Here is a 574417-nt window from a genome sequence, read left to right as displayed (position 1 = left end):
CTGTAGGAAAACAAACTGGTCTGCAGCGCCATCTGCTTTTTTGTAGCCTGACACCCTGGTTTTAGTGGGACTTCAGCACCCCACCCTCACCCTCAGCATCCAGAGCCCTACCAGCATCTCCTGCTGAGCTGGCTTGGACTCAGGCTGGATTGATAGCTGTGTTGGCCAAACCAAGGAGAGACACCATCTTCCCAGATGTCTGGAAGCCCACCTCCATGTAGGTCTGTGGTTGGGACACCCAGCATTCTTCTTCCTGTCATCCCACCCCCCCTCAACACAATTCATACCCCAAAGTGGAGACAGATAAGAAAAAAGAGAGAGAGGGAGGCAGAAAAAGAGGGAAGAAATGTGTTCATTACTTTAGAGGAAAGGGAAAGGAGTAAAGGAGCTCCTCCTGAAGTCTCCTGTTTCTTTGGGTGGATTAAAAGGACTGACAGGACTTCCCTGGTAGTCCAGTGGCTAAGACTGTGCTCCCATTGCAGGGGTCCAGGTTCAATCCCTGGTCAGGGAACTAGATCCTGCATGCCACAACTGGTGCAATCAAATAAATAAATAGATAAATAATTTTTTTTAAAAAGAAAGACTGAGATGATGAAATGCATTAAAGTCTCCAGGAAAGCAAACTGGAAATGGCAATGAGAATATCTAGTTGTGGGAGACGAGTGCAAGGAGCAAGGCAGTGATTCTAGGGGACCAAGGATAACCTATAAGAACAGGATGTGAATAAAGATGAGGTAATATGATGCAGCTGAAAAGCACATTCAGTGGGAGTGGAAAACTAGGTGGGAGGGAGGTATGGTGGGCTGAACAGTGCCACGTTCCAAAAAAAATATATCCACAACCCAACCCCTAGAACCTGTGATCACTACCTTACATGGCTAAAAAAGAAAAAAGGAAAAGAAAAAAAAAAAAAAAAAGAACTCTGCCAGTATGATTCAGTTAAGGATCTTGAGATGGAGAGATTAGCCAGTTTATCCAGGTGAACCCTCAACGCAATTAGAAGGGTCCTTACAAAAGAATGTCTGACACACAAGAGGAGAAGGCAAGACAAGAGATGCGGCCATGAGCCAAGGACCGCCTGCAGACAGCAGAAGCGGAAAGAGGCAAGAATTCTCCCCTAGAACTCCCTGAGGGATGGAGGTGAGGCCCTGCCAACACCCCAATTTCAGCTCAGTAATAGTGGTTTTGGATTTCTGGCCTCTGGAACTATGAGAGAATAAATTCCGCGCCCCCCCCCCCCTCCCGCCAGCCACCAAGTTTGTGTTGATTTGCTACAGTAACCCCAGGAAGTTTATACAGGTGAGATACAGGTGAGATACAGCAGGCTATTCAGATGAGATCACTGAGTCATACATCATGAGAGGAGAGTGGTTTGGGGTGAGAATAAAATCCGACTTGCAGACACGTGGTTGCTAAAGAAGAGTGATGTGAAATTGAAATATCTTCATAAGCATTCACCCCATGCTAGGCATCTGAAGTGCAGTATCTCATTTAATTCTTACAACTACCTCTTAAGGTAGGTTTCTTTCTCTCTTTTTAAAAAAATACGTATTTATTTTATTTGCCTGTGCTGGGTCTTAGCTGCAGCATTCAGGATCTTTCTTCTTTCAGTTGAGGCATGTGGGCTTTTGGTCATGGCATGTGGGATCTAGTCCCCTGACCAGAGATCAAACTCCCCTGCCCTGGGAGTGTGAAGTCTTAGCCACTGGGCCACCAGGCAAGAAATCCTTTAAGGCAGGTTTCTTATCCTATGTTTTTTTGAAGGTGAGGAGACTGAAGTGCACAGTGGTTAGGAATACATCGATCATGGAAATGGAACTTTAAGGTCCTATATATCCATCTTCAAAGTTGGGATTCTATGCACAGCACCCAGTGAAGATGAAGCTCCAATGAACACTGTGTTCCCAGGACAGACATTGAGGGGATGACAGTAGTTGGAGATGAGACCAAGACTAAAATGTCTTGAATAAATATTCTACTCCTGCCCTGATTCTGAGATGTAAGTGTAGTTTGTAAGGGTGGGAGGGGAGTGTTGGGCCCTTTACTTGAGAGGGTTTCAGAGACAGTGGTATCATACAGCCCTGTTGGGACAAGAAAGCAGAGAGGGCACCTTCTAGAAAAGGTTGAGGATGAAGGGAACTTCCTTGGCTGTGAAACTGTTAATTGCAGAGGTCTTCAGAAAGGGAATCTTAGAGACTCTCTCATCCAGTCAGTAGCCATAGGATAGCATAGAAATCCTCTCATACAGACACTGAGAAAATTCTTATATAATAAAACTCTTAAGATGCATGGCAACAACAACAGTAAAACAACCAAATTTAAAAACGGGCCAAGGACTTCAGTCGATATTTCTCCAAAGAAAATACACAGATGGCCAATAAGCACATGAAAAGATGCTCAACTAGTCATTAGAGAAATGGAAACCAAAACCGCAATGAGATACCACCTCACATGCATTAGGATGGCTGCTCTAAACACAAAACAGAAAAATAGAAAATAGCAAGTGTTAGTGGGGATGTGGAGAAATTGGAACCCCTGTGCACTGTTGGTGGGAACGTAAAATGGTGCAGCTGCTATGGAAAATGATATGGCAGTTCCTCCAAAAATTAAAAATAGAACAACCATATGATCAGCAATTCCACTTCTGGGTACATGTCCAAAAGAATTGAAAGATATTTGCACACCCACATCCCTAGCAGCATTATTCGCAAGAGCCAAAAGGTGGAAGCAATCCAAGTCCATCCAGGGATGAACGGATGAACAAAATGCGCTGTACACATACAACAGAATATTACTCAGTCTTAAAAAGGAAGGAAATTCTAAAACATGCTACAATATAGAAGAACTTTGAAGACATTGTGCTTAGTCACTCAGTTGTATCTGACTCTTTGTGATCCCATGGAGTGCAGCCCACCAGGCTCCTCTGTCCTTGGAGATTCTCCAAGCAAGAATACTGGAGTGGGTTGCCATGCCTTCCACCCCAGGATCTTCCCAACCCAGGGATTGAATCCAGGTCTCCCACATTGCAGGTGCATTCTTTACGGTCTGAATCACCAGGGAAGCCCTTGATGACATTATGCTAAGAGAAATAAACCAGTCACAAAAGGACAAATTGTGTGGTTCCACTTATGGGAGGCAAATTGATGGAGAGAGAAAGTAGAATAGTGGGTACCAGAGGTTAGGGAAGGGGCAGATGAGGAGCTATATTGTCTTATGGATACAAAATGTCAGTTTTGTAAGATGAAAGGAGTTCTGTGGATGGATGGAGGTGATAGTTGCACAACAATGGGAACTAGTTAAGAGTGGTAGATTTTATGCTGTGTGCATTTTACCATGATTTTTAAAAATAAAAGTAAAAAAATAAAGCCTGGACAAACTTAATGGACAGAACAGGAAACTTTCAGATTTCCTGAAAGCTGGGAGAGCAGACTCTGGAACGGATGCTGCAGGGTCCTAGGTTATGACCCCACACAGAAGTGGCTGTGGGCGTGGACTCTAAAACCCACGCAGGGTCAGGGGGCGGGGCCTCCAGTCTGGGTGAAATGAGGGGCTGGAATTGAGTCCCCTACGTGAAACCCAGATCCTCCCAGAAAAGCCAAAAATCAACCCAGGAGGACATCAAGGAAGCTCAACCCTGCTCTGACTCTAAATGGGGAAGGACAGTCCCCTAAGGAAAATCACATCCCCAGTCATGTGCCTGGCACAAATTTAGAGCCCAAATAGCCACTACCTGCATCGGAGGAAAACCGCAAGCCAAGAAATTAACATAAAATTGGTATTCTGCAAGTGATACCCCTAGGATACCTGGCAGAAGCAAATGTAAAACCACTCTGAAATTAAACTCCAACACTCCAGGCCACAGAGAATTCCCACAGGAGAAATAAAGCTCTGCTTACAATAAAAAATTATAAAAACAGAAGGAAATAATCTACCACGTGTAAGAGTCAGCAGTCTAAAATAAACAGCAGGATTAAATTCTTCAAAATTTTAGATGGTAGATAAACTACTAGATAGAGACAACAAAGTTAGTGTTTTTAAATGATTTTATAAATCAAAGAAGGCTATTCCTAAGAATATTATAAGACATTACTTCTAAAAAATAGAAAGATCTGAAATGAGCCAGAGGGAACTTCTAGAAATGAAAAATCTGAAACTAAAGTGCAAGGGATGCTTACATAGCAGAATAGACACACAGAAGAGAGAATTAGAGAAATGGAGAGAGATCCGAGGATATATTTCAGAATGCTCCACAAGGAGACAAAGAAGTCAAATATATTAAAGAAAAAAACCAGGTAAAAAACAGGATGGATGGAAAGAGCCAACATATGTCTCCCAGCAGTACCAGAAAATGGTAATAGAAAGAAGAAAAATATTCAAAATTTAATATCTAGATTCAAAAGCTGGTGCTGCCAATTACTGTCTTAGCTTGGGCAAATAATTTAAGCTCTCTGTGACCCGATTTCCCTGATTGTAAAATGATTATGAGATTCTGTTATGAGAAATTAAATAGCACATGTAAAGCAGAGCACATGAGAAACAGATATGTGGCTATCATTATTTTTAATTTTTTGTTATTATTTTATTAATGAGAATGACTCCAGATTGGTAAAAGATTCAAACTAGTGTTTAAAGGGTCATATGCTGCTGTAGAGCGAAGAGAACTATATTCAATGTCCCAGGATAAACCATAATGGAAAACAATTATGAAAAAGAATGTATACACATGTATCACTGAGACTCTGAGGTACAGCAGAAATTAACACAACATTGTAAATCAACCATACTTCAATGGAAAAAAATCAATCTCAGACTTCAATTAAAAACTTTTTTAAAAGAATGACATGGAAGATAAAAATCAATCCATACCTAGATACGTTATATTAAGCTGCAGAACAGGGGGCTTCCCTGGTGGTCCAGTGGTTAAGAATCCAACTTCCAGTGCAGGGGATGAAGTTTCCTTTCTTGGTGGAGGAGCTAACATGCCACATGCCTCAGGGCTACTGAGCCTGAGGGCCAAAACAAAGACCCAGCTCAGACAAAAATAGAAATAAGCAAACAAACTGCAAAACATCAAAGACAAAGAAAAAAATCTTAAAGCAACCGAAAAGGAAAGATGTATTCCCTACAAAGGACTACAGACTTACAAGACTTTAAGTCTTATTCCTACAAGACTGACAAATAGGATCCTCCTCAATAGCAAGAAAAGATAAAGGAAAATGTCTTCATCTTAGGGGAAACAGGAGTCAGCCTGATATTCAATATCAAGCTAAACAGCCATTTCCCACTGAGGATGAAATAAAGGTATTTTTCAAAGTAAAACTGGGTTTGTTTGTTTTTTTTAAACCACTCACAAACTCTAAGGACCACTAAAGAACGTCCTTCAAGAGGGAAATTGAGGGAGTTCCCCGGCGGTCCAGTGGTTAGGACTCTGCACTTTCACTGCCGTGGCCCTGGTTCAGTCTCTGGTCAGGGAACTGCAGTCACACAAGCCACGAAGGGCAGCCAAAGATAAAATAGAGAGAGAGAAGGAAATCGATGACGTGGAAGAAGCGGTTGTGAAAAAGAGGAGGATCTCGCTGGGGTGGGGGTTGGGAGAAGATAAGGGCCACAGGGTCTGCAGGAGAGGAAAGGGGGTGAAAGGATCTGATGCTGTGATGACTGTCACACATCTCAGAGGAGGCTGCAGTGAGGCTCAGGGAATCCTGGAGGAGAGGAGGGTGAAGCGGACAGACTGTGTGGCACTGATTAGAATCTTGTCGAGGGGAGAGGCTTCCCTGGTCATCCGGTGGTTAAGACTTCGACTTCCAGTGCAGGGGGTATAGGTTCAATCCCTGGTAAGGAAGCTAAGATCCCACATGCCTCGAGGCCAACAAACCGAAACATAAAACAGACGCAATCTTGCACCAAATTCAATAAAGACTTTAAAATGGTCCACGTTAAAAAAAAAAAGAATCTTAGTGAGGGGACATGGGTCCACTCCCAGGAGTTTTGAAGGAGTCGAGTGGCTTTCTGGGCCTCGGTTTTCTCATCTGCAGTGCAGGGTTGGCATTAATGATCTGCAATGTCCCTCCCAGCTCTGACATTCCCCACCGTTGGGTAGAGTGAGGGATGCAGGAGGCTCTCGAGAACAGTTGGACTAAGTGCGTGGAGGTTGTGAAAGCTGAGCTCAACTCATTTCTGAAAGCAAGGTGACAACCGATTGGACTAAAGTCCCAATGAAGAGGAAAAAGAGGTGCCTTGAGAGGACCAGAGCAGAGAACGGGCCGGGGCATAGCCCAGACGAAAAAGAAGGAGGTACAGCTGGGACAGGGCAAGTCCTAAAAAGCCACATCCTGGCTTCCAGAATGCCTTCCAAAATCTGTTTGACAGAAATCCAAACATGCCTTGTCTCAGGCACTTTCCCCTTTAATTTTCAAATTGATGTATATTTTGAGGGAAACTTAATCCATGTGGCTCTGAATCATGTACAACAAACTCCTCTAACAGACTCTGGATGCTGGGAGCCCTTCCTGAGCTTGGAACAGCTCAGTACAAGATGCTCTTTTCAAACTGATTCCGTTTCCAGTTTCTCTCTATCCATCTACTCGAGGTCCAAGATTTTGGTCAGATGCTAGGAACCTGCTGGATCAGGACTCTGCACTTTTCTTCCTTGTCTTCCTTGGCGGTCAAAGGGAATGCATCCAGGCCGTGGGCGGCCGACGGGGACGGGGGGAGAAGGGGGCGTAGGGCTTGGCTGTGTCCAAGAAACAGTGATGCTCATATGAGCAGGGCCTGAACTGGCCTCTCCAGCACAGTGGCTGCATTTGAGGCAGGCCTGGCAAAGAGGACTCCAGTTTCCAAGCCACGTTTCCTTAGGTTTCAGTAAGGGCTCCACCCAACCTTGTTACACAGGGCAAACCTCCACAAGCTGGTGGTTGGCACTCCTGCTAACCGGAGCCTGGTCCCACAAGCCCCAGGAGAGCAGGGCATCTAACCAGGATGGGCAGTGCAATATTTTCTTTTAATGGTTCTCAAAATCCGCTGGCTCAGAGCCCGTGGTCCCAGCTGACCCCGAGGTGCAGCGGTCCCGTGGTGTACCTCACTTCCAGGAATCCTACCCAACCCCAGGACCGAGAGCCTCGTCACGTCTTTACCCACAGACTGGTCGGTTCCAAGATGTAGAATCAAACCACTGGAAAGAATCTCGTCTGTGACTTTGGGCCCCATAATTTCCACATTTCCTTTACAACTGGTAATGATATGGGTCTCCCTTTAAAGCACTTCTCTTATACTTTATGTTCTTACTCATTTAATTTTTTTGACTTTTTATTTTATATTAAAGTATAGCTGATTAACAATGTTGTGATCATTGCAGGTGGACATCAAAGGGACCCAGCCGTGCATATACGTATATCCATTCTCCCTCAAACTCCCCTCGCATCTCGGCTGCTATATAACACTGTTTGAGTTCCCTGTGCTGTACAATAGATCCTTGTTGGTTATCCTTTATTTAAATAAAAAAAAAAAAACCACCTTTTTATTTTCTACTGGGGTATAGCCGATTGGCAAAGAATGTTGTGATAGTTTCAGATGAACAGCGGCGGGACTCAGCCATGCCATACATATATATGTGTCCACTCTCCCCCCATAAACTCTCCTCCCAACCAAACTGCCACATAACATTGAGCAGAGTTTCATGTACTACACAGTAGGTTCATGTTGGTTGTCCATTTTAAATATAGCCGCATGCACATATAAATCCCAAACCATGCTGATTTTGAGCTGGGCTGAAAAGAACAATCCAATGGAAGAGTCAAATCTTGCCACTTAAAAAGCATCATGGGAGCTGAAAACTCTCTCAGGGATGGTTTTCTACATTTTTTTCTTTTTTCCTGTTTGAGGTTGGAGTTACTGCTTGAGTGGCATCATCTTAAGGGTGACTTTTCTTCAGTAATATCCCCCTGTAACATCTGCTATTCCATGGTGAACTGTTACTAGCCATCCCGTCTGCGTCAAGATTGTTGGAGGAGAAAAAGAGGGGGAATTTGGAATCTGCTTGTAAAATGCATATACTCTTAGAAATGAAAGCATGCTGAGTCCAAAACAGCTTGATGTAAATGAGTTAATTAGAACAGGAAGCCCAGCGAGACAATGTGGTTTAGCAGAAAGAATGCTGGGCTTGGAGGCCAAAAAAAATAAGATTGAATTCTGGTTCTGCTGTCTTTCTCTGCCTTAATTTCCTCCTCTGTAAATGGGCAATAACCATCCCTGTCTTATTATAAAGGTGTGATCAAGATCTCCGTTTGTGTGTATGTGTCCATGAACACACTCTGTGATAACTCTGAGAATGTCAGCACATCACCAGGGTGGGGAAAATGGGAAAGGGTGGAGGAAGGAGGATGGGGGCTGCAGGATTTGCCGGGGACTGGGGCAGCGCAGGGGCCTAAGGAGCTCTCTGGGGGCTAGCCTCTGAGGGCCCCAGGCAGCTTACCCCTGGACCAGCCTGCCCCAGGGAGATGCTTGGGAACTGAAAAAGGAGAGGGTTCCACTCCAGCTCACCCCAGAGCCTGTCCCTCGCAGCCGGTCGGCCCTGGTTCCCTCCCCGGCCGTGAGTGTGGGTCTGCCCTCTGCCCTGGCCTGGGGCGGAAGGCTTGGAGAGCGGGCTGGACCATTGGAAGTTCCCTGGCGGTGTTTTAATGAAGACTGTGGTACCTCGGGTGTAACTTTTACTGACTCCTGGGGAAACCCGCTCACCTCTGCTTGAGGCACATTTACTCTGGCTTCATAAAAATTTGTTTATAAGGTCAGGCTCAAATAAAGTTACAACAGTGCAGCACCGTGGTGGGGATGGGTTGCGAAGGACTTCCAGCCCGTTGCACAAGCAGATTACCCTGTAGCCCCTGGGTCTGGAGGCTGGTGGATGGTTCCCAGGAGTTCTTTTGCTGTTCATTTTGGCAGGTTTCCCACCCACCCCCCAAAGCAGGCCCCTGAAGCCGCCAGGCCAGGGAAATGGGGAGAAACGTGGAGCTGACATGTGAGCCCTAGCCATCGGGGCAGTGGACTTGTTTCACCTCCCGGCTTGGAAATGAAGCCTGACTTTTGGGTGGGAGCCGAATGGATTCTACCGGTGGCGGGGGCACAGCCGTGGAGAAGACCCCTGGGACCAGGGTACCAGTGCCAAAACCATACATGCTTCCTTTAATTAACAGGAGAACGAAGCCAACAGACACCCGGCATCTGGGAAGTGAGGGCGGCTAAACGGGAAGCCTCTTGACTGCCTCAGGGAGCGCGCTGCCTGCCAGGATTGTTCCCTGTTCCTGTTTCCTCACAAAAAAGCCCCTGTGCTTCTTGAGCGGCCAGCCCAGGTGCTGGCAGGCCCCCAGCCTGGCCACACTGCCCAGGCTTGTCCGCCTGCCTCTCTGGCGAGGATGCTTTCCTTGAGTAGCTGGTTGGAAGCGTTCAGAAGAGCCAGTGGATGTTCCCAGGGTTGTCCCGGCCTTAAATGGTCCTCTTCGGCCACCCTGGTGCTCTCCTGTGGCATTTTAGGGCCTTGGTTATTTCTGTCAATCCTCTGCATCTCCTTCTCCCTCCAGACCTCCTGCAATCACCACCCTCCACCTCGCCCCCTGCAGGTTCTGACATAGTCTCCACGCCCAGGGAGCCCGTCCAGGCAACAGAGGTAACACTGCCCGTGGCTTTCCTTGCAGACAAGGTCAGGGCCTTTCATTTCCAGAGTAGTCTTTTCTATGCTCTGTGAGTCTCTTCTGATTATTGGGCATTGTAAGCAAGGTCGAGAGACAGCGAGTCATTCATCAGACCTAAGTATCCAGTGTCTGGCGTATGGCAGGCTCTGTGCCGGGTGCAGGGGATTTCAGGCAGCCGAGGAGGGACCCCACCCCAGGAAAGAAGCCAGAGGCGGGACAGAAGCCGCAGGACACTGTGAGGGGCTCTGACAGGTACGTCCAAGGGGCCACAGGCACCCAGGGAAGGACCATCCCGGCTGTGCGCAGATTGTCTGTATCAGACTCAGACTTTTTATAAATTAGATTCCTAGCCCTCACCCTTGAACTTCCAAATCATAATCTCAGGGAGATTATTATAAGGCAGAAGATGTATTTTAATGACTTTCTCAGTTGATTCTTTTTTAAAAAAATTTACTGAAGTATAGTTTATTTAAAATGTTATATGAGTTTCAGGTGTAGAGCAAAGTGAATCAGTTACACACACACATATCCACCTTTTTTTAAGATTCTCTTCCCATATAGGTCATTATAGAGTATTGAGTAGCGTTTCCCCATGCGGTACAGCAGGGGATTCTTTCTAGTTATCTATTTTATATTTAGTAGTATGTATTCATCAATCCCAATCTCCCAGTTTATCCTTCCCTACCATCCCATGGTAACCATGCATTTGTTTTCTATCCCCATGATTCTGCTTCTGTTTTGTAAATAAGTTCATTTGTATCCTTTTTTTTTTTTTTTTTTAGATTCTACATGTAAGGGATATCATACGATATTTCTCTTTCTCTCTCTGACTCACATCACTCTGACAATCTCTAGGTCCATCCAGGCTGCTGCAAATGGCACTATTTTGCCCTTTTTTATGCCTGAGCAATATTTCATCATATGTAGGTACCACATCTTCTTTATCCATTCTTCTTTTGATGGACACTTAGGTTGTTTCTATGTTCTGGCTATTGTAAACAGTCCTGCAATAAACATTGGGGTGCATGTATCTTTTTGAATTATGGTTTTCTCTCGTTATATGCCCAAGAGAAGGATTGCTGAGTCATATAGTAGTTCTATTTTTAGCTTTTTAAGGATCAGTTGACTCTTATTCACACTTAACTTTAAGAACCACTGACTAGTTTGAAGGCCACTGTCCCAGGGATAGTTAGGATGTGTGCACTGAAGTGATGACATTTGAGGACTTTTTTTCTTTTTGAAGAAATAGTCTTTATTTACATTTTGATTTTCCTTGAATGAAATTATCAGGAGATACTTAATCATTATGTCCTGTATATACAGGGACGGATCCCACCTTTGTGAGTGGGGCAATAGCTTGTAAGGCTTGAGTGACCCTTTTTAATCTTATTTTATTATTTTTAAAAATTGTGGTAAAATGTGAACACATAGACTGTATCATCTTAGCCAGCTTTACGAATGTACTACCACCTTCCAGTGGGATTGGATTCATCCAGGTTGTGCACACCATCACCACCATTCTTCTGCAGAGCTCTTTTCATTTTGTAAAACAGACACTCTGTACCCGTTAGACAGTATAGCTCCACATTCCCTCCTCTCTCTAACCCAAGCAGCCAACATTGTGTCCCTATGAATTTGCCTCATGTAGGTGAATATTCAGTCCTGAATATTCATTAGAAGGACTAATGCTGAAGCTGAAACTCCAATACTTTGGCCACCTGATGCGAAGAGCTGACTCATTGGAAAAGACCCTGATGCTGGGAAAGATTGAAGGCAGGAGGAGAAAGGGATGACAGAGGATGAGATGGTTGGATGGCATCACCAACTCAATGGACATGAGTTTGAGTAAACTCCAGGAGTTGGTGATGGACAGGGACACCTGGCTTGCTGTGGCCCATGGGGTCCATGGGACATGACTGAGCGACTGAACTGAACTGAACTGAGGTGAAATCATACCATATTTGTCTGTTTGTGACTGTCAGTGATAAATTTTCTCTTCTTGGGCTCCAAAATCACTGTGGATGGTGACTTCAGCTCTGAAATTAGAAGACCCTTGCTTCTTGGAAGGAAAGGTATGACACACCTAGGCAGTCTATTAAAAATCAAAGATGTCATATTGCCAACAAAGGTCTACATTGTCAAAGCGATGGTCTTTCCAATAGACGTATATGGATGTGAGAGTTGGACCATAAAGAAGACTGAGTTCTGAAGAATTGATGCTTTCAAACTATGGTGCTGGAGAAGACTCTTGAAAGTCCTTTGGACTGCAAGGAGATCAAACCAGTCCATCCTAAAGGAAATCAACTGAGTATTCATTGGAAGGACTGATGTTGAAGCTGAAGTTCCAATACTTTGGCCACCTGATGTGAACAGCTGACTCATTGGAAAAGACCCTGATTCTGGGAAAGATTGAAGTCAGAAGGGAAAGAGGGCATCAGAGGATGAGATGGCTGGATGGCATCACCGATTCAATGAACACGAACTTGGGCAAACTCTGGGAGATGGGGAGGGACAGGGAGCCCTGGCGTGCTGCAGTCCATGGGGTCACAAAGAGTCGGACACAACTTAGCAACTGAACAACAGCAAGAAATAAACTTATTTACAAAACTGAAACAGACTCATAGACATTGAGAACAAACTTATGGTTACCAAAGGGGAAAGGAGGGAGGGATAAATTTGGAGTTTGGGATTAATAGATACACACTACTAGATACAAAACAGATAAACAACAAGGACCTACTCTATAGCACAGGGAATAATACTCAGTATCTTGGAAAAAGAAAGAGAGAGGGTCATTTACTACATACATTCACTCTCTCCAACACCACTACCACTGATAAGAGATGTGCATGTTTGTATATAAAACAGACACTCATTCAGCAATTACTTGGGGCAGGCTCTTCTACAAGGCAAGCATCGTTATCTCATTTTACACAGAGATAACTTGATAGGTGGTGAAAAAAGAATTCAAGCCAAGGTCTTTAGGTTGAAGCCTATGATGACCAATTTGGTTTTTTTCCGTAAACTAGAACCACTCTGTCTCTCTGTGTCCCTGAGTTAGTTATTACACCACATCAGACAGTGAGTGTTTTTGAGCAATGGGATTACACTATCAGGTCTTTGTCTTGGAAAGATAATGATGACCACCAGGTATAATCCAGGCAAGAAATGACAAAGGCCCACAGGGGCCATTGCAACAGGAACAGAGGATAGGAGAATAGTTGGGAAAATAGGAGGTGCTCGATAAGATAGGAAGAGGGATTGAGATGTGTGAATGCTCCGGAACAATTCTCCCCTGTGGTTTCGGAAAACTGAGTGGGCAGTCCTGCCGCTTACCCAGGCAGGGAAATTCCAAGAGGACTCAGAGTCTGAGGTATTAGACCACTGCTTCTGTACCTCCCCTGTGGGACACTAGGGTTTCCCAACCTGGTTCTTTTACCATCTTCCCAACGTCGGACCAGCCCTCGGTTTGACAATGTTTGCCCTCAATGTCTGACAATGTCTCAGTTCATAAGAATATCATCGCCTCTCAGTTCTGACCAAGAGAAAACTGTGGGTGTGATATGTGCTTTGCCAATGGTGAGATTTCACCATTGTGTCTGTGGGCAGCTTCATGATTCCCAACTCAAACCATTCTCTTCACTGCAAAAGCCCCTGGAAGTTCTCTGGGTGAGCATCTCATCTCTTGGTCCGCTGCTGTGAGGTGGGGGGGTGGCATTCTTTGCAGATGTTTTTCTGGGTGGTGGCCTTCCCAAACCACAGGGAAGGCGGCAGTTTACATCCGATCGGCAGGCTGCAGACCCGGGCTTACACAATATTCGATGGCACTATTTGATGTACCCACAGCCAGTGGGGGTCTCTGGCAAACCCAGAGCAGTGGCCAAGGCTAATTCAATCCCTGAGAGGAGTTCTCACAGTCTTGAAATGGAAAAAGCTGTCACTCATTTGGTCCTGGGAAGAAGAGCGTTGCCATCAGGTGCCCTGGTTCTGCTGAGCCTGGACAAAGCACAGGCTAAGCTGAAGGCTGGAGTACAGAGTTAGATTTGGCCCAGAAGCGGATGGTGCTCAGTGATAGTGGCTTAGAGCAACAAATATGTGCGTTTTCACATAGTTCCTGTGGGTCTGGAAGCCAGTAGCAGCTTAGCTGGGTGGTTCTGGCTCACTAGGACTTCCCTAGTGGCTCAGCTGGTAAATAACCCACCTGCAAAGTGGGAGACCTGAGTTCGATACCTGGGTTAGGAAGATTCCCTGGAGAAGGGAACAGCTACCCACTCCAGTATTCTGGCCTGAAGAAGTCCATAGACTACAGTCCATGGGGTTGCAAAGAGTCAGACACGACTGAGCGACTTTCACTTGACTTAATCCTGGCTCAAGAGCTTACCATGTTGTAGTCAAACTATTGGTGGGGAATGTCATCTGAAGAGTTGAACAGGGCTGGAAGATCCATTTCCCACTTGTTCACATGGTTGTTCGTAAAAAGTCTCAGTTCCTGGCCCTGTGAGCTTTTCCATAGGACAGCTCGTGACATGGAAGCTGGCTTCACCCAGAGAACATGGGAGGGAAAGAGAGAGATGAAAGTCACAGTATTTTTTTTAAATCTAATCTCTGGGAAAGATTGAGGGCAGGAAGACAAAGGGGTGACAGAGGATGACCTGGCTGAATGGCATCACCAACTCAGTGGACACGAGCTTGAGTGAACTCCGGGAGATAATGAAGGACAGGGAAGCCTGGTGTGTTGCAGTCAATGGGGTCGCAAAGAGTCAGACACGACTTAGCGACTAAACAACAATCTCAAAAGTAGCATAGCATTACTTATGCTATATTCTACTGGTCACTCATTCCTGCCCTGGGACAGTGTGAGATAGAGCCACATGAGATTATGAACATGCAGAGGCAGTGGTCCCTGGGGCCATGTTGGAGGATGGGTACCACATGATGAAATTTCTGGCGAGCCCCACATCCAGAGGACACCTGTTAAACAGCCAGAAGGAAAGACAATTCAGCCCACAATACCCTCTCTTCACTTGCTCTTCCCAACCTTATTACAATGTAGAAAACTTTGTGAATTTTAAGTGACCTGCATTTTGACTTCCAGTATTTCCATCCCTTTCCTGCCCATGAACCTAATGTATACCAACCAACCAAACTTCAGTTGCATTTAAACTCAACGCTATACAGCTCACACTTTATCCTTTTCTCTTTATCATTACGGGTACTTATCTAGTTTCCCCCACTAGGCTGCAGGCATCTGATGAGAAGGGACCATGTCTCCTTTTTATCTGTAAGGGGCCATAGCAGCAAGTCTGATGCTAGACACAGGGTAGTTGTTTAACCAAGAGTTAGTCACTGACTGACTGATTTAGAGGCTCTCCTCAAATCCTCCTCTTTATGGTCTAGGAAGTCAAGGAGTCAGCAAGGAAAAATCTTGGTCGGATGAGTCATGCGTCAAGTGCGGAGCAGAACTCCGTGAGCAGCTGCTCAGCCCAGCTGGAGCAAGGAGACCGGTAGGCTCAGAGACCGCCCGAGGCATTTACTGGGGTTAATGATCAAGCCTCCGTTGCACTGAGCTGCCCAATAACTCAGGAGGCTGTTGGAAGCCTCATTTCTGTACAACCTGGGCTGGTTGCTTGCAGTCCACTAGGCGAGCAGCGATGCTGCAGGAGGAAGTGATCCCTAACAAGCGGAACTTCCCTTTTACGTCTCCTGGTGATTCCTAACAGGGCTCTGAGACGGGCTGTCAGCTCTGCGGAGCGGAAGAAGGGCACTTGCCCTGTGCCGTGTCATCAGTACACACCAGTGGGTCCTACGGACGTGATTCTAGTCTGCACCTCAGCAGCGGATCAGACGAGAGTCGGTGATGAGGGAGGGAAGCTGTATTCATCCCGATTCTGGCGAAATAAGGTAGTGGTACCACCAAGCGCTGTCTGCTGCGGACCTGTCTAAGTAGCCACATCAACATCTTGGGCCGAAATCCCAGTGAAGAGAACAACAGCTCCCCCCTTCCCCTGCCCGCTTGGGTTCACCTGGGGTAAATGGGTCCCTGCCATGCTGGCTTATTCAAAACAGCCTTCGGAAATGTATGTCTTTTGTTCTTTCTGTGAAGGTACCTCGGTTCCTGTGTCTTCTGAGCCTCAGCTTCTCCTACCAGTGGGTTTTGCCTTTGTGGGGACTGAGGGAAAAGGCCGGTGAAAAATACTTTGTTACATTACTTTGCCCCCTGGCTCCAATGAATTGCTCCATAAATCACCTTATTGTTAAAGTGTCCTGGCAAAACTACACGACTTTCAGGGTCTAAGAGAGCACAGGGATATTAATCAGAGGCAACCGGTGCAGAAGGGACATTTAAAAAAGAAAGAAAGAGCATAAAAAACACGTTTTTTTATGTGTGGAATCTGGAGAAGAGCATATATTGGGCCTGGGGCCAAACCAGACAATCTTGACTCTTTCATAAATACTCTGATATAGGAACGCATTATCACTGAACACTTTAAGCCCCTTTCGTTTTATGGCAAAACAGTATTGAACACCTGCTGCATCGTAATGACCTAGTTCAAGCAGCACAGGGTGAGGATGGGAGGGCGGGAGCGGGGGCTACATAAATCAGCAGGACCTTTCATCAGACTCGGGCTGGACCTGCGGCGTTGGCTGAGAGGACCGCAGGTACCAGCATCTCACAGACATTCCCGGGAGGGCCCGTCCGTGACTAAAGCACCACAGGGGCAGTGAACCCAGCTTCCCGAGTCCGAGACTCTACATGGAAACCTTAAGGGGAGGAAGTGGGCACAGGGGCATTGGTTTCTCAGATTATTGGTTAGGACAACTAATTAGCAGGCCAAGAGCCTTTCGTGAGAGCCTGTAAACCACTCGGTACTAGGTGTGACAGAAAAACACATGCCAAAGGAAAGCCATGGGATTTCCCTGGTGGTCCAGTGGCTAAGACGCCAAGCTCCCAATGCAGGGGGCCCAGGTTGCATCCCTGGTCAGGAACTAGATCCTACATGCCACAGCTAAGAGCTCACATGCCGGAACTAAGACCTGGTGCAGCCAAATAAATTAAAAAGAAAGAAAGAAAGCCAAATTCTACTATAACTAAGTAAATTCTGGAACTTTGGCCAACAGTATATTCCCCAAATAAGGAGTGTTTTCTTGTCTTTTTGTGACTTGGTTTTCTCATTACAGGATCTGCTTTCTTCTTTTTCTTTTTCCAGCTTTCTTGAGATATAATTGACCTACAACCTTGTGTGATTTTAATGTGTACAATGTGATGATCAGAAACACCTCAGCCCTGTAAAATGGTCACCACAATGAGGTTCCACAATGAGACATCTTTCATGTCGCATAATTTCCATGTTATTGTTGTTATGGTGAGAACACTAAAGCGCTACTTAAAAAAAAAAATTGAAGTGCAATTTATATGAATTGTAGGTTTTCAATATAGAGATTCACAATTTTTAAAGGCTGTGCTCCATTTATAGCTATTATAAAATATTCACTATATTCCTCATATTGCACAATATATCCTAACAGCTTCTTTTAGGCATAATAGTTTGTTCTCCTTAATTTCCTCTCCCTACGGTGCCCCTCCCTCTCAAGGCTCTACTTGTAGCAACTTTCAAATGTACAGGGCTGTGAACAATAGGCCGCAGGCTGTACCTTAGATCTCTAAACTTATTCACCTCATAACTGAAGGTCTGTACCCTTTGACCAACACCTCATTTCCCTTACAACCACCGTTCTACTCTCTCCTTCTGTGAGTTTGGCTTTTTCAGAGTCTACGTGTAAGTAAGACCATACTGTATTTGTCTTTTTCTGTCTGACTTATTTCACTTAGCATAAAGCCCTCCAAGTCCATCCACGTTGCTGCAAATGGCAAGATTTCATTCTCATGGCTGAATGGTATCCCTTTGTACACATGTACCACAACTTCTCTATCCACTCGCCTGACGGTGGACACTTTGTCAGTAATGCCGCAGCAAACACAGGGATACGGGTAGTGGTTTTATTTCTTTCAGATAGCTATCCAGAAGTAGAACTGTTGGATCATGTGAAAGTGAAGTAGCTCAGTTGCATCTGACTCTTTGCGACCCTATGGACTGTAGCCCGCCGTACTGTAGGCTCCTCCATCCATGGGATTTTCCAGGCAAGAAGGCTGGAGTGGGTTGCCATTTTCTTCTCCAGGGGATCTTCCTGACCCAGGGATCAAACTCGGTAGTTCTATTCTTAGTTCTTTGAAGACTCTCCACACTATTTTCCGTGATGGCTACAGTAACCACCAGCACTAAACAAAGAGTTCCTGCGCATCCACACCCTCGACAACACTTATCTATCTCTTGTCTTTTTCAGGACAGCCATTCTAACAGATGTGAGGTGGTATTGTTTTGTGGTTTTGATCTGCAGGGTTTGCTTTCTAATAGAATCTGACTTAAAGTAGATAGCTTATGCCCTCAAAGGACTGATCATCTAATGGTATGCAACAAGCACACAAAAGTTCTGTCCCTAAACATACATTAGAGACAGATGTTTAAACCCCAGATGTCACAAACAAAATCTAACCAATGGGGAGAGAGGTGTTTTTCCACTGATCATTTGCAAGGGAAACACTGCAAAAAAGATCAACCTTTTCAACCCCCTTCATATTTCTTCAGCCTTTTCCTCACTCCCTAAACACACAAAGAAAATCAAACTCACTGGACATGTCTTTTAATATTTTGTTACAAAAAGGATGATGATCAACCAGACAGACTCTGGGGTCAGCAGGTCTAGGTGTGAATAACGGCTCTGTGTGCCCTTGGTGAATTATCATGAACTCTCTAGGCTTTAGCTTTTTCATCAGTAAAATGAAAAGAGGAATAATATTAGCCTCATATATAAGCATTGTGAGAATGAACTAAGGCAATCTACCTAACAGGCTCAGAAGATTAGCAGCCAAGCAGTAAGTGCTCAATAATACTATTATTATAAGCATTGTTAAATACACATAGATCATTGCCATAGTGTTAATGTATACATACATTCACGAACTCTTTTTAGAAAAAAAAAGAACCATACTTTACATGGGCTTCCCTGGTGGCTCAGCAGTAAAGAATTCACCTATAATGCTGGAGATGTAAGAGGCAGGGGTTCGATCCCTGGGTCAGGAAGATTCCCTGGAGGAGGAAATGGCAGCCCACTCTAGTATTCTTGCCTGGAGAATCCCATGGACAGAGGAGCCTGGCAGCTACAGTCCATAAAGAGTCGGACATGACTGAGCAAGGGCACACACACACACACACACACACACACACACACACACACCACACACACACACACACACACACACACCTTACATACTGTTTTGGTAAATGTTTTTAGTTTTTATTTTTTTGTTTTGGTAATTGTTTTTAAACTTCTGATACATTATGAACACTTTTACACATCATTAGTCTCCCACAACATCATTTTTAATGGGTTCCAAGTATTCCCTTACATGAATGTAGCCTGAAGTGTTTAAACAACCTCCTATTGTCAGACAGTTATGCTGTTTCCATTGTTTGACATTATAAACACCCAGTGAGGAGCCACCTCGTAGAGCTTTCTTGCACACATTTTTGGTTGTTGCCCTGGGACGAATTCCCAGAACTAGATCAAAAGAAATGCAATTAAAACATTCTAAAAAGAATATAAACACATTACAGAAAATTGGGAAAAGAGAAAAAAAATACAATCCTCCCACACTAATACAAACACTAATACAATTTGAGTGATTAAGAGATTCTGATGTTTTCATTTTTACTTAAAAGAATAGAGGCCTGAAATAAAAGATGGGCAGATGTTTATTATGTCTGTTCCTTTCTTAAATCCAGTAAAATGACATTAAAGAACTTAAAAAAAAAAGAAGAAGAAGAAGAAGAAGAAGCATAAATCCACAGTGAAAAAGAGAGTGGAAGAGGATGACAATAACCAAAAGATGCGATCAAAATTCTGAAAACTGAGAGGCAGACCAGACAAGTGATAACTGACTTAGTGGACTAGAGGAAACTAACTTCTACGCTATGACTTAAAATGAATGACTGATCTTAAAGAAGCATCTGGACGCTCCAAAGCCCCTCTTTGAGCCTGAGAAGCAGATTTACCATCAAGAGAAGCTGAACCAGACCAGTTCTCTTTCAGGAACATCAGGTACTGCTGAGGGCAGGGTGAGGCATCTTAGCGAAAGGAGAGTATTTAAGGGAAAGTTGACATCACCGGCCGAAAGGTAAGTTTCCCAGCCCTTTCCCCAGCTCAACTCCCAGAATGCCAGCAGCAAAAGCTCACACACTGCCCCACCTCCACCCCAGACAGGAGGCTGGAAAATTCTACGAGACACTTACAGATCCAAGAGAAAAGATTAGGGAGTTTCCCCCAAGGAAATGTCAGTTTCCTGCATAAGCCATGGTGAAGCCTCTCCCTGTGTGGGGAGACAGGCACCCTCCCACCATGCAAAAAAAAAAAAAGAGCAATAGACATTTGAGAAAAGCTCCTAACAAGAAACACACCAAAACAAAACAAACTAGCCAAAAAGAAGAACTCAGAAAAAAACAAGGCAGGACACAAAAGAAAGGCTCTAAAAAAGAGAAAACACTGCATCCTTGAAATAAGAATAACAGTCTCAGGAGGTCCCTGTTGGTGCAGTGGTCAAGACTTCATGTTTCCAATGCAGAGGGCATGGATTCAGCTTTGGGGGAGCGGGGGAGGGCTAAGCGGGGATAGACTAAGATCCCACATGCTTCACTGCCAAAAGATTTTTGTTTTAAAGACTTACAAAGCAAGAAAATGCCTCCAGCAGTTAAATATATGAGAAAAAAAACTTTTCACCTTCCAAAAAATGGAACAAAAAGAAAAAGCTAAAGAAGATGTAAAGCTTAGAAAATTTTGAGACAGTGGTTTAAGACATGCTACAAAGTGTGAAACAAGAAAACAAATAGGAGGAAATCATTCAAAAATTAATACTGAGCCTGAACTGAAGGACAGGACAGTAAGCAAGAAAAGACATGCCCAAACACACGATTCTAAAATTTCATATCATCAGAAATTTTAAAAAAAAATCACAAGTGTTGCTAAAAAGAAAATTTTCAAAGTCACTTAAAAAAAACCTGAGAATTAAAATAGCAATTGAAGACAATAAAGAAATTCTGAGGGAAATGGTTTGAACCCTGAACTCTATACCCAACTAAACTATAAATCAAGTGCACGCTTTTAAAAACAGTTTCAGACATTCAATGTCTCAAGACATTTACCTTCTTTTCTCAGAAAACTTTTGGTGGATGTGCTTTGATAAAACAGGGGAGTAAGAAAAGGAGACCAAGAAGTGGTGACAGGAGACTCAAAAAGAGATTCAAAAAGAATTTAATGGCTAATGAAGACAAGCTTTTTTCCTTCTTCCTCACAGAACGGTCTCAGGTTAGTTCTCCAGGTCTGCAGGGCAACTCTGCTTCACTTAGTCATTCAGGGAGCCATATTCTTTCTGTCTTGTTCTTCTGCCACTTCTGACAGTAGTGGTCCTTGCAGGGTGATCCTACCAGCATCACCTGAGAACTTGTGATGTTCTCAGGTGATGCTGGTAGGGTCAGGTTGTGCCAGTGGACGCACACGTAAGCAACGTATTGCCACTTCCTGGCCTTTCCATAAAAACCTTGTCTTTTTCCCTCTGGGGGACTGGAACATGAAAGTGCCTGTGATCAAACTTTGATCACACAGAAAAGAATAATGCCCTAAAATCCCCCGCATTCTTTACCAGGCAGACTCTTTACCACTAAACCACCTGGGAAGCCCTGCCAATGCAGGAGATGCAGGAGACTCGGGTTCGATCGTTGGGTTGGGAAGATCCCCTGGAGGAGGGCATGGCAGCCCGCTCCAGTATTCTTGCCTGGGAAATCCCATGGACAGAGGAGCCTGGAGGCCTACAGTCCATGGAGTCGCAACTGAGCATGCATGCAGAATGTCCCAACCACAGGCCAGAACTATGACTCAGGCTGCTGAGTGACCAGTCCAGACGGGAACAGGAGAGCTGCAAAAGCTCCAGGAGGGTTGCCAAGGAAAATAACGAACCCAAGAGGAGAATACCTGTATTTGAATGTATTGACAGGAGATTTTGTGGATGCATTAATAATAGGTACATAGAACACTAAATGGAATACAAAAAGAGATAGAAAAGCATTAATTCCAGGGAAAACAAAAGGTTGAATGAGAAAGGAAACATAATTATATGACTCTATGTGGCTTAGCTGGGAATAATATTTACAAAGTCATAATGTAAATACTTAATATTGATCTAACCAAAAATGGTGATGTAACTATATTGGGAGAATGAGCAGAGGAAAAAAGTGTGCCAGACAGTTCAATGATGATAAACATAGCATTTATATAGCTATGTATATTATACTGTGTGCCAGAAATTATGCTAAGCTCTTTATATATTCAACTTTTAATCTTCATATATATTCCAGGAGGTAAATACTATTATCATGTACATTACACATGGGAAAACTGAGGCGCACAGCAGTTAAGCAACTTGCATAAGTTTACAAAATTAGTATGTATTAAACTTGGAGTTTAAACCAGGTAATTTCTCTCCAGAGTCCATGCATTCATTCCTATGCTTCCTACTCTCACTTTCTGTGGTAGGAAAACAAGAGACAAGACCTAAAAATCAATAAACTGAGAAATACAGGCTAAGCATGTTATTTTTAAGGACATAAATCCCAAGAAGAAACAGATGAGAGTCTAAAGTGATTGCTTCTGATCAGGAGGTAACTGGGAGTGGTCGAAGAACCGCTGCTTCTCTTGTTATTGTTGTTACAGACCCAGCACTCAGGTTTGGCTTTTCAAATCTTGAAACAGCACTTTGATCAAAACAATTTGTTAAAAAGAGAGATGACAGAAAGAATGAGGCTGGCTAAGTTACCTTAGCGAACGGAGAGAATGACCCAGAAGAGAAGGTCAAAAAGTCCCTAATGGGTAAAATATGCAATAGAGCTAGGAACTGGGAAAGTTAGAGACAAAGAAAGTTTCCACAAGAAGTAGAAACAAAAGGATGGTATTCTTGGGGAAATTACCAGCAGAAAGGAAGAGAGCCAGAGAGAATGAGAAGGAGAGAGATTAAATAAGTCAGGGCAAAGATATTTGTCGTGGGCTATAGACCCAAAAAGGGGAGCAGCAGACTTCACGGAAATTCTGTGGGCTGAGTCCAAGGACGCTTCTGAGGTATCATTCTAGCGGCTTTACAGTCAGCCCCTGTAAAGCTCGGCTTTACCCAGAGCCCCTATCATGAGACTCTGTCCTCAGCTGAAACAACTCTGACCTTAAAACTGAAGGTAGACAGATGGATGCATTGCAAACCCATACTGAAGTGACTGATTAAAACCCAATTACATGTCAATCCAAGCCAAACCAAAGTAAGTAAGAAAACATTACTTGTCTATCTACTATGTGACCTTGGGTCTTCCTGGTGGGTCAGTTGGTAAAGAGTCCGCCTGCAATGCAGGAGACCCAGGTTTAATCCCCGGGTGGGGAAGATCCCCTCGAGAAGAAAACGGCTACCCACTCCAGTGTTCCTGCCTGGAAACTCCCATGGACGGAGGAGCCTGGCAGGCTACAGTCCATGAGGTTACAAAGAGTCGGACACAACTAAGAGACTAAACCACCACCATGTGGCCTTGGGGCAGGCAAGCAAGTCATTTATTTCTCCCAGCCTGTTTTTCCTGTTGCAAAAAATGTGCTTGCTCTTTAACAAATCCTGCATATGTATATGGAGAAGGCAATGGCACCCCACTCCAGTACTCTTGCATGGAAAATCCCATGGACGGAGGAGCCTGGTAGGCTGCAGTCCATGGGGTCACTAAGAGTCAGACATGACTGAGTGACTTCATTTCCCTTTTCACTTTCATGCACTGGAGAAGGAAATGGCAACCCACTCCAGTGTTCTTGCCTGGAGAATCCCAGGGACGGGGGAGCCTGGTGGACTGCCGTCTATGGGGTCGCACAGAGTCGGACACGACTGAAGTGACTTAGCAGCAGCAGCAGCATATGTATATGTACAGTATTCATACCTTTCAGAGTCACTTTTCATGTTACATTTACCTGAGCCAGTTTTTCAGGAGACAAAACTGAGGGAGGTGGGCCAGGGCTGGTGGGAGGTTGGGAGGGGGTGAGGAATGAGACGTGTTACCTAAAATCACACAGCTAGTTAATAGTGGAGCCCCAATTCTAGTTCTACACATAGTTCACTTTTGTTTGTAAACCTTGTCTCGATTAGGTAATATATATATTATTATATATATATTACTGCCTGCAATGCAGGAGACCCAGGTTCCATTCCTGAATGGGGAAGATCCCCTGGAGAAGGAAATGGCAACCCACTCCAGCATTCTTGCCTGGAAACTCCCATGTACAGAGGAGACTGGTGGGCTACAGTTTGTTGGGTCACAAGAGTCAGACATGACTGAGCAACTCCACACACCCACACACACACATATATACATCCTAAGTCTATTAAGTTGTGTCTGACTCTCTGCCACCCTATGGACTGTAGCCCACCAGGCTCCTCTGCCCATGGGGTTTCTCCAGGCAAGAATGGGAGAGGTTTGCAATGGTTTGCCGTGTCCTCCTCCAGGGGATTTTCGTAACCCAGGTTATAAGAACCTGTGTCTCTTCTGTCTCCTGAATTGGCAGGTGGTTCTTTACCACTAGTGCCACCTGGGAAGCATATATATATATATATATAAGTTGGAGTATATAACTCCAATTTATAAAAGAAGAACAAGATATTGCTCACAATACCTGTCTGGTTGGCATCAGAACCAGAACTCAAATTCAAGTTTCGGTGCTAAATTAAGAGTTGTTCAAAAACAGTATCTGTTGTAAGTAAATAAGAGAGTCAATTATAATTACTAGAGGAGAGGGCATTGGCTCGCAAGCCTCCTGGCACGGTGTCCTCCCCCAGGTGCTCGGGGACCAGCAGACAGGGGCTCGGGCACCCGCCCCCCCAGGAAGGCCAGAATTTAAACTCTGTCCTGTTTTCAGAACATCCGTTTGCCCAACGTTTTGATTTTAGAAAATACGACATAGGAATAATAACAGCTACGATTTGCTCATGCGTCGGGACTGTGGTGAGTCCAGGTCACGGATTCGGGAGGAGACAACAGCTGAGCGAAGCTGGCTGCGTTGGGAGGGCCGCGGGCCACCCCCGGCATCCTGCTCAGGTTTGGGCCGCGGGCTGCTGCATCCCTCCCGGAGCGGCCGGGCCACGCCCAGCTCGCATCCCGCCCGGCCACCGCCCGCCACGCCGGGCTCCTGCGAGGGCGCTGGGCCGCGAACCGGGATCTGGGTATTGGGCCGCCGCTTCAGGCCCCGCTCGGCCCTGGATGCCGGTCCCAGACACTCCCTGCGGGTCTGCGTTCTGGCCTCCTGGCCCAGCCGACGGTGACGGCGCGAGGAAGGAGCCGCCTGGGTCTCAGGCCCTCGCGGAGACGGGAAAGCCTGCGCGGCCTGCCCTGCACACGGCGCCGGCTCGGCAGGCCTGGGCTGCCCGGCCGCCGCCTTCGAGGGGCGATCTTCGGAGAGCGGGTCCCCGCAGCCCACCCGCCCGGACACCGTCCTCGCGGGGAGGGACCGCCTGACCGCCAGGGCCGCGCCTGCCGGTGGCCGCCGAGGTTCCTCATCCCGGATCAGCAAAGCAAAGCTGGACCAGAGACCAGCTCCTCGTCCCTGGACCAGCAAAGCAAAGCTGGACCCGCTGCCCGGGGCCCGCACCCTTCCCGGGGCCCTGCGCCCCGTCCCGCCCCCACCGCCTTTTAACTGGGGAATGCTGACGAGCCGAAAACGGCGGGAATAACAGCCATTTGTTCTGGTTATCGCTGCCGGTATTGAAGCCAGATGTGTGCGCTGCTGACACTGACATGGTACATCTGGCCGGGTTTTTAGTTTCCATCGCGGAGTTGACCACATCCACCCTGGTCTGCGAGAAGAGAGGAGGCGAACATCTGGAAGTCATTGCAGCTGTCGCGCTTCAAGGGGATCCTGTACCGCAGAGGAGAGAATTCAATACGTAACTGGGCAAAATTATCCGGCTCGTCTTGTCGGTCCAGATCTCCAAACACATGCAGGAAAGTGGCACTCGCGTTCTGGCGCCTTCCCTCGCCCTGGCGGTGCGCCACGGGCACCTTCACCCACCGCCCCAGGCGCCTGGGTTGTCTATGGAAGGACACTGGCTGCAAGGTCACGTTCATCGTGGCCAGAATCTTCTGTTGCTTTTGGAGGGCGGGAGGGTAGGGGGGGTGTTGTTAAAAAGGCTCTTTCTTCTTCCTTTTGATCCCAGTTTGCTGGAAACTTTAAACATTGCTTAGTCTTGCCCCTCGCTTCTGCTTGTAGCCCCCTCCTTCTTGTGGCATTCAATGCTCTAGCCCTACCCTACCTATTCAATTTTGTCTCCATTCCTTTCCCAAGGCAAATCCTCTTCATCACCAAGGCTGAAATGAGTCATGATTATTCTGACCCCAACCTTGCCTTTTGTCTGAAATCCCCTTTCTTCCTCTCTTCTCTTCCTGCCAATCCAAATCTTCTTAAGACTCCAAGATCTACCTCAGTTTTATCTGCGTTTTTGGGGGTTTGTTTTTGTGCTGTGCTGGGTCGTCATTGGGGTGCTCACCATTTCTCTAGTTGGGGCACTGTCTCTAGAACAGCTGGGCTCGGTTGTTGTGGCTCCTGGGCTTAGCTGCCCCTTGGCAGGGGGTATCTTAGTTGCCCCACCAGGGATCGAATCCATGTCGGCAGCATTGGAAGGTGGATATTTAACCACTGGATCACGAAGGAAGTCCTGATTTGATTTTCATTTCTGAAACCTTCCTGACCACTCAGGCCTCTGCTGATCTTTCCTTCTGTGTGTTTTTAATGAAACTATAAGCCCTTGGAGAGGAAATACTGGCTTAAATTTTTCTTCTATCTCCCTCAGCAGCCAGCATTGTGTCCTGAAGTATAGTAAGCTGCCCGTAAACACCTGCCAAATAAAAGCACAAATTTGTCCTCTTGTCTCCTATTCTTTCCACATAATTTCTTTGTCTTCCATTTTACGTTTCATGACAAGACTCAATGTCTGTGTATAATGTGTCTTGAACTCTTTGGAAAGATGGGTGTAAAAAGCTAGTAGGGGACTTCCCTGGTGGTCCACGGGTTAAGACTCCACCTTCCAAAGCAGGGGACTTGGGTTCAACCCCTGGTCAGGGGACTGACATCTTACATGCCACTAGGCAGCTAAACTTCTGTGCCACAACAAAGAGCTCAAGGGCCGCAAAGAAGCCCAGGCACAGCCAAAATAAAAGAAAATTTAAAATAAAGTAAAAATAATTTTAATTAAAAGTTAGTAAATTAGTAATAATAGTAATCGAATAATTCTGTCAGCTGGAGGCTCTGTTAATTTGGAGTCTGCCTGCTATAGTGCATTGATAATTGATAAGTCAAGTGCTTGGAAAGAGAAGAAGATCACAATCAGGGACATGAAGCCTACTCCCTAGAGTGCCCCAAACTTGTTTGGTGACCTTTGACAGCCAATTATCTTCCTTATGCCTCCAAGCTCCCTCTGTGAAAAGGGTGGGATGTAGCCTCTGCCTGGTTATGAACAGAGCTGGGCCACTTTCCTGTGAAGAGGCAGATTCCCATCAGAAAACAGCTTTTCCTTACCACTTCGGCACATGTTCTGGAGTTAGAAGGCAGCAGTCTTCATCGTTTAGTGTTCCACCTGCCCAGCACCAAAATGCAGATAGTGGCACCTACATAAATGACACAGGAAATGCAGAATAAGGAAATAAACCAGGCATGAGTAAGAGCAGGATTTAGCCTTTGTGAAGGTCCAGCATTTTCCAAATCAAGACAAGCGACTGCAGGGACTTCCCTGGTGGTCCAGGGGTTAAGAATCCACCTTCCAGGGCAGGGGATATGAGTTCCATTCCTGATCAGGAACACCGTGGGGCAACCAAGCCTGAGTGGCAACTAGGGAAGCCCTCGCTCCCCAACAAAGACCCAATGCAGCCAAAAAAAAAGAAAAAAGACAAGCCATTGCAGCAATGGCTTGGGCATTCCAGCCATTGATGAAGTCCCTTGGGGTTTGTTCTTCTTTGTGCATCAACAAGGATGCAAAGCACCCTGCAAAGCCTTGCTCTGTGGGATGAATAAGAGTATAGGAGAATAAGTAGAATCTAGAAATAAAGGGGAGGGATAGAAGAGAAGAGGAGAATGTGCCTCTCTGGTGGGGCCACCCAACCAAAGAGGATGGTTAACTTGCATGGGTAGAACTGCTTTACAAGATAAGCCTCTGCGCTCTGTGGGTGGGCAGGTGGGTTTCCTGCTCTGACTCTCATCTGTTAAATGAGGCATTTAGGTGAATTGATCTCTAAGGTCTGTTAGCTCTTACATTATATAACTCACCTAGAAACCACTTTTGAGCCCAAACCAGCATTTCCCTTCTGACTAAACTCTACATCGCAGCCCTAGTCTGTACTCAGCTCATAGAAGGGAAGTTCAGGCATTAGATTTCTGAAATCTCTTTACTTCATGCCTTCAAATTTCTTCAAATGGCAAGAGAAACTTTCTCCCCTTCTTCCAGAGAAGTTACGGTAGGAAGATTGCAGATTAATGACCTAGAAAAATCTTCCTCAAGTGGAATGATACTTAATTATGCTCCATTAAATCATAACTCCTGGCTTCTGCTTTTGGCCTCTTGCTACTGAGTCCAGAACTGAATAATTCCTCCACCCCAGGGGCTGTTGAATTAAAAGTGCATAAGCTCTAGGGAACAATCAGTTCACTTCTGTTACATCCGCGGTCACCCTCCTTCCTGTCTGAACACTCCAAAAAAAAAAAAATTACTAGATATGTCTGACTCCAGAAAAGAGGATGGTCATTTCTAATTTGTCTTGGTTTATGGGCAACTTGACAATTTGACTAACTACTAAAGAGCCATGACTATATCATCCTCTCATAAAAAGCCAATAAAAAAGGCTATTAATGCAGCCCATTAGTTGGCTAAAAATGAGAGGTTATGCAATCATTGTCTTAGCTGAGAGGAGCGAAGCTCTCCAGGAAGAGTTCACTCCACACCCAAAAGCATCAAGAGGGAAGTTCTTGTCTCTGCTGCCGTTTGCTGGGCTTGGATGTTGAAGCATGTGACCTTTACCTCCTCCCAGAAATATTCCTCTGTGTTAAGTGGACCTCTTGCTTTCCTTGCAAAATGCCTCTCTCCAAATCCACTCCCTCTCCAGGACACTTCCCCTCACCTTTCCCGCCGTGCTATCCTACAAGTCTCCAGTCCCATGGAAGCAAAGTGCTTGGGACTGCAGGCTAAGTACTCAGGTCAGCCTTACATCATTACACAATTTGAGGGGTTCCAGGCCCCTTCCTCTCTGTAAAAAAAAAAAAATGCTCTTCTCAGGACTTCCCTGGTGGTCCAGGGGTAAAGAATCACCTTGCAATACAGGGGACCCAGGTTCGAGTCCTAGTTAGGGGATGAAGATCCCACATGCCTCAGATCAGCTAAGCCAGTGCACTGAAAGTCCCTCAAATGGAATTGTGGGTGCCATATCCTTTTATCCTGAGCCAAGGGCTCCCTTCATCTCTAAAGTCCAAGCCTTCTGCATGCTTTCCTCTGGCACTCTTCATCCACTGATTTGCTCTAGGAACTCAAGCAGATCACCATTCCTCTCTGGACCAGAGCTTCTCCCTTTGTGGACTCTGGCTGGCAAGATGGTAGAAGAACCAAGTCTGAACAGTTTTTCATTCTGATCATATAGAGCCAAAACACCTTGACACGCAGTCTCATCTCTTTGTGCGTCTTGTCACACTCGTGTGTATTGAAGGGATGATGGGGACAGTGTCAGCCTCCCCCACTTGCCTAGTGTTCTCTAGAACATGGACATTAATATGTGATTGATTTCATCTTATGCTCAACTTAACTTTCAGTATAATTCAAGGTACCTCTAAAGAAGGTTATAGTTCAGGATCCGTTTAACTGGAATCCATCTGAAGGAATCAGAAGGAAGTGATGCTTTCTGGAGAATGTTCTGCTCCTGATATTTTAGCAACAGATTTCGTCTTTATTTTTCTGGCAGCCAAGGTAAAGGGTCATGCTTGCTGGACAAATAGTAGATTGAATTTTAAAAGTTTTTTTTTCATTGACTCTCATCTATCTTTTAGTTGGGAAGAAAAATTACTGATTGAGAAGTCCCAGAAGAAGAGAGAACAGGGTAAGTGGCTAGCAAGGTCTTCAGCAAAAGGAGAACCCTAAAAACAAGTTTCAGATTCCCCTGTTTCCCCCCTGTTGCCAAGGATGGACGCCCTTCGAGAAATTCCCATGATGCTTGTGGGCCACCAGCATGGCCCTGGAGTGTGTGTGGCAGGCCTGTGACTTCACAGCTGCTGGGCACAGATTCTGTGGTTCCCTATATCAGCTCCCTTCCAGGAGGGAAGCTCCATCTTAAACTGCAGGCCAGATGTTTCTTTGAGGAGAATGTAGTAGTTTTTTCTTTTACCGTATCACACATCTTTGGAAGGGAAAAATAAAACCAATCCTCTACCATGGATCCTTAAGCGTAAGTATCCACCAGCTGCAGAGCTGTCCCAGAGAATCTCTCATTCCATAAAGCCTCTGTCACTGGCTAGGGGCTGAACGCAGCACCCCCTACCCCCACCAGCAGTCAGCTGTCACCCCTCAGATTCCCAAGCCTGCCGTTGGGGTTCATTGTCAAGCCCAAGCTCAGCCCCAGTCACCCTTGTGTGAAAGACCACTCAGTTAGATCCCTGAAATTCTCGGGGTTTCCCAACAGGGGGGGACGTCATCTTTATCCCTGCTTCTCCTTGGTTTCCACACTCCCACCCAATTGCCACTCTCTAAAGCGTTTTCTCTGCTACTCTTTTCTCAGATGCATGCTCTTTTCTACTGCAGGATCCTCGAAATTATTTCCATTTGCTCCAGTGTGGAAGCTAGGTGAGTAAGTCCCCCCTGAACCCTGTACCTGGCATCCTTATGGCCCCCTCAACCAACTCAGTTGCATTTGGAAACCTAATTTGCCCCGGTGCCCAAATGCTCCAACCGCAGACTCTTAACGACCAACAAAACAACCTTGGAGATGATCTTATGAGATCACTGGGTCCAGCCCCTTGCTTCTGGACAGGTGAACATCCGAATCGAATCGAGACAATTAATCTACCCCATCTCCAGATAGTCCTGCCACTACTTAACGACCCTTGCAGGTGATGAGTTCTTCCTCAGATCAGACCTGACTCTTGCCTGCGCTAATGGGGGCCTCAACTCTCATCTCATCCATTGCGTCCGTGACAAATCACTACCGAGTGTTTTCTTTCTGTCCTTGGCCTTCTCCTCTTCAGCAGAGAAAGTTTCCCCCGAAATAAAACTCTGATTGTTCTGCTCCTTGCTTCCCGCCTGCCTCCTCTAAGCACCCTCTAAATCAGACCCGAAGCTCCCGAGGGAGTAATAGCCCTGCTCTCGCAGCTGGTCTGAGTTTTGCGTCTGGGAGCCTGGGCTTAGAACAGCTTGAAGTTAGCACAGAGGCGAATGAAGCTTTAAATCTCCAGCACTTAACAGCTTCTCTGCAGCCTCAGAGGTAACCGCATTTTCTTGCCTGCTTCCTCTCATCTCTCTATATATCTATGTAATCTCTGTTCACTGGAGCCTGACTCCAGCTCTCTGTCTGCACTGCTGAAAGAAGGAAGGGTGGGGAAGAAAAATTAATAGACACAGACCCATAAAAATAACAGGCTCTCTGGAGCACACATGAAGAAATAATTAAACAGATTAAATTTGGGGGTGGCGGTGGGGAGAGGGCTGAGACTGATTCCTCAGACTTCCATTCCCAGAGGGGCTAAGGCTCAGCCAAGGGGGATTTGGGAGCTTTTTCTTTTGTCCTGATGGGTTGGACTCAGAGCCGAATATTGTTAAGTCACTAAGCTCTTTAAAGGCTGCGATGGTGCCTTCTATTCTTTGTGTTCCCCCATAGGGTTCTCAAACAGCACCGCACCCCAGTGAGAAAAGGAAATTTGATATTTATTGAGGGTTCACTGTGTGCCACGTACAATGTCAGATGCTCTCTGTCATGGCTGATGATCAATGGAGTGTGTTTCAGACTTCAGAGCTGACTGCAATCTCCTTCCTCTGCTCGGGGATCAATCCTACCTCACTGCTACCTCAAGACCCTGTGATGCTCAAGTCAAAAAATACCTCCTCACACCTTGCCTCAACTACCCCCTTCCTTTCCTCCCTTCGGTGGGCAGAAGCTTCTGCTGTGATGGCAAGGGAAGGAGGGAGGCTGGCATTTAGAGATCATTTAATATCTCAAAATGTGTAGGTCAGGACTTCCTGACAGTCCAGTGGTTAAGACTCTTTGCTTTCACTGCAGGGGTTGTGGGCCTGGTCAGGGAACCACAGTGTGGCCAAAAATAAAACACAAACAAACAAACAAATAAAAAACTATACTTCACTTATTTAAAATTAATTTAAAAAATAAAAATATGTCTAAAATGACACGGGATAGAGAGAGAAAATGGCAATCCGCTCCAGTATTCTAGCCTGGGAAATCCCATGGACAGAGGAGCCTGGAGGGCTACAGTCCATGGGGTCACAAAAGAGTCAGACACGACTCAGCGACTAAAGAAGAAGGAAAGGGAGAGGACATGGGGGTGGAGATGGCATCCTCTGTCTGACAAGTCTGTTCATCCCTCTTGCCTCCTTCCTTTGGGCTCAAAGGAAGACCTTGAAGAAGAATAGTCCTTCACTGCTATGATGGTCCATCAATACTCTATAGTCTATTACAAAATACCGGAAGGTTACAGAGTATCACAGCAGAGAATCAGAGGAAAGTGATTTGGCATCTAGTGGTAACCCTGAATTATTCAATATTGCTCTTCAGGACTTAGTATAATACTTGGCGTGTGGTGGACAATGTTTATTGAGTGAATAAATGAAAGGTTGTGTGTGCGTGCATTCCAAGTCGATTCAGTTGTGTCCAACTCTTTGCGACCCCATGGACTATAGCCCAGCAGGCTCCTCTATCGATGCGTTTCTCCAGTCAAGAATACTGGAGTGGGTTGACATTCCCTTCTCCAGGGGATCTTCCCGACCCAGGGATTGAACCCTCATCTCTTATGTCTCCTGCATTGGCAGGTGGATTCCTTACCACTAGCACCACCTGGGAAGCCCAAATGAAAGTCTGCTGCTGCTGCTGCTGCTGCTGAGTCACTTCAGTCGTGTTCGATTCTGTGTGATCCCATAGACGGCAGCCCACCAGGCTCCCCCGTCCCTGGGATTCTCCAGGCAAGAACACTGGAGTGGGCTGCCATTTCCTTCTCCAATGCATGAAAGTGAAAAGGGAAAGTGAAGTCGCTCAGTCGTGCCCGACTCTTAGCGACCCCATGGACCATAGCCTACCAGGCTCCTCCATCCATGGGATTTTCCAGGCAAGAGTACTGGAGTGGGGTGCCATTGCCTTCTCTGAAATGAAACTCTAAGCAACTATAAACTATTAATTAATATGTTTAATAAACAGTCATGCAACAGTACTAAAAATACTCTAATTTTTAGATTACTTTTAATTACTTTCTGATTTTTCGACAATTTGAGGATAACTATTTCTGATATTGTGATTTATAATGAGAAATATGTATTTGGTCTTCATCTCTGTTTGGGGCTAGGAGTTTTTCAACCCTTGGAATTGCCTAAGTGATTAAAGCCTTGAAGGTGTCTTTAGTTACGTTAACGAGGTGACTTTTGGAAAGCCCCTAGGTCACCTAGGATGGGAGCTGGTCAGGAGAGAAACCAACCAGGCAATTAGAGGTTTGAAACTTTAAGTCTACCCCCAACCCCCCACTCCCCAAGACACACACATACCACCAAGGAGGAAAGAGGACCTGGAGGCTAAGTTCCATCACCAACGACCAATATTTTAATCAATCACGCCTATGTGGGAAAGCCTCCATAAAACCCGGAAAGGGTGGTGTCCAAAGAACTTCTGAGTCGTGGAGATGGGGTCAGAGCGGCTCCCCTGGAGAGAGCATGGATGCTGTGCACCCCTTCCTACATACCTTTCTCTAGCTCTCTCTTCCATCTGGCTGTTCTTGAGTTATATCCTTTTGTAATAAAATAGTAAATAAGATGTTTCTCTGACTTCTGTGAGTCACTCTAGCAAATTAACTGAACCCAAGGTCATAGGATCCGCCAATCTGTCGCTGGTGGGTCAGAAGCAGAGGTGGACTTGCAGCTGACATCTGAAGCGGGGCCTGGGAGCAGACTTGTGGGGCTAGGCCCTTAACCTGTGGGGTCAGGTGCTCTCGCTGGGTTAGACAGAGGCAGGATTGGGTTAAATTGTAGGACAACCACCTGGTGTCTGAGAATTGCCTGTTGTAGGAAAAAAAAAGAAAACAGTATCTTAATATTAAAAGGTAAGTTTCACTTTGCTGCCTGAAACTATCACAACATTGTTAATTGGCTCTGCCTGTGTGCGTGCTAAGTTACTTCAGTCATGTCCGACTCTTTGCAACCCCATGGACTGTAGCCCACCTGGCTCCTCCGTCCATGGGATTCTCCAGGCAAGAATACTGGAGTGGGTTGTCATGCCCTCCTCCAACAGATCTTCCTGACACAGGGATCGAACCCGAGTTTCTTATGTCTCCTGCATTGGCAGGCAGGTTCTTTACCACTGGAGCCCCCTGGGTGGCCCTTAATCAGCTATACCCCAATACAAAATAAAGAGTTTAAAAATAAATAAATGAAAATTTTAAAAGAGAGATAAATTTCAGAATAGGGCAGACCTGACAAGCACCCAGAACAGCAACGGGCAGTGAGAACAGTGAGCATGGGGATAAGATGGACTGAATTCACCTCCTGATTTTTCTGTCCCCGTCTGTGGAAATGTTACATCACTTCTTTGGGTCTGTCTCGCACTCTTTCTCTCTCTATTTTTTTTTTTAAATCAATAGATTATATTTTGGAGCCGTTTTAGGTTTACAGAAAAATTGAGCAGAAAGTAGAGTTCCCTTTTGCCCTCTCGTCTGCCACCCCTAGCTTCCCCTGTTATTCCTGTCTCCACTTTTGGTGGGTTTTGACAAATGCATCTAACACTGCAGTAGGGTATGGACTCATCTCACTGCCTGTAGATCCTCTGTGCTCCACCTATTCATCCTTTCCTGACCCTAACCCCAGGCAACCAATCATCTTTTTACTGTCTCTGTAGTTTTGCCTTTCCCAGAACACCATCTAGTTGGAGCCATTCAGTAAGCAACCCTGTCAGACTGGCTTTCCTCATTTAGCCATGTGCATTTAAGGTTATTGTATGTCTTTTCATGGCTTAATAACTCATTTCTTTTTTTTTTTTCCTGCTTATTTATTTTTTTGACCATGCCACACAGTATGTGGCCTTTTAGATCCCTGACCAGGGATCAAACCCATGTTCCCTGCCTTGGAAGCATGGAGTCCCAACCACTGGACCACCAGGGAAGTCCTTTGATAGCCCACTTCTCTTTATCACTGAATCTCTAATTTTTTTCAATTAAAGTATAACACATATGTTAAAACCCAGTGAATTTTTATAATGAGCACTCAAAGACATTATGCCAGCACCCTGGCACTCATCTCCCTTAGAGACCCCGCCCAGTTATTACCATCCCCCCTTCCCAAATGGTCACTATTGTGACTTCTACAATTGTACATTAATTTCGCCAGTCTTTGAAGTCATTTAAATGGAATCACACAGTAAGTACTCTTTTGCGTCTGGTTTCTTTTCCTTGATATTTAGGTTCATCTGACCATAGTAATTTGTTCTTTTTTATTGCACTGTATAAATATGCCACAGTTCATCTCTCCATTCTAGTGTTAACGAGCATTTGTGTTATTTCCAGTTTGGAACTATTACAAACACTGCTGCTATGAATATTCTTGTATAGGTCTTTTGGTGAACATATGCTCACATTTCATTTGGGAATATACCCAAGAGTGAAATTTCCTGGGTACCACATCTGTATTTTTAAGTTTGGTAGATATGCCACTTTACCAAAGTATCGGGGTCAGTTTACACTCCCACAGTTTTTCATGCTCATCAACACTTTGTATTGTCAGTACTTTAATTTTAGCCATTTAGCCAACTGGTGATTTGAATTTTCATTTCCCCAATGACTAATGAAACTGAGGACTGCCTCAGGTGAGCTCCTTGAGAAGCAGACTGAGATGGAGATTTCTAGGCAGAAAGTTGGTGGGAGGACGCACAGGGAGAGAGAAGGCGGCAAGATCGACATCCCTCTGACCCCTCGGGCAGCTCGGAGCTGGCAGGACCCTTTAGAGATGTCTTGCCTTGAGACAAGGAGGCCAGATCTTCACAGCAGTACTGACCAATCACGGAACGTGGGTTGTCCCGGGGGAGGATTATGACTTGGTGTAAAAAGTTCTCTTTTGCCAAAGGCCGTTCCCAGAGAGAGATACAGCTGACGACTCTCCCAGAAGCTAAGGGATGGAGCACTTTAGTCCCGAAAAGAGATCTGAGCTGAAGACTGCAGCTGCTGCTGCTGCTGCTGCTGCTAAGTCACTTCAGTCGTGTCCGACTCTGTGCGACCCCATAGACGGCAGCCCACCAGGCTCCCCCGTCCCTGGGATTCTCCAGGCAAGAACACTGGAGTGGGTTGCTGTTTCCTTCTCCAGAGCTGAGAACTAGCCGCATCTATAAGCACCTCTTCACATGCTAGTTGGTTACTGAGAGATCCTCTCTTGTGAATTACATATACTGTCATTTGCCAAATTCTTTTTTTTTACTGGGTTATGATTTTGTATTTTGTTTTTACTGAGTTGTAGAAGTTCTTTGTATATTTTCAAGAAGAGTCCTTTGTCAGATTTATGTAATATAAAAACATACTGACTTTTTACTCTTCATGGTGTTTTTTAATTAATGGGAAGTCTTAATTTAAACAGAGTTTTCTCATTTTTGATGAGTGAGTTTTTTTGGTTGGGGGATTTTGCGGGGGGGAGTTGTTTAGGTGATCTGTGTATAAATCTTTATACCCCCTAAGGTCATGAAAATGTTCACATTATGTTATCTTCTAGAAATTTGATTGTTTTATTCTACACATTTGTCTCTGATCCACCCAAAATTAATATTTGTGTATAGTGTGTGGTAGGGATCAAATTTTTTTCCAGTTAGACTGTATTTAACCTAGCAGCCTTTATTAAAATGATCATCCTTAACTCACTACATTTCAGTGACACCTTTGCCATAAGCCAGGTGACTGCATATATGAGGGTCTGTTTCTGAATTCTATTCTGTTCTATTGGTCTGTATGTCTAGTTTGTCCCAATTCTACACTGTGTTAGTCACTGTAGATCTATAAGTCTTATATCTCATAATATATCTCATCTAACCTCGTTTCTTTTCTTCAAGATTGACTTTGTACCAAAATAACCCTTTCCATTTCAACACAGATTTTAGAATCAGCTTTTCAATTTCCACCAAAAAAACAACTCTGAAAAAAAAAAAACACAACTCTGCTTGGATTTCTATTGGAATTGCACTAAGTCATTGATAAATTTAGGGAGAACTGACCCTGCACACTATTGAATTTTCCTATCCTTGAGCATGGTATATTCCATGGTCTATTTAATGATTTCTTCTTTACTATCTTTCAATTATGCTTTATAATTTTCAGTGAAGATCTCTTACATATCTTTTGTTAGATTTATCCCTAAATATTTGATTTTTATTTTTCTATAAATGGTGTCATTTAAGTCTTTATTTCCAAAGTGTTTGTTGCTGGACTATAGGAATACAATTGATTTTTGCATGTTGCTTTTTAAAATTAAAGTCTAGTTGATTTACAGTGTTGTGTTAGTTTCAAGTGGACAGCAGAGTGATTAAGTTATACATACATAGATATCTATATTTTTCAGATTCTTTTCCCTTATAGGTTATCACAAAGTACTGAGTATAGTTCCCTGTGTTATACAATAAGTCCTTGTTGGTTATCTTTTTAAAAAATTATTTATTTTTTTAAATAAATACATGGATGTACCTATGGCTGATTCTTGTTGATGTATGATAGAAAACCACAAAATTCTGTAAAGCAATTATCCTTTAATTAAAAAAAATTTTTTTAAAAAGGAGATAAAGTTGCAAGCAACAGCATTTTAGAAAGTGAAATGCAAATGAATGGCTACTAATTAGCAGCCCAGAAAAAGTTGAATCTTAACCCAGTCCTTGTGAAAGTTAAAAAAATAACCTATTTACATGCAGAACTCCTCAAAAACTTATGAATTCACACCAAGTCCCTCAGGACTTGGGAAGTAATAGACATGCTTAAAAGCCTGTTTATGACACAGATCTCTAGATCCCTTCCTTGAGGGAAGATCACACCTAGATCACACCTTGCAGCCAGGTGTACACCCTCTCCCACTCCGGTATAAAACTGGAAATCTGTCCTCTGGATGGGATAAAACAAATACACCCTGGGCTAGAGGATTCTAGGCACAGGTGACAGTAGGAACAAGACAGGAACAAGACAACCTATGTGTCCTAAATATTCAGGTCTCCAGCCAGTTCTGCCAGCGTAGCTCTAAGAATGCCAGCAACCAGGCTCTGTCCTCCAATATAAAACTGGAGAATGGTGGATTCTTCCCCAGAAAGAGGAAAGATTTACAGAAAAAAAAAGAAGAAAGAAAGTATTTATTTATTTTTGGCTACACGGGACTTCGTTGCGGCATGCAGGCTTTCTCGAGTTGCGGCGAGCAGGGGCTACTCTCTAGCTGCAGTGCCCGGGCTTCTCGTTGTGGGGGCTTCTCTCGTTGACGGCTGCCGGTCCTAGAGCATGGGCCCAATAGTTTTGGTGCCTGGGCTTTGTTGCACCAGGGTATGTGGAATCTTCCTGGATGAGGGATCAAACCTGTGTCCCCGATGTTGCCAGGCAGATTCTTGACCCCTGCACCACCAGGGAAGTCCTTGTTAGCTATTTTATATGTAGCAGTGTGTATATGATAATCCCAAACTTGTAATTTATCCCTCCTCCTTTTCCCCTTCAGTAACTGTCGGTTTGTCTTCTATGTCTGTTGTCTGTGAGTCTGCTCTGCTTTGTACATAAGTCCATTTGTATCTTTTCTTTCTTTGCTTCTTATATTTAGTGGCCTTGACAAGCTCACTGATTAATTCTGAGTTGATCTGAGGATTCTTTCAGATTTCCCAAGAATATAGCCATGTACCCTATGAACAATGACAATGTCATTTCTTCCTCTCCAATCCTTTTACTCTTTACTTCTCTTTATTGCCTTTAAAAGTGAAAATTAACAGAAATATCTATAAAACACCTAATATTAATATATAGTTCCAGGTCAGTTGAATGAACATATGAATAACCTACCCCTAGGCAAAATCTGATTTCTCAGTATATAATTCATTTATACTTATAGGTTCCTATGCTGGATTAGGGAAAGGCTAGGATAAAATTTAAAGAAAAACAGAACATGGGAGAAGGGATTAAAAAGTGAGATGGAAGGCCATACCATTCATTCATCTATTCATTCACTTAACAAATATTTATTAAGTGCTTACGTGGTGCCAGTCTCCATTCTTGGGTGGGATCTGCCCCTCATGGAATTTACATGTAATCAATTTAAAGATGAAAAACAAGATGATTTAATTTTATGACTTGTCTTTGAGGGAAACAGGAAGTCCTGGATCTTAAGCAAGTTAGGGGGAGTTTGACTATCTCAGGAGTCAGTGGGATGTTCACCCCAAGACTTTCAGGGCCTCTAGCTTCAAGAGTGACCTGATCTTATATACTTTTTTGAAACTCTTGCCTCTTTGGAATTTGCTGGAATGTCACTGAGGATTGTTCCCACCCCCGGATTCGAGCTCTCTTCCTTTCTGCCTCCAAAGGCTCCGAGAGCTAGAGTTCAGAGTCAGCTTGTCTAGAGAAGACCTCAGATGCTCTGGTCAAAGTTTTTGTCCAGAAAAACTCTAGAGGTCCCTGGAACAGAAGGGCTCCACTGAACAGATCCTGGACAGTCTCATCCCCTTGATGAGGCTTCTTCTGACTCTAGGTAATCTATCTGAAATCCTAGATCCTACCAGCCCCAGAGACTGGGATAGCACAAGCCTCCACTTGGACAGGCTCAACCACTCACCCCAGAGATAACTTCTCCACTTCTGACTCATAAAATAGTCCTGGGAGCCAGACTTGATTAACCAGATTTCATGAGCACTGCAGCACCCCCATCACTATTGAACTCTACCCACAATGTATAAATTCCTCATTTATAAAGCACTTTCACTCACATGATCTCATAAAATCACAACTATCCCAATACAGAGATGAGGAACCTGAGGCTCAGAAAGGCCAACCGGCCTTCCCAAGGTCACGCTTCTGGTGAACAGGGAGGAGACCGGATTCAAGGCAAAAATTTTCTGACTTTTCAGAGGGCTAGTGTGCTGACAGGAAGCTAAACCTGGCAGGCTTGTTTGCAAAAACAAACAAAAAAAGACTTTTCAGGTCCCCATGGAGACCTCCTCCAGCTGCGAATAAAGTCATCTTCTAAGGCTCTTGTTCTTGTCTAAGGGGACAGACTCTCAACCTCCAGCCATGCCCTCCCCCTTCCTGTTTCTTCTGCTTTTCCACCGGGTAGTCGGAAGCCAGGAGTGTGAAAACTGGAGGCATTTCAGGGCCGAGGTGCCCGTCGTCCTGATGAGCGGCTGTCTCCTTTGTCCCCAGGCTGGGTGAGGAGCCAGCTGCCAGGCCAAACCCGTCTGTAGGCACCCCTTCCCAGCTGGCAGCAGAAATCGAGGCACCCTCTGCCCAGGGTGCCAGGCCGTCTGTCTGTACTGAAGCATCCGGCTTGAGCTAATGAGCTCTTGGCGTGGATGGCCAATTATTTTAGCTCTTTAAACACCTGCCAAGCTCTCTCTTTTTTTTTTTTTATTCACCATAGCATTCCCTTAATGACTGAGGACCAAAATCAAACCCCCTGTGTCGAAGTCTGTGGCCTTGCCCTAGGACACTCCCCACCCATCTCACAGCCTTAGGCCTCGGGCCCACGAGTAGAGTGAGATGTTTTCCCCTGGAGCCTAGCTCACCCCCAACTCCCCACACCTCAGAGTCCAGAGTCCAGGGAGGGTCTCAGAAGCCTCGTTCCATTCCAGGCCGCCCCAGAGTGTTCCTGGGTCAGAAGAGAGGCCAAGGCCCCTGGTCTGAGTCCTGCAGGCCTACAGGATGGGTGCGTTCTGCAGGCAGGCTGCAGTTCCCAACACAACTCCAGTGCCCCGGGCCCCCACTCCCCACAGTGTGGCACCCCAGTCCATGAGCTGCTCCCAAGAGAACCTGGGAAGTCACATCTCCAGCCTAAAGTACTTGTATCGAAGAAGACACACACCTTGGAGTGGGTGCCGTAAGGCACACTCTCCAAAATGACACCATTTCACACTTAAAAAAATAAATTATTCATTTGGCTGCACCTGATCTTAGTTGGTGCACTCTGCATCTTCATTGTGGCATCTGTGTGTGTGTGTGTGTGTGCGTGTGCACGCACGCATACTCAGTCACTCAGCCGTGTCCAACTCTTTTCGATCCCCTGGACTGTAGCCCGTCAGGCTACGCTGTCCACGGGATTTTCCAGGCAAGGAGTGGGTTGCCATTCCCTTCTCCAGGGATCTTCCCAGCCCCGGGATCAAACCCACATCTCTCGTATCTCCTGCCTTGGCAGGTGGATTCTTTACCACCGGGCCACCTGGAGAGCGTGGCATCCCTGACCAGAGATCAAACCTGGGCCCCCTCGCATCAGGAGCCCAGAGTCTTAGCAACTAGACCACAAGGAAGGCCCATTCCACACTTCTCACAGGTTGCTCTAGACATGATGGCTTTGACTCCGCTGAGCACATACCGGATGGGCCGTGAGAGAGCAGGCCTGCGTGAGGCACAGACAAGGCTGTTCAAGGCGAGGCCCCTGTTAAGAACTTTCTCTGCATGGGCTGGACGCCCGCGCCCAGCTGGTTTCTCGGAGCTTTGCAAGGAGGAGAAAACTGTCAGAGAAACAGTGTCTGCTTCTTGCTGCTCTTTGCTGCCCACTCCTTGCACACAGCAGGGCCCGCCGTCTCCACAGCAGGCAAGGTTTTGGTGTCTTGTCCTTCCCCGGCCTTAAAGAAGGGCTACAGATAACAGGTGGAGTAAGTTACAGATGTGGAGCCATGCATCCTGGGGCCAGATTGATCTCTCTACGTCTCTCTGTCCATCAAATGAGGAAGGTTTATCGAACATCACTCCAGGCCGGGGCCGGGGCAGAGGAGGTGAGTCATGAGGCCAGAGGCCAAACCCAGCTGCGGTGAAGAGCCCCAGCCGTGGTCACCCGAACCCCACGGGAATCATTCTGTCTCTGTGACTCAGACCAGCTATGCCGAGCCACTCAGCTCTTTTGTAAAATCCAATATGGATTTTGTTAAATGAGAGCGCCGTGCTGTCCATAGGGAGCTCTCGAGACGTGTCTGCAAGGATGGTGGTGATGATGCAGGGTTAGGAGGTGGGGGCATTGTTCCCTCGGGTAACTTTTGTCTAGGGAGGGAGGGAAGACAGCAGCTCAAGGTGGACAAGGAAATTGGGAAGGCATGGATGAAGAACTCCCGGGAGCTGAGGGAGAAGCCCTGTCTCCTTGGGGTGATGAGGAAAGACTTGGCGAGGAAGGCAGCCTTAGCAGAGCTCGGGAGGTGGGAGTTAGATGTGCCATGGCCAGGGAGACATGCCTGGTGTAGGAAGTACCACAAGCAAAGGTCCAGGAACAGGAAGGTGGAGGCTCATTCAGGGACGGGATGATGGTGTCTCTCAAATCAGTGTGTGTGTGAAATTAATAAAGAGTGAGAGAGAGCCTGGGAAGGCAGTTTAGGGTTGCTAGAACCTTTGGGGTCACAGGGTAGAGTGGTACTTTCTGCATCTGTGCAGTAGACATCCTCCCCTCTTGTCTGTTTAAGGACCTCCCTCCAGCAACTTCCCTTCCTCTCCCATGTCACTGTTTCTCCTTTTCTGTCTCATTCCCATCACCACACAACCATACTATTATTTCACCCACGTTAACATGAAACAGATCAAAGACATCTTCTTGAGCCCACTTCTGTGCTCCTCTTTGAGCAAAGCTCCTAGAAAGGTAGCTACACTCATTGTCCCCAATTCCCCTCTCTCAACCCAGCTTTCATCCCCAGTGTTCCTCTGAGATTGTTCTTGCCAAGATCATCCCTGGCCCCCACATGGCTCAATCCAATGTTTATCTTTCTTGACCCTCAGGAGCATTTGACGCAATCAGTCACCCCCTTCACCGAGGAGCACTTTCTCCACTTGGCTTCCACATACCACCCCACTCCCACCTCATTAGAGGCTCCTTGTCATCAGCCTTTTCTCCCCAGTTCCCAGATGACCTCCTTCCATTAGAGTACCCCAGGACTCTGATTTGCACCACCTTGCTTTTTTTTTAAGCCAGTGTTTATTTCAGAATTATGTTAACTATGGCAAAATACAGATAACATGAAATTTGCCATTTACTCATTTTTAAACGTATGGTTAAGTACATTTAAATTGTTTGCGCAAGCCACCTCCAGAACTCTTTTTCATCTTGGAAACCTGAAGCTCTGTACCCACTAAACATCCACTCTCCCGTCTCCCATCTCCAAGCCCCTGGCAACCAACCTTCTACTTTCTGTCTCTGTGAATGCGACAACTCTAGGTAACTCATATACCTAGAATCATATGGTATTTGTCTTTTTGTGGCTGGTCCCTTTCACTTAGCATAATGTCCTCTGGGTTCATTCATGTTGCAGGCATGAGAGGATCTCTTTCTCTTTTTATGTTGAATAATATTCTACTGTATGTATAGACCCCATTTTGTTTATCCATTCATCCATCGTTTGACTCGTGGGTTCCCTCTGCTTCTCAGCTATTGTGAATAATGCTGCTATGAAACTGAGTGTGCAAATATTTATTTGAGACCCTGCTTTCAATTCTTTTAGGTATTTACCCAGAGATGGAATTGTGGATCACACGGTGGACCTCTTCACTTCTCTCCACACCATGGGGATCTCACCAGTTCCACACCTTGAAATATATTTGCTGATGACTTCCAAATTTACTGTTCCAGCTCAGATCTTTCCCCTGGTCTCTTGACTTGTATATCCAACAGTATATCTTTACTTGTATATCTCTACTGGGATATACAGTAAGCATCTAGAACTTGATATCTCCCTAAATTGAATATGTAAATTTTCTCCCCAGAACCTGATCTTCCTCTAGTCTTCTCACTTGATGACAACCCCATCTTTCCACCTGCTCCATCAAAAAATTTGGAGTCATCCTTGCCTCCTTCTTTCTGTCATATCTCAAATCCAGTCCATCAGGAAATCCTGTTGGCTTTATATCAATAAATTCAGAATCTGACCACTTCTAACACCTTGACTGTTACTCCTGTGGTCCAAGCCAGCATCATCTCACCTGGGTTATTGCAACAGCCTATGAGCAGGTCTCCCTGCTTTTATACCTGCCCCCCTTTTCTAAATCTATTTCCAAGTAAGAACCAAAATAATCTTTTCAAAGACTTTTTAAGTCTGATGACATCTCACCCCTTCTCTCCTTTAAACCCTCCGATGGCTCCCACCTCGCAGAGAGAAATGCCAAAGGGCTTTCGCAACCCACAGCCTCCACAGATCTGCCTCGTATTGGCTCTGTGACCTCATCTCTTACCCTTCTCCCCTTGGGCATGAGTTATCTATGACAGCATAACAAATTACCCCCAAGCTCAGTGGCTTCCAGCAGCAAACATTTCTTCCATCCCAGTTTCCTGGCAGGAGGCGGGGTGTGGTGGTGTAGTTGGGTCCTAGGGCTCTGCGTCTCTCACGAGGCAGCCATCCAGGTGTCGCTTGGAACAGTGGTCACCTTGAGGCTCAACCCTTCCAAGCTTACCCACCTGGTTGTTGGCAGGACTCGGGTCCTCGTGGGCTCTGGGGGTGAGGGTTTCAGCTGCTTCCTGGCTGTTGGCTGCAGGCCATGCAGTCTCTCCGTAAGGAGCTCGCGACACGGCAGGAGCTTCCATCAGAGGGAAGTGAGAAAACAGGAGGAGGGATGCCAGAAACTGCACGCCGTCATTTTTGCTGCATTATATTCATTGGAAGCAAATCTCTAGGTCCAGCCCATACTCAAGGGTGGGGGGTTACACAAAAGCATGGACCCCAGGAGGCACAGATCCCCAAAGCCACTGTAGCAATGACTGTGTCTCCATCCACCCTGGTGTCCTGTCCTTCCTTCAACACACAGGGCTTCGTCCCAGCGTGGACCACCCCCCACCGCCCCAGACCACGCTCCCTAACAGCTGGGTCATCCCCCTCAAGTCTGTGCTCAAGTGTCACCTCTTCAGGGATGCTTTCTCTGACCCTTAACCCCTCATGCTCTCTCTTCCTTCTCCCGTCTTTGCTTTTCTCCCTAACACTTGGGAACTTCGAACAAACTCCAGCGCAGGCTGTTTTCTGCCTCCCTTAGAACACAAGCTCCTGAAGGGCAGGGATTTTTGCCTGTTTGTTTCACTGCTATATCCCCAGGACCTAGAACAATGTCTGGTACATAGTAGGTGCTCAGTAAATGAACAAAGCCTGTAGGTCAGTGACTTTCAACTTCTCAGTATGTAGCCCTTTCTTTAAAAAATATTGTAAGAGACTCCCATACTAAAGAATCTGCCTACAATGCAGGAGAATTGGGTTCGATCCCTGGGTCGGGAAGAGCCCCTGGAGAAGGAAATAGCAACCCACTCCAGTATTGCTGCCTGGGAAATCCCATGGACAGAAGACACGACTTAGAGACTAAACCACCGCCACCATCCATACATGAGACAGATAGAAGCAAAGCGGTGGTGCTGGAACCAGAGCGTAGGACACATAGCCCTACTCCGTCTGCTATCCCCCACCCTGTTCCTCCCCTTTGGTGGTTGTTTCAGGGGCTCACAGACCCTCGGGCTTTCAGAGCAATGTGAGACGTTTTGTTCAGAGCTTGCACTTTCAGCCCCTTGTGTGAGTAGTGGATCCTGCTGGAAGCTGGCCTGGTATTTTGAGCTGCAGGAAAGGAGCCCAGTAGCCCCCGGCCTGTTCCTCCCACAGCCACCAATGACTCACTGTGTGGACTCAGCTCTCTCCCATTCAAAACTCTGTTCTATTCCTGGCTTCCGAAAAATGAAAAAACACTCAGAGACTCTCAGAAAGTCACTGTTACAATCGACCTTACACATTGCTTAAGGTGACCTTCTGCCCTATTGGTGTCCAATCATTAATTCATTCAACAAACATTGAGTACCTGCTGTGTACCTTCCAGGCACTCTAGAGAGACATAGGAAGCACAGCGCCTGCCTTCCAGAAGTACGTGGGAGTATAGCAAATCCCGAGATGTGCCTCTCCAGATCCCCTGTGTTTGCATACCTCCAGCACTGGGGAGCTCACTACCCCCTAAGGCCACACATTACACGGTCTGATGCCACCAGCAGCAAGACTGTTCTTTTTATTGAGCCCTACATCTGTTTTCTTCTAACTTCTACCTTTGGTCTTAATTTTCTCCTCTGGCTCCACACCAAATAAATCTCTCTCTCTTCTAAATGATAGCCTGTTAAGGACTCAAAAACAGTAATCAAGTCCCACAGAGAGTTCTCCGTAGACTTGTGGCCACTCTGGGGGGCCTGTGTTTTGCGGTTGCCCCCTGAGGATTTGGGATTTTGGAACTGGGTGGGGTTCGGCTGCTCCTGATCTCAGAGCAGAGCTGTGGTGATCGGAGCCCCCTCTCAGAGCCCAGGGCCTACCCCACCCCGTTACATCCCACCCTGGCACCAGGGGTTTCCAAAACGCTTTCACTGGAGGCTGAAGGGGTCAAGCCAGAGTCAAGCCCTGCGTCTTAGGTCTGCACACCCCCCTTCCTAGTGGAGCAGTTTCTCCTCTGGGGGCAGAGTTTTGCCCTTCTCTGATCTCGAGGAGGTCTCTGGTTTTCTGGGGTGGGCGAGACTCAGGCAGGGGAACCATCAGTGAGTCCAAAAAGCCTGGCTGTAGTTGGCGGAGGCAGCAACAGGGAATTCAGGGGGTTCTTAGTGTGTTCTTTGTTTCCATAAAATGTCGTTTTCCAAGTAATTGTCTGCCTGACGCAATCGGGGCCGCTGGGCCTCCGGGTGTAAATCTTCCCGACGACCAGGGGGCAGAGCTCCGCTTTTTTTTTTTTTTTTCCCTGCAAGCCGAAGCCCAGCTCTCTCTCCGGGCCAGCCCATCAGGTCTTGAAGTCATTAGTTGGGCCACTTAGTTGAGCTGTCTCCGGCACTCCTGCCAGAGCTGTGGGCAGCTCGGCACAGTCCAGTCGGCCCTGGAGTGCAGGAGGCCAGGCTCGCCATCCCCGGGAGAGAAGAGGGGGGTGATGCAGGCGGGAGAGGGGAGGGGGCGGGGTGTGCGGAGGGGCGGGGAGAGCCCTTCCCTCCTTGCTGGCTGGCCGGGGAGCCTCAGCAGGAAGAGCAAAAGCCTCAGAAAATATCCTTGGTCCCAGAAGAAGGCCCAGGATACCAGAGAGACACCCTGCATAGCTGCCCGAGGAGGGAGGTTCCTGGGAAATATCTTAGATCCCGGTTACAGGGATAAGAGGTCCACTCTATGTATCTTACCCATTCATTTTAATATTTTCTGTATGTTGGTGGGGTCTTCATTTATTCGGCTGTGCTGGGTCTTAGCTACGGCGTGCAGGATCTCGGCCGTGTCAGCATGTTCTTCCACGGCGGCGCACACCCTCTCTAGTTGTGGCACATGGGCTCAGCCACTGTGGCACGGACGGAGGCTTAGTTGTACCACAGCATCTTGTTTCCCCCACCAGGGATCACACACGCATCCCCTGCATTGCAAGGCAGATTCTTAACCGCTGGACCACCAGGGAAGTCCCCGGAGGTCCACTTTATTAGATGGTCTCAAAAAGCCCTGGGTGGCACCGCCCTTGCCTCCCTCCCCTTCCTTCTCTTTCCCCCAGCACTTGTTTCCAGGTAAAATGTAAAGAAAGAATATAGAGCATCCCAGACTTCCTTTTCCTTCCTCCTCCCTCCCTGTTCTTCACCCCCAGCTTCTGTCCGTCTCAAATTGCATCCCAACCCCACTTCTTCCACATTCACAAGTGCCGGAGTAAATGGGGCTCTTTGCTTCGCCTGGGACCAAGTCCGTCTCTCAGGACTCCCCCTTCCCCGTATCACCTGGCCTTTGGTGAAGTGGAGGGTCAGCATCCTTGGGGACTTCTAGGCATCTTACATGCACAGAGAAGAGAAAAAAAATCTGTCCTTCAGAGTTCTTTAGAACATAAGCTCGTTGAGGGCAGGAAGCCAGCAGGAATCCATGTCAAGCTCCCATCACGTGGCATCACCCAGACCCCACCCATCCACCCACTTCTACCCTCCACTGACTTCAGTAAAGCAGAGCCATTCTGGTGCACATGGGCCTTTTAATCCATGACCCTAAGGCAGGGCTTTGGGCAGAACTGTTCACTGGGAACCAGTTCCACTCCTTGGCAGCCCCATTCCCCTCAGCTTTGTAAAACCCGGCACCCACACCCTCTCTTGCCTGCCCAGCAAAACACACCGGTAGGAAAGTTCTCTGAGCTCAATCCTTTAGACTTACATGTGAATTTCAAACCCCAGTTAGGTCAGCCTAGAGATATTTGCTTTTCGATCATCCCTAACCGTGGAATTAAAGGCTTTAAAATGACCGCAGGCAGCATCCACCCAGGCAAAGGCCTTGAAGGGAGCATTGTCCTCTTTCATGTGCCTGGCGTAGACTCTGCGGGCAGCTGTGTCCTCGCTGCCCACGGAGGTCAGCCTAGAACCCAGTCCCGGAAGCCAGGTTAAGAGGCTGCTTGTCCTCACTTCCGGACTGGAGAAGGGCTGGGAAATGCCAGCCGCGGTGAGTGAGGGCACTTCTGAAATAGTCCCTGCCACCCCCCAGCGTACAGCTCAGCGTACGCGTTACCATGAGATGAACCTGGACACGTTCCTGCCGGGACACAGGATCCTGGGCTGGGGGTTCTGGGAGCCCTGTGGTTGTGGGGTTCTCTGCAGGCGCAGCCCATGGTCTCTACCGGAGCTGGACACAACACGAAGTCGCACCCTTTTACTTCTAGAGTTCAAATCCAAACAGCATCATTGTTTGGTGCGTGGTTAGCCCAGCAGGAGAACATTTGTCTGGACTTTCTATTTATTTAACTTTTGGCTGCACTGGGTCTTAGTTGCCCCTTGAGGGATCTTCCTTGTAACACTCAGGCTCTACAGTCGAGGCACGTGGACTTAGTTGCCCCAGGGCAAGTGGGATCTGAACTCTCTGACCAGGGGTCAAACCTGTGTCCCCTGCCTTGGAAGGTGGGTTCCTAAGTCACTGGACCACCACGGAAGTCCCTTGTCTGGTCTTGGATGTGCATGTCACCCAAGGGTTCTTCAGGGAGCGATGTTATGACACCAGCATATCGTCAAATGGCATTTTTTCCCCCAGGATGTCCAGATAGTCACATCCCTAGGATGGGCCAATTAGATGGCTCACTCTGCAGTGTTGGGAGCTTTCTTTTCAGCATTAAGAGCCACTGTTCACTGCACACCCACACAGCTGTGTTCTCCAGCCAGCTTCTCTTCGCCGTGTTAGTCTGGAAGTAGGAGGGAAGCAAACTTAACCTTCTCCAGAAAGTCTGCAGAGGTCTCTGAGGATCTGGCTGAGGCTGAACAAGAACCCTTCTTTCATTTGGTTGGTGGTCTCAGCCACAGAGCTAATGAGCTACAAATACCCCCCTTCAAAAGGAAGGGCTGGGCCTTTGAAGCCTGGGTTCCCGCCCAGAAAGAACACCACAGCCTCCAGCCGCAGCCAGCTCTTCGCTCCCCAGAAGGGCCCTGGAGAGCTCCCCGGGACGGGAATCAGAGGGCCAGCCTCCAGGGCACACCCAGCCTCGCCTCTCCGTTGGGAAAGGGGAGCTGTTTTGCTTTGCACCCTGCGTTTGGGACAAGCACCACTTGTGGAGTAATTAAGTCCACGCCAGCCCCTGTGCCAAGCACTGTTCGTGTATCATTGTCTCTGTTTCTCCCACAGGTCTTATTTTAAAGATACAGAAACTGGGGCACAGAGAGGTGCGGTCATTAGACCCCGGTCCCGCAGCTAGTAGGTGGCAGGTCCAGGACTTGACCGTGCAGTGCTTGGACTCGGTAGTTGCAGCTCTTGGGCTTAGTTGCCCCAGGGCGGCTAGCTGACGTCCAAGACCATACATCTTAACACAGGGCGAATGGTTTTCTTTCTATAAAACCCTGAAAATCAGCCTTGATCTACACGTGGCTGGGATCCATGTGCTTAAGACCAAACAGAAATTGGTCTTTGGCCGAGAGGCTGAAATAAATTGTGCCATTGGGCAAATGCTCATCTTGAGAGAACGTGGGGAAAAGCCCTCTCACGTTGAGCTCCCGCCTTCCTCTTCAGCCAAGCATCAAGTGTTTGGTGGGAAGACTTCTGAGTATAACATACTGCTCACCCTACGGAAGGAGGAGAGGTAAAAACACTGCGGGGAGTTGGGCAGCCAGATAGATCTCTGTTTCCTAATGATTTCTGAGAACAAACCGGAGGTTAACTGCCTGATCTCTGCACAGAAGCAGCCAGCCCTGGGACAGGAAGGCACAGAGTCAAGCAGAATTAAAAGCAAGTTTCAGAAGCAGAGTAAGAGCACCAGATATTTTCACAAGACTGCTCTGGGTATGTTCCTAATGCTTGAAACTCAGAGCGGCTCATCTGGACACAGGGGAGGGCAGGGGAGGGTGGGATGACTTGAGAGATTAGCTTGGACATATCTACACTGCCATGTGCAAAATAGACAGCTCGCGGGAAGCTGCCCTGTGCTCTGTGATGACCTCGAGGGCTGGGAGTGGGGGAGTGAGGGGAGGCGCAAGAGGGAGAGGATCGAGGGCTGCCTGGAGCTGCTTCCTTCATTGTGCAGCAGAGGCTGACACTGCAACCCAGTGCCCACCCAGAAATAAATGAGCAGCGGTGTCTCGGCTATACGGGGTTAATAGGGTAATTGTTAAAACAACCTCACAGTAGTGTGTGTTTCTGTGTGTGTGTGTGTGTGTGTATGTGTGTGTGTGTCTGTGTGTATATCTGTGTGTGTCTGTGTGTCTGTGTGTATATCTGTGTGTGTGTCTGTGTCTGTGTGTGTGTGTGTCTGTGTGTATATCTGTGTGTGTGTCTGTGTCTGTGTGTGTATGTGTCTGTGTGTGTGTGTCTGTGTGTATGTCTGTGTCTGTGTGTATATATGTGTCTGTGTCTGTGTCTGGGTGTATGTCTCTGTGTGTGTGTATGTGTCTGTGTGTGTCTGTGTGTCTGTGTCTCTGTGTGTGTGTCTGTGTGTGTATATGTGTCTGTGTGTATATGTCTGTGTCTTTGTGTATGTCTGTGTATGTATCTGTGTCTGTGTGTCTGTGTGTATATATGTCTGTGTGTCTGTGTCTGGGTGTATGTCTCTGTGTGTGTATGTGTCTGTGTGTGTCTGTGTCTCTGTGTATATGTGTGTGTGTCCGTGTGTGTATATGTGTCTGTGTGTATATGTCTGTGTCTTTGTGTGTGTCTGTGTATATATCTGTGTGTGTGTCTGTGTCTGTGTATATATCTGTGTGTGTGTCTGTGTCTGTGTGTATATATGTGTGTGTGTGTCTGTGTCACTGTGTGTCTGTGTATATGTGTATATGTGTGTGTGTCCATGTGTGTATATGTGTCTGTGTCTTTGTGTGTGTCTGTGTATATATCTGTGTCTGTGTGTCTGTGTCTGTGTGTTGGGGCAGAGAGGATGGGGAAGGGGAGAATCTTTCATGAACCAGCTGAAACATGACCGCTCTTCTATATGAAACAACAGCACAAGTGGCCTGCACTACGCCGTCCGTGAGTGCTGAATGATTCAGTACCAACTTTAACCGCAGCCGGAGGCCAGGACGGTGGGAAGGAGGAGAGTCGGCAGGGGCTTCTCGGAGCATGAAGAGGATGTCAGATGGCCCTTGAAGGCTGAGGTGCAATCATGTGCTTCAGGCAGGAGGGCTTTCCTGCTGAGAAGCACACATAGGAAGACGGGAAATAAAAGCTCAAATCCCAGCTGCACTGGACTTAAAATCACAAGCTGTTAGGGCTCAAAGGGATCTCAGAGCTGTGGGGTTCAGGCTTTCCCTTCGCCGATAAGCGCACAGAGGCCTGGAGAAAGCAAGTTGCCTCGGGTGAGCTGTTACCTCCTTGGGTCAGTGGATGTTGGTCTCCATGGAAGCAGGATGCTCTGTAGACAAGATCTCCGTTAACCCAGTAACGTCCTTGGGAGCCAGCCCTGCGCAGAGGTGGTGACAGAGCAGCTGTGGTGATTTGATTGTCTGTGTTACAATGAGTTGGAAAAGAACCAGGTCCCCCAACTCTGCTGAATCAGACTCTCTAGCTGCAAAGCAATTGGAAAGGGGGGGACCTTAGCCCCCCTCTGGCCTCCTGTTCCCTTCCCAGCTGTTCAGCCCACCACTGCCAGGTATGAAAAAACTGAAAGTGTTAGTTGCTCAGTCTTGTCAGACTCTTTTGTGACCCCATGGACCATAGCGTGCCAGGCTACTCCATCCATGGGATTCTCCAGGCAAGAATACTGGAGTGGGTTGTCAAGCCTTCCTCCAGGGGATCTTCCTGACCCAGGGATCAAAGCCTGGCCTCCCACATTGCAGGCAGATTCTTTACCATCTGAGCCACGAGGGCGGCCATATATGGTTTGGTACAATAAAACGCCCGTTTTAAGTGCAAAATTTGATAAAATTTTAGAGATTGCATAGACTCCTGTAAAAATGACCATACTCAAGATACATGTGTTTCCATCACCATAAAAACTTCACCAAGCAACCACTGTGTTGATCCTTTCCACAATCCTTGCCCCGGGCAGCCACAGATCAGTTTTCCATCACTATAATTTCACCTTTTCTTAAATTCCTTATGGATGGAATCAGCCAGCATGTAATCTTTTGTTTTAACTTTTTTCACTTAACAAGGCATTTTTGAGATTCATTCATGTTGCCCACGTTAATATTTCATTCTTTTTTATTGCCGAGTGTTGGATGGATATTCCACAATCTGTTTATCTACTCTGTGGTAGATTGACATTTAAGCTTTTCCCAGTTTTAGCTATTTTGAATAAAGCTTCTAGGGACATTCATGGACAGATCTTTGTGTGTGCTTTCATTTCTCTTGGGTAAATATCTAGAAGTGGGGCTGCTAGGTCATGCACTCATGATGCCGGGCTATCTCAGTTGGTAGAGCATGACACTCTTAATTTCAGGGTCATAGGTTCTAGCCCCACGTCAGGCAGGTCTTCTACGGACTTCCCAGGTGGCTCAGTGGTAAAGAATCTGCCTGCTGGTACAGGAGAAGTGTGTTTGATCCCTGGGTTGGGAAGATCCCCTGGAAAAGGAAATGGCAACTGATTTCAGTATTCTTGTCTGAAAAGTCCCATGGACAGAGAAGCCTAGTGGGCTACAGTCCATAGGATCGCAAAGAGCTAGACACGACTGAGCGTGCACGCACGCAGAGTGAGTATATGTTTAATTTTGTAAGACATTGCCAAACTGTTTCTAAAGTTAAGTTCAGTCACTCAGTCGTGTCTGACTCTGTGACCCCATGGACTGCAGCACACCAGTCTTCCCTGTCCATCACCAACTCCCGGAGCTTGCACAAACTCATGTCCATCGAGTCGGTGATGCCATCCAACCATCTCATCTTCTGTCACCCCCTTCTCCTCCTACCTTCAATCTTTCCCAGTATCAGGGTCTTTTCCAATGAGTCAGCTCTTCCCATCAGGTGGCCAAAGTACTGGAGCTTCAGCTTCCGTATCAGTCCTTCCAGTAAATATTCAGGACTGATTTCCTTTAGGACTGACTGGTGGGATCACCTTGCTGTCCAAGGGACTCTCAAGAGTCTTATCCAACATCACAGTTCAAAAGCATCAGTTCTTCAGTACTCAGCTTTCTTTATAGTCTAACTCTCACATCCATACATGACTACTGGAAAAACCGTAGCTTTGACTAGACGGACCTTTGTAGGCAAAGTAACATCTCTGCTTTTTAATAGGCTATCTAGGTTGGTCAAAGCTTTTCTTCCAAGGAGCAAGCATTTCTAAAGTGACTGTACAATTTTGCATTCCCTCTAGGAATATGGAAGAGTTCTGGTTGTTTCACATCTTCATCAACGCTTGGCTTTATCAGTCTTTTTACTCAACTTGTTTTAGTGGATATGCAATAATATTTCATTGGAGGGTTAATACGCAATTATCTTATAACTAGTGATACTGGCATTTTTACACATGTTTACTGGTCATCCTTATATCTTCTTTTGAAAAGTATCTATTCAAATTGTTTGCCTTTTTTTTTTTTTTTTTTTTTTGCTATACTGCCCAACTTGCTGATCTTAGTTTCCTGACCAGGGATGGAACCCAGACCCTCATCAGTGAAAGTGCAGACTCCTAACCCTTAAACTGCTAAGGAATTCCCACTCTTTTTTTTTTACCTGCCACTTTTCTTATTACTGAGTTATTACTTATTACTGAGTTCTCTGTATATTCCCAATACAAATCTTATGTCCTAAGTATGCTATGCAAATTTTTTTTTCAGAGACCTGCTTTTTGTTTTCTTAACTGTATCTTTTGAAGAGCAAAAAGTCTATAATTTTGTTGAAGCCGATTTTATCAACTGATTTGTACCTTCTGTATCTTTGCAACTCATTTGCTTGATGTAAGAGAGATGTTAATTTGGTATTTTCTTTTAACTTTGGTTCTCACATTTAGATTTTTAATTCATCTTGAGTTAATTTTTCTACATGGTATAAAGTAAGGAACAAGGTTTAATTTTTTTTTTATACAGTGATTCAGTGGTCCCAGCGCCGTATGCTGAAAAGTCTATTTTTTTCCAAGTGAATTTTCTTGGCACTTTTGTCAAAAATCAGTTGATGATTCTTAGGACCATAAAACATTCTATATGATACTATAATGTTGGATACCTGTCACACATCTGTCAAAACCCAGAGAATGTACCATACCAAAACTGGAACCCAATGTAAACTCTGGACATCGGGAGATAGTGACCAGTCAACATAGGTTCACCAACTGTAATAATGCACGTGCCATTCTGGTAGGAACTGTTGGTAGTAGATTAGGCTGTGAGCTTGTAGGAGTAAGAGTAGGAAGTATATGGGAACTCCTTTTACTGTCCGTTCAATTTTGCTGTGAACATAAAACTTCTCTAAAAGATAAATTCTACTAAAAAAAAAAGAAAAGAAAAGAAAGTCAATTTTTAAAGCAGCTGACTATATAAATGTGGCTCTTCTTCTGACTGTCTAGTCTGTTCCACTGATGTGTCTTGCCAGGTCTTAGTTGGGGCATGTGGGATCTAGTTCTCCAACCAGGAATCAAACCTGGGTCCCCTACACTGGAAGCTCTACATAGTGTCTTAGCCACTGGACTACCAGGAAAGTCCTCCGCTGATGTGTCTGGATCATTATAAATTATGGTAAGTTTTAAAATCAGGTAACACAAGTGATGCAACTTTGTCCTTCTTTTTTGAAATTGATTTGGCTATTCTCTGTATTTTGTCTTTTCATACAAATTTTAGCATCAGCTTGTCAGTTTCTTCAAAAATGCCTATTGGGAATTTTATCAGGATTGCATTGAATCTATAGGTCAGTTTGGAGAGAACTGCCATCTTACTCAGACTGACTTTTCCAAACCATTAACAGGGAATGCATTTAATTAAGTGTTCCTGGGCTTCCCTGATAGCTCAGTGGGCAAAGAATCCACCTGCAATGCAGGAGACCCCAGTTCGATTCCTGGATCAGGAAGATCCCCTGGAGAAGGGATTAGCTACCCACTCCAGTATTCTTGGGCTTCTCTTGTGGCCCAGCTGGTAGAGAATCTGCCTGCAATGTGGGAGACCTGGGTTCCATCCCTGGGTTGGGAAGATGCCCTGGAGAAGGGAAAGGCTACCCACTCTAGTATTCTGGCCTGGAGAATAGGCCAAGAGTCAGACAAGAATCAGAAAGAGTTGGACACAACTGAGCCACTTTCACTTCACTTCACTTTGCAATGCTTTCTAGTTTTCAGCGTACAGATCTTGCACATCTTTTGTTAAATCTATACCCAGGCATTTTTATGCTATTGAAAATAGAAATTTTTCAAAAATGTGTTTTCTAAGTGTTCATTACTAGTATCTATGAATAAGATTAATTTCTGTATATTGATCTTATATCCTGAAACCTTGCTAAATTTATTTATTAGTTCTAGTAGCTCTTTTGAAGAATCTTTAGGATTTTCCTCAAACACAATCGTGTTATGTACAAAAAAGATAGTTTTACTTCTTCCTTTCCAGTGTTTATGCATCTTATCCCTTATTTTATTTACATTCCTTTTATTTACAACCTCTGGCACAATATTGAACAGATGTGGTAAGGACAGACATCTTTGTCTTGTTGCTAATCCAAGGCGGAAGTCACGGGGCCTTTCACCTTAGAGTAAAATGTAGGTTTTTAGAAAAAGCCCCTAACCAAATTGAGGAAGCTCCCTTCTTTTCTTAGTTTGCTGAGTGTTTCTTGAGTGCCTCATTTTGACAAAAGTTTTGCTGCAGCTATTGAAACGATCATACTGTTTTCCTCTTTTATTCTATTAATTTGCTGAGAAACACTGATTAATTTTCAAGTTAATTTTAAGCCAATCTTGCATTCCTGGAGTAAACCTCCAAAAAGGAGGAAGACTAAAAAGTGCTATTCTCATCACATCATATCAAACAAAGGTACATGTCAGCATTGTTTGTCAAGGTTCTCCACTGTAAAATTACTCCTCATCCTCCCCAACCCCTTTCCAGATTTTGCTCTTTGGAGTTACAAGTTACTCTCTGGCACAGGTATTCCAGGTTCATTTCAGATAGTCCCTGTCTCAGTCTTAGAGTTATCACCACTTTAGCCAATCCCACAAATTTTGATGTGGCTTATTTTCGTAATCACTTAATTCAAAATATCTTCCAATTATTTCCATTATGATTTCATCTTTGATTGATAGACTATTTAGAAGTGTGTTACTCAGTGGCCAAATATATGGAAATTTTCCTGGTTATCATCTTAATTTGTAATTTAATTCCACCATAGAGAATACATTCTCTCTGATGTCAATCTTTTTAAATTTAAGACTTATTTTCAATGGCCCAACTGATGAACTGTCCTGGTAAGCACACTGTTCATGTGCCCTTGAAAAAAAGTATTCTGTTATTGTTGGGTGTTCTAGTCTATAAATATCAATTAAATCAAAGTGGTTGATACTGTTCTTCAAATCTTCAGTGTTTGGCAGATTTTGATTTTGTTTTGGTTTGGTCTTTGGTCTAGTTTTATCAATTGCTGATGAAGAAATGATACAATCACCTGTAATGGAATTGTCCAGTTCTCTCTTGAATTCCATCAATTATGCTTCATATAATTTGAAGCTTTAATATTAGGTCTACACGTATTTACAAGTAATATCTTCTTAATGAAGTGACTGCTTTATCACTATGAAATGTCTCTCTTTGCCTCTAGTAATACTCTTTGTCTTAAATTCTTTTTTCTGACATTAATATAGCCACTTCAGCCTTCTTAAACTTCATGTTCACATAGTATGTCTTTTTTTCATTCATTTACTTTCGACATACCCGTGTCCTCTTGTTTAAAATGTGGGGATTTCCCTGGCAATCCAGTAGTTAGGACCCCGCACTTCCAATGCAGGGGGCACAGGTTGGATCCCTGGTCAGAGAACTAAAATCCCACATACCGTGCAGCACAGCCAAAAAAACAGTCTGTTTCTTGTAGAAAGCATAGAGCTGGATTTTGTTTTCTTCCAATCTCTTTTAAGTGAAGAGTTTTAATTTATTAGTATTTAATGTAATTATTGGTATTGTTGGGTTTGAAGCTACCATTGAAAATTGGGGGTTTTTTTCCCCCTGTTTTATTGTTGTTTTTGTTCTCCCAATGTTCTTCATTTTGTATTTTTCGATTCTTTGAACTTTTTTTAAGATTCAATTTTAATTTTCCTCCTTGCTCTTTAGCTATCCTTCTTTGCATTATTTTTAGTGGTTGCTCTCCCAGGTGGTGCTATTGGTAAAGAAACGGCCTGCCAATGCAGGAGAACTGAGTTCAATCCCTGGATCAGGAAGATCCCCTGGAGAAGGGAAGGATACAGCAACCCATTTCAGTATTCTTACCTGGAAAATTCCATGGACAGAGGAGCCTGGCAGGCTACAATCTATGGGGTAGCAAACAGTGGGACATGACTGAAGCGACTTAGCACACACTAGAAATTACAATACACATGCTTAGTTTTTTTACAGAATACTGTAATAAACATGGCACCATTTCACACAAATTATGAAAAACTTATAACTCTGTTGATCCATATCCCCTCACCCCGCCCCAGCCTTTATGTTGTAGCTGATGTATGGAGAGATTTTCTTTAGCAGTTCTTGTAGTATAGGTTGGAGAAGGAAATGGCAACCTATTCCAGTGTTCTTGCTTGGAGAATCCTATGGACAGAGGAGCCTGGCGGGCTAGTGTCCATAGGGTCGTACAGAGTTGGACATACCTGTAGCGACTTAGTATGGCACGGCACATACCGTAGATTTGCTGGCACAAGATTCTCTTTCATCTGAAAATTTATTTATTTAACCCTGATTTTGTAGGATGTTTTCACTGGGTAGAATTCTGGGATGATAGTTTTTTCTTTCTGTACTTCAAAGAAATTCTACTCTTCTGGCTTCGGTGGTTTCTAATGGGAAATCAGCTCTGAATTGAATTGTTGTTCCCTTGTGTATATCACTTTTCTTTTGCTGCCTTCAAGATTTGCTCTTTATCTTTGATGTTCAATAATTCAACTATGACAAATCTTTTTTTTTCCCTCCATGCCTTACCTTGGATATTTTTATTGCTCTATTTTCAAGTTTGCTTACTATTTTCTCTGTCATTTCCACTGGATCCTAAGTCCATTCAATTCTGACTTATATCTTTCAGTTCTAAATTTTCCATTTAGGTGTTTTTTCATCATTTCTCTTTCTCTGCTCAATTTCCTATCTTTTCATTTATCATGAGCATATTTCATTTTAATTCATTGAGGATGGTTGGAATAGCTATTTAAAAATCCTTGTGTATAGTTCCAATATCTGGCTCATCTTGGTGTCATTTCCAGTTGATTTCATTTTCTCTTAAGAGTGTGTTCCATATTCATGGCTCTTTGTATGTCAGATAACTTTGGGTTGTATCTTGGTCATTATAAACATTAAGCTGTAGAAAATCTTGATTTTTTTTTTTCTGATAAGAACTAGAAACTCTGTTTTTGAGTGGCATGTTCTGTGTTTGTCCAAATATTTTTCTCTAAATGAATGAATCCCTTTGAGTCTGCTCTGTACGTGCGTGATTCAGGGGACTATTCAGAGATACTGGGTAGTCAGAATTTGAGATTCTTTTTTTTTTTTTTTTGGCTTTTTCCCTTTCATGATTCCTTTACTCTCTTCAGCAGTCACAATTTCTCTGGCTTCAATTTCCTGGTCTCCTAACCCAGAAAGATTACAATTTTTCCCACCAGTACCCTGCCACCTCTGGCATCACATCACTGAATTTGGTCCCCAGGAAAAAGCCCCCAAAAATGAGAACTCACTTTGGTAAAACTCCTTTCCTGGACGGTGTACTTCCTTGAAGAGCGTCTACTTCTGTTACCCTTCTGAGCCTCACATAGCTGCTGTGTTGCACCTCAACTGGAAATGTTAAAGACAGTTCACAGAGAAAGATAGATTATCATATGATATCACTTATATGTGGAAGCTAAAAAATGATATAGGCACTTCCCTGGTGATCCAGTGGCTAAGACTTCACACTCCCAATGCAGGAGGGCAGGGGTTCAATCCCTGGTTGTGGAACTAGATCCCACATGCCTTAACTAAGACCAGATACAGTTAAAAAAAATTTTTTTTAATAAAAAATAGTACAAATAAACTTATTTACAAAACAGAAATAGAGTAGATATATGTAAAGCATGATGTAAAAAACAAATGTATGGCTACCGGGGGGGTGGCAAGGGAGGGATAAATTGGGAGACTGAGATTAACATATACACACTACTATATATAAAATAGATAAGTGAAAGTGAAGTCACTCAGTCGTGTCCGACTCTTTGTGACCCCATGGACTGTAGGACCTACCATATAGCACAGGGAACTCTACTCATTACTCTGTGATGACCTATATGAGAAAAGAATCTTTAAAAGACTGAAAAAATAATTTTTAAAAAAGTAGCTGTGGAAAATTTAATTAAATTAAAAAAAATAGTTCAATAAAGAGACCATTGGGAGGGACCATCATCACCTTTGGTGAGAGTGAGGTTGAGACGGCAGGTAAAGGGCAATGAGCTGGGAAGACATGAGTGGGAAAGGGAGTCGGGAGTTGGAGAGCAGGGCCCCCATGTGCTCCCCAAGAGGGGCTGGCCCAGGGCTTAGGGGGAAGGTGCAGGGGTGTGGAGTGAGACAGCTGCACCCCCATAGTCATGCCCTCTAGGCTCCCGGTCAGGCCAACCCTTTGCATGCTCCATCCCCAATCCTTCTCACAACAGCCCACTGCCAGCCCCATTTTACAGATCAGGAAACTGAGGCACAGGTGTTGTGATCACTCTATCTCCTGTGGTCTCACTTTGAAAGTTAACATCTCAGGCTATCACTGACCACCACATGAATAGGCCAGCTCCTTCCAAACCAGCCAGCGCTCAGTTAAATGCCTCATGAGTTCAAGTGCAGGCCTTCTGTGAATGGAGAAGAAAGTGAATGGAGGAATGCTTGACTTTTAAAGTAAACACTCTGCTTTTAGGAGATGACTGTCAGAGCCAGTTACTGCCTTGTGCCATAATATATTATTAATATATAAACCCAGGGCCACCATATTTTATAACTTTTAAAGAGAAGCTGGAAATCAGATCCTTTTTTAAATACAACTTTTAAATATTAGTTTAAAAGAACTTTTTTTAACTGTACAGGCCAAACATGGGAGTTACAGAGGCTGAATTCAACCCATGGGCCTCCTTTTGCAACCACGATTTTAAAGAGGATTTCTTAAAAGAGGAACAGTCTGAGGCAAAGTATAAAAGTGAGTGAGGGACTTCCTTGGTGGTCCAGTGGTTAAGAATCCTCCTGCCAATTCAGGGGACATGTGTTCGATCCCTGGTCTGAGAAGATTCCATAAGCCTCAGGGCAGAAAAGCCCACCAACCACAACAACTGAAGCCAGCACTTCTAAATCCCACAAGAGAAACCATCGCAAGAGAAGCCTGCACACTGCAACTAGAGAGAAGTCCTGGCTTTCTGCAACTAGAAAAAGCCTGTGCACAGCAAAAATAAGTTAATTAATTAAAAAGAAAATTTTGAAAAATGAGTGAGTACCTCCAACAAGATACGGGCATGCTCAGTCACGTATGACTCTTTGCAACCTGATGGACTGTAGCCCACCAGGCTTCTCTGTCCATGGAGATTTTCCAGGCAAGAATAATGGAGTGGGTTGCCATTTCCTCCTTCAGAGGATCTTCCCCTCTCAGAGACTGAACCCATGTCTCCTGCATTGCAGGCAGATTCTTTACTGCGGAGCCCCTGGGGAAGCCCCTCCAACAAGGTTCTGTTCCTTAATCTTTAACTCTGTATGCATAGATCATTTAAGACTGTGCTGATGTTTTTCCCAATCAACAATAAAGCAGATTATCTTCACAATGCTTAAAAAAAGAGAGAGACTATTTACAGAAGTTAAAGGAAACACAAAGTGAGATGAAGGAGCCAGAGAGTGGCAACTGTAGGGAGTCATGGTGACTGTGGGCCTTAAAAGGCAGAATGAACAAAAGCTGTTTCCAGAGCCACTAAAAGTGGGGCCGAGGAAGTGGGGCCACTGGACAGGAGCTGTCGTTACAGGACGCAGTCACCACCGGAACCTCAGCACCCAAACAAGAGAAATAAGTCCGGGCCATGTCTCCACTAAGTTCTCTGATCTCCTCCACAGCCCCCCTCCATCACCTAGAACACTCAATGGGAAGCCAGGATGATGAACACTCAATGAAGCCCAGAGGAGGCAATTACATTGATCAGCCTGCTGGTTGCAGAACAGGGCAGAGAAGGACCTCTGCTAGCCCCATCTCGCCTCTCCGGTACCTCCATCACTGCCAGGCTAGACATCTCTCCACCCTTCCAATCAGCTGTTTTGCCCTTTGCCCCTCGCCAGGTCTCCTCCCTTTGCCAATCTCATTGCTGTTCAGCCTTCTATTGTCAGTCTAAACCTAAATCCCTGGGGAAGCTCTTTTTAACTCCCCAGCCTAGATAATGACTCCTTTAACTATATTCCTAAAGATCCCTGGGTCAGGAAGGTCCCCTGGAGGAGGGCATGGCAACCCGCTCCAGCATTTCTTGCCTGGAGAATCCCATAGACAGAGGAGTCTGCTGGGCTACAGTCCATGGGGCCGCAAAGAGTGGAACAGTACTGAACTGACTTAACACATGAACATGTACATAGTACCCTCTGCTCCTCTTCTAAAACACCATGCTATTTAGTGTCTCATGACCTGTGTGTTAACATTTGTTATTTCTCTTCCTGACTTACTTCATTCTGTATGACAGACTCTAGGCCCATCCACATCTCTTCAAATGACCCAGGTTCATTCCTTTTCATGGCTGAGTTGTATATACGTAACACATCTTCTTTACCCATTGATCAAACATCACATAAACACACACATGTGGAATCTATAAAAATGGTACAGATAAACCTATTTCCAGGGCAGGAATAGACATGCAGACATAGAAAATAAACATGTGAATTACAACAGGGGATGGGGAGGGTGGGATGAATTGAGAGACTGGGTTTGACAAGTATAGACTCCCGTGTGTAAGACAGCTAGCAGGAAGCCACCCCATAGCACAGAGAGCCTAGCTCAAGGCTCATGATGACCTAAACGGGTGGGATGGTTGGAAGGGGTGGGATGGAGGCACAAAAGGGAAGAGATGTAATCAAAAATCTTCCAGCAAACAAAAGCCCAGGACCAGATGGCTTCACAGCTGAATTCTACCAAAAATTTAGAGAAGAGCTAACACCTATCTTACTCAAACTCTTCCAGAAAATTGCAGATGAAGGTAAGCTTCCAAACTCATTCTATGAGGCCACCATCACCCTAAATCCAAAAACAGACAAAGATGCCACAAAAAAAGAAAACTACAGGCCAATATCACTGATGAACATAGATGCAAAAATCCTTAACAAAATTCTAGCAAACAGAATCCAACAACATATTAAAAAAATCATACACCATGACCAAGTGGGCTTTATCCCAGGAATGCAAGGATTCTTTAATATCCACAAATCAATCAATGTAATACACCACATTAACAAATTGAAAGATAAAAACCATATGATTATCTCAATAGATGCAGAGAAAGCCTTTGACAAAATTCAACACTCATTTATGATTAAAACTCTCCAAAAAGCAGGAATAGAAGGAACATACCTCAACATAATAAAAGCTATATATGACAAACCCACAGCAAGCATCACCCTCAATGGTGAAAAATTGAAAGCATTTCCCCTGAAATCAGGAACAAGACAAGGGTGCCCACTCTCACCACTACTATTCAACATAGTGTTGGAAGTTTTGGCCACAGCAATCAGAGCAGAAAAAGAAGTAAAAGGAATCCAGATAGGAAAAGAAGAAGTGAAACTCTCACTGTTTGCAGATGACATGATCCTCTACATAGAAAACCCTAAAGACTCTACCAGAAAATTACTAGAGCTAATCAATGAATATAGTAAAGTTGCAGGATATAAAATTAACACACAGAAATCCCTTGCATTCCTATATACTAACAATGAAAAAACAGAAAGAGAAATTAAGGAAACAATACCATTGACCATTGCAACAAAAAGAATAAAATACTTAGGAGTATATCTACCTAAAGAAACAAAAGACCTATAAATAGAAAACTATAAAACACTGATGAAAGAAATCAAAGAGGACACAAACAGATGGAGAAACATACCGTGTTCATGGATTGGAAGAATCAATATTGTCAAAATGGCTATTCTACCCAAAGCAATCTATAGATTCAATGCAATCCCTATCAAGCTACCAACGGTATTTTTCACAGAACTAGACCAAAGAATTTCACAATTTGTATGGAAATACAAAAAACCTTGAATAGCCAAAGTAATCTTGAGAAAGAAGAATGGAACTGGAGGAATCAACCTGCCTGACTTCAGACTCTACTACAAAGCCACAGTCATCAAGACAGTATGGTACTGGCACAAAGACAGAAATATAGATCAATGGAACAGAATAGAAAGCCCAGAGATAAATCCATGAACCTATGGACACCTTATCTTTGACAAAGGAGGCAAGGATATACAATGGAAAAAAGACAACCTCTTTAACAAGTGGTGCTGGGAAAACTGGTCAACCACTTGTAAAAGAATGAAACTAGAACACTTTCTAACACCATACACAAAAATAAACTCAAAATGGATTAAAGATCTAAATGTAAGACCAGAAACTATAAAACTCCTAGAGGAGAACATAGGCAAAACACTCTCTGACATAAATCACAGCAAGATCCTCTATGACCCACCTCCCAGAATATTGGAAATAAAAGCAAAACTAAACAAATGGGACCTAATGAAACTTAAAAGCTTTTGCACTACAAAGGAAACTATAAGTAAGGTGAAAAGACAGCCCTCAGATTGGGAGAAAATAATAGCAAATGAAGAAACAGACAAAGGATTAATCTCAAAAATATACAAGCAACTCCTGCAGCTCAATTCCAGAAAAATAAATGACCCAATCAAAAAATGGGCCAAAGAACTAAACAGACATTTCTCCAAAGAAGACATACAGATGGCTAACAAACACATGAAAAGATGCTCAACATCACTCATTATTAGAGAAATGCAAATCAAAACCACAATGAGGTACCATTACACGCCAGTCAGGATGGCTGCTATCCAAAAGTCTACAAGCAATAAATGCTGGAGAGGGCGTGGAGAAAAGGGAACCCTCTTACACTGTTGGTGGGAATGCAAACTAGTATAGCTGCTATGGAAAACAGTGTGGAGATTTCTTAAAAAAACTGGAAAAAAAACAAACAAACTGGAAATAGAACTGCCATATGACCCAGCAATCCCACTTCTGGGCATACACACTGAGGAAACCAGATCTGAAAGAGACAGGTGCACCCCAATGTTCATCGCAGCACTGTTTATAATAGCCAGGACATGGAAGCAACCTAGATGCCCATCAGCAGATGAATGGATAAGGAAGCTGTGGTACATATACACCATGGAATATTACTCAGCCGTTAAAAAGAATTCATTTGAATCAGTCCTAATGAGATGGATGAAACTGGAGCCCCTTATACAGAGTGAAGTAAGCCAGAAAGATAAAGAACATTACAGCATACTAACACATATATATGGAATTTAGAAAGATGGTAACGATAACCCTATATGCAAAACAGAAAAAGAGACACAGAAATACAGAACAGACTTTTGAACTCTGTGGGAGAACGTGAGGGTGGGATATCTCAAAAGAACAGCATGTATACTATCTATGGTGAAACAGATCACCAGCCCAGGTGGGATGCATGAGACAAGTGCTTGGGCCTGGTGCACTGGGAAGACCCAGAGGAATCGGGTGGAGAGGGAGGTGGGAGGGGGGATCGGGATGGGGAATACGTGTAAATCTATGGCTGATTCATATCAGTGTATGACAAAACCCACTGAAATGTTGTGAAGTAATTAGCCTCCAACTAATAATAAAAAAAAAGGGAAGAGAGATATATGTATACTTACAGCTGATTCACTTCATTGCACAGCAGAATCTGGCATAGCATTGTAAAGCAATAATACTCCAACTTTTTAAACAAACAGTTATTTCTCTCATCTCTGCCTTCTCGAAGAAACTGTAGGCTCAAGGAGGGCAGGAAGGGTTTCTGTTTTCCTCCCCACCATCTTTGCGGTCCCAGGGCAGGATCTGGCCTGCCTAGTGCTCCATCAGGGTATGTTGATTGAATAACCCACGTGTCTCTCTCTCTTGCAGGAATATGAGTGAGCTGAATGCATACCACTCATTTCTGAATCCTACCGTGTGATTGACTATATTAATTAAATAATAAAACTGTATTTAAAATCTATACCATAATTAAAAGTAAGGAGTCCTGTTAATTGAACACCTATCTTGAAACGCAACCGTTTCCTTTATTCGTCCTAGAATTACCTCTTTCAAGTGTTGGAGGCTGCCCTGCTCCCCAAATTTGGGATTTTCAGATGTAGTAGCCACGTCTGTGTTCACCTTCCTACCATATTTTTGCAGCCTTCACTTCTAACACACACACTTGATTTTCCAGTCAAAAAGGGCCTCCTCTCTGAAATCTCTTTATACTTGGCCAGACTTCACCCCTAGAATACGTTACTCCTTTCTTCTAGAATTTCTCAAGTTCTATCGTGAATTATTGATCAGCCAAGATAAAAAATGCCCATATCCTTATGTTCAACTGCTAGGTTCTTGTGTCAAAGAAGGATGGAACATTTCCTTTCTGGCCATCAGTCAAATCCTTGGAGAGTCGGTTTCTTCATCTGTAAAAGAGCAGCAGTGTCTGCTGTGATAATTACATGTTGCTGAATAACAAACCACCCAAAAACTTAGCGGCTTCAAACAATCATTTTATTTGCTCATGATTCTGTGCGTCAGCCATTTGGGTTGGGTTCAGATGGCAGTTCTTCTGCTGGACCCTGACTCTCCCCTACCCCGGTCACTCACACAGCTGCATTCAGCTGGCCCGTAATCTGGAGTTGGGTTAGCTTAAGGGGCCTCACGGGGAGAGTCTTCTCCCCACGAAGTCTCATCCTCTCCAGGCTAGTCCAAGCTTCTTCCTATGATAGCAGAAGAGTTCGCGGCAACAAGAGAAAGCAAACCCCTACTAGATAAGCACCTCTCAAGCCTTGGCTTGCATCACATTTACTAATATTCCATTGCCCAAACCAAGTCACCAGGCCCAGCCCAGAATCATTGTCAAAGGGGCTACACAAAGACGTAGATACGGAAAGAATGATTCATTGAGGACCATTACTGTCATGATCTACCATATCTGTTTCCTCCAGACAGTTATGGCCAGGATCAAATAAGATGGTGTTTGCATACCACATGGTACAATGCAAATTATTATTTTGTCGATGTATATAATTCCATTACTTTCATTTTATTTGTGATGTATCTAGGGTCTTTCTATGACCCCTCTGAAATTCAGGTCCCTTTGGGATAGTATTACAGGTCAAATTGTATCCTTCCAAAAAGGTAAGTTGAGGTTCTAACCCCCAACACCCCAGGATGTGAATTTATTTGGAAATAGGGTCACTGCAGTTGTAATGTCAATCCAGTAGGAGGTCATACTGGAGCTGAGTGGCTCTTTAATCCAGTATGCCTGGTGTCCTTATAAGAGGATAGCCATGGAAAGACCCAGAAACACACAGGGAGAGCTCCATGGAAAGTCAAAGTGGAGACTGGAGTTGTGCTGCCACAAGCCAAGGAACATCTGGGATGACCAGAAGGGGGACAGGCAAGAAAGGATCCTCCCCCTGAAGGGTTCGGAGGGACCCTGGTCCTCTTGGCACCTTGGTTTTGGGCTCCCAGCCTCCAGAGCCATGAGACCAAAATGGGTAGACTGCTGCCCTAGGAAACTAATACAGGTAATAAATAAAACCTTAACTCTCATCAGCTTCATCTAAAGAGAAATGGAAGGGGTCTCCCCTGGCTTTCCAGTGGTTAAGACTCTGAACTTCCAATGAAAGGGGTGAGGGTTTGATCCCTGGTCAAGGAACTAAGATCCCACATGCCACACAACATGGCCAAATAAAATAAAATACAGTTGTTAAATAGTGTAAAAACTTAAGAGGAATGAAATAGAATGGACTATGAGTCTTTGGTTGACAGTCAAAAATGCAGGCCACTCACCATCAGTAGAACTTGAGCAAGTCACTCAACCTCTCTGGGCCTTAGTTTTCATATCTGTTGAGAAAGAGGGTTGCAGGAGATCCCTGTTTGGAAGCATGGTGTGGAGCTACCACAATAAGGTATTTGGGATCATTTTACACAGGTACATGGGAAAACATTTTTTAATTTAAATGGTTTAATTTTAATCTTAATCGTGGTTATCTTAATGAGTGGCAAGTCAGGCTGGTTTTCCATTTATGCTGGTAACATAAAAAATGCAGGTTTTTGAAAAAACCTTGATTTAAATAAAGCTATGAGTAAATAATAGAACAGTTGACATATGGATATGGCAAAAACTGTGAAAGTGGTGTATGAAAGACTGACATTTGGGGAAACACTGAATTATGTATTCTCAAAGGATTCTTCCAGATGGGAAATGCTAGGGTTCTGTGGATCCATAAATATGACCACTAGAGTGGAAGACAGGCGAGACTCCCAGAGGAAGATAGGTGGGCAGTTAATGAGAGAACAGACAGCTCTGCCAGAAACCAAGAGGGGCAGCGAGCCCCTTGGCACTCTTGGGAGGTGTCCTCTGATTCAGCCCTTGTTTGCTCTGCATCTGTCATATAGCCCTACCTCCAAAGACACATCTCATGGGGTGTCTTTGCCAGGATGTGTGTTACAGTGAGCCCCCTACATAGGACCCTTCAGGTTTTGAACTTTCAAAGTTTATATCTGGTTCTAGCAAAGAACCAGAACCTGTGCTCTCAACATCAGGCAGGAGTGAAATTGCAGTTTGCCCTCCATCTCCCTAGATTTCCCTGGTGGCTCAGACGGTAAAGCGCCCGCCTACAATGTGGGAGACCTGGGTTCAATCCCTGGGTCAGGAAGACCTCTTGGAGAAGGAAATGGCAACCCACTCCAGTATTCTTGCCTAGAAAATCCCATGGACAGAGGAGCCTGGTAGGCTGCAGTCCATGGGGTCGCAAAGAAGCAAAGAGTTGGACACGACTGAGCAACTTCCCTTTCTTTCTTTTCTCCTTCTCCTATTGTTGATGATCCTTCAGCTCTAACACCTCCCACCTCATCTCCCTCCTCCAGTCAGTAACTCTTCTCCCCTGAATACGTGACACCAGCCCCTAGATGCCAGTTGTTGTCTTGTACTACTGTACTCTTCAAGGTCCTGTAGTGTAAGAGTAAAAACTTTTTCCCTAGTTTTTGTGTTTGTTTTTTCATGTATTATTTGGGTGAAAAGTATTATAGAGGACAGCACTATAGAGACGATTGTGTTTCTTGGGTTCCTAGGTTAGCGTTGCTGGACTTCAGAACAAATTGGACTTACAAATGCACTCTTGGGATGTAACTCATTCATATGTAGGGGACTTACTATACCCTGTTTAAACTTCTATGAATGGAAATCCCAGGTCCTGAGACACAAACCACCTCTCCACTCAAGAGGCGAATGGCAGGAACTGTCAAGTTGGGTAGTTGGAGAGTCTTGCAGTTGGGCTTGGCTCTGTGCTGTGTCCCGGTCTTCACAGCTGGGTGTAATATGATGGTCACGTTTGACTGTAAGTGACTAGTAGTGGCTGAAGAAAGGGCAAGAGTCATAAAGATATATGACTCATAGTCTCACAGAAGAGATCTTAGAAGTCAGCTAGCCACTGGTGCTTCCCCTTTGGATTCTCCCAGCTCCTGCAGAACTACTTCCATTGATGAGATAACTGTTCCATTGTCAAGTGGCACTTAGGGTTAGATATGCCCATCTATGATGGGCTGCGGCTTCCTAGGTGGTGCTAGTGGTAAAGAACCCACCTGCCAAAGCAGGAGACATAAGAGACACAGGTTCGATCCCTGGCTTGGGAAGATCCCCTGGAGAAGGGAATGGCTAGCCACTTCAGTACTCTTGCCTTCAGTATTCTCGCAAAGAGTCAGACAGCACTGAAGTGACTTAGTATGCATGCATGCATGGTGGGCTGCAGTCTCCTATTAACTTACATGTGTGGATCTTTGAGCTGGAAGGACCCTCAAGCAATCATCTGGCTGCCCCCTGCTACTTTGAACAGGGCAGGTGTTTTTATTTTTCACAGGAGACAGCTGAGACCCAGAATGGGTTAATGGCAGAGGGAGGCTCTCTACTTCCATTCAGTAACTTCCACACTGTTGTGCCATGGTGTTCTGATCGACTCTTAGAGCTGAATGGAGCAGAAGGACATCAGTCCTTCTTTGCTCCCATGTAGGAATCTCTTCTATAGCATGCTTGATGTGTGGCCATCACCTTCCCACCAACTCCCATGCTAGTTCTCACCATCCTCCACCAGTCCTAGGAGAAACTCCAAAGCTCAAGGATAAAATATACCTATTTGGTTTCTGTTCCACTGTTGGCACTGACTTGGTTTTCAGATTATTCCCCTTTGGTTCTTTTTCCTGACTTTAGACTATACTACCAAGCTACAGTCATTAAGACAGTATATAAACAGAAATATACCTCAAGGCACAAAAACAGAAATATAGGTCAATGGAACAAGATAGAAAACCCAAAGATAAACCTGCACACACCTATGGGCACCTTATCTTTGACAAAGGAGGCAAGAATATACAATGGAGAAAAGGTAGTCTCTTCAATAAGTGTTGCTGGGAAAACTAAACAGCTACTTGTAAAAGAATGAAATTACAAGACTTCCTAACAACACACACAAAGATAAACTCCAAATGGATTAAAGACCTAAATGTAAGACCAGAAACTATAAAACTCTTACAGGAAAACACAAGCAGAACACTCTATGACATAAATCGCAGTAAGATCCTCTATGAGCCACCTCCCAGAGTAATGGAAATAAAAACAAAAATAAACAAATGGGACCTAATTAAAGTTAAAAGCTTTTGCACAGCAAAGGAAACTATAAACAAGGTGAAAAGACAATCCTCAGAATGGGAGAAAACAATAGCAAATGCAACAACTGACAAAGAATTAATTTCCAAAATATACAAGCAGTTCATGCAACTCAACACCAGAAAAGCAAACAACCCAATCAAAAAGTGGGCAGAAGACCTAAACAGACATTTCTCCGAAGAAGACATACGGATGGCTAATTAGCACAACATCGCTTGTTATTAGAGAAATGCAAATCAAAACTACAATGAGATATCACCTCACATTGGTCAGAATGGCCATCATCAAAAAAATCTACAAACAGTAAATGCTGGAGAGGGTGTGGAGAAAAGGGAACACTTTCGCATTGCTGATGGAAATGTAAATTGGCACAGTCACTATGGAGGACACTAAGGAAATTCCTTTAAAAAACTAGGAATAAAACTACCATATGACTCAACAATCCCACTACTGGGCATATATCCAAGGAAAACATAATTGAAAAAGTGACAAGTAGCCCTATATTCATTGTAGCACTGTTTATAACAGCTAGGACAAGGAAACAAGCTAGATGTCCACTGATAGATGAATGGATAAAGAAGCTGTGGTACATACATACAGTGAAATATTTGTTGTTGTTCAATTGCTCAGTCATGTCTGACTCTTTGTGACCCATGGACTGCAGCACACCAGGTTCCCCTGTCCTTCACCATCTCCCGGACTTTGCTCAAACTTATGTCCATTGAGTTGATGATGCCATCCACCCATCTCATCCTCTGACACCCCCTTCTCCTCCTGCCCTCAGTCTTTCCCAGGATCAGGATCTTTTCCCGTGAGTCAGCTCTGCACATCAGGTGGCCAAAGTATTGGAGCTTCAGCCTCAGCATCAGTCCTTCCAATGAATATTCATGGTTGATTTCCTTTAGGATTGACTGGTTTGATCTCCTTGCTATCCAAGGGGATGAACCTAGAGCCTATTATACAGAATGAAGTAAGTCAGAAACAGAAACGCAAATTCGTATATTAAAGCATATACGTGGACTCTAGAAAGATGGTACCGATGAAACTATTTGCAGGGCCGCAGTGGAGACACAGACATAGACAGGAAACTTGTGGACACAGAGTGGGGAAGAAGAAGGTGGGACAAATGGAGGAAGTAACATGGAAACATATGCACTACTCTATGTAAAATCGATAGCCGGTGGGAATTTGCTGGATGACTCAGGAGCTCAAACCAGTGCTCTGTGACAACCTAGAAGGGTGGGAAGGGGTGAGAGGTGGGAGGTTCAAGAGGGAGGGGACATATGTATACCTATGGCTGATTCATGCTGATGTATCGCAGAAACCAACACAATACTGTAAAGCAATTATCCTTCAATTAAAAATAAATTTAAAAAATTTTGATGTTGACCATTTTTAAAGATTTTATTGAATTTGTTACACTATTGCTTCTGTTTTATGATTTGTTTTTTGGGCCTTGAGGCATGTGGGGTCTTAGATGGCTGACCAGGGATCGAACCCACACCCTCTGCATTGAAAGGTTAAGTCTTAACCACTGGGCCAGGAGGGAAGCCCCACCCACAGGTTCTTGTTCTACACTCAGCACCTCTACACACTAAGCCCTTCTAGCTAGCAATCCTCCACAGTCTTGATAAGACCCCCTCTCACAACCACGTATATCTCTCCTTCTGTAGATTAAGCACTCTCCCACTGTTCCCCAAAGGATGTGGTTTCCAAGTCTCTGACCCCTTTCCTGTGGTCCTCTGGAGGGCTGCAATGCGTGATGCTCAGAACTGAGTTCAGTAGTCTGGATACAGCGCAGTGGTAACATCACCGCTATTACTTGGCCACTAAGCTTCTGTTAGTGCAACATTGACTGCTACATAACCACAGGCCCCTCAGGACTCTGCAGGTGAACTTACAGTCACTTAAATCCCTACATTTATGAACCATTGTTCATTAGACTAAGGTTTCCATACCTTTCACTTGCATGATGGATAGTTTAAATCTTTTTTTTTTTTTTAATTTGGTTTTGTCACATCTTAGTTGCAGCGCACAACTTTTTGTTGCCACACACAGACTCTCTAGTTATGGCACATGGGCTCCAGATTGCACAGGCTCAGTAGTTGAGACATATGTGGTCTCAGTTCCCCGACCAGGGATTGAACCTGCATCCATCCCCTGCATTACAAGGCAGATTCCTAACCACTGGATTAGCAAGGAAGTCCCTAATCTAATCTTTTAAAATTTCAGATTTTCACCCGGAATACTTGTTCGTCTCCTCCAGGTCTTTGCATAAACATCATCTTCTTAGTGGTCTTCTGGACAAGCCCATCAGGCTTTGCCTAAACACACTTTGGTAGCATTTCCTATCTCATTCTCTGCTTTATATTTCTCTATTGTTTTGATCACTGTTTGACATACCATGTACTGTATCTATTTAATCTTTTTCAATCTGTTTTCCCCCCATTAGAATGTAAGCTCCATGGGGGGAGGGGACTTTTTATCTATTTGTTCACCACCCACATAGAGATCGTAATTCCTGACACACAGTAGCATTCAGTATATACTGGTTGTATCAGTGAGTGAATAAAAGGTAGCTGTTAAGCTGCTTGGGTTGCCATAACAAATACCATAGACTGGGTGGCTTAAATGATAGAGATTTATTTCTCACTGTTCTGAAAGTTGGGAAGTCCAGGCTCGGGGTCTGGCAAGGTTTGACTTCTGGTGAGGGCTCTTGTCTGCCGACAGCTCCTTTTCACTGTGTCCTTACATGGCCTTGATCCAGTGTGTGTGCACAGAGATTTCGCTTTCTGTCTTTCTCTTTTCTTAAAAGGCCACCAAATCTATGGGATTAGAACCCCACCCTTATGACCTCGGTTAACCTTAATTACCTCCCTAAAAGCCCTACCTCCAAATTAAGGGTTGCGGCATATGATCTGGGGGGACACCATTCGGCCATAGTAGTAGGACATGGGGGTACCCTACTCAAACCATTCATACATGTAAGGAAACCGTAGCCCTGGAACACTGAGGCAAGATCTTGCCAGATCACCTGCAGACAAGCCCTCACATCAGGGCTATCAGTGGCACCTAGGGATCGATGTGGCTTCCCTCCAAAAAGCATCCATGCATCTAGCAGCTCAGTCCTCCTTCCTCACTTGGAGCCTCATCTCCAAACTTCAGGGCCAAGGACCCTCCTTGCAGTCTATGCTGTGCAAGATGGCCACAGTGGCCAGTCTTCATCCACTGGAGGAATTTTCCCTCTTTCCAGGAACCCATCCATCAACCTGTCCTTACTGAGTCCAGCTCGGGCTGCAACCATGCGGGCTCTCTCAGTGATGACAACAAGCTGGTAAGACAGAGCTAATTTTCATGAAGCTATTAGAGAAAAAATTAAGTGCTAACAGCGTGTGAGGGACCAACTCCAGGATGTCAAGAGTGCCAAAAAGAGAGAAATCAGCGTGAGTGGCAGAGGGCCTCCCTGGCGGTTCAGTGGTGAAGGATCTGCCTGCCAAAGCAGGAGACACAGGTTCGATCCCTGATCCGGGATGATCCCACATGCCTCAGAGCAATTAAACTTGTGCTCAGCAACTACTGACCTTATGCTTTACAGCCCGGGAGCTCCAACTACTAAAGCCCGTGCACTCTAGAGCCAGTGCCCTACAACAAGAGAAGCCACTGCAAGGAGAAGCCCGTGCACCGGAACTAAAGGGTGGCCTCTGCTCACCGCAACTAGGGAAAAGCCCACACATCAAGAAGACCCAGGACAACCAAGCATCAAATCTAATTAATTAAGAAAAGAGAGTGACAGAGAGCCTCTGGGAAGCTGCAGGACTTGAGTCAGGTCTGGAAGGATGCACGGGACCCGGACAAGCAGAGGGAAGAGGGGTGATACTGCAGATGATGGAAGGGTCGGGACAGTGATCCTACATTAGGAACTAAGGGCTGAGTGGGGTTGGGAGGGGGATGAGGGGGTCCAGCGTCCCTGTTGAGGATGGGGGAGTAAAGCACTGGGAAAGACAAGCTCTTGGGCCAAGTTAAATTATTTTGTTCTTTCTTCCTTCCTTCTCCCCACCTGGATCAGAGAGGGCCAGAGCTGGCCTAACAGGGTTTGTAAGAAGCCTCCCAAGAATGTTCATCAACAGCAGTTCTTTTTTCCATTAGCACAGGCAGCTCCTCGGATTTCTTTGCTGTTCTTCTTACCCAGAATTTGTCCTCCACCAGCAGCCAGATTGGGGGGTTGGGGAGCTCCAGCTCGCTCCCCGGAGCAGAGTCCAAGTTCCTTGGGGTCTGAGGTACAGTAGGGTAAAGGGTTTGGCCGGTAGGTCCCTTCCTTCTTGGATTTGACAAGAAGTGGGCAGGTCCGGGGCAGCTGTGCTGAGTATTTATGTTACGCAAAAGGCCGACTCAGCCCTCCTTCCTGCCAAGGTCAGCAAGCCGCATTCGGGCGGTTTGGGTGTGTGGGTGTCTTCAGAGCGAGCTGGAACGTGGGCCAGGAGCCCAGGCCTTCACCAGTGCAGCCCCATGGAGCCCGGGGGGCTTCTGTGCCCACCGGGCACCACCAGGGACCCCTTGGATCTTTTTTCACCCCAGACCTTCCACCCTTTCTTCTCTGAGTTTCTCTGTTCACCAGTGAGTGGGATCTGGGTTGGGGCATGGAAACGGGGACCTGGGCTCACTTGGGGCAGTGGCGGGGTGCAGAGAGGAGACCCCGGAGAGGCTGCAGGGAGGGTGGGGTGAGGGGGGGTACAGAGCCACAGCAGTCATGCACTTGCCTGCACAACTTCAGTAAAAGTTCAAGGGGTATGTTGCCTCCCCACTCCCCATGACCATCACCAGCCACAACCACACACATTTTCAGGTTGGACTGCCGACCTCAGACTAAAGCGGCCATCATTTAAAGGGGAAAATCAGTAGCCACAGGACAGTCTGAACGTTAACTATGGCAGGGGAGCAGGGGCAAGCCAACCCTTCACTTTAGAAATTACCAGAATGTGGAACCTCCCTGCTGGTTCAGCAGCTAAGAATCCACCTGCCAATGCACGGGACATGGGGCGGGTTCAATCCCTGGTCCCGGAAGATCCCACATGCCACCGGGCAACGAAACCCGGGGGCCACAACCTCTGAGCCCGTGAGCCCGAGAACCACAAGAGAAGCCACCACAGTAAGCCCGCTCACCACAACTAGAGAATAGCCCCTACACACAGCAGCTAGAGAAAGACCACATACCACAGTGAAGACCCAGCACAGCCAAATTAATTGATTAATTATTTTTTTTAAAAAAGAAATTACCAGAATGAGATGAGTTTGGGAATTAAGGACTTATATTATGCAGATAAACTTCCAATTTTATTAAAAATGTGCAATGCAGCTCTTTCTTTGTCCCTCAGGCTTCCTCTCTTCTCCACAAACCCTACCAGTCCTTCAGGGTTCAGCTCTGGGTTAAGCTTCTCTAGAAAGCCCTCCAAACCCCATCTCTCATGAGCCAGGGACCCTGATGTTGGTAACCCGTCTAAGGAAACCCCTGCCCATTGAGCCCTTGGAGAAGCCAGGATGGGGTTATTCTATCTCCTCGAAATTTCCTGGGTCCTTGAAGACCTAAACCCAGTTCATCATCAAGGCAAGAGATAAAGATGACAAATACAAAAGAAGGACACAAATAGCAGGAAGAGCGGCTGCCATGAGAAGCACCGGGATGATGGGAGAGGCCGCTGAGTGTGTTTTCTCCAGAGATGCATTCAAATCAAAGCTCAGGGCGGGCCCCCAGCATCAGTTCTGGGCTCCACACTCCCGCCCCGTCCGCATCCACTGAGGAGACAAGCAGGGGACCCTTGAGCCCCCGGCTCTGCAGGTGGCATTCGATATGACCAGCGCGCTGGGGCCTGAAAGGCAGAGTCTGGTTCTGAACTCTCTGTAAGCAAGACCCAGGAGCCCCAGTTTAATTAGAATTCCTGCCCAGGATGAAGGCTTACGGCTGCCAGCCCAAGCCTTGAGCCATTGGTCACGCCCCATAAAGGCCACACACGAGTCCCAGATCCAGGGCGGGCCAGCTCCCCTAATGGGGGCGGCCTCAGAAGTGGTCCCCGCCAGCAACCCTGGGCTCCCCAGGACTCCATCGAAAGGTCCCCTCGGCAGGGCACATGTATCATGACACCCGAGGAGGACTTGGACCTTTTCTTCTGGGCCACTCAGGGTGGGGGGGGTCTCTGTTCTCTCCCCAACCCCTACCAAGAGACCACTCTTGTCCCCGGCATGCCCCCACGTCTGCCTTTGATCCCAGCTGCGAGGACCGCCATTCAAAGCCCCACGTGTCTGGGACGGCTGTGGGGTTGGCAGGAGGACCAAGGCAACCTGCCCTAGGAGGGTGAGTAGTTCGAGAAGATTTACATCAAACGCACACTTTTAAAACTGTGAAATATGCTATAAACTTCATACCAGGTTTGCTAATGACGGAGTCAGTGTGGGCTGGCAGCTGCTGGGCTCTGCAAGGCTCCCAGAGGCTCCGGCAGAGACCATGAACTTGGGCGCGCAGCCAGAGTGGGGAATGGTGGAGGCTCCACCCACCTCCATCCTCCTGGCGGCCTGGCCCCCAAACAATGGGGGCCCACCAGTCTGCAGAGTGTAACCCTGAAGGGTCCAGATCCAACCCATGACCCACATTCCTGAGGTTGCTTTCAGACCCCTTTAATAAAGCTTTGGTTTAACACTAGCAGGTTTTCCCCTGAAGGGGTATCCCTTTAAGGGGTTTTCAGTCATTTACACTTTAGTGTGAATGAAGGCCCTGGGGGAGGTGGACACTGGCAACCCACTCCAGTATTTCTGCCTGGAGATCCCAGGGACAGAAGAGCCTGGTGGGCTGCAGTCCATGGGGTCACAAAGAGTCAGACAAGACTGAAGGGGCTTAGTAGGCATGCCTGTGAATGAAGGATCTGAGACCAGATTAATTTAGAAAATTAGGAGGTGGGGGCCCAGGGTACCAGAGTTCTGAGGGGGGAGGGAAGTACTCGACGAAGTCATTTTAAGTCAGGGCAAGTTCTGCTCCTTCGTGGATGACTCTGAGATTGAGAGCGTTACTGAGGCCAGATCGCAGAGGCTCAAATCCTAGAGTTGCCACGTCTTAGCCATTAACTGGGTGCCTGTTTGCTCAGCTGTAAAAGGAAACTCTTAGCAGCATCCTCTAATGCTGTCGTGAGGATTTAGTAAGTCAGTGCACGTGCGAAGCATCTTGAGAACAGAGTCTGGCACAGAAGCCATTGTAGGCACCACATAAGTGCTGCTATTATTATCTACAAAATTCAGGACCGAGACAGGACTGTCTTGGCCTCCTGTTGTCAAGTGTGTTGAGCTCCTGAAGGCAGTCTTTGAGAATGCTCTCCTGTTTGGAAAGTATCCCTTTGCTCTCCTAAGAAAGGCTCCTGGTGGCAGGAAAGAAGTTCAAAGAAACCCCTGCAGAGGCTACTCATTGGCCCCAAACCCTCCACCACTCTTCCTGCAAATTCCCACTCTGGGTTATTACCAACTTTCTGTCTTGCATGCAAATGCAGTGCCATGCTAATAAATCAATTCCCAGCCATTAGGAACCTGTAATAATCCCTTTTGCTCAGCCCTTCAAGCCTGTTTTCCCCAGTGCCCAATTTACTAATAGCTGGGACTTGGGGCTCCTTTGTCCTGGGTGACTCCTTATGGAATCCCTCCCCCCGGAGTGCTCCCCTGGTCCCCTCGATTGTCTCCCTGTCAGAACCCGCCTCACAGGGCCAGCCAGGAGATGACTGAGCAATTAGAATGCGGAAAGATGGGGGCTGTATGCTAATGGAGACGAGAGATAAATAAAAACATTTAATTTAATTAACCAAGCAATCAATTATGACTTGAATGCTATGTCCTCCCTGTAAGGTCCTATCTTAATGTTTCCACTTAAAAAAGTCAATAAATCATCATGTTAAATCTATGAGCCTCTCAGCTTGCTCCCTCTCCCCACTTTCATATTTTCAAAATAATCATATTCTTCAAGATCGAGTTCTAACTCATTCGGACTCATCTGTCCTACTGAGTGCCAGGCCCTGAGTTACAAATAGGAACCGAGAACAGTGGTCTCCCAAAGGGCTACATACACCCTGGGGAGGAGCACCAGGTGAGTTAGGGGTCAGTAAGAAAATACTGGAAGTTCCATTTCTAATTTTTTAAATATTCATTTGGCTGTGCTGGGTCTTAGTTGCAGCTTGTGGGATCTAGTTTCCTGACCAGGGATTCAACCTATACCCCCTCCATTGGGAGGGCAGAGTCTTAGCTACTGGACCACCAGAGAAGTCCCCATTTTTATTAATTTATTTTTAAGCATGCCCGCTGTTAATTTCTATTCTTGTGTTTTCTTTATGATGACCGTAATATATGAATGGGCTTCCCAGGTGGCTCAGTGGTAAAGAATTTCCCTGCGATGCAGGAGACACAGGTTCAATCCCTGGGTCAAGAAAATTCCCTGGAGAAGAAAACAGTGACCCATTCCAACATTCTTGCCTGGGAAATCTATGGACAGAGAAGCCTGGCAGGCTACAGTCCATAGGGTCTCAACAAGTTGGACATGACTTAGCAATTAAAACAACAATGTATGAATTCAGAAGTACATGGGTGTCATTTTTAAATTAATAAATACCCAAATACTAAGGGTGCATAACTTAAAAATTTTAATACATGGGGTACCCAATCAAAAAAGTTTAGAGATGACATGGGTAGAGCAGTGGTTCTCCAAGAGGAAAGTGGGAAGTGGGTGAGAGAATTAGAACGCTCTGGAGAGAACCTTTTCAAGATGGACTTGCCCATCCCCCTGCCGGAAACCATAAGAATCACAGGAGAACAGGTGGAAACTGCTTGTCATGTTTTAAATCTCCAGGTAGTTCTATACTCATCCTCCACCCTCTCTAGTCCCATCCCTCTAGACCCGCCCAATCACTGACTTCTGGGAAGCTCTCTTCCACCCCCTCCCCAGCCTGCACTAGACCGTCCTGGGGTGTCCAGGTCTGAGGGTGGGCTCACTGTCAGTTCCCGCAGATGTGGGGGTTTCTACCTGGTGCCTCTTTCCAGAAGGTGTGAGAAGGGGAAGACCAGCGTGCTGGCCTCCACACATCACCCTCAGTGAATGGCATTAAACACACACGTCATGGGGCAGGACTTCCCAGGTGGTGCTAGTGGTAAAGAACCCACCTGCCAATGCAGGAGACAGAAGAGACACAGGTTTGATGATCCCTGGGTTGGGAAGATCCCCTGGAGGAGGGCACGGCAACCCTCTCCAGTATTCTTGCCTGGAGAATCCCATGGACAGAGGAGCCTGGCGGGCTACAATCCATAGGGTTGCAAACAGTGGGACACGGCTGAAGCAACTCAGCACACACACTTGGGGCAGAGCTGGAAGGGGGGTTTCCGGGACTTGGTCCCCTGGAGAGTCCCTGAGGACCCACCCCTCCAGACAGAACACAAAGGGCCAGGCTACTCACCCTTTCTGTAGACCTTTTCTCCGAACTTTCAGCACCCACTGCCCTCCTGTTGCCTCTCTTGTCCCCGAGGAATTTACACTGAGAAAAAGGCCTGTCCAGAGGGCTGACTTAGGACGGGAAGACGCTGGGGACGGACAGACGCATGGCTGCGAAGCAAGCCCTCCAACCAGACCTGTCAGTTACGAGGCTGCCCCGCCCACACCTGCGCTGGGGGGCGGTGCTAAGAGGTTCTCACCCAGGCTGGCAGGAGCCAGACGCCGAGTCCAGGGCTTCCCACCCACCGCACCGGCCAGCTGGCATCCCTGGAGATGGCCCGACTTGCAGAATTCGGCCCATCTGACTCCGTGTGTGATGGAGACAAGAAAGAAGATGGGAAGCTGGTCAGAAATGAGACCCACGGAGAGAAGGCGATGCCGGGCAGGGTAGACCCTGTGGCCAGAGCCAGCCCAGCGAGCAGCCGGTTCCAGAGCCACCTCGGCGGGCCACCACTCCTGATTCTAAAGACGGTTCTGCCCCTTGTTCTCCAGGTGGTCTGGGAGCGTCGGGTCCCTGCAGATGCCAGAGCCAAGGGAAGCCAAACCTGGGGTAATTGTCCGCTTCCCAGGCAGAGCATCCACGTCTGCGGGCGGGGGCGGGGGACACACGTGGGCAAGGCCATCCCATGTGCCCCTGTCTCCACAACCCACCTCGGTTTCAGGCTGAACTGGGACCCTTTCCACTCCCAGGTCAGCCGTGAGGGCTCACAGCAGCAGGGTCCTCCGCTGCAAATATTGACGGGGAAAGAGACTGGAATGAGGCTCGCATTTCACCCCCTGGGATTGGCAGAGACCCGGCCCTCCCTGGAGGTACCCCGAAGGCGAGATGAGTTCCCAGGATTAGGGTCTTTTCTAATGAGTCCACTCTTTGCATCAGATGGCCAAAGTTTTGGAGCTTCAGCATCAGTCCTTCCAATGAATATTCAGGACTGATATCCTTTAGGATGGACTGGTTGGATCTCCTTGCAGTCCAAGGGACTCTCAAGAGTCTTCTCCAACACCACAGTTCAAAAACATCAATTATTTGGTGCTCAGTTTTCTTTATGGGCCAACTCTCACATCCATACATGACTACTAGAAAAACTAGACAGACCTTTTTCAGTAAAGTAATGTCTCTGCTTTTTAGTAGGCTGTCTATGTTTGTCATTGTGTTTCTTCCAAGGAGCAAGTGTCTTTTAATTTCATGGCTGTAGTGACCATCTGCAGTGATTTTGGAGCCCAAGAAAATAGTCTCTCACTATTTCCATTGTTTCCCCATCTACTTGCCATGAAGTGATGGGACTGGATACCATGATCTTTGTTTTTTGAATGTTGAGTTTTAAGGCAGCTTTTTCACTCTCCTCTTTAACTTTCAAGAGTCTCTTTAGTTCTTCACTTTCTGCCATAAGGGTGGTGTAATCTACGTATCTGAGGTTATTGATATTTCTCCCGGCAGTCTTGATTCCAGCTTGTGCTTCATCCAGTCTGGCATTTCGCATGATGTACTCTGCATATAAGTTATATATGCAGGGTGACCATATACAGCCTTGATGAACTCCTTTCCCGATTTGGAATCAGTCTGTTGTTCCATGTCCGGTTCTAGCTGTTGCTTCTTGACCTGCATACAGATTTCTCAGGAGAAATGGCATGAGCTATGCCCAGAGCATACAGCACCTAAAAGGAAGGCAGGTAACGCCCATCCATTCCAGTGCTCAGTGGCTGCCAGATGATACAGCCACAACCCCAGGGACTCCTGTGGCTGGGTGTCAAGGAGTCTGTGGTTAGCAGGCAGGCCCCAGGGAGAAGCTGAACATCGCTCCCAGGAAAGCCAGCCCGGAACCTCCCCACCTTGACACGGGGGTTGGTCAGGTAAGGAAACCTCTGCCTCCTCCACCCTCCTTCCTGCCCCTCAGCCCCTTCTAGGAGAGAGAAAAGGAGGAAGGGTCTCAGAAACACACTACACCCTCTTCCTGCTCTCTAAGCAGTCACGAGCCAACACTCTGGCCGGCCCAGGAGGAGGAAGGGGACAGTATCATATTGTGCTTAAGACTGAAGTCTTAAATGCTGGAAAGAGACGGGGTAAATGAGTCAAAGTGACAGGAAAGTCAGCACCCAGCCAAGAAGTCATTAAGGAGTGCACTCGCCAATGGGGTGGAACAGCTACACTTATAAATACAAGTAGTGATTGGGAAAAAATCATGCTATTTCAAGATCACACTCCAACCAATTGAGATTCCTCCATCAGCTGCAGTGAGTGTCTCTGAAACTGATTTATAAAAGTATCACATGCAGGCTGCTGCCCTAGCCAGATAGACGGTTATCTTCATCATGCGCCTGGGCCCTGAGCTCAGACAGCCGTCTTCCTGTAACTGAGGAAGACATCTTCCTGCCCAGGTAAGAACAGGTCCAAGCCCTCAGCACTCCAACATGAGACACCAAACCACACTGGAGCGCCACAAAGAAGTCTTTGTCAGTCTCCATCCTCAGAGGATCTCAGTACACCTCCCATCTGATTGCAAGTGTCAGAAAATCAAGGAAATTTCTCCAGGGCGGTATGGCTAAGTAAGGGCTGTCTGGATAACAGGAAGCCAACTCCACGGTGTATTTTGAAGAACCAAGGTTATTGAGCAACACAGACCAAGGAGAAAAATGCTACAGGCAAATGACTTCTTGAGCTCCAGGGCAAGGTGTGAAGAAAGCGTGTTGATCGATGCTGCACTATGGAAAGAAGTGGCAAGAAGGATCAGGATAAACTTGCTCACTGCTAACAGTCAACAACGGCAAAAGAAAGAGCAGGAGTATGGGGCCAAACAATTCAATTAGAATATATCCATCAAATACTAATCAAGTATCAATTAGTATCAATACTACTCAATACTGATGTAGGCATAATATTAGGCATGTGTGTGTGTGCCCATAGTCGATTTGGTCGTGTCCGACTCTTTGCAATGCTATGGACTGTAGCCCACCAGGCTGGAACTTCTATTAGGTATGTAATACATTGAAATGTTTTACTTTATCCCCCATGTCTCTTAACATCTCTAATATTTTATACCTCTCTAAATTTTTTACAATAAATTCTGGGCAATTTCTGAAAGCTCAAGCTTTCAGTCTGCTTATTCTTTTTGTATGTCATTTTGCTTTTTCAAACAATTATTATATTTTCATTTCAGTGCCCATATTTTTCATTTCATATGCCCATTATCTTTTCACTCTCTTTCTCGTTTTTAGTACTTTTATTACTTCATTAATGTCTTTAACCCTTTGAAGCATCTGTTTTTAAGAATTCACGTGCTATGTTAGTCGCTCAGTCGTGTCTGACTCTGTGACCCCATGGACTGCAGCCCACCAGGCTCCTCTGTCCATCGGGATTCTCCAGGCAAGAATACTGGAGTGGGTTGTCATGCCCTCCTCCAGGGGATCTTCCCAACCCAGGGATTGAACCTAGGTCTGCCACATTGCAGGTGGATTCTTTACTGACTGAGCTACCAGGGGAGCCCAAGAATACCGGAGTGGGTAGCCTATCCCTTCTCTAGGAGATCTTCCTGATCCAGAAATCGAACTGGGGTCTTCTGCATTGCAGGCAGATTCTGTACCAGATGAACTACCAGGGAAGCCCTTTAAGAATTCATATCTCTTACATTTTCCAAAATTCTTAGTCATATCCATGGCCACATGTTCATTACGGATTGTTTCCGTGTGAGTTTAAAATTTCTTGAGCCCATACTCAACAGAACTCCATCTGTGAGAATCCTGTGTCAGGGTGTGTCCTTCCAATGGGATTTTGCATTTGCTTTTGCCAGTCTCCCAGGAGGTGTCATCAGCCTTGGGCCATTGGTATGTTAATGTCTTAGCCTGAGGATTCCTGGACCACCCGGATAGTATAAATTAGAACCAAACTCAGGCAAGGTACAGGCTGTGACTACAGATTCTCAGGGGGTACTCTTTCCTATCCAGACCCAAGCCAAAGAAGACAAGTATCTTTGCTGGCTCCTTCTGCTGATGAGTGGACTTTTGTCTTTGGTCCATTATTTTACTGAGCATGTTGCGCATAACTGACTCTAGTTTTAGGCAAGAGCCTCAATTCCAGCCCCTCTGCCTGATGCAGGTCCAAAGCTTTGTCTCTGAGGGGGTTCAGACCAAACCCCTATTCATTACCAGGTGTCAGAACAAGCTGGCCTCCTCTCAGGACTGCTGTGTCTTTGATCACATTATTTTGTTGTTGTTTACTCAATAAGTTGTGTCCGGCTCTTCTGTGACCCCATGGACTGGAGCCCGCCAGAGTCCTCTGTCCATGGGATTTTCCAGGCAAAAATACTAGAGTGAGTTGTCATTTCCTCCTCCAGGGGATCTTCCTAAGCCAGGGATCAAATCTGTGTCTTCTGCACTGCAGGGAGATTCTTTACCTCTGAGCCACAGGGGAAGCCCATACTTACCAGTCTGGTTTTCCGTTTGCTCTACATTTCTGGCCTTGGGGATTTCTTTTACTTTTCTATAAGCTCAACTGTGTATTGAAAAGAGTATTTGTTCTATCATAGTCAAGATTTTTAGGTGTTTTGTAGCAAAAGAGTTCCCCAAATTATACTGGTTCATCATATCTACAAATTAAAGTCTGAACTTCCTCATAGTTGTTATCTTCTCATAGTTTGCTGAGCCAGACACTTTATTACTCCAGATTAATAATTTCATTGCCTCTCTGGGCAATATGTCAGCCTCAGCGCCTCTTGTTAAACACCTGGCTTAGCCACCTGTCTTAATTCAAATTCCTGGGAATAGGTACTGGCTTGGGCCAGTCCACTAGGCCATGGGCAGCTCACGAGTCAACTGCTTTTGAGTCAGGTCCAGTCAGATGCAGCTGGAGGAGGAGAGAGGTCCCCTGGTGTAAAAGACCATAGCCTAATGCTGCCTCAAGTCAGATAAATCCTTATAAGGGCCTGTGGACACACTGGCCCTGCCACAGACATTTTGAACCCAGTCCCCTGCCCAGCACTGTCAGAAAAAGATCCCTTCATCATCCAAGGAGCGTTTTGCCCATGAACAAGCAAATAAATGAAAAATAGTTAAGTTGTCCAATAGAACAAATAGCTAGCCCATGGTCGGTTGTGCCAATTGTGATGGCTAATACAGCTTTGATTGAAAAGGCAGTCTCTAATGGCCTCTGGTCAACATTTTTTGTCGACAATTTAGACACTGAGATCAAAGTCAGTTTATAAATTTGACGCATGAGACAAAGTTGAATGGGACAGACAACACATTCCAGAAACAAAGTTCAAATGGTTTCGGCTGATTAGAATAAACAAGATTAAATTTAATAAGGATTAGGTAAAGCCCTGAAGTTAGGTCCAAAATACCAATGGGGAAGCACAGGATTGCTGGCTTGGCATCAATTCACAGACAGAGGACCTGGGGGTTTGAATGACCGTAATTTCAACCTGAGCCTGGTTGGTCCTACTCAGCTCCCACCCAAGTCCTTCTAACCTTGGTGAGACACATAGGACCCACAGAAAAGAGCTCCCCAGCAGTCACCCAGCATCCATGGGCTTCAATGCTAGCTTGCCTCATCAATCCCACCCTTACTCTGACCTCTGCCCATTCCTTGTATTCCCCAGCTTACTCCCTCTCATTTTGTCCACAGCTTTGTTGCCTGGACCCTTCTTTTCACATCTCTGCTGCTTAGTCATTGCACTTGGAGCCTTTTGGGTCTCTGAAATCCACCTCACACTAGGACCTTGGAAGAAATTCAGGACACATTTCTCCTGGAGAAAAGGCCATGGAAAGCATTCGGGCATCTCTGAATGGAAACAGGAGTGGACATGTCCTGTATTGCTCCAGGCAGAGAGGAGAGTCACATGGATCAGATATCTGTTCAATATCAGGCTTTTGTGTTTCAATTAGTATGTGTAAGCATACTCTCTGCAAGGTGATAGGTGCCTTGAGCCATCCAAAAGAAAGACTTTGCAACAAATGGAATTAATTAATGGAATTAACCGGCCACAGTGTCGGAGGGAGATCCTTGACCCTTTATCAGGAAGACTGCAGAGTTGATTCCTGCCCTGGAGAAGAGGTCTAGATTCTGACCTAAAGGCCCCCCTTCTGATGGCAAAATTCTGGTTCAGTCATACTATTTTTAAGCCAGGCCAGCTTGCTCAGAAAAGCACTGACAAGAACTAATCTTTTGAATGCAGAAAGAGTGACAGACTGCAGCTTGTCATCCCAAAAGAAGCAGAATGACCAGCAAGAACACCTGCAAACATTTCTCTACTGATGCACTTTGCTTCTGGCCCTTTAAGTTAGCCCAACCCATCCCCAGGCTGCACCTGCAGAAGATAAAGCCTGCCTGAAAATAGCCACGAGTGTTCAGAGCAATTTCCCAGAACTTCCACTCTCTGATTTGGCTCGAATTCCATCTCACCCTCCTCCAAGCTCTTGGCTCTGACTTCACCTCAGTTATCTGAACCTTGGCTTTACTTATTCTATAGACCACAGAGATTTTCGTACTTTAGCACCAGAATCACCAAGAGATCTTGTTAAAACATGATTGCCTGTCTCCATCCCCAGAGTTTCAAATTAAATAGGTCTGGGACGGGCCCAAGAATTCACATGTCTAACGTGTTCTCAGGGAACACTGATGCCGCTGGTCCACGGACCACACTTTGGGAATCCCTGCTCTAGCCTATAGCACAGCTTTTGCCTCTGCAGGAACTCCCCAGGCTAACTCAACCCCCACGAGATCCTACCTCTGCCCTCTAAGCTGCTGCAGCCCCAGCCACCCCTCAGGTACCGCTGGCATCTTTGGATGCTTTTGACGAAGAATGCCTAAAATTCCCCAGATCACTTTCCTGAAACCCAGGCTTTCTTGATCTCTTCAAATGCAAGTACTTCAGAAGGTATTTGACCATGAAAGTGAAAGTTGCTCAGTCGTGTCCGGCTCTTTGACCCCAAGGACTATACAGTCCACGGAATTCTCCAGGTCAGAATACTAGAGTGGGTAGCCTTTCCCTTCTCCAGGGGATCTTCCCAACCCAGGGATCGAACCCAGGTCTCCCACATTGCAGGCAGATTCTTTACCAGCTGAGCCACAAGGGAAGCCCATTTTGCCATGGTTTTATAGAAATAATTCATCACCTATCCTCTGGGAATGGTGTTCTTTCCTTGAGAGAGTGTTTGAAAAAGCCATCACTCCCCCAAGTCTTCCTAAATCAGGGGAGACCCGGCTGGTAGCCTTCTAGGTGCAGAACTGGAGGGCCGGAGCAAACAGCTGAAGGTAGACAGTAAGGGCCATTTATTATTTTTTTAAAAAGAAACTCTGCATGTTTTTTGTTTTTGTTTATTTGACTGTGCGGCGTCAGTTGTGGCACATGTGCTCCTCTATCTTCATTGCAACATGTGAACCCCTAGTTGTGGCGTGTGGAATCTAGTTCCCTAACTAGGGATCAAACCCCGGCCCCCTACCTTGGGAGCACAGAGTCTTAGCCACTGGACCACCAGGGAAGTCCCATTAAGTTCCAATTATTAAAGCTAACTAACTTAACTTTCATTTTGGGCCAGGCTCTGTCATATGCACTTTGCATGTATTTGTTATTCCATTCCTCATAGCAAACCCATAAGGAAGATATGGTTATCCTCCTTTAACTGATGGGACACCCAAACACATAGAAGTCAGGTAACTTGCTGTAGGTCACACAGTTAGATCCTGACAGAGCCAGGATCAACCCCGAGAATGGGAGGTCCAGAGTCTTGCACTCCTGACTGCACTGCAAGCCTGGAGTGACTTGCAGGCTCTGAAATCTATGTTCTGGGGTCAGGCTCGTTTTTATACAGAAATGTGAACCCCAGTTGGGCGCCAATTCTCAGGTCTTCTACCACCTCCTCACCATCTTCATTCACACTGAGACTTGTTCCCATATAAAGGAATAAGTAATTTGGAAACACGTAATTTGTAACAAGTAATAAGGGAACACGTAATTTGAAGAGTTAGCAAACAGAGATTTAGAGAGCCAATGGGGGGGACCTAAGACCATTCCAGGCGTACCCAGCTGACCATGAACATAAACCTGACTTTAATTAGTGTCTTGACTGTTTTGCAATGACTTAATTGAGGTGGGAATGCTGGGGGCACAGAGTTCTTGAGGGCTGTCTGAGATAGTAGGCATACCTGGAAGTCAAGGTAGGTCTGAGTCACTTTTTTTTTTTTAAGATTTTTTTATGTGTGGGGGGGCCATCTTTAAAGTCTTTACTGAATTTGTTACAATATTGCTTCTGTTTTATGTTTTGGTTTTTTGGTCCTGAGGTATGTGGGATCTTAGTACCCCAATCATGGATGGAACCTGTATCCCCTGCACTGGAAGGAGATGTCTTAACTACTGAACCACCAGGAAAGTTCCTGAGCCACTTTTAAGTTTTAGAGGTATTTCCTAAAGAGGGGCTTATTACAAATGTTTACATCAAAGAAACAGACACCTTTAATGTAAGCAATACATAGTGCAAAGCATGGTGAAATTCACAAGATGACTGATTCCAGGATCTATCGGAATGCGTGTGAATTCCACGTGCTCTGGCCATGCAGTGGGGTAACAGTCTGCCATCTGAGGGTGCTGTGAGGGGTACCTATCCTGTCGGGTAGCTCAATGCCTGTGTGTGAAGCCTCGTGCAGAAAACATCTACACACAGTGTTGGGGTCGTCCCTCCTACCCGATAGCCATCCCTCCCCCGGGGATAGTCCCAGCTCCCTGCAGATGCTGAGACTCCTGGACCAGCCTGTCCCAACACCTCTGTCCACCCTCAAATCCTCTGTTTTCAGACATTCTCCCTTCCGACCTCTCTACTGAATTTCTCCCATCTACTGCTGCCCGAAAACGGAAAATGCACGATGTCCTGGCCAAATACCAACATTTTAATCAGTATCTAATGGTTCCTTTGCTTTTAAAGATCCCTTGTCTTGGATCCAAGAACACGTTTCTAGACCTGTATATTATTTCCACCTCTGGCCGTGAACTTGACTGAATAAACAGAATCTGCTCTGCCTCTTTATTGGAACAGAAGGGGCACTGTTTTCGGTTTGCCTCCCCAGCCTTTCAGAGGGGCTGTACTTCCACACAGACCCTGTTCCCACCCAATATCTGCTTCCAAGCAAACCACAGCTGGACCAACAGCTAAACTTTTTCCAGGAGTGGGGGCATCTCAGCAAATTGATAGGGTTGATGGACAAAATGCAGGCTGCCCAGGCAAATTTGAATTTCAGATAAACAATGAATACTTTCATGGTATAGGCGTACCCCAGGCAATATTAAGGATATAGTATAAGTAACACAAAATATAAGTTAGTTTAAAGGTATTTGCCATTTATCTGAAATTCAAATTTAATTGGGAATGCTGTATTTTTATTTGCTAAATTTGGCAACACTAAGAATAGATCAGATAAAATCCAGTTAAATAAGAGTTCTAATATGGAAACAACCTACATGTCCATCAACACAGGAGTGCATAAAGATATGGTGCATGTATACAAGGAAATATTACTCAGCCATTAAAAAGAATGAAATAATGCGATTTGCAGCAAAATGGATGGCCCTAGAGAGCATCATACTGAGTGAAATAAGTCAGATAGATAAGGTGAAATATCGTTTGACATCCATTATATGTGAAATCTAAAAAGAAATGATCCAATGAAGAAATAGAAAGTTCCTGGTTAAAGTATTTTAAAATTTAAAGAACAGATGTGGTACATATATAAAATGGAATATTACTCAGCCACAAAAAGGAATGAAATTGTGCCACTTGCAGAGATGTGGATGGACCTAGAGACTTACAGGATGCTTAGAGACTTACAGGATGCTGTAAATCAGAAAGTGAGAAACAAATATTGTATCTTAACACATATATGTGGAATCTAGAAAAATGGTACAGAGGAACCTGTTTGCAAAGCGCAAATAGCGACAGACATAGAGAAGAAAAGTATGGCCAGCAAGGGGAGGAGTGAGGATGGGATGAATTGGGAGACTGGGATTCACTTGTATGAACTACCACCCTGTTCCTGCCAAGTCAGCCTTTGGGGCTTCCCAGGTGGCACTAGTGTTAAAGAACCCACCTGCCAATGCAGGAGACATGGGTTTGATCCCTGGGTTGGGAAGATCCCCTAGAGGAAGAAATGGCAACCCACTACATTATTCTTGCCTGGAGAATCCCATGGACAGAGGAGCCTGCCTGGCTACAGTCCATGTGGTTGCAAAAAGTCAGACACGACTGAAGAGACTTGGCATGCACGCATTACATTTAAATTACACTGTGATAAAGCTGATGAAAAAGAAAAAAAAAAAACCACTGAAAAGATTTTCATAATTTTGGGGCTTCCCAGGTGGTGCCAGCAGTAAAGAACCTGCCTGCCAATGCAGGAGACACAAGAGACACAGGTTCCATCCCTGGGTCTGGAAGATTTCCTGGAGGAGGGCATAGCAACCCACTCTAGTATTCTTACCTGGAGAATCCCATGGACAGAGGAGCCTAGCTGGCTACAGCCCATGAAGTCAGAAAAAGACTCGGAGGAGATTTAGTGACTAAACAGCAAGAACAACTTTCCTTAAAAGCAAAGGAAGGTAAAGGAGACCGATGCCTTTTTCCTAGCCCCAGGACTGCGTGATTTGGGGGCACGCCTTTTACAGCAGCCCCACCACATCCATGGTGCCTCAATTTCATCCTGGATGCAAAACGAATTTCTCCTGGATCCTGAAGTCATCTTGAGGTCTTCAGAAGAAGAGGTGTGGGAAACAGTCAAGGAAGCCTTCTATCATCTCAATAACCAGCAACAGTGAGGTGGCCCCACGCCTCAGATGAAAGGGGAAGAAAACAGTCTCCTTAGAAAACATTTTTTAATAAAAAAAAAAATTTTATCAAAAACATTCACAGAAGGATTTTAGTCAAATGATGCAATAATTTTACAGCAATCATAACCATAGTTTTGAAAGCCAGGACTGATTACCAGGTGTATTAGAAATGGCCTTGGGGGAAACCTCTGTGCAAATATTCCTTTTTTAGTTTCATTTCAAAGACAACTTAAAAGGGAAAAGGGAGGGTGTCTGAAGCAGTAGAATAGCAGTCATTTGCACCTGGACAGCCTATGTGTCATCTCAGAGTCTAGAGCGTTTTCTGCACTGGTGGGAGCGCCCACGTGTGCCCAGGAAGCCCTGGGAGCCAGATGGAGGGGCGTGGCAGACAGCCGAGGTGCCTCTGCCAAGGTCGCTGGGAAACGCAGGTGGACTTGAGGGTTCCGCTCCCACCTGATTACAATCACGCGGCCTCCCGGCTCTGAACGGAGCACGGCCCTTTGGGAGGTCCCTCCGAGCTTCAGGACTGCAGCTTCTGCAGCCGAAGGGAAGCTGATGAGGCCCCAGGCAAGTTTCCCGAGCTCTTGCTACACAAACAGCACCAGTAGGCCTCCTGGGGGAGAATGAAGGTGGACATGATTCAGCTCCTCCAACAAGGGTGAGGTTAACTCACAAAGACAAGTCTTCAGGAAGAGACGAGACCTGCCAACGAGGATGCAGGCGGTGTTCAGACCTTTCCCTTGGCATCCAAGCCGAGGTGGGAGTAGAAATGTTGTTGTTTAGTCGCTAAGTCATGTTTGACTCTTTTGCGACCCCATGGACTGGAGCCCGCCAGGCTCCTTGGTCCCACGAGATTCTCCAGACCGGAGTCCTGGAGTGGGTTGCCATTCCCTTCTCCAGGGGATCTTCCCTTGGCAGGCAGATTCCTTACCACTGTTGAGCCACCAGGGAAGTCCTGGGTATAGATGTAGATGTGGAGTATTTCACAATGTCATCCTGCCCATCCTATATCCTGTCCGACTGGAGAACCCCGGCCTCTTCCCCACGACATGCAAAGCCAGCTCAACGCTGTTCTCCAAGCTGTTGGCTGAAAACCAGACCCTTGCGGTCTCCTCCAAGAAGTCCAGGAGGGACTTTGGATGGTGTGTTCCCATTCTGTTTGTGTTTTGCTGGTTTCCCGCCCCGCCCGATCCTCTATTCCGCTCTCTCTTTCCTTCTTTTCCTTCCCGCAGAAGAAAAACACCATGCTTAGACCTCAAGACAAGGAGAGCAGAGACGCTTCCAGATTCTCACCCCACTTCCCTGATCAGTTGGGGAAACCATGGTTCATGTTAGAGCTGAGCCAGGGCCTGTGCCCGGAGGAGGGTCCGTCGGACCAGAGCAGGACCCCAGGGTGGACCTGTTTGTCCCCATCCTCTGAGAGATCTGGAATAAAGGATGAGGCAAAGGTCAGCGGAAGGCAGTGGCCAGAGGGACCCACCAATCACCACCACAGTGTGGTCAGTGGCCAGCCTGCATTCTCTAGAAGAGTTCCAGTTTCAAATACCCCGTTGACCCCATAAACCATCCAGATGGCCTGGAAATTATACCATTTCAGTGTCCAAACTACAGTTTCAAGACTGCCCCCTCAGTTTGGAATGGGTACAAAAATCTCTCATCGCCCAAATGTCCCGGCTGGGTTTTAGAAACCGTGATCACTGCGGCTCGAGACTGATGGGGAATGGGGTGTGCTGGGTCCTCGCGCTGTCTCCCCATCCCCTGTCACCTGTGCTCTCCTCCCACGCAGTACTGCCTACTGCCATCCCCTCCCGCCTCCCGCTGGCCTCCCCTTGGAGGAAAACAGCCCCAGGAGGGATCTGGCAAGAGCACATGGAACCCAAGTATCTGAAGAGGATGGTAGGCTCTTCGCATCCTCACAAGAGGTGGTGTCTTGGGATTAAGGGCGTGTTCAATCAGTCATGTCCGACTCATTTTTGACCCCCCTGAATGTAAACTGCCAGGCTCCTCCTTCCATGGGACTCTCCAGGCAAGAGTCCTGGAGTGGGTTGCCGTTTCCTCCTCCAGGGGATCTTCCAGACCCAGGGATCAAACCCTCGTCTCCTGCATTGGCAGGTGGATTCTTTATCACTGAGCCACCTGGGAAGCCCCTTGAGACCAAGGGTCGAATCCTAATAAGGAATTAGGGGGTTAAGCAAACTAATATGAAGGAAGGGAGAGCAGGAGACGCCTGGCGCCCCTTGAAGCTAAGTGGCGGCTACCTGTTCTGCTGTGGGCCAGCTTAAATCTCTCACTTCTGAAGGGGATGGAGGAAACCGCAGCTGCTGTGATCGAAGGAGAGAGGTGTCAGGGAGGTCTGACCATCCTTCACTGAGTGGCCACACTCATTTCCAGATGCAGGACCACGAGGCAGGAATACGCACCGTGATGGCCGGACCCGAGGACCTCTGGCTGCTGGCTACAAGCCTGAAGGGGACTCCTATATATTTTATTGCACTTCTACCCCAGGGAAAACATGAAACTTGTCCACCAGAAAGCTGCACAGCGGCTGAGGAATCAATAGGAAGTACTCGGTCCCTTGGGGCGCCGAACTCCCCACCGTGATGGGCTCTATGTCATTGCAGTTGCAGTCGCCGGGGCCGTGGATCACTGCCAGCCTGAGACCATGGAAGCAGAGCGTGTTGTAGCTCACCATGGGACTGCCACCCAGAACGCTGTCTCCCTCGGTCGGGGGAGTCTTGCAGGGATCCACCTAAAAGGTGCACCCCAGGCTGCCCAGGGCTGGAGGTCTAGGTCTTGAGCAGATCCCCCTGGTCCCCCCGACCCCGTGCTCGCTTCTCTTCACTCCCTGATGACAACTGTCTCTCTTCTGCTCTGCCTCCTGCAGCCTCAGTGAGGGTCTGCCTGCTGCCTTCCTAGATGCCTGTTTTCTTTCATTCTCTCCTCTCTTTGTTCTCTGTACTGCAGAAGACAAGTCAACTTCAGCCCTACAATCCATCCTCTGGTTAAAAAAAAGATGCATGACCATCTTGGAAGAAAGTCTCCATAGAAGGCTGTCTCACCCTCTGTTTTTTCCCTCTGACCTGTTCTCCTATGGGCTGATATTTCCACACTTAGAAATTAATTTCTTTGACTTTGTTAAAATATGAATAAGCAGAGAAGGGGAACAGCTATTTGTGTTTCAGAGCAAATGTGCTTATTCCGTGAGCATACTTTGACAGAGAAAGAAAGAATCTGAGAGTTCCTTTGATAGGGAGATGCAGAATTGGAAAATAAAGGAGCTGGGAACAGTTAAGAGGGGCCTCAGAGAAAGAGGGAACTGGATAACAGAAAGATGGAAGGGGGCCCAAGGCACACTTTTCCTGTTTCAGAGCTTTGCACTTGCCAAGCGAGCCTGAGCCAGCTCTCAGATCAACAAGGGGGAAGGGGAGGGGTGTGCTGGCACCAGTTCAGGCCTTAGCCACAAAGGCCTCCTTTAGGCCAGGGACTGTGTTCAGTTCAGTTCAGTTCAGTCACTCAGTCGTGTCTGACTCTTTGCGACCCCATGGACTGCAGCACGCCAGGCGTCCCTGTCCATCACCAACTCCCAGAGTTTACCCAAACTCATGTCCATTGAGTCAGTGATGCCATCCAACCATCTCATCCTCTGTCGTCCCCTCCTCCTCCCACCTTCAATCTTTCCCAGCATCAGGGTCTTTTCCAATGAGTCAATTCTTCGCATCAGGTGGCCAGAGTATTGGAGTTTCAGCTTCAACATCAATCCTTCCAATGAACACTCAGGACTGATCTCCTTTAGGATGGACTGGTTGGATCTCCTTGAGTCCAAGGGACTCTCAAGAGTCTTCTCTAACACCACAGTTGAAAAGCATCAATTCTTCAGCGCTCAGCTTTCTTTATAGACCAACTCTCACATCCATACATGACCACTGGAAAAACCATAGTCTTGACTAGGCAGACCTTCGTTGGCAAAGTAATGTCTCTGCTTTTTAGTATGCTGTCTAGATTGACTGTGTAGGCACCAGCAATGCAAAGACCCAGCTCCTGCCCTCAAGGAGCTCACAGACTCATGGGAAGAAGTACAAGGGCATCAACGTTTGAGAGTGCTTCAGCTGAGCGATGCCCCAGGGAAGGGGCCTGGGGAACGGGGAGGATCCAGCTCGTAGGCTATTAACAGACAAGTAAGTAGGAATCTAACAGCAGAGGGAAAGGAATACCTGGCAGAGGGAGCAGCCTAAGCAAAGTCTCATGAACAGCACTTCCTGGTATCCAGTGGCTGAGACTCCACACTCCCAATGCAGGGGGCACGGATTAAATCCCTGGTTGAGGAACTAAGATCCCACATGCTGTCAAAAAAGCAGAGTTCTGTGTGTTTGGAATATAGAATCCTTAAGGTGATGGGAGATGGAGCTGGAAAGGTGCTCGGCCATCAGAACGCCAAAAGGCAAGCCTAGATGTGTAAGCTTTCTTAGAAAAGCAGTGAGAGGAGCTCTTGGTGGGTTTTAAGCAGGGGCCTGTAGGGGGTGGGAGGGAGGCTCAAGACGGGAGGGGATATATGTACACATATAGCTGATTCACTTTGTTCTATGGCAGAAACTAACACAATATTGTAAAGCAAAAATACTCCAATAATACAATAACAATAATAAATAAATAAAATAAAAGCAGGGGCCTACAAGGGCAGTTTGTTTCTGGACGATCATCTGAAAGCAAGTAGATGATGGAGAAGGGAATGAGACCAGAGACAGAGAGAGGCTATTCGGGAGGAGCTGGTAACAGGGGGAGAGGAAGGACTGACCCAAAGCAGGGGCAGAGGGCCCGGAAGAAGATTGGAAGTAGCACCTATGAGACCCGGGAGCAACACAGGGACAGAGGGATTGTAGGAAGATAACAAAACGATGCCTGGATTTCTGGCAGGGCCACCGGTGAATGGTTAACTATCCACCAAGAAAGGAATGCAGGGGAGTCATCCAGGGCGGAGGTCCAATAGTCTGGATGTAAGTATAGCCTCGCTAGGTCAACATTCTATTTGAAAATCCCTTCAATTATCCATAAAGTCCAGTTGCTTTGGTTGAATTAGATGAAGTTCCAGGACCTTGTTCACATGATCATTAAATCCCAGAATTGCACTCAGCATAGAGCTACAACTCATGGAATGAAAAACACAAGGAACCTGCCTCTCTATGGAATAAAAGAGTCATGTCCTCACCATGGGGCTGTCAGCCATGGGTAGGATGGCTGGCAGGTACCCCGCATGCCATTTAAGTCAGAGTTTCTCAACCAAGGCTGAATATTGGATCTACCGGGGGAGCTTTGAGATGATGGCTGAGTCCCACGTGCAGAGGTTCTGACTTAACCCTCTGGAGCACAGCCTGGGGATCTGAATTATCAAAAACTCCTGGGAAATTCTAAAGTATAGACACAGTTGAGAGTCTCTGATTTAGATTGTTCTCTCTCCTTCCCAGTGTATTTGAATTCCCCTTCACCGGAGGCTCCAACGGTAAAGAATCTGCCTACAATGCAGGAGACCAGGGTTTGATTCCCGGGTCAGGAAGATCCCCTGGAGAAGGAAATGGCAACCCGCTCCAGTATTCTTGCCTGGAGAATTCCATGGACAGAGGAGCCTGGTGGACTACATACAGTCCATGGGGTTACAAAGAGTCAGACACGACTGAGCGACTAACACTTTCAAAGGTCAATGAGCCAGGTCAGCGTGGGATCGACGGCTACTGGCAGAGGCTCAGACGGTGACATCCTTGGCCCGCCCCTGATAGTCCCTCTGGATCTCACAGTAAATGTTTATCCAGGCAGCCCTGGGTCCGGCAGCGGCTGCTGATTGCTGGGTACACTTGCTGGGACGGGGCAGAGGCTCTTCCAGACACTGGTTCCAGACAGCTTGGCTCTGAAACACAAACAAACAAAAAATAGTCCCTCTGCCTCTCAACCTGTTCTGCACTGGGGAGGTGCTGGGGTGGGGATCAGGGGAAGATTTCAAACCAGGGCAACATTTACTAGGCTTTTCCAACCTGTGCTAGAGTAGTTATTACTGCAAATAGCCATTTGGGCGGCCACGAGTCTGTAATTTTAACCTCTGAAGCAGCATGTTCTCAGAGCCCTGGATATCTCATTTTGGTGATGCAACGAGGAAGATCCAGGGACCGGACAAATAGCAAGTCTCACTGCCCCCACCTCCCCCAGCTGCTGGCACCACGACCACCATGCTACTCAAAACTGGGCTCCGAGATTTTACAAGGAGGATCCTTCAGAGCCCAGGTTGGAGCTTAATTTGTCTTTTTCTTGCCATATCTGCATTTGTTATCATTCAGTCGCTAAGTCGTGTCTGACTCTTTGTGACCACATGGACTGTAGCCAGCCAGGCTCCTCTGTCCATGGGATTATCCTAGCAAGCATACTGGAGTGGGTTGCCATTTCCTCCTCCACGGGATCTTCCTGACCCAGGGATTGAACTCATGTCTCCTGCATCTCCTGAATTCTTTACCACTGAGCCATCAGGGAAGCCGCATTTCCACGTACCTTCCCCTTAAAACGGTCCTAGATTCTCTGCCTACCTTCCCCTTAAAATGGTCCTGGTTTCTTTAAGCATCTTCCCTGGAGCATCTTTGAAGCTCTAATCCCAGTGAACCTTGATCCATCAGAGGCAATGGAGACTGAGTCAGTTTATCCATGAGTCCACAGCACAGCCTCCTAGCTCAGCAACCAGAACAGAAAAGCCACACACGTCCAGACTGGAGGCCACCAAGCATAGCGGAGAACCCCTTCAGCCACTCTGCTCTCCCCTGACCCCTTGGGTATCAGTAGGGCATCCCCATGAGGGCCCTGAGGGAAGTAGAGGTACATAGTTTTGTGGGGAAGAAGGGTATACACCAGCCCCAGCCCTCGGGACACTTAAATCCAATCAGTGTTCATCAAGCCCAGGGCAGAGAAGGCTCAAGACACCAGATGAAAATCCAAATTCTGGGGGGCCCCTGGGTTGACCCCAAATTCCCAGAGCTGCAGCTTTCCTGGGACTGCTTTAATCCACTGTGAAGGCACCTCTTTAGTGGGAGCCAGTCGCCCCCCGCCCACCAGTGACCCAGGACAGGGGCTTCTGCCAGAGTGACTCGCCCCAGGCTCCCAGCCGACCAGCTCCTGTGTTCCTTGCTAGTGTATCACGTGGGTGACAGCCAGTCACCCTGAGACAAGGGTCTTCTTTTATTTTTTTAAGGCAAACTATTTGTTCATCTTCTCTGGCTGGGAAGCAGATGGGATCTTGGTTCCCCAACCAGGGATTGAACCCACACACCATGCATGTGAGCGTGGAGTTGTAAACACTGGATCACCAGGGAAGTCCTGAGACAAGTGTCCACCAACCTGAGGATGAGGCACAAGGGTTTTCATCCTTCTCTTGGGGATCCCCCAGATGTGCAGTGGCTTCTGCAGGTGGCTGTGAAATTCTCAAGACCAAAGTCATTTGAATTCATTTTCATCTCTTTAAAGCAATCAGTGCAGTATCAGAAAGTCCTCTGGGGGAGCCAAGGGGATGGAGAGCTGTCACAAATTTGAAAGATTCTTCCTTGTCTTAGTCGTCATATTTGATGGACAAATTCACATAATTCATTCATTTCGACAAACACCCAGCAGGCGCCCGTTTCTGTGCGGTGACCCCCTCCCTGCAGGCAGGAATCTGGCAGGTCCCTGGCCCGGCAAGGTCTCGGTTGCAGTTTAGGAGGCAGGTGATCGTCAGGGTGTGTGAACAACAGTGTGTGTGAAAAATAGTGTGTGACGACTAACAGAGGGGCTGCCCACATAGGGGGCTAACACTGCCTTGGGGTGTCAGGAAAATACGTGGGGAGATTGGGAGCAATTCACCAGGACCTGAAAAGGAGAAGTGGAGGGAAAGATGGTGGGCATAGAGCTGCAGAGCCGTGGGGAAAGGCGGCCCCTTGGAGAGTCGGCTTCCGCAGGCTGGACCTCACCCTGGGGGCCCGGCTGAGGTCAACCATAGGATGCCAGTGCTTTGCCCGGTCCAAGAGCTTTCCTGGCCCTTTCCTAGTGAGATTTCTTCTGCACCACGCACTAGGTCGATGAACATATGTCTGATAAGCACCGCCACGGGTATGTGGCCTTCGAAGTCACCGACGTCATCCTCTTTGGAAGGCTAAAAATAACTCACCCATCTGCTGCCTCCATCTCACCTGCCCAGACAGAAGGCGGCCAGGTGGGCCGCATCAGAAGCAGGACTTGGCAGATGAGGGAGGACTCTGGCAGCTCCGCGGTTTGATCAACTACCCACAGACTTCCAAGCGTATCAGAAGGCGAGAGTCTTGCCACACAAAGATATGAGCCCAGAGGATCATCCAAAGGAGAGGAGAAGAGAGTGGGTACTCACTGAGTGTCCACTCTCCGTCGGCCCGGGGTCAGCCGCTTCGTGGATGTCACCATCATCTCTGTATGAAGAGGAACCCAGGCTGCCCATCCCACGACTGGAAGGTTTGAAGTCAACCCCATTCCCCCCCCGACCCGTGGGCACACACACCAACACCCCCCTCCAGCTTCCTGGTTCCCCGCTCCGCCCCCTCACCTGCACTATCTCAGCCGCTGGGTTTGGAGGGGCCTCATTCTGGGCTGCAAGCCCTCCTTTTCTCACAGCTTCTTCAGCGGGAGCTGTCAGCACCGGCCCACGCGGGAGTGGGTGTTTGCAAACGTTCCGAACGACCTTCCTTTAATGACAGTAGCATACGGATCCTTGAACAGGTAACATGTGTGTATCCTTTTCCAGGAGATGCCCTCACTTGCCTGCATCAGACAAAGGGATATGGGATAGAAGATGCAGAAGTAAAAGAATCAGGTTTGGAAATTAACTCCTTGCACATTTGAAAAAATGAAACCCACAGGAAATTCCCTGGTAGTCCAGTGGATAGGTCTTGGTGCTTTCACTGACGTAGCTGGGGTTCAAACCCTGGTTGAGGAACTAAGATCCTCGAGGCTCGGCCAAGAAATAAAACAAATAAAATCAAATGAGATGTAGCTGGGCACTTGTATTTTTTTAAAAAAAAAAGAAATTAACAAATTCCTAACCCCTACATCCTCACAGAACCCTGGAGTCTGGGGTCCCCCAAGAGAGGACATGATGTTCATTTACTTCAATGCCTTAAACTGTCCACCGGTTTGTAACACACGGACCTACACGGCACGCATTTCCCTTCTCACTTCTGCACCCGCCTCCAGCCAAGGCAACGGCTGACTCTGGTTCTCCAGACTCCTACCCCACTCAGAAAGCTCTGCCTTTAACCCTTTTCTCCTGAACCTTCAGTCCTAGAGATGTTACTGTTCATCTGCTTTTTAGAAATTATCACCCCCGAGTCATCTCTGTATGTTCAGTCTTCTTATCTCTCCAGTCTCCTAACTATGCCCTATTCAAGGCCATGAGCGTTCAGTCTGGTCTTTGGCGTGAAACATGAAAGAAAGGTGAGTGAAACAAGCACGTGTGTAACCACATGGAGGATGGAGGGCAGGATGGGAGGGTGCGTTGAAGCTAGGGAGTCGTGTGGGTGTGCTGAGGGGGTTGCAAGGGAGGCTGATCAGAGGCAAGAACTGAAACTCTCAATTTAGACTTCATTTTTCTCCCTACACTTCCGTTTGCTTTTCTATACAATGGGTAAGTGATACCCAACAGGAAAAGTTAAAGGACTAACTATGCATAGAACTTTACTTCCATGACCTCACACTCTTAATCCTTTTTTTTTTTCCTTAACAGGTGAAGGAATTGGAGCTTAAAGATGATATAACTTGGGACTTCCCTGGTGGTCCAGGGGTTTAGAATCTGTCTTCCAATGAACGGGATGCGGGTTTGATCCCTGGCTGGGGAACTAAGATCCCACATGCCTCAGGACAAGACAGTCTGTGTGCTGAGACTAGAGAAGCCTAGGAGGTGAAACGGAGACCCAGGAGGTGAAGCAACCTGCCCAGAGCCACACAGATGGGACACGGCAGAGCCGAGATCCAAGCCCAGGCTGGTCTGCTTCTGTCACCCTTGCTTCTAGCCACCGCCGATGCTGCCTCCCTCTGTATGTCTGATGTCGAATTGTCAGGAGCACCAGGCGCTTGCTTCAGAAACCACAGCTATTCAAGGAAGGAGTCCACACCTCCCAATCGCCATCCTCTCCAGGAGACAGACCCTTGCTCCTCTCCCAACAATCTCTCCCCACTCCCCTGTATTCCTGAATAGGCAGATTGGTCCACAGCCTGCCAGGTTATCTGTGACTCTATTATTGCCAGTGTTGTGATGCCCCAGAGAGGACAGATACAGGATCCTTGAGAGCAAGGATCATTTATCCCCTTCAGATCTCTCTCCTCAGCTAGTGGGGCATTTACTAAGTGCCTGATTAAAAACAGTCACCCCTGGTCTCTTGGTGGCAGGAGGCAGGGGATGGGTAGGAGGCTTGGTTCCAGGATCCCTGAGGATACCAAAATCCAAGGATGCCCAGGTCCCTTATGTAAAATGGCATAGTATTTGTGTATAGTCTATACACATCTTCCCTCATACTTTAAATAGTCTCTAGATTACTTAGAAAACCTAATAAAATGTAAATGCTATGTAAATAGTTGTAAATACTATTGAAAATTCAAATTTTGCTTTTTGGAGCTCTCTGGAATTTTTTTCTTCTTGCATATTTTCAATCTGCAGTTGGTTGAACCACGGATGGGAAACCTACAGATACGGAGGGCAACTGTACTTCCTGGCTGATGTACAGCCAAGACAAGGACTGATGGAGGGTGGGAGTGACCACATTTCTCAGAGCGTCTGTGGTTCACTGTGAGATCCTGACCTCTTGAAATGTGTCACTGGCAGACAGGCCACTGAGCAGCCTCTGAGTCCCAAGTGCCATTCAATTCTGAAGTCTCGGGGGACCCCAGGAGACTGCAGCAGAAGAGGGAGCCACATATATCATCCTTATGACATTTGTGTGGATTTTAAGTGTTTAGCTTTAATCACAAGTGTGCATGCATGCATAGTCATATGCAACCTTTTGCAACCCCACAGACTGTAGCCCATAGGTTCTCTGTCCACAGGATTTTCCAGGCAAGAATACTGGATTGAGCTGCCATTTCCTTCTCCAGGGGATCTTCCTGACCCAGGGATCAAACCTGCATCTCTTGCATTGGCGGGAGGATTCTTTACCACTAGTACCACCTGGGAAGCCCAAGTGGAGGTTTAACTTTTTTTAAAAAAACCAGTCTTTAGAAGTAATTTACATGAAAACATATGTCTACACAAAATTCTGCATATGACTGTTCATAGCAGCACTATTCAAAACAGTCAAAAGTGGAAACAATCCAAGTGGACATCAAATGATGAACGGATACACGAAGTGTGGTATCTCCACATAATGGAATGTTATTTGGGGGGAAAAAGGAATGAAGCACTGACACATTCTACAACATGAATGAACCTTGAAAATTATGCTAATCCAAAGGAGCCAGACACAAAAGACTACAGATGGTAGGATTCCATTCATATGAAATATTCGGAGAGAGAAAAGGCGGAGTAGCAGTTGCCAGCGGCTAGGAGGAGATGGGGAAATGATTGACAGCTATCGTGTGTGGGGTTTATCTGAGGGTGATGAAAAATGTTCTAAAATTGACATGGTGACAACTGCTTAACTCTGAGGATATACTAAAAATCGTTGAATTATACACTTCAAGTGGGCGACTTTCTAGTACATGAATTATACCTCAATAAAGCTATTACGAATACAAAATAATTTACAATGAACATAATTGTTTTCTTACAATTGATATTGACTCCAATTATGCCAATCACTGAGATGTCGTCTCTTCTATGGTTACTCTATTTCACCTTGTTTACTATCAAATCAGCTACTTTTCAAGGGCACTTGCTGATTTTATTTTCCTTTCAAGCCCACAAAAAAGGCACAAGGATTTTTTTTTTTCAAATCTGAGATCTTTTTATGATCAAAGTGATCCATTCTTAAAAATTCACACAATACAGAAATAGCATAATAAACATCAAACATCTACTCATAACCCCTTCCGCAAAGGCTGCCACTCTAATAAGTTGCTTTATAGCCTTCCTGAGCTTTAATGAATGTATAAACACAAAAGTAATTTGCACAAACTTGATCATCCAAGTACACTGTTCTGAAACCAGCTTTTTTTTTTGACAGCCTGTCATAGATGGCTTTCAACAACCAAACATTTTGATATACACCATCATTTTTAATACCTGCTTAATATTGTTGAATAGATAACCCCCCAGTTATACTAGTCAACTCCATGTTAATGGATATTTTAAGCTGTTGTCATGGTTTTTTCTATGCTAAACAAGCTACAATGGACATTCACTGAGATATTAGGTTGCCCAAAAAGATCATTCAGGTGTTTTCCATAGCATCTTATAGAAAAACCTGCACGAATTTTTTGGCCAACCCAATACATTCCTAGAAATGGGAATGATCAGCCAAAGGAGTCACGTATTTTACAACTGGATGTCTATTCCTCGATCTCCTCCTAGAAAGGAGGCTAATTGGGATGATCCTGCATTAAAGAGTGTCTTTTCGACCTCAGCATCCAGAGCCAGGGGACTAGCAAGGGGCTCCATTTGCCTGTCCATCACTCCCCACCTGGAGGCAGAGACAGGGACATCTCATCTTTTCACTTCTGGTGAATTTCCACAGGTGGAAGACAGCCAAATCCTTGAGTTATGGCCATTTTTCCCAGTTCTAAGATTCCAAGGATTTCCTCTCTCAATTTCTGGTAACCTCTCTGCTCACATAGTCCAAAGATTTCATGGTGATTTCCAAATTTAGACAAAATTTGTTATGTCTGAAAGTAATTGGAAGAAAGTGTAGGATCACAGAGTGCACAAGATGTTAGTATCAGCTAAGGAGGAGTTCACAGAACTAGTTACAGCAAAAAGAATAACTCTTCAAGGTCCCAAAGGATCACTTGTTTTTTGTGTGATCTTCTCCCCCCCAAAAAAACTATTTTCAGAACCAGGCATCTAGCTACAAGGCCTGCCTGGCTTCCTAGTAAATTTTAAAGCCTACATCCCTTAAATAAACCCTCCTTCTCTCGAGTGAAATAGAAGTTGCTGCCCTTCCCTCAAACATGCTGTATTTTCCTACATTGTGTCTTTGTCATTGATAATAAAAAGCTGTCACAATTTCCATCTATTATATGCCAGGCACCGGGCAACGTGCTTTGAGGGGATATTTTAGGTAATTCTATGAGGCAGGTACTATTTCTCCCCATAAACAAGTAAGGAAAAATGAAGCTCAGAAAGGTTGAGTGACTTATCCAGAGTCACACAGCTGCTCGGGGTCAAGCAGATCACGTCATCCTAATTCCAGCACTCCTGCTCTCAGTCTCCCCCTGCATTGCCTGACACGCTCCACGCTCTCTGGCTCCCAACAATCTAAATCCTTCAAGAGGCACTTCAAATTCCATCTCTTCTGAAGTCCCCCACCTTCAACCGCATGGAAGTTCTTTCATCATTCTGAATTCTTACTGTCTCAACTCCGAGGGGCTTCTTGTCCTCCACACAGTTTCTTCAGCACCTCTCATGCACCAGACTCTGCCAGATGTCCAGCCCCAGCCTCAGGTCTCAAGGAGGTGCGGCCAGGGCTGTGTCTGCCACTAGACTGCAGACCCATCGGAGGCAGGTGTGACGGGGACCTCCCTGTATCTCTGGGGATGGCGGCCGCCCAGGAGGCCCACAGCAGACATTTTTGGGTTCACCGATGAGTCAGATGGACGATGGCAGTGCAAAGGGATGGTTGCTTTTCTCCTCTACACCCCCTGAATCAGGGTCTCTGAGTCTCTGCCTGTTCCCGGGACCCACTCTTCTGTGAATTCAGCCCTTCCTGTTCTGAGGTGTTTCTCCTCTCACCGGGGAGGCAGCTCTGGCCAGACAATTTTTCTCCGTGCCCTGTCTTCTGCAGAGGGCGATGGGTAGAGCAGCAGGTGCCTGATAACAAATGCATTAAACCTTCGTCCCTTCTCCCAGCACGAGCTCCCGGGCACTCCACACTGTTTATCTTCCCCACCCAGCAGCCGGGTGGATGACAAGGGTCTCCCTCCACGTGCGGGAAGTAGGAAAGAGACTGTACTTTGAGCCCCAAGTCACCTGAACGACACCCAAAAGACAGAACAACAGGAACTGCACCCTGCATGGTGTCCCCTCTCCTGAGGACCAGGGTTGGGCTGAGATTACTAGAAAACCAAACCCTGGTGTCCACACACTTTCTCCTTCCGATGGCTCCTCTGCCCTGACACACACACACACACACACACACACACACACACACACACACACACACACACACACACACACGCCCCTACACATACACAGACGGCCTCTCCTTCCCTGGGCCCCTGACAAGAAAACTCAAAAGGGAACACAGGTGAGGGCAAAGCCAAGGAGACTATGTCATACGAGGGTCTGGGGTAGGTGGTACCTGATCCCCATGGTACAATTTGAGAGAATCTGGCAGAACTAACTCCTGGGCTACCTGCCACCAGGACCTGAAAGGTCTCATTTAGGATTGTTGCCTGAGTTGGCCTCACAGTCTCCCTTTGGCGTCATGGCACTTGGAAGAACCCCCACGTCTGGTTTTATGGTCTTCAGTCTTGAATATTCATTGAAAGGACTAATGCTGAAGCTGAAACTCCATTACTTTGGCCACCTGATGTGAAGAACTGACTCATTGGAAAAGACCCTGATGCTGGGAAAGATTGAAGGCAAGAGGAGAAGAGGATGACAGAAGATGAGATGATTGGATGGCATCACCAACTTGATGGACAAGAGTTTGAGCAAGCTCTGGGAGCTGGTGATGGACAGGGAAGCCTGGTGTGCTGCAGTCCATGGGGTCGCAAAGAGTCGGACACAACTGAACAACTGAACTGAACTGGGGCCATCTTGAGATTCCTAACAATTTTTAATGAGAGTGATCCTTTGTTTTCATTGTGGGCTGGGCCCCACAAATCATAAAAGCTGCTTCTATTGATCAGAAGGGAGCAAGATTCTTCAGAAAAGGATGAAGGATGAAACAGGTTCTTGAAGGGGGAAGGGGGCGGGAGAGGGCTTAAGGGCTATCCCTGAGAGCTGGGGGAGTTTTGTGGGTTCCAATCAGGCCCCAGAAGCTCAGGGAACCTGAGGCTGGGCCACCCTGTGTCTTGCTCCTCCCCCATCAGCCTTTCCCAAGTCTCTGAAGCCGGCAGAGCATTGAGAGCTTCCGGGTCTCACCGTGGCCCCAGGAAGATGTCGGAAAGCACCCTCCCTCCTCGAAGGCAAACTGGGGCAGCCACTATGGAAAACAGTATAGAGGTTCCTTAAGAAACAAAAAATAGAACTACCCTGTGATCCAGCAGCCCCACTCCTGGGCACATATCTGGAAAAGACAAAAACGCCAATTTGAAAAGATGTTCACTGCAGCACTATTTACCGTAGCTAAGGTATGAAGCAACCCAAGTGGCCATCAAGAGATGACTGACTGGATAAAGATGTGGTAAATATCAATATATACAATGGAATATTACTCAGCCATAAAAAAGAATGAAATACTGCCACTTGCAGGAAATTGGATGGACCTAGAGCAATCACATTAAGTGAAGTAAGTCAGACAGAGAAAGACAAATGTCACACAGCATCACTTCCGCATGGAATCTTAAAAAATCATATAAATATACAAATATATGAAACAGAAACACAGACATAGGAAACAAACTGATAGTTATCAAAGGGGAAGGCAGGGAGGGATCTATTAGAAGTATGCAGTTGACAGGTACAAACTACTATATATAAAATAGATAAGCAACAAGGATTTACTATATAGGGAACTATAGTAAATACCTAATAATAACCCATGGAGGAAAATAATCTGAAAAATATATATGTATCTCTAACTGAATCACTTTGTTGTACACCTGAAACTAACACAATATTGTAAGGCAAATATACTTCAGTTTTTGCAAAAAGCATCCCCCTGGGTGTGCACAGGTAGCATGATGGTGGCTCCTCCTATATTTACACTCTTCTGTCCATCCCCCGGCCCGGGGCTCAGCCTCCAGCCCCAAGTCCTTCTACAGTCCCAGAGCCATGGCAAGGCTAACTCTGAGCAATCTGCTGCAGTTGGCCAGGTGCCTTCAGCCACAGCAAACTGGAACTGGGAGCCCCTGGTTCACTGGAGCTGAGCCCATGCCACAGAGAGCCCATTTAGGGCTCCCTCTGATCCAGAGCCTCGTTAGGGAGCAGAAAATTCATGCCCAACCTCATCCCCAGCAGAAGCCCTGCCCCATCCTCTGGGAAAGTCAGCCCTTTATTAAAGCAGGGAGCTGGGCTCTGTGAGTGAGAGTGGGGTCTTCTTTAAAGCAGGATCCAGGCCTTAGACTCCTGTGCATTCCAGTATCAAGCTCAGAGCCCTGGTAGGAAAGAAGGAAAGATGCAGGAAGGAAACGAGGGAAAGAGGGAGGAATGGATGGATGGGTTGGTTACTAGGCCTGACTATTCAGAAGAGCACCTAGGAAACCCTCCTGTCTTCTAAGCTCCAAAACAACCTGTCAGATTCCACCAATATTGCTGCATTTCTTAAGAATCCTTTGGCCTTGAGAAGCCCTACTAAAATTCAAATACTCCTGGAAATAACTCTGTGAGCTTTCTTCCAGGGAGATAAAGGGTGGTGCTCGGAATCTGGCAAAAGCAGAAGGCGGGGAGGAGGAGGGACAGAGGCAGCGGTGACAAACACAATTGCCCCGGAAGGAACACACCCGTGGCCACGGTGGGGAGAGGCCTGGTGCGGTCACTGGAGGCTGTAGAGCAGATGGACGCAGCTCCAAGTGGCTCCTGGGCTGCGGTTTGCTGAATTCTGCTTGTCCTAAGCTCCTTCGTGTCCCAGCTCCCTGAAGTCCAGGACCCTGAATCTCCCTCCCTTCCTGAGCAACCTAAAAGCAGGGCCTCCCTTCACCAAAGGGAAGATCCAAAGCTACACAGTGGGTGGGAGCACGGCTGCTTCCGGAGCCCTGCCTCCCGGCCCCCCCCACCCAGCACCCCGCCAGCCCTGCTGAGCCCCCAGCCAAGGTGCTCAGAAATGGGCCTCCCGCTTGGTCTCATCGCAGCAGGGGCGGCGGGAGAGGACCTGAAGGGCCTGCTCCCCAACCCTCCCTGGAGACCCCATCTCTCTCCGCAGACTGTGACCTCATTAAGGGGGCCTGCTGGAAAGCGGATTAGGCATCCCAGTGAGTTCCTATCATGTGGTTGTTATTATCCGCAGTTTTCATCATAATTCAGAACTCGTAAGTAATTCGGAACCGGTTCCCTCTGGCAACTGCAACTGCCCCCGGATCAGCTGATCAGCGTCAGCCCCCTACCGCGCCACCCCCCACGAGCCCTACCCACATTCCCGGTTTCAATCCATGTGGATTTCAATCCATGTGGATTCATCAAGTGGTTTCATCAACCATGTGATTCATCAAGTACTCAGCCGGCAGCTAGACCTGCCTAAAAGTGAAGTGGAGCCTCCCCTACCAGAGAAGCCAGGATCAAGTGCTGGTGGTCGGGGGGGCTTTCCAAGGGGGCACAGCCAGAGCAGAACAGGGCAGTGGGTGCTGGAGCAGCCAAAAATAAAGGCAGCCAGAGACTTTCTGCCTTAAGCACTGGCCTCTGCTCCCCTGTCTAATCTCTGATAGCCTGGAAGGTTCCCTGTAACTGCCCCCCAAAGCAGCAAAAGGCATTCTCCTGTAAATTCTAGAGATCAAAGTGGTCATCCCTGACCCCTGCACCCCACCACCAGCTCCCCCACAGGCCTGGGAAGTGAGGATCACTTTTTTTTTTTAACAAAACAAGTCCTTGGGGAGTTATTTTTTAATAAAACAAGTTAGTCCAACAATTCCAACGTACAAACTTAGCCAGTTTTGAACTGATGGACGACAAGGGGCCAGAGGTCAGTCCTTCCACAGAGGAATGGTCTCCTCCCTGACACCCTCCTTGGTCACGGTGCAGATCCTGAGTGCATCCCCAGGGCACACATCTCTCTCAGCAACAGAAACAGAGACGTCTAGCGGGAGCATCTCAGTTGCTCTTCACACCCGCTGCTTCAACCAATCAGAGGGCAGCCTCCAGGGTCCATCACCCTCTCCCCCCCACAACCTGGAACAGTCTCCTGGGGTGACCCGAAGCCTGGGGGCCAATTCAACCCCAGGGAGCCCCTTAGCTGCTTCTCAAGGCTCCCCTTCACTGGAGAAGCTCAGCTCAGGGCTCTACTCACACACAAGGATGGCTGTGCGGGTCGTGGTCCCCGGGGCCCCATCTCACCCACGGTGTTCATTCATTGGCTCCGCTGGGTGTCTGCTGAGCATGTACTACAGGCCGAGCGCTGGCCAGGGTGGAGGACAGCAAACCCCCTCTCATCCTCAGGCAGCTCCCCACCGGGGGAGCAGACGAGGAGCAGGGCTGGGTGGAGATGACCATCGTGTGGGAGGCACCGCGGGGAGTTAGTTCCCTGGCCTTTGCCCTCAAGAAGCTTAGCATCAGGCTGACACAGTGGGATAAAGCTGGAAGCAGGGTCAGAGGGAGGCAAGAGTGAGCAGCTAAGAGGGGACATCCAAGCAGCAGTTAAGATAGGGGGACCAGACACAGGGCAGAGGCGTGGCAGACCCACCACAGGGACGGATCTAGGAGCTGGAGCTCAGGCAGGAGAACAAAGGCCCTCCACTCTAGGCAGAGCCCTGGCACAATCAAGTTTATGCTCTTTTTTGATTTTTTTAAGATTTTTTTGGAATATTACTCAGCCATTAAAAAGAATTCATTTGAATCAGTTCTAATGAGATGGATGAAACTGGAGCCCATTATACAGAGTGAAGTAAGCCAGAAAGATAAAGACCAATACAGTATACTAACACATATATATGGAATTTAAAAAGATGGTAACGATAACCCAATATGCAAAACAGAAAAAGAGACACAGATGTACAGAACAGACTTTGGGACTCTGGGGGAGAAGGCGAGGGTGGGGTGTTCTGAGAGAATAGCATTGAAACAAGTATACTATCAAGGGTGAAACAGACCACCAGCCCAGGTTGGATGCATGAGACAAGTGCTCAGGGCTGGTGCACTGGGAAGACCCAAAGGGATGGGATGGGGAGGGAGGTGGGAGGGGGGATCGGGATGGGGAACACATGTAAATCCATGGCTGATTCATGTCAATGTATGGCAAAAACCACTACAATATTGTAAAGTAATTAGCCTCCAACAAATAAAAATAAATGGGAAAAAAAAATTTTTTTTTATGTGGACCACTTTTAAAGTCTTTATTGAACTTGTTACATATAATATTGCTTCTGTTTTAGGTTTTGGACTTTTTTGGCCCTGAGGCACATGGGATCTTAGTTCCCTGACCTGGGATCAAACCCGCAACCCCTGCAGTGGAAGGCCAAGTCTTAACCATCGGACCCCCAGGAAGTCCCCCCAGGTTTACAACTTAGAAAGTGACTGGCCAGAGCTGGGAGGACACTGTCCTGGGGGAGTCTGCCTTTGTTTAGTGAGCGATGCCTGACAACTGAACTCAAGCAGCAGAGGTGAGGCAGGGCAAAGGGGCAAAGTGAATGGATTTAAGGAGGGTGAGTGGACAGGATGTGGTGACTAATGGATGCAGGCTGTGGGCCAGAAGGAAAACAACACCTGGCTTCTGGCTTGATCGGCCAGGAGGACAGCTGAGCAACTAACGAAGGCAGGGAGTACGGACAAGAGGCAGGATGCTGGGAATGATAAAGGGTTCAGCTTCAGACTTGTTGACACTGAGGCGTTTGTGGGACAAATAAGAGATGCTGGAAAGCTGGTAGATGGTGTAATGGATTTGGAAGACATGGCAAACTGAAGCCATACAACTACCTGAGATCATCCAGTTTGTAAACGACAACAAAGTTAAACCCTGAGGAACACCATCATATAGTCCAAAGGAAAAGGAGGAGGAACCTGGGAAAAGTTGAACAGAATGATCAGAAATAGAAGAAAAATCAAGGGAGAAGGAGAGGAAGTGCATTTTCCACACGTAACCAGAAAAGTCAATTCAAACTGATCTAAGTAATAAAAATTATTTAAAGGTGCATGTAATTGGAAATTCAGGGCCAACATTGGCTTCAGGTTCAGCTTGATCCAGCTGCTCAATAGCAACATCAAGGATTCAGTTTCTTTGTGTCTCTTGGTTTTGCCTTAGGTAAGATGAGCTTTCTTCTAATGCCAATTGCCAAAACTCGGGTTTCTTATCATCCCCTCAAAGTTCAGAGGAAAGAGACCCAAACACTCAGATATCTCCCAGAGAATCAAGGAACTTTCATACCTGGAAAACACTAAAAGTTTTCCCCAAGCTCATTGGCTTGAATTTGGTGATATCCCCACCCCTGAACCAATTTCTGTGGTTCTGATTAGCTTATACCCAAAAAGCACTTTCCCCAGGATGAGACAGATTTGGTTTTCCACAAAGCACACAGAGGAGTAGATTCTTTAAATTTTCCTTTAAAAATTACTAAAAAATAGAAAGAATTTATGTTATGGGTGAACATCACAGATGGGATCCTTTCAAGGAGGAAGTAATCAACAGCATCAAAAACAGAGAGATTGGGACTTCCCTGGCAGTCCAGTGGTTTAAGACACCACATTTCTACTGCAGGAGGTATGGATTCAATCCCTGCTCAGGGAACTAAGATCCCGCATGTGTGTGATATAGCAAGAAAATAGAAGGAGAAGGAAAACAAACAAACAAACAAACAAAACAGATTAAGAGTCATCTTTTTGTATGAGCTGGAATGGAAATAGCTGTGAGGGTAGGAGTCCATCTAGAAGTTTTCCTAGAAATTGTGGTCTCCAAAGGGAGTCAAGCCTAGGCATTGGACGCTATGTGTGAATACGGTGCATGTGTGTTGGGAGTGTGGGTATACAGGGGATGGCATGGCCACAGTGAACCTTTAGGAAACTCACTCTGGCCTGAGGGAGGGCATACAGTGAAGGAGCAAGGAGCAGGCTCCAACAGCAGGGGAGGCTCTCTTAGGTACGTGGGGGATGATCAGCCAGGTGGTGCTGACCGGGGATGGAGAAAAGGATAGAATGAGTGATGTTAAAGGGGACCAGACAGCAGGACTGGGGAGTGTTTGGAAGTGAAGGGTGAGGAGGAATGGTACCCTGGCTGTGAGGATAGGACTGGACAGCCCCCGCCGGCCCCCATCAAGGATGAAGGGTCTGCCAGAACTCTCCTTCCTCCCCAGCCGGACCATCCACCGCTGCGATGCCAGTGAGGTCACACGTGCTGCCACGGTCAGGATGACTAACTAGTCGCTGCGGAAAGGAAATCGCATATACACATGTGGGAAACGCTCCAGGCTCCAGCTGGCCCCACAGGTGGGGGCGGGAGGGCGAGCTCCAAGAGGAAGGGACCAAAGGGAAGAGATGCTCCCCCATCAGATTTTTTTACAAAAGTCAAGTGGAAGAGGCTTTTGCCCCAAGGAGCAGCTAGAGCAGAAGAACAGGATCTTCGGTCTCCATTTTGGAGGCAGCTCCCTCAGTGGCTGGTAATTTTTCTTCTGGAAGGTGAAGTGTTTGCAGCCCTTGTTCCAAGAACTTGGACCCCATGTCCTTTTTTTTTTTTTTTTTGCAGACTTTGGCTTTGGTCGAATGGGAGATGCTGGAAATCTTTCTGCAGGAGACCGGACCAAGTTGCACTCTTGGCCACGCTTCCTTGGGCCGGGCTCCAGTTTGGGGGGGAAGAGGAGAGGGCTGGGGGGGCGCTGACGGAGCGGAGAACACACAGGGGGATGACAGAGCAGGGATGGACGGCTCTTCCCAACAGCCCTGGGAAGGAAAGACAGGAAGGAGAGTCCTGGCAAAACAGCTAATCCTCTGTCTCTGCTTCCTCGCTCAGCATCCGCAGGCCTGGACTTTTCACCCTCGTCTCACTCCAGGCGAGAAGGAGGCGGAGGAGCTGTGGATGGAGCATGTTTCCAAGACCCCTGCTTCGCCAAAACCAAGGCCACCAATCTGGAAAACACAAGGCCTTGGCTCACCGCAGCCACACCTGCCTCCGCCCTCGCAAGTGAGGCGACCCGGGCTTGTGTCTTCAGGATGTGGTTCACATCCGACCCCGACGATGACGGAGGAAGGAGGACCGGGAGCTGCAGCTGGCTGGAGGATGCCTGGGCTTGATGCTCTGGCCTTCTTGTCTGCCCCCAGAGCAGCAGCGGGATCTGGGAAGGAGTCAGATGCGAGGTCCGTGACTATTTTCAGAAGATGCTCAAGGAAATCTCTTCTTCAACCTAAAAACCTCGCCACCCAATCACCAGGAAGGCCACAAGGTCGAAAGCGGCCTTTTGGCTCCTACTCCGCCCCCTTCTTCCCCCTCACTGAGCACTGAGAATAACTTCCTGCTGGGGGTGAGGTGGGTAAAAAAAGATTTAATTACAGTTTCTGTTTCTGACCTACGCTCGGCCACCCCAGGGGCCGCCATGTTGCCCTGCCTGACTGTGGTGTCAGTGAAAGGACACCGGCCTGGGCCGCCGCCACAGGCCAAGACGTCACCCAGCGAAAGCCTGGGAGGTGGAGGGCCAGCTATGTCCTCGGCCAAGCTCGCTCGTTCCCACAGCAACCCCTGAGCAATCTCTGGTAACACCAGAACATCTGGCCTTGGGGTATCTTCTCCAGATGCCTAAGGCAGGATCAGTTCAGTTCAGTCACTCGGTTGTGTCCGACTCTTTGCGACCCCATGAATCGCAGCACGCCAGGCCTCCCTGTCCATCACCAACTCCCGGAGTTTACCCAAACCCATGTCCATTGAGTCGGTGATGCCATCCAGCCATCTCATCCTCTGTCGTCCCCTTCTCCTCCTGCCCCCAGTCCCTCCCAGCATCAGGGTCTTCTCAAATGAGTCAGCTCTTCACATCAGGTGGCCAAAGTATTGGAGTTTCAGCTTCAACATCAGTCCTTCCAGTGAACACCCAGGACTGATCTCCTTTAGGATGGACTGGGTGAATCTCCTTGCCATCCAAGGGTCTCTCAAGAGTCTTCTCCAACACCACTGTTCAAAAGCATCAATTCTTTGGCACTCAGCTTTTTTTATGGTCCAACTCTCACATCCATACATGACCACTAGAAAAACATAACCTTGATGAGACGGACCTTTGTTGGCAAAGTAATATCTCTGCTTTTTAACATGCTGCCTAGGTTGGTCATAACTTTCCTTCCAAGGAGTAAGCGGATAGAAGGATTCTAAGTCTTTGAAAGGAAGGGTGATTTTCCTCTGGGTATCTCTAGGCCAGTGTTGTCTTCTCCTCCAGTTTCCAAATCTCACCCTCGACCCCCGCCACCCTTCCCCTCACTTCATCACATCCTTGCCGCTCCATGGCTGGTCACCAGGACTGCTTCATGCCAAGGCTTTTTCACAAGCAACTCTCAACAGCATCAAATGAGGCCCCACATTACGTGGCCTGCCCTTCATAGTTGGCAAGCCCAGGGCACACACCCTTCTCCAGATCCTCCACCACTCCCCCCACCCACCCCTCACCTCCAGCTTCCAGGGGAAGATATTTAAAAATCCAATATTCACCAAGCAAACATTTTGCAAGTCCTTCCCTGCCCTCGTCCAGCCCTTAGCTGTCCTGTTAGACAAGCAGGTGAGGAGGGCCCTTCTCCCCACAAAGTCCCCTAAACTCCTCAGAGATGCCTTCTAATCTGGTCATCAGATATCTCTGAAGATGAAGACTGGCCCAGGAGCGGGTATCAATGGAGCTGTGGTGAAGACTGTTTGTCTGGTTTGGGACTTCACCCGCTGGGATTCCGTTAACTGCCTTTGTTGCCCAAGAATGTGAGTTAGGAATCCCTCCAGGAGGTGGGAGGGGTGATTAAAATGAAGAAGAGAATAAAAGCTTTTAAACATGGTCCCTCGGTGCCAAGAACAGCTCCCAAGGTTTACAAGTACTTGCAGGCCCATCAAAGGGAAGCCAGGCCGATAGCTCTTGTTTGTTGACTCGGTGAAACACTACGTCTCAGGGTTATTGCCATTGAAAACATCTCCTCTATCTGGGATCTTTTCTGCACCAAGTGCACAATTGCTTCATTCATCTCCTCGGAGGAATCTGTCACCAAATCCATAAACTGCCTCCGCCAGCAGGCAGGGCAGGACACCCACCTGCCCGGCCTCTGCCCTCTGGGATGGGACAAGGATGTGGTTCCCGGGTTAATAAAGCCCAGATTCTCTCCCACCCTGTGGGCGGCACCCTCCTCCTTTCCCCAGCCTAGCCCCAGCCCCCCTCACCCTCACAAAGAACCAAGGCAAATGGAGAGGGCTGGAGGCAGGAAAATGGTCTCCATCAATGTTCAGGGAGCTTCACGTAAACATACGATGTATTCATCTGCCCAAGAAAAGAAATCTAACCTCACAGTCTGCCTGCTATGTGCCAGACATAAGCTGTTACACGTTTGCTCTTTACCAAAACCCAACGAGGCGGGTCTTTCATGGAGGGAAAAGTTGCCCAAGAACCCAGTGGCAAGAGTAAGACTCGAGAGCGAGTCCCACCAGCCGATGGTAAGAATGTAGGCAAACCGTGGAGAATCTGAGCTTCGAATCACCTACCTCTTCACTGCAGGTAGTAATGGTACCTCTCCACCCCAGCTCCCAGCTCTGACTTCCTCAAGGGAGACGGGATCTCCTTCATCTCTCTGTCCAGGTACCGCGATCATCCTCCTTGGATGTCTGAGTGGAATGAAGCGGTACCCACATCACGTGGGTAGCAAGGGGAGCATCATGGGGAGCAAGGGGAGACTTGCCCGTGGTCTGGAGGAGGGTACCGGTAGGAGCTGGGGCTGGAGGGGGAGAGCCAGGCATCACTGGGCAGACCACCAGGAGGGAAGGTTAAGCACATGCCCTCTTCTGGGAGTGGGAAGCACCCAAGGGGACCCTCCGCCCACCCCCAAAGCTGGTCAGTTAGATCAGTCAAATCTGCAGAAGTCTTACAGGGAGAGCCAAGTGACCCTGTCACAAGAGGTGAGAGTGGAACCCTCACCCAAAGCACCCTCCCTCCGTCTGATGGGACAGTGGAGTGGGCAGAGGGGTGACGCCTGCCTGGTGCCGCCTTGAAGAGACCCAGCAGCTCCTGAAAAAAGGGCGGCCGCTGCCGCCCGGGTGGAGCTCACCCACGAGTGAAAAGGAGCTGCTCTGGGCAGGTTTTAGTGGGGGTGAGGGGGTTCCCCACAGACCCATCTCAGCCCTAGCAGAGGGGCGTCTGCGGAGGCACAGACATGGCCACCGCCTCCTCCTCTGCCCCCTGAGTGAGAGACCGAGCCCCCAGGACGCCCCTCTGTACCTTTCAGGGCACTAGCTGCATTCTGCGTTTTGCTGCAGGCCCTGCCGTTCTGTCTTCCTCGTGGAGCCCAGGGCGAGGCCCTTATGCCTCTCGGGTCCCCTCAGCGGCTCCCACAGGCCCCGCCTGGCGAGGGTGCGCACGGACCCCCCGGGTGGAGATGAGGGTGGGTCCAGGTGAGGCGGGGGATGGGGGCAGAGGATGGTGAGAACGGCCCGGTTCATCCATGGTCCCCAGTCTTGCCCACGTCCGCCCCAGGCCCCGAGATGGCCCACCGGGGTGCCAGGCGCATTTCAGGGTGGCGGGGTGAAGAGTGCTGCCCCTGCCCTCTGGCCCCCGGGTCCCCGGGCGTGAGCCCAGCCGGCTCCCCGCCCGGCAGGAAGCGCTCCGGCGGCTTCACCGCGTCTGCATCTCGGCCCTAATTGAGCCTCGCCCTCCGAGGTGATGTGTGTGTCCACAATACGCCGAGGCTGTAAATCAGGCGGTGGGAAGCTCCGTCTCCTGTTTGCTAGCTCAACCAGAGGGAGACGAAATGTCCTGTCACGGGCTCCCCAAGTCTGCGAAACCGCGTGTGATTTCAGGAGATTTGTAACCGGCATTAACACCGGCCAGCGCCCGGGGAGCCGGACTCCCGGCGCCCTGCGGCCCGCGCCCCCCGCCCTTCTCCTCCGCAGCTGGGGCCGAGCCGGCGGGGGACCCGGGGACCAGGTGCCGGACCAGCCCTGGTGTTCAGCAGCAGCTGCTCCGGCTCCTCCCCAGGAGGATCTGGGGGGAATTTTCCACTGCCCAGTTCCATGGAGCTTTCACCTGCCCCGACTGGTCACAGGGAGGAGAGCGGGGGAAGTTGGGGGCGGGGGGGAGTGCCCCGCAAGGAACCCCCCCCCCCCCCAGCATCCTACAGGCATCCGTGGGGGTGGCGGGCGGGCGAGTCCCGAGTACTGGATTTTGTTTGTTTTCTCTGGCCCTGGAATGCCGAGGTGTGTGGAGGTGGCTTGTGGGTGGGAACCCGGCATCCTTTTTGGGGGGTAAGGAAGGGCAGGATCCAGGCCCAGGCTTCAGGGAGCGAACACAGAAGCCAGCGAGGGGCCTAAGAGGCCCAGCGTGGGTGAAGGCTGCCTGCGCCTCCGCGGCCTCCCTGCCTCCCTGCCTCCCTCCCCCTGCTCCTCCCCCTGCTCCTCCCCCTCCCGGAACCCGCCCCCACTCTCAGCCCTGAGCTGCTGATGCCCTCGGGGTGCTGTTTTCATTCCAGGCTGTGGATCCGGTCGTGGGAAGCAGGTAGGAAACCATGATTCTGGAGGTTAAATGAAGAATTATATTTAGTGCTCACAGAAAGCCAAATATTGGGTTAGCAGCCAGGAATGGAGAGGGAGGAAAAAAAAAAAAAACCCAAAGCAAACAGCAGAGGAAGGAAATTCCTACCAAACAAGGTTCCTATTCATTCTTCCAGTCCCAGGTGCAGGGGCCTGCAGAGGTGAGACCTGACCGAGTGGAAGCGGTCTGTCTGTTGTGTGTTCGTGGCTACAGAGAAGCTCATGGACCCCAGACTTCGATGTGAGCCCCAAACTCTGATCCCCGACTGCCTGTCCCCATGGGACCAAGGGACTCTCAGGCCTGCCCACAAAGGTGGTCAGTATCTTGGCTGGCAGTGGTACCCCAAGCTTACTACTTCGGGAGGTAGGGGTGGAGTGCGGAAGGGGAGAGCAAAGTGAAACGCCCCTGCCTTAACTTTGAATGAGTGATTCAACCTCGCTGATTCTCACGTATGGAATGCAGAGTTGGATTGTGATTTTACAGGGCATCACTGACTCAACAGACATGAGTGTGAGCAGTCTCCAGGAGGTGGTGAAGGACAGGGAAGCCTGACGTGCTGCAGTCCATGGGGTCGCAAAGAGGCAGACACGACTGAGCGACTGAATGACAACATCCTATTATTCTGTTTCTGCCTAAAATAAATGATAAAAGTAAGAGTGTGAACAAGACCACAACAGCAGCACCCATCTGCTTCCATCAGAGCTTAGGGTGAGGCCCAGACATGGCAAGCTGTGTTTTAGCCTGTTCCCCATCACTTCTAGGATCTGAACTGACTCCGCTGGACTCCAGTGATGTTTCTGGAACCTGCTCTGACTGCTGCAAAGTCAGACAACAGCCTGGGCTGGGGCGGGGCGGGGTGGGGGAAGGAGTGGAGGTTCAGGAAGAAACTGCCAGTAGGTGGGAGAGAGAAGGGACAGGGGAGGGACCATCGCAGACCCTGCTCCTGCCACCACCCTCGGCCAGCATCTTCTGTGGGACCACAGAGAAGGCTGTTTATCTTCCTAACTCCAAGGCTTATTTCTATCCAGCCACTGGATTGTTTAATTACCTTCTCCTTCTGTGGATTTCTCCCGTAAGGGAGATCTATGGTAGGAGGCTGGATCCCGAGTGAGAAAGGACCTTTAAAAGCAAAATTGCTAGCCAGGGAGCAAAGGACAGAATTCTGACCAATCCTGAGAGACAGCTCTCCCAGGTCTGTCTGTCTGTCTCTGTGTGTCTTTATTTATTTCTCAAACACTTGACTCTCTCTGCCTCCCACGCCCTAGTGTTCTCTAATGGGCCCAAGCTTCAGGCAGAATCTGGGCAACCGCACACCCTGTGGATAGGAAATGCCAGCCTGAGGACCAGTCTTTCCTGTACGTTGATGATGGTGAATGCGCCCTCCAAAGAGCCCAGCCTAAGGGCAGACCTGGTTACTAGCTCACCCCCGGCCCATCCACGATTCCCCAGGTTTCAGCCCACATCAGCCAGCACTCAGAAACAGGCATCGGCCAGGTGAGTCAGACCAGAACCCCGGCAGAGGATACCCAGAGCCACCCACGGACAGAATTGTAAAATAAAATGAATTTTCACAAACCTGCCCCTTCCTCTGCATGCCTTAAGCTTAGCAAATGACATCGCCTTCCACGAGTTTTCTAGAAACTAAAAATCATCCTTGATGTCCATCCAATCCACTACCTCCTATTTATCTCCCAAGTTTATCCCTATAGTCGCACCACCCCCACTGCCTCTGCCCTTGTGGGCCTTTGGACCATGGTATCAGGAGGATGAAGGGACAAAATAGCATCTGCATGTGGTGAGAAGGAGTGGAAAGAGTGCTAAAGCCTTATTGTCCATGGAGGGAAGTCTATCAGTAGTACCCAGAGCTGAAAAATAAAGAGGTAGGAACATAAGCATATTATTTAGAGATACAAAGGTAAACACCAAAAGAAGCAATTAAAGGAGTTGAGGGACTTCCCTGGTGGTCCAGTGGCTAAGACTCCGCACTCTCAATGCAGGGAGCCTGGGTTCGATCCCAGGTTGGGGAACTAGATCCCGCATGCTGCAACTAAGACCTCGTACAACCAAATAAATAAATATTAAAAAATAAAATAACTGAGTCGGAATAGACGATCAGATAAAGACAAATAGAAAAGACAGATAAAAACAAATAGAATAAAGAGCCCAGAAGCCAACATACCCTTGGAAATTTGATATATGACAGAGGAGATATCCCTAAACATCAGTAGGGAAAGAATTATTTGGTTAATGGTACTAGGGAACCAGTTATTCACCTGGAAAAAAAATTAGATGGCTACTTCACACCATATAGAACATATAAATTCCAGGTGCTCAAAAGACATAAATTTAAAAAAGAAAAAATTTACAGTTTCAGAAGAAAATATGAGGAAAAAAGAAAATAGGATACCTTTGTGATCTCAGTGTTGAAAAGGAGTACTTAAATAGAATACAAAAGCCTGATCCATAAAGGAAATTATTGACAAATTTACTGTGAGAAAATGTAAAGAAGAGAAGACTAAAAATTTAAAGACAAGAACTAGGAAAAGATATGTGAAGCATGCACAACAAGAGCTGAGGGACTTCCCTGGTGGTCCAGAGTGTAAGATTCCACACTCCCAAAGCAGGAGGCCTGGGTTTGACCCCTGGTCAGGGAACTAGATTCCACATGCTGTAACTAAGCGTTTGAATGTCACAACTGAAGATTTCGTATGCTGCAATTAAAGATCCCACAGGTCTCATCTAAAAGATCCTGCATGGACCTGGCCCAGCCAAATAAATACATACATATTTTTAAAAAGAGTTTAATAAACTAGTACAACATTGAAATCAACTATATTTCAATTAAAAGTAGTTTAAGTGTTTCATCCATATTTCACAAGGACCTCTTAAAGACAGTTTAAAAGAGGTTCCAGTTCCAGTAGATGGAGTAAGCATGCCCCACCCGCCTCCCCCATTAAATAACAACTATAAATCCCACACAGACTGTTTGGAGCAGGCAGCTCTCTGAGGACCCTGAAAAGTAAGTGGTAATAAGTTGATGGGGCTTTCCTGGTAGCTCAGCTGGTAAAGAATCCACCTGCAATGCCGGAGACCCCGGTTCGATTTCTGGGTCGGGAAGATCCCCTGGAGAAGGGAACAGCTACCTACTCCAGTATTCTGGCCTGGAGAATCCCATGAACAGAGGAGCCTGGTGGGCCTAAAGTCCATGGGGTTGCAAAGAGTCGGACACAACTGAGCACATGTGCGCGCACACACACACACACACATGCACACACACAATGGGCTGATGGGGGAAGGATGCCAGAATTCAGAATTTTACCCAACCAGGGTTGAGGTTATCAGTTTTTCCCCTTCAATATCACCCGCCCCAAAGGAAGCTCAAAACCCAGAAGTACATAAAGATGAGCACAGAAACAGCTCCCAGAGAAATCTTTTTCTCGTCTGTGGAAGGGAAAAGTGGACATGACTCAGGATCAGAAAGGGTTCCCTATTTTTGTTGGTTTTTTTTTTTTTTCTCTTTTTTGCTGTTATTCCAGTCACCAGGCAGTACTGGAGTGGAAGCATGATGCTGGTAGGTGCCAAAGCCCTGAAAGACACAGAGGAGCAGAAGTCTCCAGACTGAGCGCGGTGTGGGGGACAAATTTCCTGCTTAATACTCTTTGATTTGAGTGACTGGAGGTCTCTCATCAGATACTGTGGAGGCCAAAAGGAGGAGGAACAAGATTTTTTAAATGCTGAAAGAAAAAAAAAAAACAGAACCAAGAATTCTATACACAATTCAGTATAATCCTTATCAAAGTTCCAACTGTGCTTTTGTCAGAAATAGACAAGTCAATCCTCAAATTTATACAGAATTGCAAGGAACTTTTAACAGTCAAATCAATTTTTTAAAAGAGGAATAAAGTTAGGAAACTCATACTTCCCAATTTCAAAATTTACTACAAAGCTGCAGTAATCAAAACAGTATAGTACTTGACAGATGAATGGCTAAAGATGTGATACACATATGTATATATATATATATATATGTGTGTGTGTGTGTATATATATATACACAAACAATGATATATAGTGGAATATTACTCAGCCACAGAAAACAATGAAATAATGCCACTTGAAGCAACATGGATGAACCTAGAAAGTATCATACTAAGTGAAGTAAGTCAGAAAAAAAGACAAATATCATTTATATGTGAAATCTAAAAAAATGATACAAATGAACTTATTTACAAAACAGAAATAAACTCACAGACCCAGAGAACAAACTAATGGTTACCAAAGTGAAAGGGGTGGGGTAGGGGTAAATTATGAATTTGAAATTAACAGATACATACAACAATATATAAAATAGATAAACAACAATGATTTGCTATTAAATATATGGCACAGAGAGTTATATTCAATATCTCGTAATAACCATAATGGAAAACAATCTGAGAAAGAATATATATATATACACATTCTTTATTATATATTCTATATCAAGGACCCAACTATAAGCGCTGAAACAACAAATCTTTTAGACTAAAACATAGATATAGATCTCTGTGATCTTAAATTTGATACGGATGTCTTAGACATGCACAAAAGACATAAGCAGCAAAATAAAAAATAGATAAATTGAAGTTTATCAAAAGTTTAAACTTTTGTAAATCAAAGAAATGGAAAGACAACCTACATAATGGGAGAAAATATTTATATATCATAAATCTAGTATCTATGATATATAAAGAACTCTTACAATTCAACAACAGAAAGACAAACCAATTCAAAAACGGGCAAAAGACTTGAACAGATAATTGCCTAAAGAAAATATACAAATGACCAATAAGCACATGAAAAGATGCCCAACATCATTCATTATTAGGAAAATGCAAATAAAAATATTGAGATACTACTTCACACCCATTAGGTTTTGGCTATAAAAAAATAAAATAAACAGGAAGTAACATGTAAGAGTAAGGATGTGGGAAAATTGGAACCCTGATACATTGCTGGTGGGAATATATAATGGTGCAGCCACTGCGGGAAACAGTCTGGCAGCTTCTCAAAAAGTTAAACAGAGAATTACTATATGACCTAGCAATTCTACTCCTAGATCTATATCCAAGAGAATTGAAAACAGGTGTTCACACAAAAACTGGTACACAATTGTTCATAGCAGTATTTATTCATAGTAGCTAAGAACTGAAAACCACCCAAATGTCTGTCAACTGGTGAATGGAAAAGCAAACTGTGATATATCCATACAATGGAACATTATTTAATCACAGAAAAGAATGAAGTATCAATACAAGCTGCAATGTGGATAAACCTTGAAAACATGTCATGGGAAGGGAGCCAAATATAAAGATCATGTATTATATGATTTCCATTTATATAATGTATCCAGAATAGGTAAATCCACAGAGACAGAAGTAAGTTAGTGGGAATGGGGGAGGGAGACTAGGGAGTAACTGATTCATGAGTAGAGTTGTTTTGGGGGGCGGGTAATGAAAGTGTTTTAGAGGTAGATACTGCCAATGGCTGAGCAACATTACGAAGGTACTAAAAGCCACTGACCTGTGCAGTTTAAAATGATTACAATGGTGGATTATATATCACAAATTTTACCTCCATTTTTTAAAAAGCATTCTAAATCCAGTGAAAATATTCTTCAAGAATGAAAGTGAAGTAAAGACATTCTCAAATGAAGCTAGGAGAATTTGTCTGCAGCAGACTCATTCTAAAATAAATGCTAAAAAAATTTCTTCAAATAGAAGGAAAATAACACCTTAAAGAAATTTAGAACATCAGAATGAGAAAGAGAAAAAGTGGTAAATAGAATAGACCATCCTTCTCTTAAGTTCTTTAAAATATGTCTGAAAGAAAAAATGTCTGACAATTGAAAGCAGAAATTATAACACTCTTCAGTGAATTTCTGGTGTATATAGATGTGATACACGTGAAAACTACAAGATGAATGGGGTGGGTAAATGGACCTATACGATGGTAAGGTTTCTTTCTACTGGCTACGTGAAGAGGTAAAATACTAAATAAGTATTATAATCCCTGGGGGACTTCCCTGGTGGTCCAGTGGTTAAGACTTCATGCTTCCAATGCAGGGAGCCCAGATTCAATGCCTAGTCAGGTAACCAATATCCGACATGCCACAACTAAAAGTCACAGGCTGAAATTGAAAAGATCCTGAGTGTAACAACTAAGATTCCACACAGCCTATGTATGTATGTAAGTATATATATACATATATATATATATATATATATATATATATAGAGAGAGAGAGAGAGAGAGAGAGAGAGAGAGTTGGACCATAAAGAAAGCTGAGCACCAAAGAATTGATGCTTTTGAACTGTGGCGTTGGAGAAGACTCTTGAAAGTCCCTTGGACTGCAAAGAGATCCAACCAGTCAATCCTAAAGGAAATCAATCCTGAATATTCATTGGAAGGACTGATGCTAAGGCTAAAACTCCAATACTTTGGCCACCTGATGCGAAGAACTGACTCACTGGAAAAGACCCTGATGCTGAGAAAGATTGAAGTCAGGAGGAGAAGGGGACAACAGAGGATGAGATGGTTGGATAGCATCACCCACTCAATGGACAAGAGTTTGAGCAAGCGCTGGGAGCAAGCTTAGGGAAGCCTGGCATGCTGCAGTCCATGGGGTCACAGAATTGGACATGACTGAGTGAATGTAACTGAACTGATATATATAATAATCCCTGGAGCAACTACTGAAAAAATTCAATTAAAACTATACTAAGAGATATAGTTAAAAGCTCAACCGGTAGATTAAAATGGAATACAAAATGCTAAACATGTAGACCTAGTTTTAAACATATCAATATACATACGAAAGAAAAGTGGTCCAAAAGACAGGGACTATCAGATTTGATTTAAAATCAAACAACAAGACCTATTTGCCATCTATGATTTTGTAATATAAGTAGGTTAAAAATAAAAGAATCGGGAAAATACCATGCAAACACTAATCAAAAGAAAGTTGAAGTGGCTGCATTAATATTAGACAAACACGCTGCATAGCAAGGATAATTTCCAAGAATAAAGAGGAGCAATACACAATAATTAAAGAGTCAGTTCTCCAAGAAGACGTAGTAATTTTAAATATGCATGCACTTAGCAAAAGAGCTTCAAAATACACACAGCAAATGCTGATAGAACTGAGTTAGACAAATCCACAATTACAGTTAGAGATTTCAACACTCCTCTCTCGGTAACTGATAAACAAGCCAATAGGATATCAGCAAATATATTGAAGAACTATTCCCTCTACCAGCTGATCCGATTGATATTTACAGAACACTCCACCCAACAAGATCAGAATACACATTCTTCTCAAATGTACATATACATTTCACTATGACAGGTCATATCCAGAGTCATAAAACAAACCGTAATAAATATAATAGACTTGAAATCATACAAAGTATGTTCTCTGACCATAATGGAATTAAACAAGCTATCAATAACAGAAAGATAGCTGGAAAACTTCCAAACACTTGGGAATTAAACAATCCAGGGGTCAAAGAGGATGTCTTGAGGGAACATCAAGTATTTTGATGGGACTTCCCTGGTGGTCCAATGGTTCAGAATCCACCTTGCAATGCAGGGGAAGTGGGTTCGATCCCTGGTCGGGGAACTAAGATCCCACATGCCATGGAGCACCTATGCTCACGCACTGCAAGTGCCGAGCCCATGCACTTTGGAGCCCACAAACCGCAACTAAAGAGTCCATGCGCCACAACAAAAGATTTCACACAATGAAGACGCTGTGTGCCTCAGCTAAGGCCTGAAGCAGCCAAATAAATAATATATAATTTTTTTAAAAACTTCTATTTAAAAAAAAATTAACCCGAATGAAAATACCACATGTCAGAGTTTGTGGGATGCAGCTAAAGCCATGCTCAGAAGGAAATGTATACTGTTAAATGCTTACATTTGAAATAAAGAAAGATCTCAAGGCACTATTCTATGCTCCCACATTGAGAAAAGGGCTTCCCTTGTGGCTCAGCTGATAAAGAATCCGGCTACAATGCAGGGGACCTGGGTTCAATCCCTGGGTTGGGAAGATCCCCTGGAGAAGGGAAAGGCTACCCACTCCAGTATTCTGGCCTGGAGAATTCCATGGACTGTATAGTCCATGGGGTCGCAAAGAATCAGACACGACTGAGCAAAGTTTCATATTAAGAAAAACTAGAGTAAAGTAAACCCAAAACAGAAAGAAGGACAGAGAGAACAAAGATGAAAAAGAAACCAATGAAATTAAAAGCAAAAACAATGGAGAACATCAATGATAAAACTAAAAGCTGATTCTTTGAAAATTTCGATAAAAATGGATACATCTCTAGTTAGAGTAACGAAAAAGGGGGAGTGAGACAGGAGAGACGACACAGATTACGGTCCTCCCTCATTATCTAGGAGGGATTCGTTTCAAGACCCACCTTGGATACCAAAGTCTGCAGATTCTCAAGTCCCTTATATAAAATGGCAAAGTACAGAAAGCAGTCTGAATTCATGGGATCTCACCCACACATCAGAAGGGAAGACCATACTAGCTTCCGGAGTAAAACAGAGGATCCCCCAGTAGACTCCACAGACGTTAAAAGAATAATAAGAGAGTACTAGGAACGAGGAACAACTCTACACAAGTAAATTTGACAACTTAGATAGAATGAACAAAGCCCCTGACAGCTACAAATTAACAAAGCTTCCCGAAGAAGAGGTAGATGACCCAAATAGTTCGTATCTATTAAAGACATCGAATTCATAGTTTAAAGTAGTCTCATATTGTCTTTCAATTTCACCAATTTTTTTAACATGTATTAAAACTCAGAACTGCAAAATTCCCCCTCTTCGAAAAAAGTCAATTTTACTCTGATTTTAAAAATCAATTAAGAAAAAAACCAAATTAATGGATATTAAAGTAGACTTAAGTAGGAAAGTCACACAAGAAACAAACAAAGTCTATAAAGATGTTCAACTTCCCTACTAGTCAGAGGATGCAATTCAAATGACAATAAGAAGTCATTTGGTACCCAGAGGTTGATCAGAGCAAGTGCTGGGAAGCTGCAGAACCACAAGGCTGTCACTTACTGCTGGTAGGAATACAGCTGGCCAATCCCTCTGGAGAGGCATTTCACAAGATGAAGCTAAAAATGGTCCTGCCCTTTCCCCGAGCAAAGTCCCTTCTAAAATTCTCCAAGGAGTGCAAAGAAGGACATGCCAAGAAAGTTCATTTCAGCGTTGTCTGCAATAATATTTTATGCAAAATATTTTAAGCCAGAGAGTTATACATGGTGTATTATTCATACAGTGTAACACTATACCATATTCTTAAATACTGTTTGATTTTATGTGGTTTTAAATAAATGAAATTTGAGCTCTGTGAAATTGAACATAGATAAAGTCTCATAGGTAGAATGTCCAATGCAAAAGCACGTTGTAAAAATGACAAATGACACTCTATATAAAGTTTGAAAACATGCAAAACAGTGTTATATATTGTTGATGGATACATAAAAATGCTTTAATGGTACAAAAACATGTCTCTAGAAAATTGTACAGATGAACCTAGTTCCAGGGCAGTAATAGAGATGCAGACATAGAGAAAGGACCTGGACATGGGGGGAATGATGAGTTGGGAGATTGGGATTAAGATATACTCGATCATATGTAAAATAGATAGCTAGTGGAACTTGCTCAACAGCACAGGGAACTCAACTCAGCGCTCTGTGATGACCTAGAGGGGTAGGTTGGGAGGGAAGCCCACGAGGGAGGGGGTATGTGTACACTTTTAGCTGAATCACTTCGTTGTATAGCAGAAGCTAGCACAACATTGTAAAGCAATTATACTCCAACTATAAAAGAAAAAGAAAAAATCATGCCTGGAAACATAAACACAAATTCAGGACAGGCACCATCTCAGGGGCCAGAAAGGAATGTGCTCAGCATAGAATACACAAAGGGACTTCAACCGGACCTAAAATTTCGTTTCTTTTTTTTTTAAAGAAAACTATGCAAGCAAGGCAGAAGACTGAAGTTCAGTGGAGGTGGAAGATGGATTATGAGACTTCATTACGTTATTCTTTGTATTTTTTTTTTAGATAGTGGATATTGGAAGTGTTTCTTAATGAAATGGAAATTGACCTTTGCACACAATAGTGAGCCTAGTGGTTAGAGTCCTTGGCCACGAGCTATGTGGTTTGGCTGCCCAGGCTCTGACCCTACTTGTTCTGCTCTCTGGCTGTGGGACTCAGGAAATGTTACTTAACTTCTCTGAGCCTCCATCTCCTCATCCATCAAATAGGGATAATATTAGGACTTTCCTTACAGTATTTTTGTGGGGGTTACACGCAATGAAATATAAGCTGCTTCATGTAATTCTGGAAACAGAGCAAATATAATTTTTGTTAGTGAGGCAGGTGATAGATGGGCCCCCAGGCTGAACGGTTTCTCCCCTGTGGACAGAAACTCCATAGGAGCAAAAGCTCCATAAAAGCAGGATGATGGAGGAGGCTGGGCCCGGCTCATTAAAGAGACGAAAGACTGCATATTCCTCATTCTTGAAGTCAAGCAGACCTCCCCAACTACACGTGTACAGAAAGGCTCTTTGCAGGTCACCTGCATAATAAGTGATGCCAGCTACCCTTAAGCCTCTTCACTAGAACCCATCTTGGCTAAGAGATGCGTGCGCACACATGGGAGGACCCTGAAAATACCAAATATGGACCGAGACCCAGGCAAAGCAAGATGAGCGGTCAAAGGAAAACCCAGGACGAACGCCTGTAGAATGTGAGTCAAACTACCACGAGGGCGCGACTCTCTGAGCCTGCCCCGTGTGGAGCTACACGTACTGAACTCTTTTTCTTCCTAATAAGTACTTTACCTGTTTCACTGCTGTTCACCTTCGCAGGAATTCTTTTCTGCAAAAAGGAAGGACCAGGACCTTGCCCACTGGTCTAGTGGCTAGGATTCATCGCTCTCAGCACCAAGACCCAGCCCCAATCTCTGGCTGAGAAGTCCCTCTTCAAGCCGTTGCAGGCCGAGGCCACCAGAGATGGCATTCGTTTTTTTTAATGATGATTCCTCAACCTTTGCAACTCAACTATCACCTCTGTGAAAGCTTCCCCACCCAACCCTGCTCCCATGTCAAATCCACCTATCAACCCTGGACCCGGAGAACTGGGCATTCCATTCTGACTGTTCACCTTGCTTATCTGTGTAGCTTAACTATTTGTTTGTCTGTCTACCTGACTACGCTATTTTCTCATTTACCATTTTATCTCAGCGTCTGGCAACAGCAGGAATGTGAGAATTGTGATGAATGTCTAAAAGAGCAAACAAACCACTGACTATCCCTCCTGTCTCTAAATAAACCCACTTGTGTTTTCTCTCCCTATTCTCTTCTCTTCCCCAAGAGCCTGAGACCCTTGAGAGCAGCTGGTGCTAAGTCACTTCAGTTGTGTCCAACTTCTTTGCAACCCCATGGGCTGTAGCCCACCAACTCCTCTGTCCATGGGATTCTCCAGGCAAGAGTGCTGGAGTGGGTTGCCATTTCCTACTCCAAGGAATCTTCCTGATCCAGGGATCAAACCCACGTCTCTTGTGTCTCCTGCATTGGTAGGCTGGTTCTTTACCACTAGTGCCACCTGGGAAGTCTGGAGACCAGCTTAAATCCCTCTAATCACAGGAGAAATACTTAACAGTCAGTGCTCTGAACACACACTCTTCTTGGGTCAGAGAAGACAAGCTTAAAACAGAAAAAGAGTCTCTGATGGTGAAATTTCAGACCCTAAGGGTTGCACTACACACACACACACACACCCATCTCTGCTCTGAGAGGGACTGTCTCAACCTGTGAGACATATTGAAAAATAACAAAGGAACAGAACTCTCAGGAAAAAGAGTTGTGAATGTTCTCTTGAAAAATCATGGTGAATCACATTTTTAAAAAGAAAACGCAAATCATATTCTTCGTGAATGAAAGAATGTTTCTCATTTACTGGCAAAAGCAGGCTAGTTAAGCCTTCTAGTGAATTCTTTATTAAAGACTGAAGTAAGGAATTCTTTTGTTAAGTAAATATTCAGGCTCTTCCTTGCCAGCAAGCTTTTGAAACCCTTGCTGTAATTATGCTGATGTTTTCTGTGTTTATATGTTAAATGCCTAGGGCTTAATTGTTAATGGGTAAATAAGAGAAGCCGCAGGTCCCTGCCAAAAGAGGCCTGGTCACTGGGGCCGGGAGGACAATGGCTCGGCAGGACTCCCCTGGACGCGCTGGAGGGCAGTTAGGACAGAGTGTTGGCCCTAGCTTTGCTCCGCATAGACACGGCTCCCCTGGGCCGGGGCTGACACACGTCTGCGGGGAGAACAAAGGCGACGGTCTAGTCCTGGCCCTGGTCCTGAATTCTAGCCTGAGTTTCCTTGCTCCTCATCACGCCCACCCAGGTCAAGAATTCCGGTTTCCCCGAGAAACCAACCAGAGCGTATGATGCTGTTCAAACAACCATCAAACAAGCGGAGAGCTGGGTCACGGGCAGGTGGAACCGAGGGAGGAGCCTGGGCTGGAGACCCACACCCACCACTCACCAGCCATGCTTGAGGTTTCATCTCTGTACAGGGTCCTAATCGGCATGATAGGACTTCCCTGGGAGCTCAGTCGGTAGAGAGTCTGCCTGCAATGCAGGAGACCACCTGCAGCGTACGAGACGCGGGTTTGATCCCTGGGTCGGGAAGATCCCCTGGAGAAGGGAATGGCAACCCACTCCTGGGAAATCCCATGGACAGAGGAGCCTGGTGGGCTACAGTCCATGGGGTCAGACAGGACTTAGCTACTAAGCTACTTCTACGACTACATCAGCATGATGGGGATGAGGGTACCTACCTCACAAGGGTATCATGAAAACTAAATAAGTGAATGTTGTAGAAACATGCTTAGAACCACGTCTGACACAAAGGAAGTGTATGTAAGTTAAAGATCTAGCTGACAGTTAAATAAACATTGTGTTAACTTTCCAGGTATCGAATTTATCTGGAACAGAGACACAAGTCACAACCTCTACGTGGATCTTACGGTCCGTTTGCTGAGTACAGTGAATTGCCATACATATTTCATGGGTCCTCCCTCACATCAATGCATATTTAATTATAGTGTAGTCTTTCTCATCTCTGCCAGCATCCTCCAGAAGATTACACACAGAGGATGACAATTAGTGAGGAAACTTCCATACACCCCTGTTGAAAGCCCAACAGGGCTTGTTCGGATCAACTCTTGTCTTATCTTTCCCTTAAATTCCCTGCTTCCCTCAGCCGGAAGCAGGCTGAGAATGGCTAGCCTGCTAGGGTATCTCCAAAATCACCCTAGCTATTCTAGGCAAAGTAACCTTAAATCCCAAGTCAGAAGGTCCACTGGAAGGAAGGAGTTAACTGGAAATCTCTCTAAGAATGTTTGCTGAGAACGCTTTCCAGGGCTGGTGTGGAGGGGAGAGGGAGGAGATTCCAGAGGGTACAGGCTCAGCTAAGGCTGGGTAGTCTCCAGAATCCAGACCTTCAGATGGGTTGGATGCAGTCAGAGATAAGATTCTTAAACAAGCAGCAGGGGGAGAAAAGCTCTCAGGGCTTATCATTGCTGTTGTCCAGTTGCTCAGTCGTGTCGGACTCTTTGCGACCCCATGGACTGCAGCACGCCAGGCTTCCCTGTCCATCACCAACTCCCGGCGCTTGCTCAAACTCATGTCCATAGAGTCAATGATGCCATCCAACTATCTCATCCTCTGTCATCTCCTTCTCCTCCTGCCTTCACTCTTACCCAGCATCAGGGTCTTTATCAGTGAGTCAGCTCTTCGCATCAGATGGTCAAATATTGGAGCTTCTGCATCAGTCCTTCCAGTGAATATTCAGGATTGATTCCCCTTAGGATTGACTGGTTGGATCTCCTTGCAGCCCAAGGATCTCAAGAGTCTTCTCCAACACCACAGCTCAGGGCTTATTAGGCTCTTAAAATTTCAGAGTTGAATAGGGGCATCTCCACCCTCAGCAGGGCATGAAAAGCTGAGTCCCCATGTTTTCGAGGCACAGAAGGCCCCCTAGTTCTCACCATCACTGGGCCAGTGCCTGCTTGTGTGTGAACTTCCTCGGAGCATAGACCCCACCTGCTCTCTCTCCTGGAGAGAGGAATTCATTAAAGCATTGTCAAATAATCTCCCTGGCTCCCCACAACCACATCTTTGAGGGTAGACGTGTGTGCTAGGTCACTTCAGTCATGTCTGACTCTGCAAACTTATGGACCATAGTTTCTCTGTCCATGGGATTCTCCAGGCATGAATACTGGAGTGGGTTGCCATTTCCTCTTCCAGGGGATCTGCCCAACCCAAGGATCAAACCCGTATCTCTTACGCCTCCTGCACTGGCATGGAGAGCTGCTATTAAGGCATTTGACAGCCAAGGAAGCAGATGCTCATGGCGGCTAATGACATACCCAGGATCACGTGGCTAATTCACCTGACACAATAAACCCACTCTCGGTTTTTGAGAGAGCCCCAGGGGGATGTCGACTACAAACGGCACTTGCTGTAGGCACTTGCCATCCACCTGTATAAGGATTAGATCAGGTACTGCTGCAGCTGCTGACCTTCAACACCCCCGGAGGAGTTCAGGGTGGAGACCGGGAATGAAGCACTCTGTGCTCAGGGTAAAACTGGCAGGACCAGTCTTCCGAGAGTTGGATATTCTCAGAAGCTGACTTTATGAGCCCAGTTTTTGTATCTCCTCATTTCTGGAAAAGCACCAAGACCCTTCATGGTGACGACTGTTTCTCATGACCAGCAGAAGCTCCATGAGACCAGGAGAAACCTTTTGGAAAAACATGTGCTTGAACGCATGTATTCCCCCCTTCACCGAAATCACTTTATATTCTGACCTTCCCCTGCCTCTTTGGAGCAGTCTCTCAGAGTTGTCTGAGCTGCCATCTCCCGGGCTGCAGTCCTCATTTTGCCCCAGATAAAACTTAACTCGCAACTCTCAAGTTGTACTTTTGTGTGTGTGTGTGTGTGAATGAGGAGGAGGGAAAGCAAGGACTCTACTGTTTGTGTGAGCACCAGGGCTTGATCCCCGCCTCCCTGTTAGAACCACGACTGGGGCCGCATCAGGGGAAGGCGGTCAGTGAGGACCCCTCACAGACCTTGGAGCTTAGCGAGCCCCTCCTCCCTTGGCACCTTCAGAAGCAGCTGGTGCTGCTCGATGCCCAGCAATGGGCTCTCCAGACACCCCTTTAGTCCTCCTGCCTGGGATACTGGGAAGAAAGATGCTCCCAGAGATGCTGGGGACCAGAACTTCTATCTCGTGACAGCTCGGTGGAGAGTCCCCTGCCAAGACCCTGGGAGGAAGTCGAGAAGAGGTGCCCAGCCAGATAGGGGGTGAATCCTGTGGGGAAAGAAATGCTCACAGCCTAGGAGTTTATTCAAAGAGCCCTGGACTTGGAGAGGGCCCTGGAGATGGCGGAGTCCGGTCCCAGAAACTGCTTGAGAAGCATCAGAGCAAGAGACTGAAGCCAGCCAAGGAAGGGAAGATGGGAAGGAGAGGGTGGAAAAGGGAACGGAAAGACAAAGAACAGGCGGTTCGGAAGAGCCAAGAGCGTAAATCGTTTGCAGACGCCCGTGCAATGCACAACGGAGGCTCCAGTGGGGGTGTGCCCATCGCTGTGGGCTCAGGCACATCTCCACGTCACACTGAGTGTGAGCCTGCGCGTGTGAGCAACCCTGTGAGTCATCTCGTGTGTGTAATGGTCCTGGCAGTTCGTGAATCACGGAGCGTGTGTCAGAGCTGTGTGTATGTGTGTTTCAGTGCACAAGGCCATGATGCCCAGAGTGACACGGGAAAAGGACGAACGCCAGCCCTCCCGGGGCGAGCTGTGTTTAAAGGGCACCACGCTTCATTCACACCATGCATCACACTCCACATTTCTGAACTGGGTCCAGAGAACGCCATCTGTCCCCCCTTCCTGCTGAAACCTCCCCCCGCCGTGGAGCAACAGTGTGAAATTCTTTGGGCTTGTGGGGTTGTTTTCAGAGTCAGAGATGGCCAGGATCCTAGAATCCCAAACTTCCACCCCTCCGTTTTAAAGAGAGAGGAACCTCGGCAGGGAAGGCCAGTCCCAGAGTCACAGTGAGAGCTTACAGCACAGCCAGGTGCAGCCACGGGTCTCCTGGCCTCCCCCGACCCTGCTGTCCTCGGTCCACCTGGACAGAGTGGGTCCTTTTCCTCTTTCTGCTCAAGGATGTAATGAGATCACTCTTTTTTACTGAAATGCACCGGACCCTCCCATGGAGTGAAGCACTGATGTTGCATCTTAGAGGCTGGATGACCTCACGGGCAAAGCTAGGGCGTCTCTGGCCAGATGGCTTCGACTGAGCATCATTCTACCACTTCTCCCAGGGCCTCCCTCTCACCGCACCCAGGTCAGGAGGAACCCTTGGGGAGACCGCTCTTAGGTCTGCATCTGTAATTGGCGGGGCCCTTTGGCAGACGACACTATGATTCAGAAGTTGCTTATGAGCCGTCTATGAATGCCTCACTCAGGACTCCTGGTTCTGTCTCCTTTCACCCTGCTGCTCAATTTCACCAGCTCCAGAAAAAAATGAAAAGACAAGTACAGCAGAGGGTTTACTTTAGCAGTTCTGAGGAAGGGTTTACTAGGTAAAGGGCCTGAACCCATTAACCATTGTGGGTTGAGGTGTGGGATTATCTATGAGTTTCAATTATCCATTCCATCATTTCTTCCCTGATGGTTCAGAGCTGACTTGAACTTCAAAGGGAGCGCTCCAGCCCCTGGATTTATTGTTCTTATTTCATATTAATTAAGTACTTACTACACACCCAGCACGGCTGAGGCCATTCAGGAGGCACGGGCTGGGCCTGGCATCCCTGGAGAGCAGAGATTGATTATCTCATCTGCCGGGACTTCAAAGCCCTTTCCTCCACAGCATCTTGTCACTGACTGTGGGGGCGGTTGGGGTGCTGAAGGCACAACCTCGCAGAGGGAATAAAAGGAGCAGAGAGGTCGAGGCTCTGGGTCAGGCGTGGAGTGAAGCTGATCTTGTATCTGAGTCCAGGTTCCGCAGTCACAGGAACGTGTCTTCCAAACATGCTCTGCTATGTGCATGCACTCAGGAAGGAAGTAAGGATGCCTTCTCGTGTGGTGGACAGACGAACGGACCCAGTAGACCTTAACAGAGTCAGTGTCCCTCATACACATGGCACATGGGCCAAAGGAGCAAACCACGTGTTTCTTGGAATATAAATAATTGTATTCAGGAAGGTATTTTTTTCAGCAGCATACATAATAGCAAAAAGCTGTGAACAATCCAAAAATTCCATTAAGCATCAAAGATTAGTAAAATATTAATTAATCAAGGTATATCTATACAATGAAAACAACACAGCTGCAAAGAAGAATGAGTTATATCTACGTATTTTAACTTAGATTTAGTTGTTAAGTTAAAAAAAAAAAAGTAAGTTTACAGAAGATGACTTATTTGTATGTAAAAATGTAAAAGGGTACCCTATGAAGAGATACATATGGGGCTTCCCTGTTGACTTAGTGGTAAAGAATCTGCCTGCTGATGCAGGAGACACAGGTTCAATTCCTGGTCCAGGAAGATCCCACGCGCCACAGAGCAACTAAGCCCATGCCCCCAGCTACTGAGCCCATGTGCCTAGAGCCTGTGCTCTGCAAAAAGTGAAGCCGCTGTAATGAGAAGCTCGACAACCACAACCAGAGAGGAGCCCCTGCTCCCCACAACTAAAGAAAAGCCCACGCAGCAACGAAGAGCCAGCACAGCCAAAAAATAAAAATACATAAATAAAATTATGTAAAAAAGAATGTCTGATGACTAAGAGAGCTTGAGAAAAATGAGAAATTTTTAAAAGTGTATATTAGAGAAAGAGATACATATGTTTATGAATGTTTGTATATGTTAAAAAATGTAGGGAAAATGTGGAAACAATGTATATGAAAAATGTGGAATGATACTCATGAATGTGGTTACACTGTTTACTTCAGAGGGTGGGGTTGGAATGGACAAGAAAATCCATTTTTCTATACCGGACTCTATTGTTTGACTTTAAGTATGAGCTAGTTTTATAACTTCAATAAAGAAGAATGAAATGTACTGTGAAACTAAAGAGAATAAAAATAGGCTTGTCAATGCTTCCCGGCCACCCTCGACCCCAAAGCTTGCCCCCAAGTGAAATGCCTCGCCAGTTATGACATTTGGAGAGCTGGCAGCATCGCTTGAGAAAACATGGCCCATTTGGCCTCTGCTGCAGCATCATGGAACAAACAGAAACTTCAGCTGTCAGCTCCAAAGAAAAATACTGATTTGCATAAACATATGTGACCTAAACTTATTCCGTGACTTTGAGATATCTCACTCTAAACACATAACATTAATTAAAGGGAGCGCAAGTTTCTGGCAACTGTACCCTACCTCCCCTATTTTTTTTTTTTAGTTTATTTTTAATTGGAGGATAATTGCTTTACAGTGTTGTGTGGGTTTCTGCCATACATCAACAGGAATCAGCCACAGGTATACACACGTCCTCTCCCTTTTGAATCTCCTTCCCACCCCCCTCCCCCATATTATTGATCCAGGGCATTGAAAATTGGGACACATCACAGATCCTTGAATCCCATCCTGAGTCAGGAGGAGGGAGGGAGCAGGGAAAGAGGGTTTGTTGTATGTGCCATGCCCTGGGCTGGGCACTGGGCCTATGCTGTCCCACTGGACCCTGTGATCATTCAGCAAGTTTGGAGGAAAGGACACACACACTCACATACAAGCATGCACTGGAAACTACAGAACAAGGCACAAAAGAAGCGCCTAAGACTCAAGGAGGCCGTAGGCCCATGGCCTTAGAGTGGGCGTCTGGCAGGCTATCCATCAGGGTGGGAGAGTAGGGATGCTGGGGTCCCTTGGACACCTTGGCGAGGAGACTGGCTAGTTTAACTCTGTCTGGGTCTACTTCATCCCCACTGAGGGTCTGAAGCTCTGGAGGATGGAGCCTACCCATGAGAGGAAGCTGTTACTACCAGGACTGAAATCTAACTCAAACCAGCTTAGGCAAGACATTATTTGACTCTTAGAATTAAAAATGCCCATAAATAGATGGCTCCATGGGATCAGGACTCAACTAATGTTAGTCAGGTTTCATTCTGTCTCTATTTTTCAGCTCTGCTTTCTTCTGTGCCGTCTTCAGTTTTCAGGCAAGCTCTTTGAATGTGGTAGGAAAGATGGTCTCAGAAATTCCGTGTATTACTTGGCTTCTTGCAACTACCCATTCCAATGAAAAGCAAGCAATTGTGCAAAAAAAAAAAAAGACTTGGGGGACTTCCCTGGTGGTCAGGTGGTTGAGACTCCAGTGCAGAAGGTGTGGGTTCAATCCCTGTTCGGGGAACTAGGATTCTGCATACCATGCAAAAAAAAAAAAAAATCAAGCATTTGTTTCCCAATAGTTTCAGCACAAGTGCCAAGGATGGCTCTCACGAGGCCAGCTGGGGTCACGTGCCCATTTCTCAATTAATTACCATTTCCCAGCCTTCTCCAGATCACGTGGATTAGGAATGAGGGCGTGGTCTCCCTTCTCCAAAACTGGAGGAATAGTACCAATGGAAGAAGGAAAGGATGTTGGGCAAGCAGACCACAGATGTTTATCACAACGTCTCAGGGAAACCTGCCAGGAAAATGTAAACTGAGAGACTGGGAGGTGTTGGTTTTTTATACCTGTCATCTCTTAGCAACCATAAGGCTCTTGGAAATTGCTGAGGTTCTGAAGACACCAAGGATCCGGGTCTGACATGATTTGCCCTCCACTCTTCGAGACCCAATCCCTAGTCTTCCATGCTTTGAATTCCTGCTTTTACTTAGGAGGAGGATGAGGGTGGGCACAGAGGCACAGGCTGCCAGGGGCACCTGTGATCTGGCATCAAGGGGGAGGGGCAGGCAGGGAGTATGAGCAAGTGGGGATCGGGGCAGACGTGTGTGTCCTCAGGGGGGACTGCCTCGTGCTGGGGTGCAGGAGGGCTCTCTGCTGGGCACAGCCAGGGTAGGGCTGCCTTGCACACTTGTTTGAGCTGGGCCATAATATACTAAATTCAACCAAATATTCCTTGAGGAAGGGGCACCCTCATCTGCTGAGAGAAGCCATATGGGCAAGCAGAAGCCCTGCTAATCAATGATACAGACAGAACCCACTCCGTGGTCAGCTATGTGCTTTGGGGGTAAAAATATAATCATGGAAGTGACGGTCCTTTTTTGCAAAGTCATAAATGTCAGGGATCATTCTCAATCGCTCTCTAGTTCTCCAGCCAGTGGAGTGCAGGACGTTACCTAATCTACTCCCAGGTTCTGGGCATATGACAGCCCCAGCCACTGGGAGCTACTGACGCCTCTGGTTCTCTTAAAAACACCACACCCACAGCAACCTCTCATTTTTCCACTTCTATTACATGTAGGACTGTATCAGGTATTTAGAAGTTAGGGCGTTTTACAATGTTAATAACCTTTGTTTGAGTGGATGTAGTGTATGTGTGTGGGGGGGCTCTATATGGGGACAGGGAATGAATAGGTCCATTCTCAGTCAGATTTTAAACTCCTAGAGAATGCACATTTATCCTTCTTTGTGTCTCCCACATCAATTACTTTTCTCCCCATGGTTACTGTGTTAAGAGTTAAATAAATGAAAATGCTTCTAATAGAGATGAAATTAAATAACTTATAAATGATGCCTAAACAGTATTTGGTCCAAAAACAGATGCTTATATTTCTTTCCCCTCACTCCTCTTCTCTCCGACCCTCCTCTTACTTCAGATACTGAAAGAATAATAACATTCATTCAATAATATTAATTGGAGAGGAGGGATAAATTGGGAGATTGGGATTGACAGACACACTCTACTTTAGATAAAATAGATAACTAGTGAGGACAGACTGAATAGCACAGGGAAGTCTACTCAAGACTCTGTACTAAATGTATAGGAAAAGAATCTTAAAAAGACCACTCTTGCCTGGAAAATCCCATGGACGGAGGAGCCTGGTGGGCTGCAGTCCATGGGGTCGCTAAGATTCGGACACAATTGAGCGACTTCACTTTCATTTTTCACTTTCATGCATTGGAGAAGGAAATGGCAACCCACTCCAGTATTCTTGCCTGGAGGAATCCCAGGGATGGGGGAGCCTGGTGGGCTGCCGTCTATGGGGTCGCACAGAGTCAGACACGACTGAAGTGACTTAGCAGTAGCAGTATATACATGTATAACTGATTCACTTTTGTGACGCATCATTGTAAATCAGCTATACTCCATTGAAATCTAATTTTAAAAAACAATATTAATATGAGGCCACTTGTTAAGAGCCAGGCATTATGCTGCGTACTGGAGCTACAATAATACAGAAAAAAATAACATGTTTTCTTCTCAAGTTCTGTGGGCCATCTGGCCTGAAAAATACCCTTGATTGTAATCTTTCCATGTTATATGGAGTTGTAAACAAGATGCTCTTGGATAGAGGACAGTGGAAGGATAGTTTGATAGTTTTAATGATTTTCTGGGGTTGGAAAGAGAGCAGGAGAATGCCAGTTTGGAAGGTGATGTTTGAATGGGGTCTTGAAGGATGAATAGGAGTTCACAGAGCCAAAAAGAGGCAAAAGTGTAACAAGCAGAAGAAACAGAATAAGCGAGGCTAGTTTCAAGACTAAAAGTTAGCTTGAGAATAACCACCTCCTTGAACAGAACTATGATCCATTGCAACTGCCGGGTCAAGGGCCCCAAATCAAAGGCTGTTGGTGGGAAGACAAAAAAGTGCTTCAGAGCTGGGCTTCATTAATCATCTCACACTTAGGGCTCTTCAGGCCCTGGTACTAGCTTTTACATACTTTTAGTTTGAGGATGTTCGGAGCTCTTTAAATGATGCAAGTTATTGTTTTCCATTATCTAGAAAGGAACTGTTTCTGAAGCCGAAGACCAAAGACTGAAACCCCTAGGAATTTATTTTAAATTCGGGAATTTCCCCGAGGCCTGGAATTTGGTGTCTGGGTTCCAGATCTGGGGGTAACTGTTGGGCTCCTTCTCAGACTCTGCCTCCCATGTGTGTCTCCTGCCTCCCCCGCCTCCAACTCGTACCATCTGTTCAGCAGGGCACAGCTTTCCAAAGCCCTGGGTCAGCCCTCGCCTGGTAACTCTACCTGGGGAGAGAGGCTGCTCTGATGACCCACCAGATCAAAGATAAAGCCCAGAGTGTTTACAGCATCAGCTTTCACTCCCTGGAGGGAAGGACTGTATCTTTCTAAATGGCTGCAAAACCCAACTGTGGCTTTTTGAATGACTGGCCCAGTTGACACCTCCAGGCCCAGGCTCCCAGCTGCTGCCCTGGCCCTGCCCAGGGAGGGAGGGAGGGAGACCGCTGAGAGGACACCCATCAAGAGAACAAATCTATCGGCCCCATCTTCGCTGAGTACCAGCCTCGCCCTCACACCTGCCAGGCGGCGCCTCCTCTTTCTTGGTAAACGTCTTTGTCCCTTAGTTGGGCCATGTGGGAGACTCTCAGGGCTTGTGGTTGATTAGCAGCTGGGTCTGCGTCCAGAACCTGAGATCTGGAATCCATAGTCTGAGCCGATATTCTTCTTCCAAATGTGGCCGACTGTGTCCTGGAGCCTTGGATAATTATGCCTCTCAAAGCTGTTTACTCATTTACAAGGATGCCAACACGGAGCAGAAGAGGCAGGCCGGGGTGGATGGAGGCCAGGGCTCAGCTCCTGCTTGTCACCCTGCCCGGCTTCACACACAGTCTGTCGTTTCCCAGTTATGGGACCCTCTGGTGCCTCGGTGTTCCTCATCTGTGAAATGGGACTCTCAGCGTTCCTCCTCCACAGGGTCATTAGGAGGATTAAGGAGGATTAAATGAGATATACGTATGAAGAGCTGGGTATGCTGTTTGGCACAAAATAAAGTTTAGCCAGGATCTACTGTCTTCCTGGGGCTGTGGAAGGTCCTGGGGTCCCAGAGGCGCAGGGCTCACATTGGGGTAATGGAGAGGAGAATCAAATAGAATAAGCACAGAAGCAAATCAGGTTACTGGCCCTTCTCATGCACCTCACTTCAAAAATATCTCCTGTGTGTGTGTGTGTGCCCTCACTGCGTGGCATGGCCCCCGCCTACCTCTCCAGCACCTTGCTCTTCATCCTCCAGCCACGTTGGACTCCTTTCTAGCCCTTGAGCCCACCAAGCTCTTTCCTGCCTCAAGGCCTCTGCTGGGGTCCCTTCTGCTTTGAACAGTGGTTCCAAGACCAGAAGCATGTCAACATATTCCAGGAACTTGATGGAAATGCAAATTTCCCAGCCCCGCCCAGGCCCTCTGGAGTCCAACGCACATGACATTTAAGCATCCCTGGCTTCTGCTCAAGGAAGGACCCCCGCCTTAGCCTCTCAGAAGATCCCACTTGGCCAGAGTGGGTCTGTGTGTGTGTCTTCCTTGTTGACCTGTCATTTCATCTGGAAGAAACGGGACGTCTCTCTAAGAGGCCAGTCTGGAATCAGTGGGATCAGCTCTGGATAGATGATGCCAGCAAAACTGGGGCCGTCACCGGGAACACACACAGACGTCCTGGCCCACACGGCTGAGTCACGGGACACGCAGAGGCCCGGCACAGGTGAACCGGCTTAAGTGGAGAGGAACCAAGTCACTTAGGCATAGTTAGCACCTAATGGAAAAGCAGAAATGTTAAGGACGTAATTAACACCTATATTCTAATCTCACTAGAAGCTAAAGTAGGACTTAACCATATGCTTGAAAATAACAAAATAGCCCCAGGACAAAAGCAAATCTAGAAAGATGTTGCTAACGGTGGTTAAGTGAGTGATACCTAGGAAACGAGTTTCTTTTTCCTTTGAACATGTTGACTCACTGTAGTTTCACCCTAAAAAAAAAAAAAAAATCAAGTTCCCTGAGTTGCGTTGTTGCTATTGAGTTGCTAAGTTGTGTGACTCTTTGTGACCCTGCCAACTGTAGCCCTCCAGGCTCCTCTGTCCACGGGATTCTCCAGGTAGGAATACTGCAGTGGGCTGCCACGCCCTCCTCCAGAGGATCTTCCTGGCCCAGGGATTGAACCTGTGTCTCCTGCACAGATTCTTTACTGCTGAGCCACCAGGGAAGCCTGAGTTATATAGCTGTCTTTTAAATATTTGTCAAGGCAAGGATGAGTCTATTCCTGACACATTTTGAGTCTGCATTACCCAGGAAGACCCCCCCATACACATGCACATTCCCCTGACAAATAGCAGCTTCCTTCCAGTCAAAGCAGAGAGAAAGAGACTCTGGAAAGACCCAGAAGGTACCATTCTTACACTGAAAGGCCACAAAGTCCTGAACGGGGAGCGGCCCAGGCCTGCGGGCACAGAGGAAGCCCGGCCGCTGATGCGCACGGCAGGCTCCCTCGTCTGCAGAAATAATGCAATTGTGAGGGGCCAGGGAAGCCACAAATAGAACAAAGGAAGGAAAGGAAAAATCGATAGCTTTAGAGGGGAGGAAGGGAGCCAGGCGTGATGCCTGAGTCTTGCCGACAAGAACAGCAAAGAGGCAGCAAGGCTGGCTGGGGGCCCCTCACCCACATCACAGTCCCCCTGGGTGGGGGCCATGTCCCTGCACCCTGCCTCTCCCCAGCAGACCCTAGTGTCCACCTCCCACACTTGGGGATGGAGAGGCAGAAAGACTGCGTAACTTTCTCCAATTCTCACTCTCAATAAACGCACAGAGACTTGCACCCAGGGTTGGCACCTGTCAGTCCAAGCTCTTCCTCGGCCACCACAGCCATCTGGATCAGGAGGGCTCTCACGGCTTAGGAGCCAGCGTTGAGTTTGGAAGGAAGGAGGACCATGTTCCCTGTGTGCCTGGAGCTGGCTTCCCCAGGCCTGATTCACCTGGAAACAGCCTCTGGGGAAACTTGATCCCCTCCCACCCGCCATCCCTATGCAGCACAAACTGACGGTATCTCTGAAAGCAAGCGGGATAAGACCCGCAAGTGGCCTTCCCAGGACCTCAGAAGATGAACGCCTTGCTCCTTGGGATTCGCTCCTTCTTCCCCCTCCCCGGAGGGCCTGCCAAAAACAAGGGTCTCAGAGGAGCAGAACAGGGCAGGCGTGGGGCCCCCAGGGAGCAGGGGGAAGTGGGGTCTCCTCTTGGTTGATCCACACCCCGAGCCCCTGGGACCCAACATCCACCCATCCCACCCCCTGCAGTGTTTTAGTTGGAAAGTAAGACCCAACTTGTTAAATCAAAGTGGTTTCCCCAGCAACCCTGGGAGAAGCAGGTTTGCTTACAACAGGTAAATAATGCATGAGCTCAGGCTGAGAAATACAGCAACCAAGTTCATGTTACTAACAGATTCACTGAACCTGGAGGCTCGGCTCCTGAGCCCAAGTCCCAGGGGATAAGGTTGCAATTACCCCCACCTCACCCCTCCTCTCCTAAGGAATCCTTTCTGCATTCAGGTTGTGCATGTGTGTGTTTTCTCATTTTTTTTTTTCCTGGCTATTTCTTACTCCCTAAATCAAATTGCTTCTGCCTTCAAGAGCAAAGGACTAGGCGCCCATCCTCCATGTGGCTTCTCCAATCTTTAAAGACAGGGTGCTGAGAAAGTCTCTCCTTTTGCAAAGTCAGACAAAACAGACCAGACCTGCACCAGGCTCCTGGGTCTGGCAGGAGCCGGTTCATTTCCAAAGCCAGTCGGTATACCTGACAGATTGGCCGGGTCCCCACACTCCCTGGTATAGATGAACGCCGCCCAGAAGAAATGTACACTGAACCAAATCGTGAAAGAACAACTCTTGATAAAGGCAGTGGGTTCCTCCCACGCCCCTGAGAATAACTGATACTGAATCTACATCTCTCTACCCTCCTGGAAAGATGCTGGGCTTTCTCTGCCTGGCACTCTGGAAGTCGTAAGTTTTGTTTTTAATTTTATAAATAGGAAATGACAGTGCAATCAAGAAAACGCCTTTTCAAATTACACAGCGCCCTCCCAATTTGATATCCCCACACCTCTACTCCAAAAAGAATCATTTATGCATTTAGATGATTGAAATTTCAGTACAAGGGGAAATTTTAAAATGCCAGTCAGAATAAACTGGCAGGCTTAAGTTGGGGGCGGGGATGCTTTGCTGGTGGCTCAGATGGTAAAGAATCTGCCTGTGATATAGGAGACCCAGGTTCGATCCCTGGGTTTGGAAGAGTCCCTAGAGAAAGAAGTGGCTACCCACTCCAATATTCTTGCCTGGAGAATTCCATGGACAGAGGAGCCTGGCAGTGGGCTACATTCCATGGGGTCCATAGAGTCCATGGGGTCACAAAGGGTTTGACAAGACTGAGCATCTAACACACACATAGGTTTTATGGGGGGGTGCATGAAAATTTAGTTCCTGCCCAGAGAGATTTGCAAGTTTTGGGCTTCCCCTAGGAGGGTAGTTGGCCCTCCACATCCCAGAAGATGAAGCACTTACAGATGTGTCTAGCACCTGACTTGTCCACCTGCTGTCCTCCTGTGTCAGCAGATGTGAGAGAGCAGCCGGATCCCTGTTTACCTTGGTTCACTGCCTTGTACACAGTAGGTACCATCTCAATGAATAAGAGAAGACAGAGAAGCTGATGAAAACATCTAGCTCCCCTGAGAGCAAAAAAATTACCAACTCGCCTCAACACAAGCAAGGAGATTTAGGCAACTACGGACACATGTGTCTATTCAAACTTGCAGTGTTATAAAGTGGCCTGACTCAGAGATTGTGTGGAGCATCAAGGTGTTAATGAGTAACTCTCTGTGGAAGTGCTCCTATTGGAAATCCCCCAGTTTCTCAGGTGGAAAGGAAGTAATTCACACTGACAATAGATACCGCTTCGTGACTGCAAAACAAGGCCCGTCTTCAGTGAGTATCATAGCAACCTCGTTGGGTCTGTGAAAATTATGGCAGTTTTGCATTCAAAGCTGAAAACCCAACAGCCAAATCTGTTAGAAAAACTATCCTAGAAAGAGGAAATTCTGACATGTGCTGCCACATGGATGAACTCGGGACATTACACGAAGTGAAATAAGTCAGCTACGAAAAGGTAAATACTATAGGATCACGCTTATAGGGGGTGCTTAGTGTAGTCAGGTTCATAGAGACTGAAAGATGGTTGCCAGGGGCCTGGGGACAGAGAGGAAGGGGGAGTTGGTGTTTAATGGGTTTAGAGTTTCAGTTTTACAAGACGAAATGAGTTCTGGAAATGGATGGTGGTAACGGTTGTACCACATTACAAATGTATTGGATATGATTGAACTGTAGGCTTAAAAATGGTTCAGATGGTAAATTTTATGTTATGTGTATTTTACTGCTATTAAAAAAAATGGAAAAGAAAAAAAAAAAAAATCCCAGGCACAAATGTAAACAGGATGACGGAAAAACCTTCAGGTTGACTATTGAAGCGGCTTAGACAAAACCACCCAGATAAAGCAATGTCTGACTCGAGAGTGAAATCAAGTGAGGTGTTTGGTCTGGACTGAAAATTTGTTTAGTTGGTCCCAGGTCATGCATCCACCGCTAAACGTTATGACAGGCACATAGGAAATGAAAACGTACTCAGGAACAACCAACCGAGGAAGTGATGGAAGGTGTAATTGGAGGGCAGGCACCCTGTCTGTCACAGATCTCGTGGCAGGGATAGAACAATTACCGGGCAGCCAACAGCTCGCAAGGGCAGGCTGCCCCAGGGATGGTGCAACGTGATAGCACGCTCCAGAGAACGCTCTGGAAAATCACCACCACCAGAGGTACTGGACTGAGCCCTAACGGCACATCAACAAATATTGTCCAACTGGGCAAACAGTCTGTCTGTGGGAGAAAATGAATAATTACTGTGGAAGTCATTGACAGAAGCACAAGAGTCTCAGTAGAAACATCCTAAAACCTACTGAGAAAAATAAGACAGTGCGTGTCCCTAGCAGACCGGCCCTAGAGGAACAACGGAACCTGAGAAACTTGTGGAGTAAAACCTGCTACCCCTTTGGAAACCAGAGAGGGATCTGGTCACTCGCTGACCATCTCATGGGCATCAGGCAGTCACCCGCTTTGGCATCAATTCAAAACGCGGTACATCGAAACGATTACATATCAGTGTGATATTTCTGTCCTAAACACAGATCATGTTCACCGTTCTTGGCTAACACAGTACGGACCATGATAATAAGTTACATAAACCCACTAAGGTTATACCCTAACACGTTGCAGTATATGTAGTACTTCCAAAGCATGACTGGATCTTTTATCAAAGGTGTGTTTTACAACTATCCTCCCATCTTTACTACCCCAAGAAAACCAGGAGACCAGTTGAAATAGCAGTGTTAAAATAATTTATTTTTATTTCTGGTTGCGCTGGGCCTTTGCTGCTGTGCGTGGGCTTTCTCTAGCTGCAGTCAGCAGGCGCTACTCTCTAGTTGCGGCTTCTCATCGCTGTGGCTTCAGGCACCTGGGCTTCAATAGTTCCAACATGCGGGCTCAGGAGTTGCAGCTCACGGGCTCTCTTGCTCCAAGGCAAGTCGAATCCTCCTGGACCAGGGATCAAAGCCATGTCCCCTGCACTGGCAGATGGGATTCCTATCCATGGTACCACCAGGGAAGCCCTGAAGGAGCATTTTACAAGAGAAAAAAAACTCAAGCCGGGCTGAACCTTTCCCGGGGCCTGTATTTGTGGTCTGACCCATCCCTGTAGCTGCACTGGACGTTCATTCCTTGCGGACACAAGCCATGTTCCTACAGGTCAGGGTGGGTCATCCGAATGGTACCTTCCAACATTTCGCATGCTTCCCTGGGTTACCCCCATAACTGAGGGCCCCAAGTGGGTGAGCACACCTCCGCCTCCCTTAGCCCCGGGTAAGCTGAGGGATCTCGCCGGCTCTGGGGGCCACGTCACCAGCGCATGCGTGTCCCTCCAGGACGACCTCGCCCTGGGCTCTGACTCACCTAATCACAGCCCGGTGCCTCTCCGTGAGCCGCAGGGAGTAATTTAGGAGCTTGGGCCCGTTGAGTGCCAACAACCCGGTCAGGGAGGGAAGGCCCCGCAGAACTGCTGAGGCCTCGGGTCAGGGCGGCAGTGGCTACAGAACAGAGGACGAAAGGCCAGCGGCCCGCCGGGCAGAGGGCCAACCGGGAATCGGGCGGCGCTCACAGAGGGCTCTGTCCTATGGTGCAGAGACCCCCGCCCACAAGCGCATGCCTGGTGTAGCTAAGAACCAGGCAGAGACCTCTCTGCAGAGCCATAGGTGTGGCCTAAACCTCTGATGGGTTTTTGAGGGGGGTCTGGGGAGTCCTCAGTTCCTATCAGAAGGAACTGCCCATAGCCACAGGGAGGCCAGGCCTCACTCCACTGGACTAGATGTCACCCCACCCACCTCCAAGCCTGGCTTCTCTCCCAGTTTAGGAATTCTCTTCTGCTCTTAAAATGTCAAAAGCTACAGTTTAACTGCGCTGACCACCACCCCGCCCTTCAAGCTCCATGTCCACCCCTGAAAGGAAAACCAGACTCCCCATATCCTCAGAGGCAACTCCAAGCTCTCAGACCCCCACGGCCACACAATTCTCGTGCATCCAGCTCTCAGAGGAAGTCTGGGGCCTGAGGGAAGGGGGAGCGATCCAAAGACTCGGTGCTCTGGGCTCCACGTGCATGCGTCCTTGCATGCTAACTAAGTTGCTTCAGTCGGGTCCTCCTCTTTGCATGGACTGTTGCCTGCCAGGCTCCTCTGTCCATAGGATTCTCCTGGCAGGAATACTGGAGTGGGTTGCCATTCCCTTCTCCAGGGGATTTTCCCCACCCAGGGATCAAACCTGTGTCTCCCACAGCTTCTGCACTGCCGGCAGGTTCTTGACTGCTGAGCCACTGGGGAAAACTCTCTGGGTGCAACAGGCACTGCATTCCATCTTCCTGTCCCCGGACCCACCCCTAACACAGCCCCGCCTCCCACCCTCCCTGCACTGGGGGTCTAGAGGGCACTCCCAGGACTCAAGCGTGCTTTCCCACACTCCCAGAAGCCCCGCGGGGCAGGTGGTATTATCTGGTCCCCAGAGAAGGACGCTGAGGTGCACACAGTAGACAGGGCATTGGAGTGGTGAATGGCGGAGCTCCCAGGTCCCCAGGATGGAGCTCACAGCAACCTCACAGCTACCCCACCCACCAACATTCTCCTCTCCCCTGCCGCCCCTACAGCAACCCCCCGCCGGACCCTTGAAGAAGGGACTCTGTTCCTATTCAAGCTTCCCTTACCTCTTTGGAAGTGGGGCACACATTATTTCCCTCCACACCCTTGACCTACAAGGGGGATGGGGAGTGGAAATTACAGTGGCACTGGGCAAGCTGGGCTCTCCTTTGATTCCGCTTGTGAAGGGCATGTGGGGGCACATCAGAAGAGCTGCCCAGAGCAAGGCCAGGGGCAGCACCCAGGGACAGCGGGCGGGAGAGCTGCTCCCACCGGCAGGTCCCACCGTGGGGGAGCGGATGGGAGGGGTCAGAGAAGAGGTTACACCGTGCCCATCGGTTCCACCCTCTGCAGACATGGGCACCCTCTGCTCTGGGTTCCTTCTGAAGGAAGACTCAAGCGGGACTGCTGGGCCTCTGAGACTTCAGCGGTCTAATGGGATGCAAATTGGAATTCGCTCCCATAAAGATGCATTATGCATGGACTTTCTATTAGATTTCACTTGGAAACTCATCATCCATCACCCTGCAGGGCCTGCTGTACCTCGGACTTGTGTCAGCAGTTTCTCCTCATCCGGTGTCTGAAGCCAAAGTCATCTCCCTTGCAGGGGGAGCCTGGAGGACCCCAAAGCTTTGGAAGGTGGCCCCGGGTGGATAGCGAAACCACTTCCTGGCTGGCATCTTCCGAGGGGGTCCCAGTTGTCTTGCGAGGGGGCGGGGCCAAGATGAGAAGGTGGGGCCCGACCTGCGGAATATTCCTTGAAAGGACTAATGCTGAAGCTGAAACTCCAATACTTTGGCCACCTGATGCGAAGAGCCGACTCATTAGAAAAGACCCTGATTCTGGGAAAGATTGAAGGTGGGAGGAGAAGGGGATGACAGAGGATAAGATGGCTGGATGGCATCACCGACTCAATGGACATGAGTTTGAGTAAACTCTGGGAGTTGGTGATGGAGAGGGAAGCCTGGAGTGCTGCGGTTCATGGAGTCGCAAAAAGTCGGACACGACTGAGCAACGGAACTGAACTGAACAGAACAGACCCGCAGAAGCAGGGGATGGAGCCACTTGTCTCCAGATGCCGCAAGGCCCACTGCACAGCCGATGATTTGAGGGAGAGGCCTGGGCTAGTGGGGAGGAGGGAATGAAGGCTTTGTCTGAGGGCCCAGACTTCCACCAAGGGGGTCAGGACCACAGTCTTCTACCCACTGGGGCAAATAAAGTCCTGAGTCTTCTAACAGGATTAGTCTGGAAGACTTTTTTTTCTAAGGGTACACACACTTACAGTCACACATACACACAACCCACATCCCTCTACCCTTATACACACTCACAACCTTACATGCACACATCCAACCCACCCACACCCCCACATTCACACATACAACAGACACACACATGTGCTTACAGTCACACATACACACAACATACACGTACACTCAGACACAGTATCCCTTTTCATACATGTCCATGTTCTCACACACACACCCATCTGCTCTCCCATTCACACCCACTCAAACACACATGACACTGCAACACACACACCCATACCATCACACACACACACTCACATAGCACACACATGCTTATATACATACACACGCACAGGTACACACTCACAGTCACACCCATACAACACACATCCTCATATCCCACCCCCAAGATGCAACACATACACCCACACACTCACACGTGCTCATTCACATCCAGGATTACCTCTGAGGCCACAGAAGTCAGAAGGGAGTTTTTCTTCATTCATGAAAGACTGCAGATGCAGCTTCCCAGAGTCGCTAGGATACAGACTCTGTGGGTGTCATCAGAGCAATGGTAGCCGATTCCAGCCTCCGGGGAGCAGAGATTGGGCAAGGGGGAGCCATGTTCCCTCCACCAGTGGAAAGGCAGGTGGGCAATGAGGCACAGGAAACCCAGGAGGAAGAATCAGCTGGACGTTGGAGGCATGATCCAGTGCCAGGTAGGAAAGAGAGTGCTCAGCCCCTGAAGCCTGTGAAACAATCCACTCATCAACCACTGTTGACCGAGCATCTACTGCATTCCCCGGGCTGAGCTGGCGATCATGAGACTCAGAGTCTGCCTGTTGCGAGGCATCAAGCCAGTTTCTTTTACAGTATCTTTTACAAAAGATAGCCCACAGTTCGGGATGGGAACAAGGGCTTTGAAACCGGAAGTGCTCATCTGGACCATGAGAGAGGCAGAGCCACGGTGGGCTGGAGTGATTCCAGAAGGAGGAGAAGGGAGAAATGGGTGAGCGCTAAGACTTACAGGCAGGACCATGGGAGGCGTGGGGAGAGGAGCTAGCCCTGAAGAACTGGATGATGAGAGTCCAGCCCCTGCAGTGCACTGAGGTTAGGAGCCTGGCTCTAAATTCACCTCTGCATCCTCTGGGGATGGAGGAAGGCCTCGCTGTGTCCCTTAGCTGTGCTTCCAGGTGCCTCTCCTCCAGGAAGCCATCCAAGATCTCCCTCTTCAGAGCCCAGCACATTTAAGGCTTTACTTTCTTGTCATCTCAGATTTAGACCAATTCAACACATAGTAAGTTTTCACGATAAGTCTCTTTTGTAAAGAGTAGAATTCCTGTCTACTAGGGAAAGTCATATAAACCAAAAGCTATGCTAGCAGTGTATTGATGCTTAAAAGAATTGACTCTTTTGAACTGTGGTGTTGGAGAAGACTCTTGAGAGTCCCTTGGACAGCAAGGAGATCCAACCAGTCCATCCTAAAGGAAATCAGTCCTGAATATTCACTGGAAGGACTGATGCTGAAGCTGAAACTCCAATACTTTGGCCACCTGATGAGAAGAACTGACTCATTGGAAAAGACCCTGATGCTGGGAAATATTGAAGGCTGGAGGAGAAGGGGATGATAGAGGATAAGATGGTTGGATGGCATCACTGACTCAATGGACATGAGTTTGAGTAAGCTCGAGGAGTTGGTGATGGACAGGGAGGCCTGGCGTGCTGCAGTCCATGGGGTCGCAAAGAGTCAGACAAGATTGAGCAACTAAATTGAACTGAACACCAGCAGTGCCATTCCCTAACACAGAGGGGTATAGGATTCAGAAGCAGAGAAGCAAAAATCCAATAGGACAATCAGAAAAGGCTTCATAGGGACTTCCCAGATGGCCCAATGGTTAAGACTTCGCCTTCCAGTGCAAGGGGTGTGAGTTTGATCCCTGGTCGGGGAGCTAAGATCCCATATGGCCAAAAAAGGCAAAACATAAAACAGAAACAATATTGTAACAAATTCAATAAAGACTTTAAAAATGATCCACATCAGAAAAAAAAAAAATATTTAAGAGAAAAGGCTTCATAGAGGCAATGATGTTCAAGGCCAGGCTGAATGTGCCTTGTCACTGTTCATCAGCTTACCTCTGGTCTCCCATAGCAAATTTTGTTTATTCCATCATATACCTCTTCATCTATAATGCTTGCTTGCCTGCTAAGTGGCTTCAGTTGTGTCTGAGTCTTTGTGAGCCCATGCACTGTGCCCTCCAGGCTCCTCTGTACATAGAATTCTCCAGGCAAGGATACTGGACTGGGTTACCATGCCTTCCCGACCCAGGGATTGAACCTGAGTCTCTTGTGTCTCCTGCATCGGCAGGCAAGTTCTTTACCACCTGAGATGCCGACCATACCTATTCATCTCCTATAATACCTAGCAGAAAACTGGGCATCAGTAAGTTCTTAATAAATTTATTATCTTGGTCATTCATTCAACACCTACCAGCTTCCTTTCATGCTCATTGGTGGAGCTTCTAGGATGCTTCTTCACCCTCCAAAATGTCGAAGTTTATACCCAGCCAGCTCCCAGACTTGACCGGGCGGCACATCGAGGAAGGGTGGAGTGCTCCCTGGGCGGTCCTACGGCTGCCGTCTTTTCCCTGTAGGTCAGAGTGTAGACAGGAAGTACAATTGAGGATCTGAGAACCAGGATCTCAGAGATGTCCTGTATCTTCTTTCCGCAGCCAGGGGCTAGAGATAGTAAGTGGGTGTGCAAAGTCCCAAAGGCGGTTAGAGAAGATCAAAGGAAATCATATCTTAAAAACTGTGCTTTGATCTAACTTGACAGTGGAGAATCCTAACCTACCTCAGCTGGTGGCTTCTGGAGGAGGTGAGCCTTATCTCCAGTGATAAGTCAGATAGTCTCTCCTGTCAGTGGGATGGACCGAAAATCCCATTTCTATGCTCTTCCTCCCCAAGCCCCTAACTCTAGTCTAATCATGAGAAAAACATCAGCCAAATCCCAGTCGAAGAAGACACGATACCTGACCAATATTCCTCAGAAATCCAAGGTCATTCAAGACAAGGAAAGTTCTGAGAAACTGTCACAACCAGGCATAGGCTATGGAGACACCAAACTGAATATAATATGGAATCCTGGATTAGAACAGAAGGACTTTAAGAAATCTGTATAAAATTCAGACTTCAATAATAGTAATGTATTAATGTTGTTTCCTTAATTTTAACAAATATACCATAATAATGTGAGAGGCTAGTACAGTGGAAACCAAGTCCTGGTGTATGTGAACCCTCTGTTCTATCTTTGCTTTTTTTCTAGAAATCTAAAAATGTTCTAAAAGAAAATTTTAATTTAAAAAAAAAAATTGGGAGGACTTCCCTGGCGGTCCAGTGGTTAAGATTCCATAACTTTCACTGCAGCGGGGTGTAGGTTCAATCCCACGTGCTGCACATCATGGCAAAATATACAAAAATAAAACAACTTTTAATTAAAATAGTTTTTTTTTAAATTTTGCTCTGCAGTTATAAAAACACGCTACCCATCCTAGTTCTAATGAGTGTAAATAACAGACACTCAGTCCAGGGCTTGCCCTGTCCCACTGCATGGTCATTAGACACGTTGATATCTCTTTAAGCTCCTCTTGGTTGTGACAGTCTTTCAGACTTTCCTTGTGTCTGATGACCTTGGTGGTTTTCAAGGGGACTGGTTGGGTTATGTTGTAGAATGTCTCTCAATCAGGATTTGTTTGACATTTGGTTCCTCAACTTGACTTCAAGTCTTTTAGAACCACAGTGGGTTGTCTCTTTCCCCTGGGCAGGTTAGGGAGGGAGGCAACGGTACTTTTCTCCGCTATGAAGCCTGCATATAGGGCGGGTGAGAAGCCAGGGCAGAAAGGTAAAGCATACCTTTATGGCCCAGAGACTACCTGGGCTCTTCTGAAATCAGCCTTGGCATCCTCGCTCCGGAAGTGCTGGGCGTGATGCATCTCTCAGCTCCATCTCCTGTGGGAGCTTCAGCCTCCGAGAGAGAGTCTTGGCTGGGGGACTGGGGACTGCAGAGAATGAGCTCTGTTCGCGTCTCCCCAGAGCCAGTTCCGAAAGAGAAGCTGCTTCTCCACAGCCAGCTCCTGTGGTCCATGGGGACCCGTGAAACTGAGAATACCGGGGTCTACGAGATGTTACCTTGACAACCCATCCTTCCAGGTGTCGGGGGGGGAGAGGGTGAGGCTTGTGTGAGCTCCAAAAAAGGCAGGATGCTAGAGCTGAGCTGACTCTAAGGGTGTTATCATCTTTACTTCCCCCCTGCCCCACCCAGGTCCCTTCATTCTACAGTTTCTTAGCCTCAGTTCTCTGATCCAGCCACTCCTTCTAGGATGCCGCCCTGGTGAGGGGGAGGCAGCCACCGGGCACTGAACTGTGTGGCTTTGACGGGAGCTGGCAGGCAGACTCAGCGAGCTAAATCCAGTGGACCATTCGAGATGTCTAGACAGGAAGCCAGGCTGGGAGAAAAGCAAGGCCACTCCCTGAGGCTGGAGGCCTGAGGCGGCCTGGCGGGCAGCTGCCACTGTTTCAGGAGCCCAAAAGATACGTCCCCAAGGGCCGGGGTGGGGCGGGGTGGGGGGCAGCTCAGGGCACATCCTTATGGAAGTAAAAGGCATGCCTGCCCCCGCACAAGTGCAGGAGGGGTGTGCCAGCTGGTGCACCATCCCATTAGGGGGTGGTGCTCAGGTGACCATGTAGCCCACCTTGACGCTGAGGTTGAGTTGGGGAGAAAGGGACCTGGCATCTGGCTTTCAGGCACTCATCCCAGAGCCAGTACTGACATCCAAGCAGGACAAGGAGAGGGGGATGAAGCGCCATCCAGGGTCCAGCCCTGGGACCTCGAACCAGTTAGCCCTCCTGTCAGTTTCCCCATTTGTAAAATGGGCTAATCAGACACCTGCCACTCCTGCTTCATGGGTCATTAGGACGGGCAGATGAAACGCTATACAGGAGAGGACTTGTGTGAAGTGCTTGGCAGGCATGACGATCCCAAACGGTGTTTATACTGTAAGCTTCAAGGCTGTTGAGATATTCGGTTGCATTGAACTGGCAGGCTTGAGTTCTTGGGCTGACAGTCACTGACTCACTTAGATTTTTCAGGTCATTTAGTTCCAAGGCACCCATCTAATCCTTGATGAAAGCTGGACATGGTTCTGTGACCTTCCGAGGTCCTAGAACAAGTTGGTATCTGAGTCCAGGGGCCCGCAGTCCAGAGTTCCTGATTCCCACCGGGGCCTGGAGAGCCGTGCATGCCACGTGGCCTCCGAGTCCTCTTGCTTTTCCGCATCTCACTTCCATCACCGAGAGCTGATCCCCGTTCCCTGTATTTGCATTTTAGCGAACACCCACTCTCGACAGCTTATCCTAGAACCAAACACCCCTGCCAGGTTCTGGGATCTTTAAGGAAATACAAAAGGGTGAAAGACACAACAGAAAGAAGATAAGCAAGTGTGCCTTTGGAGCCTGGCCAGTGTGGATCGGCAGGACGCCCTGGAGCTCCCGCCCTCAATCTGTTCAGCAGCCTGTTTCTCTCCTTAGTCAAGCTGCTCCTGAAAGCCTCTCTGGGAAGACTTCCCAGATCAACCAGGCACTGGCAGCTTCCATGGCTTGGCCCTGGCTGAACCTAGCACTGCCTGGGGTGTCACTCACCCACCTTCCACCTCGCTCGCGGAGCACTTGGCCTTGCCCTCCGTGCCCAGCTACTGGGCCAAGCAGCTCGTACCTCCTCGCCCGGCTTCTGTGCGAGAATGCTTCCCTGCTCTCTGCCTTCATCCCAGCCAGGCGCTTGACATACATCTGACGTCTATCCTGAATTGTCTCTTGATGTATTCGTCCCCTGCTTTTACTGGGTCACGAGCTCGCCCTCTCCTTCTCTCTGCACGTCTGTGTTGTTGGTCTGAGACAGTTGTAACTCAGGGGGTCTCATTATCAAGAAGGGAGAATTGCTCACCTCTGGTCTTGGGTTGATTCAATCAAGAGGCAATTGGACTTCACTGGGTCCCAACTCCATGTCTCATCAGCCCTGGCTCCAAAGCTGAATTCCTGCCATGCTGTCTCTTTACTTTAGAAGGACAATTCTGTCTTTGATTTAAAATCCAAACTACTAGACAGATAGATAAGTCCATCTTCTCTTGCCAGACAGTCTCCTTACTCTGACCTTTTACTATCTGATCATAATGTTGTTTAAAAGGAGCCTGTGGACATGCTACCAGTGTATAAAAGGGAGGGGGAAGGAGAGCAGGATACAAACACACAAGCGTGCACACAAGCGTGTCCATGTATGTTATGCTGTCAAATATAACTTATCTCTAAATGATGAAGTATTGATTTGTCTCTGTAAGCATACATGATCTCCAAATGATATACACAAATCTGAAAATAACAGCTGCCGTTGGAGAAAGATTTTTCATGATATATATTTTTCTGCCTTTTGAATTCGTAAAACGTTTTTTATGATGAATTATTTCATATGTATAAAAACATACGGATGAATGTATGTATTGAGATAGGATTAATAAAGAATTCCTCCCTGTGGATCTACCACCCGCTGTAAGAATGGAGCGTTACAATAGGGTTAAGACTTCTTGCAGCATGCCCCTGGTCCCACAGAGGTCACTGCCGTCTGCTTGTCCTCAGTCTTGCCTGCTTTTCTTTATTTATTTATTTATTACTTATTTATTTAGCTGCACCAGGTCTTAGCTGTGGAACAAGGGATATTTAGCTGTAGTGTTCATATCCTTAGTTGTAGCACGTGGCATCTAGTTGCCTGACCATGGATTGAACCCAGACCCGCTGTATTGGGAGCGTGGAATCTCAGCCACTGGACCACCAGGAAGTTCCAAATTTGCCTGCCTTTAGAATTGTGTTGTGGTGTTGGAGAAGACACTTGAGAGTCCCTTGGACTGCAAGGAGATCAAACCAGTCCATCCTATAGGAAATCAGTCCTGAATATTCATTGGAGGTACTGATGCTGAAGCTGAAACTCTTAATACTTTGGCCACCTGATATAAAGAACTGACTCACTGGGAAAGACCCTGATGCTGGGAAAGATTGAAGGCAGGAGGAGAAGGGGAGAACAGAGGATGAGATGGTTGGATGGCATCATCAACAGAATGGACATGAATTCGAGCAGACTCCAGGAGATGGTGAAGGACAGGGGAGCCTGGCGTGCTGCAGTCCATGGGGTCGCCAAGAGTCAGACATGACTTAGGGACTGAACAACAACAGCAACACATCCCCAAGTAAAATATTCTTTCACTTCACTTGTCTGGAACTGTACAAAGATGGTGTCAAACTATATGTGTTTCTCTATGACAAGTCAATGTCTGTCACCCTGGTTGTAAGATTCATTCATGCCGATGCTTGATTCATGTGTTTTCATTGTGTTAATGCATGTATGAATATGCCCACTTTATTTACCCATTTTCCTGGTGTTAGACATTGGACTGTTTCCCATTTTTGCTGCTATGAGCGTTCTATGCCTGCCTTTGGTGCACACATGTAAGAGTGACCTAGAGTGTGATCCTGGCAGTGGTACTGCTTAATTTAAGTTTCTCTGGTTACTGGTGACATTGAAAGCATCTTCTTATGTTGGTTATCCATTCATGGTTCCTCTTCCATGACTTTCTGAATTTTGAATTATGTGAATATCTTACCTATTAAAAAACATATATGTATTGAAATGTGCTTGTACTATTCCACCTCTCGTATGCAAAGGGCCACTGTCCCTGCAAAGCACACAAATACTCTCTCTGAAAAGTGTCACCATAAATAAAATTTCTGGGCTTCCCTGGTGGCTCAGTGATAAAGAATCTGCCTGCCAATGCAGGAGACGTGGGTTCGATCCCTGGTCTCGGAAGCTCCCACATGCCAAGATGCCACTAAGCCTGTGGGCCACAACTACTGAGCCTGTGCTCTAGAGCTCCGAACCTCAGCTGCTGAAGCCCGCGCACCCTGGAGCCCGTCCTCTGCAACCAGGGAAGCTGCCACAATGAGAAACCCATGTATGGCAACTAGAGAGTAGCCTCCACTCGCCCCAACTAGAGAAAAAGCCCACACAGCAAGGAAGAGCCAGCACAGCCAGAAATAAATAATAAATAAAAGATTTTTTTTTAATTGAGGACAATAATACATTGATGAATGTTGTGAGTGAACTGTTTTAAACTTTTTTTTTAATTGTTCGTTTTAACTTCTTTTTAAAATATTTGCTCATTTGTCTATTAGGCTGTGTCAGGTCTTACTTGCAGCCCACAGGATCCTTGTGGCAAATGCAGGATTTTTCGTCGCTGCCTATGGACTCTATTTGTGAGACGCACGGATTCTCTAGCTGCAGTGAGAACGCTGAGTTGCTCCACTGCATGTGGGACCTTAGTTCTCCAACCAGGGACCAAACCCACTGCAAGGTAGATTCTTAGCCATGGGCCATCAGGGAAGTCTATGGGCTAAATTGATGACCTGTCAAATTCATATATTTAAGCACTAAGGCCCAATACCTCCAAATGCATCCATATTTGGAGATAAGGTCTTTAAAGAGGTATTAGGTTAAAAAGAGGTCTGTACGGCGGGCCTTAATCTGATATGGCTATGTCCTTACAAGAAAAAGGAAACCAGGACACAAATAACACAGAACAAGGACAGCCATGGGAGGACGCAGTGAAAAGGCAGCCGTCTGCCAAGTAGGCAGAGAAGTCTCAGGAAAAGCCAGCAGCTTGCTTTTGAATTTCCAGCCTCCAGAATGATGAGAAAAGAGTACAATTTTGTTGTTTAAACTCCCCAGGCTGTGGTACCTTGTTCTGACAGTCTGAACAGACTAATGCAGCAAGCACATCGCTGTTTGCACAGCGCTTTCACACACTCATTCATCCACTCATTTATCATCAAATATTAATGGAGCCCAGCCCGGGTGGAAGGTACATTTCATTGTTAAATCCTCCTTGAGTCAGGAATAATGATCCCTGCCTTTAAAACAAGAGGACTGAGTCTTATTGTGTCTGGGTGAGTGCAGAGAGGCAAAGCAAATGGCCAAGGAACGAAGAAGGCTTGTGGGGGCCAGAGAAAGCTCAGGCAGACACGATCAGCTGTAAATACACGACTGTCACGTGGGAGACAGAATCTACTTTTCTTTATGTCCCGAAGGGATAGAAGTATGGTAAATAAGAAGAAACATCAGGAAGACAAGTTTCACTTAGAAAGAAAAACTTTGCACAGTCAGAATTGTCTAAAGATTCCCAGCCCAGGGATCGAACCAGGTCTCTAGCATTGCAGGCAGATTCTTCACCATCTGAGCCACCGGCGAAGCATAACAACAATTCAGCAAGATGTCTCAACTGTAGCGAGCTGTTCCTAAAGAAGCTGGACAACCACTTCATGAGAGATGGTGTGTATGTGTGCATATGTGTGTGTGTGCGTGTGCGTGGAATAAGGGTCAAGATTTAGGTTTGTGGTTGGAGCACATGACCTTGAAGCACCCTTCCCAACCAGAGAGTAACTGATATCTCTGAGACCAGGCCGGTGGACCAGAAAGAGAAGCTGTCTTTTGGATTCTGATTCCCCAGTCTTCCCACCAAGCCAAGCTGCCTTTAAACAGATTAGCAGCTGGATAAATGCGTTCTGGGCTTCCCTGGTGGCTTAGACAATAAATGATCTGCCTGCAATGCAAAAGACTCGAGTTCAATCCCTGGGTTGGGAAGATTCCCTGGAGAAGGAAATGGCTACCCACTCCAGTATTCTTGCCTGGAGAATCCCATAAACAAAGGAGCCTAGCAGGCTACAATCCATAAAGTCACAAAGAGTCAGACACGATTAAGCAACTAAGCACTCACGAATACATTCTAATCATGACAACATTCACTGAGCAGCCTGGGGACAGGACATAGCAACAGGGAGTGTCCAGTTTTTGAAACGAGAGAATTACTTCTACTCATTTTCCCCTTCTCAGAAGTCTTGATTGCAGCCAGGTAGGTAGCAGGGAGCAGGAGGGAACATGCAATTTTGAGAACCTACTTAAGCACTGGGGTTCTCATACACCTTGATTGCTATTTCATCTTTATATTAGCTCCAGCTGTGATATCATTCTTTATCTCCACTTTACAGATGTGGAAGCTGAGACTCCAAAGAGGCCAGGCAACCGTCCAAGCTTCCAAAGCTAAATCACAGCAATGACCTTGAGCCAATTCCCTACCTCGCTCTTGGAGCCAGAGCCTGCCTGATTCCAAAATCCATCACGTCTTGTTACCTAATGGGTATCGGAATGTTAAAAATGTGGGTTTTCTTTCTCTAAATCCAGACTAATGTCCTTGAGGACAAACCCAGGATAACCAAGTTGTCTTGAATTAGGACTTACAGGCTGGGGGGTAGGGGGTGGTGGGGGGTGGAAACACTCCTTTCTATTCTCTGATTGGACAATTGACACCTTCTCAGCTTCAGGTAGGGCTTCCCTGGTGGCTCGGTGGTAAAGAATCTGCCTGCAATGCAGGAGCTACAGAAGATTCGATCGATTCGAAGGTTCGATCCCTGGGTCAGAAAGATCCCCTAGAGAAGGGCATGGCAACCCACTCCAGTATTCTTGCCTGGAGCATCCCATGGACAGAGGAGCCTGGTGCCGCAAAGAGATGACTAAAGTGACTTAGCACGCACGGCCTCAGGAAAGGGGCCGGCTCCTCGCTCGGTCCCCAAGTTCTCTCCTAACATATTTAATATTTCCTGTGCAGTGAATGAATCTCTTCTCCTCCTCCTCTCTCTCTGAACACTTTTATTTCTGGAGCTGATGAGGCTCACCTCTAGAAGAATCTCTCAACAAAGAAGGGCGGGACCACTGGTCATGGCCCAAAGACCTACGTGGGCCCTGTGTCCAGCTGAAGGATCTATTCAGTCTTCATTGATCTGTGAACTGGGCTGAGAGCCCTTTAAGCTGGCGGGGGGAAGAGGACTTTGAGTGAGGAGTGCTCTTCTTTTTATTTTTTTTTTCTTTATCCCAAGGCAAAATGCAGCTTCTGTTTTAATCTGAGCCCCACCCTCCTCGGTTAGGACACATAAACAGAAAGCTGGACCTGGTCCCCCCACTAGACAGTAACAAAGGAAGGGAGGGTTGTTTCTGCCCGGGAGCTGCAGGGCTGGAGGAACCCACTCTCCAATTCAACAGTCCATCAAGGAAAGGAAGCCGGGAAGGTTCCAGAATAGGAAAGAGCCTTCCCTGCTCTCTACCAGCCTTTCTCTGACTTCCAGAGGCTTCACGTGGCTTCTTCCATGCCCAGAAGTGTCAGAGCTTCAGTCCTTCCCAATACAGCCTCGTCCTAGAGCTGAGCCTCCTTAAGCTCCGAGGTTTTCACTCTCACCTAAAGCTTTGCTTTAAGAATCCTCCCCTCCACCAGCCTCCCAGCTCTAGTCCGCCTCATTATTCAATCCATCTGACCTTTCGGGAACTCAGAACAGAGGGCATCGCTTTGTTAGAGATAATAGACCCAAAGGGGTGGAGAGTCTCCGGAACAAAGAGAAGAAATGAACCTTTTTTTTTTTCTTCCCCCTCAGGAAGCCTAACTTTGGTCAGGTGAGCACAAAGGGAAACCAGGTAAATAGAGTGTTTATGAGCCAGTGAGTGGCACCTCGCACCCCTCCTGGAGGTCAGACCCAGGAGCGCTCCAGAGTGGCGGCCTGGGTTCTGCCTTTTAGGGACTCAGTGGAGGAGGCCAGCTCTCAGCTGTCGAAGGGGAGGGCTGGGCCACTATCTGCTTTCTAGGGGGAGAAGAGGTGTTCCATTCAAGGGAGCTAAGGTGGGCCCCCGTGCAGTTGGTTAAAGAAGACTGAGAACTTACCTGGTGGTTCCGTGGCTAGGACTTCGCACTCCCGAGGCAGGGGGCCTGCCATCCCTGGACAGGGAACTAGATCCCACTGACCACAATTAAGAGTTTGCCTGCTGCAACTAAAAGACCCCACCATCCCTCAGTTCAGTTCAGTTCAGTTCTTTGCAACCCCAGGGACTGTAGCATGCCAGGCTTCCCTGTCCATCACCAACTCCCAGAGTTTACTCAAACTCATGTCCATCAAGTCGGCCATGCCAACCAACCGTCTCATCCTCTGTCGTCCCCTTCTCCTCCTGCCTTCAGTCTTTCCCAGCATCAGGGTCTTTTCCAATGAGTCAGTTCTTTGCATCAGGTGGCCAAAATATTGGAGCTTCAGCTTTAGCATCCGTCCTTCCAATGAATATTCAGGACTGATTTCCTTTAGGATGGACTGGTTGGATCTCCTTGCTGTCCAAGGGACTCTCAAGAGTCTTCTCCAGCACTATCCCTCACGCCACAGCTAAGATCGAAGATCCCACATGCCACAACCTGGAGCAGGTAAATAAATAAATATTTTTTAAAAAGAAAAAAAGAGAGAGAGAAACTCTCTCTCTCAAAAAGAGAGAGAGAAACAGAGAGACTGATTCTCTAATACCAGAACCAGGGAGACAGGAAGATCACTGCCCTTTCAGGGACCACGCAGAGTTTGCCGCATATTCTAAGGCCCCATCACAAAAAGACCCCAGAATGGGGAACACATTGAGAATAGACAGAGGGTGCCTTCCTGCTCTCTGACCTTGGATGAGTCCCTTGAGCTTGTTAGGCTTACAGTTTCCCCACCCCTGGGAGGAAAGGGTTGGATTTGATCCATGATTCCCAAATTTGGGTCCAGTGCAACTTACTGAAAGTTTATGAAAACTTGTCACCAGATAAGAATATTTTTAAAATATCGCCGGCTCCTCTCACTATGAGTTAAAAAAAGAAAGCACATTTCAGGACTAGAAAGAGGAGAGACACAATCTTAGAATATAAAAAAAAAAAAAAGGAGGAGACACACAATCTTAGAATGTGAAGGAGAGTCCTTTAAAAGAAATATGGAAAAATCCACTACGTGATCTTACTTTTCTCATTTCGGGGCAGGCGATTGTTAAGCTTCATCAGAGAGGGAAATCAATTCAAGAAACGGGAAACTGTCTAGCATCCTAGCTCCTAAGATTCCATGATTTGAAGCCCAGCTGGGCAAGTCACCCAGCCTCCCTCTGATCCTCGCTTGGCAAGTCCCAAAGCCTGAAGCACAGAGAGGCTGGTGGATGGTGGCTGCTACTCGCTGTGCAGGTGACTCATGATACCTGGAATGCAAGCTTTATTCTCCCTTCTTGCACCATTATGTTCCTCCTATCTCCTGAGATGCGAAGGAGGTCCTGTCACCGGGACAGGGGCTGGTGGGTGCTTCGAGCAGAAAGCTTGAGATATGCCCCCTTCCTGCATCCACTGGAGGCAGTAAGTCACTGGGCAGGGGGTTGCCTCTCACTCACCTTGGACACCTTCACAGCACCTGTGCGTGAAGCCTCTCTGTTAATAGATACGGGAGTTCGTATCTATATACTGAGGTCCAGAGATACCAGAGACCACAGAGGGAAGAGGGAAGCTCGCACACGTTCAACCTCTGGTCCAGGAACTAGATCCTACAAGCCACGCAGTACAGCCAAAAGATAAATCAATAAATAATTTTTAAATTAAAATTAAATAAAAATGGTTATGACAGTAAATCAATCAATAATAATCATTTCATTGCAAGCATTGCCATTCCCCCTCTGAGTTAGAGTTTCCCTAGTCGCTCAGTCATGCCCGACTCTTTGCGACCCCCATGGACTGTAGCCCACCAGGCTCCTCTGTCCATGGGATTCTCCAGGCAAGAATACTGGAGTGGGTTGCCGTGCCCTTCTCCAGGGGATCGTCCTGACCCAAGGATTAAACCCAGGTTTCCTGCACTGCAGACAGATTCTCTACCATCTGAGCCACAAGGGAAGCCCTGAAAGATAAATAATTTTTAAAAGATTTTTTAATTAAAATTAAATAGAAATGGTTATGAGTAAATTTAAAAATAATAATAATAATTTCATTGTAAGCATCGCCATTCCCCCTCCAAGTTAGAGTTCCCCCAAGCAAGAGCCAAACAACTTCTTTTTCTTTGCCAGGAAGAAGCATCAGAAAGGTCTCATCCAGAAGGCATCTGCTTGCTCTCACTTCTTTCATCTGCAATGCAAGGGGCTGTATGCAGCTGGGGCTGACCCCATCCTGGGCTCAAGGGCCCATTAGGGCATCCCCTGGATGCCCTCCCTACAGCCTGGCTCAGGAGCTTGGGGCCAGTAAGAAGCCCCACCATTGGGAAGGGTCAGCCTCTGTCACTGCCGGCTTCTGTTCACCATTCACCCCTCCCCCTGCACCCCTTACCCCCACGCACCCCCATAGGAACCAGAGCCATGGAAAAATCAGCATTGATGAATGGGGATTCCGGGCTCTATATTTTTACAAGCCGTGGTCTGGAAGTGCCGAGGGGCTGCCTTAGTTTGCTAGCGGATTGATTCCCTAGAGAAGGATAATGCGATTGACAAGAGATTGAAAGGGACCTCTGAAAGAAGAAGATCAGCAAGTTCTGTCCAGGAGGAGAGAGAAGTGAAGCAGAGGGCAGAAGCCAGAGCCAGGAACATTGTGGACACTCCATAAATCTTCAGCGTTACATCATTCATTTGAAACCTGGCTGAGAGACGCAGAGAGAAAGAGAATCCGAGGCCAGAGAGACATGGCCAAGGAGGCTATTGAGAAAAAGGATCTTGAGAATCACCAGTCTGTTTCACTAGCCTTGATTGCTCACCTTCAGCTTTTCTTAGCCTCAATCACTTCTTCTTTGATGTCAGTCGTTACAGAACCTGGGCACTGCGGGTACATTTCAGGATGAAGTGTGGAGTGGGGATGTGGGCAGATGAAGCTCACTGGTGGTGACGAGAAGAAGGAAGGGAAGGACTTCCTGGTGGTCCAGTTGGCTAAGGCCTCTGCGCTGCCAATGCAAGGGCCAGGGGTTCGATCCCTGGTTGGGGAGAACCAAGATTCCACATGCCGTGTGGTGTGGCCAAAAAAAAAAAAAAACACATGGGGAGTGGAGTGGGGCAAAGGACTCAGGAAGTCTCTTGCCTCTTTAGACCCAAACTGGAATCAATCTGGGTGAAGCTTTAGCATCACCGAGTGGGGTGGCCAGCCTGATCCCCCTCCTACCACCAATGAATGGATTTTAAGCTAGAGCTTTGCCCCTTGGTGCTCCCAGTAACTCAGGTAAAGCCAGGCCACATTTAATGAGCAACTACTGCAGTGTCAGGCACCATCTGCGGGGCTTTAGATGGATTGTTTTGGCTTTTTTTTTTTTTAACATCTTCGCGACCCTATTTATCCATTTTACAATTGAGGCCCAGAAAGGCTGCTAACCTTGTCAAGGTGACACACACACAAAAATATTCGTATGCCAGACCCACCAATGCTTATCTTGCCCCAGGGGAATATTGGAAACTCACTGAAGCAAAAGGCTAGGAGGTCCCTCCCTGGTTTTCCTGGATTTTTGATTAAAGCTAGAGAAAGTCTCATTTAGATCCTCCAACGCAGTTTAGAGCTTCAATAAAAGGCCACCTGAAGCAGAAACAGGAAAAGGAGGGCAGGAGGGGGGCCCAACCGCTCACCAGTCCTAGGACAAAGCACCTTCACCCCGGGCAGGGGCAACATGACCTACCCCGCTGTCTGGATCAAGCCGGGTGTGCGTTCCCTGTCCCAGTGTGTTCCCAGCAATTCTCTACCTGTCATCAATACTCTGGTGGCTTTTTTTTTTTTTTTGCTGCCACCAACACACGATAATCTGATCTGTAAGGGAAAAAAAGGGAGTGGAGGATCTGTAGAAACAAACATCATCAAATGTCCTGGCTCTGTTCCCGGCGCTTCAATAAAAATGCAGGAAGGAAGAAATTGCAGAGATGAGCCCCGGCAGCCAGGCTCCCTGAGTCTCCATTAAGTCATTAAGAGAGGACTTTGCAGCATCAGAGCCAATCGCCACGATGCTGCCGCGGAGGGCGGCCCTCGCATTGGAGGGTCCAGCTCGGTGACACAGCGGGATGAGCCGTCTGAGTTGGGTACTTGTCTTCCTCACGGTTCTCTTCCTTCACCCCTACATTCCACTTTTTGCCATAACAAACTTTCTCCCCTGTTTTCATAAGGTTTACTGCACTGAAGACCTGGGCTTGGAATCGTTCTACCCACCACAGCTCTCATTTGGGCAACTATGGACCCGAATCATACATACTCTTGGGAAGGTGGGCTGTGGGACCAGGGGACCTGCTTCTGGGATCTTCTACAGAGGTGACAAAACACCAGAGCTAGACAAGAATTCGTGGTGAGCATTTCTACGGGCAACCAAGCCGAAGACCAAGCCATCTCTCTAATCAAAATACCACCCCTTGTTCTTCTTCTGAAAACTTTGAAAGGCAGAAGGAAATGGAATTATAAGCGGGTAAGGGTATGGAAAAAGATTAAAATGAAAAATAAACTTGAAACATACCTAGCAGAAAGCACATTTGGTTTGAAAGATTCTTTCCATTTCAATTCTCTGTGGGCCTATTCATAACAGAGATATGGTTACTTAAAATACAGTTTCTGCGCTGGCTGGTTGAGTCTCTTGAAAAATGCCTTCCATGTTTTCCCAAGCCCTCGCTTCAACTTCACCACAAAATTCCTGAACAACATCTCCAACAGGACCAGCTGAACTCAAGCAGAGTAATTCTGAAACCTAGTGACACCCCTAAGAGATGCTGACACGTAGGCTCACAGATGCCAGATTTCAGTTCTTTTTTCTCCCTGCCACCCAACTCCCTACCCCCAACACACACACATGCACAAAATCCCAGAAGGCGGAACTGTTATAGGAAAAAAAAATGACTCCGGTATTGATTGATTCAAGCAGACTAGTAACAAGTTCTCTTTAAAATACATACTCAAACTGTGACAATTCTGTTTGGTGTGGTTTAAACTTTTTAAAAAAAAAAATAATTGAATCTTTAAAGCAAGAACGATTTTAAATTCCCTTCTGTAGACATTGCTAAATCAAGAGCAGCTTCTTTTCCCCGAGGTGAAAGGCTGGCAGTGAAGGCTCTGGAGTCCGACTGTCTGGATCTGCAGAATCACTTCCTTATCTCACCACTTGTGGGTCGAGCTAGCCTTGCCAAGCCTCAGTTTTCTCATCCGTGAAATGGGAGCTAACAGTCATCCCTTTCTCATTGTTGTGAGATTTAAAAGTAATGACCTCACTTAGCAAATGTAAAAGCATTTAGCAAGGTGCCTGCCTGGCAAGCATTCATTAACTATTAGCTCTTGGGGATGCCAAGCAAAACATTTTTTTTTTAAAGAAGGCTTAAGCAGAGAGATCAACCCTAAAGCAGCTATTTGCATTTCCTATACACTTCTTAGAAAATAAGCTCATGTGCTTAGAAACCTATGAGAGTCAAACAAGTGACTTTGGGAATAACAGTGAATTATTAGCCTTTGCCTAGCTTTGGTGAGAAACTTCCCGTAAGACTGAACACTCATCCGGACGGTTTCCTAGTAAGGTCTCAGAAGTCCACCCCAATTCACTCAGCTGGCTCCCCCCGCCTTGGACTGCTGACCGAAGTCACTCATGGGCTACAGAGCACAGCAGGAGAGGACCCTGCTTCTGACTCTGGAAGAGCCTCCCCACCCCGCACCCCAGCACCCCGCACCCCAGCACCCCGCCCTGGGGCCCTGTGCTGGCTGTGGAGAGGGGAGCTGGTTTCAGGAACGACTCATGATGGGAGGGGTCTGCAGCCCTCCCTGATTCCAGTGCGCTGTTAATAATCCTCTGCCGTTTCAGAAATCAACTCTCACGTTCTCCCTCTCTCTCTTCCGATCAGGGGCCACTTTGCAGAGTGGTTGGGGTTGCGGTCACTGTGAAAGAAAGAATGGGTGCGTCTGCGAAGGCCTGAGAGTGGCCACTTAAATGCTGTCCCCGTGGACGTGCTTTGGTGGGAAGTGTCTCCATGATTACTGAAGATAAAGTCATAGCACTCAATGTACCTTTGCTTTTTCCACACATGCCATCATCATATCATCATTACTTTATTATCTTGCTGATCATAAAAGTAGTACATGGTCAGGGGCAAAAGAAGGTGCCACCTCCCTTTGACAGAGGTAAGGGGAGAAGCGCATAGAAACACACACCCAGCACTCAGCCTGATCAACTGCAGAAACCACTCTATAGACAAGCTCCGCTTCCAAACGTCAAATGATAGAAAGGTATGTAAACAAACAACATAAGCGTCCTATAACCACATCGCAAAGGAACCCGCCAATAACAGTTTAGTTCATAGAACTTTGCTTTGTTTTAAATAATGACATTCAACTAAGAGGGAAAAAATATAGGCACAGGATGAAATTTTTATAGTGTCCAAAAGGGTAGTCTGAAGGGGCCCTTCCCACCCCTACACGCTAGACATTCAATTCACCTGTTGTGTGTGTGAGAGTTTCTTTCCAGGTAATCTACAATTAGATAAACACATACACATATAGGTATGTGCATATGGGCTTCCCCGGTGGCTCAGCGGTAAAGAATCTGCCTGCAATGCAGGAGATGGTGGTTTCATCCCTGGGTCAGGAAGATTCCCTGGAGGAGGGTATGGCAGCTGACTCCAGTATTCTTGTCTGGAGAATCCCATGGACAGAGGACCCTGATGGGCTACAGTCCATGGGGTCGCAAAGAGTCGGACATGACTGAAGCAACTTAGCAAGAGGCAGGCAGGCAGGTATCTGCTTGTGTAATGGTGTGTGTGCCCCCGTTGTTTTCTTACACAGGCGATCTGTTACATATACAGTCCAAAGCTTCTTGCTCTTTCCCTTCCATATAGATCTATCATATTCCTTTTAATAAACGCACAATTTTGGTGACTTTGGACGTCCGCTCCTCACCGGTGCGGTGAGTGCTTAATCTCAGGCCTTGCGGCTTAGTTTTTCTCTCAGTTTGGGCTCGAGGCCTCTGTCGCAACCATGCTCCGCCAGATCATCGGTCAGGCCAAGAAGCATCCTAGCTTGATCCCCCTCTTCATATTTATTGGAGCAGGAGGGACTGGAGCACTGTATGTCACATGCCTGGCATTGTTCAATCCCGATGTCAGTTGGGACAGAAAGAATAACCCAGAACCCTGGAACAAACTAGGTCCTAATGATCAGTACAAGTTCTACTCTGTGAACGTAGATTACAGCAAACTGAAGAAAGAAGGTTCAGACTTCTAAATATTTCACTTAAAGCTGCTTAGAATGAAGGTCTTCCAGAAGCCATCCGCACAATTTTCCACTTAACTAGGAACTATTTCCCCTCTAAATGCACAGAATCATGTTGGTGTATTGTATTGGGGTTTACACTGATGAATAAATAGTCTGAAACTTAAAAAAATAAATAAATAAACGTACAATTTTGCATTTATAGACCACGATTTATTTCACCAGTTGCCCTATGGATGAGTCTGTATGGTGTTTTGGAGCCACAGTGTTGCAGTGATTATCATATACATTATATAAACATATGTACATCCATGTATTATATACATACTCTTTTTATATAAACATATCTATATATTAGTATATATTATATACACCATCTTTCTACACATATATGAGGACATCTGTATCTTGAATTCCTAAAAGAAGAATTTTTGGGTCAAAGAGTATGTGAGGTATGTACCTTTTAAACATTGATAAATATTATGACATGGTCCCCAAGGAGGCTATACCCTCAGCCCTCTCTCACCAACAAGCATGTGGGCTGTCCGTTTTCCCACACCCTCACTGACACCTTCATCTCTCCGTCTTTTAAAATGCATGTCTATCTCTCTTAACCTAACACTGTCTATTTTTAAATTCTTTTCCTCTCTGACCCTGCTTGTCCGATATCACCAAAAGTTCTTAACAACCCAGGAGAAGTCATCTGCAACTCTGTTAGCATATCCTTGGATGGAATCCACTTCAAAGGTGTATCCCAGTCTAACCCTTCATCTTTGATCTTTGTCCCTGGGCAGAGCAGAAGCCTCAGGAACTGGGTTCTCTACTCCTGGGGAGTCCTCAGAAATGCAAATGTCCACTTTTCGGCCACTGCCACCTCTGTCACCTCTCAGTTCCCCAGCGCAGAGGTTTGGATGGGTAGCTTTTACTGGGAGAGGGTTTGTAATTTGGGGTCAGAAAAAGGGGATAGTTCAGGGAGCTCTGAAGGAAAGCAGAGGACAAAAGGCCAGCTGGTTTGCCATGAGCATCCTGGAGGGGGTCTGAAACCTAGACCGGGGACCATGACTGTTAGGATTGTGGAGGTTTTATAAGCCTTGTTAGCTTCTCCATATGTGTTCTTGTTATTTTCTTCTTGTTTCACGGTTAAATCTGTAACAAAAGGGGCTGCTTATCTTGATGGGGTCAGCAAGGAAGGAGGAGATTAGTGGGAAAAAAATATATCCTTTACTGCAGATCTTGGACATAGGATCTGAGGGTGGTGGTGATTGGATAGTGCCACCACAAAGATACCTGAAAAAAGGCACCCAAAGAGGTGATCCCTGGTTAAAATGGAAGGGTAAGGGTAGCATCTATGGAACACTTGTTCTGTGCCCAGCACTGAGTTCATCCCTCCAGAGCAAGCCAATTCAGAAGCTTTAGCATCCCGACATGCATGCACTCTCCCTCCACACACGCCTTCCTCCAGCATCCCACATGGGCTTGTGAGTTTCACATGCTTTCGGCTTTCAAGATTCAGGCATTATTACCTCCCCTGAGCCACTTCCTCCCCAAATACTCAGCAGGTGCCCCTGACTCCCCGACAAGACTGTCAGCTCCCAGAGGCTCATCTCTGGGGGTGAGCTCACCCCCAATCTCGTTCATTCTTCAGACCCATTGTGCCCAGCACAATGCCTGACACAGGCGATGTCCCCCTTGCCCCCACCCCGCCCCAGTGCTCCGGGGATAAATGTTGCACTCGGGCCAGAGAATCTGAGACCTCCCTTTCCCACTGTCAGTTGGTCGGGAGAGAGTGAAATGTTATTTACAGAAACACCAAGTCAAACAAGACCCTCCCTTCCCCGATATGCCGAAGCTGTGCTGAGAACAGCCAGGGGTCACCAAATGGCAGCCAGATGGTAACTGACTGCTGCTCCCTAACTCCAGGAGCCTGGGGCAAAAGGCTGGGCGGCCCACCTGCTCCCAGGGACCTGTGAACCTCCACCGTGGAGGGAGAAATCCAGACGGTTCCCTCTTCCCGAGGCTGCTCCCCTGCAACCAGTCCAGCCTCTGCTGGTACCACCCCCCCAAGTCTGAGGAACCCCCAGAGCTGGCTAGAGCTGCTCTCCAGCCCCTCCTGCCCTGCTGGTGGTAGACTTTGTTAGCCTCCCCCTCCACACTCATCCATAAGAGGGAGGTGTCAGCTCTGCAGGGCCACGCCAGCAGAGCAAGGGTCCTCATCGCTGGCGGGAACAGCTGAGCCCTAAAATAACTAGACTCAGATGGAGCAGGAGCCCTGGGGAGGGGAGGGCCTGCCTTCTCGCGGAAGAGGTCTGAGGACACTGCAGGAGGAGAGAAGGGCTTTTCTGCAGTGTTCCCAAACAAAGACACCCGATCGGGCTTTGGGGAGAGCTCCATTTCGCTGGGTTTCATTCAGCACCGCTCACCTTCTCCCATAGACACAGGAGGCAACAGGTCCCTAGCCGGTTATCAGGTCCTCGAGCCCGTGTGGGCCTTTGTCCCCCTCCCCACTCCCCCATACATCTAGCTGGCAGGGGCGAGGGACCTACAGATCCTCCCCGACCCTCCCAGCTCTTTGTCATCTCGGAGGGACGATTATATTTCTGTGCGGAGGGGCAAGGTGCCAGGAGTCCCCAGAGCAGGATGGAGAAGCAGAGTAGCGGTCTGACCCCCTCTCTGCCTGGAGAGGCTGGGGCCGCCCTGGGGAGGCACTCCAGTCACTGGCTTGGGGCCCGATCCTCCAGTGGAGGGTCCCCCTTTCAGGAAGAGGAAGGGGAGCAGCAGCGCCCAAGGGGAGCTGGGCTGGGAGGAAAGAAGCCCCGGCCTCGCAATGACTCAGGAGCCCCGTCCAAGGTCTGTGGACGGCCTGTTCATTCATTCCTTCTCCGGGTTTCTCACCTTTCCCGTGCTGTCTTTGGCTGTTTCCCTGAGAACTCAGGGAGCGAGAACTACCAAATTGACCACTTGCTTTCATTTTGGTTTCTTGCTAAACCTGCAGAGACGTTTCCTAACCCCGGGCTGATGCCACTCAACAACAAACAGACAAGCATCAGAACATCAAAACAACATTTGAACATTTTCTGTTGAAATCAAGGACACATTCTTCAGCATCATCTGTGGGGTTCAAGATACCTGTAAAATGCTTCCAAATCAGAAGGCAAAAGGGCTGGATTAAATAAATAAATAAATAAAAACCCTGTTGGAACCTCCCCGGTGGCCCAGTGGTTAAGACTTCGCTTTCCAAAGCAGCGGGTGCGGGTTCAATCCCTGGTCAGGGAGATAAGACCACTTGCCTTAGGGTCAGAAAATAAACAAGACTAGAAAACTCCCTGTTTTAGAAGAATTAGAAAGAAGTGTGATCTCTTCTCTTGCAATAACAAAGTGTGAAAACAGTAGTTGGATGTTAAATGCTGGACTGTCTTGGCTTGTATTTCCTCTCCAACTATATTGCCTTGTCTGGTCATCCAGGTTTGTAATCAAGTTCATCAACAATATAATGAAACACCTCCTGAGAGGAATCTGGAGCTAGATCAGATACGAGATGGGAACCAGGCCCTAAGACAGTTTGGGAGCTGGCTAGAAGAAAGAGTAAAAAAGACAACTAACAAAGTAATGTGTGCTTAGTCACTCAGTTGTGTCTGACTCTTGTGACCCCACAGATTGTAGCCTGCCAGGCTCCTCTGTCCATGGCATTCTCCAGGCAAGAATACTGGAGTGGGTTGCCATGTCCTCCTCCAGGAGATCTTCCCCACCCAGGAATTGAACCCGGGTCTCCTGCATTGCAGGCAGACTCATTACCAAGTGAGCTACCAGTTTTGCTAAGTATCAAATCAGTGGGATATACCAGAAGGTCAGTAGGGGTCCCAGGGACTCATAGAGCCGAGATTGGCTGGGAAGGCCCCTCCTAGGGGGAGGAGTGTGAGTCTGGCCTTCTTACAGGGCTGGAATGAGCAGGACTTAAAATAAAGGTGGTGGAGGTCTCTGGTGGCACAGTGGATAATAATCAGCCTGCCAGTGCAAGGGACATGGGTTTGATCCCTGCTCTGGGAAGATTCCACACTCCATGGAGCAGCAAAGCCCATGTGCTACAACTACGAAGCCAGCATGCCTAGAGCCTGTGCTACCTAACAAGGGAAATCACAGCAATGAGAAGGCCCCACCACACAAAGAAGAGTAGCACCCCACTCTCCGCAACTAGAGAAAGTATGCGCAAAGCAATGAAGATCCAGGGAAGCCAAAAATAAATAAATAAAAATTTATAAAGAAAGAAAATGAAAGAGGCATAATATATGGGTAACTTTTTTTGTTGTTGTTCAGTCGACAAGTCGTGTCCAACTCTTTGCGACCTCATGGACTGTAGCATGCCAGGCTTCCCTGTCCTTCGCCATCTCCCAGAGCTTGCTCAAACTCATGTCCATTGAGTCGGTGATGCCATCCAACCATTTCATCCTCTGTTGCCCCCTTCTTCTTTTGCCCTCAATCTTTCCCAACATCAAAGTCTTTTCCAATGAGTCAGTTCTTTGCATCAGGTGCTCAAAGTATGGGAGCTTCAGCTTCAGCATCAGTCCTTCCAATGAACAGAACCTAATCAGGAGCAAAAGGGTTGAAGGGTGGAGAGATAAGCTCGCAGGGGGGATAACTCCATAAACAATAACTAGGACGTCCCTGTGGTCCAGTGGTGAAGACTCCACCTTCCAACGCAGGACCTGCTGGTTCCATTCTGGGTTGGAGAACTACGATCCCACAATCAATGTGGTACAGAACAACACATGGTGCTAGAAAACTTGAATACCTCTATACAAGAAACACAGCAACAACTGACCATGCCTTGCACAATTTACAAAAATCAACTCAAAATGGTCCATGGACCTAAATGTAAAACCTAAAAAGAATAATAAAAAAAAATGATGACTGAAGTTCATTTATTCCACAAATATGTGAGCTCTTGCTTTGTATTTAGTTTAACGTTTTTTCATTCATTTGTAAATATTTATTTACTTGTCAGTCAGTCCGTAAACATGTACTGAGCTCCTACTATGTGAACAAAACCATGGTAGTCACTATTCTTTTACCTGCTGGTCCAATAAAAAACTAACTTGGAGGGATTCCTGGCAGTCCAGTGGTAAGGACCTGATGCTTTCACTTCTAGGACCCGGGTTCCGTCCCTGGTGGGGGAACTCAGGTCCTACAAGCCACACAGCATAGCCATAAAAGAAAAGAAATAACTTGGAGACACTTTCCTTAAGTGTCGGGGCGGGAGGGCCTTGTCTTGTTCAGTTTTTGAGCTTCCACAACCTTGTGGGTTTCAATGAGATGAGGATGAGGGAAAAGGCCCTACCAGTAACTAACACAGCAACTTTATTTATATCAAAAGTAACACTTTTGAGTGCACTGACATCCATTATTTTATTTGATTCTGGTGACAACCTTGTGAGTGGGCCCCAGCCAACTGAGGGAAAACATGTAAACATGTCTTAATTTCTTTCAAATGCATAACTTGTCCAAAATCAAACAGTTCTTAAGTAGTGGGTCAGAAAGAAGGTATCTATCATATCTAGGGTGGCACACTTCTCACCTGCCGGTGGTCCCCTACCTGACACCGTGGGAGCGACAGAAAAATATAAACTCTTTGCTCCTTCCTGGGACAGCCTGATCTCTCAAGTCTGAGCAGGTCCAAGAATTTATATTTTTCAGAAGTTTTTGGGAGGACTGATGTCCATTTGGATCAGGGAACCACTAGATTATACCAGCCTGCAGAAGGACCCACGGGAAAGGGCATTTTAGCCACTTTCCCTTGAGTTCCATAGAGTACTGGAGCGTGTGCTGGGTGGGCTTTGATCAATTCCCAAATCAACACCTTTCAGCTCCTCTCACTCTTTGCTTCTGAAACATTCGCTCCAGGCTGAAGACTTCCGGAGGCCGAGAATGGTGCTACAGAACTGACAAGACTCAGCACCCCTGGACCACAAAACCTAGGCCACGTGTTTGGGAAAGTGAAATGGAAGAGAAATGTCTGAGGAGCCAGAAAACTTCTCATAAATAAAAGCAGTTTGACTTTGCTCAGTAACTCTGTGGCAGGCCCTCATTTAATCCTCAGCTCTATATGGAAAGTGTTATTGTTCCCCTTTTTGTTGTTCAGTGGCTAAGTCGTCTGACTCCTTGCGACCCCAAGCACAAGGGGCTTCCCGCTCCTTCACTATCTTCCAGAGTTAGCTCAAACTCATGTCCACTGACTCAGTGATGCCATCCAACCATCTCATCCTCTGTCACCCCTTTCTCCTCCTGCCCTCAATCTTTCCCAGCATCAGGGTCTTTTCCAGTGAGTCAGCTCTTTGCCTCAGGTGGCCAAAGTATTGGAGCTTCAGCATCAGTCCTTCCAATGAATGTTTAGAGTTGGTCTCTTGGGCTCCAAAATTGCTGCAGATGGTGACTGCAGCCATGAAATCAAAAGATGCTTGCTCCTTGGAAGAAAAGTTAAGTTATGACCAACCCAGACAGCATATTAAAAAGCAGAGACATTACTTTGCCAACAAAGGCCCATCTAGTCAAAGCTATGGTTTTTCCAGTAGTCATGTATGGATGTGAGAGTTGGACCATAAAGGAAGCTGAGCAGGGAAGAATTGATGCTTTTGAACTGTGGTGTTGGAGAAGACTCTTGAGAGTCCCTTGGACTTCAAGGAGATCCAACCAGTCCATCCTAAAGGAGATCAGTCCTGAATATTCACTGGAAGGACTGATGCTGAAGCTGAAGCTCCAATACTTTGACCACCTGATGTGAAGAACCAACTCATTTGAAAAGACCCTGATGCTGGGAAAGATTGAAGGCCGGAGGAAAAGGGGATGACAGAGGATGAGATGGTTGGATGGCATCACTGACTCGATAGACTTGAGTTTGAGCAAGCTCGGGGAGTTGATGATGGACAGGGAAGCCTGGCGTGCTGCAGTCCATGGGGTCGCAAAGAGTTGGACACGGCTGAGCGACTGAACTGAACTGACCTTTAGGATTGACTGGTTTGATCTCTTTGCCATCCCCTTTTACAGATGTGAAAACTGAGATACAGAGCAAGAATATCGTTTCCCCAAGGCACACGGTCAGAGACCAAAGTGCTACCATGTGCAACCTGAGGGCTACAGGGTCTCATCTCCACCCCTTAACTGCTCATCCGTCCACGGCCCGAAATTCGTGCGCCCTCCTGGAGGGGCTCAGATGGAGGGGCCGGCACGCGCGCCAAAGGAGGCCAGACAGACCGAGGCAAAGGAGCAGCGGAAAGCCAGGCGGCTCTGCCCGCTCCCCCCTTCTCGGGGGCCCTCGGCTCAGAACTACAAGGCCCAGCAGGCAGCGGCAGGGGGAGGAGGAGGAGGTGGGACCAGCGCGGGGTGGGAGTGAGAGGGAGCCCTCGCGCCTTACCGGCGCATAGCGCTCGGAGCGCTCCTGCGGGCACTGGCGCGGCGGCCTCGGCTGCGGCGGCGGCGCGGCGCGGGAGCCCGAAGTCTGGTCCAGCCGCAGCGCGCGGAGGAGTCCGGGCTGTGCTCAGAGCTGGGCGGCGACGTCCGGACAGCCCCGAGACTCCGCTTAGCGCATTGCGGCGACCTCGCCTTCCCCGGCCGAGAGCGCGCGCCGCAGCTGGAAGAGCGGCGGAGCCCGAGGACTTTTCTCCGGTCCGAGGGGCGCCCCGCGGGGCGCAGGGGACCAGGGCGGCAGTCGGGCACGCCGCGGCGCCGGGGCCCCCGCCGGGCGATGGAGCCCGGGCTGCCAGAAGCCTGAGGGCCGCCGCCCGGTGCTGGAGAGGGGGGGGCCACAGGGTCTGGAGACCCCGGGCGGCGGACGGGAGCCCTCCCCCCGCCCCGCCTCCGGGGCACCAGCTTCGGCTCCATTGTTCCCGCCCGGGCTGGAGGCGCCGAGCCCCGAGCGCCACCGGGAGTCGAGCGCCGGCCGCGGGGGCTCTCGCGGCCCCGCCAGGACCCGAGCGGAGCCCGGGGGCGGCGGGCCGGAGCCAGGGACACGGGCGCCCGCCCGCCCGCACGAGCCACGGCGGACTCTCCAGAGGCGGAACCGCAGCGCCGAGTGAGGTAAGAGCCGCGGCGCCCCCGGATTCGGGGCGGGCTCGGCGTCCCGGGCGGCCCCCCGGCGCCGGAGCCTCCCGGCCGCGCGCTCTCCCCGCCGCAGCGCAGTCGGGTCCGGCGCCTCCCTCCGCTCGTTACCCGCCCCTCTCCACCCCCGGCTCCCTGCCCAGCGCCCGGCGCCCCCCTTTTGTCTCCCCTCCCTTCCCTCCGCTCGCGTCGCCTTCTGCGCCCCCTCCCCGCGCCCGTCCCGCCGCCCAACTTTTCCGCCAACTCGCGCTGGGGAGCTGGCGAGGCGGCAGCGGCGGCTCCGCGGTGAGTCTGGGGAGGGACAGGGCCCGGGGCCGAGGCGGCGGCGGCCCTGGGTTTCCTGGGCCTGGGGAGGCGGGCGGGGGTGGGCAGCGAGGTGGTGTGTGTGTATGTGTGTGTGTGAGAGAGAGAGAGAGTTGCATTCCACACCATCTCCTTTTAGTCCATCCGTGGGGAGTCTCCCCGATCCAGCAGGTAGCTTTGGGTGGAACGCTAAAAAAAAAAGAAAAGAAAAGAATCCGGGGTCTTCCTAAGTCCTTTTCCATCTCCGGGAAAGTCTGGGGTCACGGCCGCGAGCTGGTGGGCGGCTGGGGGCCTGAAGGGGGAAGGAAGTGGAGGGGTCTGTTCGCTTCTCTTCCAGTCGGTTTTAAAGGGGGGTGTCGTCACCAAATGGCTGAAGCTGCTTCAGCGAAGAGCGAGAAAGGAATTCCCTTTTTCCAGAGGCGCTGATCTCCGACTCAGCCTCTCTCTGAAAGGGTCGGGAGTTTGGGGAAGGGGAGGGCGCCCAGCGGGTGAGGTTAAGCCCCATTACGGGGTCGGGGGGAGGGGATTGGTCAGTTCCTATCTGGTTCGAGGAGGTGGGGGAAGGGATGAGGGTTTTGTCCGGTGCGGTTCGCTCGGCTCGGATGCTTGTTGCTTCGCGGGCCCAGAACCCTCTGCCCCCTTCCCGCTCCCCTTTCCCGCTATGTTTGGGGTGAGGAGAAGAGAGGGGCTGGAACCTTCGTTTGCAGAGGAATTTATTGACGTTGTAGATGGAATCATTTAACCCAGATCCTATGAAAGCAGTCAGATGCCTCTGGTTGGGGAGCGGTGAAACCTGCATCTCTTTTCTGGACCCAGAGGCTTTGGCCCTGTTCAAAGTTTCCGCGGTGTCTCCCCCCACCTCACCACCACCACCACTCCCGCCCCCCCCCCCCCCCCCATTTTCCAGATGTAGCCGCCGCATCTGGTTCCGTTTCACGCCACCCGGGTACACCGCAGCCGCTTGAACGTCCCTGTTCCTCCCTGCCCCCTCCCCCGGATCGAAACGGGGGTTCTATAACTTGTCCTCACCACCTCGCTCTTTACGATTTTTTCTTAAGACTCGGGGACGAAGCGCTGGGACTGGGGGAGAAAAGAAGTTGCCCTGGTTGCCAGGGTACTTAGGCTGTGCTGGCGCTTTCTGGCTCGTGCGGGAAAGAGGCGTCGCCGGCGAGGGGGCCGAGGTTTAGGGGGGTGACAACATCTCATCTGATAAGTGGTGGCCTGTTTGGCCATCGGTCTGACCCAGAACTGGCCCTGACAGAAGTTTCTGGAAGCGGAGCATTGCAGTCTCCTCCCTTTTCAGTTAGAGCCGGAGCGGCGGGAGCGGCGGGAGCGTCTGACCCTGTCCGGAGCCCGCCGCCGGGTGTCGGGCCGCCCGGCGGTGGCGTCACGCGTCCCCTTTCCCACCCTCCCTGGAGCGAGCCCGGGACGCAGCGGCTTGGGCGTGGGAGGGGGGCCCGGGCTGTGGCTCCCTCGGTGTTTTTGAAGGAGTTCTTTCTTTGGGCGGCCGTTCCCGGAGGCTAACGTGGGGCGTTTTACCAAGTAAGCGCCGGCCGCAGGTTTGAAAGGGGTTGGCCTGTTGAGGGTTTTTTGGTTCTGCCCTTTGAGGCAGGAAAGCGCTTTCTGGTTCCAAAGTTGCGAGAGGGTGGAGAGAGTTGGTCTCTCACCCTCTCCTCTCCAGCCTCTTTCAAATTGAAAACACTTCTCTGGTTTCCTCCTTTGGGCGGTCGTTCGGAGGCTGTAATGAAATCGCACTTTCTCTAGACATGGTAATTAAGGTGACTGTTTCCTCCGCAGATGGCGCTCTATCCTCTGCACCTCCGGCCCTGCGCTTTTTTTGGAAAACCGTCTAAATTGTAGAACCTTAGCCTTGAGACTGGGGCAGAAAGTGGCCATTCCCCATTCCTCTCCCCACCCACCGCCTCAACTATTGGCCCGGGCTCCCGGTTTCCTCTCTGAGGCTTGTTTAAAAGCTAAGTAGCAGGGCCCCTTGGGACGTGCCTCTGTCTGGTTAATTACCCCCCGCCCCAAGCCTGGGTCATCAGCCTTCCTTCCAGTGACCCAGGGGGAGCCCTTGGTGTTGGGGCGGGGGTGGGGGGGAGACCCAGCGACATTAGAGAGAATGGCCTGCCTCCCTAATGACCTGTTTACGTATATCCCCCCCCCCCCAACCCCGTTGGCTGGGAAGACCTCCAGGGCTGCTCCCGTGGACCAACCCCCGCCCCAACCCCGAGGAGTACAGGGTGTTTGGGGACTGGGAGGCTGCCGGGGGGCTCGGCTCCAGCCGGCGATGGTTACACACTGCGGCGGGTGACAAGCTCGTTGAAATATCTGCTGCATTTATTCTTAGTCATAGCGGAATGTCAGCTTTTTAATGAGGGTCATCCGGGTGAAGAGCCACTCGGACAGTGTGCTCGCTGCGCGCTGTCAGCTCTGACGGTGCCCGAAGAAACGCGCGTTGGGGAGGCATTTTCACGAATGGGATTTGGGCCAGAGTGGGCACTGTTTTCTTTGGCTCCCAAGTAGACAGCCTTGGGTACTTCTTTTCCTTGGCTCCTGGCCATGGAGGATGTGAGAAAGTTCCGTTAGGCACCCTTAGAATAGCAAGTGAAGCCAAAAGCAGGAGAAGACACAGACAAGGAGCCTGGAAGGTGCTATGGCCCCACCCCTCCTGGGGGAGAGGATCCGAACATCTCCAGACTTAGGTCCCGTCCAGCTTTGTTCCTGTAACCTCCAGCCACCGAGACCAGGCTGGACTGCTTTGGCTTAGTTGTCTGCTTTTTGTTTGTTTGGGGAGTGCTTTTTGTTTTGGCCTGAAAAAAAAAAAGAGTCCTAAAATAAGAGATTTGCTCCTGTGAGCTTGGGCCTTTATCGGCCTCTGAACACTTTCTTCAGGCCTCCATTTTTTAATCTCTATCATCAAAATGGCCGTGGTTAAGAGCTTCCTAGGAAGGTTTCAGCCTGTTGCTGCTGGAGGAAAAGGAGCTACAGAATAAGTGATTCGAACATCTTACTCTGAAAAGGCCTCACCTCACTGGAGAGGAGTTTTAATTTCCTCTTGGGAAACAGGTCTACATTTGGCTTCCCCAGAGCTTTGTAAATGGTCTGAGTCAACCCCCGGACTTGTTGGGAGTCCAGATGCAGAGCTTCAGAGAAGATTGTGGGGTTTCCAGAGAGGATTAAAAACCAGACCTGGGCTATTGCTTGCTCCCCCAGACCTGGGGGAATTGCTTCTCCCTCTAAGGTTGCATCTTCCTGAGACAGAAATTCCCTGCTCATCACCATTCTGCTTGCAATTGCAAGGAGCCACGTTTGGGCTCCAAGAAAACAGCCCTCACCTGGGTGAACACCTCCAAGCGTATGGTGGTCCACAAGCCATCCTGTCTTCAGTGGCAAGGCTTCCTAGATTACAGTGGGACAGTTAGAGTTTCTCTTCTTATTACTCATTTCTTACATACCTCACTTCCAAGGACATCTGGGCACTTTTTTTTACAAGGACTCAAAACTTTTAAATAAGCATTTCTGTTGGACCCACTCACATTTCGCATACCGAGCTGTGTATGTGTCGGATATCTGTGGAGTATTTGCCCTGCCACTCTCCGCCGGGAGTAGGGAATGCTCACTTTGGTGAAAAGCAACCATTTCTGTTAAGAAGTCTTATTCCCATCTAAAGGGATTAAAGTTTTGGCATTACTTCCTCAAGTCTGAGGAATCGAGATGTTTAGAAAATGTCCAGGTTGGTATGCTTTGAAATCGAGTTTGGCTGGCTAACAGGGAGCGCCTGATGACTTTCTCTGGCGTTGTCAACCTCTTCTCTGCAAGCGCAGCTCTGTCACTTTCTTTCCAATCGGCCCTTCTTTGTTTCATTCATTTATTCATCCAGTTACCAAATGCAGCAGCATCCTCTGTGTAGGTGTTAGGTGCTAAGGGTGTTAGCAAAGAGTAAACCAATGTAGATCCTCCTGTATAGGAGCTTGCCAGCCTATGGTGGATGTTTTTGGAAATTCAGAGGAACCTCAAAAGGCCCAAGAAAGACTTGTGGAAGACGTGGCAGTTTGAGGCGGGGCTCGGAGAATGAGACAGGAATGAGAGAGCGTGGCCTGCCAAGGATAGAGGAAGGGCAAAGAAGAAGCGCTTGGCAGGCCGTGGAGGTTACCCAGGGCTGTCCCGTCCCCTACAATGTAACACAGGCCATGTGGGATCTCAGAGTTTTCTAGTGGCCACGTTTGAAAAGGGAACAGGTGAAATGCATTTTCATTAATTCACCTGGATCTCAATAATATATCTGATTTAGCCCAGTATATGTGAAACATTATCATTTCAACATGTAATCAGTATTTTAAAAAATCATTGAGAGACTGTACATTCTAGTATGTACTTTTCATTTCCAGCACATTCCGACTGGCACTGGCCACATTTCAAGGGTTCCATAGCCACGAGGGGCCACACGAAACGGGACCCCAAGGTCTAGAGTGTGGGGTTTGGAAAGACTGGAGAGGGAGAAACGGTTTTGCAAAGGCAGGAAGTTCATGTCCTCCGGTTGCCAATTACCAAAGTCCCCCGAGAGTGACTTAAAGCACAATGTTTATAGATAATTCCTTACATTTGATTAGTGTTTTCAAGAGGAGAGAGCAAGTCCTTTCACCCACACTGTGGGTTTAAGGCTCGTCACCCCCTGTGGTGTAGGCAAGGCAACTATAATATTTCAGCTCCCTCTGACGACAAGTGGGAAAACCGAGATGTCACGTGTCCTCTCCCTGCCCCTCCTCCTTCTTTTTCCCCCTCCTCGCCCCCCACCCCGGTGAGGACCTCTGCACCCAGAGCCAGAGCTGGGCTGCCAGTCCTAGGAGACCAGTCTGCTGGAGAGAGGCTGATGGGGCCAAGCTGCTGTGTGCACCTGTGGGGCTACAGGTCACATCTGTCAAGCAGTGGAGGAAGGAGACTGTCCCTAAGGGACTTAAAGAATTCCTTAATTAGTAGAATGGGAAGAAGGTGAGGTAAAGGGGGAGGGGGCAGTCCCTAGGGTTCCAGACAGCGTGTGGACTAGTGGTTTGTGTCACTGTGTTTTCCGCAACGGGATGTGTACCCACTTTACCTTCTGGTTCCAGAAGAGGCTGCCTGGGGAGCTGGGTTTTCTGAACATCCTTTGTTTTACAGACGTGGGGACTCAGTGCCCAGAGAGGGAGGAACGGAAGAGACTTGCAGGGAAGCTGCCAGATTAGTTTGAAATGTGTTGATCGCAGAGCCGAAAGAGGGTGGCCAGCAGCCAGACCCCACCTGCGAGGAGGTGGGCAGGCTCTTGGAGGTTGGGGGGGGAAGGGCAGGCAGAGTGATCGAGTAGTGGTGGGACCTGCCTCCCTGCTACCTTTGAAAACCAGCTTTATCATCTTAAGATGATACCACGCTTTCTCCTTGAATACTAAAAGTTCGTTCCTGACTCTGGCTGTTCCTAGGAGACTTACTTAGGTTCTTAGGTATACCTTTCTTGGTGACTGTCCTGCATGGATTTGGTGTATCGATGTAACGAGATGTGGAAGGTAATTTCGGCGTATTCTCTGGCCAGCATCACTTCTGTCCCTGGCTGGGGATCAGGGCTGTCCTGTGTCCTAGATGGTACACCCAGGAGCTGCTTCCAAGGGTCTTCCTCTTGAGCCAAGAAATTGAGAATCAAAGTTCCGCGCGTCACGGAGCAGCTAAGCCCGTGAGTCTCTACCGAGCCCGCGTCCTGCAGCTACTGAATCCTGTGCACCTAGAGCCACGGTAATGAGAAGCTCCCGTACCGCACCTAGGGAGTGGTCTCCACTCGCCGCAACTAGAGAAAGCCCGCGGGCAGCAACAGAGATCCACCACAGCCAAATATAAAGTAAATCAATTAATAAGTTACTGGGGGAAAAAAAAGAAAAACCTTTCCCATTGCCAGAGTCACCTGAGATCTGTCCTTATCTACATGGTGTCTGTAAGACACGGGGAATTACCCTCTGGAGAAAATGAGCTTGCATCTGGTAGAGCCCGTTTTGATCATTTTACATATATATATATATATATATTTGTATTTATTTATTTGGCTGTTCCAGGTCTTAGTTGCAGCATGCAGTTCTTTTTTTTTTTTTAATCTGTGTCGGATCTTAGCTGTGGCTCGTTGCATCTCGAAGGCTTATTTGCTCTGCAGCATGTGGGACCCCTGACCAGGGATTGAACCTAGGTCCCTTGCATTGGAAGGCAGATTCTTAACCACTGCACCACCAGGGAAGTCCCCATGCAAATTCTTAATTGCAGCATGTGGGATCTAGTTCCCTGACCTGGGATTGAACCCAGGTCCCCTGCATTGGGAGTGTGGAGTCTTAGCCACTGGACCACCAGGGAAGTCCCTGATCATCCCCTCTGGCATCTGAAAGCCCAGGTGATGGAGACTCCATGCTCTTGCCTCCCCACTGCACCCTGGGTAAAGCACTTAACCTCTTTGAGTCTCAGTTTTCCCATTGCTTAAAGGGCAATAATAATTCCCACCCTCCCCAAAGTTCATAGTGAAGAAGAGCTGAAGTTTCATAGTTTAAAATCATACCTAGTCCACACTTGGCAGGGGTTTTAGGTATTCAGTAAATACTTACTCGATTCTGTCTCGTCTAGTCCTTTTCCTAAATTCAGAAAACCAGAAATGTTTACTTCTCGTTTGATTTGAAATCATTAAAACATTTCAGGAAAGCCTTGGGAGGGACGCAGGCAGTGCCTGCATCTTCTGCGCTGGCAGGCACTTGAGAACGAGGCCAGGAATCCAGGGGTTTTTCTGCCAGCCGGGACTGACTCACTCACCAGGGGCCCTGTCTGGCTCCGGGGAGGCCGGGCTGAAGCACCACATGAGGACATGTTCCGGGGAAGTGGATTCTCTGAATAACTCAGGTGGTTCCCTGGAGTATTTAGGACAAAAGCCACCTGGAAGACTGAGAGGGTCACCCCCTTGCAGCCCAAATGGGGCCCAGAAGGGTTATCACTTAGGGAAGGTTGAGCAGCAAAGACCATTATCCTGAAGACCCTGGAGGACTGTTTTACACGTTGCTGCTCTGGACATGAGAAGGACTTGCTTGGTGGCTCACTCAGTAAAGAATCTGCCTGCAATGTGGGAGACCTGGGTTCGATCCCTGGGTCAGGAAGATTCCCCTGGAGGAGGAAATGGCAACCCACTCCAGTATTCTTGCCTGGAGAATCCCATGGACCGAAGAGCCTGGCAGGCCACAGTCCATGGGGTTACAAAGAGTCAGACACGACTGGGCGACTAACACTTTCAGACAGGAGAAGGATGAAGGGCCACAGTCCGTGCCTTTCACCGGGGATAGCATGAGCCATCTTTGAGTCAGGCCTTGCAAGAAACCTTCTTCTTCTGCATGACCTTTCCCCATGTCTGGATCCATTTCTGCTGGTCGACTGCTGTCGCCTCTCGGTCTCGGGGAGAACTGGGCTCCCCACCTCACGACTCCCCACTCGGAGGCCCTGTTTAAGTAGCTGGTGAGAGTTGTGTTGTCTCCATGAGGGAAATCTGCTGGAACCAGAGGTCCCCGTGATGGATCCAGTTTTAGAGACAAAAAGAAAGCACCCTGGAGATGGCTTATTTCAGCTTCCTCGCCGTGTAGGTCCAGAAAGGGTCAGCATCTCTCCTGGCTCTCAGTCCGGGGACTTAGTCCATGATTCCTCATCTCTCTTCACCCCTCACCGAAGGGTTGGTGTGCCCTAGAGGGAGTGAAGACTTATCCTGGGAGAGGTCATGTTCGTACCCCTGGGCCCCCTCTGGGACACCTTCCTAGGCTGTTCGCTTTCCCAGCACAATTGATCGTGGGGCTCATGCCTTGGGAAACTTGATGACAATCTTCCCAATATGGGAAACAGTCCACACTCAGTAAATAGTTGTTGGAGTGAATTAAAGCCCTCCTTGGTCTAATTAAGGCCTCTAACCTCCAATTCAGCGTTGGGGCAGGACAACAATTCCCTTCTTTGTGTCTGAAGGAGTCAGAGATTGCTTCAGGCACCTTCTGGGCAGGGTGGCTGTGTCACAGGTTTCCCTGTTTTTTTTTTCTCCTTGCGATGTGGGAGACCACCCCCCCCACCCCCGCCGCCATTCAGACCCTCCTAACTTCGGGTTTTGTGTTTGGTTTTTTTTTTCCTTCTCCCCAGAGTCAGCGTGCAAAGGAGGACCAAGCCCACGGCGGAGTCTCCATGGAGGTGTGGAGCCTGGTCACCAACCTCTAACCGCAGAACTGGGATGTGGAGCCGGAAGTGTCTCCTCTTCTGGGCCGTGCTGGTCACAGCCACGCTCTGCACTGCCAGGCCGGCCCCGACCTTGCCGGAGCAAGGTAAGGCGCAGGCGGAGGGCCAGCGCGGGCACATGGCCTTCGGCAGCAGGGTGGGTCAGGCTGGACGTGATGTGCTCAGCCGGGCAGGCTCCATCCCAGGTGAAGCAAACGGCTCCTGGCCTGCAGGAGAAACGCCTGAGCTGGCTGGGGCCTGCCAGTAAACGCAGCCAGCTTCATCAGAGGTTGGGTTGTGAAGGCCGATGACATCCATCTGCCAGAGGTGACATGCTCAGGGTGGGTTTACGCTTTTCTCCTCATGAAAACAGAGCTTCTGGTTGGAACCCAAGAGCCAGCTCCCCAAGCTGGATGGTGTCTAAAGTGGGGGCTGGGCAGTGCAGCGGGGTGTAAGTGACCTGTGAATTTGGATTTAGAACTTGGATGGTCTACAGAGGATATGGAGGGACGTGGGAGCTTCGTGCAGACCTCTGGCTTCTAGAAATTGTTCCCAAGACACGTCTTTTATGAGGGTTGGCCCTCATGGCCACAGGCCTGCTATTCTGTCTTTGACCATGTCTCACAAGCCCTGTTGGGAGGCTTGGTAAGAGGTTTGCTTCGGATAAACTGCTGGAGGGATTTCAAAGAGATTTTGAATGGCACTGTGGGGTGAGGGTGCTGGTAGAGACCTGTAGTTTATTGGGAGTTCAGAGGGATTTTTAGTAACAGGAAAGACTTGCCCCCACTGCTGATGGCATTTTTCCGGACTTGTGAAAATACCTCATGGAGATTACAGGTACAGCACACCTGGCAGCTTTTGAAGGTCTTTGAGAACTAATATTTGGGCATTTCTGCTGCCAAGAGGTAATGTGGCTTATGACTCAGCAGCTGATGACAGAAACAGAGGAGGTTGGCAGGCAGTGGGTGAAGGGCTCAGTCGTGCGTGTGACATGGTGACTGCGTGTCAAGGGCCACCAGTCTCACTCCCAGGACCTGTGTGAGTGACAGAAGAGGAGTGAGCATATTTATCCCCTTGCAGGCTGATGGAGAAGGAGGGAGAAGGGTGAAAGGGGCTTTCTAGAAGCTGGAGCAAGCAGGTACCTGTTGCATTCCATGATAGAACTGAAGGCAGGGCCTGGACTGGAACATATTGGAGACCCTGAGTGGGGCAGGGGGGGCCATCCTACCCACAGGGAGTCCACCATCAGGTAGAGGGTGACAAGTACAAAGGCAACTAAATTCAAGGTGGACCATGTTTAGACCACACAGCGGAGTTATAACAAAGTGCAGTGGGAATGCCAGGAAGCAGGGCAGCAGAAAGCCTCTGAGACGGTCCAGAGGGATGGGCAGGGGGTGGCAAGGAAATGAGAGGTGTTCCAGGTGGAACATTATGAGGGGGTGCTGGGGCAGGATGTATAAGACGTTCGGAGAATGACTCACCTGGTGCATAGGTGGTTGGAGGACATCATGCCTGGAAAAACTGGACTGAGTTAGCAAATGGAAGCCTTAATGCCCTGCAGAGGAAACTATACTTAAATGGGGGTAGATACTGGGAGTCTTGAAAAAATCTTGAGCAGGAAGTGACATGATCCAGCTTTCAGATTTTCAAGCATTTGAGTTTGGACGGATGGGAGGAAGAAGTCAGACAGACCTAGGTTCCAGTTGTGCTCTGCCACCTAATAGCAGCGTTATGTGCTTTGACAAAATGACTCAAACACACTAAGCCTTAGTTTGCTTATCTTTAAAATGGGGAGAATGACACAGGATGCAGTGAGATAATCCACATAAAGCATTTGCTGGTGAAGCACGGATTAGTTATGACTTGCTGCCGCCACTGTTGCCGCAGAGATGAGTTACTTTTTTTTTTGGCTGCATCAGGTCTTAGTTGCAGCACGCGGGCTCCTTTCTAGTTGTAGCCGGCTTAGTTCCCCCATGGCTTGCGGGGTCTTAGTTCTTCCACCGGGGACTGAACCCATGTCCCCTGCATTGGAAGGCGAATTCTTAACCAGTGAACCACCAGAAAATCGCAGAGGCAAGTTACTTAAATGGTGGTTTTGATTGTCTAGCTGGAGAAAGGGCGTGAACTAGGGTGAGGATTGTAAAAGAAGGAAAAACAGCAGAGATACTATAGAAATAAAACCTATAAGCTTAAGTAGGTTGGATGTCAACTCTGGGTGACTAGAGACACAGACAGAGAAAGAGAAGTCGTGTCCGACTCTTTGCGACCCCATAGACTGTAGCCCACCAGGCTCCTCTGTCCCAGGGATTTTCCAGGCAAGAGTACTGGAGTGGGTTGCTATTCCCTTCTCCAGGGGATCTTCCCAACCCAGGGATTGAACCCAGATCTCCCGCATTGCAGGCAGACGCTTTACCGTCTGAGCCACAGGGAAGCCTCAGATACAGACAAGGCGAGTGTAAAGGCGATGAGTCAGGATGGGAGGTTTGTGAGGAGCAGGTAGAAATTGGGGTCAGCCACAGCAATGGGCGGCCACAAGGAGGGGTGGGTGAGGTTTGAGGATATGAGTTTATGGTCAACCCCAAAGTATTTTTTTTTCCCACTTTCTCTAACAAACCCTTTTGCAGCCCGGGAATGAAGGGTAGAGAAACTGAATAGTAAGCATCTCTAGCCTGGGCTCCTGTAAACAGAAAAGGAATGTCCAAGGGTCCAAGCATAAGGAGTGGGGGGGCAGGGGAAAAGAGTCCTGAAGCTTCTGGCTGCATCCAGACTGGGAGAGGAAGCTGGGGAGGGTGGGCAGCTGTGGAGGGCGGAGCTGGGGAGGGGTGGCTGGAAGTCTTGGTCAGGACAAAGTCCCCGCTCCCCTGAACAGGAGGGAGGGGGTGGGAGAGGGGGCTGTTAGGAGGCGATGTGATGGTGAAGAAGGAAGGAACAGTGCCATGTTTTAAAAAAATCAGCGTAACTGAGCTATCAGTTACATTCTGTAAAATGCACTGATCATAAGTGTAGAGTTCGGTGTATTTTGATAAATATAGTATTATTCCACGTAACTACCCCCTCAGTTAAAAAGACATGAAACATTTTCATCGTCTCCAAACCTTGCCTCGTGTGCCCTTTGCAGTCCACTGGACTCGGGCAACGGCGGATCTGCTAGGTGTCACTGTAGGTTAGTTTTGCCTACTCTAGAATTTCTCATAATGGAATTGTCTGGTGAATGTGTATCCCTTCACTTGGTGGTGGCCATTTGGGTTGTTCACACTATGGGCTGTTATTACTAAAACTGCTGTGAACGTTCGTGTATGTTATGTTCATGTACTATGGGCTTGAAGCTTTCCCTGGACTGTTCATGTTCACGTACTAGGTACCATGGGCATTACGTTTCCCCTGGACTGCCCCGGTTTTGATTTTGGCTCCATTTCTTACCGACTGTTGCCTGCTGGCTGTCCCTCTCCGCTACTCTGTCATACTTATTGGTAGTGAACATCTACTCCAGAGGTCCTTGTGAATATCAGATGTTAATGTCTGCAAAGCTCCCAGAACCCTGGCTGGACATAGTCAATGAACCGTACATGGGAGCTGTGGGTACTTTTTCTGGGGAAGCACCACGTGGTAAGGGGCTTGCTTCATGGCCACGCTTGGAATGCCTTAGGATGCAGATATAGGAAATCCACTCGTCTTGATGGGCATCGGGTCCCTGCATGGTTGAGTCAGCCCCTCCCCATGATTATCCATCCTGAGCTTGGTGATGGCAGACCACGGCCCCCCCACTGTCTGAAACCCTAAGGGAAAAATCTTTCTCCATGCTTTGTAAACTACGAGGTATCTCATAAATGTAAAGTATTACTGCTGGTTATTGAATGACAATGCCACTCTTGTCCTCAGAAAAGACTGGACTGTATATAAAAGGTTTGCCCAAAAGTTTAAAACAAACTACCCCAAACCCTGCTCCCGCTGACTGAGAGCTTTTCCCCTTTAGAAAGGCTTTGCTGTGAGTGAATGTGGTGAGTGTGTGCATGTGTGTATGTGTGTCTTGAGAGCCCCTCCCCCAGTCTGCAAATGCTCCTCGGGGAGTGGGGAGGGCCTGGAGTTTCTGGCTGTCCTTGGAAAGTTGATTTAATAAGGGTTCCAGGAAAACCAGCCTCCCTCCTTCTCCCCCTCTCCTTTCCCTTCTCTGGTTTGGGATCTTAAAGAGGCTGAGCTGGTTTCAGACCAGGCTTTGTCAGGGAGTGGTAGGGGGAGACCGAAGCGGGGTCATGGACCGAGGAGTAAGAATGCCCCTTTAAAAAGATAAGCACTGGCTTGAAAGACACTTGGAGCTTGAAGAGGCTTGTTTCTGTGTATTTTTCTCTCTTTTAGAATAAGACTTGGAGAAAAGCTAGTGGACGAATCCAAAACTGCTTGCAAGACCACTTATCATGTAGCTTGGGGTGGGGGTCCTGCCCCCTTTTCAAAGCAATAACTGGGCTAAAACCCCCAGACCCCATGGTGGAGGGTACAACATGAGACTCTCAAAATACTTGCCTACATGCTCAGAAACCTGCAACTAATAAACGATTTAATGGCTGGGGTTTTACAGCTCCTCCCACCTACCCAGATTTGAAGGAGTCTGGTGGCCGGTTGAAGGGGGAGAGGTTACCCTTAATGGAAAAGCCGCACGTTTCCATTTCTGGCTGCAAGCCCCCTGGAAGCCGGGCGCCACAAAGCGAGGCTTTGTCCTTGTGTGCTGCAGAAACCTGGGCCCGTGGGGGAGGCAGCGAGTGGCGTGGGAGACATCACCCCAGCTTCAAGGCCAGTCCCGGGCCCTGGCCGCCCCAGGCAACTCCCCGGGGGCTCCCCCAGCTCTCCTGGGCCCAAAGCGGTATGCATTTCAACCTGGCTGCAGGGGGCAGCCCCAGATCGGTACCAGAGGGCATCTCACCGCCGGCCTCCTACAGGCCGTGGCCCCACTGGCTGCAGCTGATGGGCGCAGCCAGAGGACCGGTGTCTGCTGGGCCAGTGTGTCCAGTGGCTATCCCATCCCATCCCCCATATCAGATCATTTTGCAAAAAAGAACCTGTTTGCTTCGGATTCACATGGGGTGGGGGGCGTTGAAGGGAAGCTTCTTCTCCCCAGTGCCGGAAAGCGGGTGGCATACTGTGGAGCAGAGGGCGATGCGGGGTGAGCCACTGGTGAACAAGGCTGGAGGATCTCAGGACCTGGGAATCTGCAGGGCACCAGGCTACCCTCACTTCCCCAGACCATCTGCCCTGTCCCCTGCCCAGGAGGGGTGGCTCTTGTACCCCGAGAAGGGTGGAGTGGGCAAGTGTTCTGGAGCAGGGCTTTGCAGAGGGTGGGGGTCGGGAGAGGCTGTGAGGGAGGCGGGGAGGGCTCACGTGTCCGCCTGACCACGCCGGGCAGAGCCACCCCAGGGCCGTGCTCTTGGCTCTGGCTCCCGCATTGCTGCACCATTAGCTTCACTGATTTTCCACTCCGGCTCTGCCGGCCAGCTCCCCCCCGAAGCCAGGGAGGAGGAATTTCTCAGGGAAGAACAAATGGCTGTCCAGAGCCCTGGCCCGGGGTGGGGGGAAGGGAGGGAGCCCATACCAAGAAGCAGGCCGGGCTGCTGTCCCCCCTGGCTTCTGTGACCGCCACCCCCCTGGAGTCGAGGGGGGTGGGCAGGGCCCGGAGGGAGAGAGAGGGCCAGGGATGCCCCTGGGGAGGTGGGCCAGCAGGGCTCAGCCCGTGAGCGATGGCTCGTGTCTGGGGTGGTGATGGACAACCTTGGGAGAAGTGGGTTCCGGGGAGTCATGCTCTGGGAGGGTGAGGTCCGGGGTCAGAGAGCCTGACCGCCTGACCGGCAGCTGCGCCCTGTTTTCGCAGGGCCTCAGTCCTCGGGGGCCTCTGGGGGCTCCAGCTCACCCTGTGGACGCCACCTTTGCGTCTTGCCTCCCGAAAGCCTGGCAGCGGGACAGCTGTTTCCCTGCTGACCGGGAAAGTCCAGCTGCTTCTGGCACTGCCGATCTCCCGGATTCAGCTGCCCGGGCCTCCCTGTTTGTCCTGGAGAGAAGGCGCCTCCACACACTTCCCTTCACTCTGCCCACCCTCTCCCCCACCTGCACCCCCCAAGTGATTCAGCTGCAAGCCAACTGCTCAACCTGGGCTCTTAAGGCCGGGAGGAAGTCCCAGACTATTTCCTCTTACGAGAAATTGCCTGGACCTTGGGCTGCTCCTGAGCTTGAGGACTTGCTCCGACTCACAGCGGGTGATGGCCAAGTGCGGGGGAGGGGCAATGGCCCGATGTCCGCAGGGCGGGCTGGTCATGGCTCCTGCCCTGAACCCCCGTCCTGTTCTGGGTTCACACTGACCCTCATTGCCCCTCTTGCCAAACGAGGTGCCCCCTGCCTTCATTTAAGGCTTTCTCTTTACAAATGGGAAAGCTCAGGATGGGGCTGTATCCAGTCAGTTCCATGCACTGAGAACCATTGCCCGGGTGGAGATGGAAACTCAGTGCTTCCTTCCTGAGCCCACATGTTGTGTCATGGCCAAGCCTCCTGGGACAGGTTGTGTTAAAAAAGGAGGTGAGTGTTGGCGTGAATGCAATTGTGTTTCCCGGGCCCTGATGTGTAGGCGTGTTGAGCCTCAAGTGGGTGAGAGGGTCAAGGAGTTCGGTGAAGACTGGACATTAGTGGTCATGAGTTTGGGCAGGGAAAGAGATTAAAAACCATCAGTGGTAAAGTTTCACATACTTGATCAACAGTGAAAGTTGAACTTAAGCCCTTATCCCTTCCTCTGTGTTCTCCAGGGTTAAAAACTAGCCTCTGGCTAACGGTCTCTTCGCCATTTGTTTACTGATTGCATTTTCTTCCTTTCTCCTTCCCTTCTCTCCATCCCTCCTTCCTTCCCACCCACCCACCTTCCTTCCTTCCCTCTCTCCCATCCATCCATCCATCTGGCCAAACAAGGCTTCCCTCTTCCTTGTTTAATACAGCATGCACATGCATATATAACCGTTGTTTATCCTGGTCCCGTAGCTGGAAATGTTCATCCCTAGCCTTTCCTGATTTCACTCTGTCATTTCTACTCTTAGCTTAAGGTGTAGCTTAAGGGTCATCTCCCTATTGAAGTCCTCCTCCATTTCCAAATAAATCACTTTTTTTTCTCTCCTTTTTGTGTAGCTTTCAATCTCGCACTGACTTTCCTCTGCCTTACGTTATTTAATATATGGCTGTTTCCTCCACCAGAGCAAAGTTCTGTGCAATCAGAAATGTTTTTATTGCTCTTTTAAACCAGGAATATTTGGGGGACTTCCTTGGTGGTCCAGTGGTTAAGATTTTGCCTTCCAATGCAGGGGGTGGATGTTTGATCCCTGGTCGGGGAGCTAAGATCCCGTATGCCACGCAGCCAAAACACCAAAACATAAAACAGGCTCAATATTGTAACAGATTCAAAAAAAGACTTTAAAAATGGTACACATCAAAAAAAAAAAAGGAGTATTTCATTATAGAAAATTTAGAAAATATAGGCTTGTAAAGAGAAAAACTTACATGGCCACCATCCAAAAATAATCACTGTTAACAATGAATCTATTTCTTTAGTTTTTTTCTACGTTTATACAACATGACTTTTCAAACAGGTAATTTATACATTATATACTAGTTTGTAACATAAGCAGGTACTTATTGCCTTGCAGAGATGTTTTCATCGTGCTCAAGTAACTACAGAGAAGTATAGATGTACAAGATTTATTTATGCAGTCCTCACTATTGGGCATTTAAGTTATTTTCACTAGTTTGCACTTAAGTGAATATACTTTCACAAATAAAATTTGTCCATGTATCCAAAGATTTTAGATACATTCTAAAATCTTTTAGACACATTCTAAAAGTTGTGATTACATAGTACTGCTCCAGAAAGATGATACCAGTTAAGATCTTTTAAAATTGTAATTAATAAATACTGTTTATTACATTTTCACATTCTGCATCCTTTACATATTTTTACCTCTACACCAGTCCCATGGCCATAGGTTTTATTTCCATAATCAGATGAGGAAACTGAGGTTCAGAGAGTTAAGTTCTTTATCTAAAGTCATGTAGTTGATGGGCCTAGAGAAGGGAATAGCAGCCCACTCCAGTCTTCTTGCATGGAGAACCCCATGGACGGAAGAGCCTGGCAGGGCTACAGTCCACAGTCTCAAAGAGTCAGACACTACTGAGCTACTAAAACACACAGCTGATGGGAGGTGAAAGTGGAATTCAGGCTCAGGTAGGTCTGACTCCATTAAATTTTTTTTCAGTGTCTTAATACTATGTCTCTCTATCAAACTGGGTTTTTCCCCAAAATTCAGGCATTACAAAATTCAGACCAGCATTACAATTTAAATGTTGCTAGGTCGTTCCCTTTTATCTCACAGGAAGTAGGCGTCACCTCCCTTTCTGGGGTGATCCATACATGTGCGCAATTGGGGTAAGGCTGCAGATGCTTGCCTTGTGCCATTTCTTGTGAGACATTCTTCTGCTCTTGACTGTGAGGCTGTGCATTGCTCATAGATCTGTGCGCTGTCCCAGTCAAAGTGGTTCCCTAGCCTAGAATAATCAATAGAACAAAAACAGCCTTTCCCAGTGTAGCTGAGACCTCCTACTTGGCGAAGGTCTGGGATTAGAGGTCTGAAAAATGGATGCTTTTGAACTATGGTGTTGGAGAAGACTCTTGAGAGTCCCTTAGACTGCAGGGAGATCCAACCAGTCCATTCTGAAGGAGATCAGTCCTGGGTGTTCATTGAAAGGACTGATGCTGAAGCTGAAACTCCAATACTTTGGCCACCTCATGTGAAGAGTTGACTCATTGGAAAAGACCCTGATGCTGGGAGGGATTGGGGGCAAGAGGAGAAGGGGACGACAGAGGATGAGATGGCTGGATGGCATCACTGACTCGATGGGCATGAGTTTGAGTAAACTCCGGGAGCTGGTGATGGACAGGGAGGCCTGGCGTGTTGCGATTCATGGGGTCACAAAGAGTCTGACATGACTGAGCGACTGAACTGAACTGAACTAAAAGCGTCAGAGTCCACACCTGAGTTTTCCTTGTTGGTCACACTTGTTCTAGAATATAGTGTATTGTCTGGACACGTAAACCACCTGCATTGCTTCTAAAATGGTCCAACAATGTCTGATAGATGAAAATAAACATGGCTAGAAGGCTCAGCAGGCCTGAGAACTAGAATCCTTTTGAGGCTACAGTATTTGTGTGTGTGTGTGCTAAGTTGCTCAGTCATGTCCAGCTCTTTGCAACCCCATGGACTGTAGCCCGCCAGGCTCCTCTGTCCATGGGGATTCTCCAGGCCAGAATACTGGAGTGGGTTGCCATGCCTTCCTCCAGGGGATCTTTCTGACTCAGGGATCGAACCCATGTCTCTTATGTCTCTTGCATTGGTATGCAGGGTATACATGTATGTATATAGTAATATATATTTTCTATATTTATTTTTTTTTCTTTTTTTTTTTATTATTTTTATTTTTTTTTTCCAGTGGGTTTTGTCATACATTGATATGAATCAGCCACGGATTTACATGTATTCCCAATCCCGATCCCCCCTCCCACCTCCCTCTCCACCCGATTCCTCTGGGTCTTCCCAGTGCACCAGGCCGGATCACTTGTCTCGTGCATCCCACCTGGGCTGGTGATCTGTTTCACCAATATTTTCTATATTTAAAACATGAAGAAATGCAAAAAAAAAAAATCCACAAGGTGATTGGGTCTTGAAATTTTGTTTTTCTTAGTGTTTATATTTAGCAAAGTAATATTTTTAAATACATATTATAATGCACTTGGACTAGTCACAAAATACTTAAATTGAAAGGATACTCAGCATATATATTAATTTGTAGTATTCTGTCTGAAGTGTGCCCCAAGAATAGAACACAGATTTATTGTAAGTTATTTGGTAAATATTTTCTTCCAGTTCTTTTTTTTCTTAAGGGTTCTATTTTTCATTAGTCCAAACATAGGAAATACACATCCATGTTAAGTACTTCATTTTTTTTTAACTTTATTTGTGTATTTATTTTTGGCTGCCCTGGGTCTTCCTGCTACCCTCGGGCTTTCTCTAGTTGCAGTGAGCAGGGACTACTCTCTAGTTGCGATGCGAGGGCTTCTCATGCCAGTGGCTTATCTTGTGCAGACACGGGCTCTAGAGCTCAAGGGCTTTCAGTAGTTACAGCGCACGGGCTTAGTTGCTCCTTAGCGTGCAGGACCGTCCTGGCCCAGGGATCAAACCCATGTCCTCTGCATTGGCAGGTGGATTCTTAACCACTGCACCACCGGGGAAGCCCCTCTTTCAGTTCTGTCAGTAATTGTCTGTATGACCTTTGGGGGAAAAGCATGAAAGTCTTGGAGGCCCAGGACAAAGGGCATCCCCGCCCCAGCCTCGCCCTGGGTCAGGCCCAGCCCCAGCCAGCGTCACTCTGACTCCACGTAGGAAAATACAGTAAGTGACTCATTGAAGAAGAGTCATCCAAAGACAACCTCAAATAAGGACATAAAACCCAGGTTATGAGGACATCTGAAGCCACAGGAGAAGGCTTCTTCCCTAAAGTGAAAGGACAAGCTGACCACTGTTGGTGGGCAGTGACATGTGTGCACACATATATCAGGAAGGCAGAGGTTTTGCTCTATTTTTTAGTCACTCCAGCACCTTACTGTCTGATACGTATTAGGCACTCAGTGAATACTTTTTGAATAAATGAATGCATGCATGAATGCATGCATGAATGCACAGGGAAGTAACCATCCATTTTCTTTTTTTAAAAAAAATACTTGCAACTGATAAGAACCTTCTGTAAAAAAGGGAACTCTACTCAATACTCTGTAATGACCTATATGGGAAAACAAATTAAAAAAGAGTGGATGTGTGTGAGTGTGTGTGTGTGTGTGTGTGTGGGCTTCCTGACCAGATGGTAAAGAATCTGCCTGCAATGTGGGAGACCCGGGTTCGATCCCTGGGTCTAGAGAAGGGAATGGCTACCCACTCCAGTATTCTTGCCTGGAGAATCCCAGGGACAGAGGAGCCTGGCCAGCTGTAGTCCATGGGATCGCAAAGAGTAGGACACAACTAAACAATTAACACTGCTTACCACTGCATGTGTATATATATAACTGATTCACTTTTTTGTACGTCAGAAACTAACACAAGATTGTAAATCAACTATACTCCACTAGGACTTCCCTGGTGGTCCAGTGGCTAAGACTCCAAGCTCCCCTCAATGCAGGGGGCCTAGGTTCGATCCTTAGTCAAGGAACTAGATCCCACATGCTGCAAGGAAGACCAAAGATCTTGAGTACAACAACTAAGACCTGGCACAGTCAAATAAATTAATTAATACTGAAAAACAAAATCTAGGGCCCCCCCCCCCATTTAAAAAAATCCATACTCCCAATTTTTTTTAAAAAGGAATTAGAGGGGAAAATACCAACTATTTCCAGTTTTAAAAATGGGGAAGTTAGGAATGAAATCCTTTTCCATGAAAAGGTACAGCAAATAGGTGAGAAATAGTAACTGCTACCCCATATTGAGCCCTTGATGTCACCTAATGCAGTGGTTCTCAGATTTTCCCTGCAGGGACATCACGTGGTGGACTTGTTAAAAACCCCTGCCTCAGTTCACCCCTGGAACTCTGGAGCCTGCAACGGGGCCCCTGCCAGGTGGTTCTAACAAGTTCCCCAAAGACACGGGTGCTGCTGGTCTGGGGATCACACTTTGAGAATCTCTGATATCTCTTAATTCTCACTCACTTCAAAAAGTCTACAATGTAGATGTTTAGGAAACATTTAGGAAACTGACTCAGAGAGGTCAAATGAGCACTCCCCAAGGTTAAACAGCTAAAATAAATGGAGGATCTGGAGTTGACTTGGGTCTGTTTAATATAGGCACCTATGACTGTAACCTCTATACTGGGAGGCGAGGAGGGTAAAGAGGGCTGAATCTGAGTGCTAGGGAGTATTGGAGGGAGGAAGACCAGGAGTAGAGAGTTGTCTGCGGGGAAGGAAACCCTTTTCCAGGAACGCCCTCCTGCTTTGCTTAGGGCTTGAAGTCAGTTATCATTGCCGTTGGAATGTCATCAGCTCTCCCATCATTGGACCTTTTGCGTTTGGAAATGTCTACCCCTTGATTACCCAACTTCAGGGTTTACTTTGGGGATTAAGGTTTGCTTCCCTTTGGTTTTAGGAATTAGCTTTTAAACCTTAAAGAGTCAGGTTCCTTGACTAACGTACTGAACAAAATTCTCCCTTTGGCATCCAGAACTTTAGTCCATGTTATTTGCTCTCTCAAGCCTCTCTTAATGCCGGAAAGGTACACTAGGAAGAAGCATTTATTTTATAATGTTAGTCTTTCACCACTACCCGCTGACTACAAGTCCATTTTTTAAATTTATTTGCCTAGCTAGTGAGCATAAAAAAAAAAAAAAGATAAATTCTTCCAGAATACCTGGGTTCCTAGCTTATTCAGTCATAGTCTCTGGGCTACCCCACACCCTCAGTTCTGAGATTTCTCCTGGAACATCTCGAGCCAGAGGGAAAAGATGAAGAGAGACATGTATTGAAGGTGCTGGTGGCCATAACTCTGTGGCCAAAATGGAATCCCCTCTTCTTTTTCTTTTTTTTTTTTAAATATTGACTCTATTTTCTGTGCTTTACATTACATGTTTATGGTGCCTAGTTACTCGTGACCAACTCTTTGCCACCCCATGGACTGTAGCCCACCCAGCTCCTCTGTCCATGGAATTCTCCAGACAAGAATACTGAAGTGGGTTGCCGTTTCCTTCTCCAGGGGATCTTCCCGACTGAGGGATTGAACCCATATCTCCTGTGTCTCCTGAACTGCAAGCAGATTCTTTACCTGATGAGCCAACCAGGGGGCGGAGGGGTGGGGTGGGGTGGGAAGCTCTGTACATTACATTCTTGTGTCTTATCTGTTTCATTTTGGCCACATGCTTCTTTTTTTTTTAATATTGACTATATTTTCTGTGCTATATATTGCATTCTTGTGTCTTATTTTGGCCACATGATTTGGCATGTGGGATCTTAGTTCCGTGGCCAGAGGTTGAACCTGAGCCCCGTACAGCGGAAGCACAGAGTCTTAACCACTGGACCACTAGGGAAGTCCCCTCCCCTCTTTTAAGGAAAAGTAACTTGCACTCTTGTCTTCCTTCACCAAAGAGGGAGCACAGTAATTGGCAGTCAATTCCCAAGGCCCGGTTAAAGCTTAGAATGTTGTTTAGAGCTGCAGGGGGAGGGCGGTGGGGGGGTGATGAGAGCTTGCCCAGTCGGCCTTGCTATCTCAGAGTTGAGGACACAGAAGCCGAGAGAGGGATGACTTGGCCCAGGTCACGCAAGCACCCCAGCGACTTCCATGCTGGTACTCTTTTGGCAACCACCTGGGGCTCAAGCAGAGTTTGGGACTAAGTGGTTTTGACAAGGATTTCAAAGGGGGTTCTCATTTCTTAGGACACCCGGAATGTGAATCTTGCCCGTAATAGGCGGTCTCTCCTGAGAGGCTCATTGTTCTAGATCCCCCAGCTCATCTGAGCACAGGAGTCCCCAGTGTGGACACGGACCGTCCAGGCAGCCTTTGGTCCTGGTTCTTCTACCTGCTCTGAGAGCCATTTCATCCCAGGGAGAAAAATCCCCAAACCACGCTCTTTCAGCTTCTGAAAACAGTTTTTGTTTGTTGTTGGTCAGTCATGTCTGACTCTTTTCGACCCCATGGACTGCAGCACGCCAGGCTTCCCTGTCCTTCACTGTCTCCCGGGGCTTGCTCAAACTCATGTCCATCAAGTCAGTGATACACTCCAACTGCTGCTCTCATCTCGGTCACCCCCATCTCCTGCTGCCCTCAATCTTTCCCAGAATCAGGGTCTTTTCCAATGACTTAGCTTTTCACATCAGGCGGGCAAAGTATTGGAGCTTCCAAACTTCTGAAAACAGTACTAAATGGTCAACTTTCGTGGTGAATGTGAAGGAGAGAGAGGATGAATGCATGGTATGTCCCTGGGCCCTCTAGCCCCTCGCTTACCTCCCAGTCTGTGGAGATGCCATTAGTCCCAGATTTTTAGATTTCACAAGCCAGATCCCCACCTCCCAATATTTGGGTTGACAACTTATTTTGCGATGTAAGAACATCTTAAAAAAAAAAAAAAACCACTTAACATTCTCCACTACCGATAGTGTTTATTATGGTAAAATATACCTCCTATAAAATTCACCTTTCTTAAGTGTACAGTTCTGTGGCATTAAATACGTTCACATTGTTGTACAACCATCACCACCATCCAGCTCCAGAACTTTTCATTTTCCCAGCTGACACTCCACCTGTTAAACCAGCTTTTACACCACTTTGCTGGTGGTCCAGTGGTTAAGACTCCCGGAATCCGAGTTCCCAATGCAGCAAGCCGTAGGTTCAATTCCTGGCTGGGGAACTAAGATCCCCACACAGTTCTGCCAATAAATAAATAAAGGAGGTCCATCACCTTTATTCTCAAATAAGGGGCATTTCTTTAACAAGGAAAAAAAGAAATATGTGACTTTATGAAGAGTCCCTTTCCCCACTGCAGTGATCCTCGTCCTGCAGTGGGTCCGATGACCCAGGCCCACCATCGCAGCCACAGGACTGGCCGGGGAAGGAAGGTGGCCAACCCAAAGGGCACTGATAGCCCTGGTGCGTGTGCTCCGAAGCACCCATCGAGGTCTGGTGGGGAGAGCAAAAGGCAGATGCTGAAGCAGCTGTGGCCTCAGCTAATTCATCAGCAAGTTTAGGAAGCCACAGTGTTTTCCTAGCCAGCTGCTGGGGTTTCCTTCCCCAAACCAGAGTTGGGGGGGGGAAGGCCCTGGGAGGGGGCGGGGCGGGGGGAGGTGCCTACATTCTTTTCTTCCAGGAACCTGACCGGACTTCTAAGGTCAGAGCCCGGCGGAGTGGGAGCTGCCCGGTTACCTCTTCGCTGTCGTCCCTCCCCCACTCTTAATGATCTTTCCATTACAGAACCCAGACCAGGAAGTGCCTGACAGGTCACAGCTGCAGACACATGGTTGGGGAGGCCTGGGCTCCGGGCCAGTGGTGGGAGGGTCTGAGCTCCCCTTGGAGCAGCAGGACCCCTGCACACTCACACACACACACATACACACACACACCCCTCTTCAGCTAGTCCAGCTTTCCCTGACTACTTGGGGGGGAAGGTGTTCTGTGTTGTCACAGTTGGTGACTGATGGTACTTTGGCTTTGAGTTTAGGACGTGGGAGAAGTTCCCCACCCGAGTGTCCCGATCCCTACACAAGTGTCCTTCCCGGGCGTGTGGTTCTTTAGGGGAAGTTTTCCATGAATGAACAAGGCTCTCCAGCTTCTTTTCCCAAGATGGGACCCACTGAACATGGCTCTAGAAGCTTCCAGGGCTGTGATGAGGCACAGTCTTAATGCTGCCCCAACAATCGATTTAACAACCAATCTAGCACGTGTTGTGTTAATTGCTCAAGTGAGTGAGTGAGTGAAGTCGCTCAGTCGTGTCCGACTCTTTGCGACTCCATGGATTGTAGCCTACCAGGCTTCTCTGTCCGTGGGATTTTCCAGGCAAGAGTACCAGAGTGGGTTGCCATTTCCTTCTCCAGGGAATCTTCCCGACCCAGGGATGGAACCCCAGGTCTCCCTCATTGTAAGCAGATGCTTTTACCGCCTGAGCCACCAGGGAAGATGTTAAATTGCTCAGTTGTGTTCAGCTCTTTGCAAGCCCGTGGACTGTAGCCTGCCAGGCTCCTCTGTCCATGGATTTCTCCACGCAGGAATACTCGAGTGGGTTGCCGTTCCCTTCTCCAGGGTATCTTCCTAACCCAGGGATCGAACTCTGGTCTGCTGCACTGCCCCATCAAAATGCCAGATTCAAAAGATTTTGCAGGGGAGGGTTTAGAGGCAAGAGCATGAACTCTGCAAACCCACAAGCCTGGCTGGGTCAGCCCCCTTCATTTGTTATCTTCACGGAGGCCGGCTCCTTGCACATACAAGTTTGCTCAGGAAATGTTAATTTACCCTAAACTGTGTCCAAGGGGGGCAGTTGTCACACAGGAGTTTCTGTCTCCACCGCCAGCTGTGTTGTTGGCTTTCTTCCCTGAATCTGCCAAGGCTGATTCCTCTGGTGCCAAGTGTGAGCCGGTGACAAACTTCTAGGAACCGGGAGCTGAGAGATCTTCCTTCCCAGTAGCTGCAGACCGACCTTTGCTCCTGACGCTTCTTCCCGCATGACTTAGGTGAGCTTGCCCAGGCCCAGGGCAGCTCTTTCTTCATGGTAAGGCAGGCAGGAGGGCAGCCAAGGGTACCGGGCATCCTTTGGAGGAAGCGTTTCTGCCCGAAGTGCTTCTGTAAACACTGGGGCGAGAAGAAGAAGGGAGATTTCTCTTAAAAACTACTCCTGGCACATTCCTTTGTTAATCACGTAATTACAGCCCTCTCCCCAGCCTGGAAGTGTCCTCCTCGTGGTGGGAGGTATGGGGGTGGCGGGGGTGGGGGAAGGTGGGGAACCCAGTCCCTAGGAGGAAAGAAAATGCATCAGCTAGAATGCCAGACTCTGATGCTGGGTTACCCATCGCTGCGTCTTTGGGGAAGGTCTGCACAAAATACAGGGATTCGCCTGCCTGCCCTGCAGCTTAACTGGGGAGCCGGTTTTGGAGGGTCTTGGAGTGGGTGCCGGGTCCTGGCTGCGGCTTCGGCCAGCGCGGGCGGCTCGGCGCTAAATTACGATGACGAGATGGGACGACACAAAAGCCCCGAGATCTTTTTTTTTTTTTTTTTAATAAAAACAAAACACAACTCCCGGCCCCAAGCCCCTGGGCTGCTGAATGGCAATGGCTTCCTGTCAGGATTAGCCGGGCCGCCTGGGCGTGTGTGCTCTGCCTTTCTCCTCAGGAAATACCTTTGGTAAGCCCGGGTGGGGTCCCCATGGCAACGCGATTGGGGACCCGCTGACTGAGACCATTCAGCTCCCATTGTGGCCAGGCCCCTTTGTCGGGAGCTGTATTGCTGCCCCTCTGGCCCACGCAGCAGTTTGCACCGTTTTGTCAGGCTGAATGTGGAGTTTTTACATTTTAATGGGCTCTTCTGGCAGCGGCCCATTTGCATGCAAAATGCTCCTTCTTACTTCTTTCCCTTTTTCTATTGCAAAAAAAAAAAAACCCTACACTCCAAATCCCCCCGGGTCAGGGGCCCGGTGAATGTGGCTGGATCAGGGTGTCAGGCCCCACTAATTGACTGGTGTCCCCATGTCCCCTCCCTCACACATCTGTGTGCACCCCGTCTCGGGGACGCCGCACGCCCAGGGGATCACGCATCCGGAGGGCTTCCTCCCTGGACCCCCCACCCTTGCAGGATGACTGTTGTCCCCCAGGATTTTGATGAGAACCCCCTCTGGCCTGGCCTTGCCAGACTAAAGTAAGTTTTCAGTTCCATTTCAAAGCCAAAATAACGTAATAAAAACCTCGACAGAGGGCTCCCGGGGCCCCGCTGGGCTGTTCTGTCTTCCTTTTAAGTTGCTTTCAAAGCCACCCCCAGTTCCTCCCCCACCCACAATTGCCCCCTCATTTATCTCTGGGGAGTTTGTGCCAAGACTGTAAACATTCCTGGACCACCAGTTCCCCAAGTTACCAAAGAGCATGGCCCTCTCTTCTAATTTTCTCAACCCAGAAACACAGAATCCAAAGGATTTCCTAGGAATGGAGAAGCTCCAATCCTTTGGCCACCTGATGCAAAGAGCCAACTCATTGGAAAAGACCCTGATGCTGGGAAAGATTGAGGGCAAGAGGAGAAGGGGGAAACAGAGGATGAGATGGTTGGATGGCATCACCGACTCAGTGGACCTGAATTTGATTATACTCCAGGAGATAGTGAAGGACTGGTGATCTGCAGTCCATGGGGTCTTGAAGAGTCGGACAGGACTGAGCGACTGAACAACAAAAAGGGATGACAGCTGTGGAGAGCCGTCACACCTGGATTTGTTGGGGGGCTAGCTATTCAAGCCCTAGACCCTTCCCCTCTGGAGTGGGCATAGAGGTGATGCCACACTGACCTCCCGAGGTAGATGAGACATACTTAAGGATCAGCCCTCAGCCGAGCATTTTGAATGAGCCAGGCACTTTTCACGATAAAGCTGTGAAAATCTGCAAGTCACATTACAAATGAGTTGTACAACAGAGCTGCAGAAATCTCCAGGGAATGAGTTTTCCCGTCTGGGGAAGTGATAGACAGGAAACAATAGTATTTTAGGAGAAAGCAAAATAAAGGGCAGTGAGGGTATTGGCTTGGCGAGGGGGCGGGAGAGGGGTGCAGGAGAGCTGGGGGGAGGCCAGGACTTGAGAGGCCCCAGGTCCTGGAGGAGGGCATGCAAACGGGGCAACCAGGGGCGGGAGGGGACAGGATACAGAGTGCCTGGGCCAGGGCTGGGACAGCCAGGATGTGTGATGGGGGAGGAGGAGGAGCTGGCCCAGGGGAGCAGTGGCCAACCTCTTTGCCTGACATTCTTGATCTTTTCAGTGGATCGGGCAGGGGTCATCTGAGGTCATCAGCTCAGCTATAAGCTACACTCAAGAGGGACTTGGGGGACTTCCCTGGTGGTTCAGTGGTTAAGACTCGTGACTGTTTTGTGACTTCAGGAGAAGTCTCTCGACCTCCACTGTCTTGTGTTTAACAGAAATAAATGCAAATGAGCACAGAGGTGAATAAGTTCGCCCTGTAAAGCATCAGGTGCCGCCCCGAGATGGGGCGCTACTGTTAGCCCCGGGTCTGCCATGGTCACGGTGCCGCCCCACCCCCCACCGCCTCCCAATTTCCTCGTCTGCCAAATGTGCTCAGTCACACCTGCTCAACTCTAAAGCATGGATGAGCACGGCCAGGAAAGTGCATTGTAAGTAATAAAACACCGAGTTATCAAGTAGTGGTTGTGGAGGTGAAGAAGTGAGAAGAGGAAGAGGAGGCTAAAGCAGCCCCTGCAGAGTCCCATGGGAGGAAGGTAGGTGCCATTAGGCGGGACCCAGGGGCTGACCAGAAAGGGTTTCTGTCGCCTTCCGGAGGCAAGGATTGCAAAGACAGTGCAAATAGAGACGCTTTGCGCTGGTCTCTTTCAAAGGTTCTGGATGCATGTGGATTCTGAAGAGCCAGGCCACCTGGGGGCAAATCCCTGCTCAGGCACTTACTGACTAGGTGGGCTGTCTTGGACACATCCTGAACCTCCTGGGTCTCCATGTCCCCTCTGTCAAATGAGGGTGATGGTCCTCACTTCACGGGGTTGTTGTGAAGCACTTGCACTCGGCATACCATCAGCCTCTGCGTTCCCAGGGTAGAGGTAACAATGGAATCAACCTCCTATGGGCTTCCCGGGTGGCTCAGTTGGTACAGAATCTGCCTGCAATGCAGGAAACCCAACTTCAATTGCTGGGTGGGGAAGATCCCCTGGAGGAGGGAATGGCAACCCACTCCAGTATTCTCGCCTAGAGAATCCCCATGGACAGAGGAGCCTGGCGGGCTCGAGTCCATGGGGTCACAGAGTCGGGCACGACCGAGCTAACTTTTCATGGTTGCTCTGAGGATTCAGGGACACTGTAGTAAAAGCGTTCACAGGATATGGGATGTAGATAGTAAGCCTGCTGCCGGTATTGGCCAATATTGGCGTTACTGTTTTCAGAGTTGTTTAAGGATCCCAAGATAATATGGGGAGGCGCGTGGTCAGTCATAAAGTGCTATGCAAATATGGTGCTGTTCCTCGCTGGGTTCATGCAAAGTTGTGGGGCTCCAGGATGGATAGCTTCCAGACCAAATTGGTTCTCATGGGACCAAGGCTGGTGAAGTGATATTTTTAAAATACATTTTCAGGTATGTTTGTCTATGTGGCATGAAAGGCCTGCATTCACAGTGACTGCAGAGGAGCGTGTTCCCTGGGACTTCTTGAGTGGTTCTGTTCTATCCACCAACCTTTAAGTTGAAATCATTCGGAGAGGGCTGTTTTCTGCTGTGTCATCTTTTGTTCCAGGCAGGCCATATGGTCTAGTCTCATCTCCCATCCCCTTCATCCTGAGGCACTGCCTTGCTTGTAAGCTCCCCATCTTTTTCAGCTTCCCACAAAGTTTCACTGCCTTCCCCTACCATCATGTTCCCCGGTGCTGCGAACATCACCATCCACCTTGACCACCAATACTTAAGTTCTGAAACCTCCGAGCCTGTGCTGGGTCGCCTGTCCTGGGCTCTCATATTCTCCCGTTACCTCGTGTTGTATGATAAAGTACTCCATACCAACCAGGTATTGTGTAAATCTTATCACCCTGGCTAACCCAAGGCTGACCAGCTCTTTTGCTCCTTATTTTAATCCATGACATCTCTTTGCACAACAACAAGGGCTCACGGAGACACCCGCTGATAGCCATTCTGGAGAAAGTCCCTGTCTTCTTGGATTTGGGGGAAACTGGGGTCTCATCTTCTAATGACCACGTTTGTATGGATTTGAGCCTCCTTGTGGTCATTGCCCATCCTACACCGTGCCCAGGGCTGGCAGAAGACTCGGAGTTTAGAATCAAGAACTTGGATCTGAACAGATGAACCCAGGACAGAGCTGCCTGCTGGATGGCAGTGGCAGATTTCTGGCCCAGTCCTGCCATGAGCCAACTGCTATATCCTGTTGGCTCGTTGGCAATTACAGAGCCCTGGTGTTTTGGAGGAAAGTAGGGAGGGAGAGGGATTCTGTAGGGCCTTGCTAACATTGATCACATTCCTAGGCTTGAGAAGTACCGCCTCTCACCACTGTTTTTCTAGCTGCTTCCGTGAGGATTACTAAAACATGTGGGTCCCTGATCTGTTCCTAGTTCCCCTTGGAGGGTGGAGAGGTTCCATTAGAGAAGCAGATGGGACTGGTGATTGCTGTCTGAACCCCCGTCCCTCCCACTAAGAGAGTCCTGGGTCCAGCCAGCACGGCCTTCCATGGTCCACCTGCTGTCTGCACTGTCCTAGAAGCTGCCCTGGGACCAGAGTCCACCTCAGCCCCAGATTCAGGCAGCTAAGCAGGAGCCTTCATTCCCTCCTGTCTTCTGGAGAGATAGCCAGGGCACCCTTGATCTTCTAAGGGTGTGCAAGTCAGATCCAACCCTAACCCTAACCTTCTTGCTCCCGGTGACGATCGTAGTGGCTCTGATGTGGGCGTGGAAGCAGGATGCACCATTTTTCTCTGGGGCACCCCAAGCACCCTGCACCCAGAGCTTGTCGGAGTGAAACTCATGCCAAGCACTTTCAGCCTCGGGCCAGGTCCCCACGGAATACAGATACCCAATGTCCCCCAGCCTCCGTTGCCCACCTCATCTCTCAGGAAACAGGACATACAAAGCGAATGTGTGGGTTTGCAGCTTCCCCCGCAGCCTCCCCACTCCAATTCATCAAGCATTGGAATGTCCTTTCAAGTTGCTGCCCAGTAAACTGCTTTCTCTTCTTCATCAGTCATGGCCAGCCCAATAAAGGTGTCAGCTCCTTTCTTGCTCCCTGATGCCTAACGGCACGTAGAGCCCTGGTCCATGGGTCCTGGTCAGAGAAAGGCCATCTCAGTGGAGATGGAGCCACAGATGCAAGGGCCTTTCCAACGGGGACATAAATGGGGGACCCTGCAAAGACCGCAGGAGAGTGAAGAGTGATGACTTGGTTGTTGCAGGCGGCCAGTGAGCAGGGATGCCTGCATCAGTTGCCTTACGGACGATGCTACAAGGTCAGGGCTGCTACTCCAGGCAGTGACACAGAGGGGTAGGGCCCAGTAAGCCAGCAGGTGGTCAGTTACCTTTCCATTACCTCCTCGAAGAAAGTGGCATTTACCTGCTTTGTAAATGGACGCTTTGACATACATCCAAGAGCACTATTAGCCATGAAAAAAATCCACCGTAAACCAAGAGCCGTAGGTTTTGGTTTAAATTGAGAAGAATGTTTTCAGTTCCTCTAAAATTTAGTCTTTGCCAGATGCTAACTTCAAGACCTACTGAATATTTTTCTGTGTTTCTGACATTGTTAGGCACTGTGGGAAAACTATAATAGACCATTCTGTTGGTCTGAGTTGCTTTCTGTTTCTTAGGCAAGACATGGATACTTTTGACAATTAGGAAAAAATACACCCAAATGTACATCAGCCAACAACTAGATTAATAAAATGTGGTATACACACACAATGGAATATTATTTGGCTACTAAAAGGAATAAAGTACATAAGACAACATGAAAAAACCTTGAAAACATACTAAAAAAAAGGAGGACACAAAAACTATATTGCACAAGTCCACTGATATGAACTATCTAATATAGACAAATCTATAGAGACAAAGCAGATAGATGGTTGCTTCGGCTGGTGGAGGGGGAGGGGATAGTCAGTGACTGCTAATGGGTATGGGGTTTCTTTTGGGGGTGATGCAAATGTTCTAAAGGTACATCATGGTGATATTTGCATTCTGTGACTATACTAAAAAGTATTGAATGATACACTCTAAATGGGTGAATTTTATGATACGTGAGTTATATCTCAGTAAAGATGTTTGAAAAAGCAACAGTGCAAGATGGCATGGAATTAAATGCAAATTTGTGCTCTTCAGATGGTAACTGTTTTTACAGAAAAAGGAGGGTGGGTGTCTTGAATGGTGCACTTTGAGCAGGTAGGTAGGAGGGTTCTAGAGAGATGCCCAACAGCCTTGAGCAGAAGTCAGTTTTGTTGTGGCTGCAGAATACGGTTAGTGCAGAAAACAGCCAGACTTGGCGTGGAAGGTGGGGAGAAGACAGTCACATGTGGAGGAGGGAACAGACTGAGAGGAGCCTTGAAGGCAAAGCATGGGGTTAGAGTTCACCCTCTGCACAGCCTTCGATATTGATCAGGAGAATGAACGGGACTAGCACACTGTGGCCTGGTGCATCGGGGTGAGCTTGACCTCCAGGGACAGGGACAAGTAAGCTGGCTCTTGAGGCTTTATATAGATCACGCAGAAGAGTTCCGTTTGCACATCCTGGCCAGGAAGAGCGGGGAGTTTCAGATCCAAGTGGAATCAGCCTGAGCTGGTCCCAGCAGAGCCGAGTCTCCCTTTGTTGCTTTCTCTTAGGGCAACACCCCTGTTCTTCCCGCTACCTATTTGTTTCTGAGACCTGTCAAAATAAGCTGTGATGCCAGAGGCTGAGAATTTGAGTTTACCGGAGTTTACTGTTTGACCAACGGCTGGTACAGATCATGAGCTGCAAAATATTTAATCAGTGAGGTCATTGCAGGAAAATGAGATTTGATCCATAGGAGCGTCTTCTGTTTCCCTAAGGGTCAAGTCTGAATGGCTTTTCTTCTGCCTCCTCTTGGCAAAACCACAAACCATTAAAAATGGAAAGAATAACTTTTTTTTCCCAAGACCCACAAAAGCTTATTTTTAATCAATGTGTGGTCTGCTCACCTTTGTGGTGTCCCTCTTGACCTGATTCACAAAAATAAATGAGTGCAGGCCTGGTGGTTTGTTTCCAAACCCTTTTAAACCAGCACCTCCTTTTTGATGACTCAGTATTTACATAGGATTTAAGACAGAGCCCTTGGTTCAAGGGGCACCCGGCCTGCAGCCATGGCCTCGGAGCCTCATCCGAGGCCCCTCCAAAAAGCTACTGTTGGTCCCTGGTGCCCGGGACACATTTCATCAGTGAGGTTTTTTAGCAGAAACCTGGTGGGGACTTCAGAAAGAATGGGTTAAAATGAGGTGGTGAAGGAGAAGCGGAGTTTGGAAGGGAAGATGACATAGAGACAGTGCATCATTGTCAGACTATTCAGCAAGCTTTTGTTGGCAGCTCTCGTGGGCCAGGGCCCTCCTGGGTGATGGGGTAAATGTGACATGTCCCCACTCTGGCAACCTTATTGAGAAAGGGGACTTTCCTCCAGAGCAACAATTGTGAGGGGAGGGCCCCTGACCCAGACTGGGGTCAGAAAGGCCTTTGGGGCAGTTTCTAGCCAGGCTGAGAACCAGAGGGTGGGTGGAGAGCCAAGCAGAAACACCAGGGCGGCAGGGCCAGGTGCCTTTCAGAGCCTCCCGAATCCGGGACCTGAAGGGGGCTGCCGGCGAGCCTCTGGTGGCGAACCGGGAGTAAGAAAGAAAGAAGGCTGCAGAAGGCAGAGAAACCAGGCCGGTGGTGGGTGTGAGCTATCGCAGGTGTGGAGGCCGGACAGAGGGCGGAAGATGCCAGGAGCAGGCATGCAAGTCCTGAGATGGGTGTGGGGTGCCTGGGAGAAGACGGGTCCGCCCCGAAGGTGTCCTTATCCTGTGTCCAGCCTCAGGCCTTCCTGTTGGTGTGAGTTCAGCATTGCTGGTCGAGAGGGGTGGGTGTGTTGACCCCCGGACTCAGGGTGGGGTGGGGGAGCAGTGGGGGGGAGTGGGTGTGTGTGCCTGTGTGTCGGGGGAGGGCAGTGGAGAGGAGGTGGGGGGCTCGAGAAGGGGAGCCCTGCAGTGGGGCGAGGAGAAAGGAGCTTTGTGTGTAGCGGCTTTTGCTGCCAGGGCAAGTGTGGGTTTTGTGGCAGCTGCCGGCCTCCGTTCCTAATATAGTCAAAAGCTCCGAATCCTCTGGCCCAACACCTGTTAGCCGGAGGCTCCCCTGAGCTGACCTCTCCTCAGGCCGTCTCTCCCGCCTATACACCCTGTGCATCGGACTTCTTGCAGGGCTCAGAGCCCCCCCAGTACTGATCACTTGAATCTACAGCCCCGCCCATGACACGCTGCCCCCCACATGGGGGGCTGCTGCGTTTTGGTGGGGGCTTGTTCCTGGGGAGAGGGGTGAGGCTGCCCCACCCGAAAGCGAACAGAGTGATCCCCTGGGAAGTGGCCGCTCTTGGTAAAGAGCTGCGTGTGTGGGGAAGGGGTGCTCTTAGACGCTCAGGGGTCCCGGGGAGGGCCAGCTGCCCCCCCACCAAAAGATGGAGGGAAACCCACTCTGAACTGCTTAATGCTGCTGCAGCTGCTTCCTAACTTCGCCTCTGTCTTCTTTGCCCTCTGGAGGAGTTGGGGTGGACAGGAAGCGTTGGGTGCCCAGAGAGCCAGCCGTCCCCCCGACTGACCTGCCTCCCCAGCTCCGTACCCCGCCCCCGGGGACGCTGCGGCTCTGTGCGGCCGGCATAATGCCTTTGTCTTTCCCTATCCCTCCTGCCCCCTCGCTCCCTCTGCCCTCTACCTGGTCCCTGCGGCGGCTGCAGCCCAGCCCTGGGGAGCCCCCGTGGAAGTGGAGTCCCTCCTGGTCCACCCCGGTGACCTGCTGCAGCTCCGCTGCCGGCTGCGGGACGATGTTCAGAGCATCAACTGGCTGCGGGACGGGGTGCAGCTGGCGGACAGCAACCGCACGCGCATCACCGGGGAGGAGGTGGAGGTTCGGGGCTCCGTGCCCGCCGACTCAGGCCTCTACGCCTGCGTGACCAGCAGCCCCTCCGGCAGCGACACCACCTACTTCTCCGTCAACGTCTCAGGTGGGTAGCCAAGTCCGCCCTCCGCCTCTCCCTGCCCCTGCCTCCCTCTCTGCTGGTCTCAGGGGGAGGCCGGCCTCTTCCTCTGCCGTCATCCCCCCGCCCTTCTGCTGCAGAAGCTGCCACCCACTAACATCGCTCCCGCCCGCTGCGTGGCTTAGCTCTCGGGGTGATTCGGGGTGCCGGCCTCGGGTCGGGTCGGAGAGCAGGGGGCTGCCTGGACCCACCTCGGGGGTGCTCGCTGACACCCCAGGAGGCAGTGAGGCACGGTGGTTTCTCTAGCACAGCCTGCCCAGGTCATTGGGGGTGCCCAAGGGCTCAGGCAGCTTCCAAACTCTTGTTCCCTGGCCGTTTGGACTTGGTGCTGGGCTTGGTCATCAGCGCCTCCAGATTCGTGGTGAGGTCCCCGTGGGATGGGGGATGACCCAGTTGCTCCGCCGTAGTCACGGCTTGATGGGAGACACGTGTTCTCTAGCTTCCAGAGCTGTGTCAGGGCAGCCAGGGAACCCTAGAGCTCTGTGACTCTGGGGACCTGCCACTTGTAGGGTGTGACTTTTACAAAACCTTAGGACTGAACTGAGTAGAGCTGGAATTCTCTTTACACCACTTATACATCTCAGGCTGTGAGCCTGGCCTCTCCTCCGTCCGCCAAACATCATCTAGAACGCCCCCCTCCCCAGCAGAGGGATGTGCCTCCTTCACTTTCCTCCAGATGCCCCCAAAACAACTAGAAAGGACTGGGGAAAGATCTGGCATGAACCCTGATGGGTGACCACATGCTCAAAGGGGTGGATACTTGTTGGGGGCAGGCGTTGGCAGCTGCCCACTGTTTTGCGGGTTCCTGTCCACTCTGGTTGAGAAGCGCAGTTCCCCGACCTCAGTGGACACGTGCTAGAAATGTTGCGACTCCAGAGCATTCGGCCCAGGGCTTTGGAAATGGCTTCTGGCCACAGTGCCTCGATCTGTCTGGGTTTCCAAAGGAGGGTTTTGGTGCCCTGGCTGCTGGTTCTGAGACACGGCGTGAGCCTCTGAGTGCAGGGTGGAGTTAGGTTAAAGAGAACCCCACCTGTCCTCTGTGATGGAGCTGCCCGGGGTAAAGGCTTCGGGGCAGGGAAGGGGTGCGTTGGGGTCGGCTGAGGAGGGGGACATGTACAGGGCATGCAGTTCTTACATAAACCGTGTCTGTCCTGTGGAGGGATGGGCACTGAGGGAGGCGTGAGCCCAGGAGGCAGTTTGGGGAGTGATTGCTGCATTCGGCTGTTACTGGACTGGCCCTCGTGTTCCCGGGGTGGCTGTGGACTGGATGCAAGCTGCAGCATCTTTTCCCGGGGAGGGACCTCAGCGCCCCCTCCCTCTTGCCCTAGATGCGCTCCCCTCGTCAGAGGACGACGATGACGACGATGACTCCTCTTCGGAGGAGAAGGAAACAGATAACACCAAACCAAACCGTATGCGTGAGACACTGTTACCTTCCTTTCTGGCCTCCAGGCCCGGGGGTTGGGTTGGAACAGAAAGGGGGAAACTTGGGCCAACAACTGGAGAAGGAAGGGGTGGCGGGGCACGACACTTGGCCCGGGGGACCACCGCTCCGGGGTCCGGACCTGTGCAGGCATCGTTCACAGGTGGCGAGCAGGTGGGTGGGGCCTCCCCCGAGCCTGACCAAGCCCTGTCTGTCTCTCTCCGCTCTCCCTGGGCAGCCGTGGCTCCGTACTGGACGTCGCCAGAAAAGATGGAAAAGAAACTGCATGCGGTGCCAGCTGCCAAGACAGTGAAGTTCAAATGCCCTTCCAGTGGGACCCCGAACCCCACGCTGCGCTGGCTGAAAAACGGCAAAGAATTCAAGCCTGACCACAGGATTGGAGGCTACAAGGTACCTGGGTTTTTACTTACTCCAGAAAGCTGGAATAAGGCGAGCAAGAGACGCTGCTTAGAAAATCCTTACTTATATGCCTTTAATTGTTTTAAACAACACTCTCGAAAGTTTTCAAATACTAAAAAAGCAAATAAACTTAAATCTTTTTAGTCTTTTTTTCTACGTATGTGGTTTTTACATGGTCAATCACGTTGTCTAATTTCTTGCCAGTTGTTAACGTTATGAGTCTTTTGCCATGTATTTGAAAGACAATTTTTCATGGCTTTCTAATATCCCAGTATTAATTGCCCCATAATTGAATGAACTATTTTGTGATACCAGTTATTTTCCAGTTTTTCACTGCTGTAAATAATGTTATGGTGAATATCTTTGTAGTTAAGTCTATGTCAATATTTTAAAATATTCTTCTTTAGGGACAGATTGCTGGAAGTTACTAGAGCAAAGTATAAGCATTTTAAAGCTCTTGATGCATGTTACCCAAATTCTTTTTTTTTTTCCCCTAATAAAGTTAGGTAACTTTATTCATTTGTTCACTTATTCATTTTTTACACCAACATTTCGTGGATACATGTCTTTCTAGAAAATATATTAGGCAATAGAGTTCAAAGTACAATGGGAAGACATAAAATTTTACTGTGACATTTGCTCTAATGGAAGATGATGTAATGAGTAGGGGTGTGATTTTTTATTTTATTTTATTGTGGTAACAGTTACTGTCTTAAAAGGGAAAATGAATTCACCTTCCCATAGCAGAGTATGAGAATGATAAACTGGCTATACTTTTGCCCACAAATTTGACAGGTGAGAATATCAAATTGTTCTCTGTGGACTATTTTGCTGAGGAACAAACTTAGAATTTTCATGTGTTCATAAGTGGTTTCCATTTCTTGTTGTGGAAATTGTTCAAGTCTTTGCCCATTTATAATTCTAGGAAGAATGTCTTCATCTAACCCTCCTTTAAACCCTGTGATCATTCTCACCATTCCTGTTTCTCTCCCATCTCACCTAATCTTGCTTAAGAAAAGTAGAGGAGGGGCTTCCCTAGCGGTCCAGCGCCCAAGACTCCTTGCTCCCAAAGCCGGGGGCCTGGCTGTGTCCCTGATCAGGGAACGTGATCCCACATGCCGCAACCAAGACCCGGCGCAGCCAAAATACATAGATACTAAAAAAAGAGAAGCAAAGGAAGTCAGAAAAATAAACTGTTTATAAAGTAACTCACCCAGCACTTGCTGTGTGCAGCTCTCTGTGCTCTGGGTCTTATGAGGCAGCGTCCTGCCCATACAGAGTTCCGTCTAATGGGAGCACTGCACCTGTGAGGCACAGAGGGATAGGAGAACAGCAGACGGACTCTGAAACGAGATGTCAAGGGTGGACACGGCTGGACTCTTAGCAGGACGCTGCTCCGGCACAAGAGCAGTGCGGACAGGGGTGCAGGGTTGGGAAAGTTCGCGATGTATTTGGGAGGGCTCCGAAGGCACGTTTGTCCAGATTGCAGATGGCCTTGGCCGTGGCGGGCAGACTTTCCGAGTCCTCACACCCCTCTGCCTGATGCCTTCTTGCAGAGTGTAAGTGGGCTGGGATGACGGTCCCCAGCTCCCTGTATAGCCGGGCTGCGTGCTCTGATTGGAGGGTGCGTGGCTTCTGCCCACCTTTCCCTCCAGACCCACAGTGGGGCCCTTTGCATGTTTCCCCTCAGGTCCGTTATGCCACCTGGAGCATCATTATGGACTCCGTGGTGCCTTCGGATAAGGGCAACTACACCTGCATCGTGGAGAACGAATACGGCAGCATCAACCATACCTACCAGCTCGATGTCGTGGGTAAGAGGGTGGCGACAGGAGGAGGAGCTTGGTGGAAGGAGCAGGGATGCTGAGAGCACAGCCTGGCAGCCATGTTCACTTAGGGGTAGAGTCAGGATGCTGTGGCATTTGTTAGCTCCGTCACCTTCCTTTTTCCCACCTCCCTTTTCTCATCCATCAGTAGAGTTGGGAGGATCAGCGGTACCACAGGTTCATTGTAAAGGGGAAAAGTGCTGTTGAGTCTCTCCTGCAGGAGGTGACTGGCATAGTGGTGGTTGATCTAGCTTAATAGTAGCTGCCACTCCATGGATGCGAGTGGTCTGCCGGGTACAGTAAGTACACCATAGGCAATTCTTCTAGCGCCCTGCAAGGTAGGCGCTGTTGTTCCCATTGTACAGAGGGGCACACTGAGGCTCAGAGAGGTCAGTCTGCACAGACTCCTGGCACTGCACAAGAATGCCGTGCCTCCTGGTGCTGTGGTGCAGCCTCTGCCTTCCAGAGAGGCTCTGCATCTCCTTCTCTGGCGACCTTAAAGTAAAGAGTTTCGCACCTAGTGTTCTGCCTTGGCTTTGAGGATATGGTATGCAAAGAAGCTTCTGGGGAATTCCCTGGAGGTTCAGAGGTTAGGACTCGATACTTTCCCTGCCACAGCCCGGTTCAGTCCCTGGTTGGGGAACTAAGATCCTGCGAGCCATGCAGTGCAGCCAAAAAAAAAAAATACAAGCTTGTGATCCAGGAGGTCTGGGGTAGGATCTGAGGGTCAGTGTTTCTAACAGGCTGGTGAAGCTGGCGCTGTAGTTCCCAGACCACACTGAACAGCGAGAGTCTGAGTGACTGTGGGTTTAGTTACGGGCAGGTAGGCTGTGCTGGTCCTTGGGATGCTCTGTCGGCATCCCGACTAGGAGCGGCCACGGCAGGGCCTGACGACCCTCTCCCGTCCCGTGCCCCCGCAGAGCGGTCCCCTCACCGGCCCATCCTACAGGCGGGCTTGCCGGCCAACAAGACAGTGGCCCTGGGCAGCAACGTGGAGTTCATGTGCAAGGTGTACAGCGACCCGCAACCCCACATCCAGTGGCTGAAGCACATCGAGGTGAACGGGAGTAAGATTGGGCCGGACAACCTGCCTTATGTCCAGATCTTGAAGGTAATCCTGGCTCTGGTCTCCATGGGCTGGGCTCGGGGAAGGAGGCCCATATCGCCTGGGGCCCAGGTGGCTGGGGTCCAGCTCAGTCCCCACGATTGGGCCCTGGTCCTTCTGCTGGGTCCAGGTTCCATCTTACGTGGGGCCCCAACCACTTTCCAAAGGACCAGTGGCAGGTCATGGGTGAAGGCTTGTGGGGCGCCGAGGGCTGGGGGTGAGCACTGCTGGCTTCTGAAGAGCTTGGACGGTGACCGTGCCCAGGCTTTTGGGTCAGCTTCGCTGGGAAGGCGTTGGCACTCTGCTCTCCCACTGCCCACTACCACAGCCTTCCCAGCAAGCATCTCCCAGTCTCTGCCCTGCTTCCCAAGTCACGTCCTTTGTGGCACATGGGCTGATGCCAGGCACGGCTTAGCTTAGGTAGGGCTGGAAAAGCCGAGGCCATGGGTCAGTCCTCAGCGGTTTCAGGAGTAATGGCACTTTCTTCCTTTTTTTCCTCCCACTCCCAGACTTTGAATGTCCCTGAATGCTCCATTAATCCAGGGAAGCTAATTGCCTAATTCTCCAGTGGATCTTGCAACAGGAAGTAACCAGAAGCTGGGAACCTGCTTTCCCTCCTGGTCCCAGCCTTAGACCTCCTCCTCCCTGGCTTGGCTGTTCCAAAGATTTCCCAGCCACCGCACTCCTCACCTCGGGCACTGAAACTGCGGTGTAGGAAGTGGGCCTGGGGCCTTGGACCTTGGCTGCCGTCTGCATTGGCAATCTCTGCCCTCTTCCTGGAGGAGGGGGTTTAACACAAATGAAACATTTGCTTGGGGTGATGATTTTTTTCATTCAGTTTGTTTTTCAGTCACATGGATTTTTAAAGTCCACTTTTTTGTCCTGCTAACGAGGGAAAGAGGACACGTGTCACCTCAGCCCCTTGCCTTAGCTCCTGGGCCCACCTTAACACTGCACGGGAGCAAATACGGCCACATGTCCGTGTTGGCCCAACTGACGGCGTGTCGTTGGTCTGTTCCAGCATTCGGGGATAAATAGCTCGGATGCGGAGGTCCTGACCCTGTTCAATGTGACAGAGGCCCAGAGCGGGGAGTATGTGTGTAAGGTTTCCAATTATATTGGTGAAGCTAACCAGTCTGCGTGGCTCACAGTCACCAGACCTGTGGCAAAAGGTAACGGGGAGCTGGAGGGGCCCCTGTGCTGGGGGTTTGACGGAGGCCCCGAGCTGCCAGGGCAGCTGTGGGGAGGCCAGCGCCCCACTCTCCCTGTTGGCCTGCTGGGTTTCTAGTGCCCGGAGCCATGGAAAAATACCCGGCCTGGGCGGCCGACTGGTTGGTTCTGTGTTGGTGTTACCCCTCTGTGCCTCGTGTGTGTTCTTGGCTGCGTGTGGGGTGCGTCCTGGGTGATCCTGGAGACTGAGGGTCCAAGTGATGGAGAGGAGAGAGGACCAGCGTCTGCAGCGATGTGTGAGTGTGTGGGTGGGTGGGTGTGTGAGACTGAGGTATGAGTGTGGGGGTGTGTGTGAGAGTGAGGTATGAGTGTGGGGGTGTGTGTGGGAGGGAGGTGTGGGGGGGTGTGGGTGTGAGTGTGTGTGTGGGGGGGTGTTTGAGTGTGGATGAGTGTGGGGGGTGTGTGTGTGTGCAGTGTGTGTGGGTGTGTGGGTGGGTGACGGAGGGTGGGGGTGTGAGTGTATGTGGGGGGTGTGTGTGGGGTGAGAGTGTGTGTGGGTGTGACTGTGTGGGGAGGTGTGGGTGTGTGTGTTTGTGGGGTGTGGGGGGGTATTTGTGTGGGTGTGAGTGTGGGGGGTTGAGAGGGTGTGTGGGGGTGTGTGTGAGGATATGTGTATGGGATGGGTGGGTATGTGTGTGGGGGGTATTTGTGCATGTGTGTGGGGTGAGTGTGGGGGGGTATTTGTGTGCATGTGTGTGGGATGTAGGGGAGGTATTTGTGTGGGTGTGAGAATGTGTGAGTGTGGGGGGGTGAGAGTGTGTGGGGGGGGGATGTAAGGGGGTATTTGTGTGGGTGTGTGTGGGAGGGGTGAGAGTGTGTGGGGGAGGTATTTGTGTGGGTACGTATGGGTGTGGGGGGGTGAGGGGTATTTGTGTGGGTGGGGGGGGTGAGAGTGTGTGGGTATGTGTGGGATGTGGGGGAGGTATTTGTGTGGGTGTGAGTGTATGGGGGTGGGTGTGTATGGGGGTGTGTGGGGGGTGAGTGTATGGGGGTGTGGGGGGGTGAGTGTGTATGGGGGTGGGGGGGTGAGTGTGTGTGGGGGTGTGTATGTGAGGTGTATGTGTGTGGGGGGGTGAGTATGTATGGGAGTATATGTATGGGGTGTGTATGGGAGTGTGTGGGGGGTGTGTATGGGGGTGAGTGTGTATGGGGGTGTGTGGGGGGGTGTGTATGGGGGTATGTGGGGGGTGAGTGTGTATGGGAGTGTGTGTGGGGGTGTCTATGGGGTGTGTATGGCGGTGTGTGTGTGGGGTGAGTGTGGGGGGGGTGAGTGTGTATGGGAGTGTGTGTGCAGTGTGTATGGGGGTGAGTGTGTATGGGGGTGTGTGTGTGGGGTGTGTGGGGGTGAGTGTGTGTGTGCAGTGTGTGGGGGGGGTGTGTATGGGGGTGTGTGTGTGAGTCTGCAGCCCCCTGTCCCTCCTGTGTGTGCCCCCCGGAAACCAACCCGCCCCGCGCCGGCCCCATTTCTCCATGCGCTCGCGCCGCATGCCGGGTCGGGCCGGGGCTGCCGCGCCTGGTGACGGGTGTAACCAGCCATCCGCGTCGCGCCGTCAGGTCTGCCGAGCTCCTCCTCAGGCTCTCACCCTCTTCCTCTAACAGGTCTCTCGCTGCCTGGTGATTTTGTCTGTCCGTTGTTGCAAAGGAGACGCTGGGGAACCTTTCTTCCTCTGGTTATTTGTTTTTCCCCTTCCTCCTCCCCCCTCCCTCTCTGAGAGGCCTCCGGTCCCGGGCTTGTCCATGTGGCTTCCTTGTCTCTTCTAGACGGCTGGAGTTAACACCACCGACAAAGAGATGGAGGTGCTGCACTTAAGGAATGTCTCCTTTGAGGACGCGGGGGAGTATACATGCTTGGCGGGTAACTCTATCGGACTCTCCCATCACTCTGCATGGCTGACCGTTCTGGAAGGTATACACTGTCCTCCTCCTCTCGATGTCCTGCCCTCGCCAGGGGCACGGGGGGAGCATGCATCGCGGGGTCGCGGGAGACACAGAGCCAGGCTCCGTACGCAGCAGGCGGCTCCGGCAAGTCATCCCGTCTCGGGGGTCGGACCTTCTCAGCTCACCCCGGAGCCTTCCTCCTGGTGCAGGATCTCAGATTGCTCTCACTTGTGGGCCTGCCTCCGTCTCTCCCCGGGGCTGGAGTGATGCATGCATGGGATCTGGATCTAACCTGCAGCCGGGCTCTCCTCCAGGGCAGGCTCCTTCCCTCCTCGGGTCCAGCAGTCTTCCTTGACTCAGCCACTCCTGTATCATGAGCCCCCTGAAGTCTCCGAGAGGCTCCCCCTGTAACTGAATATAGGTGCTCTGAAGGGAGAGGCTTGCCACTTGTAAGCACCAGTGCCCTCCACCCTCCCCCTTGCTGATCTCGGTGGGAGAGGTTCCTCCAAACCCAGACAGTGGACTTGAACTGCTTTGAGCGAGTCCTTTCCCAAGCAGCACAGGGGGCTCAGTGGTGCACATTTATGCTCTTTGGCTCCCAACGCAGCTCCTTTCCAGAGGGGGCCGTGGGGGCCGGGCCAGGAAGGCAGGAGCCTGCAGCCTGGGCAGGGTGGTGGGCTGGTGGCCTCGGGGCTGGAGCCAGGTGCGGCGCTACTCAGGTTCCTGCGGACTCTGGTCTCTTTCCTTGTCCCTCCCTCTCCTCCTCTGATAACGTGCGCCCCCACTGGAGGCGCAGAAGCATTTTCTGTTTTTCTCCTCGTCACTGTCTTTGTCCTTTGTTGTGCCTCCCGGTGGATCGTTTGTTTCTCCATGCTAGGGAAAGAGAAAAACAGAAACGCTTCTCCCTGTTATCAGCTCTGCCGTTCCTCATCGCACCTCAGGGAGTTCTCTTTGGGCTGGTTTGGGGTCATGTCTGAGGCCTCCTGGGAGAGGTCCTCAGGGTGCTGGCCCCTGCGGCTGGCGGGGGTCTTTAATAGGGGAGGGGTGGGGGAAGGGATGTCCTGCTGGATGGGACCCTCCCCACCTCTGTGCGGGAGGGAAAGAGGCTTGAGTTGTGTGGGCTTCAGTGCAGGTGGGAGGCGGGAGAGTCTGAATAGAGAAGAGAATAAAACTACCCCCTCCCTGTCCTTCCTCAGTGTGAGGAGTTAGACCTGTGAGTGGAAGTCTTAAGAGATGTTTCCATATTTATCTTTAATAATCCAGACAACATTTGGAAGCGAAGTTCTGTCTGCAGTTTGGCTAGATGTAGATGTTTACACGTCTGACCTGATAGAGATGACGTAGGCAAAGCTGAGCAATGAAGTCAGGACATACACTGGTTTTCTTCTTTCCTCCCTTCGCGTTATGAGTGCCACCAGATGCCAGGCGCTGTGGCCTGCAGACATGGATGAGGTGCCACCTGGGCCCTCAGGGTACCCCTGGGCCATCAGTAATGAAAGACTGATGGATGGTTCGCTGTCCCCTGTGATAGGTGTTGACACAGTGCTCGGGCACTGTGGAGAAGGGCCGTGTGCCCATGGGAACACTGAGAGAAGCATCTAGTGCAAGTGAGTCCTCAGCTGTCTCTTGCAGGGCACCAAGTACCCATCCAGTCCAGCAGTCCCTGAGCCAGGAGGGCTCCTGAGTTCATGGGCATGGGCATTGGCTAGCAAGATACAATCCATCCCTCTGGGGATTCAAGTCAGGGTCAGGGAGCCTCACAGATCCCAGGATGTCTGCTGTGTGCTCAGTATCAGGACCCCAATCCCAGCTAGGACCTAGCTCGGTTCGTCTCTGCCCCCCAAATTCCCAGAGTTTAGGAGATGGATGTTGAGTTTCTTAGGGAGCCAGGACCCTAGTGGACCAGCCCTGCCCTGAGTCCACTAACGTCCTGTTCACGCTGACCCAGCCCTGGAAGAGAGACCGGCGGTGATGACCTCGCCGCTGTACCTGGAGATCATCATCTATTGCACGGGGGCCTTCCTTATCTCCTGCATGGTGGGGTCTGTCATCATCTACAAGATGAAGAGCGGCACGAAGAAGAGTGACTTCCACAGCCAGATGGCCGTGCATAAGCTGGCCAAGAGCATCCCTCTGCGCAGACAGGTAACAGAAAGTAGACGGGGGGTTCGCACGCTCTGCCTCGCCCTGTGCGTCCTCCCTGCGGGACCTGCCGGCACTCTGTCTTCTCCATGGCCCCCATTGACTGCTTCGGACTTTGGTTTCGGCTTCCGGGTGGCAGCAGGGGAATGTCCTAAGTGCTCGGGGTCAGGCTCCAAGCTTTTCTGGCCGATGAATCCCGTGAACCCATCTTACCTCAACCACGGTGCCCTGCTCAGCCAGCCTGGGGACTGGGAGACAACCTCACTGGGCTAAATGCCTGGTTGATATTATGAATCTGAGCTTCCCCTGAGGGCCAATTAGGGATGCAAATGTGCAAAGCAGAGGAGAGGAGCTGAGCTGGGTCCCAAGATGCCCTCTCGCTCCTGTGCGCCTGCCTCCCCTCATCCCAGGAGATGGAAGAGGGTGAAGGTGTGTGAAAGGAGGCAGGCTTCGCTCCAAGCCATGATAATTCTGGAAGGGACTTCAGGAGTCAGGAACCCCTCATCCATGGCAGGGTTTTCACATAAGAATGGGGACAGGAAGAGAGTTGCTCTTGCACTGATAAGTTACAGCAGAATGTCAGGCTTCATGCTCATGTGAAAGGTGAGTAATCCAAAACCCAGAAAGGCGAGTTGGTGGCAAACATAAGTTAGTGTTAGAACCTTGGTCTTCCGACCTCCTGTGGCCTTTCTGCCTGTGTTAGGAGGGAGCACCAGATGCCAGGTCCACACTGCTGCCTTTAGCAACAAGTCCTGAGTGGGGAGGGGAGGGACCTGGCACCGCTCCCCCATTCCTGCTGGAAGGGTGACCCCACGCCTCCCTGCAGGTGTCGGCCGACTCCAGCGCGTCCATGAACTCCGGGGTCCTGCTGGTTCGACCCTCGCGTCTCTCCTCCAGCGGCACCCCCATGCTGGCCGGGGTCTCTGAATACGAGCTTCCCGAAGACCCTCGCTGGGAGCTGCCTCGGGACAGGTGACCACCCCCCCACCGGCTCATTATTCTAATGGGGGCAGTGCTATGGGCTCAGACCTTCAGGGGAGCATCCAGAAGTGACTGCCACCGTCTGCTCTTAGTCGGGGGAACTGGAGGCGGGGGCGGGGGGAGTGGGGGTTCCTGTCAGGTTTGAACGTTACCACTCCAGCTTATCCCACCGTTTGTTTCCCTGAAGACTGGTTTTAGGCAAGCCCCTGGGAGAGGGCTGCTTTGGGCAGGTGGTGTTGGCAGAGGCCATCGGGCTGGACAAGGACAAACCCAACCGTGTGACCAAAGTGGCCGTGAAGATGCTGAAGTGTATGTGGTGCCTGTGTCCCTGCAAAAACGACCCCTTCCCTTTCCCAGCGAACTCCGGGCCTCAGGCCGTTGCCTGCACCTGCTCCACAGCCTGCTTAGGTTGTCCTGGAGTTGGGGGGGGCATTGCACACCCCGCCATCTCACCATGACCTCACTTTGTTCCTTGGCTTCCGTCATCAGGTGGTGACCCCAGATCCTGTTTGTTTTTTTTTTTTGGCAACACCAGCAGCTCTCATAAGAGGGAAGGGGAGATAAATCTGGATGTGAAAAGGAGAGGGAAGGGACTTCCTGGCAGTCAAGCAGTTAACTCTCTGCACTTGCTCTGCAGAGGAGATCCCACAAGCCGTGTGGTGCCGCCAAAAAAAAAAAGGCCAAGGGAGGGGTCATGTAAAGAGAGAAGCAAGTCCCAGAGGAAAGGGACCCCTGGGTGTTCACCTCATCCCCCTCCCTTAGTTTTTATCCTGTCGGCCTCCCTTCCGATGCAAACGCTTCTCCATCCCCTTCTCTGCTTTGTCCACGCAGCGGATGCAACAGAGAAAGACCTGTCGGACCTGATCTCCGAGATGGAGATGATGAAGATGATTGGAAAACACAAGAACATCATCAACCTGCTGGGGGCCTGCACGCAGGACGGTGGGCGCCCTGCCGGCAGGCTTCCACCCGTGTGGGGGAGGGGCTCAGGAGGACACTCGGGCTCCTGCCATCTGTCTGTCTGTCTGTCAGGGAGAAGATGCCTAGCTGGGGCGTCAGGGATCAGGCATCTCTCAGCCACACTGAGGGAAGTGGGTTGGGGCGAGAGGCCACTTTAGCAATAGTTGGAATGTGTTTCTTGGGGTCCAGCCCGATGCCCACGGGGGTTCATCTGAGAGTCTAGGCACCTGGATCCATGCACACTGTGTGGCCAGAACAGGTGACTTGCTGCAGTCAAGGTCAGGGCTCTGGCCCCAGCTTTGCTTGGGAATGTCCTGGACTAGGCTGAGAAGAATGACTTCCCTTGCTTTCTTCTGGGGAGTGGGATGAATTTCTGGGGTCCCCTCAAAGGGGAGGTGAGGCCTGGGGAACAGGCCTTGGGGAGGGGGTTCCTCCAGGCGAGACTCAGCCCATGCGCCTGCCCGGCGGCCCTGACGGCCTCTCCGCGCCCATGTGCCCAGGTCCCCTGTATGTCATCGTGGAGTACGCCTCCAAAGGCAACCTCCGGGAGTACCTGCAGGCCCGGAGGCCACCGGGGCTGGAGTACTGCTACAACCCCAGCCACCACCCCGAGGAGCAGCTCTCCTCCAAGGACCTGGTATCCTGCGCCTACCAGGTGGCCCGAGGCATGGAGTATCTTGCCTCCAAGAAGGTGTGGCTCCTGACAGCTCCCCTGGGTAGCATGGGAACCTGGGGGGTGGCAGGGCATGGGGGGGACATCAGAGCCAAGAGAGCCATGTGGCCTTGGGATTGGGCTGGACCAGTGTGAAGTTAGAACGATGATGCCTAGGCTGTAACTGGTTACGGGGAGGAGATGCGATCCTGTGTGAGAGTTAGGTGCAGCTTTGGGTGCTGGGTAGAAGCTGCTTTGTTTGAGCCCAGGCCTGTATGGATATTCTTGGCCAGGGAGACAGGGAATCCCCATGAGAGCCCATGCAAACTGGACAGAGCAGAGAGGGGTTCAGCTCACTGCCTGCAGACTGAAAGCCAGGCACCGGGAGGGGAAGATGCCTGGAGGGTTTGCTGAAGTGATTGGGCGGCCCCAGAGCTGGGGGTGTTTGGATGTCTGGCTTTGACCTACAGGAGAGGGACCCTGTAGCAGGAAACTGGATGGTTCAGAGGGCCGAGGGGTGGGGCAGGTGAGGGCCGGTGAGGGAAGTGGGCCCACCGGCGGCTGCTGACCCTCCCCTGCGCCCACCTCCACCACCCGCCCCCCCCCCCCAATCCCCCTTGCCCTCTGGGCCCCACAGTGCATCCACCGGGACCTGGCCGCCAGGAACGTCCTGGTAACGGAGGACAACGTAATGAAGATCGCGGACTTCGGTCTTGCTCGAGACATCCACCACATCGACTACTATAAAAAGACAACCAACGTAAGTGCGGGCACTGCCAGTCCTCTGCCCCAGGACTCCGAGCCGCTGGGCTGCCCCCACCCCCACTGGCTGGGTGGGCGGGTGAGCTGGGTCCAGCCCTGCGTCCACCCCTGCCTGCCCCGGGCCACTCCAGCGTCCCCGTGCTGCTTGCAGGGCCGACTGCCCGTCAAGTGGATGGCACCGGAGGCCTTGTTTGACCGGATCTACACCCACCAGAGCGACGTGTGAGTCTGAGATAAGCAGTTGCTGGGGAGAGTTTCCAGGGCGGCACAGCCCCACATCCTGTCTCAGAAAATGAACGAAAGGTTGCCCCTTCACTTTGTCCCCAGAAGTTGACCCGCCCTGGTCCCTTGGGGGGAGAGGTGGTGAAAACAGTGGGGGGCCCTAGCTCTGTGCCCACAACGCTCATCCACAGGTGGTCTTTTGGGGTACTCCTCTGGGAAATCTTCACTCTGGGCGGCTCCCCGTACCCTGGGGTCCCCGTGGAGGAGCTTTTCAAGCTGCTGAAGGAGGGACATCGTATGGACAAGCCCAGTAACTGCACCAACGAGCTGTAAGCCTGAGAAAAGATGCCTGGGGTCCTGGGCTGGGCCCTGGGGGCGGGCTGGGCTCGGGGCATAGAGGGAGGAATGGGGGCGTGCAGCCAGCTGCCCGTGGCCCCTCCGCCCTGAGCCTGTCCTCTCCCCCCCACCCCGACCTCGCCATCCTGCCCCAGCTACATGATGATGAGAGACTGCTGGCACGCGGTCCCCTCACAAAGACCCACCTTCAAGCAGCTGGTGGAAGACCTGGACCGCATCGTCGCCTTGACCTCCAACCAGGTGAGGCGGCCTTTCCTAGACCCTGTGTCCTCCGACCCGAGTTCTCGCGTATTCATTCCAAGTTCTTGCGGGATTCATCCCGAGTTCTCGCGGAATGAATCCCGCCGCCACGGGAAGGAGAGTGTGGGTCCTCCATCTTTTTGTCTCCTCCCTCAGGAGTACCTGGACCTGTCAATGCCCCTGGACCAATACTCCCCCAGCTTCCCCGACACCCGCAGCTCCACCTGCTCCTCCGGAGAGGATTCCGTTTTCTCTCACGAGCCCTTGCCCGAGGAACCCTGCCTGCCCCGACACCCGGCCCAGCTGGCCAACGGCGGACTCAAACGGCGCTGACTGGCCCCCACACCCTGCACCCCTCCCCGGACTCCATCCTCAGCTGTGGCCCCGCCCCTCCTCCCGCTGGACTCGCTGCCTCCCCTGTGCTCTGCCGGCCGGCCTCCTTGAGGCCCGCACCCCCGAGCTCCCCTCCTCTCCTCCTCACAGCCTGACACAGAGGAGCAGGAAGGCCGGTCCTTGCTGACGGCTACCACGTGGCCTGCCAAACGTTGGACCAAGACCCCCTCCCTGCCGTCTGGAGGGTCGGGCAGTGGGGGCCGAGCCGCCCTCGAGCGAGAGCCGACTGAGTTTTCCTGCATTGGTTTCGCTTCCTCTGCACAGCCCATGTGCCCGTGTTCTGGTGGCAGGTCCTCGGGCTACAGTGGGAGTTGGGTATGGGGGTGGTCAGCGTTCAGGCCTCCGCAGAAGGCGACCTCTGGTCCGACGGATAGTGCCAGTGGCTTATTGATTCCGGTACTAATTTGCTTTGCTGACCAAATATCTGGTACCCAAGGGTGGGGACACAGAGGCCGGGAGCCGGCGGCGTGGCCCTGGGGCCCAGCCCCAAAGCAGGGGCTCTGTACATAGCTACGAAGAAAACACAAAGTGTATAAATCTGAGTATATATTTACATGTCTTTTTAAAAGGGTCGTTACCAGAGATTTACCCATTGGGTAAGATGCTCCTGGTGGTTGGGAGGCATCAGTTGCTATATATTAAAAACAAAGAAAAAAGAAAAAAAAAGGAAAATGTTTTTAAAAAGGTCATATATTTTTTGCTACTTTTGCTGTTTTATTTTTTTAAATTATGTTCTAAACCTATTTTCAGTTTAGGTCCCTCAATAAAAATTGCTGCTGCTTCATTTTTATACGGGCTGTGTGACGCGGGAGAGGAGGTCGGCTATGAAGGAGCGAGGCTGACGGGCTCTGGGGCTCTGTCCCGAGGTCTCTTCCCCATGGGTCCTGCTCCGAGGCTTCTGGACAGCCCGCCTTCCTCTGCTGGGCTTTGGGAAAGGCAGGGAAAGAAGGCAGGCAGCTGCGTGGTGGGCAGGTAGGGGGCACTGGGCCCAGGGTCAGGCCCCACGGCCCCCTCCACCACACGTTTCCTCGGTGGAAATGTGGAGCCCTCTGGGGTCTGACAGTCAGACAGGGAGCTGAGGGCCCAGCTGGGAAAAGCCAGGAGTGGGGCTGAAGTGATGAAGATGCAGGCCACGTATGGTTTGACCGGGGGCAGCAGGCACTCAGACCCAGGAGGGTGGCTGCTCCTCTGTGAGGGTATGGTTTTGCCTGTGCTGCTTTGTCAGGGAGGAGCCGTCACCTAAGACCAGCTTTACACCCAGGACCCTGGCTTCCGGTTTCTTGTCTCCCAGGCTATTCTGTGTCCATCATGCCTACCCCTCCCCCCCAACACCATTCTGAATTCGAGTGATCAGACCACATGTGCTGGGGCTAGCACTTGGCCTCCTCCAGTTCTTCCCGTAGGAACTCCACCCCAGCCCTCAGGAAAAGGAAGACATTCCATGAAAGTGTGCATTTTGGCTGCTGGGGAATTCTCTTCCTATGCCACCTGCTGGTTATCCCTTTCCCCCCACCAAGTAGGTGCTGGCTCCTTGGAACCTTAGGGCTCACTCAGGCTGTTGGTTCGCAGCCTCTGCCCCCAAAGCTTGCTCTTCGCCGGATCCCTTCTGAGTATAAAAGCAAGTCCAGTTTAGTTTGTGTTGGAAGAATGGGGTTGCTCCTAAAGTTTCCTTTCTGAGCTGTTTCTTGGCCCCTTTTAGTGTTGGCCCCTGTTATAAAGTTCTCTCTTCTGCTGGGTAGCTCTGTGAGTATGTGACTGTCAACATATTCTGATTTGTGTTCACGTTTAAGGAAGGCATACGCTGGTGAAGAACAGAGTCAGGAAATGAATTTTAGCTCTTAAAACCATTTGTGGGACACCTTGAAGTGGTGCCTTTCCTTGTAAAATACTGATGATAGTGTGGGCCCAGGGTCGTGTGAATGGATGGTCGCTCTTTCACAAAGGGCTTTACATGGCTTCAGTAGAGGTGGTGGGACACAGCTCACTGTTGCTGTAACAGTGATGTCCTTGCTGTTACTACTCTAATAACCCATGAATTTCCCGAGAGACTGAGCTGTCAAATCAAAGATAGTGAAATTGACCTGAGAGAAAATGAAATGGCCATTTTACTTAGATGACCAGATTGGGTCTCCTGAGGAGAGATCCAGTTTATCTAATGAAGCTGTCATGCTGTCAAGACACTGAGTCTGTCTGGTTTCCTGAGGGTTAAAAGATGAGGGCCAGAGCATTGATCGATACCACCTTCCCGCCCTTTCTAATTGCCACAGGCCGGGGGTCACAGGTCCCCCGGCACCGCTAATGTACTATATTGATCTCAGGTAAGTAAGATTGAACCACGGCTGAAGGAAATCTATCTCCATGACAATGAAGTCGCTGTGTTTCTCGCAGCCACCACTGGGGGGAGCCAGCGGGCCAGAATCCTGGGCAAAAGGAAGGTGTCGATCAGCGTTCAAGTTCCTTTAGCCTGACCTTACCTACCGGTGTGCACTGGTTGTGACAAGGAGATCTTTAGGTTTTAACACTATAGAGCATTTACTTGATATCACCGTTGTGACCTGTAGTGACTGAAACAGAATTAGACACGGCACAGGTGCAGGTCCATACGTGCCAAGCCACCAACACCTTTCTGTTGAAGCAGAATTCCCAGGGTGTGAGATGGGCCAAGTCTGACATCACCACCGGGGCTGGGCGTTAGAAAATGCCTAAAATTATACTCGGTGAGATTATTAGCAGCTGGTGCAGCCACAGTAGATGCTGTGGGGAAGAGCAGAGGGCAGGGCAAGGAGATAGGCTTCCACTCCCTCAGCTGTTGGGAGCCAGATGCGTGGGGACCTGAGTGTTGGGGCAAGTTCTCTCCAGGTTGGCACTTAACAGAATTTAGGGCCATTTATGCTACACTGCCTCCCAGATGTCTGTCCTGGTGCGTGGAAATGATAACGTTTGCAGCCTGCACCAACTAGAGGTTTAAGTGTTTCTTGTTCCTACGAGAGGTCGGGGGTCAATTAAGTGTGGTGTTTCAAGCTGACCATATCCATCTCTCCCCAACTGTTGTTCGGTGACCTATTGATAGCTTGAAGACTAGCTGTGTGGGAGTATTTACATCACAGCTTTGCAAGGCTACAAGTCAGGGCTCCCTCCCAACCACACCCCAGAGTTGGCTGTTAATTTTTTTTGTCTTGAAACCACGCCACACAGCATGTGGGATCTTAGATCCCAACCGGGGATCGAACCCAAGCTCCCTGGAGTGGAGGCAGAGAGTTCTAACCACTGGACCGTGTGTTAATCATTTATCAGAACACCACTAGCTCAGTCTCAGCAGTGGGCTGCACCTATAACCATCATGGGACCCACCAGTGAAGTGAGCTCTCTGAGCAACTATCAGAAGAAGGGGAAGAGAGGTGTATCGAGGGTCTCAGATGCCTATTTATGAAGCAAACATGGGTGAAGTCCAGCTGAGGTCCGAGGTGACCAAGGCCCCTTTCCCACTCTGCTCACGGGGAAAGCCAGAAAGAGCTGTAGAGCGGCCCCACAGCACCCACGAGGCACCCAGCTGCAACAGGGTTGCGCAAATGAACGAGCTAATCCCTTTCTCACATGCAAACCCTTGAAATATGAACTAATTAAACACTCATCATTTTAAAAATGGGAAAATTTACTGTGAATCACCTTCCGAGGCCAATGGCACGGAGCTCCTCAGCAGGACAGGACATGAGGAGGCTTGTCCTCTGGCGGAGGGGAGGTTTAGGGAAGGTTTTAAAGTTCATTTCCTTGCTGTCAAGTGCTGGTAACATTCCTCTTTTAGATGACCCCAGACAGGCTGATTTGAGTTTTCCTTGCTTCCATGGATAACCATCTAACTGCCTTCAATTCCACAGCAAGTATAGAAATCTAATTTCTGCAGCTGAAACACCTCTTCCTTTCTAAGTACTCCCCAAGGGAAGAAGGCTGGTGGTCAGCTGCATGGTGATCAATTTATTATTAAGGTTTTTCAGTATGGACAACACTGAAGATAGCCAACATAAATATCTGAACATAATACCTGTTCCTGGGTAGTATTGGGATTGTATCAGACTCTTAACAACCCCTGTGACTAACAGATAGTCTTGTTTGTGAAAGACAAACAGACCAGAAAAACACACACACCCAGCACAAACAAATGGTTCGGTCTTAAGCCCTTAATTATGTTTCCTAGCAAGATGGAGGTTAATGGAAGCCATATGTGCTGGAGGAGTGGCGGCCTCCCAGATCCCTGCAGCCTCTGCCGGCCCGAGGGGGGCCGCCAAGTCTCTGATTGCCAGTCTGTTGAACTCCCCATCTTCTTCTCCAAGAAGCTTTTTCTTCTTTAGATCCGGGAAGACCTAACCAGGGACTTACATCCATCCTGTCTCCAAAGGTACTTTGTTTCCAGGGCACTGTTCCTACTGATGTGTGTGTGTGTGCTCAGTCTGAAAAAGTTGTACAGGCACTGAGAGCGTGAGAGTGGCTGTGCGACGCTCGCAATGACTGGCTTTGACGTTTCCCTAGTTCCTACCCGGGCTACCGAGCTAGAGGAGACGAGGTGTCTTAAGGCATCAGGCTGATTCCTTCGTGCAAAAAAGTTTCCTCTCTTAAAAGAACGTGAAGTTGCTCAAAAATAATATGACAGGTGGGCCTTACACAAGGTCCCGTGGGATGACCTAATGCTACAGAGAACACGGGCTTTGCAATTAAATAGTTTTCCAAGTAATCCGTCAGTGGTCTTAACACTGACGTCATCTGGACGGTTACAAGGCCTCAAAAGACCACCCTGAGGGCTAAATGACTGATCTTCTATCTCAGGGACGTCCTTCAAGGATGCCACTGCTGAGGGCAGCAAGCCAGAGAGAGTGAGCGCCATCCTTCATGAGTCCTTATGCTCCATTCGAGCTAGCCTTGCTGTTCTGGGTTGTCTTTTCTGATTTTGCCTGGAGTATTGGGGCACAAAAACATAAGGACTTTAGGGACTGGTCACAGTGAGAAAGAAGACATGCAGACAGGGCCTTGGGTTAAACACTCTGGGTGCTCAGTGGCCCCCTCTTTGGTCCTCGAGAGCCAGCAGAGCCACTCCACAGCTCAACTCTCCTGTGACCCCCTACTGTTCACTGCCTCCTGCTTTCTGCTCTCACTCCCAAACGGGAAAAGTGGATAGATAAGTAATTTCTAATTTACATGCACTTCTCCTAAGATTCTTAAATTGCTTTCCTGCTAGTATTTCCTGACATCTGAAGCCTGTGTGAAATACACAACATATGGGAACTATTTCCATCTGGCGCAACAGAAAATAAGAATCTGCCTATATTGTAATTAGCTTCTAGACTTAACATGTTTAGTTCTGAACCACGATTGCATTTGTTGATATATATATTTGCTTTTGGATCACTGAATTTTTAAAAAAATGTAGTGGTTATAAGATGACTGAAGTTCAGCCTACAGTTTCCTGTTTGGAGGACACAGAGAGAGGGTGTGGTGTTTTGCAACTGTTATAATTCTAGATTCTCACTGCCCCTAAAAGAAACTTGAGGAAAAGAGTTTCCTTTTTAGAAATGTACATCTTCTTTAGCAGAAGTAATGGATTCTTTAGGTAATGAAATAGACTTTGATGGTGGTGTAAGTGATGATGTAACTGACGGCAGCTGTATCCATTCTTCATCCTTAAACATCAGAGCTGAGTTGGGTTACTGACTTAAGACACAAGGTGTACTGAAGCTACAGTCACACTGCCATGACTACCAGATCCTTGAAACAACTACTGAATGTCTTCCACAGGACTCAACAGGCAAAATCTGGAACCTAAATGCATACAGCCAGATGCCGAACTTTCTTAGATCAAGCAGTACCCAAAAACAAGTCCTTATTAAAGGACACCAATGAAATTAACTTCTTGATTTTTTCATGTAATCAAAAGTGTCTCACCTTAGTTCCCTTCAGTTGAGGTGCTAAACCGGCAGTGTTCTCTTTAGATTCAGGGGGAGTGGGTGATCCCAGGGGAATATCTGCCTTTGGCGCCTAGGGAGAGAGAGATTTTATATAAATTAAGCTGTCTGCTCCTCCTGAAACTCAGAAGCACTTCTACCTTAGTACTTTTCAGCACAATTTGCTTTCCTGACTTCCTTTCTGGGTGAAATAGGCAGTATATGTGCCTGAAATAGCAACTTAGTATTATCTTTTAACTTTTAAGCACTCTAGATACAAAAGTTGCACTCTAATCAGAGTCTGATATTTAAAATCTTTTGTTATTAAGAAGCTACTTATTTGCCATTCTGATCCTGTTCTCACTCTCAAAAAAAAAAAAGAAACACACACACAACAAAAGTTGCCATTTCTCACTTAGGCATCAGTTTCTGCCGGCATTGATACAACTTAGTCAAAACTGACATCTTTGGTGTCATTTTTGTTGGCTAGTAATAAATGATTTATTCAAATGAAAGGTGTTACTTAACAGAAGTTCCTGCAATACCTGAAGATGGAGGGAGGGAGGGAGTGGTATTTTAGAAGAGCTAGCTAACCTGTCTTCAACAATTATATTAATTACGTTTGAAAAGTAAATCACTGCTCTTTGAAAGTAATTTCTTCATGTACTTTGGAGGGAAAAGGGCTATATATATCCAAAACTATAGTATATTCAGTTTCATGTCTCTCAGTTCTCTACTGAACCTAGCATGCTACTTGTTTTTGTACATGTGAAGAACAGAAGTTTAAAAGCATGTATTAAAAACAACAATAACAATAAAATGCCTAGGAGCCTGTCCTTTTGTCCCTAATTCCCAGGTAGTTTTTCTTAATAGTACTTCTTTTTCACCTTTTTTTTTTTTTTTTGGTGCGGGTAGGGGGCCGCTGTGAAGCAAATGGGATCTTCATTCCCTGACCAGGGATAGAACCCAGGCCCCCTCATTGGAAGGCCAGAGCCTTAACCACTGGACGACCAAGGAAGTCCAATTCCCAGGTATTTCTTAACAATTCCAGAAAGCAACATCTGGATCAAGAGTTTATAACCCTCTAGAATCATTCTGAAACTCAAATTTAGCTCTGAGACATTTCGCTACTCTAAGACTTCCATGCTACTGAGAGCAGTCTAAGAATGACAATTAACTGGTCTGTCTCAAAGAAAGAGTATGAACTCAGGAGCCTGTTAGAACATGGTCTATGCTCCAGACTTTATCTCCTAAGTCTCCCTAGAATGCTTCTGGACCAAGCCCAAATCCAGATCGGTTTCTGAAAATCTGGAAAAGGAAAGCAAGATGGTGTTTCCTGAAGAATATTTTTCATGTTGGACTTCATGTTCTCCTTGGCTTGCCCAAGGAGTCGATAGCATAACCAAGATTCCAAATGACTGGTCCTCATTCCCGAGCATTTGGTTCCATCCACTCGGCCACAAGTGCAGCCTCTTCTCTCGTGGGCCCTCCCTTCTCACACGTGCAGCTTCCGAGTCAGACATGAAGCCACAAAGCAGGGAAGTGAGAGGTCCCTTCTGATGGACCCAGAGCAAGATGCTCTAGTGACTGGGCCAGTCCTGGGTTCTTCAGAACACCAGGAGAACAAAAGCCACTGAGTTAAAGGCAATCACAAATAATTAAGGAAATGGGCTGAAGAGAGACAAAGGAATTGTTTATTTTCTAGATTGGCCATTCACCACTTAAAAATTAATAGGAATCTGGGCAAATGAGACAGACAGGAAAGAACAGGAACCATTCCATCTCAAAGGAGAAAGAATGGTGAGGAGGAAAAAAAAAAACTCTAAGAAGACTAGATACTTAGAATATAGCCAGACTCCTAATAAGAAATCAAATAAGACTCCTAAACACAGTAAACAGCTCTAAAGCTACAGGTGGTTTGAGTGATTTTCATTTTTTAAAGGAATTTTTAAAAGATCTTAAAGCCACTGGGGCAAAATTCCAAAAGATAAGCCAAGAGAGAGGCCTACTCTGACTGTAAGAGGAGGCGGGTTTGTGAGCGGCCCCGGCCGTTGGGGCCCGGGTTCCCACTGAGCCAGGACTCACCTCCCCACTGAGCGGTATCTCAATGGGCTTCGGCTTCATATCTATCAAGTAGAAGGTCCGGGACAGCAGCAAAAGAGAAGGCGGGACATTCTCCTTCAGGTGGAGGTCCTGCCACTGGAGAACAGGAGAGGGATGAAGCATGACAATCACAGACCATTTGATGTGACCCCTGCCCCCTGCATCTCCTCTTCTCTGGTCTCACAGCCCCCCAGGCGCACGCTGAGTACTAAGAGCAAGGGCAGGGGCATGTCTCCCGGCTGCTGCATCCCTGCTTGGGCCCTACAGCCCCTCACAGTCAGAGAGGGAGGTTCAATTAACCTCTTACACCAACTGTGGATCAAAGGAGGTATCTTCAGTATAAAGTAGATAAATGTAAAAGATTACATCAACCTCATTCATAACTAAAGAAATTAACATTAGAATGAGATGTAATTTTTCAAGCTCCAAATTGGCCAAATTTTGGATAGGGGTGTGTGCGTTAGTCACTCAGTCATGTGAGTCTTTCTGACCCCCATGGACTATTGCCCACCGGCTCTTCTGTCCATGGAGTTCTCCAGGCAAGAATACTGGAGTGGGTTGCCATTCCCTCCTCCAGGGGATCTTCCCCACCCAGGGATCGAACCTGGGTCTCCTGCATTGCAGGCAGATTCTTTACCTACTGAACCACCAGGGAAGACCATAGATAGATAGATAGATGCACACAAGACAAAATTCAAAAGGTAAATTACTCTATTCTCTAGCTACCCTATTTCCCTCCCTGGAAGCAACCACTGGTACCAGTTCCTGATACAATCTTACAGTGATATCCTATGCGTATACAAATATACATTTAGGGACTTCCCAGCACCAGTGTTTCCACTGCAGGAGGCGTGGGTTCCATCCCTGGTCAGGGGAACCGGGATCCCACATCCCTGAGGCATGGTCAAAACAAAACAAAACCTCAGTGGTAGCCACAACACTTGAGCCAATAAAATATTAACAACAAAACGAAATATACAATTATATGTTTATCTTTACACTAAGGGTGATATATACACACTTGTCGTTTGCTTTCTTTCACTGAAGTATCTTGGAAATTGATTTGTACCAATAGATGTAGAGCTGCCTTCTTTTTATTTATTTATTTTTTGGCCGCACCATACAGTGTGCTGGATACAGAATCCTAGTTTCCCGACCAGGGATTAAACTCATGCCCCCTTCAATGGAAGCACAGAGTCCTAACCACTGGACCGCCAGGGAGGTCCCAGAGCTGCCTTCTTTTAAATGTCTGTAAAGGATTCTATTGATGGAAATGCCATAATTTATTTGATTATTGTACTAATGAACTTTAGGCTATTTTCAGTCTTTTGCTATCATAAATAGCACTGCAATGGATAATCTTTTAGGTATGTCATTTTGCACATGTGCAAATTCATAGAACTGAAATTTCTAGGTCCAAGTAAATGCATTTTTAAATTTTGCAAGCTGATGCCAAACCTCCATGCAGGGTTTTACCAGCACTCCATGAGTGCCCCTCTGTCCTTACACCCTCCCCAACACAGGGAGTCACCCACCTCTGACCTTTCCCAAGGTAACAAGTGCATATGGAATCTCATAGTTTTAACTTTATTTTTTCCTTTGAAGTTAAGACATTTTGTAAGTTTATCATTTTTAGCTTTTCCTTTCTATGAGATGTCAGCCATATCCTAACAGGATTTTGGGAACAGTAATCCATAGCACTGAAGATTGTACGGTTGGCTTAGTTTTCTCACTCCCTTGAAGGGGGATTGTAAAACAACACATCCCTCCAACAAAACAATTTGACAGGATGAAGTCACTTAATACCCTACATGCAGGAAATAAATGATGTTTAAATACCCCCTAGAACATGCTCCCCTTCCAATCAGAGCAGGTCTGACATGGAAGAGGAAATCGCTACCTGATGTGGTTCAAAGCCACAACAGTGGGTCCTAGCCCTAAATAATTTGTGCACACTCCAAGCACTTTTTTTTCCCAGCCGTGCCAGACCTTAGTTGCAGAATGCAGGCTCTTAGTTGAGGCATGGTGGCTCTTATCTGCGGCATGCATGATCTTTAGTTGAGGCATGCAGGCTCTTAGTTGAGGCTTGGCGGCCCTTATCCGCGGCATGCAGGCTCTTTAGTTGAGGCATGTGGGCTCTTAGTTGCAGCATGTGGGATCTAGTTCCCTGACCAGGGATTGAACCTGGGCCCCCTGCATTGGGAGCGTGGAGCCTTAACCACTGGACCACCAGGGAAGTCCTTCCATAGCACCTTTTACAGTACTGGGAATGAGGATTGTAACAGGAGTTATTACTTTGTTTTAAAGCACTTAAAACAGTTTAAACGCTCTGTTAAAATCCACTGTTTGGGAGAGAGTACGTTATCAGAGGGGAATCTGCTACAAAGCTAACACTTGACCCTGGTTTGGGGCATGAATTGGGAAAGCAGCCCCAGAAGGTGTAGGCCTTCAGGGGGGTTCACCCGGATGACAGGCCCTGTATCAGAGCTTCAGTTCGGGGCCCTCATGATACACAGAGGAGGAGGACATTGGAGGGTAGTCCCAAGACTTCTGTCCCTTGTGTACCTAAGCCTTCTCCCAGTTACTCAATTAAACATTAAACTCTGTGCTGCCATGAAGGGATTCTGCAGATGTAATTCAAGTTTCAAGTCGGTTGACCTTAAAATACGAAGATGACCCAGGTAGGTCTTGCCTAATCAAATGAGGCCTTAAATCTGGAGCTAGAGGTTGGGTGAGAAGTTCACTGCAGATGGAGAGGCTGGAGGGGCTGAGAGTGGCCTGGGGCTGGGAGCCAGTGAAGAAACAGGGCCCGCACTCCCACAGCTGCAAGGAGTTGAATTCAGCCAACAAACTGCATGAGCCTGGAAGTGGAATCTCCCCCATGGCCTCCAGAAAGGAAAACAGCCTGCACTTCTGACCTGCAGGACCCAGAGCTGATCAGCGGGTATTACTTTGAGAGGCTAGGTTTGTGGTAGTGTGTTAGCAGCCATAGACAACTATTGAACAGAATAGCGTGTTGCAGTCAAAAATAAAGCCAGCTTCTTCAGTGGCCCACGGCTCCATTAAAGAAGGCCAATTAGGTAAGATGGCAAGGCAGAAATTGAAAAACAAGGCCTGAAAATGGGAAAGGGGGCCTCCCAGATGGTTCTAGTGGTAAAGAACCCTGCTGCCAATGGAGGAGACATAAGAGACATGGGTTCAATCACTGGGTCAGGAAGATCCCCTGGAGGGCATGGCAACCCATTCCAGTGTGCTTGCCTGGAGAATTCTATGGACAGAGGAGCCTGGAGGGCTACAGTCCATAGGGTTGCAAAAAGTCAGACATGCCTGAAGCAACTGAGCAGACACACCAAGGGGACGGGAGAAAGTTCAACGGGGCCCAGGAAAGCGGCCACTTGCCTCTGTGAGCTGCTGTCTCAGCTGCCCCTCAGTGAGACCCAGTGACAGCATCCCTCGGGCCCTGCAGGCGGCTTGGAGCTCCGACACACTCAGGGCATTCACCCCTTCCTTGGCAATTACCTGGGGGAAAAGAAAAAAAAAAAACCGGAAGGAATGGCATCAGGTCCTTTGGTTCCAGTTTTGCCTAATCCTTCAATTCCCACAAGTCAGGGGAAAGGCGGAATCAGCTAGCTTTCCCACTCTGTCCCCTGCACTGCCTGCCACAAAGGCCAGGCGCTCAGTAGAGCCAGGTGACCTCGAGGTGCAGTGGTGGAGGTGAAGGGAATCCTGCCAGCGGGTGTGAATAATATCAGAAATTTACAGAACTCCACCGCCTGACCCCGAGGTGTTTCTCCCTCTTGCATTGCCTTGCGCCTGGTTGTGACAGCTCCACTCCACTTCCCTTCCGTGGCGACTTTAAGACTCATTAGAAAAGCATTCCATTTGAAAAGCTTTCAATGTACCATTTGTTGCACGTCCCAGCAGTGTTCCTCCCCCACCCCCCAACCCCCTAAGAACAGCCCCAACTCCCTGGGCCTCAAAACTCCCTCAATAAATAACTTAACACAGTTTCTACTTGGTATGACCCCAAACTATGGGACTTCTGGGACCAGGATTGTTTATTCCACAGTTTTGAAAGCAACCACTGAAATCTAAATGGGGCCAATGGGATCCTGCCTTCTCAGTTCTGGGAATCCTGCTCCCTCAGGCAGAATGCTTTTAAAGCGGCTGATTCAGATTCAAGAAACATTCTTTCCACTTTTTAAGGACACTAACGAGTAGTTACAGTCCAACGGTGCCCTTACTCCAGAAGATGTTGGGGTCCTGCCTTCTGTCCATCCTTGGCCACCCCTTCTTACCAGGGCTGCTCACCAAGATCCAAGCGAAGGAAGCACAGGGCAAGTTTGGGGGGCGGCAGGGGAGGGGTGGGTGTTGAGCACTGTCCTTGGCAGTGTGATCTGTTCCCTGGGATCTACTGAGTTGCTGTTCCTTCCCCATGGGTCCTAACTGGTTTTGATTAGCCCCAGCTAAGACATCCAAGCTACTCACTGCTTACAAGATCTTCTCAAGAGGCCGACAGGCCACCTCGAAAGTGAGTCATCAAGGTTCCAGTTATCAGTGGTTGCTCAGACCACTCATTCTGCCAGAACCAGCCTCCGGGCAGACCTGGCAGAAGGCAGTGCACTTTGTCACAGAACCACCCTAAGACAGCCCCCAACGCCTGGCCAACTCCCTCCAGCTGTAGCTCAGCTCTTACCTCATCATCTGCTTTTATAGACTTCAGCCTCATCAGTAGCTGGAAGCGAAGCAGATTGTTGGTTCCAAAGGACTGCAGTTCCAGCAGTTTGCAAAGGGCCACCAGCTGAGGTCGGTCGAGGTGCTCCAGGGTCAGCTGATCCTCAAAGAGTTTGGAAAATTGAACTATCTCCTTGGTGCTGGGCTTGTGGCCTGTCTGGACCTAGGCAGTGGGACACAAGGACTAATAAAAACCTGCTTCCTGCTTAAAGAATCTTCCCTGTAGACCATGTGAAAGATGCCAAAGCACTTATGGATTCTATCTTAGGTCTGGAAGTGGGCCCTGAGTTACAAAGAGGAGTTTAAAAAAAAAAAAATCTGTCGGAAGTCAGCCTAAATCAACTGAACAATCAGGAGAATTTCAAAAGTTTGAGTTTCATTGTACTGTTTTTCTAAGTAGTTATTAACATCTTCAAAGCATTGATGGCTTTAAGATAGGTTTTCTGCAAACTCCCATAAATTTCTGAAATACTGTATTTCTGTAACTGAGATATTTGCAAATTCAGAGATCAGGAACAATCTGGAAGCTCCGTGATGACACGAAGTTGTCTGGTTTTATATAAAAGACTGACACCTGTTTGACGTAGGAGGAGAACTGGGTTGAGGCGTCCCCCAGCTGGGCCCTGTTCCTCTTTGCCATTTCTGTAATCGTTTCTTGAAGGAATTTTGCTAGTTCCAACTTTGCAGCCATTTTCTTTCTCTGTTTTTCTTCCTTCATGATGGAAGAGGAAAGTTAGAATTAATCCTTCATGATTACAACTTGGTAGATAAAGATGAGAGAAACATGACTGTGGTGTTGTTGCTTGCCATCTCTACTTCATGAATGAATATTCTTATTAGACCTAATTCAAGGAGTTTTGTGAAAACCAGAGAGAATTAAAAAGTAGCCTCGATTTGCAGCTTGTCTCCTTAATCTTACCTTTCTCACTAATGCAATCATCATAAATATTGGATGGGTTCAAAATAGTGCCCTCAGGGGAAGTCTTTGTCACTATCTCTTAACCTGGTGCAAACCATCTAGGTCATTGGTCAAGTGGACCCCTGGTCTGAGGAACCCCAGATTTTCCTTGGCCACAAACCAAACTAGGAAATTAAGCTAATGAAGTTTACAGGTTAAGAAGAAAACAAACACAATTAATTACAAGATAATGAAGTGCTATAACAGATATAAAGAAAGCACTACGTAGAAGAGAATTAAATGCATACTCTTAAGACATTACGTTAACCACTAATTCTAAATCCTTGTTCACCATCAGAGATACAGTGTGGTAGTATTTTCAAAATAACCATGATCAGGTAGATACAGAGAAACAGGATTAAATGTTTTATATACATATATATATATTCCATATATATATATATATATTCCCCCCATTAAGTTGCCCAAGAGATTCTAATGACAAGCAAATCATAGCAATCATTGGTTTGTTTTTTTTTAGAAATATCTTAGAAGAATCAGCCCCCTAGAATCACACAATGGCAACACCATCATTAAAACCCATGCAGCCATCAATTTCATTCACCTGTTTATTGAACATCCACCGTGTGCTAGGTGCTAGGGTAAAATGGGCAAAAGCAGGTAAGAATTCCTGCCCTCAGGAAACTTCTAGTCTAATGGGAGAGACAAACATTGTCAATTAATAATAAACCGGTAATTCCACTGCTGCTGCTGCTAAGTCGCTTCGGTCGTGCCGGACTCTGTGTGACCCCATAGACGGCAGCCCACCAGGCCCCTCCGTCCATGGGATTCCCCAGACAAGAATACTAGAGTGGGTTGCCATTTCCTTCTCCAGGTAATTCCACAAATTAATCTAAAAGTATATCAGGCAAGTACCATGAAAGAGAAGTGCATGGTGCTGGGACCTTGTGTAAGCAGAAAGCTAGGTACTCATGTTTACTCTCTTGCTCTCTCCCTCTGATCATCAAACAAAGCAAAGGAGAAAGTATTTTCTAATACTGTGGCCATGATATGTATGTGCATATGTTCAGGAAACATGCAATGTTGAGGAAAGAGGAATACTTAGATAAATCACTACCTCATCCCCCACCTCTTTCTGCATTCACTAACACATTCCTTGGGGTCTTCCCCGGCAGGTCTGTGGTTAAGATGCTGCACTTCCACTGCAGAGGGTAAAGGTTCAATCCCTGGTCAGGGAACTAAGATCTCTCATGCCACACGGTGCAGCCAAAAACAAAACAAAACAAAAAAACCCCACCACATACACCTTCCTTGGAATCCCATGGTATTAATTCTAGACCCTGACTACTTTAAACGTAAGTAAACTAATTTCAAACCACTGCCAAGCAGTTAAATATTGCAATTTGATTCTACTCTTTAAATCTGTCTCAAACCCATCTTCAAGGTTTTGCTCCTGATGAAACTTTTATAATTCAGGTTTTGTCCTCCATCTCTCTCTCATGCTACTGTAGTAACCTTCCAGCTGATTCTCATTTGGCTCCACCCTTTTAATCCTTCCTGCCAGCAAATTGTTTTCCTAATGTATAGCTCTAATCATGATTGATTAGATGATTTAGATTGATCTAAAATATAGATCAATTTTTTTTCTCATCCCCTGCTTTGCATTCACCTTCCATCAATCACCATAGTCAAAGTCTAAACTCCTGAGGGTGGCAGATACTTTCCAACCTAACCCCAGCACAGCATGTGAGTCTCAACTGCTCCCATGGATCCCCTGGTATTCCCTGCTCCAACTACAGAGGGCCAGTTGGTGGTCTTTGATTATGTCATACACTTTTATACTGTTAAGGCATCTTAAACGCTAGTCCTTCTATCAAGAATGCCTTTCAAACAGTGTGGTAAAATTCTACTATTCTGTAATTTCAAGTCCATGGTCACTGCGACAGGGAAACATTTCTCAGTCTGATTTAAAAATTGCCTTCATTGTTCTTTCACAGGGCGGGATCCACGCCTTCATCCGTCTATCTGGCAGAGTGGCCTAGATGGAGAGGATGAAGGGGCTGCCTTGGTTGGCCAGCCCTTCACCTTCACAGTGGCCATCAGAGGAGGAGGAGGACGCCCTCTGCTTGGGAGCTACTCATAGGCACGCAAGGGTCTGGTCATCTAGTCACAGTTAATTTTTGTGTGGCCCAAAAATAAATTAAAAAAAAAAACAATTTAAAAAATTTTATAGGGGATATAGGAGCGGGGGTCAGGAGGTAGCTGGAGATCCTCTCTACCTTCTGCTCAATTTTTCTGTAGACCTAAAAACAGCTCTTAAAAAGATAAAAAAACTCTATTAATTCTTTTAAAAGCTTTCAAAATCCTCATACCTTTTTGGATTCACTTTCAAAAGTTGATGGCAACATGTCTGGGAAAAGTTTCAGGAACACTGGCAATAAGAATTCCATGAAGGGGACGATGATGAACACCATGAACGGAACCAGGCGGAAGAAATCAGCACAGGTTCTCAGCAGCTAAAGAATTAAAGGCATATGCAAATATCCATTATTTCCGGCCACGCCAAAAACAAAAGTCTGCCTCCGTTCTGAAAGCATTAAAAACCCAAGGCCGCTATTTATAAAATGGAAAGGCCGGATTTTCCTCTATACCTTAGCTCAGAAGTAATGTTTATGGGATATCTTCAAGGAAATCTATGACAATCAAAACATATTATTGGCATCTCTGAGCATTCATCTAAGTCAGTACTTTAATAACATGGTATCTGTTAAAATCGGTTTTTCAGATGCATATACTTAATACATTAACAGCAGTTTCTACTCCAGATGCACATATCAAACTTGAAGCCTCTCAACTCCTTGGAGAAATTAGAAAACACAGTTATAAGCATTCCATGGGCAACTATACACGTATTTTAAGAGCCCATCTACAGATGTACAGCAAGTCAGTTGCAGATAAGTCAGAAACTCTGGTTCTCACCGTGAATTACTATTCCTACTCTGGGATTTTTTCAGAGGGATTTTTTAAAAAGTTGGTTGACCAACAGTTCTTTTCAATTTTACATTTTCTTTCTCAAATATGACTCTTGCCTACCCTTCTTCTCTCTCGTCTGGTCAGCACCTGTCCATGCAACAGCCTCCAAACCATCCTGGCAGCAACTTTTGTGTCAATCCAAAGCAAATAGAATCCATTGTAATAATATTTCAGTTCATCCATAATTATCTGTCTATAAGATCGCTTTCCTTCCTTAATCGTCACGCCTGCTTCTTTCATGGGCTGAGGGCTTGGCACCTGAGGCTTCTTTGCTGTTTGCTCCTGCTGATGTTTACTGGGGACATCCTTCGACCAGCAAGTCGATGTGTGCAGCTCTTGGAAGATTTTGGCTCGTAAATGAAGTACTTTATTGCCTGATTGACTTGGATAGGAGTACTTTCTGCTTCCATAGTTCTTCATATAGGTTTTGTTTGAATGGGAATCTAGCAAGTGAAGAAATGCAAATGATGGGGAGTAAGAAGAACTGGTAGGCTGGACAAAATGGCTAGGGAATCTGGAATAAAGACCAACAGCCTCTGAGTCAAGCACATACTATTACAGAATGAAAGAGTAAAGAAATAAATATTTTATCTGGTAAAAATAAAACAATCATTTTTGAGCTTGCATTTTTCAAAGCTGATCATGTTCATGAATGAATGACATACAACTTTTTAGTCCAACTGAATAACAGTATGCTTTGTGGGTGAATGATACACTCTATGAGAAATATTAATAAGTTAATTCCTAAGGATAACTGTTGTGTTACAACCTAGAAACTCTGTGACTATTAATTTAAAAAGCAAACATTTTTCCATCTGGGGCTATGTCTGAAAGTTTTGTCTCTATTATCATTAAGCAGGTGGAACACTTGTGTTTTCAGCTACTCTACTGATGACAGAAATATTGTTTGAATGAAACATTTCATGGTCCCTGTGGGGACTAACCAATCACATAATACTGCTTTGTCTATGCAGTGCCCAGGGACTCCTTCAAATAAGAAGGACTTACAGCTGAAATGTCCTTCACCTAAGACTCCTAAGGAATGTTGGGAATAAGAATTAGAATTAGGCTCCCCAGCCAGGGATCTCTACATTCCAATTTTGCAACAACTCACAATCTTCAGCTAAACTGACACATCAGATTGTTTGAAAATAAAAATAAGACCCAGCTAGGTAAAAGAAAGTTTCTGGCAAAGAGATTTCTTTTGGCATAGAAGTGGCTTTTTCCATTCCTTCAGACTATTTTTGCCAAGATAAAGCACTTTTTGAATGGCCGAAAGGGAAAATGTACAATGTATTTGGCACACAGTAAGGTCTCAGTGAATATTCTTTGGAATAAGTAAGTGATAACAGGCCTTACTGGGGCAGGTATAAGCCCTAGGATTGGCTTGCTTGCCAGCCATTTTACTCCTTTTTACATCTAAGGGCTGCATGTAACATTCATCAGTTACAGTGGTGTCACTCTAAAGCCATTACATTTTCTATCTTACCTGTTCCACACTTTTACAAAATTACTCAGCTTGAGTTCTAAAGCATATAGAAAATCTAGGGTGAGTTTAAATACATTAAAATGCCTGCTTCCTACAAGCCAACACAATTAAAACCAAGAAAGCTTTAATTGTGTACTGAGTCTATCCTTTTACATGTATCTTTTCCATCTAGAAAAATAAGGTTCATATAAATAGTGGAAAGAGGAGGGAATCCCAAGGCTTACCTTGTCCGGGCAATAGCTAAGACTGTTTTATAACTGTAGAAGGCCATATTTATATTTCTCTCAATGAATCAACATATGGACCTGGGCAGAAGGAGTAAGTAAACAATTCAGTACCTTAAAAACATATCAGTTATTCAGATACCAGGATTTAAGTGTTATAAATTACTTCAAGTGTAGAAAATTTGCATATTTTATTCAAAGCGTAAAGTCTCCCTCAAGTTCATTTCCAGTTTCACTCTTCATTTACACCAATCAGGAGTAATATTTTCTTAGCCCTAGATTTGAGAATGGTACTTTTAGATCCCCACATATAGAAATGATCTCTAATACAATGATGTTCATATGAGGATATGGTCTTCAAAGACATTTTGATTTCTGGTAAATAGTCATTTACTTGAATGGTTGCCAAGTGTCTAAGAAACTGATCGAGACACACTTATTTGTAGCCTAAAATTACAAGTAGACAGTAAATTTTCTGCATTTGTTTTTAATTAGGTTTTCTCCTTACTTGGCCAAGCTGCTGCCAAGCCTTTAAAGACTGAAAATACTCATCAGTGAAAATATGCAAGGTACGTACTAATAATTCAGAAGTGGAGGAAGCCTATTTTCCTATGCTAAGGATTCTCTAAAGAGCCCAAGTGAAAGTCGCTCAGTCGTGTCTCTTTGCCGTGTCTCTATACAGTCAATGAAATTCTCCAGGCCAGAATACTGGAGTGGGTAGCCTTTCCCTTCTCCAGGGGATATTCCCAACCCAGGGAACGAACCCAGGTCTCCCGCCTTGCAGGCGTATTCCTTACCAGCTGAGCCACAAGGGAAACCCAAACTGAGCTTTAAACCTTTAAATAAGCTTTGCCAAAATTTCTGACCACCCTACGGGCACTTTTCAGCCAAAGGCAGCAAGAGAATTGGTTTCTCACACTGTCAACTGTTTTCCTGCAGCTGGGAAAGGAGTTCCAGTCCCTCCTGGTCGGAAACCTCAACCATAGAGCTGACGTCTTGAACAAGAATTCAAATGATACTCCAGAACATCTGGACCCAGACCAAGCGCATGTCGTCTCCTGTTGGAGAGGGACAGTTAATCTGCTCTGAGCAACCACTTCCCAGGAGGGCGGGGCCGAGGCCAAGGCGGGGCGGGGCCGAGGCGGGGAGGGTCGGGGTCGGGGCCTAGGCGGGGCGGGGCGGGGCCGAGGCGGGGCGGGGCGGGGCCGGCGGCGAGCCCCGCCTGCGCTTCCGCACCGCCCCTCCAGCTCTCCGGGGCCCCAGGCTCCCCGGGTTACCTTTGCCTCTGATTCTCGGTGACACGGGGGCAAAAGGCGCCCTCGGCTTCCCCAGTAGATGGCTTTTGTGCGCCTTGTGCGTTGGTGGGCTGTGTTTGCTGTGGTAGGGTCTGGTGGGGGGGATCTTTGTTTTTTTGGAAAGGGGATGGTGCAGGCAGTGGGACCACGAGCTTTGGCGGTCCGAGTTTATGGAAGGAAGGCGAGGAGCATCGGGGCGCAGGGTGCTGAAAAGAAATGAGGAAATGAAGCACAGAAGGAGCGGGGGATGGAGGCTGAGCTCAAAAGCTGAGGCGCGGGTAGGGGACCGAGGTCAGGGGCTGAGGAGAGAGCAGGGTGGGGCCTGGAAGAGGGGAAATCTGGGCGCCGATGGGAGGAGCAGGATACGGAGGGGAGCGGGCTCCGGAGGAAAACAGGCGGACGCGGTCCACCGAGTAACAGCCTGAGGACTTGGCCCGCCCGCCCCTACCTCGGCCGGCTCCCGGAACGGCTGCCTCAGTCCTCCAGTGCCTTCCCAATGCCCCTCCTCCCCCGGCTCCCCTAGCTAGAAGGGCCAGAAGCCAAGTCTCTATGGCTCCACCTCTTTCCTCCGCCATCACGTCACTGTGAGTGACGACACCACCCGCCAGTCAGCTCGCAGATTCTGGGGCGCGAGGGCGTCCTTCGCGATGGCAGCCTAGGAGGCAGCGAAGTCCGGTTCCCACCGTCGAAACGACTCGTCTACGGGGTTTTTTGTTCAAGGAGTTGTCTGTGCTGGGAGGCTCAACCCTGCCTGCCCGTCTTCTGTAGGCTGTGGATTCACATCCGTCCGCTCTCCCCCACCGCCAAAACCCTTTCTTGAAGACTAGATGGAAGAAGCTCTTACTCTACCAGTAGCGTAATATGCCTGATAGTCGCCATGGTAACCATCTGGGAGTCACCAATTACATCACTTTGATGTCTCCCCTTCCACCTTCCAACTCCGCAACTGCGGGCGGGGAAAAATAGCAGGGAGAGGGAATGGCAGAAAGGGCGGGAATGGTGAGGAAAACATTCCTCTCCTATCTCTAGGGTCAAAAACTGGAATATTGTGAAATCTGCATATGGAAATATGAACTCCACTAAAGAAAACTGCTTTATTAATATTCTAGCAGACGTTGTTTATGTTCAGTAGTGTAGAAATCTTAGTATTTAAAATGTATATTATAGTAGTTGTGCGGTTACATTAGCACTGCAGGTTTGGGGGCACTTCAGTTCCTAGGTTGGGGAACTGAGTCATTTTTGGAACGTGAAAGACGTAAAAATGTTTTTTCTCCCCAGTTATCTCTACCCATCCATTTTATTTGACTCTAGAAGGAAAACACAATTTTGGTGGCTCTCCTTTGACTAACACCAGACAGGAAAGAATCGCTTTCACACGAAGGCTTCTCTTAACATGTGACTGACCACAAACTTTATTCATCTGGGCTGCGCATTTTTAAGAATAAAAGCTGACGGGTATAAAATTTAATTCTTTTAAAAAAAATGAAGGCAGCTTTTAATCCACAAAGCTTTTTTTTTTAAAGCTAATAACCAAATAGATCAACTATGTTAAATGGGCAAAACTTTTCGGTGTGGCCACTAGAGGGCCCATTGTGCATGTCTGATAGCCAACTTTCCACATAAAGGCTTCCCTTCATGGTCTCTTGTCTTCTAGAATTAAAATCTATAAAGCTTTGGTTTCTGTACCTTTCTTTCCCTGAAAATTCCCAATGGTAAATTTTGAACTCTAAAAGGATAGGTAGGTACACTTTTCACATTAATTTCATAAATTAATCACTGCATTATCATGCACGTGTACTTTTCTGGAAAAGATCATAAAAGATGCAAAAATATTCCTCTCAGTTCCCTGGGAGACATTTTATACCGGGAAATTATTCTTATTCATGCATTGTATTCATTTACAACCAGGCACAGTGAAAATCATTAAGTATTCATAAACCAGACGAGCTATTCCAAACCCAGTATTTGAAAGATGAGCTAGACTTTCTACCATGGCCATATGTCAGCAATTCCATTTTAAAAAGGGAAGGGTTAAGAATCTTCCTTATTGAAATCCATTGGTTCAAAGCAGTGTCTGCCTTCTGTTACCAGACCTGGTGGGTTTTTTGTTTTTTTTTTTTTTTTTACTTTCAGGATAAGTTATTTATCATGTAATGAGCTTCTTAATATAATCTTCAGAAGAGAAAAACAATTTTTTTTCTCCCTAACCTTGGCCCTGAGAATTGTAAATTGCTTTCCTAATGAGCTATTTGCTCACTTTCTATGAAGAAGAGAAAGCATGTTCTGAACCTCATGTTAGATGCTAAAAATAGAAATTATTATTTTTAATAGTTATTTCTCTAAATATGGCTCCAGACCAAATATTATTGACAATATATATCTTATGCAGGAAAAGACTGTGCATTTACTTCACATAAATTTAAACTCTTGATAGCACAGCTTTAGAAGCAGATTAAAATAAAATCCCTGGGAATAATTTTCCACATTCTCCTCAAGGGGACAATCCAAGTGTCAGGCCAAGGAAACGTTATATCAACAAAGCAAGAAAGATACAGGAAGATGGAAAAGAAGATGGAGGTAGAAAGGATCTTAGGAAAGAAAAAGAAAAAAAGACCAATTTAACCGCTCTTTCCAGGAGGTAGAATCAAACATTTGAAATAAGTTCACAAATCCCCTTTGGAGATTTGTGTTCTAAAAAGACATTTAAAACAAAGAAAAATGTGCTTTTATTGATTCCTTTAACTTCTGGTATCACAAGCATAGCAACCACACAAGTACAGGTGTATAAATAGTTAAGGATAGTAATGGAGATCCTAATTCTGAATATCGTAATTTAGAATTATTAACAGGATGGTTCTTTTTAAAAACGAATCCATAATTAGTAACCATGAAAATCATTGGTATGTAGAACTTTTTAAATTTCCTGTTTAAGTGGTATTTACAGATAAAGATGGCAGGAATTGCCCGTAACAGTACCAAATAGGTCCCGCACTGTAACGTCGGTGGAGAGTCTAACGTCTAGTGGGTGATATGACTTCATGATTCTCGGAACCGAGTATTGGTTTCCTCATCCCGCTGCCTGTGTTTCCTTTGTACATTCACGTCTGCGCTGCCGCGTCCTAAGTCATTATCCCCAGGCCCCAGGAAATATCACCAAACCGTCACACTCCTGCAAGACTCGTTTACCGTGTCACGCACCTGAGACCTTCTATTGTTTCACATAAGTTTCCTAGGATGGGGGCGGGGGGGTGGATATAGGGTAACAGAGAATCTCGATTCCCGCTTCCTCCCTCTCCTTCCAGCGTGCGTGAGCTTGGACGAGTACCAACGCCCCTATCCCTCGAAGCGGAGGTGTGGCCGGCGAGCTGGCGAGGGCCCGGCACGTGATGGGCGGGGAGCCCTCGGGAGCCCTCGGGGTCGGGGTGCGGGCTGCGCCGCCTTTCCCCCCGTTACCCACAAGCCTCCGGGCCCGCGGGGCGAGCAGGAAGCGGGCATGCGGGGGCCCGAGGCCTGCCCGGGAGGCGTCTGAGGAGAACTGCCGTCCGGGCCTGGCCCCCAACGGGCTCCGGTCTGAGACAGCCGGGTGGAACGCGGAGCTCTTCTTTGACAGCGGTCGGGCGGGAGCCAGTCAGGGAGGCACAGACATCTCTGTCCCCTTCCCCGCCCCTCCGCCCCCGCTCATCTTTATCAACCGGGCGCCCGTCTGCAGGGGGATTTCTAAGGTCTGGGGACGGCCTCGCGGTGTCACCCCGGAGTCCCACCGTCGGGTGACTGACAGACGCTGTTATTTCCTCAAGCATCAAGGAACACGCACGACCACACTTTGGCCTCACAGGCCCAACCTCCACCCCGTCCTCTAGTTTTGTTTTGTTTTTCACTCGGCCTTCGCATCGCGCCTTCCTGTCTCTCCGCCCGGATCGCCTGCGGTCTCACTTCTCGTCTAGACTCCGCCGGGCGGCTCGCGTTTCTGGCTCCCCCCACCCCCACCCCCGCCCCTCCTCTCCACAGGCTGACGAGCCTCTTCCTCCTTTCGGCCCTTGGCGCCCCCAGCCCCGGACTGCATTTCCCGGCAGGAGCCGCGGCCAGCGACCAATCAGCGGCTGAGGATTTGGCGGCGGCGGCGGCGGCGGCGCCCGGAGAGTCGGAGTAGGGGGGGCTTTGTGCGCGGCGGCGGCGGCGGCGGCGGGAGCGGGCGGCGGCAGCGGGCGGCCAGGACGGAGGCGGAGGCCGAGACCAAGGAGGACTGTCCACATTGATCGCCCGCGGAGAGGCGCGCGAGGCCGCGTCGAGCACCGAGGACCCTGCTGCCCCGGCCCGGCCGCCAGCCACGGGCTCGTCTGTGGGAGCTGCAGCTGCGCGGCGACCCCCATCCCTCCGGCTCCGCCGCCCACCCTCCCGCCCACAGCCTTCCTCCTCTCGCTGCGCGGCCGGCCCCGGCCCGGCCCGGCCGTGGCCCCCTCCTCGGTGCCGGCCGGCCATGGCAGAGGCGTCCGGCGCGGGGGAAATCTAGCCCGGGGATTTCATGAGGCCTAGCTTGGTTCCGCCTCCTCCCGCCGTGGCCCCGGCGGCTGCCCGCGCCCCAGCCCCACTCCGGGCCTCCGTGTCTCTCCTGTGATCCTACTGACACGGCCGGGGGGTTAGAATGGAACAAACTGAAGGTAAAGTGAATGCGCGTGTGTATGTGTGTGTGAGAGAAAGAGTGTGTGAGGGTGTGTGTGTGTGTGTTGGAAGGGACGACTGTGGAGGGGACGACGAGGAAGGGGCGACCTAGGAATGGGACCCGGGTCGGGAGAAAGACCTTAGCAGGAATGGGAGGACCACTGGGTGGCCCAGAGGGGCTCGAGGGGGGTGTGGAAGGATGGGGCAGGGTGGGGGTGTGGAGGGGATTGGGAGGTGGGGCTGGGGAGGTAGCGACTGGGATGAGGGATGGAGTGGCGCTGAGCTGGGAATTGGGAGTAGAGGTGGGATGGGGGCGGGGATAAAGATGGAACGGGGGAGGGGGCAGGGAGCGAGGAGAAGAGTTGGGTTCGGAGATGGGAGACCTGGGCGGACTGTGAAATAGGCAGGTTTGGGGGTGGAGTGTGTGAACTAGAGGAGAGTCTGGGGGAAGGAGAAGGAATGTGATGGAGAGACAAGGCCCCAAGGGCGCTCTGAGGGAATGGAAGTGGAGGAAAAGGTGGATTAGGAAAAAGGGATAAGAAGTGATTGAGACAGGATGCAATTGGAAGATAGGAAATAGACTCAGGAAACCGGGAGACCCAGGATTGGGCTCGGGAAGGAAATGAAGTGAATGTTGACAAGGGGTGAGAACTACGGGCCAAGCGTCAGAGTGGAAGGAAAAGAAGGGGCAGGGGGGTTGCTGGAGTGTTAGGAAGGGAAAGCCTTTTGTTCCTATATTTGTTATTATGTGCGTTTTCTTTCAAGGCTCGAGAATGGAGAAGCTAGTGGTTATGGTGTTGTGAAATGGAGAGGTGTGGGTTTTACTGCTTTGAGGGAGGAGGAGGTGTGTTCCTGTAATGGTAGCAAGACAGGGAGAGCCATGGCCATAATTTGATGGTTTTGGTGAGGGAGTGAAGACTATTCAGATTTAAAGGGGGCAGGGGCAGCCATGTTTGCTGCCAGGCACTGCAGTGTAAATAAATTCCTTTTTGTCTCCGACATCAGTAGGAATCTGGAAGGGGCCAGTTCCGATTTTTAACCCCCCTTCTTTCTATTCATGAACTCTTCCCATGCATCTTGGGGTCATATAAAATTATTCATAACCACCAAAGGAGGTAGTAATGTTTTCCATCTTGTGTGTTTCGCTGCTTTCTCCCACCTCTCTTTTCCCTCTTCCTTCTGGTTGCGAACACGGCATGCTAATGAGCTGCAGTGTAAAATTTAACCCTTTTAATAAAGTTAAAAGTATATTTAATACTGGGTGAAGGAATCATAACTAGTCTCTCTATTTCAAGCATGATCATGAAAAGTCTTTTAAATATTGCAAATGCATTTGTTTCAGAAGCTTCCGAGGCAGTCAACGTGTTTTTTGCAATTCTTTGAGTAAACAAGGAAATTGCCTGGGTTGTTTTACTTGGTCTTGTGCTCTTGGCAAAGCACTGTGTGGGGGAGAAGAGTGGATTGGAAGGTCTCCTGTGGTAGAGTATCTACTTTCCATAGTTTGAGTGTTGGAAATTTAGAAATGTGTGTATTTTTTAATGGTTTTTCTGATAGCTCTTGCTTATAGAGGATGGGTGTGTTAAATGTTTTCTTTTTTATTTATTTATTTTTTCTTTCTTTTTTTTTTTTATTAGTTGGAGGCTAATTACTTCACATGTTTTCTTTTTTAAAATAAACCCTTCTCCATCCCTTCCCTTTGCTTTCATACAGTTGCTCAATACAATCTCCAAATGTCAGTTCAGCACAGTGCAGTGATCTGTGAAGTAGGCATGCAGATCTCAGAGCATCATTCAGGTGCCAGGTTTTTTTGGTGGAAACTTCAGATCACACTCTCCAGGAAAGCAACAGTAACTCTCTAATGTATTCAAATGTATCTACTTGTGTGATTTGAAAATAGTTACTATTTTAACGGTTTAAATACTAACAAATTTAGATAAACTAAGTGGAGCCTGTTTTCTTTTCATACTGAAAAGGATTAAATGTGTGAGTGACCTTTTGTTTTTGCTGTATTATTGTAATTGGGGGAGTCCAAACTTTAATCCATCATATTGATATTGAAATTGTTCTCTAATACCAAGTAAGGCCTGTTAAAATTTTAGTATGATGGACTCAAACCAGTTCTACATTTTGATTTAATCTTAGTGCATTATCCTTTCAAGTTGTTAAATAGAATTTTAAGATATATTCTTGTTCTTTTGGAAAAATTAAATATAATATTATTTGAGTGTTACTCTGGGAGAGCACTTTCAGAAGAGGGGTTAGATTTACAGCTTGGAGTATTTTTGATTTGATAATATTCAGCCTGAATTTTTAAAGAATCTTATGAGGAAAAGCTACTCTCAAAAAAACCATTCAGTATGCTTTTTTGGGGGAATTTCTTTATATGGTGGTTTCATTTTTATATCTCCCGCTTGATTGACATGTTATTTGTAGTTAATTTGTAAATGAACTAACAGTGGCATACATTTTTAGGAAAATGAGAGATTGTTGTATATTAAAATAAGAAAAGATTCTTGGAAGCTTGCATTACTTAAGAAAAAGTACTCCTATAAATTCAGCCTTTTGTAAAGATTCAGAATTTTGTAAAGAGAAAGGTGCCCTGCCCAGCTGCCCTGAGGATTCTGCTTCCTTGGCCAGGGAGCCATATAATGAGGAAGGCTACTCTGGATAGATGATTCTTAATTAAAATCCAGACTTTGCTCTTATTACCATGACCATCATTAGCTCACTTGTAGCCTGTGATAGCTTTTTTTTTTTTTTAACTTTAAGTTATTAGATATGTCATTTCTTAGATTGATCAGATTGAATGAGTTTTGGGTAAAGGAAATTGGTTGCCTTGAGGTTGGTCATGCTTGAATGACTTGTCAAAGTCCTCAGTCAATTGTCTGATTCTAAGTATCCAGAAACTGGGTATTCAGTTTCATAATAGTAACACTAGGAATGGCTGCTGATAGTTGTTGTCCTGTAAACATGTGCTAGGCGGAGTGACTTTTGTGGATGATTTCCTTTTATACTTCCAACAGTTGTGTGGGGTTAGTACTATTAACTCCTTTTTTACAGGTGGAGAAATTGAGCTAAATAACTTAATAACACACAGATGGTAAAGAACAAAGCCAGTATATGAACCTAGGTTTCTTTTCTAATTATAAAACCCGAATCAGAAGACCTTTACTTTTACTCTTTAGAAAATTCATAAAAATAATACATGTTAAGTATTTAAATTTTTTCAAATATTAAAAAAGATTGAGAGACTTTTTTAAAGTTAGCACTCCATTCTCCACAATAGCCATTTTGAGGTTTCTTGTGTGTCCTCCTAGAAAATTCCTGTACATATGTATACACATTGGTCTTAAAATACATAAAATTGGATCACACTGTTCGCATTTTGCTTTTTTTGTTTTAATAGTCTACCTGGGACATCCTTGTAAACCAGCACAAATGGACCTACAGCTTTCTTTTTGTTTTTCTAAAGGGTCATAATAGTATTCCATTGTTTGGAATGGAATGTTAAGTTGTTAACAAGTTTTTGCTGTTATAAGTAGTATAGCAGATCCTGAATTAAGTCCCTGACAGCCTCTTTATATAGAAGAGATATAGTCCAACTACTTTATTTTACAAGAGAAATCACAGAGACCAAAAAGTTAAGTCCAAGGCTTTGGTAACAAACCTGTTACCTGACTCTTTATCCCAGGGGTCCCCAATCTCGGAGATCTAATTCCTGATGACTGAGGTGGAGCTGAAGTAGTAATAATAGAAATAAAGTGCGCAATAAATGTAATGCTCTTGAATCATCCTGAAACCATCTCCTCCACCCTGGTCTCTAGAAAAAATTATCTTTCACGAAACGGGTCCCTGGTGCCAGAAAGGTTGGGGAACCACTGCTTTATACCACATCACGTTGCTTCATTGTGAATGTACTTGTGCTTTCTGTCAAAGTTCAAGGTGAGGGGGAATACCCAAGGTTAGGCATGGTTAGTATAGTGGGTGCAAGGGGCTTAACTTGCAGTGAGGTCAAGGCTCTTCTTTTTTTCCGTACTTTGTTCACCATGCCGTACATATAACATACACACAAAATATTTTTACATGCATAAGTGAGTCTTGCCCAGGTATCTTGAATTTTGTGTTTTGAGTGATCAAGTGGTTTTGGCAGAATTTTTCCTGTTTTAATTAAATTATCAATGAAATTTTAAAAAAGGAAAAAAAAAAGAGGTCCAGCTTGGTCCTGGAAAAGAATTTGGAAAGAAGACTGAGACAGTAGTAAGTTTGTTAAATGAGCTAAAAGCACCTAATTGAAGACAAGTTTTTTTAAAAAAATCATAGGCACCATGGATTATTTTAAATTATTTTTTACTATAAGAAGAAAATTCATAACCATGGATACTCATTCACTGAGTTCTTTTAGAACAAAAAATCTGTTTTAAACACTTAAAAAATTAAAATCATTAGAGCTTTAAAAAGGTTTAGAATTTGATGTCTATCCATAAAATCTGTGTTTGATGCAATGCTGTTTTTAGTTTTACTTTAAAAAAAAAGTCTATTATATGTTGAAAGAGGCAGCTGATTTATTCATATGTTAATAAACACCATGTCCAGCACTTGAGTTTTTAAATGAATGGTGAGTTTTACTTCTGCAGGCTAATCTTTTAATAAATAAAATACAGGTAAATTTAAGCAATTGATTATATTATGACTACCTAACACTTTTTAAAATACACAGAGGGTTTTTGTTTTGTTTTTATTGTTGACCTTAGTAAGGACTTAATAAGTATTTTTAAACACTTTTGTGTTACATTGTGCTCATGCAGGGTAACATGACAATAAGGGAAAAGGCATATTTAAAATTTTGTGATTTAGAGAATGTTCAATTTTTACTAAATGGATGTGTGTCAGTACTTCTAAGGCATATCTGCCTGTTGACAGATTTTGAATTTGAAAAGCTCTTTGGTAAATGGTTCTTGGCTTATTTTTAAATTTTATCAATAGATGTGAATCTGTGTTATCACTGAGTGATCTACAATGAGAGCTCTTTCTACTAGGTTCCCTTTTTCATCTAGGTTTAGAATTATATTGAAAGGAAAGTGAGTAGGAAAATGAAAAAAAAATTTACTTTCATATAGTTTCCATTTTAACGATGCATGAATATGAATATTACGGTCTAATGATCCTTTGCTTTTACATGACACCTTCTGAGATATTTGATAGAATTGTTGTTGTTTAGTCACTCAGTTGTGTCCCACTCTTTTTTGACCCCAGCGACTGTAGCCTGCCAGACTCCTCTGCCCAAGGGATTCTCCAGGCAAGAATACTGGAGTGGGTTGCCATTTCTTCATCCAGATCTTCTTGACCCAAGGGTCAAACCTGCATCTCCACAGTCTCCTGCATTGCAGGTGGATTCTTTACCTCCGAGCCACTGGGGAAGCCTGTTTGATAGAATTCCAGCACAATAACGTGTGTGTGTAAAGTTGAAAAGCCCAAGGATTATTTAAATCAATTTAAATAAGTAGATATTTTAAATTAAAAAAACATGTTGCTTCCTCAGATTTTGTGGGTGAAACAAATTTTAGTTTATCAAATTGATTTGTGATAACGAAGATTAGGAAGTCTCATGTGGAGGCTTGCCTACTGGCATTTTGGCCTTAGGCAAGATGGTATTGTGTCTGGTGAGTCTTGTATTACTGTGGAGTCATAAGAAAGCTATACATAAAAAACAAACAAAACCTTAAAAGCTCTCTTTAAAGACTTTTTAAGTTGTAAAATGTGACATATATATATAAAAAAAGCATAAAACCTAAAGGTACAGTATAAACAAATAATTAGAAAGTGGACATCATGGAGTCATCTCCCAGGTAATAAGTCCTTTAAGAAAAGCTGCAAAGACAGCGTCATCGGTTTAAGTGATATTGCTGTAGTGGTAGTTGGTCTTGAGGGATAATGATGTGCTGAAAACTAAGCGGAAAAATGAATAAGCAAGAGGGGAGGGGTCAACACTCAGTAAAAACCGAATCACTAGTTTTTGTTGTTATCAAAAGTGTTACCTAGACAATTAAAAAAAAAAGTTTCCTAACATTTGGTGTAGTCATTTAGTGATTTGAAATCTTGGTGCTTTACTAATGAATGTGGAAAAAAATAATTCTGAATCCTACAACAATGATGCTGTGTTACACAAAGTTGTTTCTTTAGAGTTCGTCTGTGTTACACTTTTTGGTCAGATTCAGTGACTGCTGGTTTTAGATTTATGTGCAAACACTAAACAATGGCTTTCACTTCGAAAATGTCAGATTTGCCTATATCAGTAATCTCCTAACTTATGTATCTTATTTACAAAAACTAGTTTGACTCTCTTGCTTTCACATTAATGTAACCATGAGGAGGCAATCAGCAGTGGCAGTCTATGTTGACTCTTCATCCGTGGTGCATCTTGAGTTTTACCCTCACTGCATCTTGGCTAGGTGAACCAAATTTCTTTCTTAACTGGAGAAACCTATTTTAATATGCTCCCCTTGATTTCTAGACCATTTTCTTATAGATATGGAAAGGTTATTGTTGGCTTTTGGGTTTTTTTGTTTTGTTTTGTTTTGTTTTTTAAGATATTTACTTATTTGGCTGCACTAGGTCTTAGTTGCATCATGTAGCATCTAGTTCCCTGACCAGGGATCGAACCTGGCCTCCTGCACTGGGAGTGCGGAGTCTTACCCACTGGACTGGGACGTCTCTGGAGGATTTTGGTATCAGAAAAAAGTTGAATTTTTTTCCTCTCTGACTACCTGATGAACACAGTCTATTTGAGTAAAATTCTCCAACATGGACTTTGTGAAGGACATTTTTATAAATGACAAAAGACATCTGCATACATAAATTGAAGCTTTTTTCTGGCTTTTGTAATTTTGTTACTTTAGGCCCTCTGTGTTTCTCATGATCTCTTCAGGATCCAAATACATCGGAATATGGTATTTCATGTTTGATTGTGGTAAAAAGCTTTTTGTTATCTTTTACCTAGAATTCCAATCGAATGTTGTTCTTTTTTATGTTGGGTGGACATTAAATACATGCCTACTAATTTTTCCTCCTACAAGAATGAGAAAAGTTTATTTTAAATCTTGAAATGAGCATATATGTTGAGTTTTCCTAGATATGGAAACAAACATAATTTGACATGATAGTTTTTAAACCTAAATTAGGTAATTTGGCTTTGTGTTTTAAGTAGGGTTAATATGCTTTTGGTCATCTCATGTTTTTCTATGTTATCACCTGTACATGTAAGCCTTGATCATTATAATTTATTTTATTGTGTGATGGAATTAGGGTATTGAGGTTAAGGCATTAATTAATTACACCTTCATGCCTATAGGTCTAAATAGGTAGCACCCCAAAGAAATGCTGATAGCCCTAATAGTTTTTAATTTTTAATGAAAAATTGTCCTTTCCAAAGTGGCTGCTAGTTTAAAAACACTTATTATGTTTAAATTATGTAAGTCTTGTTTATTATAGAGAAATTGAAAACTGCAGTAAGATATAAAGAAGATTATAATCCCCTGAAATCTTACCAACTGGAAATAGCTGTAGTTAACATTTTCTTCTGTATCCTTCCAGTGTCTTTCCTATGCATATATTTTTTTAACAAATTGTAACAGTGCACAATATTATTTTATAAGCTGCTTTATTGTGAAATAAATTTTCTTGAGAATGTGATTTTTTAAATTTGATATGTAATTTCATTGTATGTGTGTGGCATATCTGTTTATCATTATTCTATTGATGGTATTTTAGGCAGTTTGCCGTTTTTAGATATTGTAATTTGATGAACATTCTTACATATTAAAAAATTTATGACTGTGATGATTTCATTACAATAAATGTAGAATTAAAGTTTTTTTAAATAACATTTTTTGTTGAAAAATAATTCACATACTATACAATTCAGCCATTTAAAATGTACAGTGTAATGGTTTTTAGTATATTCACAGAATTGTTCAGCTGTCACCACAGTCGATTTTAGAACATTTCCAGCAAAGTTTGAACAAATTTAAACTCCCAGCAATATCATACAGGCTTTGTTTTTTAAAAATTGCATTTATTTGTGGTTTTTAAAAGCATAGTATAAGTATACAAGGACACAACAGCTTGTATGGTAGTTTTTTCCTTTATAATTCCTAGAATTTATTTTTGAAAATTTTTATTTCCAGCTTTATTAAACTATAACTGATGCATACTTTGTATCCATGTATGGAGTGAGTTAAAACTCACCTATGAAACCAAGATGCTCATATTCTTATGTTAAGAAAACATGACATAAAGTATGTGGTAGATTTTTTAAATTATAAAATCATCTTTCTGTTCAGTCAAGATGCCTTTAATGAGACAGTGTTGTATATGGTTTAAAAATACCTTTCTTTTCATTCAAATTTTATTTAGAAACAGCCTTTTTTAGAAACTGTGTATGGAAAGTATGCTCTACCTATATAATCGACTAAGGCAAACTTATCATCATATGAAAAGTATGGCTTTGATTTTATTGAGAGACTTGCTTTGCTCTGACTGACCTTCACCCTGAAAGTTGTTCTGTTTGCTTTGAGCCATTTAACGAAACATCGTTTTTTTTTTTTAGACTCAGTGGGCAGTGGAGTATAGGGCCAGAGTCAAGGAGAACTCAGTTCTTCTCCCCGCTGTGCCTCTTACCACTGGGGCTGAGTGTTTCCTTACCTCTAAAGTGGGGAGGAAAAGATAACTACTTTTTGAAATTATAGGGATCCAAACTAGAAGTGCTAGAGCATACCTAGAACTAGACCCGGCACGTAGCTGATAATAAATGGTTTTTTTAATATAAGAAAAATAACATGCAAAATGAGCTGATCTTTAGTCAGATGTTTCATGGATGAAGATGTGAACTTAGTTGGCCTAAAGGTACTTCCATAGATGTTGAAGGTTGAATGGTAATTAGTGCTTGAGCTGATCTTTGCATGGGTTATATGGGTGTTTCTCAGTTGGTAAAGAGAGTTCATGCTGGTGCAAGTATAAACATGAAGTTAACTTTCCAGTCAAAATTTTCTTCCACTGTTGTAGCTTGATGGCTATAGCTTCACCAACGCTTTGTGTTCTGATGAAGCAAATAAGTGACGATGTAAAATTTGAATATATGGTATAAAGTCCCTTATGTTTTCTTCATTTTTGTTTTAAAGGTGAAATGTTGAATGCAACTGAACCTAAAATACTAAAGCAATGAACCAAATGAAAAAAACACTGGTCTTTATAGGAAAGATAAACTTGGTACATTATCATTTTAGATGTTATGATAAATTGCTTAGGACTTTAAAAACTACATATCATTTCTGTGATACATTGCCTTGCTATGGTAAAAGAAAGTAAAATTTGAACAATCTCAAACCAATTTACTATAATTAAAAATTTTGCCAGGGAAAGAGGAAGGAAACTATGTGGATGAACTTGTTAGTTTACTCGACTTCATAGTAGGTGGAACAAGATGACGGATGTAAGTCACATAGTTTGTCATAATTTTCACTGTGAGCTGGTCTCCTTGACGTAAGGGATTGGAAAATAATTTAATGTGAATTTTCTTTCAGTGGTTGCCATATCTGTTGTTGCCCAATGTGGTCAAGAACAAAGGGAGGATGGCGAGGTTAAACCAAATAGATAAGGGAAATTGGGTGTTTTGTATTGGTGCAAGGAAGTTCAATAGTAATGTGGTTTAGTCAGGAAAAAATAAGAACTACAAAGCAACCTAAAATGTTGTGTAACTTAATGGAATAGTAACTTAACAGTCAAGTGAAAATTGTATGACTGTATTTAGTGACAGGGCTCCTGGTTAAATGAAATTATAGAGTGGGGTTTTGGGGGTTTTTTTGTTTTTGTATTTCTTTTTGTTTGTTTGTTCTTGTATTTCATTCACTAATTGTGTTTAATTTCACGTAGGTCGCTCCCTTATGCAGGATATTTTAATGTCCTTGACCATCATCTTTCTCTTAACATATTTTTAGTGGAAAATTATTAAGTAAAAATTCTAGAATATATTTGAGGTGATGACACTAGAGTTAAACAGATTACAGAGTAGTTATGTTTATAACAATAATGTTTTTAAAATAGTGTTGCTGCATGGGACTCTGCCCAGTGTTCTGTGGCATTTTGGGTGGAACAGGAGCTTGGGAGAGAGTGGATATATGTATGTGTATGGCTGAGTCCCTTCACACTTCACCTGAAACTGTCACAGCATTGTTTGTTAATCGGCTAACCCGACTACAAAATCAAAAGTTTAAAAAAAAATAGTGTTGCTCTATTACTAGTGGTATACACTCAGAAAAATTAAAATTGATAAAAAGTGCCACTTCTGTAACACACTTTGAATTTTGTAGAAAGAAATATGGTGATCATGCTTTACCCTTAAAATCTTATTTTTATAAATCGGTATTGATTGTGAATTCAATGTAATAGTTATTGCAAATAATTAACGCCTTTAAATAATGTCAATAGGGTAGGTAAGACAATAAAGTTAATTTTTAAAATCACATATGTTCTTGTCAGCATGCATATCCAAACCGTACATTTATGTGTTGGTGACTGGGAGGAATCATAGTTTGTTTTCCCCTTGTTTGGGGTCATTTCGGGTGGTCTGGATCACCTCATTTAACCTTTACTATGGGCTGTAAACAGAAGTCCTAATGTGTTGTATGTCTTCAGAATTCATGAAGCCAAGCCAGAGAGGTAGAATCACAATGAAAACTGAAGGCTCACGACTTCAAGGCCAAAGTCAGAGCACATTTTCCCTTGTCCCTGATTTATCTTACCTTATTCTGGCATGCAGGTCTGACTGCTCAATTTCCTTGCATGTGATTTCTGTCTAGCTTTACAGTATTGTTCACCAATTTCTTGAAAAAAATGTATTCTCATCCTTATTTTTATAAGCTTTTTTTAGGATGTTTGTGTTTGGGTCAAATTTGAGAAATGATTTACATCAGCACTGACCAATAGAATTTTCTGCGGAGATGGAAATACACTATCTCTGGCTGTCCAGTATAGTAGCCACTCACCACTGTGGATTTTGAGCACTTGAAATGTGGCTAGTGTACTTGAGAACTAAATTTTAAATTTTATTTAACTTTACCTTGTTTAAAATTAATCACACATGAATAGCACAGATTTAGATATTCTTGAAGGGAAGGAATTAAGTAGAAGTGGACATTTTCACATTTTTTGCCCTTGTGGTTATGGTATATTGTGTTTTTGTGGGGTTGGGATTTTAAAATCTCATTTTTTCAAATGCTCATTATTTTAGATAGTAAATAAATTCATTCACAGGAAACAGCTGTTATTTGATTATTATTTTAAACCATACAAATTTTAAATATTTAAAAATTTTAAGTAAAACAATTTAAAATATAAAAGTATTTTAGAAAACTTTTGATTGTTGCAGTTATAAACAGACTGTGTACAACTGAGCAACAAAATGGTTTTGTTTCAGTAATTTTTTGGCGTCATTATGGTTAAATAATGTTGAAATCTTAAACTTCTTATATTACGTGGAATAAGTGACTATAAACTATTGTTTAAATCTTTTTACTATAGCCTCGGAAGCCTTTGAGACAAAGAGAACTTGAAAGAAAATAAAAGATATGGCTGGTAATCACTTCTTCACATGTCTTCCTCCAGTCTTTCTATATGACTAATTCCTGGTTTGGATTCTACTAATCCTTTTGATAACAATCCAGGAGTTACTGTATCCTGCAGTCACTGTATCCAGTTTTATAGTATTGATAGCCTATCATCATCTGACATTTTCATGCTTCTTTAAGCTCCATGAGACCAGGATCATATTTCCTTTGATTTCCCAGGACCTAGAACAGGGCCTGGTACATAGTTGATGTTCAGTAATGAACCATGTCACAAACAAAAGGACAAAAAGACTTTGTGCGGAATTAGGTATATTAATATATCTGGAAGAAGCCACTTAGAGCCTGGGACTAGGCAGGGTGAGGCTCAGCTTTTGATTCTGTTGGTGGTGTTGGCGTGAGCAATTGATGGGATTCGTTTAGAATGATTTTGTATAGAAGCATTTCTCTGGGAACTCGTATTTTAAAAACAAACTTTTGTCCAGGCATACACATATGTACTAAATAAATCGTCTCCACACAAAACATCATACAATTGACAAAATGGAAAAACAAGTCAGAAAATATTTCCATGGTCGGTTTTTGAGTATTCAGCCTTATTTCCTAACCTCTTAGAGATTAAGGGATTTACTCGAAGTCACTTGTTTGCCATTGGTTGGAACAGAGAGAGCTGCCAAACTCTGGTTTTCCAGTGTGGTGTTTTGACTTATCATCTTTGAATGGACATCACTGTGCAGCAGACATGGGTACTTTACCTGATAAAAGCACTGTTTGATAGTGGTTTGAGTTATCTGTGGGTAGTCAGAGATCAAATGTCTCTTCCAGTAAATTGGGTGATTTAAGTTCTGATCTTTAAATGCCAGCATGGTAAGTGTGAAAAGGATGCTCTTTTTACTAATCTGTTCCTTACATAGGCTTAAATAGTTAATGTTTTGAAATGTGAATGAAAGTCTTTTTATTTAGGCAACATATACGTTATTCACCTTTACCAAATAAACTTCCAGTGAGAGATTGTTCATTAGACAAAATGTTGGCCTGGTAGAGTTCTTTTGGATGGCTGCGAGGGGGCTTTTCTTTATTAACTGTGGCTATTACATATTGAACAGACTTTTAAAAAATGGCTCTTACCGTAGTGCTGTCTTTACTACTGCAAGTTTTCTCCATACCCATCACATAATCTTGTGAAATCAACCACAAATTCCAGTGTGGCCCGGAGATTTTGGTTGTCTGAAATGGAAAGAGACCGTATTTTAGTACTGAAAGGATCCATAGCATTATCGTGTCATGCATGATGATGGCTTTACTGACTTTTTGTTGTTTGTGTCACGTCTCTGACCAGCACGAAAGTGAAATCCAGAGCATAGACAACAGCAGTGATTGTGGCAACAAAATGGGAAGACATCCTTTCCTTCCCTTCTGCATTGTGAAAGGTGGCAGCAACACCTTCTTAGCCAATTAAAATCTAATGGCTTCTCCTGGCTGTCTAGGGGCAGGTTGTAGGTCACATTACCATCTTTGTATCCATAGATAAGACTGTTCATGTTGTGGTGGGCTAAAACCTTTGCCAGTGACATTTCTGTTTCCTGTTCCCCAAATCTTAGGTTAAGGAATCTACGGGAATTTTGCTCCTCCCTGCATATTTTGTAGTTCAGTTCAGTTCAGTTCAGTTCATTCGCTCAGTCGTGTCCGATTCTTTGTGACCCCATGAATCGCAGCACACCAGGCCTCCCTGTCCATCACCAGCTCCCGGAGTTTACTCAAACTCATGCCCATCGAGTTGGTGATGCCATTCAGCCATCTCATCCTCTGTCGTCCCCTTCTCCTCCTGCCCCCAATCCCTCCCAGTATCAAGGTCTTTTCCAGTGAGTCAGCTCTTCGCATGAGGTGGCCAGAGTACTGGAGTTTCAGCTTCAACATCAGTCTTTCCAATGAACACCCAGGACTGATCTCCTTTAGGATGGACTGGTTGGATCTCCCTGCAGTCCAAGGGACTCTTTCAAGAGTCTTCTCCAACACCATAGTTCAAAAGCATCAATTTTTCGGCACTCAGCTTTCTTCACAGCCCAACTCTTACATCCATACATGACCACTGGAAAAACCATAGCCTTGACCAGACAGATGGACATTTGTTGGCAAAGTAATGTCTCTGCTTTTTAATATGCTATCCAGGTTGATCATAACTTTCCTTCCAAGGAGTAAGCGTCTTTTAATGTCATGGCTGCATTCACCATCTGCAGTGATTTTGGAGCCCAAAAATATGTCTGACACTGTTTCCACTGTCTCCCCATCTATTTCCCATGAAGTGATGGGACCAGATGCCATGATCTTAGTTTTCTGAATGTTAGGCTTTAGGCCAACTTTTTCACTCTCCTCTTTCACTTTCATCAAGAGGCTTTTTAGTTCCTCTTCACTTTCTGCCATAAGGGTGGTGTCATCTGCATATCTGAGGTTATTGATATTTCTCCTGGCAGTCTTGATTCCAGCTAGTGCTTCTTCCAGCCCAGCGTTTCTCATGATGTACTATGCATATAAGTTAAATAAGCAGGGTGACAATATACAGCTTTGACGTACTCCTTTTCCTATTTGGAACCAGTCTGTTGGTCCATGTCCAGTTCTAACTGTTGCTTCCTGACCTGCATACAGGTTTTTCAAGAGGCAGGTCAGGTGGTCTGGTATTCCCGTCTCTTTCAGAATTTTCCACAATTTATTGTGATCCACACAGTCGAAGGCTTTCGCGTAGTCAATAAAGCAGAAATAGATGTTTTTCTGTATATTTTGTAGTAGAACTAAAAGACAAAGGGAGTGTTTAGAAATGCTGTCAGAGAAGACACTGCATTAGTTTCCTCTTGACTCACTAACTAATGTTGTCACACTTAGCGGCTTAAACACAACAAAATTTAAAGCAGTATACATTTATTGTCTTACTGTTTTGGGTGTTGGAAGGCCTCCATGGGTCTCATGGGGCTAAGATCAAGGTATGAGCAGGACTGCGTTCCTCCTGGAGGTTCTTGAGGAGACTCTGTCCCTGCCTTTTCCACCTTCTAGAGGCGCCTGCGTTCCCTGGCCCACGGTCCCCTTCCTCTTATTTTCCATGCCAGAGCAGAGCATCTTCAAACATCTCTCTGACTCCTCTCCATCCCCTTTTCACTTGTAAGGATCCTAGGCACTACCCTGGGCCCATGTGAATAGAATAGTCCGGGATAATCTCTCCATTGTTAAATCCTTGGCTTCATCACAACTGCAGAGTCCCTTTTGCCACATCAGGTAGCATATTTGTAGGTGCTGGGGTTTAGGATGTGGGTGTTTGGTTGGGGAGTCCTTATTCTCTCCATCACAGCTTCTATGCAAGTTGAAGATGCGGCCTTTGTTAATTGTAGGGATGTTTCCTGAAGCAGTAATGGTTGTCTTTCTGAATCACATCTGTCACAGAGGTGACAGAAAAGTGGTTCCATGGTTAGTGACAGGATAGCATGTGGTAAAGGGAGCAGGGCCTGAGGCAAGACTATCTGCTTTGACTCCTGGCTCTGCCCTCATTTCATGTGTGACCTTGGGCGGCCCCCAGCCTGTTCGTCCTTCAGTTTCCTCATCTATAAAATGGAGACACCGCACAAAACTTTGCAGGAGTTTTCTAAAGATTAAATGAAAATACTTGTAAAACACTTGGAACATCACAGTGTAAGTGCTCAATAAATCATTTTACTTGAAACATTTTAAAGTATTTTTGTTGACATTTCAGAGAGATTCTTAATAGAGATTAAAATCTGGGTCTATTCTGAGTTGTTGCAGGTTTCTTTGTTTAACCTTTTGAATACTCATGAATATGCCATATTCAGGAAAACATCTGTGTATTAGTCATTGAAAAATAGGATACAAGCTGAAGAAATAAGAGCATTTTCTTGATTAATAATCAATGAATTGTATTTCCTAAAGAGACATGCTCTTTTTTTTTTTTTTTTTTTAAGATTTTTAAATCTTTTATTGTTTGTATGTGGTGGGTCATCATTGCTGCACGCGGGCTTTCTTTAGTTGAATCTAGTTGATTCTAGTTGAATCTAGTGATTGAATTTAGTTGAATCTACTCTTCCTTCTGGTATGCGGGCTTCTCATTGTGGTGGGTTCTCTTGTTGCTGAGCATGGGCTCTAGGCACACAGGCTTCAGTAGCTGTGGTGTGTGGGCTCAGTTGCTCCTCAGCACGTGAGATCTTCCCAGACCAGGGATTGAACAGGCGTCCCCTGCGTTGCAAGGCAGTCTCTTAACCACTGGACCACCAGGGAAGCCCTTTATTTATTCTATGTAGACTCAACAGAGAAGCAAAAGACAAAACAAAAGAGAACAGCCTCCAGTAAGCATTTACATTTTGGTGAACATCCTTTTAGGGCAGTGGTTCTCAACCCAAGGGTGATTTTGCCCTCCAAAGGACATTTGGCAATGTTTAGAGACTTTTTTTTTTTAAATTATTACTGGCAGGTGGACTACAGGCATCTAGTGGGTAGAGGCCAGAATGCTGATTAATATCTTGAATACACATGACAGCCTTCCTCAAATGTCAGCAGTGCCGACGCTGAAAACCTGTGCTTCAGAGTGTGAACTTGATAAGTTGTGTTGCTTTCTTAGTCTGATTCTCAGTCATATGTTGAATTTTGGACCACTTGTTAAAATACTTGGCTGCACCAGTTCTTAGTTGTGACCCATGGAATCTTTAGTTGTGTCATTAGGATCTAGTTCCTTGACCAGGGATGGAGTGGGGGCGCCGTCCATTGGGGGCGTGGAGTCTTAAACCACCGGCCCACCAGAGAAGTCCCAGATCACTGCCTTCTTGATCAGTGGGTTATGTCAAGTCCAGATGCTAAAGACCAAATTTGATTTGGTAACTCATATTTGGCTCTTGGGAAATGTCGGTAATTTTAGAGGTTAATATAAGATGCACATTTGATGAGGTACACATTGGAATTATCTGCATAATTTTAGATTATGAAGTTGAAGTCCTACTATGGCAAATACTAATGCTGTGATTTGGGATTGTACTCCCCCCCCACCCCCCGCCGGTTTTTTTAGTTTGAGGCCGCACTCTGCGGCCTGTGGGATATTAGCTCCCCAACCAGGGATCGAACCTACACACCCTGCACTGGAAGGTAAAGTCTTAAACACTGGACTGCTGGGAAGTCCCTGGGGTTGTACTTTTGACTGTAGTTTGATAGCCAAATTGTACTTAATTCTGTCTTCATTACCTGGTTGGAAATGAACATTCAATAAGATAGAGGTACTAATTTCCTCTTGTCTCTTCTGCCTTTCCTGTATTCATTTAACAGCCTTGTTCATTCCCTAACTGTCTAGGGGATAGAGTTAACAGCAGTGAGCAAAACATAGAAGTACCCAGTCCCTCTGGTAGAAGTGAAGTATCAGTTTTGCCTTGTTTGTTGGTTGGTTTTTCCATGACCAAAGAAGGCATGGCTCCCCTTTGCTTTGGAAATTAAACATAAATATGAACTTTAGAAATCAGAACACATTTGGCAATTCTCTGAATGCTGAAGTTAACTCAAAGACACCTCTAGTACAGGTTGGCATTCTAATAGAAAGTGATTTTGTGTTTAGTCCAGGTTTTGTATTAGCCTATAAATGATCAAAAAAAGGGCAAACCTGGTGGCTCAGTTGGTAAAGAATCTGCCTGCAATGCAGGAGACCCGGGTTTGATCCCTCGGTAGGGAATAGGGAAGATCCCCTGGAGAAGGAAATGGCAAGCCACTCCCGTACTCCCTTGCCTGGAGAATTCCATGAACAGGGGAATCGGGCAAGCTACAGTCCATGGGATCGCAAATACAGGACTGTGCAACTTAGCTTTCACTTTTTTCACTTTTATTAGTTTCAGATTCTTCTTATCATGAGTTATCCGCAACAGTGATAATGTTGTGATAGTTTCTCTCAATCCATTAGTAGTGGTTGCAGTTTTTATACTCTGAACACAAGACAAAGCTTCATTGTTTAACTATTCTTTTGGAAAATATGAATGTTAATATGTTAATAGTTTATATATGCCTGTAGAATTATTAGATTCATGCTAGCAAGCTTCATATAAATACAGTTATGTAAATATTCAGTTTCCTTGGTGGGGGGGGAATCTCCTGTCAACCAGTGATTCTTTTGTATACTGTGTTTATACTCTGAATTTCCAGAACTTAATAAAGTATCTTCCACAATAAGTTAATTCTCATGAAAAGATTACTTGATAAAATATAGTAAGAGTACATGCTAAACTTTTGATAAAGCTTAAAAATAGGGGGAAATTTTATTTTGTTTTATTTCCTCTTAGTCCTGATTACCTGCTTTACATTTGGTTTTATGTTGGCCATATAAATCAAGGTGCAGATACTTGCCTGCTTTATTCATGATGCTTTTAGGAAGGACAAAGCAAAACTGTACAGTCAGTTCTAAATGTATGCTGCTGAAAAGGAGCCTGTGGCATTTCAGTAACACTAGTTACCTAACGGTTGTTAGCTCATATTAACATACATCATTCATCTAAGCCTGTGGCCCCTTGCTGTAGCATTCCCTTGTGTTTGTGATTGATCTGTTTATTGACTATGTGCTCACCACTTGACGTCAGTTTCAGAAATGGAATAGTCCCATTCCTCATTGTAAACTTCCAGTCTTGCCATATTCTCTGGCATTGAAGTTGTTTTATTTCCCTGAATTATGTAGTGTGCTTTCATCAAATCCTCGTAATTTGGTTTTGCAGCATATCAAGAAATATATGTATATAATCGAGATCATTTAGAAGGTGTGAAACTTAAGAAGCCAAGGAAGCTGTTAACTGTTTTAGGTGATGTAGGTTAATGTAACTCCCCTCCCTTCCACAGTTTAGGACTGTTTGTTTCCTATACCTGGAAATGAGGTCCCCTGAATCCTCTCTGTCCTGCATTCCCCCACTTCTCACCCTCGATGCTTTCCTTTGGCATCCAGGGCACTTGTCCCTTTGTGTCCACAGAGACTCTTGTTTTGCTCATCTTTTATCTCTAGTACTTAGGACCAAACATAAGACAGGCCCTCAATATGAAATGAATAAGTGCATTTAATGGAGCCTCATCTCCAGCACTTTCCCTTCATTACTTTTTTTTCTCTCTCCAGTAGTAATGAAACCGTGCGATTCCAGAAACCACGTCTGAATTTTCATCTCTACAGCTTTAGTGTTTAGTGTGTTGACCGGTACATAGTAGGTGCTCAGTAAACAACATGTTTTATTAGAGGAACCTCTGCGGATTGGGGTGGGGACAACCTGGCTCTAACTTTTGGTCTCCCTCCCATTGTAGCAGCAGCAGGAATGGGAAGGCAGGAGAAGCTGGAATGAACCTCGGCCCAACATTGTCTTAGCCTACAGAGGGCAATTAGCAGACAGCATCTGGTATCCAGAATGGATGTAATCAAGTATTTACTCGTATTTCTTACACTGATGTTTTGAGATTATGTTCACTTGTGTACATACCCTTCCTATAGCTCAAGACATCTCTCTCTGGTGTATTGGTGCTCTAGTAGGGTGTAGGCAGGATGCGGTGTTGGGCTTCAGAGGATGGGTGAGGGGTGGTCTGGGAAAGCTGCTTGGGGCATTTTAACACATCCGAACAGAATCTTAAAAGCTGAGCAATCAATGAGAGAGGAAATGAGAGAATGGTGGAAGCCAAGGTCGGAAAACGGAAGCAGGAAGAGAGAAGGCTGGACAACTAGGCAGGGGCCAAATCTAGAAAAGGCATTTTGCTTTCTGGAGTTTATGTGGAGAGCCATGGGAAGTTATTCCATTATTTTTTAGGGGGGGGGCGGTTTAAGTACTGTAAATACTAGAGAGAATAGATTGGGAGTGGACAACTTTGGAAGCGGAAGAACGGCTTGAAGTTACTACTCGAATTCAGATGAGAAATGACAAGGCACAGCCAGTGAGCATAGCCAGAACCGAGCAGCTCTGGCAGAAGGCTGGAGGGTGGAACCCAGTTCTGCTTTGTGCACTGCGTTTATCTTCCCCTGGTCTGGAGAATTGTCTTCTCACTCATTTGTGTTATCTTTTGACGTACAGTTTAAAAAAAAATATATTGTTGATTTTATTCATCAGTGTTTTGTACTCTTTATGTAATGTTTAAGAAGTCCCTCCCCACCTTAAGTTCATAATAATCGACTTCCATTTTATGTTTTTATTTTTCCTTAGAAGTTTTTAAAGTTTGACTTTTTATATCTGGTCTTTATTTCACCAGGAGGTGGTATATTACATGGTGAAGGTGTAATTATTTTCGTATGTGGATAAACAGTTGTCTGGTACCGTTCTTTGAATCTCTTATCCTTTCTTCACTCATCTGCCATGACTCTTCTGTTCCATGCCAAATTCCTGTATAAGCTTAGGTCTTTGTCTCAGGTCATAGTCTGTTTCATTGTCTGTCTCTTTGCCAGTACCTCACCTTTTAATCACTGTAGGTTACTACATGTAGAGCTTTATATTTCGAGTACATTGTATATGTGTGTACAAACCAGTAAATCTTTGTATGGATATTGTGGACTTTATTGTTGAGAAATGTATGCAAATACTTTCTTGATTTCTTTTAAAGCATTCATTTGAGATATATATATATATATATGACTTACCTTTTTAAAGTGTACAATTCTGTGGGTTTTATTACATTCACAAGCTTGTGCTGATTCCAGAATGTATTTTTCATCACCCGAAAGGAGATCCCATACCCACTAGCAGTTAGCCTCTGTTGTTTCCTCCTCTTACCCCCCATAACCATTACTCTGCTTTCTGTCTCTGTGGATTGACCTATTCTGGACATTTCACACAAATGGAACAATACACTATGTAGCCTTCTGTGACAGTATTCACTTATTTAAATTGAGTCAAATGGACAGATTAGCAGGGCATTCTGTAGGAATATTACTGTGTCTTTTAAGAAAGTAGGACAATAATACTGTATCTTAGTGGGGAGCAAGAAGAGAAAACCTTACCAGTATTTATTTCTGTTTCATTTTTATTGTTTAAGCATCAGATTTTATTTCTTCATTTATTGAAGAGAGTGGCCAGTCTTATGCTTTTGCTTAGTTGCTTGATGAATAAATGTCATGTAACAGATCCTGTTCTAGAAGAGTATTTTTGATACATTTTGAGTTTATGAGATATGGATGGAGTAAGACTTTTGATTTGGGTAGATGTTGGTAATTGTATAAAAATGATGTGATTCCTTTTGTATCTTGGTGGATAGATGAGTAAAATCATGTGACAGTATACAGGGAATATATTCTCTCCTGAATTGTTTATTTTTTAAAGCAAGCAGATTTTCCAGTTTAACCCAGAAATTAGTCACCAGCTTAGAGTTCTTTTTAGAAGGCTACCTCGGAAAGTACCTTTAAGTCATGTACCCAGATAAGGTTTACTAATAAAGAACATTTATTTAACATACTAAAATACTATGAGCCTTGGTATCATTTGGAGAACTGATGTTTTATTTGTATAATTGCTGAAATATAGTTCAGAAAATAAAATATTTTCCCCTTAATCATAACATGAAACTTTAACTTTTTTTTTGGGTTGCACCACTTGGCTTGCAGGATCTTAGTTCCCCGACCAAGGATTGAACCCAAGTCCCCCACAGTGAAAGCAGAGTCCTAACCACTGGACCACCAGGGGATTCCCGCACTTTTTTTTTTTTGCTTTAAACTTTCAAACAGTTAGCCTCAACTAGAATGGTTGAGAGGTAAACCTCTTTAAATGATTCAAAAGCTTGACCAGCACTCTTTTCAAACCTCAAGATTTTGACATCTTCAAATTTTCATTCCAAAGTCATAAGGAAATTAAAAGTACCTGTAGAGTTAATATCTTTATGTAGCAGCCTCCAAGTTCAAGCCTTTGTATATGAATTTAACAAACAGAGAAAATGCCCAATTTGTCAGAAATAATTTGCTTTTATATCACTATATTACAGATATGGATAGACCCCTATAACTACCAACTGTGTAACTCTTGGATGCTTTTAGAAGTGCTTTATTTTCTTTGTGAATAAATGTTAAATCTTGTAAACTGATACAGATTTAGTTTCCTCAAAAGATAAGATAATTTAAAAACAAATGGAACACCACTTCTGTTTATTAACTTTGTATTTCCTTGACAGTGGCGTGGTCCAGTCCATAGTGTCACAAAGAGTTGGACTTGACTTAGCGACCGAGCAAACAAAAAAATTTCCTTGATTAAAAATTTTCAAGCAGGACACACTTTATTGAAGGATTGACATTGAGTTGTGTAGTCACTGTACCAAATTCAGTTAGTGCTTTTTGTCTATAGCATAGCCGGATAGCCAGATTAGATGGTATCAATTCTAGCTACTTTTAGTGATTAAAAGGTAAATATTATTGCTCATTTCCTTTTTGGTACTAAAGAGGCATGATCAAGTTCTTAGAACCAAATGGCTGATATTTTTTTTCTATAACTTTCACCCCCAGTTTTTTGTGTGTGCATTGAAGTAAAAATGTCAAAAGGCTTGTGAAGGAAGAATATTAATTTTTAACATAATTTGCATATTGTTCATACTTAGTAGCAGTTTATGTTTCCTGACTTTTAAAGGCGTGTGTTTGGGCTCTTTAAAAATATTTCTCTTATTTCCAAAAAGGATGAATGACTCACAGATTTAAAACAGAAAATTATAACAAAATAATATACCTCTGTTCTTTTTTTTTTTAACAATACACTTTTGTCATTACATTACTGACAATTAAACAATTTTTAAATTATGAAAGCCAAAATGGGTAATACAGAATTTATAGCTTATAGTCAAAGGATCACTCTGATCATAGAAGTGATTAAAATATGAGTAGAACATATAAGCAAAAAGAATGGAGTCTCCTAGCATTTAGGGGATTTTAGCATTCTTCCTATATAGATTCTGCATGTTTTTTCAAGTTTTTACTTTATAGAGGACCTGGTTTTACCTTTGCAGACCTATGTGCTAAAAATAATGGACCCTTTTTAAAAAAAATAAAATTAACTCCTGTTACCATTTTCTTCTTGGTGTAGATTTGGGGAAAAAATAGTAAAATGAAAATCTCCCTTGATGCTGTCATCAAGAAATCTTCATATTCTGTCATTAAATATGAGTCTCAGTTGACATTTTCTGGAGGGGTAATGCTTGTATGTATTCAACTGATTTCAAATATAGGATCTGACTCTCAAATGTTAGTGATCATTCAGTTAGAAATCAGTATATGAATATATTTGCTAGCTTTGTCTTGTTACACCTCAAAGTGTATATACTTAAATTTAATATCAATTTTTTTGCTTTAAAGCATAAATGACCTCTAAATTTTGAACATTATGTATTGTTTTCATAGTGGTTTGCTGCAGAAATCATCAAACAGTTAAAAATGCCAGGTTTTCAAGAACCAGCATAGCTGGTTCACTTCTGTAGACTGTCTGTGTGCACTGTTACTATAGAAACACATGCAGACTGTGGATTTATCATAAACCTTGAAAAATATTTCTTGTGCAGTTCACATAAAGAAACATCTGGATCCCTTGTTTATGCTGGAGTAAAGGGAGGCCACCCTCTTCTGTGTTGTGGGAATCACGTTATATTCTACTGTTTTTCTTTAGCTGTAAAAATTGTAATGTTGATATATCAAGTACACTGTGTATTTTCGTAAGATTAATTTTAACAACTGGAATAGGTTTCAAAAATAAGGATTCATGTTCATGCTAATTCAGTTAACTGTGACTTTGACAGTTTGAGCTAGAGAGCTTCCACATTCTGAATTTCATATCTACAGTATTAACACTAGGGTTTTATTTCTGTTTTTTGCATGGTTCCAAAGAGTTTATCAGATTACTTAAAATGTTGGCATTAGTGTATTTGCATATATACATAAAACAATTATGTAGAATCTTCAGGTCACTGGGGTGCTGATGTGGTACACACGTGAGCCGGGCAGGAGCTCAAGTGAGACCAGGCCTGGAGGCACAGGACTTTGAAAAACTGGATGTCAGAGAGGAGTCGGATGAAGAGGAAAGGGTCACTTCAGGAGTTTGGCTTAACCCCACTGCTCAGATCTCCACCTCCAGCTCCTTTCCCATCCTTGGGAGAAGGGGCCCCATTTTCAGACTGTATCCCCATGACATACCCACTCCCTAACATCTTGATGTGGTGAACAGTCTCCAGAATCCTCTGAACCAGGTCCTTGTAAATATATTTGTATCAGAGAAAACAAGGCACTTCGGGAACATTACAGCTCATTCTCCTGCACATACATCATTCTAGGCAGAAAGTAAAAATTGGTTAACACTGGGGTATTAAATAGATCTGCTTATAAAGGAGTTTTTGATATCTTTCAGTCTTTCGTTGGGTTAGTAGACTCTCCTTGGAAATGCATTTGACTTCATGTCAGTCTCTCAGGGCTTTAAGCCTTGCAGGGAAGCATAGTCCAGAACTAAGGAGAATCTCAGTAGTGGCTTGGAGAGTGGTCCTCAGTCAGATTTTGCCAAGGATATTCCTGAGGAGACCCCAGTTGCCTTTATATTATCTTGCATTCTTCATAGAAAGATCCTCAACTACTCTTTGAAGCAGTTCCTTTATACGTAATAGCTCCCTTAAGTTCATAAAGTTTAGTTTCAAAGATTCACTGAAGCCCCTCCTCTAGCCTTCGATTTGGGTTCTAGGAGCATACGGATGAATAAAAGTACTTCCTGCTCTTAAGAAAATCACACAGACAGACAGTTTCATGATGAATTCTAAGAGGTATTATTTATCTTAGGAAACAGGGGAAAGTTACTCAGACTAGCATGGAACTTAAGTGAGTACTTCTAGGAAATGACTTTCGGAGTTCAAAAGATGGTTAAATAAGTCAAGCAAAAAAAAAAAGAAAAGTAAAAGAGCATATTGGGCTTCCTGGGTGGTGCTCGTGGTAAAGAACCCACCTGCTGATGCAGGTTAGGTGTAAGAGATGCCTGTTTGATCCCTGGGTCAGGAAAATCCCCTGGAGAGGGGCATGGCAACCCACTCCAGTATTCTTGCCTGGAGAGTCCCATGGGCAGAGGAGCCAGGTGGGCTACAGTCCATGGGGTCACAGAGAGTGGGACGTGACTGAAGTGACTCAGCACAGCAGGCGTAGGAGACGATATTAGTAAAGGCACAGTGGTGTGAAACCCCAGAGTGTCCAGTGATTCCGAGTAAGCGGACATACCAGTGCACAGAAGTGACTTGAGGCTGGAGATGGGGGTGGAGGCCTTGCTTGGAGGGCCGGTGTGCTCCGCTGGCCAAACTACTGTGGCTTTTTCTAGAAATCTTTGACAGCTTTTAAACAGGAAAGTGATGTGGTTAGATTTACGAATTAAGTAACCTAGGAATGTATTGAAGGGGTAATTGGGTCTGAAGACAAAAAATAGTTATTTATATGACACCTTTAGAGCTACTTCTGATTCCAAATAGCCTGAATAATGATGTCAATATGAGGAATTTTAACCTATAATGAAATACGAAGTTTTTTTTTTCTTGTGGAGAAGAAACTGATGTTAAACACAGGAAAATAAGTACATACAGCACAGTGTGTTAATTCTGTAAAGTAGAATCCAACAATATGTAGTCTACAAAAGGAAATTGTTCACATTAGGATAAGAATTTGTTATAGTGACTTAGACTTTACATTTAACATGTCATGAATACTTGAGTAGCTCAACTGTTCATCTGAAACATCATATGCTTTTTTTTTTTAGACTTTGTATCTGAGATTGACTTAAGTAAACTTTTCTGTTATCACTGTTCTCCTGAATAAGCTGGAGAATGAATGGCCTAAAGCTTTGGTTGATAATTTTCAACTGTTTTCCCTTAAAAATGTCTCAGGAGCTTCCCTGATGGCTCAGTGGTAAAGAATCCTTCTGCCACGGGTTTGATCCCTGGTCCGGGAAGATCCCACATGCCTCGGAGCAACTAAGCCCGTGTGCTACAGCTACCAAGCCTGTGCTCTAGAGCCTGGGAACCACAATTATTTAGCCCACATATCACAACTACTGAAGCCTGTGCGCCTAGAGCTTGCATACCATGACTAGAGAAAAGACCATGCATCAACGAAGACCCAGAACAGCCATAAATAAAATTATAAAAAAAAGTTTGTGAACAGCCTCAACAAAAATTAGGCAAAAGTATTCATTCATTGATTTCATCTTTTTTTTTTTTCATTCACTGATCTCTTTCATCTTAAAAACAAGTGTGAATACATTGGTCAGAGGAAGAATTTGTCCTAAATTGTTAGCCTGTGGTGGTTTCATTTACTTGGAACTACATATTACAATGGGCCAAACACTAGTCCATTACGTCTCCCACCAAATTGTTAGCTCTGGGCAGTGGAGCTAACGCTCAGGATGTGTGCATTATGATTTCAGTAAGTAATTCAGTAAATACTTACTTCAGCAAGTAATTCAGTAAAGTGAATGTTTGTGTTGCTGTTTACTTGACATACTGAGGGGCTGTGGGCTATGCGTTTACTTGTCAAGAGCCAGTCTGACTGTGGGGCAGATTCTCCATTTACAGGATGTCTGGCTGAGGAAGTCGCTTAATCATACTGGCCTTCATTTTCACTTGTGAAATGGGGGTAGTAATAGTGTTCCCTCAAAGACATGTTTTGGGGAGTGAAATAATGACACAAATGTGAAGTATTTAAGATAGTATTGATGTGTAGTTAAGTCCTCAAATGCTAGTCATTATTACTATTACTTTAGTAATACAAAAAAGTTTAAAATGTACATCTTTATCAGGGATTTGTTAATGACAAAGGTGTGAGAGTTTTTGATGACTCCTATGGAGTAGTTTAAAAATGCGTGGGTGAAAAACACCTAACCTCCAATCCCACCTGTCTTTCGTGGACTAAAGGCCTCCTTGCCTACGTGAGCACTGTTCTCAAATGTCTGTTGTAACTGTCGTGACACACAATGTAATTCTTAGTCACCTTCTGTTTAATGTTGTTTACATTGTTTACTGTTTTATGAGTCTTGACCATAGTATCCTATCTTGTCTTATATACTAGAGAAACTGTAAATGCCTTTGGGTCAGAGATCAGGTTTTTCATAAGTTCTGTGTGCCCAGCAGTGTGCTGAATGATATTACGGTAACAGCCAACAGATACTGAACTCTTAACTCTGGGCATTGTCCAAAGTACTGCTCGTGGATTCTCTTAATTCCTACAGCAGCACTGTTGTTGTTTAGTCACTAAGTTGTGTCCAACTCTGTGCGAACCCACGGACTGCAGCCCACCAGGCTCCTCTGTCCATGGAATTCTCCAGGCAAGAATACTGGAGTGGGTTGCTGTGCCCTCCTCTGGGGGATCTTCCCAGCCCAGGGATCAAACCTGCATCTCTGCCTCCTTATTCTCTATATCAGTTAGCGTGTCTGCTGTTTGAAGGCTGGCCACCAGACTCCAGTATGTATAAAAATCACTATGTAAAGAATTTTATAGTCCTAAAATATTTTTTTTTTTTTTTTAGTGATCAAAATTGCTTTCTTGATTGCATTATTGTGTTATTTGGAGGTGCAATATGAGAAAGTGTGGCTCTATTCATGCTTAGACTTCCTAGAAAACATGACACAGTGAGCCGTTGGGCTGAGTTGGTCAGAATATGCTGTCAAGATTTAATGCATGCTGTTCTGCCTTAACGGAGAAGACAATGGCAGCCCACTCCAGTGTTCCTGGAGAATCCCAGGGACGGCGGACCTGGTGGGCTGCCGTCTACGGGGTTGCACAGAGTCGGATACGACTGAAGGAATGCAGTAGCAGTTCTGCCGTAAGAAGCAGTTGCTTTTTCTTTTTAATATTTTTTCCAGCCCCTTAGCTAAATTATTTATTTTTATTTTTTTCCCCAACATTTCACTTTTCAAATTTTCAAAATTTTCAAATCTTTAGGAAAATTAAAAGACTATTATAGTTAACACCTGGATTAGTTGTTAACATTTTTTTGCCTTCTTTGTTTTACTCTAGATATATGTACTGTTTAAATGTTAAGCCATTTGAAAGTTGTGTATCCCAGGACACTTTAAATATTTAAGCATAGCTCTTTTAAGAATAAGGACATTCTGTTACATTAACAGAATAGTGTTATCATACCCTTGAAAATTAATAGCACCATTGTTTAATAGCTAGTTCACATTTTATTTATTTTTGAAATATTATTATATTTATTTCTTTGGCTGTGCCGGGTCCTAGTTGCTGCAGGCAGAATCTGCAGTTGCAGCGTGTGGGATCTAGCTCTCTGCCCAGGGATAGAACCCGGGCCCCCTTGCTTCGGGAGAGTGGAGTCTTGGTCTTGAGGGAAGCCCCTAGTTTGCATTTTAAGTTCTCGTTTTCTCTAAAACATTGTTTTTACCTCTCTGTGTGTGCTTGTGTTTACATCTAGGATTTAATCAAAGTTCACGCATTGTACTGGTCTTTTAAAATAAAGAGCGGTCTTTCCACCTTTTATTTGTAACTTTCACTTTTTGAAGAGCCGGGGCCAGTTTTCTGAGAGAAGGTCCCACACTTTGGGTTCGTCTGATTGCTTCCTTATTTTGAGGCTTGGTGTAAGCACTGGGAAGAGGACTTGGGGAATGATGATGTGTGCGTGAATCACCAGGAGGCCAGCTGGCCCGCCTCTGGTAAAACCGTACCTACTCCCTCGTGTGAAGTACTCTGTCCTGTACACAGTTCTGTTTGCAATTAGTAAGCCACCTATGGAGTGATAAATATTGAAACCGTCATTTCACTTGTCCCATTTTTGCTCAAAAACCCTTAGTGGGTCTCTCCCCATTTCCTAGAATGTAAGAGTATAAGTATATTTTTTATGAGATATGTACTTTGCAGATACCTTTCTCTCTGCCTGTAATTCACTTTTTTTCCCTTTTACCTGTGTTTTTGAAGAGCAAGAGTTTTTAATTTTGAAGTCCATTTTATCCATCTTTTTCTTTTGTAGTTCATGATATTTGCATCCTGTAGAAGAAATCCTCACCTAACACAGTCGAATATTTTCTCCCATGTTTTTATTCTAGAAGCTTTTATGGTTTGACTTCAGTACCAGGTTTACGAACTAACTTTAATTATTTTTTTGTATAAAGTAAAGTAAGGGTGAGGTTTGCTTTTTCCATACAGCTATCCAGTCGTATTTTTTTCCAGCCTTGTCTGTTGAAAATACCATCCTTTTTCCTTGAATTTGTTGTTGTTGTTCAGTCACTATATTTTGTCCGACTCTCTTGAGACCCCATGGACTGTAACCCTCCAGGCCCTTTGTCCATGGAATTCTCCAGGCAAGAATACTGGAGTGGGTTGCCATTTCCTTCTCCAGGGGATCTTCCTGACCCAGGGATCGAACCCATGTCTTCTGCATTGGCAGGAGGATTCTTTACCACTGAGCCACCAGGGAAGTCCTTTTCCTTGAATTACTTGACACCTTTGTGGAAGATCAGTTGACCATGTAACTATGGGTGTCAATGTTTTGTTTGTTTTTTTACAATAAGCATAACTCATTTTTTAACCAAACCAGGGATTAGTGGGTGAATAGAGTTACATTATAGGCAAATATCCCCAGAAATCCTGCAGGTCAGTGGAGGTATACTAATTTTAAGCCCTTTGAGGTCAGGGATGCTTTCAATCATTTATTAATTGAGCAGTATTGAATATCTAGCCTTGAATAAGATAGCCATAGTCCCTATGCTTATAGAGCATGCAGTGGAGTAAGGGAGAGAGACCATAAAAAGGCAAACACATATTTGTATAAGGCATGTTATTCTAAGTGCTTTTATAAAGGACACAAAGCAGACTCCGTGAGGAGAGGGTGCTGAGGACTGCAGAAGTCTTCTCTGAGCGATAATGAGTGTTCAGGTAGTTGGAGCAACACAGGTGAAAATTCCAGTGACAGAAATGAAGTGGGCACATTTGAGGAACTAATAAGAAGCCCCTGTGGCCGGAGTGTGTTACTTCTGTGGCGAGTGTTGGTAGATGACTTTGGTAGTTTACAAACTGAGGCCTGAGCACGTAGGCGTGATGCTGAGCCCGGATTTTACTTGAGTGCCGCTGGGAAGGCATTGAAGGTTTTGTTGCTTATTTTTGCTTATTTCAGTAAATCATGTCATTACTATCTAGATGAATAAATCAAACATAACCAGTGGCTCAGAAACCTCCCTGTGGCCCCCTTCCAGTGTCTACAGCACCATTTTTAAGAAAGCAGCTACTATCCTGACAGCCGTTCCCGTAGATTTAGGCCTAACTTCATCCTGTTTCTGACCCCTGTGTAAATGAAATCACACTGTGTACTGTGTAGGTGGAATCGCTGTGTCTGACCACTTTTGTTCAAAATGACGTTTGTGAGAGTCTTCTCTGTTGTTCGTTTTTCCTGCTGTATTTTGAGGAGTGGTCGCACGATTGGATTCATTTTTTTTAAAGGTGATGGGCCATTCTCTGGGGACGTGGAGATCGGGGAGACAGTTGTGCAAGAGCCTCGGTGAGGAACCAGAGGTGGAGTGAGATAGACCAGCATGAGTCAGATGCCTGGGGAGTAAGGCTCTGGGAATTTATGGATCGGCTGGACAAGAGTAGGAGTGAGGGAAAGGGGTGTGTCATGATTCCCAGGCTTCTGGCTTCGGCAGCTGGTAGGTGGAGGTTTCATTTTCTTCTCAGGGGAAGGACTAGGGGAAGGACACGTTTAAGTAAAATAGAAACTGAGAGTTCACTATTAGACATTTTAAGGCGCTTGTTGTGAGATATGAGTGAAGCTGTCCGACAGGCACTTGGGTTGTGTGTCTGGAGCATATTGGGTTAAAGTGGGAAGTTTGGGTAGTTCAAAGATTATGAGGCAGCTGCCATGTAGAGCATCCCATGCTTGGTCGCTAAGTCGTGTTTGACTCTTTGTGACCCATGGGCTGTAGCCCCCAGGCTCCTCTGTTCAGGGGATTTCCCAGCAAGGATACTGGAGCGGGTTGCCCTTTCCTCCTCGAAGGGATCTTCCCGACCCAGAGATGGAACTCGTGTCTCCTGCACCAGCAGGCGGGTTCTTTACCACTGCACCACCTGACATTACTTGGTACTGTACTGGAGTTAAAAGATACAAATGTCACCATTTTATTCAACTTCTGTTGGCCATGTGACTAAGGCCAAATCACATGTTCTTTCTGAGCCCCATCCCTTCTCACGTCTAAGATGGGGATAATACTTTGCTTCATAGGATTAAATAAAGTATATTAGGCCACAGTTTATAGATATCTGGCTCAGTGGATGCTCAGAAAAGGTCATTCATGCCCTTGCAATTTGGGCTGGTTAAGAAAAAAATCAGACTGTGGACCATCATGAAAGGCACAGAAGAGACTTGGTGTGGTGTGAAGTTCAGAATGTCAATATGGGAACAGACTCAGTGCAGGTTGGCTTTAGAAGCATCCCCTGGCTGCTGTGCAGGAAAAAACTAGAGGTGAGAAATACCTAGAAAATCAGTTGTTATAGTTCAGGATCAGGTGCTGACGAGGGCCTGGCCTGACATGGATATAGAAATCAGAGGACAAATCAGGGACTTCCCTGGTGGCTCAGCAGTAGGGAATCTGCCTGCCAATACAGGAGCTACGGATTTGATCCCTGGGCTGGGACGATTGCACATGCCCCAGAGCAGCTAAGCCCATGCACCATAACTGCTGAGTCTGTGCTCTAGAGCCCAGGAGCAGTGACTACTGAAGGCCATGCACCCTAGAGCCCATGCCCTACAACAGGAGAAGCCACTGCAATGAGAAGCACACACGTGGCTGCTAGGGAGTAGCCTCCACTCTCTGCAGCTAGGAAAAAATGCCTGAGTAGCAGTGAAGACCCAGCACAGCCAAAAATAAATAAACAAAATTACTTTTTTTAAAAGGAAAAGAACAAATCAGAGTTCAAAGGAATAGGTACTAGACTTGTCCAATGTTTAGTTTTATGGCTTTGATGAGAAGGAAGAATCAATCACCCTCATATGAACCTGAGGCTGCTGGCTTGGTAGCTGGAAAAACAGTGGAAGCAGCAAGCAGTGCAGGGTAGTCTGGAAGCAAAGCTGAGTTAGGAAAGGACAGTCTGCTCAGCTTTGAACATATGACTCTCAAGATGATTTTGTGTTGTCTCTGGATGGTTGGATAGTCTCTGGCGTGGGATCTTGTGGAAAAGAACACAGGATTAGAAAGCTAAGAGATTGATTCTTTTTCAAGCTTACTCGCTAATTAGCTTTGTAGTCTTGGGAAATTCAGCAAATATTGAATGTAGCTATCTGAAAAATGAAGCTAACACCTGCCCTTTCAGCTTTACAGGATTGTTTTGCCGATCAAATAAAGTATGTGAAAACACTGTGTAATTGCAAACTCTTACATGTGCCTGTGTGCTAAGACACTTTAGTGGTATCCAGCTCTTTGTGATCCTTTGGACTGTAGACCATGAGGCTCCTCTATCCATGTGATTCGCCAGGCAAGAATACTTGGGTGGGTTGCCATTTCCTTCTCCACGGGATCTTCTCAACCAAAGGACTGAACCCGTGTTTCTTATGTCTCCTGCATTGGCAGGTGGGTTCTTTACCACTAGCGCCACCTGGGAAGCCCGATAACTTATGCTGTAATTATAATATGGTAATGTTACTTCTTTTCTTAGTTCAAACTAAAATATTTGGTTATAGGGCTAGAGAAGAAAAGAGAAGGGGGAAATGCCGGACTTCTGAGAAGTTTGTGTTTGGAACTAAGTCAGAAGTATCAGAAATCTGAGTTGTTGCTGTTGTTTGGTCGCTCAGTCACGTCGGACTCTCTCCGACCCCATGGACTGCAGCACACCAGGTTTCTCCATCCTCTGCCATCTCCCAGAGCTTGCTCAGACTTACATCCATTGAGTTGGTGATGCCATCCAACCATTTCGTCCTCTGTTGTCCCCTTTTCCTCCCGCCTTCAGGACCTAGCATCAGAGTCTCTTCTAATGAGTTGGCTCATCATATCAGGTGGCCACAGTATTGGAACTTCAGCTTCGGTATCAGTCCTTCCAGTGAATATTCAGGATTGATTTCCTTTAGGATGGACTGGTTTGATCTCCTTGCAGTCCCTGAGTGCATGTGCCTGAAAACTACTATAGACCATGAGACATAATCTGGAAACTGATCTTGTGTATGACAGTTACAAGAACCAAAAGCACAGATTGCATCATGTCAAATGCTGGTATTTAACTTGCTTTCAAGTTGGAAGTTTGGAGAACTGTTGAATTCTACCTGTATATTTGCCCCATGTGTATTTATAGAATTTAGAACATACTTTCTTGTGTCTGTGAGCTACATATTTTTGTCAAGTGTCAGATTAGGGTAAGGTTCAATTCTTAAGCTATATATATATATATATATATATACATATATATATATATAAAGAAATGATTTCTAACCTTTATGAGCATTATATGATATGCTGGTATGATATGATATGATATGCTGGTATGAGCAGTATGATATGCTGGTTAGGAACACAAACTCTGAGACCAAACTGCCTGTTGGGAGCATTAAATGGAGTCCTATTTGTAGAGCTCTTAGAATGGCTCCTGACACACACTAAACTGTCGTTTAAGTGTTAGTGGTGGTTATTATGAAATGGTTAGTTGTTGTTTTAGCAGTGACCAAGGAATAAAGAATAGAGTTGACCAAAAGGTTCATATGGGTTTTTCCATACGATGTAATGGAAAACCCCAAACGAACTTTTGGGCCAACCCAATGCCTGAACAAAAGAAACAAGTCCTCTCAGAACTTAGCACGTGAGGAAAGTGTTAGTGGCATAATGGCAAAAATCTTGGGCTTCAGAGTCAGAGATGCCTACATGCAAATCCTGATTCAGCCTCCTTGGCGTTGGGGTTTAAGCAAGCCCCCCTAAAAACTCCTCTGCAGCTCACTTTCTTTATCTGTGAGCCAGGAGTCACTCCACCTTGAAGAGTCGTTTTGAGGATTGAGTGAGATGTGTGAAAAGTGCTTGGCCCCGAGTCGATGCTAAGGAAGTGGGAGTGCCCTCTCACATCCTGTGGCTGCCCCCTCCCCGCACCTCACCCCAGTACAGAGCAGTAAAGTCAGTTCGATTTTTTGTAAGCTCTCATTTTCATTCCTTTGCAAGTTAAGAACTGCTAACTTTCTTTCCACTTGCAACCTTCAGAATAAACAGCTGTTTAATTGGATACACCTTGGAAAATGTTGTCAGCTTTTATTTCCTTCTTCCCTTCACTGTTTTGGCTTACTTGCTTTATCGTTTTTCTACTAGAACCACGATGGTGGACATTACCAGTAAATCACGGAATTGAACTGGTCTCTAGTCTCCGAATCCACTTCCCTGCATTCTGCTATCTACAGTTAGCTCATCAGACTTGACACAGTAGTGAAATCCTCTCAGCCCTAGAGCTTTTTAGAAGAGATGTTTACAGGATTTTCAAAATTGTATCTGGGCAGTCCATGAATCCCCCCTCTCAGGATGTGGACCTGTCAAACCTGTGCCAGAGCAGAGTGGTCTCAGAGCATTTGCTAACAGCTGCTCACCCAAACTGTAACATTGTCACACTGTGTGGGCAATTGAGACACTTTCTAGAGAAGGCGCAGTGACTGTCGGAGTAGAGCAGTGACCTGGCCAACAGCGTGCATCGGTGTCAGCTGGCGCGTGGCCTTAAAGTCCTCATGCTTTACATACGGGATCTAGAAGGGTGGTGCTGATGAACCCATTTGCAGGGCAGCAGTGGAGATGCAGACACAGGGCACAGACTTGTGGGCACGGGGGGTAGGGGGACAAGGAGAGGGTGAGATGAATGGAGACAGTAGTGTGGAAGTATATCCACTACCATATACAAAATAGAGAGTGGGAATTTCCCGTATGACTCACGGAGCTCAGCCTGGGGCTCTGTGACAACTTAGAGGGCTGGGATGGGGCGGGAGGTGGGAGGGTGATACGTGTAGATACATACACGTCTGTGGCCGAATCAAATTGGTATAGGACAGAAACTAACACAGTATTGTAAAGCAGTTATCCTTCAATTAAAAATAAATAACAAATATATGTAGAACTGGGAAAAAAAATACTCATGCCCTAGGCCTCACCCCAGATTTATTGAATCAGGGTCATCAGTATATAGATCTTGACATGTGCCTTTTGTAAAAGTAAAGATGATTCTACTATCTATATCACTGACTAAGAACAACTAGATACTGGTGAGAGCATAGGAACTAGTTGTCCCCTCACACTATTGTTATGAGTATAAATTGATATGGTATAGCCTATAATAAACTACTCTGTAGAACAGTTTTACAGTATCATTGGAATTTCAAATCTGTCCTAGAGAAATACATATATGCATAAAGAAACAGTTTCAAGAAGGTTTTCTGTAAGCCCATTTATAATATCCAAGAGTTGTGAGCAACTCAGTGGTTGTCATGGTTAAATATGGTAGATTCCGCAGTTGTTTACAGTGTGACCACAGCCACTTAGAGAGTGAAGGATGTGTGAGAATGATCTGTACATGGCTGATGTAGAAAGATAGCTAGGATATAAGTTGAATAAGAAAGTCACAGATAAAACTATTTTAAACATTTTGTGTGTAAATATATAGAAAGATCTAGAAGAATACCCACTGAAGTATTTACAGTGGTTACCCATGACTTATTCGGCCTTTTAAATTTTTTATTTAAAATATTTGCAATAAGATTTTGTTATTTTTGTAATAACAGAACCACTGGACAAAACATGAATGATCCAAGGAAAACTCCCATGGAACTTAATTTGTATGTGTCAAGACACTGCGGATTTTGCAATTACCAGTTTTTACTGAGACTTATAATCTCTAACTTGGGAAACAAAGGAATGTCAAAACTATTTTGCATGTTTGCAAAGAGGACAAAATTTTTGTTTCTCAAGTTATTATGACAGTCATTGAGTTTCAAACAGATAAGCATTTACTATAAAAAGTGTTTGTTCTGTGTCAGAATCACATTGGCTGCTTGTTTTAAAAACAGTGTTTGTGCAAATCTGGATATGAAAATGGGCTTCGGAATATTTTACTTTAATCCTTTGCTATTGGTTAGCCATCTAGCCTTTGAGGTTATTAACTAACACTTTTTGATCTCTCTTTTAAAACTTTAGGCCCGATGAGAGAAAGGGAAAGTTAAGGATGCTGGAGCAGAACAATGGATTTCTCTTTCTCTTTCATGCAAGGGATCATGGGAAACACAATTCAGCAACCACCTCAACTCATTGACTCCGCCAACATCCGCCAGGAGGATGCCTTTGATAACAACAGTGACATTGTTGAAGATGGTGGCCAGACACCATATGAAGCTACCTTGCAGCAAGGCTTTCAGTACCCACCCACAACAGAAGATCTCCCTCCACTCACGAATGGCTACCCACCGTCCATCAGCATGTACGAAACTCAAACCAAATACCAGCCGTATAACCAGTATCCCAACGGGTCTGCCAACGGCTTTGGTGCAGTTAGAAACTTTAGCCCCACTGACTATTACCATTCAGAAATTCCAAACACACGACCCCATGAAGTTCTGGAAAAGCCTTCTCCTCCACAGCCACCACCACCTCCACCTTCGGTACCACAGACTGTGATTCCAAAGAAGACTGGCTCACCTGAAATTAAACTAAAAATAACCAAAACTATCCAGAATGGCAGGGAATTGTTCGAGTCTTCCCTTTGTGGAGACCTTTTAAATGAAGTCCAGGCAAGTGAGCACACAAAGTCAAAGCATGAAAGCAGAAAAGAAAAGAGGAAAAAGAGCAACAAGCATGACTCATCTAGATCTGAAGAGCGCAAGTCACACAAAATCCCCAAATTAGAACCAGAAGAACAAAATGTAAGTTGAAACATCTTTTTGAAAAATTTTGTAATATTTTCACATTTACTGGAAGTCCAAGAGATCTTTTTTCCAGCTTTTATCTCTTCAAATGTAAATATTTCTGATAACTTCTTTCTTCTGATCTCTGGCAAGGAGCTTGGGTTATGATGACAGGTGGTAAGTAAATATTTGTTTAGTAATTGACATCATCAGAGTAAAGAGATATTTTAAAAACACGTGACACTAAAAGTCTTGCCCCCCGTGTGTCTTTGTTTAGCACTCTCACTTAATCTTGCTTGTAATAAACTGGCTTCTGAAGATGAAGAGGAAAGTCAGCGAGAATATGGTTAATGAAATTGGTTTTCCATTGTTCCAGAACTTCAGCTTTTTTTTTGGTCTGGTTGCACCGGGTCTTCCTGGCTGCTTGTGGACTTTCTCTAGTTGTGGCAAGCAGGGGCTACTCTTTGTTGCAGTGGGCGGGCTCCCCATTGTGGTGGCTTCTCTTGTGCAGAGCGCAAGGTCTAAGGCACTGGGGCTCAGTAGTTGCATCCCCTGGCTCTAGAGTACGGGTTCGGTAGCTGTGGCGCGTGGGCTCAGCTGTTCCTCAGCATATGGGATCTTCCCCAACCAGGGACGGAACCCGTATCTCCTGCATTGGCAAGCAGATTCTTATCCACTGTGCCACCAAGGAAGCGCCTGGACCAACGTTTGCCAGGAGAGCTTAGATGGAGAGCTTAGATTTACACTCATCACTAGTGTGTTTGCTGCAAAATAACCTGAGGTAAACAAAGGAATTCTTTATTAAAATCAGAGTTAGTATTCATACATACTCATTAAAACTTCAGGTAGCATTTTGTAAAAGTCATCCTTTGGTGGTAACTTAAGATGCATGCTCTTAATTTTTTTTTTTTTAACATCTCTGAGGTTTCACTATTAATTTCCTTAATAACAAGAGGTATGTAACAAATCAATTCTAGCTTGAAAGGAGAGTTTTTCATTAATATTCTAATATATAGTATGACTTGAAGATGTCCCCAGACATAGATTTGGGAAGAAATGAATGCTTTTCTATCTGGTACGCAAGTTAATTTGTTATCTTCTATTCAAAGAAATGTTTACATCTTACCAACTCATCTTTTCCTTAGTAGCTGAGTTCTACTTCTTTATGCAGATCAACATGATCGTTCACTGGAGTAAAGGTCACACTTGTTCTAGGCTCTCACAAGTCTCAGTGTGATAAGTCAATATGTTTTTCTCATTTTCTATTGTGTTTTCTTATTCAATTTTTTCTTGTTTTTTCTTTTTTTTTTTTTTTTTAAGTTTTTCTTCTTGTTTTTTCTTATTCAACTTAACAAATATCCACTGAGTACCTAATGTGTGCTAGACACTTTTCTAAGATTTGAAAGTTGGTCAGCCAGTGAAGAGTAAAGATGCCTACTTTCAGGGCGCTAACATTGTAGTAAGAGGAGCTAGAAAACACACACACACACACACACACACACACACACACACGTGTGCGTGTGTGCATGTTAACATGTCTAGGTTCAGATAGTGGTAAGTGCTCTGAAGAAAATAAAACTGAGTGATGAGATAAAGAGAACTTGTGGATGCCAGCAGTTCTGCCATCTTAGTTCTGTAGCTGTAAAATGACTCTGAAGTGAAGTGGTTTCTGAAATGCCTTTAAATTTCTTAAGTCATTTATTAAATGTACTCCCCCTCCCCGCACAGATCTTAGCTCATGTAGTATCTTACACTGCTTATTAAGTGAATGAATCAGTGAAAGGAGAGAAGTTAACTTTTTCCCCTCCAAACACATCCACTGTAGCATTTCTTTCATGGACCTGCAGTGAAAAGACATGCGAAGCCCCAGTGACCCTTGGGAATCACGAAAATGCATAAAACCTGAATTTGGTTCTAGCTGAGGTTCTAAGAACCATTTTGGTGACCCGACTTTCTTTTGCTCTAAAGAATCTGGCAAATAGGAGAATATCCAATTTTACTTACTAGGCTAGACTTCTTGCCTCATTGATAAAAATATTAAAATGTATAGCTTAAAATATATCTCACAATAGAAATAGGGCTGGAAGCAGTTAGAGGCAAGAGAAGATAGCCTGTTCATTTTTCATATCCACTCTTTGCTTTATTGGAATCTAGGAAACAGTTCAGTACAATGATACGTCTAGTAGTCACTTTTCAGTGAGACTTTAAAGCCAATTCTGTCTTTGTTGGTTGTCTGCTATGTCTGGCTGTTTATGTAGCTTAAACCTTGAGTTAATGGTTATATCCAGGAATTAGAATGGTTAGATGTAATTTAAGAGTTTTAGTTCATTTTCTTTTTTTTAGTTAATCATGTAGGGGCATAATATAATATTTCGTTATTTAGGATCTTACAGTCTCTTGGGGTAAAGGAATGTCAGTTTGACTGAAGATATAGATGTGGTAAGTGGCATTGATTGCCTTAAATGTTACCAAGAACATTGCCTGAAAGTTGAGCTTTGGGGGAAAATCTAGGGTTGTTGTTTTTTTTTCCCTTGTTTTTCTCACCCCACCACCCACATTTTCTTTGAAAGAAATGTAGTGAAGAGCTAAGCTCTTGTCAGTTGAATTTGATTTAATCAGACTTTGATCACACACATGGGACAGGTCTAAGCTTATGGGAAGGTGCCATAAAAGTGACCCTGCGCTCTGACAGAGGAACGTTGAAGCTGGTGTCCCAGGACCCCGCTTGTTGTTAGCGCTGTGCCTTTGCTAAGCTGTGTAGACAGGGATGTGCACACATCAGCCTGTTTTTTTTGTAACCATGTATGGTTTTATAGGGGTTTCCTTAACTTGTGAACAACGTTCCTTTTGCTTCCTTGAGGACGGTTGAGTTAAGTGTTTTAACTTTTGATATCCTTGTGCCTCCTGGCTGTCACTGGAGGTCCATACCCTTGGCGTCCAGCATTATAGAGGGCTCGGAACGGAAAGAGGAGCCCAAGGAAGTGTCTGCAGACACCACTGGATAGCTCCCCTCCCCCGGACGCCTGAGGAAGCCCAGTGAGAGCTGGTACCTGGAATGACTCCTCAAGCTGGGTTTATTGATAACTATATCTAGATGTCCAGATGTATATTTCTTCCTTAAAAGCTCACTCATAGGTTCTTTTTTGAGACAGACAAAGCAAACAAAGTCTCATCTAAAAATAAAACAAGATTTCACTCACTCCTGTTTTCTTTCCTTTTTTCTTAGTATTCGATCTACGAGTATTTCCTCCCAATTCTGAGCTATCTGGCCTTCTAGAGAGCGGCTGTTCTGTGGAACAACCTAAGTATATCTTTCCAACAATGAAAATGTGTCCAAACATCTCAGCAGCAGGAGACCTGCGATCACTGCTGAAATTGTATATTTTGTAAAGCTGCTTTAGCTGCTTTCTCTCCCACCAAATTAGAAACATGTGAAAGTGTTTCTGCACTTCTTCCTGCTTGGCAGGTGTAATGCCTCAGGCATGTGAGCGTAGGCTCTGTTTAAACACTGGTCTTCCACCAGCCCTCGGTGGGCTTATCCACTAAGGCCAGGCCCGTTAACTCTCAGCTTGCCGTTTTCACGTATAAAAAGCCAGACAGCTTCTTTGGCCCCATTAGCACTAAGTTAGAGGTTATATCTCGTTCTCCAGCCTCAGAGTGTTAGGTCTTAAAATTCTTAGAAACTGTTTATATGCATTACAAACTCACAGGTTATTCAGAAAGTAAAAGAAAAAATGCATGAGCAGTTTACTGGCTTTACATTTTTCTTTCCACCTTCAATGATGACATAAGGTTTTGGTTCCTGTAGACAATACGATTTTACTTAATGTTTGAAAACTCTTAAAGATTTGGAACTCTGCCAGATTTGATGTGTATTATTCATCCTGATAAATCTCTTTCTTGGATTTTGATAAAAATGCTAGATACTGTGTGTGTGTGTGTGTGTGTGTGTGTGTGTGTGTGTGTGGTTGGAACTGCGTGGCTTGCGGGATCTTAGTTCCCTGACCGGGGACTGAACCCGGGTGTTGGCAGTGAAAGCCCCGAGTCCTAATCACTGCACCACCAGGGAATTCCCCCAGTTTTTTTTGAAAGGAATATTTAGGGCAATAGAATTTTATTTTAGCTGCCGTTAGCATATTTTTTTCTACCAGATTAAGAAATTTCCAGTGATTCTTTACTGGAAAAAAAAGGTCTTTCCACGTGAAATCAGCTAAAAATGTAAAGAGATTGTATACCCATAAAAATCATTCGTTTAAAATTAAGATGACTTTAAAGCTGTGAAGAGTTTGCTCGCTGTCGTCTTTTTCTCGGATGCTTTCTCTTCCTCAAGCAGCACTATTAGCACCCAGAAGCCATCTTCAGTCCCTGTTTGGTTCTAATCTCTTCTAAGCTTATCTATCCTTTGAACAGTCGAAGGAAAGTGGATTTTATTCCGAGCAATATTTTATGTTGGCAGTTTCTGACTCCTTATTTTTCTTGACTCCTAAGCATTTGACTGCCATTGACCATTTCATCTTAAAAACTCCCCTTCTTAATAGATGTTTGTGTAATATGGTATCTCTCTTTACCTTTCTTTTGAGCTCAAGTCTTAGATCTCCAAATGCCTACTAGGTATTTCTATTTTGCTCACATATTAGCACATTTTGCAGTGTATATTCACATTCTATCATTGTAGCACCTTTATTTGACTTTTTTTTCTTCTTCTATTTTTATAGTTTGAAAGCTTAGAATAAATCTTCTTAGCCTTCTTTTTCTTCCTTGCCATTTTTTTCCTTTTAAAATGACTGTATTTAAAAAAAAAAAAAACTTAGTTCTTTGAAAGTGATTTTAACTTTTTTTCAAGCCAGCCTGAAGGCAAGACAGGCTTCCCTGATAGCTCAGTTGGTAGATTCCACCTGCAATGCAGGAGACCCTGGGTTGGGAAAATCCCCTGGAGCAGGGAAAGGCTACCCACTCCAGTATTCTGACCTGGAGAATTCCATGGACTGTATAGACCATGGGGTCACAAAGAGTTGGACACGACTGGGCGACTTTCATTTGAAGGAAAGGCAAACAACCTGGAACCACCTAGGAAAATCAGGAAGGGATAAGACATTTAAATAATATAAAGGTTTTGAAGGAATCCTGTCTTTAACCCAGAAAGGGAGAAATGTTTATGAGCTTCAGACCAGCTCTTACAATAATAGGATTCCATCATTTGGCAGAGATGAGTCACTCCTTATCTGTCTGGCCTTAGAGTTAAAGGTCCTCGAAAATGCTCTGACATCCCCAAGACTGAAGGCAGGGAGGAGGAGGACTTGCTTTCCCAGCTACACACATGCTTGCCTAGGTGGCCCTGTCCTCCTGCTGTAGCTTGAGAATTGAGAAGCTGAGGTCAAGGCTTACTCTATATCTTTGGACTGAAATGAAGCTGCCTATGCAAATGTGGACAGTATTTTTAAACTGCCTCGTCACACCAGTGACTGGGGGTGGGAGGGGGGGCAATTCTCACTTGAACATAGGTTTCTCTCTCCTTGCTCAGTGAGTGAGTCCTATCGGATTAGCCAGTCATAGCGTCGCCACAGCCAATCGGGCAGAGTTCACGTAGTGCCACGACGAGCCGCCACCGCCTTCTTCCACGCAGGCTTCTCCCAGTATTTTCAGTAGCCTCCTGATTAAACATCCCGCCTTCCCTCTCACTCCTTTCCAAGATATTCTCCGCACAACAGCTAACACGATCGTTTTAAAACAGAAATTGGCACATGTTACTTCTCCCCCTAATCCTCCTCTGAGGCTTTCATCGCACTTGAGATAATACCCTTGAACATGGCTCACAAGGCCCTGGTGAGGCCGCCTCCTCCCCTCCCATCTTGTAACCTCTCTCCTTTTTGGGGCAGTTGTGGCCGCCGTAAGGGCTCTTTTGAAGTTCCTACCTTTGTTTAACCTCGGAGACTTCACACATGCTGCTATTCTCTGGAATGTTCTTTCCCCCACTTTTTTACTGGACTACAACTCCTCTTCTTTTGGTTCAGATTATACTTTCTCAGAGAGGCGTTGCCTGATATCTGCATGCCCACACACTGTTACTTCTTTTCATACATTGTATGAGTGTATGTTTGTGTTGAATTCCCAGATGGCTCAGCGGGTGAAGAATCTGCCTGCAATGCAGGAGACACAGAAGACGAGGGTTCAATCTCTGGGTTGGGAAGATTCGCTGGAGAAGGGAATGGCAACCCACTCCAGTATTCTTGCCTGGAGAATCCTATGGACAGAGGAGCCTGGTTAGCTACAGTCCATGGGGTTGTAAAGAGTGAGACATGATTGAGTGACTAACCCCGCTTCATGTTTGTCTGTCTGTCTGTCCTACCCACCTGTGAGCTCTTTGAGGTCGGGCGTCACATCTGTATGTTTCACCACTGCACACCAACTTCTAGAACAGGCCAGGAACTCTGTGGGCACAGTCCAGTGAATGACTGACATGTGGGGATTGGCATATGAGTCACGTTTGTCATTTCCTAACAATTTTCACAGTTTCTTTTACTTAATAAAGCTTTGTTTTTATAGCAGTGTCTTAAATGTCTTGAATTAATTGAATGGAGAATTTTAAGTAACCCAGTAGCTATAGTTTTTAAGTGAAATTAGACCTAAGTTAATGGTGTCTTAGACCTCTTTTTTTAAGTCATCTAAATTAAATTCTGTTCTTTGACAAGAAAAGTTTTTGAACATTTTAAATTACAAAAGCAATTGCTTTTTATAGAAGACGCAATATACAGGTATCTATCTTTCCTCATCATTTTCCTAATCTCCTTCCTCAAACATAACTACTCATCAGTTTATTGTACAGTATATCAAATATTTTTCAAGGCGTGTCCAGCCTATTTTTAAAAATAATTTTTTATTTTTATTTTTTTGACTGCACTGGGTCTTGGTTGCTCACGGGCTTTCTCCAGTTGCAGTGTGACGGCTTCTCTTGTTGCAGAGCACAGGCTCTAGGCTCCCGGGCTTCAGTAGTTGTGGCTCCCAGGCTTAGCTCCTCCGCATCATGTGGAGTTTTCCTGGACCAGGGATCAAACCCATGCCCCCTGGACTTGGCAGTCAGATTCGTACCACTGGACCACCAGGGAAGTCCCTACAGGTTGTTTTTAAATAACAAGTGGGAAGATGTTGATAGGTGTGGGTTACTGACTTGAGATCACGTTGCAGTCACCATCCCTATGCTTAGATTTTCTCACTTTGTTTATTTCTGTAGAACAGGTTCCTAAAATACAATTGCTAAACTGAAGAGTTTGAGTTTTGATCCCAAATTGCCTCCTCAAAGGTGTGTAGAAATCAACTTTTAAATAACGTATTTGTGGGTTTTATGACTAGAAAAGTAATGTGATGTTTATTATAGGCAATTTGACAAATATAGAAAAGCACATCCAAAAAATCATGTCGTCCATCTTCTGGTGGTATCCTACTCTTTTTTTTACTGTACACATAAGAATTATTTTTCCAGGATTGGAATCACATCATACAAACTGCTTTGCAGTTTGTTGTTTCCAGATAACATTATATTGTTATTTTTCTGTGTCACTTAAAAATTCGTACCAAATTCTACTAACTAGTTGTATTGCAGTTTATTTAGTTAACTCTGTACTTTTGGACTTGCAGACTAATTCTAATATTTGCTCTTGTAAAATGTCACCGATGGGATGTCTTTGTATGTATGTGTGTGTGTGTGTGTATATATGTATGTATCAGTGCTTTTTCAGTATACATTTTTAGAAATGGATTTGCTGGGTCAGAGTCTGAAAATTTAAGGCTTTTCATACATATTGCCAAATTGTTCTCTAGAAGAATTCCAAGTTACTGCTTACGAGCAATCTCAGAGGGCCCATTTTTCTGTACTCTGATAGGTTAAAAAAATGAGAATCAACAGGTTAAGAGATTAAGTTTTTGGAGAGCTAGCATGAGCAGTAGGAGCGTTGGCTGTGGTGTGGAGCGGACACGTTGTGTTAAGGCACGGTGTCATGTGCTGTGGGCGTTGCACTCCTCGCGTTACCAGTTAATGTGTGTCCTTGATTTCCTTTGCTGTTTTGCTTTTTTTGTTTGTTTGATGTGTGTCACTGTTCTTTGGTTTGCTGCCATTTTATTCTTTTCACTTAGAGACCAAATGAGAGGGTTGACCCTGTATCAGAAAAGCCAAGAGAAGACCCAGTGCTGAAAGAGGAGCCCCCGGTGAGTGGCTTAGTGAATACTGTCTAACCAAATGTGGTGTGAGAAGGTGGGTGCAAAGTGATTAAATGAGAACACACTTAGCACCTATTATTACTTCAGGAATTATACTGAAATAAATCGTGGAGCTGGTTAAAGAGGTAGATTTTTTTCTTTTTTCTTTATTTTGGGGGGGGAATTACTTTCCTTTTAAAATCTATGACCAATTTTTCATACTTGTGAATTTTTGAGATCCCTTATCAATAATTTGGCAATAGAAACCATCCATTCTATTTTTAATATTTGGGGTGGGGCTTATTAATTATTTTCCTCCTCTCTTCTTTCCTTTTGCTAGATATGGATAGCAGGCATCAGACAAAAGTATGAGTGAAGATAAATTTTCCATGGTTAGCATGTTTGATGTATTTTGTACATTTTTCTGTTTAAAAGTTTTTTTCTACTGACAAAGTCTTTTATGAACTTTTCCTACAGGTTCAGCCGATGTTACCCTCTGTTCCAACAGCAGAGGCGTCCGCCGGTGTGAAATTCCAGGTCGGCGATCTTGTTTGGTCTAAGGTGGGAACCTATCCTTGGTGGCCTTGTATGGTGTCCAGTGACCCCCAACTTGAGGTGCACACCAAAATTAACACAAGAGGTAAGAAGAGGCATGAATGGGTATTAAGTAAAAATGGGTATTGGGGCAAAAAACTGACTCTTAAGTGTTACGAATGTTAGAGTACATCCATGATAATATAATCTGACACCGCAGAAATACATATGTGTGTGTGCACACTCGTGCTTAGTCATGTCCAACTCTTTGCGACCTCACAAACTGTAGCCCACCAGGCTCCTCTGTCTGTGGGATTCTCCAGGCAAGAATACTGGAGTGGGTTGCCATTTCTTCCTCCAGGGGATCTTCCCGATCCAGGGATAGAACCTGCGTCAATGTCAGTTTTTGATGAACAGTGTAATAACAACAGTTATCTTAACTGGCAGAGAGGCTCTACAGCTGACATAGTCCTTGTTTTCCCTTGAAACATCCTATGTTTGTTTTATAATTTCTTTCACACTTCTTTTTTAAAAACAAACCTACCTTAATCTGACTGTCCTCTTGTATGAATTCCAAAAGAAAGCAGACCTGTAAGTAATGAGACATCTTACGTGAGCTTAAAGACATTTGGGCCAAGCTTTCTTTGAACATTTTTATTTCATCTTTGACACCTGTGGGTACTAATTTTTTACTCAAAGAGGTGCTTTTCATCCTGATAAATTTTGCAAGATGCTTTTCTCCTCCTTAACTCCCATTTTATTTTGGGGAGTTTTATTTATTTTTAATTAAAAACTTTCTTTGCACTCCATTTTCGAATCTGTAAATTTACTGAGACATTCCTAAATATTCAATGTGATACATAAGTATACTTTGAATGGCATAAAATCCTACCTTAGGAATGTTAATAAATGTTAAGAAGATGTTTGACCGAAATCTGTAGGGTAGATTCCCAGGAATGGACTTGCTTATTAGTAGCCAAAGGAAGATTGGAGTTTGGAATTTATTTCTGGATATTTCCTTTGTGAAATCACTTGTCAAGTCCCTTATTGCCTGTGACAACTTTGCACCTATTTTTTTTTCTCTCACTTTAAACTTCCTATATTGGTGCCTGTTCACTGTTATGAGGAGAAAAAAGGTCCGACAAGTCAGATTTGTGATGAGATCTGCCATATTTGCAACTCTTATGCTACCCAGCAAGGGATCCAACCAGATGCAGAAGACAATCATCTTGTCATTATAGTGTACTGAATAACGGTTGGGGAGACTGGAAGCACCAATGGGGCAGAAGTTTTTAAAAAAGCAGCATCACCTACTGTACAGCACAGGGAACTCTGCCCAGTGTTACGTGGCAGCCTGGATGGCAGGAGAGTTTGGGGGAGAGTGGATCCATAGATATGTAGGGCTGAGTCCCTTTGCTGTGCTCCTGAAACTGTCACAGCATTGTTAATCAGCTGTACCCCAATACAAAATTATAAATTTTTTTAAAAAGTATATTGTTGAATGTCCACTTTTGTGCAAGGCACACTGTTAAACAATTCTTTTGTAGGACTTCCCTGGCTGTCCAGTGGTTGAGACTCTACACTTCTAATGCAAGGAGTGCAGGTTTGATTCCTGGTCAGGGAACTCAGAGCCCACATGCTGTGTGGCATGGCCAAAAAAAGAAACACATACACACACACACAAGAAACAACTCCCTTGTACGTGTTCTCAGGCAGCGCTCATGGCATCAACAGTGTGAAGCAGGGCCTAATGTCATCTCACTTCAGATCTGTAAATAGAGTCTCAAAGAAATCTTCCTCCATCACCTTCACTCCTAACCACTAGTGTGTAAAAAGGGGAGAACGTAACTGAACCCCCTGCTCATGAGTTACAGAGGCCGAGGAAGGCAGTCCCAGTTCCTTCATTTATGAAGTAAGAGTGTTGGACTGCTGGTCTCTGAAGTGCCTTGCACTTTTACTAATCCATGAGTCTTAAATGAGAGAAGACAGGGCAAGGACTTCTCAAGAAGGACAAGCCTTCTCAGGTGAAGTAGTGTGTGTCTGGGCCTCCAGAGCGCTCTGAGATCCTGCATGACATGGGAGCTGTGGTTCCTCAGTTCTCTCCCCTTAGGAAACCATCCTTTGGGGATTATATAAAGAATTTTGTTTCTGGGATACAAAGGAAAATACAATTTATGCCTCATCTTGTATTTCAAAGGAAGTATTTGCATTCATTTTATGAATTAATCTGGTCTGGTCCTCAGTACTTTAGTGCTAGAAAAACTGAGTTTTGTTTGTACTGTTGAGGAAATCGAAATCTGAGAATTTAGGTTTGAAAAATGTACCTTCTGATAATATCTTCAATTTTCTCTTTTCTGCAGTAGTTTTTGAAGTAATAGCCTTCCTGAGATATGTTTTACGTGCCATAAAATTCACCCTTTTAGAGTGTGCAATCTGGTGATGTTTAGCACATTTACAGAGTTATGCGGCCATCACCACGATCTGATGGACTTCCCTTGCGGCTCAGTTGGTAAAGAATCCGCCTGCAATGCAGGAGACCCCGGTTCAACTCCTGGGTCCAGAAGATCCACTGGCGAGAGGGATAGGCTACCTACTCCAGTATTCTTGGGTTTCCCTGGTAGCTCAGACAGTAAAGCATCTGCCTGCAATGCGGGAGACCTGGATTCGATCTCCAGGGGAAGGGAAGATCCCCTGGAGGAAAGCATGGCAACCCACTCCAGTATTCTGGCCTGGAGAATTCCATGGACTATTCCATGGGGTCGCAAAGAATTGGAAGTGACTGAGTGACTTTCACTTTTACCACAATCTAATCTTAAAACTTTTTTCATCAGCCCAAAAAAGAAATCCCGTATCTATTAGCAGTCACTCCTCATCCCCTACTTCCACCCCCCAGCCCTAAGCAACCACTAACTACTTTTCATCTCTGTAGATTTGCCTTTTCTGGACATTTCATATAAATCAAGTCATACAATATGAGGTCTTTTGGGTCTGGTTTCTTTCACTTAGCACCATGGTTAGAAGTTCATCTGTGTTGTCTCTTTTTATTGCAAGATAATATTTCATTGCATGCCTGTGCAATGCAGTTTTAAATGAAGTAGCTTTTTGACAGTTTTTCTGAAAAGCAGAAACACAATATAAAACTTGATTTTGTTGATTACACTCTACACATGATACCTGAGAAGCATTTTGTGTGGCTTATTATCTAAACTGCTTTGTAAAATTAACCTTGAATTTTATACAGTAATCTTTGGTTTCCATATTGTTTTTAGTCAGTATTGCTATTAGTCAGATTCTTAGCATTGGAAAACATAGTTAACGGTTTTCACACATTAAGAGAGAATTCTTTGAAAAGCACATTGAAAGGTGTTTGGATCACATACCTATTTTAAGTTGTATTTTATCGTTTAGGTCTTTCTCATTTTAAGTTTAAAAGTTAAAACTGAAATGCTTTTTCTGTTTATAACAATGCATTTGGTCAGAAGCCAGAGGCGCCCAGTCTCATCCTCCAGATACGGAACTTCATTCTATATGACAAACTCTAGGTTTATCCAATATGATAAAATTAACTATTAGAGAAATGAAAGGCCTCCCCTTTCCAAAAATATATATAAATAGTACAGGATCCCTGGGGACTTCCCAGGCAGCACTAGTCCTAAAGAACCCTGCCTGCCAGTGCAGGAGACATAGAGATGCAGATTTGATTCCTGGGTTGGGAAGATCTCCTGGAGGAGGGCATGGCAACCCACTCCACTGTTCTTGCCTGGAGAATCCCATGGACAGTGGAGCCTGCAGGCTACAGTCCATAGGGTCGCAGAGAGTCAGACATGCCTGAAGCCACTTAGCACACATGTGCACACAGGATCCCTGATTGTGAGCCTATATATCTTGCAGTGTCAAATTATCATAGTTTCCAGAGGCTCACTCTTAGCGTCTCTGTTTTGTAGCACACTTGTCCTGGGAACCACAGTCTCAGAGTAGCACCACTGGAGAGCTATGGTTCTCAGATGTTTTGGTCCCAAAACCCCTTTTACTCTTCAAATATGAGGACTCTAAACACTTTAGCTTTATGTAGATTATATCTATTACTGTTTATGTTAATTTAAAAGTTAGAGCCGAGAAAAATTTAAGATATTTACCAATTAGAAAAAAATCTACTCTCTGTTATATGCAAAAAAAGTTCATGTTTTATGAAAAATATTTTCTCAAGCAAAAAAATTGAGAATGATATTTTTACATTTTTGCCAATTGCTTAACTGAAAACACTAGATTCTTTTTATCTGCTTCTACATTCAGCCTATTATGGTTTGTTGCTTTGAAGAAAAGGAAGATAATCTGGCTTCACACAGATGTGTAGTCAGAAAAGGGAAGTGTTTTAATAGCCTTTTCAGGTAATTGTGGACCTATTTCTTTGATATTACACCCAAACTCAGCAAGAAGTATATTAGTTGCAATATGGAATCTGAAATCCTGTCAATAAACTTTTTGTACTTCGTTACATTAAAATCCACTGGTTCTGTCTTATACTTTGAGTGGATCTTTTTGCCTTTTATGACTTAGTAACATCATTTATTAGCCATTTAAAACATATTTTATGCCTATCTTCCAAATGTTGACACATTCCTTTATAGATGGTCTTTAAAAATCACATTCTTTAAGTCACCACTTATTTCATCAGAAAATTCTTTGATTACTGAGAAGTTGGAAAATTCCTAGGGACAGATACTAGTTTTCCAATATTTCAATTTTTCTTGAAAGATCAAATTTTATTATTGGCAACAAACACTATCAGTTGTTTTTCTTGAAGTGAAAAACTTGTTTGTTCATTTTTGAGAAAATATCTGCCACACTCTCAAATTCCAATAACCTAGTTTTCCTCACAGTCATTCTTTCAAGTAAAAATGGTGTTCTGTGAAGAGGTGGCCAGGTCACCGTGCGGTTCAATCACAGAAGTTTTCCCCACTTGACAGCTGTCATAGTGGAGGCACACAGATGTGATTTACACCCTCCTGTGTCCTCACGCAGGGTGTGAGAGAGACACATGTTCCAAGGCCGAGATGAGGTGGTTGTTCAGTCCCTCAGTCGTGTCCGACTGTTGGCGACCCCACAGACTGCAGCGCACCAGGCTTCCCTGTCCTTCACTATCACAAACTCAAAGGGTTGAGATGTAGTAAAATTAATCATTTTTACAGCTTCATCAAGGGCATTAAGTAAAACTGGCCTTTTTTTTTTTAAACTGCCAGCGTGTGACTGTGAAGGATACACCACCAGTGTAATTTGGAGTCACTCGCTGCCTTTTTTTGTGCTGAGATAACCAGCAGTCTGACCCAGCATTGCTCTTGCCGTATTGACTGCACATGTCAACATCTCAAAAAAGACATCTTTTTCATTATAATGATGAAGGTTTTGACCTCAATGGGAGCCTGAGGATCTCTGCAGCCTCTCCTCTTCTCCTGGGTCTGTGCGCCACGCTTTTCAGTTCAGTTCAGTTCAGTCGCTCAGTCATGTCTGACTCTTTGCGACCCCATGGACTGCAGCACACCAGGCCTCCCTGTCCATCACCAACTTCCAGAGCTTGCTCAAACTCATGTCCATCCAGTCAGTGATGCCATGCAACCACCTCATTCTCTGTCATCCCCTTTTCCTCCTGCCTTCAGTCTTTCCCAGCATCAGGGTCTTTTCCAAGGAGTCAGTTCTTCGTATCAGGTAGCTAAGTACTGGAGTTTCAGCCATACTTTTATGTCAAGAGAAAAGCAGTTTGATCAGCTCTTAGCTTTTAAAAGTCCAAGAAAATATGCCTTTTTTGAAGGAAAAATTATTTACTTATACCCAGATTTGTCTGTAAAAAGGTTTGAGGCCTGTGAAAATTGTGTAACCAAGGTAACAAATCTGATAATGAGCAGAATATTTGTAATATTTTTTTCTTCTTAAAACTCACTGTACTAATTTTAATTGTTTGAGGTGATTTTTATAGTAGCTATTAGTTGTGTCATTGGTAGATCTTGGGATGATCCAAAAATTACAAGTTTTAATAAGAGTAAACCAGGGAACCCAGCTTAGGTTCACATTTTTGGCAAAATATATGTGGCTGCTTATGCTGTGAAATGGCTAACGAGAATTTTTGCTTGCAGGTGCCCGGGAGTATCACGTCCAGTTTTTTAGCAACCAGCCAGAGAGGGCGTGGGTTCATGAGAAGCGGGTCCGAGAGTATAAAGGCCACAAACAGTATGAGGAACTACTGGCTGAAGCGACCAGACAAGCCAGCAATCACTCTGAAAAGCAGAAGGTAACTGATAACATAAAAGCATGGTCAACTGAATGTGGATTTTAAAGGACTTAATAATTTAATAGAGCTTTTCGTACTTGAATTCAGGCAATTAGAATGATTTTAGTCCTCTAAGTTCAATTTTAATAATTTATTATCACTGTGTCATATTCTACATATCACATAAACAACATCGCAGTCCTCTCAAAAACTTTTTCTGCTTAATACAATTTTGGCTTCTATTTTGATTTGAATTCAAATATATAAAGTCTAATAGATGCTAGTGAAATGTGACTATTGTCAGAGATTTCTATTCTTTTCATTTAATTTCGGCATCCTGCCCTAATAATTCCCCTTGTGCTTGTTTAGCAAAATTGTTCTATGAAAGTAAAGTTTTAAAAATATTTAGTACTTACACTGAGACAGGCACTTTCTTAAGCATTTTATTTACGTGTTAATCCATTTATTCTTCATTACAATGTCAGTGAGATGTAGATACTATTATTCCTATTTCTATGGATGAAGAGATTAAGGCACAGAAAGCTTGAGTAGTTGCTTCAGCCAAGGTCACATTAGTGATGGAACCAAAGATGATGTGGTGGTGGACGTATTAAAATTTGGACCTGTACTCTTGATAGTATGTCTGGTCGAGATTTTTTAACTCAACTAATTTACTGTGGGCCTCTGTTGATTCAGAAACGTGTTCTGTTTTCACAGTAAGCTAAATATTATTTCAGAGGATTTTGATGACTTTTATCAAGCATTCTGTAACATGTTACAAATTTAAATGTCAGTGTTTGACACATACTATACTGTCTGATGGTTCCATTAGCTAATTTCTGGCTCCCTCAGTCTAAGCTCCCTGGCTAATTCCTACTTGCTTTGGTCACTCACATACCTTTATTCAAAATTTTCTTATCTGTCTTGCCAATCCAGCCGTCTGATCAGGACTGTGGAAACTGTGATTCAGGTTTATTTTTCCCCTCATTACGTTCCTGTCTTCTCGTGTCTTGTCGACTATCACGTGCTCCTCCGGGCTCTTCTTTCTGTGCACCCTGTTTGCATCCTGGCACAAGCCGGCCGCGTAGCTCTAAACACTGGTTCTCTGCCCCTTCCTTAGCTCTGCTGTGGTCTGTGCAGCACCCCTGAGCTTGAGGGTGACGTTTTTAATGTTTGTGTTTCCTAGGCCACTGAAAGCAATCATTTCTGTCACCTTCCTTCTCTCCGCCATCATCATTGCTAGCTTTTTATGACTGTGATGTGAAGAGGACAACTCCTTGGAGGGACTCGTCCAGCAGAGTGGGCGACAGGGAAGGGTTTACCATCAGAGAGAGTGGACCTGCGTGTCCTCGGTAGTAGCACGGATCCATCAGAATTACAGGCTCAGAACATTTCCTTTATTTGCCTGAAGACCCTGAAGGTGTGTATGCACACCTGGAAAGACTATAAGACCACATGGGGAATACGCATGGGTTTCAATGTCCCTGTTGGAATAAAGTGTTAGTCACTCGGTCGTGTCTGACTTTTTGCGACTCCATGGACTGTAGCCCACCAGGATCCTAGGTCCATGGGATTCTCCAGGCGAGAATACTGGAGTGGGTTGTCATGCCCTCCTTCAGGGGACCTTCCCGACCTAGGGATCAAACTTGGGTCCCCTGCATTGCAGGCCGATTCTTCACCAACTCCGCCACAGGGAAGCCCAGTTGGAATAAAGCATGTTCCTTACTGCCTGCATCTTTCTTTCCAGATTCGGAAACCGCGGCCTCAGAGAGAACGGGCCCAGTGGGACATCGGCATTGCCCACGCAGAGAAGGCGCTGACCATGACCCGGGAGGAGAGGAGAGAACAGTATACTTTCATTTATATCGATAAACAGCCCGAGGAGACTTTATCCCAAGCAAAAAAGAACGTTGCCTCCAAAGCCGAAGTGAAAAAGCCCCGAAGACCGAGGTCCGTGCTCAATGCACAGCCAGAACAGACCAACGCCAGCGAGGCGGCCTCCTCGCCCTCAGGTACTGAAATGCGGAGACACAGCCAGCGGCGGCACACTGGTGTGGACGAGGACGACCCCCCTCCCGTGAAAGTGGCCTGGAAAACGGCGGCAGCGAGGAAATCCCTACCAGCGTCCATCACCATGCACAAAGGGAGCCTGGACTTGCAGAAGTGTAACATGTCTCCCGTGGTGAAAATTGAACAAGTGTTTGCTCTGCAGAATGCTACAGGAGATGGGAAATTTATCGATCAGTTTGTTTATTCGACGAAGGTATCTCCTTTTCTCATGGGTTTTCTAAGGGAACCCAGGTGTCTAGTAAGTAGTCTGTGTTGGCATTTAAAAAAAAAAACAACCCAGATAACACAAGATCATCATCTAAATACCCTTTGTATTCACCTCACTTGAAATATACAGTCAGTTTACTATGTTTAAGATGGGGGCAAAAAGGACATAGGCAAAAAGGCTTTGTTTTCCTTCTTTTTCCCCCCTCTTTTGTAATATCCCCATCTGTACTAGATTAATCTTGAGCTGTGCAGCCAAAATTGAGCTCAGCTCCCTAAAATCATGGGAAAAAAACTGGGCACTTTGCCCGTTTCTAGTTTGTGTGGTTAGGTTTTTTTTTTTTTTTTTTTTAAGCTGCAAAGTATGCTTCTGATTAAATCATCTCTGTCATTTATCTGAATTAACCATTGTAATCATTGTACCCCCTGATCCGTTTGGTGGCACCAGCAATTTTGTTTGGCTCATGTTGGCTTGGGGTGCTCATGCATTTTAGGGACACACCAGAGCTGTGTGTGTCCTGTCACAATGAACCGTGGTGATAGCTTGGGTAGGGGCATGAATGCAGCCTCTTCAGACAGAATGCCTTCCTCAGCCAGCCCTGGGCCTCCAGTCAGGGTGCTTACAGTTTAAGGCTTTAAAACTTTTATAACATTTATCATTTTTAATATACCTCTTCACTACCCTCCCAGCCCGCCCCACAACTGTGGGCTTGTGTATTTAGTGGCTCCTCATGGTTGTAAGGGCTTCCCTCGTGGCTCAGTGGTAATGAACTGCCTGCCAATGCAGGAGATGCATGTTTGACCCCTGGGTCGAGAAGATCCCCTGGAGAAGGAAATGGCAACCCACTCCAGTATTCTTGCCTGGAAAATCCCATGGACAGAGGAGCGTGGTGGGCTACAGTCCATGGGGTTGCAAAAGAGTCGGACACAACTTAGCAACTGAGCACACACGGGTGGATATGTACAAGTTTTGAAGAATTCTGTGGTTATTTCTTAACAGTGTCACATGCTCATTAAAATAATTAAATATAGGGACGCCTCATCAGTGATATATTTTCCCAAGGTGTAAATGTCCTCTGTTAACCTGTTTCTGCCTACAGAGTCAACTAATTTCACTAAGGCGAAGCTCCTTGGAAAAACTTAATTTATAGTCCCTGTTTGGTTCTGTGAACAGCTTTGACTAGCAAATAAATCCTTTGCGTGCTTTTTGAATGTGAATTGGCTTCATTCTTGGAGCTGGTTTTTATCTGCTTTGGGATGCACAAGTCAAACTTGGTCACCCCCCTCCAAAGAGTGCTATTTAAATGAAATTTGAGGTAAAACTGACCTTTTAAAAATGAAGGCTTTAAAAATACATATACTATATTTAAAATCACTCTTTTATTTCACTGCGTTAAAAAATACCTAAAATGAGAACAGAACTGAAATTAGCAACTTCTGTCTGCTCCAAGTTGTTTATTGGGTGCACATTTTGGTCATACTTCTGTAATCTAAGGAGAGTCTTGTCTTTCAAAGACACATTGGCATTTTTATCCATGTAGTAGGGTACTTTACCACATTAAAATGGCTACAGTTCTCTTACTGTGATGTGGGTAAAGGAAGAGACCATTCAGACCAGAAAATGTTTTGGTTTTGACAGAAAAATAGGTGGTACAGGTTTTTTGTTTTGTTTTGTTTTTTTAGTGATATTCATCATCTGGGCTTAGCAAATAGGTTTTTTTTCCCCCAAATAATCTCATCATACATTTTAGAATACAACCTGATGACTTAATAAAATTGCTCTGATAATGGCTAGGATAATAAAGTAACTGCAATCAAAAACCATATAAAATCCAAGCACATTATGATGGTCTTAAGCCATCTTTATAAGCCAATGATGCCATTTGTCTGGTAATCACCTGTTTGTTTTTTTTTTAATTTGCCTTATTTTGAAGGGAATTGGTAACAAAACAGAAATAAGTGTCAGGGGACAAGACAGACTTATAATTTCTACACCAAACCAGAGGAATGAAAAGGCAACTCAGAATGTGTCGTCTCCTGAAGCAACAACTGGTTCTGCAGGTGGGTATGAGTATAGAGTACACAGACCCGTTTCAGGTCTTGGTTCTGCTGGACTATCACATGGCAACTGTGTTCCTAGGAAACCTTCATTATCAGAATCAAGTTATATTTTTAAAAAATCAAATTATAAAGGCAGTTATTTCAATAGGAGAGAATGGCTTAGGGACCAAAGAACGTTATTGATAGTAACAATGATAGTTATTTTTCCTATAGGAATTTAAATAATAGGATTCTATGATGAAAAGAGTATAGTTATAAAATCTATACATATCTGACTTAGATGCATCATTTGATGATCTCTCTGCATGAAAATAATGGCTTTAACTTTTCCAGCACTATTAACACACACTTATTATTTCCTCCTTTATCCCCTATGGAACACAAATTGGTGGATGCCCACGCTTTTTCCATTTCCCTTAGGTGTGCTAGATGTCGGTAGCTGAGGGTCTCGGGCCTAACTCTCTTATTAGAATCTTCTCTGATTAACAGATAGCTTGAATTGAAAACCAAGATACATTAGTGTTACTCAAAGAAGAAATGCCTGTATTTAGTAAGATTGTGCATTTGGAATAGGCAAAGGCTGACTTGTAGCTTAAATTGAGTGTCTGGTTGGTTTGGTTTATATAACAGTATTACTGCTGTATACAGCTGTCAAGAAAAGAGTTAGATATCAACTAACTTGATCGTTTGAAATCAAGGAGAAATCATTGAAATCATAGAAGAAAGGAGTATGTTTCACTTTGTTCTTTTTTTTTTTTTTTAATTTTACTATAGTTGCTTTAAAACAGTGTTGTGTTATTTTTTACTATATAGCAGAGTGAACCAGCTATACATATACGTATATCCTCTCCCTTTTGGACTTCCTTCCCTGTTCTTTTGAAATTTTTTTGGAATCTTAAGAAGTGACCAAATAATTGTCCAGAAGGATTAAAGTCTTGAGACCCGAGGTAGTAATCTTAGCTCAATAATAACTCAGGCAAACCTGTAATTGAGGGGCACTAAGAGATAAATATTTTTGTAAGGAAAGTTTTGAGTTAAAATTCTTCTTCTTACAAAAGTTAAATAAGAGCAAACATTATTCAGGAAAGAACTTGGGCTACTCTTCTTTTTAAAAAAAGTGACAAGCCTGCGGGATGGGGTGAGGTGGTGGCATATACAGGGTGGGGCAGAGTCAATAAGAAGCCTTCATTCAGCAACGAGTTGGGAGAGGAGGCTGCATTCAAGGAGAAAGTAGCCAAGTCCAGAACCAGACTTGCAACCTGTGTCGTTTCAGAATCCTGTACAAAAAATGAAATTACAATGTTGAAGCAATGTATAATGGACTTAGAAGATCCTGCATTCATTAGCCATAGTTGAACGTTTTTGTTACCTTCTTAGATGCCACAAGACGGTTGGCCTCAGCACTTTGTGGTTAGGTCCAGGTTTTGTCATCTTTACACTAAACGGGTGGTAATTTGTCTGAATGTCAGCGTGATACTTACACTAGGAGGATCATTAAACATCTGTTTTCTCCAAACTGGGGAGAAAGTAAATTCTGCATAGAATATTAGATTGATCTTCAATATTAAACTTTGACTTTTAATGGAGCTTGGTGTTTTCTTCCCCTCAGCTACTGAACATTTTATCTTCATGTTGTCCTTTGCATTTAAGTTCTCCTGTGAATTTTCTTCTTTCCTTTTTTTATTTTTTTAAGCTGTGGAAGGTTGTAATTCTTTTTTTTTTAAATAATTTTATTTATTGTTGGCTGTGCTGGGGCTTCGATGCTGCGCAGCTTTTCGCTAGTTGCAGAGAGCGGGGGCTATTCTCTACTTGCGGCGCGCAGGCTTCCTGTTGCGGTGGCTTCTCTTGTTGCGGGGCACGGGCTCTAGGGCACGTGGACTCAGTAGCTGCGGCTCCCAGGCTCTAGAGCACAGGCTCAGTAGTTGTGGCACATGGGCTTACTTGCCCCGAAACATGTGGGATCTTCCCGGATCGGGGATCAAACCCGTGTCTCCTGCACTGGCAGGTGGATTCTCTACCACTGAGCCATCAGGGAAGTCCAGTCATTATTCTTTATATCGAGAAAAAGTTCAGTTTCTTCCTCAGGCAGACATATGTAATTAGATCGTAAATGACTTTCGTGACCTTACTTTAGAGATGGGCGGTCTAAAGCTTTGACCTTGGTTTCAATTTGGTTGCCACCTATAGCTGATAAGCATATTTTGTCTCCTTAAATGACCATTTTGCTCCTTGTGAAAGTAGCTTCTGTGGTTGAAAAGTCAGAAAAGAAACCTGGTCTCCCTTCAGAAACTGATTGCATCATCATCATCTCAGTTGGTGTTAACTACTCATGGAGAATTCTCAGGCTTTTTCTTAGTTAATTTAGGCACTGCATAGACTGTGGCACTGCTGCTTTTCTGTGGTTTGAGGAATCGTATTTGCATTTATACAAGATCTCTGTGCTATTTTCCAAATCCAGAGATGCTCACTTCTTATCCCTTAGAACATAAGCAGAATACTTTTTCATTGTTTAGGGGTTTTTTTTTTTTTCCATTATTGGGGTTTTGTTGGGTTTTTTTTTTTTTTTGGCTATGCCACATGTCATGCATGATCTTAGCTCCCTGACCAGGGATCCAACCCATGTGCCCTGCAGGGGAAGCATGGAGTCCTAGCCACTGGACCACCAGGGAATTCCCATTTTTAGTATTTTTATTTTATCTAAGTTTTATTTATTTATTTTTATTTTTGGCTGAGCTGGGTCTTCGTTGCTGCACGTGGCTTTCTCTAGTTGTCGTGAGCGGGGGCTCCTCTGTAGTTACAGTGTGTGGACTTCTCATTGCAGAGGCTTCTCTTGTGGAGCATGGGCTCCAGGCATGCAGGCTTCCGTAGTTTTGCAGCTCGCGGGGTCTAGAGCACAGGCTCAGTAGTTGTGGCACAAAGGCTTAGTTGCTTAGCAGCATATGGGATCTTCCCTGGACCAAAGGATCAAACCAGTGTCCCCATGCATTGCAAAGCAGATCCTTAACCACTGGGCCACCAGAGAAGTCCAGTGTTGTTTTTAAACATAGAGTTTATATGTTCTTTGGGTAGCTTTCAGAATAATTTGAAGGAGTCACCACATTGCCTTATCTTTACAAGATAATAGATCAAATATCATTTGCCCTTGATGGAACAATTATATGTTGTCATCCTCAAAACAAGTAAAGGTTTTTGTTTGTTTGTTTGTCTTATGCAGTTCTAGTTTCATTTTCCTCTTTCCCGGTAGGTACTTAAATATTGATAACTAACCTGAAATACAGGTCTCTGGAATACTCAGGTGTCTGTGAGGGTGGGATGGATGCCTGTTGTTTTAGTGAACGTTTCCATCAGTGTGTAGAGAAGAGTAAAGGACACCTTCATTGTGTGACTTCTGTGCTAGAAATTAATTAAGCACAGCTCAGAAACAATACGTTATCGTCAAACTGCCTGCTCCTGCCCCTGAAAAAGGAACGGGATCCTTCTTTGTTTGGGCTTTGAACAAAGGTGAGGAGAGCTGTTTCCCCATAGACAAAACTAAGGAAACCAGGAAGTATACAGGTGAACACTTTATGGAGGTAGCTTCTGCAAGGTGATTATCATCTAGCGAGGACTATTCAGGTGGTCCAAGCGCTGAGAAGATAGAGAACAGCTGTGCTGAAAGGGTTCTTCCTGCTTTGGGTCACAGAGTGAACCATTCTGGGGTCCATTCCTTACTTAGTATTTTCTCACACTGTGGCCTTAAATGTCAGTTTTATCCTTTCCAAAATGGGGTCGCAGAGTTGGATACGACTGAGCAACTGAACTGAAATGATGTGAGTTTTATTGCAAAGACTCTTACTGTTTAAAAACCTTCTTAGCCATTTAATATTAACAGACTTGAAAATTTTTTCAATTAGTTTTCCATGACTAATTATTTCTAAAGGATACTAGCCCCTTGATAGTCAAATTAATGATTCATTGTTCATCACATTTTTGTGTTTTTCCTCCTTTTTTCTCTTTGGTTGTTAATAATATAACAATAGTACAACCAGCAGCCAGCCCTGTTAAGCATTTTAAAGGTAGAATTAATTTATTTGTTAATGCAAAATACATAATACTGAATAAATTTTGAACCATTACTTCCTAATGTCAACTGAGAAGACAGTCGTTTTTATACATTCCCGCCATTCCTTCATCTCTTCACTTATTATTACCTACGTGTGTTTATCATCTGTTTTAGTTTGACTGTATAATTTTTTAAAACCTAATCCCTCTTTATTTGTATCGTTCAGGGTCTTTCATGAATCCTAGTTTCAACTTACCAGCCTTTACAATTTAATCTACAATTTTTTGTGTACTCCCAAGTGTTTTAATAGTTTTTAATGATTTGTAATTACAAGACCAAAAGTAATGAATGAGAAAAGCAGGGAATTTGGTCAGATCTTAATTATTTAAATGTCAAGGCATTCTCGAATGAGTTTTTATTTGCTTGTTTAAATTATCTTTTAGGCTCAGTAGAAAAGAAGCAGCAGAGAAGATCAATTAGAACTCGTTCTGAATCAGAGAAATCCACTGAGGTTGTGCCAAAGAAGAAGATCAAAAAGGAGCAGGTTGGCTTCCTACCTGTAGAGAGTTAGAACCTTGTATTTGTCAATGTTGTGGCTTATATTGATTGGTACCTTAAAAGGAGAGACCTCCCCAACACTGGATTTCCCTTCTGGACTACGTCATGCTTCTGCCCTGATGAATTCCAGTACCCAGTTCTAAGACAGCATCCCTGTGATTCTGCTTCAAGCATTTTCACAGAACACAGTCAGGCTTCAGGAGATGGGAAACCACTGGTCCAAGACTTTTAAAAATTCTTCTTGTTTATTTTGAATTTTCTGTTATGAGCAAAATGATTTCATGTTTTCATGATTTTTATTTGGAACCATCTCTGAGTTCCCCCCCCCCTTTTTTTTTATTTTAATTTTTGACCTAAGCTGCTAATATGTGTTAATTTTATTTTTTAAACGAATCAAATTAATTTAAGAGTTTTATTTAAGAAACATAACCATAGATGATCTGGTTTTTCTGCTGGTATCACAGATTTTTTTAGAATGTTGTTTTCCCAGTAGAATGGCACTCATCTGTTATTGGGTTATCAGATACACACTGTTTTAAGTTAAAAAAGGGAGGGGCATGTTGACTGAAGGGTATTCAACCAGTGTAATCAAAGTAGTAATAGGCATACTAAGTTACATTTTCAAAGAAGGTTTTAGAAACCATTACTCCTTTAACTTAAGCTCACAGTCAGAATTTTTCTTCATTGTTTGAAGTAAAAAGATACCAATTTTTACAGACCAGACAGCTGCTATTAAACAAAAAGAATTGTGAATAGTATTAGTTCCAATAAGCTTTCTATTTTTAAACCCCCTCAAATACATTTAGAAGAATGTGGAGTTTTCTACTTAAATGATTTCTTTCAGAATTTTAAACTTCCAAACTTGAGGTGATTTTGTGGGTGTGTCATGGTATCAGCAAGCATGTAAAACAATTTTCTCAGAAATAGTATAACACAAATTTAAATAGTATACTAATTTGATGTTCTTTTATCATCATTAGCTTTCATACTTAGGAAATTATATTCCAATAAATCTTTCTAAGTTCTTGCAGGTCTGCAGTATTCCTTACCAAAATGAAGTTGAGAATTGGCCAGCTGGTTCCCCAGTTCAGTCTGTGACCAGCCAAACTAAAATTAATAAGGAGAATGAGTACCAAAAAATGGGACAGATTGTTAATGCCACTGTGTTTAGTTAGTAGCAGAACAATACCAGTGATTATTTAGAAGATTTTATATTTGTATCGCCAATTGTATCTTGTAAAAGCTCTTCTGTTGTATGCTTTTTTCTACCTGTTGTAAAAAATAAAAAATAAAATAAAATTTTAAAAAGCTTAGAATAATCCTTAAATATTTACAGACTGTGTTGCAACATGCATATTTCACCACATCTCAAGGAAAACTAAAATTCAGTTTGTGACTTAAGCAGAAACTCCTCCAAAGAGCATCCTTCCTTCAATTCCAACGGTTCAGCCCTCCAGTTACCATGCGTTTTACATATCCATTGGCAGAGTAACTTCTGATCTCTCTGTCCTAATGTAGGATCAAGACACTGTTTATAAGACACTCAAGAAAGCGCTTTTGCAATATCGCAAACTTAAGTTTGTACTAGCAGCAAAAATATTGAGCTTCCAGCTGCATGGAGCCCCATAGCACTCTCTACAGAGAGGGTCCTGATCCCCAGCAACTTAGATGTCAGTGCAGGCGCGGAGGGTCTTTAAAGTGGTGTGAATTGCATTAACTTGAGTATCATAGTAAGTAAAAAATTTACCCTAAACATCTTTGGGGCGGGCGGAGTTTACAGCAACCCCGGGGCTGCTTGTACAAACAACCCCTCTCCTGCCTCCCAGATGCGGAGAAAAGCGTCTGGGTTGTCTTCAGGCACCAAGGAAGCAGTGGGAGAGGGCTGCCTGAGCGCACGTGGCTGAGTGTTGTCCCTTGGCGCCCAGCACAGGCAGCTCAGACTGAAACCCTCCCTGACCCTGAGACAGCTTTACCCAGAGAACGGGACCATGTCCAGATTTCAGATGCATTTGTTGCTCATCGTTACTTAGATTGATGGCCATATTATTTTATCCCCCCTCTGTTAATTTGGCAGAAGAAAAAAAATTCCCCACTCATGCTTTATTTTTCTGTCCAAAACAGGTTGAAACAGTTCCTCAGGCTACAGTGAAGACTGGATTACAAAAAGGTGAGTTGTTTATAATGTTGCTCTGCATTTTCCTCAATTAAAACCAATTTTAAAGACTTCTTCGTACTTCATGTATTTTTGTGTGTCTCTGTAAATCATTGTTGTCGCTCTTCAGTCGATGATTCGTGTGAAGCTGAAGCATTCCCCTGTGTCTGTGTGTGTGTGCGTGCGCGCGCGCCTGCCTGCGTGTGTGTCTCTTAGAGTTGATCTTACTCTGTGCCTCCATGTGAAAAGTCTTATTCGTTTTGGTAAATTGGAGAACACCACGTAGGCTTAATACCTGTTTCCAACTTTTCTCCTTAAGATTCTGGGGTTTCACTGGTTTATAAACTAGGGATGTGACGAATCCACTTTTTTTGGTATTCGACCGAATACCGAATAGTAGCTCTGTCAATAGTTGGCAAACCTGGACTATGACAAATCAGACGAGACCACCTGATTGAAAAAAAAAAAAATCTTGCCACGTTTATTTTTACAGTGCTGTAAAATCTTTTTTTTTGTAAATTAAAATGATTCATAGCCTACTTATGGCCATTATTTGCTGATCTTATGCAGAATCTATTTGAGATATGCACAAAGTTTAAGAAACCTTAAACTTAAGTCTGTACTTTCTGTGTGCAATTTGACTGCAGTACAAACTCCATAGCATTGATTCGTGCGTTTTTGGTGAGATCAGACTGTATTTAATGCCTGTAGTTTACTCTGGGCAAATTGCATTATTAAAAAAAAACACCAGCCTCTCTGCATTCTCGGGGAGAAGTCTGCAGCGATGGTCTCCGTGGAGATCCTCAGCAGAACTGAACAGCCTCTCGGAGGGAACACTGCTTGGCGGAGCTCCAAGAAAAGACATCGCGATCGCTGCGAGATTAGGAGGCCTGATTGCGTTGTGTTTCCACCATTCCACAGGGTCGGCGGACCGGGGCGTGCAGGGCTCTGTCAGATTCAGTGACAGCTCCGTCTCCGCAGCGATTGAGGAAACTGTGGACTGAGATTCCTGTACAATTTCATCCCAGAAACTCCAGACTTGTAGTCTCCATGCAAGATTTCTTTGTCGGCGGCTCGATAAAACAGTTTCTTTGTTTTCGATTTTGATTTTGCCAATCATCACTATTGGCATTTTCCTGCCTGGTTTCTTCTTCAAGACTCTGAACAATTGCTTTAACATTCAGATGATTTTTTTTTTTCTTTTGGTCTGAGCTGGATGGGTACAGCTTAAATCATGGGTCCAGCCTAAAAAAACCATCGTTTAACTTACACTGATCAATTTCAACATGGACTGTTTTTGGGGGTTTTTTTGTTTTTTGTTTTTTTCGGTTTTGCGTTTTTAAATAAAGCATCATTAATGCACATCGCAGGGTTTTGCCAAACAGCCCAAACTGTATACATTACAATCATTAAAAGCTCTTATTTTTTTTAACATTAGTGCCGTTATCATGGAGAACAGCGTGGTGGCTGCCTGTGGGCAGTCTGTCCTTTTTCTAGCATTTTCAGAAACTCATCGGAAATGGCGGTACCTGTGTTTCCCTCCGAAAGCCTCTCAGTACAGCACTCCTGTTCCTCTGTTAAAACTCCTTGTTAATCCAGTGATCTTTTAGGCCAAGGAAATATGTTGTGGTGGTGTTCTGAGTCCATACACCAACAATGAAGGAGATAGATTTGTGTACTTGTGTTTTTTTTTTTTTTTTTTTTAAATCAGCGTTATCATGGGCAGGCACCCTCACTTTATAGATGTAAGGAAACCCTCAGTTGAAAACCTTGTAGGACGGGATGTGATGACGAGGTTCCGGTTAACCTGAGCAGTCTCACGAGGCCCACATCTTCCACCACAGACCGTGGCCACACACCAAGTACTGCTCCCTGCCCAGCCTTTGTGGATCTTCACGGCCCTCTGGAGACCTGTTCCTCCTGGGTCTCTTCGGGACTGCACACCTCCACCATAGCTGGCTGGGCTGATCTAAGATGTCTGTCTGTTGTATGGAAATTTTGGGGGAAAAAAAAATTCCCAAACACAAACTGTGGGTTGAAATATTAAGCGTCTCCTTGGTTCCTTTGGTATCCACCGTGGCTGATCCACACGTTCCATCGTGGCTGTTTCTGTATAGCCTATACTGCATTAGCCTGAGAGATTGTTGCTTTGTAACTTTTTGCACTATTGTTTTGGCCGGATTTGTATTACACACAGTTTTAAAAAAAAAAAAAAAAAAATTCCACACTACTCTCTGCCTTTTTTTTTTTTTTTTTTTCCTTCATACTTATTCCTTCCCACACCAATTCCACACAGAGGCCTCTCATCCAGCTGTTCGTGATTCGGCTGCGCTTGAACATTGATTGTCTGTTTACAGCCCTCAGCACTGTGTCGCCTAGATGGCATGACGTATGTCGCGGTGCTGCAGCACTTGTAATGGTCACAGTACCTGCCCTTCACCGAGGAAGTCTCAGACGAACATTTGTGAACATCCAGGATTTATCTGGGGGAGGGGGGGTAATAATCATCTGAAATGCAAAATTCGGGGGAAAATGGCACTATCCGTGTACGAATCGAATACAAATCAAAGATTTGTCACATCCCTAATAAAAAACAAGAAGGAGGTGTCTCTGCAACCGTATTTGTAAGCTGCACAGTGTGTTGGGTTTTATGTCTTCCTTCCCCCCCTCCCGCCCCCCCAAATTGAACGGCTATTTGCATTGCTCCAAATCGATTCGCTGTCCAGCAGTTCTCACCGAATTGGTGTTTAGGTCGGAACTTGGGCTCTGTGCCCGAAAATAGCTTTAGTGCAGGAGCTCGGAATTAAATGTTTTCAGAGAGCAGTTGGAAATTACATCACTCACCATCAGGAAGGTCAGAAGCTTACGAAGTTTTGACTCCTGACTTCAGTGTTACAAAGAGAGCTATGCTTTTTTTTTTTTTTCTCACACTACAGATGAGTTTGGGGAAAGAAAATACTCTCCCACAAGAAAAAATTAAAACAACAAATGTTAAGCACTATTTTAGGATTAATTTCAGTGTGTTGTATTAAGGTGCCAGCGAGATTTCAGATTCCTGTAAACCTCTAAAGAAAAGGAGCCGCGCCTCAACCGACGTAGAAATGGCTGGTTCCACATACAGAGACACGTCTGACTCCGATTCCAGAGGGCTGAGTGACCTGCAGGTAAGTACGTCCCAGAGCCTGGGCGCAGTGCTGTCTTGCTTTGCCAAACAAGTAACCAAGTAATGCTTTGCCTGGCTCTTTTTTTTTTTGGCGAGAATGGGGAATTGGGGGAAAAAAAAAATAACTGGTAGTAAAGGAAACATATTGGTTATTTTGTAACTTAGGAGTCTCTTAACTTTGCTGATCTCTTAATCAGAGGCCTCCAACCTCCGGGATCTAAGGCCTGATGATCTGAGGTGGAGCTGATGTAGTAATAATAGAAATCAAACGCACAACAAATGTAATGCACTTGATCATCCTGAAGCCACCCCCTGCACCCCCAGTCCGTGGAAAAGTTGTCTTCCATGAAACCAGTCCCTGGTGCCAAGAAGGTTGGGGGCTGTGGTTTTACAGACCAGAAGCGAAGTTTGTTGTGTGTTTTTTTTTTTTTTTCATTTTAACAGTTTCTCTCGAAACGCCACACATCTGGTATCCAGGGGTTTAGAAAGAAAGAAGAGGTTGTGGGAAGGTTTATTTGAGCAAGGCTTACTAGGATTTTCACAGCACCTAATTTTGAGGAGATTTTTGTTTTTCTTAAAAGCCTGTTCTGTTTTCCATGCAGGCAGGCTTTGGAAAGCAAGTCGACAGCCCTTCAGCTGCTGCAGAGGCAGACGTTTCTGATGTGCAGTCTGTGGATTCAAGTCTATCACGAAGAGGCACTGGAATGAGCAAGAAGGACACTGTGTGTCAGGTAGGCAAGGGACCTGTCCTGCAGCTTGAAACAATGACCGTGACGTCCTGCCAGTAAAATGCTTCCGTCCTGTCAGAGAGGGTAGTATATTTCTTCTTCTTCTTTTTTTTTTTTAATTGTATTCCTTTATTTGGCTGCACTGGGTCTTCCTTGCAATATGTGGGATCTAGTTCCCTAATCAGGGATCAAACCCAGACCCCCTGCATGGGGAGCAAGGAGTCTTAGCCCCTGGATCACCAGGGAAGTCCCAGAGAGGGTAGTATCTTTCTGAATTGCAATGTGACTTTAAAGCTACAGACCTCAAAGCCACTTCTGACTCTTCTTCCCTTTCGGAGTTGGAATACTTAATATTCACATGAAACTGTGGGTCCTCACTGGGATGTTGTTGTTTAGTTGCTGAGTCGTGTCTGACTCTTTCGCCACCTCGTAGGCTGTAGCCCACCAGGCTCCCCTGTCCATGGAATTCTCCAGGCAAGAATACTGGAGTGGGTTGCCATTTCCTTCTCCAGGGGGTCTTCCCAACCCGGGGGTCAAACTGGAGTTTTCCTTCATTGGCAAGTGGATTCTTTACCACTGAGCCACCTTGGAAGCCCCCTTCACTGTGATACTGTCTTATTAATTGGAAGTAAATGACAGATGGCTGCCTTCAAAAACATTCTCTTAAATTTAAGTTGCTATATACATTTTTAAGGTTTATTTACCCTTTTTGAAAAATACTGCTTTGCACTGTGAAGCAAAGTTGAAGTCTGCAGATTCCAAAAAAGGAATCATCAAAGATCAAGTGTAACTTTTAAACTTTATACATATTGGGTGCAGGGAAGAATTTTCTAGTTCAGTGGTTCTCAAAGTGAGGGCCAAGGACCAGGCACACTGTCAGGATACTTACTGGAAATTCTCAGGCCCAACCCAGACCCACTAATCAGAAACCGTGGACCCAGCAAGCTTGTCTTCACAGGCCCTCTAGTGGTCCTGATGCCTGGGACAGTTTGAGAACCGCTGGTTTTTTTTGCCTTGTTACAGATCTGTGAAAGCTCTGGCGACTCTCTGATTCCCTGTGAGGGAGAGTGCTGCAAACACTTCCACCTGGAGTGCCTGGGCTTGTCATCACCCCCCGATGGAAAGTTCATCTGTGTTGAGTGTAAAACTGGTGAGCATCCCTATTCTGGTAGATACGGGGCGGCGGGTGGGGGTATGGAGAGCCTCTGTCTCCTCTGACGGTGCACTCCCTTACGCATTTATGGAGCTCGAATCTCCTCTTCCATAGCTGTTCCAGTGATTAAGATTATTCAGTGATTAGGCTTCCTAAGACCAAAAAGAAAAAAAACAAACCAGTTAGCCATATTATTGTCAGATTTCTTCCTTGACCATCAGTTCAGTTCAGTTCACTCGCTCAGTCGTGTCCGACTCTTTGCAACCCCATGAATCGCAGCACGCCAGGCCTCCCTGTCCATCACCAACTCCCGGAGTTTACTCAAACTCATGTCAGTGATGCCATCCAGCCATCTCATCCTCTGTCATCCCCTTCTCCTCCTGCCCCCAATCCCTCCCAGCATCAAGGTCTTTCCCAATGAGTCAACTCTTCACATGAGGTGGCCAAAGTACTGGAGTTTCAGCTTCAACATCAGTCCTTCCAATGAACACCCAGGACTGATCTCCTTTAGGATGCACTGGTTGGATCTCCTTGCAGTCCAAGGGACTCTCAAGAGTCTTCTCCAACACCACAGTTCAAAAGCATCAATTCTTCAGCACTCAGCTTTCTTCACAGTCCAACTCTCAAGTCCATACATGACCACTGGAAACACCATAGCCTTGACTAGACAGACCCTTGTTGGCAAAGTAATGTCTCTGCTTTTTAATATGCTATCCAGGTTGGTCATAACTTTCCTTCCAAGGAGTAAGCATCTTTTAATTTCATGGCTGCAGTCACCATCTGCAATGATTTTGGAGCCCCAAAAAATAGTCTAACACTGTTTCCCCATCTATTTCCCAGGAAGTGATAGAACCAGATGCCATGATCTTAGTTTTATGAATGTTGAGCTTTAAGCCAACTTTTTCACTCTCCTCTTTCACTTTCATCAAGAGGCTTTTTAGTTCCTCTTCACTTTCTGCCATAAGGGTGGTGTCATCTGCATATCTGAGGTTATTGATATCCTTGACCGTAAAACCTATCAGATCATTGAGATGCATTTGTGTTTTGTCTAAAGAGCTGTAGAAAGTTTGTAGAGTGAGTTATTTTTCAGCTGGGTTTGTGATTTTTGTGCTCAATAGGTTGGTTTAAAATCCCTTGGCTTTCATACACCAGAATATGTGTCCATCACAAACTGTAACCATGGGGAGCTGTATTTTTAGTGGAAAGATGGAGGAGCTGGAAATTGGTTTGGTGGGGGGTTACCATTTATTTCTTATACCCCGTATGTAGACTTCTATCAGTCAAAATAATATATAGAGAAAGAAATATGTAAGTTTTTATTTCTTCCGTGTCATAGCCTCGATTCTAGGTAAAGTCATGGAAAGCAGGATGTTACCAATAATGTAAATGAGAAGTCACCTGGTTGTGAGATGGCCTGGTAGTGCTTCTAGGAACCTGTTTGTATGTTCTTGTGGGTTTTATTTCGGTTTTGCTGGGAGGAACTATGAGCCATTTGGATGTCAAGTATTTATGATATGCTGACTTTACCTTTGATACTTCATTATTTTCCTACTCTTTCCCTCCCTTTATTTGGATTCTCATAGATATTTATTTTACACTTTTTTGTATGCCTCCAAAAATCTTTTGTATATTCCAAATTCCATTAGAACAATATTTTTGTTTTTAACCAAACACTTTGTAAATGCCAGCTGCTCTTAATACTCAGCATTTTATCTTCTTATCTTGTTTGATCCTCATTACAAGATTACTACTATTATTATGTCCATTTTGCAGAGTGTGAAACTGAGGTTTAGAGTACTTGATTCCCAGCCTTGCCCAGAGTCCCAGAGACGTACATGATGAAGTGGGGTTTGGGCCCAGGAGGCAGAGCTTGACCCCAGAGTCCTTGCTCTTTCCCGTTGCCTTCTGCCACCTTGACCCAGTAGATGGGGATCATGTATCATATATCCTGACCATACCTACACACCCTCACTTATATACACAGGCAAAAACTAAGCTACAGAAGCTGTTTTAAAGAAATAACTTATATTTTTCCCTATGTAAGGTGTCATTTTGTTGATCACATTTAGACTCTGCAGAAAAACTTTCGGACAGTTTGCCAGCTGACAGCCTCAGAGTCAGATTACCTACACATTGTTTTATTTGGCCTTCAGAATGAGTTCTGAACATGTAAACACAGAACAAGCACGTACTCTTGGTTCCCTACCTTCCCTACCATGGCCTTTTTCTGAAACCCTGTAACACAGTCACTGATGTGCCTGGCCCAATTAAGCTTTCAAATTTTCAGCCTGTAGTTTAAATTACTGATGGGACGGACCATGTATCTCAGTATTAAAACACTTTTAGGGCTTCTCTTCTAACTCTAGACTCCAGCAGAAATCTGCCAACAAATGTTAGATGTAATCTAATTTGGTACACATCTACTAGAAAATTTAAGGAAATTTGCTTTAAAAACAATTTGAGTCGAACAAAGTTGGAGGACTCATACTTCCTGATTTCAGAATTTACTATAAAGCTATAGTAATTAAAACAGTGTGGTACTAGCATAAAGACATAAACCAATGAAATAGATTAGGGAGCCCAGAAATAAACTCACATATATGGTCAAATGATTTTTTTAACAAGGGTGCAAACACTGGTCAATAGTGTTTTCAGTAAAGGGTGCTGGGAAAATTGGGTCCACATTCGTAAGAATGAACTTGGACCTTTACCCTATACCATATATATAAAAATTAATTCAAAATGATCAAAGACCAGAACATAAGAGCTGAAACTATAAAACTCATAGGTGAAAACACCAAAAATAAATAAATAAATAAATAATCCAATTCAAAATTGAGCAAAGGACTTGAATAGACATTTCTCCAAAGAAATAACACAAATAGCCAGTAAGACATGAGAAAATGTTGATTCTCGTTACAAACATCATTAATAATTCAGGAAATGCAAGAGTAACTTGTTAAAATTGCTTTTGATACATTTTTTATCACATGAAAATCAGTTGGATACCAATGTGGTACACTGCCAACACATTAGCAATGTAAACTCAGATTCTTTAAGGTCATTTAGGAGGTTTTTTTGTTTGTTTATCAAAAGATAAACACGTTACATGTAAAAAGTATCACAGGATACATGCCTGATAAGTTCTTATACTTCCATTGTATTGTTTAAGACAAATGTGACTTTTGGATAGAAAACACTTTCATTGACCCTTTTGAATAAAATGTGTAATAAGAATACTTTCTTATTCTAAAGGAAGACCATGTCCTAGTGGGACTTCCCTGGTAGCTTAGTTGGTAAAGAATCCACCTGCAATGCAGGAGACCCAGTTTGATTCCTGGGTCAGGAAGATCCCCCAGAGAAGGGATAGGATACCCACGCCAATATTCTTGGGCTTCCCTTGTAGCTCAGCTGGTAAAGAATCTGCCTGCAAAGCGGGAGACCTGGGTTTGTTTCCTGAGTTGGGAAGATCCCCTGGAGAAGGGAAAGGCTACCCCCTCCAGTATTCTGGCCTGGAGAATTCCATGGACTGTATAGTCCATGGGGTTGCAAAGAGCTGGACACGACTGAGCGACTTTCCCATGACCTAGTGAGAAGGGAGAGCAGTGGAATCATCCCCGTGCTAGAGCCCTAAGCCTGAGTCTTACAGAGGTTTATAGCTCAGCCCTGTTAGTGTGGCGGCACCGCTTGTTACAACACTTCTTGTTTATATTAGACTTACTTTGATCATTATGAAAGCCTGTTTCATTTTTACATGGAGCAGTTTATGCATTAGGTAAAGCCAAACCTTTTAAACTTTAAAATAATTTTCTTTTAATTTTTTAAATTTCTAACAGTTATTTTAAAAACAATAGTATTTCTTTCTCATCTACCCATGTGTTAAAATATAATTTGAAATTATATATATGCAGTGGGACAACAGCAACCAAAAAAACCTGCTGTTCTTTATTTCTGGAAGAAAAACAATTTTTAAAAAAATTTGAACATCACAGTTTGTAAGGACTAATTTTGAAGAATTTTTACAAATCACCCAATTTAACACTGCTGTATTTTATTTCTGCAACAAAGCCAGTTAAAAACAACAACAAATATTTGAACATCACAGTTGTAAGTACTGATTTTAAAGGATCTTTATGACTTAGTCAAATTGTAATGGTTAGCTACTTCCAAAACCACATCTAACTTTCTGTAAAAAATCAAAACAAAAAACGATTTCTTGTACATTTTTTTCCTTTGGAATTTTTATAGCATCATAAGAAAAATGGGCAAAAGACTTGAACACTTCCCAAAAGATGAATCCAAATAAATAGCCACTTATGTCACACAGACACAAAATGAAAACACCAATCCTGATTTTAAAAGGCAGATAATGACAGCTTTCGGTTATTTGCAGTTACAAACAGTACTTCAGTCAACATCCTTTTACATGTGCAAGTCTTCTCTAACACAGACAGCACGTAGAATGTCCAGGCCACAGAAAGTGGATGTCTCCTTTCAGAATGGATACTGCTCTGCACCCTTCTGAGCTAGTTCTTTCCAACGCAACTCCTGCCAGCAATGTGTGAGTGCCTGTTTCACCACACCCTGATCAACAGCCAGTACTATCAAACTCTTTACATTTTTTTCCTATTTGATGACTTTTTCGAATGTTACTTGTGGTTTTAATTAGCATTTATCTAATTACTAGTAAAGTTGAGCATTTTGACATATGTTTATTGGCTGTTTGTCTTTTTGGCTTTCTGAGAATTGCCTGTTCATACCCTTGGCCAACTTTTATATTAGGCCATTTCTATATTGATTTATAGTTCTTTATAGTAGTTCACGTCAGACTCTTGTGACCCCATGGACCGTAGCCCACTAGGCTCCTCTGTCCATGGGATTTCCCAGGCACGAATACTGGAGTGGTGTGCCATTTCCTTCTCCATGGGATCTTCCTGATGGAAGGGTCAAACTCCATGTCTCCTGCATTGCAGGTGAATTCTTTACTGCTGAGCCACCAGGGAAGCCCATGAGTCTTGTGATCTTTGCTTATGTATGTTACATGTATTTTCCCCATGATTCTCCTTTATTTTGTGTTGACTGATTGATTGGCTAGCGCATGCATGCTAAGTTGCTTCAGTCGTGTCCGACTCTGTGACCCTGTGGACTGAGCCCTCCAGGCTCTCCGTCCATGGGATTCTCCAGGCAAGAGTACTGGAGTGGGTTGCCATTTCCTCCTCCAGGGGATCTTCCCCACCCGGGAATCAAACCAGAGTCTCTTATGTCTCCTGCATTGGCAGGCAGGTTCCTTACCACTAGTGCCATCTGAGAAGCCCAATTGATTGGTTAAAGCATAATTGATTTGTATTAGTTTCAGGTGTAAACCATAATGATTCAATATTTTCATAGCATATACTTCTTTTAAAGTTATTATAAAATATTAGCTGTATTTCCTGTGCTATACAATATATCCATGCATCTTACCTATTATATATATTATATACATAGTAGTTTGAACCTTTTAATCACCTACCCTTATCTTGCCCCTTTTCGCCATACCTCTTCCCACTGGTAACCATTAGTTTGTTCTCTTTCTGTGAGACTGTGTTATATTCATTCATTTGATTTTTAGATTCTACATATAAGTGATAATATCACATATGAACTCTTTATGTAACAAAACATAATCCTTTGTCATCCTGTTGCACTTATTTTTCTACATGTGTTTGTTTTTCACTTGTTCCCGTTTTTTTGTTGTTGTTGTTTCTTCCCCATTCTCATTGTTTCTGTCTCAAAATGTTTGGCAGATTGACCAGTGGAGCCATCTGAGCTTCAAAGTTTCTGTATTGGTTTCTAATTGTAGTTTCAGTTTCCTAAATAGTTTATAGAACTGTCATATTTTCTATTTATTTTTGTGCCAGTGTTAATAAGTTCTGTTTTTTTAGGAATCTATTCATCTAAATTTTCAAATTTATGCAAAAAGGTAGTGACATCCTCTTATTTGTTTAAACATTTGTAGGATTTGTAGTGATGTATCATTTTGCATTTCTGATATTCTTAATATTGCTGCTTTTTCTCCATTTTTTTATTAGTTACTTGCTGCCAGGGATATCAGTTCTTTTTCAGAGCACCGAGTTTCAGTTTTGTTAGTTCTCCCCAGTACATATTGACTTCACCCCCTGCTCGCAGAGTGCATTCACTGGCGCAGAATTCTGGCTTGGTAACAGTTTTCTTTCAGCCATTAGTGACAGCATCCCCTGGCTTCCAGCTTTCTCTTTCCATCAGCTTTCAGTCTTGTTTCTCTGAAGGTGGTTTTAATATTTTCTCTTTGTCCTTGATTTTCTTCAGTTTTAATAAGACATCTAGCTATAACTTTATGTTTTTATTAGGATTATGAGTTTTTATTTTATGTCTGATCTACAAATGGAAATTGTGATTATCTGATGACATCTGTGTTTTCACTGGTTATTTCTTTATTCTCAGTTGGGAAGACCTTGCCACTCTCATGTGTTGAAAAATTCTGCTCTAGGTTTTCTATGGACTCTATTTTAGTGTAAAGTGAGAAGTGGGGATCTAAATTGCTTTTAGTGCTATATCTTCAAATGGATGATCAATTATCGTGGAAAATCAATTATTCTAGCAAGTTTTATTGTCATATTTTAACTATTTTCACCTTTTTGTATTTTAAAATGATATACATAGTAGTAGAATCTGTGGGGGGAGGAGTTAGCTCTCTGATATCAGTAGCTGCTTCTATTTAATCCAGATTTTATTTAAACTGTGTTCCTCACCAATTTTGCAGGCCAGCACCCGTGTTTTTCATGTAAAGTGTCTGGTACGGATGTGAAGCGTTGCTCTGTCAGCGCTTGTGGGAAATTTTACCATGAAGCCTGTGTCCGCAAATTCCCCACTGCCATCTTTGAATCAAAAGGCTTCCGCTGTCCCCAGCACTGCTGTTCTGCCTGCTCCATGGAGAAAGATATCCACAAAGCAAGTAAAGGTAAAACAAAGCTAAGGAAGGGGACGATGTTTGGGGTTGTTTTAAATGCAATGGTAAACAATAAGCACATTATTACAAAGAACACTAGGCATCCTCCCTTTGTTTATCTATAGCTATTGGAGCTGGGCCACTGTAGATAGTAAAGTAAGTGGTAAATAGATAGTAATAAAATAAGTAAAATAAGATAGTAAAAAACACAGTCATATCTGACTCTCTGTGACCCCATGGACTGTAGCCCACCAGGCTCCTCTGTCCATGGGATTATCCTGGCAAGAATACTAGAGTGGGTTGCCATTTCCTTCTCCAGGGGATCTTCCTGACCCAGGGATCAAACCCGTGTCTCCTGCATTGGCAGGAGGATTCTTGACCACTGGACCACCAGGAGAGCCCTAAGATAAGTGGATACTAGGTTCTAATTCAGACCATGAGAAGAAAATTCCATATGTTCAAAATTACCCCTGGAATTTCCTTCAACAGGTGCCATATTGGCAACCACCATTTCTCCAGCACTGGAGCAGACACAATTTTTTTGAATGACTCTAGATGGGCACTACATTTAGGGACCATACAGCATAGGAATGGCAGAGCCAAACCAGTGAGGAGATTTTCGTTCTACTATAACCAGCATCACACTGGGTCCCCAAAGATGTCCCTTTGTGTCAGCAGATGCCTTGTGACCCAGGTTCCTCCCTGACCGTCTTCCAATAGGTCGCATGGTGAGATGTCTGCGGTGCCCAGTTGCCTACCACTCCGTAGATGCTTGCATTGCCGCCGGCAGCACCCTCGTGTCTTCCTGCGTTCTCATCTGCAGTAATCATTCCACACGGAGCAGTAGCTCTTCCTCTGCTGTAAATGTAGGCTTTTGTTTCGTTTGCGCCAGAGGTGAGTCTCAGTCCTTTCTCTTCGGGTCTTTTTGGGTTCGTTGGTGTATTTCCCCGTTAAAATCGAGTTCCAGGAGTACCCCTAAGAGAGATGAACACTTCCAGCAACCAGTCCCTTTTGTTACATTAGATACTCAGACTGTTAGAATATTAATTCTTCCATAAATTAAGGTAAATTCTGCTTAATTTCTTAGTAACTTAGAATTAAAGACGAGTACTCACTGTTCCTGTTTGGAGCATCAAAAGATTACAGTTGACCCTTGAACCACATGGGTTTGAATTACCCACATCCACTTGGGTGCACTGTTTTCTCAGTGTGTGCTCCAATACTTCGATCCAACGCTGGTGGAATCTGCAGATGGGGGAGAGAGACGACTGTAAAGTTACAAAGGATTCTGGCTGCGTGGGGGTCAGCACCCCTCACCCCCACAGTGTTTAAGGGTCAACTCTCTTCACTTCTCCAAACAGTTCTTCTGTTTGAAGTAGAATCTTCTCATGTCATATTATTTAATCCAGAGTTTTCAATTAATTTAGATTTCACTTGCCAGGCAAGAAGAGCACATTTATTTTTCAATTATTTATGTTGTGTTTTATCATGTTTTGGTCTGGCTTCGAGGGAGGCCTGATGGGATACAGCCAAGGCAACATATGGGGTGTATTAGTGAAGAGCCTGCAGTGTAGGCTTTCTTACTTGCCAGCTGTTAATATTTAAGTCTGCCAGGAGATTGATCAATTAAAACCAATATTGTGTCCCTGAGGGTGTCAGTGAACTTGAGTTCCTGATAAATCTAAAGTAGAATTTCTTTAGTTGAATATGATACGGAGTATTCAGCTTTACAGAGTGTCTCAGCTGTATTATAAGAAAAGCAATTTTTAGTGTAATGTTTAGTGTAATCTAAAGTGTAAGCATTTTAGAAATCAACTAATATCCCCAAACACAGTTTGTTGGGGGGGGGTGGGGTTTGTCATAAATGCCAAGTTTTCTAAACTTCCCTTAGTGTGAAATTCTTGAAAGGACTCTATGACATGTCAGGCCTGTTAGATTATGCTTAGCCCATATTGAAAAAGAAGTTTGGGCTCTTGTTTTCTTTTTTTAAGGAATTTTCCGTTTCTGCTGTACAGCCAAGTGAATCAGCTCTGTATTCACGTATATCTTAACCCTTTGTCTGGATTTCCTCCCCATTTAGGTCACCACAGAGCATTGAGCAGAGTTCCCTGTGCCGTACAGGGGGTTCTCATTAGTTACCTACTTTATCCATAGTGGTTGTGTTTGGTTTGGTTTGGTTTTAGGAGACAGTTCTTTCAATTTGGTGAAAGTACTATAAAATATTTTTAATAGAATTTAGCTAATATGATAGATCTTGAGTTGTTTTTCTTTTGTAACTCTCATTAAAAAAAAAAAAGACCAGAGGAGGTGGACAGTAAAGGATTAAGGAACTGGTAGTCCTTTTTGTAGCAGCCAGCTGAGTCCGTGTACACACTGCTTTGAGTTGGCCCGTTGGGCAAGCATGTGGGGGGCCGCTGTCAGAGAGCAGTGCTGGGTAGAGCAGTGAGGGCAGCTGTCTTCTGCCCTGAAGGCCGGAATGCACAGGGAGGAGAAGGTTGGACGTGTCTCATGCCACGTTGCGTTAGCCAAAGAAAATGTCAGCATGTGCCTTGTCCATCTCCCCATTCCTAAGCAAGGAATGATAGGGTAAAAATACTGAACTAACAACTGAACGACTAGCTTTAGAGACTTTCAAATAGATGAGTGTCAGTGATAACATAAAGTCTCTGTTGCTTTGTAAATATTACTTTTACTCACCTTCACGTGGAGTGATGGAGGGAGGGAGGGTGTGTGTGTGTGTGTGTGTGTTTGTGTGTGTAACTGAGCCAACATTTTATTAATAAATATCAAGTTTAAAACTATTGTGTTGGCTTACTCGGGAGTACATTCTGAATCAAGTACCATCAGTAAGTATAGCAACCAATATTTTCTTTTGCTCTATTTCATTCAATAATTGGGTGACCTTTAAAGCAGGTATTTTTTTATTTAAGTAAGGTAGAAAATGACCCCTTGTCACGGAACATAGTTTTAGAGCAAATTCTAACCATTTTAAGTTTAACTTTCATGCCTTGATTAAAAGCTTGAGATAATGGAAACTCCATGTTTTGACAACAGGATCACATTTGGATTTTATCAATTTGGCAGTTATTCTGCAAGATCTGCTATACTGAAATGCCTTTTTAAGAACAAGATTATTTAATTCCCAAATACTCTAACTGCAGCTTTGCACAGTAAACAGAAACTCATTTTCTTTTCCAGCATTTTACAGAAAATTATTCTAAATAGATCAGATGCTAGGATTTGAGAAGGGCTTAAAACTTCTCCAGAAGTAAATAATATGTGTTCCTTTATCATTATTTCTAGAGGGTCTCCTTTTTAAAGGGGATCTAATTGTAATAAACCCACACTTATTAAAAGGGATACTTCAGTCCTTTATGTTTTGGTATTAGGAAACTTAGCTTGTGTTGCAGTTGTTTCTCCCTCTGCACAGAGGATTTTTGTCTTAGTTCTTGGTTGTTTAAAATCATTAAGCTAATTCTTAAAGCCTGAAATATCTGGAAATATTTTTGGAAATGCTTCAGTGTTTAGAGGAACAACCCTCTTCCCCTGCCCCTCATGGTGTCATAGGTGCCATTTCAGTGCAGTAGAGATTCTTCAGCATTCCCTTTCATCTGGAGAGTGCTGTAAAATAAAAGTTACTTAACATTCTAAGTTGTTCTTCCCTATTTAAAAGCCACTGTACCACTTTTCTCTACTAAATGTATGAAATTCATTAAACATTATATAACCTTTATTCAAAGATTCTTCTGTATTATCAGTTAGCAATTTCAAGTTCCATTCACATGAGAGATATTTCCTGAATCTGTCTCAGTGTCAAGCAGCACCAAATGAAGATAACATCCACCAAAAATAATAAACGGTCACCCTTTAGAAACAAAACTTCTGCTCAGAAAGATCTCTGTGAAGCTGCTGTCCTGATTCGTACTGTAAAGTCTTAGACTGTTATAAACTGACCGCTAACCACAAACAGAAAGTTTCCCTGGTCTTGCAGGTCCCTCGGCTACAGGATGGGCTTAGCTCGGGGCAGGAAGAGGAGGGAGGGAGGGGAGGTGTGTGCTACAGGTGGATTAGAGCAGATGGTGTTTTTCTCCAATAGGACAGCTGGATTAGTGGATTGAAAGGACATTTTTATAAACCCTGAAGTTGGTTATTATCCAAGCAGGACAAAATTTTAGAGATTTTCAGTACCTCAGTGAAGTTCAGCAACTTAACAGCTTCTTTAAAATCATGTATCATATTGATAAGAGGAAACCTTCATTGTCTGGCTGAGAAAGCTGGAATTTGAGGGTATCTAAAGATCTCAGCAGAGAGGAGGAGAGGCCCAGTTCTGCCATTCAGTGCTGCTTGATGCACTGAAGACCAGGGTCTCTACTGTGTCATGTAGCCAGGTCTTATTTCCACTGTTAAGTCATGTGTCATTTTGTTCTTTGGGTTGTCATCATAGTCCTTCTAAACATTGAGGAACATAGCTCTGTTTTCCAGAGTGGGTTTTCAAAACGACATCAAACACAGTTTAATCCTCAAATTAAATTCAAGTTTTTTTTTTCTGGTTGTGTATCGTGTAGAGATAAGGCTTTGAGTTGCCTAAACTCCCTTTACTAACTGTAGAAAGCCTTTTCTGTCAGATCTTTCTTTTTCTTCATATTCTTTTTCCCCCACCTTGAAGCACAGCTACATAGTAGGTGTTGGTTTATTTTTCCTCATGGAATCATGGGTAGTTTCATTGCAGCTCACATCTTTCTGTTTGTCTCGTATAGGGCTGATAGTGCAGGACCATTCAGACCCCATGTTCAGTTCCTATGCCTATAAGTCCCACTACCTACTGAATGAATCAAATCGTGCAGAGTTGATGAAATTACCTATGATTCCTTCTTCGTCAGCTTCCAAAAAGAAATGTGAGAAAGGTAATAATCAAAATAGTTTATCTCTTACTTTTATTTTTGCATTTCCTATTTTTTTCTCTTTAAATGAAGGGGGAAAATGTATGCCTGTCAAGCACCATCTGTTGCTTTCAGTAAATTCTACCTTGGTGGCTGTGACTGTCTTCATATGGCTGCAAAATTATTAAAAAGGGCTTAAAATAATTCCGCTATTACAAATTTTTACTTACATTTCGTGAATAAATTTTCGCACATTACATATATCTGTAGTTATTAAAATTGAAAGACTAGGATTCTGCTTAATATAGAAATGTATTCTGAGACCTCTTTCTCTTTTGCCTGAACTACCACTCATGTTAGAATAGAAGAGACAGGATGTAATTTGTTACTAACTTTCAACTAAATAACAAGATAGGTTATTAAACAGAGGGGAACAAAAATAACTGACACTTAAAATTTTGATTCTGGAATACAGTCTGTCATTTTGTTTCTTAAATGTTTGCTATGAAAACTAATTGCCCTTCTCTCAGGAGACATTGGTGGGCAGCTGGGAAAATGCACAAATACTGGAGCTTGAAAGGCAGCCCAGCGGAACTGAAGAATAGCTTATGGATAATTTATCCACAGAGAACCAAGAGCTAAATGTATACATTTATCTTCTCCCAGTTAATTTAATCTATGGAAGAAAAATCTTGTGTTTTGCCTTACAGAGCCTACATGTAATACAGGGGGAAAAAGTAGTTTAACAATAATGTATTATTGGGGGAGTTATTATTCTAGAGGGTAACATAAATAGCCTAGAAGGTGAAGGCCTTTTCCTGTATACATTTCCGGTATGATCTGGGGCCAGGCTCAGAATCTTTAAAGAAAACTTAATTCATTTTTTTTTTCTTTCTTTGTGTTGCCTGCTGCTGATGTATGTTTGCTGTTTGTCAGACATCTGAAGTAGCGACCTATGACTAAAGGAAAGTATAACTAAGCAAGATGGTTAGAACCCATGTGAAAGGAGGTTGAGAGACTATTGACTTTTTTGTCTGTTTTCCATTGAAGTCACAGTATGGCATCTTACTGGTGATACCACCTGTTTCCAAAACAAAGATGGACATGGGTCTGACTGATTCCATAGTGCAGTAAAATTAGACTACCCAAGGCATTTTAGGAAATGCCTGATTTCCCTGCTGGCGCCTTTATAAAATTAGACAAATTCAATTGTTGCTTACTTTGTGTTCAGTACTCAGTATTGGCCTTGACATGAATTGAAATTATTTTGAGCCCTCTGTTTGCTTAGCTTGAACCGTTATCTTTCTTCTCTCGCACCCTAAAGCAGTTTTCTTGCATAGCACCAAGGTGGATTGTTCATATTTTTATTTTTCTATTTCCCTGTGTATTTTTGTCAAAAAATCGTGATGATTTTCACTGATGATCCAGGGTCTGTATTTCCTCTGAAATAAGACTTAAAATTCAGGACTATTCCATAATGTTAAAAAAATGGCCAGCCTGACTTTTCCACATCAGCCCAAATAATCACATGTCCTCAAAGCTATTTGCAAAGACCGCTCTCCCTACTGGTCGTTTCTTTCTGATGGAAAAATGAATTATTTCATTTAACTTTAAACTTACAGAAGAATTCCCTACCTAGGCTGAGACCACTCAGGCAGCTAATCTCTAGGTTGGAGAATTGGAACAATTAATCCACATTGAGATCTGCAGACAAAGGGGAAAATCCAAATGATGGAAGTAAAAGCTTTTAAGCAGAGGAAATATAGTAATTTAATTCATCACTGATTGTACATGGATTTTCTTTTTGTTTTTATGTTAATTAGTTAGAAGTTTGAAAGTCTACAGGAAGACAAGATTTTCTGGAAAATTGATAGCAAATGCTCAAAAGGTTAGAGCATATAATTTGATAAAGTTATATAGTGGGCTCTTAACCTTTTGTTTACAAGACTTTAAATCTCAGTACACTCATGGGTTATAGACTTGGTTTTCCAATGGAAAGATGATTTTTTTTTTTTTTTTACAGTAAATGTCTTTATTGTATTTCATCTTCAGTGATTAACATTCTTCTCTGTCACTTGTTGAAATACCTAATCTCCCCTCAAATTTCTTTAATTTTTTGCATTTAAAAATAATATTGTTTCATTTGCTGTACCTGTTTTCGTCTTAATACAGAGATCATTTTGTGTTTTTAAAAGGAGAAGATTTTGCTAGGCTACTTAAAGAGATCTCCTTATATGTGATACTTGATTCTATCTGATACTTATTTCATGCTATAAAGCAGTGGTTCTCAATATGATGTCAGAAAATATTACAAACAAAATTTTGAACTATGTTTAATATTTCAGAAAGTCTAACAGAATCAGCCATTTGTGCAAAATACAGTTGCATGAGTTTCTCTGTATTTGGCTATGACTTTAACAATTTAATATGATAAGACTAGTTTTGTTACTGGGATGTGAAGCTCCAATTGGCTATTCGATATTTCTGTAGTTAATTAAAACATAAAAAATAATTGTGGCTTTTTAAATGTTTTTTTTTTGTTTTGGTGGGTTTTTTTGGTTGATAAAATATTTGAAAACATGAGTCCATGCGAAAGGGAAAGGGGATCCTTGGTGATGAAAAAATTGCAAACCACTGCTATATAGCCTGTTTGACTTTTTTTGTCTTTCCTGAAAAGGTAATGATAATGTAATCACAAATTTAAGATCCTTTTGCTTTTTTGTATTCTTACAAGTGAAGAAAAAAGTAGTGGTCAGCCTATTGGCTATTTTCATTCTCGCTAATATTGTTATAAAGGGATTTAGTTTTCTGTGCCACTGGATTAAAATACAAAGATGACCATTATTTACTTTCTTAACTCTCAAGGAGAAGAAAAGAGTACATATTTTTCTGAAAATCTGTTCTCACATCTACTCAAGTCTAAAGATTTTATGCATCTATTTGTCATATGTTAAAGAGTCTTAACCCTCAGATAAATCAATGACTCAATAGTCCTCATTTCAGAGGGGTGAAGAGTCATATTTTTCCTACTCACAGTTCCTCACACGCTCTGAGTTTCTGGCCACTGAAGCCCTCTCTAGGAAGGACTGAAGTAGCTAAATCTGTTTATTGTCTTGTATTTTAATCCATCACTATAATATAACTCAATCCCTTTGTTAATTTCTCTCAATCTGAATCACATTTAATGCACTGAAAAGATAACTTTCTTGTCTCTCTCTCTCCTCCCTTCTTAGTTATTAAGACTGTTTGTTTGTTTCAAGGTGGGCGACTGCTCTGCTGCGAGTCCTGTCCAGCCTCCTTCCACCCGGAGTGCCTGAGCATAGAGACGCCCGAAGGCTGCTGGAACTGCAATGATTGCAAGGCTGGCAAGAAGCTGCATTACAAGCAGATTGTTTGGGCCAAATTGGGAAATTACAGGCAAGTGTTTCCAAGGACAAAGAGGAAGTATTCAGTCACTGTTGAGTAGTTCACAGTCTGTACAAGCGTGGCCAGGAAACAGGTACAACACAGCCCAGCCACTTCCTCAGAAAAAGAAAGAAAAGAAACATTTTTAGTCTGGGCTTTTAGAAGACTGGGAAGGTTAATGGTTGTTTGATTCCCCCACCCCCTTTTTTTTGTTGTTGATTGACTTTTGTTTTTAAGTTCTGAAAGTTATTTTATCCTAATGAACTATGGTACTAATAGGATTTGGAATAAAAGGTTTCATATGGATAGTGGGGAAGAATTTTTTTTTTTGCATTCTAATTAGATTTATGTTCATTTCTGGTTTCTAATGAAGTTAACAGTTTATATTCTGGCCAAAATAACTCTTTCTGCCCCTAAATCTGTTTTATTATAGTTCTAGCTAGACGCTCTAAACTAGCTGCAAAGAGGGAGCTTTTTAGAATTTAGAGAGAGAGGTTATTTCATTAGGAGCCTTTAGTTCTTAAGGGAATGAAGCAAGAAGTATGCATGGTTGCCATCATTTTATTAAATCTTTCTCCTCTTAAGAAACTTATTTTTAACAAATCTTCACGCCAAAGATACTGATATGTTTTTTAAATTTTACATTCTACATTTTGAGGTGTATATTATTTTACCAAGAAAATGGATACTATTCAAAAGAACACAATAAAGTTCTGCTTTTCAATTAGAATCCTAAATATGTTTCTATAGAATTTCAAACATGTTGTAATTTTTTTAAACAAGGGTTTTGTAATTTTCTCTGTTTTAAATATGCTGCTTGCTTACCTATTTAACAAACTTCATTTTTAGCTGAGATAAGGGGCATTGAGAAGCTCCCCTCCAACCAATTTTTTTAACAGATGACAGGAAACTTCCATGTTCTTTTTTCAAAAAAAATGGACAGTTTGACTATATAAATAATTTTACACTTTACAGCAAAAGATATAAAGTTTTAAAAGGCAAATATCAAACCAGGTGAACTCTTCTACTCTCAGTAAGAAAAGAAAAATACCTTCCTGAAGGAAAAAGGAACAGAGAAAGAGCCAGTTTGCAGAAGAAGAGCAAATGGAAAATAAACATGTGAAAAGTGCCCTGCCTCACTAAAAATGTACATGAAAAAAACAAAGTTTATTTTCAGTTAACAGACTGGCAGAGACTTAAGAGTACTAATTCTGTAGCTCAGGTGGGCCTGGAGAGACGAGGGCTCCTGTACAAGAAAGGCGTCATGTGACAGAACTGAACTGTGCACCCCTGGACCCAGCACTTCCCCTTCAAGGAATGTATCTAAGGAAAGACATTGGACAAATGGGCAAAAATGTCCTTATAGGGATGTTCATTGCAGTATTATTTCTAAGTGCAAAATTTTGAGGAATCCAGATGGTCAGTCAGTAGGGGATTTGTCAAATCCATATTGCAGGATGCCTGGAAGACAAAAGAAGGGTGGTCACAGTGTACAGTTAACTTCAGGAAGTATGTTAAATAGTACATAGATTATCTCTCCGTATACTTAGACAACTTGTAAAAATTGGAGATCTAGACATAATATGTTTGTATTATTACCTGGAAAAAACATCTAACATTAATAATCTGGGGCATCAGATTATAAGGAGGAAGCGTGTTCAGCTTTTCTGTTGCATATTTCTGCATTGTTTTAACTTTTAAAAGAAACTACACTGTTTTTTGTGTATAAAACTACATTTAATAATTTTAAAGGTATGTCTTTAATTAAAGTGTAGTTACACTGTTGTGCTAATTTCTGCTGTTACAGCAGACTGACTCAGTCACATACATACATACATTCCTTTTTATATTCTTTTATGGTTTATCACAGGAGATTGGATATAGTTTCCTGTGCTCTACAGAAGGACCTTGTTGTTTATCCATTCTCTACGTAATAGTTTGCATCTATTAACGCCAGACTCCCAGTTCTTCCCTTTCCCTCCATCCCCCTTGGCAACCTCAAGTCTGTCCTCTCTGTGAGTCTATTTCTGTTTTGTAGATAAGTTCATTTGTACCATATTTTAGATTCCACATAGAAGTGATACCGTATGTAGTGGTCTTTCTCTTTCTGACTTACTTCACTTAGTATGATAATCTCTAGATGCATCCATGTTGCTACAAGTGGCCTTTTTCATTCTTGTTTATGGCTGAGTAGTGTTCCATTGTATAGATGTACCATATCTTTTTCATTCACTCATCTGTCAGTGAACATTTAGATTGTTTCCATGTCTTGGCTATTGTAAATACTGCTGCTATGAACACAGGGGTGCACATGTCTTCTTGAATCATGGTTTTGTCCAAGTATGTGTCCAGCAGTGGGATTGCTGGGTCACATGGTAGTTCTGTTTTTAGTTTTCTGAGCACCCTCCATACTGTTCTCCATGGTGACCATACCAACTTACATTCCCAGCAACAGTGTAGGAGGGTTCCCTTTGCCTCACACCCCCACCAGGATTTGCTATTTGTAGACTTCTTAATGATGGTGATTCTGACTGGCACACAGTGCTTTTATAATTTAAAATATATATATATACTTTCCAGGAGGGGATAGGTACAGGTTTGACGAATAATAGATAAGATATTCCCAGATAAGAAATATCAGAAATAGTATAAGAAGGCTTTGTTGTCATTTGCTCACTGAGTTGTCTCTGACTCTTTTGCAACACTATGCACTGTAGCCCGCCAGGCCTCTCTGTTCATGGGATTTCCCAGGCAAGAATACTGGAGTGGGTTGCCATGCCCTCCTCCTCCAGGGGATCTTCCCAACCCAGGGTCGTCTCCCGCATCAACTCCTCATCTCCTGCATTGACAGGCTGATTCTTTACCACTGAGCCACCAGGGAAGCCCCAAGGTCTTCAGATAAATTTCAGAATGTTTCCTTTTTAAAACTTTCTTTTGCCTTTTAAAAAAATGTAATTGACATTATGTTAGTTTCAGGTATACAATATGATGACTCAACATTTGTATACATTGCAAAACAGTCACTACAATAAATCTAGTTAACATCCACCACCATATATAGTTACAATTTTTTTTCTTGTGAGAACTTTTTTGTGTGTGTTGAAGGAAAGCACACCATTTATGGCAGGGAGCCAGGCTAGGAGTTCAGGACAGGTAGCACCCAAAAAAGCTGAACTTTGATGAGAATGGCCAAGATTTATTCTCTTAGCAACTTTCAAATACAATACAGTATCATTAACTATAGTCACCATGCTGTCCATTATATATTTCCTTTTTAAAAAACTTTATGAATATGAAAATATATTTGACTTAATTTTAATACTTAAATTTTAATCACATGACATTTAAAGAGGCTCAAAGCAGAGGTCCCGTTCACAGGCCAGTGACATTTTATCTGCCTGATTTTATATCCATGGACTTAACTCCTAATGTATTTTTTCCAATCAGACCTCTCTGGGCCCCATGGAACTGTTTCTTTTCAGTAACTAGCTATTCTGATGTGAGGCTTCCTGGGGGAGACGTGGGCCTGGAACACGGCTGGCAGAAATCACACCCCCGTCTGTCTGAGCCAGTGTGTGTGGTTACCACATGCACCCCACATGTGGCCTTAACACGAATCAGAAATACAACCACTGCCCAGCCTGCTTTGAAGGGAACCAAGTACTGATTACACAGAATAGTGTTGTTTTTAACAATTTGAACACTGGCTTCTACCCACATTTTAATTAACCCATAGGTGAACATGGGGTGCTTTTAGGTGAAGCATGTTCATCGTTTATCTTCCCAATAATGTCATTCATTGTTCATTAAATAAATGGTCTTATTAGGCATGTATAAAATGGGACTGAAAAAAATTAAGTTTGTGTGCATCTACTGTTGGTATCAACGATCTTATGTACTACAGGGGCTTCACCCTCCAGTTCCTGACTTGCCCAGTTGCAGGAAATCTTCCAGTGCACCTCATAGGTGGTTCCCCCAGTGATCACTGTGGACCAGTCATCACATGAAGCATGATTTTTTCAGGCCTGTCCCAAATCCCACGTCTATTATGATCTAGGATGAATTAGATTCTGAAGTACACACTGATAAAAGCCTAGTACATTTGACCAGAATGTATTTTATCCTGGTTGATTAGAGAGTCAGAAAATGTCTGTTTGAATGGGAGCAGGCCTTCTTTACTACAGCATCAGTTTATCCTCAAATGACTCCCTTGACTGCCAGGAATAAACTTCTGTAGCTTGAAAGACAATCTTGGAATTAAGAATGTCACATTTGGAGAAAAACGTGACTTTTCCAGGACTGAAATCTGGTTTGGAATATTTTATTGGCCAATTCTAATTCTTAAGTTGTATTGTAGTTTCACTGTCAACCTTATTAGTATGCTTTATTCTTACAATATATGTACTTTTATAAATATCAAATATTAATATTTAAGGAAGAAATCAGATTGGGTGTTTAGGGCCTAGTTTGTTCAGTCTGTGTTCACCATTTCATTCATTAATTCGTTCATCAGTATGTTGTTAAATGACATGTGGTTTGGGCAGGATTAAAGATAAGCGAGGTGTTCTGTGTCCTTAGACTTGCAATGAAAATTACAAAGTACAAAACCGATGTTTTTCGGCTCCCGCCGGCCATGTAAAGCTTAGTGTGACTCTCCATCCTCCCGCTTTCAGATGGTGGCCGGCTGAGATCTGCAATCCCCGGTCTGTGCCGCTCAACATCCAGGGCCTCAAGCACGACCTGGGCGACTTCCCCGTGTTCTTCTTCGGCTCTCACGACTACTACTGGGTCCACCAGGGCAGAGTGTTCCCTTACGTTGAAGGAGACAAAAGCTTTGCTGATGGACAGACCAGTATTAACAAGACCTTCAAAAAAGGTACATCGGATGACGTTCACCGTGACTCAGAACCGACACCCCTGTGTTGATCTCTCCGCACTTCTCACTTGCAGAGGACATGTTTCTGGTGTTAGGGAGTTTTCACCAGGTGTTATGACCTGGGGTCCATAGTTTCCCGTCATCTTAGAACCACCTCACAATCCAGTCGTTTAGAAAAACTCGTTCAGTGTAGTAGACTGTGCTGTGTGTGTGAAAGAAGTTTCCTCAGTGATCTTACTACAGACGTAGAGATTTTTCTGGAAACGCAGAGTGTCCTTAATTAAGTGAAGCACCTTTGCCAAGTAAACACTTCCCATGAAGAGCCTTACAGCTGTTTCTGTGTAAAATTTTTTGTTGTCTATTTTTTTTTTAACTTCTTTTGCTGTGTATTGAGGTATATCAGGTCAACAAACAATGTTGTGATGGTTTCAGGTGATTCATATCCATGTATCCATTTCCCTCAAATTCCCCTCCCATCCGGGCTGCCACATAACCTTGAGCAGAGTTCCCTGAGCTACACAGTAGGTCCCGGTTGGTTATCCATTTTAAAAATGGCTGTATGTTCATGTCCATCCCACACTCCCGAACTGTCTCCCCACCCGCTGGCAGCCATTAATTCGTTCTCTAAGTCTTACCATCTGTTTTTGCAACAAGTTGACGGCAAGTTGAGCTTTCTGGGGAGGAGTGAAGTGAGTTTAAATCTGGTGCAAGGTGAAAAGCTGCTCTCCGGTTCCCGTGGAAACCCCTGACCACTGAAGGGGGGCCTCTCTTCCCAGGTGGCAGCTTGCACAGAGCAGTGCTCAGCTGTAACGTGTCATATCCCATCTCAGTGTCACTCTTTACTGGTGGTAAATGCTTCCTTCCAGGACATAATTTTAAACAGAAAACCTCAGATCCCATTCGGTGCATGGGGACGGCAGGGTAAAAACAACTCTCCTCGTGGTTTTTGTTTATTTGGTTTGGGGTGTTTATATGCCTTGTCTGGTCTTATTGGCAGCATTGGAAGAAGCTGCAAAACGTTTCCAAGAATTAAAAGCACAAAGAGAAAGTAAAGAAGCACTGGAGATTGAAAAAAACTCAAGAAAACCCCCTCCATACAAACACATCAAAGTGAGTCTTCACCCACGAAAACGCTGGTATTGGACAGACAAGGTGAAGCTGCTCTCTTAGTAGTTAGAAGGCCCCGACTGACTTGTAAAACCTTTATGCTGATCACGGCTAAGCATAACAACGTGCAGAACAACCTGACAGCTTCTGCCGGAGCATCCACTGGGAGCCGAGGCTGTTGCCCCGGGAGGGTGGGGGCTTTGATGAGCTTGCTCCTCAGCCTGTCCAGTAACCAACAAGAATGTAGGGATTTAGCCCCCTTTTTTCCAGAGAGCCAGAGCTGTTTTCAACTTTATGAAATCGTCATCAACTGGTAGGAGGGGAAAAACAGAGGATAAATGAGGACTCACATCAGGTTTTGGTATTTTTGTCAACTTAGGAGAGGCAGCTGTTAATCTCAGCTTACTCAACTTGGGAAATCTTGACCAGGATAAAGCGCCTTTCTCGGGGTGACCCCACGGGCAGTGGCGGGGCCAGGCGGACCTGGGTGTCTCCGGCGTCCTGTTGAGATTCCTCCCTCCCACTTGTGGTTTTGTTGCCAGGCCAACAAAGTGATAGGAAAGGTGCAGATCCAGGTGGCGGACCTGTCGGAGATCCCCCGCTGCAACTGCAAGCCGGCCGACGAGAACCCATGCGGCCTGGAGTCCGAGTGCCTGAACCGGATGCTGCAGTACGAGTGTCATCCGCAGGTGTGCCCGGCGGGCGAGCGCTGCCAGAACCAGTGCTTCACCAAGAGGCTCTACCCGGACGCCGAGGTCATCCGGACCGAGCGCAGGGGCTGGGGCCTCAGGACCAAGAGGAGCATCAAGAAGGTAGCGCAGGGCGGGCGGTGCTGGGGCGGCCCGGGCCGTGCCTCAGAGTGGCAGTGAGGGCTCAGGACACAGGGACTTGTCCTACCGTTCTGGAACTTCTCAGGTTGAGAGTTTGGTACTTCTGGAGCAAGTAAGAAATGGTTAGAAGAGCAGGCAGTAAAGAATCTGCCTGCAGTGTGACCCGGGTTTGGTCCCTGGGTCGGGAAGATCCCCTGGAGACCGCAGTGGCTACCCACTCCAGTACTCCCGCCTGGAGAATCCCATGGACAGAGGAGCCTGGCACACTGCAGTCCGTGGGGTCACAAAGACTCAGACACGACTGAGTGACTTTCACTTTTCCTGTGATCAGTCAAAAGGAGGAGAAGGGACATTGGTCATTCTAACCGAAATATTTTTTACTTGTTAAACAAACTAGATTTAACATAGGTAAAAGGAAAAATAGTAAAGTTAAGACCATACTGGACAGAAACTAGCAACCCCAGGATTTTGCTCCAACATCGTAATTAGCCATGAAGCCCCGGTCAAGGCACTTAACCCAGGGGTCTCCAACCTCTGGGATCTAATGCCTGATGATCTGAGGTGGAACTGATGTAATAATAATAGACATAAAGTGCGCAATGAAATGTGATGCCCTTAAATCATCCCCCCTCTCCCCCATCCATGGAAAAATTGTCTTCCACGAAGCCAGTCCCTGGTCCCATAAAGGATGAGGACTGCTGACTTAACCTCTCTGAGTCTCAGTTCCTTCATCTCTAAAACGGACATAATAAGCCCTGCCCGACATGTGTAAGAGATGTGGATAGTCTCAAATTAGATCGTATATACAGAGCAACTAGAAAAAGTTGAGATCTTTAATACTTATAAATTATCTTCATTCTTATACTTTGAGGTAATTCTTCAAAGCAGTCTGTTTAACACAGGAAGTGCATGCCCATTGTGGAAAACATTTTAATCCAAATAACTCAATAATTGAAAATCACCAATAAATCCTACTATTCAAACAGTGGCTCTTAACCTTTAGAGACCCTGAGAATCTTCCAGGGTCCTTGTTAAAATGAGTGTCAACTGAAATATTGGTGACAGGCCTAAATAATCTGTTTTTTAAAAATTTCATCTTCTCCACCTACCCCCCCAACCCCCACCATCACCTGCTGAAGTATAGAACTTGGAGCCATATTCTCTAAGAGAAGATGGGCCTAGTGGGAATTTAAAATTACTCCTGGCATTTTTCTGCCTTTAAAAAAAAAAATCACCTTTGTAATGAAAGGCTATATAACATAGAACAGAAACTCAATACAAAAAAGATAATAAAGAGTGAAATCCCTCAATTCCTGTCCTGCTTACCAGAGAAGACCATTGTTCATAAGGTGGTGTGTAGCCTTTTAGAACTTTTCTGTGCAGTTAATACACACAAACGGAGAGAGGGCAATAAAAGGAGACCATGCGAGTCCAGGTGGTGTGGCCTAACTGGGGTTGTAGTTGAGCAGGAAAGAAGTGGTTGGACTTCTGACGTTTCGGAGGTGGTGCCTGCAGGATTCGCCAGAGCGCTGGGTGTGTGGACTGGGTTGCTTGATCAAAGGCTGTCTGCATTTAAAGTGTCATCATATAGGGGCTTCCCCGGTGGTCCAGTGATTAAGAATCCAGCTTGCAATACAGGGGACACGGATTCGATTCCTGGTTTGGGAATTAGGATTCCGCATGCTACGGAGCAGTTAAGCCCGCGCCACCACTGCTGAGCCCACTGCCACAGCTAGAGTCCGTGCACCAAAACCACAACCAGAGATCCCACATGAGGCAACGAAGATTGCCATGCCACAGCTAAGACCCGACGCGGTCAAGTACGCATTTTTTAAAATGTCACCATATAATGCAAACATTTTGATACCATTTTAACGCCCTGCGTGTCACTTGCAGGTTTTAACTTATGGTTTCTGGGGAGTTTGTGGAGCCATCCTGAAATCTACCCAATTTAATACAGTGTTGACACCTTCTAATAGTAGTTACATTTATTCTAAACCATGTTCTAAGTTACTAAATTAATGATATAATCAAAAGAGAAGAAAATACCAGTCAGGATTACTCTGCCCTTTAGCACCTGAGGAATTGCTGGTGGAAGGCAGTTGGTCATTTACAAAAGAGCTGAACTTACATAGTCTCTTAACAGCATAGTCAAGAAGACTGTAGCAATGTGGAGAAGGCTTGTTGGGTACACTCAGAGACAGGAGCCCAGTGGGAGACTGAATGTACACCATCATCAGTCCCCTTCTTTTCACACATAACAGATTCCTAAAAACGTGTGCCAGAGTTAAACAAGGGACTTCCTGTTATGAAGTGATTTCTTTCTTAGAAATTAAAAACATGTGTGCTTGCTAAGTCACTTCAGTCGTATCCAAATGTTTGCAATCCTACGGACTGTAGCCCACCAGGCTACTCTGTCCATGGCATTCTCCTCAGGCACCAATACAGGAGTGGGTTGCCATGCCCTCCTCCTCTAGGGGATCTTCCCAACCCAGGGATCTAACCTACATCTCCCCCGGCTCCTGCATTGCAGGCAGATTCTTTACCACCGAGCCACTAGGAAAGCCCTAAAAAAAATTATATTAAATACTAAATTAAACTGTCTTTTTGCTGTTGCCTTTAAGGATAGATTTCTAGCAATTAAAAATTTATTTATTTATTTATTTTTGGCCATGCCTCATGGCATGGGAGATTTTAGTTCCCCGACCAGGGATTGAACCTGCGCCTCCTGCAATGGTAACATGGAGTCCTAACCACTGGACCGCCAGAGAAGTTCCAGATTTCTACCTTTTTAAAAGTTCTTTATTTTGTTATTTTTAACCACAATTGAATTCACAGTTAATGGTTTTAAGTCCAGTAAGCAACTCTTTGAGGCTAAAGATTTGTCACTTTTTAGATGCCTAAAATATTTCTTTTACAAAATAACTAGACACATTTATTCACAACCATATCGAGTTGACAAGACTTAACACACCTTGTTTGATATCAGCACTTTGTCTTTTCAGTATTCGCCAGTTTTCATAGAATAGTAAATAGAAACCATAACACATGGTTTCAGACCTTTAAAAGCCACAGAACCCTTTCTTCAAATGAAACCTTGACTTGAATCTCAAGTGTATCAGACAAGTAAGGTGGAGCAGATTTGGTCTGAATTCCCCTCTATTCCGTCTTCAGTAAGGAAAACTCGCCATAAACTAAAGTGACGCTAGGTGGCAGTGCAGCCAAGATGGCGATGAGATCTGCCTGGGGGGGCAGTGACCGGGGACAAGGGCAAGATGTTTTCAGCAGCCGAGATCCAAGTCCGAACCGTGTGAAGGGAAAGCCATTCAGGGCCTGCCGCGCACAGCACGTGCCTTGCAGAGCTGTCTTGTTACAGCGTCGCAGGCAGAGGGGAAGCACGGCTCCCTGTCAGAGCCTGTCCCACCGGTCACAGTAGGGATAGGAGCCCCCAGAAGCGCGCTTGTGTGGTAGCCAGGCCCAGCCGAGACGAGCTGCAGCTGCTTGAAGCAGACGGGCCCTTGCCCACGTCCCCAGTGGCCAGCTGGCCAGCAGCCCAGGCTCACCCACCATCATCTCCCTTCTCTCGTACCAAAGCCACAGTCTTGTCTTTTTATCGGTGGGAAGAGGCCAAGTATCCATACATAAGGGAGTTGGCTTATGCTCTTAATGACTCAGAATCAGAAAAGACACTACAGCGCATCTCTTTAGATGACTGATGCTCTCAGTTCTGGGATGCTGAGCGGTGAGCCTGGCTGCTGAGAACTCGGGTTGGGGACTGGGGGAGGAACACAGGTCTGGTAAAAACAATAGCAAATACATATTAATTTACTCCCTGAAGACATTTCTCTGCCTTGGAAATGTATTTTTAACACCCAGAAATCCTATAGTTAATGCTGTTGCCCTAGACTGAATCAGCCAAGTCTTCGAGGTGAAAGGGTGATTCATGATTATGCATTTATAAACATGAGAGGTTGAATGTATGGTATTTACACTTATTTTAAAAAGGGGCTTATTACTACACACCTGTTAGAACAGCAGAATTTCTGAAAAACAGTGACAATCCCATGGGCTTCCCTAGTAGCTCAGCTGGTAAAGAATCTACCTGCAATGCAGCAGACCCCGGTTTGATCCCTGGGTGGGGAAGATTCCCCTGGAGAAGGCAATAGCAACCCATTCCAGTATTCTTTCCTGGAGAATCCCATGGACAGAGGAGCCTGGTGGGCTACAGTCCACGGGGTCACAAAGAGTCAGACACAACTGAGCGCACACATGCCGCATGCTGACGTGGATGTGGGGAAGCCAGCTCTCCCATACATGGGGAGTGTGTGGTGGGAACTCAAAATGAGCCAGCCACTCTGGGAAATAGTTCGGCAGTTTTCTAAAAAATTAAACATATGCTCACCATATGACCCAGCATTTATCCCAGAGAAATGAAAACCTTTGTCTACACAAAAACTTTATCAAAATGTTCACAGCAGCTTTATTTGGTAATAAAAGCTTTGTTACTCAGCAGTAATGAAACAATAAACTATTGATACCCGCAACAGCTTGGCTAGATCTCAAGGGAATTAAGCTAAGTTTTTCTTTAAAAAGCCAATCTCTAAAGGTTACATATTGTGATTCCATTTATAGAGCACCCTCAAAATGATAAAACTATAGGGTTGGGAAAGGTCCTACTGTTTAGCCCAGGGAACTGTATTCAGTATCCTGTGATAAACCATAATGGAGAAGGATATAAAAAAGAGAGCCTGTGTGTGTGTATGACTGAGTCAGGCTGCTGCACGTCAGAAGTTAACACAGTGCTGTAAGTCAGCTACACTTCCATAAAATATAACTAAGAAAAAAACCATAGAGTTGGAGAACTAATGAGGGACGGAGGATGGGCGTGGTTATGAAGGAGCGGTTGGGGCATCTGTGTTGACAGGGAAGATCGGTATATTGATTGTGGTGGTGGCTCCCTGACTCCCCAGCTGGTAGAACTCCACAGAAACGCACGCGTGTACACATAACAACACATATGCACACAAATGAGTGCATGTGAAATTGTCAAAATCTCGTCCCAGTGTCAATTTTCTGGTCTTATTTTGTATCGTTCTATTTCCAGGAAGGTTTTGGGTAAATTCTCTTGAGTTACACATGTGGTATTTTGGAACGCTTTCTAATACAATACACTAATTGGTCCTCTTCATGTTGCATGCTCCTTTCCAGGGTGAATTTGTGAATGAATATGTTGGCGAATTAATTGATGAGGAAGAATGCAGATTGCGAATCAAGCGAGCCCACGAGAACAGTGTAACTAATTTTTATATGTTAACTGTTACCAAGGTAAAATTGCTTTTTTTTTTTGGTAAGAACAAAGGATTTTTTTTGGTTTAGTCTCATAGTCTTAGGTTGAATTCAGTTTCCTTCCTCTAATTCGGTTTCGTTTCAAGCAAAACATAATGGTCTGCAGGAGCCAGTATGCTTCCCGCTGTAATATGCTCATTATACCAGAATACAAACCTGAGGGATTGCCGCAGGTCACGTGACACGGCGCAGTGCGTGAGAGGGTGACCAGCAACACGGTTAACACACCCGGATTTGAGCCCCAGCTCTTAGTCACTGGAAGACCTGGTCCTCAGTTTGCTTATCACCAAGGGAGAGAGTCACCTCTGTGATTCTAAGTTACAAACCACCAGGAGAGTTCTGCTTCAGCAAAAAAATCCTAACTGTAAATCATTCTGTATATTTAGACTTTTTTTTTTTTAATGAGTCAGGAAAAAGGAATAGAGTCAAAAGAGACAGTAAAGCTTCTGATTTAATACATGCAACTGTGAATGTTACTTGAAGCACATCACTGCAAAACCTATTTTATTGAATTTCTCCAACAGTCCTCTGATTTATAGGTGACGAGAAACTAGGTCCAGCCATGAGAAATGATGTGTTGAATATCTTGTTACCGCTTAACGAAGAACCTGGACTAGTACCTGTGTTTCCTGTGTTCCAGGCTCTCTCTAAAACTGAATCAGAATAGTATTAAAAGAACTAGAAATCATTGAAGAGTATTAGTTTAACTGTTATGTCACTGAACGTTTTACCACTTTCACGAACAGATAATTTAGAAACATAAAATGCCATTTATTCATGGCTGCCGACTGCCCCCTTATCTCCCAGCCCCACTGCCGGTGACCCCTCCAGCCCTCCGGACAACACTGGGGGGCTCCGCCCTCCAGAGCCTTTCAGAATTATCAGAGTGTAAATTCAGGGAGCCAAAATGTTGGGCTTCTTAAGATACCTTGAACTTTTATATAAGTAAATGTAAACGACAAAGATTATATTCCAGACTCTAGCGTTTCCATCAGCCAAATCTCCAAGTCTTCGTGCAGAGAAGTGTCTCACTTCTCCTCCCTCTCTCTTTGTGGCCTAAGTTCTCATCAATCAGTGCCCCCAGCCCCACTTCTCGCTCAGAGCAGGGGGAGAGGGCTGGCAGCAAACCACCATCATCCCCGTCTCAATTAGCGTCCCAGCAGAGCGCGCTCTGCTCAGAAAATACCTTTCCTTCAGCCCCACGGCCAGCTGACCTTCTAAGTGGCGTTATCTGCGGTCTGTTTCTAGAAACAAACTTTAAAAGAACCCAGACTTCACGTTGTCTTACTTGCTCTGACCTGGTCTCCACGTAGAGAAGAGGACTCAGTCACTCGCCCCAGGAGCACATCTGTGAAGCTGTAGGTGGTCAGGCCTCGGCTGGCGGCGCCCGGTGCTGCCCTGTGACTCTTGCCTGAGTTGGGGGTTTCTCCGACACGCTGATGCTCAGTTTTGTGTCAAAGGAGCTCTCTCTTCCTTTCTTTTCTTTCTGAAGGACCGTATCATTGATGCTGGCCCGAAGGGAAATTATTCTCGCTTTATGAACCACAGTTGTAATCCGAACTGTGAAACCCAAAAGTGGACCGTGAATGGAGATGTTCGCGTTGGGCTTTTTGCTCTTTGTGACATTCCTGCAGGTAAAAGGAACTTAACTTGCTCCCTCCCCCAGGACACTCTTTAAGTTTTGATGCTCACGTATTTATTCAAATAAGATAAAGAGCTGTGTTTAGAATTATCTGCCATTAGGAAGTAAAACTCTATATCCTGCAAAAGGGAGATTAGTAGAAGTAAATTCGTCCTCCAAATGATTGCTGTCTGTGTAATGTAAGCAGATGTTTAAACTTTTGTTTTCTTTTTCTTTTTTAATTTAAAGTAATGAGCCTGCGTTAACATCAGCTGGTTTCCTGGCCTGTTTGTGGGAGCTTTCTTGTTTTGTTTTTTAGTTCGAAAGAGCATTCTGTTACAAATTAGACATAAAAAGCTTTTTGAAGCAGTCATTGCTTTTATTTTTCCTTACCCATCCACCATCATAACAGCAGAACTTAATTTCCCCTTTGTTAGAAAAATGGGTGGGAAGGGAAATGCTGTAACTGAAAGGGATTTAAACTGTGTTTCTAGCGCTCACTGGATTGCTGAGGCCCAGCCAAAGGAAGCTTTGGACCTCCTAGTTTGAATCCCTGGGTCTTCGGTTTGTATAGTAAACCTGCATTTTGAACTCTTTTTCTGATCCTAATGTAAGATTAGCTACTTACACATTAGCTACTGAACATGGTATGGTTGTGACAATTCCACAGTCATATTGTTCACTTGTACACTAGGTGTGAATTTGTTTTAGAAAAAGAGGCCCGAACTAGAGCCCATTTTTCTTGAGCACAGATTTCAGATTCTCAGTCTCTTTCATGGTGTTTGACCGCTTCAGTGGAAAGGCTAGGATGGCCTTTGTTGTTTCTTTTTGCGTTAATCGTTGGCGGGTGGGGATGTTTTCCTCTAGTTTTGTTTGTTTGTTTGTTTTCCTTTCCCCATCACTGCCTTCAGTGTGGAACAAGGAAGAGGGAAGGGTCTTCACGTCAGAATTCTGTCTCTTTTTTCAGTGTGAGGCTGTGTCTTTGATGGCTTCTCTCTTCCCTGGGACTTGAGTATGAACGGTTCTCTCTCTTGTGGCCTAGGGATGGAGCTAACATTTAATTACAACCTGGACTGTCTGGGCAACGGCAGGACGGAGTGCCACTGCGGGGCAGACAACTGCAGCGGCTTCCTGGGCGTGCGGCCCAAGGTCAGTGGTGGGGAGGGCGCTGTTGGAGAACCGTCTCAGGAAGAGTGGGCCAGATGGTTTAGTGTGTGGTCCATCGGTTGTGTCTACCTGGAGTTGAGATGCCAAGTCCCCACTGGAGTATATCTCAGTAAGAACTGTCAGGTTCTGAACATGTTTGTATTTCTGATTGAATTGGAAGTTAGCAGACTCCTTTTCAAGAACATTTAAAAAAAAAATTCACCATACCCTAAAACCCATGCAATTACTCACTTTAAATTGGTGGGTTTTATGGTTTGTGAATGATATCTCAGTGTTTTTGCAATTTTGAAAAAAAAGCACCTATTCAAAAGTCAATGAAAATGAAGCATTGTTTTTGAAATAGAACAGTGTTCTTTTTCTTTTTAATTTGGCTGCACCAGCTCTTTGTTGCAGCACATGGGCTCTTTTAGTTAAAACATGTGGAATCTAGTCCCTTGACCAGGGATCGAACCCAGGCCCCCTACATTAGGAGCACAGAGCCTCATCCACTGGACCACCAGGGAAGTCCCAATGAAGCCTTGTTTTTCTTTCATTTCTGTTACGGGACAAGCCTTTCTGGAGTTTTAGCTAACTGGACAACAGATGGATTTATGTGAACCTGAGGTCGTAGGATTTTCCTTTTCCGTAAAGCTTCATGCGCTGTGATCGTTAAATCCATGATCCCTCTCTCCCGCCAGTCGGCATGTGCCTCCACAGCTGAAGAAAAGGCCAAAAATGCTAAGTTAAAGCCGAAGCGACGAAAAATCAGAACCGAGCCCAAGCAGCTGCACGAGGACGTCTGTTTCCAGTGTGGGGACGGCGGGGAGCTGGTCATGTGCGACAGGAAGGACTGCCCCAAGGCCTACCACCTGCTCTGCCTTAACCTGCCTCAGCCGCCCTACGGTGAGCGCCCCCGCCCGCCGCGGTCCAGCCCCCGTGGGCCGTGCCATGGGAAGTGGAGCGGACAACGGCCAGAGCAAGCACCTCCCAGTGCGCGGGGGGGGGATGCCCGTGGGCGCAGGGCTGGGGTCTTGTGTTCCCCGAGGTGGGCAGCTGGCCCTTGTGGTGTGGAACTGGGGGCAGAGATCACAGCCACCCTACCGGGACCATGCAGACCTCTCGTGGGCCAAGGCCTGGAGCTGTGGTCAGCCGGACGCAGCCTCCAGCCAGAGGGGCAGGTGGGAGGTGGCGTGTCTGGTGGGTGATGGACCTGGGCACTCACTGAGCTCCGTCCTTCTTCCCGCCTCCCCAGGAAAGTGGGAGTGCCCCTGGCACCAGTGTGATGAGTGCAGCGCTGCGGCCGTCGCCTTCTGCGAGTTCTGCCCCCGGTCCTTCTGTAAAGATCACGAGAAGGGGGCGCTGGTGCCCTCTGCCCTGGAAGGCCGGCTCTGCTGCTCGGAGCACGACCCTGCGTCCCCAGTGTCCCCCGAGTACTGGAGCAAGATCAAGTGTAAACTGGAATCACAGGATCACGGAGAAGAAGTCAAAGAGTAAACGGGCGGGGAAAATGTCCTTCTTTTTATTTAAAGGGAAAAAAAGGAGAAGAAAAAAGTAGAGGACGCATCAGTGCAAGAAGAGACCGCTGCGATGCAGGCAGCCTTGGCCAGCAGCGCCGCCTCGCGAAAGCAGGAGCAGGGAGCCGGTCCGCAGGCCGAAGCCGGTCATGGGCTCTGCTGTTTTCAGTTCTGTCGGTTTGGGAATTCCTTTGTGGAGGGTTAGATTCACTTGGTCTTTTCTTGCCCTTTTACTGTGCTCCAGAGCCTTTGCAGCTGGGAAAAAAAAGAGCTGTCTTTGCTTTTTAAAATAAGAACAGAGAGAAAAGAAAGTTTTTTGTTAATGAGATAAATTTAAAGTCTAGGATGTGTTCCTTGGGTGTACAAAAAAAAAGTAGCCCTCATTCCTTTATTTATTTTCATTTTTTAAGATTCTGAGACGCATAGTTCAGATAGTCTGATCAGTGTATGTGTATACATGTGTGTTTTAAGTAGGAATTGCAGAAAGCCCTCTAGAGAAGGGTCTGGCGGTGTCACAGGCCCCTCTCCCGGGCGGGAGGGCGGCTGGCTTTGCTTTCCCTTCCAGGTGTCTCTCATGGTCTTAGAGATGGCTCTGTGGGAGGACTGCACCTGGCCTCCTGAAAACAAAAGCCCTCAGTGGATATTACGTCTATGGTCTCACACTCGGCGGGCTTTCTGATGTGACTTTACCTAGAAAGGTATGTGATGTGGTTGCTGGTTTTTCCTTCTGGAGGAAACTGGAAGCGGATGGTCTCACCGAGTCTGAAATGTTCTCCGATGATAATGGGTGTTTTGGTGAAGTGCATTTATGTGGTATGTGAATTCAGGGTTCGAATGGACATTCCTGTTATCCTGGGGCACTGGTAAAGGCAGCTAAAGGCAGATGAAGGGCACGGACCAAAAGTCGGGTCAGAGGAGCACCCTTGTCTGTCCAGTGTGCTGTGGACCCTGGTCTGACTTGGAGAGAATGTTGGGTGTTTTATTTTCCGTCTCCCAGTCAAACATCCCCTTTATCAACTGACCACTCAGTTTCTTGATGGAAACTACACAAATGAATTTGAATTCGTGTGATTTGAGTAGCTCTTTTTGTTTAACTCTGCATTTGAGGGCAAAAGGGGTCGGGGCATTCCCCAAGTGACTTGTAAATTATCCAGTCCTTAGACTTGCCCCCACCGGGGAAGGGAGGCACTTGTACAGGGTAGGTAAGGCCACATAAACACACTTCATCGCAGGAAGCACTTAGGGAGAGCTCCCGAGAAAGCAGTATTGGCAAGAATAGACGCTCGTGAAGCGGACTGTCTGCCCACACAACGCCCTTGCTTGTAACGCTTAGGAATATGTGTACTCCAGGATTCCCTGTATGGATCCATTAGTCCTGTCAGACCTTGTTGTAACACTGTGCTAAGTAGAAGTCTAGGGTTAGCTTGAATGAACGTTAATTTTCTCTGTGAATTTTGACTGCTTACAATTGCCTGTACCTGGCAGCATTTACTTTCCCTCCCGAAGTGCCCAGTGACCTTACAAAGGCTGGGAAGATGACGCTCCACAGCATCTCTTCGGTTGTGCTGTGTCCCCCCTTTTTTCTTATCAGTTTAGAGCTCTTCTCTAGAAAAAAGAAAAAAAAATCTGTTTCGTGCCTCTTTTTTTTTTGTATGTATATGTGCAATTATACTGGATTTTTTTTGTTTAAAAAAACAAAAACAAAACAAAAAAACAAACACTACAATTCCTTTACTTAAGCTCCTAAACTGCCATTTGCGTGATTCCAGCAAATAATTTTGAGGTAACTTATTGAGCCTCCAGTAATTCTATTGATTAGATACGGTCTCAAAAGAAAGAGCAAGATAGAAGATGCTACATGTGTTACCAAATGCGACTGCCGCCAGTCACATGAATTACAGCTCACCAAAACACTAAACTTTGCTCTTGAGCAACTATAGAGTTTGATGTCCTTTTAAAAAAAAAATAACTTAAGAAAATCTATGTTTTATCATACTAAAACTTTATTTTATATATGTATATGATAAACATTTGCTTTTCTAAACTTACTAACATGAAGGATTTCCTTTAATATTTGAACTGTAACTCGCGTTGAATCAGTATCCAACATGAAGTCTTCTTGCTTTGTTTTGGACTTAGTGCTATTTAATATCTGACTTTTATATGGTAAGCCAGGGTATATCCTGTATACTACAAATACCTTAGGTTTAAGTATTTTTATGCAGCTTCTGCATTGTGTCACATTTTGTTTGTGTATCTGTAACAGAGCTCCACTGAGAGTTTTCTGATTTGGGGTGGGGGACAACAGGGTGGGCAGGTGGGGCGGGAGGGGGTGGCTAGCGGGACTGTTCTGCCATTTCAGAAATCAGGGTGGAAAGCAAAATTGCTGACTGCAGCTCTGGAGTCCCTGTCCGGGAATGTCCTCTAACAGTCTCAGAAGTGGTTTTAGTCCTGTCAGGGCCAAGGAGCTCTACTCACTCCTGCTGGCGTCACAGGTTCACGTATTTTAAAGGTGCAGGCTGTGGAGGCAGCGAAAGAGCGAGGCGTGCTTTCTGTGTGAAGTATCCACCCATGCAGTGTGCTTGCTTACGGTTCGCCATGAGATGCTGCCACAGACACGCTGCTTACTCGCAGCCGGAAGTTGTTATTTGATTTGCCAACTGTGAAATCTAGGTGTAGTCAGACCGCAAATGGCTGGTTTTTAATTCTTATCTGAAAATGAAATAACATCAAGCAGCATGGGATAACGGTGGTAATTTTTTTGAACCTTATGTTGGTTCAGAGAAAAAGTGAATGTTAATGTTTTTGATAATCGGCAGAACGCTTCAGAAACTGGGTCTGTAACAACTAGAGGTGAGATTCCAGACCTTCCAGGCCCTGGTGGGAGTCGGGAGCTGCCTGTCGCTTTTGGGGGGGCGGGGGGTAGGGGGGCTGCATTCCTGGAAGACGGAAGCAGCTGGAGGAAGTGAGTCACTTCTTGACTGTCTAATCAGGGCTACAGTTAGGAGTGAGGTGGGTTTTATTTTCATTTCTCTTTTTAACAAGTTCCCACCCTATCCTAATTCTCAAAAAAGCTCTGGCCTAAGCTATAAAATAGGCTGACTTTTAGAATCATTGAAACTTGGAGATTTCTATGTGTTCAAGTCAGGAACACATCTAAAGACTAAAAAAATAAAATAGGGAAGGGGGAAGGCTGCTCCCTGCTGCCATTTCCACAGAGTATTAGGAAGCAGGTCTGGGAAGAATGCTGTGACGCCCACAACCTCGAGATAATCAGGTCAAGGACCCTCAGACAGGGCGGCTGTCAGACAACTTTCTTTCCTGATCGTGAAGCAGAGTTTCCTTACTTCATAGTAGCTTGTTGCGTGGTGTGTTTGGGCAGGGTCCAGCCCAGATCTGCAGTTTGGAAGGAAGCAGGCGGGCCAGCCGTGTAGAACACAGGCTCTGGACTCCCAGGGATTTGTTGCTTGTCTCTCATTTCATTTTAAAACAGAAAGCTCTTCTTTAGCATTCACCTTAAAGTTAAGATGCTCCCGCACACCATGTCCCATTAGGATGAGAAAATTCGTCTCCGTGGCGTGCTGACAGCTTGGGAAGCGCACACCAGTTGTTCTTCTGCAGAAGGGACAGCATGAAGGGACAGGGGAAGTTGCTCGATTGACGAGCAGTGCAAATTAGACTTGAATTACTTCTTAAAAAGCTGGTGTGTCTAAATCCCTCGGGTCGGAGCTGGAGCTGTAGCTGCAGCTGCAGTGATCACATGAAGTGATCACTCGGAACAACTTCCTTTGGCCTCAGGCCACCTAGACTTGGGCTTCCCTGATAGCTCAGCTGGTGAAGAATCCACCTCCAGTGTAGGAGACCCTGGTCTGATTCCTGGGTTGGGGAGATCCCCTGGAGAAGGGATAGGCTACCTACCCACTCCAGTATTCTTGGGCTTCCCTGGTGGCTTAGATGGTAAAGAATCCGCCTGCAGTGGGGGAGACCTGGTTTCGATCCCTGGGTTGGGAAGATCCCCTGGAGAAGGGAAAGGCTACCCACTCCAGTATTCTGGCCTGGAGAATTCCATGGACTGTATAGTCCATGGGGTCACAAAGAGTTGGACACGACTGAGCGACTTTCGCCTTCTTTCTTTGACCTAGACTTGGTCTCTGGTTATTTGTAAACAAAGAGAGTGGAACTCACTTCCATTTCCAGATAGGCTCGGGAATAGACTTAATTAGATAGCTTTGCCATGTACTGACATATATGAAAGAGTTGGAAATTTGTATATACTGAAATCTACCAATGTTTATCTGGGGTGGGGTACTGGGAGAAATGGGGTTACAGTGGGGTGAGGGAGGGGAATTATAATGTTTACCACAGGTACGAAGTAGTCACTTTAACATTGAGACCTCTGCCTCATTGAATTCAGGTTTTTTTAAGTACTTGAAACTCCTCAGATTCTCCTTGTTTTACAGTTATTTTTAAATTTATGAAGTAGAAAGCATTGTTTTGTACACTGTTTTGTCTCTTACCCTCTTGAACTTGAGTTAGAGGTGAAGTTCTGCACATGGGAGCGTCCACAGTAGGTCTCTCAGATTCAGTGCATGTAGTCAGGGAAGAGACTCCTGCATGAAATACCAGCAGCATTTTCATGAGTATTTCCTATGTATGTTCTTTACTTTGTTATTTTGTCAACCCTATCCCCACGCACCTCTTCTTTCCTTTTAATAGATGCCTGTGTAGGGGGGAAAAAAAAAACTTTGCACTTACGTTACACTCCTGAAATGCCGGGTGTGACCTGTGTGTTTCAAACCCATTTCCGTTCTTTCTGCAGTCAGTCCATGGCTTAAGTGACAAGTTCAGGTGCATGTGGCACGTTTGTACGAAGGGAGAGGAGGTAGAGAAATACCTGTCTTTCAGGAGCATCTCAAAGTCATTAGCATGTAAGAGAAAGGGAGAAGAGGAATAGTTGCCAAAGTCCTTTATTCCAGTCCTTTGTCTTCTTGCATGACATCACTGCATCTGCTAATTGGCAAGAAAGCACCCTCGGGTTCCCCTTCCCCAGCCGCCAGACTTCTAATGTGTGCACACCACCGTCAGTATCCATCAGATGACCTAGATGAGGGGTGTATATGGTGTAACTCTTGTCAGTTTAGAAGCAGACTGGATAAAATGTCCTTTTCCTTCATTGTCACTAACATTGCTCATTATCTCATTCGTGCTGTCACATGCCCTCCATGTTAAACAAGAAAATCATATCGCCACTGATAACTAAGATGCTAAATGATGATTGCAACTGGCTAATAATAAGGTTCTTTTTATATATAAGGGTGTGTGCATAATTGGAATTGACATGAGAAATCCATTTGTATCCACTTGTGATATTGCACAACAACCACAGATACCTACAGATTCTACCTACAGATTCTGTTTTCATTTCCTCGTGATCTTTATCTATGATAATGACCTTTGTAGATTGGTTATTTCTGTACTTTGTTTATCTGTAATAAACTTTGTAGATCCTGTGAAATGTTATTTTGCCTAAATCACTTGAGACTTGAGTCTTTAATAACAAAGCATCAATATTCACTAAAAGTCAATCTCTTTTATTAGAGTTTCTGTGACTTGGCTAGAAGCTCCTGATACTAAGGATTAGTGTTCATTTTCCCTGGGGGGTGTTCCACTAGGGCATTACTGAATAATGACTTGATGTTGCCACATAGACTTCAAGATATATGATATTTTGGGGATTTTGTTGATTGGCCCATGTTTTATTGCATAGTGTGAAACGTTTAAAGCTTGGTTAACCTGTATATAGATAGGTTATTGTTGACTAGTTACAGTGTATTAGGATTGCCTGTAATATTGAAGCTCCTTACTACTGTGTGTGCTGGTAGGAACATATAATTTTTGTACATTCTATTTACTGAGATGTTACCTTTTTTATTTTACAAATACTTTGGGATTCAAATTTTTTTTTTTTTTGCTTCCGTGAGGATTAATTTGGAGAGATTTTTAATGACATTCCACTGATTTCAGATTTTGCTTGAGATTGACTTCAATAAATTGTCCTGTATGTTCCAAAATTAAATGTATGGACTTGTTCATTGCCACAACTTCTTGCTACAACTCAGTGACCAACAGGCCAACCTGGGCGGGAGGGGACCAGTGCAGGGTTGGCCGGTGGGCCCTGCAGCCCAGGTCTAGCGGAGCCGCGGAAAACGGCAAGGGACCTGGCAACGCAGCAACAGGAAACGCGCACTCTGCGCGCTTCCCGGGAGCAAAGGCCGAGTGAGTACGAAGCATTGGGGCGGCGTGGGAGGGCGGGTGGAGAGACACGCGGAGAACGACTCCTCCCTCCGCCCCGCCCATCTCCCGCGCGGCGCCCCGCCCCTGAAGGGATGCCCCGCCCATCTCCCGCGCGGCGCCCCGCCCCCGGCGCCGCCACGTCAGCCTTGAGCGCTCACCGGGCGATGGGCAAGGGGAAGGTGGCCGTCGCAGCCCTCGCGGCCGAGGTGGGCGTGCGGCTCGCGCTGTTCGCGGCCTTCCTGTAAGGACTTAAGCTCTGCCCCCTTCCCCGACCCCGGGGCCCTCAGCCCCCCACCCTCCTTTCCGAGACCCGACCGGGTTCCGCGCGAGCTTGCCGGAAGCCGCCGACGCTCCGCTCCTTTGTGTCCCCTTCAGAGTGACGGAGCTGCTGCCGCCCTTCCAGAGGCTCATCCAGCCCGAGGAGATGTGGCTTTACCGGAATCCGTACGTGGAGGCAGAGTATCTCCCCACCAAGCCGATGTTTGTGCGTGGAGGACCAGCCTGCCTTCTGACCGCGCTTTCAGGGCGTGGGCGGTCATCCCGGCTCCGCGGCGACGTTTATGGGAAGTTCCGTGCTAGACGGGGCTTCGCGTCGCCGTGCTTCTCGGCGGGGTTGAGAGCGGATGTCCCTCCGCTTTGGCTCAGGAGACACGTGCTGGGTGCAGTGCGCAGGGCGGCCGGGGGAGCTCGGGGCCCAGGGGGCCGCAGGCGGACCCTGGACGCCGCCCCTGCAGGGGAGCAGTTCAGGTCTGGTGTGTGACTTCTGCTGTCACTCCGCCCCTCTTGCTGTCGGAGGTCTTGTGTTTTCAAGCTGGTTCTGTTCTCTTTCGTGTGCTCAGCTCCGCTGTGTCCCGTGCAGGTCATCGCCTTCCTCGCCCCACTGGCTCCCGTCCTCTTGGCCAGGTGTCTCAAGAAGGCGGATGCAGCCGACAGCCGGCAGGCCTGCCTGGGTAAGAGTGCCCCCCGCCCTCTGCCGTCGGGTCCCCCCCATGGAGCTGGTGGCCTCAGTGTGTGGAGGCCACGTGCTGCGAACCCCTAAGGTGACTCTTTCTCCCCTCTACCCCGCTTTTTACCTGTGAGCTGTGGGTCACCTCCCGGGTACACCTGTAGGCACAGGACTGTGTGCACTGCGGGCGTCCTCAGGCTAGGCCAGACGTCCTCCCTGTGGCACCGCAGCGGCCACCAAGGCCCGCGTTCCTTTTATGCTCCAGTCTGGCTGGAGGCCGACCACTCTGCTGTCCCACGAGACAGTGTCCCCTGTGGCTGTGCTGAACGAGGCAGGGACCTCTGCAGACCCGCCGACAGTGAGTTTCTTTGCTTTGCAGCGGCCAGCCTGGCCCTGGCCCTGAATGGCGTCTTCACCAACACGATCAAACTGATAGTGGGGAGGTGAGTGCCCGAGCTGCCGTCAGCCCTCCCCCGTCAGGAGAGGGGGGTCACGCAGCCCCCGCCGCACCTTCCCGAGCCTCCTCTCTTAACGCTTCCTCCCTTCCCTCTGCCTCGGTCCCCCTCTGACTCTCCAGCTCTTTTCTGCTCAGAACAGCACATTTCCCAGTGCCACAGAGTGTGTCCTCCAGAGCACCCTGAGGAAGCTGCAGCATGACTGACTCTCTCCCCTAACAAGTAATTATGTGCTGCAGCAGCCTTTTTTTCTTCTTCTGATTTAAATACTAACCTTGGAAAAATAAGGCTTTTCTCTTAGTGGTGACTATCCAGTCCAGTTTCACTGTTCTGCCTGGGATGCTATTTGATTGACAGTTAACAGGTTAATCGATGTCTAACACAACAGAAGAACAATGTCTGGCGTTGTGAATGATCCACGTTCAGACCCGGCGTATTTCTTCCAGGCCACGCCCAGACTTCTTCTACCGCTGCTTCCCTGATGGGCAAGCCCGTGGAGACTTGGTGTGCACGGGAGACAAGGCCGTGGTGAACGAGGGCCGTAAGAGCTTCCCCAGTGGCCACTCTTCCTGTATGAATACCATGTGAACTCTACATCTGTGTTTGTGTTTTTTTAATCATTGAAAACCCAAGGGAACTTGTGAGGATGGGAACATCTCACACACTCTTGTTCTTGTATCTAGAAATCAGAGAGCCCCCCTTCTTTAATAACAAGCTTGAACCTCAAGTATTAAACATTTAAGGACAGAGGAAGTAGTTTCCCTTCATGAAATTTGAACATTATTCCTGTATTATCTGCCTAAATCCTGCAGTCTCATGCTAGCCATAAAAATATTAACCAACCTTTATGGAAGAGTTACTATCTAGTCAGGTACTTCCAAAAGCATTTTAGATTCGTGTCTCATTTGACAGCATATTAGCCCAATGAGATGGGTTCTTTTTATGATTCCCATTTATATACGAGGAAACAGAGGCAATGGGAAGTGAAGTCCCATCGCTAGGATTCCAAAAACTCTTTTCCAGGTAAATGTCACTCACTTTGGGACATAATCCTTCATTTTCCCTTGTTTTCTCCTCCCTCATAACTGACAGTTGCGATCAGTGATCTACACCAGAAGCTACAAAAAGGGCTAAGAACATGTTCATAACCCTGTCTTCTTTTCCTTTAAAAGACATATACTGAGAGGTTTTCCCTCTTCTAGTTGCATTTGCCGGCCTGGGCTTCGCATCCTTCTATCTGGCGGGGAAGTTACACTGCTTCACACCACGAGGCCGAGGAAAATCTTGGAGATTCTGTTCGTTTCTGTCACCCCTACTCTTTGCAGCTGTGATTGCACTGTCCCGCACCTGTGACTACAAGCATCACTGGCAGGGTAAGTGAGGCATCCGGGCTATGGACCCGCCACGGTTCTCCCATCATTTGTCCCCCACACGTGGCCTGGGACACACCCCCAGGTATCTGCTGAGTGAACAGACAAGTGCGGGGAGGATGGTCTGGATCTGAACTGAGAGTGTGGCTTATTGCTACATGGAAGATGGGAAAGCACACTGTTGTTTTTTTTTTTTTTTTCACTGTTATCTTTTAAACAGATTACCAGAGAGGGACATCCTAATTTTCCCATTACTTTGAAGCATCATAAGTTCAGAAAAAACTCTTTTAAGAAATTTTTTACAACCAACCTCAAAGTTCAGTTTACTATCTTAAAAATCAACTTCACTGTCAAGGTTTTTGTTCAGTAATGGAAGTAAAATTTAAAAAACATAAAATTGTAATTAAACCAAAGAAATTTAAGTTGAATGATATAGTAAAACATCCAAATTACAGAGTATCTGCAGAGAAAGCCCAAAATTAAAAAAAAAAAAAAAAAGCTGCCAGTATTAGCTAGAGGCCCTTAGGAGCTGTTCTGAAGGATAAACTAAATTTTTGCGAAGAGAGGCAACTCCTGGAGAGTTTATTCCTTCCTCTAGAACCCTTTGAATGGTGATGAGGGGTTTTTCATAGTATTCAATGAACCTGTTATTCTTCCAAACTAAAATAACTCAATGTAGTGAACTCAGAAAATGTCTTGTTTTACTTATTTAACTAAAGATGTGTTTTGATGTGGTGTTTAAGGGAACAGCTTGATAATGACAATAGTGCCGCTATATGATAAAACTAAGAAAATCCCCCAAAACCGTAACCCTGGAATGTAGGGGTTTTGCAGGCTAAACGAGTAGCCTTGGAGGGTCGGTCAAGCTCCCTCCACCGGCAAGCACGACCTGTGAGTGAGGGAAGGCCGTCTCCTGTCTTCACTCAGACGTCCTGGCTGGGTCCGCCATCGGCCTGGCGTCCGCGTACAGCTGCTACAGGCAGCACTACCCCCCGCTGACGGACGCCGGGTGCCACAGGCCGCTGCCCCTCAGCCCTGCTCTTCCCGCCGCGCAGAAGCAGCCCCGCGACCCGCAGCCCTTCTGTGTTTAGACACTGGAGCCGCCTCCCTGGAGAACAGGCCCATCGGCCCTCCTCTCCCCTCACGCCCAGGACAAGAATGTCTGACCTTCACCTCCTGAGACACAGGTGAGGACAGAAGCCCACAGGCTGGTGCAGTTTTGCCCCGGTGCGCAGGGGTTTATCGAGAGGGGCTGAAGTCCTGCACTACTGTCCCCCAACAGCGTACAAGTCTGGTCCACCGGACTGGTATCCCAAGATCCAGTGTTTTCACATGTAACTTCAGTACGGTTCTTAGAAGGATTTTGTCACAAAGAACCGTTTACATTAGCCTCACTTTATCCTAGACACTAGCATTGATTACCAGAACTTAATTTCCACTTTCCATAGCTCAGAATCTTAAAATCCAGGGCATGAGCAATTAAATTATTTTACTTCGGTTTACTTTCTCTGGTGGGACAATTCCACGCCTGAAATAGGAAAATGTCCAATTCTGACTAATTTACCACTGTTTTGCTTATCCAAGTCCAGCTAAATAGTGCTGTCCCTTCTGAATTCTGTGAATATAAGTCATTTGATAATTTGTTGAATTACTGAGTAAACACAGTAAACAAGAAAACGGTCAGGAGCGTCGATTCAGTACCAACAGCGGATGCCGGTCCCGGCCCCACCGGTGCTGAACCGAGCTCACGAGCCGCCCTGCCTGCAGTCACGGCTGCAGACCTGTGCGAACGCACCCACCCTGCCACGTGGCTGAGGCAGGAGAGGGTGCTCAGAGACTTACCTGGAGGACAGACCAGCGTGTCCTGTCCCATCCCCAGTGGGCCGTGAGGAACAGTTACGGGACGTGGTCGGAACTGATGCACAGGACCTGAAACTACCCTTCTCTCTATGCTGATCATACTTTAATATGACCTTGTTTTTTATTTCTTTCTGTAACATTTTCAGTGCACCTTTTTCCTTATGTAAATGAAATATGCAAATAAAATGGTGAATGTGGGCTTTGCACTTAAAGTTCCATTTGAGAACTGAAACATTTCAAGTTAAACACTGGATTCCCCATCTGACATAAGTGACTCAACTGTCTCCAGCAGTGGCTGATGTTAATAATACCAAAGAGCTCTCAATATTTACCTTATAATCACCGTAGTTTAACAGTCAAGGGGAAAAGAACCCGAATGTCAGTTCTTTGCCCAGTACTTTTTTAAAATTTGTTTTAGTAACACAGAGGGGAGGAGAAAATGGTTATTGTACTGATTCTCTCTGGTCTTTGATGGATGAGCCAGGTAGAAGTAGGCAACTGGTCAAATCGGTTTTATTTCAGTATTTACTAAAGTTTTAAATATAATCACATAAAAAACAAACATTTCAAAAAGTGCAAAATATTAGAAAGCTAATCAGTGCTATTAATCTTTCCATGCAAACAATCTCTCTTGAGATAAGCAATACCAATTCTGCAGCTGGAAATATGTATAAAATGATACTCTACCATAGTTTAAAAATAGGCTTGGTCAAGAGATTGCACATGATACAACTGAAGTAGTGCAAAAGATAAACAGCTGAATAAGGAGTTTAAGTCCAGCTCAGCACCCTGTGTAAGACGCATCCGTGATGCCAACACAGGGGACACAGGGCATAAAGCTCTTCTCCAGTCACCTGCCCTTCACCACCAGGAAGGAAACACTTCTTAGTACAAACAGTGGTTTATCTAACAATCCGGGGTGATGCTGTTCATCTTTGGTTACAGGGACTCACTCTTGCTTGTCCTTTGGCTTACTCTTACAATTTACTTACTCTGTTAATAGGAAGAGTAAATTTAAATTTGAGGACAACAACTTGATGAAAGCTCCCCCTTTACATTGAATGCTACCTAATTCTCAGTAACCCTTATTTCGGTCTCGGAGTTTATGTAGTAAATAAAGCATTTCATAGAGCTGAAACATCTTAGTGGCTTGGTCAGCATTAGTCTGTAAGCAGATGGACACGGAGAAGCCAGGCTCTCAGCAGTACCCCAGCCTTATCTCTAGCGTGATCGTAACATTCCCTCTGCTGTCACAGAGATGGCCTATGTGAACGTTAAATGCCGGGGGTCTACGTTCACCCCCCTCACCTGCACACTCTGACACTGCCTCTGCAGCAGCTGTTCCTAGCCCCACAGAGCCAGGATCCCCCTGGGCAGACCCACCCCTCCCCCGGCACTGCCTGTGCCGAGGCCTGTCCATTTGCTCCCTGCTCTGCGGGGACTCAGAGCGACAGCGTCTGTTTGAAGAGAACATTCTTCAACACTCCCTTCACACAAGTTGATGTGGCAGATGGCTTTCACAAGTTGTTCCACCATGAACACACCACTAGAAGTTTTTATTCATCACTTCATAAGCAGTCAAAGCTGTGTAACTGCAGGTTTTTCAGCGTTTATAACTTTAAACTTAAGAACTAACAAATAACTAGGTTGGACTTCATCTGGAGTCTCCCAGTTTGAAGTATGATACGATATAAAAGGGCAGGTCTAGGATATATAATATCTTTATAAAGATGTACCTGATGGAAACTAAACTGTCCACTTTAGACTCTTAGAGCAGCTCAAATAGCTGTAAAAACAATGAACAGCCTCTGTGAGTCCTAGCAATAAATCTTGTCAGTCAACTATAGAAAGTAAACAGTATTTATAATTTTAGTCTTTCTTCATACAGTACGTGTGGAAAACAGAAGTTGGCTGGAAAGAATCTGACTGCCCACCAGTCTCCCTCCTCCACTTAGATTTGGCCTTCAAACGCAGAGAACACCCATGACCATAAGCAGACCTAGAATGGCTTCTGAGTCTCAGGAACCCACTACCAGATTAGAATATTCTCTAAAGATAAACAATAACCTCCTAGAAAAATTTACACCCAACCCAAAACAAACTCAAGGCAAGCTTTATACCATCTCAAGTAATAAGCAATAGAGTGTGGTACATAAATACCATCAGAGAATTAAAGATGCAGACTGCCCGCAGCCATCAAGAAAGAATGGCGAATGTTTCTGTGAAGCCAGTGGTAAAAAGTGACAGGGTCTTCCCTTTGCTTTTCCACTTGCTTCCAGAGAGGAAGATTATCTTCCAGAGACCCTAGTGGTGAGTAAGTAGCAGGCAACATGCAGGGAATGACACAGCTGAGAGGAAAACGCAGGAACAGAGAGGCAGGTTTTCTGGGGAAGGATCCCTCAGTGTCCATCTAGGGGAGAAAGTGGAAGAGAGGTCATCACGCTGAAGGCAACCAGAGAGAACACCAGAGTCTGACACACAAGCTTTCTGACTATTAATACATATATACAGGGCTGAGTAATGTGAATCCTAGGCTGGGCTGTCTATGCTGAAAGCTGAAACTGTTGTAACTGCAAGGAGCTCAAACCAGTCCATCCTACAGAACATCAACCCTGAATATTCACTGGAAAGGCTGATGCTGAAGCTCCAATACTTCGATGCTGGGAAAGATTGAAATCAAAAGAAGGAGGCGGCAGAGGATGAGTTGGTTAGATGGCATCACTGACTCAATGGACATGAATCTGAGCAAACTCCAGGAGAGAGTAGAGGACAGAGGAGGTTGGTGTGCTGCAGAACATGGAGTCACAAAGAGTTGGACACAACTTAGTGACTGATCAACAACAGCAATGTAAATCCCAGAATGGACTGTATGTACTTAAAGCTGTAAATGTTGTCATGGTAACTCTTAGATGGTCAGAACCATGAAGATTCTGAGTTTAGATCCTAAAAATGACAAGTGTTTTTGGACCAAGTTGCTAGCAAAACACATGCTAACCTTTCTCTAAATGGCCTCCAGTGCTTTTTCCCATGAATTTTAACCAGAGTCCCTCTAAAAATGAGTAATAACCTAGATCTTGGTGACAAGCAACAAAAAGTACATTTCCAAGCAGCTTTTGAGGCTCCACATGTTAATATGTAGGAACAATGCTACATACATGACATTTAAAAACTTACATTAAGCAGCCTTAGGTGGTTCATTTTTACTGTAAAGGCTGATCAAGGAAGATACCCTGGGTTTGGTAGATTTCTTTGAGAACCAGCAATACTGTATCTTCAGACTCCCTGGAGAGAGAAAAGATTATGTTGTAAAAAGAAACTAACATTTGTACTAGGTGTTTTACATATACTATCTAACAATCTACACAACCACCTTACAAGTTCATTTTTTTTACTGTTTAAAAAAAAAACTGGCTTAGAAGTGGTATATCTAACAGTGGCTTGGAAGGTAACCTAGCAAAGAAGTTGTTTGTTAGGTTACCTTCTAACAAAGAAGTCTAGCATTGTGTTCTGTAATATAAAAAAGCCAGTAGTAAATTACCAAGCCCTCCCTCCACAGAACTCATTCTTGGGACAACATAGAAGAGTCATCCAATTCATCACCTTAATTTTTTAAATATTGAGTCACCTTTTTAAAAGAAAAGCCAATACAATCATGTGGATAAAGATCAAAGATACAAAGGATATAATAATGAAGTCTCCTTCCCACTGTTTCTAAACCACTAGTTCCCACCTTCTGACAACTGGTGTTATCAATTTCTTATGTATCTTCCTGATATTACTCAGTGTGTGTACAGGCAATTACTTATATCTCATTCATAAAGAAATATGACTATAAAAATAACATTCATGGATTGCCTTACAGATATCTGGCTCAAACACTTTTTTAGATCTGAGGTTTAACATTTTTTGAGTCATAGACCTATTTGAGAATCTAATGAAACCTATGGATTTCTCCCTGAAAAGACATCGTACACATATACTGTATACCCAAAATTGTCAGTAGAATTTCACTAGACTCATGGACTTTTTCTGTCCCCTACAAGCTCTGCACGTGGACTGCAGGTTAAGAAATTCCTCCTATCCCAATGAGAGGAGATTAGCTAAATCAGATATTAAAATGGTGTGATCCTGGTGCATAAATAAATGAGTCAATAGAAAAGAACAGAAAGTTCAAAAGTAAGACTTAAAAACCCACAGAAATTTAATACAATGAAGTTAGAATCATTAACAGTGTTTTCCAGATGGAGAGCCATCTGGAAAATGATTTGAATCAATTCACATCTTCTTACAAGGATAAATTTGAAGACAATCAAAGATTTACATGTAAAAATGAAACCCTAAAATATCAGAATAAACTGTGGTAAGGAATTCTCTGGAAAACAAGGAAAATCTAGGCATGACACAAATTCCAGAAGCCAAAAAAGAAAAAATAAATTTGACTACATAAAAATCAAAGTTTATACTTAGCAAGAAACCAATGTACACAATGTTAAACTGGGAAAAAGGTATTTACAACTCATATCACAGATTTTATCAATTAAAAAAAAAAAATTCAATATGAAACAGAATAAAGAGTATAGATAATTCCCCAAAAAGAAAATTAAAATGGTCCTCGAGTATATGTCAAGATGATCAACCTTGTAACGGAGAGGGCAATAATTACAGTGTGTGCATGATACGTACACTAAAAGCCACAAAACATTTCTGAGAGAAACTAAAGATGACAATACACTGAGAGATAGCACGTTTGTGGGTCAGAAGACTCAGCATTATTAAGGTATCAGTTCTCCCCCGTGCCCAAATTGATCCAAAGATAAAATGCAATCACAATCAAAATCCCTAAAAAGCTTTTTGGTTGAAATTAACAAGTTCATTCTAAACTACATATGGAAATGCAAAGAACCTACAATACCTCAAATAACTACTAATAGGCACAACAAAGATGAAGGGCTTCTAATACCTAATTTCAAGCCTTACTATAAAGCTACAGTAATCAGGACAGGGTTTTATTGATGTAAAGACTGACAAACAGATCAACAGAACAAAACAGGGCCAAGGCAATTCAACAGTTTCTCCGTCTGAATAAACTTTTCAACAAATGTTGCTAGAATAAAAGCCACAGGCAAAACAATGAACCTCAATCCTTTCCTCACACTATATTTAAAAATTAACCAAAAAAAAAAAATTTAACCAAAGTGGATCACAGACCTAAATGTAAAAGCTAAAATGACACAACTTCTAAACTAAAGAGAAATAAGATTTGATGTTGGATTTGGGCTTCCCTGATAGCTCAGCTGGTAAAGAATCCATCTGCAATGCAGGAGACTCCGGTTTGATTCCTGGGTCAGGAGGATCCCCTGGAGAAGGGAGAGGCTACCCACTCCAGTATTCTTGGGCTTCCCTGGTGGCTCAGATGGTAAAGAATCCACCTGCAATGGGGGAGACCTGGGTTTGATCCCTGGGTTGGGAAGATCCCCTGGAGAAGGGAAAGGCTACCCACTCCAGTATTCTGGCCTGGAGAATTCCATGGACTGTATAGTCCATGGGGTTGCAAAGAGTCGAACACGACTGAGTGACTTTCACTTTCACTTGGCAAAGATTTCTTATCTATGTCAGAAAAGCACAAACATCAATAAATTGGACTTCATCAAAATACATTTTTGCTTTTCAAAACATACTTGTTGAACAAATGAAAAATCACATCCTGAGAGAGAAAAAGTATCTGAAAAGGACTGGTAAATATAGGAAAATCTTGAAACTTAATAATGAAATAATCCAATTTTTTAAAACAGGCCAAAGATTTTAACAGACAATTCACCAAAGATGATACATGGATGGCAAGGCGGGATCGATCAAGGTGGCAGAGTAAGAAGACATGGAACTCACTCCTTGCCAACAAACAGATCAAAATTACATCTATATATGGAATAAATCTCATTGGAAACTGGCAGAAAAACTGTACAACCAAGGCTGTGAGAGAGATCCACATGTAATTGGGTAGGACAGGAAGAAAAGCGATCAGGTCAGCACCTGTGCCCCTGAGAGGGGACTGAAGAGGGAGAACACTGGGGCAGAGACCCATCCCGGGGAGTGAACGGTGAGAGCCTCAGGGGATGCTGCAGGCCTGGGGTCGTAACCCGGGGAGATGAACCGCCCCTGCTGACGGGAGGGCAGGTGGAACTAGCAGGAGGGCTGTGGGAAGGAGGGAGGGAGGGAGTGTGTGTGTGTGTGTCTGTGTGTGTGTGTGTGCTGGCTTGTGCACGCCCGCGAGGAGAGCAGGGCAGAGGGGGCGGTTGGACAAGTGTTCTAGTGGCTGCCAGGTTCCCCGCCTGGGCGCGCACCTCCCTCCGCTCCACGTCCTCCAGCAGGACGACGCGGCACTGCACAGCGTCCAGGGGCACCCCGGGCCTGGGGCGGAGCGTGGGTGTTGGCAGCAGTCATGGTTGGCACTTACTCACGTGGCGTGTCAGAAGGAGCCTAGAACTCTGACGGCAGCCTCTACCCCACAGCTCCCACAGGACATACACGGAGACTCCACACCGGCCCCGGGACCCTGCAGGGCAGCCCCGTGACAAGACAGCTGGTGGGGGCTGGGCATGGTGATGGGCTCTGAGGGGCAGGGGGACATGCGCGCGAGGCTGCGTGTGAGCAGAGCAAGGGGACAAGTGCAGCTCCCGTGGGCAGACAGCTCAGACCTCTGCCTGCAGAGGGTCCACGTGGGCACCACTGTGGTCAGTACTTCCCGGCTCTGGGGCAAGGCTTCCAACGCAGGGAGGGGGAGGACACACACCCACAGGGAACAGAGCCAGCCCGCCCGACCCTTGCCTCCAGCAACTTGGATCAGATCCTGTCCCAGCAGGGTGCCGGCCACTGGGCAGGGGCGAGGTCTGCCTCACACCCAGCTCCAGCCCCACCCCCTGCTGAAGGGATCCAGCTCTCCCATTGGAAACACTGGGCACATGCAGTCTGTATAAGGATGCTCCCACATCAGAACACCCCTTTAAGACCACAAGAGGTAAATGTTTCACCTAAATTCACAGTGACAGAGAAAGTTAAGCAAAATAAAAATGCAGAGGAACTGCTCTCAACTGGAACAAGAGAAAAAAACCCTGAAGAAACAAATAATGAAACAGAAATAAACAATTACCAGGTAAAGAATTCAGAACATTGTTAATAAAAATGTTAATTGAATTTAGAGAAAAGAATACTTGAACACAGAATTTTAAAAAGGAACTAGAAAATATTTAAAAAGACCCAATCTGAAGAGAATTCAATAGCTGCCCAAAAAAAAAGAAAAAGAAACACACTAAAAGGAATGAATAGCAGACTAAGTGATACTAAAGAACACATATATGATCTGAAAGACAGGAAAATGTAAATCATCCAAACAGAACAGCAAGAGGAAAAACAGATTTCTAAAATGAAATCAGTATAAGAAACCTCTTAAATAATATTAAATAACCAACATTCACATTATAGGAGAAGATGCAGCTGAGGTAATTACAGCTGAAAACTCTCCAAACCTGAAGGAAATAAGATATCCAGGAACAGGAAGCACAGAGGGCCCCAAACAAGTTGAACTGAAGGAAACCCACACCAAGAGATAACATAATTAAAATGGCAAAAGGTAGAGAGAGGCTTCTAAAGGCAGCAAGAAAAAAAGAAAACAGAATCCCCACCCATAAGACTATCAGCTGATTTCTTTGCAGAAACCACGCAGACCAGAAGGGAGTGGCATGATCTGCAACCTAGAGTACTCTGCCCAGCAAGATTACCATTTAAAACTGAAAGAGAGACAAAGAACTTCTCAGACAAGCAAAACCTGAAACATTTCATCAATACTAAACCTACTCTAAAAGAAATGTTAATGGGTTTTCTCTAAGTGGAAAAGAAGAAAGAACCTACAGAGAAGAAATACAGAGTAAGGACTGAGGACCAAGCACTTAACTGAGCAGTATGGAGATTAAAAGACAAAAAAAAGCTGTGAAAGCAGCTGTAACTACAATAGACAGTTACGGGATAAACATGAAACAGGAAGATATAAAATATGACATCAAAATATGCAGGAGGGGAGTAGAAATGTAGAATGTTCAGATGTGTTTGAACTTATATGACTGCCAGTTTAAAACAAGAAGATATAGGTCAACATATATGAACCCCACGGTAATCACAAATAAAAAAAAGCACACAACAAATACACAAAAACTGAAAAGAAAGGAATATAAGCATACTGCTAAATAAAATCACTAAACCACAAAGTGTTAGTCGCTCAGGCATATCCAACTCTGCGACCCCATGCACTGTAGTCCGCCAGGCTCCTCTGTCCATGGGATTCTCCAGGCAAGAGTACTGGAGTGGGCTGCCATTCCCTTCTCCAGGGGATCTTCTGGACCCAAGAACTGAACCCAGGTCTCTGACACTGCAGGCAAATTCTTTACCATCTGAGTCACCAAGAAACTCCCTAAACCACAAAGGAAGAAACAAGAAGAACAGAGAAGCATCACAAAACAACGGGAGAACAAGTAATAACATGGCAGTAAGTACATGTCTACATCAGTAACTGCTTTAAATGCCAATGGGCTAAATATTCCTATCAGACAAAACAGACTTTACAACAAAGGGTATGACAGAAGATAAAGAAGGGCATTCTATAGTGATAAAGGGATCATTACAAGAACAAGCCATAACATTTAACATATATGCATCCAAGACAGGAGCACCTCAACATGTAAAGGGAGAAACTGACAATAACACAGTAATAGCAGGGGGCTTTAACATCCCACTTTTATCAATGGACAGATCATCCAGACAGGAAATCTATAAGGCAACAATGGCCTTAAATGACACATTATAGATGATTTGAATATATTAGACATTATGTCCAAAAATAGCAGAATACAGACTTTTTTTTTCCAAGTGCACATGAAATGTTCTCCAGAACAGATCACATGTTAAGAGGATAAAAATTATACCAAGCATTTTTTCCAACCACAATAGCATGAAACTAGAAGTCAATTACAGAAAGAAAAATGGGAAAAGAACTCACACATGGAGATTAAATGATATGCTACTAAAAAAAAAAAACGGGTCAATAGAGAAATCAAAAAGGAAACCAGAAAATACCTTGAGACAAATAAAAATGGAAATATGACTCTCCAAAAATCTATGGGATGCAGAAAAAACAGATCTAAGAGAGAAGTTTATAGTGATACAGGCCTTCCTTATCTGGTGGCTCAGACGGTAAAAGTGTCTGCCTACAATGTGGGAGACCCGGGTTTGATCCCTGGGCCGGGAAGATCCTCTGGAGAAGGAAGTGGCAACCCACTCCAGTACTCCTGCCTGGAAAATCCCGTGGACGGAGGAGCCTGGTAGTCTACAATCCATGGGGTGGCAAAGAGTCGGAGACAACTGAGCAACTAAACTTTTACTTTTCACTTATTTCCTTGAGAAATAAGAATAATCTCAAACCTACCACCTAAAGGAATTAGAAAAAGAAAACAATCCAAAGTCAGCAGAAGCAAGGGAATAATAAAGATCAGAGAGAGAAGAAATAAAATATATCTTAAAGAAAAAAAACAATAGGGCTTCCCTGGTGGCTCAGTGGTGAAGAATTCACCCGCCAATGCAGGAGACACGGATTCAATCCCTCGTCTACTACGACTGTACTCTAAGAGCCCTGAAACTGCAAATACTGCATCCAGGTGCTGCAACTACTGCAGCCTGCGTGCCCTTGAGCCCATGCTCCACAATGAGCAGCCGCCGCAATGAGAAGCCCATGCACTGCAACAAAGACTAGGCCCCGCTTGCCACAACTCGAGAAACGCTGGTGCAGCCAGGAGGAGCCAAGATGGCGGAGGAGTAGGACGGGGAGACCACTTTCTCTCCCACAGATTCATCAACAGAATAACTGAACGCAGAGCAAACTTCGCAAAACAACTTCTGATCGCTAGCTGAGGTCATCAGGCGCCCAGAAAAGCAGCCCATTGTCTTCGAAAGGAGGCAGGACAAAATGTAAAAGATAAAAAGTGAGACAAAAGAGCTAAGGACGGAGATCCGTCCCGGGAGCTCTTAGGCGGCATTGCTTGGGGTAGGGTCCCGGCCTGAGTGCCCTGAGGACAATCGGAGGGAGCTTCTGTGAGTTGCCAACTTGAACTGTGGGAGACCAAAAGAGAGAGAGTAAATTAACCGGCCCGAACACGCTGCCGGCCGTTCGCAGAACAAAGGGACCGAGAAAGTCCAGAGAAGAGCTCGCAGGCTGCGGACCGGCCCAGCCCCGCCGGAGGCAGGAGGCAGGGGGGAGGGGAAGGGCGCGGCGAGACACAGGCCGCAGGCACCCGACCGGCGCGGGCGGGGACTGGGGCTGGGGACGCGGAGGGCAGAAGGCGCGCGCACCCGACTGGCGCCGGCGGAGACTGAGACTGGGTCCGTGGAGGGGAGGGGGCGCGCCACACCTGGGGAAGAGTGCGCCCACCAAGCCCCTCGCTGCCTGGACCGCTCTGACGGGGAAGGCACAGAGAGCAGGCGCAGCTTTTTGCTCCGCGCTTTTGTGGAACACCCGAGGGCTGGAACCTCGCGCAGCGCGGGGCGCGCTCCATATGGAGCGGCCGGGAGCCTGAGCAGCGCAGACGGAGAAAGCAGCGTCAGCCCCTCCCGGCAGCCCCAGCCCATCCCCGCGGCGCAAGCCCATCCCCACAGCGCCAGCCCCTCCCCACAGCGCGACGGAACTAGCTACCTGAATAAGAGTCCACCTCCGCCCGCCTCTGTGAGGGCGGAAATGAGGCTCTGAAGAGACCGGCAAACAGAAGCCAAATAAACAAAGGGAACTGCTTCAGAAGGGACTGTGCAACAGATTAAAATCCCTGTAGAAAACACCGACTACACCGGAAGGGGCCTGCAGATATCGAGAAGCGTAAGCTGGAACGAGGAGCTCTCTGAAACTGAGCCGAACCCACACTGACCGCAACAGCTCCAGAGAAACTCCTAGATATAATTTTACTTTTTTTTTTTTAAATAAGAAAAAAAAAATTTTTTTTTTTTTTTTTTAATTTTTTCTCTTTTATTTTCCTTTAAAATTCCCTATTACTCCATTACTCCTTAACTTTCATTTTCATAGATTTTTATGATTTTTTTAATTAGGGAAAAAAATTTTTTTTCTTTTTTTTTTTCTTCTTTCCTTTTTCTCTTCTATTTTATATTTTTCTTTTAAAGTCCTCTAGTACTCCTCTACTACTCCTTAATTTTCATTTTCAATACACTATAACCTTACAAAAAAAAAAAAAGAGAAGCCCTATTTTTAAACCGAAATTCAGTTCCCATTTTTATTCAGGAGTGTGTTGATTATTCTCTCCCAATCTTGACTCTCTGTTTTCTACCTCAGAAGACCTCTATTTCCTCCTTTCCCCTTCTCTTCCCAATCCAATTCTGTGAATCTCTGTAGGTGTCTGGGCTACGGAGAACACTCTGGGTACAGACAACTGCATAGATCTGTCTCTCTCCTCTTGAGTCCCCCTTTTTCTCCTCCTGCTCATCTCTATCTCCCTCCTCCCTCTCCTCTTCTTCATGTAACTCTGTGAACCTCTCTGGGTGTCCCTAACGGGGGAGAATCTTTTCGCCATTAACCTAGAAGTTTTATTATCAGTGCTGTATTGTTGGAGAAGTCCTGAGACTACAGGAAGAATAAAACTGAAATCCAGAGGCAGGAGACTTAAGCCCAAAACCTGAGAACACCAGAAAACTCCTGACTACATGGAACTTTAAGTAATAAGTGACCGTCCAAAAGCCTCCATACCTACACTGAAACCAACCACCACCCAAGAGCCAATAAGTCTTAGAGCAAGACATACCACGCAAATTCTCCAGCAACGCAGGAACATAGCCCTGAACGTCAACATACAGGCTGCCCAAGGTCACACCTAACACATAGACCCATCTCAAAACTCATTACTGGGCACTCCATTGCTCTCCAAAGAGAAGAAATCAAGTTCCATGCACCAGAACACTGACGCAAGCTTCCCTAACCAGGAAACCTTGACAAGCCAATCGTCTAACCCCACCCACTGGGTAAATCCTCCACAATAAAAAGGAACCACAGACCTCCAGAATATAGAAAGCCCACTCCAGACACAGCAATCTAAACAAGATGAAAAGGCAAAGAAATACCCAACAGGTAAAGGAACATGAAAAATGCCCACCAAGTCAAACAAAAGAGGAGGAGATAGGGAATCTACCTGAAAAAGAATTTAGAATAATGATAATAAAAATGATCCAAAATCTTGAAAACAAAATGGAGTTACAGATAAATAGCCTGGAGACAAAGATTGAAAAGATGCAAGAAATGTTTAAAAAGAGTCAATTAAAAATGAATAATGCAATGAATGAGATCAAAAACACTTTGGAGGGAACCAAGAGTAGAATAACGGAGGCAGAAGATAGGATAAGTGAGGTAGAGAAAAGCTGGTGTAGTAATGAAGACCCAGCACAGCCATAAATAAATAAATACAAAATTTTAAAAAACAACAGAAAATATCAATGAAAACAAGAGTTAGTTTCTTGAAAAGATAATCAAAAACTGATAACCAGGCTCACCAAGAAGAGAGAATCCAAAATAATCAAAATAAGAAATGCAAGAGGAGAAATACAACTGATACCACAGAGATAGAAAAACATAAGAGGATACTATCAATGGTCATATTCCAACAAACTGGACAACCTAGAAGAAACGGACAAATTTCTAAAAAAACATAAAAATTGGCAAGACTGAAATCAATAAGAAGCAGACCATCTGAATAAACCAAACACTAGTAGTGAAATTGTATTTGAATTTAAAAAACTCGCAGGAGGCCTCCCTGGTGGCTCAGTGGCGAAGAATCTGCCTGCCAATGCAAGAGACACAGGTACGATCCCTGGTCCGAGAGGATCCCACATGCCGCGGAGCAACTGCGCCCATGCACCACAACTCCTGAGCCCGTGCTCTAGAGCCCAGGAGCCGCAACTGCTGAAGCCGCGCGGCCTAGAGCCCATGCTTCGCAACAAGAGAAGCCACCGCAATGAGGAGCCCCCATGCTCTGCAACTAAAGAAAAGCCTGCGCAGCCACAGAGACCCAGAACAGCCAAAAATAATAAGTACAAATTATAAAAAAAACCTCCCAGGAAACAAAAGTCCAGGACCAGCTTCTGGGGGGGGGTTCTAGCAAATTACAAAGATTTAACACTCATCCTTTTTAAACTATTCCAAAAAATTGAAGAGGAAGAAACTCCCAAATGCATTCTGTGAGGCCATCATATCCTGATACCCAAATCAGACCAATACACTACAAAAAAGGAAAACTACTTATCAATGTCTTTGATGACTACAGATACAAAACTCAATAAAATATTGTAACAAACAACTCAAAAAAATAAATAAAAGATCATACACAATGATCAAGTGGGATTTATCCCAGGGATACAAAGATGCTTTAGTATTCACAATTCAATCAGTGTGACATACCACATCAACAAAAGGAAGGACAAAAATGATATGATCATCTTAATAGATACAGAAATAGCATTTAATGAAATTAAATATACATTGACAAAAATTCTCCAAGTTGGTATAAAGAGAACATAACTTAACATAATAAAGATTGCCTATGACAAACCCACAGCTATCGTCATACACAACAATGAAAACCTGAAAGCCTTTCCTCCAAATTCAGGAACAAGACAAAAGATGTCCACTCTTGCTTCTTCAATGTAACATAAACAGTACTGGAAGTCCAAGCCACAACAATCAGAGGAAGGGAAGGGAGGAAGGAAGAAAAAGCACCCATGTTGGAAGGGAGGAAGTAAAACTGGCACTATTTACAGATGATGTGATACTTTACATAGAAAACCCTAAAGCCTCCACCAAAAAGCTATTAGAACAAATGAATTCAGTAAACTTGCAGGATACAAGATTAATATACAGAAATCTAATGCTTTTTATATGATATTAATGAACTATCAAAAAGTAAAAGAAAAAAAAAATCCCAATTTAAAATTACATCAAAAAGAATAAAATGCCCTAGGAATAAACTTAACCAAGGAAATGAAAGCCTATACTCCGAGAATTATAAAACGCTGAGGAAGGAAACTAAAGATGATATAAAGAAGTGAAAAGATATTTTGTGCTCTTGGATCAGAAAAATTAATATTATTAAAATGACCACACTACCCAAAGCAATCTACAGACTTAATGTAATCCCTACTGAAATACGCATGACATTTTGCACAGAACTAGCACAAATGAATCTAAAATTTATACAGAATCACAGAAGGCCCTATATTGTCAAAGTTATCCTCCCAGACTTCGGACTATACTACAAAGCTACAGTTGTCGAAATATATTAGTACTGGCACAAAAACAGACACACAGAACAATGGACCAGAATATGGAGCCCAGAAATAAACCCACACACCCAGAGTCAACTAATCTACAACAAAGGAGGCAAGAATATACAATGAAGAAAAGACAATTTCTTCGATAAGTGGTGCTGGGAAAACTGGACAGCAACATGTAAAAGAATGACATAAAATTCTGCACACCATATACAAAAATAAACTCATAACAGATTAAACATCTAAATACAAGAGTGGAAACCACAAACCTCCTAGAAGAGAAAACGGACAGAACACTCTTTGATATAAATCATAGCAAAATATTTTGGGTTTGTCTTTCAAAGCAAAAATAAGCAAATGGAACCTAATTAATCCATAAAAGCTTTTTGCCAGCAAAGGAAACCATAGACAAGATGAAACCAAAAGCTACTGAATGGGAGAAAATATCTGCAAATGATATAAGCAATAACAGGTTAATATTCAAAACATATAAACAGCTCATAAAGCTCAATATAAAAAAAGTCCCCAAATAACCCAATCAAAAAATAGGCAGAAGACTGAAGAGATATTTTTCCAAGGGAGACATACAAATGGATAACAGGCACATGAAAAGGTAGTCAATATCACCATTCCCCAGGGAAATTCAATTCAAAACAAAAATGAAACATTACCTCACACCTGTCAGAATGGCTGTCATCAGAAAGAACACAAATAATAAATGTTGGCAAGGATGTGGAAAAAAGGGAACTCTTATCTACTGCTGGTGGGAATGTAAACTGGTGCAGCCACTGTGGAACACAGTATAGAGGCTCCTCAAAAAAATAAAAATACAACTATCATATGATCCGGCAACTCCACTCCTTGGCATATACCCAGGAAAAACAAAAACACTAACTTGAAAAGATATATGCACCCCAGTGTTCACAGCCACACTATTCACAATAACTAAGATATGGAAGCTACCTAAGCATCCATCAACAGACAAATAAATAAAGATGTGGTACATATTTACAATGGAATAATACACAGCCATTAAAAAAGAACAGAATTCTGCCATTTGCAGCAACATGGTGGACCTAAAAAATATTATGCTTAGTAAAATAAGTCTTCATTGTATCACAGGTATTTGACAGATGTAGAAAAAGCAGCACAGGCCGGTGTTCATTTGGAATTAGAATGATTGCTTGTTCAGATAATTATTAATACAAAATAGCACAATCGTGTCATTTGAAGTTCCAACCAAGGAAGACAAATGGATAATGGGCATATGAAAAGTGCTCAACATCGCTAATCCTCACAGAAATTCAATTCAAAACTACAATGAAATATCACCTCACACCTGTGACCTCACACCAGGCTGTCATTAAAAAAATTATAATAATAAATGTTGTTAAAAATAAACACAAATAACAAATATTTGGTCTTAATAAACAAAGAAGGCTGAGTGCCGAAGAATTGATGCTTTTGAACTGTGCTATTGGAAAAGACTCTTGAGAGTCCCTTGGACTGCACCGAGATCAAACCAGTCAATCCTAAAGGAAATCAGTCCTGAATATTTTCTGGCAGGACTGATGCTGAAGCTGAAGCTCCAATACTTTGGCCACCTGATGCGAAGAACTGACTCATTGGAAAAGACCCTGATGCTGGGAAAGACTGAAATAGGAAGAGAAGGGGACGACAGAGGATGAGATGGTTGGATGGCATCACTGACACGATGGACTTGAGTTTGAGCGAGCTCCAGGAGTTGGTGATGGACAGGGAGGTCTGGCGTGCTGCAGTCCACGGGGTCGCAAAGAGTCGGACATGACTAAGCAACTGAACTGAAGACCAAGAAAACCCCCAGAACAAAAAGGAACACTTACCAGTAGCACAAATGGCTTTGTAAAGCAAATAAATATTCATTAAAACTTTCAATGGGCTTCTCCTGAAGCACGTAGTCAATGCGCTGGCCTCCATTCAGCATTCCCACATGGATGGGGGGGGCTTCCTCTTTCACTGGCACAGGGTTCTCTTCTGTGTTAACATCTGGATATGAAGGAACCATGGTCAGAACATAGAAGCTTCCAGCCCTCCAAGGCTGTCCTTACCTCCCCTCACACTCCAGCCTCAGCAGAGGACGAGCTACTCTGCTCTGAAAGCTCTCTCATCTCCTCTCCATGCCCTTAAAGCTTGTTCTCAAGCCACACTGATTTTATCCAATCCCCTTTCTTTCCTATACCTTTGACAGCTAATTCCATTTACCTTTGGTTTACAAAATAAATGCAAGCAGGGTTAGATCTCCTTGGGCAGTTGAAAATTAAAGCAAAAGAATGCAGTATTAACTGTGAAATCAAGAGAAGTGTCCTAGCTAGTGCCCAGCCAGGAAAACGAAACTGACCCATGAATACACAGACAGCCCCGGTAAGGCAAGGCTCTTCAGTGTGGGCTCTTAGCGTCGCTGCCACACTGCCCGAGCGGGGAGTGCTTTAAAGCCTAGCTACTAGATGCTCAGCTTCTCTTAACATTTTCCCTCACAGATAATGTGTTTCCACAATTTGTGGCTATTTGATGACAGAAAGAAACCAGCAGAGCTGAAGGCCCAGTAGGACTCATAGTATAGTGTTGGCTCTAAACAATAACAAGGGGAAAGTTAAGAAGACCCAGGGAGAATAAGAACCAGACACCAGGGAGTCCCTCTTATCTGGACTGGTGCAGGAAACCACTGTGTACAGTGTCACTGACCACTAGGCTTCTCTGAATTTGATTCAGGTTCTGCTTCTGTTTCTTCTGCAGTTTCTGAAGCTTGTAAGGCGGGGTATGGAGCTCTGGTGAAAGACTTCCAGGCCATCCGCAGTGAACCTAGCAAGTTATTCTTAAGGTCCATGCTCATCCTGGTCAAGCCCTCTCTCAGTTCTGAAACACACGTGAAAAAGAACACTACATGGTTTACAGAGGTAAAAGGGCTCAACACAGCCAAGCAAAGTGAATGAGGTCCAGTCAGCCTGCACTGATCAGAAGGTCTAGAATTATCAGGTTCTGGACTCAAGACATACCTAAGTGCATCCGCTTCCTGCCTTTATGATGTGGGATCAGCATTGGCTCAAATTCCATTCCCGGGACCACCATTGGTTCAATCCTATAGGCCACAGGATCAAACTACATGCGGAAAACAATAGTTACATATACCTCTGCTGATCATAATGATGGTCTCAGGAATATGAAACATTATAAGCTCATTTATTTTTAAATATAGTAGTTCTGCCCTCTTCAATTCCCCATACTATCATATTATAAATTTTCTCATTACTACAAAATAGAAGAAGTAAATCAACACAAAGAATATCATATGCTCTTTACCAATAAGCCCTAATATTCACGTGACATCACAAGAGCTATCCCATGCTTACAGGGTGATAAATATTGAAGAAACCTTTGCATGTTGGAAATCTGTAGTTGGGGTCAATTCTTTTTAGTCCCCGGACAGTAAGGAACATTCCAATGGGAGATCCAAAGGCAAAGAATATTTCTGGTTTATAGATGAGCCGGGGGTATTTTACAGGCACCTGGATGAAGGAAATGAAAGCATATCTTATTGATAATAAAAGTTACATCTGTTCCTACAATACCAATAGCAAACAATAAAATGACCAAAGAGAATGAGTACTGTTTACCTGCCCAATGCCGACGTCCAGACCATTAGTACTACTGTAGAACTCTGACTCTTTGGGGATATTAGACATATTTGCCCCTGCAGGTGATTGCGGGGTTGGTCTATTAACACCCTAAAGAATAAAAAATAGTTCTGTGGAGCTGCTAAGTAGTAAAAATATCCAAAGGATTATATAGTTTTCTACTGGTTTAAAAGGAGGCTTGGGAAAGTTTTGAAACAACAGTCAACAATTTTCAGAAGAATCTCTCAGAAAACAAAGCTAAAGAAAACCAAAGCTGCCTTAAATTATGAATTGATATCCCTACATGCTCTGAAATGATGAAAGCTGTACAAAGCCTTCTGGGTGCTATCTCCTGGTAGCACCAAGTTACTAGCCTCTGGGTAGTAACTGCAACTTTGGGCAACCATCATGAGAGCAAACGAAAGCAGAGCACTATGGGATATTGGGGGCTACTGAAGAGTTCAATGAAGTGCTATGCCTTTCTAATCAAAGCAAACAGTATGTCTCTATCAGCCTCAAATCAGAACCAAGCAACCTGCTAAATGGTTGAAAGATAATCAACTAGGCTATGGAAAGGAATTCAGTGGCCAAAAATACTCAGTGCACAAGTACTGTTACAACATGGTTATAGCTTGAATACATTATGCTAAGTGAAAGAAGCCAGTCACAAAAGACCACATATCGTATAACTCCATTTATATGAAGCATCCAGAATAAGAAAATACACAGAGACAGAAAACAGATCAGTGGTTCACAGAGGGAGGAATGGGGAGTGACTGCTATTGAATATGATGTTTCTTTCTATCGTGATGGAATGTTCCGGAATTCGATAGTGGTAATGGTTATTCAACTCTGAATATACCAAGACCCACTGAACTGTATATTTTAAAAGGGTGAATTTTATGGTATGTGATGTGCAATATATTTCAATAAATTAGTTATAATGCAAACCAAAAAAGGAAAAAAACTGAATGGTAGAAGTCCAGGGGAGATAAGACTTCTGACACTGATAATATTTTTAAAGATATTAATAAAGAAAATGTATTTAATTTATAAAAAAGAGAGCCAAAAGTAAATTTTAAAACTGCTTAGCTCCCTATACACCTCACAAAGCACAAGGGTACAAGGAAGTCAACACACTGTTTAATCCCATAAGCTATATTAAGCACATACCATCGAATTTTTTCTGGTCCTAAAGTAGTTTAGTATCTTCTTTCTTGGTCCTAAGGGAATTCCCATTTCCTGAAGGTCTTTGTCTGTACATAAAGTCTAAGCATAAAAAATCAAACACTGTTTTTATTTCTAGGCAAAATAAAAGCAATTAAATGTCCTGTTCTCTGAGAGGAATAGGCCTAAGCACTCTGCTGTTCTTGGCTTTACATGACTAGGAGTCCCCAGTGGTAAAGCATCATTAATAACTTTATCTTCTTAATAAAGAGCTTAAAAAAGGAATATAAAATATCAATACTGGAGTTATCAATGCTGTAGTAATACAGATACTATTGCAAAAAAAAAACCTACAGAGGTGAGTATCTAACTTCATGACAGAAAAACCCTCCACGGTTTCCACGCTCCTCAGATGATCCATTCCCGAAAAAGGTTATATTCCTGCTTGCACACATGAGCAGTGAGGACATAAAGCAAACACAGAGCACAAAACAGAACAACAATCCAGGGGTCAGCTAAAGGGCTGCTCCTGACGAGGGAAGTCTTCCTTCGCCTCCCAGATTAGATCAGCTCATCCCACTGTACACTCCTAAACTGTGCACTTCCCCTACTTACAACTTAGCACAGTTGTAATTTATTATGTGTTTGGCTACCCGTGTCTTTTCCACTAAGCTATAAGCACCATGAGGTTTGAACTGTATCTGCCTTATTAGCACTCTACGTGATACTTGGTACAGCTGCCTGATCATAGTAGGTATTTACTAAATACCTGTTAAATGAACAAATGTGTCACAAACCTGGAAAAAAAAAAAGGCACAACCGAGGTGGCAAAAAAATAAGCAAATACCCACAAGTAGAGCTCTGGAAAGTGTAACAGAAAATACGAGCTGGAAAAGTCAGTGGCCTTTACACCTGGTCTCATGTTTTCAGAGCTGTGCTGGGTTTTAGTCTTTGCTCTATTCCTATTATCAACGTGGCTCCTCTGAACTTTGAACTCCCACAAAGAAAAGATCACTTTATATGATGGAAAAAAAAATAATGCTAAAGAGCATTACTAATGATAAAGTATGTATGACTAAAATGCTTCTAAAGGGCAGGCTCTTAGCCAGCAGTATGATGAAAATAAGCAATAAAAATACTGAAAACAGAACAGAGTACAGTTTTAAAAGATTATTTTTACCAGAGCTTCCTTATCTATTTTCTCCTTCTCAAAGATACTAAAGAACTCAGACAGTTGAAGTTTCTTCAAATCTTCCTCCAGTGTTGGTGTATCTCCTTGATCCATGAAAATACTTGGCAAATCCTAAAAATTAAATTGTAAAACTTATATTGTCTAAATTCATTTAGATTTTTTTATTAATACTACTTTGCAATAAAGAAAAGCACTATGTAAGATAGCCACATAGTATCTTAACTTTGACTAAATCGAAATGTATATGAAATATAAACTAAAATGTGATTGATCTTTAAGTTTTTGCAGTCATTTGAAACTTTATATGTTTTTAAATAAATGAATCTGTGACTGAATGACTATTAATGTATTCTTCATCATTATTAACAAAACTTTCCCTGAGCTCTTAGTAGTGTTTAAGGACAGCTTTCAAGCAGAATTTCTATAAACTATATCAATTTACATTCAATTCATTCATTTCCTCATATGCAAATTGCATTTCAACTCAATGATTCTATAACTCTAGCAACAGACCAGTAGTGCATATTTATAATGAAAATAAGATAACCATTAATTATTTTAGAATGTGGCACGTTTATAGAAGCATATTATATCTTGCTTCTATCATCCAAGAATAACAGAGATAATTACAAATCTGTTAAAATTAAAATAAATGTAAATTTAATATTATGGTATGAGACTAAGGGGGAAAAAAGTCTAAAATCTAAAAATCCCTACTAAGAAATAGTACAAGAAAACCTATCTGAACATCTAAATTACCTTTTCACTGTCAGTATCTCCCAAAGAATCTTTCTGATTTGTTAGGATATCAAACAATATAAGCGAACCTGTAAGTAAAACAGAAGAGGGGACAATTTTGAAGCATTAGCATTGAACAGCTGTCTTTTACACAAAAAAGGAATAAGCCAACTACCCAAGTAGCAAAATCTACTAAGTAGGGAGCCTTTCCTTCCAATCCACCATCACCCTTCCAACCCCTTCCATATTTCATCACAGACCAGTTCTAGACCTCTGAATCTGATACTGATAAGACACTGTACTTCAAAAATATTTAAAAGGTATCCATAAAATGTGATAGTCCTCTCCAGTCATAGAGAATTCATTACCTAAACTATGACCAGCAATGGATACACTCCCTTTGAAATTAGGGTTCCTCTGCAGAAAAAGTATATAAATTCGGTTCATTTCAGAAGCGACTGTGTCCACAATAGTCTGACAGTAGGTGGGGCTGTTGTAGAAGAAGACATCCAGAATCGTGTCGTTGGTAAAGTGTCTGAGGCGGTTAATGCTAGGCAGGGTTATTCGCTGCAGATCTCTGAAAAAAGGAAAGATGCTTTAAGCAGAAAACTTTATAAATACATTCCATAACCTCCTTTATGCTAAAGAAATAGTAAAGCTGCAATAGTAAACACTAATGAGCCACTAAAACATATTGGAAGAAGATACACACCATTCCCTACTCCTGACCCAAGCTGGTTAAACAAAGGGATTGTTCAGCACTTAATAATATAACTCTAAGAAAATGACAGAAAAGTACAAAAAGTTTTTTGTTGAACAGAATTTTATATACACTCTGAGCTAACAGCAGACATGTTCCTAAGCATATTAATGATCAGAAAACATTACAATCACAGGTAACAACTCAAAGGTGTAAAGTACTACTCACACATCTACACCAGTGGAATGCAAGGGACTATGCCAGTTGACTGGGAGAAATTCTACCCTCCCAATCTGCTGATTTTCTTGGGCTTTCTTAAAATGCGTCTGCAGCAGGTTCAAAGAAACACTGCGAAAATCATTAACTAGAAAAGAAAATTAACTAATGCATTAACAGTGAAGCAATCAATTCACAGAATTAGGATGTAACAGATCATACGATTATACCACACTCATCTACATTTGCTTAGAGCACATACTGACTAGAGTCAAAACTAGAGTTATATTTAAGAAAAATTAATAGTGCATATAGGAAAAGACATTCCTTTCATATAGAACTGCTTTTACTATACAAAACATTTTCATTAAAACACACACACACACACACTAACTTCAAAACTTCTGTGTCAGATGAACTGTTTCAATTTTTTAAAAGAATCACCTGATTATGTCAGTTGGCCTTGCACTCAATCATTCATTCATTATTCAATATTTTAGAAAAACCACTGATGTTCAGAATTCATATTACATTGATCTTAACCTTCTAGAAAGTTTATGCTTAGAAGCATTAGTATTAGGATAAGACTCCCAAATTGGGACAATTAGACTATGAATACTACTTTTCAAAATCAAGTTAATGACTTAAATATTCCAATTAGAGTATCATGAGGTTTATCACATTTTAAGTTTAAAAAATGTAAGTTTCAGTTATTCATTTAAACTAGATTAACTTTATGGTCACATATTTATGGTTCCCTTTAAATTTGGAATAGTTACAAACAGGACAGTCACATCATAAAACAATTTTATCAGACTTGAAGGCTTATTCATTCAAGAACTATTAGTTAAGAGTATAAACCTATTAGCCTAAGGAAGTTACTAGCACTTTAGGTCTAAGCTGGGAGGCTTTACTACCTTGCCACCTGTCTTCAGCTCTCCAAATCTTATTATGCAGCTAAGAGGACAGCCTAAGACAACACTATCTCGGCTCAGAGGAGCACTAACAGTCCCTTTACGTGATCTAACCTGACATGCTTTGCAAACCTACCACACTGTACAATGCTTCGAAAGCGGAGATCACAAGCAGGTCCGATCCCATGGACTACAAAAACCAAGTGATCTATTTGTAAAGGTTCCCCTACAAGTGAAATTATAAAGAAAAGTTATTCAGTATAACTAGTCATGTATTCTAAAATCAAACATTCACAATAAGTAGGTAATAGAAATGGGTAAGTTAAAATATGAGCAGATTTTTTTTAAAGACACAAATTTTCCTATATTTCACTACTTAGTAAAAATATTGCGACTTTACTTTGTTTATAATTTATCTCAAAAGTGTTTCTAATTTATCTTAAAATATTTGGTTGGTGCAAAAGTAATTGTGGTTTTTGCACTGTTGAACTTTTTGCCATTTGATATTGGAAAACATTTTTAATAAATGTGATTATGTTATAGATCTAACATTTAAATGTGTTTTAATACACATTTCTCACCTTGTTTCTTTGCTCAGTATTATTACTTGCTGTTTATTTTATATTTATTTTAAACTATGAAAATGATGTTAGACAAAAAGCAAATTCGAGTGATTTTCTTAAATAAGGTCAAAATGGGTTGTAAAGCAGCAGAGATAACTTGCAACATCAACAATACATTTGGCCTAGGAACTGCTAACGAACGTGCAGTGCAGCAGTGATTGAAGAAGTTTTGCAAAGGAGATGAGAGCCTTGAAGATGAGAAGCATACTGGCCAGGCACTGGAAGTTGATAATGACCAACTGAGAGCCATCATCAAAGCTGATCCTCTTACAACTAACAAGAAGTTGCAGAAGAACTCAACATCAACCTTCTACAGTTGTTCAGCATTTGAAGCAAATTAAAAAGGTGAAAAAGCTCGCTTAGTGGGTGCCTTATGAGCTGACTGAAAATTTTAAAATTGTCGTTTTGAAGTGTCATCTTCTCTTATTCTGTGCAAAAACAATGAATCATTTCTGGATCAGATTGTGATGTGGGACAAAAAGTAGATTTTATACAACAACCAGCGACAGCCAGCTCAGTGGCTGAACCAAGAAGCTCCAAAGCATTTCCCAAAGCTAAACGTGCACCCAAAAAAAGTCATGGTCACTGGTGGTTTGCTGGCAGTCTGATCCACTACAGCTTTCTGAATCCCAGCGAAACCATTACATCTGAGATTTGCTCAGCAAATCAATGAGATGCACTAAGAACTGCAATGCCTGAAGCTGGCACTGGTCAACAGAAAGGGCCCAATTCTTCTGCACGACAACACCCAACCCCACGTTGCGCAAACAACACTTCAAAAGTTGAACTAATTGGGTTACACAGTTTTGCTTCATCTGCCATATTCACCCAACCTCTTGCCAACTGACTACTACTTCTTCAAGCATCTTGACAACTTTTTGCAGGGAAAACACTTTCACAATCGGCATGAGACAGAAAATGCTTTCCAAGAGTTTGTAGAATCTAGAAGCATGGATTTTTATGCTACAGGAATAAAACTTATTTCTTGTTGGCAAAAATGTGTTGATTGTAATGGTTCCTATTTTGATTAATAAAAATACATTTGAGCCTAGCTATAATGTTTAAATTCATGGTCCAAAACTACAATTAGGTTTGCACTAACCCAGTAAGTCGGTGAAAAAATTTTTCAGGATTTTTAAACTTTTTACTTTGAAATAACTGCAGTCTTACAGAAAACTTGAAAGAATAGTACAGAAAATCTCTTTTTCACAGATTCCATACTTTTAACATTATGTGTGTGTTCACACACATTTATTTTTAGAACCATTTAGGAGTAGGCTGCGTACATCATCAGACTACACACATCACATCTCTTTAAACCTTTAATATTTTGTGTATTTCCTGAAAATACTCTCTTGTATAGCCACAGGGCAGTTACCAAATTCAGACAATTTGACGACAGAATACTTAAAAGGAATCTTATAATCCAGTTAAATATATTACAAAACCAACCATAAACGCCCCTAGCTAGAGACCAATGGATAACCATCAGGGTCCTACTGAAAAATAGTTTTCCCTGGTTGAAAAACTTCAAGGACAGAGTTGCTGCTGCTAAGTCATTTCAGTCGTGTCCGACTCTGTGCAACCCCATAGACGGCAGCCCACCAGGCTCCCCCATCCCTGGGATTCCCCAGGCAAGAACACTGGACTGGGTTGCCATTTCCTTCTCCAATGCGTGAAAGTTAAAAGTGAAAGTGAAGTTGCTCAGTGGTGTCCAACTCTTAGCGACCCCATGGACCGCAGCCTACCAAGCTCCTCCATCCATGGGATTTTCCAGGCAAGAGTACTGGAGTGGGGTGCCATTGCCTTCCCCGCAAGGACAGAGTTACCAGGAATAAACAAGCAAGCAGGAAGAATCACATTTCTTAGAATTAGGACTAAGTTCATTTGTACTTAGTGACTTCCTGATCAGTACTGCCCAAATTTTATCCATCCCACCATATATACTTAGCAACTTCAAAAGAGATTTTTATACCTATTAAGATTCTCACTAGATGAAGTAATGCTAATCTTAACTTAAAATAAGCCCATTGGATTAAAGACCATTTTTAACCCTCAAGCTAATAAAAGTCATAGAAAAAGGCCACAGTTTAAGTCATAAACAAGTATATCAGAAGATAAGAAAAAAATGAATGATTAACATTACCACAGTGAATGTCAACAGAGATGTTCTCAACCCCCCTCTTCACTGTTCGAGGTCGACCTTGCTCGGCAGGTGCTGAACCCCATTCATCGGACCCTGCAACTGGCTGGTAATGCACCATAAGCTTAAATAAAAAAGATCAGAGCAATAAAGATATTTATTCCACATTAAATACATCTTAATACATAATGAGGGGTGGGGACAAATCTTCCAAAACATAAAGTGTGAAAAAGTCACTTTGTTGTACCCTACTCTGCCATCCCATGGGCTGTAGCCTGCCAGGCTCCTCTGTCCATAAGAATTCACCAGGCAAGAATAATGGAATGCATTGTCATTTCCTTCTCCAGGGGAATCTTCCCATCCCAAGGATCAAACCTGGGTCTCCTGTATTGCAGGCAGATTCTTCACTGTCTGAGCCACAAACACTGTCAAATCTCAACTGGAGTTTTGTTATGTAACTCCTACAGCTTGAAATGAGAATCCTGAAAAAACATTAGGCTAATGTTGTACACTTTAAATATCTCACTATTTTGTCAACTATACCTCAATAAAGCTAAAAAACAAAAGGAAAAAGAAAATGTATCAGGTTAACATATCTTTCCACAACATCCTACACGTGAAAGATACGCCCACCTAATATGTCAGTAATCTTCTTACTCTACAATAACATAATTTTCCCTAAGGAAATTCTCCTTGTAAGAGTTGAATGATGGAGAAGGAAATGGCAACCCACTCCAGTATTCTTGCCTGGAAAAGTCCATGGACAGAGGAGCCTGGCAGGCTGCAGTCCATGGGATCATGACTGAGCATGTGTGCACGAGGGTGGAGGGAGATGGGTTGGTAGCAATAAAGTGGTAGAACTTAAAAAAAAAAAAAAAAAGGAGTTGAATGAGCAAATAACAGTAGTGGCTACAGTTTTAAGTTTCATAATTATGAATGCAATATAAAAATTTCCAAAGGTTATCCTATGTAGAATCGCTAGAAAAAAGAAACCACTAAGAATTAATTGCATTCTCTTTAGTAACTAAATTAATCTTAATCCTAACATTAAAGAAGGGTCTTAATTTGCTTTACCTTTGGATTGTGTAATATAATAATTTCTCTGTTGGGAGACTCCAATTTCTTTTTCCATTCATCCAAAGTTACAGCAAGCATGTAAGTTTCCTTAAAACAAAACATATTTCATTAGATTTCTCTAGTGGTTTTTCTATTAAAACTGAACCTCTCTACAAGAATACTGCTAGATAAACAATTACAGTAATATCTTACTCCAATTTATCAAATTTATTTTAACTCTCTTTAAATGACAACAGATACTAGTATAGAATAAAACAAAAAACAATCACCAAAAAAATAATCATTCTGCTTCTATCATCTAGACTGGAAAAAACAGCTATACACATTTTGATATATTTCTTTCAATGATATTAATGCATGTATATTATCCATAAAATTAGGATATTACATATAAAGTTCCTTCTCTTGATTTATCAAACTTATTTTAAAATTATTTTAAAATTACAATAGGTAACAGTATAGAACAAAGAAAAAAATCAGTTCTAATCCCATCATCTAGTCTAGAAATAATCACTGTTCACATTTTGATATATTTCTTTCAACAATATTAATGTCCTACTCCGATTTAAAGCAAATTTCAGAATAGTTTCAGAGCAAGAAAAATAAAAAGCAAAAATGAACAACTCTGTGGTCATAGTTTAAATACTAACAATGATCACCCTTAGAGAAAAAAAACTTTAAAGACATAACAGTTTCTATAGTATTTTAAAATCTGAAAACTTCTTTATCCTGAAACTGACTTGCAAAAAGAAACGCCATAAACTGTGCTGCAGATAGAACCAAGCTCTCTCTATAAATTCACAAAATAAGTCACAAAGAGGAAGAAAAGACTATTAAATAAGAGAAGAAAAAAATGAAGAAAATGAGTAAAAAAAAGAGGTCAAAGGAATACCTCTAGAACTTGGCTGAAGCTCTCTGAGTACGGAATATATTTATTATCTTTGTCTCCCTTGTAAAACCAGGTACATCGTCTCACTTCTGAAGCCAGTTCATCCCAGTAAACAGCATACCGCATCCTCTCCCCCAAATGAACATCATATCTACCCCCATCAGTGGGAACAATTCTATTATAATCTTTTCCTATTGAGGATTGGAAAGGGGAAAAGAAGCACATAGTATAGCAAAATAAAATACAACTGCCGCTCCCCCAAAAAACTGAGTTATACTCTAAATAATGTTATAAAACATATGAATGATCCCTTTCTTCTTGTCTAAACCATCAAACCATTCTTGGCTTTAATGAAACATGAAAAAAATAATACCCAAATACTATTTTGCTCTTTTTCTGAGAAGAGATTATAGTATCGCTTTAAAGAACAAAAAACTGTAAATAAGAAAGCTTTTCTGAATTTTTTGCTTAAGGGGTCAAAAGGTAAATTAATGACCTCATGATGACAAAGTACTAACCAGCATCATTCTTATTTCGTAAAGTAAGAAAAACAAGTGAAAAATTAAAGGATTCATTCTTTTGCAATGTGACACTACCACCCATCACTCTTTATAAACAAAAACTGAAACATAAGAAACATTATTGGATAACTATGCAGAAATTACAATAGGCACTGTTTTCAAAATACAGACCAAATTCTTGAATACTATAAACTCACTGGACAGTAATGCAGAACTTCGATATTAAAATGCTACAGGAGATAACTAGAAACAGCACTCACTGTAATGACTATCATATTAGTTTTAGAGGAATGACAGTAAGTCCTCGCCTGTTACAAGTCATCACTTTCACCCTACCAGAGCTATATGCCTCCTCCAGCTGCTGCGAATCCTGAGAGTTGAAAGGAATCCATGTCTCCTTAGAATCTATTATCTTACAATAAAACCAATGAGGAGAAACTGGTTCATACAAACTGCCAGCATCCATGTCTACGAGCTCAAAGGAACTACATGAATTTGGTGATGGAGATGGGTCTGACTGGGACGACTGTTCCTGCTGTGACTCCACTGAGGACATTTCGTTCTCTAAAAGACAAAAGAAAACTCTCAGAGAAAAAAATTTCCTTCTATTAACAGTATAATTGTTCATACACACACACACACAAAAACAGGGTTATTTTTAGAAGGAATTTCTGGGGGAAAAAAAAAAAACTAAGGCGGCCACACAATTTAAAATAGAAATAACATAAATTAACAGCTTTTTGTTTGGTTGGTTTTTGGTTTTTTTTAGGGGAGGGAAGGAGGCTTCAAACAAAACGCTTCTTATAGTTAGACCTACGGGCTTTGCACTGGTCTCCCAATCCTCTCAGAAAACTATGGTTTTAATTAAACAAAACTGGAATCATGAGAAACGCATGGTCAAAATCTTGACTGCAAAAAAAGAAAACATCACTTTACGCCAATTTCCAATTTAAATCTAGTGCCAAAGCCAAAACCATTTACTCCAACTGTTTTTATTAACACCTGCTTTTAGACTCCAGGCTACGGCAATTACAACATTGAAAATAAAACTATTCACTTAAGATAAGTCACTTCTTATCAGTCCTTGCAGGGTGCTGAAGCACGCACGATGGTACAAATTTCTGAAAACGCGAACCCTCGCTTGGGGCCACTGCGCGCACGCGCGCGCGCCCACACGCACGGTCCAGGTCTCAAGAGGAAAAAAGTAGCAAGTGACCTCAAAAGCCTCCTTCCCCCAAGACTGACTGACCTGTGTGTTTCCCCTTCACCGCCCGGCAGAGACTAACCAACGCTGCAGACAGACCACAAAAGGGAAAGCCAGGCTCCTGAGAGGGGAGCGGGCGAGACCATCTCGGTACTCAGTGCAGCTGGACAGCGAACACCCGGCCCACCTCCGAGCCGCCGCTTCCCGGCTTCCGCCACTTTTAAGCTTTTTTTCCCCCAAGCGCGAATTTACCTTCACCACCTCGCGTGTCCCCTCTCCCCAGGACGCCGGGCCTCCTGCAACCCAGGTTTGAAACCTCAGGGCTTGCGGACGCCTCTCCCCGTCCCGCCTCTGGCCCCGCAAAGAGCAGCGGGACGCGGGTGGAAACCCGGTGACTTTCCGGCGCCGTCGATACCAAGCGGGCCCAGGCCGGGTCTGGTCCTCCCGGGCCCTCCCTTCCCTGCCTCCGGGCATCGCGCCCTCCTCCGTCCCTGGCATCTCCATCCCGCAGGGCCTCCCAGCCGCCCCTCGGGTCGGGGGCCCGGGGCCCGGGGCCCGGCCACCGCACCCGGCGCGCCGCCGCGGACTCACCTGGCTGCCTCACAGCCTCTCGCGCTCTGATGCCCTCGCTCAGGGGGACAAGACATGTCCCCGCGGAAGCCTGCCCCGCCAGCCGGGGCGGGGCGGGGCGGGGCGGAGCTTGCGGGCCCGCGGGGTTCGCGCCAACACCGTTCGCCACCGCGCTCCCAGCGGGCGAGCGGCCAGCTGGCCGGACCGCCGAGAGCAGGGCGCTGAGGTGACGCGAAGCTCGCCGCAGAGCGACGGCCGGGGCTTGGAGACCCGCAGGAGAGCTGGCGGGAAGTGTCGCGAGAGGTCGAATGAATCGCGCGAGATGTTATCCTCGGAACCGGCTGGAAGTCGGAGCGCGGGACCAGGGGTTGTTGCGTGCGGCGTGCCCTCCGCTCCGAAGCTACCCGCGGCGCGAGAGGTCTTTGGAAGGATGGGACGCGGCCTGAGACGTTACGAGTGGCGAGCCTGTCAAGTCTCGGTGAAAGCAAAGTTCTTCGAGCAAGGATAAACCAGCCCAGCCTCTTCACTTCATAGAGAGGAAGACCGACGTCCTGGCCCCAGTGGTACAGTGGCTGACCTGCTAATGGCCAGGATGGTGCGAGGACGCTGGCATGCCACCCTCTGCTGAAAAGTAGGGCAGGGAGCTGGCAGCAGCTGCGGCTACCCAGACCTTCGCTTCTGGGTGCTGAGAACACATACCATTGGCATTTGCAAGGGGAAAAAGGTCTCTGGGGCTTTGCCCTTCTCCCTGGCGTTTATTAGGATTTCGAGGCTGCCGAAAAGATATATTTAAAAGATGTCGAGGTGAGCTTGGCAGGATTCAGAAGCCGCAAGGGAGGTTGGAGGTGATATTTCTGTCCAAAAAAGATGACATAACTGAGGTCAAGAGTTTAAATGAATTTCCTAAGTAGTAGAGCTGCCCAGATCTCCTGAGTATTTAGTTTTCTGCCAGACCTCAATTCCTTTAGGCGTACAATACTTTTCTGTTTCCTAACTAAATTATAGGGTAAGGGTTCCGGGGATGTTTGTCAGTTTTATTTCTTCAGAAGCTGAGAAAAGGGAAACTAAAACAATTTTTGTAACATTAATTCTCTTATGGTTTAAGCCACACATAATTATCCACAAGTTTACTTTTACCTTCTCATCAAATTTATAACACCTGAATAGCTTCAGTTCTCTCTCTGCAGAGGATGAAGAAAGCCAGTTACTAGGATGCTGTTAGATGACTAATGTAACTAATTACAGTAGCTAGCTTTTACTGAGCTCTTACCATGTTCTAGGTACAGTTGTAAGCATTTTACAAGTATAACCCCATTTAATTCTCACAGCAACAGGGTGTTGTAGTCTATCCCTATTTGCAGAGGTAGTAACATGCTACCAGCAAGTGATGGAGCCAATACTAAAAACACACGCTCTGTCTTCTGAGCCTGCACCTAAGTAACTTAACCTAAAATCACAGTTAAAGTGATAGAATTGGAACTTGAATTCCAAGATCCTCTTTCTCCAAATCCCTGACGCAGCCTCCATACCAGGTTTCTGTTTTAGGGAGAGGCTCTCAGTGCCGCTTATACTGTAACTATTGAGGACCCTGTAGACAGAGTCTATCATGATTTAGTGTACTAGATGTTAAGGCTGAGAAATGTAAACAATTTATTTGAAAATAAGAATCCATTTCATGTATTTTTGTGGGAAAATATTTTCCAGATTTTTTTTAATCAGAGAAAAGAATATTGCTTTCATTTTTGTAAATTTCTTTAATGTCTGGCTTAATAGAAAGCCATAGGATTCTTGTATTTGCCTCTATAGTCCATGGAATTCTCCAGGCCAGAATACTGGAGTGGACAGCCTTTCCCTTCTCTAGGGGATCTTCCCAACCCAGCTATCGAACCCAGGTCTCCCGTTGCGGGTGGATTCTTTACCAGATGAGCCACAAGGGAAGCCCAATACTGGAGTGGGTAGCCTATCCCTTCTCCAGGGGATCTTCCCGGCCCAGGAATCAAACTGGGGTCTCCTGCATCGCAGGCGGATTCTTTACCAACTGACCTATCAGGGAAGCCCCATTCAGATGAATATGTATATTCAATTCACAATTCCTAGCTCATAGCTCTCCAAACCCTTGGACTTTCCTGAGCTATAAAAGCAGTGGGATAATATTTGAGCTGTAGTTCTCAGGTCCTAAAAACAGCTCAGGGAAAGTGACTGAGACAGAAAGTAGGGGAGCTGCTTCTTTGGAGAATCAACCATGTGATTGGAAGGTGGGAACTTTCAGTCCCAACACCCAGCCTCTGGGGGAGGGCAGAGGGGCTGAAGGTTGAAATCAGTGGCCAATGGCCAATGACTTAGTCATGCCTTTGCAGTGAAGCCTCACTAAAAATCCAGAGGTCAGGGTTCAAAGAGCTTCTAGGTTGGAGAACACCTGTGAAGATTAAGGGAGAGCCATGCACCTGGAGATGGCATGGAAGCCCCGCCCCCTTCCACCAGGCCATGCCCTATATATCATACCCTATATATAAACTGGAAATCTAGTAAGTAAATGGGTTTTCCTGGGATTTGTGAGCCGTCCTGGCAAGTTAATTGAAGCTGAGGGGCAAGTCATGGGAACCTCTTGATTTACAGCCAGTCCGTCAGAAGCACAGGTAACGACCTGGGTGTGTGACTGGCACCTGGAGTGGAGGATGGTCCTGTGGGGCTGAACCCTTTACCTGTGGAATGGGATTCTGTGCCCGGTAGACAGTGTCACAAGTGACTTCAATTCTTGGACACCCTGCTGGGGTTCAAGAATTGCTTGTTGGTGTGGGGAGGCCTCCACACACACAGCGAAATTGGGTCTGGAAACCCTTTTTCACCAGCGTACTTCAGCCCGCAGAACTGTTTCATGCATCCTAACCATTTTGTCACATAGAATGTCAAAAAGGTGTGGACTCAAGGGTTAGAGTTAATAAAATTAGTAACTTACTCTTCATGAAGCATATTTTTAAGTGAAACTGGCTTTTTTTTAGCAAATGCATGACAGTGGACAATACAATGACCGATAGCACAATTTGTTTCCAATGCCTTAATTCCTGGTAAGGCACCAGCAATTTTACCCACCACTGATTTTCCATCAAGAGTGCAAATGGCAGCAACACAGCAAAAAAAAAAAAAAAAAAAAAAACAAATCATATCCTGGTACTATTAGGAAAAGTTTTCATCCTGTGACCCTTAAAGGGATCTCTAAGACTCCCAGCCATCTCGGACCACCCTTTGAGAACTACACAACAATTAAATGTGCCTAACCTGGAGCTTGGAATAACAATACCTACCCTGAAGGAGTTCACAGTCTCAATAGGAGAGACAAGCAGGTAAACAAATACATCTTACCCAGTGCTGTTAACAAGAGACCAGATACACCAGTAGTTACAAAAGAGGGAGTTATCAAATGTCCAGGCATACCTCCAAAAGTTCTCATTCAGTAGGTCTTCAGTGGGATTCAGGAATCTGCATTTTAAGCAAGCCCTCTAGGTGATTTGGAAGCAGATAGCATGAGATCCACACCTTGAGAAACACTGCCTTAAGAAGTATAAATTGTAAGTTTCCCACTTCTTTCCAGAATAAGTCATATTTCAGTATTAAAAAGGTATTCTGTGGAGTGCCTATCAAGGCACTAAGTGCTCTGAGGACAGGCTGTGCCTGGAGAGGTTCTCAATCCCTGGTGGACACCTAGGCATCACAAGTTGAGACAACTCCACAGATGTCTCTGATCCACTGACTCTAAGATAACAAGTCCGGGGCCTTGGGCTGAGACAGTGATTCTCAAACTGATGATCAGAAAGTGAAAGTGAAGTCGCTCAGTCGTGTCCGACTCTTTGCGACCCCATGGACAGTAGCCTGCACCAAGCTCCTCCGTCCATGGGATTTTCTAGATAAGAATACTGGAGTGGGTTGCCATTTCCTTCTCCAGGGAATCTTCCCGACCCAGGGAGCAAACCCAGGTCTCCCGCATTGTAGACAGACGCTTTACCGTCTGAGCCATCAGAAGAGTGTGCTAAATAGATTCTTTACATTTCAGATCCATACCCTAGATAATCAGAGGGGTCATGACTCTCCATTTTAATTAAGAACATACAGGCTGCTGCTGTGAGGCAAGTACCATGTACTGACTTTGTTTATAAAAGGTTAGAACAAGAGGAACCACAAAGACATCAGAGTGATGTTCTTTTCCAGCCCAAAATTGGCGATTTTTATAAGTTCATAAACCATTCCTAAGAATGCATTTTATTACTTTATACCCAAAACGGAATACTTTTGCCCCCAACTTAAGTAATCTTAGCTTTTAGTTTTTTCACTTTGAGCAAAGTGACTTGTACTTTTCCTTGTGTTGTATCTTATTTCAGTGAAGACTGTTTTGAGCTGATAACCTCAATTGAAACTGTGCAGCAAGGCGTCTCTCCTCAGGCCCCTGGAGGTTTCCATCAGACCAAGGTTTCCTCTTGGCTAGGGTTGTCAGAGAGAGCATATGCAAATGTACCAAGTGCAAAAGTAAAACAAAACACTTCCAGGAAACAATCAGAGAAATCTGGAAGAATAACGAGTTCTCAGAGACTTGATACTAAAAGTCCTTAAAAGGAAAAATTGATAACTAGGACTTCATCAAAATCAAAAACTTTTGCTCTGTGAAAAACTGTTAGCAGGATGAAAAGACAAGCCACAGATTGGGATAAAATATTGCAAACCACCAATCCAACAGAAAACCAGTATCTAGAAAACACAAGTCTCAAAACTCAACAGTGAAAAGACAATCAATGGAACCTAAATTTGGTTTCAATGCCATTCTTCAGGAACACGGAGGAGGAATAATTGCTGCTAGGACTAAACAGGAATATACAAGATGAGCCTGGAGAACCATGTAGTGCCAGAAAGGAGGGCTCAAAAAAAAAAAGCCCCACACAACGATGGGGGTATGTATGTATGTCAAAAAGACACAACTGAGAGAGCTTCCAATGGCCAAAAGTAAATAAGGTAGCACTAGATCATAATACAAAGTATAAAATAAGTAAATATGGGTCCATTCAGATATAAAGAAATACATAAATGGGAGAGAATGAACAAATATACCTTGCAGGGAGATTCTAAGAGTTAACCAATAAATACTCTGAATGAGTTGGAGGATAACTCCCCACCCCCACATGTAGAACCGCATGCAGGGACTATCTTCCAAAGAATACAGTTTGGGGGGGCGGGGAGTGGGGCAGAAAGACTGTAGTGGAGAAAACTGACAAGCTCTACCTGAACCAGGCAATGACAGTTAACATCAACAGGATAGGCTCCGTTGATAGTATAGCCATTTGATGTCTGATGAGAAAGGGCACTTACCTCTGTGGTCTTCCTCCCCAAAACACAAGCCCCAGTGTGATCAGGAGAAAAACATCAGACAAAATAAATCCCAGTTGAGGGGCATTCTATGAAACATCAGACCTGCACTCCCCAAGATTACAGAGGTCAAAAAAAAAAAAAAAAAGATTACAGAGGTCATCAAAACCAAGGAAAGTCACAGGAGTTCCCTGGTGGGCTGGTGGTCAGGACTCTATGCTATCCACCCAAACCCAGATTCAATCCCTGGTCAAAGAACTGAGATTTCACAAGCCTCACAGTGAGGCCAAAACAAAACAAGGAAATTCTGAGAAACTGTCATGGCCAAGAGGCTCCTAAGGAAATATGATGACTCAATGTAATACGGTATCCTCGGTGGGATCCTGGAAGAAGAAAACAGTGTTAGGTAAAAACAAAGAAAATCTGGATAAAGTATAGACTTTAGTCAATAAGAATGTATCAGTACTGATCCGTTAGTTGTAACAAATATGCAACACTAATTTAACATCTTAATAATGGGTATAGTGTATGTGGGATCTCTATATATCATAATTCCTCTTTAAATCTATTCTAAAATAAGAAGTTTATTAAAATAAATAGTTAGAAAATGGGCAAAAGACACACAGGGACATTTTTACAGAAGAGGATATACAACTGGCAGATAAGCACAAGAAGAGGTCGAACATCATTAACCATTAAGGAAATGCAAGTTAAAGCACAGTGAGATTATCACTGCACGCTGATCGGTACGGTCAAAATAAAACAGCGACACCACCAAAGGCTGGCAAGGATACAGAGAAACTCCCACACTGCTGGTGGGAATGCAAAAAGTACAACTTCACTTTTAGGAAAGTCTAGTAGTCTCCTAAAAAATTAAACATGCACATATCATATGACCCAGAATTGTGCTCTTGGGCATTTATCCCAAAGAAATGAAAACCATGTCCACACAAAAACCTGTGCATGAATGTACATATAGCAGCTTTATTCATAACAGCCCCAAACTGAAACCACCCAGATGTCCTTCCACAGGTGAATGGTTGAACAAAGGTACATCATATCACAGACTACTAATCAGCAATAAAAAAGAACTGCAGATACAGGAAACAACTTAGATGAATGTCAAGAGAATTCTGCTGAGTGGGCAAAAAAAAAATCTCTAATGATCACATATGATACAATTCTATTTCTATAACATTCTCAAAATGACAAAATTCAGAAATGGAGAACGAGTTTGTGATTGCCACGGATATAGTGTGGAGGGAAAGGAGAAGCAGGTGTGGCTGTGAAAGGTCAACAGGAGGAACGGCGGTGGCGACGGGACTGTTCTGCATCTTGTTCCATATCAATGTCCACATCCTGGTGGTGACGTGGCACGTGAAGTTTTGTGAGATGTTACCACTGGAAGAAACTGGGTAAGGGGCACAGGAAAGCTCTGCATTACTTCAGAAAACCGTCTGTGAATTAACAAATTATCTCAAAATAAAAACTTTAATTAAAAAGATACAATACAGGGCCATCCCCTGGAAGTCCAGTGGTTAGGACTCCACACTTGCATTGCTGAGGGCTGAGCTTCAATCCCTGGGTGGGGACTACGATTCCCACAAGCTGCTCAGCACGGCCAAAAAATAAAGAAAGAAAGAATACAATACAGTTGGCACTCCTATCCATGGGTTCCACATTCACAGATTCAGCCAACCATGAGTAGACAATATTTGGAAAGAAAGAAAAAATTTCAGTCAAGTTCCAAAAAGCAAACACTTGAATTTGCCACACATCCAGCAACTATTTACACAGCATTTACATTGTATTTACAACTATTTACATAGTATTTACATTGTACTAAGTATTATAACTAATCTAAAGGTGATTTGAAGTATATGGGAGGATAAACCTAGGTTTTATGCAAATACTACACCATTTTTATATAAGAGACTTGAGCATCCATGGTTTTTGTACTGGAACCAATCCCCCACCCATACTGAGGGATGAGACTGTATCCCTAGTTATTTTGGATTTCAGAAAAAAAATTACTTTTAGTATCATTATGTCCCATGCAATATGTGGAACACACTGATACTAAAAGATGAGGTGTTGTTTATCTGAAATTCAAATGTAACTGAGAGTCCTATATTTTATCTGGCAACACTACCCTTGGCATTCTACCAGGATAAGGTGTATATTGCAAAATAAAAGAACATTTAAAAGTTGCCTAGAACAAATGTGCTCTGATCTCAGAAACCCCTAAATCCTTCCTTCTTAGTAGCTGGCGTCTCACATTTTGTACTGTAAGCTAACTGCCCTCCACTCTTGATGAGAAGAGCCACATAGAGTGTAAAACCCTCCTCTCTTCACAGAGGAGTAAAAATTATCCAAACAGTCCTCCCTTCTCAATTTCCATTTAAAACAGATATTCTTTCCAAGAAAGAGTATGAAAAAATAATTAAACAGAATAGTCACGAAGCGTTTTCTAAAAGCATTTTTGAGTCTCCAGTAGAACAACAATGGTCTCCAGTATAAAAATACAAGCAAGAACTAAAAGACATCTGAAAAAAAAACTTTAACATGAAAAAGGTGGCAATCTAAATAAATAGAAAGGGAAAAGCAATTTGTAGGTAATTCACTATTCAGGATGAAACAAATACCAAGAAATTATCATTAATGTTCTCAGAGATACAAGATGCTACACCCACAAACAAGAGCAGAATCACATAGAGAACAAAAAATTCCTAGAAACTAAAAATATGGTAGATGGAAATGTAAAATTCAGTGGTGAGTTGGAAGATAAAGGTGAGTAAATCTCCCACAAGTACAGGCCACAGAGTCATCGTTCCCTGGTCGGGGAACTAACATCCCACAAGCTACACAGTGCAGCCAAATTTTTTTTTTTAATTTATTTTCAAATTTTTTTTTAAAGTTAACATGGAGAGAATTTTTTTTAAAACTCAATTTAAAGTGGTTACTTTTGTAGAAGGAAAAATGAGAGTGTGACAGAAGAGAGCTCCTTTTCATAAACTTCAAATTGCTAGCTTCTATAGAATTATTTGAGTCTTTAAACGCATAACTTTTTTAAAAAGAAGAAAAGATAAAAAGCTCCAGTCATCAAATATCCGTCTCCCAAAAAACTTTAATGCCAATTTAATCTATATTCTTCAACTTAAAAATCTTCCTACCTCTAATGGTATGACATTAACTAGCTAAAAATCAGCTTTAAAAGCCCTATTTTTCAAAGTATTTGGAAGAATTCCCCACCAAGAACGCAGAGACTAGCCCACGCCACTGATACTTCGTCAGGACTTACTTGTGTAAATGTTTATACTGACGTTTGTATTTGGAACAATAGTGGTTATTATAAAAAAGAGATAGTTGTGTTTAACATGCCAGATCTGGGTAAATTCAAGATTTTCACAAAAATTATCCCCAAAGTAATATTAAACTTAGACACTTTTTTAAAAAGTCCAGATTTGAAATATCAAAAACATTTTTAATTCAGTCTGGAGTGAATACTAAGTCAAGAACTGAATCAAATCCACACACACAAAAAAATGAACACTAATTTTCCTTAAGTTCACTGTATTTTCTGGAAGAGGTTGCTAATTTAGTTTTCCTTTCCTTGACACTGGCATTTAGAATCATTTTTAAATGGTTTACATATTTAAGTTCTAAGTCTGTACTTGTCCTGAATATCTTATTACAATTAAAACTATAAATCCAGAAGCAATAGCCCTCCCTTAAGAAGGAATCCAATTAATAAATGTAGAAGGACTTCAAGAAACAAAGTCACACTGGAACCCCACAGTAGTAATCGACACAAGCAAGATCTGCCAATGGATTAAAAAATGAGTGGGCTGAAGTTTAAGCAGAAATGGGACATCTGCATAGCTCACGTTATCTCCAGCAAACATTCAGTCACTACAAAGAAAAACACAGTACGTTTACAGTAGGGAATCCTAGACACCACCTTAGGTAGTGGCTAAGGTTAAAACACCAGAAATATATTACCGCATCAGGGGTCAAGGATACAGTCACAGATCAGAGGACACTATGATGACATGACAACTAAATTCGAGGCAGGATCCTGGATTGGATCCTGAAACACAGAAAGGGCATTAGTGAAAAGACTAAGAAAATCTCTACTTTCCAAAACTCTCTACTTTAGTTAATAGTATTGTATCATGGCTAATTTCTTAACGACGAATGTTTTACAGTTATGTAAGATGTTAATATAAAGGGATTATTAGTGAAGAGTATACAGAAACTGCTGTTTTTACAACTCTTCAGGAGGTCTAAAATTATCTAAAAAATTTTTTAAAATAACTGGAAAAAAAATATACACATATGTATGTGTATATAAATAAATCAAGACTTCAGGGAAACTGGTATTGTGGGCACTCAGTTAAAAAATAGTGTTCTTGCCTGTATCAGTCATTGTCTCACTGGTTTATGAGCTTTAAGGTTCTCCCCCTTCTAATATTTGTTTCAACTTTTAAATTTTCATAAAAAAGCCTTTAACATTCCTATATTAGGCCAAAAATAAAAATCCTTGAATAAAATTGGCACCATATTATCTCATAAAATCACTCATACCAACCTAAGACCCAGTCACTATTTTTACTCTAATTCTTCTCATCATATGTTTGTATTGGTTTTTGCTTTTTTCAAATAAGGAGAGAAAATGGCTAAAAGATTTGTTTTCTTATTAATAGGCCTGGCAGTCAAAAGGGGAAAAAAACACATTATCACTTGGATATCTTATTAAGAAACAGCAGTTTTTCCAATAACACACTATATACTGGAACACACTTCAGATGTAAAAAGTAAGTACCTAAGTCTCTTCTACATGACAGCTTAGAGCTACCCAAGCAAAGGGCTTTCCTGGTGGCTCAGGAGTAAAGAATCCTCCTGCCAACGCAGGAGACATGGGTTTGATCCCAGGGATGAGAAGATCCCCTGGAGAAGGAAACAGCAACCCACTCCAGTATTCTTGCCTGGAGAATCCCATGGACAGAGGAGCCTGGCAGGCTACAGTGCATGGATTTGCAAAGGAGTCGGACACGACTGAGTGACTAAACCACCACCACCCAAGCAAATCCAGCTAAGACCCTTTCAGTATCCCTTCCTTAACTCTGGCTCTGAAGTGACTGTTATTAGTGGTGGTAAACATCTTTTTTATAAAACACGCAATACTGTCTACACAATTTATTCTAGGGAAACAAAGCTAACCATCACATCTGCCTTTAAAAGAACATAATTTCCCGCTGTGGCTGATTCAGCCCCAGAGCATGAATCCCCTTTTACCCTCTGCATATCTTACTGTACACTGAGCAGATAAGCTGAGGTGAAGTCTGCTCATAGGGACCCTGATGGTGAAGCTGCAGATAAGCTGAGCTGAAGTCTGCTCATAGGGACCCTGATGATGGTGAAGCTGCAGATAAGCTGAGCTGAAGTCTGCTCATAGGGACCCTGATGATGGTGAAGCTGCAGATAAGCTGAGCTGAAGTCTGCTCATAGGGACCATTATGGTGAAGCTGCAGATAAGCTGAGCTGAAGTCTGCTCATAGGGACCCTGACAGTGAAGCTACTATTTTAGATGGAGAACAGCATTCCCAAATGGTTGTGCTTATTACTTTTGCAGTGACTATTCCTACTTGCCATGGCATTTTTCATCATCACATTGCTCCGTATGGAAGCGGCTATAGTAAAAAGACAATGAAGGGGGGAAAAGAGGAAATTTTAAAGTGAAGCTTCATTCAAATACAATGAAGAAAGCAAAAAAGAATATGCCTACATTTTCATTCCTATAGGCATGCCATTTCCAAATTAACCTTCTGACAGTAACAAGAAAAACAGAAGTGGTAAAACTCTAACCTGATAATCTATACAAAAAAAGGAGACAATCTACCTCAGAAACTCACTACACAGCGCAATATATTCAAGTGGTGAAAGGGTACAAATTTATCCAGAACTGCCATATTATCTGGCTGTCAGTACAGTCTCTTGAGTAATTATATTAAACATATTACTACAAAATATACCAAGAAATAGAGAATCATACTACATTTGTGAACTGCAAATAACAAAACAAAACAGAGGTCCAAGGAGGCTAAAGTCCAAGCTGTAATTTACAGAGTGTATGGTGAAAGCAGTTACAATGTACAAAAATGTGACAAGTAATCCAGATGTTTAAAAAAACAGAGCCTGTCCAAAGAACATCCAGTCTTATCCTGTAGGTTTCTGAGGAGCCTGTTACATAAGGTGAATTTCCCTCCTGCTGATAAGAAGCAGCTTGCCCACGACACCCATATATTTCTTACCAGGCGAGTCTACTTGGCAATACCGATAACCCGAGAGCTCCCTATTACATTCACTGGTCTGAAAACAACTCATAACCCAACTGTTCTTCCAAGTCCTTTACCAGTTTTTCAAGTTTTCTATTAAAGGAAAGTTGGAATGTATTGCTTCTTGTCGTCAACAGGCATTTCAAAAAGAAGGTAATTAACCAAAATCAAGAGTTCTTTGGTCGAGTTAGTAACAGGCTCCCCTTTTGTTCTAAATCCCTTCATAATCCCTTTTTTTCCAATTTTTCCAGTATGGCCTGGATTTTACAAACCGCCTCTTTCCTGGCCTGCCGGACGGAGTCCTGGCCCCCAGTTTCAACTGAATCCAGTTCCAGAAGTTCCTTGGTTAGCATCTCTTCCAGAAGCCAGTAGGCTTTGTCTGTCTTTTTTCCTACGAACTCTTCTACTTCTTGCTCAAGATACTGGACCTTCTCCAGCACATGTATGATTTTTTTAATGCTTGGGGGAGTCCCTTCATCTGAAGATAAACACTCTTCAGCAAGATGATTACCCTGGTCTTGAGTGCTGGGATGTTCGTGGGTGGCATTACCATACAGATGAGGCTCAGCACTATACTGGACCTGGGAATCCAAAAGCTCTGAACTGTCATCGTTCACTGATCCCGAGGACTCGTACTGATGGACACTGCAAGGGAAGTTGTGCTGGCTCATGCCTTGATCTGGTTGGCTGTAGGTGTAGGAGGAGTCCTTGGAGTGGGAGAGCAGAGAGGGGAGAAAAGCTGTTTTAATGGGCATCCATCAGCATCAGATTTGTTAGCCCCCATCTTCCACCTGACCAGGAAGGTACATGAAAAGATTCCCCACCAATAAAACTGGACAGCCCTCTTTAATCATTTGAGGAAAATATAGCTCTGAAAAGATAAAAGGCAGAGAATTCCTGAGAATACAGGCTGGAATCTACCCTGAGGTAGGTCATCATCATGAACACCTCATAATCTATCTTTATCACCTCACAATCTGATCAGTGACTTAATAAATGGGAATTAGATAGTCTGTTCCCCTTGAGAGAGAAAACCTGAAGACAAATCTTAAAAAGGAACCTGGCCACAAGCAAATGATGTTTAAGTGTACAGTTTAATAAAACCATGCTATTTCACATTGGTTTTGTCTTCTGTCTGGAGACAGAGGTAACAAATCTAATCTTTGATTTTTAACATTCAGATAGTATTACAACTAATAAGAAAATGAGCACTTTCCTCTCTTTTAAAAAAAAGGAAATGAATCTAAAACTACTCTAAAATATAAAGTCTATTTTTAAAAAGGTGGGGGGGGAACTGGGTTACATAAAGTTGTAGGTGGTGGCCACCAGGTTTTTGAAACTAGTCCCCCTACTTAACACAGGCCGATGCAGAGAAACTCCATATTGTGCTCTCTCGATTACCCCAACATTAAAAGAACAAGGTTTAGCAGGTCTCCTACCTTAGGCTGTGGGGGTGGCGGTGAAGCAGGTGGCTGAGGAGAGCCACTGCTAGGCCATGAGGAAGTACCCTCGTTCATGTAGAGACCCCCCGGTGGTCCTGAGGGCGCAGCTGAAGGCCAGGGGTACCGGGCTCCCATTCCATAAGCAGCTGGAGGCGCCCATGAGTCCTCCTGGGGTCGAACAGTCGGTCCTGGTTGTGGAACACTACGATTACCATCCCCATAAGGGTAATGGGGCACGCTCATTCCAGGGTTCTGGGTTGAGAGGAAGGAAATACGCTGGTCATTGCTAAAAAAACACTTAAGTAATGAAAATATTCCAGTGTAAACAGATCCTGAGATGCCTCCTCTCCGCTTAACAGAGTATACTTCAGCTGCTATAGGGTTAAACTGGAGTTATTTCTAAACAGTTGCAATAACTTCTCCAAGCCTACAAAAGCTTGGTTCTAAAGATACCAGGGGCAGGTTTGGTGACCGTCAAGCTCAGAAAGAATAGGGCCTAAACTTTAACAGCTGAAGCATAGCGTAAGTCTGTCCCTCAGATACCAGAAATAAATGCTATCAGGAAATACAAATGAAGACATCCTAGAACTCCCCGGGAAGTGAACAGAGATTCCTAAAATATTTAAAAATATAAACCTAACCTCTTGAAGTGAACAGAGAAATAAACTTGGTACCATTCATTAATAGTTAAAAACTAAAAAGACGACAGAAGAGTGTGAAGTGCTCACCTGTGAAGCAGGATATCCTGGAACCTGCCCCCTAAGAGGGGGTGCTTCAGTGTGGCAGTCCTGCTGGGGGTACATCCAACGGGAGACTGGGGCTGGGCTGTTGCCAGGTGAACGATAAGTGCTTGGAACCTCTGTGGAGTAATTGGCCTGAGCATACCCCGGTGTGTAATAGGCCCCAGGGTATGAGGCAGTATTTGTCCCCGGGCCAGTGGGGTATGGTGGGCCATATCCCCCATTTGTATAAGAATTCAAACTCTGGAAAAAGCAAAGTTGGGAGAAAAAACATGAATGAGTACAAGAGCTGAAATGCCCTCACTTTGAGAACTTTGGGAAGAAAGGAGATGAGTAATGAAAATATCAACTACCTAAGCAACCCTTGAGAGGTGTTCTTATATTATAATCGTATACATATATTAAACTCAGATTATCACTTTAGAGCCCGTGTCCTAACAATGGGAAGGTATATTGTGATGAAAGATGAAGTAATGGCCTGAGAGCTGTGCTATTAACCATTTTCATAAGAACACCTGGCAGCCACACCTGACAGGAGGGAGCCTGTTCTGGGAAACCTGGCAGAATGGCTAAAGAAAGAAGAAAGGATCCTGATACAACAGAAAGAAAAAAAGACCACAGAGACAAACTGAGCCCTGCCACAGGCTTTCTGTTTACTCTACTTTTTCAAGCAGGAAAATGGAAATCATGAACTGATTCTGCAGGGTTATTGTAAAAATTAAATGAGATGACATATATAAAATGCTCAGTACAGTGTCTGGCACATAGTATGCTCAATAACTGATAATTTTTATAACACCATTGTTGTCAGTATAATTGTGGCAAGGCCAGGAGATGAACCCGATCTGACTCCAAGCCTGTGTTTTTTGTACTGTCTCACTCTGATTCCCAAATTACAGTGGACAAATTCCTCATATACTGCTTCCTAAAGTTTTACATCACCTATCCAGACTACTATTGATACCTAAAATCCTCAGTTTAGTAATCCAAATAAGATTAAAGCTAAACTTTAAATGATTACCTTCAGGTTTTCCATTAATTTCTACTCTACCTTGTTAAGATGGTAAAAATGAAATCAACTTTTCCTGGACTCATCCTTCTAAAACTAGACAGTCTTTCCCATTTTAGGTAGGAGAATAAGAAAAGAATCTTGTGATAATAAAACAGACTTATTTTGGTGATCATTTGATAATGTATACAAATATCGAATCATTATGTTATACATCTGAAATGAATGCTAAGTGTCAATTATACCTCAATTAAAAGAGTAGAAACCTGATACCTTCTATAGTTGTTAATAACTTAAGAAAATGAAATTTAAATCTGATTCCAAATCTACCACATCAAAAAGAGGGACAGGGACTTCCCTGGTGGTCCCGTGGTTAAGCCTTGCATTTCCAACTCAGGGGGCATGGATTCAATCCTTGATGGAGGAACTAAGGCCCTCCATGCTGCAGGGCATGCGCACCCCCCCCAAAAAATAAAGTCCCTTATACAACATACGCAGCTTAAGATGATTAAAAAAAATGTGACTTTTTGTACTGTTTTTCAACTTCTAGAAATTCTTCCTAAGGAAATGATTCAACCAGAGAAAAAGTTATAAGCATGGATTTGTTCATCAGAGTATGAGTCACCATCACGCAGTATCAAAAACAACCTAAACGTCCAGTATTGATGGAATGATTAAGTCAATTATAGGCTATTCATTGAAGGAATCTTATTCTGTCTTAAAATTCACTGTAGAATTGACCAGACATCTACTGACATTAAAGAATTATTTTTAGTGTTTTTTAAGTTTTAATAATGGCATTGTGGTAATGTTTTAAAAATGTCCCTGTATATTAAAGATACATACTTAAGTATTTACAAGAGAAATAATGTGATATCTAGAATTTTCTTCAAAGCACATAAAGAACATGGATGAAACATGAGGGCCATGTATTAATGATACTTTCTGAAGCTGAGTAAGGGGTCTAGGGAGATCACTGTGCTATCCCATTACTTTGGATTATGTTTGAAAATTTCCTTACTATTAAAAAGAAAAAAAAAAGAATTCCTGTCATTTTACCCTGTAACAAGTACATATGATAACCAAAAAGTAATGTTTAAAAGTATATGTAAAGTAAGTTTAAAACTGGGTAAATACAATAGGGAGAAGACTGAAAACAAATTTACCAAAATATGGACATACTATGATGACAGAGTTAGTGCCTTTTCTCTCTTTTATTTCCCAAGTATTTAGTAATAAAGTTGCATTATTTTTATAGAAAAAAAATTATCCTATTAAAAATGTCACATCCAAAAAAAAAAAGGTCACAAAATCCCAAGTATGTCTAGTGGGCTACACAGAACATAGCTACTTCCATCTAGTCCAATTTTTTCATAAAGGGAAACTTGTATCTAAAGACAGCAAGCTGGGATTTGAAACCTGTCAGCTGATATGGCAACAGATAAAATCTGAAACTGATCCACTATAAGGCGAAGTAAGCAAAATCTTTGACAGTCATTGAATTTCTGTAGAAGTCTCACTCTGGATTCCAGAAGAAATCAAGAGACTGGAGCTTTTAAAACTCAAAACATGTTCCAAGTGCTGCTTCTGTTCTAGAGGTAAATGTAAATATGACTCAGCATTTGAAAGTCAAAATACTGTCACACCATATGGTGTCTCACTGCAAGCTGAAGATTATCCAGGAGGAAATACTTCTTCCAAAGGTTGATTTTACAATTGATGGACTGCTTATACATGTAGAATCCAAAGGGGAGAAAAGTGGCCAGGTCTCTTACCCAGAAAGTGATACACTGTTAATGGATTCCCTTCCTGTTTGGTATATATGACTATCAAACAGCAAACAGACCCAATCCAAGTGGGAAAAATTACTTTTCCATTAGCAACACCACGATTCCTCCTGTAGTGCTTATCTAGAAAAACATGGAAAGCTTCACCACAAAAGGACTCCGAGCCTTCACAATTATCAGCAGTCAACACCAACTTGAGTTTCTGCTGACACTCGCTTTTGAAACTGCCCAGTCTATCATCCTCCACTGGTCACTTCCTCATGCAGCATCTCTACTTACAGAACTGGTCCAATTTTTGTCTCACAGGAGCTCCAAACCATGATACTTAATAAGTTGTATTTGACAACCCAGTTCTCCTTTAAATTAAATGAAAAGGTATTACAGGTTCTGACCAAAGTCCTTTTGTATCCTGATTTCTCAATTTAGAACATTATAAGAGGACTTCAGTTGTCTTTCTTTGAGCATTTCTGTTCCCAGGCACTCAGTGTTCTGTGGTGAAATCTTCCAGAAGTCAGGAGAATTATCTTCATCATCAGAAAATCAATGTGAAAACATCCGTCTTTCATCCTTTAGATATGTGGGAAAGCAGCTTTAGAAAAACAAGTCTCATTTGTGACCAATGAGAGGACTTTAAACAAACAACAGAAAAAAAAACCACTACAGGGACTTCCTTGCTGGCCCAGTGGTTAAGACTCTGCTTTGGCACAGAGTTTGACCCCCAGTCAGGCAAGCAAACCAAAGACCCCCACCACAATCATTACTAGAAAACCTGTGTGTTTATCATACTTTTCCCAAGTACCCTCTGGGTCAATAGATCAGAGCTACAACATGCATGATTACAACAACCAGAATCAGAAGAACATGTATTAGCCTTGCAATCGTTACAGACCATGACTAAGCATGAGCTAACGATCACAGTTCAGAGATGTTTCAGCGTTTTTAAATCTTCTGAAGAGTAGTTTGGCAGCAAAGAAAATAAAGGAGTTCTTGGCTCTCTAATCACTGTGAAAAGTAATTTGGCTATATTAAATAAAGATGTACATACCCAAACCCACCAATTCCACACACTAGGGAAATGCTTGTCTTGTATGTTGTACAATAGAAAAGGGAAAAACAATGTTGAGTTAAAAAAAGCAAGGTGCAAGGGAATGCTAGGATGAAACCACTTACATCAAGTTTAAAAACTTGATATGTTTTTAAAATAAAATGTTTTTAAAATGTTAAATTGCACTATAAAAATGCATATACAAGTAGTAAAAGCATAAAAACACACATAAGATATAAATATAACTTCAGCTCCAATCCCTGATTGGGGAACCAAGATCCTGCACGCCATGTGCCATCATACACAAAAACTTTTTTTAAGTGGGCAGAGGATCTGAATAGACATTTTCCCAAAGAAGACATACAAGATGGCCAGCAGGTACATGAAAAGGTGCTCAACATCCCTCATCATCGGTAAAATGCAGATCAAAGTCACAGTGACACAGCACCTCACACCTATGAGAACGGCTGTTCTCAAAAAGACAAGAAGTACTGGTGAGGATGCTGAGAAAAGGAAAGCCTTGTGTACTGTTGATGGGAAGGTAAACTGGTACAGTCACTATGGAAAACACTATGCAGGTACCTCAGAAAACTAAAATCAGAACTACCGTATGATCTAATAATTCCATTTCTGGGAATATGTTCAAAGGGAACAAAAACACCAACTTAAAAAGTACCCCATGTTCACTGCAGCATTATTTAAATAGTCAAGACACAGAAACACCCTAAATGTCCAGCAGTGGAAGAAGGAATGAAGAAAAAGTGAGACAGATATACCCACACACAATGAAGTATTATTCAAGCAAAAAACCAAGGAAATCTTGCCATTGGGACAACATGGATGGACCTTGAAGGCGTTAAGTTAAATGTGATACACAAATACTGCATGATCTCATTTATATGTAAAACCTAAAAAACAAACAAACAAAAAAGGCCAACTCATAGACACAGACAACAGACTGGTGGTTCCAGAGGTGGAGCAGCGGGTTGCTGGTCAAAAGGTACAAACTTCCAGTTATAAAGTAAATAAACCACAGAACGCAACGTGAACTCTAGTAGCTGTAGTTAGATATTGCATTGTACATTTAAAAACTGACTGAGAGAGTTTATCTCAAAAGTTTTCATCACAGAGGCTTTCCTGGTGGCTCAGTGGTAAAGAATCTGCCTGCCCCTGCAGGGGACATGGTTTGATCCCTGATCCCGGAAGATCCCACATGCCACAGAGCAACTAAGCCGGTTCACCACAACTACAGAGCCGGTGCTCTAGAGCCCAGAAACTGCAACTACTGAAGCCCTCGCACCCTAGAGCTTGTACATCGCAACAGAAACCACTGCAATGAGAAGCCCACGTGCCACACCCAACTAGAGACCAGCCCCCACCCTCCGCAATTAGAGAAAGCCTGCATAGCAAGGAAGACCCGCTGCAGCCAAAAATAATACATTAAAAACTTTTTTCATCACAAGAAAACAAAAATTTGTAACTATGTATGGTGACAGTTGTTAACTAGACTTATGTGGTGATCATTTTGGAAAGCATATAAATGCTGAATCTTTACATTATATACCTGAAACTAATATAACGTTATATGTCAATCATAGCTCCATAAAAATAACACATTTTTAGAAATAGGTACATTTTGTGTTTGTTGTTTCCAGGCCCTGAGAAATAATCTATCATATGTCAAGCCACCTCTGCCTTACGTAGTATCTGCCTAGATATCTCCCTATCTCTGAGTTAAAAACATTAAAATGATTAAGATAGACTCTATTACATAACAAAACCCCACACATCTTTACTATAAAATTTCCACAGGTTCTGAAAATAAATCAGATCATTAAGAGAAAATTCAGAAAGTCTATCAATTTCAGATCATACCTGGCTTTGCATTTCCGGTCTTACAGGGTATGTACTTGGGTAAGGAGCCCGAGGTCGGGCAGTAGAATTCCAATAGCTAGTACTGTAACTAGGATATGGTGGCTGCTCCTAAGGGAAAAAAGGAAAGTAAATTCACTTTTACTTACTTTTCCTTACATCATTCTGAAAAGCTGATATAGAAGCAGTTGTAAGCATGGAAAAAGTCAAGAGACAAAAAGCAATGAGACCCCATTCTAAAATCACTGGTTATTAAAACTGATGCAGATACATGGTGAACTGTGTGTCTGAGAACAAAGCAGTTATTAACTGTTCTTGTGTATTATGCCACTTATATACAATAACAAATGATATACCTACTATGTCCAGACAATTACCAAAACCAGAGACATTTAATTCCTTTATCCCTCTCCAATCCCTAACCCATCACTACTAATTTAATGAGTGCAGCCCAATTACAGTTCTTTGCCATTGTTAAGAGTAGCATTTACTTATCTCAATAGCTTTGCAACTTGAAGTTAACATTTTACTATTAAATGAAAAGTGAAGTCGCTCAGTCGTGTCCGACTCTGCGACCCCATTGACCAGGCTCCGCCATCCATGGGATTCTCCAGACAAGAGTACTGGAGTGGGTTGTCATTTCCTTCTCCAGGGGATCTTCCCAACCGAGGGATCGAACCCAGGTCTCCTGCATTGTAGGCAGACACTTTTACAGTCTGAGCCACCTGGGAAGTCTTTTACTATTAAACTTTACTTCAAATGCAAATGTCTTCAATACTCTACTTCTTTGCCTGCCACACCCCTAGCTTTTTACATTCTTCCACTTTCTGCTAGGCTAAGCTTTCTCCTGGTGAAAGTGAAAGAAAGTGAAGTCGCTCAGTCGTGTCCGACTCTTTGCGACCCCATGGACTGTAGCCTGCCAGGCTCTTCTGTCCATGGGATTCTCCAGGCAATAGTACTGGAGTGGGTTGCCATTTCCTTCTCCAGGGGATCTTCCCAACCCAGGGATCAAACCCGGGTCTCCCGCATTGTAGTATCAGGAAATTAGGTAGAATAATTACCACTCCAAGGAGAAAATCTAGCTATGACATTAATTTCTACAGCTTTCACTCCAATCATTTGCAATAAGCCAAAATACTCTGATAAGAAACAAGATCAACTCAAAACTTCTCAGGCTATTTTAATATATGCACTTTTTATCCCATAAATTGAGCTATTTTGCTTTGAGCTTTATAGTTTAATTTTAAGCTTAAATAGGATCTTCAAATCTTCAAATATGGTTTCACAAAGAAATTCACTGGCAGTTGTAGTCACTGAGAATTTAATTATCACCATCTGAGCTTAACTGCACTACTTACCAGTTTCATAACACTTTGTTTTCAAAGCATGCAGTTATTCCACATGACATTACACAAGCTGGGCAAGTAGCATCTCCTTTACATAATATAGCAACTAGAGCAATATAGAAACAAGCAAACTTCACATTCTAACAACCAGATTTCTCAATCAGGCAAATTTCCCTGATTAATGACTCCCCTTCCTTCCCCCCAGTAAAGTGGCATTTGACTAATTAACTGTTTCTCTCTACCAAGAATTTGAATCTTAATTAAAAAGAGGTGAAAACATAAGAGTTGAAGCTGACTCACCCCAGCAATGGTGAACCGACACCTAAATCCCCAGAACTTCCTTGGTTTCTGTCCCTTCCTACTGATTCTCCAAAGCCCCCACACATTTTTACTGCCTCTCCACCTTCCCTCTCCTCACTCCTTCCTTACTCAGCTTTCCAACACCTTCATCCCTTACCACTCTCCCTCAGAGGTACTCACCCTGCAAAAACCAATTACCCACTGACTTCCCATCTGTACCTCACCAAAGTATTAGTGGAGAGAAACACAAGCTCTCTGGATTCACATAAGCAGACCCTCAGCATGGCCTAACAACCACACCACCCTTCCTGGGGATGTTCATCCCACTCTGCACAACAGCTAATATTTCACCTTCTTGTCCTCTCAGATCTCCAGTATCCTCTTATGATGACACCCCTCACTCATCAACTGGTAACTTTATCTCATCTTTCACAAAAAAAAAAAAGCAGCAATCACACAGAAACTGTCTTCCTACTTTCTAAAGTTACCAATCTGTCCCTGTCTTCTCAGAACGTGTGCATGAACTGTCTTTGGCCCTATTAAAAGGCCAAATCCCTCCTCTTAGCTCTGGACCACATAACTTCTTACCATCTACAGAACTTTCACGAATCATCTATTTCTCCTAGTAGGGCGGATTGCCTCTCTTAAAATACCAACTTGCCCTCATGACTACCCTAAACAAATATTAAAACCTATTTTTAAACTACTATAATTAACAGTGTGACAAGTGATTGGGTGTCTAATGAACAATAACTTGATTAACAATAACCTGATAGTTGCTGAAGATGAGTGATGGATATCTGAGAATTTTACTACACTAGTTTCTCTACTTTTACACAATGAATGTGTCACAAGTTTCCATAACAAAAAGTTAAAAAACAAAGCTATGGGGCAGAAGGTAGACTTCCCTTAAATACATCTTGTTTTGTACATTTGACTTTAGAATAATTATGAACATTTTACATAATTATGAAAGATAATGAAGTATTTTTAAATCCCTGAAAGGAAGCAAAATAAAATAAACACTAAATATTGAATTGATAAGACACTTCACACGAGGAAATTCTTTCAACTGAGTATAAAGCACAGTAAATCTGACCAACATTACAACCGAGGTAAATAGTCTGTAGACTCCCCCAAATGAATTTTTCAGTAAGCATATTAATAATTACCAACATTGTTGGTACTGCTAATGAATGATTACACTGGTGTGATTGGAAATCAGTATTTTCATAATGGGAGGTGAGGTATACAAGAATAATGAAATCAAGAGGTTTCCCAGGCGGCTCCGTAGTAAAACATCCACTCGCAGTGCAAGAGACGCAGGAGACGCGGGTTCAGTCCCTGGGTTTGGAAAGATCTCCTGGAGGAGGAAATGGCATCCCACTCCAGTATTCTTTTCTGAAAAGTCCCATGGACAGAGAAGTCTGGCAGGCTACAGGCCATGGGGTCACAAACAATCAGACACGACTGAGCGACAGCGCGCACACACGTTTCACTCCTTTATTTCAACACATGTGTCTGAGGACCCACGGTTAACCAAGCACTGCACTGTGTGGAGGAACGCGGAGCCCCCCCAGAGTTTACACTCCTCAGAGGAGGGAGATAAGCCATAGCCAAACAATCAACAACAGAAAGAATAATGAATTAAAAACCCCACAGTCCTGGAATTCCCTGGCAGCCCTCACTTCCACTGCAGGGTGCACAGGTTTCATCCCTGGCTGGGGAACAAAGATCCTGCAAGCCACCCAGCAGGACTAAACAAAAAAAGTACAGTCCTTAAATTTATGTGAAAATTTTAAATTCAAACTGTATTTTATCTTTAAAAAAAACCCTAACAAATTGATAATCACACATATACAAAAAAATTAATTCAAGTAACTCTTGAACAATCTTCTGAAGGATATCCTTAATGTTATACCTTCTAAAGGTAAAAGAAATGCAAAGAAATGCTGTCATTTGAACCCAGCCTGGGACCTGAAGATGAGCCCCTGCAGCAACCTCACAGAACCTGAGCAGCAAATAGTCACTGCTGTAAGCTACAACTCGGAGTTGTTTTTTACTACAGGAAAAATCAACTGATAACTAAACATCAAGTTGGTAACATAACCATACAGAAAAAAGAATTATTTCTAATGACTTTTAAATCATATTACTTTGACTGTACATTCTCAGTGGAATATATTCCAAGGACCAGATGAACGGTAAAGAAACCTCAACTGCATCCATTAGTTATCTCTTAGTCAAAATACTGGTATTACTACTTGCGTTAACAGCTTCAATGAGACATAATTTACTACCATACAATCTGCTCATTTAAACTGTGCAAGTCAATGGTTTTTAGTATATCCAGATATACGAAAGCAATATATGTCATCATCACCACAATCAACTGCAGAACATTTCAAACCTCAAAAGAAACTGTTTCCATCAGCTACACCCTCCTATCTGCCATTCTATAGCCCTGCACCACCACTAATCTATCTCTACAGATATGCCTACCCTGGACACTTTATATAAACGGTAGCATGTATCATATAATATGTGATTTGTGGTATAAATTCTGACTGGCTTCTTCCACTTATGACTTAGGAAATTACAAGGGTTTCCAAGAGACCTATGCCAAAAACCTGGGCTAGAGATCAATATATATGTATTTTTTTTTCTATTATCTCACACAGCATAGAGTTGAACCTTTTTTTAATCCAGTCCGACAATCCCTGTCTTTGATTGGATTGTTTAATCTATTCACAGTTGATGCTATTATGGATATAGTTGGATTTACATCTGCCATTTTACTTTCTGTTTTCTATATCTCATATTTGGTTTTGTTCCTCTGTTCTTCCTTTACTGCTTTTGCATCAAGTGAGTATTTTCTAATGCAGCTTTTTAATTTCTTTACTGAATATATATAAATATTTGTGGAGCTGTTAAACTCCACAAATTTTCAGCTTATTTCTCTACTATTTCAACAAGACCCTGGGATGTGAATTGTTCCACAAACCGATCCAATCACACATTTGGGTTCCTTGGAAGGGACACCTCCCAAAGTCAGTGTCTTGAGATGTGTTCTGACTCCGAGGGCTCCTCCCAGCTATCTCCTTCCCCAGTTCTCTCCAGCTAACTAGCTGGCCTACCGTTTAGTCTTTATCTGCAGTGAATCTACCGATCTCCTCCCAACTGCCTTTCACAGCAACCTCAAAGTTTCTGAGAACATCCTCAGGCTTCAGCTTAGCCATATTCTGATGCAAATAAAGTCAGTTCCTTTGGGAAAACATTAGGAACTACTGGTTTTACAGCTTCCGCCTCCAGAGAAACAGTCTGAGGCACATTCTGCAGTTGGGTTGGGGACAAGGGTTTGCTTCTGTGAGAGACACCCCTGCAGTAAGAGCTGAGCACCTGGAAGCGGGAAGACAGGAGCCTCAGGCCTTCCCAGCGTGCCTCCAAACCAGGGACAGGGCGATCAGAGCCCCGCTGCCCTTCAAGGTAAAGCCCCCATTCCACAGGGAGGGTCAGGGTGGCGGTAGAAACACCACTACTGACCGCACTTGCCCGGAATGTGGCCTCTGCAACAGTAGCTGGGGGCGAGATGAGCAATGCTGACGTGCTGTTCTCCCAGGATGGCTGGGACCTGGGGAGCCAGCAGCTTTGTTTTATTTGCCCTCCCGTCTGGAATGGAGTTTCTGTATCACTGAGCTGGGGTGGAAGAGGTGGAGGATCCCACAGAATCTCACTACTCTTACTGAGTTTGAGTACATTTTCTATCATAAATGTTTCTTCGTTTGCTAAATTCCCTGAAACGATTTCCAGAGACTTTAATATGGTTGTTTTTTAAAAATATTTTTCACCAGTTTCATGGAGGACTGGGCCCACAAGAGCTCCTCACGCTGTCATGCCCGAGATGGAACCTGGCATTATTTTAAAGTTATTTTATATGTTATTGCAGGACTGAATTAATACAAGTATTTGTAATTACCTTAATATTGTTAGAAACCAAGACTTCCATATAAAATTAATAAATACAGTGCTCACTTAAGCAGCACATATACAAAAATTGGAACGATAACAGAGATTTAGTATGGCCCCTGCACAGGGATGACACGCAAATTCGTGAAGCATTCCATATTTTTTTATAACACTGTATTGTAAATGATTGAAACTAGCGAACTAGCTAAGAGAATAGAACTTAAGTATTCTCATTAAAAAAAAGATAAATATGTGAGGTGCGATGGATGTGTTAATTCTTGATAGTGAGAATCCTTTCCCAACACATACATATAGCAAATTATCATATTGTATGCTTTGAATATATTACAATTTCATGTGTTAGTTGTACCTCAATAAAGCTGAAGATTTTTTTTAAGTAATAAACACAATCTAAGAAGAAAAATAATCTGACATTAAATTTAAATTAACACAAATATGAACTCATTTATTTTTGTTTTAAAATACTTAGTCACAACATTGAAAATCAACTATACGTCAATAAAAAACTCTTTTTAAATGCTCATTTTGTATAACTCTGTTCATTTAAAAGGTCTAGAAGCAATTACAACACAATAGCAATCAGTACACCTCACACCAAATGTAACTTCTGTACCAGTGATCTTAAAAACTACTGGCCCTCAGCAAGGAGATCAAACCAGTCAATCTTAAAGAAAATCAACCCTGAATTTTCATTGGAATTTTCATTGGATACTGAAGCTGAAGCTCCAATCCTTTGGCCACCTGACACAAGGAGCCGACTCACTGGAAAAGACTCTGACGCTGGGAAAGACTGAAACAAAAGGAGAAGGGGGCGGCAGAGGACCAGACAGGTGGATGGCACCACCGACACAATGAACGTTAATTTGAGCAAACTCCGGGAGATGGTGCAGGACAGGGAAGCCTGGCGCGCAACAGTCAACGGGGTCACAATAAGTCAGATACGAGTGAGTGAACGACAACTGGCCCTCAGTTCCAAACCCAGCATTCTGTAGCTGGCTCTGAGATGCAGGATCAGGAGTCTGCAAACACTTCTCTTTATCACTTGTTTACTATGTGATTCTGCCAATAGGGGGCACCAGGTTAGAGGAGGGAGAATGAGCTTGATCCTTCCTGTTTGCTTGCTTGCCTCCTGTTTCTGCCAGTGCCAGGCCAGCAAAGCCCGTCAACCTGCAGGCAGTGTTGGCCAGCAGCCATCTCCAGGCTCCTCTGGTTTCCTGAGAACTCCCTCGCAAGTACCAATACCAGGGCCTTCCAAGTTTCCAGGTTCTATTAATTCCACAATCTCTCCCTCTTTATTCCCCAGTCCCAAGAACTGAGGTTGTTCCCTGCCATAACTATCTTCTGAGTTACTTCCATATTCTCTTTTTACTTTTTCAGATCTTTAACACCCATTTAACTAATTTCCTAAATCACATTCTCTCTTATAAAGGAACTAGTGTAGGTTCTATTTTCCTATCCAGATCTTGACACACATAGCTTCTAAATAAAATTCTCTAATTAAAACAAAACAAAAATCAAGGTTTCTTAATGGAATGGCTGAGTATGACATCTGGGACAGGCTATATAATAAGCCTAGTATATCTTGTACCAGAAATCAAAGAAGCTGTCAAAAAATCATTGGGTCATGTCAAAAGAACTCTGAAGCCAAGAAGAGGGGAGGGGACTCCCATTGCCTTAATATAAGATCATTTAAGCAATAAAAAGAATGACTGCAACTGACTGAAACACATTTGAAACATTGAACATATACGTGTAGACATACCTACATGTTATGAGCTCATAAAAATATTTTTAAAAATAAGAACATAGTTCTCTTTCTGTAATTTTAATGGGGTTTAGAGATGAATAAACAGTTAATCTTTCGTTTTATCCTCAGAGTCCTTTTTTTTTTAACAGGTGGATAAATATTTATACCTTGATTGTGATAGTGGTTACATAATCATATGCATTTGTCAAAATTCACAGAACTATACCTTAAAAATGGTAACATTTATAATATGTAAATACATCACAATTTTTATATGAAAAAAGAATGTCAATGAAGCAGTAAAAATTATTTGTATTAAGTCTTAATTAAGAAGATTGCCTTTGCTTTTTTTCCCCCTTTTGGACAAAATGGAACAAGTCTAAAAATATTTCCAATAACAAAGAAAGTCTGCAGCTCAACACCTTCCTGCTGCTGCTGCTAAGTCACTTCAGTCGTGTCCGACTCTTCGAGAAACCATGGACTGCAGCCTACCAGGCTCCTCCGCCCATGGGATTTTCCAGGCAAGAGTACTGGAGTGGGATGCCATTGCTTTCTCTGCAACACCTTCCTAACATGACACTAATTCTATGAAATAGCATTTGGTTTCACAGGAAGCTGGCTGAAGCTGTTCTATAAATCAAGTTGCCAATTTTATTATGTGCCCAAGTCTTTCCAAACTTTTTATGTGCTGTCTGAAACTAGCCAAGGTAATGCTAAAAGATGATATAAACTAAACAAGTATGATAAAAGGTTTTTTCAAGTGAGAATATCATGAATTAAAGTTCTTGTGATAAAAGATATTTTATTAAAATTATGCAAGAACATAATGCAAGTTTACTTTCTTCTCTTTTGAAAAGAAATACCTAAATCTCAGGTGAAGGCTGAAGTCAACTCCTTTCATATTTATCTAGAAATATGTAGAACTATTTAGTAGAACTATCTAGTCCCATAAGAAGATAACTATTTCTTATGATATACGGTTAACTTTACAAAATGACTTGCCACCATGACTCCAAAAAATATCCCCAGCCCAGACAAATCAAACAGCAGAGGGATCTGAGTAGTGCTGCTTCTACCTACGATCCATTTACAAATTTGTTATATTTTTTCACAAGAATTAGACAAAAATTATTAGAAAATTCCCAGGTGGCTTCCCAGGTGTCTGGGTGGTCGAGCATCCTCCTGTCAACACAGGAGCTGCAGAAGCCATGGGTTGGATCCTTGGGTCAGGAAGATCCCCTGGAGGAGGAAACAGCAACTCACTCGGGTATTCCTGCTGGGATAATCCCATGGACAGAGGAGCCTCACGGGCTGCATGCAGTCCATAGAGTTGCAAAGTGTTGGACATGACTGAGCACACACACACACATTAGAAAAATACATCATAAATTATTTTTATAGTGATCTGTTCCAAAAATCACTAAAAAGCACTTCCTGCTTTTGTACTGGCTCATCATCACAAATCTCAGCTTTACTGTCACGTGGGTCTCTGCCGTGCTTCCCTACACAGCCTTCCTTTTCCCTAGCACCTGCTTCAAATATTCACCATATCAAGTTCTCAGCTATCCCATCCCACTTCCTTGACCCTCAGATAGCCTCCTGCTTCATCAACCATGAGCTGAAACTCGTGCAATGCCCTCCCCTCCCAACAGCTTCATTTCCCCTTCTCTAGCTCTGAGGAGGTTTCTCCGGTCTTCCTCACTTCTTACTCCACCTCTCCCCAAGACACACTCCACCCTTCTGTTAGTATCTTTTTTCACAATCTACTAGCTTTCTCTCTCCTCTGCTGACAAACATTCTCAAGCCACTGAATCCTAAAAATGCTTCCCTCAACCCTGGTTCCCAGTCAAGTGGCCATTTTCTCATTTACCAACAGTTTATACTAGTTGTCTTCCCAAATCCCCCAATCATTACTTTAATACTATTTTAAAGTCCCACCACTAAAATCAACACTACTTTAACTGCCAATCCAAATGCTTCTCTTCAGTTCTCATATCACTAACCTGCAAAGTAGCAGTGGTCTATATTACATAACATCCTGCTTTTCCTCCTATCATTGTCTTCTGGGTTTCCTCTCTCTGTCACCCTCCTAGATCTCAAAGCTCTCCCCTGGCAGCATAACCCAATCAGGTAATTCACCCATGCTTCCATGTAGTGACTCTCCAATCACTGTCTCCATCCCCTGACTCCCTGCTGAGTCCCACATCTATTGCTTTGTTCCCACAGACAACTCCTCAATGCCACAGACTGTAAAACTGGGTATTGGAAAACAAAAACAAAATCTCAGGCATCTCATTCATCAGTCTCACACACTGCATCCAGAACTTGGTAACCACCATCACAAACTGGCTTCCAGCAGAAATGAAATAAAGGTGAGACTTCCCTCGTTGTCCAGTGGTTAAGAATCCACTTGTAATACAGGCAAAGGGGGTTCCATCCCTGGCTGTGGAATTAAGATCTCACATCCACACCGCAACAAACAATCCCACACGATGCAACAAAGATCCCACATGCCCCAACTAAGACCTGATGCAGCCAAACAAATCAACATCGTTTTTTGAAAAGAAATGATCCCTAGTTCTTCGGTACAAAACTAAACCACATCTTCCCATAAAAATCTGTTCTTCCTTGTTAATCCTAGGAAATACCAAAAATTCAGAATCCTTCTGTTTCTCCTGCAATCCTCACTTCCAATTGATACACACCTTTGAAAATGTCTTTTCAATCTATGTAACTCACTATAAAACACAAACAAAAAATAAGATAGACAGACGTGACAAATGTAATAAATGCTACTAAAATCTAGGTAGTGGGTATGTGGGTCTTCACGTACAATTACAACTTTTCTATGTTTGAAAATATTTATAATAAAATGTTGAGGAAAAAACCTATTTACATTCAGACATGTTCAAACACATGCCGTTTTCTTTTCTGACCTAATTTGGGAGCCTAACCTGAGCTGTCTCCCCAAACCCTCCCATTGTAACCATCCTGCAAGATGACTCCCAATGACCCCTGCCTTCTGTATGCACATCTGAGTGAAGATGCCTCCCACACTGTACCAGGGTCAGTCTCCGTGACTAGTAATGTACGGCATCAGTGAAGGTGTATCACTACCAAGATGAGGTTATAAGAGGCTGCGGCTTCCAGCTTCCGTCTATCTTGGCACTCTCTCAGATGACTTGTTCTTGGGGAACATGTGAATCACCCAGTTGTTGTTCAGTCACTCAGCCATGTCCAACTCTTCGCAACCCCATGACTGCAGCACACCAGGCTTCTCTGTCCTTCACTATCTCCTGGAGCTTGCTCTAACTCATGTCCATTGATGATACCATCCAACCATCTCATCCTCTGTCATCCCCTTCTCTCTTGCCCTTAAATTTCCCCAGCATCATGGTCTTTTCCAATGAGTTGGCTCTTGGCATCAGGTGGCCAAAGCATTGGAGTGTCAGCTTCAGCATCAGTCTTTCCAGTGAATATTCAGGGTTGATTTCCTTTAGGATTGACTGGTTTGATCTCCTTGCTGTCCAAGGGACTCTCAAGAATCTTTTCCAGCACTTCAGTTCGAAAGCATCAATTCTTCGGTGCTCAGCCTTCTTTTTGGTTCAGCTCTCACTTCTGTACATGACTACTTGAAAAACCACAGCTTTGACTAGACAAACCTCTGTCGGCAAAGTGATGTCTTGTTAAAAGCTTTGGGCAGGGCCTGAGATACAGCATTTCCAACAAGCTCCTAGGTCAGATGTATGTGCTGCAAGCTTAGGAATCAAACTACAGTGCTGCAAGTCTAGCTAACAAAGTAAAAAAAGAAAAGAAAACAGTAAGAGGTTCTCCATTTTTCTCCTGCCATATTTAAATACATTAATATAGAGTCAAGCCTTTGTAATGGTTCAGAGCAACCTCATCTCAACACGTTCAATTCCGTTGTGCAACGCTTCTCAAACATGATATGCATATGCTTCACCTGAGGATCTTATTAATCTGCAGCAGCAGTAAGCATGGAGGAGGAAAGAGTCTGCACTTCTAAGAGCCCCCTAGCAAAGTTGAAGCTTCTGGTCCATGGCCCACAGTTTTAGAGTACGGTTGTAAAGGGTTCCTATACCTTTTTTAAGTCTGACATGTTTGGCTATATAAAAATGCAAAACATATGTCAAAAACCACAAAAAAGTCAAAAGACAAGCCACAAATTTAGAAAAAACATTTGCAGTATGTAGGACATCACGTTTATTTTTTGTATGAGTTTCCTACTGCTACCTAAGAAATTATCATCCGATACTTTTTGAGTTTCAGAAATATCTGCCTGAAAAACTCTTGAAATGATTGACAAATGCCCATCACACATCCCAGCTTTATCCTCCACCCCTCCAGCACCATCACCCACTTGCGTGCACACCTGTTCTCCACCTTAACCTCCAACTCCCTGCACGACACTGAGATCTTAACTTCCCTAACCTTAAAAAAAAGTCACAAAGTCATGTCCAACCCTTTTGTGACCCCACGGACTGTAGCCTGCTAGGCTCTTCTGTCCATGGGATTTCCCAGGCAAGAACACTGGAGTGGGTTGCCATTTCCTTCTCCAGGGGACTTTCCCGACCCAGGGATCGAATTCTTTACTGCTGAGGCACCTAGGAAGTCCTCTCTCACCCTAACCAAAAACAAAAACAAAACATAGTTTTGTTTTGATGCCACAGCAAGTCCAGGCAGAGTCTTCCGCTCAGCGGGCCTCCCCTCTATCCCTTCAAGTGAGCCTCAGTCTAGTTTGCCTACTTACAGACCAAGTATTTCATCACGCTACTCCGTCATGGGACCAAAATCCCACAGCTCCTTATTCCAGATTTAGACATAGAAATTATGGACCGTTCTTAATAATTAACCTCTCACTACATGTTTTTTCTCATACAATTTTTTTAAAGATCTAACATACCATAAAACTCACCCTTTTAAAGTGTACAATTCATGGTTTTAATATACTCAGACCTGTGCAGCTATCGTCATTAAATCCAGAATATTTTCATCATCCCCAAAGGGAACTCCATACCCTTTATCTATCTGCCTCAATATCCCCAGGTCCACAGCCCCTGGAAACAAATTTTTCTACAAATTTCTATATCCTGGATTTTTCCAAAAAATGGATTCACACAATATTTGGTCTTTGTCTTCATCCATGTAGCATATGTTCAACGTTCATCCATTTACAGAATGTCTCAGTACTTCATTACTTTCCATGGCTAAACAATTTCATTGCATAAATACCCTGTGCTGTGCTGTGCTTGGTCGTTCGTTCAATGCTGTCTGACTCTTCACGATCCTATGGGCTGTAACCCTCCAGGCTCCTCTGTCCATGGGGATTCTCCAAGCAATAATACTGGAGGGGGTTGCCATCCCCTCCAGGGGTACAAATATACTATTTTTATCAATTCTTCAGTTGATGAGCATTTGGGATATTTCCCTTTTTTGGCTATTATAAATAACGTTGCTATGAACATGTGTGTACAGGTTCTTATTTGGACATGTTTTCAGTTCTCTTGGGTATATATCTAGCAGCAGGCTTGCTAACAGTACACTTAACGTTTTTACGAACTGCCAAACCGTTTTCCAAAACACTGAACCATTTTACATTTCCACCAGCAATGTCTGGGAATTTCATTATTAAATTTCAACCAATGAGAATGTTATAATTCCTGAAGACAAGAAGAGGTGTGCCCTCACCATAGAACTGTAATCCTCTACGAAGAATATTGCATTAACAAAACAGAAGTATATTTCCGGCACGACGACACAAAATAAAATGTCAGAGGTCTGAATATATTGAGCAAGTGAGTTAACCTTTCACGGCCAGTAGTTCTTCCATCGTAAAACGGGGACGCTGTGATGACATCTACGTCGCAGTCACCGTTAAGATTATATACAACCCACGGATAGGTGCTTTCCAACACTAATGATGATCGGTGATTCAATGCCGGGCGATGCTTTAGGGGCAAAGGGCTAAATGCCCAGGTCCCTCCCTTTCCTTCGCGTTCCTTCCCAGCGGGAGGGGGCTGCGGCCACCTCCCTCCTCGGAGAGAGCCGGCCCCCACGAACCACGCAGGATAAATTGTTAGGATTGGAAAAGCAAAGCCAGGTCAGTCCAGCCCAACCTCGTCCCCCAGATGAGAGATTCACAGCCTTCTACTCAGCTTAGCAGGTTCAGCGCAGACTTTTTTTTTCCTGGTAAGAAGACATTTATTACGGCTGAAGCACAACAGGAGGGGTAGAGAAAACACAAGCATATACCCCCACCCACGATCCTAGTCTCTTGTCTCTCCAAAGCCGTAATAGGAAAACGCACGAAACCCAATTCATTACGAACTCTTGGGAGCTGTATCAATCCCAATGGCCCTCACCCCCAAAGACTCCCCTATCAGACCCCCCCACCCCACCCCGGGGACCGGTGGCGCAAAGCTCACCTGGTGGCCTCCGCCAGCACGACCCGGCTCTGACCAGGCGCCTCCAGACGCGTAGTAGCCATCGCCTCCTCCGCCTTCCCCCGGCCAGGTGGTCTCCGCCGGGCCGCCCCCGCGCCCCCGCCAGGAAATGGGAGGCTGGGGAGGCTCGGGGCGCGGGGGGTAGATGGGCGGAGGCGGGTGCACCGGCACATCTCCACCCCCAGGCCCGTAGTAGCGGCCATAAGACGGGCCGTCACTGGGGCCGTAGCCCGAGCGCCTCAAGGCCGACATGGGCTCTGCCGCCCCCAGCCGCTTCCCGCCCCCCCGCCCCCCACAGCCGGCCCACCGCGCAGGCGCCGGCGGGGGAGCGCGAATGGACCGCAGGGAAAGGGGGTCGGCCTGCAACAGCCAATCCTAGGCCGGATCCCGCCCCCCTCCGCTTCCGCGTCCTGAGAGGCCGAGGGCGGTGTCCGTGACTCTGGGGTCTAGGAAGCAGGAGAACAAGCGTTCCTAAAAGGGAGAACACACCTCCGCACTGTCCGTGCAGTCTAGACTCCTCTTCCCCGTCAGGGATATGGAAAAGGTATCCCGGGGCGGGGGTAACCACATGAACGGTCCCACCTCTTCCTGAGGGCGGGCACGTGATGCCGGAAGTGGGTGGGGCGACATGGCGGCGTTTCCTGCAGGCCCCGGCTACTGAAAGCCGGGGCGGCGGCGTTGGTCCGGGTCCGGGTTCCTGTCCCGGTCCCGCAGAGGCGGCGATCGCGGTAAGGAGGAAGCAGGTGTGGGACGCGCTGGCCCACCGCCGCTATACACTGCAGCTCTGTCTCTACTCAAAATGAACTATATGCCCGGCACCGCCAGCCTCATCGAGGACATCGACAGTGAGTAGTTCATCTCCTCAGAGTGGAGTCTGGGGTGAGACCCTTCCTCCCAAGAGGGTGCCTCTTAAGGAGGAAGCTGATAGAATGAGCCCGGGCCAGGGGCGGTTTTTTAGTGCAGTTCTGGACGTTCGGCGTTGGCATCCTCCGGAGAATGCCTGAGTCACGGGACACACCGTTTGCCACTTTCTCGCCTACTCCCTGTACCCCGCCTCTCGCAGCTTCCACCGGTCCCCTGGGCAAGCTGTAGAATTCATTTCTGCTTTTCAGGGATGCAGCTGCAGAAGCTCATATGTGAAGGTTACCGTTTCCCCGGTCCATTGTCTCTCACCTGTGGTATTTCGAAATATCAGGTGATTACTGGGTGGATGAATGAGAATTCTTAGAGAAAGGATTCTTGCAGAAACGAAAATAGTAATAGAACAGCTGCTGCTGCTGGTGCTAAGTCGCTTCAGCCGTGGCCGACTCTGTGCGACCCCAAAGACGGCAGCCCACCAGGCTCCCCCGTCCTTGGGATTCTTCAGGCAAGAACGCTGGAGTGGGTTGCCATTTCCTTCTCCAGAGCATGAAAGTGAAAAGTGAAAGTGAAGTCGCTCAGTCGTGTCCGACTCTTAGCGACCCTATGGACCGCACTACCAGGCTCCTCCGTCCATGGGATTTTCCAGGCAAGAGTACTGGAGTGGGGTGCCATTGACTTCTCCGAATACAACATCAGTTGGACTTAATTAGCACTAAACTTAGGGTTTATACTGTGTGGCCGTTTGCAGTCTTTTACCGTTTGGGAGTATTTAGCTTTTCAGGCTAGGTAGTGACTTTTCCAGAAAGACTGAGTCACTTCAAACTTACTTTTTTTCTTCCTTTAGTTTTCTTTTGCTGTTAAGGCCTCCCTTATTTCCAGTCACTATCCTGAAGAAGAGCTCGGTTGTATCAGTTGTCTTTCCTTTTTCCAAACTCTCATCTGTGAGTTACACCTAAAACAACATTTTTTAAAGTTGTGCCAATTGTGTGATCTGTCTCATTAACTTGTAATTGCTGCGAAACAGTTACACACAGTTCCAAACAAGTTGAGCAATCTGCAGTTACTGTGTATGTAGAGAGTGAATTTGTGATGAAATCCTCTTGCTATCATCTGAAATCACTTTTTAGATCCAAATTAGTGATTTTGCTACTGAAGGGAATGTAGTGTAGCTTGGATCAAATTTATGTGTGGATAACCACTGTACAGGCCTGTCTGTAACGTGTAATGAAATCTTTAATTCTAGTTGTCTGAGGATGGTGCCCTCACCTCTCTTGTTATGTGTCTGAGTTATTTGAGATCCCTAGCACATCCTGCCATTCTACTAAAAATAATTGTTTTTCTCAAGTCTCTAACCTGTTTTTTGCAGATTCCAAGCCCCTCCTTTACTGAGCGGTTTCAAATCATTTCATATGCAGCCTTCACTGCAACACACACACACAGTTTCATCCTCTCTCCTCAGTCTTTCTGTATTTTCACCCATCCTCTCATCTCAGCTGGAAGTATTCCTCCCTTTCAGTCTGTGTCTTATTTCTCTTTCCTTCCAGCTGCTTCTGGAATGCATTAATAGCCTTTTTCTCTCATATCTCTTGCTCCCCCTCATGTATGTTCTTGTCTGTCATATTTTTTTTTTCAGTTATATTTCACCATCAAATTCCCATTCCTTTTTTCACATCTGTACCCCCAAACCTCTTAAATCCTCTCCCATTTTAACTCTTATTTCCTGGCTACCTGGAGTAGACCACCTCTATCACCCTGCAATCAGATTTTTTTGTCAACACACTACTGAAACTGCAATCTTAAAAGACATCTGTCTAATGCATTCTTTCCTCTTTTTGGCACACTGATACCATTATCATATGATTCTTCATTTTCTTGATTTCTGCAACACTGGTACTTGATTTTCTTATCTCTGCAACAGTTATTGTTTCCTAAAATAAATGGACTCCTAGGTTCCATCTTTGGCCGCAGCTTTATTTAAATCTCTAGAAGAATTCCTGGACTTTAATAATGATATCACCTCTTTGTGGACATACTGAAAATTGCTCTGATCCAGACTTCTTTGGCCTTCCAGTCTTAACATCTCCAGTTGGAGCTGATGTTTCTGCACAGGTGTCTTGATACCACTTGAAAATCACAACAACAAAACACCTTCCACGGGATCTTGCTTCTTTCACTCCTAACTTTTGGTACATGGTCCTCCCTGACAGGATGACTCAAAATTCCTGCATCATCTTTAACCCATCTCTTCAGCTTCCCACTCTCTCACACACATATCCACATATACAAACGCACTTGGTTGACCAATTCCATCCCTTATAACTGCAGTGTCTTGATCCTCTCATCCTTTCCCTTCTCTGCCCTGGTTCAGGTCTCTTCTTCATGTCTCAGACTCTGGTCATAGCCTCAAAACCATTCTCTCTCTTCTGCCAGTTGAATCTTCAGAGTTGTCTTGTTCCCCATGAAGTCACATCCAAACTCAGCCTGCTCCCAGTACTTTTCTGACTTCATCTCCTATTCCCTTCACACCCTCAACTTTTAGCCACACATTTGGATACACAGCTCCCTTTTCTTCTGCCTAAATTACAGATTTCCCTCCTCTTCCCAGACCCTGTCACTCTTCCCAGTCCCTGTCACTCTTCCCATGGCCAAAAATTATCTACCTTTTAAGGTCCATTGGAGAAGGCAATGGCAACCCACTCCAGTACTCTTGCCTGGAAAATCCCATGGACAGAGGAGTCTGGTAAGCTACAGTCCATGGGGTCGCCAAGAGTTGGACACAACTGAGCAACTTCACTTTCACTTTCCCCCCCCCCCCCATTTATTAGTTGGAGGCTAATTACTTTACAATATTGTAGTGGTTTTTGTCATACATTGACATGAATCAGCCATGGATTTACATGTATTCCTCATCCCGATCCCCCCTCCCACCTTCCTCTCCACCCGATTCCTCTGGGTCTTCCCAGTGTACCAGGCCCGAGCACTTGTCTCATGCATCCAGCCTGGGCTGGTGATCTGTTTCACCCTAGATAATATACATGTTTCGATGCTGTTCTCTTGAAACACCCCACCCTCGCCTTCTCCCACAGAGTCCAAAATTCTGTTCTGTACATCTGTTTCTTTTTCTGTTTTGCATATAGGGTTATCGTTACCATCTTTCTAAATTCCATATATATGCGTTAGTATACTGTATTGGTCTTTATCTTTCTGGCTTACTTCACTCTGTATGATGGGCTCCAGTTTCATCCATCTCACTTTCACTTTAAGGTCCAACTAAGATACCTCCAGCTAGATACAGTTTCTCTCACTCTCATGTAATTAAGATTCGCCCTCTTGTGGTACTTAATTATAGCCCAAAAAAAGCCTATAAATTCCTTCAGGAAAGACTCACTGTCTTATTGCACTGTTCTGCATCTTGTTGTTGCTCAGTCACTCAGTCCTGACCAACTCATTAGAACCCCATGGACTATAACACACCAGGCTCCCCTGTCTTTCACTGTCTCCCAGAGTTTGCTCAAACTCATGTCCATTGTGTTGATAATGCCATCCAACCATCTCATCCTCTCTTGCCCCTTCTCCTCTTGCCCTCAGTCTTTCCCAGCATCAGGGTCTTTTCCATTGAGTCAGCTCTTTGCATCAGGTGGCCAAAGTATCAGAGCTTCAGCATCAGTCCTTCCAATGAATATTCAGGGTCGATTTCCTTTAGGATTGACTGGTTTGATGTCCTTGCTGCCTAAGGGACTCTTCAGAGTCTTGCATCAGTTCTTTGGTGTTCAGCGTTCTTTATGGTCCAAGTTCTGCATGTAGAAAGTACTTTATGCATGGCATTCAAGACGAATAAGTGATTTTTTGCTAGCTATTCTAGTGACTGGCTTACTGTCATTCTTCAGTGTCGGCTCAGAGTCACCTCTTCAGAGAGGTTTTCCCTAGCCACCTTCTCTTTTTTCCCCCTATGTTTGTTTATTTACTTGGCTACACCAGGTCTTAGTTGCAGCACACGGTATCTTTAGTCGCAGCATGCACACTCTTAGTTGTGGCATATGAGATCTTGTTCCTGGGCCCTCTACATTGGGAGTGTGGAGTCTTAGCCACTGGACCACCCGGGAAGTCCCCACCACCCTCTCTTCTATAGCTTCTTCCCCTCCCTTTCTCATATTATTCTGCTATCTTGTTTTTATTCTGCTAGACTAATCACCATAGGTCATTTTTAAAAGTGTGTTTGCTTTTCTCCACCAGGTTTATAAGTTCATGAGGTTGGTGACTCTGAGTCTTATTCTCTACTATATGTCTAGGCCCCAGAACAGCACATAGCTCTCAATACATTCTGTTGAATTTTTGCTCTGGTTTTATTATCAGCATCCTCATTTCACATGTCTTTGCTAACTGTTTTTATTTAAAACCGTCTCTGATTCCAGAGTGTGAAATAGAGACTTTCTGTCTAAGTTGAGGGGGAAATAATTTTGGAAAATTAAGATCATAAAGACCATCTAGATTAAATGTCCAAATTGGCAGGTATAGAAACTGACGTGATGCTGACAGGGTTTAACTGTCAAGCACCAGCACCTGGATCCATTCCCTTGAGCCCCCTGATTTCGTGCCCAGGCCTTCCCCGCTCTGCTGCCCCTCTTAGAGTCTTTTCACCACCCATCTTCTCATCTAAACTAATCCCCAGCTCCTGTGGTCGTCCCTCTAGTTTCTCAATGAACTCTGCCTTAAATGCTCTGTAAGAGGAAGTGGTAAAGCTTAATCTTCTATTAACTCTGTTTTTGTTTCCCTGTAAACGGGCTGAAGCTAACAGTTCATTTTTTAAAGATCTCTTTTCCTCTCCCCAGAAAAGCACTTGGTCCTGCTTCGAGATGGAAGGACACTTATAGGCTTTTTGAGAAGCATTGATCAATTTGGTATGTATTACTCATGGACTTAACATAAGTCCATGATGATAAGAGCCATGATGGCTCTTTCCATCCCATACTCTGGATGATAAGAGCTGCCCACTGTATTTTTGTGCTGTTTCGTATTGAGGTTTATTTATCTGCAACTTTTTTCATGTACCTGGCATGATGAATACTGTTTTAAGTCACTACATCATTGTTTTCTAAATTACAATTAGGTGGTTTGAAAGCTTGTGTTTACAAGCTTATGTTTTATTTCTAAAACTGGTTTTCACTACTAGAACATGTGATTACAGTGTTTTGGACTATTTTTTATTTTCCCCATTAGAGGGAGCCAGATGATAGAAATACAGTCAGTCCACTGAAAAGGCTGCTCATTTGTACATTGGCTTGGGTGCGACTACTCTTCAAAGCAGTTCCTGCCCTGAAGGTAATCCCTCCCTGTCCAATGAGAAGTGGGTCAGAGGCCTTTCCTGAAGCTTTTTAGGTACCCCCAACATAAAGCTCAGGATTTTATACTTTGGGATACATCAGACTCAAGGTCTTAATCTTGATTCTGTCTCTTGTGTTTTCTAAAGAGACCTTATATTTGCTCCTGTCTTGAGGAACTTCCAGTTCATGTCAACATTTGCTGGACATTAGCTAGGTCAGTGGCTTTGCGCCTAAGGAAGAACAACATAATTGAAATATTTATAAGAATCACAGATGATAGTACTGTTTCTTCAAAGACAACAACAGTACCAGCTGAAAGAAGAAAAGCAATTATTCTGCACAGGTTGTGGTTCTAAACTTTAAGTCAAATTCATCAGACTACATGAGGGGAAAGTAATGAATACTAAGGTTACTCTCAGATTACCAAATTATAGTCATCTGACAAAGGGGAAAAAAACAGATTACTGTTGTATCATAATCCATGAATACCTACATTGGATTAAATGAGTCATCCGTACTGAAACAAAGTTAAATCTTTGGTAAATCATCACACATACATAGCTGCACAAAGTAGGAAAAAATGTTTCCTTCTAAAAGAAAAAAAGATTATTTCTGCAGTTCTTTGGACTTTAGAGTTTTCCAAGTGCCCTATCATATTTTCTTATAGTCATGTTGATATCAGCAATTAACTCATAAGGAATTTAATTTTCTTCATTTATTTCCACCATCCTTCTTGTATTAGTGCAACATAATCCCAAGTACTCTATTTGCAGTTGTTTAAAAATCTCCAAGTGGTGTGTCTGAATGAAATAGGACGAGATGGTTTGAAATTTTAGCCTTTTCCAGAATTAGAAAGTTTGAAAATCATGTTCAGCTAGTCGTTTGTACTCAGGGTAGCTGACTGAGTTGTGGGCCTTTCCCTGTAGAGTAATTTGCACTAAATGTCTTTGTTTCTTCCCGGTACACTTGTAGCTAACTTAGTGCTGCATCAGACTGTGGAGCGCATTCACGTGGGCAAGAAATACGGTGATATTCCTCGAGGGATTTTTGTGGTCAGAGGAGAAAATGTGGTCCTGCTAGGAGAAATAGTAAGTGAAAACTGTTAAGCTGCTATGGCTCTTGATAATCATGCCAGTTAGGTTTCTTTTTGTCTTTTCAAGAAGGAAAAAATGTTTTCCGCCTTGACCCAGCTTCTCACAGGACACCACCAAATTAGCTTAAGAAAGGGATGTTATAAAAGGAGAGCTCCAAAGAAGAGTCAACTTTGTTTCAGTGCCTCCTGGCATATTAAAGATTTTGATCCCGTTAACAGTAAAATATCATTGATTTTTACCTGGTATCATAAAGAATAGTGTCCTACATGGGAGTTTCTTGGCAGTCCAGTGGTTAGGACTCCATACTGTCACCCGCAGAGGCCAGGGTTCAATCCCTGGTCAGGGAACTAAGATCCCAGGAGCTGAGTAGTGCAGCCATTATATATATAAAACACTGTCCCACACAAATGTGTTCATTAGTAGATTATTCTCATATCTTTAATAGAAGAAAATTGAAGCCTGATACCTAGCGAGACAAGAATAGTCCAATGAAATATGGCTTACTAACACTGGAATACTTTGTAGTCATTTAAACAGTTGGCTACACATGGTCTTTCATGACATAAAGGTAATTGGGTTTGGGGGAAAGGCACATGGCATGTATAGTATGATATCTGTGTTTTTAAAGGGGGCAGGGGGAAAGAGTGACTGTAGAAGAAGCCTTTCTTAATTTTCTCAGAATGGACTCAACCTCACTTGGCTTCTTAGCTCCCAGGCAAGAAGGAGGAGGTTTCTATTATCTGTGAGGAAAGCCAGCTGGCAAGTGAAAAGTTAAATCCTCTCAAGTGGTGTTTCTGTAGGTGTGAGTGTGTGTGTGTGAACCATTAGAAAACTACTCCAAAATATATATTAGAACTATTCAGACATTTTTAAAGAAGATAAAACTTGATTTCACAGTTTACATGAAACATTTACTTTAAAAGTGCCTTATTTAATATCTTTGACTTGATCCGGGTGCTTCTGATTATTGCGTTTTCCAGGAAAGTCAAACCTTGATTTTATCTTTAAAGTTTTCAGTAGCATTTCCCAATCCCTAGCCACATGTTAAGTCAGGTTTACAGAAGTCTTTGGAGAGAAGCGGCTTGGTCTGTAGCTGGTTTTTTTGTATGTGGTTGATGTAAAGCACCATGGTATGTATCCTGGGATGTGGGGGTCAGGATCGTTGTCTGACTGTACATTCAGAGGGACTGGCCAATCTGGAAGGTAGGATGGTGGGTGATTATTTTTTCTTTCTTTTTTACTTTTCTGAATGTAACTTTTAGAGAGGAAATGTATTACTTTGCTATCAGGGGAAAGATTCAAGTCACAATACCACACACACACACTGCTTCAATTGAAGAGGAGAAAACAGCACAGATAGGCTTTCTGTGCCAGTTACCTTGGCATAGACACAGCCCTGTGTAGATGTATGTGAAGGGAAGAATTTGTGTTTATTCTTGAAGTGTCATTGTTTCCTGGGAGCCCTTTCGTGGAGAAGAGTACTCTCTTTTTTGTATGTTAACGGTTCAGATTCTGCAGAATTTTTTATAGTGGTATTACTAAAGAAATATGGTTCAGGACTGCTTCCACAGTTCTGTGAATCGATGGTCTGTTTGAAGACGTTGTGTACCAATTCTAGGAAAACTCAAAACTGGAAACCACTTGCATTCTGTAGACACACTGTTGTTTGTGAAGTCCCTGGCTTCTACCTCAAGGATAATGAGACACGCAGCCTTAAGTAATAAGCTGATTGTTGGGTAACAGCATTGTCATAACCACACGAATAGCTCAGCGCATAACATTGGAAAGTCCAGGAGGTAGGACACGGAGCCAAGAACATTGTCTTCCCTTCTGCCGCCCATGGGCTGTGAGGGAAGATCACACTTGATAATATATATTTTGCTGGATGCAGCTAAGTTTTGAGGGCAGGGCTTGCTTATGGAATTTATGTGGCTTTTGCTCTAACCTCTCTGGGAGAGTCCTCCATCTGCGGTGTCACCACTGTGGCTTCCGAGGCCTTGGCCACCCCTTCAGATTAGCATCCAGCGGTAGGCTGGAACGCCTGGAGAGGTGGCGTTTGTGTTGTGTTCCCAGATTTTGTAGGTAAAAGTCAGAGGAGGATGAGAAATGTGAGTACCCTGTCCATAGAGGCTTTCCATGTTACAGAAACACCAAGTGATACCTAGATAAACTTCTTAAGAAGAAGAAACAGTCGGTAGATAGATCATTTTATAGCAAAATTCTGCATTATCAAGTTGGTTATCAGATGTTTAAGGTGTTCAAAAATAAATATATTAGCATGTTTTACCATATTAAGTGGGAAATGTAGCCAATATTTGGGAAGAATGTTGGGGCCAAAATGATTTACTAACCCAACTGGTTTGCTGAGGTTTTCTCCGGAAGACTAGTTGTCATGGGGGAGAAAGAAGTCCTGTGTTAACAGAGGGCCCATTGATGGCCTTTGGCTTGGAGGCTGGGGGTCAGGGATGCTACTTTGAACCAATGTTTTTACTTCTTAGCAAAAAAAAAGAACAGCCACAGAAGTTAGGCTGACTTGGACCGTGTGTAAGTACAAAATTTATTCTAAGCTACCTTGACCTCAGCGACTTCTCTCTTGGATTCCCTGGGGCTGGGGAAGTACTGTAAGAAAAGTAGTTCTTAACTCACGTAGGCTTGACTTTGCACAGACTGAAGCCTTGTTACGCACACTGACACTGATTCCTGTAAATCACACCCGTGTGCTCTGTGGGGCGTTGCCAGCCCTTTCTTCGTACAAGGTTACCTGTGCACAGGTGTCTGTGCCCTGGCATGAGCAGGGAAGGTAACTCAAGCCCGATACAGGAATCCATTTGCCTTTAGATCCATGATGTTTTCTGTTCTTGGTCATGAGGTGAAGTTTTCCAAACCCGCTTGTTTTGTAGGACTTAGAAAAGGAGAGTGACACACCTCTCCAGCAAGTGTCTATTGAAGAAATCTTAGAAGAGCAGAGGGCGGAACAGCAGGCCAAGCTGGAAGCGGAGAAGCTGAAAGTGCAGGCCCTGAAGGACCGAGGCCTGTCCATCCCTCGGGCAGATACTCTCGATGAGTATTAAGTCTTCTGCTCAGAGACTGCCGCTCTCAGGGAGCGGGGCTGTCACCTCACACATGTGATGAGAGACTAGAGCTTCGAAAAGTCATTTTTATTTTGACTTCGTTCACAGATGCAACATGAAGAAATCATGTCTTGTGTTTTGTTTTTTTCGTTTTAATTACAAAATCATCGTTTAAAGAAACAGTGGCATGGACTCCTCTGACTCATCACTGTGGAGCCAGCAGCTACTACTTTACATTGCTCTTCTCACCCCAAATGAGTGGCTACAGGGGACAGTCTTAATTTACTTGTAAATAAAACTTGAATCTCAAAATTGCAGTGTTATTTCCCAAGTTTGAGTTGCCTTCAGTGACTGGGCATCATTTAACTTCTCTCAGAGGTATAAGCAGTCCACACACACACACACTGAATTTCCCTTCTGTCACAATTCCAGTCTGCTCTGGTTTTAATTCATTTATTTGGCTCTGCCAGGTCTTCGTTGCTGCATGTGGGACCTGTGGCATATGAACTCTTAGTTGTGGCATGCAGGATCTAGTTCCCTGACCAGGGATGGAACTGGGGCCCCTGCATTGTGAGTGGCGTCTCAGCCACTAGACCACCAGGGAAGTCACTTTCGAAGGAGGATTTTCATACTGAATATCCTACAGGTCCTCCCTTATCACCTTGTCTTTTTTTTTTTTCCCCCCCAATAACAAAAAATGTTCAGTCTCCAGGAGGGCTCTTTCAGTGAAGTTTCACAGTTCTTGGTTACAACAGAAGCCGGTGTTTGAGAAGCAGGCGTGGTAGCAGCCGCATCACCAGCTGTGTTCCCATAAGACCCACGTGACAGCTTCTCTAAATGCTCTTAATTTCATGAGGTTTTTCTGGTCATTTGGCTTGAGTCTTGAGCGTCTTATGCTATTATCAAAAAGAAGCACAGATAAAACTGTTTCAGTGACTGATAGATCTAGGTTCTTCTCCACCCACACGTCTTGGCTGCCAACCCCCGCTGATGCCACCTTTCTGGTGTGATGTTGATCTCGTAAGAGGCTGTGCTTTCCAGGAGTCAGTGTTGGCTACTGGACAGTGTGAACTTGGAATTGGGAGACAAACGGGTTAAAACCCAGACTCTCTTTCTTCTCTCTGGCACTTGGGTTCAAGCAAGTCAGTCTTCCTCCTTGACTCTGTTTTAACTGTAAAATTATTCCAGATACTTATAGTCTGTTGAGCAGAGACATCTTTTGCAGAGAGGATACTTATATCCAATTCCTATCTCTGAGTTACTTTATAGTATTCAATATACTTCACATTTTATGAGCTTGGGGGTTTGCAATGGTTTGAGTTCAGTGGTTTGCAGATAAACCATTTGACCTTAGCTGTTCATCACTGGCTTGGTTCCAAAGGAGGTAATATGAGAAAAGTTGCACTTAATGATTTATTTTGTGTGTTTCACCTCTAACCTTACCGCTGAATAGCCTTAATTTCTTGTTCCCACATGAAGGGGAAAAACCCAGCACCAACTGTGGAAGATGTGGTTAACTTTCACTACAAGATTTTGAGAGCAGAATTTGTTGGTTTTGAGCACCAACCTTTCAGAATATCGAACACCTTCAAGAGATTCAAGTAGACTGTAATCATCTTTTGTCTTTTTGACCTCACTCAGACAATTCCACATGCAATCATAAGACTTACGATTTATTCTGTTCAGGAGAAGACAGTTTCCATAGTAGGTCAGGGATTTTCAAGCCATGGCTGGGTTCCAGTCATCATGTACGATAAGCTACTGCCCTTTAGAGTGTTGTCGCACAGGCTAGAGCTGAAGGATGGAGCAAGACAAGGCTCCCTGCTCCCTCCCCTTCATCTCCCTGCCCCTCAGTGCAGGGATCGCCCTCAGCTCTGCCCAGTCCAGGCTTTTTGCAGACACTGAAATTATCCATCTTCATTCTGATGTAACAGTGCAGCAGCCTCTCCCTCTCTCCCAGCTCTTCTTTTCCCCCTTCCTTGGCTCTTGACCTTTGATTACATGCTGTCAGCTAAATTTAAACCACAATATCTGTTCTCCTCCCCCGCTCAGCTAAAGTCCCAGCAGGCCCTGGGTACTCAACAGAGCCAGATGCCCTCATACCATCTGGCATGAAGGATGCCACGTCATTGTGAGCTGCAGAGGTGCCAGATGTGATGGCTGGCCAGGGGCCTCAGTTTTGCTCACAGGAGTACGAGCGACAGGTCAGGCTGAGAGAGACAGTAAGAGCAGGTGGAGCAAGCCCTGGATGGGGCCAGAATTTCCTATTCTCTTGTTTATAACATACTTGCCTCAGACAGCTACAAGAAAATCCTTCCCTGAAGACCCATTTTAAATAGCAACACCATCCCCAACTATATTCTTTGCAGCTTTGTTTTTCACCAGAGCAATTATTGCAATCCAACATAAATTTCACTCCCCCGACAAGAATGTAAATCCTTAAAGTGGGATTTTTGTCATATTCACTCCTGTGATCACACACGTGGAATGATGTCAGGCATATTCACTCCTGTGATCGTACATGGAGAATGATGTCAGGCACATATCAAGTCTCAGTACATATCTGTGGAGTTGAAGGAAGGAAGGATGGATGGATGGATGGATGGATTGGGGATGTGGTGAATTCAGGCTAGTTACTAAGATACTTCAGAGACCAGTCAGAGACCTCAAAGGACAAGGACAGCAGGACTCACCCAGCAACCAGGAGTGGATTAATTAGCGGGAATCCTTACACTGACTATGGAGATGGTTTCTTACTGCCTCCACTGGAGACTACGGCCCTCCAGGAGTGAAGAGTTGGAAATGATTGGTGTGAAAATGCCTGGAAGAGCATCCCAGGGAAATGGGGCCGGGGTGGGGGAGGGCTTGTCAGGGTTGCTGGAAGCAACAGGTACTCTTTCTTCTGTCTGTTTCCTGCCCACCTACAATGCTGCACCCCCACCTCACATATTACCCCCTGATGAAGTGAAAGTCACTCAGTCACGTCTGACTCTTTGTGACCCCGTGGACTATACAGTCCGTGGAATTCTTCAGGCAAGAATACTGAAGTGGGTAGCCTTTCCCTTCTCCAGGGGATCTTCCCAACCCAGGGATAGAACCCAGGTCTCCCACATTGGAGGTGGATTCTTAACCAGCTGAGCCACAAGGGAAGCCCATATTACCCTTTTGGGATCCCCCAAATGAGGAAAGCAGGAGACAGCTTTAAGTGTGCTTGCTGGTCCCAACCAAGCAAGTTTTGTATCTAGCTAATATACCCAAGATCTTCTAACCTGAAAGAATTAGGAAACCAACCGTAGAAAGGGGCACATTTCTGTCTGTACCAAAGGCCTGGATCGGTCCACCCTGCCTAGCACTCTACCTGTCAACTCTGGCTCTGCCAGGCCTATGTAGGAGCAGAGAATAAAATCAAGCCCTTTTCTTCTCACTTCACTGCTTTGCCTCTCTTTTCCCTGCTTCTCAGCTTCCTAGTTTTTATCTATTCTTGTTTTTTTTGAAAAAAGGAGTAGAAAAAGATTTCTGTTCTCCACTCTAGCCACTCGGCTAGACCCTGGGCTGCAAAAAGCCCTCAAATGCTCCGGAAACACGAGGAATTGAGTGGTGTCAGGGCACCAGCCCACCAGTGGTTAGGACAGCAAGAAGAGAGGGCCCAGTGCTGGCCATATCCCAGGTCAGAAAGCCCGACTGTCTGGGAATTCATCTCGAAGACCCAGTTTTACTGACGAATAAGTTTGCATACAGTAACTTCACTCTTTCTAGTATACAATTCCGTGAGTTTTAACTACTGCATATAGTTAACACAACCATGACCTCTGCCCCTTTGAATGTACCTTTTCCTGGCCTTCCCCAGACCCTGGCAAACCACTGGTCTGTTTTCTGTCCCTGTAGTTTGTATTGACAACTAATTCAAAATTTTCTAAAAATGGTGTGTAGGCCAAATAAAATATCTGGAAGGTTAAACTCAGCCCACTTGCCTTCAGGTGACTCCTTGTTCAGGCTGTTGCCAAAGACAGCTTTAACTGCAGGCCCTGCCAAGCGTCCCCGGCACACCTGCTGGGGACAGGAAAACAAAGACAAGAGAACCAGTGCAAGGGGATAACCCAGCACACTGCTCATCACCCTGAGATCCATCAGGTGTAAGCAGCAAATACGGGGCCCGCTTTTCAGAGAGAGACGGATTTCCAAGTTTTGTAAAGAGCACACAGCCGTAAGAATTAGTGCCGTTCATGACTACACAGATAGACCCAGTGATTATCAGAGTGAAGTGAGTCACAAAGACAAATACCACGTGATGTCACTCATTCGTGGAATCTAAAATATGGCACAAATGAACTTATCTACAAAAGAGAAACAGACTCACAGAACAGATCTGCAGTTCCCGAGGGGGTGGGGAGGGGAGGGATGACGGAGATTGGCAGATACAGACTATTAGATACAGGATGGATGGACAGCCAGGCCCTGCTGTACAGTCCAGGGAACTGTGTCCACTGCCCTGCGATAAGCCATAATGGAAAAGAATGCGGTCGCAAAGACTCGGGCACGACTGGGCAACTGAGCCACAGCAACATGTGTATAATTGATTCACTTTGCTGGACAGCAGAAACTAACATTGTAAATCTTCACTTCTGAGAAAAAGGTGAAGAGCAGACTGTGCATCCTGGTTTCTTCACTTCGGAACTCTTGAACTTGATCCAGCGGCCCCTCCAGTGCCTCTGTTTCTTGTCTATTAAACAGGGATCCTGGGGGTTCCCTGGTAGTCCAGTGGTGAGAACTCGGCGCTTTCACTCCTGTAAGCCATGCACGCACATGGTAAATAAATAAATAAAACAAGGATCCCAATAGTGCCAACTAGTTTGGCTGGTCGTTGTAAGGACTGAGTAACTATGTGTGAATAGCTTAGGACAGAGGTCCTCCACCCAGGGGTCATGGTCAAGAACCCACCCTTGGCCTGTTAGAAACCAGACCACGCAGCAGGAGGTGAGCGGTGGCCAAGTCAGCGAAGCTTCATCTGTATTTACGGCCGCTGCCGTTCCCCATCGCTTGCATTAATTACCACCTGAGCCCAGCCTCCTATCAGATCAGCAGCAGCGTGATAAACGTAATATGCTTGAATCAAAAAGGCCTGGTTTGTGGAAAAACTGTCTTCCATGAAACGGGTCCCTCGTGTCAGAAATGCTGGGGACCACTGGCTTAGAGCAGCCCCTGGCCCAGGACTTCCATACCAACCATTATCATCTACTGAGTCCCCAGCACTGAGCCAGCCTCGGGCGGGGTGGAGGGGGGGACACCACATCCTCCGTGAACTTAGTCCTAGTCTCCTTTATACAAGTAAGAATTACACAATGGCAAGCAACTCAGACTGAGGAAGGAAGTGCTGGACTACATCAAGTGTTGTCTGCAGGGAGGTGAGCCAAAATGACCTCAACCCCACGAGTTAAACTTGCCTTAACTTTCTGCTTCTCTTGCACAATGGCCCCTTTGGAGGAAAACATGCCCTGTGAATAAGCTTGTCTCCTATAAACAGTATGGAAGAGCTGGAAGAAAATCGGTATTTATCGAGAATCTCCAGAGTGGCAGCCTCCTATCTTTTAATTATCTATCACTTTCCTGGTGGATCAAGACAGTAAAGAATCTGTCTGCAATGCAGGAGACCCGGGTTCAATCCCTGGATCAGGAAGATCCCCTGGCGAAGGGAATGGAAACTGACTCCGATATTCTTGCCTGGAGAATTCCATGGATGGAGAGTCTGACGGGCTACAGTCCATGGGGTTGAAGCCACAACACAATTATCTAGCACCGTGCTAAGTGCTGGGGAGTCCAAAATTTGAAAAGGATCCAAGTCCTTATGAAATTTCCAGGTCCTAATGGAGTTTACAGACATGGACAGAAGGGGGGATCCACAGGTGTGGGGTAGAGGGACGCTGGGAAGTCTCTGTTTCTCCCTCTCAATTTCTCTGGGAACCTAAAACTGCACTTAAGAAACTCTTTAAAAAACATGGGTGGGGAGAATGGGTAATAGCCTTATTGACACTATGATAAACGTTTGTCAAGGGGGCCCAAAGGTATTGGATTCTAGTTAAAGAGAAGAGTGAGGGGATGCCCATTGCTGTGAGCTGGCCGGAAGGTGGGGGTACCTCAGGAGGGTGCTGGGCTGGAGGAGAAGTGGGGAGCGGGGGGCAGGGGGTGGGAGTCCAGAGTGCCTAGACACTGGCTGAGATGTATCGTTATCTGATTTAAGCCTCATAACTGCCACGAGAGGATTACACAAAGAAAAAGAAAATATACCCTGATTTTACAGATGAGGAAATTCAGATTGAAGAAGCAGGGGCTCCCAGGCATAAAGTAAGTGCTGGGAGGGGGTTGGGAAGTCTGTCTGTCCGTCCTGCAGCACATAGCTTTCCCACATACCCAAGGTGATCTCAGTGCTCACCTCCTCAGGGCCAGGCCCAGACAAGCCCAAGGTCCCCCTCTTCAACGCTCGGCCTCTGTCTCCTGGGAACCTGCAGAGGAATTGTCCCAGGCCCACCAGCTGGCTCTGACCTCCACCTGTGTCTCAGTCTTCATTTCCCTCCGCGCTCTACAAACACGGCCCAGCTGAGCACCCTCAGATTTCCTGCCCCCGCCCCGACCCCAACTCTCTACCTGCAACACCTGCGCCCCCACCCCAGCCCCTCTCACACCTGGCTGACTCCTTCCTGACCTGACTCTCCACACTCAGTTCAAATGTGACTCCCCCCAGGAGCACCCCTCCTCCGCCCTCCCGCTCCCCACATGGGGCCACACCGTTCATCTTCCCCTAAAACTGGAGAGCTTCATGGTGGACACTCGGTGAAAGAAAGAAAGAAAGTGACGTCACTGAGTCGCGTCCGATTCTTTGCGACCCCAAGGACTGTAGCCTACCGGGTGCCTCCATCCATGGGATTTTCCAGGCAAGAGCACTGGAGTGGGTTGCCATTTCCTCCTCCAGGAAATCTTCCCGACCCAGGGATTGAATGTGGGTCTCCCGCATTGTAGGGAGATGATTTGCGTCTGGGCCACCAGGGAAGTTCACTTGGCACTCAGCAGAGGACTCGAGCGGGTGAGCGAGCCTGCAGGCCACCCTCCCTGCCAGGGGCCTCCCCATCCAGCCTGGGCAAACTTCCCTTCCTTCCTGGCCTATGGCACCCTCCCCCCACCCCCACTGGTCTCCTCCAGTGGTGGAGTGGGGGGCTCTGCCCTCATCCGCAAGCAAAGCCAGAAATGACTTCCAGAACCACAGAGAATTCCCAGACCTCTCTCCCCATTCTACTGCTCGGAGGGACCGTGAGAGTTAACCAGGCACGTTGCCTGGCAAGGCTAACGAAGAGAGCCTTGGCCCCGGGGGAGGTCACCAACACACCCCCCCCCCACACGCACACCGCACCCCAGAGTCTATGGCAGCCTCTGACATCAGCAGCAGCTGGGGCCCCCACCCTGCAGTCTCCCCCCACCACCGCCTCCCCGTCACAGCGGCCATAATTCTCCCCGAGACAGCCACGGGGAGACCTTGGGCATTATCTACCCGATCTGTCCTGTAATAACCCCTCCCCACCCTCCTCCCAGACACACATGTGCACGAGGGTGCACGTGGGTGAGGAAGGAGAAGCGGCCTCGGGCGGCTGGCCTGCTCCCTTTCCCCAGGGCCCTCTGACCTCTCTCTGCGCCCAGCTCAGGCTGAAGATAAACAAGAGGCTCCCTCAGGTGACTGATTCCATGTGGGCAGGAAACAAGGCCTTCAGGCAGGTTTCCGAAGTCAAGGCATCCCTGGGGCCCGCAGCTGCTCGTCTGCAGACAAGGGGATGCAGCCTCAGAGCCGGGAGGGCGGGGGGACTAGGCCCACCGAAGAGACAGCAGACACGCACTTGCAGTCACACACGTCAGGACCCACACGGCCCCTCTAAGTGCGATGGACGGTAGGGAACAAGCCAGCTCCGGGAGGTTGGGTGGTCTCACAGACCGGCTCCGGAGGCCCCTGGAGGATGGGCCAGGGGCTCTGGGCAGCCATTGCTCAGAGCGGAGCCCACAAAAGGGGCTTCTCAGGGATGCTGGCCCCTTCCCACTGCATCAGCAGGACTTGAAGAGGCTGTGTGAGACTCGCCTGCGCTGCGTGGGCACCAGGCACCTGGCCTGGCTCTGGGCAGGCCCTGTCGCTTTCATCCTTTCTGGAGTGAGAGGACACATGGGTTGTTAGCAGCCTCCCACTGCTCCCCTGTTTCTCAGGCCTTGCCTCCACCTCCGGGCAGTGGTGACACAGAACCCTCTCACCAAGAGGGCAGGCCCATGTTGTTCAGTCGCTCAGTCCTGTCCGACTCTTTGCAGCCTCACGGACTGCAGCACGCCTTGCTCCCCTATCGTCCACTATCTCCCAGAGTTTGCTTAAACTCAAGTCCATTGAGTCGGTGATACCATCCAACCATCTCATCCTCTGTCGTCCCCTTCTCTTCCTGCCTTCAATCTTTCCCAGCACCAGGGTCTTTGCAGATGAGTTAGTTCTTCGCATCAGGTGGCCATAGTATTGGAGTTTCAGCTTCAGCATCAGTCCTTCCAATGAATATTCAGGACTGATTTCCCTTAGGATTGACTGGTTTGATCTCCTTGCAGTCCAAGGGACTCTCAAGAGTCTTCTCCAACACCACAGTTCAAAAGCATCAATTCTTCAGTGCTTAGCCTTTTTTATGGTCCAACTCTCACAACCACTTTGTCTGCAAAGTGGTATCTCTGCTTTTTAATAAGCTGTCTAGGTTTCTCATAGATTTCTTTCCAAGGAGTAAGCATCTTTTAATTTCATGGCTGTAGTCATCATCCACAGTAATTTTGAAGGCCAATGCTAATGTGATTCTCTCAACCTCCAACATTCTTGCCAAATGAATTTGGCTGAAAAGCAACGTCAAGGTCAACCTTAAAGGGAAAAGATATCCTGAGAGACCAGCAAGCAGGCTGAGATGAGATCGCCCTCACTGGGCCTGGGTCATAGGGACTACAGGGGAGAGGCTGGGCTGTCTCATGAGTCCCTGGTTCAGAGCTCAGGGCCCCCAAACTGCAAAGACTGGGGCTGAGCACCCCAATACCCTGTCACTCTGTCTTTTTAAACTTTCAGCTCATGCCAGGCCCTATGGAAAAGCCTGGTCTGCCTAGGTTATTCAGGAAAGTGTGAGGAAGGCAGGGGGCCCAGCCCAGGCCCCCTCTCTTGGTGTCTCTGGCCGGCTCTCCCCTTTGGTCTGTGAGCTTCGGGACTCAGTCCTGCTCCAGAACTAACCCCTGAGAAGGGAACTGACTCTGTGCAGGGTTTGGGTAAAGGTTGTTGGTATAAATGGATGAATCAATAATGGAACAGCTGAGGGCTTGCTTCCCTGGTGGTCCAATGGTTAAGAACTGGCCTGCCAATATAGAGGACGCAGGTTTGATCCCTGGTCCAGGAAGGTTCCACATGACATGGAGCAACTAAGCCCTTGAGCTCAACTACTGAAACCCACATACCTAGAGCCCGTGCTCTGCAACAAGAGAAACCACCGCAATGAGAAGCCTGCACACGGCAACTAGAGAGTAGCCCCCACTCACGGAAACTAGATCAAGACTGAAGACCCAGAACAGCCAAAAATTAAATAAATTAAAAAAAAATACCCTGGAGAAGGAAATGGCAACCCACTCCAGTATCCTTGCCTAGGAAATCTCATGGACAGAGGAGCCTGGCGGGCGCCAGTCCATGAGGTCTAAAAGAGTCAGACACGACTTAGTGACTAAACAACAACTGAGAGGTGTAAGAATAGCTTCCCTGGGGGCTCAGATGGTACAGAGTCTGCCTGCAGTGTGGGAGACCCGGGTTCAATTCCTGGGTGGGGAGATCCCCTGGAGAAGGACATGGCAAACCACTCCAGTAATCTTGCCTGGAACATCCCATGGGCGGAGGAGCCTGGCGGTCTACAGCCCATGGGGTCCCAAAGAGTCAGACACGACTGAGCGACTTCACTTTCACTTTCAAGAATGAATGACAGAAATGAACAAAGACCATTTAAAAAAAAAAAAATTGAACAGCTGAACACACAGAGTGTCCGAGGGCTGCAGGAGGAGCCCTGTAAAGATGGACTAAACGTCAGCGGGCTACAGTTGTCCCAGACCTGCTGCCAACCAGCTGTGGGACCTTGACTGGGTCATTTCCACTGCCATTTGGAACACACAACACGACAGCTGTGACTTTCAGCTTTATTTGGAGATTTACCAGGGCTATATACCAGGAACCTGGCCCTTCCACTCTAAGGAGCTGCTCTGAAGCCTCATGAATAGGTCCGTAGGCGAGTGAGGTGAATGGGTACATGCAAGCAACCACACATCTCGGTAGTAGGTTACTGCCGGTCACAAGGAACCGGTATCTCCTCTAACGATTTTAGTGCCTTCTAAATAAGGAAAGATGCAAGAATCCAGATTCAAGCTGCCTCACTGTCAACTCTACCCTGGAGCCCTCTTGGGGGTTACTGTAGGACAGTGACTGTAGAAGTTATGACTTCATCCTTGTATCAATAGAACCGGGAAACCTCAAAGTTGGACAGAGGTCAAAGAATTTCACTTAGAATTTGGTTTGGGGAAGTCCATCAAAAATATCAAAAAAGGTTTAAAAGCACTTGGTCAAATAGGATCACAGGTCACTGTAAAACTACACTTATTTAACCAAAGTGACAATAAAAAATTTCAAAGGCAAATACAGATAATTACAACAGATTACTTAAAAGGTAAAGAAACATTACAGTCTGTTATGGGAAGCAGATCAATATTCTAAGAAAACTTTGTCCTCTTACAGAGACAGAAAACCAAATTCAGGTTTTACATCACCTTACCTTTGTTTTTTTTCATTGCATTAATGTTCATTGAGAGCCTACTCTGTGTAGGCTCTCTTCTGGGTCTAGGCAGAGTAGTAAACGAAGTCCCTGCTGCTTGAGCGTCACACGTGCCAGGATGAAACTTGTGTTTGAACCTGCCCAAGTTAAGTATGATCACGTTCACATGGAGAAAACTCAACCTCTTTGAGCCTCAGTCTTCTTTTCTATACAACTAAGTTATCCTGATTCCCTTGTGGTTTGGTTAGGAGTAAGCCAGATAATGCAACCGAATCACTTAATGAGCTATAAAATCTAATGCCAATTTTAGTTACTCCTCCAACTAGTAAGTGACAGGATGTATGATTTTTTTAAATCTTTTTTTTGAATCTTGGATTTTTAAATATAAATTCTTTCTTTTTAATTGAATACATATATATTTTTCAACTCTGTATATATATTCTTCAGATTCTTTTCCATTATAGGTTATTAAAAGATATTGAGTATAGTTCCCTGTGCTATATAGTAAGTCCTTCTTATTTATCTATTTTATATACAGTAGTGTGCATCTGGTAATCCCAAACTAATTTATCCCTTCCCCCACCTTACCTTTAATATTAAAATTCGTGTATTCATGAATTTATTTTTTAAATTTATTTAATTATTTAATGTATGTATTTATTTAAAATTGTTCTAATGTTAGCCAGTCCTGATCACAAACAAAACTTTCTTTTCTTTTTTTCCCTAGGATTTCTTTCCTACAAACTTTATGTAACTTTCTTTTTCACCTCCAGATTTTTGTCCTATGTTTTTCCCTTTCTCTCTCTTTTCTTTAGGACAAAATTACTCTTTCTTACCTTAACTACATGCATTTCCAGTCCTTAGGCTTTTTTTCCCTTGCATACAAAAATGTTTTCCTATTTAACTTCTAGTGGTTTTAATTACATATTTTAATTAGCATTTTCAACTCTTAAAAAATCCTTTCTAGTGAAAATAAGAAGTAAGCAATTATAAATTGTCTTTTATATTAGTATTCTGTAGATTGGCCAACTAATATATACTATTTATAATGTCTAAAAACATGTGCTTTCTTATAGAAAGTGTCTCAATTTGACACCAAGCATAGTTACTAATAGTCCTAAATATCTTTAGTGTGTCCGTAAAAGGAAGCCTATGTTCAGTAATTAATGTTTTAGTAACTTAAACACAGATCTTCAATAGATCTCCATCATTTAATTTAATTTAGCAAAACTGGACAGTTTGAAGTTACCAAATATCTGGGGAAACTATTTTTAAGTGGCCATTCTTAAAGTATAATAATTTCTAAAGATTTTACCTAAAAACTCTTATTTACATTTAATTCACTTATAAAAATTTATCATACCAAGTTATTTTTCTTTCTGATAAATTTTTATAACAGAAATAATAAGATCTTATTTGACTTCTGGTAAACCTAAGTACAATGAAAGCATTGTATTTAATGTTGATGACCCTAAAGACATATCTGTATTCATTAAGCAAACAAACTCAAGCTAACTTTAATAACAAACATTAATTTAATACTGAATAATTCCCAGAATATGTGAACCTGAAATTAATTTGGGTTAGTTTCTAAGAATTTATATAAGCATTAATTTCCTGTGTAAGCCAATTAAATAGAGCTCATTTCCAAATTAATTTCTGTGATACCACCCAAAGGTAGAGACATCATATTTAAAATGATATCTATATATAACAAGTAGAGACATATCTATATCATATCTATAAGGGACAAACATATAGACAGGCACAATCAGATCTCATAGCTTCATTTTATTTATTTATTTTTTCATAGCTTCATTTTAAAATTTAGTCATAAATCAGATTTTACAACATGAAACTCAATAGCTTACAAATAGCAGTTTGAATAAGTTAAGCTTTCTAGCTTGAATTTTTAAAAAAGACTTCTTTTCTGTCTCTCTCTTTTTTTCCTCTCAGTCTCAGGAATTAGGTCTGGTAGAATATTTTGTAAATAGTTTGGCAGAATATTTACAGCTCAAAGGCACAAAGAAGGTAAAGCAAATTCTTCCTAGAACTTGTTCCTTTAAGGTCAGAATTCTGAAGATGCTTTGTGAAGCCAACTTTCTCTAACTGTATACACAAAAGAGTTTTGGAATGTCAAAAAGAGCCCCCACCTTGCTAAAGCAATCCTAAGAATGAAGAATAAAGTTAGAGGGATGGAAGGAGAGTTTGGGGGAGGATGGGTATGTATATATGTATGGCTGAATTCCTTTGTTGTTCACCTGAAACTATTACGACCTTGTTAATTGGCTATACCCCAATACAAAGTGAAAAGTTTAAAAAAAAAGCTGGAGGTATGGTCATCCCTGACTTCAAACTGTACTTACAAAGCTGCAGTAACCAATATGGCACTGGCACAAAAACAGACACATAGATCAACGGAACAGACTAGAGAGCCCAGAAATAAACCCACACAGTTATGGTCGATTAATCTACGGCAAAGATTTTTAAGAATATACAGTGGAAAAAACAAAAAGAATTTAAAAAAATAAATTAAAAAAAAAAGAAAGAATGTACAGTGGAGAACAGAGTCTCCTCAATAAGCAGTACTGAGAAAACTGGACAGCTACATGGAAAAGAATGAAATTAGAACATTTTCTTACACCAAATACAAAAATAAACTCAAAATGGATTAAAGACCTAAATGTAAGACTGGAAACAACAAAACTCATACAAGAAAAGTTAGGTAGAATGCTCTGTGACATAAAATTGAAGCGATATTTATTTTTGGATCTGTCTCCTAAAGCAAAGGAAACAAAAGCAAAGATTCATGAAATCTAGTTAGATTCAAAGGTTTTTGCATATAGGGAGGGGACATATGTGTACTTACGGCTGATTCATGTAGATGTTTTGGCAGAAACCCACACAATTCTGTAAAGCAATTATCCTTCAATTAAAAATTAATTAATGAATTTTAAAAGGTTTTACACAACAAAGGAAACCATCAACAAAACTAAAAGACAACTTACTGAATGGGAGAAGATAGATATGATATGACTCATAAAGCGTTAACATCCAGTATGTAAAAACTCATCTAATATATATGCTCATCCAACTCAGTATCAAAAAAAAAGGACTCAATTTAAAAATGGATAGAAGACCTGAATAAATACTTTTCAAAGAAGACATACAGATGACCAACAGACACAGAAACAAATGCTCAACATTACTAATTTTCAGAGAAAAGCAAGTCAAAACCACAAGATACCACCTGACACCTATCTGGATGGCTATCATCAAAAAAACCATAAGTAACAAATACGAGTGAGAACGTGGAGAAAAGGGAACCCTTGTACACTGACAATGGGAATGTAACTTGGTGCAGCCACTGTGAGAAACTGTATGGAATTTCATCAAAAAACTAAAAATAGAACTACTTACCATACGACCCAGCAATTCCATGGGCTTCCCTGGTGGTTCAAATGGCAAAGAATCTGCCTGCAATGCAGGAGATGCAGGTTCGATCCCTGGGTTGGGAAGATCCCCTGGAGGAGGGAATGGCAACCCACTCCAGTATTCTTGCCTGGAGAATCCCATGGACCAGAGGAGCCTGGAGGGCTAGAGTCCATGGGGTCAGATCTGACTGAGTGACTTAACACATCACTTCCAGCAATTCGACTCCTGGGTATTTTTCCAGACAAAACAAAAACACTCTTAAGGATACCAGAGGGGAAGGTTGGGGGAAGGGATAGTTGGGAAGTTTGAGATAGACATATACACACTATTTTATTTACAATGGCTAACCAGTCTGGTCCCAGCCAGGCCAACAAATTCGTGCCTTTGGCAGCAGCCTTTCTTTAGCGTATGCAGAGACAGTGAGAGGCAGACCAAGAGGTTGAAGCTTAAAAGTCATGAATGGAGACCTGAAACGAATTAAAAATGTTGTCTGTGGATTCTGAAAGAAGTCACATGAAAGCCATCATCTAAAGATGTTGAGTGGAAGGATCTCTGTGATGAAACGTCCATATGTGGTGCAGTCTCAGCCTCGGTTTGAGGCTGAAAAGGATGCTCCAGGAGACACTACCTAGCGAGAGTGCCGTCGGCTGCCCTGGACCCAAGGCAAAATTTCTCTCATGTGCAGTTGGAACAGACTTGGGTGGAAGGCTCTTGTTGCTTCCCCTGTCCTCCTCTTTGTTGTGCTAAGTGGTACTTAGCAGCCAAACAAGAGCAACAAGTGGCAAGGAAGGGGCTTTCACGGTGGCTCAGTGGTAAAAAACCCGCCTGCAATGCAGGAGGCATGGGATCGATCCCTGGGTCAGGAAGATCCCCTGGAGAAGAAAATGACAACCCACTGCAGTATGCTTGCCTGGGAAATCCTATGGACAGAGGAGGCTGGCAGTCTACTGTCTATGGGGTCACAAAAGAGTTGGACATGACCGAGCAACTAAACAAGTGACAAGGAGACTTTGAGATAAGTTTGTTTTCTTTGCTAGGTGCCTGCAGTGTGTGAAACAGAACTTCGCCTGAAGCAAGTGAAATGATTCCTCTCCTAAAATAAACTATTAAATTTGTGATAAACGAATAAAAAAGGATAACCAACAAGGACCCACTGTATAGCACAGGGAACTCTGCTCAATATTACACGGCAGCCTGGAGGTGAAGGGAGTTTGGGGGAGAATGGATACATGTATATGTATGACTGAGTCCCTTTGCGGTCCACCTGAAACTATTACAACCTTGTTAATTGGCTATTCTCCAATATAAACTAAAACATTTAACAAACAAAAAAAAAACACTAACTCGAAAAATAACATGTGTCCCCATGTTCCTAGGCAGCATTATGTACAACATCTAAGACATGGAAGCAACCTGAATGTCCATCAACAAATGAATAAAGAAGATGTGGAATACTACTCAACCAGAAAAAAGAATAAACTTTCACAACCACATGGATGGGCCTGGAAGGTATTAAGCTAAGTGAAATAATTCAGACAGAGAAAGACAAAGGCTTATATGTAGAATCTAAATAATAAAACAAATGAATGAATAATTTAAAAAAAAAAAAAGGAAGAGTTTCGTTTTGACAATTTTCAGGGTGACATTTCCTTCAGATCCCAATTAAATAAGTACTTAAGAAGAGTAAGTTCCTTATGTATTTTACATGAATCTGGCTGGGGTGTATGAGGTTGGCTTTCTGACATTCTTTGTTTAGCCTGAGAAAAGACATTAGGCCAACCTCACTCACTCTAGACAATTCAGTGTCTTTCAACTAAGCAGATCCCAGCATCTTTCTGGGAGGCAGAACTTGGGGGGCACTCTCCCAGTACCTCTCAACTGGGGGCCAGGTACCTGTTACACACCACCAGATAAAACTCAGCATTATCAACCCCAAACCGGAAGATCTGAGAACCAGGAGAAACTTATCCCAATTTATCTGGACTCGCTGAGGACTGGCATGTACTTTCAAGGCTCCGGACCCTCACCGAGTTCAGGCCAAGGAGAGAAGCCAGCTCTGTCCTCCTCCACAGTCACCAAGGCTGCTGACCGAAAAACAAAAAGGCACAACCAGAGAGCTGTGAGTTTCTGCTTTATTTGGGGGCTTCCTGAGGACTTGACCCTGGGAGACAGCCTCTCAGAAATCACCGAGGGACTGCTCTGAAGTGGCCAAGGGCCTGAGGAGGTCAGTGTATGTGGGATTTAGGTGAGGGGGGCGGGTACTGACACTTGAGCTCACGTTTTGGCAGAAGTTTGCTCCTGGTCACCAGCAATGGGTTTCTCTGTTCATGATTTTAGTATGAGAAGATGTAAGAATCCACACTCCTAAAAAAATTTATCTTGATGATGTTATAATATTGAGGCTTCCCTGGTGGTCCGGGGGTTAAGACTCTGTGCTCCCAATGAAGGGGGCAAGGGTTTGATCCCTGGATGGGGAACTAAGATTCCACATGATGCATGGTGGAGCCAAAAAAAATGATAATATTATTAACTCTCTAAGGGCTCATTTTGCCTGTTTTTGCACTGTGCAGCCAAAAAACAAAACACAATAATATTGGTAACTATCGAAGGACTAATTTTCCCTGTTTCTCAGAGCACAAATTGCCTCATCCTTATCTTCTTTCTAATTTCTTTCCAGGATTACTATAGGTCAGTGACCACAGGGGCCTACACTTGATTCGTGTAGAACCGGTGTGGGGTGGCCTCTGCTAGCACCCAGCAGAGGCCCTGAGTACTCTCCTAGGGCAGAGTTCCTCAAAGTCTAGAGTACAGTTGATAGAATACTTTCATGGCGATCACCTCAGGCTTGTTTTTTAAAATACGGGTTTCACAGCCTCAATTCTGGACCTGTTAAACCTGGAATTTCTGAGCAGGGGACAGCTACAGAATCACGTTCTAAACAGCAGGCTGCTGGCCAATTAATGTCACATGTGCATACTTTTCTTCTAAATTGCCTTGACCTCTGCTTCTCCCTTTTCTCTCCCCTCCATCCATCCCGGCCAGGACCAACCTCCCTTCCCCTTTCTGCACCCTCCCTCTCCACCCCAGCTCCCCGCAAATGGCCAAAGTCTCCTGGTGAGGCAATCTCTCTATCCTTGGTTCCTTCCTTTCCACGCTGAGTGATGGCTTTTTTATCTCCCAATGATGAAACACAGCCTTCAGCTGGAGGTATTTAAGGCGCAGAAATGCACAGTCTGGCCACAGCTGCAGGGCCCGAGGCCACAACACTGACGGGCTGAGGAAGGACAGGAGCAGCCATCCTCCAGGACCAGAGGCCACAGCAGGAGCCCTCAGCATCCCCGCCGGACTCCACACCTGCTCCTACTGCCAGGAAAGATGTTCCTCGCGACGTTTAAGCTGTGTGCCGGGAGCGCCTACAGACACGTGCGCAGCATGAAGGGTGAGCTCCCAAGGACCTCACCTGGGTGGCCAGGAACTCAGCAGGGTCTAATGGGGAAAGGGCACAGCTCAGGGGCAGGCCACTCAGGATCTGGCCCCAGCTGTGCCTCTCATGGAGGCAGCCTGGGCAAGCCGCTCACCTTTTGCACCTCAACAGCCCCCCACCCCGTCACTGAAGAATTGAGCTAGACACAAAGGCGCCTTCCAGGCTCAGTCACCCCTGGCCTCCCCTGCAGGGCTCCAAGCCATCTGGGCTTCTACCTGACTTTGCCTTCCTCTAGGATGGGTACCAAGGGTGCCAGGGAAATCTGGCCACAGTGGCGGAGGTGGGGAGCCCAGACTCCAAGCCCCCGTGTTGGCAAGCCTGAGAGCTGATGGGCGGGAGAGGGAGAGAAGAAAAAGAAAGGGGAGTAGGACAAGAGCATGTGGGGGGTGTGGGGGGGCTCTTTATCAGCATCATACAGTCAGGAGGTGGAAATCGGTTCCTGCAGGACCCAGAGTCATTTGAGTCAATCCCCTCAAGGGACCACAGAGCAATCTAAATGAGTCCTTTCCAATTACATTGGGCTCAACCGGCTACTGGTTAGATAGAAGCTGCCCTTGGAAGACCTGCACTGGCATGGAACTATTCTCCCTAAATCAGAAAGACCCACCCCCCACCCGCCCCAGGCACATGGAGCAGTTATTCTCACAGACCTCAGGGGACGGGGTGTCTGCAACAGTGGGATGTTTTGGTTGGACAACTTCAGCCCGCTCCAGGTGGGGCCAGTGAGACAGAAGGCAGGTTTCTGGGCCCTGGAGTCATCCCTCTGGGAATCCTTCCTGATCAAGTCACTTTCCCTCCAGGCCACCTTCCTCCTCTGTGATGAGAGGAAAGATGGAAGGGTCCGTTTCTAAGAGGCTTTCCTGCTCCTAAGCAACAATTTCCCTCCGTTTCTGGCAGGGCTGCGGCAGCAGGCCGTGCTGGCCATCGGCCAGGAGCTGAACCGGAGGGCCCTGGGGGGCCCGGCCCCAGCTGTGTGGATTAACCAGGTTCGGCGTCGCGGCTCTCTGCTAGGTAAGAGCTGAGGTTTCTGGGCTTCTGCCAGTGGCAGGGGGCTCCCGAGTGCAAGTGTGTGTGTGGCTGTGGTCTCCCAGATCCCGTCCCCTCACTCCCCACCTTCCTCACTCCCTCTATGGGAATGGCGTTGTTCACAGCCAGATCCCTGTGTCTAACTCAGCCTGTGACTGGGACCCTGTGACTTTGGTCTGGGCTCTTCGGGGATCCAAAGGGTGAAACTGGCAGGAGGCTAGACGTTCAGTGTCTCCTTGGCTTTGCATCCAGGTTCTCAGCTGGAAGACCCTCTCTACAGCGACCAAGAGCTGGCCTATATCCAGCAGGGAGAGGAGGCCATGCAGAGGGCCCTGGGCATCATCAGAGACCAGGAGGGCTGGAAGAAGGAGAGCCGGCAGGTAAGGGGGCCACAGAGGAACCCACACCTCCTCGCTGTTATCGTGCCATCCTCAAGGCCAGCTACAGTCTCTGCTCCTCTCAGAAGTCCAGCCTCGAGCAGTAGTCACTGGACAGCAGGCAGTTGTTTTTTTTTTTTCCTTTTTAATTTGGCTGCCCTCGGTCTTCATTGCTGGGAGCGCCTCATCGCTTTCTCTAGTTGCAGCGAGCAGCGGTTGCTCTCTAGTTGCGGTACGTGGGCTTCTCCTGGCCATGGCGTCTATCATTGCAGAGCACAGGCTCCAGGGCGTGCGAGCTTCAGTAGTTGCATCTACTGGGCTGTAGAGCTACAGGCGCAATAGTCGTGGTGCACGGGCTTGGTTGCCCCTGGCATGTGGGATTTTCCCAAACCAGGGATCGAACCCGTGTCTCTTGCATTGGCAGGCGGATTCTTTACCACTGAGCCACCAGGGAAGCCCCAGTAAGCAGTTTGAATTCTCGTTCCCCAAGAATATACCCCGGTTACCCCCGTCCTCCATCAAAGATGTTCTGGAGACTTGTGCTTGAGAAAAGCTGTCCCCAAGTCCTTAGCTCCCCTCCAGGATGCGCCGTACGCCCATTCAGACCATGCAATAGCGACTCTAGGGTCAGGAGAGGCCTCATCCCCTGGTCAGAAGTTCCAGGGCCGAAGCGCTCTTAGCCCACCTCCTTGCTGACCTTGCAGGGGTGACCTGGGCCCACCTGTGACAGGGCTGGCCTGAATACAGCAGGCCAAGGCCCTCTGGTGTGCGCTGCTCCTGAGCACTGCCCTCTCACGGGGCGCTGGGAACAAGGCGCAGGTCAAAGACCGATGGCTCTACCGAGACTTGGCTCTATTCTCGAGGCAAGTTCACAAGCCGCCCACTGGCCAAAGTTCAGGCGAGGTCTTTCCTTCTCCAGGTTCTCTGTGTTAACAGACTACGAGTTTGGGAGTCAGGAAATCTGGGACCTGGGCCCAGGAATGCTCTTGCTAAGGGTCCTGGGGCTACTCGCTGACCTTCTCTGGCCATACATTCTTCTGGTGTAAAATGAGGGATTGGACTGGTAAAAAACAAAAACAAAAACAAAAAACCTCTGTGAAATTAGCTGGTTGCAGACCACTTTCTTCACTCCCAAATGAATCTCTCTCTCAGGATCTTTGAGCTTCTGAAGTCAAGTAAGGGCCTTCTCAGGTGGACCTACCCACCCCTGTCAACATTTACCCCCTAGATGTGGGAGGACTCTGTAGTGAAACATGTTTATTTTCTCCAAGTTAATCTCAATCAAAAACCTAACGCAGGTTTGTTGAAAATCTTACAAGATAATTCTGATTTTTATCTAGACAAATAAATGCATATCAGTATTTAAGAAAATACATTGATCCTCAAGAAAAAAGGACCCAGGGGACAGGCAGGCTACCTCTCCAGTCCACAGCAGATGAAAAAGGCTGGTGGCAGGAAATAAGACCTCCCCTGCCTTTATCAAGGACGGTTCCAGGCTCCTTCGGGTTCAGCCTAGAGTTCCCCCCCTGCCTTGCCAGGCACTGTATGTGTCCTACGCTGGGAATACTTTTCCTCTAACATTTCCCTGGGGCTCCTCTCTCCTCACCGACAGGCCAATGGGGACGAGGTGCTGAGTAAAGTGATCCCCGATGTGGGCAAGGTATTCCGGTTGGAGGTGGTGGTGGACCAGCCCATGGAGAGGCTTTACGAAGAGCTTGTGGAGCGCATGGAGGCCATGGGCGAGTGGAACCCCAATGTCAAGGAGATCAAGGTGGGGAGGGCCAGTAGGAAGGGCGGCTGCAGCAGTCGGAAGGGGGCTATGGCGAGCTGGGGGTGGTGCCTCTCCCCCGACCTGGCTGAGTAGTGTCTCTGGTTCCCTGTGGCCTGGCAGGTCCTGCAGAAGATTGGAAAAGACACGGTCATCACTCACGAGTTGGCTGCAGAGGCGGCAGGAAACCTCGTGGGGCCCCGAGACTTCGTGAGTGTGCGCTGTACCAAGCGCCGGGGCTCCATGTGCGTGCTGGCTGGCACGGCCACACTCTACGAGGAGATGCCCCAGCAGAAGGGTGTCATCAGGTAATACTGGCAGCAGCCCCCAAAGCTCCCATTAATTTATTTAGCTGGGCTGGGTCTTAGTTGCAGCACGTGGGATCTAATTCCCTATCAAGGATCGAACCCAGGTCCCCTGCACTGGGAACGTGGAGTCTTAGCCACTGGACCACCAGGGAAGCCCCAAAGCTCCCTTTTCTAACACAGCCTGGGGACACGTGCCTGCCAAGTGTGTGATGAATCCTCGGCTTCAAAGATCCAACCCTTGGTTCCTACCCTCTGTCTTATTTTCCATAGCAGGGGAGGAAGACAAGATTGGCCAAACTTCTTTTTTTTTTTTTTTTGGCCAAACTTCTACAGCCAGGTTGCCCTGACCCTCCCAGCAAGTTTAAGAACCTTAGTAATTTTCTAAAACTAGAGGTAGGGCTGCTGTTTAGCTGGTATGCTCAGGTCCGACTGTAATGTTGATGAAAACCGAGTCCGTACCACTTAGAACAGTTGCCATCGTAGTTTCCTGGGGCCCCCAGCACCACCCTGGACCCTTTCCCGACCTCCCCGTTATCCCAACTGAGAGGCTTTGCAGGCCTCCAGGCTCCAGCTGGCCTTTGTTCTGACGAGCTGGTGACCCTGCCAACTGTTAAATCTCACCCTTGGCAAGTAGTACTTCTCCGATGAGACTTAAAAAAAGATGAGGTCCATGAGGAATGTGGGTAATGTAAGTAGCCAGCATTCAAGAACTTGGGCTTGTCCTCTTGACCTGATATGTCTTCACCTGGCAGAGCTGAGCACGGCCCCACCTGCATGGTGCTCCGCCCCCTGGCTGGAAGTCCCTCAAGGACCAGACTCACCTGGCTGCTCAGCATTGACCTCAAGGTAAGGGGCACGGGAGGGGGCCGAGGGGGTGGTGAGAAAAGTAGGCTCTTACCCTACCACCGGCTTCCCTGGTGGCTCAGATGGTACAGAATCCGCCTGCAGTGCGGGAGACCTGGATTCAGTCCCTGGGTGGGGAAGATCCCCTGGAGAAGGGAATGGCTACCCACTCCAGTATTCTTGCCTGGAGAATTCCATGGACAGAGTCTGGTGGGCTCCAGTCCATGGGTTTGCAAAAAGTAGGACAACACTGAGTAACTAACACAGCCCTCCCACATCAGCCCACAAGATCATGAAGAACTCTCCATTTTGAGAGAAGCAGACTGCTGCAGCGGGAACAAACGAGTGACGGCCTGCTATTCCATCATCTCAGAAGCCTGCAATGGCTCCCTCTTTTTTTTTTTTTCCCCTCTTACTTTTCTTATCAAATTTCATCTCGGTAGTTATATCAGAAAGAAGGAAACTTAGGCCCCCAAAGGTATGGTAGCTAGCTCACGGTCACACCATAGGGAAGACAGGGCTGCAATCTGTCTGGACAACTAATCCCATGCTTCTGACATGGTCCTGACAGCAGGGCAGTAAAGCAGTCTTCCAGCCCCTGAGAGGGCACACCTCCCAACAGGGCTGCAAGACCAAGCCTAGGCAACCCACCAGGTGTGTGATAGGGACTGCAGGTGTCTAGGGTGGGACGTCAATCACAAGATGGCCAAATTCTTCTAACTTTGACTCTAGGGATGGCTGCCGAAGACCATCATCAACCAGGTCCTCTCGCAGACCCAGGTGGATTTTGCCAATCACCTGCGCAAGCGCCTGGAGTCCTGCCCCGCTCTTGAAGCCAGGTGTTGAAGGCCAGCCTGCTGCTCCACAGGCTCCCAGCTGAATGGGTTTGCGGGCTCACAAGGAGGTCCCTGCTGGGAGCCTACAAATCTGTTAAAGATCTTATCTGAGGATGGTGGGATGGGGTGGTGGTGCATTTTCAATAAGATACTACAGCTCAGATTGGTAGCATTTTAGTACCAAGAGAATGGGGACAAGGCTGTTCTAACTTCATTCACTGATGAGCTGTAAAATGAAGCTTAAGGGTCTCAAAACATTTGTGAAACTTTTTTTTTTGTGAAACTTTTTCTTCTGGGTCCTGACAGCGTCTACCTAAAAATATCTTGAAAATGCTACCAGTTAGGGAATACAAGGACCAGGCCTTCAAGCTTGAGGAGGTCAAGAGGTCTGCGGGCAACGTGTGCAGACAGAGGTCTCATACAGGGCCTCCTGCAACCCTCTGCTCCTCTACCAAGTGGGTGGACAGCTGCACCAAAGAGCAAGCAACTCCCAGAGCAGATGGCTTCTAGAGCTCTAGTTCAAGTGACCTTACGAAAAAATACAGAACTAATTATTAGACTGATTCCCGTACTTCTTCCATGACAGGAGTCAGAATAAAGAATTGTAACTCACAGAAAAACTTTCAGTTAGTCTGTACCCGATTTAAAATTCTACTTTTTTAAAATCCATGCTAGTAAATGGCAAGCTCATACTAAAGGAGCCGTGAATAAAGATTTTAATTAGTTAAACTAAATCTCTTACTTCATTCAAAGGAAAAACTCCAGGGGACTTAAGTCTTTCAATTATATAGGATCTGTTACCAGAATCTTTCATAAAAATTTAATTTGGACAATAAGCACAAGACTAAATCAGTTCTTAAAAGAACTCTATAGCTGGTAGCTGATTAATGGGCATTGGAAGATGATTTTTATTTACCTAATTAGGATAGAACCAAAAGCAAGTGACTAAGAGAAAATAAAAAAGCAAGTTTTACTATTCCCCATTAGTTGCTTGTTTAGATCTGAAAAGGGAACTCAATCTTTAGTTTGGAGTCTATTCTGTCCTCTTAGCTTGACTTGGGGCTGCCAGTTTCTCTGCTTTAACAGGTCAATGTCTTACTATATTGGAGGAGATGGCTGGAAGGTATGTTAGCATGACAGCAAAATCCCTTTCCAAGGTCTGAGAATTGGTGCTCTAAACATCTAAATTGAGATGGGGTTATCTGGCTAAAATACATATGCAGGATGAAAACCCAACCATTATCACCTGAAGTGTTTCCATTCCAGTGCTAACAGCATTAATGATTTACACCATGTGGAAAGTCATGCTAGCTAATTTATTGAACAAATTAGCAGTGGCAGAAATGCTGGTATTTATTGAGGCATTGAGACTGTACAACTGATGCAGGTATTTATTAATATTTATTCTGTTTCTTAGTAGTCTGTTTTTGGCATAGATGAAATTATGTTTATCCAGCCTGGAAGCTTCAGAGTGAGAAGGAATAATTGTGGAAGTATTTCTAGAACCAAATTCTCCACTCCTAAGAGTGGAGCTAAGAGAAAGGGTTGCTTGTTGAAAGGTGTGTATAGCAACACTTGGTCTGGTTTCAAGAGAACAGGCTGACAGTGAAGAAACAGGCTTTCAACACACACCAAGTTTGCCTTTTTCAAACTATGCAACTGTGTCTTTGAGGGGCCTGGGGAGATCTTTTCTCACTTGTTTTTCATTGGAATAAAATGAGTTGTCAGTGATGACCTGCTTACAGAGACTGTTTTATATAGAACTGTATGAAAACTGGGTATTCCTGCAGCCCTTCAAATGAACCCTATCACACATGCACACAATATGATGCATAAACAGGTAAAACCATTATTTCTATAACCTCCAATTTATGAAAGTGAAATGTACAAAACCCTGATTTCATCATTTAAATAGAAGAGTGGGTGCACAACTTTTTTTACAAGTCATTTATATGGTCACTTATATTACAAAAAATTTACCCCCAGCTTCCTCTAAATACCACCACCCTCATTTACAGAGAGTTCTTCACACTTTGGGTTCCAAAGCTTTAAAACCACTTCTGCTCTGTAACACCCACCACCAATGAACAGACCTCAACTTGATTCTGTTGGGTTTCCTGTTAGGAAGTAGAATGACCAAAAAAAGCACCTCAGTGATTCATTAGGAGACAAATAATCAAAGCTTCTGCACTGATACAAACAGTTGCTTGAAATTTGGGAAATTTCTTAAACAGCCATAATATATGGTGATCCTTGGCAACCTATTACTGGCCTCTTGGTGAACCACCCTACCTGTTAACCTAGGTGGAAGTTACATGCAGGGAGTCTGCAGCCATCCTGGAAGGACTGCCCTGCCGCTGATTAAAAGAGGGAGGGGACGTGCCTGGTGTCCAGTGGTCAGGACTCCATGCTGCCACTGCAGGGGGCACGGGTCCAACCCCTGGTCGGGGAAGTTCTGCAAGCTGTGGTGTGGCCCCCAGCAAAAACGCTGGGGGCGGGTGCAGTGAGAATAGGGAAGCACACAGTGGCCCCAGGGGAAAGGCTCATTCTTACATTTCAGTTTTTAGTCTTCTGAAAACTGCCCCCCTCACTTTTAAATATTTACTCGGCTCTGCCAGGTCTTTGTGCAGCACACAGGATCTTACGTTATGGCAGACAGAATCTTATAGTTGGGGTAGGTGGGCTCTAGTTCCCTAACCAGGGATCGAACCGGGGCCCCCTGCCTTGGGAGCTTGGAGTGTTAGCTACCAGACCACCAGGGGAGTCCCTGAAACCTGCCCTTTAATCATTAGCTAATACAAAGGAAGGGAAGCAAGGCAAGAAGACAATCCACACAGATCAACAGCCACGTTCAATCGGAAGAGCTGGAGGGAGACCATGAGCCCTGTGAAGTTCCGTCTGCCTTTGAGAGTCTGGTTTCACAGGGCAGACGGGGTGGCTGAGTTGGCGGGGTGGAGACAGAAACCTGCCTCTTTTCGCCAATGCTGGCTCCTTGGGCTCCCACTTTTCCAACATGGTCAGCACGTGGACCCCAACCTGAAAGGGAAGCAAAGTGCCACACATGCGAAGACAAGTTTTATTTGGGAAGAGCTTCTCACTGTTAAAGCTGCAAGCAAGTGCCTTTCACAATGACAGTCCTATGGACCTAGTAGTTTCAGAGATCCCAGTGTTCAAAAGTTCATCTCAAAATTAAAAGCACACCCACACCAAAAGGAAAGCATTTTCAGACTCCTTTGGAATGTAGTCGTGGATTCCAGCTCTTCTCAGAAACGGGCTCACTGCTTCCTGGGAACCAGGTGGGAGGCAGGCAATGCCCACAGAAGGAAATGTCTCTAAATAAGTTAGCTACTGGACGAGACGAGCCCGTCCTCTGAAAACACAGGAAGCAGCGCGTCTCAGCTGGCGGGGTGTGTGGCACAGCCCTTTGCACGGGGCGCTTACGGGATCCCAGGGCGGCAGCTGTTGGGGTGTGGTGTCCACAGGGAAAGCCATCCTGGAAGGGCGAGTAACGCAGGGCAGGGATCTCTCCCAGTCCCACTCGGCCTTCAACTTACTACAGCAGAGGCCCTGCTCTGTGGGATCTTCGGGAAAACTTGCAACAGTTAAAAAACAAAACAAACCCCCCTCATACAATTCCCCAGAAAGTCTGTGTCTGCAAAGAGAAAGGGACTTGGTCAGGGCTCCCATGGGGGGCTCCGCCTCCCATCCACTTCCGTCTCCACGTGATACAAGACATCGGCCAGCGTGTGCTCCACCACGGCGCCCCAGCCCATGTCACTCATCTGCGGGGGAACAAGGGACAGAGAGTGAGGCGAGACGACAGCAGGGGCGGGAAGTAACCGATACGAGGATGCTCGCAGTGGGGCTCGGGGGTACTCACCGGGCGGTACGTGAGATCCTTCGGAGGGTACTTGAAGCATGGTCCAAAGTTTATGGAGACCTGGGACAAATTCAATCCAAGCAGACGTGAAGAAAGAGAAGAAAGTAGTGAAAACCTTAGCGTGATAAGGGAGGCTTTTAAAAGTAGCTGTGATATTCAGGGTACAACAGGAACAAAGGATATACATTAATAATTGCTAAAAGTGGTCAAGGCATCAAGAATTAGGTAAACAGACTTTGCTGATTTCTGTTTATAACCTAAAGATTTCCTTATATGACTTCAGCAGTGGCTACTGACAGGTAAAAGGACATGGAAACTTCCAGACGCTGCCTTTGCAAAATTTTTTTAAACTGGCTCTAATGATAGTCTCCTTCATGCTGGATCATATTAAAAAAAAAATCAATATAAGCAACAGTTACTAATGATGGTAGGTTATCATGACACGTAACAGCAAATTGATTTATGCACGTAAACACCTTATATCGTTTATACTGAACAACACAGACCACGCAGCACGTCCAGAGGAAAGGTGTGGAGCACAGTAACCAGGAGATCTTTATCTATCCACGCAAACACTTCCTAAAGCGCTCAACTGTTTCTGGAACAGGAGGAATACGCTGCCTGCTCACTCCTAGGCGTTTCACACGTCCTTCTAGAACCCGACTCACGGCTCTTGGACCATGACGGCCCACCCATCTCTCTCGAGCCGTGTTTGCAGGACGAACAGGGGGTACGTACCGTGCAGCTCTTGTACAGGGAGATGGCCGGAAAGTAAACCCCCTCAAAGATGTCTTTGTAAGCCACACCTTGATTGACACCATTTTTATAAAAAATTATCTGAAACGGAAACCATGGTTTTACTTCAGAATTTCAAAAAAGAACACACTAAAACGAGCTCTGCTGGAGGACACTTCACTGGCGGCTTGGGGCGGCCCGCCTAAGGGACTCTAAGAACAGCAGGCAGCTCGCTTACCAGCAGCAGCTGACACGTACGCAACACCTTAGGGTTTTCACTGCGCATCCACATGCATTGTTGCAGCAGGTGCTCACGTTCATCTGTTTCTGACTTCCTATGCTACTTACACCAAAGAGTTCCACTTTCTCTTATTCATTCTATTTATGAAAAGTAGCTGGTCTTCCACTGGCCCCTTGAAGCGACACCCTTTTAAGCTTATTTATTTGTCCCCTTCCCTCGCCTCAAGTCCTCCCTTCTGCACTTCTACTTTGAAAATCTTGCAGATCTTCTATCAAGGTCCTGGAATTCTCCTTTCTTTGTCCTTTCTCTCTTGAAACTATCCTGAATTTTCTCTCTTAACCACCGGAGATGGACTTCGGAAAAAGCTGCTTTTTCTGAAGGACCCTTCTCTACCTCTTCTTCCCAGAAACAGCTATGTTCCATCTGGCTGTATTTTCTGGCTCAATTAACTGCTTGCCTTCACTACTTTTCCCTAAAACAACCGGAATCCTAAGTGTATTCTCCCACATTTGCTTCTATTACTGTCAATTACAGGTGGCTTCACGGCATTTTTATGGAGGAATGTCCCCAGCTCAGGACTTTTCTTCCACCCCTTCCCCTTCTATCTTTGGCCCTTGTGGTTGGTTCAGATACACCAGCCCTTCTTTGATTGTGCTGTAACCTTGGACAAACATATTCCCAACAACCCTGGAGAAGGGAGGTGGGGAAAGTTCTAGAAGACACTGAATAAGCCATCAGAGCTCATGGTGCCCCGGATCACATAGCAAGGCCAGCATCTGCTACTCCAGTGTTCGCCCCTCTGCACTTGCTCCCTGCTCTGATAAAGGATCGGTATCTCTGACTTGCTTCCTCGATTGCCTGCAGACAATCCTTATTCAGCTGCTGTTTTATATCCTTTCCTCCGAGAACCCAGGTGAGCCTTCTCGCGGCAGCAGGCACCCCAGGAAGAACCAAACACGGCAGGCAGGAGAGTGTGTCGGCCCTGCTGTTGTTTTATCAGCAGAAATCCCCCCACCGCGCCGTGGGCCTTAGTTCCCTCCCTTTCATAAGAAGGGGCTTGGGCCCAGGGAACAAATTCTACTTCTGACATTTAATGACCATGACTCACCTCACTGTGAGGAGTCTGCTTTAGGCTTTTCTCTGCTTTATCCACAAAGTCTTTTTCTTCAAAATACAAATAACTCTTGAACTTTATTAAAGCCTTGAAAACCGAGAGAGAAAAGGAATAGTGAAGCAGCAGCTACATCATCATGGAAAAAAAAAAAAAAAGGCCAGATTCACATAAATAGCATGAGTTTCTGTGTTTTGAACAAAATTTAAAATCTCTGCAGAGTCAGCTTTGTTATACTTTGAACCATGTGCATCTTAAGAATTACCAGATGGTACACACTTATTAAACATCTTCATAAAAGGCCCTTACTAAAGACTTGGGGGGGTCACTTCCTTCCCTGCTAGCTCCCTACCTGTTTCTCCCATACATAGTCTCTGGGTCACTCCTTTCTTATGGTTCCCAAGACTCTTTAACTATTTACTTCCAGGTAAACATATGACAGTAAATTTTTTTACCTTTTCTTCTTTTGGGGGGCTGCACCACGTGGCTTGTGGAATCTTAGTTTCCTTAAATTTAGGCACTTTGGAGGCTGTGTAGTAGTATTTCATTTGGTTTAAATTATCATGTCTCTGGCTAATGATATTGAGTAGTTGTACTGGCCATTCATCTTTTGTGAAGTTTCTGTTCAAATATTTTGACTTTTTAAAAAAATTGGGTTGTTCATCTTTTTAATGAGTTATAGGAGTTACAGAACAGAAACTTCACAAAAGTAAGATGAATGACCAGTAGGAACATGAAAAACGGCTCAATATCATTAGTCAAAGAAATGCCAATTTAAACCAAATGAAATACTACTATACACCCACCAAAGTGGCTAAAACTAAGTTTGAAAACAACAAATGCTGGCAAGGATGAGTGCAACGAAAACACTCACACACTATTAGTGGAATGGAGACTTTGACAATTTCTTATAAAACTAAATGTGTAACTACCTAGTAATTCTATTTCTAGACAATGACTATAAAGAAATGAAAACATGTTGAAAAAAAGATCTGTACAAAAATATACACAGCAACTTTATAATAACCCGGAACGTGAAACGGCCCCAGTGTCTGTCAGTAAGAATGTGGAAAGGCACTGTGGTACCAGACAATAGAAACTACTCTGCAGTAGAAAGGAAAAGATCAGAGAGTCCTGTAACAGCACGGGAGAACCTCAAAGAACTATGCCAAACAATAAGAGCCAGACACAAGACCACACACACCATGATTCCATTTACCTGAGTTCAAGAGCAGAGAAAACTAGTGGAACAGAATTGTGATGAAGGAAAAATTCACAACAGTGGTTGCTTCAATGCGGGGTAGAAGCTGGGGACTGATTGGGATGGGGTATGAGGGAACTTCCTGGGGTGGAAAATTGGACATCTCCACAGGGTTTGGGTCAAACTCAAAACTCCGTGAACATACACTTAAAATTTGTATGTTTCATTTTATGTAAATTTTATTATCAAAAGAAAAGACTAAACAAAGATTGTTGCTGTTTAGTTGCTAACCTGTGTCCAAATCTTCGTGACCCTATAGACTGTAGCCCTCCAGGCTCTTCTGTCCATGGGATTTCCCAGACAAGAATATTGGAGTGCATTGCCATTTCCTTCACCAGTGGGTATTCCTGACCCAGTGTAGAACCCTCGTCTCCTGCAATGCAGGAGGATTCTTTACTGCTGACTCACCAGGGAAGCCCAAACAAAGATAAACTCTAGCTAATGATATGCAAAGATCTGATAGAGTGCCTGATGAACTATGGTCGGAGGTTCCTGACATTATACAGGAGACAGGGATCAAGACCATCCCCAAGAAAAAGAAATGCAAAAGAGCAAAATGATTGTCTGAGGAGGCCTTATAAATAGCCGTGAAAAGAAGAGAAGCTAAAAGAAAAGGAGAAAATGAAAGATATACCCATCTGAATGCAGAGTTCCAAAGAATAGCAACAGGAGATAAGAAAGCCTTCCTCAGCGATCAATGCAAAGAAATAGAGGAAAACAACAGAATGGGAAAGACTAGAGATCTCTTCAAGAAAATTAGAGATACCAATGGAACATTTCATGCAAAGATGGGCTCCATAAAGGACGGAAATGCTATGGACCTAACAGAAGCAGAAGATATTAAGAAGCGGTAGCAAGAATACACAGAAGAACTGTACAAAAAAGATCTTTACAACCCAGATAATGATGATGATGCGGTAACTCACCTAGAGCCAGACATCCTGGAATGTGAAGTCAGGTGGGCCTTAGTGGCTAACAAAGCTAGTGGAGGTGATGTAATTCCAGTTGAGCTATTTCAAATCCTAAAAGATGATGCTGTGAAAGTGCTGGACTCAATATGTCAGCAAATTTGGAAAACTCAGCAGTGGCCACAGGACTGGAAAAGGTCAGTTTTCATTCCAATCCCAAAGAAAGGCCAAACCAAAGAAAGCTCAAACGACCACACAATTGCACTCATCTTACATGCTAGTAAAGTAATGCTCAAAATTCTGCAAGCCAGGCTTCAGCAATACGTGAACCATGAACTTCCAGATATTCAAGCTGGTTTTAGAAAAGGCAGAGGAACCAGAGATCAAATTGCCAACATCTGCTGGATCATCAAGAAAGCAAGAGAGTTCCAGAAAAAAAAAATATTTCTGCTTTATTGACTATGCCAAAGCCATTGACTGTGTGGATCACAACAAACTGTGGAAAATTCTGAAAGAGATGGGCATACCAGACCACCTGACCTGCCTCTTGAGAAATCTGTATGCAGGTCAGGAAGCAACAGTTAGAAATGGACATGGAACAACACACTGGTTCCAAATAGGAAAAGGAGTACGTCAAGGCTGTATATTGTCACCCTGCTTATTTAACTTATATGTAGAGTACATCATGAGAAATGCTGAGCTGGATGAAGCACAAGCTGGAATCAAGACTACCGGAAGAAATGTCAATAATCTCAGATATGCAGATTACACCACCCTTATGGCAGAAAGTGAGGAAGAACTAAACAGCCTCTTGATGAAAGTGAAAGAGGAGAGTGAAAAAGTTGGCTTAAAACTCAACATTCAGATAACTAAGATTAAGGCACCCAGTCCCATCACTTCATGGCAAATAGATGGGGAAAGAGTGGCTGACTTTATTTTTTTGGGCTCCAAAATCACTGCAGATGGTGATTGCAACTATGAAATTAAAAGATGCTATTCCTCGGAAGGACAGTTATGACCAATCTAGACAGCACATTAAAAAGCAGAGACATTACTTTGTCAACAAGATCCAACTAGTCAAGGTTATGGTTTTTCCAGTAGTCATGTATGAATGTGAGAGTTGGACTATAAAGAAGGCTGAGCACAGAAGAATTGATGCTTTTGAACTGTGGTGTTGGAGAAGACTCTTGAGAGTCCCTTGGACTGCAAGGAGATCCAACCAGTCCATCCTAAAGGAGATTCAGTCCTGGGTGTTCATTGGAAGGACTGATGTTGAAGTTGAAACTCCAATACTTTGGCCACTTGATGCGAAGAGCTGACTCATTTGAAAAGACCCTGATGCTGGGAAAGATTGAGGGCAGGAGGAGAAGGGGACGACAGAGGATGAGATGGTTGGACTGCATCACTGACTCCATGGACATGAGTTTGGGTAAACTGCAGGAGCTGGTGATGGACAGGGAGGCCTGGAGTGCTGCGGTTCATGGGGTCGCAAAGAGTTGGACATGACTGAGCGACTGAAGTGCACTGAACTGAATGATATGCATCCTGAAGTACCTGTGAAAGTTCTTCAGTTGTGTCCGACTCTTTGGGACCTCATGGACTATACAGTCCATGGAATTCTTCAGGAAAGAATACTGGAGTGGGTAGCCTTTCCCTTCCCCACAGGATCTTCCCAACCCAGGGATAGAACCCAGGTCTCCCGCACTGCAGGCGGATTCTTTAACAGCTGAGCCACAAGGGAAACCCCCTGCAGTACTTGGCAGACGTTACTTTGTTGGGGTTAAAAAAACATGGATTAACGGGTGACCGGTTTGGTGGGAAGAATGAATGGATAACATGGTTTTTATAAACTTATTTGGCTGAGTAAGTTATTTGTGGCACATAGGACCTTCATTGCGGAGCACGGGCTTAGCTGTTCTGTGGCAACTAGTTCCCCAACCAGGGATCAAACCCCCATTCCCTGTACTTCAAAGTGGATTATTACCCATGGGACCACCAGGGAAGTCCCTGGATAATATATGATAATGGAAGAATCTAGGTATTGGGTATTTGGACGCCTACTTTTAAATTTTTTGAACTGTGTTATGTCTTAAAATTTACAAAATGAAATGTTGGGAAAGATAAGCATCAAGAGAACATGCAGCTACAGGTATTGGCTGCCACTGGTCTTCAACCCCAGGAATCTCTCAGGAGGACAGACTCACCTTATCCTTGTAGGTATCGGGCAGTGACTTGGCTGTCTCTGTATCTTCAGGAAGATTGATATAAAATCCCAGGACGTCTCCCTGTCCATAGCCAGAAGAGTAGTGTTTGCCAATGGATTGGTGGAATTTGGTTCCCTTTTTGCTCCGCCAAGAATAACTAAATTTATCATAACCTAAGGGAGCCTGAAGGTTACCTGTTCCAATAAAAACATACACAGCAAGTTAGGACTGCAAGTCAACTCTGGCCTGCTAAAAGAAAAGATTCTACTCCTTTTTAATTTTTTTACCCATTTTGTCAAACTGCTAATAAACTATTTCTCACAAGCAATGAATTATAAAAATATTCCTAGGAACTTCAACCTACCTAAACCCTCAGGAATTGAACATTATGCCCACAATCCAATAAGCCCCAAAGTCATGAAGACCAGCCAGACGAGAGACACCTCTCCACCTGTCGCCATGTCCGTATCACAGCCCCGGCTTACCTAACGGCTGCGACCAGCCCAGCCTGGCCGCAGTGTCTGGCGGCATCTCATCCACTGTGATTTCAAAGTACCAGGCACCTTTCCGAACCCCATGAGAAGCCCGAACCATAGAGTAGCCCTTCTCGCCAACCACAGTCAGCCGGTCATCGGAGATCTTTAACTGGGGAGCTACAGTAATGGAGATGAAAAGAAAAGCCTGCAACTTATTTGAAATACTTGGAGACAACAGCCACAAAAACACGAAATCTCTTACCCTCCAGTTAAGCAAAATTAAAAATCAGAAATATCAAGTTAGGAATTTGAAATATTAGTTTAGGAGTTAAAAATCTCAAGATACAGATGAAGGCAGAGAAAGAAAGAAAAAGGAAAAAAGCTGTCAAGTAGCCAGTTGTTATTATATGATTATTTAAGACAGCAGGTTAAATTAATTATACTGTCTATTCCCTAAAATACAACTGTGTTTGGATCCTGACATGACTAAATCATCCTTTAGAAGACATTTTATTTGAAACAATTTCAAGCTTTCAAAAATAGCAGAATCCTCCCATGTCCTGTACTCAGCTCCCCCAAGTGTGAACACCATCTATGATCACGTTACAAGAACCATAATGAGAGGATGTAGTATGTGCGACCATTTCTGTGATGCTCCTGTCGAGAATGCAGAACTTGGATCACAAGGAACCAGATGAAACTAAACTGTGGGATACTCTGTAAAATAACTGGTCTCTTCATTTTCAGAAGTGTCAAGGTCAAAGTCTAGGAAAGATGAAGAAACTCTTCCAGGCTGAAGCAGAATTAAGAATTACAACAACTAAATGCAGCAAATGATTTTCAACTGGATGCTTTTGCTATAATGGACACACTAGATCATCTGGAGAAACCTGCACAGAATCTGAGGATCGGATGGTAGTAACTGGATGCTAACTTTCAGCCTTTGGTGGTTGTGTACTGGTTCTATAGGAAGGTAAGTTTAAAAAATAACTACTAGTTCTTTTGATATTCTTCCTGTCAAGGGATGGAGTCTAACTTCTCTCCACTTGAGTGTGGAATGAATTTAGTGACAATTTCCAAATAAAATCAAGTTGAAGTGACTGCCCAACTTTAAGATGGGTCAAACACTTTACGGCTCCCTGATCACCTGCTCTGGGAGAAGTTAGCTTCCAGCGAAAGTGAAAGTTGCTCAGTTGTGTCCAACTCTTTGTGACCCCATGGACTATACAGTCCATGAACTCTCCACAGCTTCCAGGGATGAGGACAAATCAGCAGTCTGTGGAAAGGACCACAAGTGAGGATCTGAGAGCGTCCCATCAAAGCTGCGTGACTGAGCCGTCTTGGAAAGAGACTTGTCAGCCCCAGCTGGGAGCTTAACGGCAGCCTCCTGAGTTTTCTCGAGCCAGGCCACACAGCTAAGCTGCTCCCAGATTCCTAACCCTCAGAAACTGTGGGCTGATAAACACTGGCAGTTTTAGACTGCTAAGTTTTATGGCGATTCACTGTGCAGCACTAGAGAACACAAAAGAGAATGTCCTGTCTATAAGAAACACAAAATAAACCTCTCACTGGTTGGAAGGACATCATGGCAACTTACTCTCAAGCGGTTCAGGAAAAAAAAACCCAACAAATTTCCTACAGTTCTTACAACTTTCTTAAGAAATAAATCTGAGGGGACTTGCCTGGTGGTCCAGGGGTTGGGAATCTGCCTTGCAATGCAGGGGATGCAGGTGCCATCCCTGGTCAGGAAACTACGATCCCACTCGCCACGAAGCAACTAAGCCCACGTGCACTGCAGTGCAGACCCAGCACGACTAATACCCCACACAGCCAGATAAACACGTAAATCATTTCTTAAAAAACAGTAATAATCTGGCTCTCCTGGTGGCTCAGATCGTAAAGAATCTGCCTGTAATGCATAAGATCCAGGTTTGATCCCTGGGTCGGGAAGATCCCCTGGAGAAGGGAATGGCAACCCACTCCAGTATTCTTGCCTAGAGAAGTCGATGGACAGAGAAGCCTGGTGGGCTACAGTCCACGGGGTCACAAAGAGTTGGACACGACTGAGCTACTAACACTTTCACTTTCTTTAAAAAATAATAAATCTGAGATAACTTCAAAATAAAGTTTAAAAGATACTATATAGACGGTTAAGTTTTAAAAGGCTCAGCACAAGCAGCGGGAGCCACTACCATCCTATGTACTAAGTTCTAACAAGTCACTGCTAAGGGCCAATGGTCTCCCTTTTTCTCCCCTCCAGAATTACAGCTAATAGTGAAATAGTGAAACAAGACAAGGATCACTGCTTAAATCCGGACGTCACTTATCTGGCCCTTCCCTACTCTCCATGTATGCTTGTCACTAGCAGGAGTCAATCCTACGACGGTTATTACACCAAGAGATTATGTCCAAGTGATTTCACTATGTTTCCTTCACTTTCGATTGACAAGCATCAGTACAAGAGTTACAGCTTTTAGCACCAATTCAAGAAATAATGAAGGGGACTTCCCTGGTGGTCCAGGCGTTAAGAATCTGCCTGCAGATGCCAGGGTCAGGGATTCGATCCCTGATCCAGGCAGATCCCACATGCTCGGAGCAGCTAAGCCTGTGCACCACAACTACCGAAGCCCGCGTGCCCTGCAGCCCAGGCCTCAGGATAAGAGGCCGCTGCAATGAGGAGCCTGAGCACCACAACTAATGAAAGGCGTCACACAACAACAAGGACCCAGCACAGCCAACAAATAAATAAATTTTGAAAAAATTAGAAAATTTTTAAAAAAAAGAAAGAATGAAGGGCTTCCTAATGAAATAACTATATGGATGTGTTCAGATTTAATTAAAAGAAACAACTGAAAGAGGCATATTTTAAATGACCATGGAAATGTGAACTGAGTATGGAATAATTAAGAAATTATTTTTCACCTCATTAGGTAACATAATGGCATAGTGGTTATGTTTTTAAAAATCATATCAAAATCATAATCATATTTGTTGGAGATAAATACTGAGATATTTATGGGTGAAATAATATACTATTTGGAATTTGCATTAATACTCCAGAAAAACAACAAAAAAATTCAAGAAGTACACCTGTCTAAAAGCAGTTTCTTTAAATTCACTTTCACATCCTAAAGGATAATGAATGCTATTCTCTTAATAACTGAATAAATCATGCCATTAAAAGAACTATTATATGTTAAAAATAGTTTCACATTTCAAAAAAGTCATATACAAAGTCAAAAGACAACTGACAAACCAGGAGAAAATGTTTATAATATATACCACAGACAAAGGGCTAACTAACATCCCTAACATATGAAGGGACAAAAGATCAAACTCCCAACAGAAACAGGGGAAATAAAAAAACACGAACCTAATTCACAAGGTAACAACTCAAAAAAGAAAATAACATTCAAAGAAACACAAAACCCTGAGACTCCATTTGTCACCTCTCAGACGGGCCAAAATTAATACCTAGGAAATCTTCTGTCTGTGAGGTTATGTGGAAACAAACATTCTCTACATTGCTGGTGGAAATGCAAACCAGCACAGCGGGAAACTTAGCAATATTTAACAAAACTACGTATATACTTATTTTGGTTCAGCAATTCCACTTCTAGAATTCTACCTTGGAAAATACACCACCACCAATACACACACAAACACAAACACACACCAAAGCTACCCCCTGCTTGTCTGTCAATCCAAAATCCTAGAAACAACCTAAGTGCCCATGTTCAAAGTGGCTGAATACACCATGTACATCCACATAGTGGTATATCATAAAGCTAAAAAAATGAAAAAAAAAAACAAAGTGGACAAGCTCTTTGAAATAGTCTGGAGTAACTGCATGAAGCAAAATGCAAGACTCTCTACAGTATGCTGCCTTTCATGTACCAAAAAAGAAAAAAGGAGCAAAGAAAATACATGTGTGTGCTCATCTCTGCAGAAAAAACACAGCCAGGATGAACTAGAAATGAAAGACACTGGCTAAGTACACAGGGTGTGGGAAAGCAGTGGGGGAAAAGGAGGCAATGAGAACCGGGCAGCAGGGCTGCGGAGGGGGTGACTGAGCAAACCTCAGTGAAGAGCAGTAACTTTCAGGACCCCAGTAAGGTCACATGTACCCTTCCCCGCCGCCCCCCCCACGCCCCCAGCAGGCAGGAGAGCCCCACATGGCACACCAACACTAACGCATACGCCCGCCCACATCACAAACGGACGTCGTGACCACGCTGAAGGATGTGGGGAAGCAAAGAACTCATCTTCTAAGTCAACAGTACCCACACGGGATAGTGCAAGGCTGAGGCAGAAACAGCTGTATGTACACGCTGTAATCTAATCAGTGGATGCTTCCTACAAGGTCTGCGATTCTCAAACCACCTTGTATGCACATTCAACATGAATAAGAAAGAAAATGTACTGTAGATAATTAGAGTCAGGTTTCTCACTGCTCCAGAAAGAAGTCACAAACACAGAAAGGTGGAAGGCTGCAACGACTCCATGGTGGTTGTTCAACGCTCAGTCATGTCTGACTCTGCGACCCCAGAGACTGCAGCACACCAGGCTTCCCTGTCCTTCACTATCTCCAGTTTGCTCAAACTCATGTCCATTGAGTCGATGATGCCATCCAACCATCTAGTCTTCAGTCATCCCCTTCTCCTCCTCAATCTTTCCCAGCATCAGGATCTTTTCCAATGAGTTAGCTCTTCGCATCACGTGGCTAAAGTGCTGGAGCTTCAGCTTTAGCATCAGTCCTTCCGATGAATACTCAGGACCGATTTCTTTTAGAATTGACTGGTTTTCATCTCCTTGCAGTCCAAAGAACTTGCAAAAGTCTCCTCCAGTACCACAGTTCAAAAGCATCAATTCTTCAGGGCTCAGCTTTCTTTATAGTCTAATGCTCAGATCCATACATGACTACTAGAAAAATCACAGTTTTGACTATACAGACCTTTGTCGGCAAAGGGATGCCTCTGATTTTTAATACACTGTTCAAGTTTGTCACAGCTTTCCTTCCAAGGAGCAAGCATCTTTTAATTTTACGACTGCAGACCCTACAGCGTTTGATTACAATCCAAGGCGGCAGAATAAACTCGGTACAGGCATGTATGTGTGTGTCGGTTACGACGCAGACATGTATTTTCCATCTGGGTCCACCGAGGGAGCCCGGAATACCACCCAGTAACAGCGAGCATACTGAACGCTCACATCTTCACTTCTGAGGCTGTTTCCCAATCAAAGGAATCTGGGCTCCCTGGAGAAGAAGCTGATCCTTGGCCTGTAGCACGGAAAATGTGAGATGAACCAGAAACAACCAACTTGTGACGCCAGTAAGTAAGGGAAAATAAATGATGGGGCTCATCAACAGGACACAAGACATTCCAACGGCAACAATGTTAGATGGACCCGGAGGGCATTATGCTCAGCGAAATAAGTCAGAGAAAAAGTATTCTGCTATCATTTATATGTGGAATCTAAAAAACCAAATGAATGTGTGAAACAAGAAAGAGATCCACAGATATAGAGAACATACTAGGGGTTACCAGAAGTGCATGAGGGAAGAGGGGACGGGCAAGATACAGGTAGAGGACCAAGGGGTACAAACCACTATGTATAACCCAATAGGCTATGAGAATATATTGTACAGCATCAGACAACATAGCCATTACTTTGTAATAACTTTGAGTACAATCTATAAGAACACTGAACCACTATGTTATAAACCTGAAACTAATATTATAAGTCAATTATACGTCCAAAAAAAAAAACCCAAAAAACCCACAGGAACCAACCTAAAGAAGCTCCTAATGACCAAAGCTGGAATAATTTGAATGACAAAATAAAATATAGCCTACAAAATAAGTAAATATGTGTTGAGTCCACACTGATAAAAATAATCAATTAAATAATTAAATAGAGAAAGGAAGAAATAGCAAACAATTAGGCAAACACCACACTAACAACAAGATCCACAAATGGATGCTAAAATTAGTGGGCGAAACTTTAGAGAAACAGGATATTTGCATAACCTCGAAGGATCTTTCCCTAAGATATGTATTAACTACAAAGGGAAAGAGTAGAGAGTGCCAAATGACTGTGCCCACACAACTGGTAACAAGACAGACATCATGAGCCTACAGAGATGATGCAGTGGGAAGGGTCTATGTGTGCAGAGTTCTTACAACCTCAGTCTAATCAAGAAAAAAAGTCAGACCCTCACTGAGGAACAGTCAAAATGTAGTTGATTAACACTGCAAGAAGAAATAATTAAAAGCAATGTGAGATCCTAGAAAAGAGGCATTAGTGGAACACTGGTGAAATTTATAAAGTCTTTGGCTTCATTCAGAGTATTTACTAATATTAATCTCCTGGGTTTGTGGGTTTGTTGTTTTTTTTTCTGGCTGCGCTGAGCAGCTGAGGATTGAACCCTTCGCCCCCTGCAGTGGAAACTCAGATTCGTAGCCACTGGGCCTCCAAGGCAGTCCCATCTCCTGGCTTTGATAACTGTTCTGTGGCTGTGTAAGATCTCACCATTAGGAGAAATTTGATGAAGGATATATGAAAGTTCTAGTATTTTGTGTTTTGCGGCCTGGTGGCTCAGACGGTAAAGAATCTGCCTGCAACGCGGGAGATGCCAGGTTCGATCCCTGGGTCAGGAAGACCCCCTGGAGAAGGAAATGGCTACCCACTCCAGTACTCCCGACTGGAAAATTCCATTAACAGAGGAGCCTGGCAGGCTATATGGTCCATCGGGTCACTGAGTTGGACATGACTGAGCGACTAACACTTTCACTTTCAATATGGAAATTGTATTATTTTTGCAACTTTACTGTAAGTTAAAATTAGTTCAAAATAGAAAATTAAAAAAAATTATTCTGTATATAAATGGCTAGAGCTTATAAGAACAGATAAAGAAGGAAATGACTTCTTGCATTCTGGCTGAGTCTAGCTAGAGAGGTGTGAGGATTAGACTGGCACGTCCGTCTAATTCTAGACAGGACAGAGCTGACGACAGTAGTTCTGAGCAACACAGGAACCAGCACGAACATTAACAGCTTACCCACCTCGATCATGGAGGGCTAACAAAACCCGTTCGTATAAGCAGGCTCTGTAGAGGTCTCCAGGAATTGGTTTTCCTGCCCAGCAGTCGAGCTCGAGCTTCTCAGGGTCAGGGGCGTGGGGATCAGGCTCAGCTAGAATATAGCGATAGCCATCTTTGTTAAACGGGTGTTCCAAGGGGTAGCCATGAGGGGGAAGACGCTGAGCAGAAAACAAAGGGTCACTGCAGAAAGGAAAAAATAAAATCAAGAAACCACAACCCCTCTAGCTCACGTGCCTTCAATTCTGTCAAGATAGGCCTCTGCTGTATTCAATCTCAACTGGAACACTGGCAACTTCAAATGTTTTTCATTATTCAAATCGATCATTCTGCCCTCTGCAGGCAAGACGGGGAAATGAAAACTACTTCATCTTAGTACGAAACTAAGCCAGGGGATACAGGGTGAAGAGGAACAAGAGCGGTTTCCTTCAGCATATTTATTACTATGACTAATGAACAGAAACTCAGCGATATGAACACCTACTACCTGTTTCCAGTCTGAATAAGAAATGACCTGGCTTTCGTCACCCCAGGACTAAACAAAGTGAGGGGAAGAGCTATTGGGGGAGAGGCAGAAAGTTTACTGTCAAAGGGCTGACGTTCAATATTGGTTTGTTTCACTGCCCTTGGTCCATCTGTCCTTTCTCAGGCCGCCTTAGCGGAACTTCACTCCCGGTCAGTCACCACAGGGTGCTGCCCTGGGGCTGTTTCATTTAGAAACAAGTTCCCCAAGCACGGCACCTAGTCTGGGGCTAATATACCCCTCAAACTGTTTAAGATTTGAGGAAAAGGGACAGGCTGTGCCCGCAGACAGCTGATCTCTCCCCTCCCTGGGGGCTCTGCAGCCCTCTGCCGTGGGGGGGTGTTCACCTCCGGGCCTTCTTGGTGGTCCCCGCGGTGCTGCCATCCTGCTGTTTGCGCTTGGCTCCTCTGCCTTTCCCGCTGCTTCCTGCTGCGATTCCTCCTTTGAAGAGAAGGCAGATCACTTTCCGTGAGCTGTGACAGACACCCCGTGGGACTCTCCCCAGGGACAAACACTCCCAGCATGCATTTGTGTGACACCACAGGAATTCTTGCCCGGAAGCATACTGGACTGCACACCCTGGTTCGCCCGAGTCTGCTGGGTGGCTCCCAGCCCAGAACGCTGTGTTCTGGCAGCGACTCCAGTGAGCCCAGCACCAACGATGCCCGGGTTACAGTTGTGCTCTTCGCTTCTTAAATGAGCTGCAACTCCTGGAACACGTTCCAAGGATGTGACACAAATGCATTTTCACTCACTCAGACTGCAGACACCCACAGCTAGAAATAACTGTGTGCACAGTCTTTTTCCCACTCAAATCAATACAAACATCCATAAGGAGAACATCCTCACTGAAGGGATGCTTGCTTGCGTGAACTACACATGGCATAGTCCATAAACACGAGAGAGGCACAGGATCTGCTAAAGCGCTGAACTTGAACTTCCAACAACACAGAAGTGCACCAAACGTGGAAACAAAAAACGGAAATACTAAAAAGGTGTTTCTCCTCAGTGCTGCTAGACATCTGGTGTGGTTGTACATGACACAAGGAGGAAAGGTGGCTTTTTTAGTAGGCAATCTTTACAATGATTAAAATTGTGCCAGTGCATCATAGGTTAGATGAATCTGGCTTGTGAAATTAAGACAAAATACAGAGAGAGAATTTATAAAAGCCACAAGGAATACTACCTTGGGCATTTCTGAAATAGGTACTTTGAAATTTTTGTCCAGTTGTCATTCCTCTCAATTAGTTTGTTTTTCCAACTTCCAGGAAACATCCCTGAACTGTAGGAAAACACCTTTAGGTAAACAACTGCACGAAGTACTATATCTTAATTTGGGGCAAGCTTGGAAATTATCAGCAGTTCTGCTGCAATAAAAAGAGGATCAAGACGTTGAAGGCAGGTCACATTCTGCACAGACAGGACCAGATTTATGCTGAACTTCCTTTTATGAACATATCGGGTGTCATCCTGTCCTCATAAAAGGCTTAATGTTGAACTGTTACAACATCAACATTTCTACAGTGTGTTACCTTAACCAAAAAACTATTAAGGTTTTATTGGCATTGCATTTCAATTATTTTGAGACAAGTTTTAGATCCACATTGAAAAAATAAGCAACACTAAGGGGACTGCTGGCCGTGTCAGGCAGAATGTGACAACGTACAAGCTTCCAATTACTAACATTTAACTGGAACTACTGTTTCATATCGAGTGCTACTGCCACCAACTCCACAAGGCTTTACAGTCTTAACTCAGTTTCAGCTTCTATCACAACTCAGCAAAAAGCATTTTCCAAACCACAAAATACTTAAGTCTGAGAGGCTGAAAGAAGACAGAGGAGGAATTCACCTCCAAAAGAGGCTCCACCTGTAAGAACAGAAGTGGCACCATGTATTCCTCAAATTTTAACAAAAGGGGGAAAAATAGCATAAAGAGATGAACAACACACTTAGTTATATTAGTAACAGTGGAAATGATTACACATTTAAGACCCTACCACTCCAGAAGAGAAGGTAATGACACAGTATGTCAGATGAAGAGCTGGCTACCTCCCCATTATACCTGCTTTCAACTTGTTGCCATTAGTAGCAAAGGGCTGTCCTGCTCTTAGACAGGTTAGATAGAAAAACATGCTACATTGGGTAGTCAACACAGAAATGCTGTCATGTGCATAAGCTGAAGATTTAGGGCAAGAAAAATCAGAAGACAGGTCGGAAGCTAAATAACAGTAGAATTAAGGAAACTTGAGTGCAAAGCATGTGAACCTAAATTAAGTGTTAGTTATGAAGATACAGATGGGGAGTCGAACACAAATTTAGTAAATCTGACCTTAAAATTGTAGCTTGTTTTACGTTAAACGTTTCACTTAAGACCAAACTGTGGTGCAAAGTGACAAAAATTTCTCCTCTACAACCATCTCTCAAATCCGTGGCTAGCCCCTAAAAATCGAGATTTGGACTTTAAAGCACCTTAATAAATACCTAGTCAAGGGTCAGTCCAAAGACTGCCCAATTCTAGGCACATGTGGATTCAACAGCTTACAAACATTTAGTCCATGAGACACTGAAACACTCACCATTTAGGTTCCCACTGGTAGACACGGCACCACTCTGTTTTTGGTTGTCATAAGCAGGACCGATGTTACTAAGATCCTAGAGGGAAAATATTCAATTATAGAGGGTGGCTACCAAATCAAACCAGCCTGGCAATGCTCAAAAAAAAAGAAAAAAAAAAAAAAAAAACACACACCAGGAGAAATTCTAACAGAATGGCAACCTAGACTCTGAAGCCTGCAGAGGTCCCAAACTTGGATGCTTCAGGGATCAGCAAGTCACATGTGTGAGGCAGCCAAGGGTGAGGACGGAAGTGCTTTCAGAGTCAGGCTGAGCCAGGCTGGGGGTGCTGGAGGGGGATGGGGAGGCATGGTAGACGACCAAGGGCAGACCTCCCTGTGAGAATCCAGGCCCAGTGTGGCCAGAGCTTCACATTTTACAAGAAAAGACAGAAATCTGAATCTCTATGAAATCTGAGGTGGAAAGAAAATCAGAAATAACTTGGAATGGCTATTTGTGTTACAAGTGAGGAAACAGAAGTTTAAGAAGATAAAAATGGTATGTGTCAAGTCATAACATTTAGGGAAGAGCTACAGCTAACACACCGGCCTCCCAGTTTACGGTGAAGTGCTCTTTCTTTCACATGGAATAAGCATCATTTATTTGGAGCCCACCGGGTCATAGGCATTTTAAGTGGCAAATACACAAATGTAAACACAGCCTGATTCTCTCTGTCCCCGTGGCTTAAAAATCAAACAAGGGCCTGTGAAGCCTACTAACGTACCTGGTCCAGAAGGCCAAACTTGGGGTAATCTTCTTCTGGGTCCTTACTCCCTGGATCAGGGTGTTCCTTTACTAAGAACACATCTCTTTCTTTACTCTAAAAGGAAACAGTATTTTAGTGTTACTGGAAATTTTATACTTAAACTGAATGGATGATTAACCCCTAACTCCCAATTCCCAGGTGTAATCTCCAAATCTCAATACCAACACCCTGCCCCCTGGAAAAAAAAAAACAAAACCCAACACACACCAGTATTGTTTTTCCTTGACTAGAAAACTAATCCATGACTATCAAAAAATACAAACAGTAGAGAAACTTGAAAAAATGAGAGCCACCATCCTTCATAACCCTCACTCACCCCTGCACCTCACAGAGATACACACTGGTAACAGCTTCAACTGATGTCTCCCCAGGTGCTCTAATGACAATAATGTTCAGAACAGAGTTTGCTTTTTTTAATCAAAGAAAACAACTGTCTCCAATTTAGGCATAAAACTATACTTGCCAAACTGCAATGGACAAAGGATTCAGCAGCATACATAAAACTACCATATCTTCACTTAAGACTATATGCGACTTACTGATTTTGTGTGAAAACTATTAAAATTTACAATGACTAAGATTTAATACTGTTGCTCTCATTTCTTTAGTCATCACATTATTTCAGTGAGACACCACCAAAAAAAAAAAAAAAACCAACAAAACCCATTTATATACATATATATAATTTGTTGTATAAATTCTTATAAGGAACACTGGTTTTCTAAATGTTGAGTCTAGTCAATTTTAGCTGACTTACCATAGTTTTCACAATGTTATTTGGCCAGGTCATTTTCCCAGGTCTTTGTCTGGTCGTCATGCATTCCCAGTATTTATCAATAAACGGTATGATATCCTGATTTTTAAAACAAAATATACTAACGGTTTTATAGCTGCTTTCAAAATTATGCTCACACACGTAAAAAAACTGCTGCATTTTCAAAGATCTCATCAGAATCAAAAGACAAACGCATGTTTTTCATGTTTTAATAACTGACTGAGTATATAACTGCACGTGAACAACATGTAAGTTGTGGGGAATTTCAAACAAGCATATACAACTCTTAGCCACACAGGGCTTATGTTCCAGTTAAAGGGAAAAGATGTACCCTCCTCTCTTGGAAGACAGCTCCCAGCATCCTCTCTCCTGAGCTCCTGCTCCTCCGCGCTGGGGACCTCTCTACCTGGACATCCTGTGCGTACCTCAGACTCCTTGTGACCAGGACTGACCTCGAACCTCACCTCACAAATCTACTCTGCAGATTTCTATTCTTGTTCTTCACACTCAGGATCACCCAGAATCACAGGTTTGACACACAGTCACCCTCATCTTTCTCATACAACCTGCACATCTCAGCCATCACCAAACGAACTTCAAAATTCCGGAAAATGAAAAAAAAAAAAAAAAAAAAATTCCAGAAAATGTTCATGAATCAGGCCTCCTTCCCACCCCCATTGCTCTGACCATGGTCCTTGCCAGTCTCTGCTTACATGACTAATACAGTGTCTGAACTTCATCCTCTGTCACCAACTTCCTCCCACCCTAGGCCACCTGCCCCAGCCCACCACTAACGTCTTTCACCAGAGTCAGTTCCGTGAACACGGAATCTTTACTGAAAGAAGCCAGGATGAATTAGGGGAAGTATAAAGGAAGACTGGAACATCTTCTTATTCGAGATGGTAAGGAAGAGTTCAGACTGATAGGGACATATCAAAAAGTGTCCGGAGTCAGCCAGGATGGCGCTACACTGGTCAGATCTGAGCATCAGAAATCCAGAAATCCCATGATGGACTATAAAAATCAATGAGTCTTAAAACTAAAAACAAACAACAGCAATAACAATGACATGGGGGTGGGGGGCTCTTCTTTACAAAAGAACCATAACCAATAAATATATTCTGTTGTACAAGGACCACTCTATTAACTGATTGAGGGTAGGATAATCAGTGGTTACAATTACCACTGCTTGAAAGGGTTGCGAGAATAAGATATTCACATGAACTCCATGTATCACCCATGAATTACTTAATGATTACAAAGAAAATGGGTCTCTTTACAGTGGAGAAATCAAGTGGCCACATTTGGGATCACTAATAATAAAACAAAGCAATGTCTTATGCCTCCAAATGGAATATATAGAAAAACACATACTACCTCCATAATATTCTTGCCAAAAATGTTTAAGCGGAACCTAGTCTTAAGGAAACAAGTCGATAAATCCAAATTGAGGAACATCATGGCAAACAACTGTCTAGGCTCTTCAAAATTTCAAATGCCATTGCAAACCAAAAATAAAAAAGGAATTGCTCTAGAGCTAAAAGGGACATTACAATTAAATTCAATGTGTGATCCTTGATCAGGTCCCGGCTGGAAGAAAAAGCTATGAGGGACATTATTTAGACAATAATGTTGAGAAAATGTACAAGGTATACACAAAACACACAAACTATATATATAAGAAAACTGCACTGACATTAATTCTTTTGAGTGTGGTCATTGTATTGTGGTTGACAGAATACTGGATAAAGTATAATATCTACAATTTTATAGATATTATATTTACATGTAAGCCTTAAGTCTCATATAAGCTTATGTGAAAAATATACATATGGGTAGATAAAGCAAACACAGCAAAATATTAACAGCAGGCAAATCCAGATAAGGAATAAACAGGCATTTATTGTAGTATATGAATTTTTTGAATAATTGAAAAATTCAAAACAACAATTTGGAAGGAAAAAACCAAGAGATAAATCTAATCGTAGCACACCTCTGTTTAAACACATTTCTTTTTTTTTTAAGTTTTGAAAACTTTTATTTTGTATACAAAGAGCTAGTATTATTTCCGCCTAAGGTTGATGTGCTGGATAAGCCATCTAAGGAAGTTCGGTTAGTCCAACTTAATGAAGCCGATGTCCTTCGCATATTGGCGGAAACACTGGCGGCACATATTGAGGCCGTATTTCCAGATCAGACCGAGCAGGTTTGAGCAGACCCGGCAAGAGCGAGAACCCTGGCTGAATTTTCTCGGATGGCTCCAGTAGAGCTGCTGGTGACCCATGTTGCTTTCTCGGCTGCAACGAGGTAAAAGGCTAAACGCATTCTTTTTAATGTAGAAAAAAAAGCCTGGCAGGGGCAAGGGGGGCCCTCTGCTGACTCCCTCAGCTTTCAGGATTAAGCCCTAACTCGTCTGTTTAGCAGAAAAGGCCTTACTCAGTCTGATCCTGAATATACTGGTCTCACTAAACAATGGAACAGACTGGTTCCAAATAGGAAAAGGAATACGTCAAGGCTGTATATTGTCACCCTGCTTATTTAACTTATATGCAGAGTGCATCATGAGAAATGCTGAGCTGGAGGAAGCACAAGCTGGAATCAAGATTGCCGGGAGAAATATGAGTAACCTCAGATATGCAGATGACACCACCCTTATGGTAGAGAGTGAAGAAGAACTAAAGAGCCTCTTGATGAAACTCTGGAAGAGGAGAGTGAAAAAGTTGGCTTAAAGCTCAACACTCAGAAAACTAAGATCATGGCATCCGGTCCCATCATTTCATGACAAATAGATGCAGGAACAGTGGGAACAGTGGCTGACTTTATTTTTTGGGCTCCAAAATCACTGCAGATGGTGACTGCAGCCATGAAATTAAAAGACGCTTACTCCTTGGAGGAAAGTTATGACCAACTTAGACAGCATGTTAAAAAGCAGAGACATCACTTTGCCAACAAAGGTCAGTCTAGTCAAGGCTATGGTTTTTCCAGTAGTCATGTATGGATATGAGAGTTGGACTATAAAGAAAGCTGAGCACTGAAGAATTGATGCTTTTGAACTGTGGTGTTGGAGAAGACTCTTGAGAGTCTCCTGGACTGCAAGGAGATCCAACCAGTCCATCCGAAAGGAGATCAGTCCTGGGTGTTCATTGGAAGACTGATGCTAAGCTGAAACTCCAATATTTTGGCCACCTGATGCGAAGAACTGACTCATTGGAAAAGACCCTGATGCTGGGAAAGATTGAGAGCAGGAGGAGAAGGGGATGACAGAGGATGAGATGGTTGGATGGCATCACTGACTCAATGGACATGGGATTGGGTAGGCTCTGGGAGTTGGTGATGGACAGGGGGGCCTGGCGAGCTGTGGTTCAGGGGGTCGCAGAGTCGGACATGACTGAGCGACTGAACTAAACTCAACACCCTGTATCAACTAGTGCTGTTCTTTTTCTTTTGGTCAAGTCATGTGGCTTGTGGGATTTTAGTTCCTTGATCAGGGACTGAACCCGTGCCCTGGGCAGTGGAAGCTGAGTCCTAACCACTAGACCACCAGGGAAGAGGGGAGTCCCCAATCAGTGTTTTTTAAACTGTAGGTTGCAGTCAATCAGTGGGGTATACAATCAATCTTATAGGTCAAAGCTAGCACTGACTAGAATAGAAAGTATCAGCATGTGGAGAGAGAAGGTGAGTGGCTGCTTCAGTCTTGAAAGACTCACGGATCGGCTGACCATCTAATTTTGAATACTGACTTTAGTCATGTGGTTTAACAATAAAGGATAATTTTTTTTTTTTAATAAGTCAACCTTTTCCCTAACAAAATCCATGATAGGCATCCATGAAAATAGCTCAAACTGGGCTGAGACGGTTCACCTCAAAATCTGATTATTAATCGTGGAACAGACAATTGTTTGCTTCTGTAAAGCCAATAGAAACTATTTAAAGATTCATCCTTCTAAGAGATAAGCCAATGACATGATGAACACACACTAGGAAGTTAGTAAATCACACAAAATGAGAAAAAAGGAATCACTTAATCTACAGTCACATATTCATAAAAACTGGGGGAAAAGAACTTCTTGTCAGGCTGTACAGTTGACCCTTGAAAAATCATGGGGTTAAAAAAAAGAAAAACAGAGAAACATCATGGGGTTAGGGGGACTGGACCGTCCACAGTCAAAAATCCTCCCATAGTTTTACAGTCAGCCCTCTGTATTCATGGTTCTACACCCAAGGATTCAACCAGCCTTGAATTGTGTAGAACTGTGGTATGTATTTACTGAAAAAATCCGCTTATAAGTGAACCACTGAAGTTCACACCTGTGTTGTTCAAGGGTCCACTGTATTTAGAAGTTCCTCCTGATTCTCTGGCATGATTGCAATGACAGTAATTCTATCTCTACCTTATCTTTGGAGAACATGGTTTTTGGATGCTCATCTTGTGTTCGGGACTGCCACGTTAGGTTGGCCAAAGCACTAAGGCACATTTCTTTCAAGTCTATAAAAGCAAAAAGGAAGAAAGAGTTACTGTAGTAATATATTCCTGCTACCATAGGAATATTCAACCAGATAGTCCACAGATTAACAACAACAGCATCATCTGATCTAAAACGGACAAGAGCACGCATCGAGAGCTAAGCCCCAAGGTAAATCCTGCCAGCTTCATGGCAGAGGTTCCCTGATTTGGCCGAGCTCAGATCCCTTTTCTCTGCCAGCTAACCAGAGGAGGTCACTGTGCAGTCCTCCAAGGCTTGTCCTTACTTGCTTGCTTCCGGAGGAAATAGGTGTTCCCGCTATGATGGCACACATTGCAGTGGAAACTGTAGTTGGTCATGAATGGTAGACAGGATCTGGAGAACACCAAATGGAGCAAATCAGTGAACTTCTGAACACACACTTTCAAGGAGTAAATCAACAGGGATCCTTTCCCTCAGTGAAAGTTAGATAATAATGCTGACATATTAACAAACTCTTACAACGTGAAAAGGGCACCAAAACAGGCCCCTTGTAGTTTTATAAATAGCTGAACTTTTCTGTTACAAAAATTTAGCAGGACATTATCCACCACAGTTGATGATTCAACATCTGGCAGGTTCTGACTGGAGCCCTATCCAGGCTAGTTTTATTATGGGTTTTTTTTTTTTTTATTATGGTTTTTAAACACCTAAAAAGAGTATACTAGGCCACTTGTGGAAGAAAACAAAGCAGTCTCTTTAAATATCTTTGCATTGAAATATCTATATTTAAATTATATTTAAGTCTCTTTGTAAAGTGTCAATAAAATTGTTGCAAAGGACAGACAGAGGTATAAAAAGATTAACTTCAAAATGTAAATAATTATTCAAGAACGACATAGAAGTAAAAAAACATCACCTGCCTCATTACCAAATGAATCCTACAGATGACAGCCTTTAAGAATTTATTTCTTATTTACTTATTTTTTAACATTCACTCTTCTTCTCTGAAACACATTACTATTATTTTAAATATTTATTTATTTGGCTGCTTCGGGTCTTGGTTGTGGCACACAGGATCTCTGATCTTTGTTGAGGCATGTGGGATCTAGTTCCCTGACCAGGGATTGAACCTGGGCCCCCTACACTGGGAGTGTGGAGTCTTAGCCACTGGGCCGCCAGCAAAGTCCTGTTTTTAAGAATTTAAAGGACTGAAGTAGTAACTTCAGATTTAAGAGTTAGGGAAGATTTTTTGAGGACACAAATTATGAACCGGATTTGGAAGGACAAGTTGCTTTTCTATAGGTGAACTATTTTATGTAGAGATGAGAAACTGCAAATTCGGAGGCAAAGGGGCAAGCTGGTGCATACCAGTTCGGCCAGGGGAGGGGAGTTGTCAGAGATATGCTGAAAGGCTTGAAAGGTAGGAAGTAGCAGAGGCCTTACATGCCTGGGAAGTGAATTTTCTCTGTGGCTAACAGAAACACCTTGAAGGGGAAGCCATGTGGTGAAAGTGGTAAGTTTGGTGATAGAACAGGTCTGAAGGGAGGAAGAGATTAGAAAAAGGAGTATGTGAGAAGCTTCTTCAGCGGTTACAGAAGGTTTTTTAAAAAAAAAAAAGGTCTCACATAGAGTGAAATAACAAAATTGGACAAGCAAGTGTACAAGAAGAAAAGACACTGGTAACTGGTTAAGCTTAAGGGCTGATTTTATGGGAGCGGGCAGGAAGTGAAAGGAGTCCTAACCACTGAGACTCCTTGTAGGTGTCAGCTCACTTCCTAAGAGATGAGCTCTGGGTCAAAAGCAGGCCTGACTGTTTGAAGGCAGAGAAGAAGCCGGTGGAAGGAACTGGGGGCTAACAGGACCCATGCATTAGTGCAGCATGGTGGCTGGGCCGGTGACTGGAAAAGCATAGGAAAAGCTTGGTCCTGAAAAGGAAAAGGAACAGAAAAACACAAGACTGGTTTAAGCTGGAAAAGAAGAAATCAAAATAAAGACAGGTTTATCGTGGACTCTGCTGAAACTTGGTTGGTAAAGAATCTGCCTGCAATGCAGGAGACCTGGGTTCGATCCCTGGGTCAGGAAGATCCCCTAGAGAAGGAAATGGCAACCCACGCCAGTACTCTTGCCTGGAGAATCCCATGGACGGAGGAGCCTGGCAGGCTATAGTACAAGGGATCGCATAGTCGGACATGACTGTGCGACTATGTTCAGTTCAGTTCTGCTGAAACTAATTTAACATATCCTTAAAAAGATGTTTCCAGGTGTGTGTCTACCACCACCATTCAAGGAAGTAAGAAACATCCTTATGAATGTTAAGATCAAGTTCCCTCATCTTTACCTCTCTCTACAGCCCCTTCTGCAAACAGCCTGTTGTGGTAAGCTCATTTACAGGGGAGAGAGGCAGGTGTACAATTATTAACAAACACGATCAGGTGTTTAGAGCAGCTTTTTTCATACTCTGCTAGCTCACTCACTTTCTCCATCTGCCATAAAAGAAAATCTGTCCAACCCACTGGGTTTTAGGTGTAACTTCTCAAATTCAGGTACTCACTGGTCACCACCAAACCTCTGAACTGTGGTTTCATTCGTCTCTGCATCTCTCCGAGCTATCTTTCTGGTAAATTTCCTTTCCTAGGCCCTGTTTATCCAAACAAATTCTCCTTGCGAAAGTGGCCCGATTTTAGGGCTTTCCTAACTGACCAGCTTGTATATTTTCCCTTTGGTCTTTCTACCAAGATCAATTCTTCTGACCATTCACTATTTTTCTGTTTAAAACATTCAATCCGTCAATGTCAACAGTCACATGTTAATTAGTATATTAACACTACTTTAACTTTTTAACTAGAAAGCATTCAACAGATTATAAAGGAAGGTATTTCTTCACAAAGCAACCCAAGGGAGGTTAATTTCAGAACTAACAATGCAGCCCTCTTTTGAGATAGTCTTATCTAAATTTATTTGAATATGGAAAGAACACCCTAGGGAGCCAGCAGTATAGTCATTTCGGTAGACAGTGAGTCAGTAATGCTCTCTTGCTAGCTGTTGACTTGAATCTCCTGAATAAGGAGACTTTCATTCTCAAATTCTTAATGATTTTAATTCACTAGAAGAGGGGCAAAGACTGGAAATTGGTTTTGCTGAGCAGAGAATTCAGGACACCTAAAGGAGTGGGGTCGCAGAGAGTCGGACACGACTGAGCGACTGAACTGAACTGAACTGAACTGAAAGGGAGTGAGTAAGAAACCAAAACGAAAAAAGGATGTCAGGCATGAAGAGGCACCTGCCATCTCAAATTTTTGACATCAGGCTTTATCCACCATGTACACCAATCCTTTCCCCCAAATCCACAATATCCAATACAAGGTTTAAATGGTACTGTCTCGGGCTTCCCTTGTGGCTCAACTGGTAAAGAATCCGCCTGCAATGGGGGAGACCTGGGTTTGATCCCTGGGTTGGTAAGATTCCCTGGAGAAGGGAAAGGCTACCCCCTCCAGTATTCTGGCCTGGAAAATACCATGGACTGTATAGTCCATGGGGTCTCAAAGAGTAGGACTTAACTGAGTGACTTTCACTTTCACTTTATTCTTTAAATATTATATGTTTTCAACAATGAGGAAAATGTTATAAGAATAAATGGTACTGTCTCAAATTTGTTTATGTAATGCTTTGTAATTGCACAGTTTTGTCTCCAAACACAAAGACAAGGATAATACCTACCATTCTACCTATTTAAGGGCAATGCCCTTAGTAGACCAAAAACATGCTCAGACTATTAAAACAATTTCTGATTAAAATCCTACTACTCACTGAACCAGAATCAGGAGTCACGGGAAATTCTATGCATTTACATTTGCCCACACACCTAACTGGGCTTCCCTGGTTGCTCAGATGGTATCTTTACCTGCACTGAGGGAGACCCGGGTTCAAGCCTTGGAACGGGACCATCTGTTGGACATGTTGCGATCTACAATTTAACACAGCAATTCTCACAAAAGACTCGGAAAAAGACTCACGAGGTATCTATGCCAAAGGTGTCTGCTGTGAACCATTTGGTACATATTCCACACTGCAGCTCCACCTCTCCCAACTGACGGCCATTTTCTTCATCCACGGAGCCTGCCTGAGTATCCATCACCTCTGAAGTATCCCCAGCACCTTCCTGTGTCCACAGAGCCATCAGAGAATCGTGTCAGTTGATCTGATTGTATTTTTGATTCGCTTAAAAACTTAAAAAAACCCAAAAAACCCTCTTGCCTGGAACTGCTGTTTTCCAGTACTTTGCCAAAATGACCAGTGCAAAGGGAGAGAAGAGGGGTACCCCCACATGTTCTGTAGGCCTTTTAGAAAACGTAAGAGTTGCTCCTTTGGCCACATGCATGCAAATCTACAAGAAAGGTAATCTTGTAGATACCAAAGAAATGGGCACTGTTCAAAAATGAATACCCTGCAAAACAAAACTGGAAGAGTCTACAATGTTACCCAGCATGTTGGCATCATTGTAAACAATCAAGTTAAGGGCAAGACTCTTGCCAAGAGGATTTATCTGTGTATTGAGCATATTAAGCATGCTAATAGTTGAGACACCTTCCTGAAATGTATGAAGGAAAAGGATCAGAAAAAGAAGGACCTCAAAGAGAAAAGTACTTCAAATGTACTTGGGCTCAACTGAAGTGCCAGCCTGCTCCACCCAGAAAAGCACACTGGGTGAGAACCAGAGGAAAGAAGTCTGAACTGTTGGAGCCCATCCCTATGAATTCACAGCATCATGGATGTAAAGAAAACAAAAGACCTGAACTGTAAAAAACAAAAACAAAAAAACCTTTAAAAAACCAACCCTATTGACTGTGCGGTGGAAACACTCAAAAGAAATACTTACAAGTGTATCTTTTCCATTAGAGGATTCTGTCTCCAAGCCACCACTTACATCAACCGAGTTTGCATCCCTGTAAAATAAGGAAGAAATTTCAGAAGAAAACCTGAAAACGCCTATTTCCAAAGATGATGATCCAAAGTACAGCTGAACTTCACATCCCTACTCTTTTTCAGCCAAGCCGATGCTCAGACCGGACGCCCAGCATTAGGAAGGCGGCGGCCAAGATGAAGTCAAGCCCGTGGGGCACAAGGAAACCTTACCGGCCCTTGCAAACAAGTCTACAGCGGACAGAACTGGTCCCTGGGGAGGTTCGCAGAGCTGTACCTCTCCCTCTCTGTTTTCAAAGGGACCAATACTCCTTCCAGCCTGGCAGTACAAAGTGCTTTCCCCCTCTGGGAATTTTGAAGGGTTCCTGCTAAAAAAAAAGAAAAAAGGCCGGGAGGAGGGGGAGCTACCAGCCCCCTGCCAGGGGTCCTAGGGCCGGGAGGGACGCCGAGAAACCGGGAAAGGTGTGCAAAGGGGCGTAGCCTAAGATACGATTCACAGGGGACGGGTCTAACGGCGGGCGGGACGAAGGCCCCGGAGAAGGCAGGGCGAGCCGTTGGCCGCCAAGCCTAGGTTCGGAGCGGGGCTGGCGGGAGTGCTCACGGGAGCCGCGGGATTCCGACAGGGACCGGCCTCCCACCCACCACCCCCGTCTTCCTCGGGCCGCAGGGTGCCTTACCCGCTTTCGGCCTCTCCGGAGCTAGGCTCCGCGGAGACTGGAGCAGCAGACGTCCCCTCTCCGGCCGGAGCGGCCGCTACGGCTGTTGCCGGTTTCGTCTCCCCTTCTTCTGCCGGTGTTGCATTAGCAGCCGCTGCCGGCCCGGGTGCTGCGCTCACTCCCGGTCCGGGTCCGCTTCCCGCCGCCGCCATCACTGCCGCCTTCTAGACTTCTCGCGAGAATACTACCTCCTTCTCACGCGAGTTGCTCACCTTCAAACAGTAAAGGACTCACGGTGGGTCCGCCGTCTGCGTGGGGAAGGCTCTCTCCAAGCCCGCTTTAAGGGCGGGCAGAGGTGGGCGGAACCTGGAGGCTGCAGCGCTACAAACGCAGCCGGCAGAAGGCAGTCGGGGTTTGTTGGTTTTCTTTTAGGACGCATTTCGTATCAAAGTGGACGCAGCGCATTTTCCTGGCCAAGATTGCAAGTCACCGCGCAGATGAGGCACCCTGAGAGCGCTAGCGACCTAGAGGCTCTGGACGCTGGGTTGTGTTCTGCAAACGCCCCTCACCGTTAGAGGTGGAACATGCCTTCCCGCCCCAGGAGTTTGCTGTAGTATATTGTCCTCCTGATCTGCCACTTTGAGCAGGTTTCCTAGTGACATCTACAGATGGGCGCCTGGACTGAATCCTAGAGCCCCATCTACGCCGGGGAGGGGACGTGGATGGAGTCCCCAGGCGGAAAAAGTCGGGAGCACTGTGTTCCTAAAGCTGCAAGCAGTTTAATATCGTTAAAAGGAGGAAGTGAAGCCTGAGTGTTAAGGTGCTGGAGGACTTATGAATATAGAGAAATTTGGTCCTTAGAGAAAGGGACAGGTAAGGGGCCAAAGGTAAGAACTTGAATCAGCGACAGTGCAGGTAGGTGAGGTCGATGGAATGAGCGGAGTCATTCGGAGCCATGGTATCCAAACTCCTGGAAGTATTAGAGCCAGGACATCTTTCAGGAAATCAGCGTTTACATCGTAATTTCTAAAAAGCTGCCTAAAGATACACCTTTCCCCCTCTTTTTTACACTTTCACTTCCACTTTTCTACCCCTTTACAAAAGAAAGGCATACACGAAATCCAGTCTGACTACGATGTATTGTTCCAGGCTGTGAAACCTCTGGGACACCACACACAAGAACAGTTGGGAAAACATAGATACTTTGATTTCTAATTTCTTCCCAATTTTTTGCTTTTAACAAAATTGAAGGAGTAACTAATTGATAGATAATACTGGCTGATATAGATTATTTTTCAAACTGTTGGTGATACATGCTACCAATAGGTGAAACTTTAAGAAGAAACAATAATTGCACAAAGTATCTCCCCCCTAATATTTATTATAGTGGCAATTTTAACATATAGCCACAAAAATCTTTGATACCTCCTTCCTCCAGCAAGTAGAATTTGAATTATCCAGTCCCTCGAGTGTGTGCGAGGGACTTAGTGCCTTGCTTCTAAAACAACGTGGAGAAGGAGAATAGTAGTTTTTACAGTGGGGAAATGCAGACACCTCTTTAACCAAGTGGTCAAGGTTAACACCAGTGGGTGAAGTCATGTTGTTATCAGTTATCCCCTGATGTGAGGCAGTGGAGAACTCTACTTCATTTCTGGAAGTCTTTGCAAAAATTCACGACCCCAGACTAATCAAGAGAAAACATCAGTCCAAGACAAATTGAGACCTTCTTGAAAATACATTACCAGTACACCTCAAAACTGTGGACATTATGAAGGACAAAGAAAGACTGAGAAACTCACAGATTGGAGAAGACCAAGGAGACATGACGATTATATACAAGTGGGATTCTGGATTGTATTCTGGAACTGAAAAGGGACATGAGTGGAAAAATTGGTGAAATCTGAATAATAAAGTCTGTAGTTAAATGATAAGTATTATAACAACTTTATATTGTTCCCTGTACTGTGCTTTAAGATACTGACTGTAGGGGAAGCTGGATTATATGGGGGACCTCTTTGAACTATCTTTGCAACTCTAAAATTAATTGAAAATTTAAAAAGTAATTGGTGGGGGCAGAATCCACATTGCAGTGGATTGAGAAATGAGTAGAGGACTACAAGTAGACATAGGTGTGCAGATGAATCTTTCCACTTTTTTCCTGATGCATTTTCTTTCTATAAAGAAAAGACCTGAGGTAATACAGCAAAGTGTCAATATCTGTCAGATTTGTTTGTGTGTTACACGATTCCCTGCACTGTCTCAGTGGGTTTGAAATAGTCCCTAAATACATGTTTGGCTCTGAAGGAGAGAGAACAATTGGATGGTATGAAGGAAATGCAGAGTTGGGGCAGACAGTAGACTGATGAAACAGCTTTACTCATCAATAGGAAGGGGGAGGTTGAAAATATAGGAGGCATGGTGGTTGATGGAGCAGCTTTGTGAAGAAAGTGGGTGCAGAGTTAAGTGAACTGGCAGAGATGGAGAGGTTATTCTTGATGGCAAGGAGGGACTCCATCTCATGAGACTGGAGGGAAGAAGGGGCAGTGGAATAAGCATGCCATTTCTAATGAGGGGACCAGGAGACCAAGGGAAAATATTGTTGGCTGAGCTCTGAGCCTATACATCTTCTGTGGCTTCCATTTCTGTCTTCCATGCTGTCTTCCAATATACATAAAACAGCAAAGATGAATGGAAACATTTGGAGTTTTCGGTTTTGCCTTGCAGATAAAACAGAGCCAGTTTGGAGGACAATCAAAGACGATAGAAAGCAGTTCAGAATGATTTAACCATGGCACCTGAGAAAGCAGAGGAACTGGAAAAACGAAGGATTCTGTGTTGAAGTTTGGAGAAGGCAGGAACTGGAATGGTGAGAAGATGAAGTAAGAGAAGAGAGTACTGAACGTCCCTTGAGCATCAAGATTTTAGGAGAATTCCACGGCCAGCTCACCTGTGAGTAAAAGTAGGCGAGGCAAGGAGGAACCAGACCTAACTCGGCTTCGAAAGCAAAGCATCCACCAAACTGGGCACCTCCTCAAGATAAGGTTAATTAAAGTTAAAATCACTAACAGAGCACCGGGTTGGAGGTTTAGGATGCACACACACAAACACGGGGTTTAGAAGCTCTCAACTGAATCTCGCCAATTTCAGGCTTTCCTACTCCAGTCTATCCTGGCCAATCCTTCCACACACTACTGAATCATTTCTTGCCTGAGGAAGGTACTTACTGCCTTTCAGAGAAAAGTCAGACTCAGCTCCGTGCTAAAGAGCGCCCAGCAAGTGGTTTCCCCATCCTGTGGGAACCCACCACGCTCAGCTGGATCTGCCTGATCCACAGCTTCCTGGGTTTGGTCCTGCTTCCCTGTGTTTGATCTGCTTTCCTGCATCCTGATCACCCCTTGCTCCATCTCATATCCATGTGCATTACATCAAGACCTACATCAGCGTTGTCTCCTCTGCAAACCTTGCTTCCTTCAGTTTTTATGTGGGTGCACATGATTCAGTAGTTCTGGTTTAAAAAGAAGCATATTTTCTGGTGGGCCCACAGTCTAGAATCTCATTTGGCTTGTCTGTATGAGGTCTAATGCAGAGAATTCTTTCCCTCTTAACAAACCATATCTTATTCATAATATACTTTTCTAAAATGTTCAAAAGGGTCAGCTCCCCAACCTACATTCAGTTCGTTCTTGCCTCCTCTTCTTTGCTTGGGGTATTGTCTCTGACTTGAATGGCAAATGTTAAAGAACACGTTTTAAAATAGTATTCTGACCATTGTTTGACTATGCGCGCGTGCACGTGTGTTTGTGTGTGAGTTGCTCAGTTATGTCCAACTCATTGTGACCCCATGGACTATAGCCCACCAGGCTGCTCTGTCCATGGACTGACTTCTCCAGGCAAGAATACAGGAGTGGATAGCCATTCCCTTCTCCAGGGGATCTTCCTGACTCAAGTATCAAACCCAGGTCTCCTGCATTGCCGGCAGACTCTTCACTGTTTGAGCCACTAGGGAAGCCCATTGTTTCACCTTATAAGATTTAATTATTTTAGATGAAATTAATAAGTTTAAGAAGCAATTATTTTGACTGATGTCATTTCTGGACTTGTTTTTGTTTTTGGCAGTGCTGCATGCCTTAACAGGATCTTAGTTTCCCAACCAGGGTTGAACCTTCAATCACAGGGGAATTCCCCAAATTTCTGGACTTGCGAATAAAAAAGGAGTTAAAAATAAAAAAGCAGTATTATAGTGTGATCCTACTTTTGTAAGTATTTGTTGGTATGCACATGCGTGCTCAGTGGTGTTCAATCCTGCCACCATCACTCCAAATGTTGCCTTTAAAAACTTCTTCCTGAAAACCATCTGGGAGTTTGGGTTTTTTAAGCACAAACCACCTTTTCTCCTTGCTGGGCCCTGCAATAAACCTTTTCTGCTCCACACTCCGATGTTTTGGTTTGTGTGGCCTCACTATGTGTCGGGCACACGAGCTTGGGTTCGATGACAGTACTTCTGTCATCTTTCGAGCTGAAGAAAAAGATGTTTCAGACCCTTAAGGAACCAAAGTTTTCTCATTTAAAAAGAAAACAGGGGATTCCCTGGTGGTCTGGTGATTAAGACTCCATGCTTCCACTAAAGGGCACACAGGTTTGATCCCTGGTCGGGGAACTGAAATCCTGCAAAGTGCATGGTCCAAAAAAGAAGATATATGGATTCTAATTCTGCAGAAACTGACCCAAATCTGTGTCCATTTTATGTCTCTCTATCAGCACCCATGGGCTTGTAGTAAAGAACCCGCCTACCAATGCAGGAGATGTAAGAGACATGGGTTTGATCCCTGGGTTGGGGCGATCCCCTGCAGAAAGGCATGGCAACCCACTGCAGTGTTCTTGCCTGGAGAATCCCATGGACAGAGGAGCCTGGTGGGCTATAGTCCATGGGGTCACAGAGAGTCAGATACAACTGAAGCGACTTAGTGTGAGCATACATGCGTACACACACACACACATGAGCACCCGTACTCAGCTCTTGCATGAATATTGTCTTGCTGGGCCTTCAAAGAGGAATGAAGGTTTCCAGAAAGTCCTACAACTTAACAACCCGCTTTTCGACCTTCTTCCTCCTCCCAGGAGCCTGCCCTTAGCCAAAGAGAGTCATCCTTTGGAATCTGAGGCAGGGATGGTTCCAGGACCCCTGATAAAACCAAAGTCTTCAGATACTCAAGTTCCCTTAACTAAAATAATGTAACATTTGCATATAACCTACACAGATCTTCCCATACGCTTTTAAGTCCTCTCTAGGTTACTCATACCTAATACAACATCCATGCTATGTTAATAGTTGCTGGTGCATGACAAATTCAAGTTTTGCTCTTTGGAAGTGATGAGTTCCAGGAAAACGTTTTTACAGGCAAGGTGAGCGACAGGAAGTCCCAGGGTATGTGGTCAGCACAGGCACAATTCTCTAATTGGTTGGTGAGGTAATAGGGCGATGTCAGGGCTTAACAGTCCTTAGGTTCCAGTAGGTCTGGGTGCTGTGTGCTCATGGTCATCAGGTAGTTCATTTCTTCCCCTGGGTGGTGGATTTAGCATCTGCAAAAGAACTCAGGAAATGTGCATCAGATACTGTGATCTAGGTGCTTCAGAGAGGAGCTAAATAAGAGGGTATGCGGGAAGGCCAGTTCACCCTCGCACTGCCCCCCAAATCCCCAGAAGGCCCCATGGGCTCCTGCTCAGTTACCACGGGGCTTTGTATAAAGCTCACAATATAGCAGATGTAGCAGAAGAGTTTCTGAAATAATAAACTTCCCCTCTTCTCCCTCTTTAGTCTTCTACCACTTTTCCTCCCATTTCCCCTCCCTTCCTCCCTCCCCACAAAGTGCTTAACCCTGGCTTTGCATTAGAATGGTCTCTGGAGCTTAAAAAAGACACTGCTGGTGTAATTGAACCCTGTAAAAGAGGAGTCCCAGAACTGATAGCATTAAAAAAGCTTCCCACGTGGTTCTACTGTGCCTCACTGCCTCCAGGAGACAGGGCAGAGGAAGAAAGAAATGGCCTATTATATCTGTTGCTTAGAAGCCCAGAAAGGGCTCAGAACATAAGTAGAATATTTGGGATAAATGCTTTTCCTCCTTCATGAAGAGACTACCCAGGAGATGAGAAGGGGTGGGCCATGATTGTGTAGTAAGTCTAGGTAGAGGTAGCCTGGGACTCAGCCTTGCAGACACCTTGATACCCTGGTGTGGCCCAGATGAGGTGGGAAGACTCTTGTGTCCTGTCACCTGGGCCGTATGTAGCAGAGGGAGCAGCAGAAGCTCAAGGGTCAAGTCTCCAAGGATGCACAAGTGCCCATAACTGGACACCAGGTGGGGTGAGGGAAGGCTCGGTGGATGCCTGAGTGGGTAGGTAGCATCAAGCACCAGCTGCCCCCGCCCTGAACACCTGAATCCTTGTCCCTAGAGACTTAAACACAAGCTCCTAGGAAGAGAGAGGAGCCTCAAACCTGAATACACGGTCCCCAACAGAACATAGTTCAAAAGAAATCCTGTGTGGGATTATATGAAGAAATGTAAAGAGAAGGTAAAGAGGAAATTATGTTCGATCATGTAGAAGAAAAGATGTCACCTGCCGTATCAGTAGACAAAGGACGTTGCAGCCACCACCAGCCATCGGCTACTAGAGTCACCCTGAAGGTGCACCATGAGGGGACTCAGGATGAGAAAGCAGGATGTTAACCTAGGTAGTTAAGATGCATTTGAAAGGAATGATTTCAACGAGCCCTTGCTAAGTAGTGTCAATCGTATCTGACTCTTTTCGAGCCTATGGACTGTGACCTGCCAGACTCTTCGGTCCATGGGATTCTCCAGGCAAGAATACTGGAGTGGAGGCCATCTCCTCCTCCAGGGGATCTTCCCCACCCAGGGTCTCTTCTGTCTCCTGCATTGGCAAGCAGGATCTTTACCATTAGCGCCACCTGGGAAGCCCCTTTGATGAGCCCAGAGTCTTGCACCTTCCATGCATAGCAAAGTGTGCTAAATTCCTTAACTTGAGGTGTCTGTTTTCCTTTCATTAATAGTAATCTTTTCATGCTCCAACTACCTGATTTTCATTGCAAAAACTCCTATATATCCTGGCTCTTCCCTTACTTTTTTCAGAGCAGCCTTTCAGTGCTGAGAGACCGTCTTGTGAGCTTAAGTTTTGTCCATGAAATAGAACATGATTCTCAGCTTTTAGGTTGTGCTCTTTTTTTTTTTTTTTAGTTGAGAATTATAAAAAGAAAGATAAATTCCTTGCCAACTTGAGCTGTGGACCAAGAATCTCATCCATGACGCTGGCCAAGATGAAAGTGTTAGCCTCCAGAAACTGTATTTGTACTTTATGGAGAGGATCCTGGGCTCCCAGAAGGCTTTAGCATCTGAGAGAGAGAGAACTTGTGTGGACTCAAGCATGTCCCATCCCTCTACCAGCCTTGGCCAAGAGTCTCTGGACCCTTTCCTAAAAAAGAGCATGTTGGTTAGACGCCCAGAGCTCTACAGATTCCTAGGGTTCCCCCTGCTCTCCCCATCCCCACACCACCACATGCCCCAACGTTTCTATCACCTATAAAGCAAAACAAAGCATTTTGTGTTCATTATGGTTGTCACAAAGATGGAGATAATTATCTGGGTGATTCATCTCACTGGGGCATTCCTTTAGTCTCTGCTGGAGCTCTTGGTCCTTAATCTCTAGTGTTTATAAGCTGCATTGACTAAAGACTCCTGATTACTTCCAGTAACCAGGTACCCGGGTTGTACTTAACTCATTTAGAGAGTTCTACTCTTCCTTTTATTAGAAAGATGTAAATCTCACGTGGGTAGGGATTTTATATGTATATATATATAATATATACAATATTATTTATATATAAATAAATATATTAATATATAAGACTATATTAATTATATATAGAATTAATATATTATGTATTTATATATAATATTTAATATATCCTACATATAATTAATATATAGATTTAATTCTATGTAGAATTAAATTTATAATAATATATAATATAATAATTTATAATACTATATAGATTTAATTCTATATAGAATTAAATTTATAGTATATATAATATATAATAATTTATAATACTATATAAATTTAACTTAATTCTATATAGAATTAAATTTATAGTATATATAATATATAATTTATAATACTATATGAATTTAACGTAATTTTATATAGAATTAACATATGTAAATGATAGGTTATTTATATATAAATATATGGTATATATTAATAAATTATACCTATATATATCAGGTCTTAGTTGCAGCACGCAGGATCTTCGCTGCATTCCATGGGCTCTTTCATTTCGGCACACGGACTCTAGTTGTGTCGCAGACTCAATTGTTCTGAGACGTGTGGGATCTTAGTTCCCTGACCAGGGATGGAACCTGTGTTCCCTGCATTGCAAGGCGGATTCTCAACCACCAGGGCCACCAGGAAATTCCACGGATTTTTATCTGCTTTGTTCACTGATGTATCCCAGACACCTAGCCCCAGGAAGGGCACAGAGAAAGCACTCTAAGAACCATTTGTTGATGAATAGTACAGCATTTCTCTCCTAGGAATGAGGCTTGTCCCACTGTGAGGCCAAAGTTGTCACCAATCCCCACAGAAAGCAGCCCAGATGGCTTGGTAAGGGACTCCTGTGCCTCTGACGAGTTTGGAAGCAAGCTGTCCTTATCTATCCCAGGACTCAGGGGCGCCGACTGGCCAGCTCTCCACTCTGGCCCTTGTAGCGGATATAGGCTTGCGGCGGTAGGCTTGGATGAACAGAGCTGATGTCACCAAATTATGTGGCTCAGCAGTTCTCAGACTGTGGTCCCAGGACTGGCAGCAGCCGGCTCACCTGGGGACTCGTTAGAAATGACAAGTCTCAGGCTCCCTACCAGACCTAGAATCAGAGACTCAGGGAGTCCCACCCAGCAATCTATGCCGTAACGAGTCCTCCAGGTCACCCTGATGCCCAATAACATTGAGAAGCGCTGAGGTAGCCGGTGAGGAGCTAGGGCAGCGGTCCACAACCTTTTTGGCACCAGGGACAGGTTTCCTGGAAGACAATTTTTCCATGGACCTGGGGCAGGGAGTGGGGAATGGTTTGGGCACATTACATTTATTGTGCACTTTATTATTACATCAGCGCCACCTCAGAGCATCAGGCATTAGATCCTGGATGTGGGAACCCCTGAGCTAGAGGACGAACAGTGTTGGAAGCTCAGGGCCCATCCTGAGTACTAAGAGGGCATGGATTACTGATGAGTGCATGCTCAGTCATGTCTGACTCTGCGACCCCATGGGCTGTAGCCCGCCAGCCTCCTCTGTCCATGGGATTTCCCAGGCAAAAATACTGGAGTGGGTTCCCATTTCCTCCTCCAGGGAAGGTTCCATTGGTTTGCTAGAGAATTTCACAGAATCAGACAAACACTTTACTTTTGGATGGAACGGATGCACAGGGTAGGGTGTGGGGGAAGGGACACAGCTTCCGTGATCTCTCAAAGCACCCCACTCTCCCCAGGTCTCCACGTGCTCGCGGACATGGAAACTCTCTGAACCCTCTCATTTGGGTTTTTAATGGAGCCTTCATTACATAGGGGTGATTGATTAATCATTGACTATTGATGATGGACGGGCTTCCCTAGCAGCTCAGCTGGTAAAGTATCCACCTGTAATGCAGGAGACCCCGGTTCGAATCCTGGGTCGGGAAGATCCACTGGAGAAGGGATAGGCTACCCACTCCGGTATTCTTGGTCTTCCGTTGAGTCTCAGCTGGTAAAGAATCCACCTGCAATATGGGAGACCTGGGTTTGATCCCCAGGTTGGGAAGATCCCTTGGAGAAGGGAATGGCTACCCACTCCAGGATTCTGGCCTGGAGAATTTCATGGACTGTATAGTCCAAAGAGTCAGACATGACTGAGCGACTTTCACTTTCACTGATGATGGAGTTCCAGCTCTTCTCCCCTCCCAGCTTGGGGGTGGGGGGTGGAGGTGAGACTGAAAGTTCTAACCTTCTAATGTGATTGGCTCCCCTGATGACCTGTGGCTGACATGTTTAGATTTCCCAAAGTCATCTCATTAAGTTTCCAGAAGACACCTTTATCACTCTCATCACAGGAAATTCCAAGGGGGCGTTAAGACGGGGCAAAGACCAAATATTTGTTCACTTATGCCACACCGCACAGCTTGCAGGATCTTAGTTCCCCAACCAGGAACTGAACATGGGCCATGACAGTGAAAGCACTGAGTCAGACATAACCACCGGACTGCCAGGGAAGCCCCTGTATTTATTGAAATCACAGCATCCAAGCAAGATGCATCCTTCCTCCTACAGTTCCCTTGGGAGTTGTGATACAGCCTGTTTAGAATGCCTGGGTCAGGCTCTGGGGAGTCCTCATGGAGAGCTTTCTGTGGGAGACCTTAAAGGTGGGCAAGGGAAAGGGGGTAAACCGTTCCCTTGCTCTAGCCCTACCAAGTTCTGACCAGGACGTGGTAGACGCTCCTTCTGTTGGAATTGCAGGGATGAGCTGCAGTGAGGAGCTGAGTGTGAAGGAAACTGCGTGGTACAGGGCCCCCATCTATCTGGGGAAGGACAGCAGTTGTCAGAGGAGACTCCAGTAGGGGACAGGTGACAGGGAGCTGGCCTCATTCTGGGGTAAGAAGAGACCTAAGTTTTTGTTTTTGTTTTTTAGCCATGCTGTGCAGTTTGTGGGATTTTAGTTCCCAGACCAGGGATCAAATTCAGGCCACAGCACTGAAAGCTCAGAGTCCTAACCACTGGACTACCAAGGAATTGTCTTTTTTTTGACCTGGCCACAAGGCTTTTGGGATCTCAGTTCCTCAACCAGGGATGGAACCAGTGCTCCCTGCAGTAGAAACTTAAGAGTCCTAACCACTGGACTGCCAGGGATTACTTTTTTAAACATTTTTTGGCCATGTTGCATGGCATGTGGGATTTTAGTTTGCCAACCAGGGATAGATCCCACGCCTTCTGCATTGGAAGCACAGTCTTAACCACTGGACCACCAGGGAAGTCCCAAGAGATGAAATCTTGACCTCCTTCCTCTCCCCTCCTCGACAAAAGGAAGTTTCTGAATGAACCATCAACTTTCATGCAGTTACTCCAGGATTTAAATGTTCATGATGCAGGTCCAAGAGCCAGGGTCCTCTGCCACCCACCCCACACCAGATCCAAAAACCCCTCTGGTCATGTACAGTGTGTAGCATCCATGTGTAGTTCCACACATGTAGGTCAGCTGTCTCACATGTCAGGATCAACAGCTTTCCCCCCTGCTCTCAATAACCAATGCTCAACCCTGAAGGAAGGCAGCTGTAAGTCCGGGGATGGAGTTAAAGTCTCCAGGAGGCATTGGCTGAAGGTTTTGGTTGGAGATGCTAAACAGGACATCTTGTCAAGGGAGGGACTATCCACTCACTATTGAGTAGTATTTCTGATTGTATTATTATTATTTTTTTTAAGCTGCACCGGGCAGCATGCAGGATCTCAGTTCCCTGGCCAGGGGCAATCCCATGTCCCCTGCAGTGGAAGCACGGAGCCTTAACCACACAACACCACTAGGGAAGTCCTCAATTAAATCTTGCAGAAAGCAAAAAAGTAAAGAGCCTCTTGATGAAAGTGAAAGAGGAGAGTGAAAAAGTTGGCTTAAAAACTCAACATTCAGAAAACTAAGATCATGGCATCTGGTCCCATCTCTTCAGGGCAAATAGATGCGGAAACAGTGGAAACAGTGACAGACTTCATTTTCTGGGGCTCCAAAATCACTGCAGATGGTGATCGCGGCCATGAAATTAAAAGACACTTGCTCCTTGGAAGAAAAGTTATGACCAACCTAGACAGCATATTAAAAAGCAGAGACATTACTTTGCCAACAAAGGTCTATCTAGTCAAAGCTATAGTTTTTCCAGTAGTCATGTATGGATATGAGAGTTGGACTATAAAGAAAGCTGAGCACTGAAGAATGATGCTTTTGAACTGTGATGTTGGAGAAGACTCTTGAGAGTCCCTTGGACTGCAAGGAGATCCAACCAGTCCATCTGAAAGATCAGTCCTGGGTGTTCATTGGAAGGACTGATGCTGAAGCTGAAACTCCAATAATTTGGCCACCTGATGCGAAGAGCTGACTCATTTGAAAAGACCCTGATGCTGGGAAAGATTGAAGGCGGGAGGAGAAGGGGATGACAGAGGATGAGATGGTTGGATGGCATCACCGACTCAATGGAAATGAGTTTGAGTAAATTCCGGGAGTTGGTGATGGACAGGGAGGCCTGGCGTGGTGCAGTCGATGGGATCGCAGAGTCGGACACGACTGAGCGACTGAACTGAACTGATAGTGAAGAGTGGCGGTGCTGTCTTGTTCCTGTAGGAGGCGCACTTCCATACACGGGGCTGAACAGGGGGCGGGGTGAACCCCGGGACACTCACTCTACCAAGTGCCCACCCACGAAGATCTCTTTTTCCTCTGTGCAGGGAGATGGCCCCTTGCCCGGAGAAGGCTGATCTACAGTCTATGGAGCTAACGGAGAGAGGAAGTCATACTTACTCTCTCTGCAAATCAGATCGGCTCCACACTGGCACAATCGGCCAGTGAACTGAGTAAAGAAAGGTGTGGCAAGTTCACTGGGGTGCAGAATATTTGGGTGTCAGTGGCCCTCTGCTGGACATGGAGCTTTCTAACACGCTGTCAAGGTTCCTCATCTGAGTTAGAGGCTCAGCTTGGGAGCTGTGGGTGGGCTCTCAGGTTCTCAGAGGGCTCAGAAGCAGAACCTGTCCCAGGAGCTGGGAGATTACCTGAGTGACAACCACACTTGTACCCACGGTTCTAATGCAAAACGGAACTGCTCTTGTAGAGGCTAAGACGTTTCAACAGTTCCAGGTCCCGACTGTCCTTTGAAGGACAGTCTTGCTTCTCTGGTGGCTCAGACGGTAAAGAATCTGCCTGAGATGCAAGAGACCTGGGTTTGATCCCTGGGTCAGGAAGATTCCCCTGGAGGAGGGCATGGCAACCCACTTTGCCAGTATTCTTGCCTGGAGAATCCCCATGGACAGAAGAGCCTGGTGGGCTACAGTCCATGGGGTCGCGACTGAGTGACTAACACTTGCTTCTCCCAGGTTAGGGAGGAGGGACCAGGAGTTTGAACACAGGCACCACTCTTGGTACCGATTCAACAGAGTTTGAGTAAGCTCTGGGAGTTGGTGATGGACAGGGAGGCCTGGCGTGCTGCATTCCATGGGGTCACAAAGAGTCAGACACGACTGAGCGACTGGACTGAACTGAACTGAACCACTCCGAATTCATCTAAGGGAATGGGATGGAGTCACTTGGAGAGGAATGGCCCCTTGTTTTAACAAAGCCTTCCAGCAGGAGGCAGCACTGAGTCAAACACAGAAACTGGAAACTAAAACATGCTGCTTCAGAACCTTAGAATAAGAAACAAAAATAGCAGCTCAAAGTCTTCCTTTTAGACCTGTCTCTCTGCACATAACTTTTAACTCACAATTACCAGTCAAGAAATTTAACACGCATATTTCTGGGGGCTTTGGATTTTTTTGTTTCCTGGCCTTTCAGTTTCCTGCTTTTCAGTTTCCTGGCCTTTCCTAGACTTTTTTTTTTTTTTTTCTGGAGAAATGAACTCTATTATTTAAAATATGAAAACTTTCAAGATAAAGATATTTTTATTTTATACTTGTTATTAAAACCATATTTTAATAAATTACTTAGATTTACCTCATCCAAGAAATAAATAAACTGTTTCCCTGTCCTCTGACTTCTGGACGGCTGCACCTCCACTTTGGCCAGGGGGCTTCCTCTGCGCAGGACACATTCAAATCTACTCTTTGGAATGTGTACATCAAGAGAACCTAATCTAAAAAAAAAAACAAAAGAGAGAACCTAATCTGTAAGGGCCGTACTTCTCCCCAGTTAATCTGCAGTTTCCTTACCTTTTCATATGCATTTAATTGGCTGCAGAGAGGGAGGCTTTTTTCTAGCTAATTCCAGAAACTGAGGTGTCTATTGCCCGTCATTGGGGTGCTGTCTGTTCCACTCAAGATGAATTGCCCTGAAGCAAGGGGCACAGTCCTCTGCTTAGGGGAGTCAGGGAGGGCTGTACATGCTAAGTTCTGAAACGCAAAGCACTGATTTTGTCATTACTTAGAGGATTGGCCGATGCGTGGAAGCTGTGTCAATGCCATGGGTTAGGAACTAAATTTCAGGAAGAAGGGAGACTTCGCTGGACATGTAGGGTTTTGATGTAGCGAGGGCCTTCCCGGATGGTGGATGACCTAGTGACAAGGGGCACCAAGAGAGCATGTTAGACGGAAGAATGTCAAAACCGTTGGATTTTCTAGATGAATGAAGAGGATGCCCCAGGGCAGTGGACATGGAAAAGGTGCTGTCTCTAATCACTTGGTGAGGTGCAGAAAGTCAGGGAGGTCTCTGGTCTGACCATACAGGAATGCCGGGGCATTGACACAGCTTCCACGCAACGGCCAATCCTGCAAATAACGCTTTAAGACATTTCTGGGTGTCCTCTTCCACTCAGAGCACCTCTTGTCTCCAGATCAAGTCAAAAGATCCTTGGGAAACACACCATAGCTTAAAGCAGTTCCTTGTCCTTTCCTGGTTCATAGCATGTGGCCTCTGCCCCACAGTTTTCACTGGGTTTTCCCTAACTACAAAATCAGATGCCCGAGGAGGGCAGGCCCAACTGTGAAGGTTTCTCAGAATATCCCTGTGGATGTTAAATTGGACCACGGGAGCTTTATCTCCCTCACAAGATTTTTCTGAGGACCAGACTATGTCACAGACCTTTGCCACTCCACAGCAACCCAGCCAGGGTGATGCTCAAGAAATACCTGGGTTTTCCGGAGGAGATACTTCTGTTCAATGGGAAAGGCTCACAACATGTGAACAAATCTCTTATTGTCGGAGACGCCAATTTTTTACCCTTGGACACTGAGATGCGGGACCAAGAAGGGGACTGGACTTGTGAGCAAGGCCTCGGGTTGGATGTCAGAAGGGGAGAGTGTAAGAGGCTTTTAGGGGAAAGTTGTGCCAATCTCTAGTTTGATCCTAGTTGGCGCTTTATTTGTTGTTGGGTTGGTTTTGTTTTTTTTAATGTTATTTTATTTTGGCCCTGCCATGCAGCAATGTGGGATCTTAGTTCCCTGATCAGGGCTCGAACTCCTGCCCCCTGAATTGGCACTGCAGAGTCTTAACCACTGGACCACCAGGGAAGTCCCCAAGCTGGGGCTTTAGTTGTTGTCTTTGCTCTGGTGGTGGCCCCTCCACTTCCTATCCATAGGAAAAGTACATGCTGCAGGCCTGGGGTCAACCTGCCCTGGATCCTCCCACACTCTGTCACCAGGCACAAGGATTCCAGCTGCCCTCGCAGTCCAGGGAGGGGAGGAGACTCCAACTCAACTATAGAGAAAAAGAACAGGCATGGGACTCAGCCACTAAGGCCTTCTGCTCCCCAAACAGCAGGCTGATAAGTGCTCTGAGTCCAGAACTGGTGAGCTCCGGGTTGGCCACGGCCTCTTGGTCGGCCACAACCTCTTGGTCGAGGGCCATCTGCCCTTCAGCACACCCTATATATGAGATGCACCTGCTGCTTCCCAGTGGGGCCCCTCTGCCTGGCATTTGAGGCCCTTAGAAATCTGAACCCCTCTGTCATTTATAAAAGGCGCCCCCACCCTCACAAACTGCCTGCTCTGGCCAAAGCAGGCAACTTGACGCCCCGTCTTTGTACAGCCCGTTTCTCCAGGACCACCTGCCCTTGGCTACCTGGGCCCCGGCCTCCCCTCGACCAGGTATTCTCAGGACCCAGCTGTAGCATCAGCTCCATGGAGCCTCCCCTATGTGGACCACTCGCTGGAAACCAATTCCTGTGCAGTCTCTTTCATGCTACCTTTTCTGATGGGCAAATCTTACATTTCAATGAAATCCCCAAGGCAGGGAGTTTCTTCGGGGGTCTGTGCCCCGCTGGCAGTCACACAAGGGACACTTGAGAAACACCGGGGGTCAGGCCTTTGATGCTTGCAGGGTGGGAGCTGCAGAGTGAAGGGGACTGCGCCAATGGACACGTTTGGGGGGGACCCAGCCCAGAAAAGAGGCAGCCCCCAGCACCGAAAAACAGGAGATGAGAGGGGCACAGCTCACCCCTTGCCAGGACACCACCTGCGATCGAGTGTGTGGGTCACCTCCTGAGCTGTACCGCGAGGGTAACCCCGTTCCACTCACCACTCCCCACAAGGGTCCATGCGACCATCAATTTGAGAGGCCAACAGGAAGTGCTTGAGAAGCATCAGCCATCCATACAGAGTTGAAAAGAGCTCAGACAGGGGCCAACTCTTGGCCCTAGGGCGAAGGTGGCTTTTATTTCCTTTCTCGGGAAGGGAAGGGGTGGGGAGCTTTCCCCACACACCAATCTAAGGAGGTGGGGGGAGGGGGGGCGTGGGTGCTCCCCCAGAGGAGGGGACCGGGAGAGCCGGAGGACCGTTCAGAAGGCCTCCTCCGTGTCCACTTGCCGGCCATGGGCTGCGGGATGCGCCCGAGGTCACTGCCCTCCAGGTGCTAGCTCCTGCAGGGTTGGCGGCACACGGAGGTATGTGCTGGTGTCCACGAAGAAGAAGGGGGAGCAGGGGCCCTGAGTGAGGGAGCAGGGGGCTGGGGTGGCCGGCCCCACGCCTACCGCCTGCCCAGGATGGTTGCTTGCATAAGGCCTGGCTGGTGTGACTTCTCCCAAGAGGGGCCGCTGGGGCCCGAAGGCATGGCTCACTCCGATGGCTGGCCCTTTAAATGTCCATCTCAAACTGTGACTCTTCACCTGGGGAGAGAGGGGGCAGAGGACTGGGTAAGCCATGGGCACGTGGCATGGCTGAACCTTCTAGAGTCTGCAAAGAGCTGTTGTTTCCCGTTCTGTCGTTCCAACAGGGAGAGCAGGGGCCAGGGGCGTGCTGCAGAGGACAGTGGACAGAGGGCAGGCCCCAGGAATTCCTGAGACACGCATCCAGCAGTGTTGCTCCCCCAATCCCTGAGCAGAGACCACATCTCCCCACCGAACAGCTGCCAGCCCTATCTTCTGGATCACTTCTATTTTCTTTAAGAAGAGTGAATGGCTCCTTGTGATGTGAAATAAATATAATTTCACAGACACATACTCCCTAAAACATAAAAACCTTTCTGAGCACGTGTCCCAACTTCTGGGTTAGGACATGGTACCCTAACCTCCTCTGCCTACACCCGATTCCCCAGAGAAGAGCCTGACCCTGCAATACGGCAGCTCTTTGGGGAATTCAGTTGCTCGCTGCCCTCGGCCAACTCTTACCAGTAAAATTTCCAAGTAATTCATGCAGCGGCAGCTTGTTTTCCTTTTTAATGCAACTGCCTTGTGCCTGACCTCCTGGCCAAGGCTGCTCCAAGGTTCTGGAGGGAGGAGGCCTGCTCTGACCCCCACGGGGGAACAACCACCCTTGACTTCTGGTTATGTTGACACAAATATGCGTGTCCAAGGGCAGGAGCCTCGGCTTCTTATATCCAGTGAAGCAACATGGAAAACCACATGCCTCCTCCTTCAGCCCACACCATCCCAACAACCGTGCGGACTATGAGACTGCCATGGTGGGGTCAGAGCCTTTGTTATGGGCCAGACCAGCTCAAGACACCAGGAGGGGAGACGGAATGCAAGTGCAGGCGGTGGACAGCCTTCAGGTTGCGGTGACCGAGCCACTGTTGTATTGACAGCTTCCATCCTCAACTACCAGTCTTTGGTTTAAGGCAAAAGGGGAGTGGAGGACCAACCACACGACTCTATCCATCCTTCTGTCTATCCTTTTAAAAAATAGTAATTATTTATTTTTGGCTGTGCTGGGTCTGTGCTGCTGCTGGTACTTTCTCTAGTTGCAGAACTCAGGCTTCTCACTGCAGCGGCTTCTCTTGTTGGGGCTCTGCACACGGGCTTCAGGAGCTGAAGCATGTGGGGGCATTAGTTGCGGTTCCTGGGCTCTAGAGCACAGGCTTGTTGGAGGTGCCTGGGCTTACTTGCTCTGAGGCATGTGGGATCCTCCCAGGCCACGGATCAAACCCGTGTGTCCTGCATTGACAGGCACGTTCTCTACCGCTGAGCCACTAGGGATGCTCTGTCCATCTTTTATCACAGGGCAGGGAACCTCACTGCCCGGACCGTCCTTCCTGCCAGGCTCTGTGGGTCCATGTCCACCTCTCTTTTGTCCATAGCTCTCCAAGTCTGAAGGCAAGTGCGGCCCGCTCTGGGAGGTGGGGCTCCTGAGGTCCTGGTGAACCACAGCCTGCAGGCCCCAGGGAGCTGGGTTCCACGCTGTCAGCAGGGCCAGCCAAGCTCGAGGGCCCAGCTGCTTCCTGTCTGGGCTCGGTTACTGCCTTCGGGTGAAAGGTCAGCGGCTTCCAGTCTCTGCCAGTGCTTATGCTCCCTCCTTCCATAGCAAGAGCTCAGGTGCTCCGACCAGCCGGTCCCTGATGCTTGGAGATGGTATTCAAGCACCTCTGCAGGGGTGGCTGCTCTGATTGACAGGGGATGTGGGGATGAGGGTGGGGACTGGACACCAGGAAGGACCCGGCCTCCCCTTGTCCACTACAGAAACAGCTGGTTGCACCGTTTCCACTGCCTCCAGGATCCACTAGGACACCTGACGTCCCTGACGCCTTTCTGATCATGCAGACCTGTAATTTCCTAGAGGGCGAGGACACTGTGCTTTTGATAAGCAGCTTCCTGCACAAAAACATCCTGGGTGTGTTCCAAGTTGCTGCAGACACACGGATATGCCTCAGGGACAATTGTATAAAGGTTATCCAAGGGCTTATCAAAGGAGCTTCCTGGATGCAATCTCCTTTCAAACAAGTTCCCCACTAATGAGACTAACTGATGAGGCTGAATGGCCTTGCCTGGGGTTCCTGGGCCCCTTTGCTGAGGAAAGTGGGTTCCGATGAAAGGGCGGCACCCCAGACCCTTCCCCCGCCCTCTGGACTGCTCCATGGGCAGGAGCATCGCCGTGCTCCCTGGAACACCCACCCCCACCCCTACGCCCGCTCTTCGCCTTCCTGGTGGGAGAGTCCAGCGGAGCCCGGCCACTCACCGCCCACCGGCTTGTCCTCGGGGCTGCTGCGCAGGTGATTCTGGCTGGCTTCCGTGGGGGGCTCATCGCCTGTAGGGCTAGTGACCCCGGGAATGGTGGGCAGGTCCCGTGGGGGCGTCTTGGTCACAGGTGAGTTCCGACACTCCATCAGGAACTTCCGGTCATAGATGATCCTGGTACCTGCAAGGGGGCGGGGACACGGATAAAGCCACGGAGAAGCCCCTGGCCTGACTTTTCCCCCTGAGGCCCGGCTCCAGCAGAGGCAGCAGGCTTTCCTGCAAAAGCCCGGGCGGAGGTGTGAGGCTCACTCACTGCCCGCCTGCAGCCCGGGACTCTGCTGTCGCCGAACTGCCCCATCTCCCCAGGGTCGGGGTCAGCGGGTGCTCCGCGGAGAAAGTCTTGTGTTGTTGTTTTTTTTTTTTTTTTAATTTTTGGCCGCACCCTACCAGTGGCATGTGGTTAATTCCCTGACCCTGACCAAGGATGCAACCCACCCCTGCCCCCTGCATTGGAAGGCGGAGTCTTAACCACAGGATCCCCAGAGAAGTCCCCAAAGTGGGTTTTTTATGTGTTTTTCAATTCTGTCCTTACACACCCTTGGGGAATATCCAGAATCTTTTAACTCCATTTGACAAAGGAGCAAACAGAAAAGTAAGTGATTTCAGCACCCGCACCCCCCGCAACCACTCCCCACCAGTTAAACGTGAGAACTCCTCCTGTCTGGACTTTGTGGGAGTGACACGGAGCACCCCCAGCCCCACCACGCTCTCTTTGCTCGGTCCAGCTCCCTGGAGACGCCCCTGCTCCGCCCAGCGCCAGGTTACCCATCCTCTGTTCATGTGTCACCGACTTCATGGTTTCCACTCGGCCATTCCTTTAATTTTCACTGTCCTTTCTCAAGCATCACCCCAGGGTGAGGGACCACGTCTCATAGAATTATTCACTGACCTTAAGCCTCCCAGGAGCCCTCCTATGAGGGCTCCTTAAATAAAGGAGTGTGTTCTCAAGCACAGGAGCCAGGGAGGAGGCCCGCTGATTCACAAATAACAGTGAAGAGTGAGAAGGTGACTCCTCTTGGGCCCCTGTCTAAATCCTGATCATCTCTGCAGCCCCGCTGTGGTCTGAGTAACATAACCCCTCCAGAACATTCGCTAGTGGCTCCCTTCTCCACAAGGAGCAGGCCCCAGGCTCAGCCTTCAGCAGGCAGAGGCGTCTAGCTAGAATCTAAAACTGTCTTCTTGTCCTTATGTTTCTTTTTATAGCTACTTCTATTTATGGCAAGTGACTCTGGTTTTCCATATATAGCTGTGATAGCAAACTTCCTTTTAATATATACAACAGGATGTAATTGAATATGGTAATGGTACATGTTATATATCACATAATATACATAATAAAAGCTAGGGAATTCCCTGGCAGTCCAGTGATTAGGTCTCTGAGGTTTCACTGCCCAGGGGGTGTGGGTTCAATCCCCGGTAGGGGAACGAAAGGTCCCACGAGCTATGGGGCTTGGCCAAAAAAATAAAAAATGATAAATTTTAAAGGAGAGGTGATACAAAGAGAAATATTAAATATACGTACAAGTAGAATGCAAAGTATGATAAAGACTGCAGAAGAGGGGGAGAGATAATGAGGAGTTTGGGATTAACACATACTCACTCCTATATATGAAACAGATAACCAGCCAGGACCAACTGTACAGTAAGAGCTATACTTAATGTCTTATAATAACCTACAGTTGTTGCTTAGTCGCTAAGTCCTTTCCGACTCTTCTGACCCCATGAACTGTAGCAAGAATGATTTTCCAGGCAAGAATACTGGAGTGGGTTGCCATTTCCTCCTCCAGGGGATCGAGAATCTGAAAAACAATAGATTTATACATATGTATAATTGAATTACTCTGCTGCTGCTAAGTCGCTTCAGTCGTGTCCGACTCTATGCGACCCCATAGACAGCAGCCCACCAGGCTCCCCCATCCCTGAGATTCTCCAGGCAAGAACACTGGAGTGGGTTGCCATTTCCTTCTCCACTGCATGAAAGTGAAAAGTGAAAGTGAAGTCGCTCAGTCGTGTCCGACTCCAGCGACCCCATGGACTACAGCCTACCAGGCTCCTCCATCCATGGGATTTTCCAGGCAAGTGTACTGGAGTGGGGTGCCATTGCCTTTTGCGAATTACTCTGCAGTATACCTGAAACTTATATTCAGTCCTGAATATTCACTGGAAGGACTAATGCTGAAGCTGAAACTCCAATATTTTGGCCACCTGATGCGAAGAACTGACTCATTGGAAAAGACCCTGATCCTGGGAAAGATTGAAGGTGGGAGGAGAAGGGGACAACAGAGGATGAGATGGTTGGGTGGCATCACCGACTCAATGAACATAAGTTTGAGTAAACTCCAGGAGTTGGTGATGGACAGGGAGGACTGGCGTGCTGCAGTCCATGGGGTCACAAAGAGTCGGACACTACTGATCGACTGGACTGAACTGAACTGAAATACCTGAAACTAACACAATCAATTATATATCAATTAAAAAATGAAGACTGTAGGTGGATAGTGAATGGCCTCAGTTTAGAAACCAGGACGCAAGGACTCCAGGAAAGCCCATCCTCATCAATAGCTCTGAAATATGTCCCTCACTTAGGGGCTCTGCTGAGCGACATTCCAATAGCTGACATTCGTTTCTCGAGGTTGAGCACTGCCTGTCTACTAACCCCTGAGACAGGAAAGGGACCAGCTTGCATCTCTGAGCTCTGATGTGAGTTAAGATTGGGCTCCCGGTGCCGAGGAGGACCCGGGATGCTGAAGAGCAGAGGGTGGTGAGAGAGACCCAAGGATGAACTTTGCCTCCTTGCTCACATTGGCCTGGTCTGACCTCGGCCTGGCCAGGCGGCCACCTGGGCTCACTCTCCTCGTTTGGGGCAAGTAATGCTGAGGTTGACAGCCCTGCCCCTCATCACCAGGAGAACTACAGTTCAGAGCTCACGTGGCTAAGGGGGAGGGGCAGACAGCAAAGGACACAGACCTGGGGCTGTACTTTAGGCCCTGCTACCAACCAGCCCTCTCTGGTGCCTCAGATGGTAAAGAATCCCCCTCCGATGCAGGAGACCCGAGTTGGGTCCCTGGGTTGGGAACATCCCCTGGAGAGGGACATGGCAACCCACTCCGGCATTCTTGCCTGGAGAATCCCATGGACAGTGGAGCCTGGTGGGTTACAGTCCATGGCGTGGCAAAGAGCAACTGAGCGACTATCACTTTTCCCAACCAGCCGGGTGGCCCTGTGGCCCTCCCCCATTTGGGCCTCACCTGTAAGGGCGGTTTCCTCACCTCTAACATGAAGGGCTGTGCGCCGACACGCCCAGTGGGCTCCAAATGGAGAGCTGCAGTGCCCTCTTTGGATGGAGGGCATCCTGGCTTCAGAGATGGGCCCGTTTTTCTCTTGTTTCTTAGTCCTCATGGCCTGGGCACCCTACCCCCTTATCTCCTTCCCACCCACCACCTTGGCATTTTAAAAAACTTTACTTATTTTTATTGAAGTATAGTTGACCTACCATACTGTGTTAGATTCTGGTGTCCAGCAGAGTGATTCAGTAATACATGTATTTCTGAATATAAATCATATGCCTCACATTTTTTTCCCATTATGGTTTATTACAGGCTGTTGAAAATAGCTCCTTGTGTTCTACAGTAGGATTTTTGCCTGTTTTATGTTGGCTGCACCGCACAGCTTGTGGGATCGAAGTTCCCTAATCAGGGATGGAACACGGGGCCCTTGGCAGTGAAAGCACAGTCCTAACAGGAGTTCCCTGTTTTATCTCTTTTATATACACAAATTTGTATCGGCTGATCCCAAACTCCTAATACCACCTTGGGTTTTTTTGTTTGTTTGTTCACCACGGAGTAGAGCGACCGACCCCATCGGAGCTGAACCTGAGAGCTAGAGATTCAGTCGTCTCAAAAAAGAACTTGGAGGTCAGCAGCTTCTGAGGTTCTTTAAAGGTCATGAGCCCCCGGTGGTTTGGTTTTGTTTGTTTTTTTAACAAGTGTGGTAAAACAGAAATAGCATAAAACTTAGCATCTGAAGTCATCTTAAATGCACAGCTGAGTTGTTTTAAGGACACCCACACTGTCATACAACTCATCTCCAGGCCGGTTTTCATCCTGCCAAACTAAAACTCCATCCAGGAACCAATCCCCCCTCCCCCCAGCCAGGGGCAACCACCGCGCTGCTTCTGTCTGAGCTGGACTGCCCTGCTGCGTGGTAGCCATTCAGTTGTGTCCAACTCTTGTCGACCCCATGAACTGTAGCCTGCCAGGCTCTTCTGTCCATGGAATTCTCCGGGCAAGATATACTGGAGTGGGTTGCCATTTCCTTCTCCAGGGGATCCTCCTGACCCAGGGATCAAATTTGGGTCTCCTGCATTGCAGATAGATTCTTTACCATCTGAGCCACCAGGGAAGCCTGGACTGCTCTAGGTATCTCATGTAAATGGAATCTTATAATATTTGTCTTCTTGCAGTTGGCTTGTTTCACTTAGTATAATGTCCTCAAGGGTCATCTACATGGTTGGACTCTGTGGGAATTTCCTTCCATTTAAAGCTGAATAATATTCCATCGTGGGCTTCCCCGGTGGCTCAAGGGTAAAGAATCTGCCTGCCAATGCAGGAGACTCGAGTTCAGCCCCTGGGTAGAGAAGATCCCCTAGAGAAGGAAATGGCAACCCACTCCAGTATTCTTGCTTGGGAAATCCCATGGACAGAGGAGCCTGGCGGGCTACAGTCCATGGGGTCACAAGAGTCGGACATGACTTAGCGACTAAACAACAACACTCCATTGTATGGATATACCAATTTTGTTTACTCACAGACATTCAGGTTACATTCACCTTTTGGTTATTGTGAATCATGCTGCTAGGAACATCCTGTGCAAATATCTTGATACTCTCCTTTCAATTCTTTGGGGTACATACTCTGAAGTGGCCCCCGGTGTTTTAAGAATCAGTAATTACACTTAAAAGAGAAAAAAAAATTGCCTCTGCACCCTCTATCCTATGGCTAGGGCACTTATTTAAAAATAAAAATCCTCATTTGAGCTAATAAAATCCATAATCTAAATGCTGGTAGGGGTGGCACCTTCAACACCCACCCCTGGACTTCCCCAGTGGTCCAGTGACTAAGTAAGACTGAACTCTGAGCGCAGGGAGCTGGGGTTCGATCCCTCCTCGGGGAACTAGATCCCATATGCTGCAATGGAAAGATCCTGCATGCCACAACTAAGACCCAGCACAGCCCAATAAATAATATATATTAAAAAAAAAAAAGATAACCCACCATCAGAGTAATTCAGCCGGGGAGGGAGGGTGTTGTGTGGGGGGTAGACAATGGGGTAAACAGTGGTATCCAGAAAGTCAGCTGATGAGGCACGGAGTCTGGGAGGAGACCAGAGTCACCACTGAAAGGCTAATTTGGGGCCTGTGAGGAATAGGAGCTGGAGATGGAACTGCTTTGGCTTTTTAACTCTTTCTTCTAATAAGCCTTCATGGGATCCACCTCCGTGGCCAGTGATCTGGAAATTCCCTAAGCCTCCACAGATGAGGCAAACCTAACAAAACACACACAGTCCTGTATTGTCGAAAATGGGAACCCCTGGCTGACGCGGCTGCAGCGCAGTCCCGGAGCTGGGACCTGGTCTGCACACGGGGACAGGAAGTGGGGACCAGCGGGGATGCTGAGGACCCTGTGAGGCTCAACAGCGGCGGCTGGGGGTGCTGCTCTGCTGTGGTCCTCTGGGGCGCGTGGGTGTCACACCAGGTGGCCCCCCATAACACTCTTTAGCTGAGGACCCACTTCCTGTCCGTGCAAGGGAAAACAAGCCCCCTCCACAAGGCGTCTATAAATGAGAGCTTTTGAGGATCTAGACAGCTTCCAGGTGGCAGAGCCAAGACGGTTCTTCCTCCTGCTTCTCTCACAAGTCATACAAAACACCAAGAACAAGAAACAGAAGTGCCTGCGCCCACCTGGATGCCAACAGGGCTCCGACTGTTCTCCACATCACGATATGCTGCTGCTGCTGCTGCTAAGTCGCGTCAGCCGTGTCCGACTCTGTGCGACCCCATAGACGGCAGCCCGCCAGGCTCCGCCGTCCCTGGGATTCTCCAGGCAAGAACACAGGAGTGCGTTGCCATTTCCTTCTCCAATGCATGAAAGTGAAAGGGGAAATGAAAAAAAAAAAAAAAAAAGAAAAAAAAGAAAAAAAAAAAAGAAAAAAAAAAAAAAAAAAAAGAAAAAAAAAAAGAGAAAAAAAAAAAAAGAAAGGGGAAATGAAGTGGCTCAGTCATGTCTGACTCTTCACAACCCCAGGGACTGCAGCCTACCAGGCTCCTCCATCCATGGGATTTTCCAGGCAAGAGTACTGGAGTGGGGTGCCATTGCCTTCTCCACATCACGATATATGAAGACAGAAAGTGAATGGAGAAATGGCTCTTTTTCCCCCTTTCCTTTTTTTTTTTTGAGGGGGGCTTTACTCTGTGGCATGTGGGGTCTTAGTTCCCCAACCAGGGGATGGAACCCAGGTTCCCTGCAGTGGAAGCACAGTCTTAATCACCGGACCACCAGGGAAGTCCCAGGAATGGTTCTAACAGGAGGAAGAGGGGGACAGCTGAAGGTAGGAAGGTGGCGGTCGAGGCTGTAACAGCAAGCAAGCGGGGTCGAACCCAGGAAGTGTCGGGAATTAGAGGCATCAAGGAAAGGGGGGCTGAGAAAAGGAGCGGGGCCACCTGTCTGTCACCCAGGAGGAAGCCAGGCAGGCAAAATGAGCTGACCTCCTGAATGGTGGCCTCATACCCTCTGTGCACCTCTGCTTCAGAATAAAGAGCAAAGATAAAGACCTACAGAGACAGATTTTGGGAGGGGGTTACCTCACATGAAAAAAACCCCAACTAGCCACTAGATTGAGCCCAGCAGTCTCCGAAACACACAAGGGGCTTCCAGCCAGCTCTTGAGCAACTCCTCACTCTTAAATAATAAACGGAGCAGAAAACAAAAAGACAACCAATTAGAGACAGCACCTAAATCCTGGATAAAAGGAAATCAAGAAAGAGAGACAAGAGAACTCGATCAAAAGAATTACTTAAAAGATCAAAAGAATTAATTAAATACAAAAAAAAAGAAAAGATACTTTTGCTGAATTGAGAGAGATGAGTCTTGAAAGACTACTTGACTATCCAGTGCAATGAATTAAAAAACCACTAGCTTAAGATTCATTGTAAATCATGAAATCTTCCAGAAAGGGTTGAAAGGTGCTCAGAAGGATCGGGAGTAAGAACTTATCAAAATGTTCAATGGTTACACGGAAAACCTGAAGACAGTGGGTCAAATGCCTTCACTTTCTGGGACAAAAGTCATCCTGGCCTAGTTTTATACCCAGTCAAACACTAACCAAACAGAAGGAGAACAGAGACATCTGCAGAAAGTGCTAGGAGGATGGAGTCAGTAAAATCAGAGAAAGACCGGAGGCTCCTGGGAATCCCATGCCTGCAGCTGTGTGGCAGGTCCAGAGTCGCCAAACTGTGCTCAGAAAAGAGGGAAAATGCATGGAGAAATGCAGGGGTCTGACTGTGAAACCATATTGAGAGGCACTTAAGAGGGGTTGGTGGGTGTGGGAAGACTTACCTGAATGAAAACTAAGCACATGTTATTTTTTTATAGTTACACTCTTCTTTTTAAAATTTTTCTTTTATATTTAATTAACACATTGTATTAGTTTCAGATGTACAGCAAGTGATTCACATGTATCTCTTCTTTTTCAAATTCTTTTCCAATTTAGGTTATTGCAGAATATTGAGAATATTACAGACTAATGAAGAAAGAGGGTGGCAGAGGATGAAATGGTTGGATAGCATCACTGATTCAATGGACACGAACTTGGGCAAACTCCATGAAATAGTGAAGGACAGGGAGGCCTAGTGTGCTGCAGTCTATGGGGTTGAAAAGAGTTGGACACGATTTAGCACTGAACAAGACTGTTGCGCAGAGATCCCTGATTTCAGGATTTGGGTACTGGGCACACTTTAAACTAAAAAAATTAATAATTCTACTTAAAAAAAAAAAGGCTGTAAAAAATGGGAATGCTATCACTAACATCTACATGACTCATCAAGAATCACAGTATTAAAAACAATACGTAATATAGAAGCAACCTGTGTCCATCAACAGATGAATGGATAAAGAAAATGTGAAATACATGTACACAATGGAATACTACTCAGTCATAAAAAAGAATGAAAATTTGCCACTTGCAACAATGTGGATAGACCTAGAAGGTATTATGCTTAGTGAAACAAATCAGAGAGAAAGACAAATACCCTGTAATTGTTTATGTGTGGAATCTAAAAATAAAACAAACAAATGAATATAACAACACAGAAATAGACTCACAGATAATGGAGAACAAGCCAGAGGTAACCATTGGAGAGAGGGACGGGGGCAAGGTAGAGGTAAAGGATTAACAGGTATGAATTACTATGTATGAAATAAACAAGCTACAGGGATATATTGCACAACATTGGGAAATAGAGCTATCATTTTGTAACAACTTTATTATTTTTTTTTTGTAACAACTTTAAATGTAGTATGATCTATAAAAATATAGGATCAGTATGTTTTACACTGTATAATGTTACAAATCTCCATTCATAGGTCTTTAGGAACCCTGTCTAATCCCTTGAATCTATTTGTCACCTCCACTGTATAATCCTAAGTGATTTGATTTAGGTCACACCTGAATGGCCTAGTGGTTTTCCTTGCTTCAATTTAAGCCCGAATTTTGCAATATGGAGTTCATGATCTGAGCCACAGTCAATTCCAAGTCTTGTTTTTGTGGGCTGTATAGAGATTCTCCATCTGGAGAAGACTTTTAACAGTCCCTTGGACTGCAAGAAGATCAAACCAGTCCATCCTAAAGGAAATCAATCCTGAATATTTATTGGAAGGACTGATGCTGAAGCTGAGATACTTTGACCACCTGATGCGAAGAACTGACTCATTGGAAAAGATCCTGATGCTGGGAAAGATTGAAGGTAGGTGAAGAAGGGGACGACAGAGGACGAGATAGTTAGATGACATCACCGACTCAATGGACATGAGTTTGAGCAAGCTCCGGGAGATGGTGAAGGACAGGGAGGCCTGGCAGGCTGCAGTCCATGGGGTCACAAAGAGTCGGACACGACTGAGTGTACACACACACACACACACACACACACAACTTTGACTTTAAAAAAGAACTAAGGGACAGGTCAAATAAATTGTGGATCAGACCTACAGTGCAATGCTGTGCAGGTACTATTTGGAAAAAAGAAAGTGTACGCTGTCTGGGCTTCCCTTGTGGCTCAGTTGGCAAAGAACCCACCTGCAATGTAGGAAACCTGGATTTGATCCCTGGGTTGGGAAGATCTCCTGGAGAAGGCAATAGCAACTTACTCCAGTATTCTTGCCTGGAAAATTCCACGGACAGAGGAGCCTGTCAGGCTACAGTCCATGGGGTCACGATGAGTTGGACATGACTGAATGACTAAACCACTACCACACTGGTCACAAAAAAAAAAAAAAAAAATCACAAAACTGTATTTTTGTTTACTTATCTCTGGGGGTGAGATAAGGATTAAAGCAAAGAATATACCTTTTATACTGAATTTTTTTAAAACTATTTTTAAAATAAAATACAAGGATCTGTGTGTTAGTTGCTCAGTCGTGTCTGACTCTTTGACATGTAATAAACATACAGAGGTAGTAAGCAAACAAATAAATAAGGATATAGGATCAGAATCTCCTTTCCTAGTAAGTCAAGTTAAAACTGCCATAGATGGAACAAGACAGACTCCCCATGTCCAGAAGGCTCTCTGCTGGGCTGGGGAAAGAGTGATGAGCTCACCCCTCTAGCATCTCCAGGCCATGTGCACCAGCCCCGTCCATGCTAGACTGTAACTCCAGGAACTGTATTCAAGGATCGGGACAAGCATTAATACCCACTCACACAACTGCCAACTTTGCTCGATCACACGCCCTGGGTCATACAGTCCTTCACTGAACCCCTCTGGACCACACAGGCCAGGTGTGACGGGTAGAAGGGACCATTAGATACAGGAACAGCCTCCGATCTCAGATACACACTTAGTTGGAGAAAGACCTGGAAGCAAGTGTGTGGAGTCTAGAGACATAGATGGGGACCACAGAGGAGCAGGGAGAAGTCTACCCCATGTGTACCACCGGCAACAGGGAATCCAAGCCCCCTGACTCTTAACTCAAGCCATGGAAGCATCCTTATCACCCCAATTCTGCACTGATCCAGAGTGGGGGGTGGTACTCAGATGATTCAGACGGGAGGGACTACAGGTGCAGAGCCAGGGAATCCAGAACCTGCCTCCCACAGGGCGGGGGCAGAAGAGAGGTGAAACTTGCCCCCCACCCTTCCAACCATTTGTGTAGCTGAGATCCTACTGAGTTCTGAGTTCAAGGGTGCGTCCTGAACTACATGTAGAGAATAGCTGACGCTGTCTTCTAACTGGAAGCCCATGTGAATGCACCACCCTGAGTCCAGCTGGCTGCCAGAGTTCCCAGCTATGGAGAAAGGAGGGTTGGCACAACATGATGGGGGGTGGGGTGTGAATGCCCGCTGTTCTTATTACAGCCTAGGGGTTAGAGACCCAGCTCTCCCACTTGTTGGTTCTATCCACTCTGGGCATTATTTCTCCATGTTTCTCTGCCCCGACTTCTTTTCTTTCTCTTTTATTTATTTATTGGCTGCGTTGGATCTTAGGTGAAGCATGAGGGCTCAGTAGTTGTCGCATGTGAGCTTAGCTGCCCCTCGAAGTGTGGGATCTTAGTTTCCCAACCAGGGTTCGGATCCGCGTCCCCTCCACTGGAAATTCTTGATCGCTGGCCCGCCAGAGAAGTCCTTGTGCCTCGATCTCTTCCCCTGAAGAATGGGGGTGATGGTGATGATGGCAGTTCAAGCGTCCCAGGGTCACCGCATGGGTCAGCACAGCGGCTCAAAGTCAGCCCTAAACAAGCAAGTCCTCGGTATTGCCACGACCAGTGTGACTTCAGTTATATGGAGGTAGAAAAAGAAAAAAAAAGCTGGGATAAATCAGAGGGGAGGTAAGAACCCTGAAAAGAGACTTGGAGAGAAGGGGGTGGGCTAGGGGGGAGGGTAAGGGCATTCTCCCTCCTGTTATGGTCCAGAGAAACAGGCTTCAAGCACCACCATGAGCTGTGGCATGTTCGGTAACCAGTGTCATCTGGGACTTTACACTCCAGGTATGCACCAAATGCAAGAGTTGTATTTTTCCTTCAGGCAGGCTTTAGGGATGAGGACAGCTTGCTTGAATGCATAAAGCAAGGCACACATGCCCCGGGGTCTGGTTTCCTCGCCTGTAAACAAGGGCTTGTTCTGGGCTCATTCAAACTATTTTTAAAGCCCCAACCCTAGGTCAGGCTTTAGAGATAATCTCTCGGGTGTGTTCCAGCTCTGATACCAACCATTTATTTTTAGGATCCCCTTGTGGGCAGGTGCTTTTAAGTTGAAAGTGGTGCAACTAGCTTGGGGCTGGGAGGCAGCAGTTCTGGGCTCAAAAGTGGATTCGACATTGCACCAGCCCTCACCTCCGAGTCCCAGCTTCACTCCTCAGCTCTGAGAGGAGGGTGAGGATAAAACCCGAGCTTCACAGGAGTGTTAGGTTGTGAAAATCACAGCACCACGTGAGCCCTGCCTGCCACAGCCTGATCTGCTAGGTCTCCGTGCCCCCTGGACCCCCACGAGGGAGACACCTTATCCTGAACTCACAGGCAGGAAACTGAGGTGCAGAAACGCTGGCCCCTTGCAGCCATCCCAAGATAGACCCAGCCTGTCTCGCCTCCCACCCTAAAGACCAGCCTCTGTTTACAATGAGCCAGGCAGCCCGGGCCCCTGCGCCAGCCAGCACCGGCCAAGCGGAAGCCACCAGGGTCCTCAGACTTCTGCCTCCTCTTCTGCCTGTTTGAGGACAGGATGTTCCCTGGGAGGGAGGCCTCCTACATTCCTCCTCCGTCTCCCTGCGGTCCAGCCCCAGGGGCCCAAAGGCAGCTGGATGCGGCTCCTGTAAGTTGAGACGCTGGTCCCGCTTTCTTCCCGGGCCTCTGCTGGCAGGAACACGCCTCCCAGGGGCCGAGGACGTGAGGCCGGCAAGAGTACAAGCAGGAATTCCTAGAACTGCTGTTCCCCTTCCAGGGGCGGGAGAGCATTTCATAACAGGGTCAGGCAGAGGGCTGAACGCCTGTGCTGGGACGTGGGCCAGGCGCCCGGGAGAAACCAATTGGAAAGAGCGTACGCTCAGCTCAGCAGCAGTCCCGGCCGTTTCTTGCAGGACAGTCTGCTTGGCAAGCACAGCTGACTGGCCGAGGCGGGTGGCGGGGGGTAGCTGGGTAAGGAAGCAGAGCTCGCTCACTCCCACTGCCCTTCCCCTCCCACCCTGCCAGCTCTGCGGGGAGAACCAAGACCTCTACAATCTTCAGACTTCCCCGATGGTCCAGTGGCTAAGACTCCAGGCTCCCAATGCAGGGGACCCAGGTTCTATACCTGGTCAGGGAACTAGACCTTGCAACCAAGACCTGCCATAACCAGATAAATAAACATTAAAAAAAAAAAAATCCACCCCCCAAAGACCCTTTAGGGGTCTTATGAAGGCCCTGGCATAACAAAGGGGCCATCAGTCAGTGGTCCCACAAGGGAACAGGCAGGCTGACTTGAAAATTAAGCAGAAGGGACAAAGTTTCTCCGGAGACAGGACAAAACAGCTGAACGATTTCTGAGGCTGGCCAAGCTCCTCCCCTTCCCCTATGAGCCAGGTGAGGCTGCCCCCTGAAATTCACTACCAACTGTGAGTGCCCTTCTGAAATACCCCCCCTTGCTGCTGGAAAGTGAAGGAGTCCTGTTTTTGTGGGTGAATGGCATGCCCCCAAATTCACATGCTGAAGCCCCAACTCCTGGTACCTCAGTGTAACTGTATTTAGAGATAAAGTCTCTTAACCAGGCCATTATGTGAAAAGGAGGCCGTTAGGGTGGAGCCCTAAAACAATGTGCTGGTGTCTTTGTAAGAGAGAGTCATTCCACAGAAGGACCACGACCACCACCTCGATAAAGGGGCAGCAGGAGGCAGCCTCTGCAAGCCACGGAGGGGGTGCAGAAACCAACCCGTCCACACTTGGATCTTGGGCTTCCAGACCAAGAAGAGTATAAATTTCTGTTGTTTAAACTACCCGGCCTGTGGATTTGGTTATAGGAGACCTAGCAAATCCGCACAGGCCCACTGTCCCCTTTGGCTCAGAAGAGCGAAGACAGAAACCCATTCACACTCCTTAAGGCAAGAGACCCAGTTCTTCGGCCGCCACCAGCAGTAGTCTCCCTCCCACTCACCTACTGGACCCCTGGGCTCAGACACCTGCCTCTTGCCAGTACTCCAGAAAATCAAGGCTGTTCAAACGCCAAGTGCTGGCCAGAGGGGGCCAGTACCTGAAGCCTGGCCATTTGAAGGGGAAACAGGAGGTAGGCTGGGCGGCAGTTAGTAGGAGTATATGTGGCCCAGCGCCCTGGCACCGTGTCCACCTGTGTGTTCTGCTTTGTGGAGCTGAATAGAGGGCTTGAAAGCAGGACATGGGATCCATGACTCAATGTTTTCAGGACGGCGTCCTCTGTTCTTAAACCAATAGTCAATAAACACACAGGCTCGTGATTCCTGTCTCCTACACCTGGCTGGATAAAGCACAAGCTGGAATCAAGATTGCAGGGAGAAATATTAATAACCTCAGACATGCAGATGTCATCACCCTTAATGGCAGAAAGCGAAGAGGAACTAAAGAGCCTCTTGATAAAGGTGAAAGAGGAGAGTGAAAAAGTTGGCTTAAAACTCAACATTCAAAAAACGAAGAATCATGGCATCCTGTCCCATCACTTCACAGCAAATAGACGGGAAACAATGGAAACAGTGAGAGGCTTTATTTTCTTGGGCTCCAAAATCACTGCAGATGGTGGTGACTGCAGCGATGAAGTTAAAAGATGCTTGCTCCTTGGAAGAAAAGCTATGACCAACCTAGACAGCCTATTAAAAAGCAGAGACATTAACTTTGCCGACAAAGGTCTGTCTAGTCAAAGCTATGATTTTTCTAGTAGTCATGTGTGGATATGAGAGTCGGACTATAAAGAAGGCCGAGTACTGAAGAATCGATGCTTTTGTACTGTGGTGTTGGAGAAGACTCTTGAAAGTCCCTTGTACAAACCAGTCAGTCCTAAAGGAAATCAATCCTGAATGTTTATTGGAAGGACTGATGCTGAAGCTGAAGCTCCAATACTTTGGCCACCTGATGTGAAGCGCCAACTCACTGGAAAAGACCCTGATGCTGGGAAAGACTGAAGGCAGAAGGGGAAGGGGACGACAGAGGACACGATGGTTGGATGGCATCACTGACTCAATGGACATGAGTTTGAGCAAGCTCCCGGAGATGGTGAAGGACATGAAGTCCTGGCATGCTGCAGTCACAGAGTCGGACATGACTGAGTGACTGAACATCAACATCTGGCCCTCGCTCTGTTGGCCAGTCAGTAGGACAAGCAGTTAAATCCCCTCAAAGGACTGTTCTTTGAGGCTTGGCCCTTGTTGAACATCGTCTCAAAGCATGGTGCACATAAACCCTCCTATCCTTGTATACGCACATTCAAAGGAGTCATTTCCATTCTTGAATCTGGGCTAGCCTTGCGGCTTGCTCTGACAGACAGAATACTGTATAAGTGACATACTATGACTTCTGAATAAAGGCCTTAAGAGGTCTTGGAAGCTGCCATGTAAATAACTCATATTCTGAATGGTGTGAGGCCATGAGGACAGAGAGAGAGCCCAACCTTCCAGCTGTCCCCAGCAATACTCAGACAGGTGACTAAGGCCATCTTGAAACTTCCAGTCCAACGGCCAACTGTATGCAGCCAGATGAGTGGGCTCAGGCAAGACGATCAAAAAATACCTAATTTACCCAAAGAATGAAGAGAAATAACAGATTGTTGTTGTGGTGGTTGAAGTTACTAAATCTGGGGATTGCTTGTTACATAGCAGTAGCTAGCTGATACAGCGTTTCTCATCAAGACTAGATCTCTGGGTCTAGTATCTGAGCTCTCCCTGTGAACCCTCATGGGCATAAGCAATGGATTACAAGGCCCATGTCTAAGCATCCAAATGCCATGGGCAGATGTCACCTATTTCTGCTGAGTCAGCAATACTGGCCACAAACAAGTAAATGAAGACCATGAATCCCAGTGTCTGAGACCTAGGCTCCAACACTGACTAGTTCAGTATAAAAAGTCACTTCCTTCCATAGTCTGCCTCATAATAACTTGGAATAATACTGGGATAAGTGGGAAAGTTCAGAGAAAGTTAGCTTCTGCTTCTGGGACATTCCAAGATAAACAGTTATACTTGTAAATAAGAGGACAGAAAAGAAAATTTAAACATTCTTATTAAGCCAGCCCAGACCCAAGCCTAGTAGTAGAGACACTAGGTCAACCCTGAGAATACTCTCATCACAGGAGTTTTTCACCCCTCACCTTTTACATATCTGATGTGGCTGGCTGCACTACAAAGATGAGTAAGCCATCTCTGAAAGAACTTCCTGTCTAATCTAGGGAACAAATATGTAAACAAAGACATGTGAATCATTGTTGTGAATCACAAAAGAGGAAGAACACTGGCATGGATCTCAGTAAAACGAGAACATAACACGTTTTTCGTTCAAGAATCAAGAAGCTATGTGCACAAATGAACATTTTTCATTCATTTCACCCTGGGAAGCAATCCTCTTTTCAATAATGCTGCCTTTTCCTAAATCGACATCAAATAAAGACCCTGATAAGCAAATGCCTCACTACTTTATACCAACAGTCAATATGGTACCATCCTGCTGGCCCTTTCTCTAAATTTGGTAATGAAGGACTTTTTTGTTCTTTCAGGAAAAAAACAAACAAATCTCTTTATCAAATAATGAGGCCCTGCCACCCTTGAGGATACTGGGGGAAAAAAAAGTAAGGTCTGAAAGCAATTCATATCCAACAGCTGTGTCTACATTGTTAGAATGTAAGGCCAACCACGCTGGCTACTTGGAGTGGGCAAGTCTCACTTAATATCATGCAAGTTTTCAGGGGTGGGGTAAGTGTCTGTCTAATTACTTCAGATACAACTCCGATGCTTATAATTCTATTTCGGGTGTGTTCATCTTTCTAGCTTGCAATGGAAGCCCTCGAGGTCACACTTTGTCTTCCAATCCCATGGCCGTAAGATCAGAAAGGCTATGGGTTCTCTACACCAGGGTCTCTGCCAGTCTTTAATGAAGCACATAGTATGGAATGTTCTAAACGCTTTAAAAGGAAGCTCAAGTCAGTATAAAAAGAGGCCCATTATAGTTCCCTCCTTGCCTTAATGTCAATGTCAAGTTCTCTTGACCTGTAATAAAGAGGCAGTGTGACTGAGGCCTGGGGACACTGGCCACACTCCGGCTTCAGTGCCCAGCCTACCCTATCCTCTTCCCGGCACTCTGTTCCAGGGCCAGACCCGGGAGCTGCCCCAAGGTAAGCTTCCTGGGCGCAGGCTTTGTTTGTCTAACCAAACAGGGTGCCAGTAACACCTGCAGTCCTAGCTGCTTACCTCTGATTACCCTTATCCAGATCCAGGGCTTAGGTACGACTACCAAACAAGCAACAACTCCTATAGCTTTGGGGTCAAACATCCAGTAAAGAACTGGGAATGTAGAGGTTGGTGGGGGAAGGGTGGATGAAGGGTTCTGACCCACTCAAAGGTTCTGGTGGTTTATGGTGTTACTTAAGACTTTTAAGACTCCACAGATACAGAGAATAGACTTGCTGCCCAAGGAAAGGGGTCGGGGTGGGGAAGGTAAGGGTTGGGAGTTTGGGATTAGCAGATGCAAACTATTATTGAGAGAATGGATAGACAACAAGGTTCTCCTGTATAGCACAGGGAACTATATTCAGTGTCCTGTGATAAACCCCAATGAAGGGACTTCCCTAGTGGTCCAGTGGCTAGGACTCCACGCTTCCAAGGCAAGGGGCACAGGCTCAGTCACTCGTCAGGAAACTAAGATCCTGCAAGAAGCATGGCACAACCAAAAAAGGAAAAAAAAACCCACAAAACCCTAATGGAAAAGAATATGAAAAAGAATATATAACTGAGTCATTCTGCTGTACAGTAGAAATGAACACACTGTCAATCCATTATACTTCAATAAAATTGGAAAAAAACAAAACAAAACCATAAGATTCCACAAGCTTGAGTGTTCATCAGGGACACTCTCTTAAGTAAATTTCTCTTCAGTTCTCCAGACATCTAACTTCAGATCAGTGGCTCAGCCTGTGTAGGGTTAATGAGCATGGAAAGCAAACTGGAGTCAGAGGATTGGAGATGGCTCAAGTCATCTGCTCTTATTTTCCCCCAGGGCACACGTTGCAGGGCCATTCCCAGCAAGAGTGACCAGTGGACACTTTACTCCAGTAGCTTTTGACACTATCCAACCACACAGACTCTGCCGAGAGCCTGGCTCTTCAGACTCTGGTTTAAAGACAGATGCCAAAAAAACAAATAAATAAATAAAGAACAGATGCCAGACCCAACCTCAGGAGAAGTTTACCTGGATAGATGCATCACTTTTTTTGTCAGACCGCAGAGGAGAAACTGGTGAGGGCTGTCACATTCCACCAATTCCTGAGAGCTCAGAGAGTAGTCCTTACACCAGTCACTAGGAGCTAGTTAGAAATGTGCAATCTTAGGTCCTACCTCTAACCTACAGAATTAGATGTGGTCCCCAGGTAATTCATGTGCCCCCTGGAAGACTGAGAAACAGCACTCTAGACGGAAGCAGAAGGGGGCCAGGAATGATCTTTATTCTCTAGGTCAAGCCCCTCTGCAGGCAAAAGGGTTGTGTTAAAGTGGGCTTTGGAGGAAGACTCCATGCCTTGGTTGTGCAGAGGCAAGCCTGGATTCTCTGGGTTATGGACTGTGAGCTGCGTCTCCCCGCTGGTCTCTTCTAGGCTGGTCACTCTCTAGGCTCCTGGCACTGCTATCTTCCTTCCAGTTGGCCTCAGAAACTGTCACACTGATGCAGAAGCCCCTTGTCCCTCTCTCAAATGAACACCTTCAAAAGAAGGGAGACTGGTTGAGGTCTGCCCCAAACCGCAATTTACCAGTGCAAAAGGAGAAGTGGAAGCGAATTTCCCATAAACACCACCCCCGGCTGTTGCTTCCAAGCTGATCCACCCCATCTAGCAACAAAGGTGCAAAATAGGGCCACCTAAGCCTTCAGGCCTGAGTCAGTGCCCACCCTGAACAGATGAAGCAGCGGCTCACACCTTCACTGGAGGGGACCCCAAAACTGTCCGGAAAGGTCCCGGTAGACACAGCATAGCCCAGAAAAAGCGGAGTAGCACGGACTACATAAGGCCCAGCATGGAAAGAGAATCAGACTCAAGAGAGACAGAAGAGTCACTGGGAGATTTCCCTGGGATCATTTTTAATAGACGCGTGGCATTTTCCCCCCTCTACGCTTGGCGGCTGTGTCCTGTTCAGTTTGGGAAATCGGGTGTTAGATTGGACCGTGGGCACGTGCTTGGGGGCCTCGGTGCAGCGTTCCATAGAAAAAGGCGGCCGCCGCAGTCTAAGAACCACTCAGCTGGCTAACAGCTCGCACGCTGTATGTTTTGAGTCAAACAAAATCAGGGCCTCGGATCTGGCTGTGCTCGCCGGGGGTGGGGCAGCTGCCTGAGAAAAGCAGCAAGTGGCCCCGACGATGCCAGGCGACGAGGCAGGCAGCCCCGCCCGCGCGCGTGCGTCCCAGCCGGGACGCCAGAATGTGCGGCGCTTTTCTCGAGTAGTTTGGGAAGCAGCAGGGGCAGAGGGCGTAAAGGGAAGGGGAGACGGGCAGGAGCGGGTGAGGACGGCGCGAGGGAGGGAGGGAAGCGGCGAGCTCCGGGATTTCATCACGCAAACGCGCGGGCAGGTTTCATCAGCACCCGGGCTCCAGAGCTGGGAGCGAATGCCAGGCTCCCGAGGGCAGCGCGAAGCGGGCCCCCACCCGCGCCAGCTCAGCTTCCTCTTCCTCATCCACGCTCCCGGAGGTCACACGGTTCCCTCCCTCCCCTCCCCCCCGGACAGAAGAACGTGTTTTTCTGCAAAGCGCGGCTCGAGGCCCCAGGTCCCTGCGCGCAGAACCGCCGCGCGCCTGAAAGAACCATCTGCTCCCCGTGCCGCCGAGGCGCGCCGCAGGAGCAGGCGAGCACCCTCCGCCCAAAGCAGGGGCTGGGGGTCTGGTGGGGTGGGGGGCCCCGGGAAGGAAGAAGGGTTCTGCGAGGGTCATTGATCCCAACATCTCATCCCACAAAACCTCTCCCGTGGTGCGTGGCGCACCCCGACCCCGCCCTATTCAGCCTCAGAACTGCCCCCAACACCCACAAGGGGCAGCAGGCCTCAGCATGTGGCGGTCTTGGAAGCGTGCGTTTGTTTGTGCGTCGGTCGACGATCGGGGGAGTCAGGTGTCCCTTCCAGAAAGAAGGAAACTCCTGGCATTGGCAGACGCGTCACTGGAGTTCGCGCCCGAGGGCTGGCGATCGCAGGCGACCCCCATGCTCGCTCCCTGCGGCCACCTCCCGGACTGTTACTGCCTCCCTGGTGCCCCGTTCCGTTCTTCCCAGTCATCGCGCCCAGGAACTCGGTCGCCCCGTCCAGCTGGCGGTTCCCGAGCACTCCCCGCTCCGGTCGAATCCGGACTCCCCACCGCCCGCACCCAGAGCCAGGGCGCAGGGGGCGATCCCCCTCCCAGAGCCCGCGCCTACCTCCGGGGGTGGTGCTGAAAAGCGTGCCGCCGGGAGTGGTGCTGTAGTCCCCGGGGGGCAGCTGCACGCCGTCAGCGAGGACCACCCTCCGAGTGGTGGGGATGGCCCGGCTCGGGGTCTGGCTGCAGCTGCTGCCTCCGGACATGGTCTCCCCGCGCGCTGAGCCCGCAGCCGGGGCGTGGCCCTAGAGCCCCTCGGGCTTCGCTCCGCCCCGCCCGAGACCGCCCCTTCCGCCGCTCGGGCAGACGACCCTTGGGATTTGTAGTTCCCGCCCCGCCGCCTCGCAGGCTACTTCTCCCCGGGGCTGCGGGCTCCCGCGCTCCTCGCCCCCAGCGCTGGCTCTTCGCCCCCAGCGCAAGCGCCCGCTCCAGGGAGGCCGGAAACTGCGCCCGGCCTGAGTGCCTTCCAGATCCCTCGCAGGCACGCTCCTAGTCCTTTCGGGTCCCCGTTGACACTCCGGCAGGCACAGGTCGAATGGGGGTGGTGGTCGCGAGCTTGCCCCGGTTAATGCGTTGCTGCTGGGTCGGGGGCGCATCTCGGGCTGTGCGGGGATCCCAGCCCACCCTGGCTAGTTTCAACGCTGGGACCTCAGCGGAGGGGCCCCTTCAGTCCGCCCCTGTACCGCGTTCTAGTTCCTCAGACCAGAAGGTGGGCGTTGGTCGGTAGGTCATCCATCAACTGGTTGAACATCCGTCTTGTGGCAGGGGTGGAAGAAATGGCGAAGAACACACATTCTTTTGCCCGAGGGTGGGGAGAAGTTCCCAGGGACCAACCGCCCAGTTAGTTGACCGAGAGCTAACCTTGGAGCGAGGTGGGGCGAGGGGGGGTTGGACCTCGGTGAGGTGGGTGTTGCGGGGAGGCTTAAGAGTTGGTCAAAGAAGATTCTTGACACCCTTTGGGTTGGGTCCGTTGCCTGCCGTGCTGCCTAAAGTTTGGTAGGTGCTCCTTGAATGAATGAACCAACGAATGAATCTTCAAGGAGGTCCCCAAGGGGAGGACAGAAAAGCCTGCAGTGATCACCTCTTGGAGGGGAGAGAAGAGAAAAAAGTTTAAAAGGGAAATCTGGGCGGATGGTGAAGGGTCTTTCACATCATGACAGTGTGTTGCAGATCTTGGAGATATCAGAGATCTTTATTATTATTAATTTATTTATTTATTGGCCACTTTGCATGCCATGTGGGATATTAGCTCTCCGACAGGGGATCAAACTCATGCTCACTGCATTGGAAGCTTAGGGACTTAACCACTGGACCACCAGGGAAGTCCCTCGGAGATCTTTTAAGCTGGGGAGTGACACAGTGGTCTTCTTAGAATGGACTACAGGGGAGTAAGGCCTGAGGTAGGAAGACTGGTTGGATTTGGTCACTCCTGAGCTAAACCCTAGGCCTGCGCTGTCCAGCTTGGTAGCCACTGGCAATGAGTGCAAAATATCTCAATAATTTTTTTACACTAATTACATGATGAAATAATATTTTGAATATATTGGGCTAAGTAAAATCTATTATTAAAGTTAATTTCACCCGTTTCTGTTTTTTTTTTTTTTTTGATAGGACTAGAAGAAATATATATGGATCATAATGTATTTCTGTTAGACAACCCTGCTCTAGAATGAGGTGTTAGGAAAGCAATATGTAAGTTCTCAAAAATTCTTCCCCGAAAACTATGGACTCATCAAATGTTGGCTCTGGCCAGGTACATTATAGCTCATCCAGGACAATACTTACCTCCATCATATTGAAAAACAGAGCAAACATAAAAGAGGCCCAGAGTGTTGCAGGAAAGAAAGGGGCACAAGAGGATGGTCACATCCCCAGGTCACATCCGAGTCCCTGGGATGGTCTCCAAGTGTGGGTTCTTGGCTTCTCACAGGAAAGAATTAAAGAGCGAGTCACAGTAAAGTGAAAGAAGAGTTCCTCAGGGACTTCCGTGGGGGCCCAGTAGATAGGAATCAGCCGCCAATGCAGGGGATGTGTTCCATCCCTGGTCCGCAAAGATTCCACATATCTCAGAGCAACTCAACCTGTGGGCCACAGCTACAAGCCTGCATGATGCAACTTCTAAAGCCTGTCAGCCTAGAGGCCACACCCAGCAACAGAGTAACCCCCGCTCACCGCCACCAGAGAAAGCCCACGCCAAAAATGAATGAAGACCCAGTGCAACGACGATTTTTCTTTTTTTCAAAAAGGGTTATTTAGGAAGGAAACACACTCCTTAGAGACAATGTGGGCAAGTGAGGCCCCAGGACATGGGGTTGTCGGTTTTTAATTTTTGCTGGTGTTCAGTCACTAAGTTGTGTCCAACTCTTTGCAACCCCAAGGACTGCAGCACACCAAGCTTCCCTGTCCTTCACTATTTCCCAGAGTTTGCTCAGATTCATGTCCACTGAGTCAGTGATGCTATCTAACCATCTCATCCTCTGCCACCCTCTTCTTTTGCCTTCAGTCTTTCCCAGCATCAGGGTCTTTTCCAATGAGTCTGCTCTTCGTATCAGGTGGCCAAAGTATTGGAGCTTCAGCTTCAGCATCAGTCCTTCCAATGAATATTCCGGGTTGATTTCCTTTAGGATTTGACTGCTTTGATCTCCTTGCAGTCCAAGGGACTCTCAAGAGTCTTCTCCAGCACCACAATTTGAAAGTATCAGTTCTTCGGCACTCAGCCTTTTTAATGGCAGAACTCTCACACCTATATATGACTACTGGAAAAAGCATAGCTTTGACTAGATGGACCTTTGTAGGCAAAGTAATGTCTCTGCTTTTTAATATGCTGTCTAGGTTTGTCATAGCTTTTCTTCCAAAGAGCAAGCATCTTTTAGTTTCATGGCTGCCATCACTGTCTGCAGTGATTTTGGAGCCCAAGAAAATGAAGTCTGTCACTGCTTTCACTTTTTCTTCCATCTATTTGCCATGAAGGGATGGAATCAGATGCCATGATCTTAGTTTTTTGAATGTTGAGTTTTAAGCCAGCTTTTTCACTCTCTTCTTTCATCCTCATCAAGAGGCTCTTTAGTTCCTCTTCGCTTTCTGCCATTAGAGTGATATCATCTGCACATTTGAGCCTGTGGGTATTTGTCATAGCAATATTGATTCTAGCTTGTGATTCATCCAGCCCAGCATTTCACATGATGTCCTCTGCATCTAAGTTAAATAAACAGGGAGACAAAACAGCCTTGTACTCCTTTCCTAATTTGGAACCAGTCAGTTGTTCCATGTAAGGGTCTAACTGTTGGCTTCTTGACCTGCATACAGTTTTCTCAGGAGATAGGTAAGGTGGTCTGATATTCCCATCTCTTTAAGAATTTTCCACAGTCAAAAGTTTTAGCAGAGTCAGTGAAACAGAGGTAGATGTTTTTCTGGGATTCCCTTGCTCTCTCTATGATCCAACGAACATTGGCAATTTGATCTCTGGTTCCTCTGCCTTTTCTAAACCCAGCTTGTACATCTGGAAGTTCTTCATTCAGGTACTGCTGAAGCCTAGCCTGAAGGATTTTGAGCATAACCTTGCTAGCATGTGAAATGAGCACAATTATACATTCTTTGGCACTGCCCTTCTTTGGGATTTGAATGAAAACTGACTTTAACCAGTCCTGTGGCCACTGCTGAGTTTTCCAAGTTTGATGACATATTGACTACAATGTTTTAACAGCATCATCTTTTAGGATTTGAAATAGCTCAACTGGAATTCCATCACCTCCACTGGCCTTGTTTGTAGTGATGCTTCCAAAGACCCACTTGACTTCACACTCCAGGATGTCATGTTGAGTAACCACACCATGGTGGTTATCTGGGTCATGAAGATCTTTTTGTATAGGTCTTTCTGTGTATGTTGAGATGTTGCCATCTCCTTTTAATCTCTTCTACTTCTGTTAGGTCCTTATCATTTCTGTCCTTTATTGTGTCCATCCTTACATGACATATTCTCTTGTATCTCCAATTTTCTTGAATAAATCTCTAGTCTTTCCCATTCCATTGTTTTCCTTTACTTCTTTGCACTGTTCATTTAAGAAGGCCTTCTCATCTGTCCTTGCTATTCTCTGGACCTCTGCATTCAGTTGGGTGTATCTTTCCCTTTCTCCTTTGCTTTTTGCTTCTCTTCTTTCCTTAGCTATGTGTAAAGCCTCCTCAAACAAACACTTTGCTTTCTTGCATTTATTTTTCTTTGGAATGATTTTGGTCACTGACTCCTGTACAATATTATGAACCTTTGTCCACAGTGGTTTTGGTCATTGACTCCTGTAGTTGTTACACACTTCAGTCCATAGTTCTTCAGTCACTCTGTCTACCAGATCTAATCTCTTGAATCTATTCATCACCTCAACTATATAATCATAAGAGATTTGATTTAGGTCATACCTGAATGGCCTAGTGGTTTTCCCTCCTTTTCCAATTAAAGCCTGAATTTTGCAATAAGAAGCAAAGGGGTGGGTATTGCTAAAAATTTTCCAAGTGAGATTTCAACAGTATGTGAACCAACAACTTCCAGACATTCAAGCTGGGTTTAACAAAAGCAAAGGAACCAGACATCAAATTGCCAACATCTGTTAAATCATAGAAAAAAGCAAGTGAGTTCCAGAAAAACATCTACTTCTGCTTTATTGACTACGCCAAGGCCTTTGACTGTGTGAATCACAACAAACTGGAAAATTCTTCAAGAAGTGGGAATACCAGACCACCTTACCTGCTTCCTGAGAAATCTGTATGCAGGTCAAGAAGCAACAGTTAGAACCAGACATGGAACAATGGACTGGTTCCAAGTTGGGAAAGGAGTACAACAAGGTTGTATATTGTTACCTTGCTTATTTAACTTATATGCAGAGTACATCTTGTGAAATGCCAGGCTGGATGAATCACAAGCTGGAATCAAGACTGCCAGGAGAAATATCAATAACCTCAGTTATACACATGACACCACCCTTGTGGCAGGAAGAGAAGAGGAATTAAAGATTCTCTTGATGAGGGTGAAAGAGGAGAGTGAAAAAACTGGCTTAAAACTCAAAATTCAAAAAAACAAAAAAAACTCAACATTCAGAAAACAAAGATCGTGGCATCTGGTCCCATCACTTTGTGGCAAATAGATGCAGAAACAGTGGAAACAGTGACAGACTTTATTTTCTTGGGCTCCAAAATTGTTGCAGATGGTGACTGCAGCCATAAAATTAGAAGATGCCTGCTCCTTGGAAGAAAAGCTATGACAAACCTAGATAACATATTAAAAGGCAGAGACATCACTTTGCCTACAAAGGTCCGTCTAGTCAAAGCTATGGTTTTTCCAGCAGTCATGTATGGATGTGAAAGTTGGACCATAAAGAAAGCTGAGTGCCAAAGAATTGATGCTTTTGAACTGTGGTGTTGGAGAAGACTCTTGAGAGTCCCTTGGACTGCAAGGAGATCCAACCAGTCCATCCTAAAGGAGATCAGTCCTGAATATTCATTGGAAGGACTGATGCTGAAGCTGAAGCCACGATACTTTGGCCACCTGATATGAAGAACTGATTCACTGGAAAAGACCCCGATGCTGGGAAGATTGAAGGCAGGAGGAGAAGGGGACGACAGAGGATGAGATGGTTGGATGGCATCAGCCACTCGATGGACAAGAGTTTTAGTAGGCTCTGGGAGTTGGTGATGGACAAGGAAGCCTGGCGTATTGTAGCCCATGGGGTCGCAAAGAGCAACTGAACTGAATGAGTGGAAGGAGTATGCCAGCTATTTGGGGGAAGGGATGGGAACTTGCAGGATTTGGGCCACGACCCACTTTTTGACTCTTTGTGGTCATCCTGAGGATGTCATGCACCTGTGGGTGTGTCATTCAGCTTGCTGATGTGTTACAGTGAGCGTGTCTGTGCTGAGGCTCAAGGTCTAGAGGAAGTCCGCTCATACGCCATCTTGGACCTATTTGGCTCTAATCAGTTTACATCTTGTCCTCATGTGCCTGTGTGTGCATGCGCTCAGTCATGTCCGACTTTGCGACCCTGTGAACAATAGCCCGTCAGGCTCCTCTGTCTCTGGAATTTTTCAAGCAAGAATACTGGAGTGAGTTACCATGTCCTCCTCCAGGGGCTCTTCCCAACCTGGGGATCAAACTTGCATATCCTGCATTGGCAGGGGGATTCCTTACCACTGAGCCACCTGGGAAGTCTTGTTCTCAGGCTGTGTCATTCTTTTAGGGGTTGTGCCCTGCTCCCTTCCCGTCTCAAGAGAGGAATGGGGGTTTGCTCAAGATCACACACAGCTGTGAAATGCTTGAGGCGGGAGCAGGACTTGCCTCCGTTCCTGGCCAGCCCCCTTCTCAGCCCGCAAGGAAACACAGGGGCCCATGCCCCTCCCTCGGGGAGGACTGTTTTGTGAAGATCTGTTTGGTTGCCTTATCAGACGGGCAGGTTTGGCTGCAGTGGAAGCTTTAGGGAAGGGGCCTGCTTAGAGAACTCTGCACTCACTATGACCTCTCTGCCCGAGGGCTGTCGGAGCTGCAGAGGGGAGACTGAGGACTGCAGTGGAGCCAGAGGGCTGGGGCTGGCTAGACCTGGGCCCCTCAAAGAGCTAGGAAGAACACTAGCATGGGCCTGGTGCACGTGTGCGTGTGTGTGTGTGTGTGTGTGTGTGCTGTGTGCAAAGTCGCTTCAGTCGTCCGACTCTTTGTGACCCCATGGACTGTAACCCACCAGGCTCCTCTGTCCATGGGGATTCTCCAGGCAAGAATACTATAGAGGGTTGCCATGCCCTCCTCCAGGAGATCTTCCCGACCCAGGGATTGAACCCACGTCTTCTTCATGGGCAGGCAAGTTCTTTACCACTGAACCACCTGGGAAGCCCCAACCTGGGCCCGGTGCCACCAGCAAATAACTCTTTAGTCCTGGACCACACTGAGGAGCTATTTCCCTCTCTGGGCCTTTTTTTCCCAGCATCTTTGTTTTCAGCATCTGTCAGATGGCAGGGGATGTGGCTGGTGTTTGAACATCTCTGAGGACCTTCAGTGTTTTATGATATTTTATGTCTTTGCTAAACTCACTGCTGAATTCTAGTTCCTGCCCAGACATTTCACCTCTGGTGATTTCTGCTTCTTCATGGAGCAGGGGCTCGATCAGAGGAAGCCTTGTTGTCAGATATAAGCGCCCACAGGCAGGGACCAAGGATTTATCCTCACTCTGGGTTTTTTTTTTTTCTTTTTAATATTTATATATTTGACTGCGCCTGGTCAAATAAGTAAGATCCCAGCATGTGGAATCTTTGTTGTGGCATGTGAATTCTTAGCTGAGGCGTGTAGGAGCTTGTTGTCTGACCAGGGATTGAACCTGGGCCTTCTGCATTGGGAACACCGAGTCTTAGCCAGCGGACCACCGGACAAGTTCCTACTGTCGCTGTTGACAGAGGCCATTGGAATCCTTTTGGGTGCTGCTACCAAAAGCCAGGCTTATCTATTTCTGTCTTCCCTTCGAGCAACGAGTAACGGAAGGTCAAAAGAAAGAAAACAGAGTGAGTCAAGGATTGTTTTCTAGAAGAAAGATAAGGAGGGGATGGGGGCAGGGAGGGAACAGTGTCCATCCCAGCTTGCTCTTCTTGACAGGAAGGGCCAAGGGTCCCATCTTATCAGTTGAAGGAAGTGGAATTTCTCTGAATAGAAATTCAGAGACACCAGACACACAGACCCAGCCCTTCCAGGATGAAATGCTTTGTGAGGTTAACAAATAACATCTGGGGTAATCAAGAACGGCCCTAAGTGGTCTCTGGCCCTCCCTGGCATCCATCTCAACACTGGCTGAGTGGAGCTGGACCAGAGTAGGGAAGAAGTGCTGGGATTGGTTGTCTGGGGAGGACACAGCAGGATCTGCACAAGGAAGTAAGGCTTCCAGAATCTGGGGGAAGTCACAGTGGAAGCCAGGGGGTCTCGGGGGGTGGGGGAGTAGTGGGAGAGAAGGGAGCTGGTATGTTTGTCTGTTTGAACCCACTCCTCATGTTATTCGATGCTGAAAATGGTCCCCCTTTGTTTGGGGAAACCCTTGACTGAAATCATACCAGCCTGGCTAGGCACCAGTGTAACCATTTGCCTGAGCTGTTTTAAGATCAGAGGTCCTGGTAGGGAATACGCAGAACTCCCAAGTCACCACTAACTGGAAGAATTCGGGAGAGGTCAAAAGGAGATGCCACCAGATCTGAAAGAGACACGTGCACTCCAATGTTCATCACAGCACTATATAATAGCCAGGACATGGAAGCAACCTAGATGCCCATCAGCAGACGAATGGATAAGGAAGCTGTGGTGCATATACACCATGGAAGATTACTCAGCCATTAAAAAGAATCCATTTGAATCAGTACTAATGAGATGGATGAAACTGGAGCCCATTATACAGAGTGAAGTAAGCCAGAAAGATAAAGACCAATACAGTATACTAACGCATATATATGGAATTTAGAAAGATGGTAATGATAACCCTATATGCAAAACAGAAAAAGAGACACAGAAATACAGAACAGACTTTTGGACTCTGTGGGAGAAGGTGAGGTTGGGATGTTTCGAGAGAACAGCATTGAAACATGTATATTATCTAGGGTGAAATAGATCACCAGCCCGGCTGGATGCATGAGACAAGTGCTCGGGCCTGGTGCACTGGGAAGACCCAGAGGAATCGGGTGGAGAGGGAGGTGGGAGGGGGGATCGGGATGGGGAATACTTGTAAATCCATGGCTGATTCATGTCAATGTATGACAAAAACCACTACAATATTGTAAAGTAATTAACCTCCAACTAATAAAAATAAATGAAAAAAAAAAAGAAAAAGGAGATGCCAACCTCCTACCAACCTCCCAGGATCCTCCTTGCTGGGATCCATCTTGGCTGGACAACGTGTGCACCACCAGGATGGACCCTGACTCGTCGGGGTCAGCGTGACTTGGCCAGAGACCACCCGGAATCGAATCCCATCCCCGTAAAACCCGAGACTGTGAGCCATGTGGCAGAGCTGTTCTCCTGGGTTCCCTTACAAGTCCGCCCAGGGTTGCCCTTACCCAAAAATTCTCTTGCTTTATCAGCACGTGTGTCTCCTGAGACCATTCATCTCCAAGAGTTAGACAAGCGCCCGCTCTATTAGCGAGCGTGTCCTGTCGCCAAGCCCCCAGAGGCCTGTGGAGGCTCCTGTCCTTTCATGTCCAGGGTGGGATTCTGGGCCCCTCTTCTGCATGTCCTGCCCCGAGTGTGGACGCAGCCTTTCTTCCCAGGGCTCTGGTTTCCATCCCAGACACATCTGTGCGTGCCTGGCTGGTGGGACCTCCGTGGGCGGCTCCTTATCCTGGTGGCTGCTCGTCCTGATTCTGGCTGGCCTCTGTCTGTCTCTCATCCTCCCTGTCTCCTGTTTCATTTTTGGATGGCCCTGCCGCCAAACCAGAGTTGGTGGCGGATGTGTGCCTCCACGCTGCGCCTCCGGCCACCCCAGGATTTAGCCCCTTTTTGGTACTTGTGACTCTCAGTGATGCTTGGCCTCCGATAAACTCCATGGTGAGACTACTTCTTACACTAACAGCTCTTTCTTTTCAACAGCCCTCTGTTATCCTCTTGTCAGTGGAGAATATGCCTATTTTCCTTTGTATTCTATTTTTCTGTTTGGCCACCCCACAGGCATGCAGGGTCTTTGTTCCCCAACCAGGGACTGAACTCCTGCCTTCTGCAGAGGAGGTCTGGCTGGTGGGGTTCTGCGAGCAGCTCTTTGTCCAGGAGGGTGGGAGGAAGCGTGGAGTCTTAACCATTGGGCCACCAGAGATGTCCTGCCTGTTTTCTTCAACATGTCTTTTTTTAATTTTGGTACCTTTGGACCTCCATCACCCATTTCCCCCTCTCCTCACTCCCTGCCTCTGACAACCACCCATCTGTTTTCTGTATCTCTGAGCTTGTTTGTTTTTAAACATCTCTTTTGTCAATCGTTGCATCTCCATCTGAGGCAGGAAGTATATATCCAGGAGCCTCTGCAGGACACAGGCGTTGACATGACGGGTTCCCGATGATGAATTTAACGTTTTAATGTGACTTCAGGGCTAAAGGGTTTACAAAAAAATTAAAAAAAAAAAACCACTCTGCCATCTGCCATCAGAACTTGCTCTGCCATCTTTACCTGGACTTCGAGAGCATCCCCAGAGAATGGTCTTCCTCTGGGTGTAGGGACAATGCAAGGCAGCTGAAGAGGGTGGGGGTGGCCTCTGTGGGTGACCCTCTGTGTGTTACCTGAGCTGTGGCCGTGCAGGCTTAGGAGGTGTTACGTGTTGGCCAGGAGAGCGGGACAGCTGAGAGGCTTTGGTGGCAGCTGAAGGAGAAGGGTATGGGGGCCACCAGGGACCGGTGTCAGATCCGCAGTCCTAACCAGCCCTCAGGGATGTATCCGTCAGGGTCACTCACACGGGGTAATTCAAGGAGAGTTTAATAGCGGGATGATCTGCAAAGGTGTGGGCGGGAGGTTGGCAAACCAAGAGGGAAGTCAGGGGAACTGGGAGCTGGGCCTGAGGAGTGAGAGGTGTGTTTACTGGAATCTAGAGAGAGACACACGGACAGAGGTGGAGAGGAGAGGCTCCCAGGACCTGTCACCTGCTGTCCAGGCTAGAAAGAGCTGGAAGGTAGACCTGCCCTCCAGCCCTTGCTGGCTTCCTGCCTTCGGCTCTGCTGCCAGGCAACCCAGCGGCCCGTCCGGCCGGAAGACAGAGGACAAGGGAGCCCACTGATGCTGCCCTGTGGGCTAGCCTCCCGGGACACGGAGCCGAGTGGAAGAAGGTGGCGAGTGGATGGAAGGGGCAGCACAAGGCGCCAGGAGGGGTGTGTGAGGGGCAGCCCGGAGCGAGTGCGGGTCCTGAGCAAGTGAGTGAGTGTGTGTGTGTGTGTGAGTGTGTGTGTGTGTGTGAGTGTGTGTGTGTATGTGTGTGTGTGTGAGAGTGTGAGAGAGTGTGTGAGTGTGTGTGTGTGAGTGTGTGACTGTGTGTGTGAGTGTGTGACTGTGTGTGTGTGTGAGTGTATGTGTGTGAGTGTGTGTGTTTGAGTGTGTGTGTATGAGAGAGTGTGTGTGCGTGTGTGAGTGTGTGTGTGAGTGTGTGTGTGTGTTTGAGTGTGTGTGTATGAGAGAGTGTGTATGTGTGTGTGTGAGTGTGAGTGTGTGTGTGAGTGTGTGTGTGAGAGTGTGTGAGTGTGTGTGTGAGAGAGTGTGAGAGTGTGTGTGAGTGTGTGAGGGTGTGTGAGGGTGTGTGTGTGTGTGTGTGTGTGTGTGAGTGTGAGTGTGTGTATTGAGCCCCACAACACACTCTTCTTGCTATGGGGTGAGAGTGGGGACCCCAGAACCCTTATGCTTAAGGTTCTCAGTCCTTAAATATTCTCCTCCGCTCACAGCTTGATACCTGAAATCCCCTCATTTAAAAAAAAAAAACACACAAAACTTTTTGCAGGGAACTGGGAACTCCCTGACGATCCAGTGGCTAAGACTCCCAGCTTTCACTGATGAGGGCCCCGGGTTCCATCCCTGGGTCGAGGAACTAAGATCCGCAAATGAGAAATATATAAAATAATAAAACGAAAACCTCTCTGCTCTGAGCTAAAAGGTTCTGCTAACCGTGACCTTCACATCCACGACAGCAACAAGGGGGAAGAGACGCGAACGCTTCCTGTGTCCTTAGCCTGCGCCTGCCCTGAGCGAGCGAGATCTGACTCTGATGAGACAGGTATGTGGTCCCATGGCCTTGCAGGACAAGTGTCACTAATTCACACATGAGGCGTGTGGGGCTGGGGGGCCTAGCCAGCCCACACCACAGCCCACATTTAGATGTTTTTATAACCCGCTTAGTCCAAAGCCCATACAGGTCACCACCACCCCAGTGATCCCCAACCTCCACAGGAGCTGAGGAGCTGGTCTTGATGTAAGGAGGGGGGAACCATCCCAGAGAACAGGAAAGGCTACAGTGGGGGCAAGGGTGGTGTTTAAGCAGCCGATATTGACTTCTCATTTCCCGGGGCTGAGTCCAAGATCCGGTGCCAGCAGACAGAGCTCCGGGTGAGACCTCGCTTCCCGGCTTGCAGACAGCTGCTGTCTCAGCGTGTTCTTACAACCAGGAAGCACTAATTTTGAATTTGCACTGGATCTGCTTCCATGACTTTAACTCTTTTTGTTATTATAAGTATACATAATGGCCTGCCTCAGGGAGATAACCTGACCCCGCCCACGGGTGATGGACTGTGACATTCTTGAATCCTTTGTGTGGCAAATGGCGCTGGGCCCGGTGCCCACTGCTTACCAGCCAGACTCAGAAATTCACATTTGAGGAGACCAGAATCACAGATAGATGTGACATCTTTGTTTGTGGATGTGACAGGGGATATTCCATTTCACACCACCCATGAAATGACTGTAAGGAAATGAAACTAACATATCCCCGCTATGTGAGGCTTGCCATGCTAGGAGATACTTGCAGGAATTAAATGGTCTTTTTACTTTGTTTCCTCACCTCCGGCCATCTCTGATCCATAAAAGAATCTGACATCCAGGCTCCAACTAGTTGGCTAATTGGTTATTTTGAGGCGCTAGCCTGCTGTCTTCTCGGTCAGCCAGCCGCCAAATTAGTCTCTTCCTGATCCCCACACATCATCTCTGATTCATTGACTTATCTTGCGGCAAGCAAAGCGAACTTGGACTTGGTAACATTATCACATGGTGCAGGGAAAGAGAACTCTGGCTTTTCTTCCTTCTTATAAGGACACCATTCCCATCATGGTGGGGGTAGGACACCCTTATAACCCCATCTAAACCTAACTATAGCCTCCCAAAGTCCTAATCACTAAACACCACCAAATACCTCCCACCAGTCCATTGGGGGAGTTACCATCACACACGAATTTGGGGCCAGACACATTCAGTCCATAAGAGAAAGGAACTCTGAAGACTTTTGCCCAGGGTGGGTTCACCCTGTTTTTCTGAGTGGTGACTGTGCCTCCCTCCAGCCCCCCAGAAAGTGGTCCAACATAACTGGACCCCTTTCCCCTCCCTGGATTTGACATTCACTCTTCCAACCTCAGTAAAACCCACAGAAAGCAGAGCTTTCAGTAGCAATGTCTTTGAACTCAAAGTTGATGGCACGGTGTTAATTGCACAAGTTTTGTAAAGAAAATATCATGGATTCACAATCTGCTTATGATCTATGTGACCTGAGTCAGTCACTCTGAAATGCAATTTTCTGTAACATCTTTTTATAAATTTTAATTCTTATTTCATTTGTTTATTTTATTTTTGGCTGCACTAGGCCTTCGTTGCTTTTGCCTGGGCTTTCTCTAGTTGCGGCGAGCAGGGGCTACTCTCTAGTTGTGGTTGGAGGGCTTCTCATTGTGGTGGCTTCTCTTGTTGCGGAGGACCGGCTCTAGGGCACACCAGCTCAGTAGTAGAGGTGCATGGCCTTAGTTTCTCTGCAGCATGTGGGACCTTCTTGGACCAGGGATCGAACCGGGGTCCCCTGGATAGGCTAAGTGGATTCCTATCCACTGCTCCATCTGAGAAGTCCTGAAGTACAACTTTCTCAAGTGTAGAATGGCTGTCCTGGTAGCTCAGATGGCAAAGAATCTGCCCCGCAATGAAGGAGATCCCCTTTGATCCCTGAATGGGGAAGATCCCTTGGAAAAGGGAATGGCAACCCACTCCAGTACTCTTGCCTGGAGAATTCCATGGACAGAGGAGCCTGGGAGGCTATACAGCCCCTGGGATCGCAAAGAATCAGACACGACTTAGTGATTAAACAACAGCAAAAGGGAAGTAATACTAGCTACCTGAGTTAAAACATGTAGCACAATCTTTGGGACTTGGTGGGCTTCTGGTGAGTGTAAAGAGCTGTCTAGAAGCTAACCTCCTGATTTCTGGGCCTGCGCTTCTGCCTTGACTTTCCAGTTTCCTTTATTTGAGGGGCAAAATGTGACATTTATTAAGCCTCCCGGGGGCTGGTGGCCTTGCACTGTCCATCAATAGCTGGCCATCCTGATCTCAGAGTCAGTGAGCTGGTTGCACACATGAGAAAACGTGGGGACGAATAAATAGGAAAGGAAGACCTTCACGGAAGTGGGATGGCTGAACTGACCCTTTTGAAGCGACTTCAGAGTGTGGAAAGCGCTGAGAACCTGGAGTCTCCCACGCGGTGAGCGATTTACTCGCTGCTGGGCCCCAGCTTCTTGGCTGCTGGCGCCCTCTAGTGGTCCTCCTGATGTCTTTTTTAATTAGACCAGTTTCTTTGGCAGTCTGGCCTACCTTAAGTTCACTCAATTTTTTAAAAGCACATGAAAAAAAAAATAAATAAAAGCACATGATTTTTAAAATTATGTATTTATTATGGCTGCACTGGGTCTTCATTACTGCACGCAGGCTTTCTCTAGTTGAAGCGATCGGAGCTACTCTCTACTTGCGGTTCATAGGCTTCTCATTGTGGAGGCTTCTCTAGTTGCAGAGGGTGGCCTCTAGAAAGTGTGGGTTCAGTAGCTGAGACTTCCTGGGCTCTAGAGCACAGGCTCAGTACTTGTGGCCCATGGGCTGAGTTGTTCCATGGCACGTGGAATCCTCCTGGACTAGGGATCGAACCCGTGTCCCCTGTGCTGGCAGGTAGATTTTTAACCACTGGACCACCAGGAAGGTCCCCAGTCAAGTTTTTACTGAGAGAGTTTTTTGCCAGGGGTGGGGTGGGGGGTATAGTCTAGGCACTGAAGATTTAGCAGAGAACAAAACAAACTCCTTGGGAAAAAAAAAAAACCTCCTACACTAACTCTTCACTTGCTTAGCAACTTCCATCTGGGTCCCTGAAGGCTGTTATCGGCTCCTCCTTTTGTATTGCCAAAGGTGAATTTTTTTGAAACTAGCATGCATAGACTTCAAAATAAGATGAAACCAGAGCATTGGGTAGTACTGGGGCGAATCTGAAACTAAAAAACTAAAATTGAATTTAGTTCAATTTTAAGTGACTTGCCGTCTCTTAACACTTCTTTCCTTTATTATAGATTATGATTTTGCTTTCCCCCTGCTTTTTAAGTTTGTTCATGAGTGCACTTACAGAGCTTCCACTAGATCTACGCTATCCAGTACGGTAGCCACTAGTCACCTATGCCTATTTAAATTAAATTAATTAAAAAATTTAATAAGATTAAAAATGTAGGTCCTTATTTGCACCACTCACATTTCCAGTGTTTACTCCCCACATGTGACTGGTGGCTTTCTCATTAAACAGCACTCATGTGTAATATTTACGGTGCAGAAGGTTCAACTGGACGACCCTGTAGTTGTGATGGGGATTCGGCTGTAGGAATGTTGAGTTAGTGTGAAGGTACGATCTACCCATTCCTTCTTTCTGGCTTCTTCTTTTCTTTTAAGGATTTCTTTTATTTCTTGGTTTGCTTTTCACCGTGCTGGGTCTTTGTTGTTATGCACAGGCTTTCTCTAGTTGTGGCGAGCGGGCTTCTCACTGCAGTGGCTCCTCTTGTTGCGGAGCACAGGTTCTAGGGTATGTGGGCTTCACTAGTGCACAGGATAGTTATCCCACAGCATGCGGGGTCTGAGCTCCTGGACCAGGGATTGAACTCGTGTCCCCTGCATATTGGCAGGCAGATTCTTAACCAGTGGACCACCAGGGAAGTCCCCTCCTTCTACCTTCTTATCTGCAGTTTGGACAGTGGCCTCTGGCTGGTAGTGGAGGGGTGTGAGCCAGAAGACCTAACTTTCTACTGTTTGCTGAGCCAGTTGGGAGATGTGCCCCCCTTCTCTCTTCTTCTTCTTCTTCTTTTTACATCTAATTTTATCTGTGAGGAATTACTCTACCCCATGTAAGATACTGTATGCGACCAGGACGAAATAAAGGGAGGATCAAACCCTGGCCAGCCCTTTCCTGAAAGTAGAGTTAGCACCTCCTCCAAACAGTCTTCCTGGATTAACTCCTATACTTCACTGGCCCCTGCGTATATATCCTACTTGAACTGTATCAAATTATTTCCCCTTCATTAATATGAGAGTTGATGAGCATTCCTATTTCTCAGCTGTGTATTCTATAATCTGCAATACACAGGGCTTGGTGAGGGCATTATTATGGTTTCTACCTTTTTGCTTTTCTCACCAGGCCCAGGAAGGTGTTCTGAACCTAGCGGGCATTCAGTTGTTTTGCAGACAGAACAGACTGAGATGAATATTCTCATCCTACTTGTCTCAGGGCCTCCTGGCCCCTACTCGGCATCTTGTCCCCAGGGTGCATCAGGAATCCAAAATCGCAGCTCATGATCCCAGAGGCTTCATCACCTCCCAGCACCAACTGCTAAGCCCATTACCCAGAGCTGGGCAGGAAGCGCCCGAGGTCTCCTGAAAACTGATGATGTCAGGAGAGTCTTCCTCTGGCCTCCGCCAGGCTCTGCTTTGAAACCCTTGGGGCCACCAGGCTGTCCGTTCTGTTGGCAGTTCCTCTTCCAGTACGCAGTGGCTTGTGGAGGGTGGAGGGCTTGGGTCGGGGCCAGGGGAAATGGGAACAGTGCAGTGAAAAGCAGGAGCCTGTGACTCTTTGGTTTCCAGGCCGGAAGCACTTGGAAGAGGGAGAATCTCTACTTTTTTTTTCTGGCCGTGCTGGGTCTTCATTGCTCGTCGTTGCAGTGCTCGGGATTCTCATTGCGGTGGCTTCTCTTGTTGCGGCTTGTGGGCTCTAGAGCACAGACTCAGTAGTTGTGGTGTACCGGCTTCGTTGCTCCAGGGTATGTGCGATCTTCCTAGATCGACGATGGAACCCATGTCCCCTGCATTGGCAGGCAGATTCTTTTTTTTTCCATTTATTTTTATTAGTTGGAGGCTAATTACTTTACAATATTGTAGTGGTTTTTGCCATACATTGACATGAATCAGCCATGGAGGCAGGCAGATTCTTAATCACTGGATCACCAGGGGAGTTTCATTTTTATATTGAGCAGGTGATGGAGGACCAGGCAGGATAACTTTGGAGGGATTGCCCTTCCTGCAGCCTAGAAAGAGGATTCCAGATGCTAGAGGGCTTCCTTGGGGGCTCAGATGGTAAAGAATCTGCCTGCAATGCAGGAGACCAGGGTTTGATCCCTGGATTGGAAAGATCCCCTGGAGAAGAGAATGGCAACCCACTCCAGTATTCTTGCCTGCAGAATTCCATGGACAGAGGAGCCTGGAGGGCTATAATCCATGGGGTCACAAAGAGTTGGACACAGACTGAGCGACTTTAAGAGAGAGAGATGCTAGAAGTGGCTGAAAAGACACCCTGCTCCGGCCCTGTGTTTCCCTGGTGACCACAGACGGTGTCTGTGTGCACTTCCTGTTGCCTGCAAGCCCAGGAATTCCTCACTCCTATCGGGGCATCCTGGAATGACTTGCTGGCTTCTGCCTTTGGTCTTAAATGGTATCACGGCACTGAAATCACTTTCTCATCTGTGTCGGGGGGAGGGGGGCGGGTGGGGAGATGTGGGTCCAGGCATGTGAGTAGAGAGTAAGCCAAACCAAACAAAGAAGCTCAAGCAAGAAATGAGTCCTAAGCGATGCATAATGGGTCAGGCAAGACCTGGGTGGACGTGCTTGTACCCAGAGCTCAGCACACAGTAGGGGCTGAGCGGCTGCCTTGATCAGGATTCTTCCCTCTGCGTGTGTTTTCCATGGCTCTCGGCCCCTCGTGGCCCTCCTAGGCCCCTGGGCTGTGCTTCTGGTCCCTTTCACACTCCCTACAAGTTGGGCATCTTAGCCGGAGGCCCCCAGAGAAGTCTCACTGCCTTGCATTGCAGGTGGCTCCCTTCCACCTTCCCACTCACCAGCTTTCTCACAGCACTCACACAGGCCTCCAGAGGAGGACGGGCCAGATCACATCTAGATCCTGTGCTCCCTTTCTGCCCTCAGGCCCCCTCCTTCACCCCTGGGAACCGGAACCGACAGGGAACCGAGACGGGGGCGGTCCCTGGGGATGACCTCCCCAGCAGGACAGAGCTTGGACACCGTCGTCTGCCTGCGTGAAATTGGGGAAGTGGTGGGGACAGGCTGCGGAGCTGTCGGGGGGAACTTTCTGTCTGTCGCTCTCTTTTTACAAAATGTACTTATGGCCCTGGGGACACAGCGGGGAAGGGCGCAGACGGGAAAGAGGGGATTTGGAAGCAAGCAAGAAAACAGAACGGTCCATTGGACTTGCATTCCTGAGGCTGGACTCACGCTAGTCTGCTATGACAGACGTGAGGCAAGGCTGCCTGCCTCGAAGACTCCAAATAGATCGTTCAGATGTGGGCCTCTAGGAGTCCTGGTTCCAGGAGAGAGGATTCATACATAACAATTTTTTTTTTTTTTTACTTAAGAATAAGCTTTTTGATGTCCTGGACTGTACGCCCCTTGAAGGGTAGAAAACATGCTTCTTTTTTTCTCTTTTTCCAGAAAGCACATCTTAACTCTCTTTTAGTTTCCTAAGCACATAGCAAAGTGCCTGGCATACAGAAAATATTAAAAACCCAATGAACTGGAAATTGCCCTGAGCTTTCTATGGTGTGTAAGCCTCCCTGCTTAGTTTACAAGGAAGGTGAGTGTAAGGTGCAGTAAACAGAAGTCATCTTTAGAAGTGAGAGAGAGTGAAACAAATTCTTGTAGCCAGTCCCCAGGGATGGGGGAGAGGAGCTGGGTGGGTGTGCCTTCCATCAAAGGCATAAAGCTGGCAGGAAGTTGGTATTTCCACCTGCGGTGTAGGGTCCTGCCCCCTTCACTGTTTCTCCTGGAATCCCACCTTCTATCTGCCCAGCCCAGAGGAGCCGGGCGGCTCTCCTGTACCACCGACATCATGGCCGTTCCCACATAAAGCTGCTGAGCTGGAATTAACAAACACCTTTTCCTTTTAAGCTCAGTTGTAACAACACAGTGACTGGGGTCTTTTTACTTTTTGTTTTGTTTCAAACACATACAAAAGTAAAGAGAATAGTGTTGCCCCTCCCGTGCTCCCATCACCCAGCTTCCGGAATGGTCAATGCTCTGCCTTTTTTCACCCACTGGATGATTTTGAAGCTCTCTCCTAGCCATCCTACCATTTCCTCTGTAATTATATAGTCTCTGTTACCAAAGGAGAAGGGCTTCTTATCTTAAAAACACAATAACATCATTCTTAAAAAAGTCAACAGTAGCTCAGTATTATCAAACACGCTGTCAGTGTTCAAATTTCTTGGATTGTCTCATATTTCTTACTAAATTTTTAAAGATATCTTTATGGTTGGAAAACATCTATAATAAAAGTTGCCATTTTAACCACTTTTAGATGTGCAATTCAGTGGCATTGATTACATTCTCAGTGTTATGCAATCATTGGCACTATTTCTAAAATTTTTTTTCATCATCCTGAACAGAAATTCTGTGCCCATAAGCAATAACTCTTCCTTTCCCTTACCCTGGTAATTTCTAATCTAACTTCTGTTTCTATGAATCTACCTATTTTAGGTATTTCACATAAATGAAATCATACCATATTTGTCCTTTTGTGTCTGGCTTATTTTGCTTAGATGATGTTTTTAAGTTTCATCCAGGTTTTAGCCTGTATCAGAACGTCATTCCTTTTTAAGGCTGAATAGTATTCCGTTGAATGGATATTCCAAGTGTTGTTTACCCATTGATGCCCATCTGTTGATGGACACTGGAATCGTTTACACCTTTTGGCTATCGTGAATAATGCTGTGAGGAATATTGGTATGCAAGTATCTGTTTGAGTCCCTGTTTTCAATTCTTTTGGACGCATATCTAACAGTGGAATTGCTGGGTCATATGGTAGCTCTATGTTTAACTTTCTGAGGACCTGCCAAACTGTTTTCCATTGCTGCTGCACCATATTACATCTCCGCCAGAAACACGGAAGGATTCCGATTTCTCCATATCTTCTTCAATGCTTGTTATTTTCCACTGTAAAAAAGTATAGCCATTCTAGTAGGTGTGAAGTCACATCTCATTGCATGTTACTGATGACTTATGATGGTGTCTTTTGATGTGCTTTTTGGCTATTTGTATATCTTCTTCAGAGAAACATCTATTCAAGTCCTGTGCCCATTTTATTTTATTTTTTTTCTTTGCCCATTTTAAAACTCTGATGACTTATGATGGTAAGTGTCTTTTGATGTGCTTTTTGGCTATTTGTATATCTTCTTCAGAGAAACATCTATTCAAGTCCTGTGCCCATTTAATTTATTTTTTTTTTCTTCTCCCATTTTAAAACTGGGTTGTTTATCTTTTGTTGCTGAGTTGCAGGAGTTTAAAAAAAAAATATGTTCAGGGTATTAAACTCTTATTAGATATGATTTACAAATATTTCTCCCATCCGGAAGATTGTCACTTCATTTTTCTCAATAGTGTTCTTTGATGCACAAAAGCTTTTAATGTTAATGAAGTTCAAACGTGTCTATTTTTCCATTTGAGGCCTGTGTTTTTGGTGTCGTATTTAGGAAATTGTTGCCAAATCTAGGTCACAAAGAGTTTCTTGACCTATGTTTTCTTGTAAGTTTTGCAGTTTTATGTCTTAAATTTAGGTCTTCGATCCATTTTTACTCAATTTTTCTTTATAGTGTGTCCAAAGTTCAGAAACAGCAGAAGTGAAAACAGTGAATCACAAAGGCAGTAATTAATAAAAGTTTATTGTGCACACACCAGAAAAAGAGAGTTTTCGAACTGGGAGCATTCAAATATAGCATGGGATGAGGGGCAGAGATATGTTATTGTATGGCAGTTCATACAGTAGGGAGGCAGTGACTGTTTATTCTTCACGGTGCTCGGTTATAGAGTTTCCTTAAATGATACGGAATGGTTGCTTCATATCAACTCGGGGAAGACTTTTAAGTTTCACTTACGATTTTCAGAGGCATAAGCAAGAAGTGATCCAGGGCAAGTTAGTCCTGACTGTCTTGCAAAATAAGCTAAATTAAACTTTATTTTTCTGACAAAACTGGCTTTGTCTGCTTAGGAAATGAATTTTCAAGTCTGGTCTCTGTGTTTGATTTTAAAGGTGTAAGGGAAGGATCCAGCTTCATGCTTTTGCACGTGGATATCTAGTTTTCCCAGCGCCATTCGTTAAAGAGGCTTTTTTCCTCTTGAACGACTGTGTTGCCTTTTTGACAATCAGTTGACCATGTCAGGGTTTATTTCTGAGTTCTCAATTTGATAAATCCTTGATCTATACATTTATCCTTATACCGGGCACCGTGTTGTCTTCATTACTGTGGCTTCGTAGTAAGTTTTGAAATCGAGAATGAGTCCTCTAGCTTTGTTCTTCTTTCTCAAGATTGTTTTTTCGCTATTTGCAGTCCCTTGAGACTGCAAAAAAATTCATACAAAGGATTTTATTTTAATTTTAAGATGAGTTTTTCTATCTCTGCAAAAAACACCACTGGAATTTTGATACGGATTGCACTGAATTAGCATATTGTTTTGTTTTGAGTTTCTTTATTGTTATTTAGTTGGAGTATAGTTGATTTCCAATATTGTGTTAGTTTCTTGGTGCAGCAAAGTGAATCAGTTATACGTATACATATATACACTTTTTTTAGATTCTTTTTCCATGTAAGTCATTACACAATATTGAGTAGCATTCTCTGTGCTATACAGTTGTATCATCATCCTAATATATTGTCTTCCAATTCAGAAGCATGGGATATTTTTCCATTTATTTAGGGTTTTCTTTCAGCAGTGTTTTATACAAGTCTTTTGTCTCTTTGGTTAAATCTATTCCTAAATATTTTATTCTTTTTGATGCTATTAGAGATGGAATTATTTTTTCAATTTTTGGGAAGGATTGATCAGTGGTCATGTATAGAAATAAAACAGATTTTTGTGTGTTGATTCTTTTTTTTTTTTTTTTTAACTTGCATTGGCTTCTGGGATCTTAGTTCTCTCACTAAGGATTGAACTCAGGCCCTTTGCAGTGAAAGAGCAGATTCCTAACCACTGGACCACCAAAGAATTCCCCCAACCACACTTAAATTCACTAAAAAACTCATCTTTCTTTGTCTCTGTACTTTCAAACTGTACCCTCTATTACCCACCCTCTGCTCACCCACAAATCCTTCCCTCCCAGCAATAAATAATAAATTTAAAGTGAACAGACTATAAATATGTTTACAAAGTAAAACTTACAGGGTTTGCTGATGCCTTCTGTGTAGAGAATAAGAGAGAAAGAGAGAAGTCCGGGATGGGACCAAGAGTTTTGGCCGGAGAACCTGGCAGAAGAAATTTGCCACTTACTAGAATGGGGGGGGGGGGGATGATTTCCCTGGGGGATGTGGATGTTTTAAAGAACACAGGTGACCCATCAAAGCACCTCACGGTTGGACTCTGCAGAGGTCTATTATTTTAGTTTAACATGTAATCACTGTTATGACCAGTCAGTAGAGTTCAGGTCACCTATTCCTTCGTTCTTCTCCCTTATTTTACCAAAAATGAGCCTTGTCTCAAAGTTTCATGAAAGAATCCTGATCCAGTCCATAGTATCTTACTGGTTATGCTTAGCACAAGAGATATCATCCACACAAGTTGCTCAGAGGGACCATACCTAACCCTTATCAAATGACTCAGTCCCTCAAATACTGCCCACGCTTGGGACTGGGCTACACACAGAGAAATTCCTGCCATTTCCCCCAAGAGCATCTAGGCTTCCTAACGTGCTCTACCCACTGGGCAAGCTTCTCAGGGCTGGGAGCTTATAAAATCAATTGCCCTAAGGTATAATCGACCAAGAGCCTTTCTCTTTTGGGGTCCTTTCATTTTAATAAGAGGTAAGACCATCAGTCAAAAGCATGCATTTATAGTGATGGGACTTTCAGGAGATTTTTTTTTTTTCCCTTGGAGGAGGGCATCTTTCAATCTCTCTCAAATCCACATGCTGTACTATCCTTAAAGCAGCAGGCCTGACAATGGTTCTAACAACATTTCTTTCTTTTTTTCTCTTTTTATCTTGGCCTGCACTGAGTCTTCGTTGCCGCGTGCATTTTTTCTCTAGTTGTGGAGAGTGGGAGCTACTCTCTAGTTGCAGTGCGCGGGCTCCTCATTGCGGTGGCTTCTCCCTTTGCAGGGCTCTAGGGTGCTCAGGTGGAGAAGGCAATGGCACCCCACTCCAGTACTCTTGCCTGGAAAATCCCATGGATGGAGGAGCCAGGTAGGCTGCAGTCCATGGGGTCGCTAGGAGTCGGACATGACTGAGCGACTTCACTTTCACTTTTCACTTTCACACATTGGAGAAAGAAATGGCAACCCACTCCAGTATTCTTGCTTGGAGAATCCCAGGGACCGGGGAGCCCGGTGGGCTGCCGTCTATGGGGTCACACAGGATCTGACACGACTGAAGTGACTTAGCAGCAGCAGCAGCTGGGTGCTCAGGCTTCAGTAGTTGTGGCTCTGGGGCTCAGTAGTTATGGCTCGTGGGCTCTAGAGTGTGGGCTCAGTAGCTGTGACCCACAGGCTTAGTTGCCACATTCTGGGGCATGTGGGATCTTAGATTCCTCACCAGGGATCGAACCCCGGTTGCCTGCAATGGCAGGCAGATTCTTAATCCCTGGACCACCAGCAAAGTCCCTCTAACAACTTTTATCAATGCTTTGTTCTTCCTGGGATGCTACAACCTCTCAGGAGTTGTGCTGAGGGAAGACTCCTTGGAAATGTCCAGAGGGGGGCTTCCCACCCTCTTCCTGGGCTGGTGAATCAGGTGAGAGAGCTGCCCTGGGAGGAGATGATCGTGGACCAGGTTGCTAAGAGCAAGTCAGTTGGGGAAGTCAGTTCAAGGAAGACCATGGTGGGATATATTGGGAAAGATATTACCTTTTATCAAATTCAAAACAAGAGCCCAGATGTAATGAACATCAATTCTGTGAGTGCAACTAGGAGTGAAGGAATGAAGGCACCTGGGAGTTAGGATGAGAACAATTAATAAATGCCCATGGGGCCCTTCTCCAGGGTGCCCACATGTTAAACAAGGCGTGCACGGCTGCTTCGAGAAGCCACCAGTCTGAATCTCTGCTGTCTTGCTTATGCCAGTCCTACATCTGGGACACCACTGTCCCTCTTCTATGCCTTTCCAAGTCCTAATCACTTGTTCACACTCAACTCCAATCCCCATCTTCACGAAGTTCCTTTCTAATCACCCTCATCTGGAAGTGATTTCTTCTTTCTCAGAATCCAGCAAACTCCAGCGCTCACTGCCCTTCCTCTGTCCTTGTCAAGCCGCACTTATTTTCTGGTGTTTAAGCCCTGCCTTCCAGAATGGACTCTATGTGAAGGCGGCCACTGTGTCTGATACCTCTTGGGGTCTCCCAGCATCTCTCCTGGGGGCCCAGTCCAGGGCTGTATATAGTAGGTGTTGATTGATGAATGAGTAATGGACGCCATTACACAGGCATTCTTTCTCAGCCGTCGTCTTCCAAAAAAAGGACGGGCTTGTTTCCCTGGGATGAATGACAAGGCAAAGCAGACAGTTGGTAAGTCAGGGACTTGTCCCCTTGGAGCAAGCTGGGCTGGTGCTGGGTTTAATTTAGGCTGCTCTGCCCTTCATGCTTTGAAAGGACTTTCCCACGACAGACTGGGGACCTGGAGTTCTGTGCCATTAACACCACTTTGGAGAGATGAGTAGGAAAGATGCTGTCGGGGGTGCTGTCCTCTGACCTGGTTCCGCTTCTGCGCGGGGCTGAAGCTTTTTGCAGCCTTGATGTTTGCCGTTTCATTCCCAGCTGATCAGCTGGAGCGAGCCCACGTGGAGCACGGGCTCTGGGCTTCGGCGTGGGGGTGGGGGGGTGCACCCATGGGCGGGTGGACCCAGGCTGGGCACACGTGCCTAAAAATATGGAGGCAATAGCTCGCTGCAGGCCGGCAGGGTGCATGTCTGATTGAGTTTCTGTGGATTGTGTGTTCACATCTCCAGCGTTGCAGGACTCATGATGGGGCAGGCTTATTTGCAGGGGTGTGTGTGTGTGTGTGTGTGTGTGTGGGTGGGTGGGTGCTCTCCCATCTGAGCCTCTGCCTTGCTGACTGTGTACATCAGTGCCACCTGCCTTCACGGGTGGATGGCTAGGCAAAGAATGTGAGCCTTTCTCCAACTGGTTCCCAAGAACTGATGGATCCCTGTTGTCCCCAGACCCCGACCTCGGCACAATGTGAAATAGATCCTGATTGATTTGCTAGCTCCTCCTTCTTCCGGAGTTGGGGATGAAGAAATGGAGGAAGCCCACAGTGCCCTTAGCAAGGACTCTTTTTCTTGATCATGTCATTTCTTTGGTATTTTGTGGTTCTGATCGGGCTTTGAGAGCCATGGAAGCCCCGAACCTTGAGTGTCCGTGGCACCATTTGAAATATTTTATTTCCTTTTGCAAAGAAAATAAAAAGGTTCTTCCCCACTACTGGAAAGAGGAAGGCATTTAACTCTCCTCCCAATCCTGGCCACACCTCCTGCCTCCCTGTGCCTGAGTCTGCCCCCCAAGGGTTCCTGGGCTCCTATGAAAATGCTGTTTTGTGGGAGGCTGTGGTACCTAAGGAAGCTGGGGTGATCCTCTGTCCTTAAGGAGCCCTGAACCTTGGCAGGGGGATAGATGCTTTTTAGCCAAAAAGGAAAGATGGATGCTTTTTAGAAATCCAGGGCTGTCTTCCACAGATCCCCCTTACCCCGCCCCCAGGAGACAGCTGACATTCCCAGCACTGTTTACATTCTTTTCCTTCTTGTCTCTCCGTCCCCCACACTTTCTAGGTCCTCCTCGCTTTGGGCTGGCAGAGAGACTGTGCCCCTAGAGACAAAGCCACCTTCCTGCTTGGGGGACGGAGTGGGGATGCCCAGCCTCACCCGGGTTTGTCAGAATGCCACCAGCTCCGAATTTCACCCATTCTTCTTCTACACCCTCCAGCACCCCGGATTAACCCTTTCATCTCCTTCCAGGAACCAGGGAGCAACCCAGATTCCAGGAAGCGGAGGTCAATGCTAACGGCTGGCCCCCAGTCTCCAGCCCACCCTTCACCTCTACCTCCCTGCCCTCAGCTGCCAAACCCTGTCCAGCGGAGAAGGTGGAACAAGCTGCCCACCAAGGCCAGAGGAGAGAGCCAGGCTGGTTATTTCCTCTGTGACCCCGGACAGTCTCCTACTAAATCCCAATAATGCGATTTGTAAAGGAGACAGGACCACCCCAGCCTCCTTCTGCTGCCCGCCTCCTGCAGAGCATCCTCGAAGCAGCATTTTCACAGGAGCCCAGGAACCCTGGAGGTGGGGGTGGGGGTGGGGGGTGGGGCAGGCTCAGGCCCTGGGAGGCAGGAGGTGTGGCCAGGATTGGGAGGAAAGAGAGTTAAATGCCTCTGTCTTTCTAGTAGTGCGGGAGGAACCTGTCTGTTTGGGGGTGGGGGGGTGGGGGGCGCGGAGCTGAGGTCCAGCAGGCTGTCCTTAATGGTACTACCTTGGTTTCCCCAAGGGATGCTTTCTTTCCCTTCTCCACCATGGGACAAAGCTGCCCTGCCTGATGTCTGTGTCCAAAACTGCCCGTCAAACACTGGTAGTGCTGCTTCCATGGAACGAAGTGAACCCCAGCTTTCTCTATGGGATGGGAGTTCCTGCCAGCGGCTTGGACTGGTCCTAATCACCTTTGTATCACTTCAGTCATTCAGGCATGTCTGACTCTTTGTGACCCCATGCACTATACCAGCCAGGCTTCCCTGTCCATCACCAACTCCTGCAGCCTACTTAAACTCATGTCCGTCACGTCAGTGATGTCATCCAGCCATCTCATCCTCTATTGCCCCTTCTCCTCCCGCCTTCAATCTTTCCCAGCATAAGGGTCTTTTCCATCAGGTTCTTTGCATCAGGTGGCCATGTGGGGACTGGCAGAGAGAAAAGTGCCCAGTGAGCCCCAGGCTGCTACACCCCCACCAGCAGGGTCCCCGTGGCAGCCCTGAGGCTGTCTCCTCTTCCTCCTCTTTCTCCTCCTGTTGCAGCAAAATGCCTTCTCTCCCCTTGGGATTGAAAAAAAAAGTGCCATTTCCCTATTAAAAACAAGAAACATTTTCCCCTTGCCATAGCTTCTCTGCTGGCACCTGGACCTTGACCACCCCCAGACGGGGGTCTTTCCTGATGGGCTTTGCCCACCCCAGAGCCTTTGTGAGGCTCAGCTTCCTTCCTCTTTCCAGATGGGAAGGAAAGCTCCAGGCGCTGTCTGAACTGGAGGGTCTCATACTCGAGGCATGGATTTCCCTGTTGGGGAAGAAGCCATCCCCTTGTTTTGCTCCCTGTCCTTCCAAGCACCAGCCACCTTTGACTCAGCACTTGTTCCCGGAGGCAAAGTATGGGCTGATGTGAGAGAAAGGCCAGAGAATGTGCAGCCCAAGGACCAGGCTTTGTCCGAGCTTTCCCTCTTGGGGAGAGGGACGGAAGAAACCATGGATCCAAGCAGCACAGCGGATCTGCCCTCTTCCTGGTTGCCTCCTTCGCTGGTCAGAGAAGTGGGCTGCACCGAAGTAAGCCAGTCTCCAGGGTGAGTGCAGGATCTGGGGGCTGGTGGGCACCCTCTTCTGCTCCCTTCCTCCCTCACCCTCCCGACCCTACCTGGGATGCCCGAGTGAATCTTTCCTGTGTGATCTCGGTTCAGCCTCAGTTTCCCCTCTGGACCTCAGCTTTTTCTTTTTTCTTTTTTTTAGTTTTTGGCCATGCCCCGTGACATATGGGATCTTAGTTCCCCAACCAGGGAGCAAACCCTCACCTCCTGCAGTAGAAGCGCAGACTCTTAACTGCTGAACTACCCGGGAAGTCCCCCAGACTGTAACTTTTTCATTCTTTTCAATGTTTGTGTTGGATTGGATCTTTCAGGCCCTAACTTTTATTTATTTGTTTTTATTTTTTTCAGGCCCTAACTTTTAGCTCTTCTTCGGTGCCACCATCATCCTACCCTCCCGGACTGACTGTGACCGAAGAAAAAGCAAGGAATAGAAAGTCAGCTGTTCAGAAGTCACACCTACACATGATGTTTGAAGAGAGACAGGGCAGAGAGGGGAAAGCTTGAACACGGGTAGTCTTGGGGAAAGCACAAGGCTCAGTCTCCCGAGCTAAGTTCCCACAAACACGCGCACAGACACACACGTACGCGGACCCAGCTGTGGTGCTCAGGGGATCGACCACGAGCTACAGTCAACAAGGGTAGGAGAGCACGTCCTGCTATTAGGACTTCTGCCCACAGGGCAAGGCGGCGGCTGCCTCTTCTGCTGACCACCTTCTCCACACCACAGACCATCACACAAGTGGCCCCTGACATGATAGGATGGCCTGTTGCATCCTCGGAGCCCCCAGTACGGAAACAGCAGTGGCCTGACCTCAGTAGCTTCAGAGGCCCACATTCCCAGTCTGCCTCCAAGGGCACAGGACAAAGGTCATCTGGGGGCCCAGGGCCAGGGTAAACTCTCACTGGGCAATGCATGCTTCTGTCCACAGTTGGATGACCCCTATAGACTGGGCAGCCTAACTCCCCTGTGGCCAGCAATTAGGATGACTTCCCAGCAGTGGGTCACTTGCCTCCCACCCTTGGCGGGTGATCAGAAACACTGGCATGAGGGTAAATGGGTACATCGCCTGGAGAGGGAAATTTGGCGATACCTTTTAAATTTGCAAATGTGTATACTGCATGATACAGTGATTCTACAGGAATTTATTCTACAAATACACCTACACATGTGTGAAATGACATGATTACAAGTGATGTGCTGTGATGTTATCTATTAGGAACAATTGGAAGTCAATGAGATGTCTATCAGTAGCTGTTTGTTTTCATAGATTATGGTATATCCCCACAAAGGAATACTGAAAATGGGAGGCTTTTGCACATTATTATGAAAGAATTATGGATATATATTGTTAACATAAGCAAGGTTCAGGACAGTGGGTATATTTTCCTACTATTTGGCCGAAAAGAAAGGAAAATAAAGGACAAAGACATATATATTTTTCATTGACCTTATGTAAAATATTAGCAGAAAGATAAACAGGAGACTAATGGTGACTACTATTAGGGAGTTGAAAACTGAGATGAAGGCAATTGTCTAGTATATGATTTTTTGTATTTTGATGGCTGAATAACGTGAATGTATTACGGATTCAAAACATAAAATGAGGAAACACAAAAGCACAAGAAGAAGAGACCCAAGTGATGGAAGATGGACTCCTCCCTGCGGGGTGCCCCAAGGCCAGGGGTGGATGGTGGGTGGGGTGGGGGGTGGGCCAGCCAGACTGAGAACATTGGGGGGATGGGCCAGAGCAGAGGAAAAGCTCTCCAGGTGCTGGGCACTGCTCTCTGCTGGTGCCTAAAAGCCTTCAAAACAGGGGCCAGAATTCCTCTCCCCCACAATCTCCTTTGGCTATAGGCCTAATCATTCCCCAAAGGCAGGCACACGCACGTGGTTTGGGAAATCTTGTCTTTCTTAAAACGTAAACATTGGAACACACTTCCTTAGATTAACAAGGTCACCCCTAAAGCCACGGCAGCCTTTGAAGCGACTTGACTTCCTGGCACCGCTCTCCTTTCCCCCCAACCAACTCAGATGTCCTGAAAACAAAAACCAAAAAATCCCCAAACCTTGCTGAATGGCTGGGATTTGTTTTAGAGGTTACTCTTTGAGAATCTTCTGACACCCCTTGGAGATAACTGGCAACACTCTGGGGTGTTGCAAAACCTGAATTGGGAGGGACTGCCCTGATGGTCAGCAAGAGGCCCAGATCAAGGCTCCAGCCAAGTGGGACCTGCACTGCTGGTGCGGGGGGTGAGGGGAGAGGCTGGGCCTGCCCGGGGTGCAGCCTGGGCACGGAAGGCATTTGCTTGGGAGCCACTGGCCAGCCCTGCTCACGGGTGAGCACCGGGTCCCTGGGAGATGACACGGGTTCTTTTTCCTTGGGGATAATTTTAGGTCTTCACTTCGCCTCCAGTCTCTCCAACTCCCAGCCCCTGGCTCGGCCTCCCAGAGGGATTGCTGAGACCAGTGACTCGACAGGGTACTGTTGAAATATAGAGCTCTTCAAAAGAGACTTGCTAAGGCATGGCCCTGGAGGCTTTTTCCATGATATTTTCCCCCCTTTCTCCCATTGTTTCGGGAGAGGAAGCAAGATGGCTCCAGGATCAGGTTCTGGTAGGACTTAATAAGGGTATCAGACTTCCTGCCCTTCAACTTGAACCTAGGGGCGTGTTTTTCAGTTTCATCTCCCCACACCCAGTTTGAGAGGAACTGGCTTAGAGACAGAGCTTGGCTGAGAACCAGCCTTTGGTCTGGGGGAGGGGAGCGGAGGGAGGAGGCCCTGGGCTTCTTAGGTGCAGGGGAACCTCTGATTTCGTTGTAGGAGAGACTCCAGCAGGCATTCAAGTGCCAGGCCTGCAGTGCCACACACTCCGAGATGCAACGTGTGAAGTCCTCACCCTAATGTCTTCTAATTTTTAAAAGTTCATGAATAAAATCTTCAGGGAAGTAGAGAAGACTTTGCCACGGTGATGGACGATTTGTGGAGAGCTGGGAGTGATGGTGGATAAGCCTCAACCTGGAAGCCATTGATTCTTTTTTTTTTTGTTTATGTCTGCCCTGGGTCTCAGTCGTGGCAGGTGGGATCTAGTTCCCTGATCAGGGATCAAACCTGGGCTCCCTTCCATTGAGAGTGTGGCGTCTTAGCCACTGGACCACCGAGGAAATCGCATTCATTCTTTATTTTTGGCTGTGCCGAGTCTTCACTGCTGCTGGGCTTTCTCTAGTTGCGGTGAGCGTGGGCTGCTGTTCCTTGCTGAGCATCGGCTTCGCATTGTGCTGGCTTCCTTTGTTGCAAAGCACAGGCTTTCGGCACACGGGCTTCAGTAGGTGCAGTACTCAGGCTCAGTCTTTGCACCGCAGAGTCTCATTACTTGTCTCTCACGGACTCTAGAGAGTGGGCTCAGAAGATGCAGCCCAGGGGCTCAGTTGCCTGCATGTGGAATCTTCCCGGACCAGGGATCGAACCTGTATACCCTGCATTGGTAGGCAGATTCTTATCCACTGTGTGTGTTAGTCGCTCAGTTGTGTCCGACTCTTTGTGACCCCATGGACTGTAGCCCGCCAGTTTCCTCTGTCCATGGGATTTTCCAGGCAAGAATACTGCAGTGGGTTGCCATTTTCTTCTCCAGGGGAATCTTCCCGACCCATAGATTGAACCCGGGACTCCAGCATTGCAGGAGGATTCTTTACCATCTGAGTTACCAGGGTATCCACTGTACCACCAGAGAAATCCCCATTCATTCACTTTCAGCACAGTCGTTACAAGAGAAGTGTTTTAAGAAAGGGGTCCATCTAGAAGTTTTCTCCGTGGAAAGTGTGGGGAAGGGGCAACATGGAGTGGGGAAGACAGAAATGGAAACTCGTTAGCATCCTGGGCTCAGTTCAGAGGTCAAATCCAAGCTCAAAAGAGCAGGCAATCAAAAAGACTCCTGGAAAATGGAAGTTTTTTTTTTTTTCCCCAGTAGCTGAAAAGGGAAAAGAGAAAGAGAAAGAAAAGTTAGACCAGAATGACAGGGGAAGTAAGTGAATAGAAGGGTAGGGGCCAGATCTCATGGAAGGAGGTCTTGGGAGAAGAGGAAGAAGCCGGTGTCCTCTATGACTTAACTTACAGAGTCTCAGGGGAGGATGCCTCCGTGGAGGAGGGGCTGCTGTGGGTCCCCTCCTTTGCTTCCAGGGGGTTACCTTTTCCTCCAACGTGGTAAGGGGGCGGGGGTTCCTCCTTCTCAGAGCGATGCTCCTGGACCTTCCCAGGAAATTGGTACAGAGTTCCAGAAAACCAGTGCGGCCAGAGCGCGGGGAGCTGTCGCGGCAGGGGCGGGGCACGTCGTAGCAGAGAACACACGGCGTGACTTTACTCTTCCGAATCTCACTGTGGGTTTGACTAACAGGGAAGTCGGGCGTCCATCTGGCCTCAGTCCCCACGGCTCGATTCCCCCTCCGGAGGCCCAGCGTGGAGACTATTGGCCGCTGCCCCTTTAAGGGCCGCCACTCCCCACCCCCACCCCCTCCCCAGCGGTGGCACCCAAGGGGTGGGGGTGGCGGGGAGACTGTGCGTTCTCGGCCGGTCAGCTGGGGAAGATGGCCCAGGCCGGGGGAATCGCTCCCACGCCCCGATGCCCCCTCCGCTGAGCAGGGTGAGCTGGGAGCCCCTTTCCCTCATTCCTTCCTGCCCCACGCGCGACGCGGGGATGGCTCTGTGGCCTCCCGCGAACAGCTCTCTGACCCCGTGGCCAGATATCCCCACCCTGGCGCCCAATACTGCCAACGCGAGTGGGCTGCCAGGGGTGCCCTGGGCGGTGGCGCTGGCGGGGGCGCTGTTGGCGCTAGCGGTGCTGGCCACCGTGGGAGGCAACCTGCTGGTAATCGTGGCCATCGCCCGGACGCCGAGACTCCAGACCATGACCAACGTGTTCGTGACTTCGCTGGCCACAGCCGACCTGGTGGTGGGGCTCCTGGTCGTGCCCCCGGGGGCCACGTTGGCGCTGACCGGCCACTGGCCCCTGGGCGTCACCAGTTGCGAGCTGTGGACCTCGGTGGACGTGCTGTGTGTGACCGCCAGCATAGAAACCCTGTGCGCCCTGGCGGTGGACCGCTACCTGGCCGTGACCAACCCGCTGCGCTACGGCGCTCTGGTCACCAAACGCCGCGCCCGAGCCGCCGTGGTCCTGGTGTGGGTCGTGTCCGCCGCGGTGTCGTTTGCGCCCATCATGAGCAAATGGTGGCGCATCGGGGCCGATGCCGAGGCTCAGCGTTGCCACTCCAACCCGCGCTGCTGCACCTTCGCCTCCAACGTACCCTACGCGCTGCTCTCCTCCTCGGTCTCCTTCTATCTTCCGCTCCTGGTGATGCTCTTCGTCTATGCACGGGTTTTCGTGGTGGCTACGCGCCAGCTGCGCTTGCTGCGCCGGGAGCTGAGTCGCTTCCCGCCAGAGGAGTCTCCGCCGGCTCCTTCTCGCTCCGGGTCCCCCGGCCCGGCGGGGCCGTGCGCCTCGCCCGCGGGGGTGCCTTCCTACGGCCGGCGGCCGGCGCGCCTTCTGCCTCTGCGGGAACACCGCGCCCTGCGTACCCTGGGGCTCATCATGGGAACCTTCACTCTCTGCTGGTTGCCTTTCTTTGTGGTCAACGTGGTGCGCGCCCTCGGGGGCCCCTCTCTGGTGTCCGGCCCCACGTTCCTCGCCCTTAACTGGCTGGGCTATGCCAACTCTGCCTTCAACCCGCTCATCTACTGCCGCAGCCCGGACTTTCCGAGCGCCTTCCGCCGCCTGCTGTGTCGCTGCCGGCCGGAGGAGCACCTCGCCGCTGCCTCCCCGCCCCGCGCCCCCTCCGGCGCCCCCACGGCCCTGAGCAGCCCCGCCGAGTCCAGGGAGCCCCCACCGCTCGACGGGTAGGTAATCAAGGCGAAGGGATCAGGAAGCTTTCTGTATCTCCGCTGGTCAATTTTTTTTTTGAGTTCGGGGTTCGGGAGGAGAAGATGGGGCTGGGGAGGGTCTTTGCAATCAAGAGAAGGGGGGCACAGAAAGAGAAGGGGGGCACAGAGTAAATCAAAGAGGAACCCAGAGCCCTTTCTTTTCCCGTTTCCCACCCACCCTGCCCGGGGGGTGGGAGGTGGAAGCAAAGGAGGCGGGCGGGTGGTTCTCCAACCCAGGAAAAAGTGCGCCCGGAGGTGCCGCGGTGCGGAGGGCCCCCGGCTCGACCGCAGCGCTAGTTTTGGTTTGCTAGCTCAGTTCTTTGCCCAAATTTCTTACCATCACTCGGGCTGGCTTTGACTTGCAGAGAAGACTAGAGGGCCCCCCCATCCCCCACCCCCGCGGCCGTCCCCAAGTCTTCGGGCTCAGTTCTGGTTTCTTTGAAAAGTCTGATAGCCCTGAAGGTGAGGATTCGTTTCCGGAATGAAGGCTAGCCGGGCTGAGGATGAGTGCGAATTCTTCCCCAGTAGGAACCGGGTCGGGTTGGAGTTGGGGGTGGCCTTTGTGGTTCCGTGGATCCCAGAGGGGCTTCCCAAGGTCCCTGACCACCCTCTCCCCCCGTTCCCACCCTTTGCCCCCTCACCCCAAGATACTGTTATCTCCACTTTTTCAGGGCTTCCTGCGGACTTTCTTAGGCCTTGAAGAAACAGCTCCGTTGATCCGGAACCTTTGGAAAGCCTCTGGCCGGCCTCGGTTCAGAATGAGCCCCGTGGAGTTTCCCAGCTGGAAAACTCTGCCCTTCAGGCGCCTGACTGACGACTGGGTCCTGGGAGGAGAACGGGGGCTCACTAGGGAGGGGAAATCCTTACCAAGTGGGTTTTCTCCGGCTCTCTTTCCTTCTGAGAGAAGTTTTCTAAAACCCCAGCCCTGAACTTCACCGCTACCTCAGCAGCTGGGGTGTCCGGCTGCCCGTGCCCAGGTGGCGGGGCAGGAGCTGGGCTGCGTTTAGCCCGGGCATCCGCACCTGTCTTACTTGTGTGCTGTGTGCGCAGGGGCAAGGCGGGCACCGTCATTCTGTTCCTTCTGCCTCCCAGACCCTGAGGAACCCGCCGGGGTGCTGGAGGCCCAGGCTGAGAAGAGGAAGCTGGGGAAGGTCACGATTTGGGGTTTTGTCCTCCGTGGCTTCCTCATTGTAGACACACCTACCTCACAGCAGTTTCAGGACTTTACTTTAGAGTTTGGGGTGGGGGGGACACTCCTGGTTTCGTGGGAAGGTGAACCTTTAGAATGGGTCCCTTCTTTTCCTTTTGAAATCAAATGAATAAATTTTACTGAATGCAGTTTATCCGTTGCCCTCTTTCCTCTCCCATTTGTTTTCTCTGTGTAATCCGCTTACTCCTTTCATAGAGCTGACTCGTGACAGAGGCAGTAAATTAGGACTAATCTTTGTCCCTTTCTTCTTGATCCTCATGAAACAAAGAATGAAAAGTCTTTTGGGGTGAAGGAGAGGGAGTTTGAGCCTTGGACACTCCGATCTCCCCACCCTGGAGGCCATTCTGCCCACGGGACTCACTGAAGTGTCCGCAGGAGGTGGGGTTTGCTGTTCCAGGGATCAGGGCATATGGAGCTCTTGCGCTACAAGCCAGAGGTGGATTCATAACATCCCGTTGCCACCAGGAACCAGTTTTGTCCGGTGCTGTATACGTGTGTGTGGCGGCACAGACCACTGTTTGTGTTGGGCAGATTCTCTTGGGTTATAAATATATTCTGACATTTCTTATCCTTTCCATAACCTCTATTAACCTCTACCTTCCCACTCCCTTTCCTGGGCAGCAGAAATCTGTATTATCTTCTTCAACTAAAACTGGAGTTACAAGTTTGAGCTCCTTGATAATTTTTTCCCCCCTTATTCCAATTTTATGAATCTTATCAGGCAGTTTCCTAGGGAAAGAAAATTTCTATGGAAACCCCCGGGTCATTTTGTGAGTTCTTATTTAGACTCCTTGAGCAGAGACCATTGTCCAGGCTGATTTACGGGAGAGCCAGTAAATCACTAAAAGTTGAACGAGCTGGGTAGACGGCATTGTCTACCTTCAGGGGCTCCAGGGTTATAAAACTGATCGGCCCTGAGGATAAGCTCGGTGGATTTCCACATATGGGTGTTCCCTGTGAACTGGACCTGGCCTTAGCTGCTTTCTTCTGTCTAGGAGTCCAGGTTTTATTTCTTAGGATATTTGCATACCAAAGATGACTTTCTCCTTCTTCACTCAGAGCAGTACGAGATCTCTGGTGTCTGAGGTGTGGAAGGTTTCTTGGCAAGGACTCAACTGTTGAACCTTTAGTGGAGAAGGAAGTCTCGCTTTAGCCTGAGCATAAGAGGGCCTCCTCTCTCTCCCCATCTCTGGATATTTTCCCAACATCGCTGAGGGAAGTTGTCTGGTCGGTGCCAGGGTGCTAGGCAGGGGGAGAAGAATGATTTGGGGGAGGGAGGGTGATCTGGTTTGTAGAATTGTCCTTGAACGCCATCCAGGAGCTCACAGGGCTTGAGTTTTACTCGATACGCACCCGTGTGCCAGCTGTCAGCTCCTCTGGAGTGTTTAGACTTGCGCTGGGGCTGTGGACTCCGTCTGTGAATTGTCTCCACTGTCTGACAGGTGGAGAGGCAGCCAGCCGCTCCCGTCATTTCTCCAGCAACTTGCGGTCAGGTGTCAGGCCAGGGGAGATTTATGTCCTTGGATGTCGAGTGGGTGGCTCTCTGTAGCACGGGCCGGAGCACTTGAACTGGGGAAGACAAACAACCATCCTCTGAACCTAGAGATGTGAAGACTTGCAGATGATGCTAGTGGTGGTGCGTGCTCTGTCGTGCCCGACTCTTTGGGACCCCATGAACTCTATAGCCTTCCAGGCTCGTCTGGAATTTTCCAGGCAGCAATACTGGAGTGGCTTGCTCTTTCCTCCTCCAGATGATCTTTCCGACTCAGGGATGGAACCTGCATCTCTTGCATTGGCAGGTGGATGCCTTACCACGGCAACACCTGGAACCCATGAGGGAAAAAGGGTCCGTGGAACTGCTGGCTCTGCCTGAGCAGAAGTGACAAGGTGGAAGGGGCTATGCTGGAGGACACGGGATGAGGAGTGACGGGCTTTTTAAGAGGGAACCTGCCTCTGCAACCTCTGACACCGCTGAGGAGCAGGCAGTTAGGGGGAGGGTGTTGTTGATAACAGGCTTTCCTAGGACTCTCCCGTGGTAGGTTCTTCTGTTGTGTGCATGTGTGCTAAGTTGCTTCAATTGTGACGGACTCTTTGCGACCCCATGTACTGTAGCCCACCACGTTCCTCTGTCCGTGGGATTCTCCAGGCAAGAATACTGGAGTGGGTTGCCATGCTTTTCTCCGGCGGATCTTCCCAACCCAAGGATCGAGCCCACGTCTCTTATGTCTCCTGCATTGGCAGGCGGGGTCTTTACCACTAGCGGCAGCATCCCTGACCTTTTTGGCACCAGGGACTGGTTTCCTGGAAGACCACTTTTTCATAGACCACGGAGTGAGGGGGAGGGGGCTGGCTATTTCGGGATGATTCAGGTGCATTATATGTATTGTATACTTTATTTCCATTATTATTACATCAGCTCCACCTCAGATCATCAGGCCTTAGATACCAGAGGCTGGGGACCCCTGTTCTGGGGAACAGTGGTAAGTGCAGTCTGCAGTTCACGTGGGCAGTCACAGGGCGAACATTCCACACCAGCTTCATTCCTCATCCCTTACGGTGTCTAGTGGTTTCTTTCTCTCGGCCTGCAGGCACAGGTGAAGGCCATGGAGATGGTGCCCTTTATAGTGACATCCTAAAAGCCAGAGATCTAGGCTCCCTCCTCAGACCCCTGGGCTGGAGCAGTATGTCTGTGTTTCTGTGTCTGTCCAGCGGGGAAGGGGGGAGTCAGCAGAGGGTATACAGACCTGCCAATGGCCTCCCTAGCCCCCTGCCAAACGCCCTGGGGATAGTCTGCCTTAGGCCAGCTAGTGAGCAGCTGAGGTGTGATGTGAAACTGATTAGCAGCAACTCCAGAAAGCCATCGGCTTTTTCATAGTTCATCCTATTATGGGATGAAAGAAAATCAAAGCACATTCCTCGGTTTCCCCATCTATAGAGTAAACGGAGGATAAAATTTTCTCTTCTCTCTTGCCTTTAGAAGGGGAATGAAGGTGACTGCGATGGCTGGCTCTCATCAACCTCTGGGAAGCCCTAAGCAGAGTTTTGCTTCTTCAGCGTTTCTGCAAGCCTCTGTGCTCCGTTCAAGGCATCAGCGGTGCGAGGCGCCCCCTGATGGTTATTTGAAGTACAACAGGTGTAGACCGAGTTTACAAGCAGGCCTGACCTGGAATAACTTGAAGAGGCCCTAGAAGTGGTTTGGTCAGGGGAATTCCCTGGCGGCCTGGTGGTTAAGACTGCACACTTCCACTGCAGGGGGCACGGGTTGGATCCCTGGTCAGGGAAGTAAGAGCTCGCATGCCCGTGGTGTGGCCCAAAATAAATAAATATCAATAAATGGATATGGTTTCAGCTCACTTGAGTTGCTCAGTCGTGTCCGACTTTGTGCAACCCCATGAACTGCAGCACGCCAGGCTTCCCTGTCCATCACCAACTCCTGGAGCTTGCTCAAACTCATGTCTGTCGAGTTGGTGATACCATCCAACCATGTCATCCTCTGTCATCCCCTTCTCCTCCCATCTTCAATCTTTCCCAGCATCAGGGTCTTATTCCAATGAGTCAGTTCTTTGCATCAGGTGGCCAAAGTATTGGAGTTTCAGCTTCAGCATCAGTCCTTCCAATGAATATTCAGGACTGATTTCCTTTAGGATGGACTGGTTGGATCTCCTTGCAGTCCAAGGGACTCTCAAGAGTCTTCTCCAACACCACAGTTCAGAAGCATGAATTCTTCCATGCTCAGCTTTCTTTATAGTCCAACTCACATCCCTACATGATTACTGGAAAAACCATAGCTTCGACTAGAGGGACCTTTGTCAGCAAAGTAATGTCTCTGCTTTTTAATATGCTGTCTAGGTTGGTCACAGCTTTTCTTCCAAGGAGCAAGCGCCTTTTAATTTCGTGACTGCAGTCACCATCTGCAGTGATTTTGGAGCCCAAGAAAATAATGCCTCTCACTGTTTCCATTGTTTCTCTGTCTATTTGCCATGAAGTGATGGGACCAGATGCCACGATCTTTGTTTTTTGAATTTTGAGTTTGAAGCCAGCTTTTTCAGTCTTCTCTTTCACCTTCATCAAGAGGTTCTTTAGTTCCTCTTCACTTTCTGCCATAAGGGTGGTGTCATCTGTGTATCTGAAGTTATTGATATTTCTCCCGGCAATCTTGATTCCAACTTGTGCTTCCTCCAGCCCAGCGTTTCTCATGATGTACTCTGCATATAAGTTAAATAAGCAGGGTGACAATATACAGCCTTGACATACTCCTTTCCCAGTTTGGAACCAGTCTGTTGTTCCATGTCCATTTCTAACTGTTGCTTCCTGACCTGCATACAAATTTCTCAAGAGGCAAGTCAGGTGGTCTGGTATTCCCATCTCTTTAAGAATTTTCCACAGTTTGTTGTGATCCATACAGTCAAAGGCTTTGGTGTAGTCAATAAAGCAGAAGTAGATGTTTTTCTGGAACTCTCTTGCTTTTTCTGTGATCCAACGGATGTTGGCAATTTGATCTCTGGTTCCTCTGCCTTTTCTAAATCCAGCTTGAAAAAAAATCTGGTTCTTGGTTCGTGTACTGTTGAAGCCTCACTTGGAGAATTTTGAGCATAACTTTGCTAGCAAGTAAGATGAGTGCAATTGTGCAGTAGTTTGAGCATTTTATGGCATTGCCTTTCTTTGGGATTGGAATGAAAACTGCCCCTTCCATTCCTGGGGCCAGTGCTGAGTTTTCCAAATTTGCTGGCATATTGAGTGCAGCATTTTAACAGTGTCACCTTTTAGGATTTGAAATAGCTCAACTGGAAATGGTTTAGCCCAGTCCTTTGATGAAATGAAGAAACTGATCTCTAACAAGAGGAATTGTAAATAGCCAAGATTACTTGACAACACTGTGTTTTCAGTATAAATTGCATGGCATTTGGAGCTGGAAAAAAACAAATAAGGACGGAAATGACCTTTTTTAGGAGTACCAATACCAACCTTGTAAGAGGTGCTCTTCAAATGTTACCTTACAGTGACAACAAAGGAAAAAATACAGCTGTGTAGAAACCAAAGAGCTTGCTGTGCTGATTTTAACCCAGTCTACCAAACTCCCAAGTTCACTTTCTTTGCACTGACTTCTCACCATCAGTCACACAGAGCAAGTGACTTAGCCTCTCTCTTGGCCTGTGAATCAAATGGAGATGATTCAATTGCTCTACTCAATTCTTGCAGACTGGTTTTGAAGCTCAGATGAGAGATTGTATGTGAAAAGCTTTGGAAACTGAAAGGGTCCTCCCAGTTCTAAGGGGTGTCATTTGAGTGTGGGGCTTGGACTAGTCCCAGGGCTCCTGGCTTCAGTCCCAGGGCTCCTGGCTTCAGTCCTCGTTTGGTCCTGCTTACATCGACAGCCTAGATCCTGGACTCACTTCCCTTTGGTCACTGTGGATGTGTCCTGCCTGGTCTTCCTTCCACAGGTTCGTCCCCACCTCAGGTGTCAGTGATCCCACCGGTGTCACATCCACGTCACTGTACACCTCCCCCTTTGGCCCTCTTTTCATGTCAGACCCTGGTCTGGCCTGTGCCTACTGTTGGCTCACCCAGTCACTGGGTTGCAGCATTTATAATGATCTGATTTTTTTTTCAAAAATAGTTTTATTTATTTATTTGGCTGCACTGAGTCTTAGTTGTGGCATGTGGGATCTAGTTCCCTGACCAGGGATCAAGCCTGGGCCCCCTGCATTGGGAGTGCAGAGTCTTAGCCACTGGAATACCAGGGAAGTCTCTATAATGATCTAATTCAGTGGTTAGGACTCTTGAGCTTCCACTTCAGGGGCCCTGGCTTTGATTCCTGGTTGAGGAATGACAGAGGATGAGATGGTTGGATGGCATCACCGACTCAATGGACATGAGTTTGAGCAAGCTCCAGGAGTTGGTGATGGACAGGGAAGCCTGGTGTGTTACAGTCCATGGGGTCGCAAAGACTCAGATACGACTGAGCGACTGAGCTGAACTGAACAAAGAACTAAGATCTCACATGCTGTGTGGCAGGGCCAAAAAGACAAAAAAAAAAGGATGGACAGAAGGTTTAAGAGCGAGGGCACTTCTAGGTGTCAGGGCTTTATGGTATCTTCATGAGAGTGGGGCCCTAAAGAACCAGAAGAGGGAGATTGTATATTCGTTTGTTAAATCTTCCATAACAAATTATCCCAAACAGAAAAGTATTGTCACAGTTCTAGAGGCTAGAGGTCCAGGACCAAAGTAAGGCCCTGGGGGAAGGCCCTTTTTGCCTCCAACTTCCTTGGTGTTGTCTGGCTTGTAGCTGCCGCAGGGTGACACCCACCTCCCTCTTCGCCTGGCCTTCTCCCACCGTGAGAGTCTGTGTCCAAAGTTCCTTCCTCTTCTAAGGACACCAGCCATTGGATCAGGGTCCAGCTTGATTCTGTGTGACTTCATTTTAACTTGATTACATGTGCAAAGACCCTACCTCCAAATAAGCACATTCCCAAGTGCTGGGGGTTAGGACTTCAGCATATCTTTTCGGGGGGCACAATTCAACCCACAGCTGAGGGTGTGATGGGGAAGGAAGAACAGTCTTACTCCAGCCTCTGCTTGCTCATCTTATTGATGATGTTTCGAACCCACATTTCCCAGCCTATTACATCTATAATCAGTCAGAACGGTGGTGGGGGTGCTATGCATCTGTGGATTTCCATTTCTAAGCCTTTTCTCTGGGCCCCAGATTTGAGAGGTCATTCATCAAGTTAGGAGGTTCCCAGGTGGCGCAAAAGTAAAGAATCTCCCTGCCAGTGTAGGAGATGCAAGAGACAGGGGTTCAATCCCCGGGTTGGGAAGATCCCCTGGAGGAGGAAATGGCAACCCACTCTAGTATTCTGGCCTGGAGAATCCCATGGACAGAGGAGCCTGGTGGGCTACAAGCTGCAGGGCTGCAAAGAGTTGGACACGACTGATCACAGGCCTCATCAAGTCAGACATTGTGTTTGATTTCTCCTGTTGGCGGAATTTGCTGTCCATTCTCTATTCTTTCCTTCCGTGAGTAACAGAACGCCTAAGTTTTATCAGGCTCTGCTGCTGCTGCTGCTGCTAAGTCGCTTCAGTTGTGTCCGACTCGTGCGACCCCATAGACGGCAGCCCACCAGGCTCCCCCATCCCTGGGATTCTTCAGGCAAGAACACTGGAGTGGTTTGCTGTTTCCTTCTCCAATGCATGAAAGGGAAAAGGGAAAGTGAAGTCGCTCAGTCGTATCTGACTCTTTGTGACCCCATGGACTGCAGCATGCCAGGCTTCCCTGTTCATCACCAACTCTTAACAAGAAATAAACTTCTATTTTGTTTAAGCTACAGCTGTTTTAGCCTTTTTTTTTTTTAAACATCAACTGAATCAAACACATTCATCAGTGAAGGGAGACTACAAGATATAACAATGAATGGGCATCTCCTACCTTCTGTAATGAATGTGGCTTGGCTTACAAGGCTGGCTTGCTTTGGTACCCCTATGGCACTTTTGATCTCTGGGAACTGGCATCTCCATAAAGTCTGAGTTTGTATCACACCTGTGGCCCCCACGTCCATCTCCTTGACATTGATTCCTATGGGGACAATGATCCATGAGTGTGTTTGTTTTCCGAGACTACCACAACATATGACCGCAACCATGGTCACTTAAGACATCAGAAATTTATTTTCTTACAGTCCTGGAGGCCAGAAATCTAAAATCAAGTAGACAGGGCTAGTTCCTTCTAGAGACCCCCAAGGAGACTCTGTTCCAGGCCCCAGGCTGCAGCAATTCTTGGCTTTTGTTGATTTACAGACACATCGCTTTGATGTCTACCTCTGATATCACTTTCCTGCTGTGTCCCTCTGTGGCCTCTCCTTCTCTCTTTTAAAGACACAGATCTGTCTTTGTAAGAGACAGATCAGACTTGGATTTGGGGCCTGTTCTAAACCAGGATGATCTCTTCTCAAGATCTTTGCCGTAATTATATCAGCAAAGACCCTTCTTCCAAATAAGGTCACATTCTGAGGTTCTGGGCAGTGTATCTTTAGTTGGGGGGGGGGGGTCACTGTTCAACCCATTACTGTGAGAGGATCCTTGTAAATTCTACAGAGTTCTTATCTTGCAAAATTATCATCCAACCCAGTCACCTCTCATGTAAGGACTGTTCTCTCCAGAAGCTTCTGATGACCTCCAAGGACCCGTGTCCTTACATAATCCCTCCCCCGTGAATGTGGGTGGGGGCATAATTTGCTTCTAACAAACAGAAAATGGCAAAGGTGATGGGATGTGATTGTTGTGATTATGTCATATTATATGGCAGACGGGAAGGGGTTTTGAAGATGTAATTAAGGTCCCTAATCAATTGACTTCACAGAAAGGGAGATGATCTTGGGTGGGCCTGACTTAATCAGGCGAGCCCTTTAAGAGAAGGTCAGAGACAGAAGAGAGACACTCCTGCTGGCCTCGAGGAAGCCCGCCACTGTGAGTTCTACAGCTACAAGGAAATGGGTTCCCTGTGAGCCTGGAAGAGAACCCTGTGTCTTAGGTGAGGCTGCAGCCCTGGCCAACACTATCACTGTAGCCTGGTGAGACCCTGAGCCCAAGACCCAGACCCCTGACCCATGGAAACTAAGATAATAAATGTGTGCTGGGACTTCCGTAGCAGTCCAGTTGTTAAGACTTCACACTTCCACCGCAAAGGGCATGGTTTTGATCCATAGTTGGGGGGGAACTAAGATCCTGCATGCCATAAGGCATGGCCAAAAAAAAGAGAAAAGAAAGAAAGAAAAAAAAAAAAGTGTGTTGTTCTGAGCTGCTTTGTGGTAATTTGTGACACAACAAAAAAACGAATCCATCTCTGGTCTTGTTTTTAAAGATTTCCTATCAGAGACCAGAATACAATGGGACCCTGAGCTCTGGAAGGTCCTAAGATCTGCTGTGGTCTGCTCTTCTCCAAAGGACTCTGGGAGCCTCTTGTCTGCTTGGTCCAGGAAGAGCATCCCAGCCTCCATCCTTCATGCCTAAGAGAATGACTAGTCATTCTGTGACTCCTCCCTCCTTCCCTCCCTCCGCATCTTTTAAGAAAATTAGGAACTAAAGAACGCTTTTGCTACAGTTTTCATTTCTGAGTTGCTAGGGAGGAGCCAAACAGTGACGAGGCTTCCCTGGTGGCTCAGATGATAAAGCATCTGCCTACAATGCAGAAGATCTGGGTTTGATCCCTCGGTTGGGAAGATCCCCTGGAGAAGGAAATGGCAACCCACTTCAGTATTCTTGCCTGGAAAATCCCATGGACAGAGGAGCCTGGTGGGCTACGGTCCACGGGGTCGCAAAGAGTCAGACACGACTAAGTGACTTCAGTAGGGAGGAGCCACACTTTGTAACGCAGTGAACACAGTTCTCAAAGCCTCTTACTTCAGCAAGAAACTAGATGAAGTCTTCAAACTTACACTGTTGGTATTCCCAGGAGGGAGAGCGGATGGGCCACTTCCTCCCAGAGAAGAGGGTGCTGGGACTGGGAGAGCTTTGCATCAGCTGGGCGCCACCCACGGTGTCTCTGTTTTCTGCCCCCTGGTCAGTAGATCATGTGCTCGGGCCCTTCCCCTGAGGGCTCCCCTTGGGCCGAGGTCTGAATCTAATTGCCGTTGGAATGCTGTCCCAGAGCCACAGGCAACTGCTTTCCCAATGGAGACATTCTGACCATCTTGGGGGAAAGAGAAACATACAGGGCTGATGGCAAACATCACTGCAGTTGTCAAGATGTTGCTGGCCAAAATGTTCGCCTACTCTGCCCACCGAAGCCAAGAGAAAAATACAGAGACAGAGACTGGAGGAAATAGAAAGGTGGCTTTTATTCTCAGCCGGGGGAGAGGGGAACACAGTAGGGTCAAGCCTCAAGACCTGTGTCCCCACCTGCATGAGAAGTCCAGGGGCTTTTACAAGGCAGGGGCTGGCTGTCAGGAGTCAGCGATGAGGACGGAAGCTGATAGGATCTTGATTCCTTCCTCTTGCATTGTTTCAAAGGCAGTCATAAACTGGCGTCAGTAGCCCAGTAATTGAGTCTGGCAGTTGGGTGGCTCTGCGCCCTTCTTTCTGATACGTGTAACTCCAAGGGGAAGGGTGTTGTACATGGGATGTGTTTAGCACAGAGTCAAAGGAAAATAGGTGTGAAGTGTAGCCCCTGCAGAGTTAGGGGGCAGAAAAGCAAACTTAGTCACAGACATTCAGAGTTAGGAGCAGTTAAAGTAAAAAAAAATAAACTAGGAATGTTCAGGCCTGCTCACTGTTCTCTTTATATTCTTTGTTCTTAGGAAAGGGAAGGAGAAAAACTCAATCCTCTTTTTTTCCTTTTCACTGCAACAAAGACCCGGAGGGAAGAACTCATCTTAAGAGCAAACTAGTTCTTCCTTCCCAACCCACCCTCATGCCCATCCCTTCAGTAGGTCTGCTGGCTAGCTGGTTTCCACCTGTTCTGGCGTTGCATGTCTGACTTCAGAGAGTGAGATGTTTTTTTAAAATCTTTGCCTTTGCTTTCCTTTACCATTTCTTGCAAGTCGTTGTCATGAGAAAGATCCGGTTCTTAATAATGAAAGAAGGTAGAAAAGCTGGACACAAGTAAGCAGACATTAGCACTGATACGTAATATATTGTTTACATTAAGCAGATATTTTGCAGAACTGACATCTCCCTCCAGGCTTGGTGTGGTGCCTGGTATTTTTATGGAGGACATCTGACAAGTTTACCCGTTACCCACAGCCATATCTCAGGCCTTCATCACTTCTTAACCGAATTAACTAAAATAGTCTTCATGTGGCTTTCTTGCCTAGTTCTGGCTCTTCTCCAGTTCATCCTCCACAGCCCCCAGAGAGGTTTTTCGAAAACATAAATCTGACAGTGTCATTCCCTTTCTTAAAATCATTCAGCAATCTTCAAGCATTTGGGGTAGAATTCAGACCCTAACGCAAGGGCTTAGCATTAGATAGACAAGGGCCTGCCTTCCCAATCTGATTTCGTACCACTCCCCTCTCCTGTACACTTTTATTCCAACCACATTTAATTTTTTTTAAACTTAAAAAAATATTTTTTGGAGGGTGCAGCTTCTGGGATCTTAGTTCCCCAACCAGAGATTGAACCCAGGCCCTTGACAGTGAAAGTGTAGAGTCATAACCCCTGGACTGCCATGGAATTCCAACCACACTTAAATTGACTGAAGAACTCAACTTTCTTTGTCACTGTACCTTCACACAGACTGTACCCTCTGCTCATTCACACATCCATCCCTCCCAGCAATAAATTAAATAATACATCTGAAGTGAACAGGCTCTAAATATGTTACAAAGTAAAACTTGCAGGGTTTGCAGATGACTTGGGTGTAGAGTGTAAGAAAAAAAGAGAGAAGTCTGGGATGGATATTTTGGCCTGAGAACCTGGCAGAAGGGACTTGCCACTTAATAAATTGGGGGGAAATAATGGAGGATATGAAACGACCAGTTACTTTTTGAACACCTGAATTTGAAAAGTCTATTCAAGATTTATTGGAATATTAAGTAGGTATTTGGATTTCCGAGTCTAAAGTTTAGGAAAGAAGCTAGAGTTGGATGTACAGGTGTATTGTTGGGCCACCCAAGATGGCTGTTCTCTTGCTCTCTGTAATTCTCCTGCTTGACCAGTGCTTGCTTCACCTGTAGACTTCACCCCTGACTGACCTTCCCTCTTAATCATGGAGCCCAATCAGTAAATGCCTATGTGTTTGCCTCAGCCCCAGACAGTGATAGTTCTAATCAGATCAGAACTATTTCAGCTATGAGAGTGAGTCAAGAGGGGCAGTGGGGGGCACGCTCTTCTGCTGGTTTCTCCAATAACTGATAAGCCAACCTGACATC

The 574417-nt window shown here is 45.6% G+C and overlaps 12 protein-coding genes, 1 long non-coding RNA gene and 2 other non-coding genes across 40 annotated transcripts; 8 read left to right on the top strand and 7 right to left on the bottom strand.

The window, feature by feature from the left end:
• Window positions 1–168033: 168033 nt before the first annotated feature.
• LOC133050564 (cytochrome c oxidase subunit NDUFA4-like) lies at window positions 168034–168322 on the top strand. The gene has a single exon (XM_061134810.1). The coding sequence runs from the start codon at window positions 168077–168079 to the stop codon at window positions 168320–168322; it is 246 nt and encodes an 81-aa protein (XP_060990793.1). The 5' UTR covers window positions 168034–168076.
• Window positions 168323–176525: 8203 nt separating this feature from the next.
• On the top strand, window positions 176526–225829 carry FGFR1 (fibroblast growth factor receptor 1). Of its 3 annotated transcripts, none has more exons than XM_061134881.1 (18): window positions 176526–176680; window positions 184862–185040; window positions 210155–210421; window positions 211783–211866; window positions 212116–212288; window positions 213988–214111; window positions 215044–215234; window positions 218220–218364; window positions 220285–220481; window positions 221305–221450; window positions 221647–221768; window positions 222291–222401; window positions 222920–223110; window positions 223709–223831; window positions 223985–224055; window positions 224247–224384; window positions 224547–224652; window positions 224809–225829. In XM_061134881.1, the coding sequence occupies exons 2-18, from the start codon at window positions 184950–184952 to the stop codon at window positions 224983–224985; spliced, it is 2457 nt and encodes an 818-aa protein (XP_060990864.1). In that variant the 5' UTR covers window positions 176526–176680; window positions 184862–184949; the 3' UTR covers window positions 224986–225829. The 3 variants fall into 3 exon arrangements, with proteins under 3 accessions (XP_060990864.1, XP_060990863.1, XP_060990865.1); XM_061134880.1 differs by having other exon boundaries at window positions 211783–211872; XM_061134882.1 differs by lacking the exon at window positions 210155–210421.
• LETM2 (leucine zipper and EF-hand containing transmembrane protein 2) lies at window positions 225579–245492 on the bottom strand. Of its 8 annotated transcripts, none has more exons than XM_061134883.1 (12): window positions 245221–245488; window positions 244755–244978; window positions 244395–244535; window positions 243478–243558; window positions 241825–242278; window positions 241104–241247; window positions 238387–238524; window positions 237775–237975; window positions 236478–236597; window positions 233061–233174; window positions 230977–231069; window positions 225579–225970 (listed from the first exon to the last, which is right to left on the bottom strand). In XM_061134883.1, the coding sequence occupies exons 4-12, from the start codon at window positions 243522–243524 to the stop codon at window positions 225833–225835; spliced, it is 1449 nt and encodes a 482-aa protein (XP_060990866.1). In that variant the 5' UTR covers window positions 243525–243558; window positions 244395–244535; window positions 244755–244978; window positions 245221–245488; the 3' UTR covers window positions 225579–225832. The 8 variants fall into 8 exon arrangements, 7 of the variants coding, with proteins under 7 accessions (XP_060990866.1, XP_060990872.1, XP_060990868.1 ...); XM_061134889.1 differs by having other exon boundaries at window positions 241825–242207; window positions 245221–245487; XM_061134887.1 differs by having other exon boundaries at window positions 225834–229988; window positions 245221–245487.
• Window positions 235242–235314, bottom strand: TRNAW-CCA (transfer RNA tryptophan (anticodon CCA)). The gene has a single exon. It is a non-coding gene; the product is annotated as a tRNA-Trp (tRNA).
• Window positions 245493–249270: 3778 nt separating the features above from the next.
• NSD3 (nuclear receptor binding SET domain protein 3) lies at window positions 249271–354188 on the top strand. Of its 4 annotated transcripts, none has more exons than XM_061134732.1 (24): window positions 249271–249430; window positions 285161–285882; window positions 293992–294063; window positions 294532–294694; window positions 300717–300871; window positions 302598–303113; window positions 305059–305185; window positions 309671–309771; window positions 311907–311952; window positions 314971–315101; window positions 315703–315831; window positions 316852–316978; window positions 323763–323960; window positions 324669–324842; window positions 328706–328852; window positions 332089–332245; window positions 336907–337109; window positions 338107–338219; window positions 338759–339028; window positions 344255–344338; window positions 345885–346026; window positions 347056–347162; window positions 347858–348062; window positions 348412–354188. In XM_061134732.1, exons 2-24 carry the CDS (start codon window positions 285205–285207, stop codon window positions 348651–348653), a joined length of 4287 nt encoding a protein of 1428 aa, XP_060990715.1. In that variant the 5' UTR covers window positions 249271–249430; window positions 285161–285204; the 3' UTR covers window positions 348654–354188. The 4 variants fall into 4 exon arrangements, with proteins under 4 accessions (XP_060990715.1, XP_060990714.1, XP_060990716.1 ...); XM_061134731.1 differs by having other exon boundaries at window positions 344255–344371; XM_061134733.1 differs by lacking the exon at window positions 328706–328852 and having other exon boundaries at window positions 249272–249430; window positions 344255–344371.
• Window positions 354189–354324: 136 nt separating this feature from the next.
• On the top strand, window positions 354325–359796 carry PLPP5 (phospholipid phosphatase 5). 6 transcript variants are annotated; one of them, XM_061134740.1, is made up of 7 exons: window positions 355062–355208; window positions 355343–355451; window positions 355827–355917; window positions 356293–356356; window positions 356815–356939; window positions 357571–357741; window positions 358666–359796. In XM_061134740.1, the coding sequence occupies exons 1-7, from the start codon at window positions 355132–355134 to the stop codon at window positions 358827–358829; spliced, it is 801 nt and encodes a 266-aa protein (XP_060990723.1). In that variant the 5' UTR covers window positions 355062–355131; the 3' UTR covers window positions 358830–359796. The 6 variants fall into 6 exon arrangements, with proteins under 6 accessions (XP_060990728.1, XP_060990723.1, XP_060990724.1 ...); XM_061134741.1 differs by having other exon boundaries at window positions 355088–355173; window positions 355343–355411; XM_061134744.1 differs by having other exon boundaries at window positions 355093–355173.
• A 298-nt stretch (window positions 359797–360094) lies between these two features.
• Window positions 360095–389732, bottom strand: DDHD2 (DDHD domain containing 2). Of its 5 annotated transcripts, none has more exons than XM_061134735.1 (18): window positions 389582–389732; window positions 388123–388350; window positions 387269–387456; window positions 386374–386463; window positions 385303–385423; window positions 382670–382759; window positions 381632–381767; window positions 381072–381280; window positions 380725–380792; window positions 379954–380076; window positions 378780–378875; window positions 377607–377717; window positions 377343–377498; window positions 376989–377091; window positions 376678–376848; window positions 375819–375981; window positions 362773–362880; window positions 360095–362008 (listed from the first exon to the last, which is right to left on the bottom strand). In XM_061134735.1, exons 2-17 carry the CDS (start codon window positions 388340–388342, stop codon window positions 362799–362801), a joined length of 2127 nt encoding a protein of 708 aa, XP_060990718.1. In that variant the 5' UTR covers window positions 388343–388350; window positions 389582–389732; the 3' UTR covers window positions 360095–362008; window positions 362773–362798. The 5 variants fall into 5 exon arrangements, with proteins under 5 accessions (XP_060990718.1, XP_060990719.1, XP_060990722.1 ...); XM_061134736.1 differs by having other exon boundaries at window positions 360095–360591; XM_061134739.1 differs by having other exon boundaries at window positions 388236–388350; window positions 389582–389599.
• Window positions 389733–400637: 10905 nt separating this feature from the next.
• On the bottom strand, window positions 400638–423670 carry BAG4 (BAG cochaperone 4). Of its 3 annotated transcripts, none has more exons than XM_061134593.1 (5): window positions 423476–423670; window positions 409146–409253; window positions 403418–403672; window positions 402687–402941; window positions 400638–401954 (listed from the first exon to the last, which is right to left on the bottom strand). In XM_061134593.1, exons 1-5 carry the CDS (start codon window positions 423614–423616, stop codon window positions 401469–401471), a joined length of 1245 nt encoding a protein of 414 aa, XP_060990576.1. In that variant the 5' UTR covers window positions 423617–423670; the 3' UTR covers window positions 400638–401468. The 3 variants fall into 3 exon arrangements, with proteins under 3 accessions (XP_060990576.1, XP_060990573.1, XP_060990574.1); XM_061134590.1 differs by having other exon boundaries at window positions 422969–423509; XM_061134591.1 differs by lacking the exon at window positions 409146–409253 and having other exon boundaries at window positions 422969–423511.
• On the top strand, window positions 414813–414918 carry LOC133050687 (U6 spliceosomal RNA). The gene has a single exon (XR_009691668.1). It is a non-coding gene; the product is annotated as a U6 spliceosomal RNA (small nuclear RNA).
• Window positions 423581–433650, top strand: LSM1 (LSM1 homolog, mRNA degradation associated). The gene is made up of 4 exons (XM_061134594.1): window positions 423581–423831; window positions 428677–428745; window positions 430141–430256; window positions 433163–433650. The coding sequence occupies exons 1-4, from the start codon at window positions 423786–423788 to the stop codon at window positions 433331–433333; spliced, it is 402 nt and encodes a 133-aa protein (XP_060990577.1). The 5' UTR covers window positions 423581–423785; the 3' UTR covers window positions 433334–433650.
• Window positions 433651–449728: 16078 nt separating this feature from the next.
• STAR (steroidogenic acute regulatory protein) lies at window positions 449729–457759 on the top strand. Of its 2 annotated transcripts, XM_061134878.1 has the most exons (8): window positions 449729–449836; window positions 450807–451051; window positions 451994–452107; window positions 452375–452502; window positions 454112–454270; window positions 454391–454575; window positions 455328–455421; window positions 456151–457759. In XM_061134878.1, exons 2-8 carry the CDS (start codon window positions 450988–450990, stop codon window positions 456262–456264), a joined length of 858 nt encoding a protein of 285 aa, XP_060990861.1. In that variant the 5' UTR covers window positions 449729–449836; window positions 450807–450987; the 3' UTR covers window positions 456265–457759. The 2 variants fall into 2 exon arrangements, with proteins under 2 accessions (XP_060990861.1, XP_060990860.1); XM_061134877.1 differs by lacking the exon at window positions 449729–449836 and having other exon boundaries at window positions 450346–451051.
• Window positions 457760–459316: 1557 nt separating this feature from the next.
• Window positions 459317–489118, bottom strand: ASH2L (ASH2 like, histone lysine methyltransferase complex subunit). The gene is made up of 16 exons (XM_061134876.1): window positions 488894–489118; window positions 488173–488239; window positions 487310–487455; window positions 483601–483689; window positions 483243–483337; window positions 478834–478929; window positions 478035–478130; window positions 477274–477349; window positions 475043–475136; window positions 474138–474355; window positions 467080–467247; window positions 466595–466788; window positions 462219–462311; window positions 460873–460971; window positions 460135–460194; window positions 459317–460036 (listed from the first exon to the last, which is right to left on the bottom strand). Exons 1-16 carry the CDS (start codon window positions 489082–489084, stop codon window positions 459929–459931), a joined length of 1890 nt encoding a protein of 629 aa, XP_060990859.1. The 5' UTR covers window positions 489085–489118; the 3' UTR covers window positions 459317–459928.
• Window positions 489119–505250: 16132 nt separating this feature from the next.
• EIF4EBP1 (eukaryotic translation initiation factor 4E binding protein 1) lies at window positions 505251–528139 on the bottom strand. The gene is made up of 3 exons (XM_061134473.1): window positions 527949–528139; window positions 508039–508218; window positions 505251–505754 (listed from the first exon to the last, which is right to left on the bottom strand). Exons 1-3 carry the CDS (start codon window positions 528091–528093, stop codon window positions 505723–505725), a joined length of 357 nt encoding a protein of 118 aa, XP_060990456.1. The 5' UTR covers window positions 528094–528139; the 3' UTR covers window positions 505251–505722.
• A 28729-nt stretch (window positions 528140–556868) lies between these two features.
• LOC133050415 (uncharacterized) lies at window positions 556869–559653 on the bottom strand. The gene is made up of 2 exons (XR_009691608.1): window positions 559545–559653; window positions 556869–559400 (listed from the first exon to the last, which is right to left on the bottom strand). It is a non-coding gene; the product is annotated as an uncharacterized LOC133050415 (long non-coding RNA).
• Window positions 559654–559801: 148 nt separating this feature from the next.
• Window positions 559802–565897, top strand: ADRB3 (adrenoceptor beta 3). Of its 2 annotated transcripts, none has more exons than XM_061134558.1 (2): window positions 559802–561319; window positions 565531–565897. In XM_061134558.1, exons 1-2 carry the CDS (start codon window positions 560049–560051, stop codon window positions 565739–565741), a joined length of 1482 nt encoding a protein of 493 aa, XP_060990541.1. In that variant the 5' UTR covers window positions 559802–560048; the 3' UTR covers window positions 565742–565897. The 2 variants fall into 2 exon arrangements, with proteins under 2 accessions (XP_060990541.1, XP_060990542.1); XM_061134559.1 differs by lacking the exon at window positions 565531–565897 and adding an exon at window positions 562015–562686 and having other exon boundaries at window positions 559807–561319.
• The last annotated feature ends 8520 nt before the right edge of the window (window positions 565898–574417 follow it).

The sequence above is a fragment of the Dama dama genome, chromosome 32 (assembly GCF_033118175.1).
Source record: "Dama dama isolate Ldn47 chromosome 32, ASM3311817v1, whole genome shotgun sequence".
Classification (NCBI taxonomy): Eukaryota; Metazoa; Chordata; class Mammalia; order Artiodactyla; family Cervidae; genus Dama; species Dama dama.
The sequence above is the reverse complement of the archived record's forward strand: the minus strand, read 5'-3'. Positions and strand labels throughout refer to the sequence as shown.

Excerpts from the sequence above, each read along its gene's own strand:
- LOC133050564 (XM_061134810.1), top strand. The coding sequence starts at position 168,077 with ATGCTCCGCCAGATCATCGGTCAGGCCAAGAAGCATCCTAGCTTGATC.
- FGFR1 (XM_061134880.1), top strand. The coding sequence starts at position 184,950 with ATGTGGAGCCGGAAGTGTCTCCTCTTCTGGGCCGTGCTGGTCACAGCC. Across the intron at positions 221,769-222,290 it reads GGCCGTGAAGATGCTGAAGT|CGGATGCAACAGAGAAAGAC; the intron begins GTATGTGGTGCC and ends TTGTCCACGCAG. Across the intron at positions 224,653-224,808 it reads TCGCCTTGACCTCCAACCAG|GAGTACCTGGACCTGTCAAT; the intron begins GTGAGGCGGCCT and ends CTCCTCCCTCAG.
- LETM2 (XM_061134886.1), bottom strand. The coding sequence starts at position 243,524 with ATGGCCTTCTACAGTTATAAAACAGTCTTAGCTATTGCCCGGACAAG. Across the intron at positions 241,248-241,824 it reads CCAGACGAGAGAGAAGAAGG|CTGCTGAGAACCTGTGCTGA; the intron begins GTAGGCAAGAGT and ends TTAATTCTTTAG. Across the intron at positions 233,175-236,477 it reads TGAGACAGCAGCTCACAGAG|TGGCAGGACCTCCACCTGAA; the intron begins GCAAGTGGCCGC and ends CCTGTTCTCCAG.
- NSD3 (XM_061134731.1), top strand. The coding sequence starts at position 285,205 with ATGGATTTCTCTTTCTCTTTCATGCAAGGGATCATGGGAAACACAATT. Across the intron at positions 303,114-305,058 it reads AGTTTGTTTATTCGACGAAG|GGAATTGGTAACAAAACAGA; the intron begins GTATCTCCTTTT and ends CTTATTTTGAAG. Across the intron at positions 315,832-316,851 it reads AGAAGGACACTGTGTGTCAG|ATCTGTGAAAGCTCTGGCGA; the intron begins GTAGGCAAGGGA and ends GCCTTGTTACAG.
- PLPP5 (XM_061134740.1), top strand. The coding sequence starts at position 355,132 with ATGGGCAAGGGGAAGGTGGCCGTCGCAGCCCTCGCGGCCGAGGTGGGC. Across the intron at positions 355,209-355,342 it reads GCGCTGTTCGCGGCCTTCCT|AGTGACGGAGCTGCTGCCGC; the intron begins GTAAGGACTTAA and ends TGTCCCCTTCAG. Across the intron at positions 356,357-356,814 it reads ATCAAACTGATAGTGGGGAG|GCCACGCCCAGACTTCTTCT; the intron begins GTGAGTGCCCGA and ends TATTTCTTCCAG.
- DDHD2 (XM_061134735.1), bottom strand. The coding sequence starts at position 388,342 with ATGTCCTCAGTGGAGTCACAGCAGGAACAGTCGTCCCAGTCAGACCCA. Across the intron at positions 377,499-377,606 it reads TGGACGTCGGCATTGGGCAG|GTGCCTGTAAAATACCCCCG; the intron begins GTAAACAGTACT and ends TCCTTCATCCAG. Across the intron at positions 362,881-375,818 it reads CAAAGCCATTTGTGCTACTG|GGAGTCTGAAGATACAGTAT; the intron begins GTAAGTGTTCCT and ends TTCTCTCTCCAG.
- BAG4 (XM_061134590.1), bottom strand. The coding sequence starts at position 423,238 with ATGTCGGCCTTGAGGCGCTCGGGCTACGGCCCCAGTGACGGCCCGTCT. Across the intron at positions 403,673-409,145 it reads GACCGGAAATGCAAAGCCAG|AGTTTGAATTCTTATACAAA; the intron begins GTATGATCTGAA and ends TGCTTTTTCCAG. Across the intron at positions 401,955-402,686 it reads CGCCACCCCCACAGCCTAAG|GACTCCTCCTACACCTACAG; the intron begins GTAGGAGACCTG and ends TCCCACTCCAAG.
- LSM1 (XM_061134594.1), top strand. The coding sequence starts at position 423,786 with ATGAACTATATGCCCGGCACCGCCAGCCTCATCGAGGACATCGACA. Across the intron at positions 423,832-428,676 it reads CCTCATCGAGGACATCGACA|AAAAGCACTTGGTCCTGCTT; the intron begins GTGAGTAGTTCA and ends TCCTCTCCCCAG. Across the intron at positions 430,257-433,162 it reads TGGTCCTGCTAGGAGAAATA|GACTTAGAAAAGGAGAGTGA; the intron begins GTAAGTGAAAAC and ends CTTGTTTTGTAG.
- STAR (XM_061134878.1), top strand. The coding sequence starts at position 450,988 with ATGTTCCTCGCGACGTTTAAGCTGTGTGCCGGGAGCGCCTACAGACAC. Across the intron at positions 452,108-452,374 it reads GCGTCGCGGCTCTCTGCTAG|GTTCTCAGCTGGAAGACCCT; the intron begins GTAAGAGCTGAG and ends CTTTGCATCCAG. Across the intron at positions 454,576-455,327 it reads CAGCAGAAGGGTGTCATCAG|AGCTGAGCACGGCCCCACCT; the intron begins GTAATACTGGCA and ends TTCACCTGGCAG.
- ASH2L (XM_061134876.1), bottom strand. The coding sequence starts at position 489,084 with ATGGCGGCGGCGGGAAGCGGACCCGGACCGGGAGTGAGCGCAGCACCC. Across the intron at positions 478,131-478,833 it reads ATAACATTGTGAAAACTATG|AGTAAAGAAAGAGATGTGTT; the intron begins GTAAGTCAGCTA and ends GTTTCCTTTTAG. Across the intron at positions 460,972-462,218 it reads AGCAGACTCCTCACAGTGAG|ATAATTTTTTATAAAAATGG; the intron begins GTGAGTCATGGT and ends TTTCCGTTTCAG.
- EIF4EBP1 (XM_061134473.1), bottom strand. The coding sequence starts at position 528,093 with ATGTCCGGAGGCAGCAGCTGCAGCCAGACCCCGAGCCGGGCCATCCCC. Across the intron at positions 508,219-527,948 it reads TTTCAGCACCACCCCCGGAG|GTACCAGGATCATCTATGAC; the intron begins GTAGGCGCGGGC and ends GCCCCCTTGCAG. Across the intron at positions 505,755-508,038 it reads CGAGGACAAGCCGGTGGGCG|GTGAAGAGTCACAGTTTGAG; the intron begins GTGAGTGGCCGG and ends CTCTCTCCCCAG.
- ADRB3 (XM_061134558.1), top strand. The coding sequence starts at position 560,049 with ATGCCCCCTCCGCTGAGCAGGGTGAGCTGGGAGCCCCTTTCCCTCATT. Across the intron at positions 561,320-565,530 it reads GAGCCCCCACCGCTCGACGG|AAGGGGAATGAAGGTGACTG; the intron begins GTAGGTAATCAA and ends TCTTGCCTTTAG.